Source organism: Geotrypetes seraphini, chromosome 3 (assembly GCF_902459505.1).
Source record: "Geotrypetes seraphini chromosome 3, aGeoSer1.1, whole genome shotgun sequence".
Taxonomy (NCBI): domain Eukaryota; kingdom Metazoa; phylum Chordata; class Amphibia; order Gymnophiona; family Dermophiidae; genus Geotrypetes; species Geotrypetes seraphini.
Genome location: NC_047086.1, coordinates 281,260,907 through 281,837,622, shown reverse-complemented (window position 1 = coordinate 281,837,622; position 576,716 = coordinate 281,260,907). Strand labels below are relative to the sequence as shown.

At 44.5% G+C, this 576,716-nt stretch overlaps 5 protein-coding genes and 1 long non-coding RNA gene across 14 annotated transcripts in view; 4 read left to right on the top strand and 2 right to left on the bottom strand.

Annotated features, from left to right (window-relative positions):
• The window catches only part of URB2 (URB2 ribosome biogenesis homolog), a 132,148-nt gene extending 25,728 nt beyond the window's left edge, over nt 1–106,420 (bottom strand). The window contains exons 1-7 of one of the 4 annotated variants that reach the window (XM_033938058.1): nt 106,323–106,420; nt 95,352–95,489; nt 80,225–80,401; nt 54,467–57,872; nt 38,801–38,961; nt 31,230–31,340; nt 18,614–18,856 (exon numbers count right to left, since the gene is read on the bottom strand). In XM_033938058.1, coding sequence (XP_033793949.1) covers nt 18,614–18,856; nt 31,230–31,340; nt 38,801–38,961; nt 54,467–57,872; nt 80,225–80,401; nt 95,352–95,477 — 4,224 coding nt within the window. In that variant the 5' untranslated portion in view covers nt 95,478–95,489; nt 106,323–106,420. The other 3 variants (XM_033938057.1, XM_033938060.1, XM_033938061.1) reach the window with 3 other exon arrangements.
• TAF5L (TATA-box binding protein associated factor 5 like) lies at nt 105,734–206,924 on the top strand. Of its 2 annotated transcripts, none has more exons than XM_033938062.1 (6): nt 105,734–105,886; nt 115,458–115,595; nt 124,119–124,263; nt 140,124–140,228; nt 182,394–183,118; nt 204,833–206,924. In XM_033938062.1, the coding sequence occupies exons 3-6, from the start codon at nt 124,122–124,124 to the stop codon at nt 205,628–205,630; spliced, it is 1,770 nt and encodes a 589-aa protein (XP_033793953.1). In that variant the 5' UTR covers nt 105,734–105,886; nt 115,458–115,595; nt 124,119–124,121; the 3' UTR covers nt 205,631–206,924. The 2 variants fall into 2 exon arrangements, with proteins under 2 accessions (XP_033793953.1, XP_033793954.1); XM_033938063.1 differs by lacking the exon at nt 105,734–105,886 and adding an exon at nt 113,653–113,671.
• An 18,288-nt stretch (nt 206,925–225,212) lies between these two features.
• On the top strand, nt 225,213–319,354 carry ABCB10 (ATP binding cassette subfamily B member 10). Of its 2 annotated transcripts, none has more exons than XM_033938879.1 (13): nt 225,213–225,746; nt 229,438–229,638; nt 249,658–249,860; nt 260,487–260,621; nt 269,240–269,386; nt 271,079–271,214; nt 273,289–273,384; nt 279,928–280,137; nt 283,839–283,918; nt 289,094–289,274; nt 290,106–290,149; nt 297,713–297,747; nt 317,718–319,354. In XM_033938879.1, exons 1-13 carry the CDS (start codon nt 225,392–225,394, stop codon nt 317,989–317,991), a joined length of 2,097 nt encoding a protein of 698 aa, XP_033794770.1. In that variant the 5' UTR covers nt 225,213–225,391; the 3' UTR covers nt 317,992–319,354. The 2 variants fall into 2 exon arrangements, with proteins under 2 accessions (XP_033794770.1, XP_033794771.1); XM_033938880.1 differs by lacking the exon at nt 225,213–225,746 and adding an exon at nt 227,367–227,632.
• Nucleotides 319,355–334,894: 15,540 nt separating this feature from the next.
• On the bottom strand, nt 334,895–338,961 carry LOC117357718. Of its 2 annotated transcripts, none has more exons than XM_033938697.1 (2): nt 338,794–338,961; nt 334,895–336,512 (listed from the first exon to the last, which is right to left on the bottom strand). In XM_033938697.1, the coding sequence occupies exon 2, from the start codon at nt 336,270–336,272 to the stop codon at nt 335,328–335,330; it is 945 nt and encodes a 314-aa protein (XP_033794588.1). In that variant the 5' UTR covers nt 336,273–336,512; nt 338,794–338,961; the 3' UTR covers nt 334,895–335,327. The 2 variants fall into 2 exon arrangements, with proteins under 2 accessions (XP_033794588.1, XP_033794589.1); XM_033938698.1 differs by lacking the exon at nt 338,794–338,961 and adding an exon at nt 338,241–338,297.
• NUP133 (nucleoporin 133) lies at nt 337,666–549,662 on the top strand. 3 transcript variants are annotated; one of them, XM_033938695.1, is made up of 26 exons: nt 337,666–337,820; nt 342,832–342,950; nt 345,887–345,990; nt 354,174–354,281; nt 364,582–364,713; nt 365,696–365,866; nt 384,378–384,530; nt 384,607–384,677; nt 398,331–398,478; nt 413,632–413,779; nt 432,150–432,307; nt 440,278–440,369; nt 455,495–455,658; nt 464,110–464,204; nt 464,301–464,525; nt 465,973–466,095; nt 478,842–478,941; nt 484,751–484,999; nt 490,987–491,120; nt 514,191–514,349; nt 520,703–520,838; nt 525,373–525,491; nt 534,739–534,819; nt 539,128–539,198; nt 542,499–542,587; nt 549,412–549,662. In XM_033938695.1, exons 1-26 carry the CDS (start codon nt 337,810–337,812, stop codon nt 549,546–549,548), a joined length of 3,297 nt encoding a protein of 1,098 aa, XP_033794586.1. In that variant the 5' UTR covers nt 337,666–337,809; the 3' UTR covers nt 549,549–549,662. The 3 variants fall into 3 exon arrangements, with proteins under 3 accessions (XP_033794586.1, XP_033794585.1, XP_033794587.1); XM_033938694.1 differs by lacking the exon at nt 337,666–337,820 and adding an exon at nt 338,710–338,998; XM_033938696.1 differs by lacking the exon at nt 337,666–337,820 and adding an exon at nt 339,188–339,363.
• A 13,983-nt stretch (nt 549,663–563,645) lies between these two features.
• Nucleotides 563,646–575,358, top strand: LOC117356360. Its single transcript, XR_004538625.1, has 4 exons — nt 563,646–563,876; nt 573,508–573,630; nt 573,936–574,013; nt 574,209–575,358. It is a non-coding gene; the product is annotated as an uncharacterized LOC117356360 (long non-coding RNA).
• The last annotated feature ends 1,358 nt before the right edge of the window (nt 575,359–576,716 follow it).

Below are 576,716 nucleotides of genomic sequence, written 5' to 3'. Positions count from 1 at the left end.
AATTCTATCCTCTTCTCCATCCAGCATGTGTCCTTTTCTCTTTATTCTTTCCTTCTATCCAATATGTGCCCTCTTTCTCCACTTCCATTCAGCATCTGCTCCTCTCTCCCTTCCCCACTGACATCCAATAATAATAGTAATAATTTATTTATAACCTTAACAGTTCAAAGCGGTTTACAACAAAGAGAATCTGCCAGACGCAGATGAAATACAAATGGAATTATATAACTTGCATGGTTGGGTTTCTTTAGCCAAAATTTTCATACTCTTCACTCTCTTCCTTTACTCCACTTCCACCATCTGCCCCCTCTCTCTCCTTCCACCTCAATTCCATCAAGTATTCTGCCCCCTCTCTCCCTCCACCCCAATTCCATCGAGTATCCTCCCCTCTCTCTCTATCCACCCCAATTCTATTGAGTATCCTGCCCCCTCTCTCTCGCCACACCAATTCCATCGAGTATCCTGCCCCCTCTCCCTCCACCCTAATTCCATTGAGTGCCTGTTGCTTTCCCACACTCTCCTGACTATTTTTCCCCTTTCTAAATCACAGTTTTCTTTTTCATAAGTTGCAGGCGGCTACCTGGCCCAAAGCTTCCCCTGTGACACAACTTCCTGATTCTGCTTGGGCGGATCGCCTCAGAAGGAAAGCTTTGGGCTGGGCAGCTGCCTGAACTTATGAAAACGGCTGCTGTGCTGGGGCCCTGCTGAAAAAGAAAACTGTGATTTGGAAAGGCAACCGGGAAGGTGAGGGGAAGGGGGAGATAGGCCAATAAGGGGAGCATATGCCCAGACCGTGGGACCCTGGAGCTCTGGGGCCCAAGGCAATTGTCCTGTTTGCCCTCCCTAACGCAGTCCCTGGCCTTCAGTCTCACCACAGTGGCTGGACTAGACCCAACAGGAATGAGGTCCCTTCTTGTGACTCAGGGCTCCTCAAACCTTCACCAACAATTGACAATTAAAACTAGAAAAAGAAAGCACAGAGGCAGAATTTTTTTTTCCAATGGGGTTTTTTATTAGGCAAAATAGTAAAAACAAAGTGTTTGTACTTTGAGGTTTGTGATCATAAGAACATAAGCAATGCCTCTGCTTGGTCAGACCGGAGGTCCATCGTGCCCTGCAGTCTGCTCACGCGGTGGCCCAACAGGTCCAGGACCTGTGCAGTAATCCTCTATCTCAGTGGTTCCCAACCCTGTCCTGGGGGACCACCAGGCCAGTCGGGTTTTCAGGATAGCCCTAATGAATATGCATGAGAGCGATCTGCATATAATGGAGGTGCCAGGCATGCAAACCTGCTCCATGCATATTCATTAGGGTGATCCTGAAAACCCGACTGGCCTGGTGGTCCCCCAGGACAGGGTTGGGAACCACTGCTCTATCTATACCCCTCTATCCCCTTTTCCACAGGAAATTGTCCAATCCTTTCTTGAACCCCAGTACCGTACTCTGCCCTATTATGCTCTCTGGAAGCGCATTCCAGGTGTCCACCACACGTTGGGTAAAGAAGAACTTCCTAGATTCATTTTGAATCTGTCCCCTTTCAACTTTTCTGAATGCCCTTTTGTTCTTTTATTATTCGAAAGTTTGAAGAATCTGTCCCTCTCTATTTTCTCTATGCCCTTCATGATCTTGTAAGTCTCTATCATATTCCCTCTAAGTCTCCTCTTCTGCAGGGTAAAGAGACCCGGTTTCTCCAATCTCTCAGCGTATGAAAGGTTTTCCATCCCCTTTATCAGACGCGTCACTCTCCTCTGAACCCTCTTGAGTAACGCCATGTCCTTCTTAAGATACGGCGACCAATATTGGACACAGTACTCCAGATGCGGACGCACCATCGCCCAATACAATGGCAGGATAACTTCATTCGTTCTGGTTGTAATACCCTTCTTGATTATGCCTAGCATTCTGTTTGCCTTCTTAGCGGCCGCTGCGCACTGTGCCGTTGGCTTCATTGTCATGTCCACCATTACCCCCAAGTCCCTTTCTTGGGTACTCTCATTTAATAACATCCCTCCCATCGTATAGTTGTACCTCGGGTTTCTGTTTCCCACATGTAATACTTTACATTTCTCAATGTTGAACTTCATCTGCCATCTCGTCGCCCATTCCCCTAGTTTGTTCAAGTCCCTTTGCAATTCTTCGCAGTCCTCTTTAGTCAGAGCTCCATTAAATAGTTTGGTGTCGTCTGCAAATTTTATTATCTCACACTTCATCCCTGTTTCTAGATCATTTATGAATATATTAAATAGCAGTGGCCCGAGCACCGAGCCCACTCGTGACCCTCCTCCAGTCCGAGTAGTGGCCCTTCACTCCTACCCTATGTTTCCTACCTGCCAACCAGTTTCTGATCCATCTATGTACGTCTCCTTCTACCCCATGGTTCTTCAGTTTCCGGAGTAGGCGTTCATGGGGCACCTTGTCAAAGGCTTTTTGGAAATCTAGATATATGATGTCTATGGGGTCTCCTTTGTCCATCCGTTTGTTAATTCCTTCGAAGAAGTGCAATAAGTTCGTTAGGCACGATCTCCTCTTGCGGAAACCATGTTGGCTGGTTATCAGAAGTTCGTTTCTTTCAAAATGTTCATCAATGTTTTCTTTTATCAGTGCTTCCGCCATTTTCCCCGGAACCGAGGTCACCTCTTGATCCCTTTTTAAAGATGGGCGTAACGTTGGCTATCTTCCAGTCCTCCAGTATCACGCCTGTTTTTAGGGATAGATTGCAAATTTGCTGCAGTAGTTCCGCTATCTCCTCCTTTAATTCCTTCAGAACCCTTGGATGGATTCCAACCGTACCCAGGGATTTGTCAGTTTTTAGTTTTTCTATCTGCCTGCGTACATCTTCAAGGCTCACTTCCATGGATGTTAATTTTTCTGCTTGATTTCCATTGAAGAATTGCTCAGGTTCTGGTATGTTGGATGTGTCTTCGTTTGTAAATACAGACGAAAAGAACATGTTAAGTCTTTCTGCCACTTCTTTCTCCTCCTTCACCACTCCCTTCCTGTCTCCGTCGTACAGCAGTCCCACCTCCTCCCTAGCCGGTTGCTTCCCTTTAACATATCTAAAAAACGGTTTGAAATTTCGTGCTTCCCGGCTAGCCTCTCTTCATACTCTCTTTTGGCTTTTCGAACCACTTGGTGACATTCTTTTTGATACTTCCTGTGCTCTTTCCAGTTCCCCTCAGTTTTGTCCTTTTTCCATTTCCTGAATTAAATTTTCTTATTGCCTATCGCTTCCTTCACTATTTTAGTTATCCACGCCGGGTCTTTTGTTCAACTCTTTTTGCACCCCTTTCTGAATCTGGGGATATACAGATTTTGCGCCTCGCTCACTGTGTTCTTGAGAAAAGACCAGGCATGTTCTACTGTTCCTTAGTTTCTTCCTTACCATTTCTCTCAGTGCTTCATAGTTTCCTTTCCTGAAGTTGAAAGTTGTCGCTATGGTTCTCTTTCCTTTCGGTATTCCTACCTCAACCTTGAACTTGATCATGTTATGATCGCTGTTTCCCAACTACCTCTACTTCTTTTGCTGGTCCCCTTAACCCATTTAGGATTAGATCCAGAGTGGCATTTCCTCTCGTTGGTTCTCTATCAAGCTGCTCCATGAAACAATCTTGTATAGCCTCCAGGAATTCTGTCTCCCTAGCGCATTTTGAGCTTCCAAGACTCCAGTCTATCCCGGGGTAATTGAAGTCTCCCATAATAACCGTGTTACCGCTTTTGCATTCTTGCTTCATCTTGACTTCCATTTCTTCATCGATATCTCCGGTTTGCCCGGGTGGACGATAGTATAGGCCCTTTCCTTCCCAGTATTTTAACCCATAGCGATTCCAGCTTGTTGGTCATCTCTGCTGTGTCCATTTTTGTCGATTGTATGCTTTCTTTTATGTATAGGGCTATTCCACCTCCTTTCTGTCCTGACCTGTCCTGGCGATGGAGCTTGTACCCCGGCAGTGCTGTATCCCATTTGTTTTCTTCATTCCACCACGTTTCAGAGACTCCAATGATGTCTATGTCCTCTGTATTGGCCATGGCTTCTAATTCCCCCATTTTTTTTCTTAGGCTCCTTGCATTAGTATATATGCAATTTAGATCCTGGTATTTTCTTGTCTTTCTTTCCTTTCCCAGTGCTTCGGTCTTTAGTTTCTTCTATTTTGTTTCAATCCTTCTAACCTCCTCTTCTGGGTTAGTCGATTCCTGTAATTTGTCTATTGTTTCTTCCCAGCCTTTTTTCCCTTCGGTATCTTCACAGGATACCTTCTTCCGAATCGTTGACGCTTGGTCGACTGTCGGCTTTCCCCTTCTTCTTAGTTTAAAGTCTGTTCTATTCCTCTCCTGACGTTGTTTGCTAGAAGTCTTGTTCCCGCCGCGCTCAGATGCAGTCCATCTCTCCTGTAGAGCTTGCTCTTGCCCCAGAACATTGTCCAGTTCCTCACGAAGTGGAACCCTTCTTCCTCACACCATCTCCTCATCCACGCATTTATTAATTGTAGTTCCTCCTGCCTTTTCACATCTGCCCTCGGTACTGGTAGGATCTCTGAGAATGCTATCTTCTGGGTCCTCATCTTCAGCTTCTTTCCCAGAATCTTGAACTGTTCTATCAGCATGCTTCTTCTGTAGTCTCTCCTGCCGACATCATTCGTCCCGATGTGGATCATTACTGTGGTCTCTTCCGTCTCCGCTCCTTCCAGGATCTTTCCAATTTTGTCCACGATATCCTTGGTTCTCGCTCCTGGGAGGCAGGTCACCAGTCGATCCTCTCTCCCTCCTGCTATGTGGCTGTCCACATGCTTCAGGATCGAGTCTCCCACTAGGATCGCTGACTTTCCCTTCTTTAGGTTTTGCTTCAGTCTCAGGTCAATGTCCTTGGTGTGCTTCGCTGGGTGTAGTGACTTGGACCTTCTTGAGGCCCTTTGCAAAGGCGCTCTCGCTAAGGCGAGCGCCTTTGCTGCTCGCCGAAATGCCACATGCCGTTGGCTTCTCCCCTTTTAAGGGGGAGCTTCGAGTCTGCTTTGGGTGATGTCAGGGAGTGGGCGGAGCTACCTCTTGCCTCAGCTCCTCACCCTCTGCCTTCTCTCTGCTCCCTCGTGCCTTCTTCGGTGGATTTTCTCCTCTCTCCCTCCTCTGCCCGACTTCACCTGCCTGCCCCAAACTCAGGCAAGTTGGATCTTCAGAAGCTGTGCAGCGTTGGCTCCTCTCCTTTTAAGGGGGAGCTTCGAGTCTGCTTCGGGTGATGTCAGGGAGTGGGCAGAGCTACCTCTCGCCTCAGCCCCCCACCCTCTTATCATAAAAGTATCAGAGCCCCTCGTTAATCATTTACAAAGAGCTGGCTTTTATAATGTTCTTATGAGTCACATCTGCTTAATTAACATAATCATGTTTCTAGTCTTGCTAATTGTGTGGCTTTCCTCTCCAGCCATGTGTTAACTCTAATGTTCTTATGAGTCACATCTGCTTAATTAACATAATCGTGTTTCTAGTCTTGCTAATTGTGTGGCTTTCCTCTCAAGCCATGTGTTAACTCTAGCTTAGAGAATGACACAGGGACTGTTTACCCCGGGTCACTGCAGTAAATCCGCAGGAATGGAGACATTTGCAACTGGTTTACTGCAGGAATGGGGACAAGACCTTTCACTGTCCCGCGGGAATGGGGACAAGACCTTTTACCACCCCATGGGAGCGGTGAAAAGTCTTACTCCTGTGGTAAAAAAAAATTGTGCCAGTGTCAGACTCGGCATCTTCTCCCCAGCTCCTCTTGCACCTATTTTACCTTCAGGAGCCAGCCAAGCCACGATGAAGACAGAAGGAACCTAAAACCAAAGCCCAAGACCAATGTGATTTGAAGAATAAAATTACCAGACAACAAAAAGAAAAATAATAAATTTATTTTATATTTTGTGATTAGAATATTTCAGATTTGAAATATGTATCCTGCTAGAGCTGGTATTAGACATAACTAGGGACCGCAAAGTCCAGGCTGTGCTTCTTTAGCTTCTAGCTGGCTTAGGGCTCTCTCTCTGACCAGGGGGCAGTTGCCCTAGTTGTACTTTCCTAACATTATTCTTGCCATGTGTGACTAAAGTATTCTGTTAGCTTGATTTTTCTATGTAGCATTCTGTAGTAATTTGGTTTATTCAGTTTTCACAATAGTGAAGGGGATATTTGTGAAAGGGAGGGGAGATGGGTTTTGTTTAACCTTGCTCTGTTTTATTTGTTTATAAAATGACAATTGTCAGAGGAGAAGCTTCCGCCCACACACATGCTACTGCAGGGCGGCACAGGCAGGCTTCGCTGGCATCAGTTTCTTTTCTAAAGCGCCGCAAAGGTAAGGGGGAGGGAGATAGATTTGGACGGAGGTAGGGAAGGGGCCGCGCACGTGATCGGTGACCGTGCGCCTTCCCTCCGTTAAGTTTCTTTATGTCGCAAAGGTAAGGCGGAGGAAGGGAAATTCTTGGACCGCTGAAGGGCGGTGAGGTGGCGAGAGTGAAGGGTAGATGCTGCGGGACGGGACAGTGAAGGGGACGGCGGTGAAGGGGACGGTGGTCCAGTGACGGGGACAGATTTTTTTCCCCGTGTCATTCTCTACTCTAGCTCTTATCCTCATTTTTAAACTATCCTTTATTCTTCTCTACAGCAAGCTAAGCAAATGCAAGCATCTTATTTCTTTATATATTGTAGAAATTCAGCTTTCCTATTCTTTTGTCTGTTCAAAGAACTTTTCCATTTTAGCTGCAACTAAACTAGGTGCATTCGTTGTTTTTCTTTCTTTCCATCACCTATCTTTCACCTACAAAAAGGTCATCAGACAAGACTATTTTTCTGTTTCTGCTATGTACTTTTCCTGCTGACTACATTTGCTACTCTAACATAGTAACATAGTAGATGACGGCAGATAAAGACCCGAATGGTCCATCCAGTCTGCCCAACCTGATTCAATTTAATTTTTTTTTTTTTTTTTCTTCTTAGCTATTTCTGGGCAAGAATCCAAAGCTTTAACCTGTACTGTGCTTGGGTTCCAACTGCCGAAATCTCTGTTAAGACTTACTCTAGCCCATCTACACCCTCCCAGCCATTGAAGCCCTCCCCAGCCCATCCTCCACCAAACGGCCATATATAGACACAGACCGTGCAAGTCTGCCCAGTACTGGCCTTAGTTCAATATTTAATCTTATTTTCTGATTCTAGATCTTTTGTGTTCATCCCACGCTTCTTTGAACTCAGTCACAGTTTTACTCTCCACTACCTCTCTCGGGAGCGCATTTCAGGCATCCACCACCCTCTCCGTAAAGTAGAATTTCCTAACATTGTCTTTGAATCTACCACCCCTCAACCTCAAATTATATCCTCTGGTTTTACCATTTTCCTTTCTCTGAAAAATATTTTGTTCTACGTTAATACCCTTCAAGTATTTGAACGTCTGAATCATATCTCCCCTGTCTCTCCTTTCCTCTAGGGTATACATATTCAGGGCTTCCAGTCTCTCCTCATACGTCTTCTGGCGCAAGCCTCCTATCATTTTCGTCGCCCTCCTCTGGACCGCCTCAAGTCTTCTTACATCCTTCGCCAGATATGGTCTCCAAAATTGAACACAATACTCCAAGTGGTGCCTTACCAATGACCTGTACAGGGGCATCAACACCTTCTACTGACTACGCCTCTCTTTATACAGCCCAGCATCCTTCTTGCAGCAGCCACTGCCTTGTCACACTGTTTTTTCACCTTTAGATCTTTGGACACTATCACCCCAAGGTCCCTCTCCCCGTCCGTGCATATCAGCTTCTCTCCTCCCAGCATATACGGTTCCTTCCTATTATTAATCCCCAAATGCATTACTCTGCATTTCTTTGCATTGAATTTTAGTTGCCAGGCATTAGACCATTCCTCTAACTTTTGCAGATCCTTTTTCATATTTTTCACTCCCTCTTCGGTGTCTACTCTGTTACAAATCTTGGTATCATCTGCAAAAAGGCACACTTTTCCTTCTATCCCTTCAGCAATTTCACTCACAAACGTATTGAACAGGATTGGCCCCAGCACGGATCCCTGAGGGGATCTTGTTTTTCACCAGTCCACATTATCTCAACTACCACCCTAGAATTTTCCCATCATCACAAATTCACCCTAATTCAAATATCAAATCCTGCTTCACAGGTGTGTGTTACACTCAAAACATGTTGCGCCATTGCTTCTCCCGCTTTTGTTATCTCTATACCCTTAATTTACAGACATCTGTATGCATATCTCACTAGAAACCTGGCATCTCAAGTAGAGAATGACACGGTGGTGGTTACCTGCGGCTAGCCACGTTTAGCCGCGGGTAACCCGCCGAAATGGGGAAGAAAAAATAGCGGCCTCTGCGGGGACGGGGACAAGGCCATTCACCGCCCTGTGGAGCGGTGAATGGACTTGTCTCCGCAGTGAGGCAACCAAAGATTGCGCGGTCCCCACCCGGCCATCTCCCTCCCTCCACCTCACCTTTGATGAAGAGCACTGTTCCCTCAACCGCCGGTTCAATTTCTGCCGGTCCGCGCGAAAAAAAAAAAAAAGCCTCTCCTTTTCCCCTGCTCTCAGTTGCTAAAGCCAACTAAAGACATGGGAAGGAGGCACTAGGGGCAATAAAGACAGGAAGGGGTACTAAGGACATGGGAAGGAGGCACTAAAGACAGGAAGGGGCACTAAGGACATTGGAAGGAGGCACTGGGGCACTAAAGACATGGGAAGGAGGCACTGGGGCACTAAAGACATGGGAAGGAGGCACTGGGGCACTAAAGACATGGGAAGGAGGCACTGGGGCACTAAAGACAGGAAGGGGCACTAAGGATATAGGAAGGATGCACCGGGGGCACTAAAGACATGGGAAGGAGGCACCGGGGGCACTAAGAACATAGGAAGGAAAGAGGCAGGGAATAGAAAGGGACAATTCTTGGGCCTGAGTGCAGAAAGAAAGAAAGGATACACAGACAGAAGGAAACGCAACCAGAGACTCATGAAATCAATCACCAGACAGCAAAGGTAGGAAAAATGATTTTATTTTCAATTTAGTGATCAAAATGTGTCAGTTTTGAGAATTTATATCTGCTGTCTATATTTGGCACTATATTTGTCTATTTTTCTATAGTTACTGAGGTGACTGAGCTTGCGGAGATGGGGCGGAAACAGGGTTTTAAAATTTTAGTCCTAGTAGTTTGCCGGTCCACAAAATAATTATTTTATTTCTGACGGTCCATGGGTGTAAAAAGGTTGAAAAACACTGATGTAGAGTATGCCGGCTTTCTTTTTCGCCCAGGCGCACGCGTGGCTGCTCGAGTTGTTCAATCTTCTCCTCTCTTGCAACTTCCTGTTACCAGTTGCGTCAGAGGAGAACATTGAACAAATGAGCAGCCGCACGTGCGGCTGGGCGAAAAAGAAAGCTGGCATACTCTACATTTAAGGTGAGGTGGAGGGAGGGAGATGGCGGAACGCTGCAATCGGTCGGGTGTCTGCTGTTTTTGTATCACTGCCTGCCTGCACTCACGTTCCAGATCCTCCTGCATTTTTAGTGTGCACAATTGACCTGATTCGAGCTATAGGTGAACATGGGGGGGACACGTCATTGCAAGGGAGAACAAGTCAATTGATTTATTTTATGTTCTGTTTTTACTACAGGGCAGAGGCACTGAAACAGATTCTCAGTGCAGTAGTAGTAGTAGTGGCAGGACTCTCTTCTGTCTTCATGGTGTTTCGCAGTACTGAGGCTTATATGGATGTTGCGGGGACGGTGACGGGGCGGTGAATGGGATGGCAGTGGTGGTGAAAGGGGTGGTGGTGACATGAAGGGAACAGCAGTGATGGGGCGGTGCAGCGGATGGTGGGCCGGGGACGGTGCAGTAATGGGGACAGATTTTTTCCCCGTGTCATTCTCTAATCTCAAGGCCTCCGTTTTCATGAACTCTAGCTATGTTATTCTCCGTCATCATACTCACAATGACCAGAAATCCTTGACACTACCCAGGTCCAACAGCACCTCTCCCTATCCCTTCTCCTCACCTCTCCCCATCACTCAGGTTCAGGAGCAACTCTTCTTCTCACTCCTCCACTCCCAGCCCTGCAGCATTTCGCCCTCTCTCTTCTCCCACCCCATCCAGCAGCACCTCTCCCTCTCACCTCTGCCTACCACCCAGGTCCAGCAGCACCCTTCCACTGTAACTAGCAACAGCAGGACATCTCCCTTACTCCACCCGACTAGCAAAAGCACATCTCCTTTCCCCCACCTAACTAGCAGCAGCAGCACATCTTCCTTCCCCCACCTGACTATTAGCAGTACCACCGCATCTCCTTTCCCCACCTGACTAGCAACAGCACCACCACATCTCCCTTCCCCACCCAACTTTTTTGACTGCTTTCACACATTGAACTGAAAATGTCAATATATTGGTCACAAATACTCCAAGATAATTTTCTTGATGGTAACTAATGCGACACTCATAGGATTATTTTTTCCCTATGTGAATCACTTTGCACTTATTCACATTAATTTAATCTGTCATTTAGATGCCCTGTTCATCAATCTCACAAGGTTTTCCTGCAACCTTCTTCCAGACTTTTAAATCATAAGCAGCATGTAATAACTTGTTATCTAAATATCTGATCACTTTACTTATTCCCTTCCCTAGATTATATACAAGTATTTTATTAAGAACTGATCACAGCATAGATCCCTGGAGAACACTACTGATTACAGTAAAACCTTGGATTGCAAGTAATTTGGTTTGCAAGCGTTTTGCAAGACAAGCAAAACATTTTATTAAATGTTAACTTGATATACAAGCAATGTCTTGCAATACAAGTACAAACAGTATACACACATCACAACTGAGCTGATGGTTCTTCTCTCTCTGACACTGCAGGAGTGTACTGACTGTTCTAAACGAGCGAGGTCTTGCAATACGAGTACATATGGTATTTTTTATTAAAATTTTTGGGTTGTGGAACGAATGGTCTGAGTTTCCATTATTTATTATGGGGAATTTCGCTTTGATATATGAGTGCTTTGGATTACAAGCATGCTTCTGCAACAATCTATGCTTGCAAACCAAGGTTTTACTGTATATTTCTCTCTTGTTTCTGGAAAATGAACAAAATTGTTTGCTTGACAACAAAGTCACTTTGCAAAAATCACAAAAAAATGCCTCAATTTAGCACAAGATTGAAACTTGTAAACAAATAAACACTACCATCAAAACTTTAGCAAGAAAAATTTATGCTTGAAGGTTTCATGTTTGTACTAATTTAGGGCTCCTTTTCCGAAGGTGCGCTAGGGCCTTAACGCATGGAATAGCGAGCGCTAAATTGTAGCATGTGCTAGCTGCTACCACCTCCTTTTGAGCAGGCGGTAGATTTCCGACTAACGCGCGCTAATCCGGTGCGTGCACTAAAACCGCTAGCGCACCTTCGTAAAAGGAGCCCTTAACATTTTTGTGTGTATAACTCCTCCATCAATAAAATCATATTTTTCTTTGCAAAAGTATGACTTACTAGGGAACCTGCATTTCACCATACATTGATCAAATTTTTTAAAGCCAGTATTCTTACTCTTTTTTCTCTTTTTATTCTTTGTATTACTCTTAGATAATTTTAACATTTTTGAAAATGCTTTCTTAAAATTGTAGTAATATATACAATTAAAAGAAATAAAACAAAAGGAATAAAGGTAATACCTTTTTTTATTGGACTAACTTACCCCCCCTTTTACTAAACTACGATAGCGGTTATTAGCACAGGGAGCTGTGCTGAATGTTCTGCGCTGCTCCCAATCCTCATAGGAACTCTAAGAGCGTCGGGAGCAACACGGAGCATTCTGCATGGCTCCCTGCGCTAATAACTGCTATCATGGTTTAGTAAAAAGTGGGGTTACTGCATTGTTAATTATCTTTTGAAGGTGACCCTACAAGAGGGGGGTGGTGGCTGGGTGAGGTGTAAGACAGAGACATGGGGCAGGTAACAAGGAGACAAAGGTCCACTTTTATCAAGCTGAATTATGGTATTTTTATCGAAGGCTGCTATGTTAAAAGCTCTGATGCTCATAGAATTCCTATGAGCGTTGGAGCTTTTACCATAGCGACCCGTGATAAAAAAAAAAACCTATGCCTGGAATAAATTACCTGAGTTTGTCTGCCAAGCCCCTTCCCTTCCCTTGTTTAAAAGCAGATTGAAAATCCACCTTTTTGATATAACCTTCAATCCTTAACCCTACTCCTCTGCCCACCAACCCAGCCAGCTGATTAACCATTCCCCTTAACTGTATCCATAAAGCAATGTTACTTACCGTAACAGTTGTTATCCAGGGACATCAGGCAGCTATTCTCACTAGTGGGTGATGTCATCCGACAGAGCCCCGATACGGACATCTTGCAAGCATGTCTTGCTTGAAGAAACTCAGAAGTTTCGAGATGCCCGCACCGCGCATGCGCCAGTGCCTTCCCGCCCGATGGTCCAGGCGTGTCTCCTCAGTTCAGGTAGCTAGCAGAGAAGCCAACCCAGGGGAAGTGGGTGGGACGTGAGAATAGCTGCCTGCTGTCCCTGGATAACAACTGTTACGGTAAGTAACATTGCTTTATCCCAGGACAAGCAGGCAGGTATTCTCACTAGTGGGTGACCTCCAACCTAACCTCAATGGGATGGTGGAAGAGTTGGCAACTTAGGAGAACAAATTTTGTAATACAGTTTGGCCAAACTGCCCATCCCGTCTGGAGAAAGTATCCAGACAATAATGAGAGGTGAACATATGAACCGAGGACCAAGTGGCAGCCCTACAAATCTCCTCAATCGGTGTCGATCTGAGGAAGGCTACAGAGGCTGCCATTGCTCTGACCCTATGTGCTGTGACCTTACAGGGAAGGGGTAATCCAGCCTGGGCATAGCAGAAAGAGATACAAGCCGCCATCCAGTTGGAGATGGTGCGCTTCGATACAGGTCGTTCCAACTTGTTTGGATCAAAGGAGACGAAAAGTTGAGGAGCAGTTCTGTGTGGTTTGGTGCGATCCAAGTAGAAAGCCAAAGCACGTTTACAGTCCAGAGTGTGAAGAGCTGATTCTCCAGGATGAGAATGAGGCTTTGGAAAGAACACTGGAAGCACAATGGATTGGTTGAGGTGAAATTCAGAGACCACTTTAGGCAGGAATTTCAGGTGAGTGCGGAGGACCACCTTGTCATGATGGAATACTGTGAAAGGTGGGTCCGCCACCAAGGCTTGAAGCTCACTGACCCTGCGAGCAGATATGAGGGCCACCAGAAAAACCACTTTCCAAGTGAGAAACTTTAGTGGAGCCTTGCTCAGAGGCTCAAAAGGAGGTTTCATAAGCTGAGAAAGGACAACATTTAGATCCCAAACCACTGGAGGCGGTTTGAGAGGAGGATTGACATGAAAAAGTCCTTTCATAAATCTGGAAACCACAGGATGAGAAGAGAGAGGTTTCCCTTGTAGAGGCTGATGGAAAGCCGTAATAGCACTCAGGTGGACTCGTATAGATGTCGACTTGAGACCAGACTGAGACAGATGTAAAAGATAGTCCAAAACAGAGGATAGAGAGGCTCGCTGAGGCTCCTTAGAATTGGAAATACACCATGAAGAAAATCTAGTCCATTTTTGGGAGTAGCATTGACGAGTAGCAGGCTTCCTGGAAGCCTCCAAGACATCCCTCACCGCCTGGGAAAACTGGTGCGGAGTTACGTTGAGAGGAACCAAGCTGTCAGGTGGAGAGTCTGCAGGTTGGGATGAAGCAGAGACCCCTGATGCTGAGTAAGCAGTGAAGGAAACACTGGAAGTAGGTACGGTTCCCTGCTGCTGAGCTGAAGTAGAAGGGAGAACCAAGGTTGCCTGGGCCACCGAGGAGCTATCAGAATCATGGTGGCATGTTCGGACTTCAGTTTGACTAGAGTCTTTTGAATGAGAGGGAATGGCGGAAACGCATACAGAAAGCGATTCCCCCAATCCAGCAGAAAAGCATCTGCCTCGAGGCGATGAGGAGCGTAGATCCTGGAGCAAAACTGAGGCAGCTTGAAATTGTGGGGAGCCGCAAAGAGGTCTATCTGAGGCGTTCCCCACTGAGCAAAGATCTGATGAAGGGGCTTGGAGTGGAGTGTCCATTCGTGAGGCTGGAGAAGACGACTCAGTTTGTCCGCCAAGACATTGTCCCTCCCCTGAATATAGACAGCTTTGAGGAAGGTGTTGTGGCGAACCGCCCAATCCCAGACTCTGAGAGCTTCCTGGCAGAGGGAGGCCGAGCCCGTGCCCCCTTGCTTGTTGACATAATACATGGTGACCTGATTGTCGGTGCGAATGAGGACCACCATGTCGTGAAGCAGATGTTGAAAAGCTTGAAGAGCATTGAAGATGGCTCTGAGCTCCAGAAGATTGATTTGATGGAGTCGGTCCGCACAGGTCCAGAATCCCTGAGTGCGAAGCCCATCCAGATGCGCTCCCCAGGCATAGGTCGAGGAATCGGTTGTGAGAACCTTCTGGTGGGGAGGAGAATGAAACAGCAAACCTCTGGATAGATTCGAAGAGGTCATCCACCAGAGCAGAGACTGCCGAAGAGCAGGAGTGACTGTGATGTGTCGAGTCAACGGATCCGACACCCGAGTCCACTGAGATGCCAGGGTCCACTGAGGAATTCTGAGGTGGAGTCTGGCAAACGGCGTCACATGAACTGTAGAGGCCATGTGGCCCAGGAGGACCATCATGTGTCTCGCTGAGATGGTCTGGCGAGAAGACACAGACTGGCAGAGATGAAGAAGAGCATCCATGCGCTGAGAAGGAAGGAATGCTCTGAGACGTACGGTATCCAGGACAGCCCCGATGAAGGGAAGAGACTGGGTCGGCTGTAGATGAGACTTGGGAAAGTTGATCTCGAATCCCAAACTCTGCAGGAACAGAATCGTTGACAGGGTCGCTGAGAGGACCCCCGAGGCCGAGGGAGCCTTGATCAGCCAGTCGTCGAGGTAGGGGAATACCTGAAGACCTTGGTTCCGAAGGGCCGCGGCCACCACCACCAGACATTTGGTGAAGATTCTGGGGGACGAAGACAGGCCGAATGGAAGCACTCGATACTGCAAATGGAGATGTCCCACCCGAAATCTGAGGAACTTGCGAGAGGCCGGATGAATGGGAATATGAGTGTAGGCCTCCTTGAGATCCAGAGAGCATAACCAGTCGTTCTGCTCGAGGAGGGGGTAGAGAGAAGCAAGTGTCAGCATGCGAAACCTCTCTTTGACTAGGAATTTGTTGAGGACCCTGAGGTCCAAAATGGGTCGCAGGTCGCCCGTCTTCTTCGGAACAAGGAAGTACCGGGAGTAAAACCCCTGGTTCAGTTGGTTCGTCAGAACCGGCTCCATGGCACGAAGCCGGAGCAAAGCCTGAGCTTCCTGAAGAAGAAGGGCGGTCTGAGTCAAGTTGGAAGGATACTCTCTTGGAGGGTAGTCCGGAGGGACCCGATGGAAATGAAGAGAGTATCCTTCCTTGATGATAGTAAGGACCCAGAGGTCGGTTATGATGGCCTCCCAGCGATGATAAAAATGATGGAGGCGCCCTCCGATGGGAAAAACAGGGGGAGGCAGAACGAGGTTGGTTATGCCCTCGACGAGACAGTCAAAAAGGCTGAGTGGTCTTAGGGACAGCAGGCGACTGAGACTTAGGCTGACCCTTCTGGGGAGGCTGACGCTTCGCCGGTTTGCCTCGGCTGATAACGCCTCTGATAAATCAACGGCGGACGAGAAGGTCAAGACTGCTGAGGCTTAGGCTTCGGCCGAAGGATAGATTGGAAGGACTTTTCGTGGTCAGACAACTTCTTCGTGACAGTCTCGATGGATTCGTCAAAAAGATCCGCCCCAGCACACGGGACGTTCGCCAGGCGGTCCTGAAGATTCGGGTCCATATCAATGGTCCGCAACCAGGCCAACCGGCGCATCGCCACCGAGCAGGCCGCCGCTCGGGCTGAGAGCTCGAACGCATCATAGGCAGATTGCATCAACTGAAGCCGAAGTTGGGACAGCGAAGCAACCACCTCCTCAAACTCAAACCTAGCCTGGGACTCGATGTATGGTGTGAACTTCCGAAGCACAGGTAGAAAAAATTCCAAGTAGGCTGCAAAGTGGAAATTGTAATTCAGGACTCGAGACGCCATCATCGAATTCTGATAGATGCGTCGACCAAACTTATCCATGGTTCTGCCCTCGCGGCCCGGAGGCACTGAAGCATAGACCTGGCCAGGATGAGACCGCTTGAGCGAGGATTCGACCAAGAGGGACTGGTGAGAAAGCTGAGGACCCTTGAAGCCTTTATGATGCACCGTGCGGTACCGCGCATCCAATTTGCCAGGGACCGCAGGGATAGAGTAAGGAGACTCGAAGCATCGCATGAAGGTCTGGTCGAGGAGCTTGTGCAGGGGAAGCCGCAAGGACTCTGCCGGAGGACGAGGCAAGTGCATGGTATCGAGGTACTCCTTGGAATATCGAGACCCAGCATCGAGAGTAATGTCCATGTCATCTGCCATCTGCCTGAGGAACGATGAAAAGGACAGTTGGTCCACCGTCGCCGGTCTGCGAGACGGACTAGAAGAAGAAGAGGCTTCAGGCTCCAGAGAGGCCTGCAAGCAACAGGACGAGTAGAAAACCTCGGGGTCCTCGAACTCCGGGCCCGGAGGAGACCCAGTCGAAGCAGCATACCCCAACCGAGGCAATTTCTTCTGAGGCGAGACGGTCGAGTGCCGAGAGGAATGCTTCGAAGAATGTCTGGATCTATGCCTGGAAGGGGATCGAGCCCGTCTGTGAGAAACTGGGTCAGACACCTCCAAGGAGAAGATCGGACTCGATGCCGTCGATCGCAGAGGCGGAAGAGTCGGTGCCTCCCCTGACGCCGCCCAGGCTTGATAGGGGGTTCGGAAGAACTCGTCCTGCTTCCTGCTATGCCCAGGACTGGGTGGCCCCGAAGGTGGACGCCACACTGAGTCATGGGGCGGAGTAATCGGTTCCAAGGGAGGCAGGTCACTAAACGAGGCTTTCCTCGAGGGGATGGGCTCCAAGGGAGGCATATCACTAAGGGAGGCATATCACTAAGGGAGGCCCTCCTCGAGGGAATCGGTTCCAAAGGAGGCACAGCACTAACGGAGGACCTCCTCGAGGACCCGGACACCGCTCGCCGCTCCTCCTCGCCGAGCAACGAGGTCGTGCGGCGAGGAGGAGGAGGAGGGGGCGGTCCGCCCCTCGAAGCCGAAGCTGGGAGGTCACCCTGGATGGTGGCAATCAGTCGAGGCCCCATGGTCTGCATGAGCTCCACGAACTGAGCCTCCAGAAGGGACCGCAACGAAGCCGATATGGAGGGATCCGCACCAAAAGGGGGCCCTTCCGCACGGTCTCTGCGCTCCTTCGGTGCTGCGTGCTTCTGCTTGCCAGTCTTCGGCACCTTGAGCACCACCGGTGGAACTGTAGGGGTCGATACCTGCTCCGAGGAGACGGAGGAAGGCACCGGCGCCGAAGCCGGGGCCGAAACCGGTGTGAACGATGCCAGTTTCAGGAGGCCCGAAGCAGCCGGGGAGGCAGAGGGCTTCGCTGAAGGAGTCGAAGCACCCGTCGATGTCGAAGCTGCAGGATCCGATGAAGCTTCCATCTTGAACATGGACTCCCACAGTAGACAGCGGCGCTTAAACGCTCTCGCCGTCAGAGTGGAGCAAGGCCGGCACGATTTCGGGAAGTGATCCGGTCCCAGACAGTGTAAGCAGCGTCGATGAGGGTCCGTGAGCGAAATCGCGCGCTGGCACTTGCTACACTTTTTGAAACCGGTAATCGGCCGGGACATAGGCCGGAAAAACTCCGCCGCAAGGTCGAAGGCGCGGGGCCCCAGCCACGCGGCCGACCTGGTATTGGAAGGAAAATTTTTTTTTTTTTTTGAAAAAAGAAATCAAAGAAAGAAATAAATGCACAGGAGAGCCAAAAGAACTCAACCCGCGGCAAAATAGAAGGCAAAAAAAGAGATTCAATGGGCGCAAATTGAAGATAGACTTCTCAGCTCCGCGGAAGAAAAAGAACTGAGGAGACACGCCCGGACCATCGGGAGGGAAGGCACTGGCGCATGCGCGGTGCGGGCATCTCAAAACTTCTGAGTTTCTTCAAGCAAGACATGCTTGCAAGATGTCCGTATCGGGGCTCTGTCGGATGACATCACCCACTAGTGAGAATACCTGCCTGCTTGTCCTGGGATAACATCCTGTTCGTCTGTCTTGTCTGTTTAGATTTTAAGCTCTTTCGAGCAGGGACTGTTTTCTTTTTCTTTGTGACTCTGTACAGTACTATGTATGTCTGGTAGCACTATAGAAATAATTACCGTAATAGTAGTAGTTTGATAAAAGGGGGCCATAATCATTTAAGACTGTAGTTTAATGCACTGCAATTAAAGTTATGGCAAAGAAAACGTCCTTGCTCCTCTTGCTAAAATACATTCACCCTCCCCATTCAGTCTGAGAACTACAATACAAAAAGGCTTACTAAATTCAAGATAGGCACTATCTAATGATCTCCTTTGAGCCTCCACTTTTGTTGCCTTAAAGAACCCAATTATACCTTCCTTACAGCTGTGCCACATTCCTACCTGTAGATGAAATTGGAGTATAGAGAACAGTACTTCATGGATTCCCAAGAAGATGTTGTAATAATCCTTCATCTTTAAATGATCCAATGGGACTATTAAAAGAATGCTGAATGCGAGTGTCACATGATGCGGATTCCTGATAATCCCTTCTCCTTGTCTAAGCAGAGCTGCGACCACCTCCAAAATAGGCACAATGATGATAGGAATCAACAAAGTGTCTTGAGAAGCTTCTTGGGTTAACATCTATGACAAAGGTAAAACAGATTTAAAATTATGGCAGCTAGAATAAAATTCTATGAGAAAATTATAGTAGGCTTTTATTAATTTAGTTAACAGCAGAATTCAGGAAGACAAACATTCTCAAAATTCAACCTTCATTTACATACACTAGGTCAGCGATGGTGAACCTATGGCACTCGTGCCAGCTGTGGCACGCGAAGGCCTTGCAGCTGGCACGCGGGAGGGTCCGCAATTAAGATATGCAGCGCGGCGGGAGGCGAGTGTGCCGGTGTCTGCTTTGCAGCTCACCTGGCAACAGGGCCGGACTGGCCATTGGGAGGACCGGGCATTGTCCCGGTGGGCCGCGGCCCATCCTCCTGTGCTGGCTGCAGTCCTGTGAGTGGATGTTTAGCCTGCCTGTCTTCCCCTTAGTATCCTATGAGCCAGGCAGTGTGTGAGGGGGAAGTGGGGGGAGGAAGAGAAGCTTCACACTGAGTCTGTCACAGGAACACAGTGAGGCTGTAGTGTGACTCCACATGTGACATCTGTAATCAGGAACAGTTCCTAGTGCTCCCATGCTAGAGAGGTGAGGATATGGGGGGATGTTAAGGTGTCTAATAATGTGCTCCTCTGTAAAAACCTCTGTATCTTCCATGGGGGACATGCTAAATTCGAGGAAATAAAAAAGCTGCTTATGATGATTGCATAGAGAAGTTCAGTAAGCTGAGAGGAGGGCTGGGCTTTCTGTGAACAACCAACACACTAATCCACTGCGCTGTACCATATGGAAAACTCAATATAGCAAAAAACAGTGAAGTGTATATGTGACCCTTCACAGTGCTTTTGTAAACATCATAATAAAATAACAAAGGCTCCAATAATGAAAAATAAAAGTCCTTTTCCCATACACTCAGGTCACCTCTTAATTAGTTGTTATTGTGATGAATCCAATGTTGTATAGTCATTAATGCGATTAATCCAGTTTGCAGGTCATTTTATTTGGGGAATCGCAGTCACTTCTTATTAGTGGCTGGCCGTGCCTCTCAAGTGTGCTTCTGCATTTTAGCCCTGCCCCTGGACTTCAATGGGCGGGGCCTGCGTGAGGTCATGTGATTGGGCTGCTCAACCTAAAATGCCCGGGCCTATTTTTTGTCCCAGTCCGGCCCTGCCTGGCAATGTGTTCCTCGCGGCTGCCTGAACCGCCGTGGGGCTGTGAGACAGTATATTTTTTGACCAAAATGGATGTCTACAATTAGTAAAATTCCCCAATCACATATTTTTTTATGGGGACGGATTTGTATACAGCACTTCATTAGATTTTTTTTATTATACAAATGTTATCTTTTTGTAGACTTGAAATCTTGAACAAAGAAAATGAGTACAGCAAAAAAAGCAAAAACAGATAGTGGAAGACCATTCCAAGAGGCCTGGACAGAGACATATGGAGTGATTGAACGCAGTGGGAAAGCATTGTGTATTATGTGTAATGAAAGTGTTGTGTCTCGCACATCAAGTGTCAAACGTCACTTTGAGACAAACCATAACAGTGTTGCTGAACTTGGTTTAGCTCAAAGAAAAGAATTCCTTGTAGGAAAATTAAAGAAATATCACTCCCAGTCTCTTAGTTTTAGCAACTATCTTTCAAAAACTAATCTTACAGTTGCCAGCTTTCAAATTTCACTGTGCATGGCAAAACATGGTAAGCCCCTCTCTGATAGAGATTTTATCAACAAGGCAATTTTGGCTGGGAGTAATTCACTCTTCCATGATTTCCAAAACAAGGATAAAATTGTGCAGCGCATCTCTGAGATGCCGCTAAGCAGAAATACTGCAAAAGATAGGGTTCTGCGAATGGCTGCTGATGTTAGTCAACAGCTTACTTGCGACTTACAAAAAGCACCCTTCTACTCCATGTGCTTGGATGAAAGTACAGATATTACTAACCATGCAAGACTAGCGCTCATTTTGCGTTATGCTACTGGTGACATCATGAGAGAAGAGCTGGTAAAACTGCTGTCTTTGCCTGGAAGACCACAAGGGATAGATATCCACAATGCTGTGATGGAGGCTTTTTCAACACTAGACATAAGTCCAGAAAAAGTGGTTTCAGTTACTAGCGATGGAGTACCTAGCATGGTGGGGACAACATCAGGATTCATTCATTTCTTTGCTAAGGAAGCAAAACATCCACTGATTCAATTTCACTGCATAATACATCAAGAGGCTCTCTGCGCCAAAGAAAGCAGCAAAAAACTTGACGATGTCCTCAAAGATGTAACAAAAATGGTGAACTTCATCATGGCGCGTGCTCTTAATTTTCGACAATTTCAAGCCCTTCTTGATGAGGTTCAGGCACAATATAACACTTTGCTGATGTACAATAATGTCCGGTGGCTGAGCAGAGGATGAGTGTTAGAGAGATTTGTGGCCTGCTTGGAAGAAGTTAGGCTATTTATGAACGAAAAGGGGGAAGACTATCCTCAACTCACCAACATGGCCTGGCTTACCAACCTCATGTTCTTTACAGATTTTACTAACCACTTTAATGTACTAAACAAAAAATTACAAGGCATGGGAAAAACAGCAGAAAGCATGTTTAGTGACATCAAAGCTTTTGAGAGAAAATTGCATGTTTTTGAAAAAGACCTTGAGAGTGGACAGCTAAAATATTTTCCCAACCTAAAAATACATTTGGATAATTCTACAACATTTGTGGACAGTCATAAAAAACACCAGGAAATCCACAAAGCATATTCCACCATTGTAGCCGAAGCAAAGGAGAATTTTAGTAAAAGATTTTCTCAGTTCCGTAAGATGGAGACAACCCTTTCATTTATAACTTCCCCAGAAAAGTCCACATTTGAAGATCTTGATCTTTCCTGCTTACAGTGGTTGGATATTCAAAATTTGGAAATGGAGCTACTGGAATTTCAAGAAAGCTCTATCTGGAAAAGTAAATTCAATGACCTGCGTGCGGCTCTTGAACGTATTGAGTGTGAAAGGGTGACAAATGAAATCACTGCTAGCAGTTCTGAAAATGAAATCCTAAAAGCGTGGAATTCTCTGCCAGACAATTTTAAGTCCATGAAAGCACTTGGGCTTGCTCTTCTTACTTTGTTTGGGTCATCCTATGCTTGTGAGCAGCTGTTTTCGGCTTTGAATCATATAAAATCTGATGCTAGAAACAGATTAACGGATGACATGAGTGCTGCATGTGTTGCTCTGAAATTAATGCACTATGAGCCAAGGATTGACAAGTTATCAGCATGCATGCAACAACAAAAATCACATTAATTTTTTTCAGAGCATGCCCAATGCATATGTTTACATGAAGCAGTGTTTTCAGTTTGCAGTTAAGACACTTTCTAAGTTATTTAAATATTATTTAAAGATGTTATTTAAAAAAGGGACTTTTCCAATCTGGAATTTCCAATAAAAATGGTTGGTTTAATTGAAAGCTCTTTTGTTTTCTTTACATCATATTATTAGAAATGTAATGATTTAACTATTTTCTAATTTGATTGTAAATTTTACAAAAAAACATGTATAGACTCTTTGGGAATACAAACCGAGTCTTGACACAGTTAACAGTTTTAAGAAGTTTATCTTTTTTTTTACTCAGGATACATTTGACATGTTATGTGAATAATACATTTAAAATATATTGTGTAACTGAATCAAATTCTTCCTAAATTCATTAAATTGAATGAAATCATTAAAACATTATAAATTGCCAATAAATTGAAATGAAAACCAAAGGATTGTGAATCAAATTGATTCTCTGACAATACAAAGATTCCAACCTTTAAAAATGATGTTACATAGTTCAGGCAACTTTATAAAGAGTTTTTAGATACTAAAATCTTGTTATTAAGGTTTAATTGACGTACTGGCACTTTGAGGAAATTCTTTGGTTTTGTGCGGCAGTTTGGACACTCGGGCTCAAAAAGGTTAGCCATCACTGCACTAGGTCATATAAGACTATTCGAATACTTGGGAATAAATGTACTATTTGAAAGAAGAGTGGGTAAACAGAGAGAAATATAAATGAATAAAAAGAGATTAGGTTTTTATTTTGCTAATATTTTCTCTAGCAGATAGGTGTGTCATTCTGGAGAGTAGGGTATTCTCTCCATGCTCGCAAGCCGTGCATAAGAAATCCATTCCAGATTTTCAACTTCTCCTCCTTCTCCAGAGGACTCTGCTACCCCCTTCAGTTTTTACCAAAGCAGGCTCTGAAAGAATAACAAATATGCTAAACATTTGAACAAACGAAACATCGAAATAACCATAGCAATCAGAAACATTTATGGAGCTCAAACATTTTCCCAATGCTTTACAGCAAGAGATTATTCCTCATACCCTTAAGGTCTGACAGGGTAGGGTTCCAGAATGACACACCTATCTACTAGAAAAGATATTGGCAAGGTAAGAACCTGGGCTCGAATGCATTAAAAATTATTGTTAAGATCTTGTGGATCGCTGTGGGACAATTAATTGTCTAATTTTTAAAATGGCAATCAACTGACTTTGCATGAAATTAGTTTTGAGGAGGTTGGCCATAATCCCACCCCATCAGTCACTGGAAAAGCGACTTCCACTCATGTGCAGCAGGAGAAGCTCAAATTGCTGAATGGCAGGGGAAGCCCCGAAGCAGCCTCCTGCCATTCAGCTGTTTGAGCTCCCCCCTTCCAACACCTCCCACCACCCCACAAAGTCCTCAAGAGAAGGCCCTGGTGGGAGTCAAGTCAGAACCTCCCAGCTCAAGTACACCCTCTACAAACCCTCCCTCGTACTTTGCTTTAAAAATCCAGCAAGAGGGATGCCCACTCCTATGGGAGAGGCCTTAGCTATCTGAACCAATCACAGGCCCTTCCCAGTGCACTGGAAAGGGGAAAGCCCACCATTTAGAAGAGGCGGGCCTGCTGGCAAGAGGGAGTATGCATCCCCATTGCCAGATTTCTACAACAGTATGAGTGGGGGGTTGGGGTGTGTGCTTGAGCTGGGGGGGAGAGGGTTCTCACCTGACTCCCCCCCAAGGCTTTCTCTTAGAGACTTGTTGGTGGGAGGGGTTAGAAGGGGAGGTCCTTGGTATTAGGGGGAGCATGGGTGTGTGTGTGAGGTTCCAGGTTATGGGCAGTCAGGGGTATGGGGGTGTTCCGGGTGGCCAAGGCAGGAGGGAGCGGGATCCCTCCTGCTGATTTTTAAAAAGTTGTTGGGGGGGAGGCATTATCAGGAAGTGAGGATTGGGATGTGTGTGGGGAGGGGCCAGATGGCCACAATCTTCAAAGGGGTTGGGAACGTTGGGGGTGTTTCTGGTGACTGTGATCTTTGCGGGGGGGAGGGGGGTCTGGAGTGTGGGGGTTTTCAAGGCAGGAGGGAGTGGGCATTGCTCCTGCCTCACTTTTTGGGGGGACAATATGGCAGATGACTTTAGTGCATCCAGGCCCTAATTTCTTTTTTCTAGTGCAATAGGTGTGTCATTCTGGCAAGTAGGGATGTACAAAAGCAGCCCCAAAAATCTAGGGTGGGACTTTTGCACCTGCTTGTAATACTGAGGATCCAAAGATGATGTCCTCCCGAGCTGCCAAGTCCACTCTGTAGAACTTGGAGAACGTATGCAGAATGGACCAGGTCACTGCCATACAAATATCCCTGAGTGAAATCGCCCAAGCTTCTGCTCACAAAGAAGCCAAGTTTCCTGTGGAATGTGCCTTCAAGGAGACTGGCGATTGCTTGTGTCAGCATAGCTATTGCTAGCACTCAGCATTTTCAGTTGGCATAACTAATGTCAGCGAAGACCTATGGGAAATTATATCAATCTGACTGGCATGTGAATGCAGATAGACCCCGAGTGAAAGCAGATGGTTTCATATAACCCTAAAAGATGGTTTCAAATAGCCCTGATTAAATCAGAATTATCTAAAAGGTGTTAATGTGTTAATGTCTGATTAAGAGGGTGCTTAGGACAATGGGTCCAGGTGCACAGATAACTAAAGTTAATCAGAAACTATTGTCAGAGACAGACTGGAAATTACATATGACTGCAACCTATTTTTCTCCTGTCTACGAAGGAGGGGGGAAGTTTAACTTCTATTGAAGCGCAATAGTTTTCTATATTCAGAATAAGTTTCCAAACTATAAAAGCCCCCTCGCAGCATCACCCCCCTCTCTTGGCTTTAGGCACTCTGGTCCTCTCTTGTTTCTCTTGAGCTCTCTCTGGCTATCTCTCTGTCTATCCTTCTCTTTATCTATGGAACCCGAAACTTAGACCATCACCCCATCCCCCTTTCTCTCTCTCTGGCTCTCCTTAGAACTTCAGACTCTCTGTCTCTTTGCCTCTGAACTCTGTAAGGCAGGGAAACTGCTTTGCTCTCTACTTAATTGTAATGCTTATAAATATTGCTTTTCTGTAAGCCTATTTCTATAATATATTCTTTATGCAATCACCTCTGGCTGTACTTTTTATTTGAGTCTACTTCCTGGTGAATCTTCAGTGAGGGAACTGAACCTGGGACCTGGCGTTTGTAAGGGCGCTCTCAAGTGACCCCACCAACCATATATTGTGAGGACCTGACTAACAAACCTTACAGCTTGCTAAAGGCAATATATGCTGATGAGATGGCCACCTGTATGCATTTTGAAATGGCTGCTTTAGACACCGGTCTACCAAGTCTAGCCTGACTGGTGAGCACAAATAAATGGTTTGACAGTCAGAACTCACTGGTGACCTCTTGAAAATGTAGGAGGACTCTCTTTGCATCCAGCTTCCACAGAATCCAGTCCTTTTTCTTTGACCCTGTAATCTGGAACACTGATAATCTTACCTCTTGACTGACATGAAACACCAAAATGACCTTCAGTAAAGAGGACGGGACCATGCACAAAGACACTACTGTCTCCTAGATCATAGTAACATAGATGATGGCAGATAAAGACCCAAATGGTCCATCTAGTCTGCTCAAAGATCTTGAGGAAGAGCTCCCTGCACGACAGGGCATCCAGTTTCAAGACATTGATGTAATGGTCAAAAGGAAAATGGTCTTAATAGCTATCAGATCAAAAGTTTGCTGACCTCATCGAAGAACAATGGATGGGAACACTGCTGCAGATAACGTTTATTCTCCTGGTTCTATAGTCTGCCTACTGAGGTAATCGTTCTGGACATTGTCCACTCCCGCTACATGCATTGTGGAGATCACCTGTAGGTGTAGCTCTGCCCACCGGAACATTAAGTGAGCTTCCAGGCTCAGCTGCGCACTTTGGTACCTCCTTGGCAACTGTCATATGCCACTGCTCTAGCATTGTCCGAGAAGACTCGGACCACCTGTCCTTCCAGACTCTTCTCCAGCTTCTGTTAACGCCAATCAAATGGCATGAAGTTCTAGTTGGTTAATGGACCACTTTCTCTGAGATGCTCTGAGATGCTGACTACCGCCTCTGGACTGTGTGTCTGTTCCAATGGCGTCCCCAGCCAAACAAACGACCTGGTTTCCGTTCTGAGAATCACCCACAAAGTTATTCTGAGGGGCATGCCCCATAATAATGACTGTGGATGGAACCACCAACTCATAATGTGACAGGATTCCAAAGTCCACAGGAGAGTAATTTGAAGAGATTCCATTTGTGGGGGACCACCAAGACAGTAGTGTGTTCTGGCGAGGACACATTTGAGCCTTCATCCAAGGGATCACATCTATAGTGGCTGCCATGAAGCCTAGTACTTGGAGGTAGTGCCACATTGACGGTGCTGATTTGCCATCATGTCTGTTATGTGAGTACAAAGCTTCTGTCTGCATGCCATATTGAATAGTATTCCCAGGTATTGAGACAGAACCAGCTGGCTCTTTTGAAAATTCACTATCCAGTCCAGGCTCTGCAAGACTTGGACCACTTAAGCCACTTCTTGATCCCCTTCCGATAATGATGCTCTGATCAGCCAATCATCCAGACATGGATGCACTTGCAATACGCTCTGTGAAGATGCGCTGCTACCACCACTATCACCTTGGTGAACGTACAGGGTGCTGTTGCCAACCCAAAGGGGAGTGCCGAGAACTGATGTCTTTCTAGCACATGGAATATCAGGAATCTCCTGTGTTCAGGAAATATGCAGGCAGGGTTCTGTGTAGTCTAGGGAAGCTAGAAATTCCCCCTGAACTATCACTGTGAAAGCATAGAGCTTTCAGGGCCTTGCTGACATGTGCAAGATGCAGAATGGGTTTCCAATCTTCTAAGCCTTTCTTGGGTACTATGAACTATCTGTACAAGCCTGATTCTTCAGAGGCACTGGCTCTATGGCATGAATTCCTTCAAGTCTCTACTGTTGCTAAGACCGAATGACTTTTGGGGAGTTCCCAAACCAGTCTGTTAAAGTGATGGGCAAACTCTAGCTTGTACCCTCCCTGAATGACCTCCAGCACCCAGAAGGCAGAAGAGATCTGTGCCTAGGCATATGCTGAGAGCCTTCCTCTTATCCTCAGGGGAAGACTTTGGCCCTGACATCATTGCACATTCTTGGAGGTTGATGTGGAATAAGAACTGGAGGCTTGACTTTGTCTAGGTTGTATAAATCTCTGTCTTGATCTCTGAAATGAGGCTCTTCTTGAGTACTGTCTAAGGTGCCTGTCTAGAAAGTGTTAACAGCACTTGGACATCTTCAGCATGATGTAGAAACATAATCCAGCAGCTCTCATAACTATGCATAATGATGCCAAATACATACTGAATAGATACAGGGGCAGGATTGATCCTTGTGGAACTCCACAAGCCAGCTGCCATGCATAAAAAAACTTTTTCCCAGTCTAGCATGCTATGATCTACCCACCAAGTAAGATCTAAACCTACTGAGGATTCCTCCTACAATTGCCCTCTCTAGTCTGGTGCACAAAAGCTCACGACTGTGTCAAAGATGACAGACATATCCATTAGGAGCAGAACACCTATCTTGTCCATATCTAGTATACTATGTATACTCTTGAACTTAGCTGGTGGTAAGAATTTTGTACTATGGAATCTACAGAATCTAGACTGATCATCATCCAACACCTTATTGTCTTTCACAAAGTTTACTACTGGCATATGACTTTTTCTACACTGTACCCAGGGAAGGTATATTTGAAATAGACCAATAGGTCTCCACCATGGTTGAATCTAGCTTAGATACTTTCAATATTGGATTAAAGACCAATTTCTTCCACACAAGAAGAAATAGATCTTTGTGTAAAGAGGTGTTAACCATCTCACCAATCCATATGTTCAAAACATCAACCCCATTCTCACCACAGTACCTAGGCAAGGATCTAATACACAAATTTAACCTGATCTCTCCCATTAACTTTCAAACTCACCTATGACCTCTGGGAAGCTGAAATAATAGCTAATTATCAACCAAATCCTACCACACTTCCCTCCTCCTTCCCAATTTCCTCTTCCACCTTTCCCCTTAGCATTTGCACCTTGAATTCAAAAACCTGCACAAACGCCTTACAATATTGGATCCCCAACAAAGGCCGCACCTGGTCCTAAGTGAGAGATCTCACTTAAAAACAGTTAAAACAATTAAAAACAGTTCCCTTGGTTTTAATCACTACTGCCTCAATTTTACTTTGTACATTATCACTTTTTTGCCTCTCATACCACACAATGGTTTTCCATATAACAGGCTTTCCACTTATTCTGCTGCTCAGAAGTTCTCTGTCTCCTTCAACTTCTCTCCAAATTTGATTTTATTCATGCCATCACTCATTAAGCTAGATGTTAATCAACATAAAAAGCTGATAAATAATGCTTCCTATCAGAAGTCTGCTACAAACTTGCAAAATTCTGCATTGTATTAAGTGTTCTTATTCCAGTATTGTTAGATGTGCCTTATCTGGTTCTACAAAGGCATGGAACACTGCAGCAAGAAACCGTTCCAAGTTATTTCCAAGGGAATCTTTTTGCTTGAAGAAGGGCAAAGACCATGCTAAGGCATCCATGCTTGGAAAACATCACCACTTCTGTCTTAATAGCATCAGCACAATAAGTTAATAGCAGGTAGCACTCTTCTCCAATTACAGGTAGTCGTCGACTTACGACCTATCCAAGTTACGACTGTTCGACCTTATGACGCGACTTCCGCTCTCTGAAGTCTAGCAACGCAGCGTGATAACACACGCAGGGGTGTTGCCCCACATGAGTTCTTTTGGCAATTTCATGCTGTAAAAATGTCAACGAAGAGGAAATTGTCTCTGTCCACTCCTCAGCCTTCCAAAAAGGAAAGAAAGGCCATAGATCTGGACACCAAAATGATGATAATAAAACAGTATGAAGGAGGAAAGAAAGTGAATGCGATTGCATGTGATATAAAGTTATCACACTCTACTGTGTCGACTATTATAAAGGACAAAAATAGAATTTGTGAAGCTGTGAAAGGTTCTGCACCTTTGTGGTCAACAGTGATTACGAAGCAATGTACTGGGCCCATCCATGAAATGGAGAACTTGTTAAACATTTGGATGGAAGATCAGATTCAAAAGCAGATGCCCTTAAGCCTCTTTACAGTACAGTCAAAGGCTAGAAGTCTGTTTAGGACTTTAAAGGAACACGCTGGAGAAGACTACAGTCAAGAATTTATGGCAAGTACTGGCTGGTTTAAGAGGTTTAAAAATAGATTCCAGTTGCTTAATGTTCGGGTGACTGGAGAAGCAGCGAATACGGATGAGGAAGGAGCTAAAAGTTTGTTGTTAGTTTAGAAGAAATAATCAAGGTGGAGGGTTACCTGGCAGAGCAAATTTTTAAGTGGATGAAACAGGGTTATATTGGAAGTGGATGCCAGGACACACATGCACAAAGAAGCCAAAAGCATGCCAGGATTTAAAGCACACAAGGATAGACTCACTTTACTGCTTGGAGGGAATATCAATGGGTTCAAGTTGAAGCCCTTATTAATTTACCATTCTAAAAATCCACATGCATTTAAGAATGTGAACAAGCACACTTTGCCAGTTTATTATAGATCAAGCCGTAATGCCTGGATGAACCAGGCTTTATTTGAGGATTGGTACAGTAATTGTTTTATTCCTCAAGTGCGTGAGTAATGTTTGGAGAAAGGAATTCCCTTCAAAATTTTACTGTTGCTTGATAATGCGCCTGGACATCCACATCACTTAGCTGATCTCTATCCCAATGTGAAAGTTTTATTTTTGCCCCCGAACACTACACCACTTATTCAACCAATGGACCAAGGGGCGATTGCTACTTTGAAGGCAAACTATCTCAGAACCACTTTCACCCAAGCCATAGCTGCTATAGATGCTGACCCTGAACTTTCACTACGTGACTATTGGAAACAGTATAACATTCTTAAGTGTATAAAAAAATCTTGCTACTGCTTGGGACTCAATGACGGAAAAGTGTATGAATGGTGTATGGAAGAAGTGTGTTAAGCGCTATGTGAATACCTTTGCTGGATTTAACAGTGAACAAGAACTTAATGAGATTTGTGAAGAAATAGTGAAACTGTCAAAGGACCTTTCATTGGAATGTGAAATGGAAGATGTTGAGGAGTTGCTAGACCAGGAATCAGGGGAACTTACGAATGAAAAGCTGAGAGTTAGAAGAAGAAAGAGTGGCGGAAGAAAAAATAAGAGAATTAGAGAAAGACCAAGAGGATGAGGCGCCACAACAAATGTTCACCACAAAAGGATTGTCAGAAGGTTTATATCTACTGAATAAACTCCTTGCCCATTTTGAAGACATGGACCCAAACATTGAACGATTTGCGAGGATTGAACGGATGGCACGCGACACATTTCATCCTTATTGCAAAATTTATGAAGAGAAAAAAACAGCAAACAATTCAGACGAAGCTCACTATGTTTATGAAAAGAGCAAATCCACCCATCACTGGGTCCGCAGCCTCGCCTGATGAAGGAGATATCGACAATCTGCAGCCAAGCACCAGTGGTGCCATGACTTAAATGTACTTTACTGTACTGTATTTCTTTTTTTTGTCTGTTTTTCCACATTTGTATTGTTGTTTGACTTAGAAAGAAAATGTTGTTAACATATTGCTTTAAGATGATTAAAATATTACCCAGTCTAATATTCTTGCCTTAATTTAACATAGGCCAACTTACGTTCTGATCCACTTACGACCTAGCAGTCGGAACCAATTGCGTCGTAAGTCGATGACTAACTGTATATTCATTTGGGAGTGGCCTGCAATGACTTGAGTTGAGAACAGATTTGTCTACGTTATTTGGCATCACAGCACTGGGAGCAGAGTTCATCTGCTGCTGCAGCTGTTAATGCTACCCCTGTATAGGGAAGAGAAGCATCTGAACACTTCTGTCATAGTTTAATTATGAGGACACTTACAGTGTTACAGCTATAGCATGGCCAGGATACTTACAACTAAGGCTGTGATTATCTGTGGAGCTGTAAACCAGAATGCTTTCTCACTGTCCCCACTTACAGGGCAGCTCAACAGTGGTTTCATTAATGTGATGGCTGACAGCACTTCCTACAAAGTAAAAGATAATTGTCAGATAATTATGATGTACAAACTAGATAACTTTACAAAAAATGCTGTAGAATTCAATAATAAAGGTGGTAAAAATAAAATTAACAAATGCTTGTATAAGTGTTAAATTTAATTCCTACCTCCAAACCAGACAACAAACAAACAAACCAGGCAGGAAAGATTCCTAATCAGTTAAACCAGGCTGATCTGGATGGGAGAGGATACTAATTATCATTTAACTTAACCCTCCATTGCCCCAAATACAAAACTTAGATTGTGAGCCCACTAGGGAGAGAAAAAAAAGTACCTGCATATAGTATTCGTAAACTGCTTTGATTGCTCCCACAGAAAGGTGGTATATTAAATCAAGTTTCAAGTTTATTAAAATTTTGATGTAAATGCAATATCAAATATTTTCAATGCATATAACAATAATAATTTTAGGGGACAAGATAAAACAATTTATACCAATAAACATACAATTGATATACATACTAGATAGTGATACATAAGGAAAGAGGGGGTGAACTACAATTATTTAAGGAATAGAAAAATATTTAAGGGGAAACAACATCAGGAGGGTAATTAAAAAATATTTTAAATAATATCTGGTCAAATTTAATTGTTTGATCCTAATATTGTTGATAGAAAAAGTTATCCAATCTATGACTCATATGCATCTTTGAATAGGTGGCTTTTTAGTGTGCTTTTAAATTTTTCTAAAGAGGTTTCAGCACGTAGATAAAACTGGTAGCTTGTTCCAAAGCTAGGGTGCTAGGATAAAAAAAAATTGTAGTCTTCTAGTGCCTATTATTTTCAAAGACGGAATGGTGAGCAGATGCTGATCTGTTGATCTTAGAGATCTAGCTGGAGAATATGGTATTAAATAACGATGTAAGAATATTGGTATATTGGTTTGTTGAATTTTGAAGGTTAGCAATGCAATTTTATATATTATTCTGTGTGAGATAGGTAGCCAGTGTGCTTTTTGCACAAGAGGAGTAACATGATCATATTTTATGGAGTTAGTAATTTTTATTGCTGTGTTTTGTATAATTTGTAACCTTATTTCTTTCTGAGTTATGCCTTGACACTTTTTACCTTTTAACCAGGCAATGCTGCTGAACCTCTCTTCTGACCATCACAGTACTGTCTAGGCAGTGCCATGGTGATACCAGAAGGTAAGCAGGCACCAACAATATTCAGCAATCCTAACTTCACGCAGTTTAGTTATGTGGATATAACTTCCAGGTATTCAATGCTAATAGCAAACATGGCCCACCATTGAATATCTGGATCCAATTAGGCCTGTGGCGATGTCTGGTTTATATTTAAATATCTGGACAGCTTTCAAAATGTTCAATCACATCACAGGATTTCACCAAGATTTCAGCTGAACAGGTTTGACATCTTTCTCGGGGAAATAAAAAAGTGTAGGTGGAATCATGAAAATTTAAGTGTAAGTTGGAAGTTAAACGGTATCTATGCAGTAAAAATCTGAATGAATAATCCAAAATTATTAGAGTGTACACAGATGGACATACAGACAGGGAAAAATTTAGTCTTCCTAATATTCTTTCCTCGTGTCCTATCGGACTAGTTCAGATATATGTTTTTTGTCCTCCTACCAGCTGAGAGAAACAGAATATTATTTATTTATTTATTTGAGCAGAATTATTATACTGCAATTCAAAATAACATCATGGAGGTATATACTAGAAATAAAAACACAATAACAGCAACTGATGACAAGAACTGAAATAGCACAACAATAAAAATCCAGATAACTACCGTATTTTCACGCATATAACGCGCGTGTTATACACGATTTTACAAACCGTGTATAACCATGCGCGTTATATGCTTGAGCACATTATCCCCTTTTTTTTACATAGTTCCCCCGACGTCCGATTCACCCCCCCCCCCCCCGCAGGAACGCTCGCACCCGCACCCCGAAGGACCGCTCGCGCTGGAACACGCACCCGCACCCTCACCCCGAAGGACCGCTTGCACCCCCACAGCCTCCCCACCCCCCCATCATGTAGAAGTTTCCTACTGTCGTCCTGCTGCTTCCTCTTCCGGCGGTCCTGCCCCTTCTCTTAGCCCTGCGTCTACACTGCTTCCTCTTCCAGCGGTCCCACCCTTTCTCTGATGTCAGAGAAAGGGCGGGACCGCCGGAAGAGGAAGCAGCGTAGACGCAGGGCTAAGAGAAGGGGCAGGACCGCCGGCAGAGGAAGCAGGACGACGGTAGGAAACTTCTACATGATGGAGGGGGGAGTGGGGAGGCTGTGGGGGTGCGAGCGGTCCTTCGGGGTGGGGGTGCGTGTTCCAGCGCGAGCGGTCCTTCGGGGTGCGGGTGCGAGCGGTCCTGCGGGGGGGGGGGGGGAATCAGACGTCGGGGGGGGGGGCGGCATCAGGCTTTCAGGGTGGGGACAGGACTTCAAGGGGGAGAGGAGAGTCGGGGCGGGCTAAAGGAGAGTGGGCTGGCCAGAGGAGAGTCGGGGCGGGCTAAAGGAGAGTCGGGCTGGCCAGAGGAAAGTCGGGGTGGGCTAAAGGAGAGTCGGGCTGACCAGAGGAGAGTCGGGGCGGGCGAAAGGAGAGTCGGGGCGGCATGCACGGTATACAAAAATTTATTTACATAAATTACAGTTCCCCGCGCGCTATACCCGTGTGCGCGTTTTACACGGGTGCGCGGTATATGAGTGAAAATATGGTAATAGTTTATTGATTACAAAGGGTTGCATAAGACATAAGGGAAATCAATTAAAACAGAAAGTAGATACTTCAAAGAAGAATTAAGTAGATAGGTCAAGGATCAAAATCTAAGAACCTATCCTTATCTTAAGCAGGGAATTTATGCTCTCCAGTCCACCAGAATCCAGGGTGAAATCTGCATTTTGAGTACCCAAGAAACTAGAACAAATCATTTGGGTATATCCCGAATTTATCTAATAGAATTTAAGGAAAAAAAAATTAGCAAGTTAAGATTAATTTTTCCTTCCTCTGTCTCAGCAGGCCAGTATAAACTGTGGGATGTATCCAGGCTAAACCTTGAACAGGGTGGTGGGATCTTGAGAGGCCCACTCTTTAAGATGCCCAATCCAAAAGAAACAACTTCTCTTGCATGGATATTTAGGAAATATTTGGTAAATGAATATGAGGAGGATTAAGTGGCTGCCCTGCAACTTTAGGATGAAGGACTCAGTTAAACTCTACCCAAGAAGCAGCCTGTGCTCTGGTTAAGTGAATGGGAAGGCCCCTGGGAATGGTCTGCCCTTTGAAGATATAAGCCAAAAACCTATGACTTCCTTGATCTAATGAACTATAGAAGCCTTAGATACTGCCTCATTTTTCCTCTAGTTGCCCAAAACAAAAATTGTATGATCTTTTAAATGGATTGTTGCTCTTAAAATATCATAGAAGATTTTGTAGATAGATAAGAAGTTCCTTTTAATTCCCCAAAGAACCTTCATTTCTAAAGGAAGCAATGCCATTTGATTCACTGAACAGAGGAACCACCATAGGAAGAAAGCAGGGAACTGAGGAAATAGATACTCTTGCTTTAAACAAAACAAAAAATGATTCTCTGCATAAGAGCCGATAACTCAGATTCACCTTCTTGAACAGATTGCCAGCAAATATACCATTTGTTTGTATAGGATCCATGAGTAATACTCTCCTGGCCAATTGAATAAAGCTGTTACAAGTATCCTAAGCACTTTCTCTTCTGCGGTTGAAGTGCAAACTTCAAGAAATGGAGGCCCTCATGATTCAGCTTACGGACGAAACATGAATTCATGTTGAGAAAATTCTATCTCCAGGCAAAATTAAATTTAGAGATAATTTGTTCTTCAGGCACTATTAAGCTTTGGATTTTCAAAAACAAGATAAGTAAATTTATTTTTGAATTTGAATCATATGACTTTAAAATATATTAAAAAAATATATTTTGATGACCTAATGAAAATGGTAATCCTTTAAGGGCACACCTCAGAAGGTCACTTGTCAAAAATTAATAGTTTTCACATATACTTGCTTTTGTTATACAGTAATTATTATAGCATATGCAAGTAAAGCACAGTTACTTACCGTAACAGGTGTTATCCAGGGACAGCAGGCAGGTATTCTCACAGGTGGGTGACGTCATCTACGGAGCCCCAGCGCGGACAGCTTTTCAAGCAAACTTGATTGAAGTTTCAAGCTTGCTATGCTGCACCACGCATGTGCATGCCTTCTCCCTCCACTAGAGGGCGCATCCCCACCTCGTGGTCCTCAGTTCCATAGCCAGCAAAGAAGCCATCCCCGGGGAGGAGGGCGGGTTGTGAGAATATCTGCCTGCTGTCCCTGGATAACACCTGTTACGGTAAATAACTGTGCTTTATCCCAGGACAAGCAGGCAGCATATTCTCACATGTGAGTGACCTCCAAGCCAACCAAAAAAGGGCAGGTGGGAGGATGGCAATTTAGGAAAACAGATTACGCAAAACCGACTGGCCAAACCGGCTGTCGCTTCTGGAAAACGTATCCAGACAGTAGTGGGAGGTGAAAGTATGAACCGAAGACCAAGTGGCAGCCTTGCAGATGTCCTCCACCGGAGTAGACCGGAGGAAAGCGATAGAAGCTGCCATCGCTTGGACTTTATGTCCCGTGACCCGACCATGCAGCGCGAGACCAGCCTGAGCGTAGCAAAAAGAAATACAAGCAGCCAACCAGTTGGACAAGGTGCGCTTGGAAACAGGATTTCCCAACCGATTAGGATCGAAGGACAAGCTTGAAACTTCAATCAAGTTTGCTTGAAAAGCTGTCCGCGCTGGGGCTCCGTAGATGACGTCACCCACATGTGAGAATATGCTGCCTGCTTGTCCTGGGATAAAAAAACTTTTGCCATATGTAAGTCAGTGATATCAAATGACATGTTGATAGACTACCTTGATCTAAATCCTAATAAAAGGCACAAGGCTGGCAGATTCTTTGAGACAGACCTGAGGATTCATTTGCATTTAAACTAACCTGATTTGTTTTCTGAAAGATTTTGTTTATTGCATTGATCCTTGTTAGTGTGTGTGAAGTTATTTCTTTCTCTTGGCACTCCAGCACAGAAACTAAGATCCTGGGTTGCTTGTGATACTGGAATTGCAACACTGACAGGATCAGGTCACAGATCTGTACATCTTTTCAGGCAGAATTGCTCGAGCTTTTGCCCATGAGGAAGCTACGCCCCTCGTCAAACGCGCTCTTAACGAGATGGGTGATTAAATCATCTCCCCTATATATGCTGAGGAAATAGCCTTAGACGCTGGTCTACCACGTCTGGCATGACTGATTGACACAATGGGATGATCTGAAAGACGGAGAGCATTTGTCACCTGCAAATACCAGAGGATGGCTCTGCGAACCTCTATGACCTTCAAGACCTTGTCTTTCTGTTTACCATTTCTGTCACGTAAGATGCTGGAGGCGTTTTATTGATGATGTGTTTTTCGTGTGGACTGGTGGAGAGGAGGAGCTTGATGAGTTTCTTACTGAAATCAATCAGAAGGACCCTAATATCAAATTTACGTATAAGAAGGACAAGGTCCGTATATCGTTTTTGGACATTAGCCTTTATATTCATGATAAAGCTATCTCCACCAGTCTACACAGAAAACCATCTGATCGCAATGCTCTCCTCCAGTATCAAAGCTTTCACCCTCGTTCACTTAAAAATAGCATTCCAGTGGGTCAATTTTTCCGCATACGCCGAATTTGTTCAGATGAAATTGATTTTAATAATCAGGCTATGGATTTGTATCACAAATTTGTTGAACATGGTTATCCTAAAAAAATTGTCAAAAGAGCTTGGAAGCGAGCCAAGAACTGTCATCGCTCTTGGCTTATGCGACCAACAGAGAAGGATAATGACTCTCATACGGTGTGTGTTTTACCATTTACCAGCAACAGTAATGCTATTAAGAAAATAATTTTAAAATATTGGCCCATAGTTCAATACCATTCTTCACTTAGGGATAAACCTAAATTTGCCTTTACTAGGGCTCGTAACTTGGGTGAAAAGCTTAGATACAGGAGGCGAACTTATCACAGACAAAGATTATTAGCTCATAAATCTTGCGGTCATTGTAGCACTTGCAGATTTATATGGGGTCAACCCTTCATATCTATTCCAAATTCACAGGGTAAGAAATTTGATCTTACTACGGGCACCAACTGCGATTCCCAGGGAGTTGTGTACTGCGTGATCTGCCCCTGCGGTTTGTTGTACATTGGTCAAACTAGTAGAAAATTTAAAACTCGTATTGTTGAACATCTCAGCAATATCCGCAGGGGCAGAGAGTCCGCCCCCCTGGTGGATCACTGGTTGAGGGAGGATCACTCGTTACAAGATCTCAGATATACAGTGCTTATACACATTGATCAATATGAAGGAAACATCTGTAAACTTTTATTGCAGAAAGAACAACGTTTCATTTATAATTGGAATACCTTATCCCCTAACGGTTTGAATTCTGAAATCGAATGGTTAAATATGTAAGTATATGTGTGGTGCCCTCGGATACAATGTCACTTCCGCTGCTTTAATTGCAGCATTTTAACCAGACAGGTGTACTAGTGTGTGCGTACGTATTTAAATCCGGGAGTTTAAGCAACTTCAGCCAGTTCTTCTTCCGGTGTCGTTCCCCGATGTAGTTTGCCTGAGAAGGTATGTTTAACAACTTCATATAGATAGTAGAGAAGTTTTGATATTTGATATAAGATTGGCGAGATTCAGTTGCAAGATTGAGTGTGTATCTGATTTATCGTTGTAATGTTTTTAATGTTAGTTTGCTTTTACCTAGACCCCTCCTGACGAAGAATACGAAACCTGGGTCGGGGGGCCAGGCATTGAAATAAAAAGCACATGGCACTTTAACCAGCACTTTAATAGCACTTCAGCACATTACAAAAAATTCTTTGCACAATTTGCACTAGTTGCACAATCCATTAACGCTGCTATTGACTAATACTTGTTCCGCCATGGGTGTTATAAATGGCTGGAATTTCTAGATATTGTGATATACCATCTAATCACATGACTTGTTTCAGCGTTACTGGAAACTGAATCAATATTTTGCTGAGAATGATAAGCGTTTGTTTTTAACATGTTAGCTTAATAGCTATAAATAAAATAAAGAGCTGTGATTCAATAAAGAATATTATTACTCTCATCACAGAATTCTAGTGACTTTCTCCCTATTAGTAAATTTATGACTAAAAATTATGCCAGGTGTACACCTGGCAGGGCCTCCACGTGTGCGGATCGCTGGACTATATGGACCGAAGGTCTGATCCGTAGATGGCGCTTCTTATGTTCTTATGTATTATAGAAAAGCATTAGCATCATACAAGAACCCTTCTGTACAAAAAATATTAAATTAAAAAGCAAAGGAGAAAACCTTGCAACAGATAAGTAAAGTAGTGCTTACTTTAGGATTTTGTTTCCAAATGTTGCTAACTTCAAGTCCCTGCAGTACCAGCTTCATCAGGATATAAAACTCCTCAAGACTGCATTTCTCCACCAATTGGGCAACCAACTCTTTCAGTTCCACTTCAAAATTCTCAATGACTGAAATGGTAATCCAGGGACCTGCACAAACATGAAAAACAATGAATGAAATTATATCTATCTATATATTAGATAGGTATAGATATATATTGTATATGCAAATGAATGTTATAATTTTATTTTTATTACATGTAACTAAAAAAAACATTCACTGGCCAGAAAACAATATGGTTGTTTACATGCTCAAGTCACTTATAAAATTACCTCCTTAGAAGGACAAATACCAAATGATTAAACCAGGTAACTAAGCAATTACCCAAATAAAATCATCAGCTGAAAGTTGCCTTTTCTCTCTAAGAATAAATCTACCTGCACTAGAAAGATGTGGTGGGAATTTCATCATGAAACTATCATGCATACTGTAGTACCAACTTCGTACCCATTCCAAATCAGGTACAAAGTCTTCATGCACAATAAAAGCTCCATTACCCATTATCTGGAATGCTTCATTAGATAGCATCTTGTCTAGAACTTTATTTCCCTGACAACATAATGTAGAAGCCTGAGAAGATAAGACTAAAGTGAGGAGAAACCATTTTCAATTTGACTGTTGCTAAGTTCAGCCTTGAGTCTGTGATAGGAACAGACTGCTTTTCTGCTTGTCTATTCAGCAATAAAGTTTCCTTTTGATTTACACTTCTCCCTCCGTATTCGTGGTTTCAGCATTTGCAGTTTAAATTATTCACGATTAGCTTGCTGGCTCCTCTCCCCAAAATTACATTAGCTTGCATAGAGAAATCGCCGATTCCAAGCGTTTACAGAAAAAAAAAAAAAAAAAAAAATCGCTGATTCCCAGCACTTTCTTCACCGTGTTTTGCCTCTCCTTCAGGAACAGACCAGGTCTCCCACCATGTTATTCGCGGTTTCACTATATTCACGATGGTTTTTAATAGAAAACAGCGAATAACATATGAAAAAGTTATTCACGTTTTTTCTGTATTTGCGGTTCTGTTAATCCCCTATCACAATGAATACGGAGGGAGAAGTGTACACTGCATTCCAACAGTCTGCTTGCTAGCCACAATATCATATTTGCTTATGTTAATCGGGTTTTCTATCCCACCTTTACCTATTCAGTTCAAGGTTGGTTTACATTACAAGAGGTTGGGTCAGTTACCCAGGAAGTTACAAGGGACATTTTGACACGACATTCAGTAGCATCATATTTCAGTCATATTACCGGTACTTAATAGGCAGATTCCTTAGAAAAAGCAATTATGCTAGGAAATGTTAAAGGTAAAAGGTGTGGAAGACCAGAAATAAGATAGATACAATAACAACAACAATTAATGCCCCATTAAAAAAACTCTGCACAGAAAAAGAAGACAGGATGTCCTGAAGAAGTCAATTTACATGATAGTCAGAATCTAGCTTTGACCTAATGGCAATTAATCAATCAATCACTACTTGTGATGCTATTCAGCCCTAAATTTTCAGCAGGGAGTTTTCTTTTAAAAATTCATTAGTGGGCCCACAGGTACCACGGGCCTTCAAACAATCAATTATAAAAGTTGCCTGAAACTAATTTTAATACTAAATTTTTAAATTAAGAATTGATATAGGATAAAAAAAAAAAAATATCACTGCTTGATATATGAACCAAGAAACCACCACTCATCTTTGATCTTTCGGTGTATCTAATTTGTTATTTTCCCTGTGCTGCGGTCATTCACATCTACAGATGGAACACAGAGAAAATGTAATTTAAGCACAGTACAGTGAAGTTCTGACAAACAAACATTGGCTACCTTCCTAAATTCCCTGTAAGGATTTTCATTACAGGCCAGTATTAAGTAAAACACAGAAAGTACAACTGTTGATCGAGATATCTTCAGGCAAATATGCTGTTAACTTTCCTTTGTAAACGTGACAATGTATTGGACATAAGGTAATGGACACAAAGCATGAATTAGAACAATACAAAAGAAGTGAAAAGCACTGCCAAACATATATTCCTATATGTTCACCGCTTTAGAAACATGATGGCAGATAAAAGCCAAATGGCCCATCTAGTCTGCCTATCTGCAGTAACCATTATTTCTTTATCTCTTCGAGAAATCCCACGTGCCTATCCCAGGCCCTTTTGAATTCAGACACAGTCTGTCTCCACCACCACTTCTGGAAGACTGTTCCATGCATCTACCACCCTTTCTGTAAAAAAGTATTTCCTTAGATTACTCCGGAGCCTATCACCTCTTAACTTCATTCCATGCCCTCTCATTGGAGAATTTCCTTTCAAATGAAAGGCTCGACTCATGCGCATTTACATCACATAGGTATTTAAACGTCTCTATCATATCTCCCCTCTCCCGCTTTCCCCCAAAGTATACAGATTGAGATCTTTAAGTTTGTCCCCCAAATGCCTTATGATGAAGATCACATACCATTTTAGTAGCCTTCCTCTGGACCGACGCCATCCTTTTTATATCTTTTTGAAGGTGCGGCCTCCAGAATTGTACACAATATTTTAAATGAGGTCTCACTAGAGTCTTATACAAGGCATCAATACCTCCTTTTTCCTACTGGCCATAGCTCTCTATGCACCCTAGCATCCTTCTAACTTTTGCCGTCACCTTTTCAACCTGTTTGGCCACCTTAAGATCATCACATACAATCACTCCCAAGTCCATCTCTTCTGTTGTGCACATAAGTTCTTCACCCCCTAAACTATACCGTTCCCTCTGGTTTTTGCAGCCCAAATGCATGACCTTGATTTCTTAGCATTAAATTTTAGCTGCCAAATTTCAGATCACTCTTCAAGCTTCGCCAGGTCTTTCTTCATGTTATTCACACCATCCAGCTTGGGATATTTATTTAAAAAAAGGTTTTAAGTCATGGAATTCATTCATGTATGTATATTTCATAAGATTCATAATTTGGTTACTTTAAAAAAAATTGTGATAAAAATATCCAAAGTGAATTTTTCACTTGGCTCATATTTAGATTGACAACAGCCAAGTGAACTGGCTCTGAGCTCCTAAAAGGGATTCTAAATATTAATAAAGGAAATTTGCAAGGGACTGTGATTGACTGACTGATGCGGAGAGGAGAGTATGACGAGAATATTTGAGCCGGTACTGAAAAGAAATTAAATCTTCATTGCCAGCAAGTGAATATATAAATTTGCTGTGTATTTTCATTAAACAGCCCATACTATCTACATATCAAGTGGCTGAGGGGTTCTTTTATTAAGGCGAGCTAAATGATTTAGCGCACACTAAAGATAAATGCTAAGGTACCCATTGAATATAACGGATGCCTTTAGCGTGTGCTAAAAAGGTTAGCACGCCTTAATAAAAGGACCCCTGAGTTTGTTAATTTCATTGCAGTGCACCCTTGTAGTTATGTGCTTTGAGAGCTGTGCGCTAAAGCTATAGAATACCACTTAGCACTTAACTCGCACTTACATGTGTAACTGCAAACATTGCATTAATTCTAAAATTTTATAATTACTCCTAGGGGAAATTCTGTGCTACTGCATAATGTAGAAATTGGCTCAGAATTCCCTACCTCCACCTTTCTTGTTCAGAGTTCTGTGCAGTTGGCTGTTGCAATGCAGTGCAGAACCGATGCTCCATTTCCAGGTGCCTACCTCTCTCCCTGCACATACACCACTCCAGAATGGCAAGAGGAGGCATTGCACAGCTGCACTGCTTCCACCTTCTCTGTTGCCTTGCTCCCCAGCAGTTATTTTAAGCCACATGGCTTTAGGGAGGCCCATGCAACTCAAAGGAATAGTCAGACACAAGATGGCAGAGGATGAAGAAATAGCCTAAAGTGTAGCTCCTCCTCTTGCTGTGCTGGTGTGTGCGTGCAATGATACAGAAAGGCATGAGGAGAGGGGACTGGAATAAAGGTGGATGTAGTGTGGGGTGTGTGTGGAAAGAGGATCGAAGGCTGCAGAAAGATGTATGGGATTGTGTATGCCTTGGGGGCTGAAAATTGATGACAGAGTGCTGCTAGAGGGTACAGAACAGGTGAACAGAAAGAGAGTGGAAGAAGGGAAAAATATTGAAGATATTCACCCTGGAGAAGGGGTAGAAAAAGCCATGGACGGACTTACCAGGGGAAAAGATTTGATATACAGTACTCCCCCAATATTCGCTGGGATTCCATTCCAGGAACCCCCGCAAATTTTGAAAAACCACGAATACGGTTTTTCGTGGGGGAGACTGGAGAGGCAGGAGAGGGCAGCCGGAGCGCCGGCGAGTGAAGGAAATTACTTGCTGTATGCTCCGACCGCCTCTTCCTGTACTAAATTTGGGCCTTACCAATCAGGAGCTGCATGTCAAAGCAGCTCCTGATTGGTGAGGCCCGACTTTAGTACAGGAAGAGGCGGTCAGAGCATACAGTGAGTGATTTCCTTCACTCACCGGTGCTTCGGCTGCCCTCTCCTGCCTCTCCAGCTGTCCTCTCCTGGTTGGCAGTTCGCGGTCGGAAAATACCGCAAATGACCAGGACTGTGAATCGCCGACCACAAATTTACGGGGAAGCACTGTACTGCTTTTTCTGGGCGATTACAATAAAAGCGGTTTACATATCTTAGATAGGTACTCATTTTGTACCTAGGACAGTGTTAAGTATTGACTATCCCATCTGGAATGAGTCTCCAGATAGTAATGGGATATAAAAGTATGCATTGAGGACCAGGTGGCTACTTTACAAATATCTTCAATAGGAGTGGAACGGAGAACAGCTACTGAAGCTGCCATTGCTCTAACTTTATGTGCTGTGACACGACCTTCCAATGGTAAACCAGTCCGAGCATAGCTCAGAGTGCTGAGGCTGTAGCTCTAACCTCACTGCACCACACTCTTGAAACTTAAGGAGGGAAACTTCTGTGGTGATGGGGTATTTCATGCTTGTGAGGAGGGGGGAGAGAAACTAATCCTCTTAAGTGGGATTGAGAGGGTGATCCTAAAATGTGTGTAGTGCTCTATAGATCGCTCACAGCTCTAGGAGATTGATGTGAACAGTCCAAATGCCTTGGGTATGAAGGCCGTCAAAGTGAGCTCCCCATTCAGACATGGATGCATCTATCATTAACAGCTTTCGATGCGGGGGCACATGAAATAGTAGGCCCCTTGAGAGGTTTGTTGGGATAAGCCACCACTGCAGAGAATGTTAAAGAAGAGAGGCAAATCTGAGTTGAAGGGAGAGCGGATTTGTGGCCTGAGACCACTGAGAGGCAAGAGTACGTTGGGGATCCCTGAGATGAAGATGGGCAAATTGGGTTAATGAACTGTTGATGTCATGTACATAAGATCATAAGTAATGCCTCTGCTGGGTCAGACCAGAGGTCCATCATGCCCAGCAGTCCGCTCACGCGGAGGCCCATCAGGTTCAGGACCTGTATAGTAATCCTCTATCTATACCCTTCTATCCCCTTTTCCTTCAGGAAATCATCCAATCCCTTCTTGAACTCCAAAACCGTAGTCTGTCCTATCACACCCTCTGGAAGCGCATTCCAGGTGTCCACCACCCTCTAGGTGAAAAAGAACTTCCTAGCATTGGTTTTGAATCTGTCCCCTTTTAATTTTTCTCGTTCTTGTAGTCTTCGAAAGTTTGATGAATCTGTCCCTCTCTACTTTCTCTATGCCCTTCATGATCTTGTAGATGCGTCATCTGACGTACTGTGATGGATTATTGCGCAGACACTTGGTTGCAAAGGTGAATTAGATTGTCGAGCCTCTGCTGAGGGAAGTAGGCATGAGTTTAGAGTTGTATCCAGTAATGCTCGTATGAATTCCAGTATTTGAGATAAGATTTATGGTAGTTGATCGCAAATCCCAAAAAATCCAGTAGATGGTTGAGGTCATTGCTACCTGAGCTGCTTGAGGTGAGGATGCTTTTATCAACCAGTCATCAAGATAAGGGAATACATAAAAGCCATAAGAGTGGAGTGCTGCAGCTACCACAACTAAACATTTTGTGAATATTCTGGGTGCTGTTAGACCAAAGGGTGGCGAGTGTACTGGAGATGATGAGGTCCTATCTGAAAGTTGAGGTATTGTCTGTGGGCCAGAAGAATAGAGGTATGTGTTTAATGCTTCCTGGAGATCCAGAGAGCCAATCATTCTTCTCTAAGATGGAGACAGAGAGTGACTAGGGAGAGCATGCAAAACTTCTCTTTGACTAAATACTTGTTGAAGGCTTGGAGGTCGAGGATTGGGTGCAGTCCTCCGGTCTTCTTTGGTACAAGGAAATATTTTGAATAGAATCCCTGGCCCCTCTGCTGAGGAGGAACTGGTTGGATGGATTTCAACTCTGGATAGAGTTTACGCCCACCAGGACAGATAGGGAAATATGATAAAGTACCTGAATGCAAACCACTTAGGATATAAGTGGTATATAAATGATTAAATAAATAAACTGCAGGAGGGCAGAGAGTTCTTGTTGAAGAAGGAAGGTCTGCTGTGAGTTGAAAGAATACTTTCTTGGAGGTTTGTGTGGAGGCACTTCACGAATACAAAGAGCATAGCTCTCTTTTATGACTCTTAAAACCTAGTTGACGGTTGTGATAAGAGTCCAGCAATGGTGGTAATGAGTAAGACAACCTCTGATGGGATGAGAAGGAGGGTGAGATGGTAGAATGGTGGCTAGTCTCTGGATGAGGGAGTCAAAAGGACTGAGTAGATTTTTGTGAGGTTGAGATTGTGGCTGCTGTCTGGGACACTTTTGTGGAGGCCTAGAAGAAGTTGGTTGAGTATAATGTAGCTTGTAAGATGATGACCGATACCTAGGTTTGTAGTATCGCTTAGTAGTCAGAGGCGTTGAAGATAATGGGCTCCTTTTACTAAGCTGCGGTAGTGTTTTTAGTGCACGCAGAATGTTAGCGCGCGCTAACCTCTCGCTATGTGGCTAGAACTAACGCCAGCTCAATGGTGGCGTTAGCATATAGCGCACGCTAAAACCGCTAGCGCAGCTTATTAAAAGGAGCCCAATGTCTCTAATCTAATCTTGCATTTGTGAGTCGCACAAACATCAACAACCTCAAGGCGACTGAAACAGAGGTCAGGAGGGAAAAGGAGAGCTATAATTTTTATGACTTTCTACTTTAAAAATTAATCCAACATTTGGCTATTTTTGAACAATACATTCCTAGAGATTTACTTGAGCAATTCCAAGATATTAAACATAATTTGCTCTAAACTAGAAAATTCATGGCCAGATCAATGTTTGATGCATTTGATATCACCTCTAGGGCTTCAGCATTATTTATTGCCATGCATCGCCAAGCCTGGTTGACCTACACCCTAATGTACAAGATTGTCTTGCTAATATCTCTTGTCTTGAGGGATGAACTGTTTGGTGAAAAACTTGAAGAGACCACACAAAAAATGGCCAAACATGAGCATCTGAGGAAGACCTTCGATGCTCATTACTGGGAATTTCTATTAACGCTTTAATTGGCAGATGGTGAAAAGGATGCTTTACGTAACTTGATGTTGAACGAGAGCAACCATGCCAAATAACAGGCATTTGGAGACGCATATCTCCCATAAGAGCTATAGAAGACACATGTTGCTTCTGAGCAACAATGCCAAATAAAGGGCTAATATGGAAGGTTTCATCCTTCAAAACTGTTGTAGGAGTTTGATGGTTTCATTTACCATATTGTTTATGCAATGTTGTTCTAATAAACAGATAAAAAGGAGAAATATATTTTTAAACAGATTTACAATACTTTTACACTTAAAACACAAGTATTATACTTGTTTATGCAAATTGCGCCTACCCTTGCACGCTATGGGCTAGATTCAATATATGGCACCCAAATGTTAGGCACCAGGATGATCCCCACAAAACTAGTATTCTGTAAAAGGTGCTCTACGCAGAGAAATTAGTTATCTGAAAATTGCTCGCAGCATTGAAAGGTCTTGTTCTGAAGGCGCATTTAGGTCAGAGAGGAAAAGTACCATATTTTTCGCTCCATAAGACGCACTTTTCTCCCCCCAAAAAAGTAGGTGGAAATAAGGGTGCATCTTATGGAGCGAATACCACAACCCCTCCCCCCCCCCCGGGTACCTTTTTGTACTCCCAGTGCTTCTCCCGCTGGACAGCTGTAGCAGCGAGAGGCGAGCAAGGCAGACACAAGCTTCACGCGCGCCTGCCTGGTCCCGCACCACTGTGTGAATGGTTGCCATCAGTTCTCGCAAGAACTGTCAACCATTCACAAAGCGGCGCGGGACCAGCAGGTGCACGTAAAGCTCGTGCCTGCCTTGTTCTCTACTCTGCCTCTCACTGCCGGAGCCGTCCAGCGGGGGAAGTGCTGGGAGTACAAAAAGGTCACTGCTACAGCCGTCTAGCAAGGGAAGCGCCGGGAGAACAAAAAGGTATGGGGGGTCCTGCCGGGATTTAAAAAAGTAAAAAAGGTACGGGAGGCCGCCCCTGCCTGCTAGCCACTAGGCCAGCCTGCCTTGTGCCCTGCCCTATCTGCCTGTCAGCAACTAGGCCTGCCTTGTGCCCTGTCTCTGCCTGCTCTGTCCCTACTTGCCTGCCAACCACTAGGCCTGGCTGCCCTGTGCCATCTGCTCTGTTCCTACCTGCCTGCCAGCTACTAGCCCTGCCTGCCCTGTTCCTACCTGCATGCCAGCCACTAGGCCAGCCTGCCTTGTGCCCTGTCCCTGCCTGCCCTGTCCCTACCTGCCTGCCAGCCACTAGCCCTGTCCCTGCCTGCCAGCTACTAGCCCTGCCTGCCTTCCACTAGGTGTGCCTGCCCTGTGCACTGTCCCTGCCTGCCCTGTCCCTACCTGCCTGCTAGCCACTAGGACTGCCTGCCCTTTGCCTTGTCCCTGCCTGTCCTGTGCCCTGTCCCAGTCTATCACTAGACCACCAGATGGGGGACAGGGTACAGAGCCTGGCAGGGAGGTGGGACAGGGTTCAGTGCTTGGCAAGGAGTGCGGGGTTGGGTATAAAGCCTGGCAGGGAGAATTTGGTTCAGAATGTGGTTTTTTTTTTCTTGTTTTCCTCATCTAAATTTAGGGTGCATCTTATAGAGCGAAAAATACGGTATGCACCTGCATAGCATTTTCAAATATTTTTCAGCAAAATTCAGCCCACAAAATGACCAGGTGCAAATGGGGGCTTCTGGTGCAAGCAGGCAGATGGTTCAAACAAGGCTCCACATACGCCCAATTATAAACCCAGTGAGGTGACTGATTTTGGTATTTCCCCCCCCCCAACTTAACTCAATGGCTGTAGGAAGGCAAGCTACTGCAGAGAAAATCAGGCAAAACAAGAACTTTATGCTGAAAATGCCCAACCCAAAATGGTAGCAGTGGATCAGGGATATGAGTTGCTATGGAGGAATGTGGAGAGGAGATGTATCTTAGAACCCTGCTACAGAAGATTAGAGAATCAAAGGAGATAATAGCCGAGGCTTGAAGTGCTTTGAGAAGGTCTCTGGAATCTGTTCTTGTCTCGTGGAGATGGAAGAAAGAGTTGGGGTATTAGAAAACATGCAAAAGTTAGGTGGCAAAGAAAAGAAATAAGAGCTCTGTGGGGCATTTAAAGATTTTTAAGCAAGGTTGTCTGTAAAAAGCAGTGTGATAGCTACAGGACCATTTTGCTCAGACTGTGATGTAAATATTTTTGCAAACTCTTGGAAGAGGTTGGAGAATGTTCCCCCTGATTTGGTTCAACCGAACCAAACAGGTTTCATTAGGGAGAGGCACATTGTGAATTACATCCACAAGGTTATCAATATTATTCATGGACTATATTAGAGGAAGAGTTTGGTGTGGTGTATCATCCCAGACAGTGAAAAAGATTTTGACAAAATGTAGTGGCAATATTTGTTTATCCTGATGGAGGACCTGCAAATGGCTGAAAACTCTGAAGTAGATGAGTCTCTGTATGCAATGCCCAAGGCACAGTCAGTGGTCAATGGTTACTAATCTTCAGAATTACGGCTCTTTTGGGATACTCAATAGGAATGTGCTCTATCATCATTGCTGTTAACACTGGCAACAGAGTCATTAGTCTCAGGGGATAAGAGGAACAATCACATATCAAACTAGTTTGATTGGCTGGACATCATTATGGTGGGTTGTTTTTTTTTTTTGGAAGAATCTGAGGATGGCCCTCACTGCTAGAAGAATAAGATTTTCACAGATATTGAGATTTCAGGTTAATTTGGATAAAACAGAGGTTTTAGTAGTAGGAAAAAATGAAGTGGGGTGGAAGGGATGACTGTTTAGGATGGCTCACAGAGGGGTTAGGTACTTGGAAATAAACTTTTCCAATGACTTATAACAGCTATTTTTATTGAATTATATCCCACTTTGAGAGTGGATCAAGTGTGTTTGAAGAGTAGGAAGAAGCCACCTTGTTGGGAAGGACTACTATACTAAAAATGGTGCTGGTCCCTTAGCAGATCTTCTTATATATACACAACTCCCTAAAACAGTTCCACAGAAATTTCTCCTGACAACAAGGAAGCAGATTGGGGGGGGGGGGAGTAAAAAGTCTAGTATAAGATGGAAGTAATAATAATAATAATAATAACTTTATTCTTATATACCGCCAACAATCTTGCGACTTCTAGGCGGTTTACAATGAAGTGAAACTGTACAGACAGCGAATTACAGAGTATAACAGTGAACATCTGATATTAACAACATTAATAATAACAACAGTTTATATACTGCCGGACCGGGAAGTTCCGTGCTATTTACAATGAGTTAGAAAAGTTTCATAAATTGATTGGAACATTCATAGTTTAGAGATTAGAGGTTAACAGTTTGCAAGATCAGATATGGGTGGAATTACGAAGGGGGCTATTGTCCTTATTCGTTACCTATGTAATTCAAGAACAGGTATGTTTTTAGGTGTTTCCTAAATTCGCTATAGTTGTTTGAGTGTGTGATTAGTTTTCCTAGGTCTTTGCCCCATAAGGCTGCTTGGTACGATAGAAGTTGTTGATGATGTCTCTTATATCTGCATCCTCTAGCCGGTGGGGAAACGAATTTCAGGTGTGTGCTTTTCTCATGTCTGTTAGTTGGGAATGAGAAGAGGTCTATTATATATTTAGGGGCTAGACCTGATAATATCTTAAAGCAGAGACATCCTAGCTTGAACTGCGTGCGAGCCTCCATTGGCAGCCAGTGCAGGAGTCGGTAGGAAGGGGTTATGTGATCGGACTTCTTCAACCCGAAGATCAACCTGACTGCTGCATTTTGTATAAGTTGTAGTCTCTGCATTTGCTTCCGAGAGATTGCCAGATGGGTAATGTTGCAATAATCAAGGTGGCTTAGTATTAGGGATTGTACCAGAATTCTGAATGCTGAGGTGTCGAAGTATGCTCTAATGGACCTAAGTTTCCAGAGAGTAAAAAATCCTTTTCTGACTAGGGAGTCTACATGGTCTTTCATAGTTAGACCTTGGTCCAGTATTACCCCCAGAACCTTCATTGTTGGTTGAATAGGGTAATTGAGTTTGTTAATGCGTAGTGATTTTGTCGTGATATGTGGGTGTGGCGAGGCTATAAAGAATTTAGTTTTATCTGAATTGAGCTTGAGTTTGAATTCTGTGGTCCATTGTTCCATCAGGTTTAGCGCTTCTGTTGCTGTGGGGGTGATTTCGGAGGGAGACGTAGTAAACGGGATAATGATTGTAAAGTCATCCGCGTAACTGAATACTTTTATACCTCGCTGGGCCAGTGGATGGGTCAATCATTAGAGAACTAGAAGTTACAATGCTCCATACATTTTGTTATAAAGCAGTAGTTGTGAGGGCAATTAGGTATCATTGTCTGCAACTTGAAGTTGCACAGTGGATTGGGGATGGAAAGGGATTACATCAGACCTATGTCAGTGTTTAAGCTAATAGAGGAAGGGGGAAGATAGGGGAAAGGGAGAATGGCGAAGGGGACCTTTGATAAAAGGTATGGTAGGGAATTAGGAAGGCATGTGGTCTGTCAGACACACTTCTCAGAGACTAGGCTGGACAATTCTCTTCTTACGTCTGGTCCTGATTTTGGTAAATTTTTGGGAGGAGTGGAGAGGTAAGAGATATTGCAATTTTGAGATTTCCTTTCTGAGAGGGTTTTTATGCCTATGCAGCAGATACAGGATATAAAAGGGGCTCAGGCTCCCTTTCTTTCACTACTACCAGTTTAAATTTTGTGTGTTGCAAAACAAGAATTTGAGTAATCTGGGCTGAGAGATAAAGGAGGTGGAAGGGTACTTGTAAAAAAAGGGGTACAGGTACAAAGACCTAGTTTTTAGGTTTATGTTACATCAATAGCCTCATATATTATGACTATGGAACAGGTGGCTAGACATACCCCCAGGGGAACAACATTGATGGCAGGTCTACAATTAAGTACTGGGACCTGCACACAGGGAAGGCATTTCCCAAGGTGTAATCAGATCTGCTATGTCTACAATACACATGTACATTATCATATTCAGGATGCCCGTGCCTAAATTTTTCCATTTTTTCAAGGCTGTTTTTAGCTCCTAACTCTTACCAATGTCTGTTTTATCATTTCTTCTGTGAGAAATTCCCTAATCCCTATTTGTCTGTTTTATGTCTGGCAGTGCTATAGAAACAATAAGTACAGCAGTAGCAGAAGCAGGTGTTCTATAATCACCGACTATATCACTAGCCAAGGAATTCCCAGGCTGGAAGGGAAAGGAAGAGAGGTCACAGATGCCAAGGAGACTTTGCAAGGGTGTGGTTAGTGAAGAAAGAAATCCCAAGGAAAATCAGCCTTTCTGGATCTGCAGACAGTATGTAATGTCTCCCAGCAGGTCCAGGGGGATGGAGTTCCTAATGAGACCTGAAAGGCTGGAAGAACCTACTCTTATGGAAGTGGAAGGGCATGAGATACCAGCAGCAGATTAAATGTCAGAAGCAGTGCAATGCAGTCAATTGGGTAAAACCACAAAGTATGGAATACGAGTGAGCAAAGGGATTTTCAAATACTGCTACAATTTACAACTTTCTGGTTAGCAGCATGAGGTGGAGGACAGTGCATGTTTGTACGAAAACTATCCCAAAGGGAGGAGAGCTTTCAGGGGTCCCAGAACTCAGAAAGCTGTGAGAGCCTAAAGCAAGTTACTGGATTTTTCCAGACCTTATTTGCATATGACTTGTGGACAGTTAAAATCCCTGAATTAAAAGCTGCTAAGGAAGGAATCCAGGGGTTGGAGCTTATCTTGTGGTCACAGTGTTTACTAATGATTGACTGTTGAATTTGTTCACTCTAAGTGGAAAAGTGGCCCAGAATCAGGAACCTGGGAACATTGGGCCTCTTGGGCCATCCAGGATTGTGGACCTGCTCTGAAAAAGAGAAGGATCCTTTTTTGGTGGAGTGCTGGAACCTTCTGTTGGATTACTGCATGGACCTGAATTGCCAGTAGAGGACCCCCTATCTGCTACAACATGATTACAATTCATGTACACATATACACTTTCTTTGGAGCAGGTGTAAATTTGTGCGCTATTAGAGATAGTTCTGAGAATCTATTTTATAAAAAGCACCTTTTTTTCTTTAATAAAAATAGTTACATTTTGGACATTTTACATAGCTAGCTTTCTCTGCTATGAATATTATGAAAAATATGAAGCACTACTAAATAGAACCTCCCTGATGACGAGCAAATTGAAACTCAGCTGGAGGTGGGAGATCACTGGCAGCAGTGGAAAACAAATTTAGAAGCAGTAAGGCTTCAGAAGAAAAAAAAGTTTTAAATGGATGTGGTTTACAAGCACTGAACACTGAGCACTTTATTTTTTAACTGGGACTTGGCTGCACCTAAGAAGGAAAGTAATCCGGACAAAAGAAATTTCTGAGTAGTAAGACTACAATGGACTGTGAAAACTGAACCGTTGTAACTCAAGGACTAAAAAAACTTTTTCTGTTCGTCTTACAGAAACATGACTTTCTTCAACAGACTGAGAAGAAATTAGATGAATTGATGGCAGGTCTGAGATAGCAGCCATTTATAAGTATACACAGCACTTTAATTTGTTCAATCGATTGTAATCTAATTATCTTATAATGTATCACTGTACCTCAAATACAATGACTTTGTATTGTACCACTTTACTGTACCACTTCGCTGTTTGTCCAGCACCTTTTATTGTAAACCGCCTTGAACTATCATGGCTTTGGCGGTAAATAAAAAAATAAATTATTATTATTATTTAATTAGCACTTTATGAATGTAATGTTATGTGTATTATGTATATTGTGAAATTTTAAATAAATAGTATTTAATAAATAATTGATTTAAATTTAATAAGATATATTTATTTACTATTATGAAATAACACTTCTTTTGTATGCTCAATAACATGAAACATCAAAGGGCATAAAGAGAAAATAAGCCAATGGGAACAGACTGGTTAGCTGAATTAAGCTTCTAAGACTAGGTCACAAGGTCAACTGATATAAAACTGCCACGAAGCTTTGATATATTCTAACATATAAGATCAGAGTGGTAACTAGTTCCTTATCATGGGCAGGCTTCCAGGCTGACTTCACTGTAAACTTCCAGTTCAAGAATGACCTTTTAGATAGCTTGAGGTGAAATGTGGAGGAGAGGGAAAAAGCAAAGTGTAAAGGAGTATACAGAACCCTGCCTCTCCCTCTTCGGGAGACTTCCCCACAGACTCAGCGCCCCCTTAAGAATTCATGTGAGGGAGAGTATAGAACCCTGTCTCTCCCTTTCCTGGACACCTCCCTTCAGATTCTTCCTTAAGTGTGTGTGGGGGTGGGGGAAGAAGAGGAGGAGACCAGGAAGTAAATCTCAGAAAACATAAAAGGAAGAGCTAGAGGGAAAAAGAGAGAGTCCAGAAGAAGGTAGGAAAAGGGGTTTCTGGCTGGAGGTTATAGACTGTTTTTACATATTACTTGACTGAGGTAAACCACTAATTTCTTTAAGTGTGAACTTTATTCTGGAGCCTGGCTAGGGCCAGACCTGGATGTTAGAGATAATTGTGCAAACTCTATGTTTGGGGTGTGGCAACTGCTAGACACAAGTATATTTTGGTTGTTAACACAGAACTTTACTTTTGGCTTCCTGAATGTATTATTGTTACCTAAACCTGGCAGTATCAAGCTCAATAATGTAAATAAACCTTTTGTTCACTTGTGAAGGCTGTCCTGGCTAGGTTTAGAGGGTAATCTCTACTATAACCTTGCTCAGCCATTTCACACAAAGGTAACAGCCACAAAACAGCAAAGATAGTTATGGGTAGACAGCTGTGAGATGGGACAAATTCTTATCTCAACATCTACTATGTTACTTCAGCCTAGTCCTGACTACATCATTCTGCTGGCCTGGATTTTTTGAACTGTCTTTTCAAACCCCAACTCATCTATTATCACTTTTGGCTTCACTCATCTTGAGAGAAATCTAACACTTACCACAGGTAGTCTGTGGTTGATGTTAAAAGCAGGAACTAATGCATCAGTGATTGACTCCACTGGGCTGCTATCTGCAGACATTAAAAATGATATACAGTATTTTCAGATTGTAGAATTTTTGAAAATAATTCAGAATATACATACCAGCTAGTAATTTTTTCAAGGTACTGAATACTGTAATAACAAAGTTCTCCTCTCTCAGATTCTTATCTGGTACTGAGCAGAACACAGCCAAAAATCTTAAGGCAGACTTCAGAAACTGAAAATTTTCTTGGGCACAGCAAAGTTCCTTCATGATTTGAGAACAAAAACTCCTATACAGTTGAATGTGCTGGAGCTCCTGTAGTCCATCCAATGCATCAGATTTCTTCAGGCTGCTGTCTTTAGTGGTGATGCTCAGGATTCTCTGACTTAGCTCCGATTCCAGTAGGACGGTTACACAGGCAACAGAGAACGAAGGTACCATTTGCTTAAGGGTTTTGCTCCTTAGGGAGTACTGGATGGTACTTCCCATGCTAAGAACTGTGGGCTTCAGCACAGCAGTCAGTGTTTCCATATTTGGTGTTTTCTTGTCCTGCTGCTCTTGTAAATGAGACATAGTAACACGACATAACACACTCTGTGCCATCAGAAGCAGCTCTTCCACCTGAGGATTCCAGTTTTTCCAGTGTCTGCTGGAGGTGGCTTCCAAGCAGGGATTGCATTTCGTCAGAAAGGAAGTAAATTGCACCAGATTTAGTCGAACACTATTTCTCCTTTCAATAATCACGTGAAGGAAACTTTCTAAGAAAGTCTCAATAGTCTGGAGAAACTCCAACCAGCTCAGTATACCTCTACAGCTAGCCCATTCTTGGCTTGCTTCAAACAGAGTGTTCATGACAATCTCTAGAATGTCACTAGCATGCAACACCTTGAAAACAGAGTTAAAATACCTCCCATTTTGCAAGCATATAAGGAGATGATAACACTTCCTTAAGAACAGAAGGGTCTTCAATGTACTGCAAGAGCCATCAGGCCTTGTGATGGTTGTCAAGGACAACAGCAAAAGAAAGCATCGGGTACTGTCTGAAGGCATAAAACTGTCAGGTGTCAACTTAGAAAGGATGTCTAGGAGGCTCAAAAGACTGTCAATCTGGTGTTCTAGCAAACAGCCAAGAGGACCCGCTCTTGCCTGTAACAATATGCTTTGAGCAACATTTGCCAAGACTGTCCAGCAAATGGAGAGTTCATCCTTTGACTGTTTGCTGTCACTTGAAATCTGTACTGTATTATCCCTTTTGAAAGAAGGGAAAGGTTCATGCCAAGGTATGTTATCTGCTGAAAGTTGACAGAATACTTGTTTTGAAACATTCGGCAAAGAAGTACACAGCATGCTATTGAACTGTTGAATGATGCTACTTATAAAAGCACATTGCAGTGCTTGGATTTCTGGCAGGACAGCACTGTGAAGTAAACTCTCAGACACCTTCTCCAGAGTGATCAACATGCTTGGATCTGCAGAATATTCCTTATTTTGTACAGTTGGTAAAGTCTTCAATATAAAATCTGCCATAGAGTTAAGGTCATTTGCAGACATATAAGGCATTAGAATAGGGACATTTGATACAATAAGATGCCAATGTGCAACTGGATAGGAAAGAAAGTTTAATGTACTGGCGTTGCCATTCCAAGGTTCAGGATCTTCCACGTTCATTTTCTCTGTTCCAGAATGGAGGATAAAAGCTGTAGCGTGCTGCAGCGTTTTAAAGTTAGTTTCATACTGAAAATCAACTTCCATTAAGATCTTTTTCATTTTCTGAAGCATAAGCAGCTCCAAATAATATTTACTTGCTGAATGAAATTGGTTTGATAGCCTCACTATCTTATCCCAGAAATTAACTTCAGGGAGAAGGAATGAAAAATCCCAGTTCTCAGCAGAAGAGGCTGTAAACACAGATGTAGCTGATGTGTGAACAGGAGAAACATATTTACTGCAATTTAGAATAAGCAAAGTATTCATTTCTGCCCATGTATAAGTGAGGAGGAGAGCAGAGTTGCTGACTTTTTCTAACCAAAGAGGAGGGTTGTCTACCAAATAATGATCCCTAAGTAAATGCAGCAGGGGCTTTACTAGTTTTGTCCACATACTGACCATCAGACACTGAGTGCGGTGGACTACAGGCACTGGAGTTGTATTGTTCAGGCTCTTCATATTAAACAGAATGGTATGCAGCACTGAACTCATGGATAACAACTTTAGTGCCATATCAGAGTCACCTCTGATATCTGGAAGGATTAGGGTCTGACACTTCTCCAGCACTAGGGTCCAGATATCCAGAATCTGATTTGGGGGCAGCTCAAGGAGGCATTCACAGAGTTTAGTGGTTAGACTGGCTGTCAGAACTGGTTGCCTTAGTTCCTCTGCAGCCGGACGACATATCACAGATAAAACCTCCTCAAACAACTTGGGGAACTGACGGAGTCTGGCATAAGTCTGGAACAGCGTGCTTAGCAAGATCTCTTGTGCCTTCTGTACTCGCAGGTCAGTGATATCTGCATCAATCCAAGCTGATGCCACCAAATCATCTAAGTCTGGTTCCACAATTAAGTGATTCAGTACAATCAAGGCCTTCAAACACCGAAACCAAGCTGGAATGGAGGATTGAGGGTTGTTAATAAGTGTTTCTGCCAGTCTGCGGTAAAACTGAAACTGTGTCTCTTCATGTCGTATGCGGTCCACAGCAACATTGTAGATGTCATGGTCAATCACAGAAGTTAAAAGCTGTTCCATGGCAAGAAGAGTCAAGCTCCATTCTGTTGGAGTAGAGGGCATCTCTTTGTCTTCACCCAAGAAAGAGAGATGTTCAGAATCAAACAGTCTAGTCAACAAGCAGAAACAAACCAGCAGGTTCCCCTCTTTGCAGTAGGAATCCAAAAATAGTTTATACAATATAGGTAATGAATTTGCTACTGTAGCACAGTGCAAAGCTGGTTCACAGAAAGTGTGATCACCAAGTTTGGTCAACAGTGTACTGACAGGTGACAGAAGTGTTCTCACATGTCCTTTTTTTTTCTCCTGTGTGTCTTTGAGTAGCAGCAGTTCCTCTTTGTAAGATGGAAAGAGCTCAACCTGGAAAATTCCTGCCTGTAGCATAGCCTCCATCTTATTTCGGATTTCCTTACTCAGGTGATGATGTACTACATCATCCTCTTTGACCCAACTTCTGGTCATTAGCAAGTACCTCAGCAGCAAACTAGGCTGCAGCAGATATTTGGCTACATGGCCAAATGTCCGATTTGGATTGCTCTGCTGCCTCTGGTTCTGGAGGTACTGATTCAAGGTCAGATGAAGAACATCAAACACCTGTGGGATGACTGGTTCTTCCCGCATCAGCTGGTGGCAGGCCAACTGGAACAGTTTACTCAGAAGTTCAACTAGTAGTTCCTGTTTTGCAGTGTAGATAACGGAAAGGGCTGGTGTACAAAGGATGCCTCGGCAACAGCTCAGTACTGTGGAGATTCCTCTTTGTGGTCTCAAAGTGCAAGCCTGTGATATCTTCTCATTAATGACCTGAAATAAAATAGTTCAGAGTACATTATAAATTTTCTCTGTACAAAGCTTAATAAAAGTATAATCCACAGCAACAGATTTTTCTTTTAAACTTTCAAGAAGTCTTTTCATTGAACATCACAACAAAGCATACAAATGCAATGAACACAGTAGCCGATAAGCAAACGGTTGTACAAGAAGCTTGATGTTGGGATATAAAGAGTACTAGTACCCATGTTAGAAACTGTAGGCACAATATCGAGAAAGTTGAAATGTAATATCAAGAAACAAAACTCACAACCTCGCCTTTAACCCAGAAGAAACAGATTTTTTAAAAACTATTTCCCAGCTCAGAATTTTTCACTTTTAGTTACAGAACATATAGCTTTCCCTGCATTATCTTCAGGGTGCCAGGATTCCTTTTCATTTCTGCCCAGCACATCTATATCTCCCCACACAGCAGATATAAATTCTCGAAACTAACACATTTCAATCACTATATTGAAAATAAAATCATTTTCTCTACCTTTGTTGTCTGGTGACTATTTTTCTGTGCTTTTAATCGTTTCCAGGGCCTTCTTATCCATTTACTGTTTTTCTCTCCTTCTTCACTTTCTGCCCTGCATCCTTCTTTGGCATTAACTTAACATTCAATTTTTCTATTTTTTTGCTTTCTTCTCAAAATCTACTTTTCCACGTCTTCCCTTCCCTTCCTATTTCTCTCTTCTTCTCTCCCCATTTCCATGGTCTGACATCTTTCTCCTCCCCCCCAGTAGTCTGACATCTCTCTCCCCTCCTCCCCCCAGTAGTCCGACATCTCTTTCCTTCCATCCCTCCTCCCAGTGGTCTGCCATCCTCTCCTTCCTTTCCCCTCTTCCCAGTCTGGCATCTCTCTCTTCTCCTTCCCATAATCTGGCATCTTTCTCTTCTACTACTACTATTATTATTTCTATAGCACTACCAGACTCTCCTCCTTTCCTTCCATTCCCTGGTCTGGTGTCTCTCCCATCCTTTAGTCATCTCTCCTCCCTCCGGTGTAACATTTTTATCTCCCTTCCCCCTTTCTGCCCCCTGCAGTCCATCTCCCTTCCTCCTTTCTGGCTCTCCCCTCCCAGTCCAACACTTCTCCCTCCTTTCCATCAACATTTCACTCCCTTCTCCTCTGGTCCTCCTTCCCTCCCCTAACCAATCTCTCTCTCTCCCTCCATGAGTCCAACTTTACACTCTCTGCCCTCTCCCCTTCCCTCGAGTGTGACATTTCTCTTTCCCTCCTTTCTGTCCTCCCCATCTATCTTGCCCTCTCCATGAGCCCAACACTTTCTGTCTCCTGCATGCTCTCTCTCTCCTTGCCTCTTCTCTCAAGCGACATCCCTCCTTCCCACCCCACAACTCAACAAGTTCTCTTCCAATGCACCATCTCCCCCTCCCCTCCAGTATGCAGCACCTTTCCTTTCCCTCCCTTTCTGACAGGTCCAGCAGCACCTCTTCTCCCTTCCCTTTCCCTCCCCCCGATCCAGCAGTACCCCTTCTCCCTTCCCACCTTCTCCTCTCCAGCAGTAAGTCTCCTCCCTGCCCTTCTTCCCCTGGCCAGCAGTAACTCTCCTCCCTTCCCTTTCCCTCCCCCTGTCCAGTAGTAACTCTCCTCCCTTCCCTTTCCCTCTCCCTGTCCAGTAGTAACTCTCCTCCCTTCCCTTTCCCTCTCCCTGTCCAGTAGTAACTCTCCTCCCTTCCCTTTCCCTCTCCCTGTCCAGTAGTAACTCTCCTCCCTTCTCCCTGTCAAGCAGTACCCCTTCTCCCTTCCCTGCTCCCCCTGTCCAGCAGTACCCTTCTCCATGGCCTCGTCCCCATGTCCAGCAGTACCCCTTCTCCCTTCCCTCCTCCCCTTTCCAGCAATACCTCTCCTCTCTCTAGTCTGGACTCCTGCCTTCCTCGTCTTCTCTCCGTACCCCCAGACCAGCAGCGGCAGCCCAGTGTGCTTTTAACTTTGCCACACAGCTGCTGCTAACATTAGCTTAAATGCGATTTCATCAGGCAGCCTCGGACCTTTGCTAGGCCAGCCCGCCTCGCATCATAAAAATGGGCCGGCCTAGTAAAAGCCTCGAGGCTGCCTGATGAAAATGTGCCTAAACTTAAAAGCACACTGAGCTGCCGCTGCTGGTCTGGGGGTGTGGAGAGAAGATGAGGAAGGCAGGAGTACAGGCATATGCGACGGTAGCAGGAAGTTGCAAGTCAGCTGATGCCAGCGCCAGAGTCTCTCTTCCTGCCCAGTGTACCGCGGAACACTTGAAATCTCAGGAGAAACACTACTGTGCCGCGGCACACAGTTTGCAATACACTGGTCTATTTAGTTTCCCAAATAGGATGTGTTTAACTCAAGCTTTAGATCAACGCCTTGTCTTTTTTTACGCCGGTACTAGGGGTTTTATATATAAAAGAGAGTTGAATAGTTCAATGTGTACCCAGGCGGTACTCAGGATGAATTGCACAAAACTCTGCTCATGACACAGCCATACTTCCAGCCGACTGGGCTTTAAACAACATCAGTGGTTGCTTGCCGCGGGCAATATAAGTCGCAGAAATAGCCATTCGAATCCATTGAGCAATCGAGGACATGGACACTGGATGACCAAGGCGAGGCATAGTTGACAGGAGAAAAAGGTGATCAGACAACCTGAAATCATTAGTCCTCTCCAAAGAGTGGAGCAAGACTTTCTGGATATCCAACTTGCGTAAGATCTAATCTTTGCACTCTGAACCTGTGGAATGAAATGCAGGCAAACGAGCCTCCTAGTTGACATGGAAGGTTGATACCACCTTCAGCAGAAAGGAAGGTACAGTACGGAGGACAACACCTGCATCCGTAATATGGAGAAAGGGTTCCCTGCACAATAGAGCCTGAAGCTCTGATATGCGCTGAGCTGAGACAATGGTGACCAGAAAGACAGTCTTAACCATTAGATCCAGAAGAAAAGCATCATTCAGTGGTTTGAATGGGGCCTCTCCAAGGTCCTGTGGAATGATGTTAATATTCCAAGAAGGGAAAGGTAGATGCAAGGGAGGTTGTGAACAAAGTGCCCTTCTTGTAAACCTGGACACATCTGGATGAGCAGTAAGTGAACTAGTGCCTCTGCGCGCTCTAAAACATGAAAGGCCTGCAACCTGAACTTTTAAGGGAGGCCACTGCTAAACCTTTTTCTAGGCCAACCTGAAGAAAAACCAGGACCACCGAAATGGGAGCCCTCTCAGGCTCCGCTTGATCCTTAGCACACCACTGTTGGAAAGCCTTCCAGGCTTTGGCATAAGAAGCCATAGTAGAGGGTTTCTTTAAGTGCAAGAGTTGAGATAATTACATCCAAAAAAACCACGTTTCATAAAGGCTGAGCGCTCAAGAGCCATGCCTTTAAGACCAAAGCACTGTGGGTTGTCCATGGGCACCGGCTCCTAACTGAGAAGGTATCGATGAAAAGGGAGCCGGAGTTTCTCATCTCGCTGAAAATGGAAGAGATACGCATACCATGGGCGACGAGGCCAGTCTGGAGCTACTAGAATCATCAGGCAGGGATGCATTGCTATTCGGCAGAGGACCCAACCAACCATAGGCCATGGAAGGAACACATACAGGAGCTCATGAGCCGGCCAGGACTGAACCAAGGCATCCAGCTAGGCTTCTGAACTGTGTTCGTCGACTGAAAAAGTGCCTGGCCTTCGAGTTCTCTGCTGAAGCATCAAGTCCATATGGGGCTGACCCCCGTGCCGTACAATCAGATGGAATGCGTTTTGTGAGAGGAATCATTCTCCCGGGTCCAGGACCTGTTACTGATGAAGTCAGCCTGAACACTGACAACTCCAGCCACATGGGCTGCCGAGAGAGACAGAAGATGCACTTCCGCCCAGTGAAGAGCATGTAAGCCTCCTGGCCCAAGGGAGTGCTTCTTTTGCCCCCTTGATGATTTACATAGCCACCGCTGAGGCACTGTTGGAGAATACTTGCCCCATTTTTCCTTCCAGAAAAGACTGGAGAGCGAGTAGCACTATCCGAATCACCCGAAGCTCCAGACAATTGATCAACCAACGTTTCAGACAAGTCCACTGCTCCTGAATGGAGCAGTCCCCACAGTGAGCTCCCCAACCCAACAGGCTGGCATCCGTCATAAGAGTCATTTACTCGGAAATCTAAAGAAGCCATCTCTGGCAGAGAACCTCGCCCTTGAAACCACCAGCTCAAGCTGCTGTGAGCTGGCACTCCAGGGGAGCGGTATCTTATGGGGATGATGCTGTGGAGTCCACCGAGAGAGGAGGGGCTCCTGTAAAGGGCGCATGTGTACTCTGGCAGAGGAGACCACCTCCAAGGCTGCCATTGACCCCAGAATCTGCATATAAAGCCAAGCTGTGGGAGCTGGATGGTACAGGAGATCTCTGATCTGTTGTTGAAATTTCTGTCTATGTGCCTTGAGGAGAAACACACGACTGTCTATTGTCGAAGAGAAGGCCCAGATATTCCAGTGGCTCTTCCCGAAGTTGCCAATACCTGCAGCAGTGACATCCCCGTCTCTACCACACTTTCGTACTCCTGATGAGACAGATCCCAGATTAACCAGTTGTCCAAGAAATGATAGACCTGGACCCCCTGCCAGCAAAGAAACTGCCATCACCTTGGTGAAAGTGTGGGGCGCTATTGTGAGGCCAATGGGCAAAGTTGAGAACTAGAAATGCTGTTGCAGAAAATGGAAAACGCAGAAAACTGCGATGCTCCGGGTCATTCAGAATATGGAGGTAAGCCTCTGAGAGATCTAAGGATGCCAAAAACTCTCCTGGAGAGACAACAGCTATCACTGTGTGCTCTGTTTCCATGTGGAAACAAGGAATCCGCAAGAAGCAGTTGACCGACTTTATATCCAAAATGAGTCTCCAATCCTCTGAGCCTTTCTGTGGCATGAAGAATAAGGAGTATCTGCTTAAGCTTGATTCGTGTTCTGGAATGGGATAAGAACATAAGAAATGCCTTCAGCGGATCAGACCGAGGTCCATCAAGTCCGGCGATCCGCTCACGCGGCGGCCCATTTAGGTTCTCTATTTTGAAGACCTGAAATTACCGTATCCCTTAATATGATTTGCAAGAAGGTGTATGTCCAACTTGCGCTTGAAACCCAGAAGAGTAGTCTCCGCCACAACATCCTCCGGAAGAGAATTCCAAGCGCCCACCACTCGTTGTGTGAAACAAAACTTCCTGACATTTATCCTGAACCTGCTGCTACACAGTTTCAGGCTGTGACCTCTTATCCGTGTCACATCTGAAAATGTTAGTAATCCTGCCTCTTGGTCTATTTTATCAAATCCTTTTAATATTTTAAAAGTCTCTATCAAATCGCCTCTCAGTCTTCTCCTCTCGAGTGAAAATAGTCCCAGTTTCCTGAGGCGTTCTTCATAGCTCAAATTTTTCATACCTTTGACTAGTTTCGTGGCTCGCCTTTGCACCTTCTCCAACAGAGTTATGTCCTTCTTGAGGTAAGGAGACCAGTGCTGGACACAGTATTCCAAGTGTGGTCTGACCATTGCTCTATAAAGTGGCATTATGACTTCTTCCGATCTACTCGTGATCCCGTTCTTAATCATGCCCAACATCCTGTTTGCTTTCTTCGTAGCCGCCACACATTGTGCAGATGGCTTTAGGGTTCTATCAATCAGTACCCCCAAATCCCTTTCATGTTCGCATTTTGCTAAAGTTACCCCAAACAATCTATACTCGTGTTCTTTGTTCTTCTTTCCTAGATGCATCACCTTGCATTTATGTAAGTTAAAATTCATCTGCCACTTTGTCGCCCACGTTTCCAGCTGTCTTAGATCCTTCTGGAGCTCATCGCAGTCCCTTTGAGAGCCAACCGCCCGACATAGTTTTGTATCATCGGCGAACTTTATTATATTGCATGTTGTTTCCTCCTCAAGATCGTTTATAAAAATACTGAACAAAATAGGCCTAAGAACCGACTAGCCCTTATTAGGTTGTGATCCTCCAAGTGTTGCACAATGCTGTCTTTAATAAGTGTTTCAATTATCTTCCCAGGAACCGATGTGAGGCTCACATGTCGGTAGTTTCCTGGATCGCCTCTTGATCCTTTTTTGAAAATCGGGATGACATTTGCTGTCCTCCAGTCTTCTAGTATTTGCCCAGTTCTAATTGACATATTAGCTACGGTTTGTAATAGTTCACCAATTTCCACCTTAAGTTCCTTTAATACTCTCGGGTGAATTCCGTCTGGTCCAGGGAATTTGTCATTTTTTAGTTTTTCAATCTGAACGTATATCATGTCCAACGTCACATTTACTGTTGCGAGGTTCTCCTCTATGCCTCCGGTTAATATCTTCCCTGTGTCTGGAACTGATGAAATATCCTCATTTGTGAAGACCGAGGCAAAGAATGAATTTAACCTATCGGCAACCTATTTGTCCTCTTTAATTGACCCCTTCATTCCTTGGTCATCTAGAGGGCCCACTGCCTCTCTTGCTGGTTTCTTTCCTTTTATGTATCTAAAAAAGGGCTTGAAGTTTTTGGCTTCTTGTGCTATCTTTTCTTCATAGACTTTTTTGGTGTCTCTTACCACTCTGTGACACTTTTTCTGGTCGATTTTGTGACAGTTCCAGGCCTCCGTTGTTTTTTCCCTTTTCCATTTTTTAAACGAGTTCCTCTTTGTTCTTTTTTCTTTGGATATCCTTGGAATGTGTAGATTCTGTGCTTCTATGATGGTGTTTTTCAGTAGAGACCATGCTTGATCGACTGTTTGGTATTCCGCTTTGCCCTTCTTGAGCCGTTTTCTAACCATGGTTCTCATGCTGTCGTAATTCCCCTTTTTGAAGTTAAAGGCCGTGGATTTAGTCTTGATTGGTTTCCCCTTTCCGATGCCAATGGTAAAATTGATCATATTGTGATCACTTGTCCCTAGCGGGGCCATAACCTCCATATCTGCTGTCCTTCCAGTAATGCTATTTATGACCAAGTCCAGGATTGCATTTCCTCTTGTTGGTTCTCCTACCAATTGTTCAAGGAAGCAATCTCCTATCATATCCAGGAATTTTTTCTCCCTTCCGCAGTCTGACGTTCCCAATTTCCAGTTTACCCCTGGATAGTTGAAGTCTCCCATAATTGACACATTTCCTGATTTACAATTACGATTAATTTCCTCCATCATTTCATTGTCTGTTTCCTCAGTCTGACCCGGGGGTCGATAATAGAGGCCGATATGTAGGTCTGCTTCTTTTTGTCCCGGAATCATTATCCATAAGAACATAAGACTTGCCTCTGTCGGGTCAGACTGGAGGTCCATCGTGCCCGGCAGTCCGCTCACGCGGGGGCCTCAGGTCCAGGACCTGATAGTGCTCCTACCCTAAAACTCACATACGCTTTTCGCTTTTGTCCTGTAGAGTAACCTTCTATCTATACCCTGCAATCCCCTTCGCTTCCAGGAAGTCATCCAGAGTGACTCTAGTTTACCATTTGCTTCTGTGTCACCTTTTCTAACAGACTCTATTTCTTCTTGGACATACAGGGCAATACCTCCCCCTTTTTGCCCAATCCTATCTCTTCTGTATAGTTTATATCCCTTGCAATGCTGTGTCCCATTCATTTTTCTCATTCCACCATGTTTCTGTTATTCCTATGATATCCAGACGATTTCTACTTGCTAATTCTTCCAGCTCGCCCATTTTGTTTCCTAAGCTTCTGGCATTTGTGTACATACATTTAAGCTCTGTTCGTGCCAATTTACTGGATTTAGTGGTCCTCACATCCTTTTTTGTAACCATTTGATCTTTTTCATTGTCTCTCGTGGTGTCATCATGTTCTTGCCCCAAATCTGTAAGGTTGCTTGAATTTGCCTCCTCATGGTATCCTGGTGTCCGGGCCCTCGACCGGTTGTCGACTGTCGGCTCTCCCCTGATTTTTAGTTTAAAGCCTTGTCAATGGTCTCCTTAATGTTCTCCGCCAGGACCCTCGCTCCCTCTTTGGCGAGGTGTAGTCCGTCCTTTCTATAACACCTGCTTTTCCCCCAGAATGTCGTCCAGTTTCGCACGAATTCGAAACCTTCATCCTCACACCAACGCCTCATCCAGGCGTTCACAGCTCTCAGTTCGTCCTGTCTCTTTGCGTCCGCTCTTGGTACCGGAAGAATTTCCGAGAAAGCCACCTTCACCTCCCTGACCTTCAGCTGCCTTCCAAGTGAGTGGAGCTGGTCCTTCAATTCTTCCCTGTCGTACTTCCTCCCGCAAACATCGTTGGTACCCACGTGGATGAGCACTGCAGTATCCTTTCCTCCTGCTCCATCTATGATCCTGGTGATCCTGCTAGCCACATCTTTCACTCTTGCTCCAGGCAGGCAGGTGACCAGCCTATCTTCTCTTCCTCCTGCAATGTGGCTATCCACATTTCTTAATATGGAATCTTCGACTATTATCCCAATCTGCTTTAGTTGGAGGTTCCTCGGGGGTCTTAAGTCTGTGTCGTTGGCGTAAGCGCAGTTTTCTATCATCTGTGTCCCATCCTCAGTTGGTCTATCGTCTCTGCTGGTTGGATTGGTGCCTCCTTCTGCATCCATTGTTCCATCCTCTTGGGTTGTCTGGTAGCTGATCTCCAGCCCTGGGGTCTCCACAATCTGTTGGTGAGCATCTTCTATGTACCTCTCCAATTCTTCAAACACTTCACTAGTGCTGTACTTCACTATCAACCTCTCCTGCATGCGATTTTCCACTTTATTGCTGAGAAGTTCTTCTAGTTCCTTCACCGTTCCCTCCAGCAACCAGACTTGCTGTTTCAGGCTTTCCAGCTCCCTGCACTGACTGCAAAAGTATGCCATAGTCCCTGAGGGGAGGTACTCATACATACCGCAGCCGGTGCAGAAGACTGGAAAGCTCATCTTCTGGCTTCCGTGGGTGCTCATAACCTGTTCCTCCTCTGATCTGCCTGTGCTTTGTGTGACCTTCTGTAACAGTAGTTTGTGCGAGTCCTCCTGCCAAATTGTAGTCCACCTATTGTCCCCAACCAAACCGTCTGTACTTTCTGACAGATTACTACTACTACTTAAGATGTAGGATTAATTCGTTGGCCTTGCTTCCTGGCTCTTTCTTAAGGCGTCTTCGCAAAGGCGCTCTTGCTAAGGCGAGCACCTTTGCCGCTCGGCTGCGCGCCGTTGGCCCTCCCCCTTTTAAGGGGGAGCCGAGTCACGCTGTTAGTGACGCGCTGTGGGGTGGGCGGAGCTACCTCACACCTCCCCCACGCTGTCTGATGTTAGATTTAGCCTTCTCCTCCCGCAAGTCTAACAAGTCCAAAGAACAATCAACAACTGCGTTTTACTCACTGGCGAAATTTCTCCGGTGTGGGGACTATCACCGCGGCTCTCCCTTTTAAGGGGGAGCCGAGTCGCGCTGTTAGTGACGCGCTGTGGGGTGGGCGGAGCTACCTCACGCCTCCCCCACGCTGTCTGATGTTAGATTTAGCCTTCTCCTCCCGCAAGTCTAACAAGTCCAAAGATCCCTCGCTCCAATGTTTAAGAGACTTTGCAAAGTATAGCAGACCCTGGATTCCATTTCCGGCAGACCTGCAGGAGTCCAGAAACAGATCCGGAGGCAGCCAAAGAGGTCTAACTTGTGCCCCTCCCGAATGATGTCCAGCATCCCATTAATCCGAGGAAAGTTGAGTTCACACCTGATAAAACTGAGAAGTCAGCCTCCGAAATAAGGAAGCCCCACCTGACCCCTAGCGTCATTGGGGCATTGTAGGCATAGCCACTGCACGGGATCCTGAGACTTGCGGATGCCTGGAATTGGAACTGTTGTAACAGGGGAGGTAGCCCTGGGAAAGTCTCAGGGAGGAAGATCCTGTGGATCCCTGCCAACTGAGGGAAGAACGAAAAGCACTACAATTTCCTCCCGATGTCCGGTGAAAATTGCTCACAGGAAGAGACTTAGGGTGGCGCTCGGCAACACTGGAGATGAGGTCATCTAGACCTTTACCAAAAAGAAGCTGACTCTTGAAAGGAAGTCTGCTTAAGGAGGCCTTTGAGGCAGCAACCCCAGCCCAAAGACAGCTCCAAAGAGTCTGGTGCACAGACACTGCATAAGCAGAGACTTTACTAAGAACTTGAATAAGATCATAAAGGGCGTCCACCACATAATCCACACCATCCATCACCAGCGGAGTGCAGGCATGCACCTCCACAGGGGCTGCACTGTGCAGTCTGGTATGACAGGCATGCCGTAAAGCAGAGTATCGTAAACTGTGTGCCTTCTGAGATTCCAAGTGTGCTATGGCACACTGAGGAGGAAGAGAGGCACCGGCCAGCGCTGACTTACCTCTCGCTGCAAGCGGCACCTCCTGTAGGGCCAGTGGTTCACGTGCCGGCACTGCATCTCTCTGCGTGCACCCCCCCCCCTTTACAGGCAGCATCTTCCTGCTGTCATTGTGTTTCTCTCTGCGCCCCCCCTATAGGCAGCATCTTCCTGCTGCCGTTGCGTTTCTCTCTGCACACACACCCCCTCGACTAGCAGTGGCAGCTCAGTGTGCTATTAACTTGGTCACACAGCTGCCGCTAGGATTAATTGAGATGCGGTTTCATCCGGGAGCCTCAGGGCCTTTGCTAGGCCAGCCCGTTTTGATGATACAACTTCCTCTTTTGTCAATGCGGGCTGGCCTAGCAAAGGCCTCGAGGCTCCCAGATGAAACCGCGTCTCAATTAATCTTAGCGGCAGCTGTTTGACCAGGTTAAAAGCACACAGTGAGCTGCCACTAGAGACAGGAGAAATACTGCTGGACAAGAGAGGAGGGAAAGGGAAGAGAGAAGTGGTACTACTGGACAGGGGGAAGAGGATGGGAGGGAGAAGGGGTATTGCTGGACGGGGGAAGGAGGAGGATGGAAGGGAGAAGAGGTACTGCTAGACATGGGGAGAGGAAGAGGTGCTGCTGGACAGGGAAAGGGAGGGAAAGAAAAGATGCTACACACTGGAGGGGAGGGTGAGATGGTGGATGGGGAGAGAGCATATTAGCTGTGAGTGGGGTTAGGGGGAGGGAAGGAAGGATGTCACTCGAGGGAAGAGGCAAGGAGAGAGAGCAAGTATGCAGGAGGCAGAAACGGTTGGACTCATGGAGAGGGTGAGATGGATGGGGAGGACAGAAAGGAGAAATGTCACACTTGGAGGGGGGAGGGAAGGAGTAGAGGGAAGAGAGTGAAAAGTTGAACTCCATGGGGGGAGAGAGGGATGTTGGTTAGGGGAGGGAAGGAGGACCGGAGGAGAAGAAGCATGCAGGAGGAAGCGAGAAAGAAATGTTGTACTGGTGGAAAGGAGGGAGATATGTTGGAATGGGAGCGGGGCCAGAAAGGAGGAAGATAAGGGAGATGGATTGCAGGGGGCAGAAAGGAGGGAGAGAAAAATGTTACACGGGGGGCGGGGGCGGGGAGGGGATATGACTAAAGGAAGGGAGAGATACCGGACCAGGGAATAAAAGGGAAGGGAGTTTGGTAGCGCAATAGAAATAATAGTAGTAATAGTAGAGAGAGATGCCAGACTGAGAAGGGGGAAAGGAGGGAAGGAGAGAGATGCCAGACTACTGGGGGGAAAGGAGGGAATGAGAGAGATGCCGGACTACTGGGGGGAAAGGAAGGAAGGAGAGAGATGCTGGACTACTGGGGGGAAAGGAGGGAAGGTGAGAGATGTCAGACCATGGAAACGGTGAGGGAAGGAGAGAGGAAAGGGAGGTAAGACATGGAAAAGTAGATTTTAAGAAGAAAGCAGAAAAATTGAATGTTAAGTTAATGCTAAAGATGGATGCAAGGCAGAAAGTGAAGGAGATAAAAATAGTCAATGGATAAGAAGGCACTAGAAACATAGTTAAAAGCACAGAAAAATAAAGTCACCAGACAACAATGGTAGGGAAAATGATTTTATTTTCAATATAGTGATAGAAATATGTCAGTTTTGAGAATTTATACCTGCTGTGTATATTATGTGTATATGAAAAATGAATGGAAAAAAAATTGTAAAGGGGACGGGATCTGGGGAAGAGCTTGGAAGGGTGTAGGTTGGAGCTTGGAAGGTCTGTGGTTGGGGTACTCAGTTGATATTTGCTAGACTTCCCTGCTGGCACGCCCTACTGGCATTTCAGGGCCTGTCTGGAGGGCCTCTGCGTATGTGTGGATGTCACGCATGCGCATGATGTTATCACGGTGACGTCTGGGTGCCACGAGCCATGGCCACTACCTTTAGTGTGCCCCGGCTCGAGAAAGTTTGAGAGACACTGCCGTATAGGAAGCGGCTGACGCTGCTTTGATACCTAAAGACGCCACTACAAAAGCTTTTTTAAATAAATTTCAACATAATATCCACCCTGCGATCCTGAGAGTCCTTAAGCATCAACCATCCCTTCACTAGGGAGGGCTGTGCGTGTGCCCCTTCAGGTTGGGTAACCTGCGCCATGGCAGAATCTACCTTAGGTTGTTCAAAAACCTGCTGAAAAACAGGAGCCAGGGAATAAATCTTAAACAGAGCACGAGAAGGTCATAAAGAGCTTTCTGGGGTATCAAACTGTTCTGTAACCAGATCAAGGAGCTGTGGATGGGATGGAAAAAGGCACATGAGAATGGTCCCTGATCGACGCCTGAGAAGTAGAAGGTGAAGAATTCAAATTGAGTTCTTTCTGAACATCAGCAATCAAAGGATGGACAGAACCATGCTTAAAAGGGCTGCAGATAGAAGGAGCAATATCCAAATCCAGACTCTCAGGGCGGCCGAGGTGACTAGTCCTGGCAAGGGTATTAGCCCTATCCAATATAGAAGCAGTGTCAGGAGACAGACGAGGCATAATATCTGAAAGACAACCACAGCAATTTAGGTCTGCCACAGTCAGATGAGAGGGCTCCCGAACAGAATGCTCTGGTACTAGCACAACAGGCTGAGGAAGACCTGACACGCCCACTGGCTGCGTCAAACAAGCGGGTTCTGAAGAATACTCTTTCCAGACAAGCTGAATAAAATCTGGCAAAAAGTCATACCCAGCAACCATGGCAGGGCTCTGCTGAGGACACACGTGCCGCAACAAAAAAGTCCTCAGACTCAGAATGCAGGTGTTTTGCGCCAGACTCCAGAACGGCCTCTACGTAAGAATTTTTTCTGAAGTCACAGACCCAGGCCAGCTCCCCAGCCCTAAAGTACCTAAAAGAGGCAATGAGCGAAGCTCCTGCCCCCTCCCCTAGTGCTCTAAGGCATGCAGTACACGGTTGCCAATCCAGTGCAATCAATGCATTTATTCAATAGATTAAGGACTGGGGAGTCCATCCCAATCAATTTTTAAGCAAATCTAGGGGTATTGAGGCATAAATAAAACTTTGAAAAAAATATTGTTTAAAATCCAAGATGACCACCGGTAGCAAATTTGTGCCAAAAATGACAAAAATAAATAAAAATGAAAATAAAAAATAGCGAGTTGGGGTCTGGGGAGGTGGGGGATCTGACCCCTACCCTCAGAAACTGTGAAAAACAACTTTAAAATCGATTTACAAACCATCCCCGAAGTTCCCACAGGGAATAATGGGGTGAGCTGTCAAATGTGCGCAGACAATTATGTCCCGTCAAATGCGTGCCTCATCAAATTTACGTACCACTAGCTTGGTAACCTGTCAAATGTGCGCATGACCTTTCGTGGGCAGTCTTGTATGCTTGGCACACATACTTTCTGTAGAGCAGTTAATGGAGCTCCGTTGTATGCGTACAAGCTGTGTTGATAGAAGGGGGTTAGGAAAGGACAGGTTTGCTAAATGGGGAGTTAGAGGGCATCCCATCATAAATTTATATAGTTTCCTCTACTGTGCAAAGTATGGGCATTCCAGAAGCTTATAGAAAACAGATACCTTTAAGATTGATTCCACTGTGTCTTGTATAGAAAATTGTATTTTATTGCTTTTTTTTTATTATTGTGAATATCAGAGTGAGTTTTTGACAATGTCATTCTGTTTGCATCATGGTCAAGTGTTTTGACAACAGCACAAATGACAAATGTGGTACCCATGTCTGGCAAATTAACATAATCTAAAGCTTCAACAACTTCAGGATGTGAAAGGTTGTTCATCGTTGGCCGTTTTGACAGAGAACTGGAACAAGGGGTTCTGCTGACTTCAAGATCAGCATCTGAATTTGAATAATTGTCATAGTCAACTTCAGCAATATTCTTGGAATCAGATAATCTACTAGTCAGCAGGAGAAAGGAGAAATTAGGTTCTTACCTGCTAATTTACTTTCTTTTAGCTTCTCCAGACCAGTAGAGGTTAACTTTACGAATGGGTATATATCTAATCATGACCAGCAGGTGGAGACTGAAAACAAAACTTTGGGACAGTATATCCTAGCCCCTCCTCTCTATTTCCCTCAGTCTGCCGAATAGCCAAGCAGAACCAAGAACTGGAAAACAACAGAGAGAAAAAAACAATACTCCAAAAGGAGTAACAAATAACATACCCAAAATGCTGTTGGAAAATGCAGAGGAGAAATTCCCGAAGGAAGAATGTCCCCACAGCTCGCCAGCTAAGCCAGCCGAGCCACAGCCGCTGTTCTTCAATTCTCCCCGGCCCTAGAAAAATACTAGAACCCGCAGCAAAAACCAAAAACTGCCCGCGCAACAGCCCCAACAACAACAACAACAGACAGGGTGGGGACCTCTACTGGTCTGGAGAAGCTAAAAGAAAGTAAATTAGCAGGTAAGAACCTAATTTCTCCTTCTTTAGCACTCTCCAGACCAGTAGAGGTTAACTTTACGAATGTGACGTACCAAAGCAGTCCCTCTCACGGGCGGGATCCCCGAAGGGCCGATACCAGTACACGCTCACCGAACACCGCGTCCCGACGCGCCTGCACATCAACCCGATAATGACGAACAAAGGAATGCAAGGAGGACCAAACCACAGCCTTACAAATATCCACTGGAGGCACGAGCGACGACTCAGCCCAAGAAGCCGCCTGACCCCGAGTGGAATGAGCCTTGAGAAACTCCGGAACAGGCTGCTGTTTCAGAAGATAAGCGGAAGCAATCGTCTCCTTGATCCAGCGCGCAATAGTAGCCTTAGAAGCGCCCGCTCCCCGACGAGGACCCGCCAGGAGGACAAAGAGATGATCGGACTTCCGGAATTCCTGGGTCCGCTGCACATAAGAGCGAAGGACCCGACCGACATCCAACTTGCGCAGCTGCCGTTGCTCAGAAGAGCCCTCCCGACCACCCAAGACCGGGAGAACCACCGATTGATTGACATGAAAAGGAGAAACAACCTTCGGCAGAAAGGAAGGAACAGGCCGCAAGACGACCCGCTCCCTAGAAAACTCCAAGAAGGGAGCCCTACAAGAGAAAGCCTGCAGCTCAGAAACACGCCTAGCAGAAGTAATGGCCACCAAAAAGACCGCCTTCAAAGAAAGGTCCTTCAAAGAACAGTCGTCCAAGGGCTCGAAAGGCGGACGCACCAAAACAGAGAGAACCAGATTAAGATCCCAAGAGGGAACCGAGGGCCGTAGGGGAGGCCTAAGCAACTTGGCCGCCCGCAAAAACCGAATCACATCAGGAAGAGCCGATAAACGCTGACCTGACACCAACCCTCGAAAGGCCGACAGGGCCGCAATATGAACCCGGAGAGAAGACCAAGCCAGGCCTCTATCCAGGCCATCCTGCAAGAACTCCAGAATGTTAGGCAGAGAAGCGCGAAAAGAGGTCACTCCCCGCGCCCGACACCATTCCTCAAAGAGACGCCAAACCCGCACATAAGCCCGAGAGGTAGAAAGCCTCCGGGACCCCAACAGTGTAGAGATCACCTTGTCTGAATATCCCTTCTTGCTAAGGCGACCCCTTTCAAGAGCCACGCCGTAAGACAGAAGGGAGACGGGTCGAACATGGGAATGGGACCCTGCATCAGAAGGTCGTCCGAGAGAGGCAGAGGAAGAGGATCCGCTACCAGGTGCCTCACCAGATCCGCATACCACGGACGGCGAGGCCAATCCGGCGCCACCAGCACCACCAAACCAGGATGGTGAACAATGCGAAGAAGCACTCTGCCCACCAGCGGCCAAGGAGGGAACACATACAACAGCCCCTCCGTTGGCCACGGCTGGACCAGAGCATCCAGACCCTCGGCCAGCCCTTCCCTGCGACGACTGAAGAAGCGGGGCACTTTGGCGTTGCCACTCGTGGCCATCAGGTCCATCAGGGGCTGCCCCCAATCTTGCACTATCAACCGAAACGCTCCGGCGCCGAGAAACCACTCTCCTGGATCCAGGAAGTGACGACTGAGGAAGTCTGCCTGAACATTTTCTACCCCGGCTATATGAGAAGCCGAGAGGTCCAGAAGATGGGACTCCGCCCAAACCATGAGCCGAGCCGCCTCCTGCGCCACAGGAGTGCTCTTGGTGCCCCCCTGACGATTGACATAAGCCACCGCCGTGGCATTGTCCGACAGGACTCTGACCGACTTGCCCAGCAAAAGGGAGTGGAAAGCTAACAGCGCCAGCCTGACCGCTCTGGTCTCCAACTCGTTGATCGACCAGGAGGCCTCCTCCGCGGACCAGGTGCCCCGAGCTGAGTGGCCCATAAACTGAGCCCCCCAACCGAGGAGACTCGCATCCGTAAGGAGCACCGTCCACTGCGGGAGATCCAGACCCACCCCCTGAACCAGGTGAGGGGTCCGGAGCCACCAGCGCAGAATGCAGCGCGCCAAGCCTCGCAGGGGAACCGGAACATCCAAATCTTGCCTCCGGGGAGACCACCTCCGGAGCAGAGCATACTGAAGAGGACGCATGTGGGCCCGCGCCCACCTCACCACGTCCAGGGACGCCGCCATTGACCCCAGGACTTGGAGGAAATCTCGCGCCCGAGGACCCCGGGACGCCAAAAGCAGGCGAATCTGAGATTGCAATTTGCTCACCCGGGCCTCTGGAAGGAAGACCTTCCCCAAGGAGATGTCGAACATAACCCCAAGGCACTCCAGACGCTGAGCCGGGACCAACCGACTCTTGGAAAGGTTGACCACCCAGCCCAGCGACCGGAGAAACTCCACCACCCGAGCCGTAACCCGGGAGCTCTCCTGCAACGACTTTGCCCGAATCAACCAGTCGTCCAGGTAGGGGAGAACCAGGATGCCCACCGACCGCAAGGCTGCCGCGACGACCACCATTACCGTGGTGAACGTCCGAGGAGCCGTGGCCAGACCAAAGGGAAGCGCACAGAACTGAAAGTGCCGCCCCAAGATCGCAAAGCGAAGGAAGTGCTGATGAGAGGCCCGAATTGGAACCGGCAAGTAGGCCTCCGTCAGATCGAGAGACATCCAGGATGGGCCGAAAGGTCCCCTCCTTTATGGCCACCACAAAGTAAATGGAGTACCTGCCGGTGCCCCACTCCGTAGGGGACACCGGCACCACTGCCTCGAGATCTAGCAAACGCTGAAGGGTCTGACGAAAAGCCTGCGTCTTCCATGGAGTCTGACATGGAGAAGCGAGGAAAAAGTCCGGCAGAGAGCGGGTAAACTCCAGAGCGTAACCGTCCCGCACCACCTCAAGGACCCACTGATCGGACGCGATCTCGGCCCATTTGGGGAAAAATTTGCGCAGCCGGGCCCCCACCGGAACCAAAGGGGGCGCCGGCAAGGAGTCATTGCGCAGGACGGGAAGCGGGGGAACCGGCGGAGGGATTCCCTGCCCCCCGACGGGCCCCCCGAAAGGGCTGCATGCGCTGGAAGAACCGACCCCGGGAAAAACCCTGAGCCGGGAAAGAAGCAGCCCCACGCCCCGGGCGATACTTGCGAAATTCCCGCAAACGCCCCCGGGCAGCCCCACACCTAGACGCAGGGCGGGCACGGTCCTCAGGCAGACGGGGCACCTTCGAGTCCGTCAGAGTCTGAATCAACTCATCTAATTCCTCTCCAAACAAAAAGACCCCCTAAAGGGAACTTTAGTAAACTTAGCTTTGGACGCAGAATCCGCCGCCCAAGCGCGCAGCCACAAAATACGCCGCGCGGCCATGCCATAGACTTAGCCGAAATCCGCACCAAGTCATAAAGAGCATCTGAGAGGAACGAGGCAGCCATCGCAATCTTCGCTACCTCCTGATCCACTAGAGACCAGTCATCAGACTCCCGATCCAGGACACGCTCAGCCCACCGAAACACGGCGCGAGCGACTAGCTCCCCACAAACAGCCGCCTGGACCCCAAAGGCAGAGACATCAAAATCATACTTAAGAAGAGTCTCTAACGCACGCGCCTCCGAGACCTTAAGAGCAGAACCGTCCATAACAGGCACGGTATGCCGCTTAGGAAGTGCCGAGACCACCGCGTTCCCCATTGGCGAAATTAAGGTAGCCCTACCTCCCTCCGGGACGGGATACCCAAGAGCCAAGGCGCACACCAAACGAAACTGCGCCCATAGGCCACTGCGCCAACACAAAATCCCGCAAATCCTGACGCACAGGAAAAGAGCGGGAACCAGGACAGACCCCCTGAAGCAGAGGGGCCCCCATACGCGGGGTCTCCGGCGGCGCCACTGCAAAAATGCAGCACCAAGGAGACCTGCTACACAGGTCTAAAAGCTCATCCCTCTGAATAAAAAAGCGCACCACGGACGCATCTGCTCTGGAAGACGGGAAACCCGCCGCCCCGCTGCCAACAGGCGTCCCCTCTAGAGGATCCTGGAAGCCCGCCAAAGCAGCCAGGTCCTCAACCAGGCCAACACGCTCCTCCGCCCACTAATTCGCAATCCAAGCCCCCCCGCGGGCGCTTGGATGAGGGAGGAGGAAGAGGGGACGCCAAACGAAAAGAGGGAGGCAAAGCCATAGGGGGCGCGGAGGGAAACCCCCCCCGAAACCCCCCAGGCGCACGTGGGACCCCCAAAAGTCCGCACAAAGAAAGAAAATAAATTGGGGGCAAAAAACCCCTGGGGGTCCCCAGGGACTCCCTGCCCCAGCAGGGGTCCAAGCTGAAACCTGCCCCTGTGTTCGCCATACAGGGGGAAGGTCACCTGAGGTTGCAGACAAAATGGAGGGGCCAGACAAAGAAAATGGCGAAGTTCCCGCCAAAAATGCTCCCTCCATGGCCTGTAGCGGCTGAGAAGACTGAACAGTCCCAGCCGCTAAGACAGGCAAGTCGGCATCAGCTGTCAAAAAATCAGCTGAGAGGGAATCCTTCGGGGAATCCCTCCGTGGGCGGTTGTGGAAGACCGGGCTTCCCCACTGCTCCAAGCCGACTCGCGAGGCACCATCGGCGGGGAGCTCTGGGCGCCTGCAGCCGCTGCCGACGGAGCTCCACCACCTCACCGACCCAAACCGCCGAGATCAGGCCGGCCGCGAGTGCCTCGCGGCTGGACTAAAATTGTGGCCTACTCCCCCGGAGAAGGGCACAATTGCTCCAGACGCGACCTAGCTATAAAAAAGTGCTGGTTACATGAAAAAATACAGTAAAATACAGTTTTCTTAAAGGGAAACAACCCTGCAGCCCAGCACTACCTCAGGATTTTTTTTTTTTTTTTTACAGAACAGACTCCACAGGCTCTCGAAGCAATATGCCTTGCTTGACTTAGGGGGCAAGGCTTACTGCTGAGGCTCCTCTAAAAAAATGTGGGGAGGTGGAGGAAGTGGGGGGAGGGACCCCGCTCGTGACCCGCCGGGTTTGACACCCCCGAGGTCGGACGGACCCCCAAACAGGGCCCGACCAAGCTCCGTCCGGCCAAAAACAGGGACAATAAACCCCTAAACAAATTCCAACAGCCCTACCAAGAGAGATGGGTACAGATCACTCAACACCTGCTGGAGACTGAAAGAAGACTGAGGGAAATAGAGAGGAGGGGCTAGGATATACTGTCCCAAAGTTTTGTTTTCAGTCTCCACCTGCTGGTCATGATTAGATATATACCCATTCGTAAAGTTAACCTCTACTGGTCTGGAGAGTGCTAAAGAAATAGCAATTGGCTGTGCAGAACTACTGACAATGACATTTTCTGCCTCTACTTTGGCTGCAAACTTACTAAATCTTTCTTCTCACGCTCTCTTTCTGTCTTCCTTCTTTGCAAGTACAGTGTCAATGCCAACCATGCTACTTGACGAAATATCATGCCTCTGCATGATTAGAAATTGTCTTCTTCGATTTTCATTGCGACTAATGCATTAGGAGGGCTGGGAGGGAGGGGGGGTGGGGTTTTTATCAGAGGGTATTGCTGTTCTTCAGATTGATTGACTGTACTGTTTTTGTACTGTACTGCTGTGTTGGTGTGTGGTTCTTTGTTATAAATAAACAATTACAAAAAAAAAAAAAAAAAAGAAGATGGACAAGACATTCTTTGAAGGCTTCTTGATTTACCAGATCACATCCACTGAGTCTGTGCTGATTTCTTTTTAGCTTTTCATATTCATCATAAAACTTCATCAATATGTAAATCCCTGAGTCTATTTGCTGATGTGATATTCTTGCATGCTGGAAAATTTCCAAGACCTTGAACATGGTCAGATGAGCTGCATCTTTCAGAGCAGAATTTTGGCAATGTGTAAGTACATCAATCAAAGAATATCCCCATTGGTTGGAAGATGTGAACTGGACAGTGCTCTTCCCTAGCAGCCATACTTCAGCACTGCTTCGAGTGTCTTTGACATTTTTACTTTTTATCCTAAAAAGTGATATCACCTTGGTTTTCAACTGCCTATTTATCACTAAACTAACTTTTTGCTGTACTAGTACTAAGCTATTATTCAAATAACAATAAAAATGTTGTTCACATTAACAACTGCTTCAAAGAATAGCTGTTTAGTATCCAACTAGCATTAAGTATGTAACAGTTTCTACTCTTATGAATAGCCAGCCACATTATGAGAATATTGTAGGACTTTGAGTAACCTCTAAATTTGTCTCAAACTACTTCAAATTTTAACCATATCTTATCTACATAAGATAGAACATACTCAGACTTATGGAGGCATGTTTTGATAAGGCTGAATTTTTACCATAATTTTAATAGTTTTCCAGTGAGCCAAAACACAAATTCAGATTCCTCATCAGCAGAGCTAGCAAAGAGGACTCAGCACTCCATCAGCTTGTAGATTCCCCTCCTTTCTCAGGCAAAATGCCTTAGCAACTCATGTTTTTGCCCTTGGTCAAAGACTGGAGGAGAAACTTCTCTCTCTAAGACTAAGCCTCAATGTTGCATCTCATACTCAAAGTATAGTAGTACCTTGGATTACGAGCATAATCCGTTCCAGGAGCATGCTCGTAATCCAAAATGCTTGTTTATCAAAGCGAGTTTCCCCATAGGAAATAATGGAAACTCGCTTTGATAGGTTCCCACCCCCCCCCTCCCCCCCCTGAGGCCAGCAATGCTGCTCCCCCCGAAGGCCCCCCCCGCAAACGGTACCCTCCCCCCGCGATCCGCACCACCCCGCCGCCATTGGGCACCCCCCCGCCGCGACCTGAGGTCCCCCCAACCCACCCGAACCCTCTTCTTACTTTGCTGTAGCCTCCTCAGCGGCACCAGCACCAGCATGTCCTGTGCGTGGTGCCGGTGCCTGAAGATCTGCTTCCTTTGCTGGGCCTTGAGAGTTCACGTTCGACGTGAGAGTTCACGTTCGACGTGAACTCTCAGGCCTTGAGCATGTGCACATGCTCAAGGCCCAGCACAGGAAGCAGATCTTCAGGCACCGGCACCACGCACAGGACATGCTGGTGCCAGTGCCGCTGCGGAGGCTACAGCAAAGTAAGAAGAGGGTTTGGGTGGGTTGGGGGGACCTCAGGTCGTGGCGTGGGGTGCCCGATTGCGGTGGGGGGGGGCCCGATGGCGGCGGGGGGGGGGGTGCCGGATCGCGGGGGGGGGGGAGAGTACCAGTTCGCGGGGGGGAAGCGCTTGCAAATAGAAGCGCGCTCGGTTTCAGAGGCGCCGATTTTGCGAATGTTTTGCTCGTCTTGCAAAACACTCGCAAACCGGTGCACTCGTAAACTGAGGTACCACTGTATATAACTTCTGTAATATGCACACACCAAAGCAGTATTAAGCAGTAAGAAGACTCAAAACTCAAGAGTCCTATAGCATAGTAGTATGGTCAAACCTCAGGAACAACCTCTGCACATTAATTTTTCTGTTCTGCTCAGATCCATCAATTTGTCTATAATATGGCCTGTCTATCCCTAATGTTGTGCATATATCAAAACTGGAATTCAAAATTCCTCTATACTGGAAGTATGCAAAGATATTTACATTAGCACTGATGACTTTGAGCTCAGTTCATATATGCTTTTTGTCCCCTGTTCTGTCTCTGTTGGGAAACAAAGTTTTGTAAAACCAAGATGTTATCTACATGCGCACTCTATACACCAAGAAAGCTTTACTGTGTACCTGTGCAATTGCAAAGCGAAGGCTGACTGTCTTCCCATCTTTCGTGAAACTCTCCAACTTTCTACTGCAAAGGATGTTATCTAAGTACACCCATAGCTTCTCAGCAATATCTTCATCTAGTTCCAGCTTCTTAGTATGATATCCAACAAGGGCATGACTCACCCAATCTAATAATACCTGCATGGGTAGGAAACACAAAACAATATCATTTTGTGAAGTACCTTATTTTACTAAAGGAAGAGAAAGGATTGCTCAAAATGTATTACTTATCTATTTTTTAGATTGACACTGTGCTTTGTATGGAAAACTTGAGTAAAAATATCAAATACTACAATCTCTTATATTGGAAACAAGTTTCACACTAGAGAATGACACGGGGACAAATTTTTCCCCATCCCCGCGAGTTCTTTTCCTGGCCCTGCCCATTCCTGCAAGCTCCATCCTCATCTGCACAAGCCTCAAACACTTTAAAATTATAAGTGTTCGAGGCTTGTGCAGTTAAAGCAGAGCTTACAAGAATGGGGCAGGGACAGTGACAAAAACTCACAGGGACGAGATGGGGAAAAATTTGTCCCCCGTGTCATTCTCTATTTCACACACCTCTTACCCTTTTACTACCTTTGTAATCCTTCTGTCTTCCAATATACTTCCCTTATCTTCCTCCTTTCCCCTTCATGGTGCATTCACCAAGCAGCTATTCCCCTTTGTAACATTTCTTGAAGCCCAGATAGTGAAGGGCTTCCAACCTATGCAGAAACGGATTCTGATAAAGCCAAACTACTAAATGAATACTTTTGCTCAGTCTTTACTTGTGAGGCGCCGGGGACCGGTCCACAACTGCAGGCAAGGCAAACCTCGGAAGACCCGTTTCAAAACTTCAAGTTTACACCCAGCAGCGTCCATGGTGAACTATCAAAACTCAAGGTGAACAAAGCCATGGGACCGGACAATCTACACCCCAGGATTCTAGGGAGTTGTGTGATGTCCTGGCGGAACCGCTATCCGTGCTGTTCAATCTTTCCCTAAGTACCGGAAAAGTCCCCATGGACTGGAAAACAGCTAACGTCATTCCATTGCACAAAAAAGGTTGCAGAACGGAGGCTGCGAATTACAGACCGGTCAGTCTCACCTCAATAGTGAGCAAACTCATGGAAAGACTTATTAAACAAGAATTAGATACGATCCTGACCGAGGAGAATCTACAGGATCCCCAGCAGCATGGATTCACAAAGGGAAGGTCCTGTCAATCCAATCTGATCAGCTTCTTTGACTGGGTTACAAGGAAACTGGATATGGGGAAGTCTCTAGACGTCGTGTACTTGGACTTCAGCAAAGCTTTTGATAGCGTCCCGCACCGCAGATTGTTGAGCAAGATGACTTCGATGGGATTGGGAGTGATATTGACGACATGGGTCAATGACTGGTTAAGCGGTAGAATCCAGAGGGTGGTGGTTAATGATACCCCCTCCAATACATCGGAGGTGACCAGTGGAGTGCCACAGGGATCGGTCTTGGGACCGATCCTTTTCAAAATATACATAAGAGACCTGACTCAAGGGCTTCAAGGTAAAATAACACTATTCGCCGACGACGCCAAACTATGCAACATAGTAGATAACAGCACCTTACCCGACAGTATGGAGCAGGACCTGCTCTTATTGGAACATTGGTCCTCGACTTGGCAGCTGGGCTTTAATGCCAAAAAATGTAAGGTCATGCACCTTGGCAGCAAAAACCCATGCAGAACTTACACTCTGAATGGTGAGACCTTAGCTAGGACTAGGGAAGAACGTGATTTGGGAGTAATCATTAGTGCAGATATGAAAACTGCCAAGCAGGTGGAGAAAGCTGCATCCAAGGCTAGACAAATGGTGGGATGCATCCGTAGAGGTTTCGTCAGCCGGAGGCCCGAAGTCATAATGCCCCTGTACAGATCCATGGTGAGACCTCATCTTGAATATTGTGTTCAATTCTGGAGACCACATTATCAAAAAGATGTGCGGAGAATCGAGTCGGTTCAGCGAATTACCACCAGGATGGTCTCGGGACTCAAGAACCTCCCATATGAGGAAAAACTGAATAAACTGCAACTATACTCGCTCGAGGAACGTAGAGAGAGGGGGGACATGATTGAGACTTTTAAATATATCACGGGCCGCATCGAGGTGGAAGATGATATCTTCTTTCTTAAAGGACCTTCAACCACAAGAGGTCATCCGCTGAAAATCAAAGGTGGGCAATTTCATGGCGACACCAGGAAGTATTTCTTCACTGAAAGGGTAGTCGATCATTGGAATGAACTTCCATTGCAGGTGATTAATGCCAGCAGCGTGCTCGATTTCAAAAAGAAATGGGATATGTATGTGGGATCTCTAGCCGGGTGAAGTCTGGGGGTGGGTCATTAGCGTGGGCAGACTTGATGGGCTACAGCCCTTTTCTGCCGTCATATTCTATGTTTCTATGTTTCTAACCTTCCTTAAAATTTTCCTAATCATCATTTCTCATTGCAGTCAGTTTACTTAGGAAATATATGCTCCAAAATCTTACAAATCATGATCTTGCTCGGGGTCATCAGTGACCTCCAATTCCGTGCCAACCCTAGAGGAAATGAGGAATAGGGGAAATATGATACACATGTTTAAATGCTTACAAAGTATTAATGTATTAAAATAAATCTCTTTGAAAGATGTGATCCTTTATCGCTCTCAGGCTGCATCAGGGTTACAATAGAGCAATATCAGTTAAAACTTTTTTGACAAACAATATATAAAAAGAGATTAGGTTCTTACCTTGATAATATCTTTTCCAGTAGATAGGGATGGTGTGCTGAACCAAGAGTCTTGCATCTGCTCCCATGAGTCCATTGCAGAAGTTACTAATCACTATTTTCAGTACCTCCTCTCCCTCCCTGCTGCTCCCAGTCAATTAGTTTCAAAGCCCGCAACAGCTGAACAGGAGAAGGAGAATGGGGAAACTCCCCCCAACAAGACTTTGATCTGTTCATAAATACGGCACGGAAAGGAAAGAAACAACAATCTTTATTAGCAAAAGGCCATAAGAAACTGTGGAACTCTGGGGAAACCCCAAGTAACTATATACAGGCAATATACAATGTCTTCCAATACACTATAACTGGCAGAAAAGCCAGAGATGCAGACTTCAAGTAGCAGAAGGTCCAGAAAGGCACATCAACAATGATGGGCAGGGGGTTCAGCATGCCATCCATATCTCCCGGAAAAGATATTATCAAGGTAAGAACCTAATCTCTTTTTCCAGTGCAATAGGGATGGTTTGCTGAACCAAGGGACCTACCTAAGCATTCCCAGACCCCCAAGTGGGAGAGATAAGCCTGCCTTCAAAACTGAGGCTCCAAAGGAGGAGTTCTCTTGAGATGCTAGGTTTACCCTATAAAATTTGGTGACAGTGTGAAGGGACGACCAAGTTGCCGCCCGGCAAATCTCAACTAGAGGAATAGTCAGCCCAGGAAGAGGCAATCCCTCTCGTCGAATGTGCTTGAAGCGCGAATGGAGGCTGCCTACCACCGGCAATGTAGCAGGACGAAATAGCTGACCTGATCCATCTTGAAATGGTAGCCTTGGAAGCTGGTCTCCCCTTCTTAGTCAGATTTGTCAACATGAAGAGGTGGTCTGAGACACAAAAGTCATTCACAACCTCCAGGTAATACAAGTAGCCGTTTGGACATCCAATACCTTAATGACTTTGTCCTTCTTGCAATCTGAGGGCTGGAAAGCTGGAAGATGAAATTCCTGGTTGATGTGAAATGCTGAGACCACTTCTGGCAAGAAAGAAGGAACCGTCCTCAAGGAAACCCCAGCCTCTGTGATATGCAGGTAAGGGTCCCTGCATGACAAGGCTTACAGTTCAGAGACACACCTCACAGAAATGATGGCAACCAAAAACACTGCCTTGATAGTCAAGTCTATTAGGGCTCAAATGGAGCCCTTGAGAGCCCTTCCAACATGATGTTCAGATTTCAGAATGGACAGGGCTGGGATGGCGAACCAGGGGCCGCAGCCTTAGAGCACTCTTCAAGAACCTGAAACATCCGGGTGTGCAGAAAGAGAACATCTGGCACTCTGGGACCTGAAACAGGAAATTCCAGTCAATTAAACTTTCAGTGAGCAAACCGCCAGCCCCATATCCAGACCTTCTTGAAGAAAGAACAGGACAGCAGATACAGAAGCCATTGCATGATCCAGCTACTCCTTGTGGCACCGTTAGAAGGTATCCCATGCCTTGGTGTATGCTGCGAATGTGGCAGGCTTCTTGGCTTTCAAAATAGCACACATAACCAGGTCAGAGTAACCTTTCCAGCTCGGAGCTGAGTGCTATTAAAGACCCATGCCATGAGACCAAAGCGCTCCGGATCTTGCAGGACAATTGGACCTTGAGAGAGGAGTCCTAGAAATGGCTGAATTCTCAGAGGGTGGCTGATCTGAAGATGCACTGGGTATGCATCCAAGGTGGATTCCTGGTCACGTTCTCAGAACTCTCCCTACTATGGGCCAGGGAAAGAATGCATAGGAATTTATTTATCAGCCAAGGTTGAACCTGCATATTGATCCCGGCAATTCCATGCTTGTATCTGCGGCTGAAGAAATACACCATTTTCTTAATGCTCGCTATCGCCATGAGATCGAATGTAAGGCAGTTCCAACAGTCGATGTTGCTCTGAAATACCTGAGGTGAGAGGAACCACTTCATAAGCCACTGCTGTTGCATTGTTGGAAAATATTCTGATCGCTTTGTTCAATAACCTGAAACTGAAATCAGCACCAACAAGATGGCCCAGAGCTCCAGCCTGTTGATAGATCAATGACACTGGATGATCCTCGCTGTACGCTCCCCAACCCAGTAGGCTGGCATCTGTTCTCAGCATGGTCCAAGAGCTGATCCTTAGGACAGCGACCTCTACCAGGACATGCTAAAGTGGGCCTCCGTCATCCAGAGTAGGCGAACATGCAGAGGGGGTCCCTCTGTGGAGACCAGCAAGAGAGAAGAGAGTGCTATAGGGGGTTCCTATGTGCTCTTGCCCAAGGAACCGCTTCTATCACTGCCGCCATCAAGACCAGGACCTGAATATAATCCCAGGCTGACGGAAACTACTGCACCAGGAGAGCTGAAATTTGGCTCCAAGTTTCAGTCTGTGTGCCTCTGGAAGAAACTCTTGGCCTTTCTCGGTGTCAAATCGGACACCCAGATACGCAAGGGATTAAATGGGCTGCAGCTGGCTCCTACAGGTTGACAATCTATCATAGACCTTGAAGTGTCATTAAGAGGCTCTAAACCGCTCTCTCCACTTCCTCCCGCAAGGGCGCTCTGATGAGACTAGACAACCCAGTTTGTGGAGGTGAGCCGCCACTACAACCATCACCTTGGTCAAGGTCCGGGGGCTGTAGTCAGGCCAAATGGAAGTGCTTTACATTGAAAATGCTGTTTCAGGACATTAACTGAAGGAAGTGCTTGTGGTACCTGAGGACTAGTGGCTCGTGGCCAGTGGGGGGGGGGGGGGGGCGATGTCTATGGGATGGTAATGGAATGGACGTCAGGACATGATAGTGCAGTATTTTGTGGAGTTTTTCTACAAAATGCCTGCTTTTCGTATGATTCTGGGTAACTCTAGTTAGATACAAGCATATGTGTTAGTTAAGGCCACGCCCAATAGAAGCATACGAAAAGTTGGTGAATAAAAATCTGAATATGGCCAAGGCCAGAAAAACACACTACAGATTAGCATTAAGGAAAAGCATAATAATATTCTTTTTATATACTTTGCTATTAAGCTAGATCAAAGAACTCCATCTCTGTTTTTCTATGTCTTCTGCTTGGCTTTACTCCATTTTGTGTTCAGCCTATGTCCCTAGTCTTTGTTCAGGTTTTTCCCGCTTTTAGTCTCGTGGTTCTAATTGATATCAGATGTGCCTTAGGCTGGTTAGGAAGAGCATATTAGATTACATATCCCAAACTGAACTATAACATGCATTAAATATGAATGACATATAATGTGTGAAACTATGGATGATGGGGCCCCAAGTGTGGATGTATGTATGAAAAATATATATGAAAGAAGATGTACTAAAAATGAAATGTTTTATAAAAAGAACACTAAGGAAAAATCCTGAACACAGCATCTGGAAATGGTTAAGTTAGAATCAGAGACCTGTAGCAGTCTCTAGCATAGAAAGGGGGTCACATGAAGCCCACTCTTAGAAAAGCTTCTGTGTGAGTATCAGTGTAATTTGAAACTGTCAGTTGTTAAAAGCAGGAGGAGGGAGTAACCCTCCTCCAGGATGAGGCTGAGAACATTTCAGCAGCTTGCCTGATATATAGACAAACTGTCTGAAATAAGTTTTAAGAAGGACAAAAAGAATATTGAATATGTTATAAAATGTTAATGTATATTCAAGGATGAATGTAAACAAACAAATATGATTTCTGGAACTTTTATTTCATGTTAAAGAAAAGATTTTGTCCAACTTTAAGGACAACATCTGTTAATAGATTGGCTGACAGCCAATGATGTCATGTAGGACAAAAGGTATATATTGCAGTGTTCTCCCCAGAAATTTTTTCCAGCCGGGTGGCATGAAAAAGTAACCGGGTGGGGCGGGATAGGGAAATTTGGTGGTGGGGAAAATTAACTCCCTCTTTTACTAAGTGCGCTAGCATTTTTAGCGTGTGCAAACCCCTGTGCTATGTGGGAAAACTAACGCCAGCTCAATGCTGGCGTTAGCATCTAGCGCATGTGGCAATTCTCCGCACACTAAGCGCATGCTAAAACCACTATTGTAACTTAGTAAAAGGAGCCCTAAATGTGTACTATTTTTATTAGTTAATTATTATTATTATTTTCCAATGCTCAATATGACTTCCTTTTTTAAGGTTTGACACTTGTGCCAGAATATTTTTACTAAATTTAAGAAGTATTTGCCCTCTTTCAAATGGTATAGAGGTTAAAAAAAGGGAAAGGCGTTAATGAAGTCATTAGGTTCAATCTAGCTATTTATTTCTGCATGAATTTAAACAACTAAAAAAAAAAAGATAAATATAGCTGATCCAGTCATACAAGAAATGGCTCTACAGCAAGGGTGCCCACACTTTTTGGGCTTGTGAGCTACTTTTAAAAATGACCAAGTCAAAATGATCTACCAACAATAAAATTTTAAAAAAACAACCCACAGAGCACACTGTACGCAGAGAAAATGTTAATTATCATTTATATTCCACAGGTTTTCAAAGAGGTCAAGGCAGATGATTTTATGCAATGTCACCTCAGGAACAACTATACAGAAATAGACAAATATACCCCCCTCCCTTTTTACTAAATCGCAATAGCGGTTTTTAGCGCAGGGAGATGCGCTGAATACCCTGCGCTGCTCTCGATGCTCATAGGCTCCCTGTGCTTAAAAACGCTATTGCGATTTAGTAAAAGGGGGCCATAGTGCAAAATATAGACAGCAGATATAAATTCTCAGACACATTTTGATCACTAAACTGAAAATAAAATCATTTCTCCCACAATTGGACATGCTTAGTTACATCAGCTCTATGACTGCTTTAACTGTAAGGTGCCTGAATCTAAGGCTATATGCTACCATTCTGTAATGGAACCTGGGAGCCCATTTACTGCTATAGAATAGGCGTTCCCTGTACAGTCTCAGGGTGCCTACGAGGAAGAACCCACTTGGAGAATTGCCCCTTATTTTTTAAGGATTATAAAAACAGAAGCAATAATGTGAAAAACAAAACCCAGCCTTAAAACAGGCTGAATTAATATGTGAACCATTATTTAAAGGATACTCAGAAAAAATATTGTTTTCCCTTAGCTTAAATGAAATAAACATATTCCTATCCATCATTTGACTATAGTTAAGTGCAAAAGAACATTAGCTCGAAAAACCTCATAGAGCTGCAGTGAAATAGAAAAGTGATTTCGTTTTACTGTAATTTCTGCATTAAGTGGATTTGCACACCCCAAGCTCCTTAAATCCTGATGCACTTCTAGCTTTTCCTGTATCAGATTTTGCAAGATTAATAAATGGAGCATCCTTCTGCCTGCCAGTTAAAGGATGAAAAACAAATGCCTATAAAGTTCAAATCACAGCTTGACTAAACTTGAACTTTCTTGATTTCATTCTTCCTGGCTGACCACTTTATCTTCCACAATAGGCACCAAGGTTGCTTGGATCGGAGCTTTAAAAGAGCAAGCAGAATCGGTGTTTGTTTTTCTCAAATGGTATACCACTACACTTGCTGCTTTTACTTGCTTTGGGCCTTCCTCGTTGCCGGATCCTGCCTACTTTCTGTTTCTGCGAAGGCAGGACCCGGCAGCGAAGAAGGCCCGAAGCAAGTAAATGCAGCAAGTTGTAAGCTTCCCTCCGGGGCTCTATTGTGTGCGTGCTGGCTTCCCTCCGAAACTGGAAATAGTGTCCTGGGGGGGGGGGGAAGAGAAGGGAAGCCGGCACGCACACGAAAGAGTCCCGGAGGGAAGTTACAACTTGCTGCTTTTACTTGCTTCGGGCCTTCCTCACTGCCGGGTCCTGCCTTCGCGGAAACAGAAAGTAGGCAGGTCCCGGCAATGAGGAAGGGCTGAAGCAAGTAAAAGCATGCTGGCAAAAAAAAAAAAAAAAAAAGGCAGGTGTCAAAACAAAATTTTCGGCGACGAGTCAGCCCAGGAAGGAGCATCGGCGGCAGCAGCAGGATTCGATGGGTGGTCATCTAAATTAGCCGGGCGCAGCACCCGGCTATAAGGCCCTGGGGAGAACACTGTATTGGAAAGCAACGCATTATCAAGTTGAGACCTTGTCAGAAAGCCAGCGTTTGGCACTGTACAGGTTTCCCAGATAACGCAACCCAATCTTTTGAGGTCCATGATGAAAATAATAAAAACAATACTTAATTTTTTATATAAAGTTTGCATTATGTGTGATTTCCATATATTTATTATTTTTTCACACCTTGAGTGAAAGCTAGTAGCTTAATTGGTAACTGCAGCTTAATGAGTGCGCTGGCGTCCAATTACCCATGCTCAGTTCCAGAAATATTGGGATGTGAAGATACGTCTCCGTCAAGTCTAGTGTCGCCAATCCTCTGAGTCTTTCTTGGGCACAACGAAGTATATGAAGTATCTTCCGGAGCCCAAATATTTATCTGGAGCTTGCTCAACAGCCTGAAATGTCCAGCAACCTTTAGAGGGTTGCCTGGACCTGGTCTGCCTGCCAGCAGAGAGGGGACTCCAACTTGTAGCCATCCCTGATGACTTCCAGAACTCATTGGTCGCTCATGATAGCCTCCTATGCGTCCAGAAGTCTGACTCCTATCTTGCATGGGGAGGCAGGATGCTTGGCGTCGTTGTGACTTTTTGGGCTATCCCCACCTTAATATGAGGTGGAGTCCTGGGATTTTCTATTCCTGGAGAATCTCTGCTGTGGACTGTGAAAGGATCTCTGGGATGAGGACTCAGAGAAGAAAAGGTGCAAACGGCATGAGCCTCAAAAGGACTCATGGGCCAACAGTGACTTCGGATGGCGGTCCTGGATGCTAGCCATGAAGTCATCCAATCCCTGGCCAAAGAGCATGTTGTCCCTGAAAGGAAGTCTGCTGAGCGTGGCTTTAGACATGGAATCCCCAGCCCAAAGTCTGATCCACAAGATTCTGCGAGCAGACACAGAATAAGCTGAGACCTTGCCCACTGCTCTCAGCAGATCATACAAGGAGGTATCAGCCACATAGTCCACTCCCACCAGCAATGGCAGGGAAAGAGGATCAGAAGGCACAAACAATCTAGAGTCTAGATTGCTTGGGTCAAACAATCTAGAGTCGCATGCTTAAGCCACAAAGGAGGCTGCCATAGCAGCCCTAATTGCCAGAGACAAGGCCCAAACTGCCTCCTCAGCAACATGTCAGTCCTATTGATCCTTAAGCACTATGCCTCTCTCACTGGGAAGGGATGTGCACTTGGTCACCTGAGCCACTAGAGAGTCCACTTTAGGCATAGCAAACATTTGCTGAAACTTCTAATCCATAGGATATAGCTTGGACATTGCTTTTGCCACTTTAAGGGAGCCCTCCAGGTTATCCCAGTGCTCAGAAATCAATACTTTCATATCTTGGTGCTATGGAAAGGTTGAGAGTGGACCTCGCTCAACAGGGAACAATGGGAAGTAGGTTGAGGGGGATCAATTTTGAGTTCCTTCAGAAACTCAGTGAGCAGATCTGTCAGAGCAGCAGACTTGAACAGCCTGTGAACTGAGGGGACCTCGCCCTTTTCCGCAACAATACTCAGATCCATGTCGCTCAGTGGATCCATGTCACCTGTGCCACGTCGCCCAGAGTCGCATAGTCTCTGACCAAGGCATCTCCCAGGGAGAGAGGATAAGCATCCAGATCATCAACTCAGGAACCCTGTCTGACCAGATGTCGGTGTCTGGGGGAAGATATGGGCCTCCATGGAGAAGCAAATGTTGGAATATGGGGAGGCTGTGTAGGTGGTCGCTCTCCAGCTGACCCAGAAGGCATAGAGGACCAAGAACCCCCTTCAAGAGGAAGGTTAGAGCGCTTTCTTTTTGCTTTGGGGCCATCACAATCTTTATTAGGCACTGGCGCTGTATCTCAGGACCCCAAGAGGTTAAAATCGTCCCCTATTCATCCCAACAGTCATTTGGCAGCATTAATAAGGTGGTCAAAAGCTGAAGGTTCCTGCCTCCCCAGCATGCGTAGCGGAACACGCAGCACAAGGGCGCTCTTTGGACTTAACATTAAATTCTACAAAATGGCACAGATGGACTTGGTACTAAATTCTACAAAACTTTACAGGACTTACTAGTGCAACCCTTCATTCACATGTGTAATGATATCAGATCCACCCAGGATACAGGTTCGTCTCTCGATCATGTGTACATATAACGGTTTTATCCAAGCAGAGCTAGTAGGGTCTTACAGGCCTATCTCACTTAAATCAAGACATAAAAATATTAGTTTCTATCATGGCAGTCAGACTGACTGATTGGATATCTTCCCCAGTTGACTCATTCTGATCAGGTGACATTTATCCCAGGTCGTTTCGCATCAGTTAACATATTGAAAGTTAGTCGTACCTTACATGATAAGTTAACCAAACCTGGAGATGGTCCCAAAGAATCTTACTGAATGCTTTTTTGACAACCAGGCTAACAATAATGGCATCTCCTGGCCTACCTCCTCTACTATGCAAGCAAGTAATGCTCTGAGAATATTAGAGAGCCATAGTGGCCAGGTACAAACCCTGTCTGATCCATTGTATAAAAGAGAGCAGTTTTTCCAATCGGGCAATAATTTAACATCCTGGTTCAATAAAGAGAGAAGATGATAAGCAACCCTAAAGCTCTTGATCTCTTCTCGGCTTAGGTTAACATCATTATTGTGGCAAGAGCAAATCTGCCAATCACCCTCCCCGGTACACACAAAGCTTATCAAAGATCCCTAAAAGGATCAAACATCTGGACTTGAAAAAGTTTGTGAGCTTAAAGTTGTTAAGCACATGCTAAATTTCTAGCCCTGAAATAGGAACATTAAGACTTGCAGTTTGGTCTGCCATCAAGGTTGGAAGTGCCAGATCTTGAAAAAAATAAATCTCTATTAGTAGCATCATAGTGCCCTTTATCATATAAATTCTGATAAAATTGCACAAATGTAGTCTGGATGTCCATGGCCTTAGTTGCTAGAGAGCCCAATGAGGTTCTAATCCAGGTAACTACCTGCTTAGTTGTTTTGTGTTTAATTATATGTTGCTAATAGTTGACCAATCTTGTTGCCCCACTTATGGAGATTTATACATCAAATTTGCAACCTATCCTTGAAAACAGGCATGATCCCGGAGGTATGGGAGACAGCCAATGTCACGCCCATCTTTAAAAAAGGATCAAGAGGTGACCCGGGAAACTACAGACCAGTGAGTTTGACCTCGGTTCCGGGAAAACTGGCGGAAGCACTGATTAAAGAACACATCGATGAACATTTGGAAAGAAACAAACTTTTGATAACAACCCAACATGGTTTCTGCAGGGGGAGATCGTGCCTAACGAACTTATTGCACTTCTTCGAAGGAATTAACAAACGGATGGACAGAGGAGACCCCATAGACATCATATACCTTGATTTCCAAAAAGCCTTTGACAAGGTGCCTCATGAACGTCTACTCCGGAAACTGAAGAACCATGGAGTGGACGGAGACGTACATAGATGGATCAGAAACTGGTTGGCGGGTAGGAAACAGAGGGTAGGGGTGAAGGGCCACTACTCGGACTGGATGAGGGTCACGAGTGGTGTTCCACAGGGCTCAGGCCGCTGCTATTTAATATATTCATAAATGATCTAGAAACAGGCACGAAGTGTGAGATAATAAAATGTGCGGACGATACAAAACTATTTAGTGGAGCTGGGACTAAAGAGGAATGCGAAGAATTGCAAAGGGACTTGAACAAATTGGGGGAATGGGCGGCGAGATGGCAGATGAAGTTCAACGTTGAGAAATGTAAAGTATTGCATGTTGGAAACAGAAACCCGAGGTACAACTATACGATGGGAGGGATATTATTGAATGAGGGTAACCAAGAAAGGGACTTGGGGGTAATGGTGGACATGACAATGAAGCCGACGGCACAGTGCGCAACAGCCGCTAAGAAAGCAAATAGAATGCTAGGCATAATCAAGAAGGGTATTACAACAAGGACAAAAGAAGTTATCCTGCCATTGTATCGGGCGATGGTGCGCCCGCATCTGGAATACTGCGTCCAATATTGGTCTCCGTATCTTAGGAAGGATATGGCGTTACTCGAGAGGGTTCAGAGGAGAGCGACACGCTTGATAAAAGGGATGGAAAACCTCTCATACGCTGAGAGATTGGAGAAACTGGGTCTCTTTTCCCTGGAGAAGAGGAGACTTAGAGGGGATATGATAGAGACTTATAAGATCATGAAGGGCATAGAGAGAGTAGAGAAGGACAGATTCTTCAAACTTTCGAAAAATAAAAGAACAAGAGGACACTTGGAAAAGTTGAAAGGGGACAGATTTAAAACGAATGCTAGGAAGTTCTTCTTTACCCAACGAGTGGTGGACACCTGGAATGCGCTTCCAGAGGGCGTAATAGGGCAGAGTACAGTACAGGGGTTTAAGAAAGGATTGGACAATTTCCTGCTGGAAAAGGGGATAGAGGGGTATAAATAGAGGATTACTGCACAGGTCCTGGACCTGTTGGGCCGCCGCGTGAGCGGACTGCTGGGCATGATGGACCTCAGGTCTGACCCAGCAGAGGCATTGCTTATGTTCTTATGTCGCTCATCGCTCTTTGATTTAAGTCTCATTAATTTGTTTCCTTATTGAAGTACAATGTTGCCTGATACTAGCCTGTGCATAGGGGATCTCCTCAAAGAATGCAATTGATAGGAGAGGGAAATGAGTTCCACATCTTGTTTCTTATGAGTCCAAATGTATTCTATTATCTTTCCCCTCTTAATGGCCTTCCTTGCCTCCTGGGATCAACATGTGTGGGAGCATTACCAGTGAGTTACTGAGTCCATGCCTCTGAATCCAAATAAAGAATTGGATTCATTCTATATCTTCCCGGGGCTTTGCTCTGCACTAACCCCAGGTCTGCCCAGGCCAAAATGTGATCCGATACTACTCCATTATCAATTCCTGCATCTCTAGTGCCAGAAAGCAAAATGGAGGCCACAAGAATATAGTCCAACTTGGCATATACTTTATGGACCTGAGAAAAGAAGGTGCTCATCAGGGTCATATATTTATTTATTTTATTCAATTTATATCCTGTTCTCTCCCCAAGGAGCCCAGAATAAGTTACATCAGTTGTCTCAAACTCACGGCCTGCCAGGTACTATTCTGCACTAGTGCTGCCTGCTCTTTGCAGCGTCCTCTGGCTTCCCCCCTGGCCTCCAGCTCTTACCTTCAGATAATTATCACAGCCTGCAGAGAGGATTGCTGGTGCTGTAGTGATCCTAGAAGGCTGCCGTTGTCCTTAGCATCATGTTCCCTCTGCCACGATCCTGCCCCTGACGTCAGATGAGGGGCGGGACCGCGACAGAGGGAACATGCTATGGAGGTTGATGGCAGCCTGCAAGGAACGTTACAGCACCAGTGATTCTCTTTGTAGGCTGCGGTAATTAGCTAAAATTAAGTCCAGGAGGCCAGGGGGAAGCTGGAGGACACTGCAAAGAAAGGGGGGGAACATGCAAGCCTTCGGGGAGGGGGAGATTTATAAACTATAAAGTTTTATCTCATGCAAAATTTTCATTTCATTAATAAGACATTAACTTTTTTTTTTTGGCCCTCCAAGTACCTACAAATCCAAAATGTGGCCCTGCAAAGGGTTTGAGTTTGAGACCACTGGGTTACATGGTATCTAACAGCCCCAGCTCAGTAAGAAGAAAGTTAACACCCTTTCCTTCAGCACCCTTATGTCTGGGTTTTGGAGAGTTATAATCAATAGATGACTCAGTTGTAATGTTAAAATCTCCTCCTAGTATTAGCTGATATCCCTGTAAAGAAGTCAATGTTGCCAATATAGCAGAAAATAATTTATGGGAATAAATATTGGGTGTATGAATAGAACAGAGAGCAATTTTCTTTCCCAAAATATTTGTGTGTGTGTGTGTGTCAAAGTACTGAGCACTTGTGTATAAATTCTTCACATTTTGTGAGATTAGAAAAATAAAAAACAAGTGTGATAAACTATGTAGCTATTAGACGTCATTATAAACACATTCTGAGGCTGCTGCAATTGACTCTCTCATAGAAAAACACTAGGCCATTTTTATGGGAACTTTATTTCTCTGTAACCCCTGATCCAACATAGACCCATGTTTGAATGTTCAGTATATCCCCCAAAGCTTTCCCCACATAAAATTCTCCCATTAACTTCATTTCTCAAAGAGCTATTTTCACTCAGACAGATTTTTAATCCCCTATGTATCTATGCCTAACTTCTTCCCAACATTCCATTGGACAAAACAAATTAAGAGTTTAGAAAAAAGGTTTATATAAGCAAAACAAAACAAATTAAGAGTTTAGGAAAAAAAGTCTATATAAGCAAAACAAAACAACTAGCTACCTGTTCTTTGTTTGGAAGAATACAATGGTGTGAGATCCATGCAAAGTGGGCCAATTTCAGTCTGTCCTCCCAGGGTGTCTTTGTGCTCTTCAATTTGAGGTAAATACCAGAGTAAATTGCAGCCATGGTGACATCTACCTATAATAACACCACATAAAACAAAGGTAATCAATCTCTGTACACACAGCAAGGCAAGTAACTTCTATGTTCATCAGAAGGACAATTTCAGAACTATTCATATACTAGGTAAAGGGTAATACCGTCACAGGAAAAGTTACAAAAATCAACTTCTGCAAAGTTAAGATCCCTAATTTGGAAAAATCAAAGAAAAGTAGTATGTCAGTGACAACATAAGTGAAGGCTTCTATAGAAAGAAACTAGAAGAGAAAAAGATGTCGATAGTAGCACCACAGGAAAGGCAACTACTGTGAAAGAGGGGTCCAGGAAAGAAGCATCACAAGAAAGGCTGATGCAGAAGGAAAAAGAAGATATCTAGAAAGGGGCACTAGGAAGAATGAGTTGGAACAACCAGACAAACCAATGAAAGCTAAAAATATAATACAAGAGGGTATGATTAAGGTGAATAAGGCCAGAAAGTCAATTGAAAGGCAGGAGAACGGCCCAGAGACAAGAGGAGCTGGCATTCAGTTTTGATACATTAATTTGCTGGGTTCTAGGAGAAAGAACAACTATCCTACAGCAAAAATAAAGATGAGATAAAGGAGGTCATGTATCGCCAGCATAGAAATATGTACAATAAAGACAGTAGTACTATGCAGCACAAATTATTATTATTATCCAGTCAATGAGGATAAAAGGCCATGAGTAAAGGAGGCAAATAACTCTTCCTCCATGGAAAATCCATCACTGACAGATAAGTATTATAATAGGTTTAAATTCATACTCCAATAACAAATTTAAAGTAAATACAGAAACACAAAAGTTGTTAAGACAAGAATATAGAAAGTCTACCAAAATAAATTATGTAGATTGAACCAGTGGTGTCTCTAGACAGAAATACTTGGGGTGGCTCTAAGGGGAGGCAAGAGAAAATTATATTTCTACACATCAAAGCCCTCTTCTGCCTCCCCCCCCCCCCAATTTTTTTTTTTTCAAGTTTCAAACTTTTATTAAACCAAGTATAATGCATACAATAAAAATCATATTCAACACACCATGATAGCATAAATGAATACACAAATCAACATTTCACAATTGGCTCTGCCAATGACATACTGTCACTCTTCAGTACATGGCCAAGTGGACTCCCTTCCACACTAAGGGCTCCTTTTACTAAGGTGAGCTAGCGTTTTTAGCGCATGCAAACCCTGCGCTAAACGGAAAATACTAACGCAAGCTCTATGGCGGTGTTAGCGTCTAGCGTGCGCTAAAACCACTAGCGCACCTTAGTAAAAGGAGTCCTTAAAGGGATCAAACAGAACCAAAACACAATAGAGTCTCCAAGTTATACCATTCTCAAACCCACCCCCTAATCCGTCCCTTCCTCCCCTCAACCCATTCAGTTCCTCTGGAAGAAAGTGTGTGGAAATAGAGTAGGACTGAGCTGAGAAAAACATCAAGATATCATGGGGTGAAACACTTCACACCAAGCAATATAAGGAGTCCAAACCTTGGGAAAATATGCACGCCTATTTCTGCGCAAGGCAGTTAACTTAGACATCAGATAAATGTGATTAACTTTATGGAAGACAGCATCCAGAAGTGGAAGTTCACTCTTCTTCCAAGTGGCCGCCATTAACAGGCGGCCAGCCGTCACCACTAGAGTGATCCATTTACACTGGTTTTTCAGCAATACTTGTGGGGTCACATTTAGCAAACAACATTCAATTGATTTACCGACTGGGATATCCAATACCTCTGAGTCAAAGCCCATTGCTTGATCCCAAAATAGTTGGGCCTTGAGATAAAGCCACCAACTATGGTGGAAAGAATCTCCCAACTTTTAATTTAGCAGTATAAGATAGTAAGGCTTTCTATGCATAAAGAAACCCTCCTCTCAATCAGTTTTAGCTATCCAGTAAATCTGCCATTGTAATTGTTTCTTCTTGTAATTGTTTAGGGATTAAGCCTTGACAAAACACAGGGTGAAACATGTTGGCAAACATATCCCTATTTTAGAGATCACAAAAGCTAAGTACTCTTTAAAAAGCATATAAGTAAACTATTTATAAAATTATTGATTAGGGAAGCTTATATCTAATAAGTAGAAGATCAAGTGATGATATGGTACGTGACTCTTTAGGCAATAAGAATCTTTTTGAGCCTAAAGTGGTGCCGCTGAGGATCTAGGTTGCATTAATTTGTGATGAGGTATGTAAATGTTGTACTATAGATAGTACATTCATATTTGTTACACTTTAGATCTTTGCCTCTTTTTTTAATAATATCTTTATTAAGGCAAGCAATAAAGCCACAACACAACCAAGAACTACAAGGAGGCTGCAGTTCAAAACAGAGCATTAGTACAGGAACATAAGAAAAGGCAAACACAATCCATCAACAAAGCAGCTGCCATGAGAGGGAACTTGGCATGTCATGGCCCACCACCCTGCCAATTTTACAGTAGGCAAAATACAGGCTATCATAAAACAACCCCCCTACAAGGTCCCTGATTTGAGTAAAAAAATAAAATAGAAAGAGGAAAGCTCAACATTCATTCACCAAGTACACCACATGCACCCTGCTCCCCCTATTGAGCCCTAGGAGTCCTGGCAAAAGGTGAGGAACCCTCCTGCAAGAGTCCAGAAAGGAGGAAAGACCCCGGGCCTCAACTCCCCCACCCCAAAATCCTCACAGGGAAAAGCACTGCTGCCACAACCAAATATACCGCTTCCTCTCGGGTGTCTGTCGCCTCCCTCTTTCCACCAAGATCTCACATCTGGCGGTTTGCTTCAAGAGGGAAAGCCAATGGTCAACAGACGGGCCCTCCTCCTCCAACCAAGACTTCAAAATAACCTTAACCACCAATAAAAAGGCAAGAGCAATAAATTTGCGGTCAGGCAAGGGAACATGATTATCAAGCAATAAGAAGCATTGATCCCCCAGCAAAAAGTGTTAAATAATCCCAGGAGACAGAGCTGTTCACCCGAGTCTCAATGATGGGAAGCACTGCAGTCCATAGGGTCAGCTTGGGACATTCTAAGAAGGTATGTACAAAGGTACCCACTGCGATTTTACAACAGAGACACTGCGAGGCCTCCCACAAGTCCATGGAGCAGCCCCGAGCCCTAGTTAAGAAGGCCCGATGCAGAAGTTTAAAATGAATTTCTCATGGAGATGATGCGGTATATAAACTTAAGGTTTAGATTAGATTAGATTAGATCTCCGTCGCTTTGAAAAAACCCATACCCATCTGAAAAATTTCTTGAAGGTGCCCAGCGTCCAAAGTGCCTCTCAGCTCTTTCTCCCACTGGCGAGCCACTTGAGCAATGCCAGCCACGTCCTCCAATTTCTTAACTATCCTATACCAGCGAGAGAGGAAGTTCAAAGGTGTGGGTAAGAGGAAAAAATACCTGTCCAATTTGGTGCCCTCCATGCTAGCCCCCCCCCCCGGATCCCCTCAACTGAACGTAATAATGGCGAGCCTGCCGGTAAGCCCCAAAAGTGTGTCACCGGCAGTTCCAATTGAGTTCTCAACTAGTCAAAGGAAGGGAACTCTCCTCCCCCCACCTCCAGCAAATGATGCAAGGACTTACAGCCCCTACTGGCCCAAACAGTAAAAGGAGACTTCCCCACTCAGGGATGAAGGCCGGATTGCCCACCAGCCCCAAGAGGGGTGATGCTCGGCTGGTCTGTCCCTGTTTGCACCGCCATCAGTCCCAGGCTGCCCAGAAAGGCTGTAGAAAATCAGTTTACTCCGACACTCCGGAGAAGATCCCCCCTCGTATGTAAGAGATTAAGAAAGGTATATGGATGACACCACTCCTTTACCAGGGACAAGGGAAAGAACCGCTGCTTGTCTAAAAGGCATTCATGCACCCCACAAAGCAGCGCGGCCACATTATAAGAGCGAAGACCGAAGGGTTGTGCTGGGGTGGGGGGGGGGGGTTATTGGGGGGATGTGATCTGTGGGGGATGAGTTTTGTTATCTAAAATGCTGAGTTTGTTTGTACTTGGTTTGTTTCCTGTTTGATGTTTTTGTTGAGCTCAATAAAACATATTTGAACATAAGAGCGAAGATCCGGTACATTTAGTCCCCCCTTATCCGTGTCGAGACCAAGCTTGGTATATGCAATCCGGGCCGACTGACACGCTACAAAAAAACGGCGCACCAGGGCTTTACAATTCTGTTCATCCCTCCGTTTAATCCATATGGGCAGAACCTGAATCAGACACAAGAGTTTAGGCATTATCATCATTTTCAAGAGTGCTACCCAGCCCAAAAGCGATAGGGGAAGGTCCATCCATGAGGTGCAAAGTGATTTCAACTGAGTCAGAACCCTGGTGATATTCATCTTGTATAATTCAGAATCAGAAGTATGAATATGAATGCCCAAATACTTAAGAGAGGGGGCCAATGGTTTAACTGAAAGATCCCTATGCCAGGACTCGAAGCCCACCCCCTTCAAAGGTAGAACCTCAGATTTACAGCAATTCACCTGGAGGCCTGAAAAAGTACAAAACAGCCGCACCCAGCGTAAAAATAGCAGGAGTTGCCGATCAGCATGACAGACGTACAATAGCATATCATCAGCAAATAGGCTAAGCCGCAGCTCTTGAAAGCTGATCTGTATACCTTCCACTCTGGATCCTGCCTAAGACGCGCTGCCAAAGGTTCAAACGCTAAGACGAATAGAAGTGGAGACAGCGGACATCCCTGCCGCATGCCCCTATAGAGGGGAAAAGGGACAGTCAACTTTCCATTCACGATAAGTTGCGCTCTCGGGTCAAAGTACAATGCCTTCATCCAATCAACAAATCTGCCCGCTATCCCAAATCTCTCTAGGACCCAAAACAAATGGGGCCATAAGACGCTATCGCGCACCTTTTTGATATCTAAACTAGCCAAGACCATCCGGTTCTCACTCCCCCTAGCCTCCCAAATCACAAGAAGGGACTTACAGAGGTTCAGAGAGGCATACCTCCCGGGTTCAAAACCCACCTGATCATCCCCTATCAACTCCGGCAAATAACTATTCAGACGTTTGGCCAAGATGGCCGCCAACAATTTAACATCTTGATTTAAGAGAGAGATTTGTCGATAAGACCCTGGAAGGTCCACATCTTTGCTGGATTTGGGGGGAAGAATGACATGCGCCAAGTTGATTCGTACTGGGTTACCCTCAGCCGAAGCGTCAGCAAACATAACTGCAAAGGTAAAAGGACCAAGTCCTGCAAAATCTTATAGAATTCTGGCCCCATACCATCCGGACCCGGGGATTTAGCTAGCTTCAACCACCGTATAGCAGCCCTAATCTCTTCCACATCAATAGGTTTGTTCAAGATCTCCACTTGCTCAGTGGGTAACACCGGGAGGTGCAGACTGTGAAAAAAGGCCTCATGATTGTTCTCATCCACCGTACCAGCACTATAAAGAGAAGTGTAGAAACACACAAATTAGTCTGCAATAGTCTCAAAGTCAGTGTATCTGATCCCCACCACGTCCCTTATGCCTCAGATAAGTTGTTGCTTAGAAGCCGGCTGAACCAAATTAGCTAATAATTTCCCCGTTTTCCCACCCCACCTATACAATCGTTAGCGCTGAAAATAAAGATCTTGTTCTGCCTAGGCGGTTAAGATCAGGTCAATCTCCTTATGAAGCTGATAAATTTTGACCTTAGCACTCTCGTCCAATTTAGTGACATGAATCCTCCGGATCTGCTGCAGCTCCAGAGAGAGAGTCGCAGGAGGGCACCATCTAGATCTCGTCGCTTTTTGGCCATATAGGAAATAATATGCCCCCTTAGAACCACCTTTGCAGCCTCCCAATACATCATGGGAATCACATCCGCAGGCGGATTGTCTTGTACATAGTCTTGGAATTTGGCCCTAAGGAAAGTATGGAAGTCCTTATCTTTATACAAGAAGTCCGGCAATTTCCACACTCTGTCCTGATCCCTATTCAACAAATTCAAGGTGAAAGAGATAGGGACATGGTCGGACTCCTCGATGTGGGCTGCAGCCACGCTGGACAGGAGGTGCTGTGAAGGAAGGAGATAATCCAACCGTGAGTACATTTTGTGAGAATGAGAGTAAAAGGTGTAGTCTCGTTCATCCGGGTGGACAACCTGCCATGCATCCACTACCCCCAGCAGTTCACAAGGAAATTAACCCCTTTAGTGTCATAGCTGGCATCCCCCTGTCGAGGTGGCTTACGATCCAAGAGCGGGTTAGCCTGAAAGTTAAAATTGCCCCCCTATTAAAAGCTGATGCATCGGATAGTTGACCAATAGAGCCATCAAGTGGGTGTAAAAACTATGTTGGTATACGTTGGGAGCATAGACATTACAAAAAACCAGTGGCATGGCCCACAATTCCCCCATGACAAGCACATACCATCCCTGTTTGTCAGCAATAACCCTATGGACTTGCAGTGGCAGTTTTATGTGGGCAAGAATGGCCACCCCCTTCTGTCTTCCATTGAAAGAAGAGGATCACAACTCCCCAACCGACCCTCTTCAATTTAGCATGTTCAGACATAGTAAGGTGCGTTTCCTGTAGATAGACAATATCAGCTTGAAGTTTCCTGAGCAGTGACAGAATCTTTGTTTGTTTCACAGGTGAGTGGATACCATCTGCATTAAGTGAGACATCCTTGAGATTAACCATTGTCAAAATGGCCACAGGGTGAACAATACCAAGAGAGTAACATTACATGAAGGGGTGAGGTCCCCCAGCAAGACCCCCTCCCTGCAAGTGAACAAGCCACTCGTCCCCCACCAGGCACTCCACTCAAGACAACAAGCAACCCCCTAAACCCTCCCCATTCTACAGTGTCCCCCCACTCACATAGCCACAGACATCCATCACCACATTCACACCAAAGCAAGAAGAAAAGACAACCTAAAAAACAAGAGTTCCCCCCCATTCTGCCCCCCTCCCCCAACATAAACATCCTTTGCAGTCACACAGAGGAGAACTCCGGGAACCCTCTCCTCTGAATTTGGAAACAGAAAGTACAAATAACATTGGCCAGCCTGAAGAGAAAAGCTAGATCGAAAGACTCTCCCCAAGGCAAAGGTCGCCAACATAGAGTGAAGTGGATATACCCCAATCAGGCGCACACAAGTCCCATACAGAGGCTGTCCTAAAATGGGGTAAAAGAAGAAGATGAAAACAGAAGGTAGCTGGATAGGAAGAAATGAAGGTGCCAGGCACAAAGTCATCCCCAATGCCCAAAGCTCCCGGCCCACCAGCAGCATTAGAGAGTCCGATAGCTGTTCACAAGCTAGGAAAGCACAGTCTAGCGAAGTTGGCTGTTCTGCAAAGCTCCTCAGGGCGCTGGCAGCAAATCAGGATCTCCCGCAGCCACTGGAGGCAATGCCTGCACAAAAGCTTCTAACTCCTTCGGTTTGTCAAAGGAGAGTTGCTTCCCATGATAGTACAGGCGCACCTGAGCAGGATACTGAAGGATAGCGCGGAGGCCCTGCTGAAACAGTGCCGAACAAAATGGAGCTGTCTCTCTCCGCTTAGCCACCACTGCTGAAGAAAAGTCCTGGAAAAGGAGCACCAAGCAATTTTCATAGGTGAGCTGCTTACCCTCCCAGTACCAGCGTAGAACCTGCTCCTTTTCCACAAAGTTGAGGAACCGCAAAATCACCGGGTAAGGTCGATGTTCTCCCTCCCGTCACTGCACAATTCGGTTTGCTCGCTCGAGACTCAGCTTTGGCAGGTCCTCACCCAGCTGGAGAAAAATGGGCAACCAGGTTTCCAGCCAGGCGCGCAGATCACCCTCTTTAATTGTCTCTGGTATGCCCACTGCTCTTAAGTTATTCCTTCGGGCTCGGTTTTCGTGTTCTACCTTTTCCTGCAGTTGCTGTGCTGTTCGTTCGAGTGCCTGCATGTGAGTAGAGAGTGAGTCTGTGGTGGCCTCCTGCTGCACCATGCAGACCTCAATTTGGAGCACACGATTATTAAAGGTGCTCAGACCATCCCTCACTTCCTGAAAGCTAGCCTGCAGCCCTGACATTTCATCCATGATGGCCATGAAGTATTTTTTTAGTTCACCCATCGCGTCCTTGTGGAGAAGCAATGTAGGGGGCAAAACAGATGGTCCCGCGGAAGACTCGGTCTCTGACACCATTTTGGCTGTGGCCAAGGTAGAAGGAGCGCGATGATTCCGTGTACCCTTATGCGGCATACCCCGCAGTATGGACTCTCTGGAGGTAGTAAGCTGTCCCTCCGACCTTTAGCAACAGTTATATAATCTAAAGATGCAAGGCAGTGAGAGTAGGTCGTAAGGAGAATCCGATTTAGGAGAGCTGTCCCCGGAGCTGCTCCTCAGGGCGTCTTACTCAGAATGTGCTCATCACATGAACCCCTACTTCATTTAAATAAGAGTAGTGCTGTTACCGAATTGAATTATAATTGATAGCATCATTCAACAAATTCTGTGTAGGGTTAGAGTATGGATTATCTATAGGATCTCACTACAAATCCTGACGCTATAGTTCTGCATTACTAACTCCATATTCCCCAACAATGAAGCAATCCCTCTTACAAATCATCACATAAAAAATATTCAGATTGTGAATATTGCCTCAGGAACAGCATACTGCCAGGAAATTCTATAAATAGTAATGAAACTTGGGCTCCGAAAAAATATGCCATTAAGTGTTTTTTTTCTATAAATTGAGGGTATGCACCTTGCAATTGCACATGCTAATTCTAATTTATGTCAATTAACTGCAATAATTGATTGCTAGTGCCCAATTATTGATAGTTAAGGGCTTGTTGATCAATTAAGTTGTGCATGCAACTTTGGGTGCCATAATAGAATCAAAAATCAGAAAATTCACATCTACGCAGACGACGTTCAACTGATCATCCCACTGAAGAAACAGGATGCGATGACTAAACAGAGGATCAAAACAGGCCTAGAGAAAATCTTCAGATGGTCCAAACAAATGGACTAGCAGCCAAGGAAAAAACTGAACTACCCAAGTTCCCTTCCCTTCCTTTGTTTAAAAGCAGACTGAAAACCCACCTTTTTGATATAGCTTTCAATCCATAACCTTACTCCTCACTGTTCACCATTCTAGCTATCAAATTAACCACCCCCTAACTGTATCTCCCACCCTGGCATCCTGTTGATCTGTCTTGTCTGTTTAGATAGTAAGTTCTTTCGAGCAGGGAGGGACTTTCTCCTTCGTGACTCTGTAGAGCACTGTGTATGTCTGGTAGCTCTCTAGAAATAATTAATAGTAGTAGCAGAGAGGCAGCTTTCAGGACCAGCCAAAGACATTATGCATTCATCACTGAAGCTGCTGGTAACCCACTGGAAGATTGGAGGACTGCAGTAGGAGTGGATGGATGAGGGGGGGGGGGGGAGACAACAGAAACCAGAATGAGAGAGTTACTGGACACTGTGGGGAGGGAGGATGTTGCACAAGAACTAGGTTGTATAGCTGGGATGGCAAGCCTTTTATTTCAGGTGGCACTTTCCACTCCATGCAACCCTGTAGCAACACCTATGAACTGAGCCCAAGCAAGTCTATGTGAAATTGGGGAACAATCTTAGTACAATTAAAGCACCATCAACTAAAGCTGAAACCGAGATGTTTTGAAGAATCTAATATGAAGATCCAGTATAGCACAAATGAGAAGCAGAATAGTTACCCAGCATAGAAGGGACAGTCTGATATAACAGTTAAAGAACTGGAAACTAGAATATGATGAACTAGGGCTGTAATAGCATGTCCAATTTTTCCCTCAAACATTTAACATCTTTCACCAGAATTAAACAAACTGCAAAAATCAATTTTTCAGACAGCCAGAATTAACACCAAAATTGCAAACAGGAAGAACTCCTTTTTTTTTTTTGGGGGGGGGGGGGAGAAGATCCAGCTACCATCCCATAACTTATTTACTGTATCTACAATTTACAAAGAATATGTTTTCTTTAGATATCTAGAAGCATTCAGTTTAGTTTCATGGATTCAAAATTGAATAAACTTGTTTATTTAGATCCAGAAACGTTATAACCCGGAGACAAAGATTGCCCCTTCCAGCATTTTTCTTTCTCGCCTCTCCCTCCACCCCTCCAACTGCCCAGCCCAGCCACTATCCGTCTCTCTTTCCTCTCCGTCCCTCTTCACTTCACACCCAGGTCTAGCATCTTTCTCTAACCCGCTCCCTTCTCACTCACCCCTCCGGTCTAGTTTAAAATGTATTCTTACTTGGAGAGCGAGCGAGCAGGAGTTGCAGCGATCACTCAAAACACTCGTGGCCGGCCCCGGAATTTCCCTTTTGACGCTACTTCCTGTTTCCGGCGGAGCGGAGGCGTCACAGGAAAGCTGCGGGACCGGTCGCAGGCAGCATGTGTGAAGTGTTGCCGCTGCCGGCGATCTCTCAAAGTAAGTACAGGATAAACCGAGAAAGAAAGGGAGGTGGCAGATCGCGGGAGAGGAAGGGGAGTGATGTCGGACCTCGGGGAATGGATGGAAAGGGATGCACGACCTGGGGCGAGGAGTAGTGGAGATTGGAGAGGGAGAGATGCAAGCAGGGGAAGGGAGTAGCGAGTGGCAGCTAAGAAATGCTGCACTATGGGGTCGCAGGGAGTGAAGAGAGGTACTGGATCATGGGGGGGGGGGGGGGATAGTTTAGGGAGATATGTTGGATCACGGAGTAAGGTGAGTGCTAGTTCTTGAACATGTGTGCAGAGGCATGTTAGGTATGTGAGGGCATTCCTGTCATAGTATGCGCAAATTTAATCTATTTGTTGATTTTACTCTGAGCCAGAAAAACCTGCCAAATCTATCTGCAGATCAGTCCCCAGTATTACCTCATTACCTAGGCAGACAGCAGCACTATTCCCTTGCTACCGGCTTCAACCACGTTAGCTCAAAGCACTTCTTCCCACAACCGCTTCTGTAGCCAGTCCCCTCCAAATGATTTTTTTTGCCGTTTCATTTCAACAACCCCATATATATACCCCTTTTTGATTAGTTGTTTCAGACACTGAGGACGGGACCTTTTACTAAACCCCACTATCCTTGGAACAATATATAATGCCTTATTCTTAAGTAAGAAATACTTTAAATTTAGTTCGCTTTACACTTTTGAATTTTCCAGCGCACCAGTGAGAAAAAATTCCAGAAAGATTTGTTAAACAAGATAGGAACCTACACTTATGGAGGAGGGTTTGTTTTTTTTTTGACAAGGAGGTAGCTCAAAGTTTAGCCTGAATGCTTATAAAAATGTAGCAGCAGGCTTGAGTCGGAGGCTTTTTCTCCCCCTTTATGAGGTTCCTATCTTGTTTAACAAGTCTTTCTTGAATTTTTCTCACTGGTACGCTGGGAAATCAAGGAAGATTTAAATGAAAATTTAAAAGTGTAAAGCGAACTAAATTTGAAGTATTTCTTACTTAGGAATAAGGCATTATATATTGATCCAAGGATAGTGGGATTTAGATTAGTTTGTTCCTTGGTTTTGTGGATGTGGAGTGTTTCGACAGGACCTTTTATCCCAGGTCTCAATTCATGTAAGAATAAAAAAGTATCCAGAGTTAGACCAATGGTTCATCTAGCCCAGTATCTTGTTTTCAAGTGACCAATCACATCCTGGGGTTTTTATTGGCCACCACTGCACACTGGGCAGATTTCAGCAAGTGATTGGAGGCTGGAGATGTCAAGCTAAGTTATGGTGCTGCCAGGTGCTGAAAGGGAGTCACATGCAAGATGCTCTGGTGAGCACCAAGTGGAAAGGGGAGCAGGGGATCCCTGTGTACCGCTTCTGGAATAGTAGGATTTAGTCCTTGGAGGCCCAAATAGGACTAGGAGGATTTAGTCCCTCAGGCCCAGATAGTGTGCATGCAGTCCAGACCCTGCGATGTGCAGTGAATGTATGTTACATGGAGGCAGTCTTAATGGGAAACAGCAGCCACATGGACCTAGTGGGTTGCACAGAAGTGCACAAAACAGGTGGACCGCTGCTACAACGTGGGCAGCACAGCTTTGTGCCAGCAAGGCTCTTTCCAGGGCCAGCCTGTATGCAAGCATAAACTCAGTTGAGTTTTGGGGAACCAATTGATTGCTGCCTGGAGAGAGAAGGAAGTGGTACTCTCAACATGTTTTTTCTTCTTCGCTACTGAGTCACTTTCTTCCAGTTCATTAGCAGTTGATGCTCCCATCAGGTTGGCTGTGGAGTCATTATAGTACAAGGCTGCTTTCTTTATTCTTTTTCCTTTAATCTTTGCTTCTCTTTGGGAAACATATATATATATATATATATATATATACATACTTGTGTGTATAATCAAACAGTCCTTCATCATTTATTATTCACCTATCTGGTGCCAGCAGTGTGCGTGTAACTCCTCCATCCAGTGTTGTTACTCCTCAGATGCTGAGCTGAATTTCAACTATTTCACATGCATGCAGTGCTTGAAATATTCAGGACACAAACCTTTTCTTTTTAAAGGTAAAAGGTACAGAAGCAACTAGCCTAAAATCTTTTTTCTGCTGGGTTTTAGTATTGGCCAAAAGGCTACAGCCACCGTTTCGGATTCAGCCAAAACTGACTGTGTGTTTTTGGTGGAAGCTGAAAATTTGTGCTTTATCCTGTTTGCAAACCCTCCCCACCCAACCCCAGTGATCAGGAGTTGCATTTTCCCCCTACCTGCTTGTAGATACTCCCCTTGAGTCTATCTTACAATCCCTGGTGATTTAGGGGTGTAGTCAGGGCAGGAGTGATCCCCAGTCACTCTTGCCCATGCCGGCTGCTATAGTGGCAGCCATTTTGATAGTAGAGCTGACATGGGCAAGAGTGACTTTGGATCATTCCCATCCTGAATACACCGCTAGATCACAAGAGATTGCAAGGTAGCTGGGGGAGGGGGGGAGAGACCTATTCTTTTTGTGTGTGTGGGTAATGCAATTGCAAGTAATGCAGTTATGATCTTGCATAGTAGTTTATCTGGTAAAAAGAGTGCTCTAAATAAATGCCTTTGAAACAAGTTTAACAGGAATTTAAGTCTATAAATTTGGGATGATAAGCTCCTTAGGAATCAGCCTCTCTGTGGACTGCTGTTGAGCAGTCAGCAATTGTAAAAGCACTGTGGCTTTTAGTTTCAGTTTTTATTAGCAGAAGATATTTTGCTTGGAGGTAAAATATGGGGCTCCTTTTACGAAGCTACGCTAGGGTTTTTAGCGCACACACAAAATTACCACGCGCTATAGCACGCGGTAGCCGAAAATCTACCGCCTGCTGAAAAGGAGGCGGTAGTGGCTAGCGCACTCGGGAATTTAACGCACACTATTGCGAGCGTTAAGGCCCTAGCACACCTTCGTAAAAGGAGCCCATAGTCTTTCATTATTAAAATTATAATATACTGTATATTCTGGCTTGGATACTATTAGGGTGATTCTAAAGAATTTCCAGACTCAGTTGAGTATAATGAAGCAAACTTGTGGTGTGCAGAAGTTTCTATGAGAAAGGAACCTGCAGTGATTTGTTTTCAAGCACAAGTACCAGTCATTTTATAGTGTTATTAGGGAAATATTACAATGAAATGAAGTTTATATATTAGAAAATAGTTTGAGAAATGTATTGTTCTTGATTGCAATTTTTCAGAGCATATAGTCTTCGCATTCAGTAACATCAGTGGTCTTTTTTATTCTGGATTGTTCATCAGGCTGGAATATTGTCCACAGTAGAGACCAGTGTCTGGACTCCTTTTCCCTATTTTAGAAAGACACTGTATCATGCTTGTCTTTTAAAAGCAGGCACCAGTGTGTGATTTCACTTTCAGGCCTGCTTTAACTCATGCACATTTGTCTCTCACTACCAGTTTCCTTCTGTTTGCAAATAAAATAAAACCCAGCAGATTTTGAAGAAAGAATCTTGGGAAATCCTCTCTTCAAATACACTAACACTGGCTCTGAATTGGTGTTATTTTTTCACTGGTAAGGCAGATGATCTCTTTAACATCTGTTTAACTACATTTGCATGGTATTTGTGCTAATCTTTGGCATGGACATTGTCTCTCACTCTAGAGCCCTGAGAATTTTGTGCTCACTAATGTGGGCGCTAGTCTTTCCAAAACCATAAAAATTCTGGGTATCACACTAGAAACGCACTTGACTATGGCTGACCACACAAACTTAACAGTGAGGAAATGTTTTTATACACTATGGAAGCTAAGGACTATTAAAAATACTTTGACATAACATCCTTCAGGTTACTGGTACAGTCGCTGATCCTATCCACCCTGGACTATTGCAACATTGTCTACCTGGGTATCCCACAAAAAACAATAAAGAAACTGAGATTAGTGCAAAACACTGCAGTTCGCCTAATCTTTGGACTGAGAAAAAACGTCCACATTAGCCCATACTACAAAAAACTGCACTGGCTACCAATACAGTTCAAATTTGCATGCATCTGCTTCAAACAAATCTGGGGCCTAGCACCTTCCTACCTGCTTCACTCTTACACAACCCCACACGAACAACCAGAAACAAAAGCATCTTTGCCTATCCTAAAATCGCTGGCTACAAATACAAATCCTTCCTTGACAGAACCTTCATGTTCCAAGCTAACAAACAACAATCCTGGCTGGGAAACTACATAAATAAAACCAAACAGACCTACAACGCATTCCAAAAATCAATCAAAACACTCTGTTTGATAAATTCATCACCTAAACAGACTGACCTTTGCTCACCACAAACAAACCCCCTACAAACCCGAAGCAATCTCTCTGGCAACCCCTCTCACTTCCCTCCCTTTACAACCCCTCTTACTTTTCCTCCCCTTACTACCCTTTTCTCCTGTAACATTCCCCCTCATGCATTTGTAATTCGCTGAATGTCCAGCCTTCTTTCGATGTGAACCGCCTAGAAGTTGTCTGACTATGGCGGTATAGAAAAATAAAGTTATTATTATTATTATATTAATTACCTCCTGCGCCCGCATTTGATTTTGAACATTGGCCCATTAGAAAGCAAAACAATACACAAATCTTTCCAGAGTTAGACCCCAGATACACCACTAGAAAATCTCACATAAGAGTCTTCAGTCTCACTCATTGTGATGGTGAATCTTACTTTTTGGGATGGACCACCCTTGACACCTGTGTTTTTATCTTACACATTAGAAGTGGATATGCCTTATAATTACAGGATCCTGCGTGGTCTCACATAGTCCCTTTGTAGATTTCTTGTTGCCAGATTGGGATGGGGGAAGGGGGAGTATTGGGTGCCCTAGATAAACCTTCAGCCTTATCCCACTCCCAATTAATTTTCAAGTCCCTAGCCCATCAATTCTCCCTTCTAAGATTTTGATAATTAAACTATGCATACTGTAATCATGATCATCCTACAAGAACTCATAAGTGGACATCGTATTTTTCAATATTATATTTTATTTTGCAGGTAAAAGTACAAACTGATGATCCTTTGAGTTTGTCTGGCTGGAAGGACTTGTTTTGTTTTGACTGTAACTGCCCCCCTCCCTTAGAAACTGCTGCCCTCGGGAACTGCTCAGTTATGCCTAATGGTTGGCCCCAGCCCTGCTGAAGTGTGGGCTGTCCCGGGTATCAGGAGGGCAAAATCTTTTACGAATAAAATTTCATAAGAACATAAGAATAGCCTTACTGGGTCAGACCAGTGGTCCATCTAGCCCAATATCCCATCTTCACGGAGGCCAATCCAAGTCACAAGTACCTGGCAAAAATCCAAATAGTAGCAGCATTCCATGCAACCGTCCCATGTCAACATAACTCAATTACCTGCATACTTGTACATTAACCAGATTTAAACCTATTTTATAAAATTGCCTGACAAAAGCAGCCAAAATCACTGTTATAATGCAGCTGTGCACTTTTACATCTGGCTTGAGGCACATAGGTGAGTGTGAGGCAGATGATGTTGGCATTTGCTGCGTGGCAGTTTATGCCCAAGTAGGTTTTTTCATATTAATTGTTCAACATTAAATTTTACTGTGATGTTTGTATTATAGGCCCAGTGCATCTTGTATATTACATGGTAAACTATGTTGTACACAACTAAAGCACATACAAATACAAAAGTTGGAGAATTAGGTGGGTGGAGGGGAGGAGTTGTAATTCTGATTAACCACCTCACATGCAGAAAAGGCTGGTCCTTGCTCTGTCTTTTGAAACTATCCCACCTTTTATCAAGCTGCACTAGAGGTTTTTAGCATGGGTCGACATGGTAAATGCCCTGACGCTTATAGAATTATAATCCACATTCGAGACAGCAAATTGAAACTTCAAAGTACTAACCTCGTACGTTGTTTTTTATGACGCTAAGAGCTGAATATACGAGTGGAGTACTTTGAAGTTTCAATTTGCTGTCCCGAATGTGGATTACAATTGGATTTGTTTTTTGATGGACGTCCTTTTTTGAGCAGCTAAGTACTTGTGTATGTGTATTGTGAAGGTGATGTGTTGTGTGTATTACCATATTTCTAGACACTTAGGTGTATAGCACTTAATTTAAGTAAGTCTCTACACCTGGCGGTTTCTTGGTTTTTTCTCCTGGTGGAGTTTTTTTCCCGTAGTGACCGCCGGCTGTAAGAGGAGCATCAGTGATTGAAGCAGGGCAGCTCAATGCTGCATGATTCAGCTTAATAGCTGTATGATACTTGAGGTGTGGTGTGTACTGAAGCTTGTTTGTGCTAAAGTGATTATCTATGCATGTTTTATGCTTAAAGTCTATACACCACAGTGCCTAGTTAATTTGTCAAAATTGGGCTTACGCTTACTTTAATTGCTGTCATATTTATTAGAGGAGAGCTCAATTTACACTTGTATTGAATATGAACTTGCATTGTTGGTCCCTTGGAATATATGGCATTTATTACGTACCCCATGTAAAACTCTCTCCTTTCACAACTGTTGTCTTAGGCCTGTTATGTGAAATATGGAGGAACCGTGTTGCTGTTTGGAGCCAAGATCCTGGGGTATCAGATAAACTCCGTCTTTTGGGAAATATGGATTTTTTTTTTTTTTTTAAACCGGGGAGCGAAAATTGAACTTTTCTTTGGTGGGCGGAGAGTTGAATAACCTTGTTGACACATCTGTTAGACAGGGACCATATTCTGATATCCTTCTCTTTTTATTAAATGTTATCTTTATTATACTTTTATCACATACATTCAGAAAAATACATGAACAGTAATATTAAATAAAATCAAATATATTAAAGATGAAAAGGAAATGTTAAACATTATACTTTAGCCCACAGAGTCAAGATTACACAAAAATAAAGAAAAAAAAATAAAGAGTTGCACAACAGTTTAGAACAGCTGATTGAGGTCCTATGATTAAGCATTAGAACCTACTGGACTTTCTTAGCAATAAAAAATTCCAGAAGTTGTTTTGGCTCCAGAAACATATAAATCAGACTCAAAAATTACAAAACATGAAGAAAATTTCAGAATAAATGTCCCAGGTAGAGCCCAAACCCTTGGACTCAAGGTCAAAAAGCTTCTTCTAACTTGGGCCACTCGTAACAAGTCAGGAAAATTCTTATAATTGAGCCAAAATCTTCCCATTTGGTTCATATATTATTTCAACAGCAAGTTACGGTCAGGCTCCTACACAAAAGTGACCACAAGAGTTGACTTCCCTGATGTCATTTCCAAGGATGACTTGAGAAACTCAGTTAAATTCATAGCATGCAAAATCTAGGTCTGAGTCTGTCTCAGGTTTTGTAGAAAAATCTGCATTGCATTTAGAGAATTGAGAAGACAATCCCTAATAGAACCTGTCCAGGTTCTAAAATGCTTCCCATATTAACTTCATTGTTACCTCTGCCGATAATCCAACACCGGGTTTCTTTCAGAAGACACTGTAGGTAACTTCCTTGTTCTGGGGGCTCCCCAAGTAGCTGCTTCAACCAATCCATCCACTTGGCGATAAAATGGCAGCAGGAGTCCCTCCAGCAGAGACAGCAATTAGAGGAAGATGCCTCCCCCTGCACCAATCTTCCTGATGCCATTGCACTTCTGGACCACGGGAGTGGCAGACAAATCTCAGGGCTGAACAACACCCTTTCCAAGCTTCACGATGTCCATGGAACTGCTGAGTTCCAGCTGATGTGCCCGGCTGTCCAAGGCCACAATCTTCCAACGTTGACTGCCTCAGTTGGGGGAGTGGAAGACCAAACTGGAGGGTATGTTTGAGTCTTTACCCTTCTGTTCTCCATTCTAGTTAGTACCATTGGAAAGAGCAACCATCCTCCTCCTCCACCATATCTTGACTCTCACAGGTTTGGATCACTCTTTGTCTGGTTTGTCCTCTGAGGCCTGTCTGATATTGATGGCCCTACAGCATAGCCCTCCAAGTCATTGAAACACACGAGCCCCTCCACTATTACAAGGTGGTATCTCTTTGGAGGGCCTATATCCTTCTCAACTCTTCAGGGTCATATTAATCTGGACTGAGAAGACAGATTTGCATACTGTTAAATCAAACACTATATTGCATCTTTGGACCCCAATAGTATAAGAAATGATTTGGAACTTAAGATTTTTTTCAGTCCTTTTTTGTTAGAGAACTTAACTATTTCAGAAGTTAATGCAATATTATGGACCTTGAGTGGCCTTAGAGACTACTTGATGTTGAAGGGGAGATGGGAATTGTATTTGGGAATGTCTTTGGATACCTGAGATGTGGAATGTAGTATTAAAGTGCTCCCTAGCTTGATTTTGAGAGCAGATTATAGATAATATTAATATAAATTGCATAAAATATGTTTTGTATATCAATCAAATCAGACAACAAGGCAAACAAACCCCATGGCAAATATGCAACAGAAAAAGAGTGGGGAAGGAACTACACATCAACCAGGGATAAAGCAGAGTTTATTAAATGCAATCAACTGTTAAAATACCAAACATGACAGGATAGTCATGAAACTTCTGTGTGATACGCTAGAATTCTTTTTGACAAACCCAGACAGTAATTGATGTGCAAAATTTTTTTGTAGATCCTCAGTAGGCTTGTTATTCTCCTTTATGCATTTCATATAGAGATCGCATAAGCCATTCTCTTCATTGGATCATTTTTTTACTGTTTATGTGCAATATTCATTATTAAAGTGAATCCTTAAAATAGTATAATATCTTTTTAGTTAAAAATATTAATCAGGGAGCGCCTCCACCGGCATGACCATGTTTCATTGATTTTTCTTCAGGGTCGAGGCTCCCATTGTATTGTTTATCTCGTTGCTTTTGTACTGCGCTTCACATAAGTTCATTCAATGGAGCGCAGTTCAAAATCAACGAAATAAGCGATACCATCTGTACCCCTGAGGCAGGCTTTTTATTACAAAACCGAAACACGGACCATGTCGGGTCTACAAGATAGATTGGTTGAAATATGTCATGTTTGGTATTTTAACAGTTGATTGTATTTAATAAACTCTGCTTTATCCCTAGTATATGTGTATGGTTCCTTCCCCACTCTTATTCTGCTGTATTATTGATCACAATTGTATAAAGATGGGATATTACCTACTGTTTTTTGTGCTAAGTGTAATTAAGGTCATAAGAATTTCATTCATGTCTTTTGAAATGCCCGTTCAGGCATTCTGGACAAAAATAGGAGTCTTCTTAACAAATATTACAGAGCAACCCCTTAGATTACACCCCAAAACTCATTTGTTAGACTTGGTATCTGCTTTTTATATACACGACAAGGGAAATAAATTTTGTTGTGTGCTAGGTGCTCCTTATGAGATAAATCTTGGTTCTATATATTATAACATTACTTTAAAATGTAAAAAAAAAAGAAAAGAAACAGTTATGTTTCACCATCACTAATGTGTATCCACTTTGTGATAACTTTGTTCATATATTTTATAGAAGCTGTTTTTTCTGTGCTGAGATGAACTTACAGCTAAGCTATCTTGACTTATTTTGGAAGCTTTCACTATACAATTATTGGTTTTCTTTCAGCGTTTATATGGCACTCAGGGATAAGGTGCCAGATAGTACACACAGGTACAAGAAACTTCTATGCTGCAGCCCTTCTAATCTAATTGGGTATCTGATGCAACAAGGGATAAAGTGCTTTTCTCCCAGCAATTGGCAGAGGTATGTATTCAACTGAACACATTATTTTTAATTAGTAGGGCACTCTGGCCTTTAAAAAGGATTGTTTAAAAGTGACATAGAGTTGGGTTACTCTCTCGGTTGTTGATTACCATCATGTAGGACAGTGATAGCATGGACGTCATTAAGATACTGATGTGGTGCTCCCATCTTCTCACTCTTCTGCTGTTTTTTGCTTTCTGCACAGTTGACTTGTGGTTTCCTCTGTGCCCTTTACACATTGACTTGTCATTGCTTAACAAGTTTTGATACCTTTTCTCTGAATCTAAGAGTCAGTGGGAAGGTGGGAATGAATTAAATTCCTGTCCCTCTACTACTCTCTCTAATACCAAGCCTGGACAGGACTTCAATCCAAAGTAGAGAATGACACGGTGACTGTTACCCGCTGCTAGCCATGGGTAACCTGCCAAAACAGGGATGAAAAAAAAACCTGTTCACCACAGGTACGGAGACAAGGCCATTCACCACCCCATGGAGTGGTGAACGGCCTTGTCCCCGCAGTTAATTGAGGGAATGCGCGCAAAATACTTAAATCGTGCAGTTTGAGCATCTCCCTTGGCCTTACCTTCGCTGGCGATTTTTCTCTTAACAAGCAGCCGGAGCATTTTCTGAAGTCATGTGCGGCTGGCTGGCTGCCTGAAACTTCTCCTCTGACGCAACCGGAAACAGGAAGTTGCGTCAGAGCAGAGCAGAGGAGAAGTTTCAGGCAGCCAGACGCACGCGACTTCAGAAAATGCTCCGGCTGCTTGTTAAGAGAAAAATTGCCAGTGAAGGTAAGGACAAGGGAGGGAGGGAGATGCACGGACCATGGCAAGCGAGAGGAAGGGAGTTTCCCATAGAACTTGGGGGGGAAAAAAGGACACCAATTAAAACTGGTGTAGCAGTGGTAGGGCGGAGTGCCTCACTTGCCGATTTCTGGGCTCAGAGCTGGGTTCTCAGACTCTGACTCAACTGGGATAGTGCACTTGGGTCCATGGGAAGGGGGGGGGGGAGGGACCAGGCAGGAGTAGTAGGAGGGTGAGGAAGAGAGATGAACTGCCAGACATAACTCAGCACTGAAATCTATCATGTAATACACAGCCTGCCAGGCTTTGGAGATGAAGACAGCAGTGTTCCCTCACAGTAGGAAGGAGAGAGTGAAAGGGGATAAAGTAAGAGGGAGACAAATATTGAATCCACAGCAGGAAAGAGAAAGGGGAGGACAGGCAGGTGAGCCAGATGCTGGAAGCGAGGGGAGAAAGAGGGAAAGAAGCTTGATGGGGTTGGAGAGGAGAGAGACACATTGGTGTGGAAGAGGAAGAGAGGAGAAATCTGGACACAGGAAGGTAACAAACAGAGGGGAAATTATGTGCATGGGGGCACAGGGACAGAGACAAAAAGGGGAGATACATGGGGAAGGTGTATGGGCACAAGAGGGGGCAATGCCTGACACAGGAGGGAGTATACAGATACGGGGGGAGATATTAGAAATGGGGAAAATAGGAACACAGAAGGGAGATAGTTTGTGCGGATGGGATCAGATGGCTTGCGGGGATGGGATGGGGATCGAGCTCGCGGGGACGAGACAGGGTCAGGGACTGAGCTCACGGGGACAGGGACCAAGCTTGCGGTGATGGGGACAAATTTTTTCCCCTTGTCATTCTCTAATCCAAAGGGGGTGGGGAAAGAAAGCTGTGGAAGGGATAGCCTAACTGGTGGGGCCAGGGTTTACAGTGAGAGAATTCTGCATAAAATATTTCTCAAACATGTTTAATTATATATCTGTACACACAGTGATTTTATTGTGTTGAATCTTGCAGAATTTTCAAATTTTTTTTGTGCAGAATTCCTTCAGGAGTAGTAGATGAACCTTTTAACAAAAAAGTACTCCCTTTATGACCTCTCAATCAAAGTACCTAAAGGGAGTTTAAAACTAAAGAAGAAAGCAAAATATTAGAAATTAAGATGATCATATACCTTCAAACAAGTATAAAATAACCTGTAAAAATACAGTTGGTACAATGGAACATATGCTTTTTAAATGTCTTTATGTGGTTTCTTATTGGAGTACAGTTTGGTCAACAATTTCAACCTTGCTTTCTGTATCTGAGCCATTAACTTACCAGATAATTATATTGGGAGGTATAGGGTGAAAATCTATATTAGATTCTTATAAAACACAATTATTAAAGAACTTATTAATGATAAACAGTTAAAACAATTTGATCTAATTGGAAGGATTTTTCTAAATTGGAACATAATATGTGGTGGAACATGTTATACTTGTATAGTAAGTATGAAAAAATGTATGCAATGACGTGGTAATATGAAAAAATTCAGGAAAGTATGGAATTGCTTACTTAATTTCAAAGAATAAATGTTATTAAATTTAGCTTGGATTATATGTTGCGACACTCTATGACTTAATCAGAAAGGGTTTCTTCACTCTCTGGAAACTCAGATCCATTAAAGCTTATTTCGATACGTCGGCATTCAGAACCCTGGTCCAATCCCTCGTACTAAGTCAACTTGACTACTGTAACATCGCCTACTTAGCCATTTCCCAAAAAATATGTGGCATGTACAACTAATGCAAAATGCAGCGGTCAGATTAATCTTCGGACTAAAGAAATTCGATCATGTATCACCCTACTACCGGCAGTTACATTGGCTACCGATGGAAGCACGCATAAAGTTTAAATTCACCTGCTTCTGCTTTAAAGCGCTAAATGGACTTGCCCCTAAATACATAATTGACCTTTACTCCTTCTCCTTCTCTTTATTTTATTTATTTTTTTTTTTAAATTTTGTATGTTATTATGTATTGTTCTGTCATGTATTGTTTCCCAGAAATTGTAATTTTAATTTGTTCATCGCTTTGAAATATGATTAAGCGATTAATCAAAACAATTATTAAACTTGAAACTTGAAGCTCTCGTTCCTACTTCAATTCCCCCCCCCCAGTTAGAGGTTGTAAACTGAAAAAACACCATGAACACCTTCTTTCACATCAAGCAGCATTGTGGGGTAAAGACCTAGATCAACTGCTTTCGCCCACTACTTATGAGGAATTCAGAAAACGTCTAAAAACTCAACTGTTCCTAAAGTATCTAGACAACTGACCCACTCATCTTCTTTCTCCTCCATAGTGATTCCTTTGTCCTATTAATCTCTTTCTCCTCAACAACGCATTTCCGGTCCTATTAACTCTCCTCTTCCCCCCTCTTAAATTCAATCAATTTGTACCTCGCTTAATCTATTGTAAACCACATAGAACTTAATGGTATTGCGGTATATAAACTGTTATTATTATTATTATTAATTCTTTTACTAATATTGTTATTATTTTCTTTTGTTTGTGATATTTTTTTCTTTAAATATTTCAATAAAATATTTTTGGAAAAAAAAATAACCCATAGACCCCTAGCACGAATTTGTTAATTTCTTCAGTCATTTCAGTGAAATTGTGATGAATGAGAATTAGGGAACCCCTCTGGTACATAAGTGGTTCCAATGGTCCTTTCCTCCCATCAAGGCCATTCATTTAAAAGTGTAACATGAACAGCAGTAGTACAAGATCCCATCTTGAAACATTAAGTGAGCAATGAACAGAAAAAGTTTGGGAACCACTGAGTCATACCATTCAGTGACTGTGTTTTTCATGTGTGGGCCCACTATTCTGTCCCTACTGAGTTATGAAAATGAGGTCCCACAGTGAGTGTGTGTACATGGTCTCTCATCTCCCACAGACTGCCCCTTGCAATCTAAGTTTATACCTGAAGTAATGGAGGGTTAAATGGCTTCTTCTCCAAGATCACAAGAAACTGCTTTGGGATTTGAACTAGGCTTCCCTGGTTCTCAGGGATATTCCCCTTGCATGTCTACCTCACTCCTCTCTATGCACAATTTTCCTCTTCCTTTCCCCATGTGCGCCATTTCTTTCCCTCTCACTCACACACTCAAGCCCAACAATTGTTCCTTTTTATTCCCTTCCTCCTTCCTATGTCCCAAGTAGTGCCCCCTTCCTACCTCCCTTTCTTGTGTGTCCCGAGTTTGTGCCCCCTCCCCCTCACTGCCTTCCAGCCTTTATCCCACCCCCTTCCTCCCTCTCCCAAAGCTAACCCGGCCGAAGCCTGCCTGCCCCCAAGCCGACCCGCCACCGATTCCTCCTCCCCTCCAGTCCCACCCCAGCTCCATTTAATTATCCCCTGCCACCGCAAATCTGGGAAGGGAAGGGCTAGGGGCGTGCAGCGATTGCACACCACCGGCCCACAAGCCTTCCCCCCGATGTCAATTCTGATGTTGGAGAGAAGGTCCAGGCCAGCCAAGAAGTAGGGGGCTACTCTATAGCAGATTTTGGTATAATCCACAAAGAAGCAAATCTTATCCAACAATTGTCCCTTTCTATTCCCTCCCTCCTTCCTATATCCCAAGTTAGTGCCCCCTTCCTCCTTCCCTTTCTTCTGTGTCCTGAGTTTGTGCCCCCTTCCCTCCCACTGCCTTCCAGCCTTTGTCCCACCCCCTTTCTCCCTCCCCTGAAGCTGACCTGGCCAAAGCCTGCCTGCTCCCAAGCCGACTCGCCACCAATTCCTCCTCTCCCCCAGTCCTCCGCCAACTCCATTTAATTATCCCCCGCTGCTACCACCGCAGCCACACACCAGCTCCATTTAATTATCCCCTGCCACCGCAACTCCAGGAAGGGAAGGGCCAGGTGCGTGCAGCGATTGCACACCGTCGGCCCATAAGCCTTCCCTCGACATCAATTCTAACGTTGGAGAGAAGGTCCGGGCCAGCCAAGCAGCAGGGGTCTACACTATAGCAGATTTTGGTATAATCCAAAAAGAAGTAAATCTTATCAGACAGCCCTTCAGCAATATCGCTTATAAAAATGTTAAAAAGAACAGGCCCAAGAACAGAACCTTGAGGCACACCACTGGTAACATCCCTTTCCTCAGAGCGATCTCCATTAACCACTACACTCTGTTATCTTCCACTCAACTAGTTCTTGACCCAGCTTGTCACTTTGGGGTCATCTCAAGAGCACTCAGGTGTGGAACACTGTCAAAGGCTTTGCTAAAATCTAAATAAACCACATCTAGTGCACTCCCTCGATTCAATTCTCTGGTCACCCAGTCAAAGAAATTGATCAGATTTGTCTGACAAGACCTACATCTAGTGAATCCATGTTGCCTCTGGTCCTGTAATCCACCGATTTCCAGAAACTTCACCATTCTCTGTTTTAAAAGCGTTTCAATTAATTTGCTTAACACAGAAGTCAGACTTACTGGCCTGTAATTCCCTAATTCTTCTTTACTTCCACTTTTGTGTAGACAGACAACATCTGCCCTTCTCTAGTCTTCCGGTACCACTCCCAACTCTAGAGAAGCATTGTCTATCTGTAAAAATCAATCAGTGCTTACCATTCCTCTATCCTTATTCACGTTTGTCTTCTACAGCCCACTTCTGGCGCTTCAGCCATGAACTGCAAGGCCGTGTTGTTTTGTAGCGTCACAAGATTCGGAGCAACGGTTTGATCGTTTGGTTATAGACCATATTTATCCATTTGATACCCTAAGACTCCTGATGCAGGCCGGGTGGCCGAAACATGATCCATGTCGAGTCATTGAGTTACTTTGGATGCATGAGTTATTTTGGATGAATAAAGACATTTGGATTTATCAGATGAGTTGAAAGACACTTTTTTGTGCACCATTCTGATTGGACATTTCCACTTTGCTCTTGCCCGCCATGAACACAGAACAGAAATATTTGTTAAAGCAATTCAGTGTTTTCTTTATGAGCTTCTACATATTCTTCCCCTTCACTTTTTAGTCTCACCATGCCACTTTTGCACTTCTTCCTATCACTGATATGTCTAAAAAAAAAAAAAAGTCTTGTCTCCCCCATTTTACCGTGTCAGCTATTTTTTCTTCCATTTGTATCTTTGCTTTCCTGACTACTTGACCAGCCTCTCTTAACTTTTCCAGATATTTTTGCCTTTCTCTCTCTTTATGCGATCTTTTGTAGTTTATGAAAACTAACCTCTTATTCCTTACTTTCTCAGCTTCTACTTTTGAGTACCAAAGCAGCCTTCTTTTCCTCTTACTTTTACTTACTTTCCTCTCAAAAATGTTTGTCGCCCTTACAATAGCTCCTTTTAGTTTTGTTCACTGTATTTCTACTCCTTCCAGATAACAATTCCTGTGAAGGAGGCCTGTACATCACACCAATGTAAATATATTTACCATTCCCTCTTTCCAAATTGATCCAGTGCCTCTTCTTTGCTCTGCAGATCTTGCAATTGTGTGGCTTTAATATGATCTTAAACATATAACGCAACTCTCCCTCCTTTTCTTCCTACTCTGTCTTTCCTGAACAGATTATAGCCCGGTAGAACTGCATCCTAGTCATGGTTCTCTGTGAACCATGTCTCTGTGATGCCACTATAGCCAACTCGTCTTCTTCCATCACAGCTCTAGATTCAGAATCTTGTTTCCCATACTTCGAGCATTAGTATATACTGCTTTCCAGACATTGCCCCCTTTTCCCATCTGTGTAGAGGTATTCAGTTATTTACTTACCTGAAGGCTTATACTCATCCTGGGGCTTTGATCGCCCTGCCCCATCACTTCTAGTTTAAAGCCCTCTTCAGTAGATTAGCCAGCCTGCTGTCGAAGACATTTCTTCCCTTCTTTGATTCATGTATACCATCCCTGTTCAGCAGCCCTTGGAAAATCATCCCATAGTCTAGGAAGCCAAATTGCTCTCGATGACACCTTCCACATAGTCACACATTCATTTCCAGGATGTGTGCTTCTCTGACCTGGCCCTTACCTTCGACAGGGAGGATGGATGAGAATACCACCTGCGCACCCGATTGCTTCACCTTATCTCTCACTTTTGATACGTTCACACGGGTACCTGGCAGTATCATTACAACATTGTCGCTCAAAGCAAAATGTAAATGTCTTTCACAGTTCAAAAAAGGCATAGATGAGGGTAATTGCATAGAGTAGCATTTATAACCCCAGCCACTTTATTAAGCAGCATGAGTCATGCTGTTCTTTATCTGCCCTCATTTGCTGTGTCACGGAATATAGTGGCCTTGTTGGGCTATCTGGAAAGATTTGCCTTGTTGTGGTTGATACCAAAATCTGCAATAGACACCCCTGATGGTGTAGATAACATGAAGAAGGACCTGGTGAAGCTTAAGGAATCAATTGAAAATTGGAAGCTAAGATATAATGCTAAGAAATGCAAGGTCATTCATTTGGGCTGCAAAAACCCAGGGGAACAGTACAATTTAGTGGGTGAGGAACTTTTGTGCAGGAAAGAGGAACAGGACTTGAGTATCATGGGGGGATCAATGCTAGGGGTCAGTAACCTTGAAAGAGACCTGGGAGTGATGGTAGACACAACACTGAAGGCGTCGGCACAATGCGCCACAGCCTCGAGGAAAGCAAATCAAATGTTAGGTATCATTAAGAAGGGTATCTCGACCAGAACGAAGGAAGTCATCCTGCCACTGTACCGGGCTATGGTGCGCCCGCACCTGGAATACTGTGTACAGTACTGGTCACCGTACCTCAAAAAGGACATGGCAGTGCTTGAGGGAGTCCAGAGAAGAGCAACTAAACTGATTAAGGGTATGGAGAACCTTACATACACTGACAGACTGAAGAAGCTGGGGTTGTTCTCCCTGGAAAAGCGGAGACTCAGAGGAGATATGATAGAGACCTTCAAGATCCTGAGGGGCATCGAAAAGGTTGACAAGGATAGATTTTTCAATTTGAAAGAAACCACAAGAACAAGGGGTCACTCGATGAAATTGAAGGGGGACAGGTTTAAAACAAACGCAAGGAAATTCTTCTTCACACAGAGGGTGGTCGACACATGGAACACCCTTCCGGAGGCCGTAATAAGAAATAGCACAGTACAGGGTTTCAAGGATGACCTGGATAGGTTCCTGGAGGACAAAGGGATTGAGGGGTACAGATAAGAGCAGTGGAAAGTTTAGAGATAAGTGTTGAGGTAGGCATAAAATTAGTCAAGGACCGCAGATCAGGCAATATGCCTGATGGGCCACCGCGTGAGCGGACCGCCGGGCTAGATGGACCTCTGGTCTGCCCCGGCGGAGGCGACTACTTATGTACTTATGTACTTATGTGATGACCTTAAGGTGTCCAAACAGGTTGAAATTGTGACAGCGAAAGCTAGAAGAATGCTGGGGTGCATGGAATAGTCTCCCTGTAAAGGTGGTGGAGATAAATACTGTGTTTGATTTCAAGAAAGCATGGGACAGGCACTTGGGATCTCTTAGGGAGAGGAGGAGATATTGGATGGGCAAACCAGGTGGGCTATTTGACCTTTATCTACCATCTTGTGTCTGTTTCTAACACTCTGATAATGTATGCAACATTTGCCACCAAACTATTTGGGACCTACTTCATATGCTATAATTAGGTTTAACAGTAATATGAAATTTCAATGTGTATTTTATGGTGACATTTGTGTACCTCTGTATAGGTCATGAAGCGGGTACGTTCCGAGCAGATTCAGATGGCAGTGAACTGCTACCTCAAACGTCGACAGTTTATGGACACAGATGGCCCCTTGAAGCAAGGGCTACGGTTGTGCCAGACTACGGAAGAGATGGCAGCCAATCTGACAGGTATTTTGCTTCATGCTGTGTTTATATAGTAGTCTAACAGTTTCAGTTTTGGGTCCTCTGAGCAGGACTTTAATCTTGAAAAATTCTTCCCTTAGGATAGTATGAATTGTCATGTTCAGAATGCCATATATCTAGGTTTTATTTCATATTCTGACTGTTTTGTTCTCTGGTTGTTTTATTTATCCTTGAATTTTTTGTTTGGGTTGTAAAGATGAGCTTATTGATGAGGATTTTACTTAGCACACTTTGTGATACTAACTTTTCTCATTTGATGAATCACTTTGGCAACAAAGTTAAACATATATAAGCAAAAGAAATCCAAAATGATGGATTTTTTCCCCTGTATTTCAACTGAGTTTTTCTAAGAGTTCTTTTTTTTTGTAAATCTTTATTGATTTTCAAACTAAAACAGTGCAATACAAACAAAAGAACAATAATTACTACATACATTGCACTATTTACTGTACAGGTAACATATATATCATTCAAAATTCTCCCATTTTTCCTACTTTTATTAGTAACATAACATAGGACATAATATGTAATGATAAAATTAAAATTACCCAAGTGTAACCATCAAGATTTATTTCCTTCCCTCCAACCCCCCACCCTGGATGTGTAAAGGTAAATGAGAAGAAGAAAAGATAAATAAACATTATTATTATAATTTCACAAATTTAGTCAATGGGCTCCACACTTTATTAAATGCACTACTAAATCCCCTACATTCCGCATTCATTCTTTCATATCTGTACGTAGTACACACATTCACCCACCAAAAAGTGTAACTTAGGGCTCCTTTTATCAAGATGCGGTAGGCGGTTAACGCGCGGAATACCGCGCGTTCAACCGCCTGCTGCGCTAGTCGCTAACGCCTCCATTGAGGAGGCGTTAGTTTTTTGGCTTGCCACAGGGGTTAGCGCGTGATGAAATGTCCGACGCGCTAACCGCCGTAGCACACCTTGATAAAAGGAGCCCTTAGTCTGTCATGGTTTTTATCCCAGGACAAGCAGGCAGCATATTCCCACACATGGGTGACGTCACCGACGGAGCCCCGCTGCGGACAGCCTCGAAAGCAAACTTGCTTGAAGATCTCGATCTTTCGAGCACTGCACCGCGCATGCGCGCGTGCCTTCCCGCCCGAACTAGGGGGCGCATCTCCTGAGAGGATCCTCAGTTCGTTTAATTCCGCGGAGACAAGAAGACACGTTTTTCTACATCTCTGCAGCAACTTTGCCTTCTCTTCACCGCGGCTGTTTCTTTCTTTTAGTAAAATTTGGTCACTGTGCTCTCCTATTTCTTTCTCGTTTTCTTTAAAAAAAAAAAAAAAAATTAATAATTTCAATTGTTTCTTTTATTCTTGTCCGGCCGGTGAGCCTTGGGCCTAGGCCCAATTGCTCCTTCCGTTCGACATGGACTTTATTTTTTCTATGTCCCGGCCTCTCACCGGGTTCAAACGTTGTCGTCAGTGTAATCGTGTGATTTCGGTCACCGATCCCCACTGCCGCTGTCTACAGTGCCTGGGTCCCACTCATTCCCCAGAAGATTGTCACCGTTGTTTCACTCTCACTCCACGGGCCTTTCGACGCCGGTGCGCTCAATTTTTTCAACTTTTCGGAGACATGGAGCAATCTTCGGATGCTAATTCGACCTCGGCGGCTGCCCCGGCCTCGAAGGCTTCGACTCCGACAACATCGATGACTACGGTCTCGAAGGCTTCGACCCAGGCTCTGGCTGGAGCTTCGGTCTCGAAGGCCTCGACCTTGCCTGCTTCGGTTCCCTCGAAGACGGTGTCATCTGTGAAGTCTTCCATAGGGGGTAAGTCTCCGGGTTCTCTTTCAGGTACCGTACCCAAGAAGCCACCAGAGTCCTCGGCACGTCCATCTTCCAAGCGTACCTCCAAGATAAGGGAATACTCACCTTCGAGGTTGCCCTTTTCGGAGCGTACTGCTGCACCTACGAGGTCAGAACCTTCTGTCTCGGTGCTGATGCTGGAGGACATGTTGAAATCTATACTGATCACTCAGATCTCATCCTTAGTGGCTCAATTGGTCCCGTCCTCGACCTTGCCTCGGACTGATCAGCCTGTCATCCAACCAGAGCTTCCAGTATCTCGAGGCCGATCCAGGACACCGAAGAAAATTTCTTCGTCTGATTCTTCTCCAGACTCACCTCCTCCGAAGCACCGGTCGAAGCATTCGAGACCTATTGCTTCCAAGCTTCAGAAGGAGTCTTCCGCATTGGATAGCGAAACTTCTCTGCCTCATTCTTCGAAGCCGAAGCACAGATCTCGACACCATCGTGCATCGACTCGAAGTCCTTCTCGACCGAAGACTCCACCGTCGAAGCCACTTCGTTGAGACATTTCACCACAGACCTCGACTTATTCGGTACCATGTACACCTGGTACTTCTCCATCCAGGAGCCTTAAGAGAAAACATTCTCTTACTCCACCTCACAGTTCAGCTTCTTCTATGACTCTACGTCTAGACTCAGAACCACTTTCACCGTATTCCAGAGAGGCTTCTCCCTCATACTCAGCTCTTCCTAAATCTCGCAGTGTATCTCCTGAGGAAGCGTCTGATTCCAAATCCATTTCTTTTGCCAAATTTATTTTTGATATGGGACAAGCTCTTAAACTAGATCTTCATTCAGATTCTAAATATACTCCTGAATATTTAGCAGATATGGAGCTTCCTCATCCACCTAAAGAGTCCCTCAGATTACCTATGACTCCTGTTCTGAAACAAACCTTTGTTCGTAATATGGAGACTCCTTATTCCATCACTGCCATTCCATCTAAATTAGAATCCCGTTATCGAACAGTTCCATGCAAAGGTTATGAAAAGTCTCAACTATCTCATCAATCCCTGGTAGTAGAATCCTCTTTAAAGAAAGCACATCCTTCAAAAATCTATGCTTCAGTTCCTCCAGGTAGAGAAGGTCGTACCATGGATAAGTTTGGTCGCCGTTTATACCAGAACTCTATGATGGCAAATAGAGTTCTTAATTACAGCTACATTTTTACATCATACTTCAACCATTTTCTGAAGATTTTACCATCTTTTTACCCGGATATCTCCACCACTCGTCTTTCAGAATTTAAACTCATTCTTAAGACTCTTTCTCAATTACGACTCTTCATGTTACAAGCCTCATATGATGCATTTGAACTCTCATCTCGAGTATCTGCCTTTGCTGTAGCCATGCATCATCTAGCATGGTTACGTATTGTTGACATGGATCCCAATCTTCAAGATCGATTGGGAAATCTACCTTGTCAGGGCAATGAATTATTTGATGATTCTATTGAAGCAGCTACCAAGCGTCTTTCAGAACATGAATGCTCTTTTGCTTCCCTCATTCGTCCAAAACCTGCACCAACTAGAGGTTTCAAACAGACTCCACGTCGTTATCCTCAGAAAACGACTCCTGCTTTTTCCAGACCTCCTCCTCGTCGCCCTCCTCAACAACAGCGACAACAAAAGTCTCAGACTCCTGCTGTCACCAAACCTGCTCAGTCTTTTTGACAATCTCAACATGAGCATTCCAATTTCTCTGTTTCCAAATTCTCCCCTCCCCATAGGGGGTCGCCTTTCCACATTTTATCACCAGTGGGAGCTCATCACATCAGATCTCTGGGTGCTTACCATCCTACGAGAGAGATACTCTCTTCGTTTACTTCAGGTGCCTCCAGATCGCCATCCAAGAGAGTGTCCTTCCAATCAGTCGCATCTTCCCCTTCTTCTTCAAGAAGCTCGAGCTCTGCTTCTCCTACGAGCTGTGGAAGAAGTTCCTCTTTCCCAACGAAACTTGGGATTCTACTCCCGTTATTTTCTAGTTCCCAAAAAGACGGGGGATTTGCGACCGATCCTGGATCTCAGAGCTCTCAACAAATATCTAGTCAAAGAGAAATTTCGAATGCTCACTCTACCAACTTTATATTCCTTAATGGATCAAGGGGATTGGATGTGTTCCCTCGATCTCAAAGAGGCGTATACTCATATCCCTATTCATCCAGCATTTCGCAAGTACCTCAGATTCCAAGTAGGAAGCCTTCATCTGCAGTACCGAGTTCTCCCCTTCGGGTTGGCTTCTTCTCCCAGGGTTTTCACAAAATGTCTCGTGGTGGCTGCAGCTCTTCGCAACCAGGGTCTCCAAGTATTTCCATACCTAGACGACTGGCTCATCAAAGCTCCCTCTTTTTCAGGGGTTATTGCAGCGACCCAACAGACTATTCTTTTTCTACAAAGTTTGGGATTTCACATCAACTTTCCCAAATCTCAGTTGACTCCTTCTCAGTCTCTCCAGTTCATAGGAGCAACTCGGGACACTATCAATCTGAGAGCATACCTTCCACAACCACGTCAGGCCGCCCTTCTTCAGATTTCTCAACAAGTCTTCCAACTTTCAACTGTTCCAGCACGAAAGATGATGGTTCTGCTCGGTCACATGGCTTCTACAGTTCATGTGATTCCTTTTGCCAGACTTCACCTTCGTATTCCTCAATGGACACTGGCATCACAATGGCAGCAATCCGTGGATCCACCAACTCGACTGATTTCCATAACTCCTTCATTGCGGAAGTCTCTCCGTTGGTGGATGCTCTCTTTGAATCTTTCAAGAGGCTTGCTGTTCCACCCTCTTCCTCATCAGAAAGTCCTCACAACCGACTCGTCAACGTACGCATGGGGAGCTCATGTGGACGGTCTTCGCACTCAGGGTCTCTGGACTCAAGCAGACCGTCGGTGTCATATCAATCTGTTGGAACTCAGAGCGATATTCTATGCTCTCAAAGCTTTTCAACATCTCCTTCACGACATGGTGATTCTTGTACGTACCGACAACCAGGTAGCCATGTATTATGTCAACAAACAGGGAGGGACGGGATCTCACTCCCTCTGTCAAGAAGCTCTGAAATTGTGGCATTGGGCAATTCTTCACAACATCTATCTCAGAGATGTTTATATTCAGGGTCAACACAATTATTTGGCGGACAAATTGAGTCGTCTTCTACAGCCTCACGAATGGACACTCAATTCTCCTACTCTTCGCCAAATCTTTGCCCGTTGGGGAACTCCGCAGATAGATCTGTTTGCGTCACCTCTCAACTTCAAACTGCCTCATTTTTGCTCCCGCATCTATGCCCCTCAACGTCTCGAAGCGGATGCGTTTCTACTGGACTGGAGGAATCAGTTCCTTTATGCTTTTCCTCCGTTTCCTCTGATTCTCAAGACTCTGGTCAAACTGAAGTCAGAACATGCCACCATGATCCTCATAGCTCCTCGGTGGCCCAGGCAACCTTGGTTCTCCCTTCTACTTCAACTCAGCACCAGGGAGCCTCTTCTTCTACCAGTGTTTCCCTCTCTCCTCACGCAGAGTCACGGATCCTTGCTTCATCCCAATCTGCAGTCTCTACATTTAACAGCTTGGTACCTTTCTGCATAACAGACTTTTCTCAGTTTTCTCCGTCTGTTCAAGATATCTTACTTGCTTCCAGGAAGCCATCAACTAGACAATGTTATGGCCAGAAGTGGACTAGATTCTCTGCTTGGTATTCTACACGTCACTTACCACCCAGATCTTCCTCCTTGACATCCATTCTGGATTACTTACTTCATTTGTCACAATCTGGACTTCAAACTACATCCATTCGAGTCCATCTTAGTGCTATTGCTGCTTTTCATCAGCCTCTGCACATCCTATGGTTGCTCGCTTTATGAAAGGACTTCTCAATCTCCATCCACCGCTTAAACCACCTCCAGTGGTTTGGGATCTCAATGTTGTTTTAGCTCAACTTATGAAACCTCCTTTTGAACCGCTTGACAAAGCCCACCTCAAGTATCTCACTTGGAAAGCTGTGTTTTTGATTGCCCTCACTTCTGCTCGAAGAGTCAGTGAGCTACAAGCTTTGGTTGCAGATCCACCTTTCACAGTTTTTCACCATGACAAGGTGGTCCTCCGTACTCATCCTAAATTCTTACCTAAAGTTGTTTCAGAATTTCACATCAATCAGTCTATTGTTCTACCTGTGTTTTTTCCAAAGCCTCATTCGCATCCTGGAGAAGCCGCTCTTCATACCTTGGACTGTAAACGTGCTTTAGCTTTCTACCTCCAACGCACTCAACTTCACAGAACATCTCCTCAACTTTTCATCTCATTTGATCCAAACAAGTTGGGACGTCCTATATCAAAACGCACAATCTCCAACTGGATGGCTGCTTGTATTTCTTTCTGTTACACTCAGGCTGGTCTTCCTCTGCAAGGTCGAGTGACGGGCCACAAAGTTAGAGCTATGGCGGCATCTGTAGCTTTCCTCCGATCAACTCCTATTGAGGAAATCTGCAAGGCTGCCACTTGGTCTTCGGTTCATACTTTCACCTCTCATTATTGTCTGGATACCTTATCCAGGAGGGATGGCCACTTTGGCCAATCTGTTTTGCAAAATCTTTTTTCGTAAATTGCCAACTTCCCTCCTCCCTTTTTATTTAGCTTGGAGGTCACCCATGTGAGGGAATATGCTGCCTGCTTGTCCTGGGATAAAGCACAGTTACTTACTGTAACAGTTGTTATCCAGGGACAGCAGGCAGATATTCCCATAACCCTCCCACCTCCCCTGGTTGGCTTCTTGGCTAGGTATCTGAACTGAGGATCCTCTCAGGAGATGCGCCCCCTAGTTCGGGCGGGAAGGCACGCGCGCATGCGCGGTGCAGTGCTCGAAAGATCGAGATCTTCAAGCAAGTTTGCTTTCAAGGCTGTCCGCTGCGGGGCTCCGTCGGTGACGTCACCCATGTGTGGGAATATCTGCCTGCTGTCCCTGGATAACAACTGTTACGGTAAGTAACTGTGCTTTCCAGTTGCTTGTGATCAGTTGGATAGCTATACCTGTCATAATCATAAAAAGACGGCTCTTATATTTGTCTAAAGTGGGCTTAACATGTAGTATCGTTCCACATGTGGCTGATGTTCCAAGAAAAGTGAGTTATATTTGCAAAGTTTTTAAGAGTTTTTGGAAATCCTTAAAGTCTAAGGTCTTAATTCTGCACAACTTTGTTAAAATAAATTATATTTTTAAAAAATTGTCAGCAAAGCCTAATTGTGTAAAATAACATAATGTGGATTTAAAACTTAAGTAGTATCATATTTACTTGTGATATACTTAATAGTGCTAATTGAATAGTTATCATTTATCTCTTAGCAAGCTTAATGAAAGTCCAGATTACCAAGAAATTGTGAACTCTCTCAACATGTCCTATTTTTATTTTCTTGTTTTATTACCTTTATTATGTAAGTAAATCAGACGCTAATGCATATATTATGTATAAGTGGCTAAACACAGCTAAACATTTCCTTCCACACTACCCTGTGCATTGCGTACAAAACCTATAATCTGTGGAGTAGTAACATATGGTAAATGATGACAGATAAAGAACTGAATGGCCCATCCAGTCTGCCCATTAGTTATATACATTATAAATTCATGATTATATTAACTTGTCTTTTTTCTTTGATATTTCTGAGCTATAGACCGTAAAGTCCACCTGGTACTGTCCTAGGTTCCAACTGTTGGAGTTGCCGTCCAAGATCACTCCAGCCTATCCAACCATCCCGTTATTTGCAGGATACCTACTGTAAAGTCTGGCCAGTAACGTTCCAAGTTACTGGAGTTCCCATTGATGCTCTCCCCAGCCCATCCTTCACCGAATCACCATATATGGGGGACAGACCGTGTAAGTCTGCCCAGTACCGGCCTTAGTTCTTTAATTTATAACATTCATTTTCTAATTAAAGATCCTCTGTGTTTATCCCATGTCTTATTGTACCAACTCAATACTATATATGACCCTTTTCAAAAACAAGCTGTGACAGGTTGTATGTCTCGTCACGGACATTCAGAATCATTAGCGCAATAAAGAAAGACATTATGCCAAAACCAGCTGGTTTTAAGAAGAAAGCCTGATCTGCAACTGTTTTGTATAGAACTTAGCAAGAATGAGAATATCTGCTTTGAAGAGAGAAAAGACTACCACTTGGGTTGAAGAGGGGTTCTCTGTGCTGCTGAAAAAGGTGCAAATAGCCTCACCCCGAAAGTACAGAGGACCTTCTAGACCAGAGGCCAAAGCGTGGCCTAGGCAGCTATTTTTATCACTGAGAGAACGTGGGCAGGAGTTATTCCTTGGGCAGGAGTGAGTGGAATTCATTCTTGCTCCAATATGTCACTAGATAAGTACGGTAGGCATGCATGTCCTTTCGCTGGGTCTCACAAGATTTGCCGTGGGAACTCGCAGGAGCCATTTTTGATAGCAGCTTGCACAGTGCAGGAGTGTAGGAAGATTGCTCCTGTCTGGTTCACCGTTGGACCACCAGGGCTTTCAAGTTAGGCTTCCTAGAGATCTGGGAGGCAGGAGGGAGTGGGATGTTTTAGAGTCAGCCAGGTCAGGAGGTGGAAGCTTACTGCTAGACCACCAGAGCTTATGGCAGGCCCAGAGAAAAGCTTGCAAGATATCAGGGCAGAGAGGGAGTGGAGGCTGGGTAGAGCCAAGCAGGGCAGGGAGGGAGGGGGGCTGAGTGCAGAACCAGGCAGGGCACTTGAATATAAACGCTTGGTTTATATTATATTCAAGTTAACCTTTTTAACTGAGGAGAAAAATAGTCACCTCAGTTTATATTCAAGTATATACAGTATGCCCCTATTTGGGATCATCATCATGTCCAAATTGATAAGAAATCTATTATTTGGGTATATATCAAAATCAAATAGGAGATATACTGGATAATAACTCAGTTGGTTTCTTTAATATACTATACCTGAAATTTTCCATACCTAAAATGTAATTTTTAAATACAATTTACCAGTAGGTCTGCAATTATACCTGCTAAGATTATTGCTAATTGTAATACCTCTTATCCTGAGATTTGGCACTTCTCTCGGAAGATTTTGTTAATGAACATTCTGCTTCCAAGTATTATAAAGTACTAGCTGATCAACCGGCGTTGCCTGGATATCCCAATCATCAGCAAAAATGGCCCTCTCTATGTCTCAGCAAGCCCGAAAACTATGGATTAGACACTTATTTTTCATATCCTGTAGTCGGGCCTCACACTTTTATACTATCTCTGAAGCTCTAGATGTAGCTTTGATTACGTTTCCTTGGAGGCATTGTTACAGCAATGACAACACAGCACAGTGTGACATCATTCCCCAAGTTTCACACAATTGGTCAAAGCAATATCTGTCTTTTTTGATGATTCTTTACATGTCACCCCCCTTCCTACCCCCATAGTATTTGTTCCCAGATAGTAAGTGATATGTATACCAAGTTTGGTTGAAATCTGTCCATGCGTTTCAGAGTTATGCTGGAACATACATACAAAAACAAAGATCTTCCCACCCCAAGCACTGAGAAGGAAAAATGGGGGCAACAGACAGAAAACAATACAAATATTAATAAATTATTTAATGTGAAGGGCAGGTCTGCAGTCAACACAGCAGCCTGGGGATACCAGCTCCTAGGCAAGCTGCCACAAAGAGAACCCAAAAGGGTATCAACTGTGCAACATCTCTGGACCTTGCCCGGACAGTGTTCAATAATAGTGCACTTCGGTTATTGGAAAAATAATGGAAGTGCTGCTGAAAGAAAGGATAGTGAACTTCCTAGAATTACAGGATTGGGTTACAGGATCCAAGGCAACATGGCTTTATTAAAGGTAAATCTTGTCAAATGAACCTGATTGAATTTTTTGATTGGGTGACCAGAGAGCTGGAAAGAGGTCATATGCTAGATGTAATTTACTTAGATTTCAGTAAAGCTTTTGATACAGTTCCTCATAGGATTCTCTTGAACAAGCTTGAAGGGCTGAAATTAGGAACCAAAGTGGAGAAATGGATTAGAAACTGGTTGACGCACAGATACCAGAGCGTGATGGTTAATGGAAGTCGCTCGGAGGAAGAAAAGGTGAGTAGTGGAGTCCCTCAGGGTTCGGTGTTGGGGCCTGTCCTGTTCAATATGTTTGTGAGTGACATTGCTGAAGGGTTAGAAGGAAAGGTTTGCCTTTTTGCAGATGATACCAAGATCTGTAACACAGTAGATACTGAGGAGGGAGTGGAAAACATGAAAAAGGATCTGCAAAAAGTTAAAGAAATGGTCTAATATCTTGCAACTAAAATTCAATGCAAAGAAGTGCAGAGCAATGCATTTGGGAATTAGAAATGGGAAGGAGCCGAATGTGCTGGGAGGTGAGAGGCTGTTATGCACAGATGGGTAGAGGGACCTTGAGGTGATAGTGTCTGAAGATCTAAAGGCAAAGAAACACTGTGACAAGGTGGTGGTTGTTGCCAGAAGGATGCTGGGCTGTATAGAAAGAGGCGTAACCAGTAGAAGAGAGAAGGTATTGATGCCCCTGTACAGGTTGTTGGTGAGGCCTGATTTGGAGTATTGTGTTCAGTTTTGGAGACCGTATCTGGCGAAGGACATAAGAAGACTTGAAGCAGTCCAGAGGAGGGCGACAAAAATGGTAGAAGGTTTGCGCCAAAAGATGTATGAAGAGAGACTGGAAGCCCTGAATATGTATACCCTAGAGGAAAGGAGAGAAAGGGGAGATATGATTTAGATGTTCAAATACTTGAAAGGTATTAACGTAGAACAAAATCTTTTCCAGAGAAAAGAAAATGGTAAAATCAGAGGGCATAATTTGAGGTTGAGGGGTGGTAGACTCAAGAGCAATGTAAGGAAATTCTTCTTTACGGAGAGGGTGGTGGATGCATGGAATGTGATCCCAAGGCAGGTGGTGGAGAGGAAAATGGTGACAGAGTTCAAAAAAGCATGGGATGAAGACAGAGGATCTTGAATCAGAAAAAATTAAGGTCAGTACTGGGCAGACTTGCATGGTCTATGTTCGTATATGGCTATTTAGTTGAGAAAGGGCTGGGGAGGGCTTCGATGGCTTCGATGGTTTAGATCAGTGGTCTCAAACTCATGGCCCGGGACCTACATGCGGCCCACCAGGTACTATTTTGAGGCCCTTGGTATGTTACCATTGTTCTGGAACATTGCCTGCCTCACTGTTGTAACCTCACGCAAGTGCTTTCCTGCGTCTGTATGCAATTGTGAGGTAGAGTGGAGTGGACAATCGTGTACAGGAAAACCACTTGCGTGAGGTTACAGCAAAACGTAAGGTAACCATTGGAGGCAGTGCAGCTTGTGCGTGTGTACGTAATCTCATGAACTCTCGTGAAATTCGGCACACTCCTGGCGGTGACTTCTTGATGTAAGATGGCAGTTGTGTCCGGTGCTGGAGGAGGTGAGAGCTGAAGGCAGACGCGACCACCGGACACTTAAGGCACAAGTTTTCCAGGCACAAGTCAGATATTGATTCTCCCCTCTACAAAAAAGCCTAGAGGGCTACACCAAAATCTTGTCTCTTGCAGTTGATACTTTAGAATCTAAATCACAATTTTGCATGAGGTAAAACTCTTTATAGTTTATAAATCTTTCCTTAATTGCTTCTGTTAATTTCAGCTATACATAGCTGAAAGCAGTGCAACATGCAGAAAGTGAAAAACTATCTAAACTGTGTATAGCTGAAATTATCTGAAGCAATTAAGGAAAGGTTTATTAACTATAACAAGTTTTACCTCCTGCAAAGATGTTATTTCTTTAATAAGACATTAACTATTTTTTCTGCAGCCCTCCAAGTATTTACAAATTCATAATGTGGCCCTGCAAAGGGTTTGAGTTTGAGACCGCTGGTTTAGATGAGCTTTGATGGAGACTTCAGAAGAGGGAACCTAAGCATAGAACTGGGCAGAGCTTTAGGTTCTGGCCCAGTAATAGCTAAGAAGAAGGAAAATTTTAATTAAGTCAGTAATTTAAAGAGTGGGTAGGGTTGGGCAGACTGGATGGACCATTTGGGGCTTTCTCTGCCGTCATCTACTATGTTACTGTGCAATTACAGCAGCGCTCTTGAGGCAGGAACCGCGGATAGCTGAAAAGCAACACATTTATGAGTATTATTATCTAGTGCTGCTATTTTGTTTCCTATTTTAGAGGTTTTATTGGTGTTTTAGATTCATTTCTTTCCAGCTTTCAACTGTTGGTGATTCATTTTTCTATGACCGGTCTAGCACTGTAATTATTTTTTTAATAGCTAGTTTAGTTTTGTAATTATTTTATGTGTTGTATTTTTATTTAGTTATGTACCCTAATTTTTCCATGGCTGGTTTGGCCTTGCATTTTTTCAATAGCTGGTTTCATGTTTGCTCCCTATAATATGGATTCTTACCATTGTCAGTATTGCAATCATCTGTATTAATGTGCATTTTTTACCCATAGGTTTTTCTTGCAGTCTCTTATATCCTTTATAGACAAGTAGCTTCTATATTGATGATTATACATATGATTTGTTTTAATATATACTATCTGTCTCATTATGATAATTTTCTGTTTTGTTATTTTTTGCTAGTTTTATTTACCCCCTGATACAGCCAATAATGTGGGCGAAACACGGCCTGTGTCGGGTTTTATTTTATTTAGTTTTTTATTTATTCAATTTTCTATACCATTCTCCTAAGGGAGCTCAGAACGGTTTACATGCATTTATTCAGGTACTCAAGCAGTTTTCCCTCTCTGTCCTGGCAGGCTCACAATCTATCTAACGTACCTGGGGCAATGGGGGGATTAAGTGACTTGCCCAGGGTCACAAGGAGCAGAGTGGGTTTGAACCCACAACCTCAGGGTGCTGAGGCTGTAGCTTTAACCACTGCGCCACACTCGCTTTAACCACTGCGTCACACTCAGTTTTATCTGATGTCTGTACAATAAAATTGAACTTGGTTTCTACACATCTTTTTGGCTGTGCTGCTTTTCGTTGACTACCATAATGTATTTGAGGCATTATTCAGGGCCAAATCAAATACAGTGGAACCTCAGTTTGCGAGTAACCCGGTTTGCAAGTGTTTTGCAAGACAAGCAAAACACTCAGCAAACTTTTCACTCGCAAACCAAGCACTGCCCCGATAAATGAGCACTTACAATCCAGGAAGCGCCGCTTTGGGGGATTCCTTTTCCGTCTTCCGGCCAGCCTTCCACATTGGGTGCCTTCCGCAGGTTGGAGGACCTCTGTCTGGGCCTGCGTGGCCGGGTGCCATCCCCCCTGCGCGTTGCGTGTGACGCGCACAGCGTCAATCATTGGCGTTGTGCGTGTCGTGCGCGGCATGCAGGTGGGGCAGTGCTCGGCTGGGTGGGCTCGGGTGGGGGCTCTCCAGCATGCAAGGGGCATCCAACGTGGAGGGCTGGCCGGCAGATGGAGGAGGCATCCCTCTGAAGCGGCACTGTGGGTTCTTCGGCGGCTGGCATATTAAAGGAATCCCCCCCGAAGCGGCACTGTGGGGTTGTTCTTCATGACGGACGGAAGAGGCGGACGGAGGAGACGGCGCTGCTGCACCCGGGCCCCGGGTTCTGGAACCAATCTTTGCTGTTGCCACTATTGTCTATGGGGAACTTTGCTTTGATAAATGAGCATTTTGGATTACGAGCATGCTCCTGGAATGGATTATGCTCGTAATCCAAGGTACCACTGTACAAATATTTCGGTATGTCTCTAATGTACATACATACTTGCATGCTTCACCCAAACTCCACTCCTGTGCACATCAACCAGCAAAGTATGCACCATCATTTCAAAGGATATACTTTTTGCATCAGTTGGTGTTTTATAAGAGATAATTTATGTGCATATGTGGTATATCTACCCTTAAATAACTAAAATACCCCAAAATGGGCACCCACTTTGCCCTTCTAGTGTCTATCCTTTGAAGAGTTAATGACATGTAGGCAGGTTACATAAAAATAAAAACAAAACATACATGGGGGAATTAGGGTGGGAGGTTACTTTGTTATTTCTGCTTTATATTGTTGATGCTTTTGCTCGTCAGGTTGTACTCTTTGAAAACTTTTTCAATAAAAATTTATTGATATAAAAAAAATCAAAACATGCAAAAACCAAAAATACAGCTTTATGCAGTAATACATTTCTTAATAAATAGTAATAATATTAAATTTTCTTCTACATTAATCTGACATCAGAACTACCAACATTAATCAGATCCTGAAATAAGCATAAAGAATCTCTTGCTGAAAATAGGTCATAAGAAATTTTGAGATCAACATTGTCTACAATATTGCAACAGGCAGAAGATTGGATGGATCTTGGCCCTTCTCTTCTGACAGTTTGATTTTGTGCTTCTACGCTGGTTTTCCTGTGATTTTTCCAGTTAAGAATATATGCAGATAAAATTGAAACTTCACATTTATTTGTACTGTATTCAAGATAATGCACAGTACCTGGGTTATAAGGAAGCAAGGTTTAATGTTCACCCAGTGGTCCCAAGAGTTTGGTGCCCAAGGAGAGATTTGATTGTGTTCCAAGAAAGAGGTTCACCTAATATAGAAATTGGAAGTACTGTATATACTCGAATATAAACTGAGGTAATCTTTTTCCCCCTGAAAAAAGGTTGATTTGAATATAAACTGGGGTGTTACTATTCAAGTGTAGTGTCTTGCCTTGCTCTGCCCTGCCAGGCTTTGCATCCTGTTCCCTCTTCCTTGCTGCTTTGCCAGGCTCTGCATCCTGCTCTCTCATTCACTTCCTCCCCTGCCAGTCTCTGCAGCCAGCACCATTCCTTCCCTGCCAGGTTCTGTACCCTGTCCCCCCTTCTCCTGAAGACTTGCAGGCCCCCCACCGGGCCTGCCATGAGACCTGGTGGCCCAGCAGTGGATGGGACATGAGAGATCTCTTCCACCTCCTGTCCCAGTCAATTCTAAGAATTTTTACCTCCCTCCCGCATCCCCCATACCTTTAGTATCCCTGGTAGTCCAGCAATGAATCACAGCAGGAGTGAACTTCCCTCCTGCCCGTGCACAGCTGCTAGCTGATTGGCTGCCGTGAATTCTCGTGGGACCATGAGAACTTGCGGCAGCCAATCAGCTAGCAGCTCTGCACAGGCAGGAGCGAAGGATGTCACTCCTGCTGCAATTCACCGCTGGAATACTAAAGGTACACAGGGGAGGCGGGAAGAAGGTAAAAATTCTTAGAATCGGCTGGGACATGAGGTGGGAGGGATCTCTCCTGTCCCAGCCACTGCTGGATCACCAGGTCTCACAGCAGGCCCAGTAGAGGCCTATAGCAGGTTCAGGAGGGGGGGGGGGGCAGGTCAGCGCTGAACCAAATATAAATCGAGACCCCCATTTTTGGACTATTTTTTGGCACAAAAATCTAGGTTATTTTCAAGTATATACAGTATATCATTAATCTAGTGTGAAAAGAAGTCTTAAGCATGGTGGTTCTGAGAGGTTAGGTTGTACTGTAATATACTGATGGATAATTGTATTTAGTTTGATGGCTTTGGTTTTTTTTGGGGGGAGGGGTTTAATCATTTTTATTAGAAAGGGTTTTATTAGAGCATGATCTTTGCAGAGAGGGTCTTAACTGGAGGTATTGACAAATCTAGTTTTAGATTTTATGGACTGTTATATTTTAGATTTTTGTACATGAGTTTTTAATAAATTTGACTAACCAAAATAATATTGTGGAAGCTATAAAAACCAAGCTGATGTGTGCTAATTTTCTTCCTACAATTTAGGATTGTTGTGAAATTTAACATCTTTGAATTGAGTTTTAGTTTGCATCTAGAAGTAAGCCTTTAAACTGAAAGGTATCAAACAAACCAAGGAAAGAGAAAATAGCAGCTTCAATTAAGTCAAATGTTGGCTGAACAAGCATACAATCTGGTGGTTCTTTTCTTTGCTATTTAAAATGGCCCAACTTACATATTGCTCTTTCCCTTTCTGCTGCTCCTTCAGTGCAGGCTGAATCTGGATATGCCAACACAGTGTCTTCTGCTCCTTGCCAGGCAGAACCGCAACAGTATGAGGCCCAATTTGGAAGGTTCCGAAATTTTCTTTCAGGTGAGTGATTTGGTGGAACTAAAATTCTTAGGAATTTTATATAATTTCACTTAGTTTATGTGGTATTTCAAATGGATCCTTGGTTTTGTCTGCAGTTTTTCCTGTTTTGCTGCAGTTTCAAATGTTTCCAGCATCTGCTAAAGTTATGCTTTTCTCCACTTCGGGAAGAGTTCATGCTATCTTTGAGGGTATTGTAAGTAATGGTGTTGATAGGAGTCACGTTGCTAGAATGAGTTTTCATTCACAGTTCAGAGGAAATGTTTAGCCAGTCAGAAAGTAGCTAAGGCACCCATTGTGCTTTAATCATTTAAAATTCCTTTGCAATATTTTATGTAACATTTTGATGTGTAATCTGGTTAAAAGAGGGCAGATTATTTGTTGGCATTACCTTCTCCAGTATAAGCTTAAAGGCATGCTGCCTGATATTCAATATATCAAATAAAGTAAATTGGATCTAGTATTTGACTAAATAAAATATAATAAAGTTTATATTGGGTGCTCAGTGTGATATCTCATTCAAAACCAGCAGGTTTATAGAATTAAGATGTATTGTAGCTGCATCATTGCACTCACCTGCCTACCAGCCCTTCAAAAACTTATTAAATCTGTACTGATCAAGTTGACTTATATAGTATTGAAAAAAGTACTTAGCTTGATCCAGATGAAAATAATCAGCAGATTGAGTCCATTATCATAGGATACATCTTCTCAAGATGAAAATAAAGGTATGTATTATCTTCAGTTGTAAGCAGGAGCTGACATTCGTACAATGAGCTATTACATTTTCATATGGCTGGTCTTCGAACTATAAGAAAGTGAGTCCCCAAAACAAAACAAGATAGAGCAAAAAAACTGCTCGAACTCATTTAACAAAAATCACCAAGTGATCAAAGTTCCTCATCGTGAAAGGATAAAATGTCCAACATTTCCTCAACACCGATCGTGTTTCACCAAAAATTGCGTCATCAGGAGGAAAGAAAGATAACTAAAAATAAACAAATAAAAATATGTAATAATGCAGTTCTCAAAAAGATTAACCTATTCAAAAGTATCTTATAAATTCAAAATAATAAAGTACCTTCGGGTCTCCTAATGGAAGGAACACGTCGCCAAAGAATCTCAAAGTGAAGAGCTGAATCAACGTTTTACGTGTGGACGTATATACAAACATAGCATGGTCACATGACATCTAACGTCATGAACACATACCATTATTATTTATAATAGGAAACAGCTAAATCTCAATTATCTGATAGTCCATTCTATTTCCTTATTAAGACCATAAGGAATTACTGTTTTCCAAGTGTAAATTAAACGCTGTTCATGATATAAAAGAGTATGAGAGATATCACCCTGTCTGTTAAATTTAAATTGCCTGATTACACAGAACTTAAGATCATTTAAAGAATGGCCAGCGGAATGCCAATGGTCAGTTAAAGGAGCTTCTGATTTATTAGTACAAATATTTTATTTTATTTTATTTATTCAATTTTCTATACCGTTCTCCCAGGGGAGCTCAGAACGGTTTACATCAATTTATTCAGGTACTTGAGCATTTTTCCCTGTCTGTCCCGGCGGGCTCATAATCTATCTAAATACTGCTCAGGTGTTCTGCTATTCTTAATTTTATAGCCCTTTTAGTTTGACCAATGTATATTTTGTTACATGGACAAAATATCGCATAGATTACTTGGGAAGTATTACAATCTGAATAACCTCGTAAATGATATTGTTTATTCATGTTAGGTATCTCAATCTGATCTGTGGTCAAGGAATAACAACAATATTTGCATCTACCACAACAAGTATGCCCCCTTGGATTCTTAACATCTTGATCAATAAGATTATTATTAGTGTAATTATTGAAATATTCACCTAAATTTTTATTCCTTTTATGTGCAAACATGGGAGCCTCAGAGAAAACTGAATGATAACTTAATATGTTCCAATGTTTATATATAATCTTTTGAATATGAGAAGTTTTGTTAGAGAAAGGTAAAACACAGGTCATTCTTGAATTAATTTGATCTGATTTATTGTTAGGCAACAATAGCCAATCACGATTGGCATTTTTGGCTCTCTTGTGAGCGATTTTAATGCAATGTTCTGGGTATCCTCTATCATGGAAGCGTTGTCCCATAATTTTTGCTTGAGATTGAAATTCAGCAGAAGAAGAACATAAACGTTTTAACCTAAGGAATTGACTATTAGGGATACTATTTTTAAGTTTTTAGGATGGAAACTTCTGAATTTCTATCAGTACTCTTTCTGTAAATAGTTGAATGGAAATGACCCGATGTTAAAGAGATCTGAATATCTAGAAAATTAATATTCGCTCTATCCATATTAGCACTGAACTGGATGTTATAATCACTTTCATTAAGTTGATTTAGAAATTGATTCAATTCCTCTACAGAGCCTTTCCAAATAAAAATAATATCGTCAATGAATCTTTTCCAAAATAAAATCTTGGAAAAGAATATCGATCTGTATACATATTTGTCTTCAAATTGGGCCATGAAAAGACATGCCACGGCAGGAGCTACTGTCGCTCCCATGGCAACACCCTTCCGTTGTAAATAATAAAGATCTTCATACAGAAAATAATTGTTGTTAATCACTAATCGAGCCATAAACATCAAAATATTTAATTTGTTGCCTATTTGTGATGACTTCATTAGATAACTTTCAATAACTTTTATAGCAGCTTGTTGGGGTATACTGGTATATAAAGAAGTTATATCTAATGTAACCAACATCAGATCATCTTCATTATTGGATGAAATATTTAGATCTTGGATCTAAACTAGAAGATCCATAGAATCTCTGATGTAGGAGCGAATGGTTATTACAAAAGGTTGTAAATAAAAATCAATGTATTGAGATAAAGGTTCTAATACAGATCCACAACAAGAAACTATTGGCCTGCCTGGTGGGTTATTACGAGATTTGTGTATTTTAGGAAGAAATTTAATCATCGGAACCGAAGGATATCTACAATACAAATATTTAAATTCTTTAGAGGATATAATACCATCAGTATTAGCTTGACAAAGTTCAATATATATAATCTGCTGGAGCTCACAAGTAGGATCATTTTCTAATAATTGATATACTGTGGTATCGGAGAGTTGACGTGTGGCTTCAGCATGGTAAGCCGCCGTATCCATGACCACAATACCTCCCCCTTTGTCCGCTCGTATAATCTTAATGGAATTATCTTGTGTCAAACTAATACAGATGATTGGTCTAATATAGTTAAATTACACAAAACCCTTATTAGGGAACAAATGCATTCTGCAACATTATTAGAATATTGTCACACTCAAAGGATCCCAAGAGGGATGTGATTATATAAAGAGCCTAGATTCCTTAATAATCCACAATATGTGGAAAAATGGAACGCCTTATTGACACAATGTGGCTTGGATTTAATGTTGTTAACGATTGACAATCTTGATGTCATTATTAAGGATCTGGAATTGGAATTACTTGAGAAATTAGAAAACATCAAAAAAGTGGAAAATCCTGAAGATTTTGAAATCCATTATCAGGAACATTTTAAATCTATGGAATTATATCAAACAGACATTTGTAAACAGAAAATAGCTAAATTCAAAAGAGATGAATTAGATTACACGAAAGGTTACATATACCCATGGATGGATAAAAACAGAAAATCAAAGCGTAACCGTCCTAATAAAAAACATGTCACATTTATCAATTCTTCTAGTGAATCATCTAATGAAGGCAAGACATCAACTGTTTCAAGATCAGAATCTGTTAATAATTCCACACCACTTATTCCTGATTCTTTTTTACGTCTAACAACGACAACAGAAAGACAGATAGATTCCGGCATTCAGAGCAAACCCAAACCACGCAAGCCGACCAAGAATCGTTAGCATTAGTATTTAATATTTCTTCTAGAATACTTACATCTGCAGAAACATCTCTGTTACAATTAGGTTTATCCTTTGTTCCGTTTTCCTATTATGATTCATATGACACTCATGCCTGGTTACACAGATTCTTTAGATCATTGAAATTAAGATTATTCTTTGGCCATGCTATAACTCAATCTCAAGAGGAACCTTCCTTCACTGATTCTCATCATGTTCCATCGTCTTGGGTCCCTCCTGGCCCCATAGATAATATGATAGGAGCCTTTGAAAAATTAGTATTGAGAGATGTGAAAACAATGGAATCTGTCAATTACAAACAATATCAGAATTTAACATGGATACAAAGAATAGCCCTGAATAGTTTGACACAAGATAATTCCATTAAGATTATACGAGCGGACAAAGGGGGAGGTATTGTGGTCATGGATACGGCGGCTTACCATGCTGAAGCCACACGTCAACTCTCTGATACCACAGTATATCAATTATTAGAAAATGATCCTACTTGTGAGCTCCAGCAGATTATATATACTGAACTTTGTCAAGCTAATACTGATGGTATTATATCCTCTAAAGAATTTAAATATTTGTATTGTAGATATCCTTCGGTTCCGATGATTAAATTTCTTCCTAAAATACACAAATCTCGTAAAACCCACCAGGCAGGCCAATAGTTTCTTGTTGTGGATCTGTGTTAGAACCTTTATCTCAATACATTGATTTTTATTTACAACCTTTTGTAATAACCATTCGCTCCTACATCAGAGATTCTATGGATCTTCTAGTTCAGATCCAAGATCTAAATATTTCATCCAATAATGAAGATGATCTGATGTTGGTTACATTAGATATAACTTCTTTATATACCAGTATACCCCAACAAACTGCTATAAAAGTTATTGAAAGTTATCTAATGAAGTCATCACAAATAGGCAACAAATTAAATCTTTTGATGTTTATGGCTCGATTAGTGATTAACAACAATTATTTTCTGTATGAAAATCTTTATTATTTACAACGGAAGGGTGTTGCCATGGGAGCGACAGTAGCTCCTGCCGTGGCATGTCTTTTCCACAGGGTTCCCCCCTGTCCCCCACCTTATTTAATGTCTACCTTACCTCCCTAGGAAACCTCCTGCAAAGCCTCAAACTCAAATTCTTTATCTACGCGGATGACATCACAATAGTCATCCCACTAACCAATTTCACACCAGAGTTTCTTACCTCACTCTCAAATATACTCACTCAGATTGAACGCTGGATGTTATCCTACAAACTAAAACTAAACCCCGACAAAACAAAATTCTTACTAGCCACCCCCAACGACAAAATCAAAGACACCACAATTCAAGTGAAAGGATCTACTTTCCCCCTCGAACAAACCTTAAAAATACTGGGAGTCACACTAGATAAACATTTATCCCTGGAGAAACACACAGACATCACAGTTAGGAAATGCATCGCGGTGCTATGGAAACTCCGCACCATTAAAAAATACTTTGACGAGACCTCATTCCGCCTGCTAGTACAATCCTCCATCCTTAGCATACTAGATTACTGCAATATTATTTACTTGAGCTCCACGAAGAAAACCATTAGAAGACTCAAAATGATCCAGAACACTACGGTCCGCCTCATATTCGGCCTGAAAAAATGGGAACATGTCACCCCTTTCTACCACAAACTTCACTGGCTACCCTTTGAATCCAGAGTCCTATTCAAATTTGCCTGCTTCTGCTATAAAACAGTATTTGGCCTATCCCCAAGCTACTTAAACCCTCACTTCTATCTGAATCACATAAACAAGTACTCCCGCAGAATTCAACTCTTCGCCTTCCCCTCCCTAAAACTATGTCACTACAAAAGATTCCTTGATAAAACTTTTGCCTTCCAGGCTGCCAAACTGAACCCATGGCTAGCCCAAATTGCCCTTGAGACCCCCACCTACCTTGGGTTTAGAAAATCTCTCAAAACTCACCTATTCCATGGACAAGACACCTAACACCCCTCTCCAATGAACAACAATCTCCTCCTCCCCCCTTCCACCTCCTTTCCCAACCTACCCACCCCCTCCCCCCCTAACCTACCCCCCTCTCTTCTCCTAACTTCATTCTACCTCCTTGCTCCAAATATTGTTCAATTGTTTTCGAACCACGTATTATTTATTGCTTGCCTCTAATATTGTTCAATTGTTTTTAAACCACTTGTAATTTTTTGTTAATCTAATGTAAACCGCCTAGAACTCCTTGGGTATGGCGGTATACAAAAATAAAGTTATTATTATTATTATTATTATTTTCAAGGCCCAATTTGAAGACAAATATGTATACACATCGATATTCTTTTCCAAGATTTTATTTTGGAAAACAGTAATTCCTTATGGTCTTAATAAGGAAATAGAATGGACTATCAGATAATTGAGATTTAGCTGTTTCCTATTATAAATAATAATGGTATGTGTTCATGACGTTAGATGTCATGTGACCATGCTACGTTTGTATATACGTCCACACGTAAAACGTTGATTCAGCTCTTCACTTTGAGATTCTTTGGCGACGTGTTCCTTCCATTAGGAGACCCGAAGGTACTTTATTATTTTGAATTTATAAATACTTTTGAATAGGTTAATCTTTTTGAGAACTGCATTATTACATATTTTTATTTGTTTATTTTTAGTTATCTTTCTTTCCTCCTGATGACGCAATTTTTGGTGAAACACGATCGGTGTTGAGGAAATGTTGGACATTTTATCCTTTCATGATGAGGAACTTTGATCACTTGGTGATTTTTGTTAAATGAGTTCGAGCAGTTTTTTTGTTCTATCTTGTTTTGTTTTGGGGACTCACTTTCTTATAGTTCGAAGACCAGCCATATGAAAATGTAATAGCTCATTGTACGAATGTCAGCTCCTGCTTACAATTGAAGATAATACATACCTTTATTTTCATCTTGAGAAGATGTATCCTATGATAATGGACTCAATCTGCTGATTATTTTCATCTGGATCAAGCTAAGTACTTTTTTCAATACTATATAAGTCAACTTGATCAGTTCAGATTTAATAAGTTTTTGAAGGGCTGGTAGGCAGGTGAGTACAATGATGCAGCTACAATACATCTTAATTCTATAAACCTGCTGGTTTTGAATGAGATATCACACTGAGCACTCAATATAAACTTTATTATATTTTATTTAGTCAAATACTAGATCCAATTTACTTCATTTGATATATTATTTAATCGGTGAATTATTTATTATCATTTATTTCTCCAATTTATTTATATTTTGAGTTTCAAATAGCCTGATATTCAATGCCAGGACATGCACGGCACTGTTCTTGGCATATGTGTAGGTCTGGCATCTTTTTGAGATTTGGTGTCAGGATGCATTCTTGCTTGCGCAATGGAGTTTAACTGGGTAGGAGCTTCTCCTGTCCAGCTGAACCCTTTTGAATATCAGGTCCATAGTGTTTTCTAGTAAACCAATACATTGAAGGGCGTAGTTATCAATGCAGGCTAACATTTAGAGGTGTTACATTGCCGCTTTGCTATTTTACCAAGGTCTGATTAAAGGCAATGAGACCTACTTGCTAATAACTGGGGTTAGTGGTAAAATAACACATCTTAATGGTAGCCTATATTTATAACTACACTCCTCAGAATCTATCAACCAAATTGACAGCAAGAAATAAACTAAACTAAACCTTAGGTTTGTATACCGCATCTTCTCCACAATCGTAGAGCTCGACACGGTTTACAGGGATTAAGATAGAAAGGACCTCCATAGGAGGGTTATAGGATTAAGTGTAAGGAAGATAAAGGGGGTGATAGGGTACCAGAGAGGGGGGGGAGGATGTTACATTTTTGAGAAAAGCCAAGTTTTCAGATGTTTTCAGAAGAGTTGTAGAGAGCTCGAGTTTCGCAGAGGGGATGTAAGGTTGTTCCAGAGCTCAGTGATTCTAAAGGGGAGGGATGTTTCTAGTTTTCCAACATGGAATATACCTTTTATAGAAGGGAAGGATAGTTTTAATTTTTGGGAGGATCTGGTGGAATTAGTATTAGAGGAATTCAAAGATAGTGGAATGACGGGAGGAAGAATGCCGTGAAGGATCTTGAAAGTTAGGCAGGCACACTTGAAGTGGAAGCCAGTGAAGCTTGGACAGAAGTGGTGAGACATGATCAAATTTACTTTTTGCGAAAATAAGCTTAGCCGCGGCATTCTGTATCCACTGGAGTCTATGGAGGCTTTTCTTAGTTAGGCTCAAGTAGATAGAGTTGCAATAGTCTAATCTGGGAGGATGATGGATTGTACAAGGATGGTAAAGTGTTTTTGATGGAAACAGCCAGGATCTCACTTTCCTCAGCATATGAAGGCTAAAGAAGCATTTTTTTACTAAGGAGTGGAGGTGGTCATTGAAGAATAGTGAGGAGTCCATGATGATGCCCAGAACTTTGCTTGAGAACTCAAGCTGAAGTGCGGGGCCAGAGGACAATGGAATGGAGATGGGTAAATGGTCTAATATTGGACCGAGCCAAAGTAGTTTTGTTTTGGACTTGTTTAGTTTCATATGTACAATGAGGGCCCAGGATTGGAGGTTCGTTATACATGAGGATATGTTCTCGGGGAGATTAGTGAGGTTCGAGTCGATCTCGAGGAGGATAAGGATGTCATCAGCATAAGAGTAAAGTGTTTCATGGGGGGATAGATGGAGGAGTTTCAGAGAGGACATGTAGATATTGAAAAGAATAGGGGATAGAGGTGAACCTTTCGGGACTCCACATGTCGGTTTCCAGGGAGGGAGGATGAGGTGCTGTTCATGTTAACGGTGTAAGAACGGGAACGTAAGAATTTTGAGAACCAGTCTAGAACTGTGGAGTTGATACCTATCTCGGCGAGTTGGAAAACTAGAATATCATGATGGACAACGTCAAAAGCAGCAGAAAGGTCGACTTGAAGAAGAACAGCGAACTTATTACGAAAATGAAGTTGTTGAACCTTAGAGATTAGTGAGGCCAATAGGGATTCGGTGCTGAAATTGGGTCTGAATCCATATTGGTAAGGGAGGAGAATAGAGAATCTTTCCAAGTAGGATGAAAGTTGGGAAGATATGATAGACTCTAGCATCTTGGTTAGGAGAAGGATATTTGCTATTGGACGATAGCTGGATGGTGTGGAGGGGTCTAGGTCAGATTTTTTCAGTAGTGGGGTCAAAGCAATGTGTCCCATTTCAGAAGAGAATAGGCCCAATAGAAGGGCAGAGTTTATAAGTTTGGTGAGAGATGCGATGGCCTGTGTGGGAATTTTCTCAAATAGGTAGGAGGAGAATGGGTCCAAGGTACAGTTGCAAGTTTTTAGTTTGAGGCAGAATTTAGAGACCTGTGATTCGGATACGAGCTCAAAGGCAGTCCAGGATCTGTCAGTTGGGATGGGGTTGGAGATAGGTGGGATAGGGATGGAATCGGTGGGCACCAGAGAGTTGAAGGAGACAGTAGGCGTAGAGCATCTTAGAGAAGTTTCCTTATCATAGAAGAATTTAGCTAGAACATCGGCTGACGGAGAAGAGGGGAGCAGGGTGGAGTCTTTTTTAGAGGTTAAGGAGCGCCAGATGTTAAACAATGCACTATTCTGGTTGTTGGATCTGGAGATCTTGTCTCCGTAGTAGTTCTTCCTAGCTTTTTTTAATATTGTGTTGTAGAGCTTAATATTGACCCTCCAGGTCTGTCTATCTGTAGGGGATTTAGATTTTTCCCATTTGCGTTCCAAAGCTCGACATTTTTGCTTCAGTTCTCTGTGAAATGGAAGGTACCAGGGGGCCTTACGGGGGTAGGAGATGGATTTGGTGGATAATGGAGCAAGAGAGTGGTAGGTGGATTCAGAGAGGGTGATCCAGTTGTGCCAATAGGTTTCAGAATCTGCGAGCTTGGGAACGGAGGAGAGATGTTTAAGGAAATTGGTCCAGAACAGGTCGCTCCGTAATATTTTTGCGGAAGATAATAGAATTGGGGGAACAGGATGGGGCCCCAAGATGCGACATGAAAATGGGGAGACAGAAAGCCCCTAAGAAATAGAAGAAACCATTGATCACATATTTAGCAAATACTTCCATTGTGCAATCAAATCATGCCTTGCCAGAGGTTGTGGTAAGACGGATAGCGTAGCTGGTTTTAAAAAAGGTTTGGACAATTTCCTGGAGGAAAAGTCCATAGTCTGTTATTGAGAAAGATATGGGACAAACCACTGCTTGCCCTGAATCGGTAGCATGGAATGTTGCTACTCCTTGGGTTTTGACCAAGTACTAGGGACCTGGATTGGCCACTGGGCTTGATGGACCATTGGTCTGGCCCAGTAAAACTATTCTTATGTCGCCTTGCAGAAACACTGCTAGGTGTGAGGGAGCAACGGGAGTTTGACAGAAAAGGATTCTCGCTGCTCCAAGACCTGGAGTCTTCTCTTCTTTGATGGTATGAGCCAACTCAAAATGAGAAAAAAGATAGGTTGGAGCCAAGCCAGTTAACATTTTGAAACAAATGCAAGCAAATTTAAAAATAATTCTTGCCTCCAGTGGCAACCAATGCAAAAGTTTATAGTAGGAACTTACATGATCTGTTGGGTTTTTTTTTTTCAGTCCAAAAATAAGACGGATGGCTGAGTTCTAAATAATGCTCAATCTTTTGATAGTTCTCTTATAGGATCCCAGATATATTATGCTACAATAGTCGAATACTCAATATCAAAGATTGAACCAATAATCTAAATGATACTGGATCAAAGTATCTTTTGATAGTTCAAAGCTTCCACAATAAAAGAAACACTTTTTAACCAGTGAGTCAATATGTTCATCAAAAGTTAAATGACTGTCCAATGAAACTCCCAGTATTTTAATAGAAGTATTTATAGGATAATCTTGTCCATTAAGTTGTAATACAGTTTCTTTAATTTTATCATTTGGACTGGCTAGGAATACCTTTGTCTTTTCAGAATTAAGTTTTAATCTGAACGCAGTTGTTCATAGTTCAATCTGGGTAAGCACAAATGAGATATGTTTCTTTATCTCAGTAGAAAGAGATGTAATGGGAATAATAATAGTAATATCATCAGCATAAAATTTCAAGTATAAGGTGGATAATAGATTTCCTAAGGGAGTAAGATAGATATTTAATAGTGAGGGTGACAATGGCGAGCCCTGAGGCACCCCACAAGGGTTACTCCAGGAAGGAGAATAGTTACCCTTACTATACACTTGATACAATCTTTTCTTTAGGAAACCAAGTCAGAACATTACCAGAAAGTCCAATTGAATCCAGGCATCTAAGTAAGATGTCATGATCCGCTAGGTCAAATACGCTGCTCTGATGAAGTTGCAGAATTAATGCACTTTTACCCAGGCTGAATAAGCGGTAGAGATAATCCTTCATGGAAGCAAGGACTTTGCACTTGTCCATAGGGAATTTCATTTACCATTTAAGATGCCTAATCCACCAATATTGCAAGGTCCTCCTCTCAATAACTACATTGAATAATTTTGTGTCATTTGGAAACACAATCACTTCACTTGTTTTCCAGATCAGTACTGAATAAATTAAATACTGTACCCAATACAGGACCCCGATTCCTCGATATCTGCAGATTAGATTGAGGGCAACCTAATATAGCATGTTCCACTGTTTTGTGTCAGAATAATCTCCCTAAAGAGGTTAAGAACATAAGGGTTGCCCTACTGGGACAGACTGATGGTCCATCAAGCCTAGTATCCTTTTTCCAAAGTGGCCAATTTAGGTCACAAGTACCTGGCAAGATCCCAAAAGAGTAAATTAGATTTTATACTGCTTATCCTAGAAATAAACAGTGGATTTTCCTGTACATCTTTATAATGATTTATGAACTTTTATTTAAGGAAATTATCCAAATCTTTTTTTTAAACCCTGCTAAGCTAACTGCTTTCATTACATTCTCTAGCAATGAATTCCAGAGTTTAATTACATATTGAGTGAAGAAATATTATCTCCAGTTTGTTTTAAATCTACTACTTAGTAGCTTCACTGCATGTCTACTAGTCCTAGTATTTTTGGAAATAGTAAACAATTGATTAATGTCTATCCATTCCACTCAGCTCAGTATTTTATAGACCTCTATCATATCTCCCTTAAGCCATCTCTTTTCCAAGGTGAAGAGCCCTAGCTGCTTTAGCCTTTCCTCATAGGGATGTCGTCCCATCCCCTAAAGCCCGTGTCTGTTCCTTTTCTGAGGTTCATGAAATTAGTTAAAGTTGGCTATTATGGAAAGCATTTGGGAAGACCTGAATTTTGTTGAAGTTTTCCATTGGCAGTTGTTATGGGATGCTATTTGGAAGAATAATTTGGGTGGGAGGTTTGGAGAAAGGTGGGATATTGTTAAATAGTGGGAGAGTTTTCTGATATGTGTATGCATTTTGTATTATTTGCTTTAAGATTGCACATAGTTTTTCTAAAATGATTCATTTAATGTAAGTCACACTAGTGTCTTAATTGATTATGAGCAGGATGAGAAAAGATTATGAATAAAACTATTCCTCTCTCTCCAGTGGGAAAAAGATCATTTAGGAGAAATTTAGCTTACACTAAGGGCCTCTTCTATTAAACTGCGGTAACAGTTTCTAGCACAGGGAGCCACGCTAAATGACCCGCACTGCTCCCGACGCTCATAGAGCTCCTATGAGCGTTGAGAGCAGCGTGGGCCATTCAGCACGGCTCTCTGCGCTAAAAACTGCTAGTGCAGTTTAATAGAAGAGGCCCTAAGTATTAAGATGCTCATTTCATATCTCTGGGCTTTTTAGCATTTGGCACACTAAAGCTTTGATACATTCTCCCCTGAGTCCTACTCTCGACCTCTTTTACAAAGCCGCGCTAGCAGCTGCACTGAGCTAATGGCCCCGAAGCCCATAGAGATTTAAAGGGATTTGGAGCTGTTGCCGCGTGGCTTTTTAAAAGAGGCTGTCTGTCTCTTATCATTTAACCAATTACCAACCTGCAGTTGGAAACTGCCTTCTATCTCATGAGAAATATCTTAAGAAGTATTTTGTTAAATGGCTTCTACACAATATCGCCTTTCCAAAATTCTAAAAATTGCTGAAAAGAAGACCTTCCTTTCCTAAATAAATCCGTATTGGCAATATGCGAGTTGGATAATTTTGTTCCTTAAATAAATGAAGTAATAATTTTAAAAACTATGTCACATAACCAAAATATGCAAGGATAGCAGAATACAGTTGCGTGTAGCTGCCGTAAAGGTCATCTCTGATGCAACCACAAGTTGCATCAGAGACAACCTTTCCTGCAGCCACATGCAACTTCAATGCTCTGGCTGCTCATAGGAAGGAAATTTAGAAATCACCTGCCACGAAGGTATGGGACAGGAAGGGAGGAAAGGTGGGGTGGAGAGGAAAGACGCTGAAGGGAACTGGGGAAGGTGGGATGGGGAGGAACAGACGCTGAAGGGAACTGGGGAAGGTGGGGTAGAGAGGAACAGACGCTGAAGGAAAAGGGAAGAGAGAGTGGGGATAAGACGCTGAAGGGAACTGAGGAAGGGATAGAGAGGAGGGAAGGTGAGGTGGAGAGGAACAGACGCTGAAGGGAAATGGGGAAGGGAGAGAGGGAGGGAGGGAAGGTAGAGTGGAGAGGAACAGACCCTGAAGGGAAATGGGGAAGAGAGAGATTCCAGACTATGGGGGGAGCGGAGGGAAGAAGATGGGTGTCAGACCAGTTGGGGAGGGGGGGTGGTGCAGGGAGATGCATAGTAACAGAGCATATGGAAGAGACAGCGAAGGCAGACTGTGGATGGAAGGAAATGAATGAGGAGAAGATGAGGAAAGCAGAAACCAAATAAATTTCTATTTATTTTCTTTTTTTTTTTTTTTTTTGCTTTAAGATAAAGTAGTATATTAGTTGTAGGATAAAGTAGTATATTAGTTGTAGGATAAAGTAGTATATTAGTTGTGTTGATAAACATTTATAAACAAAGCCTTGCCAGCTGAAGATCTCTTTCTCTAGTTCATCAGCCAGAACTTTGATTTATAAAATGACAATTGTGTAGAATATTGTTTCTTTTTATACTTTAATAAAATAAGTTCAGTATAAAACTATTCGAGGCTTGTGTGGATGGGATCAGATGGTTTGCGGGGACGGGACAGGAAGGGGGACTGAGCTTGCGGGGACGGGGACTGAGCTCACGGGGACTGGATGGGGACTGAGCTCGCGGGGATGGGATGGAGACGGGAACTAAGTTTTTCCCCGGGTCATTCTCTATTTCCAATTAGTCACGAATCTGCAAAAGGGCGTTCTCTGCAGGCAGACTGCTGCAAGCTGACAGGCACCAGAAGTAACAGTGATTACTTCCATTGTTCTCTATGAGGAAGATTGGGGGGGAGGGGAGGATCTGAAAAACCCAGTTTTGAGGCTTTCTGGGGATAGGGTTAGGTTCCCCCACCTCCAAAACCACTTTTTTGATATTTTATATTTTTCAGTTAAGCTCCAGGATAGAGAATGATATGGGGGAAAAAATTTGTCCCCGTCACCGCCCCGATCCCACGACCACCGTCCAAGTAACTGCCCCATTCCCACGACCACTGTCCCTGCCCTTGTCCACACGACTACTATCCCCACAGCATCCATACAAGCCTCAGTACTGCAATATTAAGCTTATTCCTTCCTTATAAATCAGTTCTGGCTGCTGAACTAGAGAAAGAAATGTTCAGCTGGCAGGACTTTGTTTATACATTTAAGTAAATAGAAATGTTTTTTTCTACCTTTGTTGTCTGGTTTCTGCTTTCCTCATCTTCTCATTCAATTCCTTCCATCTACTGTCTGTCTTCTTTCTGCATTTTCTATTTTCTCTGTTACTGTGCCTCTCCCTTCACCCCCCCCTCAATTGGTCTAGAACCCATCTTCTTCCCTCCGCTCCCCCCATAGTATGGCATCTCTGTTTTCTTCCCTTCCAGTGTCTTCTCCTCACTCTGTCATCCCCATTTCCCTTCAGCGTCTTCTTCCCACTCTGTCTTCCCCATTTCCCTTCAGCGTCTTCTCCCCACTCTGTCTTCCCCATTTCCCTTCAGCGTCTTCTCCCCACTCTCTGTTCCCCATTTCCATTCAGCATCTGCTTTTTTCCACCCCCTTCAGCTTCTGTTCCTTTCTTTTCCACCACCACCCTTCCCTCTTGCCACCTCACTGCCCTTCAGCACCCCTCGCGCAGCCTGAGAATCTCCCTCCCCCTTACCTTCGTGGCATGTTTTAAGTTACTTTCCAGAGTAACTTGCTCAAGCCTCCAGAGCCTGCCTGCAGTCATGTACGTCTGTGGGCGGAAGCTTCTCCTCTGATTCAGGCTCGGCCGGCTTGAGCAAATTACTTTGGAAACTAACATGCCATGAAGGTAAGGGGGAGGGAGGAAGATAGATTCGGCTGGTAGGTAGGAAGGAGGAGGGCCGCGTGGGATCAGTGACCGCGTGCGTTCCCTCCCTTAACTGAGGGGACAAGGCCATTCACCACTTCATGGGTGATGTATGGCCTTGTCCCTGTGCCCGCAGTGAGCACTCCTCCCCCCCCCCACACACACACACACCGTGTCATTCTCTACTCCAGGAGGCTGTTTGAGGTGCAAATTTTCTGATGGCAGTCATCTTGGATTTTAGAGATTTTTTTTTTTTTTTTTTTAGTCTTACTTTCTGCCTCAAATCTTATGGATCATCTGTAATGGATGCTCCAGATCAGATTAGCCCTAATTTCTGTGTTTATTGTGCAGATTTACTTGTTGAGGAGCAGCTGTATTCCATGTGCCGCAGGGGCACAAGAGGAAGGAGCGGGAACTTCGAGCTTGGTCTCTAATCAGTCCTCCAGGGCCTTGGAACCCCAAAAGCTCATATAGCCTAGTCTGTGGGGAAGAGATCCCACTGAGGCCACAAGCAAAGAGAAGATAAAACAAGCATGTGGTTGCGGAGGTGGTCCTTAAAAAACAGTTTGAAGCGCTGGCTTTAGGTATCAAAGCTGCAGCAGCTGCCTCTTTGTGGCACGGGCCTATCATACGAGATTAAGGACTAGTCTCTCAGAGCTGGGGGATGCCTGTCCCCAAATGATTAAGGAGGGAGTGGATTATGTGGCTGATGCTTCTTATGACATCATTAGAATCCTGATTAAGGTTTCCGTTTACTCCATTTCTGCCTGCCGAATGCTGTGGATCAGACAGTGGGTGGGCGACTCAGCCTCCAAGACCACTCTCAGCAGATTACCCTTCAAGGGGCAGATGCTTTTTGGCAAAGGTTTAGATGACCTCATGGCCAGTGTGGCAGATCGCCATCCCAAATCCAAGTCAGCAAGAGCCATCATTCTGCCAGGGGTGGCAGAGGTAATTTTCGTACCTGTAGGAGATCCTGCCAATTTTCCTCTTGTTACTCTTCTCAGAGGCTCTTCCAGGGGTCCAGATAAAGATTTGGCATACAGGTGCCAGCAACCCGCAGGTTCCCACGGTGGCTCAGCCTCCAAGAAGCTACAATGATGCCAGGGTGACGGCAGCCCCTTCTCATATCGGTGGATGGCTATCTGCTTTCTGGAGGGAATGGGAACAGACTTCGTTCAACCACTGAGTTCTGGACATTATTTGGGAGGGGCACAAGATCGAGTTTTCTCGGCCTCATCTAAATCTTTTCCTCAACTCCCCAGCTAGGCGACAAGAAGAGGAGGCCAAAGACCAAGCAAAAGTGCAACAACTTTTGGACATTCATGCCATAGAACCAGTTCCCAAAGAAGAACTGGGCACAGGCAGCGACTCCTTATACGTCATAGTGCTCAAGGCAGGCACAGTAGATTGGAGGCCCATTCTGAACTTGAAGTCAATAAATGAGGCCCTAAAGTTCCCCAGCTTTCGCATGGAAATGGTCTGCTTCATTAGAGTGACAGTGGATCCAGGAGAATTCCTAGCCTCTCTGGATTTAATGGAGCTTTACCCATCTTTCCAGATCACACAAAATAGCTAAGATTCCATGTTCTTCAGCAACACTTCGAGTTTGTGGTACTCCCTTATGGTTTGGCCAAAGATCCACGCACTTTTACCAAGGTGATAGTGGTTGTAGCAATCCACCTACGCAGAATGGGCGTCTAGGTGCATACTTACCTAGATGATTGGCTGATCCAGAGCTCCCTTACAAAAGCCACGTTCAGCCAACTCAATGTTTGGAATATCTGGGAGTCTGACACGATGCATGGCTGTGTTTTTCTTCCTGAGCCATGGAAACAGAAACTCAGGAAGTAGATCTTAGAGATCCTGGCTTTACCGAGCCCCACAGCCTGGCATTACTTTCAGGTGCTGGGCTTGTTGATGGCCTCCCTGGAAGTCATTCTCTGAGCGTGAGCTCATATGCAGCCGTTCCATTACTATCTTTCCCAGGTGGTCACCACAGTTCCACTCCCTGCTGATGCAGCTCCATTGGACTTCGAAGGCAAAGCATAGCTTACGTTGCTGGCTCCAGAGGGATGCCTTATTGAGGGGCATGCCTCTCAGAATCTACTGAGTGGATGAGGAACTCACTGCTGTGTTTGCCTGCTCCAGGGAAAATGGACCCCATTGGAATGCAACTGGTCCATAAATCATCTGGAATTGAGAGCCATTCATTTGGCACTTAAAGAGTTGCAATCTTTCCTCCATGTGTTTTCGGGTAATGCCATAGCAGTAGCTTATGTAAATAGGCAGGGAGGTACAAGAAGTGCTCCACTTTGCCTAGAGGCACAGATGTTGTTCCAGTGGGCAGAAGCTCAATTGCAAGCCTTCTTGGCTGCCCATGTTGCAGGAGTAGAGAATGTCCTGGCTGATTTTCTCAGTTGGCAGACTCTGGATCCAGGAGAGTGCTGTCTGTCCCAGAAGGCATTTGCACTCATTATGTAGCGCTGGGAAAGACTGGACATGGGCACAGCCAAGAGTGAGAAGACAGCTTCCAAGGCTTCAGTTGCCAGATGGATTCACATGGCAATCTCATCTTTCTACATTACCTGTGGTAAACAGCCCCCTATTTCAATCGCAGCATATTTGACTAGAAGGGTGACTGCTTCCTGGACAGAGTCCTGGGCTGTTTCATCTGATGAAATTTGTAGAGCAGTCACTTGGACTACTCTACACCTTTATGAGGTTCTGCAGAGTGAATGTGGTGGCTCAAGAGGATGCCACTTTTGGGTCCTCGGTACTGCAGGCAGGCTCACCTGTCCCTCTCTAGACATCTGGCACTGCTTTGGTTCATCAGCTACTGTACAGAATCCTATGTCTACGCTATAGAATGAAAGATTAGGTTATTACCTTATTAATCTTTTTTCTGATAGGGCAGGGTGTACAGAATTCTATCTGGACTTTTGATTTGCCTGATTTTTGCCTCTTCTCTTGTATCTAAGATTTTGCAAAGACAAAACTGCAGAGACATGAGGCTCATATTCCCTTTCTCCTTGAGGGGGGGGGGTTATGGCTCCTACTAATTGCACTTAGCAGAACATAATATGATGTGTTCCCGTTTGAAGTTTCCACTGCCCCTCCTTCTCTTTTCTTCTTCAATGGAGTTTGATTGCTTTGGTACCAACTGAAGAGGGAGTTGTTCTCTACTACAGAAAGGGAAGAGTTCAGAGTTTTTGCGTGACACCCTTCTGCAGATTTGCAACTAATGGGAAGCAACAGCTACTGTACAGAATCCTATATCTTCTGTCAGATAAAAGATTAGCAAGGTAAGAGCCTAATCTTTCATTGGATAGACGCGATGTTTGTTATGTTTCTCTGTTTCCATTCCTAAGCTGTTCAGCATGATGCTTTCTTGTCAAATCTGCATGGTTGCAAAATCAATAGGTCTAAATCATAAGCCCTCATCATTATACTAAAGTTATTTTAAACCCTTTTTGGATATTAAACTAATTTAGTCATAGGAGTCAACTTTTTAAAATGATTTAAATCAATCCGATATTACTCATATATTCTGAAATGTTAGCAGTCTGGTGGAATTTTAAAGCTCAATGGTATTTGTATGATTTTACTTAGGAGTGAATGTTTCTTAGTATGTTTGCTGTTTATATGTGCTAGGTCTATACTATCTAATAATGGAGTTCTTTTTATATTTGTTTTATTTTATTTTACTTTTATTATAGTCTGTAAATCGCTTGGACCAGTAAAATGAACGAGCGTATAACAAGATTAATAAACCATAATAGCCATAGCCTGTTTACCCAAACAAGAGTCACACATACACTAACAAGCAGTCTGGGGAGGTAGGAGAATAAGATTGTATTTACATAGAATTAGGGGTCTGTTTTCCGCACAGATCTCCCCTCACAGAAACCAGCTGCTTTCCCAAAATACACTGCCCCTCTCAGTTTAGTTTAGTCAGTCCAGAGTTCTGGGTGACAGTCCTTCGCATCCAGCTAGGAGCACAGTTCATGCAACCCCGCCTGAGAGAGTTTTAAGATGCAGCCTTTTTACTTCAGTTCAACGAGTTCCTACCTCAGTTGGGAATAAGTTAGTTATCCCAGGACAAGCAGGCAGCATATTCTCACATATGGGTGACGTCAACCACGGAGCTCGGATGCGGACAGCTTCACAAGCAAACTTGCTTGAAGAACTTTTAGAAAGTTTGCGACTGCCGCACCACACATGTGCGAATGCCTTCCCGCCCGAGGTAGGGTGCGCGTCTCCTCAGTTCTAAGTTTTCCACGGAGCTGAGAAGCACTCGTTTCAAGGCTCTGCGCGAGAGTTAGTTTTACTCGTGTCTTCTCTCACTGTGGCTCGTGTATTTTCTTTACAGTTTTGTTTGGTTTTTTTGATCGTGTCAAGGCGGGGCCCATTCTGCAGCCTCAGCCTGTGGGTTTTGATTTAGCCGTGGCCGTATTTCATTCCATGTCCCGGCAGGTCAAAGGGTTCAAGAAGTGTAGTCGGCGTCAACGCGCGATCTCCATCACTGACCTGATCATCGTCCAGAGTCGTGCGCCCACTGTGCTCCACTTCAAAATCGAGCCCTTAAACGTCATCAAATTCAAATTGAGAAAATCTTCAGGGGAATGGATCTGTCTTCAACTAAAACCTCGACCCCTTTTCTGACCTCGACCTCGACTCCTTCAAAGTCTACGAGACCAAAACCTTCAACCTTGACCTCGCTCAAATCTTCCTCAATGGGGAAGTTTTCGGCGAAATCAACTAAATCTTCTCCCGAGGCACCGTTATCCTCAGTGTCTCCATCAGGTAAGATAGCTAAGCCAATCCCTCTGGACATGCCACCCTTAGAACCAGTGGGTCTGAGACTACCCAGGAAAAATGTCTCAAAATCGAGGCAACACTCTTCCTCGAGGTTGTCTTCCTCGGAGTCCATAGCCACACCAATTGTACCAGATCCAGTGGTCTCGGTGTTAGAAACTATTCTGCATCAGGAGTTTGGTAACATGCTTGCCAAATTGACTCCTGCCTTGCCCTGCTTCCTGCAGTCGAGCCAGAGCACTCAGCAGTATTACAAGGAGTCGAGTCCTTGAGAGTGCCTCAAGCTTAATCTATACACTCTATGCAAGGAGTTGAGTCCTTGAGAGTGCCTCGAAATACCTCTACACACTCTAAACAAGGAGTTGAGTCCTTCAGAGGCCTTGAGATACCTCTACACAAGGAGCTGAGTCCTTTTCAGTGTCTCGACGTTGTTCTCCGGCTTCCAGTCCTACCTCTACACATAAGGCATTGTCTTTTTCGAGGCACAGGACGAGGACTCCTCAACATTCATCTTCGAGGCTGGATTTGACTCGATCACAGGACGGTGATTCGAGGCATAGTTCTTCCCCACATCATTTGTCAAGGCATTCATCGAGGCCCAGGTCTTCTTCTTGAGACAGGCCTCGTTTATCGAAGCATCGAGACTCTTTGAGACCACCAACTCCTTTGTCGAGGAGATCTGTTGTGGAGCCTCACCATTCTCGTCAGTCGAGTTTTTCTCCTGCGAGGTTTTCTTCTCCAGCTGGTTCTTCAAAACGACAACGTTATGCTTCTTCGACTCATTCCAGAAGTGGGCGTTTGTCTTCATCTTTGCCTATGGTTTCAGATCTCAGGTATCAATACTCCAGAGAAGCTTCACCTTTTGTTCTCTGCTGTGAAAGGTACCTCGAGGGGTTCTCATACACTTTCTCCTCAACGAGGTCATACCTCTCAGATCCGGTGTCCTTTACAAAATTTCTATGACAAATGAGTAAAGATCTTAGCATCACTTTGGAATCTAACTCAAAATACTCTAAGGCGTATTTAGAAGAACTGGGGATGTCTCATCCTCCTAGGGATTCTCTCAAATTACTCATGAATGGCATTCTTTCTCAAACTTTCAAAATAAATCTTGATACACCATACTCCATTCCTGCTGTGCCAGCAAAGCTGGAATCTTGATATAAGATGGTCCATTGTAAGGGATTTGAGAAGTCTCAGTTATCCCATCAATCTCTTCTCGTGGGGTCTTCTTTAAAAAGAACCAATCCTGTCAAAGTTTATGCCACCATTCCTCCTGGCCAAGAGGGCAGGACCATGGACAAATTTGGTCGTCAGCTGTATCAAAATTCGATGATGACAAACCGAATTTTGAACTATAACTTTGTCTTTAATTATCTGAAGCATTTGGTCAACGCCATGCCTGATTTTTTTCAAGTATTTTCCTCAACGTCAACTTCCAGTTTCAACACATGTATCACACTCTGGGCCAACTTCATATGCATATGGTTCAAGCTGCATATGACGTGTTTGAAATGTCCTCTAGAGTCACTGCGTTCTCGGTGGCGATGCGCCATCTTGCCTGGCTCCACACCGTAGATATGGACCCGAATCTACAAGATCGATTGGCCAACATTACATTACATTACATTACATTAGAGATTTCTATTCCGCCATTGCCTTGCGTTTCAAGGCGGATTACAAAAGAAGATATCTGGTAATGAATTGTCAACACTCTCACCAACCCATTCTGGTTAGCTTGGAGGTCACCTATATGTGAAAATATGCTGCCTGCTTGTCCTAGGATAAAGCACAGTTACTTATCATAACAGGTGTTATCCAGGGACAGCAGGCAGATATTCTCATAACACACCCATCTCCCTTGGTTGGCTTCTTAGCTATCTATCTGAACTGAGGAGATGCTGAGGAGATGCACGTCCTACCTTGAGCGGGAAGGCACTCGAGCATGCATGGTGCGGCAGTCTCGAACTTTCTAAAAGTTCTTCAAGCAAATCTGCTTGTGAAGCTGTCCGCATCCAGGCTCCATGGTTGACATCACCCATATGTAAGAATATCTGCCTGCTGTCCCTGGATAACACCTGTTACGGTAAGTAACTGTGCTTTCTCTCCTGATCCTCCACGTCCTTCCTTCACTCTGGGACCCCTGGTTCTGATCCTTTTAAACTCTCCTCCTCTACTTCCTGTTTTGGCACTTTCCTCCCCTCCCCCTCTCCTGAAGCTGTTTCCCTTTCTGAGCTGTCCTTGCCTTTCTTCCAGCTGGCCAGGAGGGGAAGTGCTGGAGGTTCCTCCAGGGAACCTTCTGTCTGAGTTGCTGAACTAATCCGAGGAAGGGGCAAGGTTTCATAGCCTCTGTCACAGGGTCCGAAACTCAAAATAAATTGTCCCTCAGTAATCAAAGTAAAGGAGTTTGCTAAATATTGTGGGAGCTCAAGCACTCATAGAGCTGGCACTTATGTATCTAATATCTATCATTTCATGGAGTTAATGCTACATCCAAATCATACATTCTGCATGGCAGGTACAATATCTTTATCACAGTGTCTGAAAATTTATGCTATTCTTTAAATACCAAACGAGGAATAGATAACATCCTGTGTAAAGTCTAAACCAAAGGTGTCATTTGTTGAAATGTCATAAAATAATTAAATTGAAATGAGCTAGTTGGATGGAATGTTCACTTTTGTTGTGGTTGACCCGGTTCCTCTGTTCCATTCCTCTAATTGTATTCTCAGCCTTCCATTCAATACAAATGCAAATGCCAGGAAGTTCTTCTTTACCCAACGTGTGGTGGACACTTGGAATGCGCTTCCAGAGGACGTTATAGGGCAGAATACAGTACTGGGATTTAAGAGAGGAGTGGACATTTTCCTGCTGGAAAAGGGAATAGAAGGGTATAAATAGAGGATTACTGCTCAGGTCCTGGACCTGTTGGGCCGCCGCGTGAGCGGACTGCTGGGCAAGATGGACCTCCTTCCTCCGCCCGACGCCGTGCAAGCAGGAGGACTCTGCTCTCTCATAGAGCCCCTGCCGTTCCAGCCACCGGGGATCACCGACGCAACCCGACTTTTGAGTCGGATTTTTCTTCAGTCCCTGAGGGCCACCGAAAGCCTCCCCCCCCCCCCAGCGACTTCCTAGGCAGAGGAAGGAGGAAGTTTCTGCCATCTTGTCCCTCCTTCCTCCGCCCGACGCCGTGCAAGCAGGAGGACTCTGCTCTCTCATAGAGCCCCTGCCGTTCCAGCCACCGGGGATCACCGACGCAACCCGACTTTTGAGTCGGATTTTTCTTCAGCCCCTGAGGGCCACCGAAAGCCTCCCCCCCCCCCCCAGCGACTTCCTAGGCAGAGGAAGGAGGAAGTTTCTGCCATCTTGTCCCTCCTTCCTCCGCCCGACGCCGTGCAAGCAGGAGGACTCTGCTCTCTCATAGAGCCCCTGCCGTTCCAGCCACCGGGGATCACCGACGCAACCCGACTTTTGAGTCGGATTTTTCTTCAGCCCTTGAGGGCCACCGAAAGCCTCCCCCCCCCCCCCAGCGACTTCCTAGGCAGAGGAAGGAGGAAGTTTCTGCCATCTTGTCCCTCCTTCCTCCACCCGACGCCGTGCAAGCAGGAGGACTCTGCTCTCTCATAGAGCCCCTGCCGTTCCAGCCACCGGGGATCACCGACGCAACCCGACTTTTGAGTCGGATTTTTCTTCAGTCCCTGAGGGCCACCGAAAGCCTCCCCCCCCCCCCCAGCGACTTCCTAGGCAGAGGAAGGAGGAAGTTTCTGCCATCTTGTCCCTCCTTCCTCCGCCCGACGCCGTGCAAGCAGGAGGACTCTGCTCTCTCATAGAGCCCCTGCCGCTCCAGCCACCGGGGATCACCGACGCAACCCGACTTTTGAGTCGGATTTTTCTTCAGCCCTTGAGGGCCACCGAAAGCCTCCCCCCCCCCCCCAGTGACTTCCTAGGCAGAGGAAGGAGGAAGTTTCTGCCATCTTGTCCCTCCTTCCTCCGCCCGACGCCGTGCAAGCAGGAGGTCTCTGCTCTCTATCAGAGCCCCTGCCACTCCAGCAACCGCGGATCGCCGAACGCCGAGCCCCTGCCGCTCCAGCCACCTCTCCAGTGAACTCTGAACACAACCCATACAACCACTCTCACAACCAACTCAAATAACTACCAAACCGCAATCTTCACAAATATAAAAAAATAATAAAAAAAAAAAAAAAAATGGCACTGCGTACACACAACCTCATTCTTGCCCTCATACTAATTGCCACATTTATAGCAAAATGGAAAACCACAGGCTACCAAATACAAACCATCCCTATACTAACAACAACACACAGACCTGTTCAACATACCAGAAAACTGCATACCACTAGAACGCTAACTCCATGCCCACTATCCAGCCAAGCCAGCATCCCCACCATCTGGGGAAAAAGACCCCCACCAAAACCTAACTCAAACACACAAAAATATCAAACCTCACAAAGAACTATCATCAATACAACCACTACACCAACCACAAAATACACTACAATTGCTTGCGCATATATGAACATCAGATCCGTCAGCCCAAAGGCAGAACTAATCAAAGATTGGCTGACCAAAGACAATCTAGGCTGTCTCTTCCTAACCGAAACTTGGCTCACCTCTGAGTCAGATCCAAGCATCACAGAATTCTGCCCCAAAGGATATAAACTTGAAGTAGTATGTCGAGAAAACAGAAGAGGAGGAGGTCTAGCAATCATAACAAAAAACAATCTCAACATCGACGTACTGACCAAGCACTCCACCCCTTATCTTGATCTGTTAGCCTGCCAAATATCTGACAAATCACTCAATGGAAACCTGAACTGTCTTATTTGCTACATTACACCAGGTAAATGGAACACTTCAAAACAAGAACTCGAAGAATTCATCTTCCAGAACTCACTCTCCTCCACACATAACCTGATCCTCGGAGACTTAAATCTCCACTTAGAAGATCAATCATCCAAACAAACAACAGATATACTCTCATACCTCAACACTTTATCCTATCAAATTCTCAACCCAGAACCCACACACGAAAAAGGTCATCAACTTGATATAGCAGCTTACTCATCTCCAAATCAAAACACACAAAACATCTACATCTCAAACGGGTCCTGGCACCCTACTCTATGGTCAGACCATTTCAAATATTCATTCACCATCAATTGGGCTCAAAATAACAACAAACCCATCCCAAAGAAAACACTCATCAAATTCAGACCGAAAATCGAACCTCACACATTCTGGAACACAGTTGACCCCGAAATCGACCCCAACAACCCCAAAGAATTCATAAACAGCTGGCGGACCCTCAGTGAATCTACACTAAACGAACTTGCCCCAATAAAAAACAAAAACAAAATAGACAGACCATCTAATAAATGGTTCGACGACGAACTTCTACAACTAAAAAGAAAATGCAGACAATTAGAAAGGTCATGGAAAAAACAAAAACACAACCACATCAAAGATGAATGGAAAATCCTAATCAAACAATACAATACCAAACTGAAGGAAAAAAGAAAAAACTACTACTCCAAACTCATCAGCACCGAAAAACCAGACACAAGAATACTTTTTGACATCTTAAGAAATCTCACCGATACCAAACCATTTCTCGCCACCCAAGGAAACCAAACTCCCACAGCCACCCAATTAGCGGATCACTTCAAACACAAAATCATCACAACCAGATCCACATTCAACAATTCAAGAACCAACATAGAAGAAATACGAATCAATCCCAAAACAGATGAAGCAATACCAGCAGACAGGATATGGACAAACTTCCCAAAGATACAATGGTCAGACTTGAACAGGCTTTACAAAAAATACAGCAAATCCTCATGTGACTTGAACAACTGTCCCTCATACTTACTAGCAACAGCTTCCACCAAATTTAAAGCTAGCCTCACACTATGGCTTCAAACAACACTAAGTGAAGGTCATTTCCCACCGGAATTAGGAGAAATCATAATTACACCTATCCTAAAAGATCCCAAAGGTCCTATAGATAATCCTGCAAACTATAGACCAATCGCTTCAATCCCTCTATACATTAAAATAACAGAAGGCCTTGTCGCACAACACCTCTCCAACTACCTTGAAGACCATCACATACTACATCCATCACAATCTGGATTCAGATCCAACCATAGCACAGAAACTCTACTGGTATCACTATTAGACATTGCACGACAACACCTCAGCAAAGGAAACAAGCTGCTTCTCATTCAACTCGATCTTTCTGCGGCATTCGACCTAGTTGACCATCACACACTACTCCAGATATTGGACGCAATAGGAATCTCAGGTAATGTTCACAAATGGTTCCAAAGCTTCCTCAAAACACGAACATACAAAGTCAAATCAAAAGAGCACATATCCGAACCATGGTCAAACCCATGTGGAGTACCACAAGGATCACCATTATCACCCATATTATTTAACCTCTTCATAGCATCCCTAGGCATAACCCTAGACGCCCTAAACACAGTATCATTCAGCTACGCAGATGATATAACTATCCTCCTACCCTTTAATATTCAAGACCCCTTATCCACAAACCACCTGAAAATGATAATGGAAACGGTAGAAAAATGGATGTCAAGTCATAAACTAAAACTGAACTCGGAAAAAACTAAATTCCTACTACTGGAAAGGGAAAAAAAACCTTCTCTCACAGAACTAGAAGTAAATACAATCAAGTACCCAATGCAAAGCACACTCAAGATCCTGGGAATTCAACTAGACAGAAACTGCACAATGCAGTCTCAAATCCACAAAATCATCCAAAGAGCATTCTTCACAATACGTAACCTAAGAAAAATAAGAAAATTCTTCAACAAAGAGCAATACAAGATATTAGTACAATCCCTAGTACTGAGTATTGTAGATTACTGTAACAGCCTATACCTATCATGCCCAAATTACATGATAAAACAATTACAGACAGTTCAGAACACAGCCCTCAGAATCATCTACTCACTAGGCAAATATGACCACATCACCAAAGCATACCTAGATTCACACTGGCTACCAATAAAAGCAAGATCCCAGTTCAAATTCTACTGTCTACTATACAAAGTAATACATGGAACAGCACCCAGCTACCTAAACAACAGACTACACCGTAACCTCTCACACAGATTAAGGAGAACTCAGAGCCTATTCACTCACCCCCCTCTCAAAGGAACACGACGAAAGAAACTATATGACAGCCTTTTAGCGACACAGGCAGCAAAGATCGATACTACCATCACCAATCTACTGACCAAATCAATAGACATTAAAGCATTCCGAAAAGAAATCAAAACTCATCTCTTCAAAAAACATTTCCCATCATCATAACCTCACAAAAGTATTAGAAAATGCTCTCATGACTACCCTAACACCACCACCAGCAACACCCGAATCCGGACAGTATTATCTCTATTCGTCTAAACAGCAGAATCCGGACAATATTATCTCTATTCGTCTAAACAACCTATCACTATCTAATATCTACTACCAATTTATCCTGGAAAAGTCCAGAACAACAATTGTAACTTAACGCATTCTTGATTATATGTACTGCAATGCTACTGGAAATGTCCAGTCTTCTAACTTGTAATCCGCTTAGAACCGCAAGGCACAAGCGGAATAGAAATCACTAATGTAATGTAATGTAATGTAATGACCCAGCAGAGGCATTGCTTATGTTCTGTTCTTATGTTCTCCTATTATTTAATTCATCTGTAGCCCATATATCAAAATTTTTATGCTAGTATCATTAAAGCATAGTACGTAATCCATAAAACATATAGCACAGAAACACAGTAAGACAGATCAATACAGTAGCATTTACCACCCTTCAAATCTACTTAACATTTCTATGATATTTGAGATGTTTGTTTTAACTAACTATCAAAACTGCATTAGCTTAGCTTCTTACCTCATCTTCACAGATAAGATATTCCATAACATTGGACTGACAACAACAGCTGCCTGGGAGCATGCCCAAGACTTGCATAACATCAACATAGAAGGCACCTTGAATAAACCCTACTCATATTAACAAAAGGGGTGTAAAAGTTAGTTCCATTTTACTAGCAGAAAATCATTAATCGCTATAGAGAAACCAGCCCTGCAATGCTTTAAACAGCCAGATTAACACCTTAAACTTCATGCAACAGACAACCAGAGAAAAATAAGACCCAGAAAGAGATGCTGAAACCTTTTACAACCTATAGGGCCTGTTTTACAAAGCCGCATGGCAATAGCCCCGAAGCTCTTTAAATCTCTATGGGCTTCGGGTCCATTACCGTGCGGCTTTGTAAAACAAGCCCATAGTTAAACTAACTACTACATATTTTTATATAAGATACTTGCAAACACAGTAAATAAGATTCCAGTAGTCCAGGCCTGGTAAATCTTACCTAAACTACCACACGTCATATGAAAGCAATGATTTTAAACGATATAGTGCTCATAGCTTATAGAAAAGGCGATAGAGGGATCGAGACTGAGTGGACGTTTGTTGATAAAAAATCCAAGGACGCAAAGCAGGGGCCCAGGGAACTAATGAAACCAAAGAGCAGGAAATGGACATCCAAAAATGGGGAAGCAGGCTGAGGACGAGATAGACACACCACAGGAGGGAGATGAGGACGAAATAGACACACCACAGGAGGAGGATGAACAAAGCGAAGCCCGGGGACTGGCAGCTCATGAGGGGGTAGGCAGGAACACCAATCCACGAGGAAAACCAACAAGGAAGGTAAACAACCGGGACTTAAATTGCCTATACACTAATGCTAGGAGCCTAAGAGCCAAAATGGGAGAGCTAGAAGTCATAGCCAGAAAGAAGGACATAGACATAATTGGAATCACTGAAACATGGTGGTCCGAGGACAACAAATGGGATGTGGTCATACCAGGGTACTAACTTTACAGGAGAGACAGGACATACAAGAAGGGTGGAGGAATAGCGCTATACATAAAGGACTCCATTCCTTCAACCAGGATGGAAACAGCAATAGGGGCGGACAACTTGGAATCACTATGGGTTAAGCTACCAGGAGGAAATGGAGCAGACATCAAATTGGGACTGTACTATCGCCCACCAGGACAACCAGAAGCAAACGACTGGGACCTGGAGGCTGAATTAAGGCAGGTATGCAAAAGCGGAAGTGTGGTGGTGATGGGGGATTTCAAGTACCCTGGCATAGACTGGAGTATTGGACACTCAAACTGCACAAGGGAAACAAAATTCCTGGAGGCTATAAGGGACTGCTTCATGGAACAGCTGGTCATGGAACCAACAAGAGGAAATGCCTCTCTTGACCTAATCCTCAATGGGCTAGGGGGACCCGCAAAGGAGGTGGTAGTATTAGCGTCACTAGGAAACAGCGATCACAACATGATCCAGTGCAAGCTAGAAATAGGAACACCAAAAGTGAAGAGAACCACAACGACAGCACTCAATTACAGAAAAGGGAACTACGAGGCCATGAGGAAAATGTTGGGAAAGAAACTCGGCAGCAGCTCAGGGAAGATGGAGACCGTAGAAAAAGCCTGGTCCCTGCTCAAGGGCACGGTGCACGAAGCACAGAACCTGTACGACCCCAGGTTTAGGAAAGGGTGCAAAAAGAACCGAACAAAAAACCCGGTGTGGATAACAAATGCAGTGAAAAAGGCGATAAGTGACAAGAAAGCATCGTTCAGAAAATGGAAAAAGGACCAAACCAAGGATAACCAGAATGAGCATAAAAGGCACCAAAAGGAATGTCACCGAGTGGTAAGGAAAGCAAAAAGAGAATATGAGGAGAGACTGGCAGAGAAAGCAGGAAACTTCAAACCATTCTTCAAGTATGTGAAGGGGAGACAACCGGCCAGGGAGGAAGTGGGACCCTTGGATGATGGAGACAGGAAGGGAGTGGTAAAGGAGGAAAGAGAGATAGCTGACAGGTTAAACAAGTTCTTCTCATCAGTCTTCACGAGAGAGGACACATCCAATATTCCAGAACCCGAGGAGATCTTAAATGAATGGGAAGCTGGTCAAACTAGAGGTAAGCCGGGAGGATGTCCTCCGTCAGATAGACAGACTAAAGAGCGACAAATCACCAGGTCCGGACGGCATCCACCCAAGAGTACTAAAAGAGCTGAGAAACGAAATAGCAGAAACATTTCGCCAAATATGTAACCTTTCCTTAGAAACAGGGGAGATCCCAGAGGACTGGAAAATAGCAAATGTCACCTTCAAGAAGGGATCAAGGGGTGACCCGGGAAACTACAGGCCAGTGAGTTTGACCTCGGTTCCGGGAAAGATGATGGAAGCACTGATTAAGGACACCATCTGCGATCACATAGAAAAAAATGGGCAGCTGAAGGCAAGCCAGCACGGCTTCTGCAAGGGAAGGTCATGCCTCACGAACTTGCTGTCCTTCTTTGAGGAAATAAACAGCCAGATGGATAAAGGGGAACCCATAGACATCATTTACCTTGACTTCCAAAAAGCCTTCGACAAGGTACCCCACGAACGGCTGCTTAAGAAGCTGTGGAACCACGGGGTGCAAGGGGATATCCACCGATGGATCAAACACTGGCTGGCAGGCAGGAAACAAAGGGTTGGAGTAAAGGGCCATTACTCAGAATGGCAATGGGTCACGAGTGGAGTCCCACAGGGGTCAGTGCTGGGTCCGCTCCTGTTCAATATATTTATTAATGACTTGGAGACAGGGACGAACTGTGAGGTTATTAAATTTGCAGACGACACCAAACTCTACAGCAGGGTTAGAACCACGGAAGACTGTGAAGACCTGCAAAGGGACTTAACGAAGTTGGAGGACTGGGCAAGAAAATGGCAAATGAGTTTTAACACTGAGAAATGCAAAGTCATGCATGTAGGGAAAAAGAACCCGATGTTCAACTATAAAATGGGGGGATCATTGCTAGGAGTGAGCAACCTTGAAAGAGACCTGGGGGTGATGGTGGACACAACATTGAAAGCATCAGCACAGTGTGCGACAGCCTCAAAGAAAGCGAACAGAATGTTGGGCATCATCAAAAAGGGTATCACGACCAGGACGAAGGAAGTCATTTTGCCGCAATGTGGGCAATGGTACGCCCACATCTGGAGTACTGTGTCCAGTACTAGTCGCCGTACCTCAAAAAGGACATGGCGGTACTTGAGGGAGTCCAGAGAAGAGCGACAAAACTGACAAAAGGTATGGAAAACTTCTCATACGCTGACAGATTGGAAATGCTGGGGCTATTCTCCCTGGAAAAGCGGAGACTTAGAGGAGACATGATAGAAACCTTCAAAATCATGAAGGGCATAGAGAAGGTAGACAGGGACAAATTCTTCAGGCTGTGGGGAGCCACAAGTACAAGGGGGCATTCGGAGAAATTGAAAAAGGACAGGTTTAGAACAAATGCTAGGAAGTTCTTTTTCACTCAGAGGGTGGTGGACACATGGAACGCGCTCCCGGAGGCTGTGATAGGCCAGAGCTCGCTACAGGGGTTCAAGGAGGGTCTAGATAGGTTCCTAAAAGAAAAGGGGATTGAGGGGTACAGATAGAAGTAGAGGTAGGTTATAGGAATAGTCAGAAACCACTTCACAGGTCATGAACCTGATGGGCCGCCGCGGGAGCGGACCGCTGGGCACGATGGACCTCTGGTCTGACCCAGTGGAGGCAACTTCTTATGTTCTTAAAAAATCTGAGGGCCTTCCTTATCTGAGATTTTGCAGTCAAATAAGAATTCAATATAACACCAAAATATTTTACTTCCAATTGAGTTAGGAAAAATGACCCCACATTTGAAGAGGAGTTGAGACATGAAAGGCAATTTTGTAACTGTGCTTTGTACATATAAGTGCACAGAAAAGCACTACTTATGTATGTATGTGAAATATGTGCTGTTCTCTAAAATAACATGTAAGTGCTATAGCACATAATTGCAAGGGGACATACATGTAGGCAGAGCATAGGACTGGCATGGAGTTTCTCCAACATACCTGTACAACTTATAGAATATTACAGTATGAGTTATACGCTTTGCATGATGTACTTAGGCATGCCCATTTACGCCTCTGTTTGACCTGGCATAACTGCTTGTGCCTAAATTTAGACATGCCAATTCAGGTTTACACTTTGTGATAATATGAGTGAGGGTAGTTCCAGAGCCAGAACAAACCAGAGTCACACAATGGGTGCAGGTAAATTATATGTGTTGGGTAGGGGTTCTGTTGCATTCACAGGTGGGGGAAAAGTCAAATACAAAACCTAATATGTAGACATTCCGGTGTCCTTGAATGGCCTACCCCTGCAAAGTTACAGTGTACGTTACTGTCTCCCAGCTTGGCAGGACACTTTATTTGTCCCAGAGTTATCAGTATAGTCTTTAGCAATTATTTAAAGCCAGCCTGTGACCCCATCAAGTCAAAATTACCAATCTGCAAGGCTTCAGGTTGAACTTGGCCTATCTAATAGTGGAGGCACTTGACATGGGGCATTGCTACTTCCTTCTGGGTCTCACTAACCTAGCCTTTTATATTTCCTGGACCATGCCCTCCTGGCTCCAACCCTCCTATGTCACTTTCCTTTTGGGCGGGACTAAGAGTTTTAAAGTGGTTCTGGTGAAAGGTCACTTGGACACACAAAGTCAGAGGCGTGAAGAAAGTACAAGAGGTTTATTACAGCATGCCGGACTCTAGTGCAGTTAACAGCCTGCCTACTAGAATCAGGAAATGCATGGACTTTTATGCCCTTTTCACTAAACATATGCAAACTTAGTATATGCAAAAACTACAATTTTCATTTGTTACTTCTATAACTTTCTACAATTATTATTGGTCCTAAGCCAGCACTTATGATAGGTTCAGGGATACAACTTATAGTCCTATAGGAAACTAGCTCATTTCTCTGCTTATCTAAATCTTACAGGTCTAAATGTTACATGTACAGAAGGGTAGGGTACATCATGGCTCAAACTCTTAGCTTACAATGTGGTAAGGTAGGGACATACATTTTAGGCAGATGAGGTCAGTAGATTGTACACTGTTTTCAGCTATGTAGGCCAGAGCAATATTTTAAACAAGTTAACCATTTCATGACCCTACACTGGCACTGTGAGGGAGTATCCTTAAGGGAAAGTAGCTTCATCATGTAAGAAGGAGATAAGTAACCTAGCTTGGGATACCTACAAGTGTAGGGCCCTGTACCAGTATCTTGATGGACCATGTTTAGACTGATCCCAAGGAGAAAGCTTTGTAAAATCTGCTTCCCAGAGAATTTAAGGCCACTGGTTTCTAATGCTGAAGGAGCATGCCATGATGCTATTATAGGCTGATGGCATTATTTATTCTTAGTCAGTGTGAAGCAGTACAGTGAACATGGGGCAAGAACTGGATGAGAGTACCTACTGGACTATTTCTAGCTTATGACCTATATGTTTTGACACCCCTGGTCTAAATTGGATGAGACAAAAAAACAGTGTGGCGGGAGATTGCCAGAATAATCAACTGTGTCTACAAAGCTTCCAGTTTAAACAAGCAAATTGTCTTATTGGGAAGACAGCACAGGGAGAATTGTGGCCTGTTTCACTGAATGTTTAGTTAATTCTGAGCTTAAGTAGGCACGACCTACATAACCTCAAATATTCTCCTCTTAGATTTAAAATAGCATCATGTACAGTAAAGCTTGGCAAAACACTCTAAAGTAGCTCACTCATACTAGCTTTCTACTCCTAGACAGGCTAAGTGATTTTATGTCCATGTGTTGTCAGATTAAAATTCTCAGGGAAGAAAATTCTTACCATTCTGAAACTATACACACCAAATAATCATATTATATCTCTTCTTTACTGATTCCTTTGAAACTAATATAGCAATTAATAATAAACAAGATAGAGTCGTATATGGCACAAGCATATCCCAAAGAACATATTAAAGGTAAGTCTATAAGCTGGCACCTAGTTTATAGAATAATAGCACTTAAATGCATAATTGATGCCAACAACTGATAGTTAAATGCATAAGTACTAGGTGCTATTCTATAAACAATGCACCTAAATCACTTATAGGGCAACTATCAGGAGTGTATCACCAAGCAACACATGCAACTAATTAAATGCTACCAGTTGACACATTCCATGGCACACCTACTTTTGCAGCTATTGACCTGTCGTAAGTGTGCCTTACTTTTGGTGAGCCAATACAGCATTTCACTAATAGTCTAGAATGGCTTAGGCACATTCTTAAGCTGTTATAGAACTGGTGCTAAGTGCACCTCTTTTGTGGCACTTGAAATAAGTTTATAGTTGCCATTATTGATTTCAGAAAGCGGAGAAGCAAAGATCAGGTTCTACTGCCAAAAATGACATTAAAGTAGACTTTGAGTCCATTTACGCAGAGAATGACATGGTGACAAAATTCATCACTGTTCCCATCCCCGCGGATAACCGCGGGAAACCATCTTCATGTCATTATTTAAAGGGAAGAATCAGAGTATGAATGGCCACAACCACTGACCCACAAGCTTTGCTTTGAAGAATGCTGGTGTAGAAGGACTGAGGTTGAAATAAACACTAGAAAATGACATGGGATTATTTCCCGCGGTTATCCGCGGGGACGGAACGGTGATGAATTTGTATATTTTGAATGAAAGATAGGAGAGGGGAGATATGATAGAGACGTTTAAATAAATTACTGCAGCAAAAAAAAATAAAAAATTGTTGCAAAAATGTTATAAGCCAAGTGGTGGAACTATCCTTTGAAAAACCATTTAAGTAAAGTGGAGAAAAAAGCCTCAACTAATTTTATGTGCAGATGGCAACTCAATGAGTTTTTTAGCCGTTCTTACTCTGTATCATAGGCAAAAAAAACTCCACTATTTCTCTAAATGAAATCTTTCAAAATAGGAAAATATTTCACCACTGTGCACAGGGAACAGGAAAAAGAACCTTCAGGAAGGTAACACTTATCTTCACAGCTGTTGATATAAGCCAGGATCGCGATCCAAAGACGCAACAATCTTACTGCAGTCGCATTTCCGGCACTGAAGTGAAGACAAGGCACTTGTTTTACCAACGAATGGCTGCTATTCCATCCACAATCTGTCTCCACAATGGTGCCTGACTTGTAGCTCCCAATATCATGACATCACTTCCTCCAGAAACTCAACAAAAAGAACTTTATTGAAAAAACAAAAAGAACTTTATTGAAAAAAACAAAAATGTAAAGACTCATAACTTAATAGAAAGTATACCATTCTATTTTTTTATTTAAACCATTGGGCCAGATGGTATTAAAAAAGTAAATTGATCTTTGCTCACTCTGGTATAATTTGGTTTTTACATCTCCCCTACGTGCTGTTAAAACCAAATTATACCAGAGTGAGCAAAGATCAATACCGTATTTTTCGCTCCATTAGACGCACTTTTTTTCCACCCAAAAGTGGGTGGAAATCTCGGTGCGTCTTTTGAAGCAAAGGTACACATTTTGTTACCCCGCCGCACCACCTTTTTAACCCCGCCCACTGCCGCCATCACCGCATCACCTTTTTAAAAAAAACACCCCCCTCCCCCCGCCCATAGTCATTGTCCTCTGTCGTCGTCCTTCTCCCTTTTGGAGCAGAGATAGCAGCGCGGATCCCTGCCTTTGACTAGAGAGATGAAGTCTACGCACAGGGCTGAAGGGCTGAGTCCAAGGAGGAGGAGTCTGGCGCACAAAGGGCGGGAGACGGCCGTCGCCCCAAGGGCCCTCGGTTTTACTTATGTGCGAGGGCCACCTCTCTGATCCACTTCTGCTCTCACGCACAGCCCAGGAAAACAAGTGGCGGAGCAGGAAGTGCCGCCGCCGCTGCTGCTCAACATCCACTGCTGCACGCCCTTCTGCTGACGCACTTTTGCCCTCACCTCAAGGACCAGGAGGCTCGAGATGCGTGCACGGAGAAACGTTTTTATCTCACGTTCAGAAAGGCCACGCGCGTTCGCCTGGAGCCCATCTAGGCCTCGCCATTTGCACCGGCTCTAGTACACGAAAAACGGCTGCCCCTCTGTGCAGAATCACCCTCAAAATGACAACCATTTGCTTCACTACCTCCCGGAGAACCCCTTTCCTTACATCAGCTGCTCTTAGCTTTACCTTTCTCATCCACTGCCAATTCCAGGCTTCCTTCCTTTCATCCAGCTGCCCATTATGCCTGGAAGAAATGACCCGTCAAGGCTGGGAAATGAGGAGCCCGGAAGAAAGAAGGCAGGGAGGGAGAGAAGCTGGCTGAAGCAGCTGGGCAGAATTAAAAAAGGTACTGGGAGGGCTTGCCTGTGGCTGGCTGGCTGGTTGGCCTGGAGCTGGTTGGCTGGTTTGGGGCTGGGGGCAGGCTGGCTTGGGGCTGCCTACCATTAGACTTGCCCACCAGTAGATGTGCCCTGTACCCTGTCCCGGCCTACTACTAGACCGCCAGAGGGGGGACAGGGTACAGGGCACACTATTTGGTTCAGAATTTTTTCTTCTTGGTTTTTCCTCTTCTAGAGATGGGTGTGTCTTATGGTCAGGTGCATCTTATGGAGCAAAAAATGCGGGTACTTTTTTACAGAAAGGGTGGTAGATGCGTGGAACAGTCTCCCGGAAGAGGTAGTGGAGACAGAGACTGTCTGAATTCAAGAGGGCCTGGGATAGGCTATGGGATCTTGCCAAGAAAGAGATAATGGTTACTGCGGATGGGCAGACAAGATGGGCCATTTGACATTTATCTGCCATCATGTTTCTATGTTTCTGTTAACCAGGGATCGAGAGCAGACTGTTTGGTATGCTTAGGGGGTTCAGCAGCATGACGGCTACTTTTTTGCGCCTTTTCCCATCCTAGTGCGCATCCGGTGGTCCGCTGAAGTGGAGGCATAGTCATACAATGAGGTCTAACCAAAAGCCCGAAGATCAGCTTTGTGAGAGCATTCCCAGCACTGTGGGAGTGAATTCTTCTACAGTTGCTAAGAAAGAGCTGTGAGCGCGTGGAGTCCAATGTATCAGGTCACAGTGAGTACAAGGAGCTGAAAGCTTGTGAGAGATGTTGGGGAAAGTTTAAAAAGTGGGGTTTTCTGAGTTTGGGAAGTGTGACAAATATCGTGTTTTTGGTGTGAATTTGTTGCCAGCGGACATCTTGGATTTTTAGCAATCTTTTTTTCTTCTTCTCCATGCTTCTTCAAAACTTTGATTTTTGCCTGGAAAACTGCTGGGATGGAGTCCTTGGAGTCTCCTCTTATGAATTTATGCCAGGATTGTGCAGATTTAGTGCTTTTAGAGTGTCCTTGCGCCACATGGTGCAGCTGGGTGGGGAAGCGGCTGTAGTGACTGCCTTAGCTTTCCCCCCACAGAAGCAGGTGATCAGATCCAGATCCTGGTGGTGATCCTACTGTCCTGCGCTTAATTAAGTTTGCGGCTCTGCCTTATCTTCCTGCTGAATCTTTGCAAGACTTGAATTTAGTGACTCAGCCGGCTCTGTCCACTTCTTCTCCATAGCTTTGTAGTAGACACTCACATTCTGCAACGTTTCCCTGGCATCTGGATATGAGTTTTAAGGTCTCTGAGCAGTTTGACTCTCTGGAAGATACTTTGAAGAGTGCTAGAGCTATGTCATGCTTGTATCCACTGGTGCAGGAATGTCAGCAGCTTTTGGGGGAGCCCAAGGTGGATTCTTTGGTGGCACAAGTGACTAAGCGCATCTCTCTTCTCAGTGATGGGGGAGTTGAGTTGAAAGATAATGCAGGACCGCCATGTGGATGTGGTCCTCAGGAATCTTTTTGAACCAGCCAATTTGGGCATCAAAGCTGCTTGGGGACGTCTTTTGTTGCATGCACTGGTGTCAGCTGTGCATGCTAGAGACTGATGCAGTGGAGTCTCCTCCTCAACTGCTGATTATAAAGTGGATGCGTTTTGAAAGTGCTGGCAAAAGTGTCAGAGTACTCTGTTTTCACCTGCTGAATGCTCTGGGTCAGGCTATGGGCTGGTGATTCCACTTTCAAGGCGACTTCAGCGTGGCTGTATTTTAAAGGGCAATTATTGTTTGGCAAAGGCCTGGATGTCCTCATGGATTCAGTATTGGACCATCACCCAAAAACCCTGCCTGATAGTAGACCTCCAGGGGTAGGGATAGTAGACCTCCAGGGCATTCTAATTTTCAGGGCTCCAGACAGTATGCACATTCCATGTCACAGGGATTTTCCCAGAGCTTCCAAAGTCGGTATGTGGGCTACAGGCATTCCCAAACTTACACCGCCTGTCCTGCACACCCTGCCAGAAAGACACCATGATGCCAGGTCGCCAAATGCCCTTCTGTGGATAGGGGGCCGGCCGGCTTTCAGAGTTTCTACCTGCCTGGATGCACATTACAGCATACCAGTGGGTCTTGGACATTATTCGATCAGGATACAAGCTGGAATTTGCCCAGCCTTTGTCAGATTGGTTCGTGGATTTTCTGACCGGACGACCGGACAAGGCGCTCAGAATCCAGGATACTGTTCAGCACTTTCTGGATATTCAAGCTAGAGAGCTGATGTCACGCAACCTCTCGGGCTCAGGCAGATACTCTGTATACTTTATTGTGCCAAAGAAAGGCTCAGAAGATTGGAGTCATATTCTGGATCTTCAGCACGTGAATGTGGCTCTCAGGATTCCCCGCTTCCAAATGGAGACCATGTGGTTGGTCATTACAACAGTGGCTCCGGGGGAATTTCTGACCTTCCTGGATCTTATGGAAGCATACTTACACATTCCCATATTTCTGGCCCATCGCAAGTTTCTGCAGTTTCACGTTCTGGAGCAGTATTACCAGTTCAGCCCTGCCCTCTGGACTGGCGACAGTGCCTCGGACCTTCACCAAGGTGATGGTTGTGGTGGCAGCTTACTTGAGGAAGATGGGTCTGCAAGTTTACCCTTATCTGGATGACTGGTTGATCAGAGCTCCTTTGTTGGCTGAGGGACATCGCACAGTGGAGCAGATGCTTCAGGTACTGGAGTACTTGGGCTGGATTGTCATCCTTAGAGTCATCTGCAGCCCACACAGTCATTGGCATACTTGGGAGTCCTCTTCAATAAGGCTGTGAGCTGTGTCTACCTGCCCGAGACTCACAGACAGAAACTGTGTGCCCAGATTTCTGCACTTTTGGAGAAGCCAGCTTCTTCGGCATGGGATTATCTTCAAGTCCTAGGCTCCATGGTTGCCACACTGGATGTGGTTTCTTGGGCAGGGGAGCATACATTACTCTCTCACTGGGCACCACAATGAGATGCCTTGCAGATTTGTCTGCCATGGCATCTAGAGGCTCAGGCAAGCATGGACTGGTGGATTCATCCACAATCCCACTTTTCATTGTCTCCTGTATCATGGTGATGGCAGATGCCAGCCTTCAGGACTGGAGTTCTCATTGCAATCATTGTCCTGTTCAGGGGTTGGACACCCTTACAGAGAAAGTGGCCCATCTGCCCGGTGGAGCTCAGGCTATTTGTTTGGCTCAGATGAGGTTGCAGAAGACTCCAGAGGACCAAGCGGGCAAGTTCTTCTCCGACTATGTGACGGCAGTAGCCTATGTAAATTGCCAGGGAGGGACCAAGAGTGCTCCTCTGGCTCAGGAAGCCCACCTTCTTTTTCTTGGGCGGAACATCTTCTGGCACTGACAGCAGCTCATGTGGTGAGAGTGGACAACGTGCAAGCTGACCTCAGTGGACGGTATCTGGGGGGCGGGCGAGTGGCTCTGGTTCCCACAGGCATTTCAGATGATTGTGGAGCACTGGGGAAGTCCCGGCGTCGATCTCATAGCCATTTCACGATACAGGAAGGTGCTTTACTTCTTCTGTCGAAGTTCAGAGCGAGGAAGCGGTTAGCTAGACACACTGGTGCAGTTCTGGCAGCAGGAGTTTTCTGCTGTTTTTACTCCTGGGCCATTGGTCGACCGTATCCTTCAGAGGATTTTGGTTCTTCTTGGCCGCGTTATGCTGGTGGCTTCAGCTAGTTCACGCAGGTGTGTGGGTTGCAGCCTTTAGGATAAGCGCTTCTTCGGACCCTTTCATGCATGGTCCTGTTACCTTGTCAGTATTGGGGCTTTTGCTCTTCCGGTATGGCTCTTGAGCATGCGACCTTTGGGCATTTGAGATGTTCTGCCCTTGTTGTTGAGGCTCTTGTAAAGTCTAAGAAGTCATCCAGAGGGATGGTGTACGCTACGGTGCGGAAGGCCTTCCAATATTGGTGCATCCAAGACCAGGTGGATCTGTATTCATCTCCGATCTTGCTGATGCTCACCTTTTTTTCTATGGGAAAGATGGTGGCTTCTCTGTGGGTCCCAATAGCCAGGCTCTCTTACTTAGATCCCGGGACAGTTGGTCCTCTTTGCAGGTTCATTCTGCTATTGCTCAATTCTTGCAGGGGGTTCATCATGCCAGATGGCTGGTTGTCCATCCTATCCCCTGCCTCGGACCTTAGCGTAGTGCTGTCTAGCTTTATCTAGACTCCCGTTGGCCTTCTTTCAGATGCTTCTCTGTTGGATTTTATGCTCTAAGCTGTTTCGGCTTTTCATGTTGCTTGGGCAGTGCTTGCCTTTCTGCCGATAGGTTCGTCGACTCAGAACCGCCTATTGTAGCCTCTGGACGTATGCAGAAATTAGTTAGCAGTATTTTTGTCCACTGCCACAAAGGGGCCCCATTTGTGGGCATTTTAAAATGTGTTTGTATTACAATGGGGTTCAATAACTTTCAATAAACATAAACATGCTTGTTGCCTAGGATCTATCAAAGAGTTGATCCTGCCTGGTTAAAATGGTGTGCTATTTATTCTGAAATGAGCTAAAATAAATGAATAAAAGCCCACAGAATTTGTTTAGTAAGGTGTTTATGCTAACATTGGTGAGGCCAGTCTACAATGATTTCATTCAATTTTGTTTGAAAAATCTGATAATTCTGGGATTGCAGTCATGTTTAAAGGTCCCAGGTGCTTGGTTGATTTAGAAATATAAAATGTGTACATTAGAACAAGGGAAACATATAGGTAACACACTTAATGGGGAACAAACTGCCTGACTCAGTACGTCGAGCTTCTTCTCTGGCAGTGTTCAAATTCAGACTCAAAGCTTACTTTGAAGCTGCTTTCAATTAGAGAATGACATGGGAGCAATTTTTTCCACGTCCCCGCAGGAACTCAATTTCCCTGTCCCATCCCCACAAATTTTGTCACTGTCCCTGTCCCATTCCTGTAAGTTCTACATTAACCGCAGAAGCCTTGAACACATGATTTTAAAGTGTTTGAGGCTTGTGAAAATGAGAACAGAGCTTGCAGGAATGGGGCAGGGACAGGAAAAGAATTTGACGGGATGGGAAAATGAATTCCCGCAGGGACGGGGGAAAAATTGTCCCCGTGTCATTCTCTACTTTCAATTCCAAACTCCAACCCACCTTCTAAGCACCAATATCTGTCTTATCGTTCCCGCTGTAATTCCCCCACCTGCGCACTGTGTATTGATGCACCTTCTTGTCCAGTTTGTCTGTCTTGACTAGATTGTAAGCTCTTTTGAGCAGGGACTGTCTCTTCTGTGTTTTCATGTACAGCACTCTGTATATCTAGTAGAACTTTAGAAATGATTAGTAGTAGTAGTTTCCGTATAGAACATCATTTTGCATTCTTTCATTGGTTTGCAGCACCAGAAACCAGTGTTCTGGCTGTACTGTATTTAAAAATGGAAAATGTCAAAAAGATCATTCAGAACCGTGGAGTACAGCTGCTTTCCTTTTGTAAATGCTTTGTGTATTTCATTTTTAGTTCTTCTCCTTAGGCTCTTGTAAATCTCTCATGTCTGTGTACAGTGGTCTGCGCCATATACTGAGTAATTCAGATCTATTTCATGGGCCTAGCATCCCCTGCAGTACTGGGCCTGCTTGTTGTAATCTTTGTCCCTCTGTTTCCTTATTAATTTCTGCATTTGTCTGTATAATCATTGTGACAGATTCCGTATTTATAAGCTGCATTCACTTTTTCTGTTAATGACAGATTCGGATTCCCAGTACAGCCGTGAAGTAATGCCCTTGCTATATCCTCTTTTTGTCTACCTCCATCTCGACATGGTCCAGAATGGGCTCAAGAGCGCAGTAGACAGTTTTTATAGTCGCTTTCATGGCATGTTCCTGCAGAATGCCAGCCAGAAGGACATCATCGACCAGCTACAGACCACCTTGACTCTCCAGGACATTCTTTCCAATTTTAAGCTACGTGCATTCCTGGATAATAAGTATGTCATTCGCCTCCAAGAAGACAGCTACAATTATCTTCTTCGCTACCTCCAAAGTGACAACAACACAGTTCTGTGCAAAGTTCTTACCTTACATATTCACCTGGATGTGCAACCTGTCAAAAGAACAGACTACCAGTTATATGCCAGCGGCAGCACAGCACGGAATGGAGGCAACAGCCTGGAGCCCTCAGATGTGCCCACATCCATACTACAAAATGAGGCGGCACTGAGCATGTTGCAGGACAGCATCAAGCGTGTGAAGGATGGGCCACCATCACTGACCACCATATGCTTCTATGCTTTTTACAACACAGAGCAGCTGCTGAATACAGCAGAGATCTCTTCAGACAGCAAGCTGCTGGCTGCTGGCTTTGACAACTCTTGTGTGAAGATCTGGAGCCTGAGATCTAGAAAACTACAGGTGGAGCCACCTCGGGTGGATGTTTCTCGTATCCGTTTGGCTTGTGATGTTCTGGACAAGGAGGTAAGGATTGCTTACTGTGTAATCCATTGTGTACAAGGGTGATTAAAATTCGTAGCAATTTGCATGAGTTGCTTCTTTGCTCATTTTCCCTTTGTAAGAGTATACAGTGATATGACAAAGTTTCCTCCCTCTTGATTTCTCCTGTTATTACATATACTGTATGTCACACTGAATGGTTTCTAAACAAAATGTATATTAAACAAAAGGAACCCAATTAAACACAACACAGTTTTTAAATTATAACTCCATTTAATTAAGGAACAAAGTTATCCAACACCAATATCACTCATGTGAACAACTGCCCCTATCATTTGCTATGATACTACATTATTTTACACCCATGTGCTATCAACTTCACTAATAAGAATCAAACTGCCTGTTCAAGGAGAAATTTCTGACCCAATCCAGCATCAGAGGATGTTGCTATCCACTGGGGATAAAGGCTGCCTCTGCGCATACCCTCTTTTTTCCACTTATAACTAACGGCCTCTTTTACAAAGTCGCGCTAGCGGCTGCCATGCAGCAACAGCCCTAAAGCCCTTTAAATCTCTTATGGGCTTTGGGGCCGTTAGCACAGCATAGCCACTAGCGCGACTTTGAAAAAAAGAGGCTGTAAGTCTCTTAAGAAAGCCAAGATAAGAATATGAAACAGGGATACCAATCTGAAATCTCTGTTAACCCTTGTAGTGTAAATCAAGGAATCCTGCTTCATCTAGACATCTGCTCCTCAGCTCTAACAGCAGGGATGTTGATGGGGTATAAGCTTCTTCAACAGGCTGTTTGTCAGGCTTTACTTTCAGGATTCCTTCGATCTGCACCTCTAAAGAGTTTAAGTGGAGGAGACAGAACATGATGACATATGACCATATAGCCTATCCCAGTGGTCTCAAACTCAAACCCTTTGCAAGGCCACATTTTGGATTTGTAGGTACTTGGAGGGCTTCAGAAAAAAAATAGTTAATGTCATTAAAGAAATGACAATTTTGCATGAGGTAAAACTCATTATCATTTCTAAATCTTTCCTTTTGGCTAAGTCTTAATAATAATATTGTAATTTATAGCTAAAGAGACATATGATCAAGAAACTGTTTTGTTTTACTTTTGTGATTATGATAAACATACCGAGGGCCTCAAAATAGTACATGTGCCCCCCCCCCAGGCCGCAAATTTGAGACCACTGGCCTATCCTATCTAGTCTACCCGTCCACATCAAACTTCCCAGCTTTATAGTCCCTTCGCATTCCTCAGAAATCAAATGCACTTGTCCTGTGCATTCTTGGATTCTGATACTGTCCCAATCTCTTCTGCTTCCATGGGATGCTGTTCCATGCCTTCACTGCCCTTCTGTAAAAAGATTTCCTTTAATTACTCAGGTCTACCTCCTTTCAACATTGTTATAATTATTTCCCTCTTCGTTGAGCTACTTGTCAAATTCTTTTTCCTGACCTTATCAGCATTTTACATCTAACTTACCAGTGCTTGCGCTTTTCCCCATTGCTTCATTTGGATCCGCTTCCATCTTTTTTTTTTTTTTATATTTCTTTATTCATTTTCACAAATTACATTAAGTGTTAATATTTTCATTCACAGTAACATTAGATACATCACTTATAAACTATCATTGGTATGTTACATATATTCTTATCCCTATCCCTCCCTATCCCTCTCCCATCCCCCCCACCCATATACTCCATTATTGTATGATATATGTAATAATAAAATCCCCCCTCCCTACCTCACATACTAATAAACAATAAACACAAGGGAAATAATTTTACTTAATCCTGACAGTATTTTGTTAATGGTTTCCATACATCCTGAAATTTCTTAAAATATCCCTTTTGTAACGCAATAAATCTTTCCATTTTATAGATATGGCATAAAGAATTCCACCAAAAGTTATAATTTAATCTCTTCCAGTCTTTCCAATTATATGTGATTTGTTGAATGGCAACCCCTGTCATTATTAGTAATAATTTATTGTTATTCGCAGAAATCTGACTTTTTGCTCTCATATCCATACCAAATATCACAGTATCATAGGACAATGCCACCGGGTTCTCCAATAAGTTATTAATTTGGTCCCAAATTGATTTCCAAAAATTCATAATATATGGGCAATGAAACAATAAATGATCTAAAGTTCCTACTTCTAAATGACAATGCCAGCATCTATTAGACAAAGAACTATCTATTTTTTGCAACCTAACAGGGGTCCATAACGCTCTATGCAACAGAAAAAACCAAGTTTGTCTCATAGATGCTGACACCGTACATTTCATCCTCCAAGACCAAATTTGCTTCCATCTTTTTATAATGCATAGTATTTGTAAACCATGACAAAGCCTAATGTAAATTTTTTACCTTTTACTGCTGCTCATTTTAGTTGATCTATTTTTCCTCAGTTCTAGCATAGTTCACCTGTTAAAAGCTACTGTATTTTTCGCTCCATGAGACGCACTTTTTCCATCCCCAAAAAGGGGGTGGAAATGTAAGTGTGTCTTATGAAGCGAAGATACAAATTTGCTAAGCCTGCTGCCACCGCCGCATCTTTTAACCCCCCCCCCCCCGCCACTGCTGCATATTTTTAACACCTCCCAACGCCGCTGCATATTTTTACCACCCCTGCCGCCGCATCTTTAAAACCCACTCGCCCGCTGTTGTAACAATTTCCAGGTCGTTTATAAATATGTTGAAGAGCACGGATCCAAGCACCGAACCCTGTGGCACTCCACTCATGACGCTTTTCCAGTTCGAGTATTGTGTATTTACCCCCACTCTCTGTTTCCTATCCACAAGCCAGTGTTTAATCCACGTGAGTATTTCACCCTCAATTCCATGGCTCGCAATTTTTCAAAGTAGTCATTCATGCGGAACCTTGTCAAACGCCTTCTGAAAATCCAGATATATGATGTCGACTGGGTCACCCTTGTCTAACTGCCTGTTTACTCCCTCAAAGAAGTGCAGCAAGTTCGTCAAGCAAGATATTCCTTTGCTGAAGCCGTGCTGGCTGGTCCTCATCAGATTGTTTCCATCAAGGTGATCAATGATGCGGTCTTTTATCAGCGCCTCTACCATCTTTCCCAGTACCGAGGTCAGACTCAACGGTTTGTAGTTTCCTGGATCTCCCCTCAAACCTTTCTTGAAGATCGGCGTAACATTTGCCACTTTCCAGTCTTCCGGACTCTTTCCCAATTTGATCGACAGATTGGCTATTAGTTGAAGCAGTTCAGCTATAGCCCCTTTCAGTTCCTTGATTACCCCTGGATGGATGCCATCTGGTTCCGGGGATTTATCATTTTTAAGCTTATCAATCTGTCTCCGTTTCCTGTTTCCTGTCTCCGTTTCCTGCATATAACCTGTTGGCTTACGGTATGTTGTGCATATCCTCTTCGGTAAATACAGATGCAAAAAATGTGTTCAGTTTGTTGACGATGGCTTTGTCCTCCTTTAGCACTCCCTTTATTCCATGGTCATTCAACGGCCCCACCGCTTCCTTCGCGGGTTGTTTCCCCTTAATATATCGAAAGAACAGTGTAAAGTTTTTTTGCCTCCTTTGCTATTTTTTCCTCGTGGTCTCTTTTGGCCCCTCTTACCGCCTTATGGCACCTTCTTTGATGATGTTTGTGCTTTTTCCAGTTTTCGTCCATTTTGACCTTTTCCATTCCTTAAACGAAGTCTTCTTGTCTCTGATCACGTCCTTCATCGCTACAATGAGCCACACTGGTTCCTTGTTCTTTTTCCTCTTGGATCCCTTGTTGATATGAGGTATATATAGATTTTGCACCTCGGTGACTGTGTCCTTAAAAAGGGACCATGCTTGCTCTAGCATTTTTACAGTGCTTATCTTCTTAATCTTTTTTCCCACCATGAGTCTCATCCCTTCATAATTCCCTTTTCAGAAGTTCAGTGCCATGGCCGTCGTTCTGGATCGATGTTTTGCCCCTGTGTCCAGGTTGAAGCGGATCATATTGTGATCACTGCTTCCCAGTGTCCCTTCTACTTCTACACCTTGCACTGGTCCTCATAGTCTATTTAGAATTAAGTCCAGAATTGCATTTCCTCTCGTATTTTCCTTAACAAGTTGTTCTAGGAAGCAATCACCTACAGCATCCAGTAACTTGGTCTCCCTACTGCAGCTGGAGATGCCTAAGTTCCAGTCTATCCCCAGATAATTGAAGTCACCCATGATAACTGCGTTGCCTCCCTTTCAGTTGCGTTTAATCTCGTCCGTCATTTCTCCATCAATTTCTTCGGACTGCCCTGGGGGTCGGTAGTAGATGCTGATCTTCGTTTCTGTTCCATTTGTTCCCGGTACTTTGGCCCATAGAGACTCTACCTTAATTTTCATTTCCGGCATGTTCTCTCTGGTAGACTCAATTCGCTCTTTGATATATAGGGCAATACCCCCACCTTTTTGTCCTACTCTGTCTCTGTGGTGTAGCTTGTGTCCCGATAGCACAGTGTCCCAGGCATTTTCCTCATTCCACCATGTTTCTGTGACGCTGATGATGTCAAGATTATCTTTTTGTGCCATAGCTTCCAATTCCCCCATCTTATTTCTTAGGCTTCTTGCGTTTGTGTACATACACTTGAGTTTGCGGCCTGTTACTTTCTTGCAATTCCTTCCCTCTTATGTCCCTTTCGATCCGTCAGGATTTCTGTCTTGCCTATGATCCGGTGAATCTTCCCTACTATCTTCCTGCACGGTATCCTCTGGATATACCAGTTCCAAACCATCGACTCTTGGTCGACTGTCGGCTTTCCCCTTCTTCCTAGTTTAAAAACTTTTCAATTTCTCTCTTGATGTTGCTTGCAAGTAGCCTTGTTCCGTCTCCGCTGAGTTGGAGTCCATCCTTCCTGAATAGCTTGCTCTTCTCCCAGAATGATGTCCAGTTGCACACGAAGTAGAATCCTTCTTCCTCACACCAGCGCCTAATCCATGCGTTGACTGCTTGCAGTTCCGTCTGCCTCTTCTCGTCGGCCCTGGGTAACGGTAGGATCTCTGAGAATGCTACCCTCTGCGTTCTGGTCTTCAGTTTCCCTCCTAGCATCCGGAACTGGTCCTTCAGTCCTTTCTGCTGTAGTTCCTGTTGCTCACGTTATTTGTCCCTCACGTGGATCACCACCGCCATATCTTCCTCTTACATACTGTCTATGATCCTGTCGATGTGGCTCACTATGTCTTCTACCTTGGCTCCCGGTAGGCAGGTCACCAGCCAATCCTGTCTTCCTCCCGCTTTGTGGCTGTCGACTTGTCTGATGATGGAGTCCCCCACGACAATTGTTGTCCTCTCTATCTTCTCTTGCCTCTCTAGCCACAGGTCTGTGTTCCTGGTGTATGACCATCTCTCCAGCCGTATGACCATCTCACCATGTCCTCTGTGCACTTCCATCTTCCCTTATCCTGGCGTTGGCTTGCACCGGACTCGTCTTCTTGTGGGTTCCCTTCGCTGTTTCCAGGTCTCGCTGCTGTGTCACCCATTTCTTCCTTGTCGTTGTCCTCCAGGTGGTCCTCACTCCCTGTAGGTGTATCTTGGCAGTCCCACTGTTGCTGGTGATTTTCCACGTCCTTCCTGTATGTCTCCTTGATGAACTTCTCTAACTCCCGGACTTCTTCTTGATGTTTGCTGCCTCTCTGTCCTCCTCCTCCACTGCTCGAAATGCTTCTAGTTCCAGTATTCTGCCTTCTAGGAGTCTGACTTGTTTCTTCAGGCTCTCCAGTTCATCGCATCGAGTGCATGCATAAGACCGCCTCCCAGAAGGGAGGTAGTCATACATATAGCAGACGGTGCAGAAAACTGGGTAGCTCAACTTCCTGCTTCTGTCTGCTGCTTCCATTGCTGTCCGCTTGCTGGTCTGCTGTCTGAAGTGGCTGCTCCCTGAAATGGCTTTTCCCTGTTTCCTTATGCAGCGTCAGGAGAAGCTCTGCCCACACACGTACGCGACTGCATGTACGCTCCGGTGGCTTTCAAGAAGTCTCAAACCTTAAAATGCACTGCGAAGGTAAGGGGGAGGGAGGGAGATAGATAGATAGATAGATTTGGGTAGGTAGGAAGGAGGGAGGGGGCCGCACGTGATCGGGGACCACGCACATTCCCTCCCTTAACTGAGGGGACAAGGCCATTCACTGCTTCAAGGGGCGGTGGATGGCCTTGTCCCCGTACCTGCGGTGAGCACCTTTCTCCCCTCCACCGTTTTAGCGGGTTACCCGCGGGTAACATCCACCATGTCATTCTCTAGCCCCTTGCTCTCTCTCTGCTCTCTGCTTCCTTCTGCTCTTTCTTCCCCCTCTTCTCTCCTCTCATGTTTGCCTGCTTTCCTCCTCTGTAGTCTCCTCCCCTTTTAAGGGGGAGCTCTGGTGGATGATGTTGGGGGTGGGTGGGCGGAGCTAACTCTCGCCGCTGCCCCTTTCTTTTTCTCTGCTCTCTGCTTCCTTCTGCTCTTTCTCCCCCCTCTTCTCTCCTCTCATGTTTGCCTGCTTTCCTCCCCTGTAGTCTCCTTCTCCTGCACAGTCCATCCAGTCTGCCCAGCAGTCTCATACTTATCATCTAGTAATCATTTTACTTTCTAAATTTCCCTATAAGATGTCCTCCTCTCCCCCTCGATAAGCAAGATCTGCACTTGGATGATATGAATGTGGCATAAAATGTCATATACAGGACACAATGTGGTATAAAATGTCATATACAGGTCACAAACCATAGAAGTCTGTTCAGCATCGGCCACATTGTCCCAGTGCCAGAGTTGCCATCAAAGCTAACTCCAACCCGTCATGTCTTGCCATATACAGGACAAAAACTGTAGAAGTCCTTCTGACATCCGCTTCACTTCCCCACTGCTGGGGCTGCGCATCATGAACAAAATTATAGTTTTTGATCTGATGATCTTTTGAGTTTTGTGTTGATACTATCCTCTTTCTGTTTAAGGATCCTTTGTGTCTACCCAACACATCTTTGAACTTGGTCACTGTTTTTGCCTCCACCACCTCAGCAGGGAGGGCACTCCAGGCATCCACCACCCTCTCATGAAAAAGTATTTCCTGGCATTACTCCTAAGCCTGTCACCCGACAACCTCATATTATGTCCTCTTGTTTTACTGCTTCTGTATCTCTGGAAAATATTTGTTTGTAGATTAATACCATTCAAGCATTTAAATTTCTATATCATATTTCCTCTATCCTTTCCTCTATCCTTTCTCTCCTCTTCTCATACGTCTCTCAATGCAATCCCAATATCATTTTTGTCACCTTCCTCTGGACCGCTTCTTCTCACATCCTTGTCAAGATACAGCCTTCAGAAATGAACACAGTATTTCAAGTGGGGCCTCACCAGCAACTTGTACAGGGGCACTAGTGTCAGCCTAGAGGCCTCTGGGAGATTATATCAATCTGACCCTGGCATGGGAAGGCAGATAGACCCTTAGTGCAGGGAAACTGTTTTAAGTAGCCCTGATTGATATATTTTAAGTTTCAAGTAGCCCTGCTTGAATCATGGCTAGCTAAAAGGTGTTAATGTCTAATTAAGAGGGTGCTTAGGACAATGGTGCACAGATCAAGCCAGAGACTTAATCCCATCACCATGCTTACAGGTATCTCACCCTCCTTAGCAATTAAATTAACCATTGTTTCAAACAGTTTACAAATTCTAAACAGAAAGATACTGGGGCATACAGGTTTCTATATTGAGCCAAGGTATAAAAGCCTGCTCTCTGCAACACACAGCTCTCTCTCTTTTCCTACGGAGCTATCTCTTGGCTCTTCTGCAAGCTTCTATGTCCCTCTCTGCCTCTGACCTCTGTAAGGCAGTGAGACTGCTTGCTCTCTGCTTAAGTGTAATGCTCTCTGCTTAATTGTAATGCTTATAAATATTACTTTTCTGTAAGACTATTTCTATAATATATTCTTTATATAATCACCCCTGGCTGTGCTTCTTATTTGATTCTATCCCTAATGAAACTTCTGTGAAGGAACTGAACCTGGGACCTGGCGTTTGTCAGTACGCCTTTCACTTAACCCCTACCACCTAATATTGTGGGGGCCACTTTCAAACTGACAACTAGCACCTACCTTTTTCTACTGGCGGTTCCTTTTTCTATGCAGCCCAGCATCCTTCTGGCTACAGCCACCGCTTTGTCATATTGTTTCGCAGTCTTGAGATCCTCAGACACTATCACACCAAGGTCCATCTCCCAGTCAGTGCAGATCAGCTTCTTACCCCCTAACATATACAGCATCATTATACTTCTTCGCATGAGGGGGGTTTTGCAGGTTCCTATTCCTGTCTCTGCACTTTCCATGCTGTTTGCTCAGTTCTCTCTGCTCTTTGTGTATACCTCTGTGGAGAAACAGTTTCTTAGTAAATGTTTTATTTGGGGGGAAAAATGTATCTTGAATTACTGAATGTCTGCAGAGCCACCCTTCTTTTGGTATTGGAGAAACAAACTGCATGAACTGATGGGATGCGAGACTCGGTTGGCTTATTCTTCTCGAAAAAGGAGCAGAGACTTTGTCAATGATTGGATTCCTTAACTTGAACATTTTGTCTCCAGGGAATCGTAGTCGCATTTTGAATCGACTTCAGCTGTATACTGATCCACCTGTCTAGGTTCTCTTATCTTTCTGTGTGTTGATTCCTGAGGGTGGGGTGGGGAAGCCCAGTCCTCCATGGTGGGTAGATCGTATTGTAAAAGCTTGTTTGTACATTTGCCTCTGTTTATGGTTGTTTCTTGTTAATAAAAAGATTTGAACATAAATATTAACTACCAAAACTTTAGACCATTCTTCTAGCTTTTGCAGATCTCTTCTCATGTTTTCTGTTCCCTCTGTCCACTCTGTTGCAAATCTTCATGTCATCTGCAAAGAGACACTTTTCCTTTTAATCCTTCAGAAATATCACTCACAAATTCTATTCACTACTACTCTCTGTTGTCTGTAAGTCAACCCATTTCTAATCCAGGTCACAACCTTAGGTCCTAACTTCAACCTGTTAAGTTTGTTGATGAGCCTCCTATGAGGAACTGTGTCAGACTTTGCTGAAATCCAGGTAGACTATATCTAGCACACATCCTCTATCTCAATCAGATTTGTTTGGCATGATTTTCCCTTGAAGAAAGCATGTTTTCTCAAATTTTGTAACCCATTTGATTCCAGGTAGTCCATTATTCTTTCTTTCAGCATATCTTCTGTTATCTTTCCAACCACCGATCTGAGACTTACCGGCCTGTAGTTTCCAAATTCTTCTCTGTTACCACTTTTGTGAAGAGGGACCATATTCACTCTTCTCCAATCCCACAGGACCTTTCCCGTCTCCAAAAATGTATTAATAAACCTGCAAGAGGTCTCACAAGTACTTACATAATGTTACATTAGTGATTTCTATTCCGCCAATACCTCGTGGTTCAAGGCGGATTACAAAAGAAGTTTATCTGGCCATTTCCAGAGGAATTGAAGAGAAGAGCGAGTTGCTTCAGAGAATTGGGATGAGTCTTCCAATGTTAGTTTGTCTTCAAGGATTTATTAAATAGCATGGTTTTTAATTCTTCTCTGAACGATTTGTAGTCTGGGGTCGTTATCAGTAAATTGGAGAGTTGGTAGTCCAGTTTTGTTGCTTGTGTAGCTAGAAGGCCATTGTAGAGTTTTTTTTCATTTGACGTCTCTGATTGGGGGATGCGTGAACGGTTTCTGGGTTCTCCTATGTCTGGTTGAGGTAGTTTGGATTAGGTGGTTGTTTAGGTAGGCTGGGCTGTCACTGTTTATGGTTTTAAATAGTAGGCAGTAGAATTTGAATTGTACTCTTGCTTGTATTGGAAGCTAATGTGAGTCAAGATATGCCACCATGATGTGGTCGTGTTTCCTCAGAGAATAGATAAGTCTTAGCACTGTGTTTTGAACTGTTTGTAGTTGTTTTATTATGGTTGTGGGGCAGGGGAGATAGAGTATGTTGCAGTAGTCTAGAAGACTACTACAAAACAATATAAAAATCATTCACGGTCATGAGAAACTTGAGGCAACTTTGAAAATTCTTCGACAGAACACAATTCCAGCTTTTGGTCTAGTATTTATAGATATAAAAAAATTTATTAATTAGCTGTGGGGCATTTGCATAAACAATGTTCTTTTTTTGTTATAGTTATTAGGAATACCTCCTTTGTTTAAGTTTTTATGGTATCACAGTCTTCAATGGGAAAGATGTCAATCTAATCCCCAATAGCAGAAGATGACAGGAAAGCTGGTTGTGAAAAACTCTGCCATAGTGAAGAGATGTGCTGTCTTTCCAGCAGACTCAACTTCCTATTGGCAAAGGACATAAGGGTTGCAATCATGGTGCAAAGAAGACTGCTGGAGTAGATTTAGTTTCTATTGGCATAACATAAGTATATATATAAGTGTGTATATATATATATATATATATGAGTTTCAGTATATGGGAAGATGCATATCTTCAATCTGGATAGAGAATGATGCGGTGAAAAAATTTGTCCACATCTTTGCCCCTTCTCCTTGGACTCTGTCCCCATTCACACCCCACCGACCCTGTCTCCATCCCCACCTCATCCCTGTGGACTCTGCCTGATACCATCCACACAAGTCTTGAAAAGCTATTTTATGCTGAAATAATTTTATTAAAGTATAAAAAGGAATAATATGCTGTACAACTATCATTTTATAAATCACAAATATAGAAAAAGGATCAACAAATCTATCTCCCCTCACAATATCCCCTCCACTATTAGGAAAACTGAATGCTATATAGAAAATTCATCCTAACAGAATTCCTCTGTCACGCACACAGTACACAAATGGCAAATGCATAATGACTGATCAAAAATGATAAACAACCCCAAATAGTACAACACCAAAGAAATAAAGAGATTCATTTCCTCCTACACTGTGCAAAATATAAAGATCATACATGCCAGGGAAGGTGTTAGGCGAAGGAGTGAAATTAGGGCAACTGCCCCTGGCTAGAGAAAACCCTAAGCCTGCTGGAAGCTGAAGATGGCATGGGCTAGTAGAGGGCTTTGGGGTCCCCTCCCAAATTTCTGCCTTAGGCCCTACCCATGTCTAACACCAGCACCGGCGGGATAAACATTTCAATTCTTATATATTCTAATCACAAAATTAAAAAATAAAATTATTTTTCTACCTTTTGTTGTCTGGTCATTATTCAAATCATGTTGGTCCCAGGCTCTGGTTTTTGTTTGTCTTATGTTAACTTGCTTGCCAAGGTCTCCTGCCCATTTGACATTTTCTTCTTTCTCCATGCTCACCATCCATCTTCCATCTCTGTCCTCCCCTTCCCTTTTCCTTCCCTTTCCCGGAGATCTGGCATCTTTCCTTTTTTAGTTTCCATCCAAGAAGTCCAACATTTCTCTAATGACCCCTCCCCTCCTGTGATCCTCCAGCAACCTCCCCTTGTGTTCCTGTCTTCCATGGGATCCGATAAGGCAGTACTCTTGCGCTCTTCGAGCCACAGGCAACATGATTGAAGCTTTCCCTCTGCTACTGCTTCATGCCTAAGCGGGGCCAGGAAGCAGTAGCAGAGGGGAAACTTCCAGCCGCGGAAGACAGCATGTTTACTTCACTCACGCTGCCAACAGCCTGAAGAATGAAAGAGCAGCTGCAGCGATGAATTCCACCATTTCCAGATCCACCATCTCTTCTTTTCTCAACTACCCTTTCATCCAGCATCTCTCCCTCCTTCCCCAACACCCCAGGGTTTATCATCTCTCCCTTTCTCTTCCCAACTGCCCTCCTATCCAGTATCTCTATCCCCCCTCCCTGCACACCGTCCTTTGAGTCCAACTTCTCTCCCTTTCTTTTCCCTCCCTCCATCCCAATTGACTACCACCTGTCTTCCTCTTCTCTTTTCAGATCCATTATTTCTTCCCCTCCACCTCTCCCCTTTAGTCCGGCAGTTGCCCCTTCCTTTGGACCCCCCTCCCTCCATGTACTTCTAATAGCTACTACACCAGGGAGCCCCCCCACCAAAGGCCAACATGTTTCCCCCTTCTCTCCACCATCATATGGCATCCCCCTGGTCTCACGATTTCACTTTAAAAACTAATTATGGCCTGTGGAGGATCGCTGGTGCACTTTCCTTCTGCCGCAATCCGCCCCAGACCAAAATAGGATGTTACATCAGAGGAGGGGCGGGACCGCAGCAGAGGGAAAGTACACCAGTGATCCTCCAAAGGCCACAATTAGTTTTTAAAGTGAGACCGGGAGGCGAATCGGGTAGCAGTAGCTCGCAGGTCCAGTGGGTACAGACGGCTTTCTTCCCTCCCTGCCACTGGCACAAACCATGCAGAGTGAGCCATCGAACACAGGCTTGCTCGATGATGCTCATGGCCTTCCCTCTGCCAGGCTCCTCCGGTTGACGCAACTTCCTTTCTTTGCAAAAAAGGGAAGTTGCATCATAAGGAGGAGCCCAGCAGAGGAAAGGCCGTGAGCACAATCCAGCAGCCCTGGATTTGCCACTGTGAGAACAGGCTACTGGGCTTGATGGACCATTGGTCTGACCCAGTAAGGCTATTCTTATGGTTTTATGAAGCTAGCTGGAGTCGCTGGACCCATAAACAAAGGGGGGTGGGGTGAGCTGGAGCACCAGACCCACGAGTGGGGCCACCGGGCCCGCGATGATGGGATATCGGGGAGCTGTAGTGGATGGGATTCCTCACAGGGACAAACCTTTTCACTGCTTGGCAGAGTGGCGAATAGGTTTGTCCATATGCCAGCAGTGAACAGATATTGATTTTCCCCGTTTCTGTGGGTCCCCGTGTTATTCTCTGGAGTTACCCAAGGAGCCTGAGGTTTCCCAACGCAAGGCATCTCAAGATTTTGTCAGTCTTTTATAGAAAGTCTATTTAATGGGACCGGGAAGCGCCCAGGGGATCCTTCTCCCAAACAGGCATCCCTACCTCATACCACGCCAGCTTGCAGTGTCATTGACCTTCAGAACAGGATTGGGATGATTGAAAACCCCTTCTATACCTTTGTTTTCACAGGGCTTTTCTGCAGTGGTGGATGATGTGGAATCCTTTTCGGAGTCCAGTATGTGTTGGCGGACCATAGTAATGATCCCTCTGTGTGTCACCTTTTCTGGTTGACTTTTTCAGTCTCCTTTGTCATTTCTGACACCCTGTCTATACTGAACCTCGATGTCCAGCAGAACTGCCACCTTGTAGTGCTCCGTCACGTGCGGCACTAATACACAGATGAACTTTCTTCCTGCTCGTCCAGATTTTACCTCTTTGGTCACTGAGCAGTGGAGACTCCTGTAGGCTCATTTAAGGTGGCCAAAAATGTGTCTTGGCTCTATTCTGTGGCTCCAGACTAGAGAGCTGCACGGGAATGGGGACGACAGGAATCCCGCGGGACCCGCGGAGATCCCGTGGGTCCCCCCTTTGGGTCGCGGGGATCCCGTGGGGACGCCCCCTAGGGTCACGGGGATCCTGTGGGGACACCCCCTAGGGTCATGGGGATCCCGTGGGGACGCCTCCGAGGGTCGCGCGGTTCCTGCGGAGTTGGATGCGTGGCTCGACTTCTCCCTACCTGCCCTGCCGCAGCACACAGCCGATCGGAACTGAAGTCTTCCACGATGGCAGCGCTGACGTTGGAGGGAGGGCTTAAGCAAAGCCCTCCCTCTCTCCGACGTCAGCGCTGACATCCGGAAGACTTCCGTTCCGATCGGCTGTGTGCTGCGATCGGCAGTGGCGTACCGCGGGGGGGCGCTGCGTCCCGGGTGCAGCCATGGGGGGGGGGGGTGCACAGCCAGCCAGATCCCCTTACCTTTGTGGCGCTTCCTCCGACCGACCGACAACAGGCCCGGTCTGACAAACCTCCCTGTCCTGTAGCCGCGAATCTAAATTACTTTCTTACAGCAGCTTCAATACTCCAGCTGCTGTAAGAAGGTAATTTAGATTTGCGGCTACAGGGCAGGGAGGTTTGTCGGACCGGGCCTGTTGTCGGTCGGTCGGAGGAAGCGCCACAAAGGTAAGGGGACCTGGCCGGCTGTGCACCCCCCCCCATGGCTGCACCCGGGACGCAGCGCCCCCCCGCCCCCCCTTGGTACGCCACTGCCGATCAGAACGGAAGTCTTCCAGATGTCAGCGCTGACGTCGGAGAGAGGGAGGGCTTTGCTTAAGCCCTCCCTCCAACGTCAGCGCTGACATCGTGGAAGACTTCAGTTCCGATCGGCTGTGTGCTGCGGCAGGGCAGGTAGGGAGAAGTCGAGCCTCGCATCCAACTCCGCAGGAACCGCGCGACCCTCTGTTGTCAGTTGGGCGGGGAAGCACTACAAAGGTAAGGGGCAGGGAGGGAGAAAGGTGGAGTGGAGAGGAAAAGACGCTTAAGGTAAAACTGAGGGGGAAGAAGGACGCTGAAAGCACTGGGGAAGACAAAGGGGTGGAGAAGGATGCTGAAAGGACATGGGGAAGACAGAGGGGGAGAATGACGCTGAAAGGACATGGGGAAGACGGGGTGGAGAAGAACGCTGAAAGGACATGGGGAAGACAGAGGGGGGAGAAGGACGCTGACAGGACATGGGGAAGATGGGGGGGAGAAGGACGCTGAAAGGACATGAGGAAGTTGGGGGGGAGAAGCACGCTGAAAGGACATGGGAAGACAGAGGGGGGAGAAGGACGCTGAAAGCACATGGGAAAGACAAAGGGGTGGAGAAGGACGCTGAAAGGACATGGGGAAGATGGAGGGGGAGAAGGACACTGAAAAGACATGGGGAAGACAGAGGGGGGAGAAGGACGCTGACAGGACATGGGGAAGATGGGGGGAGAAGGACGCTGAAAGGAAATGGGGAAGAGAGAGTGGGGAGAAGACGCTGGCAGGGAAGAAGACAGAGATGCCAGACTATGGGGGGAGCGGAGGGAAGAAGATGGATGCCAGATCGATGTAAACTCATGGAAACACTAATTAAGTATAAATTAGATACGATCCTGAACGAGGGAAATCTCCGGGATCCCAACCAACATGGATTCACCAAGGGTAGGTCATGCCAGTCAAATCTAATCAACTTCTTTGACTGGGTAACAAGAAGACTGGACTCAGGAGAGTCTTTGGACGTCGTGTACCTAGACTTCAGCAAAGCGTTCGACAGTGTCCCACACCGCAGGCTGCTGAACAAGATGAAATCGATGGGATTAGGAGAGACTCTAGCTGCATGGGTTAAAGATTGGCTTAATGGCAGACTTCAGAGGGTGGTAGTTAACGGTACCCTCTCTAAAATGTCGGAGGTGACTAGCGGAGTACCACAGGGTTCGGTCCTGGGCCCACTCCTCTTCAACATATTCATTGGGGATCTGACTCAAGGGCTTCAAGGCAAAGTAACCTTATTCGCTGATGACGCCAAACTATGCAATATAGTAAACGGATATAAACTACAGGATGCTATGGAACAAGACCTGCGTACTTTAGAAAATTGGTCCTTGACATGGCAGCTGGGCTTTAACTCCAAGAAATGTAAGGTCATGCATCTCGGTAACGGAAATCCTTGTAAAACTTACACCTTGAATGGAGAAACTTTAACCAGAACTACGGCAGAACGAGACTTGGGAGTAATCATCAGTGCTGACATGAAAGCAGCCACTCAAGTGGAGAAGGCTTCATCTAAAGCACGGCAGATGATAGGTTGTATCAAGAGAAGCTTCGTCAACAGGAAACCTGAAGTCATGATGCCATTGTATAGAGCCATGGTGAGACCTCATCTGGAGTACTGTGTGCAATTCTGGAGGCCACATTACCGTAAGGATGTGCTCAGAATTGAATCGGTTCAGCGGATGGCCACCAGGATGGTCTCGGGGCTAAAGGGTCTCCCGTACGAGGAAAGACTGAGCAAATTGCAGCTCTACACTCTTGAAGAGCATAGGGAGAGGGGAGACATGATTGAGACATTTAAGTACATCACAGGACGGGTCGAGGTGGAAGACGATATCTTTCTTCTCAGGGGACCCTCGACCACAAGAGGACATCCGCTCAAACTCAGGGGAGGGAAGTTTCGTGGAGACGTCAGGAAGTACTTCTTCACGGAGAGAGTGATCGAGCATTGGAACAAGCTTCCAGTGCAGGTGGTCGAGGCACGCAGCATCCCAGACTTCAAGAACAAATGGGATACCCACGTGGGATCCCTACGAGGTCATGCCAAGGATAGGGTCACTAGGACTTGAATGAGTGGGTCAGTAGAGTGACGGTATAATTACAATGAGCAGGTCAGTAGAGTGACAGTATAATTACAATTATACTTAAGAGGTCAGAAGACCTAAGAAGGTGGGTAAATAGTGTGGGCAGACTTGATGGGCTATATGGCCCTTATCTGCCGTCATTTTTCTATGTTTCTATGTTTCTATCAATTTGAAAGGGGGGAGCAAATGGAAGATGCAGAGAGAAGAGAGATAGTGGATGGAAGGAATTGAATGAGAACATGAGGAAAGCAGAAACCAGGCAACAAAGGTAGGAAAAAAATTCTATTTCTTTTTTTTTGCTTTAGGATAAAGTAGTATATTAGTTGTGTTGATAAAAATTTATAAACATTAGAGGCTCTGGTAGAAACCCGTTTACAAAGTATGTATTCTTCCCAATTAATATTTCCAAATTAATAAAGTCTTTTTGCTTATTTGTAAATGGGTTTCTACCAGAGCCTTTAATTCAGTAGCATAATTAAATGAAATAATTATTTCTGTAGTTTATAGGGACGGGTGGGGATGGAGGGGATTCCTCGCGGGGACGGGTGGGATTTCTGTCCCCGCGCAACTCTCTACTCAGACTTCCAGCAGCTCTTTGGACTCCGCAGCAGCCCAAGTGACCAAAAGCTCCTTCCTTCCTAGTGAAGGTAGAGTGATGCTGAAGGACGCACAGGATCACAGAATGGATGCGTCAGTTTAACAGATGGACAGTTTGAATATCAAAGCTGCAGCAGCTGCCTCCTTCATAGCGCACGCCTGCCAAACCAGAATGCGGACTACTCCCTCGGAGCTTAGGGACTCCTGTCTCCACATGTTTAAGGAGGACATGGATTATGTGGCCGATGCTCTTTATGACATCATTAGAGTCCTAGATAAGGTTTCAGCTTACTCCATTTTGGCCCGCCGGATGCTCTGGATCAGACAGTGGGCGGGTAATAGAGAATGACACGGGGAAAAAATCTGTCCCTGTCACCGCCCCGGCCCCGGCCCACCATCCTCTGCACCGCCCCGTCACCGCCATTCCATTCACCGCCCCGTCACCGTCACTGCCATCCCTTTCACCGCCCCGTCACCGCCACTGCCATCCCATTCACCGCCCCGTCACCGTCCCCGCAGCATCCATATAAGCCTTAGTACTCTAATATTTAGCGTATTCCATTCTTATAAATCAAAGTTCCTGCTGCTGAACTAGAGAAAGAGATGTTCAGCTGGCAGGGCTTTGTTTATAAATTTTTATTAACACAACTAATATACCACCATAATGTTTCCGACAGAGGACAAGTATGCAATAAATGCATTTTGCTGTTTCAATGCCAGTGCTCAGCAGAACAACAGACAGCAATATGGACATTCACCTTATGTAGTACTTTTTTAATATATAAAAATAGGCAAAATTAGTTGCTGTTTTATCATTATATTTTCTTGCCATTATAGTATTCTTCATTGATCATTTTTCTTTTTAAATTCAAAACAAATTCAACCTATCTTGTGTCCCAGCATGAATTCATGTTTCACTCAATTGGCTGTTTCAAGGGAATTAACCCTCCAACTTCCATTTGCAAAAATACCCAATGTTGTTCCTTCTATGAGCAATATTTAAATTATGAGGAACAACATTGGATATTTTTGCTGAATTGTGTGACACCATTTGGGCTGAACATGAAGATTGAAAATGCCTGGTTAGCCCTGGACAGATGATTTGAACAGCCAGGAGCCTGTCCTGGCCATTTAAATCATTTTGAATATCTAGTCCAATGATAACAGAATTAGGGTGATTATAGAAACATAGAACTTTGTTGATCACTAAAAACAGTGGAGACTAAGGGTCTATCAAGCCCAGCATCCTGTCTTTGACACTGGCCAGTCTTGGTCTTTGGAACTGCCCATAGTCAGAAGCAATAGGGATTAAGTGACTTGCCCAGGGTCACAAGGAGTGTAGTGTAGCTCTAACCACTGGATTTAGAAGTTGGCTTCTTTTGGGATCTTTAACTCATCATCGCTAGGACTCGAATCTGAGTCCGTGGCACCTTACATAGAATGGAATTAGTATGGCAAAGTAATGAAGAATGGTCCAGCAGCCCCCACCCTCCCTCCACCTCACCTTATATTCGTTCCGAGTTTGCCGGCTTCCTTTTTCCCTAGCCGCACGCGTTCAAAAAGCCGTGCATTTAGCCAGCTCCCTCCCTCCACCTCACCTTAAATTTCGAGTTTTCCGGCTTCCTTTTTTCCGAGCCGCACGTGTTCAAAAATCCGTGCTCGCGCAGCTGCGCGAGTCAATCAAACTTCTCCTCTCCTGCAACTTCCTGTTTCCGGTTGCGTCAGAGGAGAAGATTGATTGACTCGCGCAGCCGCGCGTGCACGGATTTTTGAACATGTGCGGCTCGGAAAAAAGGAAGCCGGAAAATTTGAAATTTAAGGTGAGGTGGAGGGAGGGAGCTGGCTAAATGCTGCGGGCGGTGGCTGCGGGGACCGCGCGATCCTTGATACCTCACTGCGGAGACAAGACCATTCACCGCCCCGCGGGCGGTGAATGGCCTTGTCCCCGTCGCCGCAGCGACTGCTAGTTTTCTTCCCCGTTTTCGGCGGGTGACCCGCGGCTAAAATGCGGTGGCCGTGGGTAAACCGCCACCGTGTCATTCTCTAGCGGGTAACTCAACCTTCGAGGCCATTCTCAGCAGATTAACCCTCAAGGGGCAGATTCTGTTTGACAATAGGCTACATGACCTCATGGCCAGTATGGCAGAGCGCTATTCCAAATCCCTCCTGGATAGTAGAAGCTGTTGACCTGCTGGAAACAATTTTTATGCCTCCAGGAGACCTCGCCAATTTTCCTCTAGCTACTCCTCTCAGAGGCCCATGCAGGGGTCCAGACAGAGATATGGCAGTTATCAGCACCAGCAATCCACAGTTTTCTGCGATGGCCCAGGTTCCAAGAAACAGCAGTGATGCCAGGAGGATGGTCGAGCTTCCTCATATAGGAGGGCAGCTATCAGCATTCAGGGGCAAATGGGAACAGATCTCACCCAACTGTTGGGTGCTGGACATTATCAGGGAGGGGCACAGGATCAAGTTTTATCGGACCCCTCCAGATCTGTTCTCAACTCCCCAGCCAAATGACTGGAGAAGCAGGTCTAAGCAACAGTGCAAGACTCTTAGACAGACATGCCATAGAACTAGAATTTGACTCAGGCAGATACTCGTCATACTTCATAGTGCCCAAGAAAGGCACAGACTAGAGGCCCATTCTGAATTTGAGGTCTGTAAATGAGACCCTGAAAGTCCTCTGTTTTCGCATGGAAATGGTCTACTCCATCATAGCAGCTGTGGCTCTGGGGGAATTCCTTGCCTCTCTGGATTTGACGGAAATGTATCTTCACATAATTTCCATCTTTCCGGCTCACAGGAGATATCTGAGATTTCATATGCTTTTCCACCACTTTCAGTTTATGGCACTCCCCTTCAGTTTGGCCACGGTTTCCTGCACCTTTACCAAGGTGATGGTGATTATAGCAGCCCACCTTCACCAGATGGGTGTCCAGGTGCATCCTTACATGGATGATAGGATGATCAGAACTTCCTTGCTGGCAGAATGCGAGTGGGTGGTCCAGCAGGCGGTGAGCCTCTTTACAGGACCTGGGCTGGATAGTCAGCTTTTGGAAAAGTCATCTTCAGCTGACCCTGTGTTTGGAGTATCTGGGGGTCCTCTTCAACACAGCGCAGGGCCATGTTTTTCTTTCCGAGCCACACAAACAAAAGTTGGCCCTTCCAAGCCCCATGGTCTGGCAGTATCTTCAGGTGCTGGATGACATCCTTGGAAGTGGTGCCCTGGACAAGAGTTCATATGCACCCTCTCCAGCACTCCCTTCTGTCCAGATGGTCTCACAATAAATAGGATTTGATTTTCCCACTCTGGATGGTCCTTGGTGATGTGTTTGACTTCAGATGTTCTCTGCAACATCACTCCAGATGTGGCTTTCCTAGATGGGCGGAGGTGAAGTACAGCCTGCGTTGGTAGCTCCAAGGGGAGAACTTGACGAGGGGCAAACTGCTTCAAATTGACATATGGGTGACACTCACGACCAACGCCAGCCTCAGCAGCTTGGGGAGCTTCTGTTGCAGTTGTCCTCTCCAGGGCAAGCGGTCCCCGTTGAAGAGCAAATGGTCCATCAGTAGAAGTGAGAACCATTTGGTTGGCCTTGCTACAGTTGCAGTCTTTCTTGACAGGGAAAGCAGTCAGGGTGTTTTCAGATACCACTACCACAGTGTCTTACGTAAACAGACTGGGGGGAACCAGAAATGCTGCCCTCCGCTTGGAAGCTCGGATGGTGTTTCAGTGGGCATAACTTCACTTGCAGGCCCTCTCAGCGGCTCAAGTGGCAGGAACAGAGAATGTCCAAGTCGAATTTCTTAGCTGGCAGACCCTAATCCCAGAGAGTGGTCTCTGTCTCAAAGGGCATTTTCCCTCATAGTTCAGACTTGGGGCAAACTGGGCATGGATCTCATGGCCACAGGAAAGAATGCAAAAGCAGCATGCTTGAATGAAATATGCTTAACAAAAATCAAAGAGATCTTAAGTATTCTAAAACAGAAGATTTAACAATTCAACCTAAAATTTCCCAAACAGCAAAACTTGTGGTTCATGTTTATTTAGCAGCAGAGGCAGCTTCAGCTTTAGGTTGTCCCTCAGATGTATTCAGTATTAGCATAAAGTGACTTTAACATGTAGAGAATTTCATAAAGACCTCTTTTGCCTTTTTACCTTAAAGATTCTTCTTGAAGGAGCCACAACATCTGTAGACTATAGGAATAACATAATAGAGTTTAGAGTATTCAGTTTTTGCAGCTCTTATTTGAGGAAATAATAGAAATGCTATGAAACAAGCCCTAATGATAAATTTGTCCCAACTATTGGTGTTTCTAGTCCTGTATGCCATTTCTATCTTTGTTACTGTATGGGAGAGAGTAGGAAGCTGGAATTTTAGGATTTTTATCTTTCAAAAATTTAAATTAATGTTCTTTGATTAAAACCATTTCTAAACCTGTTCTGAACTCCTCTGATGCAGTTTTGTGTTTGTTTGTTTTTATCAATCTCATAATAATTTTGAATGTTTTATGAAATTTGAGAATGATGCACCTTGTGAGATACTTGTTTTACTGTTCTTTAGTTGAATGCTGCCTTACTCATTTTTTTTCACTTTGCTATACCAGCCTTTCACCTCAGGTTTGATTGCTTTGTCCATTTAATTCTAACAACCCCAAAGCCCTTTAAATCTCTATGGCGGCTTTGTAAAACAGGCACTAAATAATGAATGTTGATGCTTATTTTATTTTCTAGTGGTGTTTTTAGGCACTTAAGTTTAGAAATTGCATATGAATGCATTCTACTTGTAAGTCACTCTTCATTTGGAAAAAAATTGTCTGCCCTACTTAAAAATGACTTTTACATGCTCTGTTGGGATTGTGGAGCTTTCATTATTTCATCAAATAAATGAGCCTTTCTTTCTGCCCCCATTGTCTAGGAAGAAGAGGATGACCACATGGGAACAGAGATGAAGATACTGCGAGGACACTGTGGACCTGTGTATTGCACTCGTTTCTTGTCAGACAGTTCGGGCCTGTTATCCTGCTCTGAGGACATGTCCATCAGATACTGGAATCTAAGCAGCTTCACCAACACTGTGCTGTACCATGGACATGCCTATCCAGTTTGGGATCTGGATATTAGTCCCTGCAGCTTGTTTTTTGCCAGCGCCTCCCATGACCGCACAGCAAGGCTCTGGTCATTTGATCGGACGTACCCCCTTCGGATATATGCTGGTCATCTGGCAGATGTAGACTGTGTTAAATTTCACCCTAACTCCAATTACCTTGCCACAGGTTCCACAGATAAGAGTGTGCGCTTGTGGAGCACCCAGCAAGGAACCTCAGTGCGTCTCTTTACTGGGCATCGTGGTCCTGTGATGTCGCTGGCCTTCTCTCCCAATGGCAAGTACTTGGCTTCAGCAGGTGAGGACCAACGGCTCAAACTATGGGACTTAGCTTCAGGTACCCTTTATAAGGAGCTGAGGGGTCATACAGACAACATCACAAGCCTTACTTTTAGCCCTGATAGCAGTTTGATTGCCTCAGCATCCATGGACAACTCAGTGAGGGTTTGGGATATTCGAAACACCTATTGCAACGCCCCTGCAGATGGGTCTTCCAGTGAACTGATTGGGATATATACTGGACATCTGAGTAATGTGCTGAGTGCACAGTTTATGGCTTGTAACCTCTTGCTAGTGACTGGAATTGCACAAGAAAATCAAGAACATTAATGATTGAGGAGGGTTGTATGGTATTTTCTGGGACAAAAATTAGCTTCTTCCCTGATTAACAGATATGATTTATCATTGGATAATAGATAGTAAAGTGCTTCAGATTTATTGAAGAAAGAAAGCTGGGAGAATCTTTTTCCTTTCTGAGGATACACACACATTCTTGGACACCTCTTTCTGTAGTTCATCTCCCTACAGACAGCATATTCTCCTGTTTTTCTTGAAGGAGGATGAACTCCCTGAGTCTTGTATTTAATATCCCGAATGCTGCCATTTTATAGCAGATGAGATCTGGTTATATTGTGAATTTGGGCTGCAATGTTGTCAGCCAATACAGTGGATAGATTCAAATTATGTATGAGACAAACCACTAGTAGAGGGTCATTTTCTGTTTCCACATCAGCCTTGTACTTGCACATGAAAACAATGAAGTGATTTGTTTACACAGGGATTATTTGTATCATGACTGCTTCCCCCTCACCATCCCTTTTGGACATGACAGTTTCCACTTTTTTTCTTTTTTTAAATGTGGGAGTGTTTGGCAGAAAATGGAGGCAGTGTCCAGCTGAACCAGTAACAGATCTTACTGGGACTAATGCACTGAGCAGTCAAACACAATTACCCGGGGTGGGGTTCATCACCCAGCCTCCATCTTCTGATTTTTTTTATCACCTCCCTTCCAGTAATTACAGCAGCACCAATTATGGCTTCTTCCAATGCTCGGAACAAAGTTCATTTTTAGCTATTGGGTGATATTGTGGTGTGATGGCAGGGAGCATATCGCTTCCTTTGACAGCTAGCTACTTATACAACACCCTCAGTAAGCAGGCCACCCAAGAAGCTGGGATTTGGCTCTCAAGACATTATTTAAAGTTGTGAGAGGAAATATTACATGTTGCATTATCTGCTTGAATGGTTTCTTTGTTTACCCTAAATGGGGGGGAGGGAACAGATTTTGGGGGGAAAATGCAATGAATGTGCCAGCCACATGGTACATCAGTGCAATTCAAATAAAGCTGCAGAATAAAAAATACATGTCATATCAAAGTTGTAGGAATAAGTGGAGTTTGGGGTTTTCCCCCCACCAAAAAATATGTTTCTAAATTATCTTGTATGCAATGAAGTTCTGTGTTCAGATTTTTTTCTGTTGTAATACAACTTTTCTATACACTTTCATGGAACGATTCCCATACATGCAGAAAGAATTTGATTTGCTTCAGAAATTAAATATTTCTGTTTTCTGAAAATGTTTATGTATATTTTTTTGTTTTCTATTAAAAAAAGTTAAATAGCATTCTTGCTGTATTGGTTTACGGAGACAGGTGAAAAGTATGGCTGTTGAAGTTAATATTCCTTTTCTATTTAGAAATCTCAATACAAAAAATAATAAAGCCATGTGTTTGTATAGAAAATGTAATGAACAAAAAAATAGTAGTCCTATTAAAGCAATACAAGAAATATGAGAAACTGGGCATCAGAATGGCAGATGACGTTTAATGTGAGCAAGTGCAAAGGGATGCATGTAGGAAAGAGGAGCCCGAACTACAGCTACATGATACAAGATTCCATATTAAGAGTCACCTCCCAGGAAAAGGATCTAGGTGTCATCATTGAGGATATGTTGAAATCCTCAGCTCAGTGTGCAGCTAAGAATGCAAATAGAATGTTAGGAATTATCAGGAACCCTTTGTATCGCTCTGTGGTACAGCTGCACCTTGAATAGTGTATGCAGTTCTGGTTGCCGCATCTCAAAAAAGATATAGCAGAAATAGAAAAGGTACAGAGATGAGCAACAAAAATGGTAAAAGGGATGGGACAACTTCCCTATGAAGAAAGGCTAAAGCAGATAGGGCATTTCAGCCTGGAGAAGAGACGACTCACGGGAGTTATGATAGAGGTCTATAAAATACTGAGTGGAGTGGAGTGGAGCAGGTAGATGTGAGTCACTTGTTTTTTTCTTTTCAAAAATACTAGGACTAGGGGGCATGTATTGAAGCTACTAAGTAGTAGATTTAGAACAAACCAGAGAAAATATTTTTTCACTCAACATGTAATTAAACTCTGGAATTCATTGCCGGAGAATGTGGTGAAAGCAGTTAGCTTAGAAGGATTTAAAAAAAAAAAAAAAAAAAAAAGGTTTGGATAACTTCCTAAAAGAGAAGTCCATAAGCCATTGTTAAAATGAATGTGGGAAAATTCACTGCTTATTCCTAGGATAAGTAACATAAAATACATTTTATCTTCGGCATCTTGCTAAGTACTTGTGACCTGGATTGGCCACTGTTTGAAACAGGATAATGGGCTTGATGGACCTGTGGTCTGTCCATTATGGCAGCCTTTATGTTCTTAAGAAATCAGTGTGTCCACTAAGGGCTTCTTTTACAAAGCTGCAGTAGCAGCTTTAACGCACGCAACTTTTAATCACGTGCTACCCCCGTGCTAGCCGGAAAACTAACGCCTGCTCAAGAGGAGGCAGTAGCGGCTAGCGCGGCCGGTAGTTTAGCGCACGCTATTACGTGCATTAAACCGCTACCATGCCTTCGTAAAAGGAGCCCTAAATTGTAGAAGGAGTTAACACAGATTATAAGAAAGATTAAACAGGAATTAAACCATCGAAGAAATAGAAACAGGTGGGAGCTAGCACAAATTGAAATGACTATTTAGGGAGAAGCCATTGAAATCAGACATAGAAAAGCAGAGAAGCCATTGAAATCATAAAGCAGTTAGCAGCTAGAAAAAAAGAAAGTTGTATAGGCTGAAGAATAGTTAGTATTATATTTCACAATACATTTACATGGAAATTTTAGGAAATAAAGAGCTTATAACTGCAATACTCCAGTGAGTAACAGCAAATATTCCTTGTGCCTTTTCTGTTTCCTTAGTAATATCAGTAATTTCCTGATTTTACAGTTCAAATAGACACCATCCTAATGTGTTGGTTTTTTTTTTTTTAAAGGCATAGGAACCAACCTTATCAGATTTTAAGGCTAGAGAAACCACAGAAATGGCTGAGGTAGCTAAATCTGCATCCAAAGTGTCTAAAATATCAGAGATATCTGATCCAGACAGTGGAATTTGTTCAGAAAGTTTAGCAGTTGGATTTTTATTAGCCACAGGAAGATAAAAACTATTTATAGGTGGAAGTGTTTCAGAAGGTATCTGCAAAATATCAGTCATTTTGGATTTGTAGGTATTTGGAGGGCCGCAGAAAAAATAGGAGTTGTTTAACTAAGGCATGCTAGCCGATTTAGCACACCTTAGTAAAAGGACCCCTAACTATTTTTTCTGCGGTCCTCCAAGTACCTACAAATCCAAAATGTGGCTATAAGAAGCAATTAAGGAAAGATTTATAAACTATATTATAGTTTATAAATCTTTCTTTAATTGCTTTTGATAATTTCAGCTATGTGGAGGGCCCCTTGAGTTTGAGACCGCTGCACTAGAATGCACCAAGATGGGGCCCTGAAAAGTCAGAACTCCTCTAAAAATTTCCATCTTCGAACTAGATCAGGTGGCATCACTGGAAAATCTGCAGCAATTAGTTCTCTGGTACCAGTGTGTCACCAAGTACCAGAACCAGTCCCATTCTCATACCACACGCCAGAAACCCTTAGGAGACTTTTAAGCAGAACTTCTTACTGTGCATTTTTTTTTTTTTTTTTACTGCTCCACACTTTGTACTCTGTCAAACCTCCAGCCCCAGCTCATTAGGCACTCCGCCCCTTCTCACCAGCACTACGTGACAGATCGGCACGCGACCAAACAGTTTGTGGGGGCTGGGCGCGTGCAGCAGTACGTGACCAACGCGCTTGTACTCCGGACCCAGCTTCGAGCCTGCCCTGTTTTTATTACCCCAGCCATCCACTGACGAGCACCCAAACGTACGCGACCGATGCTTCCGCCTGTCGCATAAGTGTCAGTCCAATACTGTGCCAGCACCTCACACTGTCACCACTCCCAGTATACAGAGGCAAAGTTGCCAGCAGGATATTAGCTAATTGGCAAGAGAAGATCGTTTGTAATGTTATCCAACAGGAATTGAGGACTGTGAGTCAATCAGACTTTCCAAGAAAGAAGCTGGTCCGGGGGTGGGGAGAGAAGAAGAGGAAAGCAGGAGTCCCGGCAGCGTATCGGCAGCAGAAGGCAGGAAGTTGCAAGTCAGCTGACTCTGGCGCTGGTGCCTCTCTTCCTGCCCAGTCTGCCATGACAAATCTGAGATCACATACAGACCGTGGGCCACAAGTTTGAGATAGAGAATGACACGGTGGTTGTTACCCGCGGCTAACCCGCCGAAATGGTGACAAAAAAAGGTCACCGCAAGTACAGGGACAAGGCCATTCACCGCCCTGTGGAGCGGTGAATGGTCTTGTCTCTGCAGTTAAAGGAGTTAGCATGCGTGGTGAATGAGCGTGCGGTCTGGCAGCCCCCTCTCTCCTGCCAGCCGTACATCTCCCTCCCGCCCTTACCCTTACCTTCTCTTTGTGGCGATTTCTATAAGGCTATGTGTTGTATTGCAGCCGGAGACGTGAAGTTGCATCACATGTGGCTGCTGGAAAAGTCTCATCTGACGCATCTTCCTGTTTCCAGTTGCTTCAGAGGAGACTTTTCCAGCAGCCAACACAATTCAACCTCATGGCTCTGGCTGCAATAAAAGGCATAGCCTTATAGAATTGCCACGAAGAGAAGGTAAGGGGAAGAGAGGGAGGGAGATGCATGGCTAGCCGGTGGGAGGGAGCTGCTGGACCGCGCAAAGGGTGCTGGGGGTGGGGGGATGGAGAGGAGAAGACGCTGAAGCAACCTGAAGGGAACTAGGGAAGAAAGAGAGGGAAGAAGATGCTGTGAAATGGGGAAGAGAGAGTGGGGAGAAAACACTGAGAAATGGGGAAGAGAGAGTAGGGAGAAGACGCTGGAAAATAGGGAAGAGAGAGTGGGGAGAAGACGCTGAAGGGCAATGGGGATGACAGAGGGGAGAAGACGCTTAATGGAATGGGGAAGACAGAATGGGGAGAAGACGCTGGAAGGGAAGAAGATAGAGATACCAGGCTATGGGGGAGCAGAGGGAAGAAGATGGGTACCAGACCAATTGGGGAGGGGGGTGTGTGAAGGGAGAGGCACAGTAACAGAGCAAATGGAAGGCGCAGAGAGAAAACAGACAGTGGATGGAAGGAATTGAATGAGAAGATGAGGGAAGCAGAAACCAGACAAAAAAGGTAGAAAAAAAATTTTCTATTTATTTACTTATTTTGCTTTAGGATAAAGTAGTATATTAATTGTGTTTATAAAAATGTATAAACAAAGCCCTGCCAGCTGAACATCTCTTTCTCTAGTTCAGCCAGAACTTTGATTTATAAGGAAGGAATAAGCAAAATATTGCAGTACTGAGGCTTGTATGGATCTTTAATAAAGATTCCACAACTAAGGACCCCTTACAAGGGATGGTGCAATACCTGGATTCCAGTTTAGAAGGTATGGCTGTAATAAGAACATAAGAAGTTGCCTCCGCTGAGGCAGACCAGAGGTCCATCTCGCCCAGCGGTCCGCTCCCGCGGCGGCCCATCAGGCCCATTGCCTGAGCAATGGTCCCAGACTATCCCTATAACCTACCGCTACTCTTATCTGTACCCTTCAATTCCTTTATCCTCTAGGAACCTATCCAAACCTTCTTTGAAGCCTTGTAACGTGCTCCGGCCTATCACAGCCTCCGGAAGCGCGTTCCATGTGTCCACCACCCTCTGGGTGAAAAAGAACTTTCTGGCATTTGTTTTAAACCTGTCTCCTTTTAATTTTTCCGAGTGCCCCCTTGTACTTGTGGTTCCCCGTAATCTGAAAAATCTGTCCCTGTCTACTTTTTCTATACCCTTCAGGATCTTGAAGGTTTCTATCATGTCTCCTCTAAGTCTCCGCTTTTCCAGGGAGAACAGCCCCAGCTTTTTCAGTCTGTCAGTATATGAGAGGTTTTCCATACCTCTTATCAGTTTAGTTGCTCTTCTCTGGACTCCCTCAAGTACCGCCATGTCCTTTTTGAGGTACGGCAACCAATATTGGACACAGTACTCCAGATGCGGTCGCACCATTGCACGATACAGTGGCAGGATGACCTCCTTTGTCCTGGTCGTGATACCCTTCTTAATGATACCCAACATTTTGTTTGCTTTTCTTGAGGCTGTGGCGCACTGTGCCGACGCCTTTAAAGACGTGTCCACCATCACTCCCAGGTCTCTTTCAAGGTTACTTACCCCTAGCAGTGATCCTCCCATTTTGTAGCTGAACATCGGGTTCTTTTTCCCTACATGCATGACCTTGCATTTCCCTACATTAAAGTTCATTTGCCATTTTTTGGCCCATTCTTCTAGCGTCGTTAGGTCCCTTTGCAGATCTTCGCAGTCTTCCATGGTTTCAACCCTGCGGTAGAGTTTGGTGTCATCCGCAAATTTAATAACTTCGCAATTTGTTCCCGCCTCCAGGTCATTAATAAATATATTGAACAGGAGCGGTCCCAGCACCGACCCCTGCGGAACTCCGCTCGTGACCCCATGCCAGTCTGAGTAATGGCCCTTCACTCCAACCCTCTGTTTCCTGTCTGCCAGCCAGTTTTTGATCCATCGGTGGACCTCCCCTTGCACCCCGTGTCTCCACAGCTTTTTAAGCAGTCTTTCGTGCGGTACCTTGTCAAAGGCTTTTTGAAAGTCAAGGTAAATGATGTCAATGGATTCCCCTTTATCCACCTGTCTGTTTACCCCCTCAAAGAAGTACAATAAGTTTGTGAGGCATGACCTACCCTTGCAGAAGCCGTGCTGGCTCGACTTTAGCTGTCCATTGTTTTCTATGTGTTCACAAATACTGTCCTTAATCAGTGCTTCCATCATTTTTCCCGGGACCGAGGTCAAGCTCACCGGTCTGTAGTTCCCTGGGTCCCCCCTTGAACCCTTCTTGAAGATGGGGGGTGTGACATTTGCAATTTTCCAATCCTCCGGGATCTCTCCAGTTTTTAAGGATAGGTTACATATTTGGCGAAGTGGCTCTGCTATTACGTTCCTTAGTTCCTTGAGTACCCTTGGGTGAATGCCGTCCGGACCTGGCGATTTGTCGCTCTTTAGTCTGTCTATCTGCCTGAGGACATCCTCTTGGCTTACCTCTAGTTGGACCAGCTTTTCATCCCGATCCCCATTTACGATGTCCTCCGGTTCCGGAATATTGGATGTATCCTCCCTCGTGAAGACTGAAGTGAAGAACTTATTTAACCTGTCTGCTATCTCTTTTTCCTCTTTTACCACTCCTTTTTTGTCTCCATCATCCAATGGCCCCACTTCTTCCCTTGCCGGTTGCTTCCCCTTCACATATCTGAAGAACGATTTGAAGTTTGTTGCTTCCCCCGCCAGTCTCTCCTCATATTCCCTTTTAGCTTTTTTAACCACACGGTGACACTCCCTTTGGTGTTCTTTGTGTTCCTTTTGGTTGTCCTTTGTTTGGTCCTTTTTCCATTTTTTGAACGATGCTTTCTTGTCACTTATCGCCTTTTTCACTGCAGTTGTTATCCACGCTGGGTTTTTTGTTCGGTTTTTTTTTGCACCCCTTCCTGAATCTGGGGATGTACAGGTTCTGTGCCTCTTGCACCGTGCCCTTGAGTAGGGACCAGGCTTTTTCTACAGACTCCATCTTCCTTTCGCTACCATTGAGTTTCTTTCCCACCAGTTTCCTCATGCCATCATAATTCCCTTTTTTGTAGTTGAGTGCTGTCGCTGTGGATCTTTTCACCTTTGATGGTCCAATTTCCAGCTTGCACTGGATCATGTTGTGATCGCTGTTTCCTAGGGGTTCTAGCACCGCCACCTCCTTTGCAGGTCCCCCTAGCCCATTGAGGATTAGGTCGAGAGTTGCATCCCCCCGTGTTGGTTCCGTGACCAGCTGTTCCATTAAACAGTCCCTCGTGGTTTCCAGGAATTTGGTCTCCCTTGTGCAGTTTGAGTGTCCAATACTCCAGTCTATCCCAGGGTAGTTGAAGTCTCCCATCACCATCACGCTTCCGCTTTTGCATATCTGCCTCAGCTCAGCCTCCAGGTCCTGGTCGAGTGCTTCCGTTTGTCCAGGTGGGCGATAGTACAGGCCCAATTTTATGTCTGCTCCAGCTCCTCCAGGTAGCTTAATCCATAGTGATTCCAAGTCGTCCGCCCTTACTGTTGTTTCTATCCTGGTTGAAGGTATGGAGTCCTTTATATAAAGCGCTATTCCTCCACCCTTCTTGTGTGTCCTGTCCCTCCTGTAGAGTTTGTACCCTGGTATGGCCACATCCCATTTGTTGTCGTCAGTCCACCACGTTTCTGTGACTCCTATTATGTCCAGGTCCTTTGTACTGGCTATGACTTCTAGTTCTCCCATTTTGGCTCTTAGGCTCCTAGCATTAGTGTATAGGCAATTTAAGTCCTGGTTGTTTGCCTTTTCCGCTGGTTTTCCTCGTGGTTTGGCGCCCCTGCCAACCTCCTCATGGGTTGCCAGCCCCGGAGCTTTGTTGTGTTCATCCCCATCCTGCGGTGTGTCTATGTTGTCCTCAGCCTGCTCCCCCATGTTTGGATGACCCTCTGGCTCCTGTTGCTCTCTCTTAATTCTGCTTGCTAGGTTCGTTTGTGCATTGGCTCCCTGCATTGCGTCCTTGTGTCCTTTTCCCAAAAGTTCCCTCTCAGTCCCGAGCACTCTTTTACAAATTTCTGGTTCAGTATCCTTGTTTGATACTTTGGTCCGATGTGTCGAGGTCAGGTCGACTGTCGGCTTTCCCCTTCTCCTCAGTTTAAAGCCAAGTCTATGCTGCTCTGGACGTTGCGTGCCAGCAACCTCGTCCCAGCCGTGCTCAGGTGCAGTCCGTCCCTCCTGTAGAGCTTGTTCTTCCCCCAAAAAGTTGTCCAGTTCCGTACAAAGTGGAAACCCTCCTCTTCGCACCATCTCCTCAGCCAACCGTTTACTGCTTGCAGCTCGGTCTGTCTCTTAGCATCTGCCCTCGGTACTGGCAGGATCTCCGAGAAGGCTATCCTCCTTGTCCTCAGCTTCAGTTTCCTCCCCAGGATCCTGAACTGCTCAGTTAGTGTAGTCCTGTTATAGCTCCTCCTGCTGATGTCGTTGGTTCCAACGTGGATTATCACCGCTGTCTCCTCTGTTTCAGCTCCGTCCAGGATTCTCTCTATTCTGTCAATGACGTCCTTCGTTCTCGCCCCCGGGAGACATGTCACTAGTCGGTCCTCTCTCCCTCCTGCTATGTGACTGTCCACTTCTCTCAGGATTGAGTCTCCCACTACAATTGCAGACTTCCCCTTCCTTGGTTGTCTCTCTGGTCTCAGGTCCGTGTCGCGATCCGTTAGAATTTCCTCTGGGTTCGGTTGGGTCACTATCTCCTCTGTCTGTCCAGCTCCTCCGCAAGGTCCTACTCTCATGGTGTCTGGTGGATTCTGTCCAATTGTTGGTTCCATTCCGATGTGCTGTTTGTCCTGAGCCGCCACCATCCTGCAGGCCTCCTCGATGAATTTCTCGAGCTCTCTTACTTGCTCCGTGACGTGACTCTCTCCGGTGGTATCCTCCGTTGTCCAGCATGGTTCCTCTAAGGTGCACAGTCCTTCCAGCTCCTGGACCCTGGCCTGCAGTCTCCCGACCTCCTTCCTCAGGCTATCCAGTTCCTGACATCGACCGCATATGTACGCCTGCCTCCCGGAGGGGAGGTAGTCATACATATGACACTCGATGCAGTACACTGGGTAGCTCCGCTGGGTTCCTGCAGCCTCCATTTCTTTTTCCCTGCTCCTTTGGTTCCTCGGTGTGTATGAGTGGTGTCCGGCGTGCAGCTAGCTGAAAGGGTAGAGAGAGAAGAGAGTAATGAGAGAGAAAAAAAGATTTTTGCTGCTGCTGCTGTCTGGGCTCCTTCTCAAGGCTCCTTCACAAAGGCGCTCTCGCTAAGGCGAGCGCCTTTGCCGCTCGCCTTCGCCGTGCGCCGAACGGCTGGGCGCTGTTGGCTCCCTTCTTCTTATAGGGGGAGCCCGGGCCCGATGTAACCTCTGACGCGGGTGGGGGTGGGCGGAGCTAACTCTCGCCGCGACCCCGGTCTAACAGCCTGCTCTGGCTGTTTCCTCCTGCCTTCCCCTCTGCCTCTCCGCTCCTGCAAAGAAGAAGAACAAAAACAAAAAACGCTGCCGAGGTTTGCCTCGTGCCCTGGCTCCCTTCTTCTTATAGGGGGAGCCCGGGCCCGATGAAACCCAGTCAACATGGATTCAGGAAAGGGAAATCATGTTTGACGAATTTACTCCAATTTTTTGAGACCGTGAACGAGCAAATTGATAGTGGGAAGCCGGTGGACATAATATACTTGGACTTCCAGAAAGCGTTCGACAAAGTTCCACACGAAAGACTTCTCAGGAAACTACAAAGCCATGGCATAGAGGGGGATATACAAAGATGGATAGGCAAATGGCTGGAAAACCGAAAGCAGAGAGTGGGCATAAATGGAAATTTCTCCGACTGGGAGAAAGTGACTAGTGGTGTACCCCATGGCTCGGTACTTGGGCCGATCCTTTTTAATATTTATATCAATGACCTGGAGGAAAGAACATCCAGTGAGATCATCAAGTTTGCAGACGATACAAAACTATGCCGGGCAATCAGATCGCAGGAGGATAGAGAGAAACTCCAGAGCGACTTGTGTCGGTTAGAAACATGGGCGGAGATTTGGCAGATGAAGTTCAATGTGGAGAAATGCAAGGTAATGCATTTAGGCAATAAGAATAAGGAATACGAGTATACAATGTCAGGTGCAACTCTGGGGAGGAGTGAACAAGAAAAGGACCTGGGTGTACTGATAGATAGGACCCTGAAGCCGTCGGCACAATGCGCGGCAGCGGCAAAGAAGGCAAATAGAATGTTGGGCATGATAAAGAAAGGAATCTCGAGTAGATCGGAGAAAGTTATAATGCCGCTTTATAGGGCAATGGTCAGACCACACTTGGAATACTGCGTCCAACATTGGTCTCCCTACCTAAAGAAGGATATAAAACTGCTGGAGAGGGTGCAGAGACGAGCAACAAAACTGGTGAAGGGTATGGAGAAACTGGAATACGAGGACAGACTTATAACACTAGGATTGTTCTCCCTTGAGAAAAGGAGACTGCGTGGGGATATGATCGAGACCTTCAAAATACTGAAAGGAATCGACAAAATAGAGCAGAGAAGATTATTTACATTGTCCAATTTGACACGGACTAGAGGACATGTAATGAAGCTAAGGGGGGACAGGTTCAGGACTAATGTCAGGAAGTTCTGCTTCACTCAGAGAGTGGTTGACACCTGGAATGCCCTCCCAGAGGAGATTATGGCGGAATCGACCGTCCTAGGCTTCAAGAGCAAACTAGATGCATATCTCCTTAAGAGAGGCATATAAGGATATGGTGGACTATAAATTACGCCAGGTGTACACCTGGCAGGGCCTCCGCGTGTGCGGATCGCTGGACTTGATGGACCGAAGGTCTGATCCGGAGAAGGCAGTTCTTATGTTCTAACCTCTGACGCGGGTGGGGGTGGGCGGAGCTAACTCTCGCCGCGACCCCGGTCTAACAGCTTGCTCTGGCTGTTTCCTCCTGCCTTCCCCTCTGCCTCTCCGCTCCTGCAAAGAAGAAGAACAAAAACAAAAAACGCTGCCGAGGTTTGCCTCGTGCCCTGGCTCCCTTCTTCTTATAGGGGGAGCCCGGGAATAAGGAGTTTCCATATTCCTAAGGAAAATTTGTTTTTCCTTGTCATGGGAAGCCTCACAGTCTCCTTGGGTGGATGAGGCAACTCCATGTCAGCCAAGTACTCAGGAGTGTACTTAAGAGTCAGAGTGGAGATCCAGCTGAAGAGCTTTCCCCATGTCAAAGACAAATCTCGCAAATGAGGCAGACTTGGAGGTAGACGGTTCCTCAGGAGAAGGAGAGCAAGACCTAGGAGCCGCAGAATAGGATGGAGAAGTCTCTCTAGAATATTGAGAAGGTGAGGGGAAGAGGCAGATAGCCGATCAGTTTGTCCAGTACTACGAAGCCCTTTATGGGCGGAGGCCGCTGGACAGGGATGCCCTGGGTGCATTTTTTCTGGATCTCCGGGTGCCGCAGCTGGATGTCAATCAGGCTGCTTCTTTGAGTCAGCCTGTCACTGTCGAAGAACTGCAGGCTTCTATTAAATCCCTCAAATTGACAAAAGCTCCTGGGCCTGATGGATTAAGTCCGGAATACTATCGGATTCTCCCAGATCTGATCTCGCAGCCCCTGTGTGAGATGTATAACACTGTGGCAGAGGAGGGGGGGTGTGTTCCTGGATAATATGGCCCACGTAGTCCTGATCCCCAAGCCCGGCAAGGACCCAGATTTGGTGAGTTCCTTCCGACCCATCTCCCTTCTGGATCAGGACATCAAACTCTTGGTGATGACACTGGCAAGACGATTGAACCACTTTCTCCCTACCCTTATTCATACTGATCAGGTTGGATTTGTACCGGGGCGCTATGCCTCTATGAATCTGATGAAGGTCCTGGGGGCTATCCATGCTCGGTCGGGCCGAGGCTTGGAGGCGGTAGCGGGTTTGGACATGGAAAAGGCCTTCGATAGTATATCTTGGGACTACTTTTATTGGATTTTAGGTCAGGGCGGCTTTCGGGGTTTCTTCTTGGCTTGGGTGTCTGCTCTGTACACTAACCCTAGAGCGCGCCTTTTGATTAATGGGGGACTTATGGTGGATTTGGGGTTGCAGAGGGGTACCCGACAGGGCTGTTCCCGCTCCTTTTTCTCCTGGCCATTGAGCTGCTAAGATACGGCAAGATAAGGGTATTGGGGGGATTCAGGTAGGTGGCCAGGAGTGCAAAATTAAGCTTTTTGCTGATGACATCCTGCTGTATTTAGACCAGGTCACCCCCCACTTGCACAGAGCTTTGGATGTGGTCAAGGCTTTTGGAGCCCTGTCTGGCTTGCAGGTTAATTGTAGTAAATCGGAACTTCTATTGTTGGGGGGGATGGCCCCCTGGCACCTTGGCATGCCTTGCTGCCTATTCCCCCTACGACCAAGCCTATGCGATACCTGGGGATTTTCCTTAGTACCGACATAGCTACTCTTTATAACGCCAATGTTAAGAGACCCCTGGCGAATATTGGAAAGTTGTGCCAGGCTTGGCAAGAGCTCCCGCTGGGCATCCTGGGGAGGATGGCTCTGGTCAAGATGGTTATGATCCCAAAGATCTTATACCCTCTGCAAACTATGCCACTCTGGCTTTGACGCCAAGATGAACTCTCATTTAAAACAGCTATTTCGTGCTTTATCTATAGATCTCGGGTTCCGCGGATTGGGATGCTTAAACTTACCCTGGATAAATGTTTGGGTGGCTTCAATGTTCCAGATCTCCAGATGTACAACGTAGCCGCGCTTCTTCGATGGATCGAGGGTCACACTGGATGCACCCGCTACTCCCCTGCAACTTGGATGGAGGTATGGTGTTCTCCCTTCCACTTTATGAATCTACTTCATTTCCAAACGGACCCTGTGAGGCTATATCTGCCTTGTTTTCGATTTCTTCGACCGTTCCGGATGGCTTGGCAGTGGTGGAGGTGTAGGCAGGGACTGCCAGTGGAGGTCTCTCCTTTCGTACATTTTGTGGGAAACTCTCAATTTTTGCCGGGCTGAGGCCGGACGGTGTTCCGAATTGGACGGCACGGGGATGTATGACTATGGACCAACTGCTTGAATTGGGTCCCGAGGGCTTCCCTTCTTTCCAGCAGATCAGGGAAAGGTGGGACCTCCCCTCCCGATATTTATTCTCCTACTTTCAACTCAGACACTATTGGGAAGTCGAGTGTCGGAGCCGAGGGGGCCTGGGACAAGGGGCGTCTGGACATCCTTTTTTCGGTGACTCCAGCGTCAGCTAACACCTTAGCCTATTGGTACCGTTTATTGAAATCTTCTATCCCCTTGTCTGTGCTAGCCCCATTGAGAGCTCAGTGGGAGAGGGACTTGGGACAGAGCCTTTCTGAGCCGCAATTTTTGGCCTGCTTCCAGACCCTGTACTCCTATTCTAAATCAGCCGACTACCAAGAGCTTCAGTTTAAGATATTCCACCGAGCCTACTTTACCAAACAGTGGGGGGCGCGTTTGGGGCTGTGGGACAGTGACCTTTGCATTAAGTGCAGGTGTCAAGGTGTCATTCACTCTTTCCTAGAATGTTCTGCCTTGTGTATTTGGGGGTAGGCACTCCCCTTTCTGGAGTGGGCTGTGCGGTGCCCTGTGGAGTGGGATTATGGGATCCTCTTGCTTGGCTTGCAGACCTACCTCCAGGATCAGGGTTTTACTGTCCCCCAGTGCCGTTTTTTTCTATAACGTTACCCTTCTTGTTAAGAAACTGATCTTGACCTATTGGATGTCGGAGGATTCACCTCCGGCGCTTCAGTGGAGGAGTAGACTTCTGGAGTTGGCCCGGTTTGAGATTCGATCTTATGCTAGATCTCCACAGCTGGCTATGAGGCAGTATGTTCGCTTGTGGGAGAGCTTGCAGGAGCTGGTAGCAGCATGAATGGCCGTGCGGGGTGGAGGGTGTCTTCGCCTGTTCGCACTTCCTCTTTCTTCTTTTTCCAACCCTCCTTTCTTTCTTTCTTCTCATTTGCTTAGCATTTGGTATTCTGATGGGTCTCACATCTGAGGATACCTTGGGGTTGGGTGGGGGGGGGGGGGAGGTTGGTTTGTTTGGGCATATGTATGTTCTGATGTTTGGACTGGCTGTTGTTGTGTGCGAGGTGGTGAATGGTGTGGTAGGTCCCCTTTGGGGACTCTTAAATATAAAATGGTGGAAGGTTATGACAATTGATGTCTTGCTTTACTGTATTCTTTGTCCTTTTGAGCTATCCCTGTTTTGTTTTTTGAGCTCTGCACTGTTTTGTTTTTTTCTATCCTGCTGAGCCCCTGGGGTGCTTTGGTAGCCGGGGTTGCTGTTCATCTTGTTTACGATGCCTACTCTTTGCATTTGGCTGTTTTTTCACTTTCGCTGTGTATTTTGTATTTACTCTGGTTGTGACCTTTTTCACTTTCAATAAATATATGTTTTAAAAAAAAATATGGAGAAGGAGGCTCAGAGTCTAGCACCATGGTCACTGAGGAAGCTCCACTACCTGTGATAGGAGGAGTCAGAGAGTGTTTGCGCTTGAGAAGCCTCGATGGTGAAGTCCCCGGGGTACGAGGAACAGAGTAGGTTGAGGCAGGAGGAGAAAGCTCCCTCAGAGGCGGTCTCGATGGAGGAGTCTTCGATCTGGATGGGCTTCGAGTAGAGAGTTGCGCGGGGACAGAAATCCCACCCGTCCCCGCCAAAGTCCCACCCATCCCCTTGAGGACTCCCACCCTTCCCCGCAAGGAATCCCTCCGTCCTCACCCATCCCCGCGAGGAATCCCCACCGTCCCCGCCCATCGAGGTGGGGGAGGATATCTTCTTCTTCAAGGAACCTACGTCAACACGAGGGCATCCATGGAAAATCAGGGGAGGGACATTGCATGGCGACACCAGGAAATACTTCTTCACCGAGAGGGTGGTGGATCGATGGAATGGTCTTCCGATGCAGGTGATTAAGGCCAGCAGTGTGCCTGATTTTAAAGCTAAATGGGATCGAAAGGTGGGATCTCTTCGCAAAGGGAGGTAGGGGAGGGTCATTGGTGTGGGCAGACTTGATGGGCCTTGGCCCTTATCTGCCGTCACTTCTATGTTTCTATCCCTATAAACTTCAGAAATAGTTATTTCTACTGAATTAAAGGCTCTGGTAGAAACCCATTTAAAAATAAGCAAAAAGACTTTATTAATTTGGAAATATTAATTGGGAAGAATACATACTTTGTAAACAGGTTTCTACCAGAGCCTCTAATGTTTATAATTTTTTATCAACACAACTAATATACTACTTTATCCTGAAGCAAAAAAAAAAAAAAAAGAATTTTTTTCCTACCTTTGTTGCCTGGTTTCTGCTTTCCTCATGTTCTCATTCAATTCCTTCCATCCACTGTCTCTCTTCTCTCTGCATCTTCCATTTACTCTGTTACTGTGCCTCTCCCTTTCTCCCCCCTTCCAAATTGGTCTGGCACCCATCTTCCCTCCGCTCCCCCCAGTCTGGCATCTCTGTCTTCTTCCCTGCCAGCGTCTTCTCCCCACTCTCTCTTCCCCATTTCCTTTCAGCGTCCTTCTCCCCCCCATCTTCCCCATGTCCTGTCAGCATACTTCTCCCTCCTGTCTTCCACATGTGCTTTCAGTGTCCTTCTCCCCCCTCTGTCTTCCCCATGTCCTTTCAGCGTCCTTCTCCCCCCTCTGTCTTCCCCATGTCCTTTCAGCGTCCTTCTCCCCCGTCTTCCCCATGTCCTTTCAGCGTCCTTCTCCCCGTCTTCCCCATGTCCTTTCAGCGTCCTTCTCCACCCCTTTGTCTTCCCCAGTGCTTTCAGCGTCCTTCTCCCTCCTCAGTTTTATCTTAAGCATCTTTTCCTCTCCACTCCACCTTTCCTCCCTTTCTCCCTCCCTGCCCCTTACCTTTGTGGCGCTTCCCCGCCCGACTGACAACAGAACAGGCCCGGTCGACAAACCTCCCTGCCCTGTAGCTGTGAATCTAAATTACCTTCTTACAGCAGCTGGAGTATTGAAGCTGCTGTAAGAAGGTAATTTAGATTCGTGGCTACAGGGCAGGGAGGTTTGTCGGCCGGATCTGTTGTCGGTTGGTCGGGGGAAGCGCCACAAAGGTTAGGGGACCTGACCGGCTGTGCACACTCCTCCCCCCATGGTTGCACATGGGGCGGACCTCCCCCCCCCCCCCTTTGCTACGCTACTGCCTTTTCCCTACCTGCCCTGCCGCACACAGCCGACCGGAAGTCTTCCCAATATCAGCGATGTCTGAGGAAGGAAGGACGACATCGGGGAAGACTTCCGATTGGCTATGTGTGCTGCAGCAGGGCAGGCAGGAAATGGAAGACGAGCCTTGCAGCAGGGCAGGTAGGAAAATCAGATGAGCCTCGCAGCATTGAACCCCGCGGGATCCCCGAGAGCACGAGGGGCGTCCCCACGGGATCCCCGCGACCTTAGTGGGTGTCCCCACGGGATCCCCGCGACCTTAGTGGGTGTCCCCACGGGATCCCCGCGACCTGAAGGGGGAACCCGCGGGATTCCTGTCGTCCCTGTTCCCGTGCAGCTCTCTAGCTTCGAGGCGAAGCAGCAGGAGTAGAAGCTTTGTGAGACCGAGACTTATGTTTAGTTTTTGAAAGAGCCTCGATGGCCCTCGATAAACAAGGCATAGAAGACTCAGTAATGGGAGGAGAGCACTTTTGCTTGAGAGAAGACTCCTGACTCCGCTTGGAAGCAAGATGCCTCGAATGCCTCGAGTGATGCCTCGATTGAGGTTCAGGAGATTCTGCCCCAGGAGGAGGCGAAGAGTCACTGGATGATAAGCGACGAGACTGTCGAGGCTTACCTCGAGGTGCTTCGATAGGAGGCTCAGGCTGGCACATAGGAAGCAGGATCGAGGTCAGGACAAGTTGAGCCATGACCGAGGAAATCTGAGTGGTTAAAATGGCTTTCAACATGTCCTTGAACATAAGCACTGAGACGAAAGGAACAGGTCTCGAAGGTGCAGCAGTGCGCTTCAAAGAGGGCGACCTCGAGGATGAGTATTCCCTATGTTTGGAGGCACGCTTAGCTGGAGGTCTCGTAGAGGCTGGCAGAACCGTAGGCACGGCCTGGGATGCCTGAGACTCTGGAGGCTTCTTAGGAAGGGTACCTGAAGGAGAAACAGGAGACTTACCCGCAGATGAAGACTTAGAAGGGACTGCAGTCAAGGCCGATGTTTTCAAGGCCTTGGTCGAGGCAACCACGGGGGGCGAGGTCTTGGAAGATGAGGCTATCTCCGAAGCTGAGGTCAAGACCCTCTCAGCAGACTGCTCCATAGTGCCAAAAAGTTGAATTTTAACATGGCGTCTGCGAAGGGCTTGAGGTTGAAGGGTAGCACAGCGCAAACAAGTATCGGGACACTGTTCGGGACCCAGGCAAACAATACACCAATGATGAGGGTCGGTGATTGAAATAACCCTGCCCCGCACTGGCTACACTTTTTGAATCCGGTAAGAAACCGGGACATAGAAAAAGGAGAGACCCGCGAAGGAATGAGGTTCAGTGGCCTGGCCTAGGTCCAAAGACTGGCGGCTGAAAAAAGGCAAAATAAAAACATTCAGTCGCGGGCACAGCGACTGAATGAAAATAACAAAGCCACGGTGCGAGAAGGCAACGAAGAGCTGCAGTGAACAAGACTTCTCAGCTCCGCGGAAAATGTTAAACTGAGGTACCTCACAGGAGACATGCGCCCTGACTCGGGCGGGAAGACACTTGCGCATGCACAGTGCAGCACTCGTAAGCTCTTAAAAGATCTTCAAGCAAGTCTGCTTGCGAGGCGTCCGCTGCGGAGCTCCATTGGTGAACACATGTTGAGAATATGCTGCCTGCTTGTGCTAGGATAAATGATGCCTCCATCCCTATGATGATGAATGTATCCTGGGTTTTTTTTAAACTTCCACCTCCTATGCAATCTGCAGCCCTAGACCTGCTGGTATATACACTTTTAACAAACATGCATGAGACGCACCTTTAACACATATATATTATGTTCAACACTACCGGCACCTTCATACCTGCTGGTAATTTTGGAGCATTAAAGACAGGCACTTCATTTTGTGCATTGCCCAGAGTGTTCATTTAATATACATTTCCATAGTATACTCAGAGGCTGCTACAAGGCATAGAAAAGACGGCGGAGAGCTATTTTGTGCATTTGAAGCTGGAATGCTTGTACCTAAACCAGTTAGAACTGGTTTAGCGTCAAATGTTACAGACATGGTAAGTTTTGAGCATTGAGGCCTTAGAATGTACTATGCATGGAAGGATGAAGATGTTTTCTGGATTCCTATGGGCTTCATTCACCACAGCTTTGTAAAAGGAGCCCTTGGTTTGTTTCCAACCAAAAACTCTTGCTCCTCCTCCAACCACTGTAGTTGCTGATGCTGTGTAATATTGATAAGATTATGGTCCCAGTCAACCTAGTAAGTGACAAGTAAAAAAAAAACCAACCCAAAACTGTTTTTAAGTATTAGCAATGCATTTCTGTATTATAGTACAAAAAATATGTATGGTAATTGATTTAGTTTAATTTTGTTTGGAAAGTCAGATTCGGTCAGTCAGCAATTGCTCAGACCCTCGGCTTAGAAGGAACATAGGTCCTACTTGCTACCCCATTCCTCAGCTGGAGGCAAACGTCTGCAACAGTTTGCCTAAAGTTGGATTTAAAATAACTAAGGCTTTTCAGTAGAAAGAGTCTGACCTATTGCTCTAACCATGAGACTATTTCTCCATTCACCCTTTCATTAGGTGGATTCGTGTAGTCCATTAAAACTATACTTTTGTGTGTAAACGATGACACCCTTTTCTCGCGCCCAGCACCGCTTAGAGTAGGACTGCTGAAACCGAGCCGGGTGAACGACTCCCAGTCCCTTCCTGGGCACAGAGATGGTGGAGAGGGCTGGGGTGTGTGTACGTTTCTTCTCCGGGTGGGGTGGGAGTGCGGTTACGGGCGGGGTTGGCTTGGTCCTGACCCCCGCCCGCCTCTCTCCGCTGCAGTCGAGAGATAATGACTCGGCAAAAAGCAGCGCAGCCGGACGACGGCGGAAGGAGGAGACGGTGGTAGCGGTGAGCCGCCAGGGCTCTTCTCGGCTGTAATGGCTCTCTCCCGCCACCCGCCGCGGCTCCTGCTTTCCCTGCGCGCTTCCTGCCGCCGCACGCGGCTCCCCTCAGCCCTCCCTGTACCCAACCTGCCTTCCCCCTGGCGCTGCTGGGCGCCGGGGCGAAGAGCCGCCTCTCTCGCTGCTGCCCGCCCGCTCCTCTCCTCCCTCAGCTGCTGGGGCTCAGTGCAGGAGCCGCAGCGGAGGACGTTTGGTGGTTCGGCTGCTTCCCAGGCCGCAGGTGGAGGAAGCGGCGGTTCAGAGCACGCGGCCGGGCGCAGGGACTCGCTGGCGCTGCAGGACGTCAGGAGGCTGCTGGCCCTGGCTCATCCCGAGCGCCACAGACTGGCAGGTAACCGGGGACACGAAGGGGGCGGGAGTCCTTGCCGGTCCCAGTTGGCGGGGGGGAGGGGTTGCTTTTGTTACTGCATCTGAGATGAAGACTTTAGGCAAACTAGGTGCTTGCCTGGGACCAATGAAGGACTCTGGCGTTAGTTTCCAGGCAGAATTTTGCACCGACACAATTGGCAGCTACATGCAGAAGCTTTTTTTTCTGTCTTCCCCCGCCTCCTGTGCATTGACCTGCTGCTGGCAGGAGCAGTTCTTTGGTGTTTCCTTTTCTGCCTCTCTTCATATGCAGTAGGGATATTGTACACAGAAAACAAATGTTCATAAGAATAAACTATCTATACTGGGTCAGACCTAGGGTCCATCTAGCCCAGTATCCTATTTCCACACTATAGTAGCAACATTATTTTTACCATTTTTCCTTCTCGGGAAAATATTTGTTTCTATATTAATACTTTTAAGTATTTAAATATTTATTTATCTCTTCCTCTTCTGTCTTCTAATGTATACATGTTCAGGCCCAGTCTCTTTTCATGTCTTTTGGCACAAGTTCCATACCATTTTTGTCGACTTCCTAGTCTAGACTGCTTCTTTTTACATTCTTAGTCAGATATAGCATCCAAAACTGAACACAATGCTCCCAAGTTTGTTTGTTTGTATATTTATCCCCCCCCCATCCTTATCCAGGGCGAGTTACACATTTACACACAAAATATAAAATAACATATAACATACAGGTCACATCAACGACAAACATCACTGTAACCATAAAACAGTCCAGACCATAGAATACATCAGTGACCAGCACCCTGCACTCAACAGTCTCCACTCCTCCTCAATTAACCAATCTCAGACCCAGTATTTCATCTGACAGAACAGGTGTCTTTTGAGTAATTTCTTAAAATTCTGTATATTCTGCTGCTGACGAATATACTCAGGAAGGTTGTTCCATTCTCTGGAACCAATACAATGGAAAACACTATTCCTGGATGACAATAGCCTCAGATCCCGCACAGATGGAATCGGCAGATCAAAATGGTCAGTAGACCAAAGCAATTGAGGCGAATTGCGTGGAACCTCACCAATAATTTGTACAAGGGCATCAACACCTATCTTCTGCTAGTTATGTCTCTCTCTATACAGCCTAGCATCCTTCTGGCTATAGCCACCACCTTGTCACATTGTTTCGTCACTTTCAAAATCCTCAGACATTATCATCCCAAGGTCCCTCTCCCTATCTGTGCATATTGGCCTCTCACCACCTAGTTCATACGGCTCTCTTGTATTTCTATTCCCCAAGTACATCACTCTGTACTTTGAACTGAATTTTAATTGCCAAACTACTGTTACTCAATTGCAATCCTCAAGGTCTACGGGCAGGCCAGACTCAGGATATTCACAATTGCATGGAAATCTCTTTTGTGCATATTCAGTGAAGCAGTACATGCAGATCTCTATGGGCGGTGGTGGCGCCCCTCCTCTTCCCCTTCCCTTCACATGTACCTCCTTAACGTTCCCGGTGTGAGCAGCAACCCCATTCTGCGTCTAGCGCATGCGGCATTGTACCGCGTGCGCTAAAACTGCTAGCGCAGCTTAGTAAAAGAAGCCCTTATTTTATATTTAAATATTTTTAATTCAAGTATAAAAAGGTACAATATTCAATTCAACTGTAAATCACAAATAGAGCCTTCCATTTCAATCTGGTTTTGATAAAAATTTCCCAAAGATTCAGTTGTCTGTGTTTTTACATCATCTGGGAAAATAATTGGATTGTACATCCTGTATGACAGAGCTCAGTTTAATGCTCTCTATCTCTACCTGCTGGTAGATGGTCATAATCCACAAGTCTCTAAATTCATCTACTATGACTAAAGGAAAGAAAATTATCAGGTAAGACATAATGTTTCCTTTGTATGGCAAGCAAGACCCCAGTTCTAATGTAATTATTGGATTTGTTGAGTGCATTAGATCTGATGGATTATGGAACTTTATTGGAGAGGTCTAGGCAATAAAATCCCATAATATATCAAATTAAATATTTTGTCTGTAAGCAGTATCAGCATTGTTTTAACTCCCAGAGAGAGTGATACCCAAGTTCAAATATATGGAATGCTTTATTATAAAAGGCAGGGTCAAATCTATGGAGGTGTCTTTCCCATAAAACAGTTGTGCAGAAAATATGGACAATATGTGTTTTTATGGGACCTAAAGTGCTATTATCCCATACATTCATGAGGAAGTGGCATACAGTGTTTAAATCGCTTTTATAGATTCATTATTTCTCTCAAGCATTTGGACATCAGGCATTTTCCTGTCACTCTTTTTGTCTGTCTTCATTGTGTATTGTCTGTTTTCTAGTACTGTAATATTTCACCTCCCTCCCGTTTACCTTTTTGGTTTGGTTTTCTTTCTTTGTTGCAAATGTGTCTGTCCTTTTATAACTTTTCCTTTCAAAGTTTCCTTTTGCTTTTAGTGTTGTGAACTGTCCTGTTCTGCTTGCTCAGATAGGATAGTATATCAAATTTTAATAAATATAAACAAAACTATGAAATTTATAAACATGGCATAATATTTGTAGATGTCTGACCCTATGTTTGCATTGTGCACAAGTGGTGTTAGTGGGTGGCAAACAGGGCAATTGCCCTTGGCTCCCTTGCCACAGGAAGCTCCCAGCTTACTTCAAGCTGAAGGAGTCATAGCCTGCAAGTGGGCTTTGGGCTCTTTCTCTAGTTTCTGCACTGAGTCCCAGCATGTGTGACACCAGTCCTTTCCCCACAGCCTTGCCATATTAATTGGAGTATAGTTAATATTTATTTAAATTATTTTTTATTAGAAAATGTAGACCTAAACAAATGATGAACATTATAATATTTGATTTTTAAATTATCTAAAGCATTACCCCAACCAAAAAGAGCCCTATCCTGAAGAGTTCCAAAGGATCAAACTAGCAAGAAATAATACTGGATGATTATGAGGTCTGTACTCTTATAACTTCCATTATCCTCCCCCATTATGGAACTTCTCAACACTCCCAATACCAGATGTCCTCATAACTATGACGCATGCCCTCGGTGACCATGATTGGAGGCATCTATCCCATATTAGTAAAAATGCTCTTTGCCTTTTAGGGGTATAGCAAGCATCTCTAGACTCCTAAAGCATCAATATATGTAACTTATTCCTCCAGTGCCAAAAGGCTGGTAGAGCTGCTTGCAGCCACTGAATTAGCATACATATTCTTCCTCAATAATAAACTTTGCTAAAAAATCAGTGTACCCAATAATCATCTTAAATAAGCATTAATTTCTCCTCAAATTTGTGAATCTTATTACATTGCTATTACATTACATTTAAACAAGACATCTATTCCATTATGTTTTAAAAAAATCTTAATCCATAGTTTCTGTATGATGGAAAAAATATAACAAAATCAAAATCCTAATCCATGTGCCAACTTGATAAATGTTCTTATTCATAAATTCTGAATTTGTCAGTTTACCTGTTAATATAGTACATGAAGAGAGAAAAAAAAGATTAGCTAGATCTGAAGCATTTGGACCACTGAATCGGAGAAGGAGGTGATTTGTCTTAGTACAGAATTGTAGGGAAAGATTGATTCATCTGGCTTGGCTTTAATAAACTTTGTATGTATACAACATGACAGCTAATAGTTGTTTCTGTTGCTTTTCCTTCAGCTGCTGTTGGCTTCCTGACAGTATCCAGTGTTATCACTATGTCTGCTCCCTTTTTCCTGGGAAAAGTTATTGATGTAATTTACACAGATCCGACTGGAGATGTGACTGCTAGCCTGACCACTCTCTGTGCTGTGTTGAGTGGTGTTTTCCTGTGTGGAGCTGCTGCTAATGCCGTTCGTGTCTACCTCATGCAGATCTCGGGTAAGAAAAAAGAAGCAGAGGATTGTGGCAAGCCCTCCACTCTTCAGTACAATCTGAATGATTAATTGGTAATAACCAGGAAAACTATAATGCTCCGTTAGAAGCAGAAGAAAGAGCTTGCAAGATTGCAGTTTAAGGACAGCAATTTCAAACTGCTTGTTTTGATGCAAAACTATGGGCTCCTTTTACTAAGCTGCGCTGGCGGTTTTAGCACGCGCTACACACCAATGCCTGGTGTTAGTATTTTCAGCTTAGCGCGGGGGTTAGCGCACGCTAATCTTCAGCATGCGCTAAAAACGCTAGCGCAGCTTAGTAAAAGGAGCCCTATGGTTACTTTGTATCAAATTTCAACCCATTGACTTTTTCTGCTCCTTTGGGTTTCTTTTAAAGTTCTTAAAGCAGAATTTTTGGGAGATTATTTCAGTATTATCAAATTTCAATGGGGCACTATAGGGGTAATTCTCTATAGCAGGGGTTCTTAACCTGGAGTCTGTGGTAGAGAATGACACGGGAACAAATTCTTCCCCATGGGAACTCATTTTCCTGTCCCTGCGAGTTCTTTTTCTATCCCTGCCCCATTCCTGCAAGCTCCATCCTCATCTGCACAAGCCTCAAACACTTTAAAATCATAAGGGTTTGAAGCTTGTGCAGTTAAAGCAGAACTTTCAGGAAAGGGGCAGAGACAGGGACAGCAACAAAACTCATGGAGACAGGACGGGGAAATTTAGTTCCTGTGGAGATGGGGGACAAATTTGTCCCCGTATAATTTTCTAGTCTGTACCCCTAGGGAGTCCCTGGATGGCTTTCAGGTGGTTCGTGAGGGTCAGATAAAAATTAACATTTATATTCACTATACAGCCTATATGTATATGTAGTAGTAGTAATTTTTTTCAGATATATTAGTGAAAGGAAGAAGAAGAAATATGGAATTGCGAGACTAAAAGATATGTATATGGAGAGTGATGAGGAAAAGCAAACATGTTAAGCAAATACTTCTGGTCTGTGTTCACGGAAAAAGATCCTGGAGAAAGTACTGAGATTGTCTGGCAAAGTTACACAAGAGAATGGAGTAGATACCGTGTCATTCACAAGAGAAAGTGTTTATGAACAACTTGAAAAATTGAAGGTGGACAAAGCCATGGGACCGGATGGGATCCATCCCAGGATATTGGGGGAGCTCAGAGAGGTTCTTGCAGGTCTTATTAAAGATTTGTTCAACAAATCTTTGGAGACGGGAGTGATTCCTGGGGTTTGGAGAACAGCAGATGTGGCCCCTATTCACAAAAGTGGTCGCAGAGATGAAGCGGGAAACTACAAGTGAGGTAAGCCTCACTTCGGTTATTGGAAAAATAATGGAAGCGTTGCTGAAAGAAAGGATAATGAAATTCCTAGAATAAAATGGGTTACAGCAGGGGTGCCCAATAGGTCGATCGCGATCGACCGGTAGCTCGCCAAGGCAAAGTGAGTCAATCACCCAGGACTCACTTTGCCTTGGTGATCTATCAGGCCGATCAGTCTTCCTCTCCCCGACGTCAATTCTGCCATCGGGTGGCTGGGCGGAACTTCCTCTCCGACGGTCTGCTTTTAAACAAGGGAAGGGAAGGGGTTTGGCAGACAAACTCGGGTAATTTATTCCAGGCATAGGAGGCAACTAGATGAAAGGAACGAAGTCTGGAATTGACAGTGGAGGAGAAGGGTATAGATAAGAGCGGTTTATCTGAGGAAAGAAGTTCTCTGGGAGGTGTGTAAGGAGAGAGATTGAGGAGAAGCAAAATGAATACACTTGTAGGTCAGCAATAGGAGCTTGAACTGTATGCAATGGCGGATAGGGAGCCAGTGAAGTGACTTAAGGAGAGGGGTGACATGAGCATAGCAAGGTTGGTAGAAGATGATTCATGCAGCAGAGTTTTGCACAGATTGCAAGGGGGGAGAGGCGGCACTGGGGGAGACCAGTTAGAAGTAGATTGCAGTAATCTAAGCGTGAGGTTATGAGAGCGTGGGTTACTGATGGGTGTTGATGGATATATGCCTTCCCCCTCCCCGATCCTTCCCATGTCTTCTCATTGTTTGAGGTTCTGAGGGTAACAGGTGCAGAGAAAAGGTGGGTGTATCAAATTGGGATATGTTGGGGAACCAGGGAGGTTGTATGGAGGGTATTTACTAGTGATGCCCGATTCGCCAATTTGAATAGATATGTTTTCTTAAAAAAATCGGGCTTGCCGATTCAGTGACTAATCTTCCTTCTCGCATACCTTCGGGCCTCCTAAAACAGGAATGGCAGCGCTCTGATAGTGAAAAGTTTCAAGTTTAATTAAAGTTTTATATATCAACCATCGACATGCACCTGGCCGGTTTACAAAGCTAAAAATAATGTTAAAATAAATTTTAGAAATTTTAGAAGGGGGGTAGGAGGGAAGAAAAAAAATGTGAACATTAAATAGATAAATTACAAATACGAACATGAGCTGAGGGTAAAGAGGGAAGGAAGTTAATTACATCATTAAAATAAATTAATTAGGGGAAGAGGGGGGCGGAATAAAACACCAGGAAAGGGGATCGCTTCTTAAAAGTGGTTCGTTTAATATACTGCTGTACTGTTAGAAAAGAAGATATTTAGACGCTATGGTATGCGTCTTGGAATAAGAACGTTTTTAGTTTAGTCTTAAATTTGTCAAGTGAATTTTTGTGGTGGAGTTGAGGTGGCATGGCGTTCCATAAAGTTGGAGCAACAATGGAAAAATTAGTATTTCTAGTGTAGTAGAATTCCTTGATAGAAGGTATGGTTAATAAATTTTGATTAGCCAATCTAAGGATCCGGGGAGAGCAATAGGGGATGATGAGTCTGTCAAGAAAGGGTGGGAGGCGCAAAAGTTTGATTTTAAAGACCAGCAGTAAAGTTTTGTAAGTGATACGATGTGTTATGGATAGCCAATGTGCTTCTCGCAGAAGTGGGGTAATGTGATCATATTTTCCTACTTTAAAGATGAATTTAATTGCAGTATTTTAAATGAGCTGCAAATGACATAATTCTCTTTGGGTGATTCCATTAAAGAGGGAGTTGCAATAATCTAAATGGGAAATGACCAGTGAGTGAATAAGGGTTGTGATAGCATCAGTTTTGAGAATTGAGGTTAAAGGACGGATGAGCCGCAGTTTGTGAAAACAACTTTTAACGACAGAGCTTATCTGGTCATGAAAGGTTAAATCTTTATCTAGAATGACTCCTGTCCTAAGTGCTGGCCGTCCACTGCCGCTGCTGCTCATGCTTTAGGAGGCCCAATGTCAGAGCTCACGGTGTAGGGGAGGGGGGCGGTGTCAGTCAGGAAGTGCTACATAGGCACCAGCGCTTTGGGTACCTTTGGCTACCTTTCCAGGGTAAAGAGCCCCAGCTTCTCTTGCATATACTGAAAGACTAGAGAAGCTGGGGCTCTTTACCCTGGAAAAGCGGAGACTTAGAGGGGACATGATAGAGACTTATAAAATCATGAAAGGCATGGAGAAGGTGGAGAGGGACAGATTCTTCAGGCTAGTAGGGACATCAAAAACAAGAGGGCATTCAGAAAAACTGAAAGGAGACAGATTCAAGACGAATGCTAGGAAGTTCTTCTTCACTCAGAGGGTGGTGGACACCTGGAATGTACTTCCAAGAGAGGTGATAGGACAGAGTACAATGTTGGGTTTCAAAAAGGGCTTGGATGACTTCTTGAAGGAGAAAGGGATTACAGAGTATAGATAGAGGGTTACTATACAGGGTACTTCAGGATTAGGGCACAAACAATGTAGGTGGTGGGAACTTAAAGGTCAAGGACCTGGGGGGCCACTGTGGGAGCGGACTGCTGGGCACGATGGACCCCTGGTCTGACCCAGCAGAGGCAATGCTTATGTTCTTATGTTCATGGCTTTAGGGGGCTCCTCGAAAGCTGGCATGTTTTCTCCTCTCCACCATTGTCCAGCTTCCCCTGGCCTCCCAGTCTCATCTTAAAAACTAATTACGGCCTGCAGAGGATCGCCAGTGATGTAGTGATTCTAGCAGGCTCTGTCGGCCTCCACCGCATGTTCCCTCTGCTGCGATCCCACTCCTCCTCTGATGTCACATCCTGTTTTGGTCAGGAATGGACAGCAGCTGAGGGAATGTACAGCAAAGGCTGACGACAGCCTGCTAGAATTGCTGCAGCATGGGCAATCCTTTGCAAGCCATAATTAGTTTTGAAAGTGAGACTGGAAGGATAGGGGGAAGCTGGACAATGGTGGAGAGAAGGGAGAAACATTCTGTTCTTTGGGAGGGGCGCCTGGTTTATGTTTATTTGTATTTATATACCGCTCTTCGATTATAACATCAGTGCGGTGTAGCTATTAGAAGTACATGGAGGGAGAGAGGGGAGTCCAAAGAGAGGGGCATATGCTGGACTGAGGGGGGAGGGGAAGAAATATTGGGTCTGAAAACAGAGGAGAGAGATTGTGGACAATGGGATGGAGGGAGGGAAAAGAAAGGGAGAGAAGTTGGACCCAAGGGATGTTGTGGAGGGAGGGGGGATAGACATACTGAATAGGAGGGTAGTTGGGAAGAGAAAGGGAGAGATGGTAAACCCTGGGGTGTTGCGGAAGGAGGGAGAGATGCTGGATGGAAAGGGTAGTTGAGAAAAAGAGAGCTGGTGGATCTGGGGATGGTGGAATCCATCGCTGCAACCGCTCTTTCATTCCACAGCTGGAAGCTTTTCCTCTGCTAGTGCTTCCTGGTCCCACTTAGGCATGAAGAAGTAGCAGAGAGTAAGCTTCACTCATGCTGCCGGTGACCTGAAAAGCGTAAGTGCCTTATCAGATCCCATGATGGGAGAGGAACGCAAGGTGGGGTGTTGCTGATGGATCACGGGGGTGGGGGGGGAGTGGTCATTAGAGAAATGATGGACTGCGGGGATAGAGAAAAAAAAGGAAAAATTCCAGACCTCCGGGGAAAGGAAGGGAAACGGAAAGGGAGGACAAAGAAGGAAGATGGATGGTGAGCACGGAGAAAGAAGAAAATGTCAAATGGGCAGGAGACCCTGGCAAGCGAGTTATCAGAAGACAAACAGAAACTAGAGCTTGGGACCAACATGATTTGACTAATGACCAGACAACAAATGGTAGAGAAAATAATTTTATTTTCTGTTTTGTAATTACAATAGGTCAGATTTGAAATGTGTATCCTTCCAGAGCTGGTGCTAGACAGTGAACATGAGCTAGGACCTCACAGAGAGAGGAAAAGTCTTTTTTGTTTGTTTATTTTGTTTACACCACAGTGCCAGTGTGGGTAGGAGAGGGCAAAGGGGGTGGAGTGAGTGAAGCAGCTACAAAATAGACCTGCCGAGCCATTTGAATAAAACACCCAATTGGACAGGAAAATCGAATCGAAAAATCGATTTAATAGGATGAATCAAATTGAAATTTTCTTCCCTGAATTGGGCAGCACTAGTACTTACTTTGAGCTCTGAGATGCCGAATGAGGACCGGGTTGTCATGCCACACCCGCCTATAGCAGCACCTGAGGGTTTCCAAATACCAGTGGATGCCAAATCTTCTGGTGGAGAATGGGGTCTGGTGATGGGCCTTCTTGGTTTCACATACATGATTATTACTTGTGACATGCTGTGCAGTGCTCCACACATGGCCTTAGTCAAAATTTATTTATTCAATTTTCTATACTGTTCTCCCAGGGGAGCTCAGAATGGTTTACATGAATTTATTCAGTTACTCAAGCATTTTTCCCTTTCTGTCTCAGCAGGCTCACAATCTATCTAATGTACCTGGGGCAATGCGGGATTAAGTGACTTGCCCAGGGTCACAAGGAGCAGCGTTGATTTGAGTCCACAACCTCAGAGAGCTGAGGCTGTAGCTTTAACCACTGTGCCATACTCCACATTCGACAGGCTGCATGCTGGGAGGGTTGGGGGTGCTTATGGGGGCTGACATCATTGAGGGCCCTCATATTAGGAGACCATAGATGTTATGTGAGCCCCTGATAGCTCCTGATAGCTCCTGAGATGCTAAGGAGCACAGGATGCCTTTGTCTAGGGCTTAGATAGTGGAGGCCACTGGTTGACGCTCACCTCTAGAGGGTGTTCCTGATTAAGTGCCAGGCCCTCAGGGAGACACTGTGGGGTGATCTCCAGTCATGGAATGAAAAAAGGTGCCTCTTATAGTGGCACAACTCCACAAGAGCTTTCATCTCCCATGGGAATAATTGGGTTCACGCCTTTCCCCATCACTTCCTCTTTCACTCATACACTCTGGGGATCGCTTTTTCTCTCTGTCACACCTTTTCTCACCCTCTGTCTCTCACTCTTTCAGTCTCTCTCACGCTCTCTCTAGCTGTCACCCTTATATTCTGTGTGTGTCTCTCTTATGCTCTCTAGCTGTCACTATCACAACCTCTGTGTGTCTCTCTCTCACGCTCTCTCTAGCTGTCACTCTCACAATCTCTGTGTGTGTGTGTCTCTCTCATGCTTTCTCTAGCTGTCACTCTCATAATCTCTGTGTGTGTCTCTCTCTCACGCTCTCTCTAGCTGTCTCTCTCACAATCTGTCTCTCTCTCTCTCTAGCTGTGTCTCTCACAATCTCTGTGTGTGTCTCTCTCTCTCACGCTCTCTAGCTGAAACTCACAATCTCTGTGTCTCTCTCACGCTCTCTCCAGCTGTCACTCTCACAATCTCTTTGTCTTTCTCTCTCTCACGCTCTCTCTAGCTGTCACTCTCACAATCTCTGTGTGTGTCTCTCTGTAAATCTCATTTTTGCTATCTAACCACCTGTCCTCCAACACTACTCCTCACTAAACCCACAAAGAATCATCATTCTACGTGCAGAGTTATATATAGACATGTAGGACATTGGGAAAGTTCTCTTGCTACTGTGGTAGCATTTTGATATCATCGGAGATGTTATAGACTTCAGACGTTTTGTGGGTCGTATAATCAGAACTTGTGGGACATCTACTTTAGACTCCTAAACTTACTTGCTCCACTTCATCACTGACGCTGAAACGTGGATTGAAGACAAAGTTTTATTTTATTTTTCTTTCCAGCTTATGATTTATCTTTAATCTTATCTATTGTTTTGCCTTTTGTCTTTGTTTTGTTCTATTTCTATCATTTAAATTTCTCCAGAATTCTACTGTTCAACGGCTCCCCCTTCTGCTTCTATTCCTTTCTCTCCTCTCTTCTACCTTCCAAAGTATTTAGATCAATGCTGTCTTGTTAAAATGTTTATTTTATTTTTATTTTTCCTCTAACTCTACTTTTCACTTCTCTATTACCCTCCAGGTACTTTAGTTAGATTGTGAGCCTTCGGGACAGTAAGGGAATTTTTCAAGTACCTTTCTTATTTCTAATCTTAATGTATATTTTCTGTAAACCGCTTAGAACCTAACGGATGTAGCGGTATATAAGAAATAAATTACATTACATTACATTACATATAATCAAAACTCTTGGATGTCCACTAGAATGGTTTAAGACAGAGACATTTCCAAGTTTTATTAAAAGTTTGATAAAAACGCTTATATAATTTCTAAGCGATTTACATTTAAAAAAATGGTACATAAAAGATAACATATAGTCAATACTGATACCATTACTAACTTACAATCTAGGAAAAAGGGAAAGAACTACAATTTTTAAAAGAAAAGGAACATTCAAGGAAAGTATACTAAGAAAGGGATTTCGCTACTTTATTTTTGAAACATCCTTCTATTCTGAATGTGTTTTCGATTATAGCCCTAATTTTTGGACGTCACGATGCGAACCTAGATGTCCTTTCAAAAATGGCCCTCCAGAGCTTCATAGTCTGTTTTTAACTCGGTGAAGTTTGCCTGCTACTGTAAAGCGCAGCGCAAAAGGGAAGGCCCACTGATATTTGACCTATTTCTTGATCAAAAGTTCCAAGACTGGTTTCATCTCTCTCTGTTTAGGTAGGGTAAAGGAAGACATATCCTGGTAACCATGTACAATAGAGTCGTAGAATCAGAAGGCACTTTGCACATGTGTCTTTTGCAGGATATTTTCTTTATCCACAAACTTTGTAAAATATACCACAGTATCATGAGGGTGCCTTTGGACTTCCCTAGAGCCTGATGAGCATGAAGGTCCAAGTCTAGCTCCAGCATCTCCCTTGTCCAAAAGCTGTTTACATATAGTTTAGAAACAGAAACATGATGGCTGATAAAGGCCAAATGGCCCATCTAGTCTGCCCATCCGCAGTAACCATTATCTCTTTCTCTGTCTGAGAGATTCCATATGCCTATCCCAGGCCCTCTTGAATTCAGACACAGTCTATGTCTCCACTACCTCTTCCGGGAGTCTGTTCCACGCATCTACCACCCTTTCTGTAAAAAAGTATTTCCTTAGATTACTCTGGAGCCTATCACCTCTTATCTTCATCCTATGCCCTCTCATTACAGAGTTTCCTTTCAAATGAAAGAGAATCAACTCTTATGTTGTTATGCACATTTACATTACATTACGTAGGTATTTAAACGTCTCTCAATTAATAAATCGTAGTGACAGAAAAACAACAAATTATGAAAATGTCACTCACCAGCAGTGGACTCAATTTCTCAGATCCCTCATTCAATCAAAAAGGTGGAGATGATTTTTTAAGCTAGCGTTTTTGTCATTGGCAAAAAACTCACACCAAAAAGAATGTAGGGATCTAGAGTGATTCAAAACCCACTACTGTGCACAGTAAAAATAGTATATTTTTATAATTTTTTATTTTTTGTAGTTAGTTTATTAAAAAAGCTATTTATTCTAAAGGAATCTAAGCAAAAACAGAAACTTTTTATACCAAAGGCCTCCCTCTTATTCTGAGCAGCAAACACGTTAACTTGCAGCATCCTTCTTTCAAGCTTTTGTATCTTTGAGTGTGGTGTGACTCAGCAAAAATCTGTCTCCTGTGCTTTTACCAATACTGATGTCAACTTTCCAGTATGTAAAGTCATTTTTAGTAACTGATATTTCTTACAAAGACGAGGGGACACTCGATTAAGTTACAGGGAAATACTTTTAAAACCAATAGAACGAAAATTTTTTTTCACTCAGGGAATGGTTAAGCTCTGGAAAATATTGCCAGAGGTTATGATAAGAATGGTTATCCTAGCAGGCAGCCTATTCTCACATATGGGTGACATCATTGACGGAGCCCGGATGCGGAAGCCTCGCAAGCAGACTTGCTTGTGGAAACTAGAAGTTTTGAGTCGACCGCACCACACATGCGTGAGTGCTTTCCCGCCCAGCGTAGGGCGCGTCTCCTCAGTTCTCAGTTTTCCACGGAGCCGAGAAGTCCGTCTTTGACTGTCTGCGTTTAACTTTCCACTTCGTGCCTTCTCTACACCGCGGTTTGTGGTTTTTTCTTCACGAATCGCTGTCCATACGTTCTTTATTTTATTTCGAGTTTTAAAAAAAATAAATTTTCAGTTCTTCCGCTCGGCTGCCGGGACAGGCTGCTCGGCTGCAGCCCAGGGGCTTCGACCTTGCAGCGGCTGTTTTTTGCTTCTATGTCCCGGCCAGCAACAGGCTTCAAGAAGTATAGCCAGTGTCAACGTTCGATTTCTCTCACAGACCCTCACACCAGGTGCCTCAAGTGTCTTGGGCCACATCATCTGAAGTCGTGCGAACGCTGTGCTACTCTTCAACCTCGAGCCCCTAAATGTCGTCAACTTTTGGTGGAGAAGCTCTTCCAGATGAATTCGTCCACGTCTTCGACTTCGAAGTCCACCTCGGTCTCACCTTCGAGGCCCTCCTGCCTCCACCGCTTCGACTTCGAGCCTCATCAGACCTTCTTCGTTTGCAGCGGCTCTGTCTTCAATGACGTCTGCTATATCTTCCCCTCTTTCCTCAGGTCAGATAGCTCAGCAGACAGTTCCACCAGTAGTGCTTAAGGTGCCTAAGACTTCTAAGTTGAAGCACTTTTCCACTGCCTCGGTGGAACCTCCAGCCAAGGCAAGTGGTCCAGTTTCAGACGCGGATCCATCTTTGCCGGCTTCTTTCCAGACCATGTTAGAGCAGCAATTTCTTCAGTTCCTCACCAAAATGGGACCAAAGCTAGCTACTCTAATCCAGCCTGGGCATTCTGCAGACTCCCACGAGGTTGAGCCTCTTCCTATGCCTCAGTCTGAGTCTACACACTCTATGCAGCAGGGAGCAGAGTCTCTGTGAGTGTCTGGTCTGGCATCTAAGCACGTGAAGCAAGGAGCAGATTCTTTGCAAGTGCCTCGGCAGGAATAGAGTCTTTGGGAGTGCATCGAGGTTCCTCCATCAAGCCTCTGGAACTTCGATCCACAGCCTCAAGTCCTATCCATTCTTTGGTGGCATCGGCTGCTTCTGTCTCTGAGGCGAAGTCTCATCGATCTTTAAGATCTGCTTCCAAGCACCGTTCTCACCGACGATTGAGACCTTCATCGAGGCATCCTTCCAGGTATAGTTCTAATTCTAAGGAGCATCCTTCTTCAACTAATCCTCGATCTACACCTACTTTACTAGACGCCGACTCCTCATTCGAGGTCTTCACTTCCACACCTCGAGGACTCAGTGGCTTCCATAGCCTCGTCCAAGTCTCCCTATTCTTTTGAGGCCTTTTTTCCAGCCGAAGCTTCATCTTCGACCAATGTTCCCTCTAAGGATTGATGAGGTGTGTGCGAAAAAAAATATGCATGAGCGACAAATTACATACTCCACAAATTTATGAGCAGGCGCGGAGGACAAGTGCCCGTGAGATTGTGGGAGGGTTAAATACTCAAAACTTAGAAGAAAAACAATTTACTTAAAGTTTTTTTTAATTACGTAATATCATCAGTTCTTCAATCTTCACAAATATTCTCTTCGATTCTATTCAGTTTTCCAAAAACCCGTTTCCGCCCCGTCTCTGCGAGCTCGGTCCTCGCAAACCATCTGATCCCATCCGCACAAGCCTCAGTTATAATTTTATACTGAATGTATTTTATTAAAGTATAAAAAGAAACAATATTCTGTACAATTGTCATTTTATAAATACAAATAATACAGAGCAAGGATCAACAAAACCCTTGTCTCCCCTCCCCTTCACATATATCCCCTCTACTATCAAGAAAACTGAATAAGCCAAATTATTACAGAATGCTACACAGAAGTATCATGCTAACAGAATACGGCAGTCACACATAGCAGGAATAGGATTAGGGGAGTGTAACTAGGGCAACTGCCCCCTGGTCAGAGAGAGCCCTAAGCCACTGCCTGGACTTTGCAGTCCCCAAGTTATGTCTATCACCAGCTCTAGCAGGATATATATTTCAAATCTGATATATTCAAATCACAAAATAGAAATAAAATTATTTGTTTCTACCTTTTGTTGTCTCTGGTTTCTGCTTTCATCTTCTTTTCACTCTCTTCCTTCCAGCGTCTGCCTTCTCTGTCTCTTCAATCCAGCATCTGCCCCTTCCATCTACTGTCTGACCTCTCCCCCTTCCATATGGTATTTGTCTTCTTTCTATGCCCCTCTCCCCTTTCCATCCAGCCTATGCCCCTCTCTTGTTTTTACATGATTCATTCCAGATTCACTGCTCTCTTCATTTTTATATCTCCTACACCAGATCTAACATCTTTGTCCTTCTCAATTTCTCTGCTGATCCCCCTTCCCATCTCATTCCTGTCTCTCCCCTTCCCCTCCTCTAATCTCCCTGCCAGCTGTTTCCTTCCTTTTTTCTTCTCCCTTCCCTCTTCCCTCTGTCCAGCAGTAACTCTCTTCCCTTCCCTTTCCCTCCTCCCCTCCCAGCAGCTTCTCTCCTTATCCCTCTCCAGGTCCAGTGGCAGCTGTCCCTTTTTCCCCTTGCCCAGCAGCTTCCCAGACTCCTTTCCCTCCTCCCCTCCCAGCAGCATCTCTCCTTATCCCTCTCCAGGCCCAGTAGCAGCTGTCCCTTTTTTTCTCACCATGCCCAGCAGCTTCCCAGCCTCTAACAGTGGCTTTCTCCCCTCCCAGCAACTCTCCTTACTTGCCAGCCCAGCGATTCAGGAAGGCAGCCTTGGGTCCTTTGTTGGGTTGCACCGCCTCTGAGGAAAGCGGAAGTTGCATCATCAGAGACGGCCGCGACTCAGCAAAAGCCCCAAGGCTTCCTTCCTGAATCGCTGCGCTTGTAAGTAAGGAGAGCCACTGGGAGGGGAGAGAGCACACTGTTGGACTGCGCGAAGTACAGCTCGTCGATCTTGCCGGTCCTGTGTGGACCGGCAGGAAATTGTTGATGTTGATCTCGCCGGTTCTGCGCGAGCAAGGCAGACCGCTGCCGCAGCTTCCTCTCACCTCCGCCGCGCTCGAATGAGCGACACGAGAAAAAGTTTGAGCGATGCCACTGAAAATAGTGAGCGATCGCTCATGTGCTCAGCTTAGAGGGAACATTGTCTTCGACCCAGGCTGCCTCGACAACCTCAAGTCCTTCTCGAGGCAAGGCATTACAAGATCAGCTATCTTTCTCTTCTTTTCTTCGTCAGATGGCTGTGGACTTGGACCTTCAACTGGATGCTGGTTCCAAATACTCTAAGGAGTATCTCGAAGTCATGCATCTTCCTCAACCTCCGGCAGAGTCACTTAAGCTTCCTATTCACAAACTTCTGTCTCAAACTTTTACCAGATGCCTGGAAACTCCTTATGCAATTCCAGCTGTTCCAGGCAAATTGGACTCCAGATACAAAACTCTCCATTGTAAGGGATTTGAGAATTCACAGTTATCTCATCAATCCCTACTTGTAGAGTCCTCCTTGAAGAGGACCCATCCTTCCAAGGTTTATGCCACAGTTCTTCCTGGAAGAGAAGGGAAAACTATGGACAAATTTGGACGTTGCATCTATCAAAATGCCATGATGTCCTCTAAAGTCCTCAATTATAATTTCCATTTTGTCACCTATTTTGAGTTCCTTATTGCTCTTTTACCTAAATTTCTTACCTATTTAGACACTCAAAAACACGTTGAATTTCAGGAAGTCATCGCTTCTCTATCACAACTCAGACTACATCTACTTCAGTCATCTTATGATGCCTTTGAGTTGTCTACCTGGGTGGCTGCTTGCTCTGTAGCAATGCGTCACCTTGCCTGGCTTCGTACCATTGACATGGACCCTAATCTTCAGGACAGCTTGGCCAATATTCCTTGTGCAGGCAATGACCTCTTCGATGAATCTATCGAGGCAGCCACCAAGAAGTTGTCTGAACATGAAAAATCTTTCGCTTCTATTGTCAGACCTAATCCAAAGCTAACTCCTGCCAAGTCTACACGTCCTCCTCCCATTTACCAGAGGCGTTTTGCTCCAAGGGTGGCTCCTTAAACTTGTCCTCCTCCTAAGAAACAGCAGCCTCAGAAGCAACAAAAATCTCAACCTTCTCCTGCACCTAAGGCTTCACAGCCTTTTTGACTGTTTACAACAGAGCATAACCTCCACCGTTCTGTCTCTGACTTCTCTTTCCCCTATAGAAGTTCGTCTCCATCATTTTTACCACTGATGGATGACAATTACATCTGACCTCTGGGTATTATCCATCATCAGGGAAGGGTACTCTCTTCATTTCACTCAGGTTCCACCAGAGCTTCCTCCAAGATAGTAACCTTCCAGTCCATCCCAGACCACCCTTCTTCTTCAGGAAGCTCAAGCTCTGCTTCGTCTCCATGCGATCGAAGCAGTTCCTTTGTAACAGCAGAACAGGGGTTTTTACTCCCGTTTCTTCCTTGTTCTGAAGAAGACGGGCGATCTGCGGCCCATTCTGGATCTCAGGGCTCTCAACAAATTTTTGGTCAAAGAAAAATTTCAAATGTTGTCCCTGGCATCCCTTTATCCCCTTCTTGAGCAGAATGACTGGTTATGCATTCTGGATCTCAAGGAGGCCTACACACATATTCCCATTCATTTGGCCTCCCATCAATATCTCAGATTTAGGGTGGGGAATCTGCATTATCAATACAGAGTGCTGCCCTTTGGCCTGGCTTCATCTCCCAGAGTGTTCACCAAGTGCCTGGTAGTGGTAGCAGCAGCTCTACAGAACCATGGTCTTCATATTTAACTATCCTCCTCCCCTTTAATATTCAAGACCCCTTATCCACAAACCACCTGAAAATGATAATGGAAACGGTAGAAAAATGGATGTCAAGTCATAAACTAAAACTGAACTCGGAAAAAACTAAATTCCTACTACTGGAAAGGGGAAAAAAACCATCTCTCACAGAACTAGAAGTAAATACAATCAAGTACCCAATGCAAAGCACACTCAAGATCCTGGGAATCCTACTAGACAGAAACTGCACAATGCAGTCTCAAATCCACAAAATCATCCAAAGAGCATTCTTCACAATACGTAACCTAAGAAAAATAAGAAAATTCTTCAACAAAGATCAATATAAGATATTAGTACAATCCCTAGTACTGAGTATTGTAGATTACTGTAACAGCCTATACCTATCATGCCCAAACTACATGATAAAACAATTACAGACAGTTCAGAACACAGCCCTCAGAATCATCTACTCACTAGGCAAATATGACCACATCACCAAAGCATACCTAGACTCACACTGGCTACCAATAAAAGCAAGATCCCAGTTCAAATTCTACTGTCTACTATACAAAGTAATACATGGAACAGCCCCCAGCTACCTAAACAACAGACTACACCGTAACCTCTCACACAGATTAAGGAGAACTCAGAGCCTATTCACTCACCCCCCTCTCAAAGGAACACGACGAAAGAAACTATATGACAGCCTTTTAGCGACACAGGCAGCAAAGATCGATACTACCATCACCAATCTACTGACCAAATCAATAGACATTAAAGTATTCCGAAAAGAAATCAAAACTCATCTCTTCAAAAAACACTTCCCATCATCATAACCTCACAAAAGTATTAGAAAATGCTCTCATGACTACCCTAACACCACCACCAGCAACACCTCGAATCCGGACAGTATTATATCTTTTCGTCTAAACAACAGAATCCGGACAATATTATCTCTATTCGTCTAAACAACCTATCACTATCTACTATCTGCTTCCAATTTATCCTGGAAAAGTCCAGAATAACAATTGTAACTTAACGCATTCTTGATTACATGTACTGCAATGCTACTGGAAATGTCCAGTCTTCTAACTTGTAATCCGCTTAGAACCGCAAGGCACAAGCGGAATAGAAATCACTAATGTAATGTAATGTAATGTAATATTTCCCTACCTAGACGACTGGCTCATCAAAGATTCAACATCTCACGGGGTTATTGTAGTGACCCAACGGACTACATGGTTCCTACAATGTTTGGGATTCAAAATCAACTTTCTCAAATCCCAACTTCAGCCCTCACAGAATCTACAATTCATCGGAGCTGTTCTGGACACTGTCCAACTCAGAGCATTCCTTCCGCAACAACGTCTGGAAGCTCTCCTTCAACTCTGTCATACAGTGTCTTCCCATTCTTCCATCTCAGCGAGACACATGATGGTACTCCTAGGTCACATGGCCTCCACAGTACATGTGACTCCTTTTGCCAGACTTCACCTCAGAATTCCTCAGTGGACCCTGGCATCTCAATGGATGCAGGTTTGCGACCCACTGTCTCAACACATAACAGTCACTCCTTCATTGAAGCAGTCTCTCCATTGGTGGATGCTCTCTTTCAATCTCTCCAGAGGCTTGCTTTTTCAAATGCCCCCCATCAGAAGGTCCTCATGACAGATTCTTCGACCTACGCTTGGGGTGCTCATCTCGATAGACTCCATACACAAGGCCACCACACCAGTACGGATCGTCAATGTCACATCAATCTGTTGGAACTCAGAGCGATCTTCAAGGCTCTCAACGCTTTTCAACATCTTCTTCACGACCAGGTAGTCCTCATTTGGACGGACAACCAAGTCGCCATGTATTATGTCAACAAACAGGGAGGGACAGGATCTGCCTCCCTTTGTCAAGAAGCTCTGAAGGTTTGGGACTGGGCAATCTGCCACAACACCTTCCTCAAAGCTGTCTACATCCAAGGGGCAAAGAATTGCTTGGCGGACAACTTGAGTCGTGTTCTGCAACCTCACGAATGGACACTCCATTCCTCGCCTCTGCATCACATTTTTTCACAGTGGGGAACACCTCAGATAGACCTCTTTGCAGCTCCCCACAACTACAAACTGCTTCAGTTCTGCTCCAGGATATACTCTCCTCGAGGCAGATGCTTTTCTTCTGTAATGGACAAATCTCTTCCTCTATGCATTCCCTCCATTCCCTCTCATTCTCAAGACTCTGCTCAAGTTGAAGAACGATCATGCTACCATGATCCTGATTGCTCCTCGGTGGCCGAGACAACCTTGGTACTCCCTTCTACTTCAACTCAGCAACAGGGAGCCATACCTTCTACCAGTTTTTCCATCTCTGCTTACGCAGAGTCAGGGATCTCTGCTTCATCCCAACCTGCAGTATTTACACCTGACAACTTGGTACCTCTCAGAATGACTCCTCTTCAGTTTTCTCAACTTGTCAGAGAAGTTTTAGAGGCTTCTAGGAAACCTACCACTAGATAATGCTATCACCAAAAATGGACTAGATTTTCTACGTGGTGTTTTTCTCATAATAAGAAGCCTCAACATTCCTCCTTATCTTCTTTTTTGGATTACCTTTTGCACTTATCTACTTCTGGCCTCAAGTCTACATCGATCCGAGTCCATCTCAGTGCAATTATGGCTTTCCATCAGCCTATTGAAGGGAAACCCCGCTTTCTGCTCATCCGGTGGTTTTCAGATTCATGAAAGAACTTTTCAGTGTCAAACCTCCTCTCAAACCGCCTCCTATGGTTTGGGACCTCAATGTTGTCCTTGCTCAATTGATGCAGCCTCCATTTGAACCAATTGACAAGGCTCATCTGAAATATCTCACTTGGAAAGTGGTGTTTCTCATCGCCCTCACTTCTGCTCGAAGAGTCAGTGAGCTGCAAGCTTTAGTTGCTGATCCACCTTTCACTGTGTTCCATCATAACAAGGTGGTCCTCCGTACTCATCCTAAATTCCTCCCTAAAGTGGTTTCAGAATTTCATCTCAACCGATCTATTGTTCTTCAGTGTTCTTCCCAAAACCTCATTCTCATCCTGGAGAATCAGCTCTTCATACTCTGGACTGTAAACGTGCTTTGGCCTTTTATTTGGAAAGCACCAAACCACACAGAACTGTTCCTCAACTTTTTGCCTCCTTCGATCCAAACAAGTTGGGACATCCTATTTCTAAGCATACATCTCCAACTGGATGGCTGCTTGTATTTCATTCTGCTATGCCCAGGCTGGATTACCCCTACACAATAGAGTCACAGCTCATAAAGTCAGAGCAATGGCAGCTTCAGTAGCTTTCCTCGGATCTACACCTATTGAGGAAATTTGCAAGGCTGCTACTTGGTCCTTGGTTCATACATTCACTTCTCACTATTGTCTGGATGTTTTCTCCAGACGGGATGGCAAGTTTGGCCAGACAGTATTACAGAATTTATTCTCCTAAATTGCCAACACTCCCACCATCCCATTCTGGTTAGCTTGGAGGTCACCCATATGTGAGAATAGGCTGCCTGCTTGTCCTGGGATAAAGCACAGTTACTTACCGTAACAGGTGTTGTCCAGGGACAGCAGGCAGCTATTCTCACAACCCACCCACCTCCCCTGGTTGGCTTCTCTGCTAGCTATCTGAACTGAGGAAACGCGCCCTACGCTGGGCGGGAAGGCACTTGCACACATGCAGTGCGGTTGACTTGAAACTTCTAGTTTTTACAGCAAGTCTGCTTGCGAGGCTTCCACATCCGGGCTCCGTCGATGATGTCACCCATATGTGAGAATAGCTGCCTGCTGTCCCTGGATAACACCTGTTACGGTAAGTAACTGTGCTATAGCGTAGTTGGTTTTAAGAAAGGTTTGGACAATTTCCTGGAGGAGAAGTTCATAGTCTTATTGAGAAAGACATGGGGGAAGCCACTGTTTACCTTGGATCGGTAGCATGGAATGTTACTACTCCTTGGGTTTTGGCCAGGTACTAGGGACCTGGATTGGCCACTGTGAGAATGGGCTACTGGGCTTTATGGACCATTGGTCTGACCCAGAAAGGCTATTCTCATGTTCTTATAATCTTTGAAATCTTGGTTAGTTTTGTTACTTTATATTGGCTAAAACATATATTTTGTCATTGTATTGTGAAAGTCAAGATGTGTTTTCTGTTCATGATAGTTTTTAGTAACCTTTTTTTTATCTAGTATGGTGAAAAAAACACGCTATGATTCACTACAGCAGGGATGGGCAATCTTGAGGGCTACAACAGTCAGCTTTTCAAGGTTTTTAGGATTTCCTCAAAGAACATGCATGAGATTTATTTGCATGCACTGCTTCCATTGTATGCAAATAGATGTAATGTGCTATTCATTGGGGAAATCTTGAAAATTAAGCTAGTTTGTAGCCCTTGAGTACCGAGATTGCCCACCCCTGCACTACAGCATGAGAAATGAGATTACAAATGATGTGCTTCAGGATGTTTAATATTAACCTAAAGTAATCCTCGGTAGGATGAATTGTCTCCAACATGATCCCTACAAAGCATATATAATACATCATTCAGGTTTTAAAAAAGGTACAATAATGATACCCCCCTACCAAAAAAAGCCCACAAAGAATATCTTCATTTTAAACACTAAAGAGGTATTTTGTGGCCTTATTGGTCTTGAAGAAAAGTGGATTCTTAATATGCAATGATAAATGTAAAAATTGGTAAGAGTATCCCTGTACTTTGTAGATTTCTTTTTCTTGGATGAGCTTTTTTCTCTCACTAGGATGTACAGGATCTTAAATCTTTAAGCAATAATATGCTGGTTTAGAACAGTATAAACACTGATTAGCAGTCTGAAAACATTTTAAAAATATTTTTCTTTCCTATTATAAGTAGACTCTCGGTTAACCAGCACTCAGTTAACTGGCATTTTGAAACAACCAGCAAAAAAATTGTCGGCAAAAAAATTGTCTCCTGTGCTACATCCAAAGTCGTGCTCCTGACCCAACCCCCCCCTCCTCCTCCCTCCCTCTAGCCCCAGAGGCATCAACAGCAGAAGAAAGGCCCTGCCGGGGCTGGCCAGAAGTTGCCTGTTTACCAGTGCTTCCTCTGCTCACTGGCGGCTGCTACTGCTTCATATGAGTGAGGGAGAACCGGATTTGCTGCCTCAGGGACGGAGGGAGGAAGGAAGGGTGTTGTCAGGACCGGCTCTGCTGTTTTGGGTAAGGGAGGGTGTGAAGGGAGAAAGGGGAAGAGAAAGTGGGGGAGGAGGGGGGAAGAGAAAGTGACTCAGAAAGAAGGGAAGAACAGACACTGGACCTACAAATGGGGGTGGGAAGGGAGACCAAACTAATCTAATCTAATCCTTAGGTTTGTATACCGCATCATCTCCACGTTCGTAGAGCTCGGCGCGGTTTACAGTAGGAGAAACAGGAAGGGTCTACAACAGAGGGTTAGAGGTAGAATTGTGAAGAAAATTTAGAGGACTTGGGATGCCAAGATAAAGAGTTTCCTTGATTCCTAATTTGGAGGGAGACTTTTTGAGAAAAGCCAGGTTTTCAGAAGCTTACGGAAAACTTGGAGAGAGCTCAAGTTCCGAAGAAGGGAGGTAAGGTTGTTCCAGAGCTCAGTGATTTTGAAGTGGAGGGAGATCCCTAGCTTTCCTTTGTGGGAGATGCCTTTTAGCGAGGGGAAGGATAGTTTTAATTTGTGGGAGGACCTGGTGGTATTAGGGTTTGAGGAATTCCAAGAGAGAGGGATAAAGGGAGGGAGGATACCGTGTAGGATTTTGAAAGCTAAACAGGCGCAGTTATCTGGCATCCACCAATCTCCATAGGTGCTGGATAGCTGAGAGTCTACTATGTTTAAAGTCTTTCTTTATATTTGTATTTAGACCCAGGAAAACTTGTTTTCACAGATCAAATATATCTGACTATCAGCACCTTGTGACTTCTAACTAGTGCCTTTTGTGTTTTGCTTCTCTCAGGACAAAGAATTGTACAGAGATTGAGAACATCTCTGTTCTCCTCTGTTCTGAAGCAGGAAATAGGATTTTTTGACAAGACTCCGACTGGAGAACTGATTAACCGTTTGTCCTCAGATACCGCACTGCTGGGCCGATCTGTGACTGAGAACCTCTCAGATGGGTTACGAGCTGTGGCACAAGCATCAGTGGGCATTGGAATGATGGTATACTTTTTTTTCTTGAACTTTGAGGTATTTAATGGGAGGATTTCCTATAGTTGAATTTTTGGAAGGAGTTATGGAGCTAATTTTAGACTATGTAAGAACAGCAGTGGCTTTCCCCAGTGAGAGTTAGGGGACCCTTTGAGGAAACTTTGTTGCTAAGCCATGGACTGTACAGTAACCCTTCCGAATCCATGGTTTCAATACTCATGGATTCGGTTATTCACAATTTTTTTTTTAAAACAAAACTCTGCATCAGACCTTCCACATACTTTACCTGGTGGTCTAGCGGCGACGCGGGGCAGAATCGATCATCCTATGCTCCTGCCTTGTGCAGAACGGTCATCAAAATGGCTGCCATGAATTCCCGTTGTAATCTCGAGAATACAACGGGAACTCATGGCAGCCATTTTGATGACGGCTATGCACAGGGCAGGAGCATAGTATGATCGATCCTGCCCCACGTCGCTGCTAGACCACCAGGTAAGGTCTGGAAAAGTTCCAGGATGCAGGAGGGAGGCAGGAGTGGGTCAGAGCCAGCCCTAAAAATTATCCACGATTTTTCAATATTTGCGGGCTGGCTCTGCCCCTAATCCTCGTGAATATTGAGGGTCTGCTGTAATTTATTAATACTGTGTCTATTTGTATTTGACTTATATTACAATTTAAATGTACTCTTTGTAGTTTGTAAACAACATTGGGTGAGTCACCAGCCACTGGTGAACATAAAACTTAGTTTGAAAATTAATTATTGCCCCCTAACTATACAGTAAAACTTTGGATTGCAAGTAACTTGGTATGCAAGTGTTTTGCAAGACAAACAAAACATTTTATTAATTTTTAACTTGATATACAAGCAAGGTCTTGCAATACAAGTACATACAGTATACACACGTCACATCATCACAACTAAGCCGATGGTTCTTCTCTTTCTCTCTCTCTCTCTCTCTCTCTGACACTGCAGGAGTGTAGTGACTGTTCTAAACAAGCAAGGTCTTGCAATAAGAGTACATACAGTAGTTTATATTAAAGTTTTTGAGTTGTGGAGTTTCCATTATTTCTTTTGGGGAAATTCGCTTTGATATACGAGTGTTTTGGATTACAAGCATGAATTATGCTCGCAAACCAAGGTTTTACTGTACTATTATTATTATGAGGTGCAAATCAGGTCACAATGAGGAGCTTTTTGATAAAGTAACATTTTTCCCACAGATGTCAAAGCTTTGATTATATTGCACCAGCCTGTGTATATGTAAAGAACAATGTGCACTGTTCAAACATGCATGCTTTTACCTGTTGAGTACAGATGTTATTCCAGGTATGGGAACCACAAGGGGAGCTCAAAGATATGTATATTGTTTTAGGCAACTAAAATCATGCATGTATTATCAGATGGGAAAACTGGATGCAGGAAAAAGTGTGCAATTTTTCCCCAGAGCATTAAGCAAAGCTGAGGTCTGCAAGGAAAAACATCCTTAATGGTTTCCAATACAGGAAATAAGATGTAATTAAAGTCTTGTTAAAATCCACAGGGAATTTTCAATAAACTAGAGATATAAAACAGAGAGAGAAGTGAACAAAAAGTTATTGGGTTGCATTCATTGAGTTTCTCTTAGGTCATATAAGTAGCTGGATCTGCATTTGTCTTTGGAAGACCTGAATTTGGGCCAGGATTCTTAAAAACCCACATTAAAAAGCTTTCTGGGGTCACAGACCAGTCTGGTCCAATAACCCTGCCTTATCTTGTCCTCCTCAATGGACGGAAATACAAATTAACCCTTTTCTTAACCCTTCTCTTTCTCCACTCAACCTCACAACATCAGAATCTTTAAATATAGGGCTAATCAACTCTAGATCTGTGTGAAACAAACATCATATTCTCAAAGATCTGATCATCCACGACTCCTTAGATCAGGGGTGTCAAAGTCCCTCCTCAAGGGCCGCAACCCAGTCGGGTTTTCAGGATTTCCCCAATGAATATGCATGAGATCTATTTGCATACAATGAAAGCATATTCATTGGGGAAATCCTGAAAACCCGACTGGATTGCGGCCCTCAAGGAGGGACTTTGATACCCCTGCCTTAGATCTTCTTTGTATTGTGGAAACCTGGCTAAACGAAGGCAATGAGGCTTATCTAGCTTTTTCTAGTCCCCGTCCCCCCCAGGCTACTCATTCCTTTAATCACCGTGCGGGAAGGAAGAGTGGTGGCCTTGCTATCATCTTCAAATCTTCTCTCTTCATTAGCATCGAACTCTCACTGGCTAAATTTACTATTGAATCCATGCAATTTAAAATTAATACTAACCCAGTCATTGATCTATTACTCCTTTATATTCCCCTGCCAGTTAATCAAGATCAATAGCCCAAGTTCAATCAGTTGTATTCGATTTCTCGATACTTTCCCAATTTCAATCATCCTTGGAGATTGTAATATCCATTTTGAAGATCTTGGCAACACTAACACCTCAGATTTCTTAAATCACATACACGATTTCAATTTATTTCCTCTAATTTAAGACCCAACCCATTCAAGGGGCCATAATTTTGACATGATCTTTGTCCCAGAATCCCATCACTCTAATTTTTCAAAACCACGTATATGCCAGGTTCCCTGGTCTGATCATTTTTTCATCTATACTTCTTGCCACCTAAAGCCAGTTATTAATTCAATCCCTCCTAAAACTATCATTTCCAGAGATTTTAGTAATCTCAATGATTCAATCTTATCCTCATTATTCCTTCTGGACATCATTGTCTTAGATATCGCTCCCCTTAATGACCAAATTCAAATTTGGGATGAGGCTTGTCGCTCCCTTCTTGACAAAATTAAACCAATCACCATCCGCACTATTTCTTCTAAAAAAAAACTGAAGAACCCTTAGTTCAACTCTGAATTGGCCCCCCTAAAGCATCAGTTACGTTCACTTGAACGTAAATGGCGCTCCAATCCTACATTACCCAAGCTCAGCTAATATAAGGAGCTCTCGCAATTTTACAAAAAGACATTAAACTCAACAAAGAAATTCTATACAAGATGCATTACCAAAGCAAAGAACTCAGCTGCTCTCTACTCTGTCCTCAAAAACTCACTCAATTTAAACAGATACAGATCACTCCTCATAGGGATTTCCCCACAGCTTGAAAACTTTGAAGATTTTTTTCAAGAAAAAATTAACATTATTAGAAAGGATATTTAACGTAATATCACTCCAATAATCCAAACTGATGAGGAAAAAAATACATTATGTTCCACTTGTGCACACTTCACTCTTCCATCGCTGAAAGGTGTCCAACAGTTACTGCGATCAATTAATTTAAAAGGAACAAAATCAAAGTATATTCCCCCATTTATTCTAAAACGGTATTTGTCTACCTTTGGTCCATATATCCATAAACTCATCAATGAAAGCTTTAGGGGTCCTTTTATCAAGCTGCGGTAGGTGTTTAACGCGTGGAATACCGCACATTAAACTGCCTGCTGCGCTAGCCGCTAACGCCTGCATTGAGCAGGCGTTAGTTTTTTAGCCGGCCAAGAGGGTTAGCGCGTGATGAAATGCCCGATGCGCTAACCCCGCTAGCGCGGCTTGATAAAAGGACCCCCTAATATATCAACAATGCCAAAAATTTGGAAACATTCAGTTATCTATCCGATAACTAAAATCCAAAAAGGGAGTAATCAAGAATGCTCAAACTATAGGCTGATAGCAAACCTGCCATTTTTAGCTAAATTGACAGAAAAGATAATTTTTAAACTAAACTAAACTAAACCTTAGGTTTATATACCGCACCATCTCCGCAATCGTAGAGCTCGGCACGGTTTACAGAAGTTGTGATGGAAAGGAACTCCAATGGAAGGTTAAAGGATTAAAGTGTAAAGAAGGTTAGATGGGTGTAAGATGCTGGAGAAGGAGGAAGTGTTACATTTTTGAGAATAGCCAAGTTTTCAGATGTTTACAGAAAAGTTGGAGGGAGCTTGAGATTCGGAGTGGGGAGGTGAGGTTGTTCCAGAGCTCAGTGATTCTAAAGGGGAGGGATGTCCCAAGTTTTCCTGCATGGGGTATACCTTTTATAGAAGGGAAGGATAGTTTTAATATTTGGGAGAATCTGGTGGAATTAGGAGTTGAGGAATTCCAAGATAATGGGATAACGGGAGGAAGGATGCCATGAAGGATCTTGAAAGTTAGGCAGGCACATTTGAAGTGAACCCTGGAGATTACCGGGAGCCAGTGAAGCTTGGACAGGAGTGGTGAGACAAGGTCGAATTTACTTTTTGCGAAAATAAGCTTAGCCGCAGCATTCTGAATCTGCTGAAGGCTATGGAGGCTTTTCTTAGTTAGGCTTAGGTAGATAGAGTTGCAGTTGTCCAATCTGGAGAGGATGATGGATTGTACAAGGATGGCAAAGTGTTTTTGATGAAAGCAGGATCTCACTTTCCTCAGCATATGAAGGCTAAAAAAACACTTTTTTATCAGGGAATTGAGATGGTCACTAAAGGATAGTGAAGAGTCTATGGTGATACCCAGAACTTTGCTTGAGAACTCAAGCTGTAATGTGGAGCCGGAGGACAGTGGAATGGAGGAGGGTAATTGGTCTAATTTTGGGCCGAGCCAAAGTAGTTTTGTTTCGGACTCGTTCAGTTTCATTTGTACTGTGAGGGCCCAGGATTGGAGGTTTCTTATACATGAGGATATGTTCTCGGAGAGGTTGGAGAGGTTCGAGTCGGTCTCGAGGAGGACAAGGATGTCGTCAGCATAAGTGTAAAGTGTTTCTAGGGGGGATAGATGGAGGAGTTTCAAGGAAGACATATAGATGTTGAAAAGAATTGGAGATAGAGGTGAACCCTGCGGGACACCACATGTCGGTTTCCAGGGGGAGGATGAGGTGCTGTTCATGTTACCGGTGTAAGAGCGGGAACGTAAAAATTTGGAGAACCAATCTAGAACTGTGGAGTTAATGCCTATCTCAGAGAATTGGAAAACTAGAATATCATGATGGACAACGTCAAAAGCTGCAGAAAGGTCGAATTGTAGAAGAACAGCGAACTTGTTACAAGAATGCAGTAGCTGGACTTTAGAGATTAGTGAGGCTAGTAGGGATTCGGTGCAGAAGTTGGGTCTGAAGCCGTATTGGTAAGGTAGGAGAATGGAGAATCTTTCTAAGTAGGATGAGAGTTGGGTAGATATGATAGACTCTAGCATCTTGATTAGGAGAGGGATATTTGCTATTGGACGATAGCTGGATGGTATGGAGGGGTCTAGATCAGCTTTTATCAGAAGTGGGGTCAGAGCAATGTGTCCCATTTCAGAAGAAAATAGGCCGGATAGTAGGGCAGAGTTTATAAGTTTGGTAAGAGATGCGATGGCCTGTGCAGGAATATTCTCAAATAGGTAGGAGGGGGAAGAGTCCAAGGCACAGTTGCAAGATTTTAGTTTGAGGCAGAGTTTAGAGACCTGCGATTCAGATACGAGCTCGAAGGTGGTCCAGGACCTGTCGGCTGGGATAGGGTTGAAGATAAGCAGGGTAGGGTTGGAATCGGTGGGCACCAGAGAGTCATAGGAGACTGCAGGTGGGAAGGAGCATCTTAAGGTAGTGACTTTATCATTGAAGAATTTTGCAAGAACCTCGGCTGAAGGAGAAGAGGGGAGTAGGGTCAGATTTTGCTGACAAAACAAAAATCCTACATCCTAACCAAATAGGGTTCCGCCAATACCATTCTACTGAACTCTCCCTTTTAGGTCTAACAACCTCTACACTGTACTTCCTTGACCAACATAAGTCAGTTATCCTTGTTTCATTAGACCTTTCCACAGCCTTTGACACAATCGACCATCAACTTCTACTCAAATGATTAGCTTCGGTTGATATTTCAAATCAAATTCTTGAATGGTTCTGTTCCTATTTTACTGACCGTTCGTCCACTGTGATCTTTAATAACTCCTCTTCTAAGACTTATGTAAATAACTTTGGCATTCCTCAATGTTCCATACTTTATCCTCTACTTTTTAATATCTATCTGGCTCCTCTATTGACGCTGTGTCAATCAATTGGTTTCACACCTTATGCGTATGCTGATGATATTCAGATCATTCATCCTATCCTTCCAACAACAATGAAATCGACACCAAAAATCTGAAGTTAGATAACATTAATAACTGGTTAAGAGAAAACATAATCTCTCTCAGTATTTCTAAAATAAACTGCCTTCTCTTTCTGTGGAAAGATAGTATTCATCTTGCATCTTCTAACTGCATCGATTCACACCAATTGAATTAGTCGATTCGGTTAAAATTCTGGGAGTGATTATTGACTCAGCAGTAAAATGGTTCAACTGTCTCTACGGAGAAGCTAAGTACTGTACTTTATCTTTTTGATTTTGCTTGTGTTTGAGCCAGCCCAGCTGAGCCACTTGACCCCCGAATGGGGGATAGAGACAGTTGAACCATTTCACTGCTTTTAGTGATTTTTTCATTTATTATCACTTTACTTTCTACACTTAGCACTTTTGTGCACTAGTTAAATTTAGATGGGAAATCCAGGGATGTTTCACAAGTACCGTATTTTCACGCATATAACGCGCGCGTTATACGCGTTTTTACCTACCGCGCATACCCCTCGCGCGTTATATGCGTGAGCGCGGTATACAAAAGTTTTTAAACATAGTTCCCACCCCGCCCGATTCACCCCCCCCAGCAGGACCGCTCGCACCCCCACCCCGAACGACCGCTCGCACGCGCTCCCACCCGCACCCGCATCCACGATCGGAGCAAGAGGGAGCCCAAGCCCTCTTTCCCGGCCGACTCCCCGACGTCCGATACATCCCCCCCCTGGCAGGACCACTCGCACCCCCACCCCGAAGGACCGCCGACTTCCCGACAATATCGGGCCAGAAGGGAGCCCAAACCCTCCTGGCCACGGCGACCCCCTAACCCCACCCCGCACTACATTACGGGCAGGAGAGATCCCAGGCCCTCCTGCCCTCGACGCAAACACCCCTCCCCCCAACGACCGCCCCCCCCAAGACCCTCCGACCGCCCCCCCAGCCGACCCGCGACCCCCCTGGCGACCCCCACGACCCCCCACCCCCCTTCCCCGTACCTTTGGTAGTTGGCCGGACAGACGGGAGCCAAACCCGCCTGTCCGGCAGGCAGCCAACGAAGGAATGAGGCCGGATTGGCCCATCCGTCCTAAAGCTCCGCCTACTGGTGGGGCCTAAGGCGCGTGGGCCAATCAGAATAGGCCCTGGAGCCTTAGGTCCCACCTGGGGGCGCGGCCTGAGGCACATGGGCCCAACCCGACCATGTGGGACCAATAGGCTCCAGGGCCTATTCTGATTGGCCCACGCGCCTTAGGCCCCACCAGTAGGCGGAGCTTTAGGACGGATGGGCCAATCCGGCCTCATTCCTTCGTTGGCTGCCTGCCGGACAGGCGGGTTTGGCTCCCGTCTGTCCGGCCAACTACCAAAGGTACGGGGAAGGGGGGTGGGGGGGTCGTGGGGGTCGGCCAGGGGGGTCGCGGGTCGGCTGGGGGGGCGGTCGGAGGTTCTTGGGGGGGGCGGTCGTTGGGGGGGAGGGGGGTTTGCGTCGAGGGCAGGAGGGCCTGGGATCCCTCCTGCCCGTAATGTAGTGCGGGGTGGGGTTAGGGGGTCGCCGTGGCCAGGAGGGTTTGGGCTCCCTTCTGGCCCAACTACACAAAGGTACGGGGAAGGCGGGTGGGGGTGTCGTGGGGGTCGGCCAGGGGACGGGCGGAGGTTCTTGGGGGGGGGGGGCGGTCGTTGGGGGGAGGGGGTTTGCGTCGAGGGCAGGAGGGCCTGGGATCCCTCCTGCCCGTAATGTAGTGCGGGGTGGGGTTAGGGGGTCGCCGTGGCCAGGAGGGTTTGGGTTCCCTCCTGGCCCGATATTGTTGGGGAGTCGGCGGTCCTTCGGGGTGGGGGTGCGAGTGGTCCTGCCGGGGGGGGGATGTATCGGACGTCGTGGGGGAGGCATCAGGCTTTCAGGATGGGGACAGACCTTCAAGGGGGGACAGGACTTCAAGGGGGGACAGTGCACGGAAAGTCAGGGGGGGTGAACTTCAGAAGCAAAAGGGGTCAAATAGGAGAAGGGAATTAGGGGCTGGAAAAAAGTGGTAGGTGGGAGAAGGAGGCTGGAGCTGGGGTCGGTATTGTAAAAAGGGAACATGTTAGAGAAAGGAGCTGGGAGCTGACAATGGGGATGTGTAAGAGAAGAGGGCTGGGAGCAGAAAAGGGGATATGTGTGAGAAGGAGGCTGCAAAAGGGACATGCGAGAAAAGGGAGTTTGGGCTGGAGGCTGAAAGGGAAAAGATGGGAGAAGGGGGCTGGGGGGGCTAAAAAGGGGTTTGGAGCTGGGGCTGAAAAAAGGGGACATGTGAGGGAAGGAGCTTAATTTAAAGGGGGGTTCTTGGGAAATTAGACCTGGTGTAGGAGGCTGTTAAAAGATGACAGTTCAGAGAAGAGGGCTGGAGCTTGAGACTACAAAAGGTGAGTTGTGAGAGAAGGGGTCTGGGTCTGGATTTGGGGGCTGAAAAGGAAGACAGGTGTGATAAGGAGTCTGGGGCTAGAACTGAGGGCTGGAAGAGCAGGTATGAGAAGGGGGGTTACGGTTGGGGGCTATAAAAAGGGAATGTGTGAGAGAAGGGAGCTGGGGATGAAAAAAGGGGGAGGTGGGAGAAGGGGGCTATAAAAGGGGACATGTGAGAGAAAAGGACTGGGACTGAAGCTGGGAGCTAAAAAGGGGCATATGAGAGAAAGGGGCTGAAGATAGAAGCTGGAAGAATAAGTGAAGGTTGATGGGGAAAGGGGGAATGGAGAAGGGAATTCTATGGAGGTGAAGGATAGAGAAAGGGAACAGATTTTTATGTTGATGAAAAAAGGTGAAAATAGGGAAGGGAAAAGGGGAAATGGGAGCCTGAATATGGGGGTAAGACATAAGAAGAATAGCCATACTGGATCAGACTAATCTATTCTAGCACCCGTTAATGTAATGGGCTTAAACACTAGTATATTATAATATTGTAAATTTTTATTTTAAGCTGAAGTCTGTCAGTTTATTTTTTTTTACCGACTCCAACTCCACCCAAAATTGCTTCTGACTTCGACTTCTTGACTCCAACTCTTGACTCTACAGTAGAGAATGACATGGGGACAAATTATCCCCGTCCCCACGGGAACTCATTTTCCCGTCCTGTCCCCAAGAGTTCTTTTCCTGTCCTTGCCCCATTCCTGCAAGCTCCATCCTCATCTGCACAAGCCTCAAACACTTTAAAATCATAGGTATTCGATTCTTGTCCTGTTAAGGCAGAGCTTGAAGGAATGGGGCAGGGACAGGGACAAAACTCGCGGGGATGGGGAAATTTAGTTCCTGCAGGAACGGGGACAAATTTACAGTGCTGCTATTTTAGGTTTGAAAAAACTGAAACTATGACTGTTCATCTATGTCTTTGGTGCTAGAGTTAGCTGTTAGGAGTTGTGAAACTTTATTGATTTTTGGAATTTTTATACAGTTTTGGAGATAGGGCTCAATTGAGGTGGGTGTATTTTATTATTGCAGTTCTGATTTATCATTCTGTACCTTACTTTAAATGAATGATTTTGAAAAGGGTTAGTAATCAAGATGAATGAATAAAGACTCCAAGATGTTATAGCTTCAGCAGGTGCCAACAATAAAACTTGGAGCTACACAAAGCCGAAAGGATCACGATGAGGAGATCCAAAACCTACTTAGAATAAGCTGCCATTTTTATGGCTGCTGTGTTCCTTAGCAAGGCTTGGGAGTTGCAAACATCATTTCTGATCCTTAGACACTGGAAGTTTTGGAAAATCTGTGCAGGAAACTAAATCTAGTTCACATTATGAGCAAAATTGTTACTTCCACCTAGTCTACCTAACGGTTGGGTCAACCTTGTCAAAAATAAATAGTAGGACAAGAGCCCATTTTTTTCTAATAATTAAAACTGTATCATATAAAGTACAGTACAGTAAAACCTTGGATTGCAAGTAACTTGGTTTGCAAGTGTTTTGCAAGACAAGCAAAACATTTTATTCAATTTTAACTTGATTTACAAGCAATGTCTTGCAATACAAGTACATACAGTATACACACATCACATCATCACAACTGAGCCGATGGTTCTTCTCTCGCTGATGCTGCAGGAGTGTAGTGACTGTTCTAAATGAACGAGGTCTTACAATACAAGTACATATAGTATTTTGTATTAAAGTTTTTGGGTTGTGGAACAAATCGTCTGAGTTTCCTTTATTTCCTATGGGGAAATTTGCTTTGATATACGAATGCTTCTGGAACGAATTATGCTCGCAAATCAAGGTTTGACTGTATTTGAATGCAATCTGGGAAATTGCACTTCCAAATCTTGTCCCTTGTGGTAGTACAAGACACTTAAGTTTACATTTCTTACTGCTTTCAGATTTTGCTTTGTGTGCCCCCTCAAAAACCTTTTGATGAATTTTAGATTCACTTTTAGCAGTCACCAAATTTAATGGGTTTATTGAAATCCTCCTAGTGTGGGACAAGAAGTGGTGATAAAATATTTATCCTTTTAGTTTTCAAAGTTGTAACTATATGTGTGTGTTTTGTTTTGTTTTTTTTAATGGTAGTTTATTGTGTCACCAAAACTGGCTGCATTTGTCTTGAGTGTTGTGCCGCCCCTTGCCATCATTGCTGTACTGTATGGAAGGTACCTGCGCAGACTTACCAGATTGACTCAGGATTCGCTTGCAGAAGCCACACAGGTAAATTGTCCTGAAGGAGTTTGTAGAAAGTCCATGAAGTTGATAAAGATAGGTTAACAACAGTTTATACCGTATCCTGAATTTAATCTTCAACTAATACAACCTTACATAGAAATTGGATACACGATTAAATTTCCCAGCACCAAACAGAGCTCGAATTATCGAGTTTTGAGTAACTTGTAAGGCATGAATCGCATTCATAGGAACGCCTAACAACACCAAGGGCTCCTTTTACTAAGGTGCACTAGCGTTTTTAGCTCACGCTAAACGAAAAATACTAACGCAAGCTCTATGGAGGCGTTAGCATTTAGTGCGCGCGGTATTGTAGTGTGCGCTAAAACCACTAGCGCAGCTTAGTAAAAGGAGCCCCAAGTTACAATAATCCAAACTGGACAATACGCCTAATTGAAGAACATACTTGAAATTAGCCCCAGACAAGTAAGATTTGAGATGGTTCAACAGTCTCAACTTAAAATGTTGTTCTTAGCTGCTCATATCTCTGTTTGTGTCTTTCTGTCTGTCTTTTTCTTTCTCCTTCTCTCAGGGCCTTGCTGTTGTAGATTGTTTGATAGCTGTTCTTTGTAAATGTAGTAGTTGCCTCAGCATAGACTTCTTGAAGAATGTGGATACTAGGCTGCAGCTTAGTTGAGAACTGGGGTCAAATTGTGATGGACCATTGAGTAGAAGACAACTGGTTAACACACCATACTTTGGTTAAGGAGGAGCTCTCCTGTCAATAGCAGTATGTTTTTGTAATGGGGAGACTGGGAGAGAGTTCTAACTGCCTATGCTACTCTGTTCAGCAAATTGTATAGGTCCCCTTCTGAACAACAGTGTGTGTGTGTAGTTTGTAGTTTGAGAGGCTAAAGGATTTTTGTGACATGATCTCTGAGCACTAAAGAGGGTAAATAGTGGAGTGCCATAGGGATCTGTACTGGGACCTGTGCTATTTAACATATTTATAAACAATCTGGAAATTGGAATGATGAGTGAGGTGATTAAATTTGCAGACTGAGTATCCAAATGGCAGATGAAATTTAATGTGGACAAATGGAAAGTGATGCACATTAGGAAGAATAACCCAAATCATAGTTACCAGAAGCTAGGGTCCACCTTTAGGGTCTGCGCCCAAGAAAAAGATCTAGGTGTCTCAAACAGAAATATTTCAAAATGATGAACAGGGCTGGGAAGTTATTAGCACATACCCTGTGGAAGCGTCTGCTCCGCAATAATATCACTACCATTGTAGATGCGCAGAGGGCGTATTACACTACATTGACACACATTCAACAAGCTTTTGTCCAGTATTATCAAACCCTTTATTCGCCGGAACATGATGTTCCTCCAGGGGTAATTGAGTCCTTAGATCAAGTACAGCTCGAGAGCCTCATGCCATCAGAGGCTAATCAACTCTCTGCACCTATCGGTGATGATGAAATTCTTTGGGCGATTAAGGATATGCAGCTGGGTAAGTCACCCAGTTTGGATGGCTATTCCACAAAATTTTTTAAAGATTTTAAGCAATACTTGGTCAAACCTTTACAATGCTATACTGCTCTCCATCCCAGTGCCCAGGCAGTATCAGATTGTTTGGGAAAATGCCACTGGCAAGACATATGAGACTAAGGTGTGAGAGAGGCAATTGGGATTTCTCTTACGAGTCTCGGTCGCCAGCAATATGGTTGAGAACGGCTATAAGATGCTGTACCAGTGGTATTATACTCCAGTGTGCTTAAAAGCTATTTTTGGAACGGGCTTCGAAAAATGTTGGAGAGCCTGTGGGTCTGAGGATTCCTTTCTCCACATATGGTGGTCTTGCACCAAAGTTATAGTGTTTTAGGAACAGGTTATGGATTTTGTCTCTGAGGTATTGGGCTTCTCTGTAGACAAATCGATTGAATGCTGCTTGCTGAATGTTGTCCCTCTAGAATTACTGACCTGCCATCACAAATGGATTATTCAAGTAGTGACGGCTAGCCACCTTGTAAAAGCGAGAACTTCCCCTTTTGGATGGTGTCCTTGAGAGAGTAAACCATATAGCTTTGATGTCTAAATTAACTGCCCTTCGTAGAAATATGGTCCCTCATTTCAAAAAAATTTGGGCTCCCATTCTTGCTTGGAGTGAAAAATTTCAACCTGTGATACTTTAGGATTTTCATCTATTGCTGGCGCTTTCACTACCCACATTGTGGGGTGGGGGTGGAGGTTTGGGTAGTGGTAGGGGGATGCTTTAGGAATTATTTTGTCAGGTTTGTAGACTCTTTCTAGGAGGCAGTGTTTAGCCATGTACTGAAGAGTAACGGTACATCGTAAATGGAACCTATGGTGTTATGTTGGTTGTACTTTTATAACTTTTTGCTATTTTAAGGTGCAACATTGTCTTTTTTGTATTTTGCTTTATATGGTTCAATAAAATTTATGAACTTTAAAAAAAAAAAATCCAAACTGTAACAAAGGCTTGATTGCTTTGTTGCTCAAGTTAGGATAACTACTGCATAACACAATACAACTAAAATTATTTGCTGTTAGTTTTCAAGGACCAGTCACATCAAAGAATGATGCTTGTCTGGCTGTTATATCCTTATGCACACAACATACTCATAATATTGGCAGACTCTTGCATTCATAACATACATGTCATCTATTTTAGTATATACAGTATAATCTCATTATAACGGACTAGTCATTATAACGGACTCGCTTATAATGGAACCTCGTCTATAGCGGACAAGGTCCGCTGGTCCCGGCCGTGTGCCTTTATAAACATGCAGAAAATCATTGCATATAGCGGACTCGCATATAACTGATAAACAATTTGGTCCCCAGAGCTGCTTTTAGCTGTAATTTTGTTCGGCTATAACAGACATGCAGGTTCTGCCTACAAGGCGCGTGGCGTGCTGGTAATATAGTATCAAAATGCAGCCCAGAAGAAAATGACAAGAGTATTTTTCTTTCCAGTACAGTATGACATAATGCTTTAGAACATCTTTTATGGCTCCTTTTACTAAGCTGCATTAGGGCTTTAACGCATGGTATAGCGCACGCTACAATGCTGCACATGCGAGACGCTAACACCAGCATTCAGCTGGCATTAGCTCTAGCCGCGTAGTGCAGGGTTAGCGCGTGCTAATCTGCTGGGTGCGCTAGGGAGCCCTTAGTGTTCTGATTTTGCAATAATTTTATGCCATACCAATATTTTGTTGAGTTTTGTTATTGATGTTGCTGATGTGCTTGTGCAGTGACTGTTGTTTATTGATTGTACGTTGTTTCAAGTTGACCTAAATAAAGTTTTTAAAAAATGAAACTCTGGATATAACGGACTCTGGATGTAACAGCCTATTTTTCCAGGTCCCTTGAAGTCCGTTATAACAAAATTATACTGTACTTATGAAGGGAATTTTTTAAAAATAAACTAGAATTTTGGAATCTCTCATGACACACCCGGAATCTCTTCAAGTCACACCACTGTGCCGTGGCACATAGTTTGAGAGACACTGTCATAGGCAAATATGCTGAAACCTTTCATCCAATGTGCAGTGGCAGCCCAAAAAAGCAAACAAGATTCTAGGAATTATTAGAAAAGGGATGGCAAATAAAACTAAGAATGTTATAATGCCTCTGTATTGCTCCTTGGTGCGACCTCGCCTTGAGTATTGCATTAAATTCTGGTCGCATTATCTCAAAAAAGATATAGCAGAATTAGAAAAGGTTCAAAGAAGAGCAACCATGATGATAAAGGGGATGAAACTCCTCTCATATGAGGAAAGACTAAAGAGGTTAGGGCCCTTCAGCTTAGAAAAGAGATGGCTGAGGAGAGATATGACTGAAGTCTATAAAATTCTTAGTGGTGCAGAACAGGTACAAGTGAATCCATTTTACTAGGGGACACTTGATGAAGTTACAGGGAAATACTTTTAAAACCAATAGGAGGAAATATTTTTTCACTGGAAAATAGTTAAGCTCTGGAACAAATTGCCAGAGGATATGGTAGCAGCTATTAACATAGATGGGTTTAAAAAAAGGTTTGGACAAGTTCCTGGAGGAAAAGTCCATAGTCTGCTATTGAGACTCAACAAAACAAAAAGGCAAAAGTGGAGAAGATGAATGGAATGACCAAGTTTATTATGACAAGAGTCAGTCAATGAAACAGTCATAAAAACTAAAAACAGTCCAATAAAATCAATCCAGCTGACTAAAATAATAATAACACAGTTTATATCAATCCAATAAGCAGCATCAATAGAAAATATGTTCTAGCAATTGTGATGGGTATGTGTTAATATGATAAATAGTTGTGATGACCAATCACAGAAGGTCAAGCAGCTGGGAGGTAGTACCACATAGATCTGTGTAAGAGCCATAGACCAAACCAATAAACAGAAACATGAGATCCTACATGGTCCATGTTGTGGCTAATGTGGTAGCCTTCATTAGGGGTCCAAAACTATCTGGGGGATGCATTAAAGTCAGCGATCACTGCTAAACCTGTTTTCACAGCTTTAGCAACGATAGCTGATAACTGACCTGATACACAAAATGATCCATCGCGTGTTTTTCCCCTCGATTGCCCATTTTTCAATCCTGCCATGCAAATTAGTAAAACCCCATGCAAAACAGTCAAGCGATTGATGCACTAACATGGCTTGGCTATTTAGCATCGGGTTTTACCAATCGTAAAAATCGATTACTCTAAACCTGTCGATAACAAGTCTGCCCGGGTTTTTTTTCTTCAATGGCACAGATATTTTGTGTGTATATTACACATGTAAAATATCTATCCCATAAACAAAAAAATGATTTTAAAAAGTCCCCCATCGCTGACAAACAAAAACCTGCTCCCCCCAAAATAGTAGGAAGGATGCCCATACCTTCCTGACACGAGAGACCTCCCCCACCCCCAAAAAAAGGCAGGAAGGATGCCCACTCCCTCCTGCCACTGGAGGCCCCCCTCCACCTCGAGGCCCCCTCCCCCGTATCTTTTAAAAGTTGGGAACAGGAGGTGTGCTCAGTTCTTCCTGCCTCTGCTGAAAATGCTGTGCCTTAGGCCCCTCCCCGGTGCATCCTATAATGCATGGGGAGGGGCCTATGGCCCTGTTTGGCTCAGGTGCCTCAGGCCCCTCCCTTGGGAAGGGCCTGAGGCATCTGAGCCAATCAGGGACTTCTTTAGGCTCCTTCCTCTGTCCCCTGTAGCCAGAATAAAGGAAAGAGCCTAAGGAAGGCCCTGATTGGCTCAGATGCCTCAGACCCTTCCCAATGGAGGGGCCTGAGGCACAATCAGGGCCTTAGGCCCCTCCCCATGCATCACATGATGCACTGGGGAGGGACCTAAGGTCCAGCATTTTCGGTAGCGACAGGAGGAATTGAGCACACCTCCTGTTCCCAATTTATAAAAGGTATAGGGAGAGGGTCTCGAGGGGGAGGGGGGCCTCCAGTGGCAGGAGGGAGTTGGCATCCCTCTTACCCTTTTTTGGGGGGGTTTCCTTCATGGCAGGAAGGAGTGGGTATCCCTCTTGCCATTTTAGGGGGGATTGGGGGCGGTGGCTCGGGAGAGCATAGCAGGGGGTGCTTTATTTTTATTTTTTTTTTTATTGAGACAGATTGTGTGTGTTTAACTCATGCACAACATCTGTTCCATTAAAAGAAAAAACAACAGAAGTCCTAACAGCAGTGACAGGAGGCTGCTTCCCTAATCACTGCTGTTAGGGCTCTGCGCATGTGTCAATCGTTCACTGAACGATTGAATCAGTCACGTTTGTGTGCAAATCATTTGCATACAAACTTAATAATGCATCAGTTGCTGTTGGAGAATTGGCCGGAGAATCAGCCAATAGAGATCATATCTCTATCTTTAGTGCATCTAGCCCTAAGAGCATAGACCAGACAGTGATAGATACTAAAAAAATACTTAAGCCAATGCTTGAAAAACCTGTGCATTTTTTAAAGAATGACTCGCCTTTTTGAAGTTGACAATAGTGACCGCAATAGCAGCCCATCAGATTTTACTGCAAACATTAAAGAATATTTCCCTTAGTCTCCCAAGCATTTGGACACTTCCAACACAGACTCCTCAACAGATAGTTTATACTGTACAAGCAAATCCTGCTCTGGCCTAGACCCTCCCACCTTGCCCTTCAACCCAGCCATCCCTTGGCTCTCATTACATTTATACTACTATGCATTACACTCATCAAATCTTCAGCTGTTCCTGACTAAAGAAAATCTCCACTAATTAAATCTCCTGCTTCCAAGCCTCTCACTGGCCCTCTTGACTATCACAGTTTCATTCTTACCCTATACTTAGAAACCAACCAAGAGATCAAAGGAACCTTAAAAAATAAAAACCAATCTCTCTCTATATATAGATATATCTATATCTATCTATCTAATCTATCTACATACATATACTAGTACAAATATTTAACCTTCACAAAGCTGTAGTAATCCTAGCCATTATGTCCTTCAATATCCCAGTCATTGTAGGCCAGGGTAAGCATGGGGACCTGAGAAATTGCCCTTACAAAAACATAGACCCTTCAGCTTAAAACAAATACCCATCTTCCCTGAAACACCTACAGCAAACAGCTTGTCTATTACCCCTAATAAATGCTAGATCAGTTAACAACAAAGATATAATAAACAATCTACTCACTGATGAAAAGTGATTGTTGAACCTGGCTGAAAGACAATGATGGAGTCACACTCTGTATGATATGCCCCATCTGGCTATTGAGCCCTAGCATGCTTTAGAACCGTCAAAAAAGGAGGAGAAGTACAGCAAAAGTCCCGTGAGAACTCGGGGCAGCCATTCAGCGAGCAGCTCAGCGCAGGGCAGGAATGAGGAAATTTCACTCGTGCCCGGTACACCGCTGGGCTGCGAGAATTAGTTGTGGCCATTAAGGGAGAGGCTCAGCATGGAGCAGGAGTATGGAAATCTCACTCCTGCTGAGTATACTGCTGGACCCCAGGGATTCAAAAAGGTATGTGAGGGGAGGTGGGAGAGAGGTAAAAAAAAGTGGCAAAGTCAGCTGGGACAGGAGGGATCCCTCCTGTTCCGCCCACCATGTCATACGGTAGGCCCGATAGAAGCCTGTAGGACATCGGGAGAGAGGGGGGACATGGTACAGGGCAGAGAGGGAGGCTGAGTGCAGAGCCTGGCAGAGCACGAAGTGGGGGGGGCAGGATGGAGAGCCTGTGAGGGAGTGAGGAGGGCTGAATGCAGAACTTGGCAGGGGAGGAAGTGAGGAAGGAGCAGGGCACAGATCCTGGCAGGGCACATGAATATTAAACCCCCCTCCCCCCATCTTCTATTCAATTCAACCTTTTTTCCTCCTTTTTGGGGGCAGGACAAAAGGTACCTCGTATTATACTCAGATTGACTTATATTCGAGTATATACAGTAAGTATTGTCATGCTTTTGACTACAATCATGCTCCCCTATGTATTGACTATAATCATGCTCCCTGCCTATGTATTGTCCTACATGTCATGACCAAAAATGTACTATCATGCTCACATTACTATACCCTGTTCTACTATATTATGTATATCCTGTTATGTTTTATTATGCATATAAACTTGTAACCCGTTCTGAGCTCTTCTGGGAGGATGGTGTATAAATCCAAATAAACAAATATGTTCAGCAGTCCAAACTAAACATATAGGCAATTGTATAACCTAGGTGCCTGCATTTATATATATATATATATATATATATATGTCTATCTGTTGAATGCATAAATGTTTATGCCTCCATGTTGATATTTCATATTTGCTAGCATGCTACCTAAAAGCTATTTTACAAATACTTGCTTTTCAAAGGAGTATAAACAGGGATGGAATGTGGGTGGGCCATAGGCAGAGCTCCCACTTACATGTATCACTGCTACATTTTCAGCAGCTCTATGGCTGGCATAAGTACAAGTGCTTAGATACTAGTTGTCTATATTCCTTTATAAAATATAGGCTACTCCCTAAATGGAGACACTTAGTTATCAAATTCCCTCTATAGTGACAGCACAGTGACAATATTTGATATATATTTAGCACATTTGTTATGTATTGCACTGAATATGGAATAAATGCAGCTAACATTTAACTTAATCAGCTGGAATGCAACCAGAATATCAGTTATTAGGATATATTGATGCACCTTCTTGTCCAGTTTGTTTATCTTGACTAGATAGTTCCTGCTCAAAAGAGCTGCCAACTGTGTTTTGATGTACAGCACTATGTTTAGTAGTGCTACAGAAACGTTTATTAGTAGTAGTAAATATAGAATTTTGCTATTCTGTGTAAGCAGAAAATGTATTTTCTCTTGCTGTTTATCCTTTCTCTTTTCCACCTGATTTTTATTATTTTTTTTCCTGACACTGGCTTTTCCAAAGCTATGGTAGAGGTTTCTACCGTGGGCCAGTGAGATAAATGCTTTGACGCTCATAGAATTCCTATGAGCATTTAACTCGCTGGCCCGTGGTAGAAATCTCTAAAGCGGCTTTGTAAAAGACAAGGCAGATAAGAAAAAGTATTTGTAGATTTAAACAGTTATGTAATTGGTTTACAATGAGAATTACAGATGCAGCACTGTGATACTGGGATTTTTGTTTTCCATTTTTAAATAGTTAGCTGAAGAGCGCATCGGAAACCTAAGAACAGTCCGGGCATTTGGGAAGGAAATGATAGAAATGGAAAAATACAAAAGCAAAATAGATTATGTGCTGCAGTTTGCAAATAAAGAGGCATTAGCCCGAGCTGGCTTCTTTGGAGCGGTGAGTATAAAAGATACTTATGTTTAATAAAGGTGAAAATCTGTTGGAGTCAGGAGAGGAAGATAGCATTTTGTAAGCATATTGTTCAAGCACCCAAGCCACTACTTGAACATTTCTAGAGAACTCCTTCATCAAGTGCATCACTCTTTGTGCGTGCAAATAAAATAGCAAGAAGCTGTCTGCTCAATGGGTAGGTGTGCAGAAAGAACAGCTTTTCATCGTTCACACTGATCCACTAGCTTTGAGCAGTTTCCTGTTCAAAGATGCCTTTGAGCACTGATGTTAGCCCACTTTCCCCAATCAAGTAAATGGCAGCCATGAAGAAGCTCTTCCCTCTTCCTCTTGTTCTTCCCTCTTTATGTTCTCTTTACTTGATTTTATTGTAGTTCAGCCCTCTCCTTCTCGTTTACCTGTATGTCCTTCTTTGTCCATGTAATTTGTTTGTTTTTTTAAATTTAAATTTGTATGCCCCATTTTATATTGCATATCACCGAGAATCCATGATAGGCGATTAATCAAATTTTTATTAAACTTGAAACTTATATACACAAGCTTTTTCCTTTTTTTTCTCTCTCTTGACACAAAACAAAAAGAAAGAGAACAACTCCTGCCAGTCTGGCTCTAAATACCTGTTATAAATAAATTCCTTTGCTAAACTTCAGCCAGAACTTGTCTCCTTAGGCTGTTCCACACAAAAAAATAAAACTTTCTGTATTGAGGGCCCCAGCCTCTCTGCAGCAGAAGCTAAAAACCAGCAAAAAACACCATATGTGGGAGACTAGCCTGATTTGGCTGGTTAGCCTGGCATGTCCAGGGAGGTCACCAAGACATAATTGCTTATAAATAACATTTTTATTTGTTATCATTTGCCTTACACAAAATAGAATGAATTTGGCTTATCTCAGCCAAACTACTACAGGCATCACTCTGTTTTCCCAAGGCCTGCCTCCGGCTATCTCTAAGGAAAACTTGGGAGTTCCTCTTTCTGCCTCAGGGACCTCTCTATAATAAACTCAGCCTGGATAGAAATACCTCTCTCCTGTGAATCCTGCTTCTGTGCCTCAACATTGAGCTCCATTGTCCTGTGCATGCTGGGACTTGTAGTTCCACATTTGATCAGTACCTTCTGCTGCCCGATGGTATATTATTTGCATGGGGGAGGGAAATCTGTTACAGGATATTGTCTTAAAATGTGGTAACATGAGTTTGGTATGGGGTGGGGGTGGGTGAGAGGTTGGAAGGTGGTTCCAGGGAGCAGCAGCAGACGATGTGTGTTTGGGGGAAGAAAATGCAAATGCAGAGAGGCAAATCTAAGATCCCTAAGCAGTTTTTGTGAGAAACAAAAGTGATAATTAGCTGAGCTTTTAATGTGTGCAGTAAAGTTTATTAAATTCTCAGCATGGTAACCAGCAAACCAGACCTGCTCCAGCATTAATAAATACTACAGCAATCTGGCAGAGCGATGTGTACTCTGAGGTGAGTCTTGGCAACTGATCATCTGATCATGAGGCTTAGAGTGGGAAAAAAGTAACTATTAAATCAATCCAGTTAAAAAAAACAATTCTGCAGTCTTTAATCTCTGCAAAATTAAGGAGCCCAATATGTAAAATCTGGTTAAATGGTAGTTATTGTAATATTCTTGGGAGTGTAAGGTGAGAGCTCAGGTCTAATGTGATTTTATGTTTTTGACAGACAGGACTGACTGGGAACCTGATCGTACTCTCGGTATTGTATAAAGGAGGACTGCTCATGGGCAGTGCTCATATGACTGTGGGAGAACTCTCTTCCTTTCTCATGTATGCCTTCTGGGTCGGTGTGAGCATTGGAGGTATGCAGCAAGCAGATAAACACACACAGTATTAAATGTGTATGTTTATTTTCCTCTGAAAACCATTATAAACTACTACCGGTACTACTATTAAAAGTTTATGTAGCACTTTATAGATACATACTGGTGGATTTTTTTGTGGACTTATTTTGGATTCTTCACATCCTCTTTACATAAAATAATAATAATAATTTTATTCTTCTATACCGCCATAGTCAGATGACTTCTAGGCGGTTCACACCAAAGAGAGCTGGACAGTCAGCGAATTACAATGTACATATTATAAGATTATAAGCTTGTTTATTAGGTAACCCAGTGGCATTATCATATGATACTGTGCTATTTGGTATGGCAATGAGAGCAAAAAGTCAGATTTCTACAAATAATAACAAATTATTACTTATAATGACGGGGGTTGCCATTCAACAAATTACGTATAATTGGAAAAATTGGAGTAGATTAAATTATAATTTCTGGTGGAATTCCTTATGTCATGTTTATAAAATGGAAAGATTTATTGCAATACAGCGTGGTTTTTTCAGGAAATTTCAGGATGTGTGGGAGCTATTAAAAAGTATTGTACTGATTAGATGACATTTTATTTTATTTTTTTTTCCCCTTAAATTTACAAGTTTGATTGTGAGGGGGGGAGGGGAGGGTAAATTTATTGTTACATATTGTATAAGGTATTGATTATATGATAAGAAAGGGTGGGAGATAAGAGCACATTATTTGTACCATTAATGATTATTAAGTGTTATATTTATTGTTTTTTTGTTTGGATATATTGTTACATTTATTGTAAATTTGAAAATGAATAAAGAATTTATATAAAAAAAAAAAAAAAAGATTATAAGCTTATAAGAATACGACATGTTATACATGAGTAGATATAATACATGTTATACAAGATATACAAGTTATACAGGAATAGATATAGTACAATTGTTAATTTTTAGTGTAGCTTCTGTTTAGGAGATAAATCTATCGAAACTGAAGCTACACTAAAAATTCCAACAATTGTACTATATCTATTCCTGTATAACTTGCCTTTTGAGATATTTCACATAGCTGTTCTGTTAAGAAATTGTCCCCCTTTATTGTACCTTGCTCTGTTTACTGAATGCCATTGTTTTTAAAACTAGGTATATTTAGTTCTTAATCTTTTTTCCCCTGGTCTGCAAATTTGGGTCCCAAAGAGCTGATTATAAAAAATACAACAGATGAAGAGTAAGGCCACATGTTTAGGCTAGCAAACTACTGAAGAAAGTGTTTTGAGAAAATTGCTTTTCTCTGCTATAAATTTTGTCAAGGGTCTTCAACAAATTAAGGACTAAAGTACAATTAAGGACTAAAGTACAATTGTTGCTGAATTATGGTAACTGTTAATGCCCACAAGACTGTGGATGAAATAAGATATACAGAGTTTGTAGATAGTGGAATGCAGAATCCATTATCCAGAATTTTGCTACTGTAGTTGAGGTCGAGATTAGGCTGGTTAGTAATTAAACACAAGATCTGATCAGTGTTAAATACAAAATGTGGCACCTTCAAGTTTGTTTCTATGGCTATTTTTTCATAATTCTCTGTTGATAAGCTAATCCTGCTACGGTGTCAGGTCAAAACCGTGGAAAACAAAGGTGTGCGCCGATAACTGAGCGCAGCGCGGAGGCGCGCGCCGAAGAAAATAACTGTTTTTAGGGGTTCCGACGGGGGTGTGTGTGGGGGAACCCCCCCACTTTATTTTATACAGATCGCACCACGTTGTGGGGGGTTGTAACCCCCCACATTTTACTGAAAACTTCACTTTTTCCCTAAAAACAGGGAAAAAGTTAAGTTTACAGTATAATGAGGGGGGTTACAACCCCCAAAAACATCTATGAACCATGAGAAAGCATGCTTAAAAATTGTATGCATGAGTACTTGCTGCTTTTTTGTGTTTTCCATTAGAGGGATAAAGTTAAAAAATAAGACAGCTGAAATCTAAAAAGGTGGAAAATGATCTGTGCTTGTGTGTTCATATCTCTGCTCTTTCAGTAATAGAGAATTTGGCATTTCTCTGCTTGTGTTTCAGGCTTGAGCTCTTTTTATTCTGAATTAATGAAAGGTTTTGGTGCAGGCGGACGTCTCTGGGAGCTTCTAGACAGGAAGCCAATGCTACCCTTTAATGGTAAGTGTTTAGGAGTACAGGCAGTCCCTGGGTTATGAACGTCCACTTAAGTTGGACTCGTACTTACGTGTGTGGTCACTCTCTCCTGTTCCTCTCACCACACAGGTCCGTAATCTCCATTCCCCTTCTTCCCGTGGTCTTCCCAAAGTGGTGGCAGCTGGTGGCAGGAGCAGCATTGTATATAGGACGCCCAAGGTCTGCCCCATTCTGCCGTGTCTGCTTCCTTTGATGTCACTTCCTTTAGGCAAATGCAGCAGAATAAGGCTAACCTTGGGCATCCTGTTTACAGCACTGCTCTTGGTATTCAAAGAAACCAGAGAAGTGGAGTAAATGAACCAGCAAATCCCAGGTTTATTAACATGAAAGTAATAAATGATAAATAATAAAAACAATGCACACAGTAAAAAAAATAAAAACATTGCACATTGTAAAAAAAAAAATATAGTTCAGTAAGAGCAACTAATAGCTCACAATAAATAATGGCATTGATTCTGAAACATGAAGCTTAGAGTTCCAAATGTCATGCTGATATAATCAGTAGCTAGTCAAATGGTGCTAATGTAACTGATGGTGGTTGAGTTTAAATACAAATACAGCAAACAGTGTGGCAGTGTGATGTGCTTCAATAGATGACCCTACACGGTCCGTGTTTTGGCTTAGCATCGGTATTCACCAGCCGTCTTTGTCCAGTGGAGTTTAATTAAACTCATTTTAGCTTCACGTACTAGTCCACCTGGTTGATGATTTATGAGATGAAGTGTTTGGTTTCGGTTGACAGTGTAGAGATGTTGACAGTGTAGAGATGGGGACAATGATCGTGATGTCATCCGCGTAGATGTATGATTGGAGGTTCAGTTTGTATAAATGGGGTGGGGGATAAAGGGGAGCCTTGGGGAACACCACAGGGGTTGGTCCAGATCTGGGAGTAGGTTTGCTCACTGGTGACTTGGTAGGATTGGTTTCTTAGGAAGCCTCTAAACCAGAGTACATGGTCTGAGATACCTATGGCGTCTATCCGGTTGAGTAGGATGTCATGGTCCACCAAGTTGAAGGCGCTGTTGAGGTCAAATTGGAGTATTAGTGCATGTTTCCCTGAGCTGAGTAGTTGTGCAATGTGATCAATGATGGAGGCTAAGGCTGTTTCGGTGCTGTGGTGTGAGCGGGACCCCGATTGGTATTTGTGAAGTATTGAGAATTTATCTAGGTAGTTCGTAAGGGCAGTGTTGATTAGGCCTTCCATCACTTTGGTGAAGAGGGGGATGTTGGCTACTGGTCTGTAGTTGGATGTTGTTGATATGGGGTCTTTGCGATTCTTTAAATGGCGAGATGAGGATGTGGCTAAGATAGGTTGGGAATTCGCTATTTGCCATTAAATGAGAGATCCAGTCAAAGAGCATGGCCTTGAGGGGGTATGGGCTGCTCTCATGATGGTGGGTGGGCAGTTGTCTAGGCGGCAGAATGTTTTGGCATATTTATTATAGAGCTTGAGAAATAGGAACCAGTTGGGGGGTTTAAAGTGGCTCAAGTTCATGTCTATCAGGATTGGGTCATGGTGAATGGGTGTAGTTGTAGGGAGGAAGTTGGACGGTGGAGTCTGGAAGGAAGTTTTGAGATTGAGGATTTTTGACTTGAAGTGAAGAACAAAGTTCTCACCTGTTGGTAGTTGTGTGGAGGAGGATCTTTTGTGGTGATCGATTTTCAAGAAGTGAATTGATTAATCTGAGAAGTTCTTGGTAGTGGGGGATCCTATTTTGTTAGAGTAGAAAGTACATTTTTCCTTGGTGATTCTTTTGTACTCATAGATTTTGGATCTCCATATTGCTTTATCCTCTTCCCTCTTTGTTTTGTTCCAGATTCTTTCTAGTTGGCGTGCTTTTCTTTTAAGTGAAGCTAGTTTCGTGTCATACCACCCGTCAATAAGGTGTTGTCTTTTTTTTGCTTTTCTTTAGAGGAGCGATTTTGTCAAGGATCTGGTTGCTGAAGGTGATCCAGTTGGTGTTAAAATCTGTTTCAGTGTTTGGGTTAGATAGTAGATCAAGTTTCAAGTTTATTAAAATTTTTGATTAATCGCTTAATCGTACTTCAAAGCGATGAATATGCTTGAGATCTATTTGCATGCACTGCTTTCAATGCATATTCATTGGGGAAATCCTGAAATCCCGACTGGATTCCGGCCCTCGAGGACCTGAGTTGCCCACCCCTGGTCTAGATGGTGGCCCTTCTGGTGGGTGGTGGCCGTGGGGGGAACGGAGAATCCTAGGGATGTTAAGAAGGAGAATAATTCTTTGACAGTTGGATTAAGATCTACAATGTGATTACAGGTAGGAATGGACAGATGGTGAGTTGTAATGAAGCTGGGACAGATACTCTTACCTTAACCTGGGAAAGATGAAGATGTCAACTTAGGTTGAAATAAAGGTGTATTGACATTTCATCATTTGACACGGAAATTTTATCATGTGACACTTCTTATGTGTCTAAATGTGAGCCTTACTAGTTTCACAAGGCTCATATTTAGGTGTAGAAGAACAGAATTTTTGCCATCTGTATCTGCCATTTCATCAAGTGACAGTTAATCAGCACCTCATTTCAGCATAGAGCTAGATAAACACCTGACAATTCATCACGTGACACTGTACCACCGCAGACATTTCATCAAATGGCACTTTATCACATGTTCAAGCTAAATGTAACTGAATTGGTGGCAAATGCAATCAAATACCCAATACAGTCCGCGCTCAAAATTCTGGGAGTAACGATAGACAGGTGCTGCACAATACAGATTCATATCAACAAAACTATCCAAAAAGCTTTCTACACCATGCGCAACCTGCGGAAAATAAGAAAATTCTTTGACAAAGTACATTACAGGATCATAGTCCAATCACTTGTGCTAGGACTTGTAGACTACTGCAACAGCCTTTATCTACCATGCCCCACTTACATGATCAAACAATTACGGACAGTACAGAACACAGCTCTCAGACTCATCTATTCGCTAGGAAAATATGATCACATCACTAATGCCTATCTCGACTCTCACTGGCTACCGATACGAGCAAGAATCCAATTCAAACTATACTGTCTATTATTCAAAGTACTAAATGGAACAGCATCTTTCTACCTAAACAGCCGCCTACACCGAAACCTTTCACCCAGAGTAAGGAGAACCCAGATCCCATTCACTTACCCCCCACTCAAAGACACAAGACGCAAAAAACTATATGACAACCTACTTGCTACACAGGCCGCGAAAATTGACCCCACCATCTCCAAGTTGCTGATCACAACTACTGACTATAAAGCATTTCGAAAAGATATCAAAACCATACTATTCAAAAAACACATCCCAACAATATAATCTACCATCATCTTCTATCCCCTTCGCAACTTCCTGCAATTCCTCTCCACAGGCAACATCTAATCTAGTCGCAATTGACGATAAGTCAATTCATATCTGGAAACATTGTATCCACTAAATATCTCAAAACGTCAGATATAACAACTTAAAAACAGAATCTAGCTTTTCTGTAATATAAAGTTATGCTATGTAAAATAATGTAATGTAAGTTATGCAAGTATTGTAAAGATAATGTAAATAATGCAAAGTAATTCCACGTAAAGTTTTGTAAAGTTATGTACGAAAAGTTATGTAAAGTTAGGTATGCAAAGTTTGTAAAGTAATGTAAAGAATTGTATTGTCATCGCTGGAAATGACCAGCCATCTTCTAATGTAATCCGCTTAGAACCGCAAGGCACAAGCGGAATAGAAATCACTAATGTAATGTAATGTAATGTAATATTCTAATTATATGCATGGAAAACTTGCAGTCAATGGTGGTGGGAACTTGCTGGTCATCGTAGCTTCTTTACGTACATGTCCAAAGGAAAACCAGAATGGTCAGCATATATCGGTGTCTATTCTTTGTGCCTTAATATATACTGTGATTGCTTCCTGGTGATGAACTGTCACGGTTTTGACCGTTTATCACCTTTGTCTGCAAGTTTTCTCCACATATTAATTATGCATTACATTATACGAGGTCTGTTCAAAAAGTTCCAGGACTGATTTTATAAAAATGTATGAAACAATCTTACATCTTTTTACATTGAGTGCCTTTTAAAATACTCCCCTTCCCTACATATACACTTTTGCCAACGTTGTTTCCACTTCTGGAAAAGGTCCTTAAATGCATCTTCCAGAATCACCAAAAGTTGCTGCATTAAATTTTGCTTTGTCTTCAATAATGTCAAATCACGTTCTTTTCAGCGTGGATTTAAGTTTAGGAAACAAAAAGTTGTTATCAGGGGCCAAGTCAAGAGTAAGGTGGCTGGGGAAGAACTGTCATACTGTTTTTGTGCACAATTTGTGAATTTTGATGCATTCAAAACGCCTTCCACAATTCATTACATGTTCCCCATAAGCCACTTTCAACATTTCATAAGTTTCTGTAGCTGTTTACCCAATTTAAAACAGAACTTCATGCTGTAGCGCTGCTTATTGAGCTCGCACATGATTAAAAATAGCCGATCACGAAAACACACTTTCACAAAACCTGCTGTAGCTTGGAGACGAAAATAGATATCAGCAAACTGAAAAAAGAGGTTACTCATGAGGTTTCAAGCTATTCAACAGCACCTAGCGCATCTCAAAAGAACTTTCCATTGGCATGCAATTCAAACTGTCCTGGAACTTTTTGAACAGACCTCATGTGTTGGGGAAGAGAGAGAAGATTTGATGTGCCGCCTTTCTGTGGTTAACGTCAAAGTGGTTTACAGGTAGTTATTTTGTACCTGTGGCAACAAAGGGTTAAGTGACTTGCCCAGAGACACAAGAAGCTGCAGTGGGAATCTAACTTGGTTCCCCTGGTTCTTAGCCCATTTCACTAACAACTAGGTTACTCCTTCAATGTGGTGTTTTAGATATAGATATCTTTGCTCAGTTTGGCACACACGTTTTCCACACACATAATTTGGGTACATTTAGCTTTCTGTCTGTGATGATGTGTCAGGTGAGAAAACAGTGGTGTTCTACACCTTCTGTTTTATAGTAAATTGTCACCAAATTGAAATAAATGCAATTTTTGAGGTTAAAAGAACCCCTTTGCAAAGCCACAGTAGCACTGCTGCCTCAGTAAATGCATTGAAGCCCATAGGAATTCAATGGGCTTTGGTGCCTTTACCACAACAGTACTACTGTGGTTTTGTAAAAAAAGCATTACTACTGTGGCACTGTGAAAAAGTTAGCTATATTAATATTTGTCTAATTATGTAATGAAAATATCATCACACGTTTGTGTAGCTTGCAAAGAATTTCCTTTGCATTTCTTTTTGTGTCCATCTCATCAAAGTCATGAAACCCAGATAGATTATTGACCTTAAATCTTAACTATACTAAGAATTTTTTCAGATTTTTTTTTTTTTTTTTGTTATAAAGGTAAAGGGGATGGAACTTGATATACTGCTTTTTCTCTGTGATTTATACAATCAAAGCGGTTTACATGGACAAAGAAGTGTTAAATTACTTGTCGAGTCACAAGGAGCTGCAGTGGGGATTAAACTTGCAACTTAATGGTGCTGAGGCAGCTGCTCTAACCACTAGGCCACTGTATGGATATTATAGCTCCATAAAAAGTAGTTTCTAGCATTCTCTTTGATGTTTGTTCTCTTTCCTTCCTCCCCCTCCCCCTCCAGAGGCACATCACTACATAAATGATATATGCCACAAATCATACTGATCATCAAGGCCAGCTTAACCACTGGACCAGATGAACACTGGTGTAAAATGTGTCAAAATCCCCAGCCTAGGATATCACGGCCAGTGTCTTACCTGGTCCACTGGTTAAGTTTGTTCCCCTCCCTATAGGTAAGGGAGAACACATGGGAAAGAGAGATGTTGGACCAACAGAGATATGTTAAAGATGCCAGATCCATTGGGAGAGAGGGAGGAAAGGGAAGGGAGAGAGAGAGAGAGAGATGTTGGACCCATTCCGCCTCCTGGATCTCCCCAGATCTTACCTGGTGGTCTAGCGGTGATGCGGGACAGGAGCGATCTTCCTACCCCGTGCAGAGCCGTTATCAAAAATAGATGCTGTGAGTTCCCGTTGTCTCACGAGACTACAATGGGAACTCACAGCAGCCATTTTTGTTGATGGCTCTGCACGGGGCAGGAGCATAGGAAGATCGCTATTGCCCTGCATCACCGCTAGACCACCAAGTAAGGTCTGGGGAGGTCCAGGACACAGGAGGGAGGCAGAGGTGGGTCAGAGTTGGCCCTAAAAGTTATTTGCGATTTTCCATATTTATGGGCCGGCTCTGCCCCTAACCCTTGCGAATTTGGAGGGAGAAGTGTAGCGCCAATACTGGTGAAAGAGGATGCTGAAGCAAGTTGTCTTAAGGCACCACAATCCCTTGAGCTGTCCCTTCTGAGCATCCTTTGAATGCAGATTGCCATCCAAGAATAATATTGAAAACTGCTTTAGATTTTGTTTTAACTGTGTTTATATGGTTTATAGTTTTTCTACATTTTTTTTTCTTTTTCAGAGGGTAAGGTGTTAGCTCCAGAAACTTTTCAAGGTGCCCTTGAATTCCAGAATATTCACTTTTCATATCCAAGCCGCCCAGAGGCACTTATTTTACAAGGTTTTGATCTCTCCATTCCTGCTGGTTCTGTTATGGCAATAGTTGGGCCTAGTGGCTCTGGAAAGTCGACATTGGTTTCACTGCTGTTGCGGCTGTACGATCCTCTCTCTGGTAGGTCTACATCTTGGTGCTGAAGAGTGAAATTTTGTATCTGTTTAAAGCTGTTGGCATTTCTAGAAATGCTACTAAGGTCTACTATAGCCCAAAAATATCAAAGAAGAAACAAGTTAATTTAATGATGTATTTTTAATGAGAATAACTAATGGGCAGACTGGATGGGCCATTCAGGTCTTTCACTGCTCTCATTTACTATGCTACTATGTTAATAAGAAATGTCTTAGCATATATGAACAGAAGATTTCATTCTTGGTCAAACTAGTGATCCACTGAACCCAGTATCTGAGAATGAGCAGTCTGGGTCACTTGAAGATACCTGGCAGATTCTAATAAAAAAAATCTTTTCTTGTTACTTCCTCCCAGAAGTAGATATCCATATCTATCTGACTAATAAGCATTGATGGATCTGTCCATTAAGAGCTTGTCCAAACTCTTTTTTTATACTTAACAGTATCGCTACTCTTGACTACTTTCTCTGGCAGCAAATTTCATAGTAATATTGTCGTTGAATAAATGGATGCTGGACATTATTCAGGAGGGGCACAAGAAAAATTTATTTTGCCTGCCTCTGGATTTGTTTATGGACTCACCAGCAGGTCGGCCAGAATAGGAGTCTAAGGTCCACACTACTTTGCAGCATCTCTTTGACATCTCAGCACTGGTACCTGTTCCAGAACATGGATCAGGCTTTGACAGATACTCTTTATAATTCATCATTCCAAAGTACGAATGGAGGACTGGAGGCCCATTCTGGATCTCATGTCCATCACTTGCTTCCTGCAAATTCCTTATTTCCAAATGGAAGCCATGAGCATGGTCAATGCTGCTGTCTCTTGTGGAGTTCTAGCGTCCTTGGATCTCGTAGAGGCTTTCCTCCATATTCCAATATTTCTGGAGCATCGCAAATTTCTGCATCTCCCTGTTCTGCAACAGCATTTCCAGTTTGCAGTTCTGTCCTTTAGCCTCATGAGAGCGTCCCACGCTTTTACCAAAGTGATGATAGTTGTGATGGCTTTTCTCCACCGGCAGGCGGTCCTGGTTCCTCCTTATTTGGTCAATTGGTTAATCCGGGTTCTGTTTTGACATGAGTGCGAAAGTGCGGTGGAGACAGTAGTATCTCTGCTACAGGTTTTAGGTTTGATTGTCAACTTCTGGAAGAGCTAGTTGACACCATCCCAGTCTTTGGAGTCCCAGGGCATTCTTTTCGACACCCAACAGGGTCGTGTGTTTGTTCCCGAGGCACACAGACACAAATTGCAACTCCAGATCAGAGATCTACTGGACTGTCCAGCTCCCTCAGTCTGGCCTTGCAGAAGTTTGGACTGGAGGCTTCAGGGGGAGGATCTCCGCCAGGCAGGCTTGTTCGGATCTCAGAGTGGATGGACTAGTATGATGGTTGCCAGCCTGTCAGGTTGGGGTGCTCATTGTGGGGACTGCTGCATTCAGGGGCAGTGAACTCTTTGTCTGAAGTGTTTGTTGATCACTTATCTAGAGCTCCGAGCGATTCAGCTGCAATTACTCACTCTCCAGCCCATTCTGGAAGGAAAAGCGGTGCAAGTATTCTCTGACAACACCACGGCATAAGTATATGGTCAGGGGGGCACAAGAAGCACTCCCGTGGGCCAGCAAGCTCCCATGTTGTTTTGCTGGGCAGAATCCTTCTGTCCCTATCGGCAGCCCATGTTATTTACAGAACAGAACAATAGTTGTTATTTGAGGAGTTTCCACATACCCCCTTCTTTCTGTGTATTTTTGTTATTTAGTGCTATTCAGTTGCTTTGGTACAAATTGAGGGATTACAGCACAGCCCACTGAGAAAGGAGGCGGAGTTTCTCCTTACCCCCTGCTTTCTGTGTATTTTTGTTATATGCTATTTGATCACTTTAGTACAAACTGAAGGATTACAGCACAGCCCACTGAAGAAAGAGGCTGAGCTGAAGAAAATGATTGATGCCTTCTGCAGAAACACATGGTTTCAGGGTGACTACCTGTCTGTCCTTGATTTCTACACCCATTTACAGGAAAGAAGCTTATCGAGGTAAGAACCTAATCTTTCTATAAATCTAAGATGAACATAGAACAGGGGTGCCCACACTTTTTTGGCTTGCGAGCTACTTTTAAAATGACCAAGTCAAAATGATCTACCAAAAATAAAAATACTAAACATATACCCCCTCTTTTACTACGGTGCGCTAGCCAATTTAGCGTGCACTAAGTGCTAATGCGCCCATTATATTCTATGGATGCGTTAGCATTTAGTGTGCACTAAATTGGCTAGTGCGCCTTAGTAAAAGACCCCCATATTTATTTATATATATACCGAGTGCACCTCTTCTGTCCTCCAGACCTCGTTCCATTCCCCAACCAACATCTCTCTCTGTCCCTCCAGGAGTCCAACTTTTCTTCCTCTCTCCTCCATCCCTATTGGCAACATGTCTCCTGCTCTCTTCCCCCTCTGTTATGATCTTGCATCTCTCTGTTCTTCCTCAGGGTCTCTCTCCCCCTCTATCTCTTCTGTCTGCACCTCCCATAGTCCAACATCTGCCTCCCTCTCTTCTGCCTCCTCTTTGTTTCAGGCTTCTCTCTCTCTCTCTCTTCCTTCTGCTAACATTTTGAGTCTTCCCACCTTTTGTCCAGGTCTTTGTCTCTCTCACTCTCTTTGTCTTCCCCCTCCCCAGGCAACCCCCATTCCGCCGGGGCCCTCACGATGGGCACACTGGACACCTAGGCCCTCGAATTCTGTATGGTTGAAAAATACAGCAAACTGCTCCCTCATACCAACATGAACTTGAGTTGACTGTAAACACAGGCTTGATAAAGAACTTCTACATACCGTAGGCCCTTTCAGTACAGAACTTTAATTTCTTAATCCTAGACCAGATTTCAAATCAGAGAATTTTGTAACGCTTAAAACTCTTGCCCTAAACTGAATTAGACTTAGATATCTACATTATAGGTAGGAAAAAGCAGAAAAATTGCTACAGCATCCCAGCTAATGTACGGTATTAACGTCAAAAGGTTATAAAACTCCTGTCAGTCTCAAATCCTAGAGTCCTGTCAAGAGAGGCGGGGTTGTACCTTTTAGAACACCCGGTCTAAAACAAGAACACTTTGAACATGAAAGTGATTAAATCTTGTAAAATGTATGGCCCCTCCCTCGTGAAGTTTTAAAATAAAAAACATGCAGCCATTATAGTAGGATTTTTAAAAAATCTAGCTGTCAAAGCGTAAACCTCACTTCTAGATGAGTGTTCCTCTTACCTCAGACTTATGACTTATTTACATTATGTTTACAATAGCCGTAAATGATAACGGTGAATAATACAAAACTTTGCTAAAATAATTACGATTGGAACCAGCGTAACATAAAATTTATTACGATAGGAAAAGGTTAATGCTTTTGTTAGCTCTTGCTAATGTCAAGGGGGATGTAGGAAGACCTACACAGATTAAACAAAGTGCTTTTGCGAGGTCAATTTGCTCATGTTGAATATTATTTCCATATGAATATCCTTCTAAAAACATGACAAGAGAGTACCATGTTTTGTGAGTGAGCACTTGGGAATTTTAAAGTCAATGTATGTGTTTTCCTCTTGAACAGGATGTGTTCTGAGATGCTTTTTTCAGCTAGATGTTTTGTAATGAGATTATACAGCACTACATAACCTGATCACAGCTTTTTAAATGTGTTAAAGGCACCATTTGTGTTGACGGACATGACCTACGCCAGCTCAATCTATTCTGGTTAAGGATGAACATGGGAACAGTGAGCCAGGTAAGGCAGATGGCATAGTAAGCTATGCAGATCATTGTATTCAAATAATCAATATTGCTTTTATTAAAGGGTGAAGTAAGACCCATAGTTTGGTGACTTTTTTTTTTTTTAAATCAGTTGCTTTAAACACATTGCACAGTAAAACTCACTAGTTTATTTATTTTTAGTATTAATATACCTCATACCCTGTTTCCCTGAAAATAAGACCTATCCCGAAAATAAGCCCTAACATGATTTTTAAAGATGCTCCTAATATAAGCCCTACCACAAAAATAAGCCCTAGTTAAGATCAACCCCCGAAGCCTCCCCCAAATGTACCTCTGCTGGATGTACCTATGTTCCTGCCTCTCCTGCTCTACCTCACTGTCTGAGGGGTAGTCAGCCAAAACCAAACTTTTACTTTTAACCTGGTCAGCCCTTCTGACCAGGGACCGTGTTTTGCTTTTATCCCATACAGGGACAAAGCTGGCCACAGGTTTGTCACACTCCCCAGTTTCTTGAGATGTGAGGTGCAGGAGGGGGGCGACTAATACCTGTACTCCAGGCGGGGCGGCGCCATGCTGGTGCCACTCCCGCTTTCCTGGACTTGGGATTAGGAGTGGTGGCAGCCTACCGTCCTACATCACCTGGCCGGTTCCCCATTCTCACTGTGCATCATGAGTAATAGAGAAGAAGGAGGGGCCTACACGCTGCACATGACTGACGTGAAGCCTTCCCTCCGATGTCAGCGCTGATGTTGGGAAAAGACTTCCGGGTCAGCTACATGTGGTGTGCTGCAGGCAGGAAAAGAAGACGAGCCTCTTGGCTCAAGCTGCCTCCAACCCCACGGGATCCCTGAGACAATAAAGGGGTCCCCATGGGATCCCCATGACCCGAGGGGTCATCCCCACGGGATCCCCGCGACCTGAAGGGGGAACCCGCAGGATTCCCATGCAGCTCTCCTAACCCAATAACCTCCCCTCCCTCCCTCCTTCCAGCCCCAGAGGCAAGTAGCCACAAATCTTCCTCCCTCCAGCTCCCAAAGCATTGTGGGAAGACACCAATCTCCCTTCCTCCCTCCCTCCATTCCTGAAGCACCAGAACTGGTCCTGACAACCCCTTCCCTTCTTCCATTCCCAAAGAAGTAGAGCTGGTCCTGACAACCTCCTCCTTCCTTCCCTCTGTTCCTGAAGCAGCACAGCTGGTCCTGCAGGGGCTGGCCAGAAGCTGCCTATTTACCTATGCTTACTCTGCTTGCCAGCTGCCACTACATAATCAGTTGAGTGAGAGAGTTGGGGGAAGGGAGGGGGGTTGTCAAGAGTAGCTGTGCTGCCTTGGGAACAGAGGGAGGGATGGAGGAGGTTGTCAGGACTGGCTCTACTGTTTTGGGACCATGGGGGAGGCTTTGCTGCTTTTGGTAAGGGAAGGAAGGAGTGGGGGGAGAAGGGGGAAGAGAAAGTGGGAGAGAAGGGGGGAGAGAAAGTGACTAAGAAAGAAGAGAAGAAGATGCGGGACCTACAAGTGGGGGAGGGGGAATGATAATTGTCTCCTTTCCCACCTCACTCTATTTTTACATTAACTCTCAAATAACCAGAAACTACAGTTATCTGGCATCCACCAATTCCCATGGGTGCCAGATAACTGAGATTCTACTTTATTCTGTTTCCAAATGACCAATTTGAATCCTTTGGAAGAAATAGCCAACAGGTTCCAATAAGGAGGTCTATTTCCCATTATTCACGTCAAGCAGTAGAGGTGTGCATGCAAAATTATGTTCTATTTTGGGTCATTTTCAATCTTTTTTCTTGGTTTTCTTTTTTACATGCACTAGTTAATGTACATTAATTCATACATTAACACATATTAAATCAATTTAATGCACATTAAATTTAATGTACATTGGCATGCACATCCCTATCAAATAGTAAGAAATGGCAATCCACAAGCCTACCTGGCTAATAGCTGTTAACAGATCTGTTCTCAGTAACTTGCCCAAACATTTTTATTTTATATCCTCACGTGTATTACTTTAGGCTGTCATTATTATGCACATACTATACAGTGCAACTACATTTACAGCAATCCAACAGTAAAAAACATATACAATCAGAGGTAAAGGGAAGTGCAATCTGGAATAGAAAAATATCTATCTATCTACATATATATATATACTAGTCTTTAAGCCCGTTACATTAACGGGTGCTAGAATATGTGTGTGTGTGTGTGTATTTCTTTCTTTCTCTCTCTCTCTCTCTCTCTCTCTCCTTAGCCTGTTTCAGTATTTCTTTCTTTCTGTCTTTCTTTTTCCTCGGCTGTCCACCACGCAGTACCAGTTTCCTGCTCCCCCTGTCCAGCATTAGTTCTCCGTTCCTTCCCCCCCCCATCCATCAGCACCTCTTCCCCTGTCCAGCAGTACCTCTTTTCTGTTTCCCATGTCCAGCAGTAGACCTCCCTTCTTTTTTTTGCCCCCCCCCTCCATCAGCACCTCTTCCCCTGTCCAGCAGTACCTGTTTTCTGTTTCCCCTGTCCAGCAGTAGGCTTCCCTTCCTTTTTTTGCCCCCCCCTCCATCAGCACCTCTTCCCCTGTCCAGCAGTACCTCTTTTCTGTTTCCCCTGTCCAGCAGTAGGCCTCCCTTCCTTTTTTTTGCCCCCCCCACCCGTCCATCAGCACCTCTTCCCCCTGTCCAGCAGTATCTATTTTCTTTTTCCCCTGTCCAGCAGTAGACCTCCCATCTTTTTTTTTTGCCCCCCCCCCCCCGGGTCCATCAGCACTTCTTCCCATGCCGACATCTGCCTAAAACCGCCGCGGCCTGCAGGCACCGACAGCCTCTGCGGCCTGCTCCCACTCCCTCCTCGCCGTCGCTTGCCGTGCCGTCCTCCCCCCTCCCCCCCGGGAAGCTTTGTTTCGGCTTCGGCAGCCTTCTGTCTGCGGGCCACCCGCCCGTGTTTAAATTGAAAGCCGCCGACTTACCTTAAATTAAGAGGGAGCTGCTGAAAGGCTAACGGCTCCCTTTTTTTTTTTTCAAACCCGTTGTCGCGGCTCCGTGCAGTGAGAGTCGGGGGTGAGGAAGGCCGCCGCAACCTCGCGGCTACCCCCAGCTGTGTCACTTTTTTTTTTTAGTTGAAAGCCGCCGCTGCAGCTCCTCTCTCGATCCTAGTGTGGTTCGATAGATGAGCCATGGCGGCGGCTTGAGCATAAGCGCGAGAGAGCCGTGGGCGCGCATGCGCAGTCGTGTTTCCGCGACGGATCAGGGAACACGACTTTTGAGTGCGCATGCGCAGCCTAGCATTTTATTATATTAGATACAGTATATATATATATTTTCATTTTCTGCAAAAACAAAGAACAAGATGCAACCTTTTGGGGGGAGCAAGCAAACAAACGGTAGTACCTTGGTAATAACAAATAAATACCAATAGTTTCCCCACCAAAAGGAGACATTTGGCATCATGTTATGCTGTAGTTTATAGCTCTGGTAGAAGTGAGTGGCAGTACAGACATAAAACAGATTTTCAAGAGATGCTAATTGAAGTGAAGACAGTGTTTGTGTATCTGCATGCTGCACGTGACTGATGCGAAGCCTTCTCTCCAACGTCACCTCTGACGTCGGGGGAAGACTTCTGGGTCGACTACGTGTGGCGTGCTGTAGGCAAGAAAAGAAGATGAGCCTCTTGGCTCGAGCTGCCTCCAACCCCTGCTATTACCTGGACTCAAACGTGGGAGGCAAATGCAGGACACAGAAGGGCGGTGGGGGAGTGTGTTTTTGGACACAGAATGCATGAACTTGGGAGAGAGGATGGAGGAAGGGAGGGAAAAAGATGCTGAGGTGAGGGAGGGAATAGAAAAGGAGAATTGGGCGTGGGTGTGTCAGTGAGAGGGAAAGAGAGATGGTCGTATACACGGGGAATGGAAAAAAGAGGAGAATTTTTGGTCATAGGGAAGGAGTGAGGTACAGATGATAGAGAAAACAAAGATGAGAGGGAAAAATGTTGTGGAAAGGGAACAGTAGGACAGATTGAAAGGGATGCAAGAGGGAGGAATGTTGGACATAGTGGTGAAGGGAATGGAGGGAGAGATGTGGCACGGTGCTGGAGAGGGGTGATAGAAGGAAAAATGGGCATGGAGCTGGTGGGCAGGGGCAAAAGATGCTGCACATGGTCTGGGGGATGAGAGAGGGATAAATGCTGGACCATGGTAGGAGGAACCAATGGACAGCAATAGAAGAATTTACAGAAGATGGGAAAGCAGAAAAAAGAAACTGGGACCAACTTGATGGAAAAATAAGTCTCCAGACAACAAAGGTAAAAAACGGAATTTATTGACTAAAATATGTTAGCTTTGGGAAATGCATATAGCAGATGTCTTTGTATTGTGTTCAGAAGAAAAGGAAATGCATTTCTGGTTTTATTTCTACAGTGTTGAAGTACTTGCTGACCCTTGCTGTGGCTGGTGGGGATTGCCAAGCACCACTAGCAGAGGAACTCCTCTAGAGACAACCAGAACTTCCCTCCACCAAGCACAGCAGTCGCTGGCAGCATCCATGAGCCACTGAGGTGCCAGCATCTATGACTCAGGGATGCTACTGCTGCCTTCCAAGCTTGGCAAAAGGGACCCCTGGCCAACTGCAGAGGAAGTCCTCAGCTGACAGCTTGGGAGTCCTCATCAACTGAGTATTTATATTTTATATTTACATTAGAGGCTCTGGTAGAAACCCGTTTACAAAGTATGTATTCTTCCCAATTAATATTTTCAAATTAATAAAGTATCTTTACTTATTTGTAAATGGGTCTCTATCAGAGCCTTTAATTCAGTAGCATAATTAAATGAAATAACTACTTCTGAAGTTTATAGGGATGGGCAGGAATGTATTTGATTCTACCAGGAATGGGTGGGGACGGGTTTGATTTCTGTCCCTGCACAACTCTATAGTCAGGAGCACCACTTTGGATGTTGTCTTAGGAGTGCGGAGGACAATTTTTTTTTTGCCACCATTTATTTTGACGGTTGGTTGAGAGTGCTGGTTAATTGAATGCTGGTTAGCTAAGATTCTAATGTATTAGGCTCAATGAACCATTGGTCTGACCCCAGCGTATTATTTATTGTGATATTCTTAATCTGGAATGAGATGAGTTATGGCCATTAATGAAAGACTTTATAGAGTCTATCCTTTTTAAATCTGGTTTTCAATTCACCAGGAGCCAGTTCTGTTTTCCTGTTCTGTTGCTGAGAATATTGCATATGGTGCTGAGGACCCTAATAAAGTCACTGCTGCAGAGATCCACAGGGTTGCAGAAATAGCCAATGCTGCTAATTTCATTGAAAACTTTCCCAAAGGATATCACACTGTGGTTGGAGAAAAGGGTATTCTACTTTCAGGTAGGTTTTTGTACTGTTAACAGAAAATAAAATCTCTTCCTGCATTTTGCTACACATGTATGGAACTTTAAAATCAGAAGGAAAAGTGGTATTACTATAGCGCTTTATATGTCTTTAGAGGCAAACATTTTTCTTCTTGGATATGTGGTGAAAATTCTGAAAGATGTCTTGTTTTCAATTGTATTATAAAAAGGTATTGAATGGTAAGAATACAATTTAATGGCAAGAATACAATTTAAATTCTACTGCCTACTATTTAAGACTTTATACAGAGACAGTCCAAACTACCTGAATAACCGCCTCATCCACAACACCGCAACCAGACATAGGAAAAAACTCACACCCCATTCTCATACCCCCCCCAATTAAGGAGGTCAAACAGAAAAAACTATATGATGGCCTCCTGGCCACTCAAGCAGCCAAACTAGACAACTAAATTGCCAATCTACTGATATAGCGGTATGTAAGAAATAAAATTATTATTATTATTTTAGAAAAGAAATAAAGACCATACTCTTCAAGAAAACTCTGAAAAAAGAAATAATACCGAAAGTCTCAAACCCCACCTCTCACTAAAGCCAACTACCCCAAACAAATAACCTTAACCCATTTCTTACTCTTTTTGAAAATGACCAATTTTTTTTTTTTTTTTTGTAAATTCTTGTTGTAATACATCTTGGATAATTCTTTTGTAATCCGCCTTGAACTGCAAGGTAATGGCGGAATAGAAATCCCTAATGTAATGTAATGTAAATAAAACATATTTTCAGTTTGTTTTGTCTTCAACTATTAAGCTTACTGGTACTCAGTTTCATAATTTTGTTTTAATAGGTGGTCAGAAGCAACGTATTGCTATTGCTCGGGCTTTGCTTAAGGTAAGTATATGTGCAACTCATTCTGAGTAGTGTTTACCTCCACGAGTATGAACAAAGAGTACGGTAGAGTGAGAGGAAGCAGAGGACCTACTTGATAATATGGAATTTAAATGATGAAAAAAAGATGTGGTTAAATGATGATAGAAAGGACCAAAAGGAATCAGAAATACAGTAGACTCTCGGCTATCCGGCATCCATAGGAATTGGTGGATGCCAGATAACTGTTTTTCTGTTTGCTTGAGAGTTACTGTTAAAATAAAAATACTCTAGCAGCAGGCAGCCCTCACTCAGCCACTGAAGTAGCAGAACAGGTCCTGAAACACCCCCTCCCTCCCCCCCCCGGAACCAAGGCAGCAACGACAGCCAATCCTGACATCCTTCTCCTCTCCCTTGGCCCCAAAGCAGCAATGTCAGCCGATTCTGACAACCCCCGTCCCTCCCTCAACCCTGAAGCAGCAGTGTCAGACGATCCTAACAACCACCCTCCCTCCCTTACAGAGGTTGCCGGTGAACAGAAGAAATGCCATAAACAGGCTGCTTCTGGCCAGCCCCAGCAGAGCCTTTCCTCTGTCATATCACTTCTGATGTGGCAGAAGAAAGGCCCTGCTGGAGTTGGCTAGAAACAGCCTGTTTACGGCACTTCTTTTGTTCACCGGCTGTCGCTACTGCCTCAGTAAGGGAAGGGGGTTGTTAGGATGGCTGCCACTGCTGCTTCGGGGGCTGACGGAGAGAGGAAGATTTGTGGCTGCCTGCTGCTTCGAGGGCTGGAGGGATGAAGGGGGATTGTTTGGAGGTTATCTGAGGAGTGTGAAAGACATTTTTTTGGGGGGGAGGGCGGCAATTTTTTTGCCAGTCGGTTGAGAGTGCCAGTTAATTGGATGCCGATTAGCTGAGATTCTACTGTAGTAATTTTTTTTTTTTACATTTGTGCATCTCTGGGCCCAGGCTGGGATTTACTCTTTGGTGGGCCCTAGGCAAAGAAGCATTTTGAACCCCCACAAAATAAATATATTCTACAACTTCCACACGTACATCCTCTCTCAGTAAGCTAGGGAGTTTCACTTGTGAAAATATGCTGCCTACTTGTCCTAGGATAAATCACAGTTACTTACCATAACAGGTGTTATCCTGGGACAGCAGACAGATATTCTCACATCCCTCCCACCTCCCCTGGTTGGCTTCTTAGCTTGCTTACAGAACTGAGGAACCATGAGCTGACATTGGGCGGAAAGGCACTCGTGTGTGCACAGTGCGAGCAGTCTCAAAGCTTCGCAAAGGTTAAAGTGACAGTGCACTTTCACTGTCTGTACCGGGCTCTGTGGATGACGTCACCCACATGTGAGAAAATTTGCCTGTTGTCCACGGATAACACCTGTATGGTAAGTAACTATGGTATCACATTCAAGTTGAAGATACTCAATCCAGCCCTGCTTGTACCTTGGGTAAATTGGCTTGTCTGAGATTTGCTTTTATCCCAGGACAAGCAGGCAGCATATTCTTAACGTATGGGTGATGTCACCGACGGAGCCCCGGTACGGACCTTTTTAACTAGAAAGTTCTAGTTGGCCGCACCGCGCATGCGCGAGTGCCTTCCCGCCCGACGGAGGAGTGCGTGGTCTCCAGTTTCTTCGTTTCCGCGGAGCGAAGAAGACGCATGTGGTTTCAACGGCCGTTGAACACTTCTTTTTTGCCTTCCCGCTCGCGTTATTTTTCTACTTTTTCCCTTCGGGTTTCTGTTTTCTTTCTAATTGGTAAAAAAAAAAAAAAAAAAAACTTTGTTTTTTCCTTTATTTTTCAACCGGCCCAGGCGGGGCCTGTTGCCATCATACAAGCCTCCGGCTTTGATTTCGCGGAGGCCGTATTTCCCTTCATGCCCCCCCAGCCGGGTTTTAAGAAGTGCCAGCGGTGTGCACGCCCGATTTCCCTTTCGGACCCACACAACTGGTGCCTACAGTGCTTGGGTCCGGAACATCGGGCTGACACCTGCACCCGCTGCGCGACTCTCCAAAAACGCACACTTAAAAATAGACAAATCCAGCAGAATCTCCTCTTCGGCACCGGTTCTGCTATGGATCCGACCCCGACGTCGACGGCACCGCCGAAATCGGCACCGTCAACATCGACACCACCTGATCCTTCTGCGGGGTCGATAGCGCCAGGTAAGCCGGCTAAGAAGCCTTCCACTTCCCTCGAGCGCCCTCCAGCCACGGCGGTGACACCGATCCTTCCGACGTCCCGCAAGTCCCGTAAGCGCTCCGCTCCGATAACGGTGAGTGCCTCTTCATCGGCCTCCTCATCGCCGGAGCGTAGAGCAGCACCTATGGTACCGAAGAAAAGTAAAACGGTACCGGTGCCCCCATTGGAGGACCGTATCTCGGCCATCCTCCAGACCAAATTGCAGGAGCAGCTACAGCACCAGCTCCAGGAACTGCTTCCGACCCTGCTGGCACCACTCCTTCCGGTACCGGTCCGGCCCGAGCCTCGCACCACTCCGCCTGTGGCCACCCCCTCGGTACCGATGAACACTTCCATGCCGGTCTTATCTGCCCAGCCTACACGTCAGACTTGCGCGGCGGAGGACCCCTCCCGGCCCCAGGATCGGCATCGATCGTCTCGGGACCGGGATCGGCACCACTCCTCCCGGGACAGAGATCGGCACCGGTCTTCATCTCCCGGCACCGTATCCATGAGATCTGGCAAGTCCCTTTCTAAAACCCGCCATACTGAGCCGGCCATCAGGGACCCAGACTTATGGGAGCAGTCCCCACTCGGTACCGAGGAGGATGCCTCTTCCACTGATGAAGAACCCTCCATGGCTGAATCCACCTCCAAACCCGAACAGTCCTCTTTTACGAAATTCCTTCGGGAGATGTCTGCGGCTCTCTCCATCCCACTTGAGTCCGACTCAAAGAAGTCCCAGGCCTTTTTAGAAGCCTTGGACTTCGATCAACCCCCCAAGGAGTTTCTCAAACTACCTGTCCATGATATTCTACGGGAAACATTTTATAAAAATTTGGAGAATCCCCTTACTGTTCCAGGTGCCCCTAAGAAACTGGACAGTTTATACCGGGTCATCCCTATCCCGGGATTTGATAAACCCCAATTGCCACATGAGAGCCTCCTGGTAGAATCCACTCTCAAAAAATCTCATGGTTCCAGTGTCTATGCCTCCACCCCTCCTGGCAGAGAAGGTAAAACAATGGACAAATTTGGAAAGCGCCTGTACCAGAATGCCATGCTGGCTAGCAGAGCCAACAATTACTCATTTCATTTTTCTTTTTACATGAAATATCTGGTACAACAACTTTCTGCTCTGCAAAAGTATATCCCTGAACGCAAGGTTCCATTATTTCAGCAACAAATTTCCACCCTCCTTCAGCTTAGGAAATTCATGGTACGCTCAATCTATGACTCTTTCGAGCTCTCCTCCCGAGCCTTTGCTCTGGCAGTGGCCATGCGACGCCTTGCCTGGCTGAGGGTATCTGACCTTGATGTGAACCACCAAGACCGCCTTGCCAACGCGCCCTGTCTTGGTGAAGAACTTTTTGGGGAGTCTCTGGATACCACGACACAAAAACTTTCGGCTCATGAGACGAGATGGGACACCCTCATTAAGCCTAAAAAGAAGACTCCGCCAACACGACCATACAGACCTCAGTCCTCTTACCAACGTCGTTTTTCTGCTAGGCCACTTAATCCTCCTCAACAGCAATCTCGTCGGCCTCGCCAACAACAACAACAACACTCTCAGGCTCGCTCGCAATCTCACCAGACGGCCAAGCCTCTCCCTCAAACTAAGCCTCCTCAGCCCTTTTGACTCCTTTCTCCAGGGCATAGCCAGTCTCCAACCCTCGCTGCCTCTGCCTCAACCTATCGGGGGCCGCCTCACCATCTTTCTACGACGCTGGGAGGCCATCACATCAGACCTGATCATCCGTCACGGATACTCACTAAGGTTCCAGACTCTTCCTGCAGACCATCCTCCCGTAGAGTCTGCTTCTCACTCCTCCCAAACTCCACTCCTCCTCAGGGAGGTCCAATCCCTCCTCCTTCTCAATGCCATCGAAGAAGTTCCACCAGACCAAAGGGGTCAGGGATTTTACTCCCGCTACTTCTTGGTACCCAAGAAAACAGGGGATCTTCGTCCTATCCTCGACCTCAGGAACCTCAACAAGTGTTTGGTCAAGGAAAAGTTCAGGATGCTCTCCCTTGCCACACTTTATCCTCTTCTGTCTCAACACGACTGGCTATGTTCCCTGGACCTCAAGGAGGCCTACACTCACATCCCAATCCATCAGGCTTCACGTCGCTACCTCCGATTCCAGATACTGAATCACCACTATCAGTACAAAGTGCTGCCCTTTGGTCTCGCATCATCACCCAGGGTGTTCACCAAGTGCCTGATTGTGGTAGCGGCCTGTCTCAGGTCCCACAACCTACAAGTGTTCCCCTACTTGGACGATTGGTTGGTGAAAGCAACAACCTCTCCACTTGTGCTGCAATCAACCCACCACACCATCTCTTTCCTCCATCTCTTGGGGTTCGAGATCAATTATCCCAAGTCGCATCTGCTTCCCACGCAGCGCCTTCAGTTCATCGGAGCACTTCTCGATACCAACTTCATGAGAGCGTTCCTTCCTGCCGACCGGCACTGGACACTGCTTCACCTCTGCCGACAGGTGCTCCTCCAACCATCCATCCCTGCTCGCCAGATGATGATTCTTCTGGGTCACATGGCCTCGACAGTCCATGTGGTTCCTCTGGCGCGACTCCATCTGAGGATACCGCAATGGACCCTCGCCAACCAATGGTCACAGACCAGGGATCCTCTTTCTCATCCCATCTCTGTGACATCGTCTCTTCAGCGATCTCTTCAATGGTGGTTGAACTCCTCAAATCTTTCCAGGGGCCTCCTTTTTCATCCACCCCCTCATTCCATGATCATCACCACAGATGCCTCCCCCTATGCATGGGGAGCTCACATAGGGGATCTACGCACCCAGGGACTCTGGACCCCTCAGGAGCGTCAACATCACATCAATTTCCTGGAACTCAGAGCCATGTTTTATGCTCTCAAGGCCTTCCAGCACCTTCTCTATCCTCAGGTTCTTCTCCTGTGCACGGACAACCAGGTCGCCATGTACTACATCAACAAGCAAGGCGGCACCGGATCTCGTCTCCTTTGTCAGGAGGCCCTCCGAATTTGGACCTGGGCCACAGCCCACAATCTTTATCTCAAAGCGGTCTATATCCAGGGCGAACAGAACTCCCTGGCCGACCAGCTCAGCCGCATCCTTCAACCTCACGAGTGGACCCTGGATCCTCCCACTCTCCACTCCATCTTTGCTCGCTGGGGCACTCCGCAGGTGGACCTCTTTGCAGCTCCGCACAACCATCAACTGCCCCAGTTCTGTTCCAGACTCTTTTCTCCACATCGTCTGGCCCCGGATGCATTCCTACTCGACTGGACGGATCGGTTCCTCTATGCCTTCCCTCCACTTCCTCTGATGTTGCGGACCCTGTTCAAACTCCGCAAGGACAGGGCCACCATGATTCTCATCGCCCCTCGGTGGCCCAGACAACACTGGTTCTCCCTCCTGCTTCAACTCAGCTCCAGGGAGCCCATTCCTCTTCCTGTATTTCCTTCTCTGTTTACGCAGCAACATCAGTCTCTGCTACATCCCAATCTGTCTTCCCTCCACCTGACAGCTTGGTTTCTCTCGGGCTGACCTCTCCAGAAAACCTGTCTCAGCCTGTCCGTCGCATTTTGGATGCCTCCAGGAAACCCTCCACACTCCAATGTTACCATCAGAAATGGACCCGGTTCTCCTCTTGGTGCCTCCTGCATCATCACAATCCCACCTCATTGGCGGTGGAAACCGTACTGGACTATTTGCTCTCTCTGTCTAACGCTGGTCTCAAGTCTACCTCGATCAGAGTTCACCTCAGTGCCATCACTGCTTTTCACGAGCCTATCCTCGGAAAACCCCTCACGGCTCATCCTCTGGTTTCCCGGTTCATGAGAGGCCTCTTCAATATCAAACCACCTCTTCAGCCTCCCCCGGTCGTCTGGGACCTCAATGTGGTTTTGTCAGCCCTCATGAAACCTCCTTTTGAGCCTCTTGCTACTACCTCGCTCAAACTTCTCACATGGAAGGTGCTTTTCCTCATTGCCATCACCTCTGCCAGGAGGGTTAGTGAGCTACATGCACTGGTCGCCGATCCACCGTTCACTGTTTTTCACCATGACAAGGTGGTTCTGCGTACCCATCCTAAATTCCTTCCTAAGGTGGTTTCAGCCTTTCACCTCAACCAGTTCATCGTGCTACCTGTCTTCTTCCCAAAACCCCATTCTCACCCTGGGGAACAGGCTCTTCACACGCTGGATTGTAAGCGTGCCCTGGCGTACTACCTTGACCGAACCAGGGCTCACCGCTCCTCTCCTCAACTCTTTCTGACCTTCGATCTTAACCGTCTGGGTCACCCTGTATCTAAACGAACGCTGTCCAATTGGCTTGCTGCCTGTATTGCGTTCTGTTATGCTCGGGCCGGCCTGTCACTGGAAGGAGCTGTCACGGCCCATAAAGTCAGGGCTATGGCTGCTTCTGTGGCTTTCCTCCGTTCCACGCCTATTGAGGAAATCTGCAAGGCGGCCACTTGGTCTTCAGTTCACACATTCACTACTCACTACTGTCTGGATGCCTTCTCCAGACGGGATGGACACTTTGGTCAATCTGTGTTACGAAATTTATTTTCCTAATGGCCAACCATCCCTCCTCCCTCTCTGTTAGCTTAGAGGTCACCCATACGTTAAGAATATGCTGCCTGCTTGTCCTGGGATAAAGCACAGTTACTTACCGTAACAGGTGTTATCCAGGGACAGCAGGCAGATATTCTTACGACCCACCCACCTCCCCGGGTTGGCTTCTTAGCTGGCTTATCCTAACTGGAGACCACGCACTCCTCCGTCGGGCGGGAAGGCACTCGCGCATGCGCGGTGCGGCCAACTAGAACTTTCTAGTTAAAAAGGTCCGTACCGGGGCTCCGTCGGTGACGTCACCCATACGTTAAGAATATCTGCCTGCTGTCCCTGGATAACACCTGTTACGGTAAGTAACTGTGCTTTCTCTGCTTGGTTAAAAGTACACGTTTGTTTCAATAGAATGCCTGCTTTTAGTTGAGTAAAAAGAGATATATCTGAGAATGTGTTTAGGTTGGGGGAGTAAAACAGTATGTACATATCATTTTCAAAAATACATGTTGTATTTAGCCCTCCTTCTCAATCACCTCAGGAATAGAAGTAGACAAGTATTTTTAGTAAGTCATTTCTCTTTGACTGTAATTACATGTTTTAGAAGGGTCTGCATATTTTGCAACTACAGAGGCTATTTGAAAATAGCCCCTACAATGTATTTCAGGAATAAAATTAAAAATGAGAAGGCAAGTGGTAAATGAAAATCTTTTCATTTCTTAAATACAACCTGTCTCACATTAAAAGATTGTGTGCACTCTGAGAATTCTGATTGTTTATATAGAAACCTGTTTTGTTTTGTTTTTTTCTAGAATCCCAAGATTCTTCTGCTAGATGAAGCCACAAGGTGAGAATTTGTGGTGACTTTTGTAAACTTGTAGGATCTAATGTACAAAAAATATAGGCAATTTGGAATCAGTTTAGCCAAATACTTGTTTTGGCTTCTTGGGGGACAAACAGTAAAAATCCTGAATAGTAATTGTCAGCAAATATTTGGAAGATATTTCATCCCTCCACCCCTCAAAATTTTTTCTGTTTTTCTCTCTCTCATATATATTCTGTTTTTTCGCACTATAAGACACATCCTAGATTTAGAGGAGGAAAACAAGAAAAAAAGCATTCTGAACCAAATTGTGTACTAATATATACCAGGCTCTGCACCCAGCCAGGCTCTGCACCCAAACCCACACTCCCTGCCAGGCTCTGCACCTTGTCCCCCCTCCCTACCAGGCTCTGCACCATGTACCCCTTCCCTGCCAGGCTCTGCACCCAGTCCTCTTCCCTCCCTGCCCTACCAGGCTATGCAGCCAGCTCCTCTTCCTGCCAGGTTCTACACCTTGTCCCCCCACCCTGCCCTGTCCCCTGTACTCCCTCTGGTGGTCTAGTGGTAGGCCAGGACAGGACAGGGTACAGGGCAGGTTTAGTGGTACAGGGCAGGTCTAAGTGGTAGGCAGTCCCAGATCTCCCCCCCCCCCCTGGGCAGTCCCAGCCCCCCCATACCTTTAAATTCTGATGGTCCAGCAGTGTATCGGCAGGAGCGAGCTTTCCGCGCTCCTGTCCCTCCCTCGCTGGACAGCTGCCTCCTCATTATCTCAGGGTCAGTGGCGCATAAGGCAGGAGCAAACTTTTCGTGCTGCAGCCTGGACCCGCACCACTCCCTGAATGGCTGCTGTCAGCTCTGATACAAAATTTAAGCGCAAAGTCCAATCTTCAAGCATAGGGCCAATTATCTGTTTCCAATGCACAGCTATCTCACACTTTAGATTACACTGTTATTTCAGTCTCAAGCCATACAATTACCAAAAAACAGTCTTGTGCAGCAATGAATAGAAAGTCCCAGTCCGCTAGATAAGTAGAATACTACCTTCTGCAGGAACTGGGTCAATCTTAGCACATGTCCATTAAATGTGAGAAAAGGTGCCCTTTCATATTGCACCTCCAACATAAATCAGTACCCATGATTGGAAACATAGTTTTTAATCAAACTAGTGTCAGTTATCTTTGTGAAATAATTTTATAAGCATTTTCTTTAATCTACATTCATGTACAAAAGCCTTATGTACTTCTCTAAATACAGTTTTCTTCTACCCCCACTGTTAACTCTTCACCCAAATTCATCTTCCACTGAGTCATAAACGTATATCGTTTAAACTTGTTACTCTTAACAATGTATAAATAAGTGACAGTAGCTAGCCACAAATTTTTCAAATGCTCAAAATTGTTTGGATCTTCTGTCACGAACCCTGAGATGTCATGTAGTATAGGGAAATGAGTCATGAAATTGTAGCAGGTATTGCTCCCAAAACTCCTCAAATGATACCATCTCACCCACCTCCAAAAGTTGTTGGAAGTGGCACAAACTGTTTTGTTCCCAACTAGCAAAGGAACCATGACCTTGTGTCCCCCCAAAAAGTGGACTCAAATTGAATAAGTGCTAAAGAAGATACTCTTTTGCCCTGTGTTCAAGACTGTCCCACACTGCACACCATATATGAAAAAGGTGCCTTGTAAAAGGAATGGAGATTAAGATCAAAATTAAGCACTTAGGTGTAGTAGAAATCCACCACAAGTGAATGAGTTCTACATGGTTCACTCATGTGTACAATCTTCCATGAGGTGCAGATTTTCTCATGTACTCTTTTTACACAAGCTCTAGTGACGAGGGAGTGGGTATCCCTCCTACCTTTTTTTTCAGGAGGAAGGAGGAGGGTAGGAGATGTTGGGGGGGAGGTCAGTAGCACCGGGGGGGGGGGGGGGGTGTCCAGGACCAGGTGGGGACATGGCGCAGGGATATTTGCCAGGCAGGAGGGAATAGGCATCCCTCTAGCCATTTTCACTGCCGTGGGGGGAGGACCATCAGTGTGTGGGTCTTTTTTCTTTTTTTAATGGGGCAGATTGTGCGTGTGTAACACACGCACAACATCTGTGCCATTAATAAAAAAAGAAGCCCTAACAGCAGTGACAGGAGGCTGCTTCCCCTATTACTGCTGTTAGGGCTCTGCACTTGTGTCAATTGATCACTGAGTAATTGATCTGTTGGTTTTGCAAGCAAATGATTTGCATGCAAACTTGGTAGTGCATTGATCGCTGGTCCACAATCGGCCAAAGAAATGTCCAACAGTGATCCAGTCGGTATTACCGATTATCTTTAGTGCAACCAGGCTAAAGTTCTTCTTTTTGGTTTTACATTGGCTGCCTGTGTATTTTCAAAGTGCCTTATTATATTTGTGTACCTTTTCAAGCAAGGCCATTTAATATTTTCCAGGGTTTTTTCCAGATGGCACCTATTTTTTTCCTGCTTTAAAGAAATGTCCTACCCCCATCCCATTACATTTCCCACTCAAAATCTTCCACCATTTTATTTTTTTCAATTGGTGCACCAGCCAGTCTCCGATTCAGAAGCAGTCACTTTCCAGGTAGAGCTTTCTAAGTCATATTGCTGCATACATTCTACCGGCTTTGTTTTTTCCCTCCCCCCCCCCCCCACTGTAGCATATGGTTCTGTGTGCTCTAAATAACTACATAATCAGGCTCCATATCCCTCAGCTCTTATTCTATCTCTAGAGGAGATCAAGAAAAAAACTACCCGACACAAAAGTGTAGTTTAACTATTCAAGGCTTTGAGAGTTCTTAGATCCTAATAAATGGTAGTAAACAAGCCAAGAGTCTCACTGAATTACAATTGACTGGCTGTTTTATTGGGATTATGACATCATCAATTAATTCATTATTAAACATACGTAGTTGGTACATCTTCCAATTAGATTACAATTGCTTCATTAAAATCCAATGATAACTTGCATACTCCAGCAAAGTTCTATTGTTTCTATTCAAGTCACATGGTTTCTGGTTAATCATACTTCATTAGTAATTTTCCTTAGCAACAACAATGGCTCAGACATCACATGCTTTTGGTTTCACCTCTGTCAGCAAAAGAGGGGGTAACGACATGTTCACTTAGGATATAATGACCTAGGACTCATCCATTTCCTATCTTACAGCTTCTTTTTTTTCACATCAAAGAACAAAGAACTTTGACAAAGGAAATTCAATATACATAGTGAAGAATTATAACTAAAGAAAAAGGAAGATGAGAAAAGGGAGTAATAATCCTATTCTCACCTAATAGTTCTATAATCATAGTCCACAAATTGAAGGAAAGAGAAACCATACACCATACCACACAATCAAGGGAAGTTGAAATAAGAAACATACAGTAGGAAATTACAGAGTTCTGTTGGATTAATTAATTAAGTCTGGTTAGCGGATGTCACAGTTGGTCTGGGGTTCTTAAGGCAGCCTTGCTTTCCAATAAGTATTGCAATTGATCTGGGTCATAAAAAATATGTCTATTTGCCTGATAAGTAATGCAACATTTACAAGGAAAATTAAGTTGAAAGGTAGCTCCTAAACTTAAGACTGAATGATGATAAGTCAAAACTTTTTTCTGCCTGGACTGTTTCCACTTTGAAACATCAGGAAAAATAGCTATGTTGTGACTGTAAAAATCAACATTCTCAGTCCTATAGAAAAAACGCAGAACTGTTTTTTTGTCTTGCATAAAGACAAAATTCATTAACAAAGTAGCCCTTGCTGAAATTTTGATTTGTGAAGATTCTAACACTCCGGTGAGATCCAGGTCTCCAGATTGAAATATTGCTTTATCTTTTTCTTCTTTAAGTAAATTTAAATAGTACAATTTCTGTAGTGGAGGTATATTAGTCTCAGGATATTTTAGGACTGATGTTAGAAAAAGATGAAACAGTTCTTTAGGAGATTGCAATCTGGAAACTGGAAAGTTAAGCAATCTCAAATTTAGGTTTCTATTAGCATTTTTCAAATTTTCAACTTTCCTTATTAATAAGTTTTTGTCATTCAATTGAAGATTAGAAGAAACTTTTATTTCTGAGACCAATTTTTCTACTTGGTCTATTCTACCCGCCTAGTGTTGAATCTTTTCTTCACAAGTTTTAAGTTTTAATGCTGTATTTTGTGTTGAGGCAATAAAATAGGTGCATACCTGGTGAAGGCTTTCCATATCTTTCCATAACACCTCCATGTCTATCACCGCCGGTTTAATCAAAGGGCTAAGAGGTGGAATAGGAGGTACTGAGCCTGTTTGAATGTATACTGTAGATTCCTGAACTCCAATTTCCTCCCTTGTCACTCCCTGAAAGCCGCCTCCTCCTGTTGCCACTTGCTGATAACTCGTCTGAGATCAAATTACCTCTGGGGTCAGGGGTGAAACCAGCAGCCCCCACAGAGAGGAGAACTCTGGCGCTTCCTGTTGCACTGTTGGTGTCCCCAACATCGTCCCGGGACAGGGAGGGGCACCAGGCCCGATCGGGCTTAGCGAAACATCACTGTCTAAGTCCAAAGTCAACCCACCTCGGTCCACAGATCCACCCATTCCAACAGGAACAGCCAATATTAATCTGTATTCATGACATCTTATTAATTTTTATCTATTTTAGCCTTGTTTTTAGGCAAATTTATGGTAGTATCTTTTAGCTATGGATTTTAAGATTTCTTTGTATGTTTACTTGACCATGTTTTAAGATTATGGGTGTAAACGGTATATAAATTTTTAAAATAAATAAATAAAATAAAAGCTGTAATAGCTGTCTGGCGTGATACCGAAGGCAGGAAGATCACGCCTCTGTTTTCCCCTGCGTTTAGGCATTTCACAAGTACAACTACCAGCAGTAGCAGGTATGTCTAATGTTAGCTGAAAAGGAAAAAAATGCTGACAGTGCAGGAGCCTCTTCCAGGGCAGGAGCCTCTTCCAGCGTGTCCTACTCTGACACCATCTTAGTTTCTGACATCTTCATCTTTTTACTTATATATATATATTAGTGTCTTTTCAGGTTCCCAGGCAAGGTGTGTCATCAAAAGGTTAGAGGGGGTCTGGGGGAGTTGTTGGGGGGGGGTCCAGGTGGGGTTATGGGGGACCAGGGGGTGGGTTGGGCAGTCTGGCAGAAGGGACTGGGCATCCCTCCTGCCGATGAAGAGCGCGCCAGTTCGGAGGGTTCTGGCAGGAGAGATTGGGCATCTTTCCTGCCCATGATTGTTAGGGGGATGGTTCGATTCCACGTTTCTCTTACCAGTGTTAGAGAAATGTGCTTTTAGGGGAAGGACTGGCTCCTCCTTTGCCTATCCTAAAAGGTCTTGTTTTGGGCATTTGGGACTTGGGCAATTTGTTGGTCGGGAATATGTTGTAAGCATACACTTAGTAGTGGTATGCTGTATGTACAGGTAGGCCATGTTTTTCATTATGTTTCTCCATGTATTGTTGTACTGCAGACCCTGTTGGATTCCTCTTGTTGTTTGTTCCTCCACGTATTCAATGCATGAACCATCTTTATTATCCTCCAAAGTCTTTATTCAAAGCCTTTACAAATTGTTTCATCAAGCCTAGCTTTATATGTAGTAGTGGCAGTATGATTCTATCTTGTGCTGCCAAAGGTTCATTAATTACATTTGTCCTCCAATCACTATATATTCCCTCAGAGGCCAATCTTTTTTTTGCCCATTGTTCATGTTTGGCTCTATTATCCCAAAGGCATAAAAAGCAAGGATACTTTATGTAGCCACTTTGTTGACATCTTTAAGTCTACACAGGGGGTCACGTGATGACGTTGAGCTGAGCGGCGGCTCCTCGCTCGTGCTCCGACCCTCTCGCGCCTTAATCTTCGCTTTTTAAAGCCATCCTACTTTGTCTTTATTATTTTCGTGGTGCAGGACGGAGCGGAACGCTGTGGGGAGCTAGCGGCTGCGTCGGCGGCTCTCTACGGCAGATTTCGGGCACGTTATGCCCGTTAAGACCCCGCGGTCGATTCGAGCTCAGCGTGTGCACGGAGCTCCCAAGATGGCATCCGGAACTGCGACCCCGCCAAGAGTGCTGCTCCAGGACGACGCGGTCAAGGAGTTGACTCGGACCATCTCTGCGGCGATAGACGAACGGCTTACAAAGCTCCAAGCAACAGTGGAGGACGTGCGGGACTGCCTGGAACGACATGGACAGCGTCTTCAGACCGCGGAGTCCCGCATAGCCGCCCAGGAGGATCGCTCTGGGGCGTTGGAGACACAGGTTCGGGCCCTGCAGGCTCAATGTACGACCCTCCACGAGCGGCTGGAAGACAAGGAGAACTGCGGCCGCCGCAACAATATTCGACTGGTGGGCCTGGCGGAAACCATCCGAGACGCTGAGCTGCGTGAGCTGATGGAGAGGTGGCTGCCCAGAGCGGTGGGCTTTACCCCAGAAGGATCGCGCACCTTGGTGGAGAGGGTGCATCGCCTGGGCCCGCGCCGAGAGGGCGCGGGTAGGCCCCGACCTGTTATTGCCAGGTATTTGAACTTTGCTGACAAGGCTCAGATCATGGCTCTTTATAGAAAAAAGGGCGCGCTGGAGCATGAAGGCGTTAAGATCCTACTCTTCAATGATTACTCTGCTGAGGTGGCTGCTCGCCGGCGCGCCCTGGCACCTTATTGCACCGAGCTCCGCAACAGAGGCCTTCGCTTCGTGGTGCAATATCCTGCACGGGTCCGGGTCTTTGAGGCCGGGGGACCGAAGACCTGCGAGGACGTGGAGGCACTACAGGCTTATATAAGATCTTTGGCGCCTACCCCTCCGGAGCCCTGAGAGGATCTGCTTCGCTTCCCTATGACTTTCTTCAGATTCTGTCTTTCTAGTGACTGGACCCGGGGCTGGATAGCCTTGCACCTTTGCCCTATGTTTCATTTTTGGGGGGGCCCTGGGACTCTGGGGCCAGTCCTGCTTTCCTCCTATGTCGGGTTCCTGGTTGCCCTGCTGGCTATTTTTGGGGTGTAATACACTGCTGTTCCTGCTGATATTCTCACCTTGACACCTGCTCTGGACTTTCCCATCCGGATCCCTGGGCTAGGCTGCTACACACAGGGATCCTGGACTCTGGACTTTGGGTGTCGGGTACTTCGAACCTTGCCCCTTGCTCTGTTTGATTTGTCTTTTGCTACTTCTGGCTATGTTTGGGTTGGGATGGATTCTGAGGCTTTCTGGGTCTTTTTGCGTGAGGGGGTTGGAGGGGGCTTTCAGTAATATGTTTTTACTGTGGGGGGGGGGAGGGGTTGGCTGGGGTGTTGGTTGGGTCTGGGTGGGGGGAGCGGGAAGGTGAACGGATGGGGTTTTGTATGTCTGGTGGGTGGTGGACTGCTCGTGTGGGGTGTGCTTGAGTGTGCATGTTTGTGTGGTGTGGAAATGGGGTGGGGGAGGGGGATTTTGGTTGTGGGGGGTGTCTCTCTAGTTCAGTGGAGGGTGTGGGGCTCTATTGATTGTCCTTGGGGGTTTGGCTGGGAGACCCTCAGGGATTGTGCGCTGTTTCGCTGGGACGGTGCATTGGTGCTGGGTACCTCCCATGGATATGGCTGACTTGGTGTGTCTCACGCTGAACGTGGCAGGCATCAACTCTCCTGTGAAGCGTACCAAGGTCCTGTCGTTCTTGAAGAAAGAAAAGGTCTCTGTGGCTTTTCTACAGGAGACTCACCTCACGGCCTGCGAACATCAGAAGTTGCAGCGTGATTGGGTGGGGGAAGTGGTGGCGTCATCTTATTTGTCCAGGCAGCGGGGGGTGGCTATTCTCATCCATAAGGCGGTGGTAGCGGTTACCCACAGGGTTATCAGGGACCCTCAGGGCCGCTTTGTCATCTGGGCGGGGACCCTGAATGATAGATCTGTGGTGCTCTGCAATGTTTACGCTCCTAATGTCTACACTCCCTCTTTCTTCTCTACTCTAGTGGCCCACTTGATAGCATTACCGAATTATGAGCTCCTGGTGGGCGGGGATTTCAACATCACTAGCGACCCCTCCATTGATTGTAAGCCTCCGAGACCAGTGGCGGCGGATAACGAGCGTAGGGGGGTGAACTTCCTGATGGGAGAGCTAGACCTCCAGGATGTGTGGAGGGTTTACCACCCCGGGGAGGTGGACTTCACCTTTTTCTCAGGGGTTCATCATTGCCACTCCCGCCTGGACTACTTTCTCCTCCCCTCTCGCTCCATTGGGCGGACGGTGCACACCCAAATATTGGATGTTCCTTTCAGTGATCATGCCGCGGTGACACTGACTCTCAAGTGGGGTAGCGGCTCTCTGGTTGATCGCATTTGGCGCTTTAACCCCTCCTTGTATCTAGATGAGGAATTTCACACCTACCTCATCGAGGAATGGTCTAAGTATAAGCAGACGAATGAAGGGACCGAGGTCTCGGATACCGTATTCTGGGAAGCAGCGAAGGCTTATCTTCGTGGCTGCATAATCGCCTACTCAATTCGCAAGCGAAAGCTCCGGGATGCTGAACTCACGTCCTTGGCAAAACAACTGAGGGAATGCCGGTTATACCATCTGCGGCACAGTTCTGAGGAAGCTCGACAGTCGTATCTCCGGCTGCGTAAACAAATTGACGCTATTCTTTCTGCGCGGGCCTTAACTCATCTTGATGTGTACAAGTTTCAACTTTATCGGTGGGGCAACCGGGCAGGAAAGCTCCTGGCCAACCTGGTGCGCCCACATCGCCGTGCAGCGTGCATTTCCCATATTCGGGACTCCTCAGATGTGTCGCATAGGACGGAGACGGATATCCAGTCCCAATTTGTACGTTTTTACAGCGACTTATATAGCGCGGGCGTGTATGATACTGAGGCTCAGGATCTTTTCTTTCGAGACTTGAATCTCCCATTAGCCTCGGAGGCGCACTGTGACTTACTCAATGCCCCTATTACTTGTCGAGAGATCTCCATGGCTATAGGACGTTTGAAACTAGCTAAGGCTGCAGGACCGGACGGCATGGGGCCCGAGTTTTATAAGATCTTACAACATCATTTGGGCCCTGCCTTATGCGCCATGTTTGGTGATATGCAGGCCTCGGATAGACTTCTCCCGGAGCAGAACCATGCTCACGTCGTGGTGCTTCCTAAACCGGGCAAGGATCCCACCTTGGTGGGTTCCTATAGACCCATATCTCTGCTTAACCAGGATATGAAACTTCTTACGGCTATCTTGGCTAAGCGCCTGGCTCAGGTTGTCCCTTTGCTAGTACACCCTAACCAGGTGGGTTTTGTGCCTGGGCGCTTTTCCTCGGCTAACATTCTCAAGGCATTGATGGCTCTAAGGGAGGGCAGGGGACGCCCTGGGGACGATTTGCTGGCTAGTTTAGACGCCGAAAAAGCCTTCGATAAGGTTGTTTGGCCTTATCTTTTCTGGGTCTTGCGTCGCTTTGGTATTACTGGTTCTTTCCTTGACTGGGTGGTACGTTTATATACGGCTCCTACCGCTCAGCTTCTTATTAACCGTCAGCGCACAGCTCCTTTTCCTTTGCGGAGAGGGACGCCGTTGTTGTTTATACTTTCGCTTGAACCGCTGGCGGCTAAGATTCGAGACGCCCCAGGAGTAGAGGGCATTCGGGTGGGGGCGGAGCTATGCAAAATTACCATGTTTGCGGATGATATGCTGCTCTTTCTCTCTCCCTTGCATAATTTCCTTTATTGACTCTTTTGGGACTTTCTCCGGACTGTGTATCAATTTCAGCAAGTCTGAGGCGCTCCCTGTCACTATGCCTTGCGCATCGCGAACGCTACCCTCTTTCCCTTTCAGATGGGCGGTGGGAGAGCTTAAATATCTAGGGATCTTTCTTAGCGCTGACTGGGCCGGGGTTTATCGAAGCAATATTGTGAATCGTCTTGCCCAACTTCGGGATGCTTGTCATCGATGGGGGGACCTCCCCCTGTCACTTTTTGGCCGTATTGCCTTAGTAAAAATGGTTCTGCTGCCCAAGATTCTTTACCCTTTACAGATGATTCCCCTGTGGTTGCGGTCGACCGAGGAGAGGGCATACAGGTCCTTTATTGGCTCCTTTATCTGGCGGAACCGGAGGGCCTGCGTTGGTTTTTGGAGACTTACGCAGAGCAGAGACCGGGGTGGTTTAGCGCTCCCAGATCTCCGGCTATATAATGTGGCGGCCCTGCTGCGCTGGGTGCATGAACTCTACACGCTCGGCTCCCGCTTCGCTCCTCCGAGATTGTTCGATTCTTGGGTTGCCCCGCACTGTGCGCTGGCTTGTCTTGATGTCCCTGGGTGGCAGCGCCCCCGGACGGGTTGTAATTCTCTTTGGCTGGATCCGCTGTGGCGAGCGCTGCTTTGGTGGCGGCGCCGGATAGGGGGGGGACTGCGGGACCACTGGGCTTTTCAATTCATTAGGGGCAACCCTGCGTTCCCACCGGGTGTTGGTGGAGCACGAGGCCTGCTTTGGCACCTGTTTCTGCTTGGGGCATGTTGACTCGTCACCATCCGCGGATGGGACTTTCCCTTCCCTTGCTGATCTCCGCCGTCACTGGTTTCTCCCTGATATGCCTTTCTTCGCTTATTTACAGCTGCGTCATTTTTATGAGACCTCGCGGAAATGCGCCCCGAATGGCTATCGTTTCTTGAAGGTCGATCACATCTTTCTTTCTCTCCCTGCTTCTATGAATTCTCTCTCTACTCGGTATAGGATGGCCCGGGCGGAACGACCGGACCCTCGGCTCCTTGGTTTGGCTTCCCAATGGGCTGAGGAGCTGGGGGAGCCGGTCGGGGTTGAGATGTTGGTTGCCTGCTTCTCATGCATCTCCAGGGGGGCGAGGAATGTTTCTCTACAGGAGATACAATTCAAAATACTACACCGAACATATTTTACCAGGGTCCGGGGCAGGAGGGCGGGCCTTTGGGAATCTGATCTATGTGTTAAATGTCAGCGTATGCGTGGCACCCTTGTACATATGTTATTGGAATGTCCGCAGCTGGAACCCTATTGGAATGGGGTGCTGGATTTCTTGGCTAGGGTTGTACAACTGCCTGTCCAGTGGTCCTATTTACTTATTCTACTGGGGTGTGAGGGGGAGGTGCTAGACCAGGGCCTTAGTTCAGAGCACTGGCGTTTTCTGTACACCGCCCTGCTGGTGGCCAAGCGCGGAGTGCTCCGTCTCTGGATGGATGCCACTGCGCCTGAGGTGCTGTGGTGGAAGCGCTCCTTGTTCGAGGTGGCTCGCTGGGAGCTTCGCATTAGCCCGGAGCCGATGTCGGCGTCCCGGCGCCTGTACCGATCTCTATGGGATGCTACTGTACTGGAGGTTGGCTCTCTGTGACTGGAGATGCGTCTTACCCATATTCACTTTCACTGGACTGGGGGGGGTTATTTGTTTCTTTGTTTGCTTGGATGGTTGCTGGTGTGTGAGTGTGCGGGTTGGTGTGACTGAGGTGTGACTGGAGTATGGATGCCGTGGCGCGTGTGAGTTGGCTGGATACTGAGGGTTTTCTTTTTCTGTATTTTTCTTGGGGGTTCTGTTTATTACAAAACGTTGAATTGTACTGATCAGCTTACATGCACTCTGTGCTTCTTTCATATGCGGACTGAGCCGGGGTAGCTTTTGATTCGATTTGATCTGCCCTTTTCCGGGCATCGTGGGGTTGATCTTCCCCTCTTTTTAGGGGGGGTGCTCCCCTGTTAGCTTTGATGCTTTGCTTATTTCCAGCTCTGTCTGTTATGTATTGTTTTCCTTGGCTGTTCAGTGCTTTTTCTGTTTAATAAAAATTATTTCAAACAAAAAAAAAAAAAGTCTACACAAATCACCCATTGATGTTCTTGGTAATTTATCTTTTCCAAGACTAAAGAGATGGCCTTATACTCTTCTTTCATCCTGGTGTAATGACCGATTGGAATAGAACCATATTTGTTACCGTTATTTAAAAGAACACATTTCAAACTTAGTTTTGAACTTTCAATGAAAAGACACCACTCACTTGGGTTATATTCTGAAAGACCCATTTTCTTTAGAAGGTTTCCAATGTTATTGCAGAATACTAAGTTGTAGTCTTCGGTAAAGAATGGCAGCAAGTCCTTTTCTCTCCTTCGATAAAATGTAATTTTCATTCTAGGCTGAAGTACATTATTTTCCTTTAGTCTGGAGACAAGCAATTCAGAAGACTCCTTGTAAAGATGCCTGATCAGATCATTCAATTCATTAAGGTCAAAACATTCACTTTGTGAAGTTGTTTGGGAATTACTGTCACTGCCCCACTTTCTTTACCTTGTGCGTTATAAGACATGCAAGACTCATACTCTAAGAGCTGTAGTAGCTCATGGAAAGGTGCAACGGGTACAAGATCCGAGTGTGAAATAGATCTCCTGGTTGAAGGTAGATCAGGGTAAGACCATTTGTCATGATTAATTTGATTAACAATAGAAACATGAAACATGATGGCAGATAAAGGCCAAATGGCCCATCTAGTCTGCCCATCCATAGTAACCATTATCTCTTTCTCTCTCCAAGAGATCCCACGTGCCTATCCCAGGCCCTCTTGAATTCAGACACAGTCTCTGTCTCCACCACCTCTTCCGGGAGACTGTTCCATGCATCTACCATCCTTTCTATAAAAAGTATTTCCTTAGATTACTCCGGAGCCTATCACCTCTTAACTTCATCCTATGCCCTTTCATTGCAGAGTTTCCTTTTAAATGAGAGACTCCACTCATGTGCATTTACATTACGTAGATATTTAAACGTCTCTACCATAACTCCCCTCTCCGGCCTTTCCTCCAAAGTATAGAGATTGAGATATTTAAGTCTGTCTCCATATGCCTTATGATGAAAACCACATACCATTTTAGTAGCCTTCTTCTGGACCAACTCCATCCTTTCTATATCTTTTTGAAGGTGCGGCCTCTAGAATTGTACACAATATTCTAAATGAGTTCTCACCAAAGTCTTAAACAGGGGCATCAATACCTCCTTTTTCCTACTGGCCATACCTCTCCGTATGCAACCTAGCATCCTCCTAGCTTTCGCCGTAACCTTTTCAACCTGTTGGGCCAACAAAAGATCATATTTAATTTCTGTCAATGACACAATACCCTTCCTGTGTGATATTAATAGGAAGTAAGCTCTTTCATTTTTGTTAATTCTTTTTTATTAATTCTTTTTTTACTGGGGGTTACATGAGACTTGTGATAGCTCATGAAATGGTTGGATTGACAAGACTTGTTCTAAGTCAAACAACTGTGGGCACTTGAGGTCACTGTTCCCCAGTAAAAAAGAATTAATAAAAAAGAATTAACAAAAAGGATAGAGCTTAATAAAATGGAAAGAGCTTACTTCCTATTAGTGTCAACTTAAGATCATCACATACAGTTACACCCAAGTCCCGTTCTTCTGTTGTGCACATAAGTTCTTCACCCCTAAACTGTACCCTGTGGTAGAGAATGACACGGTGGCGGTTACCCGCGGCTATCCGCGTTTAGCCGCGGGTAACCCGCCAAAACGGGGAATGAAAAATAACAGTCGCTGCGGAGACGGGGACAAGGCCATTCACCGCCCGTGGAGCGGTGAATGGTCTTGTCTCCGCAGTGAGGCATTAAGGATTGCGCGGTCCCCGCAGCCACCGCCCGCCTGTAGCGTTTAGCCAGCTCCCTCCCTCCACCTTACCTTAAATTCTGAGTTTGCCGGCTTCCTTTTTCCTGAGCCGCACGCGTTCAAAAAGCCGTGCACGCGCGGCTGCACGAGTCCATCAAGCTTCTCCTCTGACGCAACCGGAAACAGGAAGTTGCAGGAGAGGAGAAGCTTGATGGACTCGCGCAGCCGCGCGTGAGCGTCTTTTTAAACACTTGCGGCTCAGGGAAAAAGGAAGCCGGCAAACTCAGAATGTAAGGTGAGGTGGAGGGAGGGAGCTGGCTAAATGCTGCGATCGGGTAGGTGGGGGCTGCTAGACTCTTTGATCGCGTTTGTTCCCGGCTCATACTAGGAAGGAGGGAGTGAAAGGAAAAAAAATTCTGGGCCAAGGGGATGAAGAGGGAAAGAAAGAAACCCACAGCAGGAAAGAAAGGGGAAGACAGGCAGGTAAGACAGATGCTGGAAGCAGGGGGGGGGGAGAAAGAGGGAAAGAAGCTAGATGGGGTTGAAAAGAAGACACGCTGGTATGGAAGAGGAAGATAGGGGAAATCTGGACAGAGGAAGGTAACAGAAAGAGGGGAAATTATGTGCATGGGGCATAGGGACAGAGACATAAAGGGGACATTCCATGGGGATGGTATATGGACACAGGGGGGGGGGCAATGGCAGATACATAGGAGAGATATTAGAAATGGGGAAAATAGGAACACAGAAACGAGATGGTTTGTGGGAATGGGACAGGGACAAAGCTCGCAGGCTCCAGGGGCTTGCACAAATTACATTGTAACGTGCCACGAAAATAAGAGAGAGGGAGGTAGATAGATAGGCCACGCGAGAGGAGCTGAAGGGTGGTAGAAAGGAACAGATGGTAAAGGAGGGAGGGAAGGGTGGTGGTAGAAAGGAATAGAACAGACATTGAAAGAGGGTAGAGAGGAACAGACCCTGAAGGGAAATGTGGAAGACAGAGTGGGAAGAAGACAGATGCCAGACTATGGGGGAGCGGAGGGAAGAAGATGGGTGCTAGACCAATTGGGGGAGGGTGAAGGGACGGCACAGTAACCGCAAATGGAAGACGCAGAGAGAAGACACACAGTGGATTGAAGGAATTGAATGAGTAGATGTGGAAAGCAGAAACCAGACAACAAAGGTAGAAAAAAAATTCTATTTATTTATTTATTTATTTTTTGCTTTAGGATAAAGTAGTATATTAGTTGTGTTGATAAAAATTTATAAACAAAGCCCTGCCAGCTGAACATCTCTTTCTCTAGTTCAGCAGCAGGAACTTTGATTTATAAGAAAGGAATAAGCTAAATATTACAGTACTAAGGCTTATATGGATGCTGCGGGGACGGTGACGGGGCGATGAAAGGAATGGCGGTGACGGGGCGATGCAGAGGATGGTGGGCCGGGGACAGGGCGGTGACGGGGACAGATTTTTTCCCCATGTCATTCTCTAGTATGTGGCACCCGGGGCCCATCATTTTTTGACACCCCCCATGTAAAAAAATATTTTTTGTAATAACCATGAAACGGAATAAATGGTCATAATAGAAACAGGCAATGAAAATTTTCTTTTATTGAACCTCATATATGTAACCATTATTCCAAACATAATATAAATTATGTCTGAATTGTCATGACATCAGAAGTACATATGGAGTAGTTGCAGGTGATACTTGGGACAGTTCTGATTGTGTTAGTTCGGTTTTATGTGTTTTTTGAATAGAAGGGTTTTTATTTCTTTTTTGAAGGTTTTGTAGTCTGTGGTCGAGGTCAATAGGTTGTAGAGTTGGGGGTCGAGTGTTAGGAGGTTGTCGAACAGTTTTTTTTTTCTTTTGACGATTTTGGTTGGAGGGTGTGTGAATGGTGCGCGAGTTCTCCTATATCTGGTTGAGGTGGATTTAATTATTTAGCTGAAGAAATTAGTAACCCACACACATTAATTCTCTTCCATTTTTGTTCCCATTCTAAAAAACACTAATAAGTTCCCAGAAAAAAAATACATTAAAATAAGAAGTGAAAACAAAGGCCCCTACAGATGAGAACATAACATAAGAATAGCCTAAGTAGCCCATTCTCATGGTAACCAATCCAGGTCACTAGTACCTGGTCAAAACCCAAAGAGTAGCAACATTCCATGCTACCGATCCAGGGCAAGCAGACACTTCCTCCATGTCTTAATAACAGACTATGGACTTTTCCTCCAGGAATTTGTCCAAACCTTTCTTAAAATCAGCAACGCTATCTGCTTTTACCATAACTTCTGGCCATTTCATTTTTAAGCTTAGATCTTTCCTTCCAAACAGAGACCTTGCTAGATGTCAAATACAGAAAGAACAAGGTAACTTCACAAGGACTTAGCTGTGCAGGAAATGTGAATCTCCTCATACACCCACCATATAGTGCAAAAATGTGCAAAGGTCTGTTTTTTTTCTTTCGATCACTACTTAGCCTAATGCCACACAAGCAGTGCTGTTACAAACATATTCTGAAAGTCAATGCTAAGGTTAACAAAGTTTCCTTCCTTGGACCACAAGGAGATACTGACAAACCACTGGAAGAGATCCCAAAACAACTACCCAGTCACAACACCCAAAGACCCACTCAGTGTGTGAACCAGTTGAGTGGAGTGGAGTGGAGTAACTGGGGGGTGGAAATGGGCCCGGAGTTTGCTCAGCAGAATTTTCCAGACCACCTGTTGCTCTCACATTGACACGCTGCCACCACCACCATCATTAGGAACACCTCACCGGGTAGGCCAGCAATAATATAAACTTTATAAAACACATTATTATATTTTTCTTATAAAGCACATATTTTAACTGAACTCTCTGACATCCTCAGCCTTGCCAATCACAAAAATAGAAGGAAGAAAAGTTCCCGTTTCCTGCTGTCTCATGTCCCCGGCCTATACAATATTTTTCTTCTGCAGACCCTTCAAAAGTCTGACCAAATCCTCGTTTCACTTGCATTATAAAGTACTGAGGATGCCATCTCTCCCCAATCCCAGGTCCTAAAGTCTAAGATCAGTAGCGCAAACTAGTGCTGCCCAATTCAGGGAAAAAAAAAATTTTGATTCGATTCAGCCTATTAAATTGGTTTTTCGATTCGATTTTCCTGCCCAATTGGGTGTTTATTTGTTTTTTCAAACATCCTGGTGGGTTTATTTTATAGCTTTTTCACCCCCCTTTGGCTTCTCCTAACCACACTGGTGCTGTGGTGTAAATAAAATAAAGAAACAAAAAGGACTTTTCCTCTCTCTGTTAAATCCTAGCTCACGTTTGCGGTCTAACACCAGCTCTGGCAGGATACACATTTCAAATCTGACATATTGTAAACACAAAACAGAAAATAAAATTAGTTTTTTTACCTTTTGTTGTCTGGTTATTTTTAAAATCTTGTTCGTCCAAGGCTCTAGTTGTCTTCTGATAACTTGCTTGCCAGGGTCTCCTTCTTCCCTCTTTCTGCATGCTAACCATCCATCTGCCATCTCTGTCCTCCCCGTTTCCCTTCCCTCCCCAGGAGGTCTGGCATCTTTCCTTTTTTCATCTCCCTCCACAGATCCATCTTTTCTTAACTACCCTTTCATCCAGCATCTCTCCCTCCTTCCCCACCACCCCAGGGTCCACCATTTCTCCCTTTCTTTTCCCAGCTATCCTCCTATCCAGTATCTCTATCCCCCCCTCCACACCATCCCTTGTGTCCAACTTCTCTCACTTTCTGTTCCTTCCCTCCCTAAAAACCATGATCCATCATCTCTCTCCCTCTTCTCTATTTTCAGACCCATTATTTCTTCCCACCCAAAGTCTGGCATATGCGTGTCTCTTTGAACCCCCCCATTCCCTCCGTGTACTTCTACACCAGGGCCTCCCCTCCCTGAAGGCCATTCACCCCCTTAAAGGTCTGCATCCCACCCCTGAAGGCCTGTCCCCCCCCCGAAGGCCTGCACCACCCCCTTGAAGGACTCTCTCCCCCCCTTGAAGGACTCTCTCCTCCTTGAAGGCCTGCCTGCCTGATCCCCTTGAAGGCCTGCCTGCCTGTCCCCTCCTTGAAGGCCTGCCTGCCTGTCCCCCTGGCCTGCTTGCATGTCCACTCCCCCTTGAAGGCCTGCCTGCCTGTCCCCCTGGCCTGCCTGCCTGCCTGTCCCCCCCCTTGAAGGCCTGCCTGCCTGTCCCCCCCCCCCCCCTTGAAGGCCTGCCTGTCTGTCCCCCTTGAAGGCCTGTCCCCCCCCTTGAAGGCCTGTCCCTCTCTTGAAGGCCTGCCTGTCCCCCTGGCCTGCCTGTCCCCCCCCCTTGAAGGCCTGCCTGTCTGATCCCCTTGAAGGCCTATCCCTCTCCTTTGAAGGCCTGCCTGTCTGTCTCCCTTGAAGGCCTGTCCCTCCCTTGAAAGCCTGCCTGCCTGTCCCCCCCTTGAAGGCCTATCCCCCCCCCTTGAAGGCCTGTCCCCCCCTTTGAAGGCCTGCACCCCCCTGAAGGCCTGTCCCCCCCTTGAAGGCCTGCCTGTTCCCCCCTTGAAGGCCTGTCCCTCCCTTGAAAGCCTGCCTGCCTGTCCCCCCCCTTGAAGGCCTATCCCCCCTTTGAAGGCCTGTCCCCCCCTTGAAGGCCTGCCTGCATGCCTGTCCCCCTGGCCTTCCTGCCTGCTTGTCACCCCCCCTTTGAAGGCCTGCCTGCCCGCCCCACCTCAAAGGACTGCTCGCCCCCCTGGCCTCCCCGCACCACCTACAGTAGAGAAGCAGCCCGCAGCAGGATTGCAATGCCAGTGATCCCTGCGCTGCTTCCTCCGCCACGATCCCGCCCGTCCTCTGATGTCAGAGGAGGGGCGGGACCGCGGCAGAGGAAGCAGCGCCGAAGCAGCGCAGGGATCGCTGGAATCGTGATCCCGCTGCAGGCTGCTTCTCCACCGCAAACAGTGCGGGGAGAAAATCCGGACGTCGGGGTGGGGGGGGGGGAACTGGACGCCAAGGCCAGGAGCACCCCCTCAGGGCTTGCAACCGAGGCGGACCGCCCCCCCCCCCCCGTCTCCCCCTTGGTACGCCTTGGTATTCCCTTGGGTTTATGCAGCCCAAATGCATAACCTTACATTTCTTAGCAAAAATACAAAAATAAGTCATCAAAGTGGTTTTTCGGTTCCCTCCAAACCACTGAAACTCCAAATTTCAGGCAGCTTCTCTTTCCATTTGTCTACTGGCGCAAATGCTCCATATAAGTACTGCATACAGTATGAGGAGCCCATGGCTTATCTTGATCTCCAAGCTTGACACCAAAATAATTTACATATGCTCTTTTTATAAACTTTGAAATAGGTTTCTTACTTGCTTTCAGTGTGTACTCCCCACAAATATATCAAAATACAGCGGGACGATTCAAGCAGCTGTCTTAAAGTAGCCATAACATCTATGGTGTTTGATCTGCAAAAATGAAATGAATGGAAATATACACACACCTCCTATATGATCATAACAATTATATTGTTAAATTACTTACCTTTTATAATCCAATGTTTTGGATGTAAAACTACAGTTGGAAATATGTAAACACTCTCACTATATCTGCTAACTTGTACACAAAACCACAAACCAGGTAACAGAAGACAAAGTTGAAAAACCCGTTAGAATTTAAATCTATGTGCAACTGTTTTAAACAGATCAGTTTGAGAAACCTTTGAAATACAAATTTATGTAGTTTAAGGAAACCATGTTTACCATCTAAATTTTTTGCACATAATTATGTAATATAACAGAACAAAGGCGATTTTGTCATTTGATCTTTACATTTTTATGCCAGTGTTCATTATAGGAAAGGAAGTAGATGAATAGTTGTGAAACAAAGGTCACTATACACACACACAAAAATGTGGGTAATTTAAATACATAAATTTCTCATTCAAAAAAGAAAGCTTGTTATGACATCCCGATTCTGTAGAAGAGATCTTTTAAATAGCGGTTAAAAAATTAATAAATTCAACCATACCTAAGAAACTAGAGCTGATGCAGTCTATCCAGTACAATTTTTTGAATCAGTGCCCCAAATAACCCCAGGAACAGGTAAAAAAAAAAACCAAGGCATCAAGAAAATGTTTTTGTTGTTGTTGTTGGCATGTGATTTTTTTTTTTTTTTTTACAATATTGAAATAAATCTACTTATTTCTGTTCACCAACACTGACTCATTTTGGTTCTCAGAATCAAACAAACATGTGCTGACAAAATAGGGCTAGTAGTCCACCTTTGGAATGTGTGTAGTGCATTTTATTATGAATCACATTCAAAAGTCTGGATCAGTAAGACTGCTGCAGTAGAGCAATGTGTATGTATTATAAGGCATGAACAAACAGTAGCATACTGTTTCCTTTTTTTCTTGTGAATTAGTGCCTTGGATGCTGAAAATGAATACTTGGTACAGGAGGCTCTAGAGCGACTCATGGAAGGAAGGACTGTTCTTATCATTGCTCACCGCCTCTCCACCATTCAGAATGCAGATGCTGTCGCTGTCCTTAATCAGGGCAGTGTCGTTGAATGTGGGAAACGTGAAGAACTTCTAGCCAATTCAGAGGGACTATTTCGAAAACTGATGAAGAAGCAGACTTTTCTCTCGACTAACCAACCCTTTGCTATGAACATTAAATCTTCAGACAGACTATAAAAGTTAACGTAATGAAATTTAAATTGTAAAGAAGAGAACAAGCTTATGCTTCGTTGGTGCTCTCTTTATATATAATCTACACGCACAAGGGGGAGTGAGAGCTGTTATATGTTATGTGAATGAATGATTTTGAAAATTCAAATATGTGAAAAAAATTTTATTCAGAATTTTTAATAAGTATTATACTTTTATCAATTGCCAAAATATGAGAAGTCTTTTTAAATGTATTATTTCACACTGCAAACATTTTAAATACTATTGTACAGTCATGTGCCTTATTTACTGCTGTGGAAATGGTGTCAAATAATCTACTTTTATGAAAGAAATTAGCTTTTATTATGAATCTCTTTATTTTGGAGATCTGGGTATACTGATATTCTGTGACCATTTCCCCTTAAGAGTAACATTCTATCTAGACTTGGTTTGATTTTCAGTACACTTTTTTATGGCAAACACTGTAAAGTGTTCCTGTGACCAAAGTCTACACCAAATGTAATTGAGCTAGATCCATCTGTTCAAAATTATAAAATGACCCACACACAGTTGTTTCATATAGAGACTGTGTATGCACTGTAAAGACAATTCTCATTTGTTTTCATTGCTGTAAGATCTGCTGGGTCTTCTTACTATTGGATTATGCACCAATTTTCAAAATAAGAGTATGTATGTATGTTCACTTTGACAGGTCCCAGTGGAAAAAATACCTGGAGAAACATTGAAGTTAAGTCTGGAAAAGACAGGTGCCATATGCATACTGAAAATGAGGAGATAGATTACTAAATAGCAGGGATCACACTAAGTGGAATTATATAAAGAAGAAAAATATGTGTGCATTGTGAATCACCAGCTGGGTCAGGACCTCAGGGGTCTTGGAGGTTAGGAATTAACCAGTTGCTATACCCAGTTAAAACTCAAAGAAAAGCAGAAGCAAAAGTTAAAATAAGTGTTTGAGAGATGTACCATCTGTCCAGCAAAAATTCCTTTAGCCAAACATGACAAGAGTCTTGGGGGAGAAGTAGCTGGAACCAGAACTTGAGCAAGAGACTTAGCAGGCAGCCTGGGAAGAAAGCTGCCTCTATTGGGAGCTTGCTGTTTGTGTAGGCAAGGTTCTCACATTTACAATTAAGGGTTTAAATTCACCCAGGAAGCACTTTTTGCTCTATGCCAGTACCGTGGAGGGACACAATCAAAAATGTGCCTAAGTCTGAGGTTGGATGTTTTGTGCAAGACGTCTAGAAACCCAACAGGAAAAATGTCAATTTTCAAAGCTGCCAAACTTATCTTTTATTTTTGAAAATGAGCTAGGTATAAGTTTTGGTCCTTAGGATGTCTACCTTTATGGTCCATTACAAAAAAAAAAAAAGGTCCATGTGAAAAACGTACAAAAGCAAGTTTTATAGACGTACCCACCAACTACCTTGTCTGATCGCAGCAGAAGGAACAGAGTGAATCCCCATCAGCTGAGCCGGTTTCAGGGATTTGTGGCGGCTCAGCTAATGGGGATTCCCCCTGCCAAGATTAGCTGAGCCACAGAGCCCTACACTCCTCCCCCTGCCATCCCAACCTTGCCCTGATATCCCTCACATCTCACCTGACATCCCAACATCGCCCTGACATCCCTGCTTCCCCTACATCCCCTTAACATTCCTAGGCCCCCCTCCCACATCCCCGGAACTTCACCTCCCATACCTTTGGAAGAGCAAATGGCAGGAGGGAAGCTCCCTCCTGCCTACAGGACCACATGCTGCAAATGATGAGACTCCCCCCTCCCAGTGCATCTTGGGATACAATGAGGGGGCCTAGAGAGTTGGTTGGTTCATTAAATCACCAAAAAACAACAGTGCTTGGGTCATCCTTGCTCGTCCTCAAAATATCAACTCCTCTGCCCTCGTATAAACCCTACTGCTCCATTCTCTCCCACTCACCCACTCTGTTCACATCATTTAACACAAAGCAAAACCTGCCCCTCCTTCCTTTTTGTGCTAGGGCAGCTGTGTGTGTTGTGTTATTCTAGCTGGGTATGTTTAATTATTATGTATGTTACCTTGTAACCTGTTCTGAGCTCTCTAGGGAGGACAGGATATAAAATAAAATAAATGTGTTTCTCTGCCACTTTTGTATGTGTCCCTGTATAATTGCTTGTCTGTGTGCCTGTATCTTGCAATGCCCATATCCTGTTTGTGTGTTTGTGTCTCTCATTGTTCTGTGGGTGGTAAAAATGAAGGGTTGTGCACTGGCTCTCAGGAGAGCGAGAGAGGTACCCAAGGAGGAGTACCCCTGTGAAGATGATAATATAGGTCCAGAATACAGGTCATTGATGTAACATGGTAAATGGTCACTACTTGTTAGGACTTATATTTTCAGCATTTAGTGTTCAAGGTATATACTCATATCACTATTTTCAATAGTACACCTTAAAATCCAGTCAATCTTCTAGCTATACCATTGGACCTTGGCGCAACTGTATGTATTCAAACTTTACACACAGTGTTCCACACCATGATCATCATTGGTCTTATTAAATTTAAATCTTCATCTCACTTTGAAATTCTTATTTCATTTAGAATATTTAGTCAAAAAACTTTGTAATACTCATCTATTGTGTAGGTATGGCTAGGGAATTCTTGTTCCAACACAGACCTATGTTTCGCCAGAGCTTTTTCAAGGAAAGTCTCCTAGAGAAACACGGTTATAGTTTTCTAAACTTAATTAAATCTTATTCATAAGACTAACATGAATCTAACAAAAGTATAGTTAGAGATTATAATGATTTAACAAATTACCTTAGTATGCCTTCGATAATCTTCTTTCTGTTAGTCCCTGGAAGATTCCATATGGTAAGTGTTAAATCCCAACCCGCAGTCCGGGTACTGCACAAATCCACAACTTTTATGAGCATATGTTCCACCCTCTTAGCCTGAGAGCTGGTAAACAAATCCAGTTAAGTCCCAAAGCCAAGCAACATACCTGAATAAATCCATGACAAGGGGGTACAGGGGAGAAGCCCCATCAACAGAAGTAATTCATGAACTGGTTTGTTCTGCAAAATATTAGCAGGTAATAACAGGCACAAAGGCAACTCAGAAAAACATTAAGGAACAATGCAGTGTGCAGCGAGCAGCCCAAGAAAAGCCTTTGGTAATGTGCATACTCACAGAAACTCCCCACAGGAACTGGCAACTGGCTGGAAAATGTTCAAGCCTCTAATGAGAGTAACCAAGGCAGAAAGGAGCAGGCTACTCCAAACAACTGAGTGAATACAGAGAGGGCAAGTTGTATGGAATCCTAATCTTCCATTCTGTTATGTCCCTTCTGGATTCCATATGCTAGGTGACGTACCAAAGCCATGTAAGCTAGGGAGGGACAGAAGAGCCTGCCATCAAACCAGAGGTCCTGAAAAACAGCATCAGAATGTGTTGCCACAACCACACCATAAAACCGGGTTAAAGTATGAAGAGAGGACCAAGTAGCCGTGAGATTCTGCCCACAATGCAGCCACACCTCTTGTCAAGATTGCTTTAAGCTAAATTGGCGGCTATATACCACAGGCGATGTAATTTGCAGAAATGGCCATTCTAATCCATTACGCGATCAAGGCACAGCAGTTAGAACAAAGAGGAGATCACAGACAGCCTGAACTCATTAGTCCTCTCCAAATAATGGAGCAAGACCCTCCAGACATCCAATTTGTGTAAGATCTGATCTTTGCACTCTGAACCTGTTGGATGAAAAGCAGGCAACCTAACCTCTTGGTTGACATGAAAGACCAGACCACTGTCAGCAAGAAGAAAGTTGCAGTACAGAAGAAAATGGAGAAAGAGCATAAAACTCCAAAATACATTGTGCTGAGACAATGATGACCAGAAAAACCGTCTTAATCGTTATGTCCAGAAGAAATTCATCCTATAGTGGTTCAAAAGGGGCCCCACCAAGGCCCTACAAAACAATGGTAAGGTTCCATGAAGGGAAAGGAAGATGCAGGGAGCACACAGACAAAGCACCCCACCATGCCCCTGGACACATCTGGAAGAGCAGTAAGCGAACTAGTGCCTCTGCGCAATCGAAAACACGACAGGCCTGCAACTGGAACTTTCAGGGAGGCCATTGCCAGAATTTTGCCTAAACCCTCCTGAAGGACTACCAAACTGGGAGTCTTCTCAGGCTCCACCTAGTTCCTAGCACCCCACTATAGTAAAGCCTTTCAGGCTTTGGCAGAAGCAGCCAAAGGAGAGATGTACTTTGAGCGCAAAAAAGTTGAGAAACTACTCCTGAATAACCATGCATTATCAAGGCTGAGCGCTCAAGAGCCTGCCGTAAGACCAAATGCTGTGAGTTCTCCATAGCCACTGGTCCTTGACTGAGAAGATATCGATGAAAAGGGAGCCAGTGCTTCTCATCTCACTGAAGATGTATGAGAACCGCATACCATGAGCAGCGAGGTCAATCCAGAGCCACTAGAGACACCAGGCTAGGATGCGTCGCTGTTCGGCCACGGAAGGAACCATACAGGCACTTGTGGGCCAGTCAGGGCCAAACCAAGGCATCTGGCCCTAGCTTCCTCGTTGGTCAATGAACGAAAAGGTGCCCGGCCTGTGAGATCTCTGTCAAAGCCAACAAGACTCTCTGGGATAAACCCTAGCTCTCGTAAGCTCAGACAGAATGTCTTCTGCAAGAGAGACCATGCTCCTGAGACCAGGAACTGTCGACCGAGGAAGAATGCCTGAACATTATTGACTCCTGCCCCATGGGCTGCTGAGAAAGATAAAAGATGCGCTTCTACCCAGTGGAACACCACTGATCTTTCTGGCCCAAGAGAGAGAATACTAGAGCTCCCTCATGATGTACTTATGCTACTGCCGTGGCATCGAAGAAACTTGCACCGTTGGTCTTTCTGCTGAAGTTCCAGATGATTGGTGAACCAATGTTGCGGACCAGGAGTTCACTGCCCCTGAATAGATCGAGCCCCACAGTGAGCCCGCAAACCCAACCGGCTGGCATTCCTCATAACAATCATCCACTCAGAAAACCAAATAAGCCATCCTTGGCCGAGAGCCACCCCCTGAAGCCGCAAGCTAAAATTGTTGCTAGTTGGCGCCAACCAGGGGAGCAGCATATGAAGGGGGGAAACTCAGTGGAGATCACCAAGACAGGAGGGACTCCCATCAAGGGCGCATGGGCGCTCTGGCCCAGGGGATCGCCTCCAAGGAGGCTACTCAGAACCTGCAGACAAAACCAGGCCAAGAGATCAAGACAATTCAAGAGAATTCTGATCTACTGACAAAGGTTCTGTCCACTATCCCTGAGAAGAAACATGGCCCTGTCTGTAGACAAAGAGAAGCCCTAGAAACTCTATGAACTGGGAGGATGTTAAGCGTCTCTTCCTGAACTCGCCAACGCCTGCACCAGAGGCACTACTGTCCCCACCGCACCTTCGTACCTAACGAGATGGATCCCAGATCACCCGCTGTCCCAGGAAGGGTGGACTTGGACCCCCTGCAGGTGGAAAGCTGTCTGAACTACAAGCACTTTGATGAAAGTGTGGGAGCTATCGCGAGGCCCAAGAGGCAGAGTTGCTAACTGGAAATGCTGTTGCAGAACATGGAAATGCAGAAACCTGTGATGCTCTGAGCACGAGGCAGACCACGGCAGCGTTCTGACTTCTTGTTCTTATCTTCTTACAGGACAGGATCGGGAGACAGCAGGGAGGAAGCCAGGACAGAGAGGACTGAGAGGAGAGACGCAGGGAGGAAGCCAGGACAGAGAGGACTGAGAGGAGAGACGCAGGGGAAGCCAGGAAGGGAGGAAGGCTGATCGGGGTAGCGGCGAGAGATAGCTCCGCCCACCCCCTCCGCGTCAGAGGTCGCTTCGGTGCCCAGGCTCCCCCCTTAAAAGGCAGGAAGCCTGAGCACGAGGCAGACCGCGGCAGCGTTCTGACTTCTTGTTCTTATCTTCTTACAGGACAGGATCGGGAGACAGCAGGGAGGAAGCCAGGACAGAGAGGACTGAGAGGAGAGACGCAGGGAGGAAGCCAGGACAGAGAGGACTGAGAGGAGAGACGCAGGGGAAGCCAGGAAGGGAGGAAGGCTGATCGGGGTAGCGGCGAGAGATAGCTCCGCCCACCCCCTCCGCGTCAGAGGTCGCTTCGGTGCCCAGGCTCCCCCCTTAAAAGGCAGGAAGCCTGAGCACGAGGCAGACCGCGGCAGCGTTCTGACTTCTTGTTCTTATCTTCTTACAGGACAGGATCGGGAGACAGCAGGGAGGAAGCCAGGACAGAGAGGACTGAGAGGAGAGACGCAGGGAGGAAGCCAGGACAGAGAGGACTGAGAGGAGAGACGCAGGGGAAGCCAGGAAGGGAGGAAGGCTGATCGGGGTAGCGGCGAGAGATAGCTCCGCCCACCCCCTCCGCGTCAGAGGTTGCTTCGGTGCCCAGGCTCCCCCCTTAAAAGGCAGGAAGCCTGAGCACGAGGCAGACCGCGGCAGCGTTCTGACTTCTTGTTCTTATCTTCTTACAGGACAGGATCGGGAGACAGCAGGGAGGAAGCCAGGACAGAGAGGACTGAGAGGAGAGACGCAGGGAGGAAGCCAGGACAGAGAGGACTGAGAGGAGAGACGCAGGGGAAGCCAGGAAGGGAGGAAGGCTGATCGGGGTAGCGGCGAGAGATAGCTCCGCCCACCCCCTCCGCGTCAGAGGTCGCTTCGGTGCCCAGGCTCCCCCCTTAAAAGGCAGGAAGCCTGAGCACGAGGCAGACCGCGGCAGCGTTCTGACTTCTTGTTCTTATCTTCTTACAGGACAGGATCGGGAGACAGCAGGGAGGAAGCCAGGACAGAGAGGACTGAGAGGAGAGACGCAGGGAGGAAGCCAGGACAGAGAGGACTGAGAGGAGAGACGCAGGGGAAGCCAGGAAGGGAGGAAGGCTGATCGGGGTAGCGGCGAGAGATAGCTCCGCCCACCCCCTCCACGTCAGAGGTCGCTTCGGTGCCCAGGCTCCCCCCTTAAAAGGCAGGAAGCCTGAGCACGAGGCAGACCGCGGCAGCGTTCTGACTTCTTGTTCTTATCTTCTTACAGGACAGGATCGGGAGACAGCAGGGAGGAAGCCAGGACAGAGAGGACTGAGAGGAGGGGAAACAGCAGGGAGGAAGCCAGGACAGAGAGGACTGAGAGGAGAGACGCAGGGGAAGCCAGGAAGGGAGGAAGGCTGATCGGGGTAGCGGCGAGAGATAGCTCCGCCCACCCCCTCCGCGTCAGAGGTCGCTTCGGTGCCTAGGCTCCCCCCTTAAAAGGCAGGAAGCCTGAGCACGAGGCAGACCGCGGCAGCGTTCTGACTTCTTGTTCTTATCTTCTTACAGGACAGGATCGGGAGACAACAGGGAGGAAGCCAGGACAGAGAGGACTGAGAGGAGAGACGCAGGGAGGAAGCCAGGACAGAGAGGACTGAGAGGAGAGACGCAGGGGAAGCCAGGAAGGGAGGAAGGCTGATCGGGGTAGCGGCGAAAGATAGCTCCGCCCACCCCCTCCGCGTCAGAGGTCGCTTCGGTGCCCAGGCTCCCCCCTTAAAAGGGGGCGTGCCAACGGCGCGCGGCCGTTCGGCGCGCGGCGAAGGCGAGCGGCAAAGGCGCTCGCCTTAGCGAGGGCGCCTTTGCGAAGGAGCCGAGAGAAGGAACCAGGAGTCCAGGCTGCTCAGCAGCAAATCCAATCTTCAATCTTCTTAAAAATCTTCAATCTTCTTAAAATAAAATAAAAAAAAAAAAAAAAATTTTCTTCTATATTCACTATTTCTCTCTCTCTACTTCTCTACCTAGACACGAGTCGGGAAGGAAACATGGATGCAGCAGAAGGCCAGCGAAGCTTTCCAGTATACTGCATTGACTGTCACATGTATGACTACCTACCTTCCGGGAGGCAGGCCTACATATGCGGTCGATGTCAGGAACTGGCTAGCCTTAGGAAGGAGGTCGGGAGACTGCAGATCAAAGTACAGGAACTAGAGGGACTCCGCTCCATAGAGGACCCAAGGGAATTTGAACCAACTGAGGACACCACCATAGAAATCCACATCAACGAACAGGTCAGAGAGCTTGAAAGATTCATCGAGGAGGCCTGCAGGATGGTAGAGACACAGGATCACCCGCTCCCCAGAAGGGAACAATCGGATGGAGGGCAGGACCCGCCAGGAGCCACCAGGACCCACCAGGACCCACCAGGAGCCGAGGGCGAGGAACCTTGCAGAGGAACCAACCAGGAGAATGAAGGATCGGAGGACCCAATCATCGACACAGACCTGAGACCCAGGAGGAAGCTGAGGGGAGGAAAATCTGCTATCGTGGTGGGAGACTCAATCCTGAGAGAGGTGGACAGTCACATAGCAGGAGGCAGATCGGACCGCCTAGTGACATGTCTCCCAGGGGCGAGGACAAAGGACATCTCCGACAGAATCGAGAGAATCATGGAGGGAGCTGAGACAGAGGACACAGCAGTGATAATCCACGTCGGAACAAATGACGTCAGCAGAAGGAATTTCAACATGACTACACTGACCGAGCATTTTAAGATCCTGGGGAGGAAACTGAAGCTGAGGACGGGGAAGATAGCCTTCTCGGAGATCCTACCAGTACCAAGGGCAGATGCGAGGAGGCAGACCGAGCTGCAGGCAACAAATGGATGGCTAAGGCGATGGTGTGACGAGGAGGGTTTCCTCTTTGTACGGAACTGGTCAACCTTCCTGGGGAAAAACAAACTCTACAGGAAAGATGGACTGCATTTGAGCAAGGCTGGGACGAGGATGCTGGCACGTAACATCCAGACCTGCATAGACATGACTTTAAACTGATAACAAGGGGAAAGCCGACAGTCGATCGGACCTCGACACATCGGACCACAGTATCGAGCAAGGATACTGAGACAGGAACTGGAAATAGTGGGCTAGAGACAAAATGGACGCTTTATGGACATAAACCCAAAGATGCAGCACAGGGACCCGAGGGGAAATTAAAGCTAAAGAGTAAGACAAAGAGGAAGCAGCCGGAACCAGAGAGCTATCAAAGAACAAAGAAGCAGGCAGAGGACAGGATAGACAGACCACAAGAGGCAGCACAGGAGACAAACAGGAGCAACAAATCAGGAGTAGATCCAAAAGAAAAGGTAACAAACTGGGACTTAAAATGCCTATATACAAATGCTAGGAGTCTAAGGACTAAAATGGGGGAGCTAGAAGTTATAGCCGGAAATAAGGACCTAGACATAATTGGAATCACAGAGACATGGTGGTCGGAGGATAACAAATGGGATGTGGCCCTACCAGGGTACAAACTCTACAGGAGGGACAGGGCACACAAGAAGGGGGGAGGAATAGCACTGTATATAAAGGACTCTATTCCTTCATCCAGAACAGAAACAACAATAAGGGCAGACAGTCTGGAGTCGTTATGGGTTAAGCTGACAGGAGGGGAAGGAGCTGACATCAAATTGGGACTGTACTATCGACCACCAGGACAGCCAGACGCAATCGACCTGGACCTGGAGGCCGAACTGAGACAGATGAGCAAAAGTGGAAGAGTGGTGGTTATGGGGGATTTCAACTATCCAGGAATAGACTGGGACATTGGGCACTCAAATTGCACGAAAGAAACTACATTCCTAGAGGTGATAAGGGACTGTTTCATGGAGCAGCTGGTCACGGAACCAACGCGAGGGGAGGCCATCCTAGACCTAATCCTCAACGGGCTAGAGGGACCCGCAAAGGAAGTGGTGGTACTAGCACCGTTAGGAAACAGCGATCACAACATGATCCAGTACAAATTAAACATGGGAACATCAAAGGTGAAAAGAACCACAACGACTGCACTCAACTTCAGAAAAGGAAACTACAAGGTCATGAGGAAAATGGTACGAAAAAAGCTCAATAACAACTCAGGGAAGGTGAAGACCGTAAAGGAAGCCTGGACACTGCTTAAAGGCACAGTGCTCGGGGCACAAGACCTGTGTGTCCCAAGGTTTAGGAAAGGGTGCAAAAAAAAACCGATCTAGAAACCCAGCATGGATAACAACTGCAGTTAAAAAGGCGATAAGCGACAAGAAATCATCCTTCAAAAAATGCAAAAAGGAACCAACAAAGGAAAACCAGGTAGAGCACAAAAGACACCAGAAACAATGTCATCAAGAGGTCAGGAAAGCAAAGAGAGAATATGAGGAAAAATTGGCAGGAGAAGCAAGAAACTTCAAACCCTTCTTCAGGTATGTGAAAGGGAAACAGCCAGCCAGAGAAGAAGTGGGACCACTGGACGACGGAGACAGGAAAGGAGCGATAATAGAGGAAAAAGAGATAGCTGACAGGTTAAACGAATTCTTCTCGTCAGTCTTCACCAGAGAGGACACATCCAATATTCCGGAACCCGAGGTAATTATAAACGGAGAACACGATGAAAGGCTGGTACAACTAGAGGTAAGCAAAGAGGATGTCCTCAGACAGATAGACAGACTGAAGAGCGACAAATCACCAGGCCCGGACGGCATCCACCCAAGGGTACTAAAAGAACTGAGAAACGAAATAGCAGAGACATTTCGGCAAATATGCAACCTCTCCCTAAAGACAGGGGAGATCCCAGAGGACTGGAAAATAGCAAATGTCACGCCCATCTTTAAGAAGGGATCAAGGGGTAACCCGGGAAACTATAGGCCTGTAAGCTTGACCTCAGTTCCAGGGAAGATGATGGAAGCAATGGTAAAGGACAAAATCTGCGAACACATAGAAAACAATGGACAACTGAAGACGAGTCAGCATGGCTTCTGCAAGGGAAGGTCATGCCTCACGAACTTGCTGCACTTCTTTGAGGGAATAAACAACCAGATGGATAAGGGGGAATCCATAGACATCATTTACCTTGACTTCCAAAAAGCCTTCGACAAGGTACCTCACGAGCGGCTACTTAAAAAGCTGTGGAACCATGGGGTGCAAGGGGATATCTACCGATGGATCAAACACTGGTTGGCAGGCAGGAAACAGAGGGTTGGAGTGAAAGGCCAATACTCAGACTGGCAATGGGTCACGAGCGGAGTTCCACAGGGGTCGGTGCTGGGACCTCTACTGTTCAATATATTTATCAACGATCTGGAGGCGGGGACAAAATGTGAGGTTATCAAATTTGCCGATGATACCAAACTCTGCAGCAGGGTTAGAAACACGGAAGACTGTGAAGACCTGCAAAGAGACCTAACGAGACTGGAAGACTGGGCAAAAAAGTGGCAAATGAGTTTTAACGTAGAGAAATGCAAGGTCATGCATGTAGGGAAAAAGAACCCGATGTTCAGCTACAAAATGGGGGGAACACTGCTAGGGGTGAGTACCCTTGAAAGGGACCTGGGGGTGATGGTCGACACATCACTGAAACCATCGGCGCAATGTGCGACAGCCTCAAAGAAAGCAAACAGAATGCTGGGCATCATCAAAAAGGGTATCACAACCAGGACGAAGGAAGTCATCATGCCGCTGTATCGCGCAATGGTGCGCCCGCACCTGGAGTACTGTGTTCAATACTGGTCGCCATATCTCAAGAAGGACATGGCGATACTCGAGGGAGTGCAGAGGAGGGCGACTAAACTGATAAAAGGTATGGAAAATTTTACATACGCCGACAGGTTAAAAATGCTGGGGCTGTTCTCCCTAGAGAAGAGGAGACTTAGAGGGGACATGATAGAAACCTTCAAAATCCTTAAGGGCATAGAGAAAGTGAATAAGGATAGATTCTTCAAACTGTGGGGAGCCACAAGAACTAGGGGTCACTCGGAGAAATTGAAAGGGGACAGGTTTAGAACAAATGCTAGGAAGTTCTTTTTTACTCAGAGGGTGGTGGACACATGGAATGCGCTTCCGGAGGATGTGATAGGCCAGAACTCTGTACAGGGGTTCAAGGAGGGTTTAGATAGGTTCCTGGAGGATAGGGGGATTGAAGGGTACAGATATAACTTGAGGTAGGTTATAGAAGAGGACAGAAACCACTTCACAGGTCGCAGACCTGATGGGCCGCCGCGGGAGCGGACCGCTGGGCGAGATGGACCTCGGTCTGACCCAGTGGAGGCAACTTCTTATGTTCTTATGTTCTCTGGGTAGATGGAAATATGGAGGAAACCTCTGATATCCAAGGACACTAGAAACTCCCCTGGAGACAGCTAGCACCATGTACTCCATTGTCCATTCGGAAAAAGAGAATTCGTAAGAAGTGAGTAACCAATTGTAGATCCAGAATATGTCTCCAATCCTCCAAGCTTTTCTGGCACGGGGATGTATCAAGAGTATCCGCCCAAGCTCCCATTCGTGGTCAAAACTAGAAAAACAGGGCAGCCAGAATTTATCAATAGACTTTTGATCCCATATTCTTCACCACGCACCCTTCATACCTCTGATCAAAATCTATTAGCTATTCCATCACTGAGACATATAAATACTAGGAGAAACACTATCCAAGTTTCCAAGTTTATTAAGTATTTGATTAATTGCTTATTCTAAATTCTAAGCGATGTAAAAAAATATTAAATTACAGTAATCGAAGGGAAACAAACTATATAAATGTGACTGACACGACAAAACGAGATACAGAAGGAATGGGATGGGAAGGAAATACAAATTTAAAAATAGTAAAGAAGACATGTAAGGAAAAAACAATAGAGAAAAGGAGAGCAGTGCGCATCAGAGAGTTTAAAAGCCAGGGTACAATTGAAGCCTGATCTAATCCAAATTTCTTTTCCGTGGTTGCTCCCACCCTTTGGAATTCAGCCCCGAACTCATTAAGAGAGACAGCAACCCTGGAGAAATTTAAATCTTCTCTTAAAACATTCCTTTTTAAAGATGCTTTCCAAGTTTAACTGTCCTTCTAAGGATTTTTTAAACCTTGTTAGTCCATTTCTGCTGGACTTACACGTTGTTACCCTACCCCATTTTTTTTTCTAGTTCTCTTCTCTTTCCTATAAAATTATATTGTAGTTCTCCCATTTTCCTTTTGTACCTGTTTGTCGAGTCCTGTAATTATCTGTTTTATGTCCTGTCTGTTCCCCTTTTGTTTGGCTAACTATTTGCATTAGCCTTGTAAAACCACCTAGAAATATATGATAAGGTGGTATATCAAATTCTCAATAAACTTGGAAACTTGGTCTGGAACAAGTTCCAGCATCCCAAAGACTAAGAGACATTGTAAAATATTGCAGACCCTGGACTCTGTTGCAGTCCACTTGCCACGGTCCAGAAACCGAGCCGGAGGTGGGGAAAGGAGGACTAGCAAGTGTTCGATGAAAGTCGAGTCCACTCCTGACAAAACTGTAGAAGACAGCCTGCGAGGGAGGAAGCCATGCTCAATCCCTGGCAACATTGGTACTTCTTTTTTCGGGGGGAGGCAGAACCACTGCAAAAGAATCTGAGGACGTCTGGAATTCAAACTATGGCCACGTGGGCATAGCCCTGGGAATATTTATAGGAGGAAAAACCTGAGTATCCCTGATGATCCCTGCAGGAGAAATGAAGAGGACAATGATCCCCTCCCGATGTCCAGCGAAACTAGATCACAGGGAGCAACGTAGGGCGGCATTCACAATACCTGAGTAGAGGTCAGCCAGACCTATACCAACAAGAATCTGGCCCTTAAAAAGGCGGCTGCTCGAGGCAGCAACCTCATCCAAAGATGGATCCAAGGAGTTCGGCACTCAGACACAGCTTCAGCATAGAATGCACTAAGAACTCAAATGAGATCATAAAGGGCGCCTAACACTGCAGCAACACCAACCAGCACCAGCAGAGGACAGGCATGCACCTCCAGAGGACGCATTGCACAGGCTTGAATGACACGCGCCATAAAGGAAGTGTCCACTGCCACTCGGCTACCCGAGGACGCTTGAAAAAAATAGTTTGTAACTTAACATCCACCCTGCAATCCTGAGAGTCCTGCAAACTCACTCCCCCCATCACTAGGGAGGGTTGTGTGCTAGAAAACCTGTGCCATGGTGGAATCTACCTTAGGCTATTCATACCTGCCAAAAATCAGGATTCAGGTGATAGAAGTGTAGACATAGCTTTGGCAGATTGGAAAGAGCTTTCTAGGGATCACATTGTTCTGAAATCAGACCGAGCTGTGGACTGAATGGAAGAAGGCACAGGAGAACAGTCCAGGCCCAAAGCCAGAGAATTGGAAGGTGGAAAATCTAAATGGAGCTCTTTCAGAACATCAGCCATAAAGAGGCAGACAGCAGCCCGCTGCATATGTGAAGAAAGAGCAGCACCTCCAAATCCAGATGCTCAGGGAAGCAAAGGAGACCAGTCTCAGCAAAGGCATCAGCAGGATCCAAATTAAATACAGTGGCAGGAGACAGAAGAATCAAAAACTGCATGGCAACTACTGCAATCAAGGTTAGGCAAGGCCAGACAAGAGCTCCCAAACAGGAAGCTTTGCCACAGACGCCATAGACCGATAAAGCCCTGCCATCTGCGTCAAACAAGCAGGGTCTGAAGATACACTGTTCAGAGAAGCCAAAAAAAAATCTGGAAAAAGACCCATTCCTCAACCATGGCAGGACACTGTTGAGGTACATGCGTCACATCAAAAGAGTCCACAGACTCGGAACACAGGCTTCATACCAGACTTCAGAACGGCCTCTGGGCAAAATTTTCTTTGGAAGGCACGGACCCAGGCTGGCTCCCCAGCTCAAAAGGACACACAGGAGGCAAAGTCCAAAGCTCCCATTCCCTCCCCGGTGCGCTATGGCTGATCAAGCGCAATCAATGTCCACATTCAATAGATTAGGGGCTGGGGAGTCCATCCCAATTGATTTTGAGTCAAATTGAGGGGTTTTTGAGGCAGAAATAAAAATTAGAAAAAAAGATTGATTTTAAAATCTAAGATGGCTGCTGTCACGAATTCACACCAAAAAATAAACAAAAATAAAAAATAGCAATTTGGGGTTGGGGAGGTGGGGGACCTGAACCCTACCCTCAAAAACTGTGAAAAACAACTGAAACAATTTTACAAAAAGTTCCCATAGAAAATAATGGAGTTTCTCACAGTCTCTGCAGTGCCTTGCTTGTCAGCGATTTTAACAGTAGCTGAATGGAGAGAGAGGTTTTTCTGCCTCAGAAACTTATCCAAATTACCAGAATTGAAGATCTTTAGATTGCCCGCCGGCCGGATACCGACTATGACCTCCGCCACCTTGGATCCTCTTCCACACATTTGGGGGCGGGAAAGGCAGCCTGAACCTTGAAACCCGGGCGAGTTTCGTTCCAGATGCATACAGCCTGTGCTTGAAACCTATGACAAGGTTACTGGCCAGCAGACTCCCAGGGGCAAGGACCCTGAATCTATAACTGGCGGCACACAGCAGGCTGGCTCCATAGATCTATCAGAGCTTCTCTGTGAGGCTGCAGTCCGGCACCCTCCCCCAATTGGTCTAGCACCCATCTTCTTCCCTCTGCTCCCCCATAGTCTGGCATCTGTCTTCTTCCCACTCTGTCTTCCACATTTCCCTTCAGGGTCTGTTCCTCTCTACCCTCTTTCAATGTCTGTTCTATTCCTTTCTACCACCACCCTTCCCTCCCTCCTTTACCATCTGTTCCTTTCTACCACCCTTCAGCTCCTCTCGCGTGGCCTATCTATCTACCTCCCTCTCTCTTATTTTCGTGGCACGTTACAATGTAATTTGTGCACGCAGGCTAGGCAGTCACTGGAGCTGTAATGAAACACAAAGTTCTGCACAAAAACCATGAAAAACTTGCAACCCCCTCCCGCCCCCCCCCCCCCCAAAAAAAAAAAGAAGACAACTGAGTAGATCAAAGTTCCTCCTGCAGACTCACTTGCAGAAGAAATAACTGACTGGGGCAGCAGAGGGGAGGGAGGAGGAAGAAGTGCTGAAAACAGTGATCAGTATCTCCTGTCATGGACTCATGGGAGAGGATGGAAGACCCTTGGTTCAGCATACCATCCCTATTGTACTGGAAACAGTAGTTTTGTTCATCTACAATCAGTGGTTCTCAATCCAGCCAACTGTAGTTTAACAGGGCGGCTACTTTGCCCCGCATATAATATATATTACAAAAAAACCTATCACATGTGGTGGTCACACAAAATAAATCTCTTAATCATGTAGATCAGTGGTTCTCAAGCCTGTCCTAGGGACCCCCAGCCAGTTGGGTTTTCAAGATACCCCTAATGAATATGGATGAGATAGATTTGCATACCTGTCACTTCCATTATATGCAAATCTCTCATGCCTATTCATTAGGGATATCTTGAAAACCCAACTGGCTGGGGGTCCCCAGGACAGGCTTGAGAACCACTGATCTACATGATTAAGATATTTATTTTGTGTGACCACCACATGTGATAGGTTTTTTTGTAATATATATTATATGTGGGGCGAAGTAGCCGCCCTGTTAAACTACTACTTACAGATCTCAAATCACAAATAGTTACACAAAATTTAGAAGCACCTATAGTCCAACACTGGTTGAAGAAGGGTCATTCAGTATAGGACTTGAAATGGGGTATTATTGATAAAATCTCAGGAGGGAGGGTAGAGATTATAATCTTATGTTGCCTTGAGAACAAAATTGGATTTTCTGTATAAATTCTGTTCAGCCTGATGGTTTTAATTCAGAGATAGAATGGGTCATGCTAATCTGAAATTCATGAGTTCTGTGCTGTGATAGGTGGATTTAGGTCAGGTGATCAGACCTTTAAATCCACTTATGACTTTAGACTAGAATATACAGTCTAAATGATGGTTTAGAGTAATGTGTAAAATTTAGCTTCATGTTTAGTCTGATTTAAGACTAGCAATAGAGCCATTTTATCAATTTTTTAAATTTATATTTTAAACTTTCGACATACTTATCAGTCAAATAAAGAAAAAGTACAATGTGAACGAAAATACTTCAAGCAAGCATTAATTTATTGCACAAAAATTAAACAATAAAATAATAATCACAAAATGCAGTTAGTCCTCAATAAGTGGAGGAGGAGCTGCAATTAAGCTGAGAAATTAACAGGAAACTCTTAATAAAGAAAATCAGATGGAGCTAACAGGTGTCCTCACTGAGCTATATATTTAAATGCATGAGGTCCACGCAGTAGTTACAGACTGCCCTTGGGTGGAAATAAATCTAGACAGCTGTTGTGGTTCATAGAAAACATATCAACTATCCTTATAGACCTTAACACATTTACAGGGGTACCTCAAGACAAATGTAGCACCTAATTGCAATGCCTGGGGTTTCACTATAAGAAATTGTTTCCTTCTCTTCTGTGTGGAGCGCGATACATCAAGGTATATTCTTACAACATTTGACATAAATGAAACATCTTTATATTTGTAAAAAAAGTTTTAACATCCATTTCCTATCTGAATCAATAGCAAATTGTACCAGCAACGCAGCCGTAACCTGTGCTTCAGTTTCCGACCTCTCTAGGAAATTAGTTAAATCCAAACTATCAGAAGATAAATTCTGCTGGTTAGGATTTTGGGATTGAATTCTCCTAGGAAGGTAATAAATTTTTGAGAGAGGTGAATATGAAGTTTCTGGTACCTTCAAAACTTCAGTTAGATATTTTTTAAACATATCTTGTGCTGATACAGGAAAAACTTTTGGGAAGTTTATAATCCTCAAATTACATTTCTTAGTAGCATTCTCCAGCATTTCTATCTTAAAGTGGAGATTCCCACTATCCTTAACCCAAGTTAAAGCTTTAGTTTTAACAACTTTTAATCTGGAGTCATATTCTTCCATCTTAGTTTCAAGAGAAGATAGTTTATTTTTTATATCCAAGTTTTCTGACAGTACTGTTGTATTTCGTGATGAAAGTTGTTGAATTTGAAATCCCAAAGAGAGTTGTAAACTTGATATTGCTTCCCACAAAGTCTCCATGTTGAATACCTTTGGCCTTTGCATAGGTAAAACTACTTTTTCCAAGCCCTCTGTAAAAGTACCTGTGGATTCAGCAGTGTTCTCCTTAGTCACCAATGAAACTGCGGCATCTTGGTGCATTATACTCTCCGATTGCAGTAATGTTGGCAAAAAAGCCTTCTTTGCCCTCCATCCAGAGCTGCTATCCGCTCTCTGCTGGGTCGGTGGTGGAGTGTCCCGGACTGGTTCCACCTTCTTCTGCCCTTGCCTTGGGGTGAATCGGAGGACTACGCTCCTCCGGAGACAAGGTAGTGTCCTTGAATGAGAGACCAGACACCTCAGCCTGCGTGTCTCTCCAAGCCGAGTCCGGTTGCAGCGTTCGAGCTCCTCGCTCCATGTAGGCATCCATTGGCCCAGTCGCGACAACAAGTTCCTCTGGGAACACCTGGGTTTTAGACTTTCTTTTGACCATAAATATGGTCAAGGAAATAGTTCCCTGACTGGAACTCTGACGGTGTCTCTATAGCAGCGTTCAAGCCGCCATCTTTGGTAAGCGCCTCCTCATTTTATCAATTTATATGATCTCTTCTTATAGGGAACGTTTCCTTGAAAAAGCCTGATGGCGAAACATGTCTGAAAGAGTTCCTGCTAACATAAAATATAAGCTGTCTCTAGAAAAGTTTCTATAATATTTAAAAAGTGGTAAGAAATATCTATAATATTACAACAGATCATTTTAAAGACTGATGAAGATGGTATAGTACATCTGTGCCCAGAGATACAGTTGTTCCTGGATTGGCCTGCTGAGGTCCTAAAGATAGAATAATACACTTTTTTTTCATTTGGTATATATTAGACAGCCTTCTGTTTGAACTTTGGGATATATGCATCAGAATTATTTTTGTATCAGTGGCATAGCCATACAGCTGATTTGGGGGGGGGGGGGGGGAGGGCTGAAACCCAAAATGAGTGGATGGGCACTAGATTTTTTTTTCCCCTACCTGAAAGCAAAATATAAATACTTGAACTGGTGGAGATCCCCAAGCCCTGCCAACTGAAGACCTCTTCATCCGGTCCAGCAACCAGTGATTAACAAGCTTTGCAGCTGCTGGCAATATCCTCAAGCTGCCTGCTTTCATACATGCATGAAAACTGTGGGTTGGAAGGGGGAGGTGGGAAGGCAGCAGCAGCAGCAGGTCTGTCATACTGCGCCAGCTGCAGAACTTGGAAAATTCTGGATGCTGGGCTCAAGGAGGGGGAGGAGCTGGAGAGGCTTGGGGATCCCCACTAGCTACAGTAAAGGAGATGTTCATTTTGAAGGCCTAAGCTCTAAGTGGGAGGCTCTACTCCTTCTCATGATTATGCCACTGATTAGGTTCTGTACAAAATGAAGTACTTGACGACTTTAACTTTTTGTGGTTTCCAGTTCAGTTTTGGTATTCATATTTCTAATTTGTGATCCATTGTTCTGGATTTGGTGAAAGTCTGTGTTTTGTGTGTGCACTGTGAAGAAGTAATTTAAAGGTGGTGGGGAAATTGGAAGACAGGCAGGTGGAAGAGGGCCCTCTCCTTAATTTATGCCCTGGGCCCCAGCCCGCTAGCCCATTCAGTTTGGCAGGGCTTACATCCCTGGCTCTCCTGACTCCATCCACCTCCTCCCTGGTTGTTGCAATTGAATATTTCAGTAGCTGGCAACAGCAAGGGGAGCCTGCTGCCATTGGCCTGCCCTGGAAGCCTTCTCTCTGCAGAGACTTCCTGTTCCTGCAAAGGTGGGACCTGCAAAGCAGCAGCTTCTGGGGCAGGCCAACACCAGCAGGCTCAACTCACTGCTGATTCAGTTGTAGCACTGGAGGAAGTAGGTGGTCCTCCTGATCCTCTCATTTCCCTCCTTATACCTGAGAAAGGAAGAATTGTTGGATATGAGGTGGAGAGGAAGGAAGAGATGCAACAAAGGTAGAAAGTGGTAAGAGGGAGAAATCCTGCATATTGTGGTGGGGAGGGAGTCATGCTGAACATAGGGTAGAGGGGAAGGAGAGATGGTGCATGGGGAGAGCGAAAGAAATATTGCACATGGTAATAGAGGAGAGGAATAGAGAATTTGACCCAGGGCACAAGACAGGGAGAGAAACAGATGATGGACAGTGAGAAAGAACAGTTGGCTAAGGCAGTGGAAGATGAATGGCAAGCATGGAGAAAGAAGTATACATTAAGTGGGCAGGAGACATTGGCAAGTGCATTAACAGAAGACAAACAGAAACCAGAGCCTGGAACCAACATATATATTTCTCCGCTGTATGTAACACTACTGTATGAACTCCGCTATATATATATGCAACTTACAACAAATGTAACTTCTCTGCAATAGTAACCGACCTGAAAAATTACTTCACCGCAAATGTAGCGTCGCCGAAAATGTAAATGTAGCTATGCAAAAAATAAAAATAAAAATGTGTAACTTCGCTGTAATGTACAGTCTCTTCATCTGCTAACCGCATAGAACTTCCATGGTAATGCGGTATACAAAAATAAAGTTATTATTATAATTATTATATTAAAAATATACTAACGGTTGTAAAGAACAGTTTGTAAACGGAATAAGGTATAATGTAAGAAAAAATATATATATATTAAAGCGAACTAAAATTCAAAATTCCCTATTTCAAAGGCACAACGCATCCATGGGATTGATTAGAGCGATATAACACCAAGTTGCTAAGTCCTATAATCTACTCCAAGCCAGCGAAACTTCGACTTTCAAACCCTAGCACGACTACTTAACATAGGTCCTAGCAATAAAGATACAGAACATCTAATTCTGAGACGTCTCATGGTTATGGCGTCAAAGAATGCGATTGGCTCGGTTTGGGAGAAGGCGGAGACTACATTGGCGCGGCAGTGGTTGGTTTGAGTACTTGAGTGCACGGACCTAGTTGTTGAGCGGTCGCTCGGCTGACTAGGGCATCAGAATTTCTTCGCTTCATGTTTCCTTCTCCTCGCACCCCGGTGGGGGCGGCCCGCAGGCCTCTAGGTTCCTCCGTGCCGCGCTCAGCTGGCAGTAGGAAGAATCTGGGAGCGGGCGCAGGGCTACTTCTCTCCCCGACGGTTCGAAGGGTCTCGGTTCCTGGTTCGAGGTAAATGGTCGGAGAAAATAAAGCATGGTCGTATGATGTCAGCACTGTGCAACCCTCTGATTGGTTGCCATAGTTGTTGTTTTTTTTTGCAAGAATATGACGTACCTGCGCGATTCGCTGATTGGTCGCCATAGTTGTTTGCAAGGATATGACGTGGCTGCTTCCCCTCAGAAAGGTTCAGGTGTGGCTTTTTGGACAGTAAAGGGGCGTGAAGTTTGAACTCCTTAGAAGTCAAGCATGAAACAGAGAGACGCTGCGTGCAAATCAATCTCGTGAAGAATCTTATGGGTATTCTGAAAGCCTGATTGGACAGGTTTAGGAATCACTACTGATTGAGGGGAATGGGAAACAAGAGTACAAACTAGGTGGGTGACCTTGGCGAGTAGGGGAGTGTTGAGCCATTCTGACAGAGCCGTGATCTTTGCTAATTTTTAAGCTAGGGCCATTTTGGGTCCAAAAGAGGTGAAGGAGAAATATATTTCTACTTTGGACATTCATTTCTACCAGAACACCTGGCTTGATCACATAAGCAAAACACAGATAAACTCTATGTAAATACAGAACCACAAACTCAAGCCCCCTTTTATCAAGCTATGTTAGGGTTTTTTAACGCTGGCTGCCACGATAAAAGTTCTTGACACTCATAAGAATTCTTTGTGTGTCGGAGCTTTTACCACAGAGGCCGATGATAAAATAACCTAATGAGGCTTGATAAAAGGGGGCCTAAACAGTGGCATAGCGAGGTTGAGTGCCGCCCCTGCTCCTTCCTGCCCCCTGCCACCCCCCTTCTCTTCCCATGTACCTTTTTAATTTTCCAAGTGCAAGCAACCTCACAAACTTGCTGACCGTGTTCTGTTGGCTGTCCCTCTAACATCGCTTCCTAGGCGTGGGGCCTGGCAGTGACATAGAAACATAGAAAGTGACGGCAGAAAAGGGCCAAGGCCCATCAAGTCTGCCCACTCTATTGACCTACCCCCCTAGCCACCCTTTGAGAGATCGCACAATTAGCCGTGCTGCAATAGTTCAGTGATGGAAGCTGTAACAATTTGAGAGTTTCCTTACTGCTCTTTCCAAGTTTAACACAAAATCCAATCACACACCTCTGGCGTCTTCCTCATCTGCCATGACGAAAAGTACAAAGTTCTTCCTCTCGCTGTGACCCAACAATGAAGACTATGCCAGAAGTGACACTGACACAGGCAGCAAGTTTGTAATACTGCTCACACAGGGAAAATTAAAAAGGTATGAGGGGTGGGTGGGCAGAGATGAGGACGGGTGCCAACGCCCTTACCAAGACTGTACCTGGGATGGACCTGCCCACCCCCTTACTAAGCCACTGGGCCTAAAAGTCCTAATATACACAAAACCCTAAGATGCCAGACTCTGCATGTAGAATAATACCAGAGAAATAGAAACATGCATTTCTTCCTGAACAGTGCAAATTATAGACAGCAGATGTAAATTCTCAAAACTGACATATTTCAGTCACTAAACTGAAAATAAAATCACTTTTCTTACCTTTGTTGTCTGGTGATTTTATTTTTCTAATCATCTTTTCCTAGTCTCTGGTAGCATTTCCTTCTTTCTGTGCTCTTAGCTGTGTTTCCAGAGCTGCTTTATCCATTTGCTGTGTTTCTCTCATTCTTCACTTTCTGCCCTACATCCATCTTTGGTAGGGTTACCATATTTTGGGCCGCAAAATCCTCGGCAAGCTAGTTAACAGAAGACAAACAGATCAAATCATGTTGGTCCCAACATGATTTGAATAATAAAACGACCAGACAGAAAATAAAATTATTTTTTCTATCTTTTGTTTTTTGTTATTACAATATGTCAAATCTGAAATGTGTATCCAGCAAGCATGAGCTAGGACCTAACAAAACTCCCTTTTAAAAAACTGTGGAAGTGTATGTTCGCCAAAGACAGCAGGCATATATTCTTACTACCAGCTCACCTTCCCTAGTTGGCTTCTTAGCTTTATTGCTGAACTGCAGGTCCCATGTGGCCAATGTTGGGTAGGAAGGCACTGGCACATATGTGGTACAGGCATTGCCTTATAAAATTTAAAGTGATAGTACACTTGGTAGTGTCCATACTGGATTCTGTAATTGTTGTCACCCACATGTGAGAATATATGCCTGTTGTCTTTGGAGAACACCTGCTACAGGTAAGTAACTGCTGTATTGTAATATTTATTTTCTGTTGTTCTGTTACTTTTTTTTGGTTACTGTATATTGCATGGTTTCTCAAGCCTGTTTTTGCATACCTCCCTAGATGGTTTTAAAGGATATCCAGAATGAATATATTTGAGAGAGATTTGCATGCACTGTCTCATCTGCATGCATATCTATCCTATGTGTATTCACTGTGAATGTCCTTAAAACTATACTGGGTAGGGAGTACTTCAGTAATGACTTCAGAAACATTGCTATATTGCTGTGTGAGCCTTTTAGATAAGTAAGTAATTAATTCATTGACATAAATTTGAAATACCTGTAGGTTAATATAGTACAGTGGTCTCAAACTTGCAGCCCGCCAGGTACTATTTTGAGGCCCTCGGTATGTTTATCATAATCACAAAAGTAAAATAAAACAGTTTCTTGATCATATGTCTCTTTAGCTATAAATGACAATATTATTATTAAGACTTAGCCAAAAGGAAAGATTTATAAACTATATAGAGTTTTACCTCATGCAATATTGTCATCAATAATAATAAAAGGCTAAGCGCGCATGCACTTTTCAAAGAGCGTGATTCCTGGTGGCGTGAGGCGTGCTGAATTCGATTTTCGAACACGGAGACACTCCCCCCTCGCCGTCACTCTCCGCCAGAGTCTGCCGCTGATTCGGAGGGGGAGGGAGGGCACAGGCGCACCTGCCAGGATCTTCTCACCTGCCCGCCACGGCTCCTCTCTCGAACTGCACCAGGCGGGGATTGAGAGAGGAGCTGCAGCGTCGGCTTTCAAGTGAAACATGGGCAGGCAGGCGGCCCACAGACAGGAGGCTGCCGAAGCCGGAAACTAAGCTTCTTGGGGGGGGGGGGGGTTGGCACGGCAAGCAACGGCGAGGAGGGAGTGGGAGCAGGCTGCAGAGGCTGTCGGTGCCTGCAGGCCGCGGCGGCTTTAGGCAGATGTCGGTGGAGGTAAGGGTTGCTATTGGACATGGGAAGAGGTGCTGATGGACCGGGGGGGCAAAAAAAAGGAAGGGAGGCCTACTGCTGGACAGGGGGAGCAGGAAAGAGGTGCTGCTGGACAGGGGAAGAGGTGCTGATGGACCGGGGGGGCAAAAAAGGAAGGGAGGCCTACTGCTGGACAGGGGGAACAGAAAAGAGGTACTGCTGGACAGGGGAAGAGGTGCTGATGGACGGGGGGGGGGGGGCAAAAAAAGGAAGGGAGGCCTACTGCTGGAGAGGGGGAGCAGGAAAGAGGTGCTGCTGGACAGGGGAGGAGTTAAAACAAAGGGAGAAGGGCTGCTGCTGGATAAGGGGACCAGTGAAGGGGTGGTGGTGAACACAGGGGAAGAAAAAGGAAGGGAGAATGGACAGGGGGAGCAGGCAAAAGGTGGTGGTGGATAGCTGATGAAAAAGAAAGACAGAAAGAAAGAAATACAGAAACAGGCTAAGGAAAGAGAGAGAGAGAAAGAAAGAAATACACACACACACATATTCTAGCACCCATTAATGTAACGGGCTTAAAGATTAGTTTCTTTAATAAGACATTATTTTTTCTGAGGCCCTCCGAGTACCTACAAATCCAAAATGTGGCCCTGCAAAGGAGTTGAGTTTGAGACCACTGATATAGTATGATAGAATTCACCTGTTTTCCCTACTACAGAGCAATATCCACAAGAATTGTTGCACACTCGACTGTGAGCGAGACTGTCAGCTACGATGTGCGAGCATTTGGTTCCTCTCTGCCGGTGCAGGTTATGGAAGCTTTAGCAAAAACTGAAGGTAATGCACCACCCTTTTTTTTCTCTGTATAGAATTAAGTTCCCAGAGCAAAAGGATCAGCTTCCTGGGTATTGGGTTTGTGATAGATGCAAGACTTTACTTTCAGTTTTATTGATGACAGCTGATTTCCATAGAGCAGCAACAGTCATGACTTCCAGTTTATAATACGGCCAGTCTTCAACAGCATATCAGGCAGTAATGAATCTCTAGTTATCAAACATTTTAACATTATGGTGCTCCTCCTCCCCTTCCCTACATTCTGTCAGGGTAAAGATAGAAATCTACTTTATAACTCCAACAAACAATTAATCCAGGGACCTGGGTTCTTATGGTCCCTGAACATTAATGTCCATCTCCTTTCCCCCTTCCCCAGATAAACGGCAATAACAATTCCTGCTAACAGAATTGTGGTATTTATCTATGTGCTAGGAGACAATTGTTAATTAAGAGTTTATCAGACATTCCTTATATATCTATAACTGTTTGTTTTTATTAGTTTGTTTGTTTTTTACTGTTAAGTATGATTGAGTTCTCCTTTTATCTCTGTCCTATTTTTATGGCGTTCTTTTTCCCCTCCTTTCATTGAATTTTTATTATTATATAAAACTGCTAAAAACTGTTGTAAGATTTGGCGGGATATCAAATTTTAATAAACCTAAACTTTATGATGCATTATACTCTCCCCCACCTTGGGTAGCCCTCTAAACATTCGTGGCATAGCGCTGCTGTACCCATTATTGTTCTCCCCAAGATCCTCTGCATGTAGTTTTTTTATGGTTGACCAAAACTGAGTATACCAGCATTTCCCCCCAAAATGGGAGAGAGTATTAGATACTCTCTGATAGTTAAGGCACAAGGGAGACTCAATACCTCCTATTTTATGCAGCTGCACTTGTAACATAGTAACATAGTAGATGAGGGCAGATAAAGACCCGAATGGTCCATCCAGTCTGCCCAACCTGATTCAATTTAAATTTTTTCTTCTTAGCTATTTCTGGGCAAGAATCCAAAGCTTTACCTGGTACTGTGCTTGGGTTCCAACTGCCGAAATCTCCATCAAAACCTACTCCAGCCCATCTACACCCTCCCAGCCATTGAAGCCTCTCCAGCCCATCCTCCCCCAAACGGCCATATACAGACCGTGCAAGTCTGGCCTTAGTTCAATATTTAATATTATTTTCTGATTGTGTAGAATATGTTCTATAAAGCACATGAATGTAGCACTCGTGCAGTATCGCTCCCCCAGTTAGTTTGGTATCCCTTTAACAGTTTTCAAGACATCCCGGTGGCCCAATAATATTTTAAGCTCTCTTTCCCAACCTAATTTTATCTGTTGTATGTCCTTACTTCTCTCAAAGTGACATATGCAAAGCCGATACCGAGTTATTACTTTCCACCACCCCTGTAAAAAATGCCTGAAGACTCCGGCCCAGTTGTTGCCCCAGCTTTTCATTTGTTAGGGACTCAGTATAATTCTTACCTTGACAATATGCGAAGGTGCCCAGCATTTTTTTCAGTACAGTTGGGGACTTCAGTTTACCTGTATCATCCATAAGATGTTCTAAAATTAGGCCTTTCTTTTCCCAATTTGAAAAAGTGGGGTTATCCATTCCAGGCTCAAAGGTTGATTTCCTTTTAAAGATAATTGGTTCATGATTTTTGGGTCTCCTCCCAATTTTTGTATCAAAAGCCCCATGCATCTCAGAGAGGTTTCAACAAAACACTACTCCCTAAGCCAAGGGGCAGAGCTCCACCCGGTAAGTACAGCAGGGCTTGCAAGTAATACAGGGCATAATAAGCTGCCTCCAAAAAGGTTGGTGTGTATTGTTTTCCCCTAATATCCAATCTTTTAAATGTTGCAACAAAGGCTGATATTGGGAATACCCAAGCCTCCCTAGTTCCAATTGTCAACAAAGTAAGTGTATCTTAGGTTTCCGTCTATTCCAACAAAACCTAGAAATCATTCTATCCAAGTACTTGAGGTCTTTCTTTTAATAACTTCAGTGGTATTGTTTTCAAAACATATAGCTATTGTGGGAATATCACTATTCAAATCAAAGCTATTCTACCGAAAAGCAACAATGGTAGGTCTCTCCAGCTGTCCAATTGTTCTTTTGTGTGTTGCAAAACTTTGGGTACATTAGTAGAATATAACATTCTAGTTGAATTTTAGAGTTGTATACTAAGATAGCAAAAAGATTGCGCCACATACCTCAGAGGAAAAGCAGGACCCCACAAATGTTTTAGATCCACTATTGATGGTAAGGCCTCCGATTTAGATAGGTTTAAATTAAAACAAACAAAGTCACTATACTCCGCTGTGCTCGCTAGTAGAGCATCTAAGGATTTTTGGGGCTTTGTGATATGAGCTAAAATGTCATCTGCAAAAGTGGCCAATTTGGAACAATGGTCCCCAATCTGTATCCCCTTGACATCAGGGTTTGCATATATATCCCAGATTAGCAGGTCTAGAGATAAATAACAGAGATAACAGGTCACCCTTGTCTAGTTCCCCTATGAATCTCAAATAGAAAGGGCCTATGATCATTTGCTAGAAGAATTGCCCATGGGGAAGCATACAGCGCCTTAATAGCTGATACAAAATGTCCAGTAAACCCATATTTAGTCAGTGTAGCATATAAATAATCCAACCTAACTTTATCAAATGTCTTCATGGCGTTGAAAACTTATGAGCAAGGATGACATTCCCTTTCTGGTTCTAAATTCCAGTGATAAGATTTTCTGCAGATTTTTTGCTATTGAAAGGCTGCAAACAAACCCCACCTGAGAATCATGTAGTAGATTGGACAGAATTCTTGCTAATTGATTCCTCCTCCAAAGCTACCCTCAGCAGACTTCCTTTCAAGGAACAAATGAACTATCACAATGATTTATCACAAAATAATAAACTTATAAAATATTCACTGCCTCTGCAGCTGATGACTCATTGACTGTTCAAGTGGATGAAAGCAGATGGGCCTGGCTGGTTTGCAAGGACAAGCTGATTATCTGGAAGATTGCTCAGTCATCATTTGCTAAGGTTGGTCAATGACATTTATTAGTAGAAGTTATTATAGTATAAATCTGTTGGTAGTCAAAATGAGTTTGTTGAGGTCTCCTCTTTCTTCTTTTTAAAATCGTTATTGAGCTTTCAGAAGCTTTGAATGTCAATCCGTTTCCTCAACTCTACCCTTAATGTAAGGCTGCAGTAAAAAAAATGGCGATTTAGCACGTGGGAAGGACCATGTGCACCAAGACCAATTCTTACTGTAGCTTAGTAAATTGTTTATTATGGTTGCATCCTTATCTTTTTTTATTATCTCCTTTCCTAAATCGGTTCTTTGGCCCTTTATACCTTGTTCACACACATTTCATGTATTCATACAATACCTGCACAGGCTTTTGATCAGGACCCCTTGGTAGACACTGGTTCAGTCCTGCTCTTATGTCTTCTGAGTAAAAAAAAAAAGAAATAGAAAGCTAGCATGGTAAAAATCTTGAGTTAGTTGTTTAACACTGGAGTAGGCAGGAGTTGGGTATGACATAGGTGGGCAGAGGAATGACAGAGGAGGTGGTACATGCAGTTGTGCTGCTAGAGATCTAATACTGCTTGTGGTCTGGCTGTATCTTTATGAAGAAGTGGCTGTTATCCCTCCCTACCAACAGATAGAGGTAGAGAAAATGGATCTTTTCCAGTGTACTCAACAGTATAACTTGCTGGTCCTCAGAGGAAAACTTGAATATTTTTTCTACTTCTAGCAGTTGGTATGTTTAAACTGATGCTGCCTGTTGTGCTGGCCATGGCAGTATAGTGAGGTTGAGCCTAGCAGTTGCTTCTCAACCAGGTCTGGTTGTGACCGAACCTGGTTGAGTGTGGAGCATAGCTCCACTGCCCCCGTTTGCACTTCTTAGGGTCAACTTGGTGAGGGTTTGGCTCGGCTCTATGGAGCTCTCTAGACGAGTGCAGGTTCCCATTCCCCTCCCCTCCTGGCCTTACACCTTTTTTGAATGTTCCCCACCCCATTCTCCCATGCAGTTAGTTCCCAGGCAGTTGACTGTGCCTGGATTCGTTTTATTCCCTTGTACAGCGTTTAAGCTTAATTGAATTAAAGGCACACTTCGGTGAGTGGTGGTAGTGGTGAAGGGATGGAGGACAGTAGAGATGCTGAGCTCTGTTTGTTTCTGTTGTTGTGGACTAATTCCAACTTTGATCAGACTTTCCGGTCTCATACTCCTGTGACGCCAACTGCGGAGTGTGGAATGTCTTTGGAGGAAGACACCTACTGATTCTCAAAAAAAAAAAATATTTCAGTCACTCTAGGCATTACTCGGATTCCCTGTGGAAGGCAAAGGGGAACTATATACATAGAATCTTGCAGCGAGATATGAATAACTCTCGGTTATATCGTCTCTTCTATTCTTTTTCTGATTCTTCGGCTACCAATAGCTCTCTATTATAATAATAATAACTTTATTTTTTATATACCGCAATACCACAAACAGTTCAGAGCGGTTTACAGAGAAGAGACTGTGTACAGATAGTGATATTACAAAAAACTTTCAAAATTACATTAACATAGTAAAATTCATCACATTTTTCCTGAAAGTGTTTTAGAAGTACATCATGGTAGAAATGGAGTGAGAAAAATTTGTCAAAGAGATAAGTTTTGATTGACTTCCTAAAAGTTTAGTAAGAAAGAGTGTTTGAGATAAAGTTGGTTAAACATTTATTCCATTTGCCTGCTTGGAATGATAATGTTCTATCGAGGAATCTCTTGTAGATACAGCCCTTCAAGGATGGGAAAGTGAACAAGTAGGCACTACGTGTACAAGGTGTGCCTGGAAAATCGAAATGATGAGATAGATAGATTGGGGATGGACCTGTTATGGTTTTGAAGCAAAGGCAAGCAAACTTAAAAATAACCCTTCCATGGGCAGCCAGTGTAGTTTTTTGTAATATGGGTTTACATGATCCGATTTCTTGAGACCGTAGATGAGATGGAGTACAGCGTTCTGAATGATTCTCAGTCATTTGATGGTTTTCTTAAAAGATCCCAAGTATATAATATTGCAATAGTATAAGATACTTAAGATCAAAGATAGAACCAGCAGTCAAAGAGAAGAAGTCAATATAGCTAAACTAAACTAAACCTTAGGTTTGTATACCGCACCATCTCCGCGTGCGCAGAGCTCGGCACGGTTTACAGAGGTTGAGAGGAAAGGAACTACAAGGAAAGGAAATAGGAGAGGGACTGAGGAGATAGAGGGGGACAGGATACTAGAGCACGGGAGGTGATTAGATTTTTGAAAAGAGCCAAGTTTTCAAGTGTTTGCGGAAGGATTGGAAGGAGCTAGAATTTCTGAGCGGGGATGAAAGGTTGTTCCAGAGTTCTGTGGTTCTAAAGGGGAGGGATGTTCCAAGTTTTCCTGCGCGGGATATACCTTTTATAGAAGGGAAAGATAGTTTTCAATTTTTTCAATATAGCGTTTAATGGTACAACGTTTCCATAAAGTGAAAAAACATTTTTTAACTTGAGAGTTAGTGTGATCTTCGATCTATCTCATCCCTCACACGGGTTTGATTTTTGTCCACACACAACTATCTATTCCACATCTTGCCAGACATTCCATGCAATATCATACATAGCATATATTTTCATTCACAGGTATGTATTGTATTGTACTTCCATGCCATGCACTGTCATAGTACTACCATTCTTCTGTATGTACATATTGTCTGCCTTACCATGTACTGTCATTCCATGTACTGTCCATGTACATTCCATGTACTGTCCATGTACATTCCATGTACTGTCCATGTACATTCCATGTACTGCCATACCATGTACTATCAGCGACCTGAACAAACTGTGCGAGTGGGCAAAAAGATGGCAGATGAGCTTCAATGTGGAGAAATGTAAGGTCTTGCACATCGGGAAAGGGAACCCCATGTACAGCTATACGATGGGAGGAAGGGAGATGGGGAAAGGCACCCTAGAAAAAGACCTGGGGGTATTGGTGGATACAACAATGAAGCCATGCTCCCTTATGTATCGTCCTATCATGTCATGACCTAAAATATACTGTCATGCTCTATATTACTATACTCTGTTCTACTTTATTATGTAAACCCTGTAATGCCTTATTATGTATGTAAACTTGTAACCCGTTCTGAGCTCTTCTGGAAGGACAGGATATAAATCCAAATAAATAAAATACTCATCCCATAAGGGAAGAATTTTGTACTCAGTTATGGGGAAGGAGGGGGGTAAAGGGGAAAGCAGGCCAAATTGAAAGGGAGGAAGAGGCTATAAAATAAACCCACCAGGATGTTTGGAAAAAACACCCAATTGGGCAGGAAAATCAAATCGAAAAACCAATTCAATAGGCTGAATCGAATTGAAATTTTTTTCCTGAATTGGGCAGCACTAGAGGAAAGAGGTGCCAGAACATGAGGGGAGGAAGAACAGAGGGGGAGATGGAAGGGAGACAGAAATGCCAGAGCATGTAGTGGGTTGGGATGGGAAGGAAGGAGAGGAGAAGATAAAGATGCCAGAGCATGGGGCAAGGGGGTGAAGACAGAGAGAGGAAAGATTAAAATGGAGAGGGTCTGAAGCTGGAGTGAATCATGTAAAAAGGAGGGGGCACAGTCTGGATGTTAGGGAGAGAGGGCAGACAATTTATGGAAGGAGCATAAAAAGAGGATAAACAGTGGATGGAAGGAAAGAGTGAAGAGAAGATGAGGAAAGCAGAAACCAGAGAAGACAAAGATAAAGAAAAGACTTTCTTTTTGCTTTAGGATAAAGTAGTAATATAGCTGTGTTGATAAACGTTTATAAATAGAAAATGGAAATAAGGTGATCTTTTTATTGGACTAATTTTAATACATTTTTGACTTAACGTTTGGAGACCAGAGCTCTCTTCCTCAGGTCAGGACAGGATACCATAACTGCAGTACACTGTACTTACTAATCTGAGGAAGGAGTTTTCGGCCTCTGAAAGATAATTGAAAAATGAATTAGTCCAATTCCGTTTTGCTTTATTTCTATTTTTAATTTGTAAAGTGTGGAATGATTTTCTTATAGCATTGACTGTGCAGGATCGATCTGTAATAATTTGGCTTTAGATTTACAGTGAGTGTATTGTGCTCACTGCAGTGTTTAAGATGCTGTACTTTCTAGGTATACACTTGTGTGATTATGGATTATTACTAAAAATAACTTTTCATATAGAGGAGGTGTTAAAAATAATTGGCCCTGGGTGTCAAATACACTGGGTAGGCCACTGGGAGAGGAGCAAGAGAGAGAAAGATGCTACATGGGGTTGAGAGGGGCTAGAGAGAGAAAGAGATGCTACATGGGAGTGAAAGAGGCTAGAGACAGAGAGAGATGTTACATGGGGTGAGAGGGGCTAGAGAGAGAGAGAGAGAGATGCTACATGGGGGTGAGAGGGGCTAGAGAGAGATGCTACATGGGGGTAAGAGGAGCTAGAGAGAGAGATGCTACATGGGGGTAAGAGAGGCTAGAGCAGGGGTGTCAAATTCAATCACATAAGGGGCCGAAATCTGAAAAAAATGCTAAGCCACGGGCTGAATTTTTAATTAAGTTAATTAAGGTACGCTAACTGATTTAGCATGCGCTAAATGCGCACCTTAATAAAAGGACCCCTAAGCGACTAAGGCTTAGTCTTAGTAGAAGTATAGGGTTACAACATCTCCAACCCCACACCAGCTCTTTGGTGTAAACAAAATAAATATTGTAATCACAAAACAGAAAATAAAATTATTTTTTCTACCTTTTGTTGGTCCCAGGCTCTGGTTGTCTTCTGATAAACTCGCTTGCCAGGGTCTCCTGCCCATTTGTTGTTTTCTTCTTTCTCTGTGCTAACTATCCATCTTCCATCTCTATCCTCCCCTTCTGTTTCTCTTCCCTCCCCGGAGGTCTGGCATCTTTCCTTTTTTCCGTGTCCATATCTGCAGCTGCAGCAATGGACCCCACCATCCCCAGATCCACCATCTGTCCTTTTCTCCACTACCCTTTCATCCACCATCTCTCCCTCCTTCCCCACCACCCCAAGGTTCACCATCTCTCTGTTTCTCTTCCTAACTAACCTCCTATCCAGTATCTCTATCCCCCATCCACACCATCCCTTGTATCCATCTTTTTTATCTTTCTGTTTCTTCCCTCCCTCTCCTCTGTTTTATTTCTTCCTCACCCCACCCTTCATATAGTCCAGCATATGCACATCTGGACCCCTTCTTCTCTCCCTCCGGGTACTTCTACACCAAGGCCCACCCCTGTCTCAAAGGCCTGTATGTTTTCCCCCCTTCTTCTTCCCAGTCTCACCTTCAGATTTGGCCCGCCGTTCCTACCCTCCCTCCATCCTGTCTTCCTGGTCTCCTCTGGCCCACCGGCATGAACTGCTGCCGCCGCTGCTGTTCTTCACTTGCGTCTGCCTTCACCTGGTCTCCTCTTCAAATCAGCCTGCTGAGGATCACCGGCCAGCTGTAGCGAACCTCGCAGACCGCTGTACACATTGGTAGCACGTTCCCTCTGATGCGATCCCATACGTCAGAGGAGGGGTGGGATTGCATCAGAGGGAACGTGCTACTGAGGTGGACAACGGCCTGCAAGGTTCGCTACAGCTGGCCATTGTCATCAGGCTACTTTGAAGAGGAGACCAGGTGAAGGCAGATGCGAATGAAGAGCAGCTGCGGTGGGCCAGATTTACTATAAATTTTTAACAGACCTCAAGCCAGATTTTGACATGTGTGGGCTAGAGAGAGAGAAAGAGATGTTACATGGGGGTGAGAGGGGAGAGGAGGGGAGAGAGAGAAAGGCCTACCGCGGGGGTGAGAGGAGCAAGGTTGGGGCAGGACATGAGAAGCAGGGCATTGTTGTGGAGGTGGGGGCGCAAAACCAAAAGTTTTTCTGGGGTGCCACAACCTCTTGGGCTGGCCCTGAATGTGTGGGCAACCTGTATTTCAGCTAAAAGTACCTACCATATTTTTCGCTTAATAGGACGACCTGATCATAAGATGTACCCACCTGTAGAGGAGTAAAAACCAAGAAAATAAATTCTGAACCAAATGGTGTGCCCTGTACCTTGTCCCTCCTCTGGTGGTCTAGTGGTAGGCTGGGACAGGGTACAGGGCACATCTAGTGGTGGGCATGTCTAATGGTAGGCATGTGTAGTGGCTACCAGCCAGCTCTCAGCCTGTCCGTCAGCCCCCAGCCAGCCTGCCCCAAGCCAGCCAACCTCCATCCAACTCAAACCAGCCAGCTAGCCCCAAGGCAGGCAGCCAGCCAGCCTGCCAGCCCCAAGGCAGCCAGCCAGCCTGCCAGCCCCAAGGCAGCCAGCCAGCCTGCCAGCCCCAAGGCAGCCAGCCAGCCTGCCAGCCCCAAGGCAGCCAGCCAGCCAGCCAGCCCCAAGGCAGCCAGCCAGCCAGCCAGCCCCAAGGCAGCCAGCCAGCCAGCCAGCCCCAAGGCAGACAGCCAGCCAGCCCCAAGGCAGCCAGCCAGCCAGCCAGCCCCAAGGCAGCCAGCCAGCCAGCCAGCCCCAAGGCAGCCAGCCAGCCAGCCAGCCCCAAGGCAGCCAGCCAGCCCCAAGGCAGCCAGCCAGCCCCAAGGCAGCCAGCCAGCCAGCCAACCCCAAGCCAGCCAGCCAGCCAGCCAACCCCAAGCCAGCCAGCCAGCCAGCCAGCCAACCCCAAGGCAGCCAGCCAGCCAGCCAACCCCAAGGCAGCCAGCCAGCCAGCCAACCCCAAGGCAGCCAGCCAGCCAGCCAACCCCAAGGCAGCCAGCCAGCCAGCCAGCCAACCCCAAGGCAGCCAGCCAGCCAGCCAACCCCAAGGCAGCCAGCCAGCCAGCCAACCCCAAGCCAGCCAGCCCCAAGGCAGCCAGCCAGCCAGCCCCAAGACAGCCAGCCAGCCAGCCCCAAGGCAGCCAGCCGGCCTGCCAGCCCCAAGGCAGCCAGCCGGCCTGCCAGCCCCAAGGCAGCCAACTGGCCTGCCAGCCCCAAGGCAGCCAACTGGCCAGCTATCCCCAAGGCAGCCAACTGGCCAGCCAGCCCCAAGGCATCCAAGCAGCCCCAAGGCAGCCAGCCAGCTAGCCAGCCAGCCGGCCCCAAGGCAGCCAGTCGGCCCCAAGGCAGCCAGTCAGCCAGCCGGCCCCAAGGCAGCCAGCTGGCACCAAGGCAGGCAGGCAGCCAGCCGGCCCCAAGGCAGGCCGGCAGGCAGCCGGCCCCAAGGCAGCCAGCCGGCCCCAAGGCAGCCAGTCAGCCAGCCGGCCCCAAGGCAGCCAGCCAGCCGGCCCCAAGGCAGGCAGGCGGCCAGCCGGCCCCAAGGCAGGCAGCCGGCCAGCCGGCCCCAAGGCAGCCAGCCAGCCAGCCAACCCCCAAGCCAGCCAGCCAATCCCCAAGGCAGCCAGCTAGCCAGCCAACCCCCAAGGCAGCCAGCCAGCCAACCCCCAAGGCAGCCAGCCAGCCAACCCCCAAGGCAGCCAGCCAGCCAGCTAACCCCCAAGGCAGGCAGCCAGCCCCAAGGCAGCCAGCCAGCCAGCCCCAAGGTAGCCAGCCAGCCAGCCAGCCAGCCCCAAGGCAGCCAGCCAGCCTGCCCGCTCCAAGACTGCCCTCAAGGCAGCCCACCGTGGCAGCCCCCGTAACTTTTTTTGTTGTTGTTGCATCCCGGCTCCCAGGGTGCTTTCCGCTCACCTGCCTCGGTTCCCCTCCTCTCTTCCGGTAGCAGCAGCAGCAGCACAGCGGTGCATGAGGCAGGCACGTACTTTTGCGTGCCTGCCTGGTCCTGTGCTGCCATCTGATTGGCTGCCGAGAACTGGCAGCCATTTGGAGTGCAATGTAGGACTAGGCAGGCACGCGAAAAGCACGTGCCTGCCTCGTGCACCACTGTGCCGCTGTCGCTATCAAAAGAGAGCAGAGGAACCGAGGCAGGAGCTCGGAATGCACGCTGGGAGCTGGGATGTTAAAAAAAAAAAAGGTACATGGTTTGTTGTTTGTTTTTTTAATATTCACTCATTAAGATGCACCCTTATTTCCACCCCCTTTTTGGGAGTGGAAAAAGTGCATTTTATGGAGCGAAAAATACTGTATGTTGCATTGAATACAACTTTGTTCTGATTTTATTATGATTGCAATTTTGTTTTAATTTCTGATGAAATGTGCAAGTTCTTCACAGAACATAGTCTCTTCTATTTTATTGTCTTATAGTTAATGGTGTGCAAAGAGCTGCAGCTGCCACCAAGTGACTTCCAGTGGTATGCTGATTTGGTAGCTATTTCCTCCTGTGCTGGTGCAGGTGAACCCCCTTCTCTACAGGTATGAAGTAATTTTAGAAATTAGTGATACATAAAGAAAATATATTATTATTATTCGGAGGGGATTTGCTCCGATTTCTGAAGAACTGTCATGTCAGAATTTCTCTAAATGTGTGTGTGTGTGTGATTTTTTGCATTTGCTTATTTTCCAGAGTCAGTCTGTAACTAGAGTTTGTCAGTGGTGATTTATCTAAGATGAGTATTCTTACAGGTTTATTTGATAGGTTCAGTGTGTCCAATTCTTGATTGTCACCTTGATGCTGACTATTTATTTAAAAATGTATATCCCACCTATCCCTAGGTGGGTTGCAAAATAAACATACATACATTTAACTCTCAACCTTGAAGACTTTGGTAGGTGTACATGTAGTCTAGTTAGATGTTGTGCAGTGATTAAGACACTGGGCAACATGGATATCTTTTTCAAAGTGATGGACTAGATTAGAAATTGGCAGAGTGGTAGACATCAGAAAGTAGAGATAAAATTCACTCTGTGAGTAAGAGAAAGGTGAGTAGTAGAGTGGCTAAGAAATTGATCCTTTTATCTGGTTCTGTAGGACTGTATCTTTCTAAGCAGTATTGAAGAAGGGTTAGAAAGAAAAGTTTGTCTTTACAGACGACACACAGATCCTCAAAATAATAGACAGCCTGGAGGGGAGTAGATTGAATGGGAAGAGATCTAAAAGGCCTGGAGGCTGCTTGAATACTTGACAGTTAAGCTGTAATGTCAAAACATGCAGTTGTGCCTTTGAAGTTCATAAATCTAGAAGAGTTAGATATACTGATGGGGAGAAGCTAAAAAGAGATTACACCCCCTCTTATTCGCGGTGGTTAGGGGCAGAGCCGGCCCACTAATATTAAAAAACCGCGAATAATATTCGGGACGGTTCTGCCCCTAACCTCCGCTTCCTCCGGCTATTTTAAGCCCTGAAAGCCACCTCTTAAGCCTTACCTGGTGGTCTAGCAGGTTTTCAGGCAGGAGCAATCTTCCCACGCTCCTGCCCCGTGCAGATCGCTCACAGGAAATGGCTGCCTTGAGCTCCCGTAGTCTCTCGAGCTATTTCCTGTGAGCGATCTGCACGGGGGATAGACTTAGTAGATAAGGACAGATTGTTCACCCTCTCCAAGGTAGGGAGAACGAGAGGACACTCTCTAAAGTTGAAAGGGGATAGATTCCATACAAATGTAAGGAGTTCTTCTTCACCCAGAGAGTGGTAGAAAACTGGAACGCTTTTCTGGAGTCTGTCATAGGGGAAAATACCCTCCAGGTATTCAAGACAAAGTTAGACAAGTTCCTGCTGAACAAGGACATACGCTGATAGGGCTAGTCTCAGGGCGCTGGTCTTTCACCAGAGGGCTACCGTGTGAGTGGATTGCTGGGCATGATGGACATCTTTTCTGCCCCAGCAGCAGCAATTCTTATGTTCTTAGAATAGCCTGAAAAATGAAAATGAATTTTTTTGGTTTAAAACCACGAATAAGCGAATCCGTAGATACGGAATTTGCGAATACAGAGGAGGAAGTGTATGTACTTACCCTGGTGGAGAGAGGCTAAAAAGAGATTATGTACTTACCCTGGTAAGCTCTTTTCCAGTAGATAGGCGAGGCATTCTAGACAAGTGGATAGTGTCCACATGGCCACGTGCCATCTTAAGACGGAATCTAGTTTGGATTTTTCTCAGTGCCTCTTCTTCTGTATTTCACTGAACTCATTAGCTCCACCTACAGTTAGTACCCAAGCACGAAGGGCCACCAAACCAACGTGAAGTAGAAACACCAATAACAATCAAGGTCATAAATAATTGTTCTGCTCAAAGGAGTAACATGAGAATATCAGCTGCAAACAGCTGGCAGAAACCTCAAGGGAGTTCAGAAACTACTCCTGCCGAAAAGAGGAACACATGTACCGTATACTCCCCAACCCCTAAGGACTGACTGGCATCCAAGTTACAACCTGGAGATGCATGAAACAAACTGAGAAGTAGTCAGGCACAGAAAAAACAGGGCGGGAGTCTAGAATGTCTCACCTATCTACTGGAAAAGAGCTTACCAGAGAAAGTACTCTTTTTTTTTTTCCCTAGTATAATAGGTAAGACATTTTAGACAAGTGGGACGTACAAAAGTAGTCCCCAAAAAGCTGGGGCGAGCTGACTGAGGATCCAAAGGCAGAGTCTTTTCTTGCCTCCACATCCACTTTGTAAAACTAGGCAAACATGGGTAGAGAGGACCACATTGCTACTGTGCATATCTCCTAAGGGGAGATTGCTATTGCTTTGGCCCATGAAGAAGCCACACATCTACAAGAATGCACCTTGATGGAAACAGAAGACTGTTGCCCAGAAAGATGACGAAAGGCCTCGTGGATCCATCTGGAAATCGTGGTCTGAGAAGCGGGAGTGCTCTGCTTGACAGAATGAGTCATCGCAAACAAATGGTCAGAAAGATGAAACTCATTTGTGACCTCCAGATAGCAAAGAAGCACTCCATGCATATCTAGGTTCCTCAAAACACAATCCTGTGTCTTTGAACCAGTAGGCTGAAAAACAGGCATACGGACTCCCTGATTAACATGGAAACCCGAAACCATCTTTGGCAGAAAGGATGGAACCATGCGCAAGAAAATCCCCATCTCCGAGATTCGGAGGAACAGTTCACTGTAAGAAAGAGCTGACGGAATAGCAACAAGAAAGACCGTCTTAAACATCTAGCCCAAAAGGGAAGGGGGGCTCAAAGCAAGTCTTGGAAAGACAAGACTGCACCAGGTTGAGGTCCAGTGAAGGGAATGGCAGAGTATTTTGTGGTCTAATGTGAAGAGCCCCTTTCAGAAATATTTTGACTCAAAGTTGCCAAAATTGTGCAGGGATACTGTACATGGTGGTGGTATTGTGAGCTTCTATACCATTACTATTCCATGGCGGATCTTAAACTTTACCAGAGTTTGTTTGGGTCATGTAAGATTCAGCATATAAATTTTCATCAAAATCCATGATGGTGAGGTGGGATATTTTACTAAAATTAGACCACTTGACACAGAATGACCCATATATCTATCTTCTTGGGTTTTAGAGTCTAAATTTGTGCTAAAATAGAGACCATCTTAAGAGGTTCTAAAACTAATTTCTCTGCAGTGTTGATACATTCAGGGACAGTAGAAGATACCAACCAGTATCTTACAGCTTGATGACATCACAGTATGCATTAATTTCACAAGAGCATAAACATTCATTCTTTGCTTTAAGTTGAGAGAACCTTTGAGTCATAATTCCTAGTGTTCAAAAATTGGTCCTAAGGGGGAAAAAGTTGATTCTTCTATCTTTAACCCCTCCAAAATAGATGTCAGATTGCTCCCTTTTTTTGCCTTGCACCTTCTGTTCCAAAGGTAACTTTATATAAACAACTCCCTTCTACTCAAAAACACACTCCAAAGAAGACAGAGGATAAAGTGGAAGCAAATAATCAACTCCCTGACACTGGAAAGGCTTCACAAACATCTAAGCCAGCCAATGTGAGTGGTTATAAAGGAAAAAGAACATAAGCAATGCCTCTGCTGGGTCAGACCTGAGGTCCATCGTGCCCAGCAGTCCGCTCACGCGGCGGCCCAACAGGTCCAGGACCTGTGCAGTAATCCTCTATCTATACCCCTCTATCCCCTTTTCCATCAGGAAATTGTCCAATCCTTTCTTGAACCCCAGTACTGTACTCTGCCCTATTACGCCCTCTGGAAGCACATTCCAGGTGTCCACCACACGTTGGGTAAAGAACTTCCTAGCATTTGTTTTGAATCTGTCCCCTTTCAACTTTTCCGAATGCCCTCTTGTTCTTTTATTATTCGAAAGTTTGAAGAATCTGTCCCTCTCTACTCTCTCTATGCCCTTCATGATCTTGTAAGTCTCTATCATATCCCCTCTAAGTCTCCTCTTCTCAGTTTTTCCAATCTCTCAGCATATGAAAGGTTTTCCAAACCTTTTATCAGACGTGTTGCTCTCCTTTGAACTCTCTCGAGTATCGCCATATCCTTCTTAAGGTACGGCGACCAATATTGGACGCAGTACTCCAGATGCAGATGCACCATCGCCCGATACAACGGCAGGATAACTTCTTTCGTTCTGGTTGTAATACCCTTCTTGATTATGCCTAGCATTCTATTTGCCTTCTTAGCGGCCGCTGTGCACTGTGCCGCCGTCTTCATTGTCATGTCCACCATTACCCCCCAAGTCCCTTTCTTGGGTACTCTCATTCAATAACATCCCTCCCATCGTATAGTTGTATCTCGGGTTTCTGTTTCCCACATGTAATACTTTACATTTCTCAACATTGAACTTCATTTGCCATCTCGTCGCCCATTCCCCTAGTTTGTTCAAGTCCCTTTGCAATTCTTCGCAGTCTTCTTTAGTTCGAGCTCCACTGAATAGTTTGGTGTCGTCCACAAATTTTACTATCTCACACTTCGTCCCTGCTTCTAGATCATTTATGAATATATTAAATAGCAGCGGCCCGAGCACCGAGCCCTGTGGGACCCCAATCGTGACCCTCCTCCAGTCCGAGCAGTGGCCCTTCACTCCTACCCTCTGTTTCCTACCCGCCAACCAATTTCTGATCCATCTATGTACGTCTCCTTCCACCCCATGGCTCTTCAATTTCTGTAGTAGGCGCTCATGGAGTATCTAAGCCAGCCAATGTGAGGGGTTATAAAGGAAAAAGCCTCAGAGCCCCTCCCACCAAACACCTTACTGAGTGAAACAAAAGTGGGAAAATTCTTCAGGGGTGAATCTCGTCATAGGCATAAAAAACCTTGCACATTGGGGGATGTTATAAGCCTTAAGCAATGCAGGGAGAACACAAGTAAACTACTTCAAGCGCTTTCAGCTGCTATACACATCATTCAAAATAATCATGAAGAGAAAATATATACTGATACTTATCCTACACGATGGTAGGTGACACTTGCTCTACATACCGTCGTGTGGGATAAATATAAGTACTGTATAATTTTTTCTCTTCATGATTATTTTGAATGAAGTGTATAGCAGCTGAAAGCGCTTGAAGTAGTTTACTTGTGTTCTCCCTGCATTGCTTAAGGCTTATAACATCCCCCAATGTGTAAGGTTTTTTTATGCCTATGACGAGATTCACCCCTGAAGAATTTTCCCACTTTTGTTTCACTCAGTAAGGTGTTTGTGGGAGGGGCTCTGAGGCTTTTTCCTTTATAACCCCTCACATTGGCTGGCTTAGATGTTTGTGAAGCCTTTGCATTGTCAGGGAGTTGATTATTTGCTTCCACTTTATCCTCTTCTTCTTTGGAGTGTGTTTTTGAGTAGAAGGGAGTTGTTTGTATATTATTTTATCCTTCCACACTTGTGTTTGGTGATCTAGCCAAAGGTAACTTTAACCATATATGTCTAAAATGTCCTGACTGGATACTTTGAAATTATGGAATGAATGAAAAACACTGCAGATGTTAAAATTTCTTGTTTTTATTTAAATATTAGATCAGTCAGGAATAAAGCACAGTTAATTAGAGATTGGCTTGAGGAGATTGAACCTGGACTGATGTTTCTGGTTGAAACCTGGCTTTTGTAAAATGAAGATCCAATAATAGTGAACCTCCTTCCTCGAGGTTATAAGATCATTCCTTGTAGTAGAGAGAACAAACGGGGTAGTGGTATAGCAGTGATTTTACGGAATGAGTTTGAATTTTCTATTTTAGACTCTAAACAATCCTCCTCTTTGGAGATTATATCATGTGTCATTAGTAGGAGAAATCTAAATAATACATTAAATTGTATATTTTTTATGTACCTCCTAATTATTGGGCCAAATCTAAATCAGATTTTTATGAAGTTGTGACACTTAATTCTGTCCAAAATACTTACAGTCTATTATTAGGTGATATTAACCTTCATTTAGAGAATGATCAAGATCCAGCTTCTACTGAGTTTAACAAATTTTTATCTTCACTATCATACTTTATTCTTACATCAATAAAAAAACATCAGAAGGGTCATCATTTAGATCTTATAACTTTTTCCTCAAAAGATCTAATTTATCCCGAATTATCTATTGATTCTGTTATTTGGACCCAATTGATATGGTCAGATCATTGGCCATCTCAATTTAGTTTAAATTGGCTTATCTCACATTGTGTAGGGAATCACAGATCTAAGGAAACAATTGAGAGAAGAAAGCTTGTAGAATCTTCAGAGTTCTGGGCCCAATACACTTCGCATTCATTAGAAACTCTAAATACAAATGTTATTGAACATTGGGATAATTCTTGTAAGACTATGCTTGATCAAATAGCTCCACTTAGAAGAGTTAGGAAAAACCAATATAAAAGAACACAATGTAAGAACATAAGAATTGCCACTGCTGAGTCAGACCAGTGGTCCATCATGCCCAGCAGTCCGCTCACGTGGCGGCCCTCTGGTCTAAGACCAGCACCCTAACTGAGACTAGCCCTACCAGCGCACGTTCTTGTTCAGCAGAAACTTGTCTAACTTTGTCTTGAATCCTTGGAGGGTGTTTTCCCCTATAACAGCCTCTGGAAGAGTGTTCCAGCTTTCTACCACTCTGGGTGAAGAAGAACTTCCTTACGTTTGTACGGAATCTATCCCCTTTCAACTTTAGAGAGTGCCCTCTTGTTCTCCCTACCTTGGAGAGGGTGAACAACCTGTCCTTATCTACTAAGTCTATCCCCTTCAGTACCTTGAATGTTTCGATCATGTCCCCTCTCAATCTCCTCTGTTCGAGGGAGAAGAGGCCCAGTTTTTCTAATCTTTTGCTGTACGGCAGCTCCTCCAGCCCCTTAACCATCTTAGTTGCTCTTCTCTGGACCCTTTCGAGTAGTACCGTGTCCTTCTTCATGTACGGCGACCAGTGCTGGACGCAGTATTCCAGGTAAGGGCGTATCATGGCCCGGTACAGCGGCATGATAACCTTCTCTGATCTGTTCGTGATCCCCTTCTTTATCATTCCTAGCATTCTGTTTGCCATTTTTGCTGCCGCCGCACATTGTGTGAACAGCTTCATCGACTTGTCGATCAGAACTCTCAAGTCCCTTTCCTGGGAGGTCTCTCCAAGTACCGCCCCAGACATCCTGTATTCGTGCATGAGATTTTTGTTACCGACATGCATCACTTTACACTTATCCACATTGAACCTCATCTGCCATGTCGATGCCCATTCCTCGAGCTTGATTATGTCACGTTGCAGATCTTCGCAATCCCCCTGCGTCTTTACTACTCTGAATAACTTCGTATCATCCGCAAATTTAATCACCTCGCTCGTCGTACCTATGTCCAGATCATTTATAAAGATGTTAAAGAGCACGGGTCCAAGCACCGAGCCCTGCGGCACCCCACTGGTGACGCTCTTCCAGTCCTAGTATTGTCCATTTACCCCCACTCTCTGTTTCCTATGCTCCAGCCAGTTTTTAATCCACGTGAGTATTTCACCCTCAATTCCATGGCTTGCAATTTTCCGAAGTAGTCGTTCATGCGGAACCTTGTCGAACGCCTTCTGAAAATCCAGATATACAATGTCGGCTGGATCGCCCTTGTCTATCTGTCTGTTTACTCCCTCAAAGAAATGCAGTAAGTTCGTCAAACATGATCTGCCTTATTAGTACAGAAGAAAGCGGTGAGACGTTTAGAACGGAAGTGGTTTAAAACTGGACTTAGTAAGGATGAAGAAGAATGGAAAGAGCAAGTTAAAAATCTATAAAAATCAAATAAAAGATAAAAGACGTAATTATTATTCTTCTAAAATAGGTACGAATATACTGGATACCAAGGGATGATTAATTTACGAAGCCATTTAGCACGAGCTGCTGCGGTAAGGCCCTGAAGCCCATAGAGATTTAAAGGGCTTCGGGGCTGTTGTCGCACGGCAGCCGCTAGCACAGCTTTGTAAAAGAGGGGGTTAGTCTAGTCAATACTCTTTTTAATGTTACTCATTTAAAACAAGCTCCGTATTAATAATTGTTCTAGTTCTACTGAATTGGCTCATTTTTTTCAATAAAATTCAAAACCTTAGAACCATCTTGAAAGGTAAAGATCTTAATGATTTAGAATTGTTTTCTTCTGTTAAAAATCTCACTTGAGTTGACCTATTTTGGCATGAGTTCGCTGATCTGAGATGGACAGAATTTGAGAGACTTTATAACAAATATGCAAAATCGCATTGTTTATTAGATAACTGCCCAGCAAGTATATTTAAATTGGCTCCTGCATATTTTAAGGCGGAAATATTCACCTGGATTCATACACAATTGAAACACGGTAAATTTCCATCATGCTTGGGTCACATTATGATTACTCCCAATTATTAAAGATCATAAAAGTCCCATTTCACTTGTAAGTATAGACCTATTGCAGGAATTCCTTTTCTAACCAAACTTACTGAGGGTCTGGTGAACCTAGGTTTTTTTTGGCATCTCCATCTGATACGATCAAGGAGGACTCTCTAAATTTGAATGGTAACAGGTTGGGGGTTGCTGCTCGTGCCAGGAACGTTACAGAGCCTAATACAGCTTGTGAAAGAAACTGGAATACATACCTTATTTCCCCATATATACTCCTAGTTATTTCAAACTCAGAAACGTGCTGGCTGTAGTGTGGATTCAGTAAAAAGAAGAAGTGGCCTGAGAACAACTGAACTACTCCTGATGCAGGCCGGGAGGCAGAAACATTTACATGTCGGGTCAATGAGTTACTTTGGATGAATAAAGATATTGGATCAATCAGATGAGTTGAAAGACACTTTTTTGTGCACCATTCTGATTGGCATTTCCACTTTGATTTGTTCCTTTGTATTTTGTGGATTTGTTTCCCCTTTTTTTTGTGAACATTTATTCCATCTCACCGACTATAAAAATTTTGGGAGTCAATCTTGATCGTAAATTATCTTTTGATTTTCATATTACTACTCTGATTAAAAAATCTTATTTCCTTTTATGGAAATTAAGAACGGTAAAGCCTTATATTTTGATTTCACTGCGTTTAGACTGGTGGTACAATCTCTTATTTTGAGTTTGCTGGATTATTGTAATATCCTCTATCTTTCGATCTTTAAGCAAAATATAAAAAGGATGCAGATCATCCAAAATACTACGGTAAGGTTGATTTTTGGATTGAAACGAGCAGACTATGTTTCGCAGTATTATTATAAATTGAATTGGTTGACAGTTGAGGCTAGATTGATTTTTCAAATTAGGCTGTTTATGTTTTAAGGCTTTGAATGGATTGCGCCTAGCTATCTCTTTTTGATTCTTTCAAATTCATCAATAGGAAACATTGTACGCCTCTTTGATTTTCTATCAGTAAAGGGATGTGTCTACAAATGTTTTCTTGGTAAAATGTTGGCAAAATGTTGGCATTTCAGGCAGCTTTATGGGAAAAATAAATTGGTATTCATATATCATTTCTCACATCTTATTCAGCCTTTAGAAGAATGTTGAAAACATATCTTGTTGGTAAACATCATGATTAATTTACTGTATTTATTACATTTCAGCTTTTAGATAATTGTTGGAAATATAATCTTGTGATCTACTACATTATTAGTAATTCTTGACTTGTAAACTGCACAGAATTGTGAGGTCATTGTGGTATATAAGAATCTATGTAATGTAATGTAATTTAAATTATTTTGTTATGTATAGTATTTAGATTGACCCAGAGGAAAGTCTCTTCTGGCAGAAAAGAGGTGTACGTTGAAAAAGCGTATTTTCCTACCCTTATAGAAATTGTAATTACAGTGGACGCTCTGTTAACTGGAACTCAAGGAACCAGAACTCTCAATCAACCCACAAAAAATAAAATAAAAGAAATACTGTAATATTGGGTGCTGGTTAACTGAGAGTCTACTGTAATGTGAATATTCATGACACATCAGACGATTTGTTTTTTGCTAGCTTTATCATTTTCTATGTAAATATAATTATTTTTTTTGACGAAAGTATGTTATCTGATCTAATCTATGCATTTTGTACCTACTTAATCCCATAAATAGGGTATGAAGCATTTCTAAAAATAGATAACCAATAAAAACAAAGGGAAGATTAGTGTCACAGTACTAATAATTTTCCTGAATCAAATATTAATGAAAAAGGTATGTCTTTAAATATTAATGAAAAGAAAAATAAGATGATTGGTGTTCAATGAATCAGCTATAGTCTATTTCAAATATGTACTGCTTGAAAAGAAAAGGAGCTTTCTAAAGCATGTTTAAAATGTATATGTACCCTTAGCCAAAGGAAAATTTATGTTATGTCATTCTTTGTTTTTGATTTTGATTTTAAGTCTGTGTCTGTGATGGCTGCCACCAGTGAAGGATTTGTACGTTATTGGCCCAGCCTTGTGCATGAAGGCACTTATATGGAGACTTATGTAGATTTTGGAGGCAACTTGTGCACTTTTCTGAAGGCTGTCAAGGTACTCTCAGCAATTGTTCATCCTTAGATAAGTGATTTCTTTAGCAAGTAAGAATCCTCAGGTAACAACTAAAGAAATGTTCTATTAAAACAGAAATATAGTAAAATGTTGTAGCAGATGTCTGAATTAGACATTAGTGTCCTAAGAACAATAAGTGAGAATGATGGGGAAGGGAATGGGACTTGTATTACTGCCTTTTTATGGTTACACATTCAAAGCGGTGGGCAATGGAGGATTAAGGGGTCATTTTACTAAGGCATGCTAAATTGATTAGTGCGTGCTAAATTGGTTAGCACACCTTAGTAAAAGGACCCCTAAGTGACTTGTCCAGGGTAACAAGGAACAGTGCTGGGATTCAATCCCACAACCTCAGGGTGATGCGATTTAAGGTTAGTATTGTTTCATTTTAAGATTTAGGGGTCCTTTTAATAAGCTGCAGTAAAAAGTGACTGATGCAAAGTCTGTGTGGAAAAATTGCAAAATTTGCATTTTCTTAATCTGCATCCTTAGTAGGTATTGGAATCTTTTCAATAATTTATTTTCAATATTTTTTTTGGCATTTTCTTCCAAAGTAACTAGCAGGATGCTGAAAGAGATTGGTGGCACTTTTATAAACTAACCAATCTGAGATGTTCTTTTGAGGATGAGTCCACATCATCAGAGGCATCTGACTTATCTATAATGCCTCAATAGATTGGTTAATATATAAGATACCATTTTTGGTACTTAGAATAAAATAGCAACCTTTCTGGAAATTAGCTGAATAATGTTTGAATGGAATTAGCACAAGCAGTGACCTTGGTTTCCACAATTTACAATTTTTTCTTCAGCAAGTGAGCATCTCTCCATATCTGTATATGTTTATACATCTTTAAATCCATTATGTTCTTTCTTCTAGTTTCATGTTTGTATATAGATGTCTGTAGCTCTCTGTCTTTTTATATGTAGACATAGAGACACTTTTTAAAAATTGTCTTTTAAGGGAGGGAGCTTTGTGTTGTCATCGTTGCGGAACCAGCTTGTTCGATTGATCCCCGATGGCTCTGGTAAGGTGTATCAACGTGTCCTACAACAGGGCCAAGGTGTGCTGTCTGGCATCGGACGAAGAGTCTCTTCACTTTTTGGAATTTTGGCCACCAACAATGAGGATACTGTAAGTTTATGCTAAGATTTTTAAAAGTGAAATATAAGTGGATTCCTTTGTATATGCTGCTTTTTCTCCCCATTTATTCAGTGACAATTACTAGCTAAAATCTTTTTATTTACTTCATGACTTTGAATCCACAGACATCTTTTGTGGAGAAAACTAGGCCATGTATAGAACATCTGCTATATTGCTATTACAATTGGACCCTGGTTGTTACTGTTACATGGAAAGCAGTGAGAGGAGCAGCTTTTTCAATTAGGAGGTTGTCTTGTGTCTGCATTTCCTCCAGTCTTAAGATTTTCTTGTTTAATGTATATTCCAGTGCAATAGGGAAGGTATGCTGAAGCATAGGGTACTCGATCCATTCTCGAAAGAATACTACAGAAAGATGTCAAGCACAGCTTTTTGAACACCTCCTCTTCCTCCCCTATCTCTGCTGCCCCCTTCAGTTTCTCTTTGTGCAGGCGAGCATGAAAGTATCTTCTGATCTGCTCAGTTTATTTCTTTTTTATTTTGCAATAGTTTTGCGATTTTTTTATTTTTTTTTTCACTCTAGTTGCAATTTTTTTTGTGAAGTCGGAGTTCCCATTTGTTAAGGGTGTACTCTGCCTGTGTAGAAAGGACCAGATTTTAAATATGCAGCTGGCAGGTGTATCTTTTGGGGACCTGTTTTCAGCCAGCCTGCTGAAGGTTCGTGGAGCTTAGGGTCTGTTTTCCTGGTTTTTGCTCACTCCTTTGACTTAGGGATGGAATGCAGGCTATTCAGGCGCTAATATTGTTCCTTCAGGACACTCATGGTGCCGGCTGTGTTTGTCTCCCACCTTTTTTCATGAGGAATTGGGTGGTTGAGGGTTGTTCCAGAGATGTCCAACTGGCAGCCTGAAGATCCCAGCGAAGTGGCTGAGTGACTGGAAGGGATTCTCCTAGAACAACTACACCTGAGAGGAGCTGAAGCAGGCAGCAGCAGCAGCATCACAATTCCCCAACACATGGTCTGAGAGTAAGACTGTGACAGCCTGTAGAAAAAATCAGCAGGGTCTTCAAAAGCTGTTTTTGATTGTTTCTACAGCTAGGGCCTTGGTCCCCCCTCCCCTATTTTTTGATGTTTTTGGTCAGTCCTGAGGTAATATTAAGCTACTTTTTTAGCACTAAAAGTTACCTGTGGCGGCCATCTTGGATTTTCCAATTTTCCCAGTACACAGAAAGTTCCTGCGATATGATGTCTTGGAGAATCAGTGCCACATCTTAGCACTACCTTTCGGGCTGGCAATGGTGCCCTGGACGTTCACCAAGGTGATGGTGGTGGTTCCAGCTCATCTCCATGGGTCAGGTCAGGCTGACTGGTGCATCCTTATTTGGATGACGGGCTCATCAGAGACCCCTCCTGAGAAGGAGAAAGTGCAGTGGCGGCAGTTGTAAACACTGTACAGAGTCTAGTCTGGATTATAAATTTTCAGAAAAGCCATTTAATTCAGACTCATTCTTTGAAATATCTGAGAGTTTATTCAACACAATAGAAGGCCGAGTTTTTCTTCCAGATACACACAGAAGCTTCAAGGGCAAATCATGAACATGTTGTTACAGCCAGCACCGATGGTGTGGCACTATCTCCAGGTGCTGGAGTTGATGACAACTGCCATAGAAGCAGTGTCCTGGGCAAGGGTACTTATGCGTCCCCTCCAGGATGTGCTGTTGTCTCATTGGTCTCCTCAGAGGGACTCTCTATAAGCTTCTCTGCCTTGGACAGAGGCAGTCCGAAAGCAGCATGCACTGGTGACTCCAATAGTGAAAAGAATTCCACTTCAGATCGATTCCTGGTTTACATTGATGACAGATGCTGCCAGCCTGTTTGGCTGGGGGGCTTACTGCAGCAGTCACCCAGTGCAAGGGATATGGACAACATCCCAACAGAAGTGGTTGATCAACAGGCTGGAGTTGAGAGCCTTGCACTCTGAAAACTGCAGTCGGTGCTGGAAGCAAAACAGTAAGAATATTCTCAGACATACCACAACAGTAGCCTACGTCAACTGTCAGGGAAGCGCCAAAAGCACAGCATTCCAGCAAGAGGTGAAAGTTCTTCTCAGTTGGGCAGAAAAACACCTGCTAGCCATCACGGCAGTACAAGTAGCTGGAGTGGAGAATGTGCAAGCAGACTACCTCAGCAGATAGACATTGGATCCAGGAGAGTGGTCATTGTCCCTAAGAGCATTCCAGGACATTCGATCTAATGGCGACAGCATGCAGTAAGAAAACTACCTGGACGCCCATGACCATGGTCTGGACTACTATATGTTTCCTCCATGGCCCCTGATAGGTTGAGCCCTGGATTGGCCCATCCATCCCTGGTATGCGGATCTAGTCCGCGTACAATAGGACAAATGTCTCTGACTCTAGGAGTATCCGGACTTGCTCTCACAAGGGCTGATTTCTCTAGAAGATCCAGGTTGCTTCCGTCTTATGGCATTGGTTTTTGAGCATGCAGCACTAGCCAAGAAGGTATATTCAGAAGTAGCCATTACCACACTACTGAAATCCAAGAAGCCATCCACTCTTTTGGCATATGCCAAGGCTTCGGAAACTTTTTGGCACTGGTGCAATAAGGAGAATCTGGAGCCCGCCAAAGCCCTAGTATCATCTATATTGGCCTTTAAATAGGAAGGCCTGCACAAGGGATTAGCAGTGGCATCACTTAATGTGCAGATGGCAGGCCATGCTTGCTTTAGAGGCTGAGAGAAAAGAGTTTTGCTAGTGGCTCACCCAGACGTTATTAGATTTTTCAAAGGCGCCCTGAGGCTTAGGCCACGAATCCAAGAGCCTCTCCTTTCCTGGAATCTCAACATCATGTTAGAGGGTCTCAGGAAGGCCCCGTATGAACCCTTGGAGGAAGCTTCTCTCATAGATCTTACGATCAAAATGGTATTTCTGGTTGCAATTACCTCAGCTAGAAGAGTTTTTCAGAATTGCAAGCTTTGTCATGCAGAGAGCCATTCCTAAGGATCATGGAAGTGAGAGTAACCCTGCATACAGTATCTTGCTTTTTGCCTAAGGTGGTTTCAGCATTTCACATCAACCGGGAAGAAAGGTTCTAAGAGGAAAGACAGGGCTTTAAAGCTTCTGGATGTCTGCAGAGTGATAAATGAGTTTCATCTGTCGGACCATCTCTTTGTGCTAACTAGAGAATGACACAGTGGGGGGAGGGGAGGGGAGGGAAGGGCTCACTGCTGGTACAGAGACAAGGCTATCTACCGCCCCATGAAGTGGTGAATGGCCTTGTCCCCCGCAGTTAAGGGAGGGAACGCGCGCAGTCACCTCCGTCCTTCCTACGTACCCAAATCTATCTATCTCCCTCCCTCCTCCTTACCTTCACGGCGCGTTTTAAGTTTGAGTAACTTGTTGAAAGCTGCTGGAGGATACGTGCAGTCGCATGCGTCTGTGGGCGGAAGCTTCTCCTTTGACGCAACTTCCGGTTGCATCAGAAGAGAAGCTTCCGCTCACAGACGCATGCGACTGCACATAAGCTCCGGCAACTTTCAACAAGTTACTCTAAACTTAAAACGTGCCGCGAAGGTAAGGGGGAGGGAGGGAGATGCTCGGACCGCAAGAGGGGTGCCGAAGGGCAATGAGATGGCGAGAGGGAAGGGTGGTGGTGGAATGGAAAGGAACAGACACTGAAAGGAAATGGGGAACAGAGAGCGGGGAGAAGACGCTGAAGGGAAATGGGGAACAGAGAGTGAGGAGAAGACGCTGAAGGGAAATGAGGAATGGGGAGTGAGGAGAAGACACTGGAAGGGAAGAAGACAGATGCCAGACTATGGGGGGAGTGGAGGGAAGAAGATGGGTGCCAGCCTAATGGGGGGGGGGGGGTGAAGGGAGAGGCACAGTAACAGAGCAAATGGAAGACGCAGAGAGAAGCCAGACAGTGGCTGGAAGGAATTGAATGAGAAGATGAGGAAAGCAGAAAGCAGACAACAAAGGTAGGAAAAAAATTTCTATTTATTTTCTTTTTTTGCTTTAGGATAAAGTAGTATATTAGTTGTGTTGATAAAAATTTATAAACAAAACCCTGCCAGCTGAACATCTCTTTCTCTAGTTCAGCAGCTAAATATTACAGTACTGAGGCTTGTATGGATGCTGTGGGGACAGTAGTCACAGGGATGGAGATAGGGCGGGGACAGTGGTCGCGGGGACAGGGTGTTGACAGGGACAGTGGTCGCGGGGACAGGGTGGTGACGGAGACAAATTTTTTTCCCGTGTCATTCTCTAGTGCTATAGATACTGAATATGAAAACGCCCACTCTATGTTTAAATTCAGACAGTCAAAACTTAATGATGTTAACAGTGCTCAGAACCACACAAAGTGGAAACACGAAGATGATTACAATGGGGTGAAACCCCCAAAAGCAATGTCTTCAAGGTTCAATCATTGCACTTCGCATTGTTATCTTGGTGAATACTCTAATAACTCAAAATATTAAATAGGTGCAAAAACTGCTATGTATTCATCTTAGAGAGCTGATTCTTCCAGGTTCAGAACATGGAAGAATCAGCTCTCTAAGATGAGTACATAGCAGTTTTTGCACCTATTTAATATTTTGAGTATTTAGAGTATTCACCAAGATAACAATGCGAAGTGCAATGATTGAACTTTGAAGACATTGCTTTCAGGGGTTTCACCCCATTGTGATCAGAATCATCAGCACTGGTAACCAACTAGACCAGTAGCATCCATTCCATTTATTGTAAAAATCATGGAAGGATTGGTACATACCCAACTGATGGAATATCTTGATCAGTTCTCTTTCTTGCATGAAACTCAACCTGGTTTTAGACCTTTGTTCAGTACTGAGACAGTAATTGCTGCTATCTTAGATAATCTGCATCTCTTGTTCAGTAAGGGCCTTAATGCCCTGATCATGCAATTTGATATGAGCTCTGCCTTTGACCTAGTTGACCATGGGAAAATGCTACAATGCCTAGATGCAATTGGTATTAGGGAAGAGGTGTTGGACTGGTTTCAAGGCTTCCTTATGTCCCATACCTATCAAGTACGTTTCAATTACGATCTCTCCGATACCTGGAGCAATCCATCTGGCGTACTGCAAGGGTTACCACTATCCCCATTGCTTTTCAATGTCTACATGTCCTCACTAGGTGCGCAATTGACCCAGCTGGGGATAAAATTATTTAGTTACGCAGATGACTTTACGATCATCATTCCATTTACTAACTTTTTCTTGGAAGTTACTCCCAAGGCATCAGAAGCACTAAATTTAATGGAGCAATGGATGACTGAATTCAAACTGAAACTTAATTCAGAAAAACAAAATTTTTTGTAGCTTCGCCACACCCGTTTGACACCAAAACACCGCTATGCATCAATAAACTTAGTTATTCTATTCAGTCTACTATGAAGGTATTGGGTGTAACACTAGACCAGTGCTTAACCATGAAGGACCAGGTAGACTCCTTAATCAGAAAGGGTTTTTTCACTCTCTGGAAACTTCGATACATTCGAGCATATTTTGATATGTCAGCATTTAGAATCCTGGTACAATCCCTCGTACTGAGTCAACTTGATTACTGTAACTAGAGAATGACATGGTGACAAAATTAATCACCGTTTCCGTCCCCGCGGATAACTGCAGTAAACAATCTTCATGTCATTCTTTAAGGAGAGAGGGAAGAATCGGAGTATGAATGGCCACAACCACCGACCCTTAAGCTTTGCTTTGAAGAATGCTGATGTAGAAGGACTGAGGCTGAAATAGACACTAAAAAATGAAATGGGATTATTTCCCGCGGTTATCCGCGGTAATGGGAACGGTGATGAATTTTGTCACTGTGTCATTCTCTAACTGTAACATCGTCTATTTAGCAATTTCCCAAAAGAATATGCGACGATTACAATTAGTGCAAAATGCAGCTGTCAAACTGATTTTCGGGCTGAAGAAGTTTGATCATGTGTCACTTACTACCGACAGCTGCATTGGCTACCGATGGAGGCACGCGTAAAATTTAAGTTTGCCTGTTTCTGCTTTAAAGTACTATACGGTCTAGCTCCTAAATACATAACTGATCTTTTCTCCTTCTCAGCCAACAGACATAAGAGAAGCTCACATTTGAACTTCATTTCCCCTCCAGTTAGAGGATGTAAATTCAAAAGACACCATCAACACCTTTTCTCACATCAGGCAGCATTATGGGGTAAAGATCTAGAACAATTGCTTACGCCTACTACTTATGGGGAATTCAGGAAATGCCTAAAAACATATCTGTTCCTGAAGTATCTAGGCAGCTGACCCTTACAACTCTTTCTCCTCAATAACTGATCCCTTGAGCTGTTAATCACTAGCTTCCACCCTGTTAAGTTCAATCAATTTGTACCATCTTTTAATCTTTGTAAACCACATAGAACTTCGCGGTCCTGCGGTATATAAACTGTTATTATTATTATTTCACGTATCACCCACATGGTTATTCTTTATCCCAGATTCACATTTTGGATTCTCTAGTGCTAACCAAAGAGTCAAGGTGAGGCAGACCAGCTTCCAAGGCTGTCATTTCCAGGTGGATTTGGGCAGCGATCTCTACATACATTGTATGTGGCAAACAATCGCCAGTTTTGTTGAAAGCACATGGTCTTCCCTTCATACGTTCACTAAATTCTATAGGATGCACGTGGCAGCACAGAATGATTTCCTATTTGGATCTTTTGGTACTGAGAGCAGGCTTATCTATCCCTCCAGGGACTTTTGGGACTGCTTAGGTTCGTCCCTGTGGTTCAGTATACCATCCCTATTGCACTGGAAAAGGAGATTAGGTTCTTAACCTTGATAATATATTTTCCAGTAGATAGGAATGATATGCTGACCCCCACCTCCCCAATTATGCTGATGCACCTGTTTCTGCCTTAGCAATGGAGATGACCATGAAGGTTAAGTCTTCTCTGCCAGATGGACTATGGGTTTCCAATTCAGTTTGTAAATAGAATCTCAAGAGATGATTGAGCTCCACATTATTCAAGCTGTTGTTTTTATTTGATGTGTTTTACTGGTTCGTTCATTTGTATGTTGCAGTTCATTGCTGTCTAATAACATTATATGAACAGACTAGTCTTTAAGCCCGTTACATTAACGGGTGCTAGAGTAGATGTTTGTCTGTCTGGGTATTTTTTTCTTTGTCTCTCTCTCCTTGCACGCTGTCTGTCTGTCATTTTTTCTGTCTGTGAATCTCCCTGTGTCCTTAGTGCCCTCAGTGCCTCCTTCCTAAGTCCTTAGTGCCCCTTCCTATGTCCATGGTGCCCCTTTCTATGTCCTTAGTGCCCCCAGTGCCTCCTTTCTCCCCTCACCCCCCTCCGATGCCAGCCTGCCCGCCTGCCTCCCATCCCCCTTCCATTGAAACCCCCCCCGATGCCAGCCTGCCTGCCAATGAAACCCCCCCTCCAATGCCAGCCTGCCTGCCATTGAAACCCTCCCTCCGATGCCAGCCTGCCTGCCTCCCATTCCCCTTCCATTGAACCCCCCGATGCCAGCCTGCCTGCCTCCCATCCCACTGAGCAGCATGTTTCCATGGAAACCACCCCACCCCCCCAATGCCAGCCTGCCTGCCTGCCTTCCATTGAAACCCCCCCACCCCCTCTGTTGCCTGCATCCCCCCTCCGTTGCTTGCATCCTGCCTTCCATTGAAACCCCCTGATGCCAGTCTGCCTGCCTGCCTGCCCGTAGCATGTTTCCATGAAACACCCCACCCCCCTCCGATGCCAGCCTCCCTGCCTGCCTCCCATCCCCCTTCCATTGAAACCCCCCCATGCCAGCCTGCCTGCCTGCCTCCCATCCCCCTGAGCAGCATGTTTCCATGGAAACTCCCCCGATGCCATCCTGCCTGCCTGCCTTCCATTGAACCCCCCCACCCCCTCCGATGCCAGCCTGCCTGCCTCCCATCCCCCTTCCACTGAAACCCCCCCCACCCCCGATGCCAGTATGCCTGCCTGCCTCCCATCCCCCTGAGCAGCATGTTTTTAAACCCCCCCCCGCGCTGACCCTAGGCACACCACTAACACGCCACGACTCCCACCTCCCCCCCCGATATTAGGCACACCACTAACATGCCGCGACATCATCAGGGACGCGGCAGAGGAAATAAGGCCAGTAGAAGACCCGAAGCAGCGTGTTTAGTGTGCCTGGGACACTGCTGGAGCTGTCAGGTTTGTCAGCTGTCTAGCGGTAAGAGGGTCGGCTGTGAGAGTCAACGGGGGTTTCTGTTGTGCCGGGTAGGGTCGGCGGGGGTGGGGGAGTCATGGCGTGTTGGTGGTGTGCCTAAGGTCGGCGGGGGGAGGGGGGAGTCGCAGCTGTTACCTGGCTGATCCTTACACGCGCACATGCGCACTCCTGCGGCCACAGACCTACAGATCATGGAAGCACGCAGTTAAGAGTGCGCATGCGCGGCTACGGTTTTATTATATAGGATTAGAACCTTGATTTCAGGATGTTCCCCATGTCCCTCCTTTTCCTGTCTTTTACTCTAGTGTATGCTTTGGGGTGAACTAAAAGGAGTAGCAGAGACCAGGGAGGGGATGGAGGTGTTCAAAAAGCTGCGACTGACATCTTTCTGCAGTATGCTCACGAGAATGGATCGAGTATCCTATGGTTTAGCATACCATTCCTATTTACTGGAAGAAATATTATCAAGGTAAGAACCTAATCTCTTTTTGTGACTTGATCCTCTTCCTTTACTTTAAAAAAGAAGGAGGGGTGTCAAAATGGTTTACAAATAAGAAATAATGCAAGAAAATGAATGCCAATAAAATAACAGGAAAGATCACACATCCAATTTTTTCAGAATGAGGGATCTAGCAGGAGAGGTGGCTCCTACTAAGTAGTTTTCACATAATCTGGAGTCTCTGAAAGCCATAATAATAAATAAAAATTGGGTTTTAAGCAAAGTTTTCAACTTGGGTAGGGGTTTAACACAAAGGGTAGGCAGGAGTTCATACACCAAGTCTAGTGGACTCCAGTCCGGACAAGTGTGCGAAAGTGAGTGAATAAGTAGTTAATGATCCAGCAAAGAGGAAAAGGGATCTGGAGTAACAAAAACATAGAAAAATGACCATATAAGCCTGTCCTTGCCATCTACTTTCCCTATCATACCCTTGGAGATCCTATGTATGAGCTTGTCCCAAGCTTTCTTGAATTCAGATACTGTTTTTGTCTTCACTTCCACCAGGAGGATGTTTCATGAATTCACCACTCATTCCATAAAAAAATATTTCCTCAGCACTCAAACCTTTGCTAAATAATTGGTGGAGATGGTCAAATAAAGAAGCTAATTCGGTCTCCTTACTATAACAAGAACGAAAATCAGATTGAGGGTTATGCAGAGTAGTAAATTTTTCAAGATAATTTGTTAATTCAATGTTCACCAAACCTTCCATGAGTTTAACAAGAAAAGTAATCGCTGCTATAGGAAAAATGAATAGGCTGTATGTATATACCTCATGTTGCTCTACAATTGAGAAGTGTGGGCAGTGTGGTAGTTGAGCATTCCCATTTAGTCTGGCAATGGTGTCTGGTACCTTTAACAAAGTGATGGTCATAGTTGCAGCGCACCTGCCAATACCAAATGGTAATCATAATTACTCTAGTTCCTGAGTCACACAATATGAGTCCAGATAACCGAACATCAGATAACCAAAGTCCAAATAATCGAGTTTCTACTGTATATATATATTGAGATTGTTAAGGGAGGAAAGATAAATGGGAATGCCGGTATGTAATGATTTATAAGTCAAAAGCAAGATCTTAAAAGAAATTTGAAATTTTACTGGAAGCCAGTGATAACGGATGAACAATTGGATAATAACGATCATTAACCTGCTTGTCCTTGAAGAAATATTCTACAATTTGGGTGAAGTCATCCTATGAAGCAAATGTGAAAACACTTACCAGCTTGTTACCACAGCTTCTTAGAATATTTTACTGGGTATGTGCACCTTTTCCTCTGTTGCATGGGACCTAGCTGAGATCTTTTTGGCAAAGTGGTATGTAAGTCATATTGCTGCTATACAGGGCTGTAGTTGCCAGTAGAAGTCCTTAGACTTTTTGGCACTTTTAAAGTTTTTGTTGTTTTCCATGGCCTACTAGGCCCTTTTAGGCCTCAGGCAACTGGTTGGGAATTTTTCCCATAATCGAGTCATTTGATTTTGCTGTGGCTATTTTTCTAGACATATCCCAAAAAAAAATTCCCAGTGGCTTTAAAATTTATGCCAGGTGTATCAGGAACATATCTAACACAGATACTCATAATTCTAGTGCAAAAGGCATACGAGTCTTGAACCACTGGGTTATTCTTATTTACTCACGAGTTTGTAGAAGGCATCATCACCTTTTTCTCTCTGTTCCTCAGGGGAGACATGATAGAAACCTTCAAGATCATGAAGGGCATAGAAAAAGTGGATGGGGACAGATTTTTCAAACTAAGGGGAACCACAGGTACAAGGGGGCACTCGGAGAAATTGAAAGGGGAAAGGTTTAGAACAAACGCCAGGAAGTTCTTTTTCACCCAGAGGGTGGTGGATACATGGAACACGCTGCCGGAGGATGTGATAGGCAAAAGTATGCTACAGGGCTTCAAAGAAGGTCTGGACAGGTACCTAGAGGACAAAGGGATTGAGGGGTACAGATAGGAGTAGAGGTAAGGTTATAGGGACAGGATTAGAGGGAAATTACAAAATTAGTCAGTGACCACTGTTCAGGCAGTGGGCCTGATGGGCCGCCGTGGGAACGGACCACTGGGCAGGATGGACCTCTGGTCTGCCCCAGCGGAGGCAACTTCTTATGTTCTTATGTTCCTCCTTCTGCATCTCTGGGCTCAATTTTTCTTCTACAGCAAGTTGGAAGATATCTTGCAGATCTGCTCTGACTTAGATTATTATTATTATTTTTTTTGTTTTGGGTCTGGAGGAGTTGCCGTACAGTAAGAGATTGGAGAAACTGGGCCTCTTCTCCCTTGAAAAGAGGAGACTGAGAAAGAACAAGATCAAAACATTCAAGATAATGAAGGGAATAGACTTAGTAGAGAAAGAGAGATTGTTCACCCTCTCCAAGGTAGAGAGAACGAGAGGGCACTCGCTAAAGTTAAAAGGGGATAGATTCCATACAAACGTAAGGAAGTTCTTCACCCAGAGAGTGTTAGAAATCTGGAAGGCTGTTTGTTATAGGGGAAAATACTCTCCAGGGATTCAAGACGAAGTTAGACAAGTTCATGCTGAACCAAAACATACACAGGTAAGGCTAGACTTAATTAGGGCACTGGTCTTTGACCTAAGGGCCATTGCAGGAGCAGACTGCTGGGCACGATGGACCACTGATCTGACCCAGCAGCGGCAGTTCTTATGTCTTCATGCAAACTGTGAGACTGGTCTCCATAGGCAGATTCTCTGCAGAAACCTTTGACCTGGGCATATCAAAGTTTGTGTTGGTGACTCCATCTGGAGTCACTGAGAAAAAGCCTTGCTGCTCCATATATCCTCTTGGGTGATTCTCTTTCCCCAATGCACAGACTATGTAGCTCCTGGTACAGATACTTAATTGTGTGTTAGTTTAGCATGAAGTTCATTTTTGGAGGATTATGCTCCTTTTCGGTTTGCTGAAGATTTTCCACATGTATTACCAGAGCTGAGGTGGCACTCAGTGGTACCAACCCCCCTCCCTTGATAAATCTCTTTAATAACTAGAAGGAATTAATAATTTTTATGTGCTGAACTGCCTTGTCTGTTAGGCAGATGAGTGTTTTCTTTGCTTTATTTTAACTATATATAAATTTGATTTTATGCCGCTGTTTTTCAGTCCTAACTTTGGAGTCAGGTAAGGCTGCTTTCAACAACCAGCAATATTTGGAAATCATTAGTGTAGTCTTCCAAGTTTATTATTTCTATAGGTCTGTCTTCAAGATACCATGCCTTCCCCTCAATGATTCTCTTTGGTTGCCACATTTTCTCAGTGATGAGTTCTGTTAAAACAGTATTTAGTGGGTTGATGTGAAAACTTCTGCCCCTGACTGCCCTTCATGTTCTCGCTCTCCTCTTTGGTCCTCTCTGCTTCACTAAGCTGAAATTACCTTGGTCATTGATCTCTCTTTCTACTTTGCTGTTTTGGGCAACATTTGAAGGAATTTCTCATTGTTTTCTTTTTCAGAGCCCCATCTGAAGTATTAATTATTTCTCCCCTCCCTTTCTGTATGGGACCTTCTGCCCAAGCTAAGGGCTTTGTTAATTGAAAAATGCTGTTTGCATACTGAAGCAGTTCAGCTGTTCCACATATGGGGAAAATGGGTTCCCTAGCATGCAGAGACACTGGTACTTGGTTTTGGGGGTTTTTGTTTTGTTTTTTTGTTCAATAATTCTTATTGAATTTTAAAGTATACAGAACATGGTGAACAGAAAATTCATCAGCCAATTGCCCAATTGGGTATCCAGTAAAAATATGCAAGTACAATGGCTAATGAGTAGTAACAAAAATACAGGAAAAAAGAACAAAAGTCATGAGTGAATATTACACAACAATAAGATGTTCAGAATGTAGCATTATAAGATATTCGTACAAAACAACAGTTGGAAAAAATAGTTACCTCATATATATTGTAATAAACAATCTCATAAAAGCAGCTTGTATGTGTACATACCAACACGTAGATGAAAGTAAGATTAGGTAGATGTTATTCCCCCAAGCAAAGGAGCCCACATTTTCTCAAACCTTTTGAGTGACTTCTTCCTCTCGGTCTGTTATGCGTTCATACCACATATATAAGCTTACATTATTCAGCATAAGTAACACATGAAAAATCTTTCCAGTTAGACATGATCACTCATATGGCTATCAACATCAGTAACTGTATCAGATTTAACAATTCATTTGGTAAGCAGATCTGAGGGTCAATTATACTGATAATGAGTAATTGATAAGAAAGCGGTACAGAAATATAATAATAATAATAACTTTATTCTTCTATACCGCCACAATCTTGCGACTTCTAGGCGGTTTACAATCAAGAGAGCTGGACATTCAGCGAGTTACAATGTGCAGATAGTCAGAGGAAATACATCTGCTATTGACATTATATAAGACCAAACTTGGATCCAATAATCTCGCAAAAGAGTACAGTCATATAACATATGTCTCAAAGAACCAGTGGAGAGTTTACAGGACCAACATAAACCATCATCCTTTAATCCATTTAGTTTGGAGAGTTTAAGGGGTGTCCAGTATGCTCTGTGTACTAGAAAATAGAACGATTGATATAGGGCTGCCGAACTTGTAATTTTGAAAGTTATAGACCATATTTGTTGCCACTCTTCTTCAGAGATAGTCATATCAAATTCCTCTTGCCACTTGTGTAATACCGGTTGAAGACAGGATGGTTTAAGCAACCGTATAGATGAGTACCAATTAGAAGCTTCTTTTTTATTGTAGGCAAATTTTCTGCACATAACTAGAAAAACAGGATTATCTATGAAAATAACATGAAAATTATGATAGTCGTGAAAGGCGTGTTTCAATTGCAGCCATTGGAACAACCCAGATGGGGGTAGCTTTTTTTTATTTTTTTATTTATAATTTTGAATACTTTACAATATCCAACAATTCAAAAGAAAAAGGAAATCACATAAAACAATACATAATCAAATCATACATACAAAGCTCCTTTCAAGCCCACATTAATGGGGAGTATATCTTGCTATTTCTAATAAAATAAAATTCAAGAAATATAAAGGATAATGATTCTTGGTTCATATTTAATGAACCCTGAGTCATTCCTTAAACTGGGATACTGTTATATTAATTCTCCTCATATTTCTCAGTAAGGTGAAACAAATCTCATTTCTATTTCTTTTCTCTTGCAATTAAGAATTGTTGTAGTTGTATTGGATCCCAAAAAGTATATTCGATATCTTGTAGTTTAATCATACATTTACAAGGAAATTTCAGGTAAAAGGATGCATCCAGTGCCAACACTCTATCCTTCAATTTCAAAAATTCTTTCCTCCTCAACTGTGTGGTTCTGGATACATCCGGAAAAATCCTAACCAAATCCCCACAAAATTTCGTTAACCTGTTTTTAAAATAAAGTCTCATTATCAACATTTTATCCATCTCGCTCATGCATGTTATTACCAGGGTGGACCGAGTCTGAATCACATCCTGTGTATCTTCTAGAAATTCAGTCAAATTTACCTCTGGTGTGGTCAGATGGTCCACCTCCTGGGCAGTTTCAAGTTTTTTTTGGAGGAATATAATAATAATTATTTATTGGAAAATTCTCAGCATTGGTCATTCCCAGTACTTCTTTAAAGAACTTCCTTAACAAAATCTCAGGTGACATAAGAACATAAGAACTGCCATCTCCGGATCAGACCTTCGGTCCATCAAGTCTGGTGATCCGCACACGCGGAGGCCCTGCCAGGTGTACACCTGGCGTAATTTATAGTCCACCATATCTTTATATGCCTCTCTTAAGGAGATATGCATCTAGTTTGCTCTTGAAGCCTAGGATGGTCGATTCCGCAATAATCTCCTCTGGGAGGGCATTCCAGGTGTCAACCACTCTCTGAGTGAAGCAGAACTTCCTGACATTAGTCCTGAACCTGTCCCCCCTTAGCTTCATTACATGTCCTCTAGTCCGTGTCAAATTGGACAATGTAAATAATCTTCTCTGCTCTATTTTGTCGATTCCTTTCAGTATTTTGAAGGTCTCGATCATATCCCCAAGCAGTCTCCTTTTCTCAAGGGAGAACAATCCTAGTGTTATAAGTCTATCCTCGTATTCCAGTTTCTCCATACCCTTCACCAGTTTTGTTGCTCGTCTCTGCACCCTCTCCAGCAGTTTTATATCCTTCTTTAGGTAGGGAGACCAATGTTGGACGCAGTATTCCAAGTGTGGTCTGACCATTGCCCTATAAAGCGGCATTATAACTTTCTCCGATCTACTCGAGATTCCTTTCTTTATCATGCCCAACATTCTATTTGCCGCTGCCGCGCATTGTGCCGACGGCTTCAGGGTCCTATCTATCAGTACACCCAGGTCCTTTTCTTGTTCACTCTTCCCCAGAGTTGCACCTGACATTGTATACTCGTATTCCTTATTTTTATTGCCTAAATGCATTACCTTGCATTTCTCCACATTGAACTTCATCTGCCATTTCTCCGCCCATGTTTCTAACCGACACAAGTCGCTCTGGACAATAAATGAGTTACTGGAAAATTGACCAAGCGTAGATTTTTCACTCTATTCATGTTCTCCATAGATTCAATTTTAGAGTGTATTACTGTAGAATCTTTAACAGCTGATACAGAGACAGCTTGTAAATTATTACATTGATTTTCCACCACATTTAGTCGTTTATCCAAACAACCTAGGTTAGCATCCACATTTTCAAATTTAGAAGAAACTGACTGAGAATAATCTCCCATTTGCTTCATCGTTGTCCTGAGAAACCCTTCAACTCTGGATATACCTAACCATAAGTCTTTTAAGGTAATATCCTGTGTTTCCTCTGTTCATGTACTTTCATCCACTCCACCAGAAAATATCAAAGATTTAGGTATTTCAGCATATACTAATTTATTTAAGTGGGTGGATGAAATCACTTGAGCATCAGATATAGTGGGGGTTATAGTCCCACTATCACTGGGTACCGGATGAAGGTGAGGAGTACGATTGAGAGGACTTATTGAGGCTCCTGACAAGGAGGAATCTACATCTGGTGGTACCACTGGTGGATTGTCAGAAAGTAATAATAAATGTCTGTCCATTGGACCCGATACCACTGGTGTAGAACTTTTAGATTTTATCTTTCTTTTTCCCATATTCTAAAGTCATATAAAAAGTTATAGGAAGACTTTATATATTACCAACCGGCTTCCAGCTCCCGGGCTCCTCGTGGCTCCAAGGGGCTCCCAAGGGGTCTTTGCTTTAAGGCGTTGGAGACGGATCCGATGACGTCAGGGGGTCCGTCTCTGTAAGTGCCTGCCAGCTAAGAAAAATCAACAGCAAACCGCTGCTGCAGGAGGCCAGGAACCGGCTTGAAATCCCCTCGGGTAATATCCTCCACTCAGATGAACAAGGCTCCTTAAAGGTGGAACATAGTTGTTCATAGGGAGTCCACCTGGTATCATTAAATAAGAGTCCAATATTCCAAATACCCAATGATTTCCAAAGTTTCCAGTTTAGTGCGATTTTGTATTTTAATGTCAGGATTACACCATAAAGAGGCATGAAGGGTACTATTCCATTTCACTTTTAGTAGGTTTTCCATTTCTCGTACAGTTGTTTGAGCTGCATCAAGTACGACTAATTATTCCAGAAGTTGAAACAAAAGGTAAATATTTAAGCTTCGTCCAACTATATAATTCACTTTTGAAAAGTACCCAGTTGATTATCTCACAGGAGGTCATATAGTACAAAATCCATTTTGAGATTTGGCGAAATAGGAAAGCATACTGGTAATCTATATAATTTTTTTTTTTTAAAATAATCTGTAAATCTCTGGCAGTTTCTATTCTGACTAACCAGAGGAGTCCATCTGCTTTCTATATGGATTTTAAACCCCACAAAACAACTCAGGAATTTGACTGCATGCAATCACTGAGTATTTCTCGGAAATAACTAGCTATGAGTATATCGTTGTCAGCTCAAAAATAAAAAGAAAAATTCAGCTGTAGTTCAGGTTTTCAAATCATCAGCTGTTTCCCATATGAAGAGATTCATTTGTGTATCATGTCGTGGAGCTCAAATATAATTCCATTAATTGCCAGGCTACAGACGTTAGCTTTTAGTAAACCTAAGAAGGTCACAAAATACCCTTTAAAAAAAAGGGGGGGGAGCCAAGATGGTGGCTTGACTTTGACGGCATATTAGCACTCCAGCTTGAGTTTCTACTCTAGAAGTTGCTGTGGGAGTTTTTTTGGCATAGTTTCCCTTTTGCTTCAATGCCGCATACTAAATGAAAAGGGACGATTAAGGCTGTTCCATCGTTGGCTGAAGCATCATCCCTGTTACAGCTGACAATTTTACAGGCACCAACTTCCAGACTGAAGTGCATGGTGAGAGAGGGAGGAGCGTTCAACTACCTAGGATATGTCTCCTTATCCCAACCCCTGCTGGCTAACACCCCTATGTGCCCTATAGAATTGAGGGGATTGGCAAGAAATTAGGCTAGAACTTGGCATTGGTGGAGCTTTTCCCTCGAGGGAGCTGGTTAAAATTGGGAACATCAAAGAAGCTGGTAGTGCAGCTTCTGAAGAGATGGTGGCACTGGAAACACTTTTGATTATGATATAAAAACTGTATAGGATAGTAAAATAAACTGCATAGGATATGACTGCTCTTGTAAGTAAAGTGGATTTAATTTTTCAGAATGTGGATAAAGTATGTCAAAGATTGCTTGGATAAGATTTCTCAAGTACAAATTGAGACAACTAATTTAAGAGTGTTTCAGCAGTAATTAAAGATCAAAAGTTTATTTCAAGGAAGATTGAACAATTGGAGAACTTTAATAGATGGTTAAACTTGAGAGTCCGGAACCTTCTCTCCGACGTCAGAATTGATGGGGGGGAAGGATTGTGGGCTGGCCGCGAGTGAGTTGCTGCACGTGCTCTGGCCCGTCCCTGCGCGGAGTTGCTGATGGATGCTGCTGATGGAGCATGTTGGCTTCAGGGGCGGGGGGTGGTACAGCGGGCAGGTAGGGAGGGATCCCCAGCGGCTTCAGCGGGGGATAGGCAGGGATCCCCAGCGGGAGGCAGGGAGGGATCCCCAGCGGTGGCCAAGCCGCTTACCTCTAACAGGTGGCCCGCATGCCGCATGTTGAGACAAGATAGATGACTTATCTTCCCACCACCATGGCAGGAATGAGACACAGAAAAAAAAATGCTTGGAGGGGGAATAATTTTCTAACTGCAGAGCAAAGTTACTTACCTTTAGCAAGTGTTCTCCATGGACAGCAGGATAAATATTCTTACATATCTACCCATTTCCACAGTACTTGAATTCTATAAGTTACATACTAGATTGGCTAGGTCCTACAGTATAGTGGCAGACGGGAAGATGCATACTTGTGTGGTGCAATGCTCAAAAGTTGTAGTAAACAAGCTGGTGAGTGTTCTTGTGTGGATTCTGTCTGTTGATGTCACCGTATGTAAGAATAATTATCCTTCTGTTCTCAGAGTATCTAATATAGGACATAAGAGAAAAATATAATCTGCATAAGACAGTACAAAAGTGCATAAAATATTTACATCCATAAAGTTTAAGAACCAATTTGCATGGAAATGTGTCATGCATATCATTTAATAGAAATCCTGAAGACCAAACTGTTTAGAGGGCTGTGAGGACTGGATGAGTACCACTGATCTAATGGTAATGTTATGATGGTCACAACACTTACAAATTGTTTCTGGAAATAATAAAAGAAAGACCAGCACACTAATATCGTGACATATTTCAATGATGTTCTTTTTTGGCACAGCTATGCAGCATGCTTTGGAACAAAGTAGACTGCTTGTACACATTGACTAATTCTAGTCTGAATAAATGGGAGCTGAGTGAAACATCAGAGCATCACATTCTCAGTTGGGATATGAACAGGACCTTGAAAGAGCACATCTCGGATGCAATCTGGGTAAAAACATTTTACGTGACAACTTTAAAAACAAGCATTTATTTATGTCTACCTTACTAATTAATTATCATTTTAGGGCTCTGAAAGTAACTATGAAGAAATTAAAGAAGGAGTTAACATTCAGTATCTGGATTTGCAGCAAAATGAGTAAGAGGTTTTTTCTCTTAAGTGGTTTTATTTAAAAAAAAAATTAATTATGTGAAATGCATTTTGGCCCTGATTCTGCAAAGTGCTCCTGATTGTAGGCAGCTGTATGCGTCCTACAGCTGTCTAATCAGCCAGTTGGGAGGCACTTAAAAAAAAAAAAAAATGTTCCCCAGGTAGACCGCCTATATTGAAGGCGCCTCCAGGGAGCCTAGAGAGGCCTGCAAGCCCGCCTAAGGTTAGGCGGCAGCCTTAAGTGAACCTAAGCGGCCCTATGGGTCTCCCTAGCAGAGCGGGAGACGCTTACAATGTAGGCTAGCAAAATGCTGGCCTGCATGGTAAGTAGACGCGGTCGCTATATCTAATCGTGGCAAGGATCTCCCTGCCACGATTAGTATAGTGGATGTGGCTATAGCCGCCAGTCTCCCCTCCCCAACCCCCCCTCCCCCTCAACGATCGCAGCAGGAGGGTGCCCAACCCCTCCTACCGACAAAACCTGCGATCGCCGGCAGGAAGGTGCTCAACCCTTCCTGCTGACAGAACCCACCCCCTCCCAAAGATCACTGGCAGGAGGGTGCCAGAATTCGGGTCTTTGGGTCTGATACTCTAAGGGTTTTTTCTGTTACGTCCCTTCCAGATTCCATACCCTAGGTGTTCAATCCCTTCCCACAATCTGGGATCAAGGAGCTTGAATACACCATGTCAGGTGCAACTCTGAGTAAGAGTGAGCGAGAAAAGGACCTGGGGGTACTGATAGATAGGACCCTGAAACCATCAGCACAATGTACAGCGGCGGCAAAGAAGGCAAATAGAATGTTAGGCATGATAAAGAAGGGAATCACGAGTAGATCGGAGGGTGTTATAATGCCGCTTTATAGAGCATTAGTCAGACCACACTTGGAATACTGTGTCCAACACTGGTCTCCTTATCTAAAGAAGGATATAAAACTGCTTGAGAGGGTGCAGAGACGAGCAACAAAGCTGGTCAAAGGTATGGAGAACTTGAGCTATGAAGAACGACTTGGAAAACTGGGACTGTGCTTCAGTGCTGTGAGATCCCAAGCTGTGTCCTCTGCCAGAGGAAAGGATGCTTTCCCATGGAGCCGGACTGCTGCTTCACTGAAAAACTTTGGTGGATCTGTGGAGCCAGCCTGCTTGTGCTACCCTTCTTAGACTCGGGGTCCGTTCCCCCAAGAGTTTGCTTGCCCTCTGACCCTATCAGGGGTTTAAGCGCAGGCTGGATGTGTCCTGAGTAAAAGTCTCTCTGGGTTTCAGGGCACAGACTATGTTTCCCACCCCTGGTCACATGGAGAGGTTCTTTGGGGGGCAGAGGTTACAGTCAGTTTGTGCTACTGGCAGTCCTAAGATATTCAAGTTTGTTCATTTGAAGCAGTTTCTGAGGCAGAAAATCCTTTTCCTCCATTCATTTGCAGTGTAACAGAGCTGGCAGGCAGGCAGGCACTTTACAGACTGTAATTCCACCTCCATTATTTTCTATGGGAGCTTCGGGGGTGGTCTGTGGGACTCTGTAAAACTCATTTTTCAGAGTTTCTGAGGGTAAGGTTCAGGTCTCTCACCCCCAAACCCCAAATTGCTATTTTTTATTTTGGGATTTTCTTTATTTTTGCCGTTTTTGGCATGAATTTGATGGTGCAGCCATCTTGGATTTTAATCGATCTTTTTTTTTAAAGCTCGACTACTGTCTCAAAACCCCTCAATTTTGTTGTAAATCAATTGGATTGGACTCTTCAGCCCCTAATCTTGTTGCGCTGAATTGGCACCGGAACAGTGTTTGTGTGCCACATGCTACAGCACACTGGGGGAGGGGCGGGAGCTTTGGGCTTCACCTCCTCTGGGTCTTCCAGCACTGAGGAACAGACCTGTGTCCGTGTTTTGGGCTAGAAGTTTCACCCACTGGCCGTTTTGGACACTGGCGCCAAACGCCTGCATTCCGAGTCTGGGGACTCTTGTGACGTGGTGTGGGCGCCTCAGCTGAACTCCATAGTGACCATGGGGTGTGAATTTTCCCCGGATTTCCTTCCATCCCTTTGGAGAGTGTATTCTTCAGATCCGGCTCATTTGATGCAGCAGGTGGGCGTGTCAACTTTTTCCAAGCTGGTCACTCTAGTGCCAGAGGTCCCTGTGCAGGAGCCCTCTTATCCGGCTATGACAACATTAGTTGTCGCAGACATTATACCTATCCTGTATCCTGACATTATCTCTTTTGTATACTGCTGATACTCTTGCTGGGACTAGTCAACACAATACCTCGGAGTGTCTGAATTTGGGTAAGGATCCCACTGTCTAGAGACTTTTTATGTCTGTCTCTGTCCACCATTTCATGCTGATGCCCTGAAAGAGCTTAACTTGGATTCCGAGCCATCTACGTCTCAGTGTTCGGTCATGGACCATTCTAATGTGCTGTCCTCTTTTTTTCCATCCCACTCACACAGTCTGGTGACGGAGCAGTGGGATACCACAGAAAGCTCTTTCCAGCTCTCTGAAGCTCTGGCTATACTTTATCCACTGCTCCTGCTGTTCAGCAGTTTTGAGCAGCCCTATGTAGATTCCGTCATGGCACATGTTACCCTCGTACAGCCCTCCCTAGTGATGGGAGTTGTAATGATTGTCGCCCAGGATTGCAGCATGCACATTATCTTGAACAAGCCTTTTGAGGTGGCTTCTTCAAGTATTATGGCTGCGGAAGCAGCCTCCTTTGCAGCGTGTGCTTGCGCTGTGTCCCCTCTGTGGAGGTGGATACTTGTCCCCACATGGTGTTGGGCAGTGTGGATTATGTGGCGGACATCCTTTATGATCTCTTCAGTGTTCCCAAAAAGGACTCGGCTTAAACGGTGTCAGCACACCGGACTCTTTGGATCCATCATTGGGGCTGGGGATTCTGCCTCTTTAAGCAAACTTCCTTTCAAGGGTCAGCTTCTTTTTGGAAAAGGTCTAGATGACCTAATTGCCAGTGTTGCTGACCTGACTTCAGGAAGAGACCATAGTATTTTTCGTACCTCTCGCAGGTTCGTTCGCGATCTTCGGGCTCTTCCACCTAAAGATATTCTTAGGGATACCATCCCTGTTACCATATTTCCAATTCAAGACATCCTCAGGCATCCGGATCCCGTGCCACTGCTGCCCCTTAAAAGCCCCAATGACGCCAGAGGTCATGTGGGGCTTCCTCATATCAGAGACTGGCTCTCTTGTTTTACCAGGAGTGAACTCGCATATCCTCAGATCAAGGGGTGTAGTACATCATTTGGGAGGGGCACAAGATAGTCTTCTTTTGCCTGCCTCTGGATTTGTTTCTGGACTCTTGACAGGTCGGCCGGAGAATGAGTCTAAGGTCCGCGCTACCCTGCACCGTCTCTTTGACATCCGAGTGATAGAGCCCGCTCTTGAAAATGAATTGGGTTTAGGCAGATACTCCTTATACTTCATTATGCCAAAGAAAGGCTCAGAAGACTGGAGACCCTTCAAGTCGGTCTATCATTTCTTGCGGATTCTTATTTCCGAATAGACACCGTGCACACAGTCATAGCTGCTGTCTCCCACCCCGGGATTTCATGAAAGCATACCTCTTTGGTATTCCAATCTACCCAGAGCATTGCAAGTTTCTGCATTTCCATGTTCTGCGACAGCATTTTCAGTTCACAGCTCTACCCTTTGGGCTTGCGATAGCACCCTGCACTTTCACCAAGGTGATGGTAGTTGTAGCGACTTTCTCCATAGGCAGGGTGTCCAGGTCCATCCTTACTTGGATGGCTGGTTGATCTGGGCTCTGTCTCAGCAGGAGTATGATCGAGCGGTGGAGATAATAGTGCCTCTGCTACAACACTTAGGTTGGATTGTCAACTTCAAGAAGGGCCAGTTTCTGCCATTGCAGACCTTGGAGTATTTAGTCCTTCTCTTTGACGTCCTGCAGGGCTGTGTGTGTTTCTTCCAGAGCTACACAGAGAGAAAATTTAGAAGCAATCAAAGATCTCCTGGCTCTTCAGATTCCCTCAGCCTGGCACTATTTGCAGGTGCTGGGATCCATGGCAGCCCTCCTGGAACAGAGTGCATATGCACCCTCTACAGGAGTCTCTCCTCTTTTGGTGATCTCCACAGAGTCATCCCCTGTTGGGCTGGGTCTCTCTGCAGGAACTGCTTCATTCAGGGGCAGTGGACTATCGCAACAGAAGTGTTGGTTGATTATTCGTCTGGAGCTTCAGGCTACTCGGCTGGTGTTTTCTCACTCTCCTGTCCACTCTGGCAAGTAAAGAGGTACGAGTGTTTTCCACAATGCCACCTCGGTGGCATATGTGACTCGTCACGGGGCACCAGAAACGCTCTATTAGGCCAGGAAACTCTCATATTGTTTTGCTGGGCAGAGTTACATCTTCTGTTTCTCTCTGCAACACACGTGGTTGGAGTCTGAACCATACAGCCAGACTTCCTCAAACAAGTTCTGGACCTGGGAGAATGGTCCCTCTTGCAAAGAGCATTCCATCTTATTGTGCAGTGCGGCCCGCCACAAATGGACAATAGCTTCAGCCAGGACCTCGAAGGTTAGGTATTTCTTCATTTGAAGCACAGAAGTTTAGGTCTGGATGCCTTGGTTCTGCCCTGGCTGGCTCATGACCTCCTTTTCGTGTTCCATCCGTGGCCTCTGGTTGGTCGATTCTTCCACTTGATAGCATCACATCCCAGCCTAGTGATCCTAGTGACTCCAGATTGGCTTCATCTTCTGTGATATGCAGATCTTGTATGACTTAAGCAAGACCAGAAGTGAAAGCTCCCTCTTCTTCGCAACCTTCTCAGTCAGGGTCCAGTGCCCATGGAGCCCCTTCGGCACATTGGCCTTTTGGCATGGCTCTTGAGCGCTCAGCCTTGACAGAGCATGGTTTTTCTGAGGTGGCCGTTTCGACCTTTTTGAAGTCTAAGAAAACCTCTACTTTGGCTTCTTATGTCACACAGCCTGGAAGGCTTTCCATCAGTGATGTGCCAAGGACCCAGTAGAGCCTGAGCGGGCTCCCATTCTGGTGGTTCTGCCTTTTCTTCTTGCGGGCTTGGATATAGGTTTAACTGTGACCTCTTTTAAGGTTCAGGTAGCAGGCTTTTCATGTTTCTGAACACATAAAGGTTCCAGTTCATTTACTGCTCATCCCAATGTGACCAAGTTTCTGACAGGGGCACTTTGTTTGCGACCTCCCATGCATCTTTCTTTCCCTATGTGAAATCTTAACCTCATTCTACAGGGCCTTGTGAAAGCCCAATTCGATCCACTGAAGGATGCTTCTCTTCTGGATCTGATGATCAAGTCTGTTTTTCTGGTCACCGTTGTCTTGACACAGTGTGTTTTGGAGCTTCAGGCTCTTTCGTGCAGTGAACCCTTTCTATGGATCATGGAAGTGGGGCTGGTTCTCCATACACTACCTATCGAAGGTGGTTTCCAATTTCCATGTTGCCCAGGATGTTTGTTTTCCTGCATTAGAAAACAATTATTTTCAATTTGACACCGAGTATTTTTTTGCAGATAAAAGGCACAGCCATGGGGGCCACCATGGCACTCTCATTGGCATGTTTATATGTGAGTGACTTTGAGGAGAGATATGTTTACACTTCTAATTTTCAGTCAAACATTTGCACCTGGAAGCATTTCATTGATGACATTTTTCTGGTTTGGACCAACACAGAAGATTGTTTTCAGTTGTTCCTGCAGTGGTTGAATGCTTGTGATCCTAATCTACAGTTGGACTCGTTGAGAGAGAACTAGGAGATTAGGTAAGCTGGAAGAATCCCAAAGAGAACTTTGTAACAAATTCAAGCAAACTTGAAGAGGACTCTGGATTCTGCGGGTAACCAGTGGCTTTGGGATTGAACTGTAGGGAGCTCTAACTCTCTTTCTAAAGTTAGGACGAGCACACAAGGGCCGTTCAAAAAGTATCAGACCTTAATTTTTCTTGCGTAAACAAATAAAGTTAGGGAGGCTTGGTTTGGTGCACGTATGTAGGTGACCCTAATGCGCATGCTTGAGTTTTTTCCCGCCTACAGAAGCTGTCAGTCGCCGGCAGACCACCGATAAGTGAGGAAGTGTAAGTGATCGCTGCCGGATTTTCGTTTTTGACAAAATGACAGAAAAAGTTGAACAACACTACTACATTAAATTTGTGTAAAGCTTGGTGATTCCAAAGTGGAAACAATCCGCAAGATTCAACAGGCCTTTGGGGATGAAGCAATGGGCACCACACAGATAAAGGAGTGGTACAACCGCTTCAGAGATGGCCGCACATCAGTGGAAAGTGAAGCATGTTCTGGTAGGCCCTCAACATCCAGAAATGAGAGAGTCATTTATTTATTTATTTATTTATTCCATTTGTGTGTCGCACATACCTGTACAAGCTCTAGGCGACATTACAGAGTAAGGTGTTAGAAGAGAGTATGGAGAACAGGAAGGAATGGAGAGGAGAGTAGAGGTCTGCACGGGGATCGCGGGAATCCCGCGGGTCCCGCGGGAATCCCCCTAACCCATGGGACTCCCACGGGGATCCCCCTCTGGCCCATGGGACTCCCACGGGGACCCCCCTCTAGCTAATGGGACTCCCACAGGGATGGAAGGCTTTGGAAGCAGGGTTCGTCCATATAATATAATGGATACGTCAGCCTTAGTAAAAGAGGGGGTTTATAAGTTAATTACCTGAACAGGAAACAAAAAAAGGGTTCCACCAAAGAGATTCCACAAGGAAAACAGCAGCGCAGACACAAAAGAAACTGTGGAATTGATGATCCTGTCAGAAGTAATTACTGCTTTTTATGGGGACGGGCGGGGATAGAGGTAATTCCTTGCGGGGAAGGGTGGGGACAGAGAGGATCTTGACGGGGACAGGTGGGGATGGAGAGGATCCTGGTGGGGCCGGGTGAGGACAGAGAGGATCCTGGCGGGGATGGATGGGATTTCTGTCCCCGTGCAACTCTCTAGAGACCATCTATGTAAATGATATTTAAATGAATTAAAGTAATATGTAAAAAGGAATAGAAGGGAGTAACCGTTAAACAATAGAATTCATGGAAATTCAATTAATAAAATAAAAACAATAGGGGTAAAAACATTGGAATAAAATTTTAAATAATTCATAAACTGGAAAAAAACCAAAATCAAATAAGTCTGACAGAAGTCCAATTTCCTGAAGCAGCTCTGTTGCCTCAGTATATTTTAAATAATCCCAACGGCAAAAGTCCAGACAGGACAGATCAGCTCGGGCTTTCCAGCTCCTGCAGCCCCGACTCATTGCTTCCATTCAGAAGATGCACAGAGATAGAACAATCCAGCGCCGGGCCGCACTTCTCTTGGTGGGCAGCTCCCGAATAATGCAGCACTCTGCCTCCATCGGCGGACAACCGGGAGAAGGAGTCCACGGCACTGCCCCACTCCACGGATCCGGAGACACCACCAGCTCCTCCCCAATGAGAGAGCAGACACCACCCCATCCTAGGCAACAACCAGCAGCAATTAACCATGCCTCCATTGTTCCTTCCTCCAGCAGTGATCTCCAGTCACCACACGCAGGTAGGAAGGGCCTCTGCTGAAAATTAACTGTTCCAGGCCTTTAGGTTAGTAGACCGTTATGCTGTGATTCTATACTGTCAAACTCCTCCTATCCAAGATGTTTTCTGACTCGCCCGAGTGAAAATTAAAAGAAAAAAGTACAGAACCCTGTAAAACTATGAATAAGGTAGATGAAAGGAACAAAAAGTAGAAACTAACAAAATAAAACTAAATTGAACTAAAAACTTAAAAATATAAGACAGAGACACTGAAGCTCAGGTCTTATTCAGGCAACATTCTAGAACACTCATTGACAAAATGAGGACTCTAGTGATGCAGGATCGTCGAATCATGATCAGAGAACTTGCAGACGAGGCGAGCATCAGTGTTGGATTTGTTCATTCAATTTTGACTGAGGATTTGGGCTTTTGAAGAATTTCAGCGAAGTTTGTGCCAAAGCTGCTAACAATCAAGCAGAAGCAACTCCGTTTGGAGATCACACAAGACCTGCTGGAGACTGTGAACAGTGATCCCAACTTCCTCAGCACAGTGATCACTGTCGATGAGTCTTGGGTTTATGGGTACGACCCAGAAACCAAGTTGATGTCATTACAATGGAACATTCAACATCCCCGAAGCCAAAAAGCAAGGCAGGTTCTGCGTCACCTTCATAATGCTGTGAGATGCACACGGACGGACCTGTGGGCAGCGGGCAATTGGCAGCTCCATCACAATAATGCACCTGCCCATTCTTCACATTTGATGCTTCCTGGCCAAACACAATACACCTGTGATTCTTCAGGCTCCCTATACTTCCGACATGCGACTTCTAGCTTTTCCCCAAGCTGAAAATGCCCCTGAAAGGGACCAGATTTCAGTCAAGAGAAGAAGACATCATGCAGAATGCGACAGACCAGTTGCGAGCAATCTCAAAAGAGGGGTTGGAAGAAGTGTATGGCAGCCCAAGGGGACTACTTTGAAGGAGATTAGTATAAGATTGTTGTATCTGAATACGAGCATTTTTATGAATAAAGGTCTGATACTTTTTGAACAGCCCTCGTATACTCAGAAAAGTGTTTTGGATTTCTGCAACTCCCGGATTATGAGAAGGGATTGAACACCTAGAGCAGGGGTGCCCACACTTTATGGGCTTGCGAGCTACTTTTATAATGACTAAGTCAAAATGATCTACCAACAATAAAATTTAAAAAAAAACACAAAGCACAGTGAAAGGCAGAGAAAATGTTAATTATTCATATTCCGGGTTTTTTCAAAGAGGTCACGGCAGATGACTCTATGCAATGTCACCTCAGTAACAAAATACAAAAATAGACAAATACACCCCCTCCCTTTTTACTAAACCACAATAGTAGGTTTTAGCACAGGGAGTTACGCTGAATGCCTCGCGCTGCTCTCAATGCTCATAGGCTCCCTGCGCTAAAAAACGCTATTGCAGTTTAGTAAAAGGGAGCCATAGTGCAAAATATAGACAGCAGATATAAATTCTCAAAACCGACACATTTTGATCACTAAATTGAAAATAAAATCATTTTTCCTACCTTTGCTGTTTGGTGATTTCAAGAGTCTCTGGTTGCACTTTCTTCTTCTGACTGTGCACCCAATCTTTCTTCCTTTCTTTCAGCCTCCTGTATGTTTCCTCTCCTCCAGACCTCATTCTCTCCCCCAACTTTTTCTTTCTGTCTCCCTGTCTGCCCCCTTTCTTTCTTTCTCCGTGCCCTCCCCCAAGCCACTTGGTTTGCTGCCACCGCCATCGGGGAACAGCCCCCAAGCCACCGCCGTCCCAAGCTTTCCCTGCAGAAGCGTCGCGCTGACCAGCATTCCACTCCCTGACGTCAATTCTGACGTAGGAGAGGAAGTTCCGGGCCAACAAGGCATTTCTCCTCATTCCATCCAGCCTGAGCCCCATCTCTCCTTGATCCAGCATTTCCCTTCTGTGTCTGTCAGAATTACCATTCCACCTATTTTCCAGCATCACCCTTCTTTGTGTCCATCTCACCTATATCCCTATCTCACCACTTTTTCAGAATCTTCATTTGTCTCTGTCCTTGCCTTTACCCCATGTTCACCATTTGCCCTTTCAATGTCTTTATCTCTCCCCCCCCCCCACTTTTTCAGCATTACTTCTATGTCTCTATTTCACCTCCTCTTCATGTCCCCTCTGTATCTCTATCCTTATTCAGTAGGTCCTGCTTACCCTTTCTCTTCTTTGTGTCACTATCTCCATTTTCAGCTTTCCCCCCTTTTCCTTTGTTAATGCACCCTGTAGCCAGAATCTTTCCACCCTCCCTCCACTCCGGCCCAGCCCAGTATGAAATATTTCCTTTTGTTTCCCTCCCCTCTCTCTCTTCTGCTCCCTCACCCACGAGTTCTGCATCTGGCCCTCTCCCTTCTACCTGCACCTGGCAAAACCCCCCTGCTCCGCGGCTCTCTTAAGCAACTCGTCAGCAGCGGTGATCAAGACAAGCTGCCGACATCGAGGCCTTCCCTCTACGAGTCCCGCCTTTGTGGAAAAAGGAAGTTGAAACGAGCGGGACTCGCAGAGGGTAGGCCCCGACGTCAGAAGCTTGTGTCGATCGCTGCTACTGAGTTGCCGAAGAGAGCCGCGGAGCAGGGGGTGTGGCCGGAAGCAGGTAGAAGGGAGAGGGCTGCTGGAAGAGGTAGAAGTTCCGGAGTATGACACCAACCCACGCGCTCACCCCCCCCCCCCCCCCCCCCGAAATGACAAAAACAGCCTAATGCCCGGCGTCGGCGTCTTTGACGTCGGGGAGAGGAAGGCTGATAGGTCCGGTAGAGCGGGACGGCAACACGAGTCTATCGCAGAGCTCGGGATGGGCTCTGCGATCGACTCACGTTGCCTTCCTGAGCTACCGGTCGATCGCGATCGACGTGTTGGGCACCCCTGACGTAGAGTATAGAATCCTACAGGGACTAACAGAAAGAAGATTATCCAATAACATGTGAGAGATAGTGTTCCAAGTGAGTGATGTCTGACAGAACCCAAGCTGGAGTAATGTAAAAAGTTAAAAGCTTTCCAGAATAATCTACTGAGCATGTGTAGGTGTTTATGCATCAGGGCTTGCTTCAGTTTAGGTTTTCTGTGGAACCCACCTGACATGTATTTTTCTATGGTGTCATGGATATATAAACTGTCCTTATTAGTGTTGGACTGCCACAGTTTTTGCTGTCCTATTCTATAGAATATTCTTAGCTTTCTCTGAGGATTCACCAATGGAATCCCTGTGCAGACACTGCCCAGCATTGGAAATCTTCTAGAAGCTTTTGGCAAGCCAGACTGCACATGGACATGTGCAGGACTTGTAATTATTTCTTAACTGTGGAGCAGAGAAGACTTTTTTCCCCTCTGCACTGTATTTTGTTCTCTGATAAGTCTTTTTTTTTTTTAACTTGGTCTTCCTGTCATTAGATAAAAGAGAGAGAGAGAGGGTCACATTAGAGCAGTGGTTCTTAACCTGGGTTCGACCGAACCCCAGGGGTTCGGTGAGTCAGTCTCGCAGGTTTGGCGGAGGTCAAAACACACCTCCGACTCATATAGCGCTTCGGTCACGTTCAATCATCTATCAGTTATTCAGTGATTTTGATCAAGACTGATTGTGTACTCGGTTTCTTGATCTATCAATCTGTAACTAACGCCTTATATGCATCAATCAATTCCTGATCAAAATTTGTGATTTAACTGATAGATGATTGAACGTGACCGAAGCGCTTATGATTCGTGATGATACGCCCCGCTTGTCCATAATTGGCTGCAGGTGATCACGCAACATCGCTTGGCCTAGCTGTGCTGCAGGGGATTTGATGCACACAGTAGTCGAATTGTAACTTTTGTGATGGTACGTCGTGTGATACCTATCTTAATATTTTAATCCCTCTGAGAGGCAACAGCAGAAGTCACACTGATTTGCAGTAAATTTCATTATTATGTTGTTATTATTCGAAATATAGGAGAACTTTTTTGTTTTCAAAATTGATATTATTTTTTCCCTCACTGTATACCTATGTTTTGAATTTGTAAAAATCATATTTTATTTTTCCAATAAAGAAGGGTTTGTGAACATGCATATGAAACTGGTGGGGTTCAGTACCTCCAACAAGGTTAAGAACCACTGCATTAGAGTCTCCAGATTTAGAAAGAAGGGAAGTAACTATGGTTATAGTTGTAGCTGAATTAATAGTAGCTGTTATGTTATGCCCCCATTCACTAAATCTGATGTCATCTCATAAGATTCAAATACAGTGTAACCAGAAATCAAAAACTAATCCAATAGCAATGGGTTATTCTAGATACAAATTGGCTGTGGTGGTAATAGCTCTGACACTCTTACTGTTGTGGCTAGCACTAAAAACCGGGGTAAGTTCTTTAGTATATTCTTTAAAATAACATGAAGAGGACTTTTATAAAGCAAAGAGCTTCAGATAATTCATCACAATTACAGTTTATGTGATTTTTCTGATCGATGTAGTGTCTGTAGTGCTTAATAGTACCAAAAGTGCCATAAATTTAAATCTTAAATTTCATATTGATATAAATTCAAAAGTATCTTTTCAGTTCACCACACCAATGTTGCTGACATGATCACGTTTGAGCACTCAGGTTCTGCATCAGGGATGATCTTATCATATAAGAAATGCTGCAAAGTCGCCAATACATCTGTCCAGGTGATTCTGAAAAAAAAAACAAACCCCAAATGGCATCAGAACCTAAATTAGTGGAACCCTTTCCATCAAATTTAAATCAGTTAATCAACAATTTTTTTTTCCAGAATTGCCTGAACGTATGCATTGGGAATCACTTGGGCAGAATTTACCTTACTACCGGTACTAGAGGTCCTTTTTCTAAACTCACTTCTGTTTGCCTAACTGCTGTCAAGAACCAAAGAAAAGGCAATCTCCATAACTAGTTTTGTAACAGCAAAAAATGTCCCTGCTCAGTCTAAACATGATGGTCAACACTGAAATGCTGAATGAGCATGTCTCCTTAGTAAATAACTCCTTTGTTCCCACTTAATATCTTTGGTCCAAGGAAGTGTATTGACCCCAGTAAAGAATCCAATTTTCTCCATGACTGAAAAGTACCGTATTTTCACGCATATAACGCGTGCGTTATACGCGTTTTTACCTACCGCGCATACCCCTCGCGCGTTATACGCGTGAGCGCGGTATACAAAATTTTTTTTACATAGTTCCCATCCCGCCCGACGCCCGATTCACCCCCCCAGCAGGACCGCTCGCACCCCCACCCCGAACGACCGCTCGCACGCGCTCCCACCCGCATCCACGATCGGAGCAAGAGGGAGCCCAAGCCCTCTTGCCCGGCCGACTCCCCAACTCCCCGACAATATCGGGCCAGGAGGGAGCCCAAACCCTTCTGGCCACGGCGACCCCCTACCCCCACCCCGCACTACATTACGGGCAGGAGGGATCCCAGGCCCTCCTTCCCTCGACGCAAACCCCCCTCCCTCCAACGACCGCCCCCCCCAAGAACCTCCGACCGCCCCCCCAGCCGACCCGCGACCCCCCTGGCCGACCCCCACGACACCCCCACCCCCCTTCCCCGTACCTTTGGTAGTTGGCCGGACAGACGGGAGCCAAACCCGCCTGTCCGGCAGGTAGCCAACGACGGAATGAGGCCGGATTGGCCCATCCGTCCCAAAGCTCCGCCTACTGGTGGGGCCTAAGGCGCGTGGGCCAATCAGAATAGGCCCTGGAGCCTTAGGTCTCACCTGGGGGCGCGGCCTGAGGCACATGGGCCCAACCCGACCATGTGCCTCAGGTGAACGGAGAGTCGGGACAGCGCACGGAAAGTCAGGGAGGGTGAACGGAGAGTTGGGACAGCACACGGAGAGTCGGGGAGGGCGAAAGGAGAGTCGGGGTGGCCAGAGGAGAGTCGGGGCGGGCGAAAGGACAATCGGGCTGCATGCGCGGTATACAAAAGTTTTTGTACATAAAATCGTGGTTTCTGCGCGCTATACCCGTGTGCGCGTTTTACACGGGTGCGCGTTATCTGCGTGAAAATACGGTAGCCTTCGTAGCTCTGATTGTCCCTCACTATTGACACTAACATATGTTGTTTTGTTTATGTTAAGTGATGGGCTGGTAATCTTGGCCACAGCCTGGCACCCTAGAGACAGCCCATGTCTATGTTACTACACTTTGATAACCGTACAGGATGAAGGTTACAACATATCCAGCGAAGTTATTGTAGAGGTCACCCAATTTAATCCTTCTTTTCAGGTATGGAATGAACATTTGGTGAAGTTGGTACAAATAATTATTTACACATTCCTTTGTGGGTTGAATAGTCTGCAATGATTTTGCAAAAGAAAGTTTTATTTTGTGTGCTTACTTGTTTTGTTTTACTGAAACGGTTTATTAGTTGCCTTTTTTTTTTTTTACATGGTTTTCACTGTCAAACTGTTTAGGACATATTTGTTTATAGGTCTGAATTTTAATAATGTGATGCATGGAGTCACAGAATTTTGAACTAGTGCTTGTGACTATTTTTACTTCAGGCTAAGATCAGTCTCAAATACCCAAATCTGAGTTAAGTTTGTGGACTGAACTTTCTTGTGGTACAGCCTTCTGTTATATAATATCTTAATTTGGGCTTGCATAATCATGATAAGTGTTTAATCACAAGATTAATTGCATAACCCCCCTCCCCCATTTGCATTTCTTCCTGTTCAATGCAAAATATAAAGACAACAGATGTAAATTCTCAAAGCTGATAACATTTCAATCACTTACCTTTTGTTATCTGGTGATTTTATATTTGTAATCATCTTGTTTCCAGTCAGTGGTTCTGCTTCCCTGTGTTTGTGCTCTGAATTCTTATTTCTAGGGCCTCCTATTCCTTTTCTTTCCTCCTCCTTTTCACTTCCTGCCCTATATCCATCGTTGGCACTGATCTTTCAAAGTTAACTTTCTTCCATATTTTTTGCCTCTTTAAGTTTTTCATCTCTTCCCATCCATCCAGGCATAGCACTTCTTCCCCTCCCATCCATGTGCAGCATTTTTTTCTTTTTCTCTTATCTTCCCCTCCATTCATGTACTTTACCTCTCTTCCCTTCCTCTCCCCTCCATTCATATTGTGAGCCTGCCGGTGCCGGGTTTTGCAAATGGCCACCGAACAGTGCTCAGCAATTACCGAACTCGACGTGCCTTCAAAAGAAGTTGAAGGTCCTGCTGGTCTTAAGAGTAAAATAAAACAAAAAGTCAGGAACAATAAAGTTTTTCAATAAAACTGAGTCCAACTTTATTTCCTACGTGGCAAACTGCCACAGTTCAGGCTTTTAGCTCAAACATAAACACAAAATTTGGGCTTACAAAAAATACAGCCCACACCTTGCTTGCAGGTAAATCCAAAATGGTTTAATTGTAGCCTTGCCCTGTCAGTCCCACAGTCAAAAAGCGTAAAATACGGCTACCGGAACACCCAGCCTTCACACTGGTCATTCACTATGGTTTTTAAACACTGTTGGAATGTGCTGCCTAGGCCTGGTCTTTAACAGGCCTTCCCCAGCCAACTTAACAAACAGCTGGTGGGGGAGGGGAGTAGCTGAATCCACTATATTTTTTTTAACTTGCCAAAAATTGGCCCCACAATCCCACCCTGAGGATCTTCAGTGGATTCTCCCCACTACCCCTTTCACACAGTCATTCACAAAGTCCTCTCAAAATAGAAAAAGGCAAAAGTAAAAATGCACCAAACACTTTCTTCACTGTCCCCAAAATAAGGCACAGCTGCAGCAGTGAGCCCAGCACTGCTCACGCTGTCTGCACTTGCCTTGTGCTTCCAGACAGCCCCAAAAGAAAACTAGATTCCAAAAGCAAACAAACAGCAAGGAAATCCAACTTAGCTTTGATCCATGTGTATTTCCTCTGGTTCCAGGGAAGTATTCATAGGTTCTATGGCGTCCTGGCTGGCTGGCTGGTTTGCCTCAGGGACAGTGGTTACATCTGCCATTTCAATGTCCTGATTCTGTGGGGATTCAGGAGCCCAGTCCCTTGAGCCTCTTTCCTGGGCTGACCCAGGGTAGACTGCCTTGTTCTTCCTAAGCACAGCCTCTAAAGCCCTGAGCTGGACACGCCCTAACCTGTGAGGGGGAGGAACAACCTGCTGCTTCTGCTGAGTTTTCTGTTTAGCCTTAATTGGCCCCAGCAGTGGTTCATTAGCTGAGCTCTGAGCCTGACTCTTAGGCTGTCCTTTTGTGTAAGGCACCTCCCGCTGCTCCAGGCTGTTCTCCCACTCATCTTCCCCTCCCCGGGGTTCTGTAAGCTGATGTTTCAATGGGAACTCAGACCCTATTTGTCTGTCAGAGTTCAACCTGTTACAGTGATCAGCCCTTTTCAGGATAAGGCCTGGGTTTTGAGGAGCTTTACCTGGCACAAGCTTAGCCTTTAGACTGGGGTTGTGACAATATGCAGGTATCTCCTTTCCTTTCTTCCATCCACTGTTTCTAGCATCTCTCCCCTTTCTCCCTCCCTCAAGAGGTGCAGTGTCTCTCCCACTCTTTCTCCTCTCCCCCCCCACCCATCCCCGTCCACTGTCTGTCTCTGTCTCTCTCTGTTCCCCTTATCACCATGTTCCAGCATCCCTCCCTACCTGATCCTTCAAAGTTGCATATCTTCACTGGCAGCGACAGCAATTAAACTAGTCTGCCTCCAGACAGCTTAAGATCTTCTCTCTGCCTCTTCTGCCCACACAGCAACAGGAGGTTGTGATATAGAGAGAGCCCTATAGAGAGAGCCCCTGAAGCCAGCCATTGGCAGCCTGGCTTAATTGCTGCCATTGCTGGTGAAGATCCTTAAGTTTGGAGAACTGATCAGGGAGAGGAAGGTAGAGAGTGATGCGTGATCTTCTACTTCCTTCTGTGGGTCTGGAAAGTGTTAATGTTCATGAGTTAGAATTTTAATAGGTTATTCACATTAACCTATTAAATGTGCAGTCCTAGTCTTAGTGATATCTCTGATATCCACTTAAAGTTAATCTTTTGTACACTCGGTTCTTGACTGCTCCTACAGTGGCAAACTTTCACTTACCAAAAGGGTTTCTCCTTGCTTTTTGCCAAGTACCCTATACCACAAACTCACTCCTTATGATTGATAGAGACACACTGATGCCATAAACCCAGAGATCATGTATCCTGTAGCTAGAAAGCCTATAGATGAAGATTTTACTGTTTTGCTTATCCTCGGAGAAAACAAATTTACTTATCTGTAGCAGTTGTTCTCCGAGGGCAGGAGGACTTTCAACCTCACAAACCCTTCTCTGTCCCCAAGGAGTTGTATTCCTTTACTTGGACTCAGGAAATCCCACATGAGAGTCGCAAGCAGGAACAAGTGTGTATGCATGGCGATACTATTCAGACAAGTCTGGGGCACTATTTCTCACACTAGTCTTTGTTGGTGATGTCATTCATAAAGTCCTGCTGTTCTTGAAAACCACCTGCTACAGATGAATAACTTTTTTCTCTGTGAAAAGTATATTTGATATGTTCATATGCACTTTTTACCTTTTTGATATGAATAATAATAATAATAACTTTATTCTTTTATACCACCATAACCAAAAGTTCTAGGTGGGTTTACACTAAAAAGAGCTGGACAATACAGTAAAATATACAAATATTTTATACAGATATACAAATAATACAGTATATTTTATACAAATAATACAGTAAAAAAATACAAATATTTGTAAAATAGAATTTCAATAATAAAACTCACTAAGTAATAAACTTATCGAACAAAGTGGTCTTAATTAATTTCTGAAAACTCCAATAGGATAACATAGCTTGCTGAATACATTTACCTAACCAAGATTGTTACCTACCAGCTTGAAATGCTAGGGTCCTATCTAAGAAGGTCTTATATCTACACCCATTAATTTTTGGATAAGCAAATAAGTAGAAGTTTCTAGTTTCTCTTCATGGCGTACCACACCGCAGGTTGCTGAGCAAGATGAGTTCTATAGGATTGGGCGACACATTGACGGAATGGGTTGGGAACTGGCTTGGAGGTAGGCTTCAGAGGGTAGTGGTGAACGGCACCCCCTCCGAAATGACAGAGGTAATCAGTGGAGTGCCGCAGGGCTCGGTCTTGGGCCCGATCCTATTCAACATCTTTATAAGAGACTTGGCAGAAGGGCTGCGAGGTAAAATAACATTATTCGCCGATGACGCCAAACTAAGCAATGTAGTGGCCAAAAGCACAACAGACATAAATTCAATGTCCGACAACATGATGCACGACCTACTCCTACTGGAGCGCTGGTCTAGGTCCTGGCAACTCAACTTCAATGCCAAAAAATGCAAAGTCATGCACCTGGGCAGCCATAATCCATGCAAGACTTACACCCTTAATGGCGAGATCCTAACAAGAACTGAAGCAGAACGAGACTTAGGTGTGATCGTCAGTGAGAACATGAAGACTGCCAATCAAGTGGAGCAAGCTTCATCCAAGGCAAGGCAAATCATAGGTTGCATACGCAGGAGTTTCGTCAGCCGTAAGCCTGAAGTCATTATGCCGTTGTATAGATCCATGGTGAGGCCCCACCTGGAATACTGTGTGCAATTCTGGAGGCCGCATTATCGTAAGGATGTGCTGAGACTGGAGTCGGTCCAGAGAATGGCCACCCGGATGGTCTCGGGACTCCAGGATCTCCCGTACGAGGAACGGCTGGATAAGTTGCAGCTGTACTCACTCGAGGAACGCAGAGAGAGGGGTGACATGATCGAGACATTCAAGTATCTCACGGGCCGCATCGAGGTGGAAGAAGATATTTTCTTTTTCAAGGGTCCCGCGGCAACAAGGGGGCATTCGTGGAAAATCAGGGACGGGAAACTGCACGGGGACACCAGGAAATTCTTTTTCACTGAAAGGGTGGTTGATCGCTGGAATAGTCTTCCACTTCAGGTTATTGAGGCCAGCAGCATGCCTGATTTTAAGACCAACTGGGATAGACACGTGGGATCTATTCACAGAGAAAGGTAGGGGAGGGTCATTGGGGTGGGCAGACTAGATGGGCCGTGGCCCTTATCTGCCGTCTATTTCTATGTTTCTATGCAACGCTTAATTGTCAGATAATAAATTTGTCAGGATAACCTCATTAGTCTGAAGTAACAAAAATATTCAGAGGCAGGTGGCATCTTAGAGACTAACCAATTTATTGAGGCATGAGAATTCAAGGACCAGAGTCCACTTCAGATGCTTGTCTGGCAGAGTGGACTCGAGGCTTTGAAAACTTCATAACTCTTAACTAGATAGTCTCATCATTGTGGCTTGTGGTAACTTAAGTTAGAGAAAAATAATAGCAACTTAAGCCAGACTGCCTGCTCACTTTCCTGTTGGCGGGGGAAAGTTTTCACTCCAGTTGTATAAATGAATTGGTTAACTAAATTAAGCAAACAACTAAAATGCTGGTTGTGTGGTGGCATATAGAAAAGCTTTTCCAGAAAATTCTGGGACGAGGTGCTTTTGGCTGCTTATGCTGCTCACAGGAAAATAATTACATATAAGCAAATATCTTCTACATGTATCAGGTAATAGTTTGGTTGAATTCCTAATACTTTACATAATCTGTTTAGTTAACTTCTTCCTCTGTCCCCCATTATACTGATATGGTTATTGTCTCAGAGTGGAATGGCATTTGAATATTAACAAAACTGCTAGGGTAAGCTTTTTGCTCTGTAGCAATTCAATTTTGAAAACTTGTTTTATAATGGATTTATCAATATGGAATGCTTCACTAGTCTCCTAGAACCTAGACTTGCACATGCTCCCTTAATCTATAGCAGGTTGCTTAAATTTAAGCACCTGCTGTGCACTTAGATTTATAGAATAATAACATTTACACATAACTATAAACTTATGTCACTATGCTCACATTACCCCTCTCCTCAAGTCACTTCATTGGCTCCCTATTCATTAACGCATTCAGTTCAAATTGAATCTTTCTGCTTTTGTTTTGATTTGTTCTGACCTGTTTCAATATTTTATGTATGTAATTTTATTGTAAACCATTTTGGAATAAAATGGTATAGAATTTGTTAAAATAAATTCCTGTTATTGACTTATAAGTGCATTCACTCTGCGGCTCCTCGGTATCTCTCCTCTCTTATCTCTCCCTGTTCTCTTTCTGGAGAATTCTGTTCATTAGGCAAGTCTCCCTTAACTGTACCCATTGCCTCTACTTCCAGCTCCAGACTATGCTCCTTCTCTCTTGCTGCGCCATACTTCTGGAACAGACTGCCTGAGTCAGTACATCAAGCTCCATCCCTAGCAGTATTCAAATCCAGGTTAAAAGCCCACTTTTTCGAGGTTGCTTTTAACTCCTAACCCCCACTTGCTTGTAAAGTGCCCATGCCTGTTTTTCATGAATTTAGCACGTCATTTGGGAGGGAGAATGCTGTTATTAGTTTCAGTGAATTGGATGTTTATGTATCATTGTATTGGTGCTTTCACTAAATCTAATACTGCTTTTATCCCAGGACAAGCAGGCAGGTATTCTCACTAATGGGTAACGTGATCCAACGGAGCCCCGATGCGGATGCTTCACAAGCAGTCTTGCTTGAAGAAAAACTCGAAGTTTCGAGTCGTCCACACCGTGCATGCGCGAGTGCCTTCCCGCCCAGACCAGGACGCGTTTCCTCAGTTCTTACTTTTCCGCGGAGCCGAGAAGTCCGTCTTCGACTCTCTGCGCGAAGTTTTCTTCACTTGTGTCTTCTAAGTCCGCGGTTTTGTTTTTATTTGATCTTAATCGCTTATTTTCGTCGTGTTTTATTGTTTAAAAAAAAAAAAATAAAAAATTCTTCGTTACGTTCGACCGGGCAGGCCACGTGGCCGCACCCCGCGGCTTCGATCTTGCGGCGGAGCTTTTTCGGCCTATGTCCTAGCCTATCACCGGTTTTAAAAATTGTGCCAAGTGCCAGTGTGCGATTTCGCTAACGGACCCTCATCGACGCTGTATTAGGTGTCTGGGGCCTGAACATCTCCCGAAATCGTGCCGGCCTTGCTCCACACTCACCGCACGTGCCTTCAAGTGCCGTTGCGTTTTGTGGGAATCGCTGTTCATGGAGTCCTCGACGGAGCCGTCGACCTTGAAGGGACCTTCGCCTTCGACATCATCCGCAACTCCACAGCCTACCACCTCTGCGGCACCGAGTCTCATCAAGCCCGCCTCGATCGTCCCGGCTCAGACTCCGGCGCCCGCTGCGATGCCTTCCTCAACCTCCTCAGGTCAGGTAGCTCAGCAGCCCATTCCCCCAGTAGTGTTGAAAGTACCCAAGACCTTGAAGTCCAAGCACTCACACACTGCCCCGAGGGAGCGCGAGGCCTGCGCAGGTGGTCCCATTCTGATGCGGATCCATCCTTGCCGGCCTCGTTCCAGCCCATGCTACAGAAGCAATTCATCGAGCTCTTTACCACGATGGGGCCTCAGCTTCTTTCCCAAATCCAGCCTGGGCACGTGGAGGCCTCTCGCGAGGTTGAGCCCCCTCCAGTGCCTCAGCGGGGAACACACTCTCAACATGGAGCAGAGTCTTTGCGAGTGTCTGGTCTGGCAATAATGCATGCATCGCAAGGAGCAGAGTCTTTGCCCATGCCTCCATTGGAACCGATATACTCGATGCAAGGAGCAGAGTCTTTGCGAGTGTCTCCGTTGGAGCCGATTCCATCGATGCAAGGAGCAGAGTCTTTGCGAATGCCTCCATTGGAACCGATCACCCCGACAGGGTTCGAGCCTTTACGGCAACTACCCCTGCTTCGATCAACCGCTTCCAGCCCCATCCACTACCTGGGGGCCTCAACACTGTCCTTCTCCTCGTTCCTTCGACAGATGGCTGATGACATGGACATCCCCCTGGATACGGGGTCCAAATTCTTGAAAGAATACCTGAAGACTATGCGCCTCTCTCAACACCGGCGGAGTCCCTAAAGCTTCCCTTACACAAGCTACTGGACCAGACCTTTGCACGGTGCCTCAAGACACCTTATTCGATCCCCGCGGTGCCGAGTAAGTTGGACACCAGATACCGCACTGTTCATCGTAAGGGGTTCAGTGGCTCTCAGCTCTCCCACCAATCCCTGCTAGTGGAGTCCTCACTGAAGCAGTCCCACCCCTCCCAGGTCTACGCCTCCGTCCCACCTGGTAGAGAGGGAAAGACCATGGACCGGTCTGGCAGGAGAGTTTACCAGAACTCCATGATGGCCTCGAGAGTCCTGAATTACAACTTCCACTTCACAACATATTTGGAGTTCCTTTTGTCCGTACTCCAGAAGTTTATGCCCTAAGTGGATCCTAGGGCACAATTCGAGTACCAGGAGGCGCTGGCTTCGTTATCCCAGCTCCAGGTGCAGATTCTGCAGTCCTCCTACGATGCCTTCAAGCTCGCGGCTCGGGCCGCAGCATGTTCGGTGGCTATGCGCCGGCTGGCGTGGCTGAGGACAATTGACATGGACCCCAACCTCCAGGACAGGCTTGCCAATGTTCCATGCGCTGGCTCCGACCTCTTTGATAAGTCCATCGAGGCGGTAACCAAGAAGCTCTCGGACCATGAGAAATCATTCCAGTCCATCCTGCGTCTGAAGCCCAGGCCTGCTCCTCCTCGTCAATCACGCCCGCCGCTGATCTACCAGCAACGCTACCCCCCGAAACAGGCTCCCCCCATCCGACAGCCTGTGAAGAGGCAGCATCCTCAGAAACCTTCTGCTGTTCCTAAGGTTCCTCAGCCCTTTTGACTGTCTCAAAGAGAGCATAACCTCTGTCGTTCTACCTTTTTCAGCAACTCCACCTATCGGAGGTCGCCTCCACCATTTTTTCCATCGATGGATGACTATCACCACCGACCTCTGGGTCCTCTCCATTGTCAAGGAGGGATACTCCCTTCAATTCCACCAGGTTCCTCCGGAACATCCTCTAAGAGAGTATCCTTCCAACTTGACGCAGACCACCCTTCTTCTTCAGGAAGCCCAGGCCTTGCTGCAGCTCGGAGCTCTCGAACCGGTCCCTCGGGACCAACAGAACAAGGGGTTCTACTCCGGGTACTTCCTTGTCCCGAAGAAGACCGGCGATCTGCGACCCATTTTGGACCTCAGGGTGCTCAACAAGTTTCTGGTCTGAGAAAAGTTGTGCATGTTGACCTTGGCATCCCTATATCCCCTCATCGAGCAGAACGACTGGTTATGCTCTCTGGACCTGAAGGAGGCCTACACTCACATTCCCATTCATCCGGCCTCACGCCGATTCCTCTGGGTGGAACATCTTCATCTTCAATACCGAGTGCTTCCCTTCGGCCTGGCCTCATCCCCCAGAGTCTTCACCAAGTGCCTGGTAGTGGTAGCCGCAGCACTCAGGAACCACGGCCTCCTGGTGTTTCCTTACCTGGACGACTGGCTCATCAAGGATTCCATGTCCCAGGGAGTCGCCCTCGCGACCCAGAAGACAATCTGGTTATTACAACATCTGGGATTCGAGATAAACTTGCCAAAATCCCACTTACAGCCCTCCCAGACTCTCCCCTTCATCGGGGCGATCCTGGATACGACCCAACTCCGAGTGTTCCTCCCTCCCCCATGCATGGAGAATCTTCTTCACCTCTGCCATTCAGTGTCCTCTCGACCTTCCATCTCGGCGAGACAGATGATGGTCCTGCTAGGCCACATGGCCTTTACAGTACATGTGACTCCGTTTGCCAGACTTCACCTAAGGACGCCTCAGTGGACATTGGTGTCTCAGTGGTCACAGACGTCCGACCCTCTGACTCAACACATCCAGGTCACTCCTGCTCTGCAACAGTCTCTTCGCTGGTGGATGCTATCCTCCAATCTCTACAGAGGCTTGTTCCAAAACCCCCGCCATCAGAAAGTCCTCACGACCGACTCGTCGACTTATGCTTGGGGGGCTCATCTGGACGGCCTCCGCACCCAGTGTCACTGGACCAGCACGGACCGCCAGTGCCACATCAATCTCCTAGAACTCAGGGCGATCTTCAACGCTCTCCAGACCTTTCAACATCTCCTTCGCGACCAGGTTGTCCTCATTCGCACAGACAACCAGGTCGCCATGTACTATGTGAACAAGCAGGGAGGCACGGGATCGGCCTCCTTCTGCCAGGAAGCTCTGAAAGTGTGGGATTGGGCGACTCGCAACAACACCTTCCTCATAGAAGTCTACATTCAAGGGGCGGACAATGCCTTAGCAGACAGCTTGAGCCGTCTTCTACAACCTCATGAGTGGACCCTCAACTCCACGCCCCTTCATCACATCTTCTCCCTGTGGGGAACGCCTCAGATAGACCTCTTCGCAGCCCCCCACAACTTCAAACTGCCTCACTTCTGCTCCAGGATCTACACCCCTCAGCGCCTCGAGGCAGATGCATTCCTCCTGGACTGGACGAATCGCTTTCTATATGCGTTTCCGTCATTTCCTCTCATTCAAAAGTCTCTGGTCAAGCTGAAGTCAGACCATGATCCTGATTGCTCCACGGTGGCCCAGACAATCTTGGTATTCCCTTCTACTTCAACTCAGCAGCAGGGAGCCATACCCTCTACCAGTTTTTCCATCTCTGCTTACACAGCATCAGGGATCTCTACTTCGCCCCAACCTGCAGTCTCTACACCTGACAGCTTGGTTCCTCTCAACGTAACCCTCTACAGTTCTCCCATCCTGTGAGGGACGTCTTGGAAGCTTCAAGGAAGCCTACTACCAGACAATGCTACCACCAAAAATGGAATAGATTCTCTGTGTGGTGTGTTTCTCAGCGCCAGGAGCCTCAACATTCCTCCTTGCCTTCAGTTTTGTACTATCTTTTGCACCTGTCTCAGTCTGGCCTCAAATCTTCCTCCATACGAGTCCACCTCAGTGCAATTGCTGCTTTCCATCAACCTCTTCAAGGGAAACCTCTCTCTGCTCATCCTGTGGTTTCCAGATTCATGAAAGGACTTTTCCATGTCAATCCTCCCCTCAAACCGCCTCCAGTGGTTTGGGACCTCAATGTTGTTCTCTCACAGCTTATGAAACCTCCATTTGAACCTCTTCACAAGGCTCACCTGAAGTACCTCACTTGGAAGGTGCTGTTTCTCATTGGTCTCACTTCCGCTCAACGAGTCAGTGAGCTCCAAGCCCTGGTCGCGGACCCACCTTTTACAGTCTTCCATCATGACAAGGTGGTTCTCCGCACCCATCCGAAATTTCTCCCGAAAGTTGTCTCGGAATTTCATCTTAACCAATCCATCGTCCTGCCAGTGTTCTTTCCGAAGCCACACTCTCACTCCGGAGAATCTGCTCTTCATACTCTGGACTGTAAGCGTGCTTTGGCTTTCTACCTAGAACGCACCAAACCTCACAGAACTGCTCCCCAACTTTTCATCTCTTTCGATCCGAACAAGTTGGGACGCCCCGTTTCCAAGTGCACCATCTCCAACTGGATGGCGGCTTGCATCTCATTCTGCTATGCCCAGGCTGGATTGCCCCTTGACAAAAAAATCACAGCCCATAAGGTCAGAGCTATGGCAGATTCTGTAGCTTTCCTCAGATTGAGGAGATTTGTAAAGCTGCCACTTGGTCCTCGGTTCATACTTTCACTTCTCACTATTGCCTGGATACTTTCTCCAGACGGGATGGACAGTTTGGCCAAACAGTATTACAAAATTTATTCTCCTAAGTTGCCAACTCTCCCACCATCCCACTATGGTTAGCAAGAATACCTGCCTGCTTGTCTTGGGATAAAGCAATGTTACTTACCGTAACAGTTGTTATCCAGGGACAGCAGGCAGCTATTCTCACGTCCCACCCACTTCCCCTGGGTTGGCTTCTCTGCTAGCTATCTGAACTGAGGAGACGCGCCCTGGTCTGGGCGGGAAGACACTCGCGCATGCGCGGTGCGGGCGACTCGAAACTTCGAGTTTTTCTTCAAGCAAGACTGCTTGTGAAGCGTCCGCATCGGGGCTCCGTTGGATCACGTCACCCATTAGTGAGAATAGCTGCCTGCTGTCCCTGGATAACAACTGTTACGGTAAGTAACATTGCTTTATGTCCACTCTTGTGTAAAATGTTGTATTTTAATAATTTGCATATTGTAATTCGGTGATTGTCCAGCTCTCTTCAGTGTGAACCGCCTAGAAGTCGTCTGATTATGGCGGTATAGAAGAATAAAGTTAATATTATTACTTATTGTATGTGTCATGTTTTTTTGTGATTTTATTATGTATGTTATCATGTTATCTGCATAGAATTGTTGGATATGCGGAATATACATTTTTAAATAAATAGAAATAAGTAGTAATAGTAGTAACTTATGCATGTAAATGGCAGTGGTGCAACCAACTGCTCTTCTAGAATTACATGCTAAAATGACTTAGGCCCTACTGGTGCCTAACTTAAGTTGAAAACGCTGTTTAAAACAAACAAAAAAAGCTTTTAAAAGAAAAATGTAGGCACCTACTGGCGCCTAAACAAAACGGCACCAAAATCACGCGCCTAAGAAGGCACTTTATGATGCCTTACCCCACTGTAGGCATTTCATTAGGTGTCTTAAAGTGCCTCTGTAGGTGCGAATCACATAAAAGGTAGGCACCGGTCATGTAGGCCTTGAAAGCCTTGGCCTACATTTACGACACCTATCTTTCCCAAAGGCGCGATTCTATAAATGGCACTATCACGTGATTGACATGCGATTTGGCGGTGGTACCATTTATAGAATCTGGGCCTTAGTGTGGTAATTGTAAGGGGGTAGGTATTCACAGGGGATGACAAAGGCTGAGTAGAGGCATGACAGACGATATACTCTTATAGATATCGTATTTAGGCGCTAATATTTATGCTAGCCATAGAAAACTTGCCAATTGTAATGTTTTCCTTTTTCTCTTGCTATACAATATTTTGACTTTTTATCAGCTATAATTTTATCCACGAAGTATATTTTTTAAATCTACTTTAAACTATGGGTGATTGCAAAAGGGCATAATGAAACTTGAAAGATAAGTTTAAATTGGATGCAGAATTAAAATACAGTCAACTCCACCTAAGTGCACATCAGTTAAGTGCACACTTCGGTTATCCATAGCCTACCACCACGGTCCCTTTTTTTTTTTTTTTTTTTTACTTTAAAGACAATGGACGTAAACTCCGGATATTTCCAATTCTGATAAGAACACAATCCGCTTATGCGCACTGATGTTATAGGTCCCACCTCTATTCATTCACGTTACATTCATTCTGGTTAAAAGCAATCACGTTATGACGTTAATGAGCCACGTATTTTGGAACAGCAGTCTAGGCCTGGCCAGGTGTTTGACCTTTCGAAACTGTACCATTGCATTGCATTGCGTGGACAAAAATCATTGTCTTTGGCCAAGATACCAAAAGAACGATTGACATTGCTGCTCAGTTGCAAAATGGACGGTAGTGAAAAGCTTGAGCCACTGGTGATTGGGAAGAATCAAAATCCTTAGTGCTTCAAAAACATTAAACGCCTGCCTGTTGAATATGAAAGCAACAAAAACACATGAATGACGGCGATACTGTGGATTGTATAGTTGCAGAAGCTTGACAATCTGATGAGAAGGTATAGAAAGCACATTGTAATGCTGTGTGATAACTGTGCTGCACACGACTGACGTAAGACTAACCAACATCAAACTTATGTTTCTGCCGCCAAACATGACCTCTTTGATCCAACCAATGGACCAAGGGATAATCAAAACTTCAAACGTCATTACAGATCACTTGTCCTAAGATATGTGATGGCAGTGATTGATGCAAGAACGGAATCCAGCCCCCCGAGCTGCTGAGCTCATGAGAAAAATGACAGTGCTCGTCACATGGTACGGGAGGTATGGAGTCGAGTTTCAATATTGATTTCAAATTTCTATCGAAGGGCGAGCTTCATTCACGCATCTGATGAGAGAACTGAAGTTGATAGTTCATCTATTGAACTTCCAATTGGACTCTCGTCACAAGAGTTTGAGCTGTATGTCGCAGTTGACAACGATGTGCCCACATCATCTGACAGCACTAAGTCTGTTATTTATACAGTCATAAAGAACACTGATAAGGATGGAGATACTGCTGCGGTCATCACGACTAAAGAAACACCTGCAGAGATTGTTTCCTTCTCGGATGCACATTAGACTGCAAGCAAACTTTGGTCTTCTATCTGGAGTGGACCAAACCACATAGACAACCCACCCAGCTTTTTGTTTCTGACTCAAATAGGATGGAACAGCCATTAGTAAATGCACTCCAGTTGGCTAGCAGATTGCATCTCCTTTACTTATGCTCAGGCTAGGCTTATTCTAGAGCAGTGGTCTCAAACTCGCAGCTGGGGGGGGCCACATGTGGCCCACCAGGTACTATTTTGAGGCCCTCGGTATGTTTATCATAATCACAAAAGTAAAATAAAAGTTTCTTGATCATATGTCTCTTTAGCTATAAATTACAATATTATTATTAAGATTTAGCCAAAAGGAAAGATTTATAAACTATAAAGAGTTTTACCTCATGCAAAATTGTCATTTCTTTAATAAGATATTAACTATTTTTTTCTGAGGCTCTCCCAAGTACCTACAAATCCAAAATGTGGCCTTGCAAAGGGTTTGAGTTTGAGACCACTGTTCTAGAGGGTCATATCATGGCTCACAGTGTCAGAGCTATGGCTGCTTTGGTAGTCCACTTGAGGTAGCCTTCTTTCAGATTTTCAAGGCTGCAGTGTGGTCTTCAGTCCACACATTCACTTCTTACTACCACCTTAAGTAGGATTCCCAGTGTAACGGTCTGTTTGGTCAGACAGTTCTACCAAATTTGTTTGGAGTCTAAAATCCAGTTCTACCCTCCTAGACTCATTTTTTTATCTGTTCCAGGCTGCACCCACACAACAGGAATGCATATAAGTTCTAAGTTAATTGGTTTGTCTACCTATTGCAAGACCCTATTGTCCATTATTGTTTTTGGTGAGCCTGATAGCTAGGGATTCCCATCTGTGGTAAGCTGACATCATGCTTGTCCTCAGAGAACATGAAGTTACCTGTAGCAGGTGTTCTTCAAGGACAGTGGGACACATATTGCCACATACTCTCCCTTTTTTCCCCTAGGAGCTGTATAGCTTAAGGTTTTTCATCATGCTGCTGGCCCTACACACACGTCGGGTGGGAAGGCACCCATGCAGTGTGGTACAGCACTGCTATAGACTTCACAATTTTCTAGAACACTGAGTAGCATCTGTGCTGGGCTCCATTAGATGGCGTCACTCATATGTGACAATATGTATCCTGCTGTCCTCGGAGAACACTTGTTATGGATGACTAACTTTGCTTTGTTGGAGCTTGAATAATAATTGACAGATTTCTCAAAAGTATTGTTAATTTGTGATCTTATTGTATTTTTTACAGTCAGAAGAATTACTGTCATGCCAGCTAGTGGTGCCAGATTTCTGTAGTCAGGCTGCTTATCTGCGCACTGAAGATACTGTCTTTGCGTGTTCAACAGGAACTGGAAGAGGTTCTCTACCTCAAGAGAAAATTACATTTGGTGTACAAGGTAATATTTGTGGAAAATCTAAATTGTATGAACTTCAATGAACCTTGTTTACTTATGCCTCTGTTCAGTCTATTGTGTATTATTTATGATATTGTCATTGTACTTTGGGGGGTTTTGGTCCAGTACTTTGCAAGGTCTTCATATGTTCACTTTGAAATCATTAGACTGGTAATCTGATGGAGGCTATTAATTATGTGTAGCCATGGGTGAACATTATGCACCAGGTAAGGAGTGAAAGGTGCATATGTTTACCATGACTGCTAATGTGGTGTAAAAGTTTGTAGTTCTGTAGGTATCAACTAATTGGGTGCAGACCCTAGGTTTTAGGGCTGGCTATGGTAAAGGGTAATAATGTATAAAGAGGCCTACATCAGTGACTGCTGTTTCCAGTCCCAGACATTGGGACTACAAGGATTTCTGACAGTTGGGCTTTGTAAAAAGTCTGCACCTTTGCAAGGAGAAGTTGTCATAGGAACAGTTGGGGTATGGCAGACATGCTGGCTCCTCTGAATCTGCCAGGCTCCCTTCCCAATGAGGGAAGGTTGGGAGTTTCTAGGAGCTCAACTTACAGCTAATCCAAGGCAGCTCTTGAACTCCCTGGAGGGAGGTCTAGAGAAATGACTTCACACCAGAGGAGACTTAAGAATTGTCCTTTGGTGGGAGATTTGTTTTGGGGAGATCTCCTGTTCCTGAATGACTGGGGTCCATCCATGAGGATCTTTCTGATTGCTAAAAATATCTGAAGTGTCAGCTAAGAGGGACAGACTGTACATAGCTGGATTTTGTCAGAGACTGAAACTTGTTCAAGCAAGCACCCTTTCTATCCTGAAAGAATAAAAGTTCAGTTGGAGTTTAAAACCTTTGGTGTGGTCTGCCTTTTCTTGGAGGAGAGAGACTAGAGATTTGTGCGAGAACTGAAATCAAACCCGTCCCTGCTGGAATTGAATCTGTCCCTGCTTGAGCCCCTGAGCCCCACTGAAATCAAATCCATTCCCGCAAGTAATCTCTTCTGTCCCCGCCCATCTCCATAAACTTCAGAAGTAGTTATTTCATTTAATTATGCTGCTAAATTAAAGGCGCTGGTGGAGACGCATTTCAAATATTAATTGGGAAGAATACATACTTTGTAAATGAATCTCTGCCAGAGTCTCTAATGTAAATATAAAATATAAATACTCCAGCTGATGAGGCCCTCAAGCTATGTCATCTTAGGACATGGCTGGGGATCCCTTTTGCCAAGCTTGGCAGGCAGCAACATCGTCCCTGAGATACAGATGCTGGCAGCTCAGTGGTTCAGGGATCCTGCCAGCAATGCTACACTTGGTGGAGGGAAGTTTTGGCCACCTTTGGAGGAGGTCCTTAGCTGGCAGTGCTTGTGGTTTCTCACCAGCCACAGCAAAGGTCAGCAAGTACTTCAACACTGGAGAAATAAAACCAGAAATGCATTTCCTTTTCTGTTGACCACAATACAAAGACATCTGCTCTATATATTTCCCCAAGATAACATATTTCGGTCAATAAATTCCTTTTTTTTTAACCTTTGTGTGTGGAGATTTATTTTTCCATCAAGTTGGTCCCAATTTCTCTCTCTTTCTGCTTTCCTGTCTTCTGCAAATTCTTCTTCAAGTGTCCATTGGTTCTTCCTACCATGGTCCAACATTTCTCTCTTCCCTCCCATTGTAAAGCATCTTCACTCCCTTCTATCCTCGATCATTTCCCCCCCCCCACTCCTGCACAGCATTTCTTCCTCTCTCCTCCACCCCTATATGCAACATCTCCCTCTCATTCCCTCCCTTGCTGCAAAGGGAGTGGGAAAGAAAGAGAGAGAGAGGAATCCAGGGTGCATCTCTCTCACTCCCTCTACATCCATGTCCAACATTTCTCCCTTTCTCATCTCCTGGCTCTTGGGCAGCATCTTTTGCCTATCCCCACCAGCCCCATGCCCAGCATTTCTCCATCAACACACCTGTTCAGCGCCATGCTGAATTTCTCCCTTCATTCCTTTTACCATGTCCAACATTTCTCCCTCTTGCATCCTTTTCTATGTGTCCCACCCTTCTCTTTCCACCACAACATCCAATATTTCTCCCTGCCTCCTCTCTACCACCATGTCCAACAATTCTCCCTGCTGTCATATTTGTGTTGCCCTTCCCCCAGGCCTACTGAGGTACCTGGTGGTCCAGCAGGGGCTTCATGGCAGGAGTGTGGCCCTTTTGCTCCTGCCTCCTTGTGGCTACCTTCTAAAATGGCTGCTGTGACCTTTTACGGGTGCTCATGGCATTTCTTGTAGTACTGCAAAAGGTTGCGGGTGCCATTTTAGAAGTGCGCACTGCTCAGAGAGGGGGGATGGCTGGACGACGAGGGCGGTGGGTATGCTGCGGACAGCACATGGGCTGCTGGACTGCAGCTCCCCTGAGATCGCTCCTTCCTTCCATGCTGGATAGAAGGGGAAAGATGCTGCAGACCCGGGAGAGAGTTATACTGAGGGAGTTGAGGGATGGGAAGCAACAGTGCAATATACTAATCCGGGTGGGGGGGGGTGAGGGACAGGGAGACATAAGAGATGGTGGGCATGGAAGAAGAAGGGATAGAGACACAGAGGGGCAATGCTGATCACAGTGGGAGAGGGAGGGACAGGGAGAAAGAGGATGAAATGCAGGACAAGACACACACAGAAGGAAAATGCTGAATATGAGAGGGCAGATTTAGAAGCAGGAGGAAGGAAAGGAACAGGATATAGAAGGGAGATGTTTGTTACACAGGACAGATAATGCTGCAGGAGGAAGATGGAGGACATGGAAAGAGAAGAAATGTGAGATGGACAGAAGTTACTAAAAAGAGAAGAAAAAATAGCACTTTGGCAGCTGATTTCATGTAGTGTGTTGTGCTTATTTATGGTTATTTGCCCTAAATCAGTTGTTACATAGTAATCACATGGCTCATAATATCTGACTGAATGTGTATCCCCCCTATATTGCGCTCCAGAAGCTGTCTAGAGTTAAGGCTGGCGAGAAGAGTTAAGGCTGCAAACTGTGAGGGTGGGGGTAGGGTTACATGTCCTAGTATCTGGACGGCTTTTCAAACCCCGGCACTTTCTCCGGGTTTTGAAAAACTTCCAGCTAGAAGCGATGTCGATACAGCGCTGGACCTGCTACTAGGCCTGCCTGCCGGCCTACCACTAGACCACCAGAGGGAGGGGGAACATGGTACAGAGCCTGGCAGGGAAGGGGGGACAGGATGCAGAGTCTGGCAAGGAGTATGGGGTTGGGTGTAGAACCTGGCAGGGAGAATTTGGTTCAGAATGTTTTTTTTCTTGTTTTCCTCCTCTAAATCTAGGGTGTGTCTTATGGAGCGAAAAATACGGTACTTTAAGGGATTTCTTCACTGATGCTAACTGGGAATAGCTTTCAGTATCTCATTACCACCAAAGCTGGTGCCCTTGCAATCCCTGCAAGAATATCAGCAGCTGTTGTCCTTGTGGGTGCGTGACCTTGGCAGACGCCCTCGCTTGGCCACTCTGACTCCTCTTGTTATAGCAATTCCCCAGAGTATGGAATTGCAGGAGTGCCAATTTAGAGTTATTCATAGGAGATATGTCTCCCATAAGCAGGTTTTTCATTTTGGGTGTACCCCAACACCCAGATGTCTCAAGTGTAACAGGACAGACAATTCCCTAGCACATAGTCTATGGTTCTGTCTGAAGATCAGTGCCTTTTGTATCTCTAGTCCCCAGTGGGCTATGCCCTCCCATGTCATTTTGAGGGGATTATTTTCTTGCTAAGGGTTATCTAGGGGGACAATCTGCTCGGGATAATTTGCTCCTTAGTAAAGGTTATATCCTGGAGAAGAAATGTATTCTAAATCATTGGTTAGAAGATTTCCCACCCACTCTTTGGTATTGGAGAAATAAATTTCACCTCTTAATGGTCTGGGAATCTGTCGGCTCATTTCTCTAGAGGCTGGAGTAAGGTTTTTCTGTCTATTTGGTCTTCTTATCTCATCTGGATACTTTATCCCCACTGTAAAGAGTCAAATTATAAATAGATTACAGAAACCAACGGTACCTTTGTTGCCTACTGTTAGTCATTGAGAGAGTTGGCTAGGGATTGGGAGGGGGAGGAAGGAGTAGACTTGCTGTATGGTAGTTTCTTGTTGGCGCATACAATAGTTACGCACAAACAACAAATACACCAATTTCTTCAAACACATATATCACATTGCTCACTGAAGATTAGAATTCATGTGATCAGCATATCTAGTCAATTTTTGACATAATTTGTTTCACTTTTTCTGGGAAAGTATTGCTGGGCAGGCTTGCATGGCCTGTGCCCCATATATGAACATTTAGTTGAAGATGGGCTGGGGAGGGTTTCGATGGCTGGGATGGTTAAGATGGTCTGGAGTGAGCTTTGATGGAGACTCCAGTAGATGGAACCTAAGCACACCACTGGACAGGGCTCTGGGTTTCTGGCCCAGTAATATCTAAGAAAAAGGATCATTTAAACTAAATTAATTTATGGAGCTTGTATGGTTGGGTAGACTGGATGGACCACTTGGGTCTTTATCTGCCTTCATTTACTATGTTACTTTGTTGATGAAGAAAGCAATTGCTTGCCTTAACTACAGTATACCAATTCTCCTTAAACAACAGGATACATCTGCCACACATTTATTCTCATTTTCCTTACTGACCTGAAAGAACCCCCATTTAACTAAGCAACTTGTGTTTAGTAATTACACACCCTTAAATAAGCATTTAAACACAATCTAGTCGTTAATCTTGCTATTTGTTTTCTGTTTCTGGTTTTAAAAGAACCTTGTTACTAAGTAGATTAGTTGGGTTTTAGCATATAATCTCATCGCAGAATCCTTCTTTTACAGTATTCCAGTGCAGTAGGTGAAACATTCTAAAGAGATGGGTTATTTCCCCATTGCTGCGTGCAACTGCAGAAGGAATCCACTCTGGATTTTTCACTCTCCCTCTGCTGTATGTTAATGGGTTCTCTAGCTCCACCTACAGTTTTTCTGCACGCATGCCTGCAGGGGTTTTTGTTCTGCTCTCCCCATTTTATTATTTTTTTGTGTGTGTGTAATTTCGTCTTCTTTTTGGAACTTTTGGTACTTGGAGCGATTTCAAACTCTTCTTGCTTGAGAATTCACAGACTTCGGTCTGTAGCTGACAGACCGATTTCCACTGGGTAGCTACTAGCCAGCCTACATAGTTTTCTCTGGAGCTCAGGGCCGTCCCCGACATGGTATCACCTACTCTGAAGCAGGGGTGGAGGTATAGTCAGGCATAGGAGTCTGACTGGCAGCCTGAAAATCAGCTTTGCAGAAGCATTCCCAGCATTGTGGCAGTGAATTTTTTCATCCAGCTACTATGTGAGAGCTGAGGCAGGCTGCAGCACAGATCTTCTGTCAGGTCGCAGTGAGTGCACAGGCTGACAGCCTGTTGGAGACATCAGGGGAGGTTGGAAAAGTGGAGTTTTGAGGGTTTTTTTAATGTTCCCCTGTGTTCCCCCTCCTGAATAAAATCTTAAAATTGCTGTTTTCAGAGTTTGGGAAGTGTGAAAAATATTGCGATTTTGGTGTGAAATTTTTGACGGTTGCCCTCTTGGATTTTTAGCAATCTTTTTTTCCTAAAGCTACCTGCTTCACCAAAACAGCAAATTTTGCCTATCGCTGTCTATCGCCTTCAACCACCACATCGTAGCAGAGAGCCTTCGGGTTCTGGGGTGGAGAGCCGCACGCCGCGACCAGGAGCTGGGGCAATGAGGCAGTGGAGAGCTGAGGCCAGGACACCATGGGAACCATCACTGTCAATCTCCGCCCGGCATCCACCCGACCTTCGGCCCACCTGGCCCGCGCGCCCTGGTAGGGAAGAATCGTCTACGTGCCGCGGTAGAGAGCCGCACTCCGCAGCATAGAGCCGAGGCAAGGGCGTGGCAGAGAGCCAAGATCAGGGCCGAGGCCACCGTGGGAGACCTACAGCAGTGCCGCTCTCCCCACCAGCACCGCCGCTGCTCACAACAGCAGTGCTCCCCGCCCGGATGCAGTGGTGGAGCAGAGAGACACGATCCGAGGTTAGGATCTGAGCAACCGAACAGGGAGCGCTGCGGAGGTTGCTGCTGCCTTCGTCGGCCTTCAGTGGCATTGAGCTTCATTGCAGAACCATCGTGGGGAGGAGAGGGAGAGCGGGAGCCCAACTCCATGGGCAGACAGTCCGCGAGAAACCTGGAGGATCGGCACTGATACCAGAGGGCAGGGGATTGAAGCAGGAGCCTGAACCTGCAAGCAAACAAATTGATTCCCCATCCCCCGAACCTACAGGGAAACCTATAAATCAACACCGATACCAGCAGGGAAACTTAAAAATCAGCAGCAATACCAGCACCGATACCAGCGAATTGATCCGCCCTTCCCCCAGACCAGCGGGGAAACTTAAAACCAACACCGATACCAGCGGGAAAACTTAAAAATCAGCACCAATACCAGCGGGCAGGAGCCCGACCCTGCAGGCAAGTGAATTGATCCGCCCATCCCCCAAACCAGCGGGGAAACTCAATAACTTATAAATCATCACCGATACCAGCGGAGGCAGGAGCCCGACCCTGCAGGCAAGAGAATTGATCCGCCCATCCCTGAACCAGCGGGGAAACTCAAGAACTAGCACCAATACCAGAGGGGAAACTTATAAATCAGCATAGATACCAGTGGGCAGCAGGAGAGAGAGGCAGGAGCCCGAGCCTGCAGGAAACTTAAAATCACCTATCTGATTCACCATTAATTAATTATCCTAGAAACGGGAAGTATCAGAAACTCCAAATAGCCATTAGGACAAAAAGGAGTCAGTTTAACCTACAAGCATGCATCTCCTATTGCTCCTACTAATCTATTTAATATGCAATAACATTAAGGATGTTAAGTCACTGTCCACAACTACATTTAACCCATTACCCTGCTTTACATACTAGGTTTATAATCAACCAACAAGAAGATAGAGAAAATCAGATCAAGATAATCTCAAACAATGGAAGACCATCAACGTACCCCAAAAAACAAAAGGATAAGGGAAGTAAAACCTATCAGAACAACTACACCCACCAAACCTATCACATCTACTTCCGTTACCTGTGCATATCTCAACACCAGATCTGTTAGGAACAAAGCATTCTTAATTAAAGATTGGATCATCAACAAGCAAATAGCCTGTCTCTTTCTAACGGAAACGTGGCTTCTGTCTGAAGCTGACCCAATAATAAATGATCTCATACCAGATAATTTTAAAATACACACGCTAAATCGTGAAGGAAGAATAGGGGGAGGATTAGCAATTGTCGCCAAAGAAGGATTTGTAGTTGAACTTTTGGATTCCAAAATGACCGATCAATTAGAAATATTAGCTTGCAAAATTAGCAACAAGGATCTAGAAGATTCCCTTTTTTGTATACTATTCTATGTTTCGCCGAAAAGCTGGCCAAAAGCTAGAGAGGACTTCTGCGAATTCGTCCTACACAACTCAATCACTTCATCACATAACCTAATTGCAGGAGACATAAACTTACATCTAGATGAAATAGACAATCCAGAAGCGAAAGACTTTAAAAACTTTCTTTCGCTACTCAATTACAATTTCCCTTCACCCACTCAAACGCATGAAAAAGGCCATAACCTAGATATGGTAGCGATGTCCATAAAGGAAAACACAAACCCTCCCATCTCTCTCTCAAACGGTACCTGATGTCATGATATCTGGTCCGACCATTTCACATATTATTTCAATCTAATTTGGACCCAGCTAAAAACTAAGACACGCCCACGGACAAAAAGAGATCACCTCACAAGGGGCCATATCAATCCAGAGGAATATTGGTCACAATATGATCTACAAGCGAAGATAGAAGAAGAAGAAGGAGTTGACTTCCATGCTCACTGGATGAAAACTAGCACGTCCATCTTAGATAAAATTGCCCCAATACGAAAGAGCAAAAGCTGCTCAAACAAATACAACAAATGGTTTGACGTCGAACTCCTAACAATGAAACAATCAGTAAGACGATTAGAGAGAATCTGGAAAAAAACGGGAAAAATGTCAGACCGAAACATCTGGAGATCCAACATAAAACTCTACAATCAACAGATAAAAGAAAAACGTAAAACATTTTACTCATCCAAAATCAACTCATCTTATACTGGCTCAAAAGGAGCCAATACAAAAGAGCTGTTCAACATAGTTACAAATTTATTTGACACCTCACGCCACACTCAACCCATGCATAATGCCAAACTACCCTCAGCAAACGAACTAGCACAACATTTCGACTCAAAAATCAAAAACCTAAAAAATAATTACTCGACAATTCCTGCATACGAACATCAATCAATTGATATACCAAGAAAGGAAATACCATCGGATATGATCTGGAGTTCCTTCCACAACTCAGATTGGAATAACTACATTAAATTATATAACAAATACTCTAATTCATACTGTGTCTTGGACTCATGTCCCCCAGAGATTATGAAAGCAGCTCCATTAGGCTTTAAATTATCCCTATTGAATTATCTAACCAATAACCTATACAATGGAATATTCCTCACCAACGACGGTCATATTATAATAACCCCAATCCCCCAAAATTGTAAAGAACCAGCAACATCAATAACCAACTATAGACTTGTAGCATCTATTCCATTTATGGTAAAAATCTTGGAAGGATTGGTACGCACCCAACTAATGGAATACCTTGACCAATTCTCCCTCCTGCACGAAACTCAATCTGGTTTTAGGCCTCTATTTAGCACTGAAATAGTAATTGCAGCCATTCTGGACAATTTGCGCTACTTGTTCAGTAAGGGCCTCAACGCCCTAATCATGCAATTTGACATGAGTTCCGCCTTTGACTTGGTGGACCATGGAAAACTGTTACAATGCCTAGAATGCAATCGGAATCAGAGGAGAAGTACTGAACTGGTTTCGAGGTTTCCTTATATCACGCACATACCAAGTCCGTTTCAATCACGATCTCTCAGATACATGGAGCAATCCATCTGGCATGCCACAAGGATCACCGCTATCCCCTTTGCTCTTCAATGTTTACATGTCCTCATTGGGTGCACAACTATCCCAGCTGGGGATAAAACTATTTAGCTATGCTGACGACTTCACAATAATTATCTCATTCACCAACTCTGTCTCAGAAGTCACTCCCAAAGCAACAGAAGTATTAAATCGGATGGAGCAATGGATGACCGAATTCAGACTAAAACTAAACTCAGAAAACAAAAATTTTCATAGCAGCGCCATACCCACTCGACACTAAAGCACCAATGTGCATCAACAACCTTAGTTATCCAATTCAACCCACTATGAAGATATTGGGTGTAACACTGGACCAGAACCTGACCATGAAAGACTAGGTAGACTCCTTGATCATAAAAATCTTTCACACCCTCTGGAAACTTCAGTCCATCAGAGCTTACTTCGATGCCTCATCATTTCGAATTCTAGTACAATCCCTTATTCTGAGTCAACTCGATTATTGTAACATTGCCTACTTGGCACTCCCCCAGAAGTACATGCGGCGATTGCAACTAGTTCAAAATACAGCGGTTAGACTACTTTGTGGACTGAAGAAGTTTGATCATGTGACACCTTCCTATCGACTTTTACACTGGCTACCGATGGAAGCACGTGTGAAATTCAAGTTTGGTTGTTTTTGCTTCAAGGTACTCTATGGCTTAGCCCCTAAATACATAACAGACCTTTTCTCTTTCTCAACCAACAGACACAAGCGAAGCTTACACCTGAACTTTGTTTCTCCACCGGTTAGAGGTTGTAAATTTAAAAGTCATCATCAACATCTTCTCGCACATCAAGCAGCATTATGGGGTAAAGACCTTGTGCCTACTACCTATGGAGAATTCAGGAAACGACTGAAAACATATCTATTCCTGAAATACTTAGGAAACCAACCTATTCAATCTTAGTCCTTAACAACCGAGCGCAAGAACCAACTGTCGCTAAATCTGTACTTTGTTTATTCATTCAATCTGTAACTTTGTTTATTCACTCAATCTGTAACATTTCTAATCATTGTAAGCCGCATAGAACTTTACGGTCCTGCGGTCTATAACTGTTATTATGATTATTATTCTTGCCAGGATTGTGCAAATTTAGCACTTTTAGAGCATCCTTGCGCCACATTCTGTGTGATACAACCAGGGGGGGAGAGGCAGCAGCGTCTGGCTTAGCCTCTCCACTGCTGAAGCAGGTGACCAAACGCTCAGCCAGCCTGGCGAGGCAGCCTACATTGCTTTCAGGGCTCGGCACGGCTGGTAATTCCTTTAGCCAGGCTGTTGACCCTCTGAAGCCAAAGAAAGGCAAATTTAAGTCATCTAAGGGTGACTCTTCGCCCCAGCTGCCGGACACGTTTTCTAAATTTATGAAATTTTTGTAGTCTGAGTTTCAGAACCAGTGTTCTCCCCTTGAGCAGTCCCAATCTGCCTCCACGGTGTCTCTTAATGGCGTTGTGCCTTGGGGCACGTCCTCGCCTCAGCCTGCTGCTGCTTTTGTGCTACCTGATCCTGATCTGAGGGACCCTGATGCAGATGTTTCCCTTATTGATCCCTTGTTTGCAGGCATAGTGCTTCAGATCAGGGGCTGTTTGTGGGATCTGCAGATACCCTGAGGTCTTGGATCCTGGGGATGATCCTACTGTCCTGCACTTATTTAAATTTGCAACCCTGCTGGGCCTTATGCAGGAATTGAACTTAGTCACTCAGCTGGCTCCGCCCACTTCTTCCTCCTGACTTTATGGCGTGTGCTCGCAGTCTACTACCTATCCCTGGCACGCTGATATGAGTGTTCTGGTCTTGGAGCAGTTTGACTCTCTGGAGGGTGCTCTGAAAATTTCTAGAGCTATGTCACGCTTGTATGCTCTGGCACAGGAGTGTCAGCAGCTTTTGGGTCAGCCCAGGGTGGATTCTTTGGTGCAGGTGACTAAGCACACCTCTCTCCCCAGTGAGGGTGGTATAGTGTTAAAGGATATGCAGGACTGCCATGTGGATGTAATCTTCATGGAACTCTGATGCAGCTGCCTTGGGCATCAAAGCTGCTGTGGCGACATCTTTTGTTGCATGTGCTTGTCTCTCTCGACTGCACACACTAGAGAGTGAGGTGGTGGATTCCCTTCTTCAACTTCTTTTGGCTGCTCAGATTGGCTGACGCATTGTATGACCTTATGCTAGTTTTGGCAAAGGTGTCGGTGTATTCCTTCTTTGCCTGCAGAATGCTTTGGATCAGACAGTGGGCTGGTGATTCCACTTCCAAGGCTACTTTGGCTAGACTGCCTTTTAAGGGGCAGTTTTTGTTTGGCAAAGGTCTGTGTGGCCTTTTGGATTCTGTGATGGACTGTTGCCCTAGGACTCTGCCTGATAGCAGACCCAGACCCTTCAGGAATTCTGGTCATTCTAATTTTCATGGCTCATTGCGATCCCAACCATATGCCAATGCCACATCACAGAGATTTTTTGTAGGGCTTCCAACGACGGTATACTGGCTACAGATGTTTCCAGCCTTCCACCTCCTGTTCTGCATCCTCTGCATTCTGGCAATGACGCCGAGCCTAGGGATGCACCTCTTCAGATACGGGGGCTGGCTCTCAGCATTTCTTCCCACCACCACCTGGATGCACATTATGTCCGACCAGTGGGCCTTGGACATTATACAGTTGGGCTACAAGCTGGAATTTGCCCAGCCTCTGACAGATTGGTTTGTGGACTCTCCTACAGGTCGCCTAGGCAAAGCGCTCAAGGTTCAAGCCACCATTCAGGCTTGCTGGATATTCAAGCTATAGAGCTGGTGCCGCCTGAACACTCGGGCTTAGGCAGATACTCTATATACTTTATAGTGCCAAAGAAAGGCTCTGAAGATTGAAGGTGTATTCTGGATCTTGAGCACGTGAATGCAGCTCTCAAGGTTTCACGCTTTTGTATGAAGACTGTGCGTTCAGTAATTGCAGCAGTGTCCCCAGGAGAGTTTCTTGCCTCTCTGGATCTCATAGAGATGTACTTGCACATTCCCATTTTTCCTGCCCACTACAAACTTTTGCAGTTTCATGTTCTGGAACAGCATTACCAATTCTTGGCTCTGGCGACAGCGCACCAGACCTTCACCAAGGTGATGGTAGTAGAGGCTGCTTACTTGCGAAAAATGGGTCTCCCAAGTTCACCCTTACTTGGACAGCTGGCTGATCAAAGCTCCCTCATTAGCCAAGAGACGGCACATGGTGGAGCGGGTGCTCCAGGTGCTGGAGGACCTGGGCTGGATTGTCAAGCTCAGGAAGAGCCATCTGACACCCACACAGTCGCGGGAATACCAGGGAGTTCTATTCAACATGGCTGTGGACCGCATCTATCTACCAGAAGCTGGCAGGCTGAAACTTGTGCCCAAATTTCTTCCTTACTAGTCCGGCCAACTCCTTCGGCATGGGATTATCTTCAAGTTCTTGGATCCATGGTTGCCACTCTGAATGTGATTCTTTGGGTGAGGGTGCATGGGTCCTCTTCAGCATGCTTTGCTCTTTCACTGGGCTCCACAGAGGGGTGCCTTGCTGGCCTGTCTACTTTGGACTCTGGAAGCCCGAGTAAGCATGGACTGGTGGCTTCTCCCGCAATCGCTCCGCAGGGGTGTATCACTACACATTACCTCCTGGATTATGGTAATGACAGATGTCAGCCTTCTGGGTTGGGAAGCCCACTGCAATTGCTGTCCTGTTCGGGGGTGTTGGAAACCCTCGCAGTGAAAATGGTCAATCAACCGGTTGGAGCTCAGAGCCATTCGGCCGGCTCCAATGAGATTGTAGAAGACTCTGGAAGGCCATGCGGTAAGGGTCTTCTACAATAATGCGACAGCAGTAGCCTATTTCAATCACCAGGGAAGGACCGAGAGCACTCCTCTGGTTCGGGAAGCCCACCTTCTTTTTCTTTGAGTGGAACGTCATCTCCTAGCACTGATGGCAGTGAATGTAGCGGGAGTCGACAATGCTCAAGCATCCATCCGGACCTACTCTTGCAGGATCCAGGTCACTTTGCTCTTACAGCATGACTCTTGAGCGCGTAGCCTTGGAGCACATAGGATATTCTACATTAGTTGTTGATACTCTTCTAAAAGTCTAAAGTCTAAGAGGTCATCCACGGTTTTGGCTTATGCTAAGGCAAGGAAGGCCTTCCAACATTGGTGCGCTCAGGACCAGGTGGACCCTTATTCAGCTCTTGTCTAGCTGATTCTCACCTTTCTTTAGGCTGGTTTAGATAAAGGCCTCACTGTGGCTTCTCTTCAGGTCCAGGTGGCTGGGCTCTCTTGTTTTAGATCCCGTGAGTATTGGTCCTCATTGATGTCACATCCTGATATTGGTTGATTTCTGAAGGGGGCTCTTCGTGTCAGACCACCAGTTAAGCAACCTTTCCCTTCCTGGAACCTTAACCTGGTGCTGTTGAGCCTTGCCAAGGCTCTTTTTGAACCCCTTCGAGATGCTTCCCCTTAGACTTGATTCTCAAGACTATTTTACTGGTTGCCATTACTTCGGTGCGTAGTGTGTCTGAACTGCAGGCTTTGTTTTGCAGAGACCCTTTCCTCTGTATTTTGGAGGCTGGAGTTTCCCTGCGGATGGTTCCTTCCTTCCTGCCAAAGGTGGTTTTGGCTTTCCATGTTATTAAGAAAGTGTATTTGCCTGCCTTTTCAGTCTCCAGGTTCCAGGACACAGGAAGAAACTGGATGTGTGCAGACTTCTGCTTTATTTGGAGGCTGGCATTGAGTTAAGCGGGGCGCTTCCGTTTCCAATTCCATGATTTCCAAATGGATCTGTAGGGCCATTTCATCAGCCTACACTCTTTCTTGGAAACAGTCCCTTGTTTCCGTCAAGGTGCATTCTACCAGGAGTGTGGCTTCTTGGGCCGAAGCTAGATCTTCCCTGAGGAGATTTGCAGGGTGGCAACGTGATCTTCTCGTCACACGTTTGCCACGTTCTACAGAGTATATGTGGCGGCAAGACAGGACTCTGCCTTTGAGTCCTTGGTTTTAAGGGTTGGCACAGTAAGCCCACTATAGCTTTTTGGGGACTGCTTTTGTATGTCCCATCTGTCTAGAATGTCTCACCTATTACACTGGAAAAGAGATTATGTACTTACCCTGGTAAGCTCTTTTCCACTAGACATTCTAGGTGAGACATTCTAGACCCCTGCCCAGTCCTTACTGTGCCTGCCTACTGTTTCAGTCTGTTTATTACATTACATTAGTGATTTCTATTCCGCTTGTACCTTGCGGTTCTAAGCGGATAACAAATTAGTAGTCTGGACATTTCCAGGAACGTTACAGTACTAAGAGTCATGTATTTAGCAAGTTACAATTGATAGTATGGACATTTCCAGGAGAAGTACAAAGCAGGAGTAAGTATACAAATTAGAAGTCTGGACTTTTCTTGGAGGGTTATCAATACAATACTAAGAGTCATGTGTATAGCAGTTACATTGAAAGTTTGGACATTTCCTGAAGAATTACAAAGCAGAGAGTAGGTATATAGTAGGTTACTGTGATGAATAATAATAATAATAATAATAATACATTCAGGATACAGTAGTGAGTTATACTATGATGAAGGAATTGCTGTGGTGGTGGAGGTGGTATTCATGAGAGTATATTCTAGTGCTTTAGTGAGGTTAGGATGATGGGAAGTGTTTTTTGAAAAGATGAGTTTTGATTTCTTTTCGGAATACTTTAATGTCTGTTGATTTGATCAGTAGATTGGAGATGGTGCCTGTGTCGCCAAAAGGCTGTCGTATAGTTTCTTGCGTCTGGTACCATTGAGAGGGGGTAGATGAATAGGCTCTGAATTCTCCTTATTCTGGGTGAGAGGTTACGGTATAGTCGGTTGTTTAGGTAGTTGGGTGTAATACCATGAGTTACTTTATATAGTAGACAGTAGAATTTGAATTGGGTTCTTGCTTTTATCGGTAGCCAGTGTGAGTCTAGGTATGCATTGGTGATGTGGTCGTATTTGCCGAGGGAGTAGATGAGTCTGAGGGCTGTATTCTGAACGGTCTGTAGTTGTTTTATCATGTAGTTTGGGCATGGTAGGTAGAGGCTGTTGCAGTAATCAACAATACTTAGTACAAGGGATTGTACTAAGATCTTGTATTGGTCTTTGTTGAAGAATTTTCTTATTTTTCTTAGGTTTCGCATGGTGAAGAATGCTTTTTGGATGACTTTGTGGATTTGAGTCTGCATTGTACAGTTTCTGTCTAGTTGTATTCCCAGGATCTTGAGTGTGCTCTGCATTGAGTACTTGATTGTGTTTAATTCTAGTTCTGTTAAAGATGTTTTTTTTTTCCTTCTCTAGTAGTAGGAATTTGGTTTTATCTGAGTTCAGTTTCAACGTATGGTTTGACATCCATTTTTCTACCGTTTCCATTGTTAATTTCAGGCGTTCTGTGGATAGTGGGTCTTGAATGTCAAAGGGGAGGAGGATAGTTTTATCATCCGCGTAGCTGAATGATACTGTGTTTAGGGCGTCTAGGGTTGTGCCAAGGGATGCTATGAAGAGGTTGAATAGTATAGGCGATAGTGGAGATCCTTGTGGTACTCCACATGGGTTTGACCAAGAGTCGGATAGATGATCTTTTGACTTGACTCTGTATGTTCGTGTTTTAAGGAATCCTTGGAACCAGTTGTGTACGTTACCTGAGATTCCTATTGCGTCTAGTATCTGGAGTAGTGTGGGATGGTCTACTAGGTCGAATGCAGCAGAAAGATTGAGTTGTATGAGAAGCAGCTTGTTTCCTTTGCTGAGGTATTGTCGGACTATGTCTAATAGTGAGACCAGTAGAGTTTCTGTGCTATGGTTGGTTCTGAATCCAGATTGTGATGGATGCAGTATGTGGTGGTCTTCAAGGTAGTTGGAGAGATGTTGTGCGACAAGACCTTCTGTCAGTTTGATGTATAGTGGGATAGAGGCGATTGGTCTATAGTTTGTAGGATTGTCTATAGGACCTTTAGGATCTTTCAGTATGGGAGTAATTATGATTTCGCCTAGTTCCGGTGGGAAATGTCTTTCTCTTAGTGTAGTTTGTAGCCATAGTGTGAGGCTAGCTTTAAATTTAGTGGAAGCTGTAGCTAGTAAGTATGGGGGGCAGTTGTTCAAGTCACATGAGGATTTGCTGTATTTTTTGTAAAGCCTGTCCAGATCTGACCATTGTATCGTTGGGAAGTTTGACCAGATCCTATCTGCTGGTATTGCTTCATCTTTTGTGGGATTGATTAGTATCTCTTCTATGTTGTTTCGTGATTTGTTGAATGTGGTTCTGATTGTGATGATTTTGTGTTTGAAATAGTCCGCTAATTGGGTAGCTGTTGGAGAATGGTTTCCTTGGGTGGTGAGGAATGGTTTGGTATCAGTGAGATTTCTTACTATATTAAAAAGTCTTCTTGTGTCTGGTTTTTCGATGCCGATGAGTTTGGAGTAGTAGTTTTTTCTTTTTTCCTTCAGTTTGGTTTTGTATTGCTTGATTTGGATTTTCCATTCAGCTTTGGTGTGGTTTTGTTTCTGCTTTTTCCATGTTCTTTCTAATTGTCTGCATTTTCTTTTTAGGTGTAAGAGTTCGTCGTCAAACCATTTGTTAGATGGTCTGTCTATTTTACTTTTGTTTTTTATTGGAGCTAGTTCGTTTAGAGTAGATTCACTGAGGGTACGCCAACTGTTTATGAAGTCTTTAGGGTTGTTGGGGTTTATTTCGAGGTCAACTGTGTTCCAGAATGTGGTAGGTTCGATTTTCTGTCTGGTCTTGATGTGTGTTTTCTTTGGGATGGGTTTGTTGTTGTTTTGCGCCCAGTTGATAGTGAATATATATTTGTAATGGTCTGACCAGAGGGTAGGATGCCAGGAACCGTTTGAGATGTGGATATTTTGTGTGTTTTGCTTTGGAGATGTGTATGCTGCTATATCAAGTTGATGTCCTTTTTCATGTGTGGGTTCTGGGTTGAGAATTTGGTAGGATAGAGAGTTGAGGTATGAGAGTATATCTGCTACTTGTTTGGAGGATTGATCTTCTAAGTGGAGATTTATGTATCCAAGGATCAAGTTATGTGTGAAGGAGAGAGAGTTCTGGAAGATGAATTCTTCGAGTTCTTGTTTTGAGGTATTCCATTTACCTGGTGTAATGTAGCAAAGAAGGCAGTTTAGATTTCCTGTGAGTAAGTTGTCGGAAAGTTGGCAAGCTAGCAGATCTAGATGAGGGGTGGAGTACTTGGTTAGGACTTCAATGTTGAGGTTGTTTTTTACTATGATTGCTAGACCTCCTCCTCTTCTGTTTTCTCGACATACTAGCTCTAGTTTGTATCCGTTTGGGCAGAATTCAGTAATGATTGGATCTGAATCAGAGGTGAGCCACATTTCGGCTAGGAAGAGGCAATCTAGATTGTCTTTGATTAGCCAGTCCTTGATTAATTCGGCCTTTGGGCTGATGGATCTTATGTTCATATATGCGCAAGCTATTGAAGTGAATTTTTTGTGGGAATGGGAGGTAATGGTTGTGCTGATGATGGTTCTTGGTGATGTTTGGTGTTTTTGTGTGCTTGTGTTAGGCTTTGGTGGTGGTCTTTTTCCCCAGAAAGTGGGAATGTTAGCTTGGCTGGACAATGGGCATGGAGTTAGAGTTCTAGGAGTATGGAGTTTCCTAGTATGTTGAACAGGTCTGTGTGTTGTTGTTAGGATAGGGATGGTGTGTGATTGGTAACGCTGCCTCTCCTCAGGAACGGGTCCGGGTCTCTTCGACTCCTGCTGATGGCTGGAGGGGGGCCCGGCAATGGCTGTGCGCCGTTAGCGCTGTTGATTTTATGCTTCTCCAAGCTGATTCTTGGATGCCTGTCAACCCTTGGGGGCTGGAAAGAATTTGTATATATGTTTCAATTTATTGGGGAGTAGTTTCTGAGCTCCTTTGAAGCCTGTCCTGGTGGTTAACTTTGCTGTTGAGTTGATTCTTGAGAAGAACAGTTTTTAAGCCTGTTGCTACAGGTGCCTCTGCTTTACATGTATTGGGTGGTTCTCAGTGCTTGGGTACTAACTGTAGGTGGAGCTAGAAAATCCAATGAAGTACAGCAGAAACAGAGTGAAAAATCCGGAGTGGATTCTTTCTACAACTGCACGCACCTATGGGAAAATACCCCATCTGTCTAGAATGTCTCGCCTGTCTACTGGAAAAGAGCGTACCAGGGTAAGTACATAATCTCTTTTTATTGTAAGATGCTATTATGGAGCGTTTACTATATTATAGATTATGAGATTACAGTTTCTTCTTGTTTACATCTCATCTTTAGGAGATGATATCTTAGGAGGAGGCTCTTGTGGAGGATTGCCTGTATTTTTCACAAGGAACAGTGGACTAGTAACTATTGTAGCCCGAGAGAGTTATTCTGTGCTGCCAGAAGATATGGAAGAATCCTTGACATCATCACTAGCAGGAACTGGCAATGAGGTAATATGTACTTTAAAATTTAGGGTCTGGATTTTGGTTTTGGTATATTTTTTTAGGGGGAGAGGTTAATTTAAAAAATATATTTATCCAAAACTTATTCATAGCAATGTTTTTCACCAAGATAAGACGCAAATTTGCGATTACAGACTGAGATTTAAAACTCTGCTTTAGACTTGGTAGTTTTTTGTTTATTGAATGGATTGTGAATATTCGGTATGCAAATATCGGTGGGGAAGTTTTACTGAGATAAGTGATGTTTCCAGGTCTATAGAGGCTGTTTTTTGCTTAATACATTCAAGCCAGTGGCGTACCTAGCATATGTGACACCCGGAGCCCATCATTTTTTGATACCCCCCTCCCATCTGTATGAAAAACATGATTTTTAGTAACAATCCACACGTGACACAAGAGTGTACATAGGAAAGGCAGCATCTAACATACTGCAGTGAGAAGCAAGTTTTACAATACACCCATTGTAAAACTAAACAAGCCAGACTAGTACAGATCAATCCTACACAGTCAATCCTAACAAAAAATACCATGTCTTTTTGAACACACAGAACCCAGAAAACTCCTTCTTCTAGTATGTAATCACAAACTAACCCGTCCTCCTTTTACAAAACTGTAGTGTGGTTTTTAGCCATGGTGGTAACAGCTCAGATGCCAACACTCACCTAAAACAAACAAAAAAATAATATAATTTTTTTCTACCTTGTCTTCTCTGGTTTCTGCTTTCCTCATCTTCTTGTCACTCTCTTCCTTTCATCCACTGTTTACCCTCTCTCTGCCCCTTCTATATGGCATCTTCTCTCCTTCTATTCCCTTTCCAGAAACTTTATGCCTCCCCCTTCCATCTCTCCCTTCACCTCTATTGGTCTGGCATCCATCTTCTTCCCTTCCCTCCAATGGTCTGGCATCTTTCTCCTCTCCTTCCCTCTCCCACACCCCCATGGTCTGGCATTTCACTCTCTCCTCTCCCTTCCTCCTACTTCCATCAACATCTGCTCCCTTTCTCTCCCTCCATGCAGTATCCTTCCCCCTTATGTCTCTTTTTTCCTTTTCCCTGCAATTCCATCAGTATCTGCCCCCTTTCTCTCCCTCCACCACACTTCCATACCACCCTGACCCCCCTTTCTCACCCTTCACGCTTCCATACCACCCTGACCCCCTTTCTCACCCTTCACGCTTCCATACCATCCTGACCCCCTTTCTCATCCTTCACCATGCTGCCATACCACCCTGACCCCATTTCTCACCCTTTACCACGCTTCCATACCACCCTGATCCCTTTCTCTCCATTCACCACCCTTCCATACCACCCTGACCCCCTTTTTCTCCTTCCACCACCCTGCTATGCTCCTTTCTCTCTCCATCAAAATCAGCAAGGTTCCGCGATGACTACTTCTGCTGCCTCTGCTCCGGAAGAGGTAAGTGATGTCGGAGGGGGGCTTGCGGCAAGGTCCCGCGATGACTGTGGCTGCCGATCCCTCCCCTGCCGATGTCAACTACGTCTTCCAGAGCAGAGGCAGCAGAAGTAGTCATCGTGGGACCTTCCTGCACTTCAGCGCGGCTGCTGACTCTGCTCTGGAATAAGTACGGCAGTCACGCTGAGGTGCTGTTTTGAGCATCACAGGAGGTTCCAGATCTGGCCGGCAGTGCACCCCCTTGAAGCGTGCACCCGGGGCGGACCGCCCCCCACCTGCCCCCTCCTTGGTATGCCACTGCATTCAGCCATAATGGAACTTACTGCCTCTTTTACAAAGCTGCGCAGCAACAGCCCCGAAGCCCTTTAAATCTCTATGAACTTCGGGACCGTTAGCACAGGGCAGCCGCTAGCGCGGCTTTGTAAAGAGGCCCTTAATCTTTAAGATTTTCGTAAGCCTTAGCGAATTATGTAACATGAAGGCTACCTTGAAAGTTTTGACTATTTGGATAGTTATTTGAGATTTTATCTCTGCTTGATACTTGGAGCGTGTTCATATTGTATGCCAATGGGATAAATCATATATTTTTTTCAGCCAAAAATTTTTCTATATATTTGAAAAATTTTTTTTTCTCTTTAAATGGGATAGAGATGAGAGGTCACGTGGCGCGATGAGCAAATAAAGACGTGTGCTTGCTCATTCCGGGGCTATCCTCCACTTAAGGACACATTTGTGGTTTCTTAGACACCTCCTCCTCCCCAACGGGCGAGAATCGACTGGGGAAGCACCCAGATTGCATGGAAAAATTTATCACTCGCTCTTCGGTTTGCATGTCGGTGAGATTGGCAAAAAAGATTGGGACCATGCATGGCCTGCTGATAACAAAATGGCGGAGGCTGCACGCGCGGTGGTGTTTCAGTTTACTGAGGCAGCTCTAGGTGATTTAAAGACTGTAATTGCCCAGGTGCTTGACTCACACCTTGAGCTTCTTTCCTCCCAAATAATTCACCTGGAGCAAATATTGTCTGAAGAATTAACTCACACCACGGACTTGGAGCAACGAGTATCTACAATCGAGGACACTGCTGCCACTCATGCTGCCGACTTGACTGCTCTTCAGGAGTTGGTTCAAGCACAATCAACGAAACTTGAAGATCTGAAAAACAGATCCTGCTACTCCAACTTACGATTTTTAGATCTCCCTGAGACGATTCCGGAGCGGTGGATGTAAGGTGATGCATGTCGGTAACATGAATACATGATGTCCGGTGCAGTACTTGGAGAGACCCCCCCAGGAAAGAGACTTGGGAGTACTGGTCGACAAGTTGATGATGCCGTCTATGCAATGTGCGGCGGCAGTGAAAAGGGCAAACAGAATGCTAGGAATGATTAAGAAGGGGATCACAAACAGATCGGAGAAGATTATCACTCCGCTGTACTGGGCCATGGTATGCCCTCACCTGGAATACTACGTCCAGCACTGGTCGCTGTGCATGAACAAGGACACAGTACTCGAAAAGGTCCAGAGAAGAACGACTAAAATGGTTAAGGAGCTGGAGGAGTTGCCGTACAGTGAGAGATTCGAGAAACTGGGCCTCTTCTCCCTTAAAAAGAAGAGACTGAGAGGGAACATGATCGAAACATTCAAAATAATGAAGGGAATAGACTTAGTAGATAAAGACAGGTTGTTCACCCTCTCCAAGGTAGAGAGAATGAGAGGGCACTCTCTAAAGTTAAAAGGGAATAGATTCCGTACAAATGTAAGGAAGTTCTTCTTCACCCAGAGAGTGGTAGAAAACTGGAACGCTCTTCCGGAGGCTGTTATAGGGGAAAACACTCTCCAGGGATTCAAGACAAAGTTAGACAAGTTCCTTTTGAACCAGAACGTACGCAGGTAAGGCTAGACTCAGGGACTTTGACCTAAGGGCCGCCGCATGTGCGGACTGCTGGGCACGATGGACCACTGGTCTGACCCAGCAGCGGCAATACTTATGATTGTAAAATTGCTTAACCACCGCCACAAAATGGAGTTGCTTCAACAATATCGCCTGAAAAAGGATACATTAAAATATGAGGGTACTCCTATCAGAATTAGCCAAGATTATTCTGCAGCACTCACGGAAAAGCCTTATTATCCTTTGTGTGAAAAATTAGTGGCCCTCAAGCAACTCTTTAAATTCATTTATCCAGCCATATTGAAGATCCATCACCATGGAGCGTGGCACATGTTTCTATCGCTGGAGGCAGCCGGGGACTTTATTAACACTTTGGGAGCATCTCCATCTACCTCAACTCGATGATTGGGATTCTATTGCTCTTGTGGAATTGTACACGGGTTGCCGTTACCTAGTTGTCCTTTGCTGAATATAATTGCTTGTTCTTTGTGCTTTGTATACTTGGGGGGGGGGGCTGTTTTGACATATTGTCCTGGGAAGGGGAGATGCCCCGTTCCAGTAGAATCTATTCGGGCCTCGATGCTATCCTCCTTGGTGAGGATGCATGGGAAGTATGGTGCAGAATGGGGGGAGGGAGTCAATATTCTGTGGGAACAACAGTATGGGGATTTGGTATGGGCACAGTGGGATTTCTGGGACTGGAATTTTTAGGTTGGTTTAAGGTAATGGTATTAGGTATTTTTGTTCTTGTTCTTCAACCATTATATCTCCTGGGTGAGGCTGGACGCCTAGGGGGCTTCTGTTTCATATATAAGCTGGGATTGAACCTATTAGCCAACCCTGGGTGATCGGCCTCTAAGACTTATTTCTTGGAATGTATCTGGTATTTCATCCCCTATTAAGAGAATGAAAATACTTACTCAGTTGAAACATCACAAGGTGGACATTACCTGTCTTCAGGAAACTCAGCTTACTGATAGCGAACATCAAAAATTATGGCGGAGTTGGGTGGGAGATATACATTATGCTTCTTCCTCCGGTAGGAGGGCTTGGGTTGCTTTGTTGATCCGTAGGGGGCTGCCCCATAGTGCCCAGGGTAGATACTTACTGCTACATCTATTGGTAAGGGGTAAACCATTTCGCCTTCTTATTGTGTATGGCCCTAACACTTATTCACACATGTATTTTCAACACTTGGTGAATTTATGCATTAAAGATTCTAAATTGCCATTGATAGTAGCTGGTGATTTCAATCAGGTTTCTGACCTAGAACTAGATAGATCTCACCCTGGTGTGGAGGGGCAATAAAACGTACTAAGGGAATCCCATATCTCTGCCACTCGTTGGGGTTGTTGGACCCATGAAGACTGTTGCATCCAACAGAGTGAGATTACAGCCATCAGTCCCGGGTACATCAAACTTTTTCCCAGATAGACTATATCCTGATCTCTGAGTCTTTGTTTGTGCAGGTGGAGGAGGCTCATATTAGGCCTTTGGAGGTATCTGATCACAATCTAATTTGGTTAGACATTACTTTGGATGGACAGGCGGGTCTATGTGCAGGATGGAGGTTCCCAGCGTATTTACATGAGGACAAACAATTTGTCAAATATTTGCAGTCCAAATGGGAGGAATTTAAGTCTCAACATCTATGGGACCCCGCTCAGTTCTGGGAGGAGGCGAAAGTTGTCCTTCGGGGACACATCATTGCCCATGTCTCCACATGTAAGAAGCGTATAGCACAAGGAATATTACACTTAGAACAGCAATGTAAGTGTAAGTCACCGTTTCAGCTTTCATAGACAAGAAGAGTTTTTGCCATTCCTTTGTCTGCCTAGCGACATCAGGGTAGATAAGAACATAAGAATAGCCTTACTGGGTCAGACCAATGGTCCATCAAGCCCAGTAGCCCATTCTCACAGTGGCCACTCCAGGTCACTAGTACCTGACTAAAACCCAATGTGTAGTAATATTCCATGCTACTGATACAGGGCAAGCAGTGGCTTCCCTTGTATCTTTCTCAGTAACAAACTATGGAACTTGTCCAAATATTTCGTAAAACCAGCTACGCTATTTGTTCTTACCACATCCTCTAGCAACACGTTCCAGAGCTTAATTATTCTCTGAGTGAAAAAAAAAAATTCCTCCTATTGGTTTTAAAAGTATTTCCCTGTAACTTCATCGAGTGTCCCCCTAGCCTTTGTAATTTTTGACAGAGTGAAAAATCGATCTACTTGTACCCGTTCTACTCCACTCAGGATTTTGTAGATTTCAACCATATCTCCTCTCAGCCGTATCTTTTCCAAGATGAAGAGCCCTAACCGTTTTAGTCTTTCCTCATACAAGTGGAGTTCCATCCCTTTTACCATCTTGGTCGCCCTTCTTTTAACTTTTTCTACGCCACAATATCTTTCTTGAGATAAGGAGACCAGAATTGAACGCAGTACTCTAGATGAGGTCGCACCATGGAGCGATTCAGTGGCATTATTACATTCTTAGTCTTGTTAACCATCCCTTTTTTAATAATTCTCAGCATTCTGTGAGTTTTGGAAGTAAATTCTTAAAAGTACATTTGCGTCGTGCTCAAAAACAAATGAGATTAATAGGGTAGCTCGCTTCTTGCCATCTGAGACCAAAGTTTCAATTAATTCTGTAAGATTCAAAGGGGCCTGTAGATTCACAACATCTATTCCTTGCTCAGGGTAGCTCCCATTTCTCTCTTAGGGGTATATAATATATGCGATTAATTGGAGTTATAAGCTCTGGTGAATATTTCAAAATTCCAACTAAATATTTTTTAAACATATCTATAGGGAGTACCCAAATGATCTCAGAAAATTACTTAGACGCAAATTGAATCTTCGATTGTAATTTTCTAGTTGCTCTATTTTCCTATTTAATGCAATTTTATATTTAACCATCTCTGAGGACGGAGTCTGTAAATCTTCCAACTTACTCTTGACCTGAGTAATTTATGAATTAAATTGTTCCTTAGTACCTGGAGTTTTTCTTCCAAGATATTGACAGTACTCACAAGCGTTGCAATTTCCTGCGAAGACTTGTTGACTGTAGTGTTGATCTTCATGAGATCCTCCCAAATGCTCTCTAGAGTCACCGCTGCAGGTCTTTCAAAGTGAAGAAGAATCTCCACAGTTTCCCCCACCTCCGGTGCAACTCTCGCGGCTTCTGCTCCTGCTGCCGAGGTCTCCCTTGCAAAATCAGCAACATGAGATTCCTCCAGCTCAGCCGCAATAGACTCTGGACGCAGCGGTGGAACAAACATTGGGGAGGGACCTCTCAGTCCGAAGCCCCAGCCTCTCTTCGAGCCAGGGAACCACCGGACACTCCCCCGGTGCTGAACCGGCTCCAACATACTCAAGCATGAAGCACTGCAAAGGAGTAGATATTCGAGCCACAGGTGGATCAGCACGAACATTTTCTTTGCGCTTAGTGTGTGGCATAATTACCACTCAAGAAAAAAAATGGCTTGAGGAAACGGCAGATCAGCTCTAACACCAGGTAGTGTTCAGAGACACTGAAATTATGCTGCCGCCATCTTGGATCTCTTCAGCGGAAACACTGTTCTAAACCCTCACTTCTCACATTGATTCTCCTTGTGACCTTGGACAAGTCACTTAACCCGCCATTGTCTCAGTTACAAACTTAGATTGTGAGTCTGCTTGTGTATGCTAATGACTATGGTACTTTGCCTTCACTTCAAATGTGAAAAAACGGCTGGTAAATAAATCTGAAATACAAATGAAATATTGTCATGGTATGCCACATTGGTGATATTAGCTGAGTATAGTCAGTCTATTGCAATACATACTAAATATGTTTGAGACCTGGTAGCATCTGTCGGTTCCATTTCATCAATAGAGGCTGCTCTGCTGTGGAACATGTGTTCTTTGAAATACTATAACTAGCATGCTTTTTGCACAATACCCATATCTCTGGAAAGCACAGCTGCTGGCTGTAGGGACACGGTAAGAGAGGGTGAGCTTCAGGGAAGAAGGCTTCTGCAGATAGAGTGAGGAAGACGAGGCAGAGTATTGAGGTAGGACAGTGGCCTGGTCAACCCAGGAGGAATAAAGTTTGCTAAGTTCAGGCTGGACAAGGTGAGAGAAAATTACTGGGGCTGGGCCGTCTCTTCTGTGAAATTTTCTGTGGGTTACCTGTCAGTTTCCTGTCTGAACTCAGGATGTAAATGGCCTGTCCTGTACATTTAGCATAATAATCTCTTCATTTTCTGTACCTGAAAAATGATAGTTTTGAGACAGAAAATGTGTCTTTGTCAACCCCATTTTTATGTGAGCTTGGTTAAACATTTTAAAACAAATAGTGATGAGAGAATGGATTCATATCCTCTGTATCTGGTTTCATTATCAGTCTGTTATGTTGAAGGAGTGCTCAAAATGCAGAGAAACAAACCTCTACTTCATATAGAGGAGCATGAGCTGAAGTGCTTTTACATATAAATGTGCTTTTACTTCAGTAACTTTCTGATTGTAATTCTGATTTATTACATCTCTGAATTAGAGGATAACCATCAGTGTTACTAACAAGACAATTCACACACAGTAAATTTTTTTAATGTTCATATCAGATTTTTGTTCTTTTCATATAATATAATGCCTTTTATAAATTTCAGGGTTCTTTATTAGAAGCTGCTACAAGAATGGAGACAATAGCCCAAGAGGACAAGACCAAGATGTTAAAAGCTGCCTTTTTACAGTATTGCAGGTAAAAACATCTATCATAACAGCAAATAGTCTTGGCCTCCAAGGTTGGACTTTTCATTGACCAAACGTTTGAGTTTTTTCCCCCTAAATTGTGTTTTCAAAGTATTCAAAGATCAGTACCTATTGGATCAGTTAAAAATGTATCCTTTTTTCACCATCTCTCCCTTGCTTTTAAAACAAAAGGCCTACAAGATTCATTGAGAACTAGTTAGGATAGTATTTTACTTACTTGATTTTTAAATTAATAAAATTAATTCATATCATTCCCATTGTTCTCCATTGGCAATTTGGAAAGGGTGATTTACAAGCCTAACATGCATTCTGTGTTGTGGAATTAGAAAAAAAAATTACAATACATGTTGAAAACAAAATCACAGACCCACATGGTTTCTTTCTTTGTCTTTTTTTCTTTTTTCATTCAGAGAAAGAGAGAGAGTTGTAGTTACACTTTTGAGTCTTCGTTAATTTGCTTTACTGAAAGCCATTATGTTTGCAAAAGTGTTAGAAACATCACACAAGATAATAGAAGAGGCCCACCCATATCTAAATTGAAAAGTGTAGGGTATAGCAAATATGGAAAAAAAAATCACTTGAGAGCTAGGAGGGCAACCAGGTAGATTCTGGGTTGTGTGATCTCATTTCTTTAATAAAGCTAAATCCTTTGGGGATTTGTTGTGGGGTACTCTGTTGGTTGATAAGACTTCTCATAAGTCTTATCTCAAGGAACTAAAAAACGAAATAGCGGAGCCACTTCGACAGATATACAACCTATCCTTAAAAACCGGAGAGATCCCAGAGGATTGGAAAATAGCAAATGTTACGCCCATCTTCAAGAAGGGCTCAAGGGGCGACCCAGGAAACTATAGGCCGGTGAGCCTGATCTCGGTCCCGGGAAAGATGATGGAGGCACTGATTAAAGACAGCATGTGTGAACACACCGAAAAAAATGGGCAGCTAAAACCGAGTCAACATGGCTTCTGCAAGGGCAGGTCATGCCTCACAAACTTATTGTACTTCTTTGAGGGGGTGAACAGCCAGGTGGATAAAGGGGAATCTATAGACATCATTTACCTTGACTTCCAAAAAGCCTTCGACAAGGTACCACACGAGAGACTGCTTAAGAAGATATGGAACCACGGGGTGCAAGGGGAGGTCCACCGATGGATTAAAAACTGGCTGGCAAACAGGAAGCAGAGGGTTGGCGTAAAGGGCCATTACTCAGACTGGAAAGGGGTCACGAGCGGAGTTCCGCAGGGGTCGGTGCTAGGACCGCTCCTGTTCAATATCTACATAAACGACCTAGAGGTGGGAACCAAGTGTGAGGTCATTAAATTTGCAGATGACACCAAACTATACAGCAGGGCTCAAACCAGGGAAGACTGCGAAGATCTCCAAAAGGATCTAACGCAGCTGGAAAAGTGGGCCGAAAAATGGCAAATGAGCTTCAACATAGGGAAATGCAAGGTCATGCACGTGGGGAAAAAGAACCCGATGTTCACATGCAAAATGGGGGGAACACCACTAGGGGTCAGCAACCTGGAGAGAGACCTGGGAGTGATGGTAGACGCAACACTGAAGGCATCGGCGCAGTGCGCCACAGCCTCAAAGAAAGCAAACAGAATGTTGGGTATCATTAAGAAGGGTATTACGACTAGGACGAAGGAAGTCATCATGCCGCTGTATCGTGCAATGGTACGGCCGCATCTGGAGTACTGTGTCCAGTACTGGTCGCCGTACCTCAAGAAGGACATGGCAGTACTTGAGGGAGTACAGAGAAGAGCAACTAAACTGATAAAGGGAATGGAAAATCTCCCATATAACGACAGATTGAAGCAGTTGGGACTTTTCTCCCTGGAAAAGCGGAGACTTAGAGGAGACATGATAGAAACCTTCAAGATCCTGAAGGTCATAGAAAAAGTAGACAGGGACAGATTTTTCAAATTGTGGGGCACCACAAGTACAAGGGGGCACTCGGAGAAATTGAAAGGGGACAGGTTTAGAACAAACGCTAGGAAGTTCTTTTTCACTCAGAGGGTGGTGGATACATGGAACGCGCTTCCAGAGGCTGTTGTAGACAAGAAAACATTAAATGGTTTCAAAGAAGGTTTGGATAGATTCCTAGAAGAAAAAGGGATTGAAGGGTATAGATAGGTATAGACCACTACTCAGGCAATGGGCCTGATGGGCCGCGGCGGGAGCGGATCGCTGGGCAGGATGGACCTATGGTCTGCCTCAGCGGAGGCAACTTCTTATGTTCTTATGTTCTTAAGTCTTTTTTCTAGTGCAGAAGGCTTACGAGTTTCCAAGTTTATTTAAGATTTGATGGATTGCTTAATTAAACTTCAAAGCAATGTACATAACTAAAAACCATACAACTTTCAGGGGGACAAAACATGCCACATATATCCACAAACAAGACTTACGCATAGTGAGGGAAGAGGGAAAGAAATACAATATTTTAAAGAAAATAAGACAGAAAGAAAATGGACAAAAGGGAGGGTGACATTATAAGAAACAAGGTCACAGGGCAGACTCTAAGGAGTGATTCAATACAAGAGTGCTAGCAGTTGAAGGTATCTTTAAAAAGAAAGCATTTCAACTTACTCTTAAATCGGTCTAACATGTGTTTTTCCCTTAAGTGCAGTGGTCTCAAACTTGCGGCCCGCCAGGTACCATTTTGAGGCCCTTGTTCATGTCTCTTTAGCTATAAATTACAATATTATTATCAAGACTTGGAAAGATTTATAAACTATAAAGAGTTTTATCTCATGCAAAATTGTCATTTCTTTAATAAGACATTAACTATTTTTTCTGAGGCCCTCCAAGCCCCTACAAATCCAAAATGTGGCCCTGCAAAAGGTTTGAGTTTGAGACCACTGCTTAAGTGAATAGGGAGAGAATTCCACAGTTGTGGAGCCGTTACAGAAAAGATGTATTGTCAGCGCGTATTGATCACCTTGAAAGAGGGTACTGTAAGTAAATGCTGATCGTTAGACCTAAGAATTCTTGTAGGGGCATAAGGAAGTATGAGTCTATTGATGAAGGCCGGCGCTTTATGAAGAAGGCATTTAAGGGTTAATAGACATATTTTATAAGATATTTGATGAGAGGTCACGTGATGTGCTGAGCCGAGCAAGACGTGCCTTGCTCGTGCTCCGGGGCCCCGAATCTCTCAAACCCTGACATTTCTGGTTTTTGTCGGCCCGCGCATCTTCGGAACTTTTGGACCGTGCATGGACCGGTTTGTGCAACCGACTAGCCCGGTCATGAGCAGCAAATCGAGTCGTGCCACTAAAGACAGGGAGACCCGTTCGGCGCGGCCGGATCCGAAAATGGCGGCGGGGGACCTGGGTTCCGCGCTCCCCTTGTCTGAGGCGCATATAGCGGCGCTTTCGGCTTCGGTGGTGCGGGCGCTGGACTCCCGCTTTGATCATCTCTCGAGCCAGTTAACGTCACTTGAGGCTCTGCTGGGGGAGACCACCAGGCGCACGGGAGAGCTGGAGAGCCGTGTCTCGGGAGTTGAGGACACGTGTTCGGCCTCCGCCGCCGATCTGGTTTCCATGAAGGCACAGCTCCAGCGCCAGGCCGACAAGCTGGAGGACCTCGAGAATCGCTCAAGGCGGGACAACTTGCGCCTGGTGGGTCTCCCGGAGACGGTCCCCGACGCCCGACTTCTCTCCACTTTGGAATCCTGGCTCCAAGCGGCGCTGCCGCTCCCAACTGGCGTGGGACCGTTGCGGTTGGACCGCGCACACCGCCTGGGTCGGCGCTCGGATGATCGGGAGCGGGCTCGGGTTATTATCTTCAAAATACATAACTCGGCTGTTAAAGCGGAGTTGATGAGACAGTACAGGCTAAAGCGGAATACCTTATCGTTTGAGGACTCCCCTGTGCGGCTGTTCCAGGACTACTCCCCTGCGCTCCAGGAACGCCGGAGGCGCTTCTCACCGGTGTGTTCGGCTCTCTACGACCGGAAAGTTCGATTTCAGCTTCTTTATCCGGCGCAGCTCAAGATTTGGACTCCCTCGGGCTGGCGTATGTTCCCCACTGCTGAAGCCGCGCATAACTATCTTGACGCGCTACCCGGGGAAGCGGGGCCCTCTTCGGCCCCCTGAGTTTCTGGTCCTGGCTGCTGAGCTACCCTAGCACTCATCTGTGGAGCGCTTCTCTTCTAGATCAACAGTCCCGGCCTCGAGAATGGGATGGCCTCCTGCTTCCCTTCGTGCCCTCTGGCATGCTGGCCCGTGTTGGATGGATTCTATTCCCATGTTTGTTTTAGTTGCGACATTTACTTTGCCCCTCTGTTTTCTATGTTGTCGCTTTCTGCTATACCTGGCCCCGCACTTTGGCAGCACCGGTTCTCCTTGCTTGGTTGGCTGTTATGTTCTAAGGTTTGCTTGGGGATCTAGCGGGCCGGCTGCCTGGGTGTGGGGCCTGAAGGGGCCGTTGCCATACCTCGCTCCTGACACCTTCGTAGGAGGGTGACCTCTCTTGGGCTTGCCTGGGGGAATGATCGGCTTTGGAAGGTTTTCCTGAGCCTCCTACTCACCCTTTCCCCTTTTGGTGGGCCTCTGGGTACTGGCTTCCTGTTGGTTTTAGTTTGGACGCAGATCCTGTCTGGTTGGGCTGCTCGTGGAGTCTGGTGTGGCTTTGGTCCTGCTGTGAATGTGTTTGATTGGTGTGTCTGTTGGGGGGTAGAGCCTGCTTGTTTTTCTTGGATTAAATGGACTTTGCATGGTTTGGGGGCCGCTTCTCAGTTTTTGTTTGTTGGGTCTCTGGCGTGCTGCTGGGATGCGAGGGAGTGCTGTACTATTGGCAGTTCCAGGGCTTCTTTGTTCCTGTGGCTTTCTGCCCTGTCGCATTTGTGGCACCTGTGTCTGCTGCCTATTGCTGAGGTTTGTTTGATTGAATGGATGCGTGTGGTAGAGCTTGGGGTGCTTGTGTTGGGTGTGGGTTTGGGGATTTGGGGCCCCATAACCATCTCTGTGTGACTCCTTTCTGTTCCACTTCTGTGGAACGGTTTCTTTCTTGGGGTTGGAGGGGTTGGGATGGGTTGGGTGATGGAAAGGGTATTGGGATGGGGTGGGGTGGGTTGGGTTGGATTGGGGGGGTGGGGGGTCCTCCTTCTATGGGGTTTGCTTTTGTTACTGTCTGGAATGTTATTGTGGGTTTCCTCTTGGATTATTGCTATTGTGTGTTCCTGCTCTGGGGGGTGGCTGGGCCCTTGGGGTGGTTTTTCAGTCTCTTCTTTCTTCTCTTCTGTGCCTTTTTCTAATTTAGGACCTGAGTACCCCGTTTAGACTCACCTCTTGGAATGTTGGGGGGATCACGTCGCCTGTCAAGAGATCCAAAATACTTGTTGCTCTCCAACGCTACCGATCTGATATTGCTTGTCTACAGGAAACTAGATTAACTGATGCAGAACATCTTAAGTTGCGTCGTTCTTGGGTGGGGGAGGTGTTTTTTGCTTCTTCTTCGGGTCGTCATGGGGGCATTGCAGTGCTGGTCCGTAAGTCTTCTCCAATAGGTGTCCAGGTTCTGGATAGGTCGCCTGACGGTCGCTTCTTGCTTCTTCGCCTTACTCTGGGTGGTCGCTCTTATCTTCTCCTTGTGGTATATGGCCCTAATTCTGGAGAATCAGCCTTCCTACAGCGATTGCTTCATCTTCGTTCTCGCTTTCCTGATGACCCGCTGCTTCTTTTGGGAGATTTTAACTTGGTGATGCATCCCGATCAGGATAAGTCTAGCTCTTCTGCTTCTTCTTTGGGTTCTAAGAGTCATCTCCTTTCCGATTTCTGTGACTCACTTTCGGTTGTAGACTCGTGGCGTCTTCTCCACCCTGAAGTTCGTGACTATACCCATCTCTCTCGTGCCCATGGTACTTGGTCCCGTCTCGATTATATTTTCTTATCTAACTCTTTGTTTCCTTCTGTTCACTCGGCGGAGATTGGACCTGTGTCGATTTCGGATCATGCCCCGATTTGGGTTGATGTTGTCCTGGATCCTACCTACCTCCGCGCGCCGTCTTGGAGGTTTCCCTTTTATCTTGCTAAGGATGAGGAATTTCGTGCCTTTTTGCAGACCCAGTGGGACGATTATTCTACAAATAATGCTTCCCACATGGCTGATCCTATTTTGTTTTGGGAGGCTGGGAAGACGGTGATTAGAGGGCATATCATTTCCTTTCTCTGTGCTCGTCATAGGCGTATTAATCAGGGGATTGTTACCCTGGAACGGGCTTTGCGTTTGGCAAAGCGGTCTTTTTCTCTTCACCCTTCTCCGGGGACTCGGGACTGCTACTTGTCTACTCAGGTGGCCCTGAACTCCCTTCTCCATTCTCGTTCCCAAAAATGCAAAGCCTTTTATCATCATCGTTTCCTTCGCTACGGTAACAAACCCGGCCGTCTTATGGCTCGTTTGGTTAATGCTACGACTGGCAGGAAGCCGATTTTATCTCTGCGTACCCAGGGCGGAGGTGTGGTGTCTCGGACTTCTGAGATCTCTGGGGTCTTATTTGATTTCTTTAGTCGGTTATATGAAGCTCCGGAAGACGCTTCTTTGGATATGATTTCGGACTATCTTCACTCTTCTGGGTTGCCTCGTTTGTCAGCGGATGCGATTGCCTCTCTTAATAGTCCGTTTAGGGCGGTTGAATTGGAGTCTGCTATTAAATCGCTCCGCTCTGACCGGGCTCCGGGTCCGGATGGGTTCTCGGGTGATTTCTATCGGCTTCTTTCTCCGACACTTTATGGACCTTTATTGGCATATTTTGATGCTGCTTCGGCCCGTGGTTCTTTTCCACGTTTTGCAAACGAGGCCCTTATTACCTTACTCTTGAAGCCTGGTAAGACTGCTGATTTGCCGGAATCTTATCGTCCCATTTCATTGATCAATGTGGACCTTAAACTTTTTGCTCGTATGTTGGCTGATCGTCTTGCTCCTCATTTACCTCAGCTTATCCATGAGGATCAAGTAGGCTTTGTTCGGGGCCGACAGTCTGTACATAATGTTCGCAAGGTACTTCTTGCTCTTGCCCAGTGTCAATCTTTCCGGATTCCGACCTTATTTGTCAGCTTGGATGCTTCTAAGGCGTTTGATAGTATTCACTGGTCCTTCTTATTTCGTACCTTGGAGTATGTGGGGCTCGGGGGATTCTTTCTAGACGCTGTGCGTTCCTTATATTCCAATCCCTTGGCATCATTGCTTGTTAATGGGACTTGTACTGACTCCTTCCCTATTCTCCGTGGCACCCGACAGGGCTGCCCTCTCTCCCCTCTTTTGTTTCTTCTTTCTTTGGAACCGTTGTTATGCACTCTTCGGGGGTTTGCGGAGGTGCGAGGTCTCTCGGTCGGTGACTTCGAACTTAAGACCCTGGCGTACGCAGACGATATGTTTCTAATTCTTACCCGACCTGAAGATTCTCTTCCGGCGGCTCTGGATCTCATCTCTGAATTTGGGTTTTATTCAGGGCTGTCTCTTAACTTAGATAAATCCTTGGCTTTACCTTTTCCACTAGATTTACGTACTTCATGGCGGGGTGTATTCCCTCTTCGGTGGGCAGATTCTTCTTTGCGGTACTTGGGGGTTACTATTCCACTCGACTTGTCTAGTTTATACCGGTTGAATGTAGCCCCGTTGTTTCAGACGTTACAGAATAGGTTGCACCTTTGGGAGTCTCTTCCTTTCTCACTTTTGGGTCGAGTACACCTGTACAACATGCTACTGGTCCCCTGTTGGCTTTATGTTTTCCAGGTCCTTCCCCTTTATTTGACGTTTCGGGACGAGCGCCGCTTGGTACGACTGGTCCAGAAATTTCTTTGGGCAGGGAAGAGGCCTCGCTTGCTTTATAAGCGGGCGGCAACTCCCTGGTATAGGGGTGGCTTGGGATTACTGAATCTCCGCTATTTGACAGTTGGTTGTGGAATGAGGCATATTAATGATCTTTTACGGGGTACTTCGGCATTCACTAACTCAGCTCTGGAACTTTCCTGCTTTTCTTCTACTCATTTCAGTGCATATCTTCATTCTGTTTCTTCTTCAGAACCTGAATCTCTTTCTATGAAAGTTTTACATCGACCCTTAAGGAAGGTTTGGCGTTGGGTCTGTAAATTTCACTCTCTTTCTCCTTCTGTCTCTCCCTTCCTTCCTATTCGTTTCAATGGTTCTTTCTTACCTGGGATTGATGGGCCGAGTTTTGCTCGGTGGGAAACAAGGGGCATTCATTATCTATTTCACTTGGTTAACGATGAAGGCGCCATTAAATCTTTTGCTCAGTTGCGAGCTGAATTTGATCTCCCTGCTACTGACTATTTTGCTTACATGCAAATCCATCATTATATCTCTTCCTTACCTTCTAGCTCCTTGAAGGCCGCTTGTCATGAGACTTTGTCCACGGCCTTTACCCTTGGTTCTCAACAATCGGTCCCTCTCAAGTTTCATCACCGCCACTTGAGGGATGAATGCCTTTTGTTTGACCATTCTAAGCTGCGAGATGCTTGGTCCGGTGATCTTGCTGTTGATTTGCCTTCTGATGTCCTTCTTCAGGCTGTCCGGCGCCTGCCTGCTTTTCGTAAATACACTACCTTTTGGGAGCAGCATTTTAAATTGATTTTTCGTTTATATGTTTCTCCTAGAAGGGCTTATTTGGCTCACTTCCGTCCCCATGCAGCCTGTCTTCGTTGTCAGGCTCCGGAAGCCAGCTTAGGCCACATGTTCTGGACTTGTCCTCAGATACAACTTTTTTGGACTGCTGTATTTGCTTTTGTGGAGTCTATTTGGCATGTTACTGTTCGCAGTTCCCCTTTGCTTTTATTTGGGACTGTTCCTCACTACTTTCCACGTTTCAAGGGAGTTGCAGCTTTCCTCAAGTGGTCTATCCTGATTGCCTTGAAATGCATCCTGCTGAAATGGCTTGAAGCTGAGGCACCGGACTATTCCCTTTGGAGGAGCCGCATGATCGCTCTTTTGATGTGGGAGCGACGGGATGTGACTGACCTGGCTTCTCGACATGGTCGTCTTTTCCAGACCACTTGGGAACCTTTCTGGAATACTTTGACCCCTCTGGCTCGTAGCCGGATACTTAATTGATGCTTTGTCTGTACTTCCCTTTTGTGCCTTTTTTGTATAGTTTGTTATTCAATTCTTTGTTAATTTGTGCTCGAAGGAGGACCCAGGGGTGGGTATGGTAGGGAGGGGGGTTTGGGGGGGGGTGGTTCTTTTGGGGACTGTTTCAAAAAACAAAATTTTGAGCTGTTTTTGTACTTTGTGCTACTATGTTGTGTTCTTGCTTGCTCAATAAAATATATTTGACCATAAGATATTTGATGAGAAACTGGAAGCCAGTGTGCTTTTTTGAGAAGCGGCGAGACGTGATCAAATTTTTTTGCTTTCATGATAAGTTTTATTGAGACGTTTTGAAGAATTTTAAGACATCTTATTTCTTTTTGGACAATTCCCATGAATAGGGCGTTGCAGTAACTAACTTTTGAGATCACCAAGGAATGGATTAATATGTTCAAAGATGTAGTAGGCTCTAAGAATTTCGAAACGGAGCGTATTTGACATAGTCTGAAATAGGTAGATTTAACAACATTGCTAATATGCTCATGAAATGATAACTTTTGATTGAAAATTACTCCTAAGATCTTAATCGAGTTGACTGTCTTGAACCTGTGGGTTATTCACCTCTAATCGCGAGTTGTGTAAAAGGTATATACATTTTTTTCAGCTTCACCTCCTGTATCTCTTATCTCTGGGCTGTGCTGCAGCTCCTCAGTTTTACTTTCTACATGTGAGTTGAAGGTGTCTGTCTCATCTTTGCTAAGCTGCTGTAAAAAGTGGCCTTAGCATGCCCTTTGTAGGTTTTCCCGCATGCTTAGGCCATTTTTACTTCAGTCGGAAAATGGCCTATTTTCTATTTTTTCTATTAATGAACTTGTGCTAATGCCCAACCTACTGGAACAACCGACTAACCCAATCCACCTCAACCAGGCACAGGAGAACCCACTCACTATTTACACACCCACCTACAAAAAAAATGTCAAAAGAGGAAAACTTTATGACAACCTAATGGCCACCAAAGCAGCTAAACTAGACAGACAAATCACCAATCTGCTATCTAACATAGAAACATAGAAGATGACGGCAGAAAAGGGCTACAGCCCATCAAGTCTGCCCACTCTGCTTACCCACCCCCTGTCTATGCCCTAATGACCCAATTTCCTTATCTTGACCCTCGTAGGGATCCCACATGGGTATCCCATTTATTCTTAAAGTCTGGCACGCTGTCTGCCTCGATCACCTGCACTGGAAGCTTGTTCCAATGATCAACCACTCTCTCTGTGAAGAAATACTTTCTGGTGTCGCCATGAAATTTTCCGCCCCTGAGTTTGAGCGGGTGCCCTCTATGACCACAAACTACAAAACCTTCAAAAAAGAAACTAAAACCCTACTCTTCAAAAAACACATAAAACGTGTTTAACACGACCAGTTCCTTCCCTAACTCGAACTACCTCACACTCAACCCATATCTAACCTAAAATGTTCTTAATTACCCAACATGTTACTCCTTAAGTTCTCAACAATACTTATGTAATTCTTAAGTTCTCGACAATTCTTATGTAAGGCTTACGACAATTCTCATGTAATGTAACAACTCTTGTAATCTTCTAACAACTCTTGTGTAATCCGCCTTGAACTGCAAGGTAATGGCGGAATAAAAATCACTAATGTAATGTTATCATTTAGCACACAGTCATTAAAGAATTACCAGGTGAGCAGTTATTGACATCTGTTGTGTAGGCAGCAAGGCCAAGATTCTGTAAATGGCACCTACCACTAGGCGCATAGATTGGTGCACCTAAATTAATTTCTTTTTAAATGATGAATTAGCGCTAATAATTGAAAGCACCTTTAAAAAAACAATTAAAAAATTAAAAAATTAAGTTGCCACTAGGTGCAACATAGGCATCTATACTGAGGTGCCTATCCAAAGATTAGGTGTGATTAGGAGCAGAGTTTGGGTGTAGATTGGGTTAGGCGCTTATATTTTAGGCCAAGAAAACCCTGGCCTAATATACTGGCACCTAACTTGATTTAGGTGCTGATAGCTGCGAGTGTACAAACGGCACCTAACTTTGAATAACATGCGGTAGGTGCCGTTTTCCTAGACTCCTACCCATTTGGGCGCCATTTATAGAATCAGGCTCTTAGACTCATGTGGCAATGTCTTACTAACCAATTAGCTTGAAGTAATGCAGATGAGCTAACTGATTCTTGTCAGAATGCCTGCACTTCGCCCCCCTTCCAACAAAAATTAGACACTATTTTTTTGGGTGTACGCTTAGTTTGGGCTGATTTAGAACTTACCACAGGACACGGGCAAAGGCCGCAATAAACATCAAGCATTTTTTTCTTCATAACAAAGAAACCAAATCACACAAATCTGGGTTCAATACCTCATTACTGTCAACTACATTTCTTTTAGGATTTTTATTTTCTTATTTAGTCTACTCTCCTATGATTAACATGACTCATAGCGTTCTTGAAAATAATATCCCAGTTTTCTGGGGACATCGCCCCACAAAACTCAAAGAAAATACTCTACATCAATCTGCTTTAATCAATGTTCCTATTTCCACTAACCCGGGTAATAACATAGTAATCAACAGTACTCATCGTATTAGAATTGGACTTATCAACGCTAGATCTATCAAGAATAAATACCATATTATTAAAGATGATATTTTACTCAATAATCTTCATGCTTTATTTATTACTGAAACTTGGCTTAATGAAGGCGATGAAGCCTATTTATCATACTGTTGCCCCCCTAATTACAACTATTTATTTAACCATCGCTACAATAAAAAAGGTGGAGGATTAGCAATAATTTTTAAGCATAATTCCTTTACAATACAAGAATCCTCACCAAAGGCCTCTATTATTGAATATCTACATCTTAAGTGTACTACTAATAACCAATTAAATTTTTTATTACTCTACGTTCCCCCTCCTATCAGTCAAAACAAATTTTCGCTTCTTCAAGAAATACTATTTGATTTTAGCTCTAGAACAAATATTCCAATCATTTTAGGAGATTTTAATATACATTTTGACGACCAATCCAGTTCACATACCATCGATATATTAAATACTTTAAAACCTCTTGATATTTTGCCAAAAATAGCTGAACCTACGCACATAGCAAATCATACTTTAGATATGATCTTCGTCCCGTCATCCCCTCTTCTTACCTTTACTGATCTAATAGTACTTCCAGTTCCCTGGTCAGATCATTCCTTTATATCTTTTTCTCTCGACCTGGCTAACTATAAACCTCTATCTTTACAAAAAACTAAAACTATTTCTATTCGGGATTACTCTAAATTAGATGACACTGATTTATCTTCACTTTTAGACCCAAAAATTTTAACATCTTTTACAGATTCAATAGAAAATAAATTACTTGCTTGGGACACATCCCTTCTGTCCCTCTTAGATAATAAATCTCCAATAATAACCAAAACTGTTCCTATTCGTAAAATCAACAACCCCTGGTACTCGGCCGAACTTCACCTAATAAAACAACAATTACGGGCTCTAGAACGAAAATGGCGAAAAAATAAAACAAATACTAACCATCAAATTTATAAGGATAATATCAAATTCTACAAAGAAAAGATTAACCAAGCAAAATCAAAATACTACTCGAAAAAAATAGAAAAGGCAAAAAATCCTTTTACACTATACAAAATCTTAAAAACAATAGAGTCAAAAAATAATATAAACAATACTTCACAAAAATCAATCCTCAAAGCCCAAGATCTAGCAGATGCATTTAACCAAAAGATCATTAAAATTCGTCATTCTTTCGTCAGCAACATAGCTAATAACTTCTCCAATTCCGATCAGTTCAAAATTTTACCAACAGCATGCTGTTCTAACTTTAAGATACCGACAATTCAGGATATAGAGTCACTCTTTAAACAGACTAATCTAAAAGGTTCACACTTAGATAATATCCCTCCTTTTTATTTAAAAAAATTTTTCTCGCACTTTGGGCCATTTATTCTATCTCTCATTCAGACCAGTTTAAACCAAGCCATAGTTCCATCTCAATGGAAAAATGCAATTATTACTCCAATCCTTAAAAATCAAAAAATCAGTATCAACGAACTTTCTAATTACCGCCCAATAGCTAACTTGCCATTTCTAGCCAAACTAACAGAAAAACTAGTCTTTAATCAACTGTCTGACTTTATAGAAAAGACAAATGTTCTACATCCAAACCAGACAGGATTCCGTAAATTTCATAGCACTGAATATTCCTTGATAGGTCTTACATCTAATATTCAATACTTTCTAGACCATCAAAAATCAGTTATTCTATTCTCTTTAGATATTTCAGCAGCTTTTGATACAATAGATCATAGTTTACTTTTAAAAAGACTAGAAGAAATTGGCGTAGAAGAAAATGTACTTTCTTGGTTTAATTCTTATCTTACTAACCGAACTTCGTCTGTAAGATTTAATAACGAACAATCCTCTACCTATTCCTCTTCGTTTGGAATCCCCCAAGGTTCCATATTATCACCTTTACTCTTCAATATCTTTCTTTCCCCTCTGCTAAGTATCTGCCAATCTATAGGTTTTATTCCATATTCATATGCAGACGACATACAACTGATTCATCCTTTGGATCCAGGAAACACTTCAGAAATCATATCCATTAACCACAAACTTGAAATAGTACAAACCTGGCTTACTACTAATAAATTAGCACTAAATATTGATAAAACAAAAATAATGTTATTTGCCTGGAAAAACAATGTGACTCTTTCTAATCCATTCATTCTTAATAACACCTCTCTTAATTTAGTTTCATCAGTCAAGATTCTAGGAGTAACAATTGACGATAAAATGACATATCACCAGCATATCTCATCCATAGTAAAAAATTGTTTTTTCAAATTAAGGCTTATTCGTTCCATAGCAAAATTTCTCAAACAATCCTCTATTAAGATTCTTATACATTCTTTAGTTATATCAAAACTTGATTACTGTAATGCTCTTCTTCTCAATATTGCTCAAAAAGAAAAAAGAAGATTACAATTAATTCAAAATACGGCTATCAAACTGATATATAATGCAAAAAAATATGATCACGTCACACCTTTATTCATGGATGCCCATTGGCTTCCAATTAGTCATAGAATCTCTTATAAAATAATTTTACTAATCTTCAAAACATTAATATCAGGCGAACCTTCTTTTATATTTAGATATTTAACTCCATATCATACCCAACGTTCACTCCGCTCTTCTGCACAAAATCTTCTTTCGATACCTTCTTTGAAAGTGATCGGAACACGAAGAGCTGATATGTTTACAGTTATGGGGCCCCAATGGTGGAATGCCCTACCTCAATACATCAGAATAGAAAAAGATATTATTAAATTTAAAAAACTTTTGAAGTCATTTTTTTTCAATGACGTTTTTAACTTCTGATACCCTCTTTTCCTTTGAATAATTATTTTTAATATTTGCAAAATACTATCCACTGCCAGTGAAAACATTTATGTACCCTTCCCCTGTGTTTCTTTTCTTTTTCTATCTATTAACTATACACAAGATTGTAACTTTTCCCCTCTTTTTCCATTCTAAATCATGTATGTTAATTTGTTTTAATTTTGTTTAATGTTACATGTTTTTATCTTATTGATTGTTTTGGGATTATGTACATCGCCTAGTAAACTTTAATAGGCGATTAATCAAACATCCAAATAAACTTGAAACTTGAAACTTGACACCTGAGCTTGTCCTGCAGTAAGCCATTTTAAGCTGCAGGAAGCATGCACTAGTGCTTACCAGAGCTTAGTAAAAGTGCTCCTGACTTTCTTCTCATCCTCTAATTATGGCAAGTATTAGGTTTAGTTTGGTTTTTTTAATGTTTGGGCTAGTGTATGCATATTACATACTTTTTCACTACTACCTTCTTTTTCTAGGAGATCATTTATCCCAGAATAGAGATAAAATGATATTGTGTGCTTTGTGTTCCATATTGTACTGTATTGCATTGTAACATATTATTTTGCTGTGCTATTTTTTTTCCTCATGGTACAACAGGAGAGATGTCCTTGGTGCACAGTGTGTGGTAAATGAGCTGTTTACACCAGATGCAGATTTAAACCCGGACTTGGAAATAGACAGAGCGGTGACTCAGATCAGTGATGACTTGGTGGATGACTACCCAGCATCTGATCCCCGTTGGGCTGAATCTGTACCAGAAGGTAAAGTTCACAGGAAAATCATGGGACTCGTATGTAAGCCTGGTTCTTCAAAAATATTGTACCATGGCAACTAGGCATTGTAGGACAGTAAAGGATATCTTTGCTATATGTTAGTCAAACAGGTTGGAAATGGCCAAGAATAAAACCACAGGGGCTGATTATTGATTCTGCAGTCTCTGATAGCTGTATTGATTCTTCGCCCATTATGTATAACTTGTTGACTGTAGATGAGCTGTTAACTCCTGTTTTTATGAGTGGCAGCTGCGTATTGTCTGTTGCACCAGGTGTAGGCAATTCCGGGTCTCGAGAGCCGGAGCCAGGTCAGGTTTTCAGGATATCTACAATGAATATGTATGAGATGGATTTGCATGCACTGCCTCCTTGAGATGCAAATCTATCTCATGCATATTTATTGTGGATATCCTGAAAACCTGACCTGGCTCCGGCTTTCGAGGACCGGAATTGCCTACCCCTTCCTAGAACAAGCAGGCAGCATATTCTCACATGTGGATGATGTCAATCATAGAGCCTGGTACAGACAGTACAAAAGTGTACTCAGTGGCGTAGTAAAGGGGGGTGCTCCGCCCTGGTGAGGGCGCAGGCATCCATCCTCCTCTCCACCACCACCCCCTCCTTCCCCACCCCCGTACTGCCGCTTCCCTTCCCTTGTACCTCTTTAACATTCCTGGCGTGAACATCAACCCCAACCTGCTGTCGTGCCAGTGTCGGCTCTTCCTCTGACGTTACTTCCTGGACCTGCACCTCAAAGTGACATCAGAGGAAGAGCCGAAGCTAGCACGACAGCAAGTAACGGGAGGGAAACGGCACACGTGGCAGGAGGGGGCGGAGAAGGAGAGTGTGGAGGCAGGGGAGGGACGCTTCTGCCCCAGACACCTATCACCCTAGCTACATCACTGAGTGTACTGTCACTTTAAAAGGCTGAAAAGTTTCGAGACCGCTCGTACCACGCATGCGCTGGTGCCTTCCTGCCCGATGTCAGCTCATGAGACTATTAGTTCTCAGTTTTGCATAGATCTGTTTTTTTTTCCAGCACATCAAACTTTGTTAGTTCTAGTGCCTTACGTTTGTATATTTCTTTTAGTTTTTTTCATTATTTCTTTATCTTTTTCCTTCATTTCATTAACTTTTTTTTCAGATTTTTACCAAGTTTTTGCTTTTTTGGGCCTTTTGGCTCATCTCAGCCTGTTTTCAAGCCAGGAGTGTGAGCTTTTTTTTTGGTTCCATATCTGCTCAACCTCCACGGACAATTTGAGTCCTTTGATTTCGCGTCAGCAGTCTTCCCCTCGATGTCAAAGCCTTCCAGTAGCTTCAAGTGGTGCACTCGGTGCAACAGGACCATTTCGCCTATTGACTCACATAACTGGTGTTTCCAGTGCCTAGGTCCTGAATACCATCCTGACTCTTGCCTGTGCTGCTCTAGACTGCAAAAGAGGTCACTTTTTCAGGTAGATGCACGATGCGCAGAGGCCATCTTCAGCATTGGTACCGTTGTAAGCACTGACACTTAGATCAACATCTACATCATTGCTGTTGCCTCCATCGGGGGAATCAGCTAAAAAGGCTAAGAAGCATAAACGTTTTTCTCCATTCAAGCATACATCAGCGTTGTCTCAGGCATCAACACCATCAACGCATCCCAAGCGTAAACACATGACTACACGATCACCTTATAAGTTAACCAATGAATACTTAGTTATAACTTTTACTTGACATTCTATATGAAATTATCTCATTAACAATTCATACCATAAGATCAACTGCGTGCATTTCAGCATGTCTCCAAAGATCTTCTTGAAACAAGAAAGTATACGGCACGCTCTATCTTTGATGTAATCTCATGTACATCAGCACTATCCATTGCCATGATGAGAGACAAGTGTGGCTCTGAGTGTCTGACCTGGATGCCAACGTCCAAGAGCGTCTGGCCAACATTCCATGCCTGAGAGATGAGTTATTTGGAGACAGAATTGAGGAGGCCACCCAAAAGAATCAAAAGGCATGAGGACTCAAACTACTGTATCATCTTCAAAGTCATCCAAGACCTAACCTCCTAAGCATTTTTATAATCCTAAGCACTCTTATTACTATTCTAAGTGCAGATATATTCCATTGTCTACATCGTCCAGAGTTCCTCCTCCAAAACGCCACAGACAACAAAAGGCCCAAAAATCACAAAAGCAAACTCGGTAGAAATCTCAACAGTCTTATTGACTTCATCCTGGAGACCTAGCTAGTGTAATACAGCCTATTCCCCAGTCTCTTCCTATAGGAAGCCGTCTCACTCACTTCCACAAAGGTTCGACCATTATAGCAACAGATCACTTATAGCAACAGAGACAAATGATGGCAGATGAATGCCTGAATAGTCCAGTGTGTAAAAAACCTATGATGATACCTCTAAGGAAAGTGGTAAGAAAAGGAATATAAATTCCTCAGTGCACTAAACTGTGAGAATAAAAATTGGTACAAAAAGAGCAACTAAACTTTTACTGCAAACACTTGTAATTTAGCAGGATTGACTATTGTAACTCCCTCTTGGCGAGTGGTGCACAATATGAAATAAAGTGCCTGCAACAAGATACAAAATACAGCAATCAAGCTACTTTATGGAACAAAACATAATTATCATGAACCACCTTTACTTTATGAGCATCAGTAGCTAACTGTATCATTGAAAATTAAAATTTAAGATTCTTATTTTGGCCTATAAAACATTTTACACAGGGATCCCGTCTTATTTTCACCCTTGCCGTCTTACTTATCAACCTGCACAAGGTTTATGGTCTATGCAAGCAAATTATATGATTGTCCTATCTCAAAATATTCTGTGTAACAGAAATATAAGGTCTTTACTGGAAACCAAATTGAGGCACTGTTGGCAAGGGTAGATGTTTGTTTCTTCTCTTCTTAATACTGTACTGTTTTTCTTTCTGACTAATGACTAATGGAAGATAAATTGTTCTACTCATACATCTCCCTCGTTAAGTTTTGTTGTTGTTGTTTGTTGTATTTTTAAATTACAATTTTGTTTATGTATCCTCTGTTCAAACCTTCCTTTAAACAGCTTTGATTTTTTTTTTGAAAGGCGATATATCAAACAATTTGAACTACAATAATAGAGTTGCTACTTAACTGGTTAGTGGCGATATTCAGTTCGTTATTCAGCTAAGTAAGTTCATATAGTTAGTATTTCAAAAAGGCTGCTGTATTAACTGAGCACCAATCTGAATATTGGCTGATTTCCAGTTAACTTCAAGGTGACTGCACATACATATTCAGTGCTGGAAATCAAATATGGCCTGACATTGAAGACCCAGTCATAGTTCATCCTGAGGCTGTGAGTGACTTGCAAACTGTTTACTACCTTGGGTTGAATATTGAACCCTAAAGCTTTAAACAAAGACAAGACTCTCCTCAATCTGTACAGGAGTCAAAGTTAAGATCAAACTAAAAAGCACTCTATGACCTACAGAGCACATACTGTAAGCCTGTTGACAAAATACACACTGAACACAATACAATACAAGAAAAATCTTTAAGAAAAGAATAAGTACCCACTATTTATATTGCACCCTTGCCAGTCCCCCTCCTCCTTCCTGGGCTTACCTTGGCAAATCCTGATGGTACAGTGGCAAATGGACAGGAACAATGCCTACTTGTTCCTGCCCACATCAGAGACCATTTCAAAATGGCTGCCACAACTTCTAGCTTCTGCCCATTTACCACTGGGCCACCAAAGATTCATCAAGGGTCAAGGGGGTTGGCAGCTGAAGTCTCCACCCAGAGAGTCCAATGCCAGTTACCCTCCCCACATAAAGTTAGGGCAGCCTTTTTTCTGTCCCAACTTTGTGGGTTCATAACTGATTAGTGGGCCTAATATTGTTGCTGACCGGCTAGGTGGCCACTCTGCCCTTGGCTCACCCCAAACCTTGCTGGTTAGGGGTATGCCATTAAAAAGCAATATTCAGCGGCACTATCCAGTTATTCAGTGCTGCTGAATATTGTTGCTTAGCTCCAGATAAGTGATTTGACCAGTCAGGAGTCTCTCCAAGCCATTTAAATTGCTTTGAATATCTTGGTGTAACTGCAACTTAACACAATTCAGATATTATTGAATATTTAATAAAAGCAGTAAAACTTTAACATGTTGCAGTTTTTAATGATAACCAAATAAGCCTCCATCCTTCTCTACTTGCCTCATAGCCCAGCACATCTCCTTTTCATACCTCCCTTCCTCCAGTGCAACAACAGCAGATTTATAAACAGTGTCAAGCACCATGAAGCCTCCTTGTTCCTGTGCTGCTAAAAGCTCTGTCCTGCCCATAGTGCAACAGGAAGTGATGTCAGAGAGTGAGGGAATACCAAAATAGAAAAAGGGAAGATAATCTACAAAGTATATAAAGTAATCAGATCATCAAAACTGATGCCATTCAAAAAGGCCACTGTGGCATCTAATATAAGAAATCTAAATCGAAATGTTATTATAAATGTTCAAGATATAATTAAGTCATGATCCTAATTGGTTGTTTAAAGAAAACTGTGGTGGACATATCATAAAATATACAGACTTCAATCTTTGGAACCTCTTATGATGTATACCATTCCAAGTTCCTGTCTTGTATACTGTCTTGTAATCATTTATGTCCACCACCCCCTACCACTAAGAAGCTTATACTTAATTTATTTCGATCATCTTTAATAAATAAAATTACTTAAATTAACTAATCTTAAGTACTTTTAAAATATTAAATAATAAGACATACCTACGTGTGTGTGTGAAAATATAAAAATGCATAAAGTGCATGTGAATGAAAACTAATTGATTGACTTAATAGATTATATTATTTTGTATAAATAAGACCAAAGATTAATTAGTTGATTAATTCATTAGATTAATGAATTCTAACTATGTTATTTTGTATAAATATGATTGAAAATATATTCTTAAATCTATGTAAAAAGATATGTGTGAATAAATTATGTGCAAAATAGCAAATTCATATAACAAAGGCAAAACACTTGAGCAAACTTTAACTCGCAAAACGAGCATTGACTCGATTAGCGAGTGAGTCTTCCCCAAGAACCGGCTTCTCTTCCCTCACGGCCCACTTCCAAACCCTTACCTCCAGCAGACACCAGCTGGCAGCAGAGAGCAATAGCACCCGGAAGTACTCCTGCAGGGTCGGATCACAAATGTTTAAGGACCTGGGTGGAACTGGGGTGGGCCAGGGGAGTAAAGGGCATCTCCATGCTATCGGCCTCAGTTGGCAACAGGGCCGCGGGGCTGCTCTCCAAGTCCTTCAGCTGCAGCATGCCGGCTGTGATTCCGAGCTCTCTTTCCACCACACTGCGACTGTTTACAACCATCTCTTCCGGCCTCTCTCCCATTGGCCCATGTCACGGACGTGGCTTGGTGCGTCGGGCTGGCTTTTCCGCACAACGTGTTAGCTGGACGTTAGAGAGAAGCACGGGAGCTTCCCCCGCTGCCAGATTGGAGTGTTTCTCCTGACGTCGCCCCGGTAATTTTGCGCGCCAGGTTGGAATGTTGGCAGCGCAGTGATGGTAGCCTGATGATGAGAGTGCTTAAATGTGGAGAGGAGAAACCATCCGCCCATTGCACGAGCGCAGGCAGCTGCCGGGGGTAAGTGTGCGGCTGACATTCTTTCCAGAGTTGTGGGACAGCTTGGCACCAGAGCCAGGGAGGTGGGTTGGCAGCGAGGGGCTGGTTTGTGCTTAGAGATAGGAAAGAAAGAGATGGGCTGGAGGTAGAGGAAGGCTTTCTTGATCAATAATGCACAGGGGGAGGAGGGAAAGCTGTTCGGGGGCCAGTGGCTGATGCTGTGTTCTCCGGTAAGGTTGGATTAGATGCAGAAATCCAAGGTATTGGGGTGGGGAGTACTGCAGTAGATACTGAAAGTTTGTAGGGGAGGGTGAGATTTTATTTGCAACATAGGCCTGTTTTGGGGATGTGGAATGAATTGTCTGAGTTTCCATTACTTGCTATGGGGAAAGTTGCTTTGATATACGGGCACTTTGGATTACGAGCATGCTGCTGGAACGGATTATGCTCGTAAACCAAGTTACCACTGTATTGCTGACTCAAAAGATGGGAGGGGGGCATTCCTGGGACACTGAATACAATGCCTACCTCAAATAAACATTGTATCGAGAGAGTCAGCAGAACTAATCATAAGGACTATTGTTTAAAAAGATGGTCACGTGAGGGGCGAGTATGTGAAAGGAGGGAACAGTGTCCAAATATGAGTAACTGTGAATATGGCCAGGGTCTGAAGAATAAGGGGTGGAGAGATAGGAAGTAGGTGTGAAAGATTTGAGAGTTTCTGAACTATACTGCTCTACCCAATGAGCAGACAGGCAGGAGGGGCCAACTAAAGATTGTACAGACTATATATTCAATGAATGTGTGTCCATCTTGCCAATTTCTGTGCAGAGGGCACCCATTTTGGTCCCAAAATATAAATAAATTATATTGCTTACTTTACTCAAAGTCTCTCAGAGTCTTACTCATCTTGTGGGCAGTGCCTTTTCTCACATATATCATACCATTTTACGATATGTTATGTGAGACTGCACAAGAAACTACAAAAGGCTGCAGATTTCCTACTACTGAACTGAAGCCTTAATAGAGAACTATGTCCTCTGTATTTTAACCTGTTTCAAAAGTACACACAGCAAATAACATTACATGCTGTAGCATTTAAAATATGAATTATTTATGTTTAAATTCTTTTAGCATCTTCAAAGTACGTAGTTAGTGAAGCAAGAACATCACAGTACACCTCACGTTTTTTGGATCTGATTGGTCTATATTGACTATGACAATAGACATAACAATCATGTTCAGTATAAGGTTATTTGTTATACTCTCCCAAATATGACTGTTGCCAGAAATTCAGCTACAGAGCGTAACAGTAACATTTATAACGGGTTAAGTTTCAATGGTCCAACTGATTTTATATACTTCTGAAACATTATTTAATACTTGGATCATACTTTTTAAAATATTAGTTGGGGTTTTGGGGGGATTTTTTCACCATAAGGTCTTTGTGGACTACAACTTATGATCTTGTAGTTTGCCAAAAGCTCAATTACCACGACCAAATTAGTTCTCTGGTAAGAACTTGTTTCTACAGGTTAAGATTAATTAGATCACTGTCCGCGTTTCTTGATAAATCATCACTAAACATCTTAATACATTCCCTAGTCATCTCTAAAATTGACTATTGCAACGCCCTATACAAAGAAATACATAGACTACAAATTCTCCAAAACACCGCAATAAAAATTATCATCATGAAAAGAAAAAAATTTGATCATGTAACTCTATTGTTAAAGGAAAATCACTGGTTACTGGTAAACCATAGAATTACTTACAAAATAGCTTTACTCACACATAAAATATTAGTAAATAAAGCCCCGGCATTTTTAGAAAGATTTCTAATACCATACATCCCTGTAAAATCTCTAAGATCAGAAAAAAAATCTCTGTTAGTTATTTCCTCATTAAAAATCATTTATTCAAGGAGGGATATGATCTTTTCTGTTTCTTCCTTTTAACATAAGAGAAGAAACATTACTTAATAAATTCAAAGGCCTACTAAAAAGTTGGCTGTTTAAGGACGCCTTTAACTGACCCATTTAAAATCATATGACCTCATTCTGGAATTTATCTGGACAAAGAACACTGTTAAGCAGAAATTAAGTGGGTAACGTTTCCTAACCTTTTGTCTCCTTACCCATCCTTTTTCATTTATTTTGGAATTGTATTTAATCCAGTTTTGTTTTTTTTTAACCCCCTCCTTCTCAATTGCATTTTTATGTCATAATTGTTTTTAATGTCCTGTTTGTTGGATTTTTTATTTTTCCTATTTTTAATCTTTGTAAATCGCATTGGATTTGGATATTGCAATTATATCAAATATCTACAACATTATGCAAGAATGAAAAGTTAAGAGTATCCCAGTAAGATATATTGATTTGTGGTATCTGAGGTCTTTTTCCTCTATCCTTTAGAAACCACAGCATTAAATCACTCTGACTTGTTGACATTTATGTGGACTATATATCTATCTATCTATCTATCTATCTATATAGTCCATATAAATGTCAAACTTCCAGCACTCTTCCTTTTGTTTGCAAGGTGGACCTGGTCCTGGTACTTTTGCAGGGACCACGTACATCAGTGTTAGATTTTTAAAAACGTCACTAACGCCCATGGTCTGTCTTGATTTGTGTTTGGGTGTCTGGGGTCTTTTTTTCTCCATCCTTTAGAAACCAAGGCATTAAATTTCATCATAATTATCCTGACTCATAGTCACAGTTAGTTTCTTAATATTATATACAGGCCATGTTGTGTTCCATCATAAAGCTAGTAAAGAAGTTGCATTGACATAAGAATTTCATTTACAGAGTCTGCAGGTTTCAGCAATACGTCCCTAATTCTGTTACATCAGCTGGAAGATAAAATGAAAGCACATTCCTTTTTTATGGACTTTCTTCATCAGGTGAGAGATTTGAGATTTTTTTTTACTCGGGTAGAATTTACTGAAAGCCTTATGTTTCCAGATTTGTGTTACATGTTTTTGTGTGTGTTTGAACAGGTGGGCTTATTCCAGTGTCTTAGCACCTACCAAGTCAGAGGAATGCCAATGGCAACGCGGCTGTTACTTTGTGAACATGCAGAAAAACTCTCTGCTGCCATTGTTCTCAAGAATCACCACTCCAAGCTCCCAGTGCTGGTGAATTCTGCTATACTGAATGCATTACACAAGAGAATGTGCCCAGTTCCTCAGAATCTAACACCTGCTGATGTCTTCTTTAGAGAGGTATGGCAATCCAGCTTGTCCAGGTCCTTGCCCTCCCCCCTTGCACTGGGGATATATCATGGTGAATTTATATAGTAACATAGTAGTAGATGATGGCAAATAAAGACTTGCACGGTCCATCCAGTCTGCCCAAAATATACATACATATTTATTTATTTATTGAGATTTATTAATTGCCTTTATGAAGAGATTCACCCAAGGCATACTTAAATCTTGAGCTGTTCTTGCAGTTTTCAGGGCATAGACCATAGAAGTCTGCCTGGCATTAGCTTAATTGATTAACATAAGTCTCGATTCATTTTGTAAAAAGTGGTATACTTGCAACTGGGCAAAAACTGACAGGTAGTGATAAATCCAGACCTGTTGCCTTAGGCATTAGTGTCGGAATAATTTGTCCCATATCAGGGGGTAAAGAGCCCAACTTGAACAAGTTGTTTACAATTAAGATAATTCAATTAACAGTTACAAGTGGGACTGATGGAAACAGGTAATTAGGACAGATATCGAATATACATTGGGCTAGATTCACTAAGTAAACTGATTGTGTACCGATCGGTTCACGAGCCCTTTGCGACCAAATTTCCCTCCAATCCCATTCACTAAAGCCTGTAGTGATCCTCCCATGCAAATTAGCAAAATCCCAAGCAAAATAGCCAAGCGATTGATTCACTAACAATTGCTTGGCTATTTTGAATCGGGTTTTACTATTAGCAAACTCGACTGCTACAAACCTGTCGGTTACTGAGTTACTGTCAGGTCTGCAGGTTTTTTGACAGGTCTGCTTGTCTTTTTTTATTCATTTTTTTCCATGGCACAGATATTTTGCGTATGTTACACACGCAAAATGTCTGCCCCATAAAAAAATAAAATTAATGCAGGTGCCAAGATGAAACACCCTGAGCTAATTTTATAAGAGCATTTTGGAAACCAGATTTCGTTACTAGCGTTAGCATTTATGTGCCAACATTTAGACTTGCCCATCTACATCATGTTAGTAGCAGGCATAAATGTGCATGCCTTAATGTGGCACCTTCACATATAACTTGTAAGTCTCATGTATAAATGTGAGACCCACTCATACAGTATAATTTCCCCTGTGTATGTTGCCTTGTATTTATGTGGTAAGAATACTGCTTAACATGGAACATACATAAGCACTAATATTCTGAAATTTACACATGCAATTAGCATCTGACTTTAGGTGTATGTACATATTTTTTTATTGTGTATGTGTAATCTATGCATGTACTCATATAATATTTGGGGCAATATAAATTTGAGTGTGTAAATTCCAGCATTGATTTTGAGTCTGTAAAGTCACATAGATGTTTATGTTGTTTTATAGAATAGGCAACCTATTATGAAATTACTCCCACAATATACATAGTATAACATAACTATCTCGGTAATGAATAATAATAATAATAAGTTTTGTGCTTTGTTTAAGGTATCCCAAATAGATGCAATATTTGAATGCTTGATAGACCAAGAAGAGTCTGATCTTGAAAGTACATCAATAGAGTCTGTGGAGTGGGCCCAAATTGTTGTCAACGTGAACAACATTCTAAAGGTATTTGGACACTCTCTCTTTTTTTTTTTTTTTATACAATTGCCAAATTTCTTGAGCCCAAATCGCATAATATTCTGGTTCATTCATTAGTTATAGCTAAATTGGACTACTGTAATTCTTTACTACTTAACATTTCCCAAAAAGAAAAAAGACATCTTCAAATTATCCAAAATACTGCTATTAAATTGATTTATAACGCCAGGAAATATGACCATGTTACGCCACTATTTATCGATTCTCACTGGCTCCCTATCAGTCATCGTATTCTCTTTAAGGTCATGCTGCTAATATTTAAAACCCTAACTTATAATGAACCTCAATTTATAGCAAGAATGCTAATACCTCAAAACACTCTACGCCCACTTAGATCATCTTCCCAAAATCTTCTAGCTATGCCTTCTCTGAAAATAATAGGCACGAGAAGATCTGACATATTTTCTGTAATTGGCCCTCAATGGTGGAACTCATTACCACAATTTATTAAAAATGAAAAAGACCTCTCCTCCTTTAAAAAAATCTCTAAAAACTCATCTTTTTAAAGATGCTTTCAACACTTAGTCTTAGACTTGCTTAATATTTACAAATTTATAACTACCCCGTTTCCCTGTTTTTTCCCATCTTTGTTTTTCCACAAAAAAGAGTTGTAACTTTTACCCTCCTTCCCCCCCAATTCTAGTTTGTCTTGTTTTTAAAATTAATGTCATTGGGCTTGTCTTTTTATAATTTTACTTTCTTTTATATTTTGTACATCGCTTTGCAAACCGATTTAGCGATTCATCAAATATTAATAAACTTGAATCCACATTCTAAACTCACTTATAAAAGTGTTTATGCTAAAGGCCTGTTAAACAAAGGAGACTTCAAAAATGCTCTTGTGTAACAAAGTGCCACAAAGTACTGGCCCATGAAAGTACAGTTACAGTGACCAACTCTTTCTTTATTTGGCACTGTGATCCTAGTCAACCCACACAAATGATTACACTGAGCAAAAATAATAAAAATAGGAAGAACAATTTTCAAAGCCATTAGCTAAAAGTATGGATAGGTTCCCACAGTGTGCATATTCTTAAACAGGTTAAGAGATATTTCTGGGAATGGGTTTAAGATGGAGGTAAACAACACACAATCATAGGATTTCAAAAGTGTGCATGCTGTTATGTCCTCCCAGTACAGCTGATCACTGGAGTTTGCAAGCAGTTTATTAACATTTTGTTTAAACACCCAATGTTCTGAAAATTTGACCTGGTAATGCTCAGAAGGGAATGCCCACCTCTTACAAGGAGTGCTCATTTTAATACTAATGAGCTCCTTGTAATGCATTTGAATAGGGATCTCGGTGGCTGCTAATCTACTAATTGTTAGATTAGTAGATGCCCCCAAGAACCCTTTTGAGCATTGGAGGCTGAGCTTCCTTGCAAGTAAGACTGGCTACAACTAGTCTTACTTGCATGGTAAACTTTTGAGAGTCTTCTGGCACAGGTAACAAAATGAGAATGTAAAGTTGTAAGGGTTCAGTCACATTCTAAAACTGTTGGTCTTTAAACCAGTATCCATTATCATATTGTTTGTATTGGGGGTCTTAGACAGTAATTTGACAGACACATTCTGGACTGATAGATCACATTAAGCTCTAGTCTTTTGGACTTTTTTATCCTGAGATACAACTAGGCAAGGAATGTAATCAAGCTGACATTCAGTCCCCAAGGGAATGTGTTAGATCTTTGCTGCTTGAAAGTTGTAGAAAAGCTATAGAGAAGTATGGTGAACAAGTGAAATTTTCAGGAGCTGTGAATGAAATTGAAGCCTTTGGCCCTGCATTACTATTTTTTGTTGCAAAGACATAGGATTCTGTACCGTTGCTTCTCATTAGTCGTGAATCTGCAGAAGGGTGTTACTCAAAACTCTGAATTCCTCTTCTTCTGCAGTGGACAACTGCTTCCTCTTCAGTTTTTCCTTCTGAAAGCAAACGCAGATGGTGTGTTCTGATCTGCTCTGCCTTCTTTTTCTTATTTTTGTGTATATTTGCCATCAGTTTTCTATGTTCCTTCGTGACTTCAGTGCTCAGAGGTTGCCTTCTCAGGCTTACTCTGCCAGGGAAAGGTCACAGTCCCATGTGGGTGGACTGCTACTAGCAGGCCAATCTTGCACTAGGTATCTCTTATCCAGAACATTTTCACCTACCCTCCTCTCAATGGTACTCAACGTAAGAAACTTTATGACAACCTACTAGGGACACAGGCAGCTAATATTGACTCCGACATCTCAAAACTACTGATCGAAATTACAGACATAAAAGAGTTCCGAAAAGAAATAAAAACACTACTGTTCAAAAAATATCTACCATCAATCTAAACCGCCATCTAATGAGTTCCCAATCAATTCCTTTGGGAATAAAATCTCTTTATCCAACCCAAACTAAACACTTCTACTGTGCATATCATCAACATTAATTAACCAACATCATGCAATCATCAAAACAATAAATACACCTTCGCTTATAGGCATATGATGCTACTCTCCACCCGAAGAAACTTGATTCAGCTCATGTAACATCTTTTGTAATCTAGAATATATTGTAATTCTTTATTCTCCACCAGTTGTAACTTGATTCAGTTGCTATGTAACATCTTCTGTGATATTGAATGTATTGTAATTCTTCACTATTACCTGTAATTAACTCTTCTCCTGTAATGTAATTCTACTGGAAATGCCCAGATATCTTCTTTATTGTAATCCGTTGCTATGTTACATCTTCTGTGATATTGAATGCATTGTAACTCTTCACTGTTACTTGTAATCTACTCTTCTCCTGTAATGTAATTCTACTGGAAATGCCCAGATATCTTCTTTATTGTAATCCGCCTAGAACCGCAAGGCACAGGTGGAATAGAAATCCCTAATGTAATGTAATGTATCTGTGGAGCCAGCATGTTTGTGTCCCTTCAGGAGCTCAGAGTCCATTCCCCTGAGAGCTTGCTCGCCTGCTGATTTATCAGTGGCTTGAGCGCCAGATATGGGGCCCCTGTACAACCCTCTGGGTATCATGGAGCCGGCTGTGAACTTTCTTCCCCCAACCAGCAGTCAGAAGATCTCCACCAGTAAACTTATTCATGACACTTTATGATGCAGAAATCCTTTCACTGCAGGCAGGCTACTACAAGCTGACAGGCACCAGAAGTCACAGTGAGTATTCCATTATTCTCTATGGGGAGAATCGGTGGGAGGGGGTCCTGGAAAAGACAGATTCAAGGGTTTCTGGGGTTAGAGTAAGATTTTGATAAATACGCAGGCAAGGTTAGACTCTAGTAGGACACTGGTCTTTGACCTAAGGGCCACTGCGTGAGCGGACTGCTGGGCAAGATGGACCACTAGTCTGATCCAGCAGCGGCAATTAAGAACATAAAAACATAAGAACTGCCATCTCCGGATCAGACCTTCGGTCCATTAAGTCCAGCGATCCACACACGTGGAGGCCTAGCCAGGTGTACACCTGGCGTAATTTTAGTCACCCATATCCCTCTATGCCTCCCGTAAGGAGATGTGCATCTAGTTTGCTTTTAAATCCTAGAAAGGTGGATTCCGCAATAACCTCCTCTGGGAGAGCATTCCAGGTGTCCACCATAAGAACATAAGAAGTTGCCTCCACCGGGTCAGACCGAGGTCCATCTCGCCCAGCGGTCAGCTCCCGCGGCGGCCCATCAGGTCTGCGACCTGTGAAGTGGTTTCTGACCACTTTTATAACCTACCTCAAGTTCTATCTGTACCCCTCTATCCCTTTATCCTCCAGGAACCTATCCAAACCCTTCTTGAACCCCTGTACAGAGTTCTGGCCTATCACTTCCTCCGGAAGCGCGTTCCATATGTCCACCACCCTCTGCGTAAAAAAGAATTTTCTAGCATTTGTTCTAAACCTGTCCCCTTTCAATTTCTCTGAGTGACCCCTAGTGCTTGTGGCTCCCCTCAGTTTGAAGAATCTGTCCTTATTTACTCTCTCTATGCCCTTAAGGATTTTGAAGGTTTCTATCATGTCCCCTTTAAGTCTCCTCTTCTCCAGGGAGAACAGCCCCAGCATTTTTAACCTGTCAGCGTATGGAAAATTTTCCATACCTTTTATCAGCTTAGTCGCCCTCCTCTGCACTCCCTCGAGTACCGCCATGTCCTTCTTGAGGTACGGCGACCAGTATTGAACACAGTACTCCAGGTGCGGGCGCACCATTGCGCGATACAGCGGCATGATGACTTCCTTCGTCCGGGTTGTGATACCCTTTTTGATGATGCCCAGCATTCTGTTTGCTTTCTTTGAGGCTGTCGCACATTGCGCCGATGGTTTCAGTGATGAGTCGACCATCACCCCCAAGTCCCTTTCCAGGTTACTCACCCCTAGCAGTGTTCCCCCCATTTTGTAGTTGAACATCGGGTTCTTTTTCCCTACATGCATGACCTTGCATTTCTCTACGTTAAAACTCATTTGCCACTTTTTTGCCCAGTCTTCCAATCTCGTTAGGTCCCTTTGTAGATCTTCACAGTCTTCCGTGTTTCTAACCCTGCTGCAGAGTTTGGTGTCATCAGCAAATTTGATAACCTCACATTTTGTCCCCGTTTCCAGATCGTTAATAAATATATTGAATAGTAGAGGTCCCAGCACCGACCCCTGCGGAACTCCGCTCGTGACCCATTGCCAATCTGAGTATTGGCCCTTGACTCCAACCCTCTGTTTCCTGCCCGCTAGCCAGTGTTTGATCTATCGGTAGATATCCCCTTGCACCCCGTGGTTCCACAGTTTTTTAAGTAGCCGTTCGTGTGGTACCTTGTCGAAGGCTTTTTGGAAGTCAAGGTAAATGATGTCTATGGATTCACCCTTATCCATCTGACTGTTTATTCCCTCAAAGAAGTACAGCAAGTTCGTGAGGCATGACCTTCCCTTGCAGAAGCCATGCTGGCTCGCCTTCAGTTGTCCATTGTTTTCTATGTGTTCGCAGATTGTGTCCTTTACCATTGCTTCCATCATCTTTCCAGGAACCGAGGTCAAGCTCACAGGCCTGTAGTTTCCCGGGTCACCCCTTGATCCCTTCTTAAAGATGGGCGTGACATTTGCTATTTTCCAGTCCTCTGGGATCTCCCCAGTTTTTAGGGAGAGGTTACATATTTGGCGAAGTGTCTCTGCTATTTCGTTTCTCAGTTCTTTTAGTACCCTTGGGCGGATGCCATCCGGGCCTGGTGATTTGTCGCTCTTTAGTCTGTCTATCTGTCTGAGGACATCCTCTTTGCTTACCTCTAGTTGTACCAGCCTTTCGTCGTGTTCTCCGTTTATAATCACCTCGGGTTCTGGGATATTGGATGTGTCCTCTCTGGTGAAGACTGACGAGAAGAATTTGTTTAACCTTTCAGCTATCTCTTTTTCCTCCTTTATTGCTCCTTTCCTGTCTCCGTCGTCCAGTGGTCCCACTTCCTCTCTGGCTGGTTGTTTCCCTTTCACATACCTGAAGAAGGGTTTGAAGTTTCTTGCTTCTCCTGCCAGTCTTTCCTCATATTCTCTCTTTGCCTTCCTGACCTCTCTATGACATTCTTTCTGGTGTCTTTTGTGCTCTTCCTGGTTTTCCTTTGTTGGATCCTTTTTCCATTTCTTGAAGGATGATTTCTTGTCGCTTATCGCCTTTTTAACTGCAGATGTTATCCATGCTGGGTTTCTAGTTCGATTTTTTTTTTTGCACCCTTTCCTAAACCTTGGGACGCACAGGTCTTGTGCCTCGAGCAGTGTCCAGGCTTCCTTTACGGTCTTCACCTTCCCTGAGTTGCTGCTGAGCTTTTTTCCTACCATTTTCCTCATGTCCTTGTAGTTTCCCTTTCTGAAGTTGAGTGCTGTCGTTTTGGTTCTTTTCACCTTTGATGTTCCCATGTTTAATTTGTACTGGATCATGTTGTGATCACTGTTCCCTAATGGTGCTATTACCACCACTTCCTTTGCAGGTCCTTCTAGCCCGTTGAGGATTAGGTCTAGAGTGGCATCCCCTCGCGTTGGTTCCGTGACCAGCTGCTCCATGAAACAGTCCCTTATCGCCTCTAGGAATTTAGTTTCTCTCGTGCAATTTGAGTGCCCAATGTCCCAGTCTATTCCCGGATAGTTGAAATCCCCCATAACCACCACCCTTCCACTTTTGCACTCCTGCCTCAGTTCGGCCTCCAGTTCCAGGTCGTTTGCTTCTGACTGTCCTGGTGGGCGATAGTACAATCCCAATTTGATGTCAGCTCCTTCCCCTCCTGTCAGCTTAACCCATAGTGACTCCAGACTGTCTGCCCTTATTGTTGTTTCTGTTCTGGATGAAGGAATGGAGTCCTTTATCAAGTTTCAAGTTCAAGTTTCAAGTTTAATTATTCTTAATGAATCGCCTATTTTAAATCACTAAGCGATGTACAAAGCCTTAATACATACAGATTGATACCTTAACACATACAAATTAAATATTATTGACAATATAAAGTAAATTTTTTAAATACTAAACATACTTAATTACATACGTATATTAAAATATTAGTTAGGGTATAGAGACATACTTGAATTGTGAGGATAAATAGGAAAGAAATTACAATAATTGGATAGGAAAGGAAGAGTAATAACAAAGGAAAAAACAAATAGGAAGGGGAAGTAAATTTATAGATAAATAAAAAAGCATAATAAACTATTAAGAATCATATGCATCTTTAAAGAAAAATGTTTTTAGTGTTTTTTTAAAAATGGATAAATCTTTTAATTCCCTAATGTGTTGCGGTAAGAGATTCCAAGACTGAGGGGCAATAACAGAGAACATGTCGTTACGCCTAGTTCCAATCACCTTCAACGAGGGGACCGACAGGAGGTTGGAAGAAGATGAGCGAAGTGAACGAGTCGTGTTATAAGGGATTAACCATCTATTAATGAATTGTGGCTCATTGAAAGTGATGGTTTTAAAAACTAAAAGTAATAGTTTAAACGTAATACGGTGAGTTACCGGTAACCAATGAGATCTGATAAGAAGGGGAGTAACATGATCGTATACAGTGCTATTCCTCCCCCCTTTTTGTGTGCTCTGTCCTTCCTGTAGAGTTTATACCCTGGAAGGGCCACATCCCATTTGTTGTCCTCTGTCCACCATGTCTCTGTGATTCCTATTATGTCTATGTCCTTATTTCCGGCTATAACTTCTAACTCCCCCATTTTAGTCCTTAGGCTCCTAGCATTTGTATATAGGCAATTTAAGTCCCAGTTTGTTACCTTTTCTTTTGGATCTACTCTTGATTTGTTGCTCCTGCTGGTCTCCTCACGTGTTGCCTCCTGTGGTGTGTCTATCCCGTCCTCTGCCCGCTTTTTTGTTTTTTGATAGCCCTCTGGGTCCTGCTGTTTCCTCCTTGTCTTGCTCTTTATTTCTAGTTGCCTCTCGGGTCCCTGTGCTGCATCTTTGGGTTTATGTCCATAAAGTGTCCATTTTGTCTCTAGTCCACTATCGCCATTTTCTGTTTCAGTATCCTTGCTTGATACTGTGGTCCGATGTGTCGAGGTCAGATCGACTATCGGCTTTCCCCTTGTTATCAGTTTAAATTCATGTCTATGCAGGTCTGGATGTTACGTGCCAGCATCCTCGTCCCAGCCGTGCTCAAATGCAGTCCGTCTCTCCTGTAGAGCTTGTTTTTCCCCAGGAAGGTTGACCAGTTCCGTACAAAGAGGAAACCCTCCTCGTCACACCATCGCCTCAGCCATCCATTTGTTGCTTGCAGCTCGGTCTGCCTCTTCGCATCTGCTCTTGGAACTGGCAGGATCTCTGAAAAGGCTATCTTCCCTGTTCTCAGCTTCAGCTTCCTCCCCAGGATCTTAAACTGCTCGGTCAGTGTAGTCATGTTGAAATTCCTTCTGCTGACGTCATTTGTTCCGACGTGGATTATCACTGCTGTGTCCTCTGTCTCAGCTCCCTCCATGATACTCTCGATTCTGTCGGAGATGTCCTTTGTCCTCGCCCCTGGGAGACATGTCACTAGGCGATCCGCTCTGCCTCCTGCTATGTGACTGTCCACCTCTCTCAGGATTGAATCTCCCACCACGATAGCAGATTTTCTTCTCCTCAGCTTCCTCCTGGGTCTCAGGTCTGTGTCGATGATTGGATCCTCCAATCCTTCCTTCTCCTGGTTGGTTCCTCCGCAAGGTTCCTCTCCCTCGGCTCCTGGTGGCTCCTGGCGGGTCCTGTCCTCCATCCGTTTGTTCCCTTCTGAAGAGCGGGTGATCCTGTATTTCTACCATCTTGCAGGCCTCCTCGATGAATCTTTCGAGCTCTCTGACTTGTTCGTGGATGTGGTTATCTCTGCTGGTGTCCTCGGTTGGTTCAAATTCCCTTGGTTCCTCTATGGAGTGGAGTCCCTCTAGCTCCTGTACTTTGACCTGTAGTCTCCCGATCTCCTTCTTTAGGCTAGCCAGTTCCTGACATCGACTGCATATGTAGGCCTGCTTCCCGGAAGGGAGTTAGTCATACATGTGACAGTCAATGCAGTATACTGGAAAGCTTTGCTTGCTTTCTGCTGCCTCCATAATTCCTTCCATGTGTTCTAAAGTTGGTGAGCTGGAGTGTGCCCAACGTGTAGCTAGATGGAGAAGTAGAGAGAGAAGAAAAAAAGTGAGTATAGAAGAAAGGATAGATAATTTTTTTTTTTTAATATTTTTTGAATTTAATTTGGAAGATTGAAGGTTGAAAATTGAAGTTGCTGCTGAGTAGCCTGGCTCCTTCTCTCGGCTTCTTCGCAAAGGCGCCGCGCGCCGTTGACTCGCCCCCTTTTAAGGGGGAGCCTGGGCACTGAGGCGACCTCTGACGCGGAGGGGGTGGGCGGAGCTTACTCTCGCCGCTACCCCGATCAGTCCTTCTCCCCTCTGTGCTCTGCCTGCTGCCCTAGTGTCTCTCTTTTCGATCCTGGCTTCTTCCCTTCTGCCTCCCGACTCTGATTCCCAACCTGAGAAGAAAAGAAAAAGAGCTGATTCTGAACGCCGCCGCGGTCTCACTCGTTACGTGAAGCAGAACTTCCTGATATTATGTTCTTATTTTTCAGTTAAGCTTCCATGGGCCATTTTTGGTGCAAATTTTCTTGTGGCAGCCATCTTGTATTTTTAGTGATTTTTTTTTTTTTTAGTACTTTTTTCTGCCTCAAAACTCCTCATTTTGCCTAGGGATCATCTGTAATAAGATTCCCCGGGCCAATCTGCCTCTAATCTATATATTTTCTGTGCAGAGTTGCCAGATGAAGAGCAGTTGGGTCCTGTGGTGTATGTTTGGAAGGGACGGGAACTTTGGAGCAGTGCATGCAAATAGATCTCATGCATATTTATTGGGGAAATCCTGAAAACCCGACTGGAACACGGCTCTCGAGGACCGGAGTTCCCTACCCCTGCTTTAACATAACTGGGGACTGCAAAGTCCAGGCAGTGGCTTAGGGCTCTCTCTGACCAGGGGGGCAGTTGCCCTAGTTGCACTCCCCTAACCCTATTCCTGCTATGTGTGACTGCGGTATTCTGTTAGCATGATATATCCACAAAATAATTTTTTTTTCCGCCAGTCCATAGGTGTAAAAAGGTTGAAGAACACTGATCTAATAGATGGGGGGAGGGTGTGATTTGCCACATTCTGGGTATGTAGTGAGAATATAAGCATCTTCGGGATGTCTCAGACATGAGTGAGCGGCCAGGTGGCAGGACCAGCCGTTTTTCCGTTTGAGATCTCAGTGATCAGTTGGGGACATAAATTTGTAGTTTTGATGCTATGTAGTTTGGTGCCATTTTGTGGAAAGTCTTAAAGACTAACACCAAGGCTTTAAAGGTGCATCGTTTTTTGATAAGAAGCCAGTGCATGGATTTTAGTGCAGGGTAGTGCTGCCCGACTTGCGATTCGAATCGATTCACTGATTCACTTTGAGTGAATCGATTCGTTTAAATAAATCGGCCTCCAAATTCAGTGACCAACCCTCCTGCCTTCAGGTCTCCTAAAGCAGAAGCAGCAGCGGTGCCTCTTGCTGGCCATCCACTGCTGCTCCTGCTTTAGAAGACCTAAAGGCAGGAGGGGAGGGTTGGTCACCGAATCAGGAGGCCGAGTGGGGAAGGCCTGGTGCTGATAGTGGATCTTGGGTTTTACCCTCGCCTCTGATCTGAGTTGAAGACAACACACAGGTGGAGCGCTGCATTGCAAGCACGGATTCACCTTAGTATAACAGGACAGAAGGGAGCCAGGAACTAGCTCTGGAGAATCAGAACCTGGGATCCCCCTAAACTGGGCAGCACAGAAACTCCTTTCCCTGGCCCTGCTGGAGCGCTACTCCTTCCATCTCGCAGCCTGGCTCCCTTCCTCTGCTACTGCACTTGCTCGGTCACTTCTTCATTTTGCACCCGAAGCTACCCACAGCAACCTCAGTATTCTATTATTAAAAAGACTCGGCAAACCCGCCCCCTCCGCCGCGGCCGGCCAATAGGGAGGGAGAGGGAGGCGGGGCGAAGCAACAGGAAGAATCCTCCAGAGGGTGACTCGTTGGTCTGTTGCTTACGATTGAACGTAGAGTGATTGGTGGAGGGAGAACTCATCTGGCTCGGGATAGGCGGAGAAGTGGCAGTGGGGATTAAGGATGATCTTTGGGGGGTCTGGGTTTCTTTTTGGTTTTCTGGTCTAGCGGTGTTTTGCCATGTTTTGGTTTGTTTTGGTTTTTTTTTCAGTAATCTATTGTTTTTGAACCTGTTTCTAGCTGTTTCAATAGGAAATAATTTCTTAGTCTGCCCTTTATTCTTTTGTTTTTAAAGTATTTAAAGTGGCTTAAGCCAGACCTTTATTTTTGTGGGGCCTTGAGCCCACAGTAGGTGGACACAAAATTGGGCTCTGGCTTATTCCCTGATCTCTATACCCTCCTACCCTCCCTCCCCCCCCAGTGATCTCAACAGCTGAAGAGGTTCTCCTCCTGGGGCCAACAGCCAGAGGCTCACCAAAGCTAGCAGTTGGCATCACTTTCCGTGGGCTGTTGCCGTAACTCTCTCCCCCTACCACACACACCTTATATGGTCAGTTTTTGTGCATGCAAGAAAGTCGAGCATGCTTGGGAGGGGATGGTGCATGATGGTCATTGAAAAATACATACTAGTACCACCAACCACGAGTATTGAGGACGCTCCAAAGTAGCACTTCTGCTGTCAGGGCAGGGCTTTAGCACCAGTGCCACAAATTGGGGAGGGGGGGGGAAGCAACAGCACTGTTTTGCATACTACATAAGAATCTAGGCAATACACACATCAGGTTCACTACTACCTCTCACTACAGCATTGTAAACATTTTAGTGAGCAGTACAGCATACCCGCAGGGTAATTAAATTTGGCCCATGAGAAAATACCGTGTTCCCTCCCTCCATCTCATTGTCCACCATCTCTCTCCTGGCTTCCCAGTCTTACCTTCAAAGCAGCCTGCAGAGGATTGCTGGTCGGCTGCAGCGATCCTAGCAGGCTGCTGTAGCCTCCGCAGCACATTCCTTCTGCTGCGGTCCCATATGTCAGAGAAGTTGAATACAAGGGATGGTGTGGCGGGGGGGGATAGAGATACTGGATAGGAGAGTAATTGGGAAGAGAAAGGGAGAGAGGGAGAGATGGTGAACTCTGGGGTGGTGGGGAAGGAGGGAGAGATTCTGGATGAAAGGGTAGTTGAGAAAAGGAGAGAGTGGATCTGGGGATGGTGGGGTCCATTGCTGCAGCTGTAGGGATGGAGACAAAAAAAGGAAAGATGCCAGACCTCCGGGGAAGGGGAGGACAGAGATGGAAGATGGATGGTTAGCACGGAGAAAGAAGGAAACGACAAATGTGCAGCAGACCCTGGCAAGTGGGTTATCAGAAGACAACCAGAGCCTGGAACCAACATAATTTGAATAATGACCACGCAACAAAAGGTAGAAAAAATAATTTCATTTTCTGTTTTGTGATTACAATATGTCAAATTTGAAATGTGTATCCTGCCAGAGCTGGTGTTAGACCATGAACGTGAGCTAGGATTTAACAGAGAGAGGAAAAGTATTTTTTGTTTATTTTGTTTACACCACAGCGCCAGTGTGGTTAGGAGAGGGCAAAGGGGATGAAACGGCTATAAAAGGGTGAAGAGGCTATAAAATAAACCCACCAGGATGTTTGAAAAAAAACGCTCAATTGGGCAGGAAAATTGAATCGAAAAATCGATTCAATAAGCTAAATCTAATCTAATCAAAATTTTTTTTCCTGAATTGGGCAGCACTAGTTCAGGGGTGACATGGTTGCTGAAGCCCAAGTTTTTTAGGAGTCGGATAGCGGCGTTTTGCACACCTTGGAGACGGGAGAGTGTTTTTGTGGGTAAGCCCACTTGTAGAGCGTTGCAGTAATCTAAGCGGGATAGTACAAACGCGTAGAGTAACTGGGCGAAATCACTTTCTGAGAAATAAGCACGGATGCACTTTAGTTGGCGGAGGTAATAGAAGGATGATGACACTAATTTTGATACATGGTCTGAGAGCGACAGGTTTGAGTCAAGAATCACTCCTAAGCTGCGGACGTTGTCTTTGGTTGTATTAGCATTTAATGTGTTATATTATGGCACCTAACTGTTGGCAAACTTTATAGAATTGTTCCTTTTGTATCTGTAGGAAAACTGCTTAGTACATCAGGGCTTCTGAATGTATATACTTATGGTTATAAAAGAGAGACATGTGTGAACTATATATTGAAACTTTCTGTTCTTTTCCAGGATACACTGCAAACTGCTATCCAGTACCGCCAAAGTAAAAGTGCTTTATACAAAGCAGATCAGCATTCCAGAAAGGACCCTGAATATGTTCCATGGACAGGTGAGAAGGGTGTAAAACAAATTAATGGGCAACCATCTGGCACACACATTGTCTAATCCAGTGAATCACAAGCTGTGTGCCCCATGAGATTTCAGGTGTGCCACAAACTGCCGGGGAGGAGAAGAGGTGCCAGCTCCAGCTGACTGCCTCTTGTGGCGAGAGGCACATTCTGTAGGCAGTCGCCAGCGCCTTTCCTCCCTGGCGTCTCTCCTCCTTTCTGCACCTTTTCTTTTTCAGGATCCCCCACAGGCGGCTCAGGATCTGGAGGGTCTCCGTGCATGCGTGGACATTGATGCGATAACATCACACATGCGTGATGTCATTGTGGCGACATCCGTGCACTTCCGGGTGCCCTCAAGCTGTAGTTGCCAGTTTAGTGTGCCATGGCTCGAAAAATTTGAAAGATACTGCTCTAATCCCTTCTCATTAGCCCTCCAGCTTTTTCTTAGTGGGCCAATTCCAAAATGGCAATAAAGACTGTCACAGAGTATGCAACTTCCACTAGACTAAAGCTGAGACTTGATGATCACTGTTGACCATATCAGAGTCACAGAATCTTTTTAATTAGCAGCCAGTTAAGATACTACTTTTATTTTAAAAGCAAATTTAATTTGCTAATTTGAAAAATTATAGCTTTTCCTCAAGAACAGGTAATCCTTAGGCTCTGTCCCCCTTCCTGCCTCCAAGTGCCATTCATCTTTATATGCTGCCCCCCCACCCCTGTTCCAGTTAATATTTTTCTCTACATGTCTGCTATCATTCCCTTTGTGTCCTTATCTTTCCTGTAAAGCATCATCACTTTGTATCCTTGTCCCCCTCCCTTTGTTCACCGTCTTCCCTCTTGTGTCTCTATTCCTCCCCTTATGTTCAGTATCACCCCTCTTGTACCCTGTCCCTTCTCTTTCTCATGCACCCCACGCCACTCAAGCTCAACATCTCTCTCCCCCCGCCTCCACAGTATTGCATTTCTCTCTCTTGCTCTCTCTTTCATACAGCATCTCTTCCTTCCACTTTCTCCCTACCCCACAGTCCATTATCTTTGTCCCTCTCTTCCCTTACTCATGCTCTGGTATCTGTTTTACTGTCCTACCCTCCCCCCCCTTCCCCACCACAGTGATTCGATACTTTTCTCCTCCTTCCCTTTGGTAGTTCTCCAGTATCAACAAAGGAAGCAAACTACCTCTGGCTGTCCCCGGAGGCATTCCCTCTCCTGTGTCTTGCTTCCTCTGATACCATTTCCTGTGTCTGTTTAGGTGGAACAAAGGAGAGGAAATTCTTCCGGAGCAAGCCAGAGGTAGTTTACTTTCTTTGTTGATGCTGCCGACAGCCTGCAGAAATGCTAGAAGGAGCGCTGGTGCTAAGTGTGGGGGGAGAGGGACAAACAGGGCTGCTGCCCTGGATGCCACATCTCTAGGGGTCCCCCCTGGACCAGGACGTTTTTCCCTTCTCCCTATACTGACCAAAACCCCTATCACCTTTTAAAAAGCATTTTTGGATTTGGAAGGAGGTCACTGGCAAAGCAGCTATTCTCTGGTGCTGCCCATGGCTTTCTCAGCACTGTCCTTCAGCCATAGTCTTCCCAAAAAGAAGCAGGAAGTTTCATCAGAGAGAGATGGCCACAGCAGAGAAATAGTGCCAAGGAGACTGTGGGTAGCACCAGAGAAAGACTGCCATGCCGGCAACTCCCTTCCAAACCCAAAAATGCATTTTAAAATGTGAGGGGGGCTTTGGACTGAGGTGGGGAGATGGGAAAGATATCTCAGTCCACAAGGGACCTCTGGAACATCTGACTTTAAAAGGAAGGGAGATATGCCAGATGGGAGGGTATTTGGTGGACCTGGGTGGGGGGAGGGGGTTTGGGGGTGGAGAGGGAAGGAGAGGGAAGGAGAGATGCTGGATGTAAGGGCAGTTGGTGGACTTGTGGGTGGGGGAGGGAGGGAGGAAGGGCAAGATGCTGGATGGGAGAGCATTTGGGAAGGCAAAGGGAAAGATGATGCTGGGAGTGGTAGGGAGAGAGGAGGGGCAAAATGCTGGATGGGAGGCAATTGGGAAGAGAAAGGGAGAGATGGAAAACCTGGGGGTTTTAGGGAGGGAGGGAGAGATACTGGATGGGAGGGCATTTAGGAAGAGAAACAAAGAGATAATGGATCCAGAGGTGGTAGAGAGGAAGCGAGAGATGCTAGATGGAAAGAGACCTGGGATCTTGGGATGAAATGGAGGGAGGGAGGAAAGAAGGAACAATGTTGGATCTGGGAGTAGAAGAAAGGGAGAGATGCTGAACAGTAGGATGGCAGAAGGCAAGAGAAAGAGATATTGCATTGAGTGGAGGAAGGGGAAGAAGAATAGAAAAGAGAGGAAGCGATGTTAGACCATGGGGGATGTTCTGTATTTGGTGAAAGTCTGTCCATGTTCTGTGTGTGTAGAAATTATTTAAGTTTTCTTATGTGTGGTAGTAATGGCAAGTGGGGAAAATGGGGGAGAGAGCAGGGAGGAGAGGAATTGGAGGGGGGGTCCTCTGCCATAGGCTCCTAGCATGTCTAACACCTGCCCTGGCTGGGGAACTGTCACGGAAGAGGAGGAAAGAACAAGAGAGATACCAAATCGTACAGAGCCAGAGGGAAGAGAGATTCTACTCTGCCGTGTGAATTCACGGGCGGACAAGGCTGAAGCAACCTGTTTAGAGTGCTGCCGGCCCGACACTCCTTAGGGAGGTATGTAGGGCTCGCTCGCGATCGGCTGGGTTCGGATGGGAGGGAGGAAAGGATGGGGGTTCAGCTGTGCGGTAGGGGCGGGGGAGAGTTCTCGGGGGGAGTGCTCGCTCAAGGGTTCTGCTGCACAAGGGATGGGAGGGAAGGAAGGATAGAAGCTGGGCAAGGGACCTGCTGCACAAGGGATGGGAAGGATATGAAACTGGGCAAGGGTCCTACTGCACGAGGGATAGGAGGAAGGGGAGGAAAGATGCTGCACATGTGGGGGAGAGAAAGGAAAGAGGAAGAATTGGGGTGAAGGAGAGGAATGGAGAGATAATCATGTGCATACCTAGTTCATTTTTTGGGCCTAAAATTAATATGACACTGTCTTATTTTGGAGGAAACATGGTATGCTCTAAGAGATGCACCGAGTCTGTATCTGCAGCCAGGTGCATGATATTTAGGTGCTAAAAATCTCTCTGAGCCGATTATCTCCTTTACCAATCAAGCGGGGTGGAAAAGACCCTGATCCCAGTCCACTGACCTGTCAGAGAAGACTCCGTTAGTCAGGTTCCAGCTTACATGCATGGGTGAGCACCTTGACTAAGCTCCCTGTCTGCATTTATGAAGGTTCTCTTCCTCCCCTTCCCTCTGGAACCATTGAGGAGCACTTGGTGGTGCAGAAGGTCTGCTCTGCCTCCTGCAGTGGCTTGGCCTTCATCCAGCGCTGACTGCTGTGGGTTCTCTACCTTTTCGAATGCTCTGATCAATAGTCTGCTCCTGTGATTGCAGCCTCCACCGTTGACACCACCCATTGTGCTTCTGACCTTTAATGATGATACCACAAGTGTTCCACCACCTTCCCAGTGCCTAAACATCATTCACCCATCCCACTCTTAATTATTAACATTGAATATTATTATCTTTAATTAGATTTGTCATATGTCTGTGTAGTTCTGATTCACATTTTTAATGTCTGACAGATTTTGTTGTACCCCTGAAGTAGGCAGAGGTTGAAAAGTGGCTGTCTCATGTGTGTTCTTTCAGTAATTGTCCCTCTTGGTTCAGTTCTTACCTGTGCATAAAATAAACCAGTACAAACTAGCCAGATGGGGGTCTAAAGGATAATTTGTAATACCTTTATTCAACAATTTTTCTTTTGCACATATAGGCCCTGATTCTCCAAAAGTGCGTCCCGATTTTAGGTAGCTGTAGACGTCCTACAACTGTCTAATCAGCCAATCGGGATGCACGTTTTTTAAAAAAAAATGCTCCCCAGGCAGGCCTGAAGGCGCCTCCGGGAGCCTAGGGAGACCCGCAAGATGCCTAAGCTCGCCTACAGGCCTTAGGCGAACTTAGGCGGCCCTACGCGTCTCCTTAGTAGAGGAAGAGACGCTTAAAATGTAGGCCAGCAAAATGCTGGTCTACATTGTAAGTAGACGCGGCCGCTATACTGATCGCGGCAAGGGATCTCCCTGCTGCAATAAAGTATAGCGGCCGCAGCCGCCTGTCCCATCACCGACAGGGGGATGACTAACTCCTCCTGTCGGAACCCCGAACCCCGGAACCCCCTCCCCCCCCAAACTCGTAATCGCCGACAGGAGGATGCCCAACTCCTCCTGTCGGAACCCCGGAACCCCTTCCCCCCCAAACTCGTAATCGCCGACAGGAGGATGCCCAACTCCTCCTGTTGGAACCCCGGAACCCCCCTCTCCCCCAAACTCGTAATCGCCGACAGGAGGATGCCCAACTCCTCCTGCCGGAAAGCCCAACGACCCCCCGCCCCAACTAATCTCCCTCCCCCAACTAACCTTTCAATGTTGGTCAGCTGGACGGGTCTTGCTGCCGTCCAGCCGACGGGTCTGCCTCGTGGAAATGAGACGGCACGCCCCTTCCCGGCCCATCCCCGCTAAATCTAAGGCCTGATTGGCCCAGGCTGTAGAAGCCTGGACCAATCAGGCCTTAGGCATAGCGGGTCCGCCCATCCCCACTAATCCTAAAGGTGCCTAGCCTGGGCATCCTCCTGTCGGCGATTACGAGTTTGGGGGGAGGGGGCTCGGGGTTCCGACAGGAGGAGTTAGGCATTCTCCTGTCGGTGATGGGACAGGCGGCCGCAACAACCGCGACCGCTATACATATTGCAGCAGGGAGATCCCTTGCTGCCATAAGTATAGCGGCCGCGTCTAATTTAACCCGATTCTCTAAAGACGCCGGTTACAGAATCGGCGTTTAGTATAGGACGCCTCTCCCGGGCGGCCTGCCTGGGGAGCATTTTTTTAAAAAAAACGTGCATCCCGATTGGCTGATTAGACAGCTGTAGGACGTCTACAGCTGCCTAAAATCGGGACGCACTTTTGGAGAATCAGGGCCATAGTGCTTTAAATTATAAATAGTTTGATTTATTAACCCACTTATCTTAAACATATAAACAATAACCAAATTTGAGGATAGAACTCATCCCCAGAATCTATAATGAGGTTGAAGTATCATAAATATGCATAATTCTCAGTAAAGAGACCTCTTATAATTTAGATGTTATTTCAAGTCCTCATTCTGAATGCATGTGATGTAATCATTTACTTCAAAACCTCCTTTCTACCCACCAAATTAATTATTTACTTATCAATTTATTGAAATATTTATAGCAAAATAGTTAAAAATCTGACTAACTGGGGAGTGCAATTTTTTAAAAATTTAGACTTCATCAATTATATCATTCTAGATGTATACTTTTATACAAGAGCAACAACACTTATCTTAGTGGCTTTCCAGCCAGAGCCAACGTTGGGGGACCATGAACTGCCCGATGCACTCAGTGAATTTAAAGCGTTTCAGCTAATAAATAGCCTTCTTCCGTATGCAGTTTGAGCATAAAATAAACCAGGACATATGCACGTAGTAAAAAGGTATAAATGAGCACAGGCAATTTTCAGAGGGAAAATATTTGCAGCCTATTTAGCAGGTCTAATCTGAATGGATAGCACCAGCCCAGTGACTGCACCTTACGTATATTCAGAGTTGTTGAATATATGTGTTAAATGTAAATGCTGTGTTTAATATGGTCACCTCACTGACACAAGAAGCTTGGTTACTTAGGACTGAATGTTTGTCTTTCAAAGCATCAAGTGGTCCAACCGGCATAAGAACAGCAATTGTACGTCAACATGGTATAATTCTAAAGATCTATCCTCAGGCGGACAGTGGCCTCCGTGGCATCCTGATTGAACAGCTAGTTGCGCTATTGGATTCCATTCTCGATGGTTATGTAACGCAACTAAAATCATTAAATGAACTAAGTGACCAGGAAAGATACAATAACTTGGAAATGGAGTACTTCCAAAAACGGTCAGAACTCCTGTCTCCTCTGCGTGAGTATTAATTTCTTATTTGGGTATGATTAGTTCATGTATTAGTAATTACAACTGTTTTCTTCCTAGAAGGGGAGAATATATTTATTTATTTCGATTTCTATCCCGTTCTCCCAGAAGCTCAGAACGGGTTACAAATAGACATTCACAATCGTTTGAAAAGAGACTAGTCATGACAACAAATAGATTACAGTAGACAATAACAGAGCTTATTCTAGAGACCAGACTGGTCATAGCGAAGAGTACTAGGAGAAGTATATTGAGGAGGCAGTTTTTTTTTATTTTTAAATTTTTATTTATAAAATTTTCATTCTTACAATAAATAAATAGCATAATATTTAGTTTATAATAATTATAGTTGTATGTACAATATCATATCATATATATTGAATCCCTTTCCCCTGTTATTTGTTTTTTCATTTTTCCTCATATTAATTTCTATATTTCCCTCCCTAACCCTATATTATTATTATCAATGTGTTAAGATATCTGATCTTTAGAATATTTTGTCAATGGATCAGTTTTTAATGCCCCGATTGGTGGAAGAGGAAGGTCTTTACTGCTCTGCGGAAGGTTATTAGTGAGTCTAGCAACCTGATCTATGTGGGTAGTCGGTTCCATAGCTGAGGTAGGATCATACTCTCGTTTCTTTATAAAAAATACTGTCACAAAGGTCCTGAGCAGTGCAAATAGAAATTATCTGAATGCATTTATCCTATAATTTAGGGGCGAATAGCAATGGCATGCTGCAAAAAAGATATTTGGGAAAAGTTAGAAAAGTTAGCTTGGGAGATATTTGACGCTAAACTATTATTATTATTATTATTATTTAAAAATGTATAGCCTTTTGTTCCTGAAAGTGGTTAAGAAATATAGGTATACAATATTTTAAAACAATTCAAAACATATAATAAAACAAATCCAGAAATACATAAATTAATGCAACAGAGTGAATCAATAGCATATCTCAGTTGCTAGTCCATGCTAGTTTTTATCAGAGCGATGGTCAGACCACACTTGGAATACTGCGTCCAGCATTGGTCTCCATACCTAAAGAAGGATATCATACTACTAGAGAGGGTGCAGAGACGAGCAACAAAGCTGGTGAAAGGTATGGAGAACCTGGATTACGAGGAAAGACTTAAGAGACTGGGGTTGTTCTCCCTTGAGAAAAGGAGACTACGAGGGGATATGATCGAGACATTCAAAATACTGAAAGGAATCGACAAAACAGAGCAGGAAAAAACGTTATTTACAATGTCCAATGTGGCATGGACAAGAGGACATGGGCTGAAGCTAAGGGGGGGACAAGTTCAAGACAAATATCAGGAAGTTCTGCTTCACGCAACGAGTGGTGGACACCTGGAATGCTCTCCCAGAAGAGGTAATTGCGGAATCCACCATTCTAGGATTTAAGGGTAAGTTAGATGTACATCTCCTTATGAGTGGCATGAAGTGACATGGGTAGGGGTAGGCTAGATGCACTTCTCTTTACGAGAAGTGTGGAGCGATATGGGGACCAAAACTATGCCAGGGTACACCTGGCGGGGCCTTCGCGTGTGCGGATCGCCGGACTTGATGGACCTAGAGTCTGTTCCGGAGATGGCGCTTCTTATGTTCTTATGTAATAAATAAATAGTGATATCAGCACTGTTATCCACAATTATTCTTCAGTACTATTATACTAAAAACACAAGTTTTTAATTGATTTCTAAAGTCCCGTGTTTTCCAGATAGATCTCATGAAGTTGGTGTGGCAACCAAGAATACTCTTGCTCTGGTTTCACACAGTTTAACATACTTCAAATTAGGAATATCTGTCAAACATTGATTTACGGTAATGATCATCAAAACGATTGATATAACCTTAACATAGATGCCAGAGTGGTAGGAACTTCATTACTAAGGGCTAGATTCACAAAGCAAACCGATCGTGTACCAATCGGTTTGCGACCCTCTTTACGAGCAAATTTCACTTCGGCCTGATTCACTTACCTCTCCTGTTATCCGCTTCAAATCCTTGCATGCAAATGAGGTGAAACACATGCAAAGTAGGCAGGGACACGACTCACAACACAATCAAACCGATCTGACTGGGCTGGCCAATCAACTGAAGAAGTGACCGCTGGGGACCAGTCGAAAACGTCTTTCTGACTGGAAGCCCTGCTCTCTGTCCTGCCTGCTCGCCCCGCATGCCGCCCTGCTCGATCTTCCCCCTGAATGCCACCCTGCTCTGCCCCGAACTTTCCCCCGAATGTTGCCCTGCTCGATCTCCACCCCCCCAAATGCCGCCCTGCTCGATCTTCCCCCTGAATGACGCCTTGCTCTGCCCCGATCTTCCCTGAATCTCTCCTGCCTTTCTCCAGCCTGGGAGCCTGTGGTTTTAACCCGCAGGTTAAAACCAAGGGCTCACAGGGCTAAAAACAATAAAAAAGTTAAAGTAAAAAAAAAAAACGGCCCCAACTCAGACGGGCATGTGCAGACCATCACAACAGCAATCCGTGCAGGCAGATAGGGACGTTCTCCGATTGCCCCCATCTGCATATAAGCCAACAAATAGCCCATTGCAGAACTCAAAATGGAAAACAACTAATACTTGAAGATTACAATAACACTCAAATATGTTTTTAGTCGTCGCATTAGCAGCAATTTATAATACACCTTTTTAACAGTTTCTGCAATATGGTCTTTTATATTTAACTGTGAATTTATAATAATGCCAAGGTTCCTGACTAGTTCTGATGTCTTAATAGCATCTATTCAATACTACTGAAGTAAGAAATTGAAGATCTGACATGGTTTTCAGAAACATCACTTCATTTTTTTTTCCATGTTAAAAAACATAATCTGTGAGCAGTGGCCTAGTGGTAGAGCTACTGCCTCTGTACTCGGAGGTTGTGGGATCGAATCCCAGGGCTGATCCTTTTGACCCTGGCCAAGTTACTTAATCCTCCATTGCAAAAACAGCTTTGAGTGTGATTGTATAACAACAGAAATAGTGGTATGCAAGTTCCAATTCCTTTTCCCTTAAAAAAGAATTGCTTGGAGATATCAAGATTCATGATTTTCAGGATCTGATAAATTTGAATTTCACATTTCATTTTTATTTAATATTAGCTGATGCCCCGGCATTGCACGGGTATTTAATTATAGCAATAACACTGTAAATGGATTCAAATAAATATACTTTATAGTGGAGAATGAAATTATTTTTTTACAGCTTTATAAAAAGTACAATATTCAAATTATAATGTGAAATATTTGACAAAATGAATACAATACAACTAACACAAAACTTGATTATAAACAACATTTTTAGTTTCACCTCCAGGAGCAAGAACATATACATTCTTGGGTGAACCCACCCTTGAGCAAGCAACATAGAGTTGTCCATGGGAAAAACAGGGGGATCTTAAATCCACTCCACAGTATGTAATAGTCTGTCCTTGTGATTTGTTGATTGTGATAGAGAATGCAAGTCTCACTGGAATTTGCAATCTCTTAAACTGAAAAGGAAGATCTGTTGGAATAAGTGGTATTCGCGGGATAAATACGGTTTCACCTTGTCCCTTTCCGGTTAAGATAGTCGCTTCAATTACATTGGACAGTAACCTCTTTACACAAAGCCTTGTGCCATTGCAAAGTTTTGGTGGGTCAAGGTTGCTAAGTAAAATAACTGGAGATCCCACAGCTTTTTACATTTTTTCCATTGACATGAATGGGTGAAATATGATTTTCTGTTTGTAGCTCCGCCCACGTGAGCAGGTGGGCCGCGAGACCCCCAGAACATATCACCCCAGGTAGTGAGGGATCTGCATACCAAGTTTCGTTCAAATCGGTCCCACACCTTTTTACATTTTTTCCATTGACTTGAATGGGTGAAATCTGATTTTCTGTTTGTAGCTCCGCCCACGTGTGCAGGTGGGCCACGAGACCCCCAGAACATATCACCCCAGGTAGTGAGGGATCTGCATATCAAGTTTCGTTCAAATCGGTCCCACAGCTTTTTACATTTTTTCCATTGACTTGAATGGGTGAAATCTGATTTTCTGTTTGTAGCTCCGCCCAGGTGTGCAGGTTGGCCGCGAGACCCCCAGAACATATCACCCCAGGTAGTGAGGGATCTGCATACCAAGTTTCGTTCAAATCGGTCCCACAGCTTTTTACATTTTTTTCCATTGACTTGAATGGATGAAATCTGATTTTCTGTTTGTAGCTCCGCCCATGTGTGCAGGTGGGCCGCGAGACCCCCAGAACATATCACCCCAGGTAGTGAGGGATCCGCATACCAAGTTTCGTTCAAATCGGTCAAGCCGTTTTTGCGTGATCACGGCACATACACACACACATACATACACACATACCTCCGATTTTATATATATAGAAGATAGATAGAAGATACTGTTAATTGCACAGTAGCTAAACGGTTTATAAAACAAAATTAAATAAAAAATAAAGGCAAGGACTTACAGTGAAATTGAACAGTCTCTTTATTTCCTGGTACACTTCCATTTCCATTTCAATGGATAGGCACTAACACAGTGGTGCTAGGTAGGGCTCCTTTTACTAAGGTGCGCTAGCGTTTTTAGCGCGCGCTAACCCTACACTACGTGCCAAGAACTAACGCCAGCTCATTGCTGGCGTTAGTGTCTAGCACGTGCGGCAATGCTGCGTGTGCAAAAATTTAAGCACTGATTTCAGTGCTTAACTTTGACTAGGACAACTGACTGTCAGGTCCTGTATTTTCATATGGCTTTCCATTTCCCTTATACCTAGTATTTGCAGTTTATGCTACCTTCTTCCTAACTCCAGCCTACTAACTTAGCTTGGGCTAAGCTATGGCATGGGCCACTCCGTCATGGAGCCTAATCAGGCTTTAAGAGGAAATTTTCCAGGAATCCAAAAACTCCTTAGCAAGGCTGAGTTTCAAGAGATTTTTCTCACTGTTCGTCAGGCTAAGTGTTTGTTTTACGGTTTTATTTGACACCTTATCCACCTGGGACCCCTGATGAAGGCGTGTTTACCAAAACACGGACCGTGTCGGGTCCCTTGATACAAGGTGGTAACATTAACCGCATTCATGATCTTGGTTTAAATAAGTTTAACCTGCATCTTTGTACATTTTTCTGCTACTCCAAGATATCCCAGTGTCAATTACCACTTTTTTCTTCATGCAGCTTATAAGTCCACCTCACACAGCCACCTAGCTCATTGGCCTCAAAATTAGTACACTGTTCAAGTTTGGAGGAAGAAACAATCACTATCACAATTTGAATAGTACCTAGGATCTGTAAGGAGCCCTTAAAATGTGCCCTTTTGAAGAGCCTTCTTGTAGATGTATTTTTGCAAGCAAGGTAGATGGGATGCTGTGGAAAAAGATGTGCCTAATTTCAGTGAGCCAGGCTGGACAACACTGTCGGGAGTTGAACACATGGTTTCAGCAATCCTGAGGATTATACATTTATAAAATGTTCTCCAGAAAACACAATTGGTTTAAAAGAAATCTCTTCCATTTGCAATCTCTGTTGCTAGTAGGAGACAACTAGTAGAACATGTTATCATTTGCCTTATCAACTAAGACTAAGGGCTCCTTTTACTAAGGTGCGCTAGCGGTTTTACAATGCCCCTTGCGCTAGACGCTAACGCCTCCATAGAGCTTGCGTTAGTATTTTTCGTTTAGCGCATGGTTTGCGCGCACTAAAAACGCTAGCGCACCTTAATAAAAGGAGTCCTAAGTCATAAGAAAAGTATGAGATGATCAAAGGTACAGAAGTGATGAAAACCCCAAGTTTAGGAATAATGCATGTAACAATCCTAGGATAGTTAACTAGAGCCCTCTCCCTTTCTTCTTCACCGGCCAGATTTTATTTTGCACATATCTTCCATATGCTGTTCATATATAATAATTTGATGACATTTGTCAAGGAAAATAGAGAGCAAAATGTCTTTTGTAATTAAGTTTAACAATTTCTCTTTTGGTCTCTTTAGTTTCCCTTGGACAGTACCAGTGGGCTGCTGCTCTTGCTGAAAAATACTGTGATTTTGATATATTGGTACAGATGTGCGAACAGACAGATAACCAAGCTAAACTGCAGCGTTATATGACACAATTTTCAGACCAGGTAATATTTTGTTTTTAATCCTGGCAATCAGTGATAAATTAAATTGTATCTTAAATATGTCATTTTCCTGTGTTCTCAAAAGTTGTAATCAATCTAAGAATTGGCTGGATGCATATAAATTTTTTTCTCATTGCATGACAAATTATTTTAAAAAAACTTGTGTGAGCAACAAGTTCTAAAAACCAACAATTTTCCTGATTTGCAATTATTTTTGTGAGTGACTATGTAAATTCTGTGAGTGACACTCCAAGAATCTATGAGCGATTGCTCACATGCTCCTCTTAGAAGGAACATAAGCTGTAACATATATTAACTCTTTTTTCCTTCATATACAATCTGAAATATAGACCAGATCCGACAATCTGTGATCTTGAAGAGAGTATATAGCCCTATAAGTTACTTCACAGAACCAAGTTTTTAACTACCAGAACGTATCACCATATGAACTGTGCTTAGACGTCACCCAAGAATTAGTAGGAGTACCAGCTGATTTTTCAGAATGTTGGGTATCATTAAGAAGGGTATCACGACCAGGACAAAGGAAGTCATCCTGCCACTGTATCGTGCTATGGTGCGCCCGCACCTGGAGTACTGTGTTCAGTTCTGGTCGCCGTACCTCAAGAAGGACATGGAGGTACTTGAGAGGGTCCAGAGAAGAGCAACTAAGCTAATAAAGGGCATGGAGGACCTCTCATATACTGACAGGCTTTTCTCCCTGGAAAAGCGAAGACTTAGAGGAGACATGATAGAAACCTTCAAGATCATGAAGGGCATAGAAAAAATAGACAGGGAAAGATTTTTCAAATTAAGGGGATCAATAAATACAAGGGGGCACTCAGAAAAATTGAAAGGGGAGAAGTTTAGAACAAACGCCAGGAAGTTCCATGGAACCCGCTACCAGAGGATGTGATAAACCGGAGCACTCTACAGGGGTTCAAAGAAGCTTTGGATAGGTACTTGGAAGACAAAGGGTTTGAGGGGTACAGATAAGAGTAGAGGTAGATTATAGGGATGGGATTAGAAGTAAGTTACAAAATTAATCAGGGACCACTGTTCAGGCACTAGGACTGATGGGCCGCCGCGGGAGCGGACCGCTGAGCAAGATGGACCTCTGGTCTGACTCAGCGGGGGCAACTTCTTATGTTCTCAAATGCCCTCAGATTATCCAAATCGCCAAACAGTACTCCTTCCAGCAGATTTTGTCTACAAAATGAGGTAGAAAATAGAGAATGACACAGTGGATGTTACCCGCGAGTAGCCGCAGGTAACCCGCCAAAACGGTGGAGGGGGGAAAGATGCTCACCGCAGGTACGGGGACAAGACCATCCACCGCCCCGTGGAGCAGTGAATGGCCTTGTCCCCGCAGTTAAGGGAGGGAATGCGTGCGATCTCTGATCGCGCGCAGCCCCCTCCCTCCTTCCTACCTACCCACCCAAATCTATCCCCTCCCCCTTCGCAGCATGTTTGAAGGTTTCAGTCTTGTTGAAAGCCGCCGGAGTGTACGTGCAGTCACGCATGTGTGGGCGGAAGCTTCTCCTCTGACGCAACTTCCGGTTGCATCAGAGGAAAAGCTTCCGCCCACACACGCACACGACTGCACGAACACTCCGGTGGCTTTTAACAAGTCTGAAACCTTAAAATGCGCTGCGAAGGTAAGTGGGAGGGAGATACACGGACCGTGCGAGGAGTGCTGAAGGGCAGTGAGGTGCCGAGAGGGAAGGGTGGATGCTGTGGGGACGGGGCGGTGAAAGGGACGGTGGTCCGGTGATGGGGCAGTGACAGGGACAGATTTTATCTCAGGACAAGCAGGCATGATATTCTCACATGTGGGTGATGTCATCTACGGAGCCCCGATGCGGACAGCATTTCAAGCAAACTTGATTGAAGATTCAAGCTTGCTGGCTGCACCACGCATGTGTGCCTCCTGCTCCACTAGAGGGCGCATCCCCTCCTCGTGGTCTCCAGTTCGATTTTTTCCGCTGTGCTAAGAAGACACGTTTTTCTTAGCGCTGCCCTAGTTCCTTCTTTGCACCGCGATTTATTACTTTTTTTTTTCTTTTCTACCGCTAAAATTCGCTGTGCATAACAAATTTTTTCTTTCTTCCTGCTCATCGCGCTTTTCGCGCCTTTTTCTCGCGATCTGGGGGCTCCCGGATCGCCGCGACCGCGAGGCCTGATTGGCCGCAGCCGCCTGGATGTCCCGGCCCATTACAGGCTTTAAAAAGTGCACCAGGTGCGAGCGTCTTCTATCTCTCACAGATCCACATCGCTGGTGCATCCTTTGCCTGGGGGCCGACCATCCAACGGAAACTTGCCCCCGGTGTGCAACTTTTCAACAGCGGGCGCTCCGCCGCCGACGGGCCCGCATGGCAGAGCTATTTGCTACCGATCAACCCTCGGCCTCGAGATCGGCCCCAGCCTCGGCCCCGGCCTCGATCTCGGCCTCGACTACATCGGCCCCGCCTCGGGACTCGACTTCGAAGACCTCGAGCTCTCATAAGTCCTCGGCCCCGGGTAAGTCCCCTCTTCCTTCCTCAGGTTCCACATCGTCAAAGAAGCCAACCTCGGGGACAATGGCCGGACAGAGTGGAAACTCCTTACCCACGGCCCCGGCGAAAACCCCAAAGACCTCGGGACGTGCCTCCACCCCTCGGGAATGCTCCGAAGCGAGATCGCCCCCGGTGGAGAGCACAGCGGCCTTGGACATGCCATCGATGCTGTCCGTGCCAGTATTCCAGGAACTGCTCCGAGCAATGATCACAATGAAGCTATCCACTGCCATGGCTCACCTGCAACCGGCCTCGGCCTCGCACGCTCCGGACCAGCCTGAGCAACGCGCCGAGACCCCTCGAGGAAAACCGCGCCGTTCTCGTCGCCTCTCCTCTTCATCGGATTCCTCTCCGAGGCATTCGAGGCATCCGAGGCTTTTGAAACGAAAATCGAGACCCCTCTCTAAGAAGGCCCGGAGTTCCCCTCCGGCTCGAGGGCGCACCCCCTCGACTCGATCGGGGGAGCCGCTAAGGGTCACCGAGCTTTCTCTCACCAACCCACAGCTCCTACTGACTCCCCCTCGGTCCGGGGCTCCGGTCCGAGGCCCTAGGCTTTCGCCGAGGGAGTCCGGGGAGGGATCCCCGACCAGGCACCGGTCGGTACCCAGAACCCCGGCGGCGTCCCCGAGGGGCTCCTCGAGGCGACGCAGGTCCTCGACCCCGGAGTGCTTCCACAGCGCGTCTCCGGTATCGGACCGAGGGTCTGAGCGAGAACCCCGCTATTCGAGGGAGGCTTCTCCTTCCTTCTCAGCCAAACGGAGGTCTCGGTCACCGTCCCCGCAAGGGGCCACGGAACCCCATCGACCATCCTTCACGAGGTTCGTCCAGGACATGGGACGTGCCCTTGACTTGGACTTACAATCTGACTCAAGGTACTCCAAGGAATACCTGGCGGAGCTGGATATGCCTTCCCCGCCCCGAGAGTCCCTCCGGCTACCACTGAACCCGGTACTCGGGCAGACCCTTATCAGGAACCTCGAAACTCCTTACATGGTGACGGCGGTCCCATCTAAAATGGAGTCTAAGTACCGGACGGTACCTCACCCGGGGTTTGAGCAACCACAGCTGTCCCACCAATCCCTGCTGGTGGAGTCATCTCTGAAAAAAGCTCACCCCTCGAGGGTGTCCGCGGCGGTCCCTCCTGGATGCGAAGGCCGGACACTGGACAAATTTGGACGCCGGTTGTATCAGAACTCTATGATGACCGCCAGAGTCCTGAACTACACCTTCACTTTTTCTTCCTACCTGAAGCACCTCATTGGGCGGCTTGCCTCCTTTTCGGAGAGCTTACCCACCCCTCGCCAGACAGAGTTCAGCCTCCTCCTCGAGGATTTTTCCAACCTCAGGCTACACCTGTTCCACGCCGCTTATGACGGCTTCGAGCTATCTTCGAGAGTCGCAACCTTCGCGGTGGCCATGCGCCGACTGGCATGGCTACGACTCGTCGATATGGACCCCAACCTGCAAGATCGACTAGCCAACCTCCCTTGCGTTGGGAAGGAACTTTTCGACGACACCATTGAGGCTGCTACGAAACGGTTGTCTGAACACGAACGTTCCTTCGCATCTCTTGTCCGACAGAAGCCTAAACCACAGGCATCTCGCTCTTTCCGGGGATTACCTCGACGCTACCCCCAGAAGTCCACACCGGCCTTCTCCAGACCACCGCCGCGACGCCCCCAGGCTCACGCTAGGGCTCCACCAAAGTCACAGCCCACGGCGTCGGCGAAGCCATCTCCGTCCTTTTGACGAAATGAGCGGACGGGGGCGGGCCCCCTCCGCACCTCTACCGGGCCCCCCCCCATCGGGGGCCGCCTTCAAGCCTACTACCCTCGCTGGAAAGCCATCACGTCGGACTCATGGGTCCTTGGCGTGATCTCGTCAGGGTACTCGCTCAACTTTCAAGAGGTACCCCCCGACAGCCCACCGAGCACATGACCTCCCAATCGAGCGCAGTTGCCCCTCCTCCTCTCCGAGGCACAGGACCTCCTCCGCCTGTGGGCGGTGGAACCGATCCCCCAAAATCAAAGGGGCCAAGGGTTTTACTCCCGTTACTTCCTGGTACCGAAGAAGACGGGAGACCTGCGCCCGATCCTAGACTTAAGGCGCCTGAACAAGTTTCTGGTACGGGAAAAGTTCCGGATGCTTTCACTTCCGATTCTTTACCCCTTAATCGGCGAGGGCGATTGGCTCTGCTCCCTCGACCTGAAGGAGGCCTACACCCATGTTCCGGTGCACCCTGCTTGCCGCAAGTTCCTGCGTTTTCAGGTGGGAGACCTTCACCTGCAATATCGGGTCCTCCCCTTCGGCCTGTCCTCGTCCCCCCGAGTCTTCACGAAGTGCCTCGTAGTGGTCGCGGCTGCATTGCGCTCCCGAGGTCTGCAGGTATTCCCCTACCTGGACGATTGGTTGATCAAAGACCCGACCAGGGAGGGGGGCTATTTCAGCGACCCAACAGACTATTACTTCTCTTCAGTGTCTGGGGTTCGAGATAAACTTCCCAAAATCCCAACTATGCCCCTCTCAATCCTTACAATTCATCGGGGCCATGCTGGACACGGTCCGCCTTCGCTCCTTCCTCCCCCCTCAGCGTCAGGAGGCATTGGTAAACCTGAGCCGACAAGTCTCGAGATCGAACTCGGTCTCGGCATGACAAATGATGACGCTCCTCGGCCACATGGCCTCCACAGTCCACGTTACCCCGCTTGCTCGCCTTCATCTGTGGTTACCACAGTGGACTTTGGCATCACAATGGCGACAGGATCGGGACCTGATCAACCGCCACGTGACAGTGACTCCTTCCTTGCAAAGATCGCTCCGTTGGTGGGCCAACTCTTCGAATCTTTCCAAGGGTTTGCTCTTTCTCGCCCCTCCACACCACAAGGTCCTAACCACGGACTCGTCGGAGTACGCTTGGGGGGCTCATGTGGACGGTCTCCGCACTCAAGGTCTGTGGTCCGCAGAGGACCGTCGCTGCCACATCAACGTGTTGGAACTCCGGGCCATCTACCTCGCCGCAGTGGCCTTCCAACACCTGCTTCGCGACCGAGTGGTTCTCGTCCGTACGGACAACCAGGTGGCGATGTACTACGTAAACAAGCAAGGAGGGACGGGGTCTTGGTCCCTCTGCCAAGAAGCTCTACGGCTCTGGGAGTGGGCGATCTCCCAAAACATCTCCCTTCGAGCGATTTACATCCAAGGAGAACAAAACTGCCTGGCGGACAGGCTCAGCCGCCTCCTCCAGCCACACGAATGGTCCCTGCATGCCCAGGTACTGCAACAGGTGTTTGACACGTGGGGGACCCCACAGATAGATCTGTTCGCCTCCCCCAACAATCAAAAACTGCCTCTCTTCTGCTCGAGGATATACTCCCCGGACCGCCTCGAGGCAGATGCTGTCCTCCTAGACTGGGAGGGGAAGTTTCTTTATGCGTTCCCGCCATTTCCTCTGATTCTGAGAACGCTGGTCCATCTGAAGTCGGTAAGGGCCACTCTGATCCTCATCGCCCCTCGATGGCCTCGCCAGCCCTGGTTTTCCCTACTACTTCAACTCAGTGCCAGGGAACCTCTACTTCTGCCTGTCTTTCCCTCTCTGCTATCACAGAGTCGGGGCTCACTGTTACATCCCAATCTTCAGTCTCTTCATCTGACTGCTTGGTTTCTTTCCCCCTGAATCCCTTCCCTGTATCTCAGTCGGTCAGGGAAGTGTTGGAGGCCTCTCGGAAAGTCTCGACTAGACTCTGCTATTCTCAGAAGTGGACTAGATTCTCGTCCTGGTGTTCATCTCACCGCCAGGACCCGGTGTCGGTCCCAGTGTCCTTGGTTCTAGAGTACCTGCTTCATTTATCTCACTCGGGCCTAAAGACCAATTCCATTCGAGTGCACCTTAGTGCGATTGCTGCCTTTCACCAGCCCCTGGAAGAAAAGGCTCTCTCACTCCATCCCTTGGTCTCTCGTTTCATGAAAGGTCTTTTGAATGTTCATCCGCCACTCAAACCACCTCTGGTGGTTTGGGATCTCAATGTAGTTCTGGCTCAACTGATGAAACCTCCCTTTGAGCCCTTGGATAAATGTCACCTTAAATTTCTCACTTGGAAAGTGATCTTCCTACTTGCACTCACGTCTGCCCGAAGAGTTAGTGAGCTGCAGGCTTTGGTAGCGGACCCACCTTTCACTGTATTCCATCACGACAAGGTGGTCCTCCGCACCCACCCTAAGTTCTTACCTAAGGTGGTGTCTGATTTCCACCTCAACTAGTCCATTGTTCTACCTGTGTTCTTCCCCAAGCCCCACTCTCATCCCGGAGAAGTGGCGCTTCACACTCTCGACTGCAAGCGGGCGTTGGCCTTCTACCTCCAACGCACCCAATCTCATCGGACGGCCCCCCAATTGTTTTTGTCCTTCGACCCTAACAGGTTGGGGCGCCCAGTTTCCAAGCGCACCCTGTCCAACTGGTTGGCTGCTTGTATTTCTTTCTGCTACGCTCAGGCTGGTCTCGCGCTGCACGGTCGAGTGACGGGACATAAGGTCCGAGCGATGGCAGCTTCGATAGCTTTCCTCAGGTCCACGCCCATCGAGGATATCTGCAAGGCTGCCACGTGGTCTTCGGTTCATACTTTCACCTCACACTACTGCCTGGATACACTGTCCAGAAGCGATGGCCAGTTTGGCCAATCGGTCTTACGTAACCTATTTGCTTGAATAGCCAACCTTCCCTCCATCCCGTGTCAGTTAGCTTGGAGGTCACCCACATGTGAGAATATCATGCCTGCTTGTCCTGGGAAAAAGCACAGTTACTTACAGTAACAGGTGTTATCCAGGGACAGCAGGCATATATTCTCACAACCCGCCCACCTCCCTGGAGTTGGCTTCTTTGCTGGATATGTGAACTGGAGACCACGAGGAGGGGATGCGCCCTCTAGTGGAGCAGGAGGCACACATGCGTGGTGCAGCCAGCAAGCTTGAATCTTCAATCAAGTTTGCTTGAAATGCTGTCCGCATCGGGGCTCCGTAGATGACGTCACCCACATGTGAGAATATATGCCTGCTGTCCCTGGATAACACCTGTTACGGTAAGTAACTGTGCTTTTTCCCCCCATGTCATTCTCTAGTAGAAAATACTATGCAGCATATTGCAGAATGGAGCAGCAGCCTTTCCTGATTTCCTAGTTATAGCTCCTAGGTTCCTGTGTAGGGCAAACAAATTTGATCACATCTGTCCTATACTTAGCGGGTTACATTAGTTGCCTGTATGTCTCCAATTTCAGTTTAAGATTTTGATACTAGCACATCGTGACTTATATGGAGGCGTTCCCTCATGTTTGTCTGCTTCATTGTCTCCTCACATACCAGGTTGTTACTGTCAATCACTTCATGAACAAAGCCTAATTCTGCCTCCTCCTTCCTGAGCTTATCTTGAGTCCATTTGCCACTGTTTATTCTTAATTGCTTCTATTTTGTGGCATTCCCTCTTTGTTCCACTTTTCAATTAGCTATCTCAGAAGAAATTTAAATTCTTGCTTGAAACTTTTTTTTTCAGCTTGGCTTTTAACACCTAATCACTGCAAATTGGTTTGGGCAGGCAGCATGTGATTGTCTAGGTTGTATGTTTTCCCTGAATCTTTCCTATTTTTTATGGAGTTCCAGATTTCATGACTTTTTATTTGTTTTTATTTTTATAATTTTTTTTTGTGAACACTTTGACCTCTTTGCCAGAAAAGGCAGTGCAGCAGATTTTTCAAAAACATAAACAAAGAGGCCTGGTTAGGTGAAATTCCAGATTATCCTTTTCTGGATTGGTTATGCTCCCTGGATTTCAGAGGCTTTACACATTTTCATCCACCTTCTTCATAAGAAATATCTTTATTTTACAATAATGAATTCCATTGTTTCCTTTGTTTTGACATTTCTGCAGTACTGAGAATTTTTAAGAGTGCCTAGCAGTTGTAACTGCCCACCTTCGAAGGATGGGAATCTGTCCTTCCTTACCAGAATAATTAGTTACTAAAGGATTGATTCTCCCCAAAAGTCATAGTCTCTTCAAACAGTTTAATTTCTGGAGTTATGGTACGTTATATGTAATCTTATATCCCGCCAAATCTTCACAAAGCGGAGTTCAAGATGGGTTACATATCACTACACAGAAATTAACAGTGGGTTACAATAAACATATAATGCAAAATCAGGTCAAACTAACCCCTAACTAAGACTTCTGGGGGAAAAAAATGTGTTTTAAAATTTTTGCAAAACAGAGCGTACAGAATGGTGATGCAGATCTCGATAGGAAGTAAATTCCAAATTTTGCAGTTCAATAGTTAAATGATTTGCAGTAAGTCATTTTATACCTTTTAGAGATGGAAAAAGATAAAATCAAATGATTAGAATGACAATGTTCAACAGACTTGCCTAATAATTCAGTAAATCTGGAGAAACTATCGGGAGCATTTCCATACAAGTTCTTAAATGCCAAACTACATAACTTAAATGCAACCTAGTTTTCTCCCAGGAGCTCTATAAACAATGGTGTAACATGATCAAATCTTGATTTACAAAATATGTCTCGTTGCTGTGTTCTGTATCAGCTGAATTTTTTTTCATTAATTCACTGAAATTCCTGAAAGCAGTGCATTACAATAGTCAAGTAATAACAGAATAGTCGACTGGACCAGTATACTGTAATGTTGTTTGAAACTATAGGATCTCACCCTTCTTAACTGTTGCAGTATATAAAAAAAAAAGACGACTTCCAGACTAAATGGTTAGCATCAAGTCTCAAGTTTATTAAAATTTATTATACCGCCTATAAGAGATTTCTAGGTGGTTTACAGTATAAAAATATAAAAAAGGGAAAGACGAACAGTAGGACTTACAGGGCGAACATCAGACAAGTTTTGACAGTGTCAAATAGAATTGATAATGAGGTAGAGAGGAAGAATTACAATTCTGAATAGGAAAGGAAGACAATTAAGATTAGTACAATGGGGAAGGGAATTTTGTGTCTGTGTTGGAGACAGTTGCGTACCTAGGGTATGTGGCACCCGGGGCCCATCATTTTTTGACACCACCCCCGATGTAAAAAAATATTTTTTGTAATAACCATGAAACGGAATAAATGGTCAGAATAGAAACAGGCAGTGAAAATTTTCTTTTATTGAACCTCATATATGTAACCATTATTATCCCAGGACAAGCAGGCAGGTATTCTCACTAGTGGGTGATGTCATCCGACAGAGCCCCGATACGGACATCTTGCAAGCATGTCTTGCTTGAAGAAACTCAGAAGTTTCGAGATGCCCGCACCGCGCATGCGCCAGTGCCTTCCCGCCCGATGGTCCGGACGTGTCTCCTCAGTTCTTTTTCTTCCGCGGAGCTGAGAAGTCTATCTTCAATTTGCGCCCATTGAATCTCTTTTTTGCCTTCTATTTTGCCGCGGGTTGAGTTCTTTTGGCTCTCCTGTGCATTTATTTCTTTCTTTGATTTCTTTTTTCAAAAAAAAAAAAATTTTTCCTTCCGATACCGGGTCGGCTGCGTGGCTGGGGCCCCGCGCCTTCGACCTTGCGGCGGAGCTTTTCCGGCCTATGTCCCAGCTGATTACCGGTTTTAAAAAGTGTAGCAAGTGCCAGCGCGCGATTTCGCTCACGGACCCTCATCGACGCTGCTTACAGTGTCTGGGACCGGATCACTTCCCGAAATCGTGCCGGCCTTGCTCCACTCTGACGGCGAGAGCGTTTAAGCGCCGCTGTCTACTGTGGGAGTCCATGTTCAAGTTGGAAGCTTCATCGGATCCTGCAGCTTCGACATCGATGGGTGCTTCGACTCCTTCCGCGAAGCCCTCTGCCTCCCTGGCTACTTCAGGCCTCCTGAAGCCGGCATCGTTCACACCGGTTTCGGCCCCGGCTTCGGCGCCGGTGCCTTCCTCCATCTCTTCGGAGCAGGTATCAACCCCGACAGTTCCACCGGTGGTGCTCAAGGTGCCGAAGACTGGCAAGCAGAAGCACGCAGCACCGAAGGAGCGCGGAGACCGTGCGGAAGGGCCCCCTTTTGGTGCAGATCCCTCCATATCGGCTTCGTTGCGGTCCCTTCTGGAGGCTCAGTTCGTGGAGCTCATGTAGACCATGGGGCCTCGGCTGATTGCCACCATCCAGGGTGACCTCCCAGCTTCGGCTTCGAGGGGCGGACCGCCCCCTCCTCCTCCTCCTCGCCGCACGACCTCGTTGCTTGGCGAGGAGGAGCGGCGAGCGGTGTCCGGGTCCTCGAGGAGGTCCTCCGTTAGTGCTGTGCCTCCTTTGGAACCGATTCCCTCGAGGAGGGCCTCCCTTAGTGATATGCCTCCCTTGGAGCCCATCCCCTCGAGGAAAGCCTCGTTTAGTGACCTGCCTCCCTTGGAACCGATTACTCCGCCCCATGACTCAGTATTGCATCCACCTTCGGGGCCACCCAGTCCTGGGCATAGCAGGAAGCAGGACGAGTTCTTCCGAACCCCCTATCAAACCTGGGCGGCGTCGGGGGAGGCGCCGACTCTTCCGCCTCTGCGATCGACGGCATCGAGTCCGATCTGCTCCTTGGAGGCGTCTGACCCAGTTTCTCACAGACGGGCTCGATCCCCTTCCAGGCATCGGGAGGGGCATCGATCCAGACATTCTTCGAAGCATTCCTCTCGGCACTCGACCGTCTCGCCTCAGAAGAAATTGCCTCGGTTGGGGTATGCTGCTTCGACTGGGTCTCCTCCTCCGAGCCCGGAGTTCGAGGACCCCGAGGTTTTCTACTCGTCCTGTTGCTCGCAGGCCTCTCTGGAGCCTGAAGCCTCTTCTTCTTCTAGTCCGTCTCGCAGACCGGCGACGGCGGACCAACTGTCCTTTTCATCGTTCCTCAGGCAGATGGCAGATGACATGGACATTACTCTCGATGCTGGGTCTCGATATTCCAAGGAGTACCTCGATACCATGCACTTGCCTCGTCCTCCGGCAGAGTCCTTGCGGCTTCCCCTGCACAAGCTCCTCGACCAGACCTTCATGCGATGCTTCGAGTCTCCTTACTCTATCCCTGCAGTCCCTGGCAAATTGGATGCGCGGTACCGCACGGTGCATCATAAAGGCTTCGAGGGTCCTCAGCTTTCTCACCAGTCCCTCCTGGTCGAATCCTCGCTCAAGCGGTCTCATCCTGGCCAGGTCTATGCTTCAGTGCCTCCGGGCCGCGAGGGCAGAACCATGGATAAGTTTGGTCGACGCATCTATCAGAATTCGATGATGGCGTCTCGAGTCCTGAATTACAATTTCCACTTTGCAGCCTACTTGGAATTTTTTCTACCTGTGCTTCGGAAGTTCACACCATACATCGAGTCCCAGGCTAGGTTTGAGTTTGAGGAAGTGGTTGCTTCGCTGTCCCAACTTCGGCTTCAGTTGATGCAATCTGCCTATGATGCGTTCGAGCTCTCAGCCCGAGCGGCGGCCTGCTCGGTGGCGATGCGCCGGTTGGCCTGGTTGCGGACCACTGATATGGACCCGAATCTTCAGGACCGACTGGCGAACGTCCCGTGTGCTGGGGCGGATCTTTTTGACGAATCCATCGAGACTGTCACGAAGAAGTTGTCTGACCACAAAAAGTCCTTCCAATCTATCCTTCGGCCGAAGCCTAAGCCTCAGCAGTCTCGACCTTCTCGTCCGCCGTTGATTTATCAGAGGCGTTATCAGCCGAGGCAAACTCCACCTGCTAGGCAACCGGCGAAGCGTCAGCCTCCCCAGAAGGGTCAGCCTAAGTCTCAGTCGCCTGCTGTCCCTAAGACCACTCAGCCTTTTTGACTGTCTCGTTGAGGGCATAACCAACCTTGTTCTGCCTCCCCCTGTTTTTCCCATCGGAGGGCGCCTCCATCATTTTTATCATCGCTGGGAGGCCATAACAACCGACCTCTGGGTCCTTACTATCATCAAGGAAGGATACTCTCTTCATTTCCATTGGGTCCCTCCGGACCACCCTCCAAGAGAGTATCCTTCCAACTTGACTCAGACCGCCCTTCTTCTTCAGGAAGCTCAGGCTTTGCTCCGGCTTCGTGCCGTGGAGCCGGTTCCGACGGACCAACTGAACCAGGGGTTTTACTCCCGGTACTTCCTTGTTCCGAAGAAGACGGGCGACCTGCGACCCATTTTGGACCTCAGGGTCCTCAACAAATTCCTAGTCAAAGAGAGGTTTCGCATGCTGACACTTGCTTCTCTCTACCCCCTCCTCGAGCAGAACGACTGGTTATGCTCTCTGGATCTCAAGGAGGCCTACACTCATATTCCCATTCATCCGGCCTCTCGCAAGTTCCTCAGATTTCGGGTGGGACATCTCCATTTGCAGTATCGAGTGCTTCCATTCGGCCTGTCTTCGTCCCCCAGAATCTTCACCAAATGTCTGGTGGTGGTGGCCGCGGCCCTTCGGAACCAAGGTCTTCAGGTATTCCCCTACCTCGACGACTGGCTGATCAAGGCTCCCTCGGCCTCGGGGGTCCTCTCAGCGACCCTGTCAACGATTCTGTTCCTGCAGAGTTTGGGATTCGAGATCAACTTTCCCAAGTCTCATCTACAGCCGACCCAGTCTCTTCCCTTCATCGGGGCTGTCCTGGATACCGTACGTCTCAGAGCATTCCTTCCTTCTCAGCGCATGGATGCTCTTCTTCATCTCTGCCAGTCTGTGTCTTCTCGCCAGACCATCTCAGCGAGACACATGATGGTCCTCCTGGGCCACATGGCCTCTACAGTTCATGTGACGCCGTTTGCCAGACTCCACCTCAGAATTCCTCAGTGGACCCTGGCATCTCAGTGGACTCAGGTGTCAGATCCGTTGACTCGACACATCACAGTCACTCCTGCTCTTCGGCAGTCTCTGCTCTGGTGGATGACCTCTTCGAATCTATCCAGAGGTTTGCTGTTTCATTCTCCTCCCCACCAGAAGGTTCTCAGAACCGATTCCTCGACCTATGCCTGGGGAGCGCATCTGGATGGGCTTCGCACTCAGGGATTCTGGACCTGTTCGGACCGACTCCATCAAATCAATCTTCTGGAGCTCAGAGCCATCTTCAATGCTCTTCAAGCTTTTCAACATCTGCTTCACGACATGGTGGTCCTCATTCGCACCGACAATCAGGTCGCCATGTATTATATCAACAAGCAAGGGGGCACGGGCTCAGCCTCCCTCTGCCAGGAAGCTCTCAGAGTCTGGGATTGGGCGGTTCGCCACAACACCTTCCTCAAAACTGTCTACATTCAGGGGAGGGACAATGTCTTGGCAGACAAACTGAGTCGTCTTCTCCAGCCTCACGAATGGACACTCCACTCCAAGCCCCTTCATCAGATCTTTGCTCAGTGGGGAACGCCTCAGATAGACCTCTTTGCGGCTCCCCACAATTTCAAGCTGCCTCAGTTTTGCTCCAGGATCTACGCTCCTCATCGCCTCGAGGCAGATGCTTTTCTGCTGGATTGGGGGAATCGCTTTCTGTATGCGTTTCTGCCATTCTCTCTCATTCAAAAGACTCTAGTCAAACTGAAGTCCGAACATGCCACCATGATTCTGATAGCTCCTCGGTGGCCCAGGCAACCTTGGTTCTCCCTTCTACTTCAACTCAGCAGCAGGGAACCGTACCTACTTCCAGTGTTTCCTTCACTGCTTACTCAGCATCAGGGGTCTCTGCTTCATCCCAACCTGCAGTCTCTCCACCTGACAGCTTGGTTCCTCTCAACGTAACTCCGCACCAGTTTTCCCAGGCGGTGAGGGATGTCTTGGAGGCTTCCAGGAAGCCTGCTACTCGTCAATGCTACTCCCAAAAATGGACTAGATTTTCTTCATGGTGTATTTCCAATTCTAAGGAGCCTCAGCGAGCCTCCCTATCCTCTGTTTTGGACTATCTTTTACATCTGTCTCAGTCTGGTCTCAAGTCGACATCTATACGAGTCCACCTGAGTGCTATTGCGGCTTTCCATCAGCCTCTACAAGGGAAACCTCTCTCTTCTCATCCTGTGGTTTCCAGATTTATGAAAGGACTTTTTCATGTCAATCCTCCTCTCAAACCGCCTCCAGTGGTTTGGGATCTAAATGTTGTCCTTTCTCAGCTTATGAAACCTCCTTTTGAGCCTCTGAGCAAGGCTCCACTAAAGTTTCTCACTTGGAAAGTGGTTTTTCTGGTGGCCCTCACATCTGCTCGCAGGGTCAGTGAGCTTCAGGCCTTGGTGGCGGACCCACCTTTCACAGTATTCCATCATGACAAGGTGGTCCTCCGCACTCACCCGAAATTCCTGCCTAAAGTGGTCTCTGAATTTCACCTCAACCAATCCATTGTGCTTCCAGTGTTCTTTCCAAAGCCTCATTCTCATCCTGGAGAATCAGCTCTTCACACTCTGGACTGTAAACGTGCTTTGGCTTTCTACTTGGATTGCACCAAACCACACAGAACTGCTCCTCAACTTTTCGTCTCCTTTGATCCAAACAAGTTGGGACGACCTGTATCGAAGCGCACCATCTCCAACTGGATGGCGGCTTGTATCTCTTTCTGCTATGCCCAGGCTGGATTACCCCTTCCCTGTAAGGTCACAGCACATAGGGTCAGAGCAATGGCAGCCTCTGTAGCCTTCCTCAGATCAACACCGATTAAGGAGATTTGTAGGGCTGCCACTTGGTCCTCGGTTCATACGTTCACCTTTCATTATTGTCTGGATACTTTCTCCAGACGGGATGGGCAGTTTGGCCAAACTGTGTTACAAAATTTGTTCTCCTAAGTTGCCAACTCTCCCTTCATCCCATTGAGGTTAGCTTGGAGGTCACCCACAAGTGAGAATACCTGCCTGCTTGTCCTGGGATAAAGCAATGTTACTTACCGTAACAGTTGTTATCCAGGGACAGCAGGCAGCTATTCTCACGTCCCACTCACCTCCCCTGGGTTGGCTTCTCTGCTAGCTACCTGAACTGAGGAGACACGCCCGGACCATCGGGCGGGAAGGCACTGGCGCATGCGCGGTGTGGGCATCTCGAAACTTCTGAGTTTCTTCAAGCAAGACATGCTTGCAAGATGTCCGTATCGGGGCTCTGTCGGATGACATCACCCACTAGTGAGAATAGCTGCCTGCTGTCCCTGGATAACAACTGTTACGGTAAGTAACATTGCTTTCCAAACATAACATAAATTATGTCTGAATTGTCATGACATCAGAAGTACATATGGAGTAGTTGCAGGTGATGCTTGGGACAGTTCTGATTGTGTTAGTTTGGTTTTATGTGTTTTTTAATAGAAGGGTTTTTATTTCTTTTTTGATGGTTTTGTAGTCTGTGGTCGAGGTCAATAGGTTGTAGAGTTGGGGGTCAAGTGTTAGGAGGTTGTCGAACAGTTTTTTTTCTTTTGACGTTTTTGGTTGGAGGGTGTGTGAATGGTGCGTGAGTTCTCCTATGTCTGGTTGAGGTGAATTGAATTATTTAGCTGAAAAAATTAGTTATCCCCCCATTCCACACACATTAATTCTCTTCCATTTTTGTTCCCATTATAAAAAACACTGATAAGTTTCCAGAAAAAAAATACATTAAAATAAGAAGTGAAAACAAAGGCCCCTACAGATGAGAACATAACATAAGAATAGCCTAACTGGGTCAGACCAATGGTCCATCATGCCCAGTAGCCCATTCTCATGGTAACCAATCCAGGTCACTAGCATCTGGTCAAAACCTAAAGAGTAGCAACATTCCATGCTACCGATCCAGGGCAAGCAGACATTTCCCCCATGTCTTAATAACAGACTATGGACTTTTCCTCCAGGAATTTGTCCAGACCTTTCTTAAAACCAGCAACACTATCTGCTTTTACCATAACTTCTGGCCACTTCATTTTTAAGCTTAGATCTTTCCTTCCAAACAGAGACCTTGCTAGATGTCAAATACAGAAAGAACAAGGTAACTTCACAAGGACTTAGCTGTGCAGGAAATGTGAATCTCCTCATACACCCACCATATAGTGCAAAAATGTGCAAAGGTCTGTTTTTTTCTTTCGATCACTACAAAGCCTAATGCCACACAAGCAGCGCTGTTACAAACATATTCTGAAGGTCAATGCTAAGGTTAACAAAGTTTCCTTTCTTAGACCACAAGGAGATACTGACAAACCACTGGAAGAGATCCCAAAACAACTACCCAGTGTGTGAACCAGTTGAGTGGAGTGGACTAACTGGGGGGTGGAAATGGGCCCGGAGTTTGCTCAGCAGAATTTCCCAGACCACCTCTTCTTCTCAACACATTGACCCGCTGCCACCACCACCACCACCACCACCATTAGGAACACCTCACCGGGTAGGCCAGCAATGCTTATAAACTTTATAAAACACATTATTATATTTTCTTATAAAGCACATATTTTAACTGAACTCTCTGACATCCTCAGCCTTGCCATTCACAAAAATAGAAGGAAGAAAAGTTCCCGTTTCCTGCTGTCTCATGTCCCCGGCTTATACAATATTTTTCTTCTGCAGACCCTTCAAAAGTCTGACCAAATCCTTGTTTCACTTGCTTTATAAAGTACTCAGAATGCCATCTCTCCCCAATCCCAGGTCCTAAAGTCTAAGACAGTAGCGCAAACTAGTGCTGCCCGATTCAGGAAAAAAAAATTTTTTTGATTCGATTCAGCCTATTGAATTGGTTTTTCGATTTGATTTTCCTGCCCAATTGGGTGGTTTTTGGTTTTTTTTCAAACATCCTGGTGGGTTTATTTTATAGCTTTTTCACCCCCCCCTTTGGCTTCTCCTAACCACACTGGCGCTGTGGTGTAAATAAAATAAAGAAACAAAAAGGACTTTTTCTCTCTCTGTTAAATCCTAGCTCACGTTTACGGTCTAACACCAGCTCTGGCAGGAAACACGTTTCAAATCTGACATATTGTAATCACAAAACAGAAAATAGAATTAGTTTTTCTACCTTTTGTTGTCTGGTTATTTTTCTAATCTTGTTGGTCCAAGGCTCTGGTTGTCTTCTGATAACTTGCTTGCCAGGGTCTCCTTCTTCCTTCTTTCATGCTAACCATCCATCTGCCATCTCTGTCCTCCCTGTTTCTCTTCCCTCCCCAGGAGGTCTGGCATCTTTCTTTTTTTCGTCTCCCTCCACAGATCCATCTTTTCTTAACTACCCTTTCATCCAGCATCTCTCCCTCCTTCCCTACCACCCCAGGGTCCATCATCTCTCCCTTTCTTTTCCCAACTACCCTTCTATCCAGTATCTCTATCCCCCTCTCCACATCATCCTTTGTGTCCAACTTCTCTCCCTTTCTGTTCCTTCCCTCCCTAAAAACCATGGTCCATCATCTCTCTCCCTCTCTCTATTTTCAGACTCATTATTTCTTCCCACCCAAAGTCCGGCATATGCGCGTCTCTTTGAACCCCCCCCCTTCCCTCCATATACTTCTACACCAGGGCCTCCCCTCTCCTGAAGGTCTGACCCCCCTTAAAGGTCTGCATCCCACCCCTGAAGGCCTGTCCACCCCCTTGAAGGCCTGCACCCCCCGAAGGCCTGTCTCCCCCCCTTGAAGGCCTGCCTGCCCACCCCACCCTGAAGGCCTGATGCCCCGCCCCACCCCGAAGGACCGCTCGCCCCCCAACTCTAAAGGACCGCCTCCCCGCTTTGGCGCTGCTTCCTCCGCCGCGGTCCCGCCTCCCCTTGGTACGCCACTGGTTGGAGAGGAGAAGATATGGTGTAGTTTACGGATCGAACGCATCCTTAAATAAAAAGTCTTTGGAATAAAAAAGTCTTCAATTTGAATCTGTCCAATGAGCTATCTAAATTGACTCCTAAAACTTTAGAGGACGTCTCAGTATTGATGCTAACTCCATATGCCAGTATAATAGTAGGTGGAATCAAATGTATCTGAGACCATATTAGTTTACTTTTTTCAGTGTTTAGCCTAAGATAGTTAAAGCTCTAGACAACTTGATAGACAAACTTGCCAAATTCAAGTCTACAGAAATGAAAAGAAAAATATTCTCTGCAGGGATTAGAACAATTGAATTTAGTTTCTAAGCTTCCTCATAAAGTACCAGAAATAAACTCTCAGACTTTACGATTGCAGTTTATCAGGACTCTAATAAGAAAGGTAAACTTTTCTTCTAGATCAGACAACAGGTAAAAATCACAAGGAGCTCATGAACAAGGAAAATTCCCTCATAGTAGCATAGTAAATGACAGCTGATAAAGAAGACCTGAATGGTCCATCCAGTCTGCCCTGCATTACAATTTCATGATTAAATTAAAATGTCTTTTTTCTTTGTTATTTCTGGGCCATAGACCTTAGAAGTCTACTGTCTTTGGTGGGTTTCCTTCCAACTACTGGAGTTGCCATTGAAGCTCACTCCAACCTATCCAAACCATCTCCTTTGTGGGATTCGGACAGTGAAAGTTTGCCCATTCATATTCTAATTAGAAATCCTCTATGTTCATCCCACTCTTCTTTGAATTCCAACACAGTTTTCCTCTCTACCATCTCCCTTAGGAGGGCATTCTAGGCATCCACCACCCTCTCTGTGGAAAAAGAATTTCCTAACATTGTTCTTAAGTCTACCACCCCTCAACCTCAATTTATGTCCTCTAGTTTTACCAGTTTCCCTTCTCTGGAAAAGATTTGGTTCTATATTAATACCTTTCAAATATTTAAATGTCTGTATCATATCACCCCTGTCACTTCTCTCCTCCATAATATACATGTTGAAGTCTTCTGGTCTCTTCTCATACTTTATTTGACGCAACACCCCTACCATTTTTGTCGCTTTCCTCTGGACCACTTCAAGTCTTCATATATTCTTAGCTAGATATTGCCTCCAAAACTGAACATAATACGTCAAGTGGGGCTTCACCAATGACCTGTACAGGGGCATCAACACCTCCTTTCTTTTCTGGTTATGCCTCACATTATACAGCCTAGCATCTTCCTATCTACAGCCACGACCTTGTCACACTGCATCATCACCTTCAGAACGTCAGACACCACCCTAAAACTCCCTTGCTAAGTGAACAAAGGGCTAGATGCACTAAAGTTTCCAATCGTCTAAGAATCGCTGCTAAACTGATTTGACCGATCGTACCAGATGCACAAAATGACTTACCGCTTGTTTTTCTGTGTGATCGCTCATTCTCTGATCCGGCCATGCAAATAAGTTATTAATATTAAAATTCCATGCAAACTGTCTGACCGATCGATGCTCTAACATTGCTTCACCATTCACAAAAAAATAGCGATCACATTGACTGACATGAAAAGCCAGACAGATTTAAACCTGTTGGTAACTGACAGGTCTGCCTGTTTTTTGTTTCATTTTTTTAAATGGCACAGATGTGTCTGTGTTAAACACACATAATATGTGCCCCATTTAAAAAAAAAGCGAGCTGAGCCCCCACTATGAGCCGAGCACCCCCCCCTCGATGACAATTGCAGGTCTCCAATACCATCCGCACACCCCCAGATGATGATGGCTGCACCCACGACAGGGACACACCCAGAAATACAGGAGAGATACCCACTCCCTCCTACTTCAGCAACCTGGTTGTGCATCCAGACCACCTGTGCCTCTCCCCCCCCACCCCAACTTTTGGGTTTCACCAGTTTATGTTTAACTGTAACCCTAGAGGCATGATCTGGCAGCCTGGGAGTACCATATGGGATAATATATAACTGCTTGTCCTTGTTGAAAGCAAAGTTACTCACCTGTGGCAGGTGTTCTCTGAGTACAACAGGTATATATTCTCACAACCTGCCTACCTCCCCTAGTTGGCATACGCGGCCCTAAAAAATTTAAAGTGTCTGTAGCAGGTTCCATCATCTGTATGTGAGAATATATACCTGCTGTCCTCAGAGAAGACCTGCTACAGGTGAGTAACTTTGCTTTATCTCCATCAAAGGCTTTTGTGTGACGTTTCACGAGGTTCAGTGCTTGAACCTATGCTGTTTAATATTTTCAAAGCTCCAATTGCTCTCCTTAGCCATTCCTTGAGTGTTAATGTTTACTGTTATGGATATGAGATCCAGTTATTGTTCCATTAACTTCACACACGGCTCAACTAATTGTTGATATTTTTGTTAAACTAAATTTAATTGCTGACTGGATTACTAATAATGATTTGAAATTAAACATTTCTAAAACCATTACTGTGAGGGTTAATTCAACTATTTCCTATTTACCCAAAATACACAGGGTTCATATCCCTGTAAGTGATTCTGTTAAAATTTTAAGAGTCACTCTGGACAACCTTCTAACTTTACTAAGTCACATTTCTCTTTTTGACCAGTCTACATGTTACACTTTGCAACTCATCCACTCAGTGCACTCTCTTTTACTTTTTATCCCTTTGAATCATGGTTCACACTTTAGTAGTTTCTCAAATTGATTATTATAACTCTCTCCTCATTGTCAACTTAGCAAGCTACAGATTGTTCGAAACATTACAGTAAAATATTTATATGGGGCAAAAAAATTTGACAATGTTATTTCTCATCGCTGAACATTGGCTCCATATTTTCTTTATATTGCTTTTAAGATGGCCAGAAAAGAAACACAAATAGCTAGACTAACATAATATTTTTTCAGGGAAGAATATTTTATCACTGACATTGTTTAGAATTGCTGGCACATGGCATACAATGATATTTACAACAGGAGATTCATAAATATGCCAAACAGTCCTAGCACTATAAAGCATCAATTCATCTAGCAAGAAAACTGAACAAGCCAAATTATTTCAGATCACTATAGAAAATTCATGCCAACAGAATACCTGGTCCTGGTTACAGAAGCCAAACACAAATACCAAATACAAAATAACTGACCATAAACAAGAAATAAAAATATGTAAACAGAAATTAAATTGAAACCTCAAGAAGCCAGCCTTGCATGTAGCACAACACCAAAGAAATAGAAAGAAATGCATTTTCCTCTGTGCTGTATAGAATATAAAGATGTGTGTGTGGGGGGGGGGGGTATAATCAGGGATTTGCCCTTGATCTCTGGCCAAAGAAAGTCCTAAGCCAACCTGAAGAACATACAGCTTGGTAGTGGGCTTAAGGGTTTGGTCTGGACCATGTCTAACACCAAAAACTGATATATTCTAATAATTAAATAGAAAATAAAATTATTGTTCTACTTTTGTTTGGTCATTTTATTTTAATTAAATTGATCCAAGTTTATTACAATTTTGCTATCTCACATTATGGCAAAACCTCCTAAGTGCTTACAATCTGAAAATTTAAGGGAGAAGAACAGGAGGGGGGGTGGGGGAAATATTGGATGTACTGTGCATCTAATCAGGATTCCTTCCAAAAGAGGTTAGGAAGATTTTTGAAGCGGGTTATGAATTTGCATCCTTAAAGAGAAATATCTTTGGCTCAGATTTGAAATGATCCAAGGAGGTCTGTACTCTAAGCAGTTTCTTGTTTCTGCTTTCCTCAGCATCTCCCTTCTTGTGTCCCTATCTTCACCTGTCCAGTACCTTCTTTGTGTCCATCTCTCTGTGTCTAGCATTGCCCTTCTGTATCTCTATCCCCCCATATCCAGAATATTTGTCCTGTGTCCCTACCTCCCTTGTTAAGTATCATCCTTGTTTTCCTATTTTGTCTCTCTCCACCCTCCTCCCCATCCAGCATCTTTCCCTCCCTCTGTGGGTCCGTTATCTCCCCCCTCCATTCCCTGTATACCAATATCTCTATCTCCTTTCCCTCTTCCTCCTCTCCTTGTCCAGTATCTCTCCCCTCTCTTCCTTCCATTCTCTGCAGTTCAGAATGTCTCTCTTATTCTCCCTCCCTCCCCCATGATGTTATATCTCCTCCACCCCCACTCCCAGGATTCAGTATTTCTTTTGCCTAGATAAAGTACCCCTCCCTCCCTCCAGTCCCCCATCCATCAGTCCAGCACCTCTCCTTCCCCTCTCACAGGTGTAATTCCTCTTTATTCTGCTCCTTCTTTGAATTCATTATCTCTCCTTCCCCTTCATTCTCTCCCTCCACCCCATGCAGCGCATCTCCCTTCTGCCTCTGCTTGCAAGTGCAACCTTTCTCTGTCTTCCTCCCTCAGCCCTCCCTCCAGCACAATGCCTGGGCTGGCAGCAGAAGCCTTCCCTCAGCCCACTTCCTCCTCTGACATAACTTCTTTACAGGTGAGTAGGATGCAGCAGGTGGAAGGTTCCAGTACTGGCCCAAGCAGCGTATTATCACTACTGCAGCCACAAAGCTGAGGTTTGAAGATCCCAGAGGCGAGGGGGACTAAGGGAAGAAGAGAGAGACAAAGAAGTATGGACTCACAGGAATGAGGCAAAAGTGAGAGATGCTGCATCTATGAGGGAGTGAGCAGGTAGAAAATGTACTCCATTATTGCCTGTACCCAGGGCAGACCACCATCATTGCCTCGCCCTTGGTGTGCCACTCCTGAGATGTCATTAAATTGAGTCAGTATGACTATTATAATGCCATGCTAAGGAACCAAGTAATCTCTTTGAGAAAGATGTTGCACTGTGTAATTACTGTGTATTCTGTGATTAATAGAACTTCTCAGACTTTCTGTTCCGATGGTACCTGGAGAAAGGGAAACGAGGAAAGCTCTTATCCCAACCTGTCACACAGCATGGACAGTTGGCTAGTTTCCTACAGGCTCACGAACAGCTCAGCTGGCTACATGAAATCAACAGCCAAGATTTTGAAAAGGTAAGATACACTAATGCTCTTAAAGCCTTCAATTCTAGCCAACTGGGTTCTGCATTTTTTCTTAAGATGTCCAGCAACTAAGTGGTTAGAATTAGCGTAGTTCCTGTGAATGGGTATATGATATACTTACCTTTTCTATAATCTTAGAAAAGGTAGAATTATGGATGCTACAGGTTAGGTTGAAGCTTAATCCTGAAAAAACAAGGTTTTTTTTTTGGCAAGTCCTAATGAGAAAATTCAAGAAAAAAGTATCCAATTGAAGGGCCAAAATTTCGAGGTAGCGTCTAATTTGAAAATTCTGGGGGTACTTTGGATCGCACATTAACTTTTAGGAAACATACAGATTTATTAATTTAAAAAAGTTATGCGCTTTTATGGAAATTAAGAACCATTAAAAAGCTTTTTGACATCGAATCTTTTCAGTTACTGGTTCAATCTATTGTATTATCAACTTTAGACTATTGTAATATAATTTATTTGGGGTTACCTAAAAAGATTATATTAAGACTTCGGTTGGTGCAAAATGCTGCAGTTCGCCTGATTTTTAATCTTAAAAAGTATGATCATGTTAGCCCTTTTTATACCAAGTTGCATTGGTTGCCTTTTGGGGCCAGAGTGCTTTTTTAGTTCGGATGCAATTGTTATAAGATGCTTTTTGGATTATGTCCCCCTATCTGAAACTTTCTTATTCAACAAAAGGAACTAGAAATTCTGGAAAATTCATCTTTCCTACTCCAAAGGCCTGTCGTTTTAAGACCTTTTTAGACAGGACTTTGGAGTATCAAGCTGAGAAGATGAACTCCTGGCTAAGTCCGATGGTTGTTCAATCTAATTCTTACTTCACATATAGGAAATCATTAAAGACCTATTTATTTGACAAATAAAAATATTAATTTTGATATAGCCCTTAAGATCTACATCTTACCTATCTAGCTATTCATTATAATTCATGTAATTAGGTAATTCTGTAATTCTGTAATTCTGTAATTCTGTAATTCTCTAATTCTGTAATTCTGTAATTCATTGTAATCCTGTCCTTAAACTAACCTTTTGTAATCCGCCTTGAACCGCAAGGTAATGGCGGAATAGAAATCCCTAATGTAATGTAATGTAATGTAATATATTTAAATGAGGTCTTTTGTATCTGTTCTTATTGTCATAGTATGTTTTAATTTTTTAATAATTTTTAACATTGCACTTGAATGTTTTTAACAATTGTATTACTTTTATTATATAATTTTAGATTATATTTAGATAGTGTGTTCTATGAAACTGTACCATGTGCTGAAATGCTTCAGTATTCTCCTGTTGTGAACCGCCCAGAACTACTGGTTGGGCGGTATACAAGAAAATAAATTATTATTATTATTTAGCAGCTTCTATTTGCTCATTTTTATACTGTTTGTACATTGCTGTGCTGTGACCTGTCTTAGCTCAGTGGTATATGAAATCTTTAATAAGCATAATAAAGGTTGCTGAAAGTAACAGTGATGACACTAGAGATGTATAAAGGGGTTTTGATCACTGTACAATGTGTGTATGCAAAATGAGCAGCAATAATTGTAGTTTTTTATGGAACTAAAATGAAGAGAGTCTTATTACCCAAGTCTGCCTGTTAGTGCTTACAGTTTATATCCAGCCCTGGATATGCCATTTTGGTTAAAGAAGGGATTTGGCATAATAAAATCTTCTAATGTTTTATTTTGTTCAAGTGTTTGTTTCTAGCAAAACAACATAACTGAGATCGAGCTATAGATAACACTTCAGTTGCAGTCAATTAGAACATAGAGTTTAGCTGCCTCTTACAAATCCGCGCTAGTGGCTGCCCCGAAGCCTTTTATGGGCTTCGGGGCCGTTAGTGCAGGGCAGCCGCTAGCACGGCTTTGTAAAAGAGGCCCTAGATTTCATAAAGCTTAAAATAAACCTGTCTGTGAAGCAGTTTTTTCAGCTTTTTTATTCAATAGGTGCTGCTTTTGAATTTACCTGGGATCTTACACAACTTATGATACTTCACACCTTCTGAATCTCAGACTTGATCATGTGCTAAGTCAGTTTCAGGGAATAAATTTTATATTCTATTTTGCGCATAAGCTCTGGACAGGGCCAGCATTAGAGGAGGGCAAACAGGGCAGCAGCTCTGGGCCCCACAGTTCCAGGTGGCCCTTCGGTCCGTGCATCTCTTTCCCTTGTCGGGCCGTCTCCCTCCCTTCTCCTCACTTTCATAGTGCTTTTCCAAATGTCTGTTTTCTCTCTCAGAGGGACCATGATGTGGCAGCCATTCTTCCAAGTTGAACGCGACTGCCCTAAAACTTCTCCTCTGACCCAACTTCCTGTTTCTGCCTGGGCGATCACATCAGAGGAGAACTTTGCCACCTATCCCATGACTGTTTAATTTTCTCATGAGCCTCTTATGAGGAACTTTGTCAAAAGCTTTCTGAAAATCTAGATATACTACATCAACTGGCTCACCTTTATCCACATGTTTATTCACACCTTCAAAAAGTCAAGCAAATTGGTGAGGCAATATCTCCCTGGGCTGAACCCATGCTCACTGTCTCATTAAATCATGTTTGTCTACATGTTCCATAATTTTATTTTTTTGTCTGGCACTGAAGTCAGGCTTACCAGTCTGCAATCAGATCGCAGAGGTATAGCGAGGAACTCCAGAGTGACTTGTGTCAGACAAATGGCAGATGAAGTTTAATGTGGAAAAGTGCAAAGTAATGCATTTAGGCAGAAAGAACAGGGAACACGAGTATAAAATGTCAGATGCAACTCTGGGAAAGAGCGAACAAGAAAAGGACCTGGGTGTACTGATAGATAGGACCCTGAAACCGTCGGCACAATGCGCGGCAGCAGCAAAAAGAGCAAATAGAATGTTAGGCATGATAAAGAAGGGAATCATGAGTAGATCTGAGAGGGTTATAATGCCGCTTTATAGAGCAATGGTCAGACCACACTTGGAATACTGTGTCCAACATTGGTCTCCCAACCTATAGAAGGATATAAAACTGCTGGAGAGGGTGCAGAGACGAGCAACAAAGCTGGTTAAAGGTATGGAGAACTTGGAATACGAGGAACGACTTAGGAGACTGGGATTGTTCTCCCTTGGAAAGAGGAGACTACGAGGGGATATGATCGAGACTTTCAAAATACTGAAAGGAATCGACAAAATAGAGCAGGAAAATAAGTTATTTACAATGTCCAATGTGACACGGAAAAGAGGACATGGACTGAAGCTGGGGAGGGACAAGTTCAGGACAAATATCAGGAAGTTCTGCTTCACGCAGTGAGTGGTGGACACCTGGAATGCTCTCCCAGAGAAGGTTATTGCAGAATCCACTATCCTAGGATTCAAAAGCAAACTAGATGCACATCTTACGGAGGCATAGAGGGATATGGGTGACTAAAATTACGCCAGGTGTACACCTGGCTGGGCGTCAACGTGTGTGGATCGCTGGACTTGATGGACCGAAGGTCTGATCCGGAGATGGCGGTTCTTATGTTCCCGGATCTCCCCTGGAACCCTTTGCTGATAAGTGAAATACATCTGGTCTGGGCTTCCACAATGGTATTTTTAAATAACATCCACACCTGGTTTACAGTCCAAACCTTTGCAATTGATCCTTTTAGCTGCTTTTTAACCATTTTCCTCATTTTATCATAGTCGCCCTTTCAAAAATTAAATGCCTCCACAGTAGATTTCTTTTGTGACGTCACTCCCAGTATCAGTTCAAATTTGATCTGACTTTTATTATGTGCTGGGAGATAAGAGGCTGATATGCACAGATAGGAAGAGGGACTTTGGAGTGATAGTATCTAAGGATCTGATGGCAATGAAAAAGTGTAACAAGGCTATAGCCAGAAGGATGCTAGGCTATATAGAGAGGTGTAATTAGTAGAAGAAAAGAGGTGTTGATGCCCCTGTTTAAGTTGTTGGTGAGGCCCCATGTGGAATATTGTGTTCAGTTTTGAAGGCCGTATTGGCTAAGCCTATAAGAAGATTTGAAGCGGTCTACAGGAAGGTGACGAAAAGAGTAGGGGGCTTATGCCAAAAGATGTACAACAAAAGATTGGAAGACCTGAATATGTATATACTGGAGGAGAGGAGGGATGGGGTGATATGATATAGAAGTTTAAATACTTTAAAGGTATTAATATAGAACCAAATCTTTTCCAGAGAAGGGAAATGATAAAACTAGAGGACATAAATTGAGGTTGCAGGGTAATCCTTACAAATTGGGGCCATGAGTTCAATAGACATGCGGTAAGACCAAAGCCCTTTGGAATCTCCATAGGGACTAGGACTAAGGAGCATCTTCATGGATGGAGTCCTGAGCACTTCCACCGGACAAAATCTCTGTAGAGCAGCTACTTGTTCTACTCTCCTTGCATTTACAAGGTTCTACAGAATGGATGTGGCGATTCAGGAGAATGCCGCTTTTGGGTCCTCAGTTTTGCTGGCAGGCTCATCTGTCCCACCCTAGACATCTTACACTGCTTTGGTATGTCACCTAATGTACAGATTCCTGTGTATATGTAACAGAACGAAAGATTAGGTTCTTACCTGGATAATCTTCTTTCTGTTAATATGCACAGGAGTCTGTACGGCCAGCCCTGTGAGTTTTGCAATTCGCCTGCTTTCTGCTTTGGACAACTCTGTAGTCTGAAACTGGAGTTCTTCTCCTGTCAGTTGGATGAACATGTTTAAACAAACAGTGGAGTGTTACAGGGATCTATACTGGGATCGGTGCTATTTAACTTATTTGTAAATGATCTGGAAATTGGAATGACGAGTGAGGTAATTAAATTTGCAGATGACACATGGATTGTGAAAAATTGAAGGAAGACCTTAGGAAATTGGAAGACTGGGCATCCAAATGGCAGATGATATTTAATGTGGACAAATGCAAAATGATGCACATTGGGAAGAATAACCCAAATCATAGTTGCCAGATGCTTGGGTCCACCTTGGGGGTTAGCGCCCAGGAAAAGAATCTTGGTGTCATTGTAGACAATGTGATGAAACTTTCTGCCCAATGTGTGGCGGCGGCCAAAAAAGCAAGCAGGATGCTAGGAATTATTTTAAAAAGGGATGGTTAACAAGACTAAGAATGTTATAATGCCCCTGAATCGCTCCATGGTGCAACCTCACTTGGAGTATTGTGTTCAATTCTGGTCTCCTTATCTCAAGAAAAATATAGCAGCACTAGAAAAGGTTCAAACAAGAGCGACCAAGATGATAAAGGGGATGGAACTCCTCTCATATGAGGAAAGTCTAAAAAGGTTAGGGCTTTTCAGCTTGGAAAAGAGATGACTGAGGGGCGATATGATTGAAGTCTACAAAATCCTGAGTGGAGTAGAACAGGTACAAGTAGATCGATTTTTCACTCCGTCAAAAATTATAAAGACTAGGGGACACTCAATGAAGTTACAGGGAAATACTTTTAAAACCAATAGGAGGAAATGTTTTTTCACTCAGAGAATAGTTAAGCTCTGGAACGCATTACCAGAGATTGTGGTAAGAGCGGATAGCATAGATGGTTTTAAGAAAGGTTTGGACAATTTCCTGGAGGAAAAGTCCATATTCTGTTATTGAGAAAGACGTGGGAGAAGCCACTGCTTGCCCTAGATCAGTAGCATGGAATGTTGCTACTCCTTGGGGTTTTGGCCAGGTACTAGGAACCTGGATTGTCCACCATGAGAACAGGCTACTGGGCTTGATGGGACCACTGGTCTGACCCAGTAAGGTTATTCTTATGTTCTTACCTATGAAGTAATAATTTTGTTGAGCTTTAGGTCTCCTTATCTGTTAGTGCTAGTTGCACACAGCAGATCGGTTCATTGATACACCTACATTGCAAGTTTATGCTAATTATTGTTCCCTTTCATGAGTTACAGAGCAGAACAGAAATATACATGAGGAAGTTCCAAATGCCCCGCCTTCTCTTTTCATTTGTTATAGTAGAGATCAATTGCTTTTGTACAAACTGAAGAGGGCACTATACTCCACTGGTGAAGGATGAAGAGCTGAAAGATGTGATTGACACCCTTCTGCAAGCAGTTCAGAAGCATGGATTGATCACCTAACATACAGGCTCCTGTGTATATTAATAGAAAGAAGATTATTCAGGTAAGAACCTAATCTTTCATTATTGTATGCAATGTTGATTTTTGCTCAGTGTTTCAGTATTCGTAGGTATGAAAGTTGTTCAGCTGGGAATGGGGAAGAGAGAAGCAGACAGGTCACGAGAGAAGTTTCAGCTTGATTTGTTGATCTTGACCTGAAATGTGGACTTGTATGGAGAACTAATATAGTAGCAATTGACAGAGACAAGCCTTTGTAATTTTAGGCCCACAGGACACTGCAGGCTATGGCAAGCAAGGAGACACGATACTTTGCCAAAAAGAAAACACTTCTTGGCCTGAGTAAATTAGCAGCATTAGCATCTGATTTCCCAGAAGAATTATTGCAAGAACAAATAAATGGTAAGAAAATGGAATATAGTAGAGTATACTTAGAGTAAGAAAGTTTTTTTACTGGCTGTGATAGACACATTGGGGTTCTTAAAAGTATCAAAAATTATAAGAAAGTGAAACAAAGGCTGGGGGATCAAACCTAATTTTAAATCAAATTAGTAAATGGTAGCAAAGCTTTTCTTGTTCTTTATAGACTTTGCAGGATCCTGGTATACAGGTATCACATCAGTAAGATTCTGCATAAAAAAGGAAATATCCATTAAGATGGTCCATAAAACTGTGGTAAAAATTCAACCTTGCTTTGCCTTCAAACATGCCTCCACAAGTCTGAATATGTTCTACCTCATGTAGATATGACATGGTTAAAATCTGAAGTACTTTGAGACAAATTTGGAGGTCCTTCATGGTCCTACAATATCCTCATAATGCAGCTCACTATTCATAACATAAGAACATAAGAATTGCCTCTGTTGGGTCAGACCGGAGGTCCATCGTGCCCGGCAGTCTGCTCACGCGGCGGCCCCTCAGGTCCAGGACCTGATAGTGCTCCCACCCTAAAACTCACATACGCTTTTCGCTTCTGTCATGTAGAGTAGCCTTCTATCTATACCCTGCAATCCCCTTCGCTTCCAGGAAGTCATCCAGTCCCCTTTTTGAAACCCAGTATTGTACTCTGTCCTATTACCTCCTTTGGAAGCGTGTTCCAGGTGTCCACCACCCTTTGAGTGAAGAAAAACTTCCTTGCATTCGTTTTGAATCTGTCCCCTCTCAGTTTTTCTGAGTGACCTCTTGTTTTTGTTGTCCCCACTAGTCTGAAAAATCTGTCCCTCTCCACTCTCTCTATGCCTTTCATGATTTTATACGTCTGTATCATGTCTCCTCTCAGTCTCCGCTTTTCCAAGGTAAAGAGCCCCAGTTTGTCTAACCTTTCGGCATATGAAAGGTTCTCCATTCCTGTTATCATCCTAGTTGCTCTCCTCTGGACCTCTCAAGTATCGCCATATCTTTCTTAAGGTACGGTGACCAGTATTGGACACAGTATTCCAGATGTGGTCGCACCATTGCTCGATACAATGGCAGGATAACCTCCTTCGTTCTGGTAGTGATACCTTTTCTGATAATGCCCAGCATTCTGTTCGCTTTCTTTGAGGCCGCTGCACATTGCGCCGCTGGCTTCATTGTTGTATCTACCAATACCCCTAGGTCTTTTTCTAGGGTGCCTTTCCCCATCACCCTTCCTCCCATCGTATAGCTGTACAGGGGGTTCCCTTTCCCCATGTGCAAGACCTTACATTTCTCCACATTGAAGCTCATCTGCCATCTTTTTGCCCACTCACACAGTTTGTTCAGGTCGCTCTGCAGTTCTTTGCATTCCTCAACAGTTTTGACCCTGTTGGAGAGTTTTGTATCGTCCGTGAACTTGATAACTTCGCACTTCGTGCCCGTTTCCAGATCGTTAATGAATATATTGAAAAGCAGCGGTCCCAGCACTGACCCCTGTGATAATGTGGTTAGAAACTGTTACTTAGGGCTCCTTTTACGAAGGCGCGTTAGGGCCCTAATGCACAGAATAGCACGCGCTAAAATGCTGCGCACTAGCCGCTACCACCTCCTTTTGAGCAGGTGGTAGATTTTTGGCTAGCGCACGCTAAAACCGCTATCGCATCTTCATAAAAGGAGCCCTTAATGTTGGTTGGGTACTAAATAGCTATTCCAGTTCAATAGGTATGTCATTCTAGACAAGTGGGTTATCGTCCCATGGTCACGAGCCATTTGCAGAAGGAATCCACTCTAGATTTTTTCTGTGTCCCTCCTACTTTACTGGGAGCTCTACTGCCACCCACAGTTTTTCCCTTCTATACGCGAACTAGGAGGAGTGTTTAAGTTCTGTTCTTCCCTTTTCTTATTTTATATGGTGTTTTTTCAATGTTTTCTGTATATTCAGTGCTTGGAGCTTTTAGCCTTGGTATAGCGCTGCCTGTGTAGAGAAGAAGCAGACTACAAAGACTAGGGGACACTCAATGAAGTTACAGGGATATTGTTTTAAAACCAATAGGAGGAAATATTTTTTCACTCAGAGAATAGTTAAGCTCTGGAACGCATTGCCAGAGGTTGTGGTAAGAGCGGATAGCATTGCTGGTTTTAAGAAGGGGGTTGGACAATTTCCTGGAGGAAAATTCCATAGTCTGTTATTGAGAAAGACATGGGGCAAGACACTGCTTGCCCTGGATCGGTAGCATGGAATGTTGCTACTCTTTGGGTTTTGGCCAGGTACTAGTGACCTAGATTGGCCACCGTGAGAACGGGCTACTGGGCTTGATGGACCGTTATTCTGACCCAGTAAGGCTATTCTTATGTACTCTGGTTAAGACAATGGGTCAGTGATTTCACCTCTACAGCTGCTCTTGCCAAACTCCCTTTTAAGAGGTGCCTATTCCTTGGCAAAAGCCTTGATGATCTCATGTTTTGTGTGGTGGGCTGTTGCCCCAAGACCCTGCCTGATAGTAGTCCCAGAACCTCTAGAGCAGGGGTTTCAAAGTCCCTCCTCGAGGGCCGCAATCCAGTCAGATTTTCAGGATTTCCAAAATGAATATGCATGAGATCTATTAGCATACAATGAAAGCAGTGCATGCAAATAGATCTCATACATATTCATTGAAGAAATCCTGAAAACCTGACTGGATTGCGGTCCACATGGAGGGACTTTGACACCCCTGCTCTAGAGGCTCAGGGCGCACTTCTTTTCCTGGCTACAGACAATTTCGACTGTATTCCAGTTCCACGTTGCAGAGATTCTTCCAGGGCTACAGGCAGAGGTTCTCTTAATGCAAGCATGACCAATCCTCCACTTCCCGTGCTGCTCCATCTGCCAAGATGTCGCAATGATGCTAGGGCGAAGGAGGTCCCTCTACGTATAGGGGGTAGGTTCTCGGCGTTTCTGCTAGCCTGAATCTAGAGTTTGGCCGTTGGGTTTTGGCCTTTATTCAGTCTGGCTACTAGCTAGAATTTGTCTGATCTCTGCCAGATTAATTTTGTGGTCTGTCCCACAGGGTACCTGCCACTATGAGAAGGTTACTCGACATTCAGGCCATAAAGCTAGTGCTGCCCGAACTCTCAGGCTCAGACAGATTCTCCATAAGCATTATATCAAAGAAAAGCTCTAATGATTGGAGATCAATTCTAGTCCTTTCTCAAGTCAATGCAGCACTCAAAGTTCTGCGCTTGCGCTCTGAGATGGTTCAATCAGTCATAGTGGCGTTGATCCCAGTAGAGTTCCTTGCGTTTTTGGATCTAACAGAGGCCTACTTGCGTATTCCTATTTGCCTAGGCCAAAGGATATTTCTCAGATTTCAACAATTTAATATTTCTATAGCGCTACTAGGCGCATGCATGGCTGTCATGTTCTGGAGAACCATCAGTTCTCAGCTCTTCTTTTGGGGGCTAGTGACAGCTCCTCATACCTTCACCACTCTAATGGTTGTGGTAATGGCTCACCTGCACAAGATGGGTCTACAGGACCTCCCCGACTGGGTGACGGGCTGATCAGAGCCTTTCCATTGTCCGAGAGTAGATGCTCAGTGGATCAGGTGACCTGATTCCTGGTGGATCTGAACTGGATTGTAAATTTAAGAAAGAACAATTTGACACCGACTCAGTCCTTGGATTACCTGGGAGTCTTGTTCGACATGGCTGCTGGCCATGTCTCTCTGCCAGAGGCATGCAGACAGTCACTGTGCTTCCAAATTTCTTGTCTCTTGACCAAGTTTGCTCCATCGGCGTAAAACTGTCTTCAGGTCCTACAGATGGCCACCTCACGGAAGCCTCTGCCCTGGATGTTGGAGGCTCGTGCCAGCATGAATTGGTGGCTCCATCCTCAAGCCTTCTTCGAGGGCATACCTCTGCAGTTTGCTTCCTGGGTAGTTGTATCACCAGATGCCATTTTTGTGGATATCTTTTGTTTCATGAGTAAATCAAGGAAAATATTTGTTGTTTACCTGCAATTACATCACTTTCTTTTCCAGAGATAAATTAAAAAAAAAAGAAAAAAAAGATTTAACATCGATATGTGAACATTTCTTAAGAAAGAACTGAATATTTCATGGGGTGTCCTAATTTTTTCTCATGACTGTAGGTGATAGCTGTAAGTCATGGGAGGAAATCAGACTCAACACATTAATTGTGCAATATTGATATCATAGGCCCCTATACTTATGTTTACCTTTTTTAAGAAGTCAATTTTTTTTTCTTCCTGGTTTTCTTCTTATATTTTGCTGCTACATATTTTTGTTTAGTTAATTTTTTGTGTAGATATATGTGCTAACATGGGAATATTCTTTTATACACATACTTCTCTAGGACTCTTCTATTGATCTCTGTTTTCTGAGTCTTGTTTGTTTATTTTAACTGTAGTATCTTTTGGATTTGATTTTTTGGGGGGTTATTCCTAAATACTTAGTTTTAAGTATGGAGGCAAATTCTCACTATTATCTTTGGGTTTAATCTGAGAAGTATTCTTAATGAATTTATTTAATTTCACTCCAAGATATAGCACTGCAGGAACGTTTTCTGATGCATCAAGAATACCTACCCAAGCCAGTTCTGGAGGAGAAAGAGCTGAACCCCAGTGTAATGCCTGTGCTGACCGCTTCCCAGCTTATCCAAGTATGTATTTGATATTTTTTTTTAAGCAGTGTGTTCTTGCCTACTTGATGATTTGCTGAAAAGTATTTCTGAGATGACAAAATATTTGCATATGGTTAGAGAAAAATGTGAACATTATAATTGGTAATACAAATTCAGAAAAGCCGCTTTTACATATTGTATCAGTTTATACATTATTTAAAATATGTTTTTCTTGATTATAATTCCTTAAACTGATTAAATTTTCTCAGATCACATGTATGAATGTACTTGTTTGTATGTGTGTGGGTGTCTACAGGCAGTCCTCAGGTTAAGAACGAGTTAAGTTTTTAAAGCTGTTCTTAAGTTGGATTTGTATGTAACTCAGAACTTATAGATTTTAAGATTCTTGTCGTCCACTTCGGGATTTTTGTGTGGATTCCCTGGCCGGCAGGCCAAAGAAAGCCAGCGATGGTTTTGGCAATGGTATAGCACCTAATAGGAATGTAGGTTGTGGAGTCGATTCCAGACGCTGATTCAGGCTCGAGCAGATACTCTATATACTTCATCATGCCCAAGAAAGACTCAAACAACTGCAGATCAATTCTAGAATTGAAATCTATCAATGCATGCCCAAGAGTGCCTCAGTTCCAGATGGAGACCATGCATTTGGTCATTGCCACAAGTTTCAAGTTTATTTTTAACTTATTGAATCGCTTAATTTAATTTGCTAAGCAATTTACAAATAAAAATAATTAAAAAAATAAAAAATAAATTAAAAAAAGGTGTACGCATTAGCTTATTTATAATAGATTACATAAGTTTGACATACTGACATAAAAACTAACAGATACATAAGGGAAAAAAGGAAACATGAATGGTAAAAACAACAGGTAAGGGGAATAAGATTTTAAAAAAAAGAAGGTAATCATTAAATATGATTATAAGTTAAAAGCATCTTTAAAAAGAAAGTTCTTTAGAATGCCTAGCCTCACTGGATTTGACGGAGGCTTATTTGCATCTTCCCATCTTCCCAGGAATTTTCCTGGTTCCATGTACTGGTTTTCAGTTCTCGACACTATCTTTCAGGTTGGCCACAGCATCTTGTACCTTTACCAATGGTAATGGTGGTGGCAGCAGCACACCTGCGCATGATTGGTTAATTAGAGCCCCAAGGCAGCAGACCATGAAGCAGTGGCACAAGTAGTGTAGCCATTGCATATCCTGGGGTAGATCATCAAGCTCTGGAATAGTCATCTGGAGCCATCCCAATCTCTAGAGTACCTGGGAATCCACTTCAGGACTGCAGAGGGTCATGTTTTTCTTCCAGAGCCTCACAAACTGAAGCTATGGCGTCAGATGCTGGACATTCTGGCCATGCCAGCTTCCACAGCTTGACACTACCTGCAGGTGTTGGGAAACTACAGGCCGGTGAGCTTGACTTCGGTTCCGGGGAAAATGGCAGAAGCACTGATAAAAGAAAACATCGATCAACATTTTGAAAAACATGAACTTCTGATAACCAGCCAGCATGGTTTCTGCAAGGGAAGATCGTGCCTAACGAACTTATTGCACTTCTTCGAAGGGATCAACAAACGGATGGACAAAGGAGACCCCATAGACATCATATATCTAGATTTCCAAAAAGCCTTTGACAAGGTGCCCCATGAACGTCTACTCCGGAAACTGAAGAACCATGGGGTGGAAGGAGACGTACATAGATGGATCAGAAACTGGTTGGAGGGTAGAAAACAAAGGGTAGGAGTGAAGGGCCACTACTCCGACTGGAGGAGGGTCACGAGTGGTGTCCCGCAGGGCTCGGTGCTCGGGCCGCTGCTATTTAATATCTTCATAAATGATCTAGAAACAGGAACGAAGTGCGAGATAATAAAATTTGTGGACGACACCAAACTATTTAATGGAGCTCGGACTACAGAGGACTGCGAAAAGTTGCAAAGGGACTTGAACAAATTAGAAGAATGGGCGGTGAAATGGCAGATGAAGTTCAACATTGAAAAATGTAAAGTATTACATGTGGGGAGCAGAAACTCGAGGTACAACTATACAATGGGAGGGATGTTATTGAATAAGAGTACCCAGGAAAGGGACTTGGGGGTAATGGTGGACATGACAATGAAGCCGTCGGCACAGTGTGCAGCGGCCGCTAAGAGAGCGAATAGAATGCTTGGTATAATCAAAAAGGGTATTACAGCCAGAACGAAAGAAGTTATCCTGCCGTTGTATCGGGCGATGGTGCGCCCGCATTTGGAGTACTGCGTCCAATATTGGTCGCCGTATCTTAAGAAGGATATGGCGTTAGTTGAGAGGGTTCAAAGGAGAGCAACACGTCTGATAATAGGTATGGAAAACCTGTCATATTCTGAGAGATTGGAGAAGCTGGGTCTCTTTTCCCTGGAGAAGAGGAGACTTAGAGGGGATATGATAGAGACTTACAAGATCATGAAGGGCATAGAGAGAGTAGAGAGGGACAGATTCTTCGAACTTTCGAAAAATAAGAGAACAAGAGGGCATTCGGAAAAGTTGAAAGGGGACAGATTCAAAACAAATGCTAGGAAGTTCTTCTTTACCCAACGTGTGGTGGACACCTGGAATGTGCTTCCAGAGGACGTTATAAGGCAGAGTACGGTACTGGGGTTCAAGAAAGGATTAGACAAATTCCTACTGGAAATGGGGATAGAGGGGTATAGATAGAAGATTACTGCACAGGTCCTGGACCTGTTGGGCCGCCGCGTGAGCGGACTGCTGGGCACGATGGACCTCGGGTCTGACCCAGCAGAGGCATTTCTTATGTTCTTATGGGTCAGTGGAAGATACCATAGAAGTGGCTCCCTGGGCAAAAGCTCATATTTGCCCCCTGCAGAATACTCTGTTGTCCTGTTGGTCTCCAAAGGTGGACTCACTCTAGATGCCACTACCCTGGACGGCGGAAGCACATCTCAGCTTACAGTGGTGGCTGTGGGTGGAGACGCTATTCAAGGGAGTGCCTCTTTGCATCTAAGCTTGGGTGATAGTGATGACAAATGCCAATCTGTTTGGCTGGGGAAATGATTGCAAGGGTTGGCTGGTTCAGGGCCACTGGTTACTCTCGCAGAGAAAATGGTCCATCAACAGATTAGAACTCGGAGTCATTCGTCTGGTGCTGCAGACATTGGAAGTGATCCTGGAAGGCCAGGCGGTCAGGGTGGCATATGTCAATAGACAGGGAGGCACCAGGAGTGTTCCATTAAAGCTGAAAGCTTGGTGGGCAGAGGGCTACCTGCAGGTCATATCGGTGGCTCATGTAGCGGGAGTGAGCAATGTCCAGGCCAACTATCTCGGTTGCCAGACCCTAGATCTGGGAGAGTGGTCTCTGTCTCAGAGGGTGTTCAACAGTATTGTGAAACACGGGGGTGACTGATTTTTGATCTGATGGTATCAGCAGACAACAAGGTCTCTCGATACCTTAGCCAAAGATTCAAGCTGGGAAGCACCAGCATGAATGCCTTGGTGTACAGTCTTGGCCTACACAGGGACTGCTATATGTGGCTTCCCTTGGCCAGTGATTGGCCCCAGGTCATTTGACAAATAACAGAACACCATGGATTGGTAGTTCTTGTGGCACCAGACTGGGCTCGTTGCCCCTGGTAGGCGGATCTAGTTTAGCTGCAGTGGGACAGTGTCTCAGGCTAAAGTCGTATCCAGACTTTCTATCTCAAAGGCCAATTACATTAGAAAGTCCAAAACACTTTGGGCTTATGGCATGGCTTTTGAGTGTGCAGCCCTAGAGCACAAAGGTTATTCAGGGACTGTTATTTCTACCCTTCTAGAGCTAAAAAGCCAGCGATGGTCACAGCTTATTCTAAGGTGTGGAAGACATTTCAGCACTGGTATGTGGTACAGATGGTTGAATCTTTTGAGACTCCAATTTCATCAATACTTTCATTTCTGCAGGACGGACTCCAGAAGGGCCTTGAGATTGGTTCGCTCAAGATACTGGACTCCAGAACATGAAGTTTTAACATTGTCTTGTGAGCCCTTGTGGGTTCCTGTACAAACTCTGGTATGAGGCGTTGCTAACAGATCTCACTGTGAAGATGTTTTCTCTGGTAGCTATAACCTCAGAAAGAAAGGTGTCGGAGCTTCAGGCTCTCTCATGTAGAGAGCCATTCTTCATGATTATGGATGCTGATGTGTCTCTTCACACTGTGCCTTCCTTTCTACCAAATGTAATGTCGGCATTCCATGGTTAATTAGGAAGGCCGGTTGACAGCGTTTCAAGGCTACAGGTTGGAAAAAGAGGGATGAGAATTTGATGTTGCTGGATGATCAAGAGAGTTCTTCTCCGTTACCTTGAGGTGACAAATTCCTTACATCTCTGATCATCTTTGTATTGATCAGTTGTAGTTGCTGGGAAAGTCAGCCTCCAAGGCTATTTCCAGATGGGTATGCATGGCTATTGTTTCTGCATACATGGTGAAACAGAAGTTTTGAGAGCCATGTAACTATAAAGACTAGAATTGAAATCAAATGTAAATATTCGCCCAGTAGGGATAAAAAAAAAAAGTAGCCTAATGGGTAGAGCTGTGAGAATTGGGGAAACGAGATCTCGCTGCTGCTTCTTATGATCTTGGGCAAGTCACTTAACCCTCCATTGTCTCAGGTACAAACTGGGGACAGCAAAATACTTGCTGTATCTGAATATAACTCATTGGGGTCCTTTTACTAAATATAACACTAAATGTGAATCAAAAAATATTTAAAGTATGTCTTAAATTATTATAAAATAATTTATAGAGTGCTCAGTGTGATATCTTATTCAAAACCAACAGGTTAATAGAATGAAGATGTGATAACATTCCATCATTGCACTCACCTACCTACCAGCCCTATCTGATTTAGTAATTCAAGCTGAATAATGATGGTAAAAATTTTTTTATAGATGAATACTTAGCTGAATATAGTTGGTGAAAACATATATATTTCCACATATATTTCCTTAAGTTCTGCTTATTATGGCTGGAGGTTGTACAATGAAGTCTTTTCAAATATATAACTCGTTGGTTTAGTAGAAAATGTGAAAAAAGTGAGTCTCCAAATCCACCGTTAAAAATTAGTACAATTCAGCATATAGCTAAAACTCCTTGTAGTGAAAGCAATCCAACATTTCCTCAACACCGATCGTGTTTCACTATATCTTGCGTCATCAGGAGGAAACAACTGAAAATAAGAATATAACAGTTCTTGAAAAATTCTCAAAAAATTTTTTTATATAACTTCGAAACTAAAGAAATAAAATACCTTCGGACCACACAATGGAGAGAACACGCCGACATAGGATTCCAACTAGAAAGTTAAATCAACGTAAGACGTCTGACGTCTAAACGTACCAACGTATTTGAAGATCTTTTAAGGATCACGTGATAAATAAGATATAACATCGTAATTAACTGATATATAACTATCATCTGGTGGTGGTCCACTCTATTTCTTTGTTAAGACCATAAGGAATCACTGTGTTCCAGGTGTAAATTAGACGTTGTTCATGATAAAGAAGTATATGAGAAATGTCACCCTGTCTATTAAACTCAAATTGCCTGATTACACAGAATTTGAGGTCATTAAGAGAATGACCAACTGATTGCCAGTGATCAGTTAAAGGAGCCTCGGATTTGTTGGTTCGAATACTGCTCAAATGTTCTGCTATTCTTAGCTTAATTGCTCTTTTAGTTTGACCTATGTACATCTTGTTACAAGGACAAAAAATTCCATATATTACTTGAGAGGTGTTACAATCTGAATGTCCCCGTAAGTAATGAATGTTATTAGTGTTAGGTATTTTGATTTGATTAGTGATCAAGGAGTGGCAACAGTATTTGCATCTTCCACAACTGGTGTGTCCTGTTGATTCTACAACAACCTCATTAGATAGATTATTATTGAAATATTCACCTAAATTTTTGCTCCTTTTGTGGGCAAACATGGGAGTTTCAGAAAAAATGGGATGAAATTTTAATATGTTCCAATGTTTGTATATAATTTTTTGTATGGAAGAAGTTTTACTGGAAAATGGTAAAACACAAGTCATTCTTGAATTAATTTGATCAGATTTATTTTTAGGTAATAGCAGCCAATCACGATTGGCGTTCTTGGCTCTCTTGTAGGCAACTTTAATACATCGTTCAGGATAGCCCCTATCACGAAAACGTTGTTTCATAATCCCAGCTTGGTGATGATATTCAATTGGAGACGAGCATAGTCGTTTCAATCTGAGAAATTGACTGTTAGGAATGCTGTTTTTGAGTTGTCTCGGATGGAAGCTTTTATAATGGAGAATGGAATTCCTATCAGTATTCTTCCTATATATAGTTGATTGAAATTGACTAGCTGACAAAGATGTTCATGGCTCAATTAGTGGTTAATAACAACTATTTTGTATATGATGGCCAATACTACCTACAACGAAAAGGTGTTGCTATGGGAGCAACGGTTGCTCCCGCAGTGGCATGTTTGTTTATGGCCCAATTTGAAGACAAATATATATACAACTCTACGTTTTTCAATAAAATATTATTTTGGAAAAGGTTTATTGATGATATTATTTTCATTTGGAAAGGGACAATAGATGAATCAATTTATCACTCAACTAAATGAATGTGATCATAACATCAAGTTTAGTGCCAATATAGATAAATCTAACATTAACTTTTTGGATATTCAGATCTCTTTGTCAGCTAGTCAATTTCAATCAACTATATATAGGAAGAATACTGATAGGAATTCCATTCTCCATTATAAAAGCTTCCATCCGAGACAACTCAAAAACAGCATTCCTAACAGTCAATTTCTCAGATTGAAACGACTATGCTCTTCTCCAATTGAATATCATCACCAAGCTGGGATTATGAAACAACGTTTTCGTGATAGGGGCTATCCTGAACGATGTATTAAAGTTGCCTACAAGAGAGCCAAGAACGCCAATCGTGATTGGCTGCTATTACCTAAAAATAAATCTGATCAAGTTAATTCAAGAATGACTTGTGTTTTACCATTTTCCAGTAAAACTTCTTCCATACAAAAAATTATATACAAACATTGGAACATATTAAAATTTCATCCCATTTTTTCTGAAACTCCCATGTTTGCCCACAAAAGGAGCAAAAATTTAGGTGAATATTTCAATAATAATCTATCTAATGAGGTTGTTGTAGAATCAACAGGACACACCAGTTGTGGAAGATGCAAATACTGTTGCCACTCCTTGATCACTAATCAAATCAAAATACCTAACACTAATAACATTCATTACTTACGGGGACATTCAGATTGTAACACCTCTCAAGTAATATATGGAATTTTTTGTCCTTGTAACAAGATGTACATAGGTCAAACTAAAAGAGCAATTAAGCTAAGAATAGCAGAACATTTGAGCAGTATTCGAACCAACAAATCCGAGGCTCCTTTAACTGATCACTGGCAATCAGTTGGTCATTCTCTTAATGACCTCAAATTCTGTGTAATCAGGCAATTTGAGTTTAATAGACAGGGTGACATTTCTCATATACTTCTTTATCATGAACAACGTCTAATTTACACCTGGAACACAGTGATTCCTTATGGTCTTAACAAAGAAATAGAGTGGACCACCAGATGATAGTTATATATCAGTTAATTACGATGTTATATCTTATTTATCACGTGATCCTTAAAAGATCTTCAAATACGTTGGTACGTTTAGACGTCAGACGTCTTACGTTGATTTAACTTTCTAGTTGGAATCCTATGTCGGCGTGTTCTCTCCATTGTGTGGTCCGAAGGTATTTTATTTCTTTAGTTTCGAAGTTATATAAAAAAATTTTTTGAGAATTTTTCAAGAACTGTTATATTCTTATTTTCAGTTGTTTCCTCCTGATGACGCAAGATATAGTGAAACACGATCGGTGTTGAGGAAATGTTGGATTGCTTTCACTACAAGGAGTTTTAGCTATATGCTGAATTGTACTAATTTTTAACGGTGGATTTGGAGACTCACTTTTTTCACATTTTCTACTAAACCAACGAGTTATATATTTGAAAAGACTTAATTGTACAACCTCCAGCCATAATAAGCAGAACTTAAGGAAATATATGTGGAAATATATATGTTTTCACCAACTATATTCAGCTAAGTATTCATCTATAAAAAAATTTTTACCATCATTATTCAGCTTGAATTACTAAATCAGATAGGGCTGGTAGGTAGGTGAGTGCAATGATGGAATGTTATCACATCTTCATTCTATTAACCTGTTGGTTTTGAATAAGATATCACACTGAGCACTCTATAAATTATTTTATAATAATTTAAGACATACTTTAAATATTTTTTGATTCACATTTAGTGTTATATTATTTATAAGGTGAATTGATTTATAAAAGATTTTTTCTTCTATTCATTTAGTCCTTTTACTAAAGCCATGGCAAAAGTGGCCCCTTATGCAGGTCTTTCCTACATGCTAAGGCCACTTGTGCCATGTTCAGAAATTGGCTGATTTTCCTATTTCCGGAATTAATGGCCACACACAGCCATTAAAAATATTACTGCTTGAGCCTTTACTGCCACCCATGTTGTAAGCAGTAAGGGCCCATGCTCCAACCCTGCTCTGAACAACTTGCAGCAATGCCCCATACGCTGGGTAGGCCTGTCATACCCACTCTCCACCTCCAAACACACCCCCCTCCACAAAAATACAAAACATTTAGCAGGATGCCTCAGCACATCCCACAGTAGGCTTTTCTAGCTCACAGTAAGCACGCGTTATTGCTTACTGTAGTTCAGTAAAAGGGCCCCATTGTGAGCCACTACTAAAAAAAAGATACAAGCTAAATCTAGAATCTCCAAATGCTCCTAAATCAATTTGACATTTTTTATACAGTTGTTTCAGCAGGTAAATTAAACTTTGAAGTATTGCTATTTGGAAAATACAATATGAATTGCCTTTTGTGGAAAGCCCTCTTTCATTTTTATTTTTTTTTTAAATACTATTAACAGAATCGAGCTCCTTGTTTGGAGAAGATCCGGTATGCAAAGCTAAGTTTTTAAGTTTAGTTTTAGTTTAGTTTAGTAGTGACAACATGGTATATGGCTTTAAAACCTAGAGGCATTTTTTGTTATTAAAATAACCTGCTATGAACAGAAGGTATGTAAAAGGGTCACATCTGCAGCTGAATGCATGATGGGTTGCCTTAAACCATTTTTCACCATCAGTAACATGTTTGCAGTTCAGAAATAATTGTTTCTTTCATGTTGTAGCTGTACATATGTGAGGAGAACAGAGGGGCTAATGAGCTGGATTTCAAGAAAGCTCTGGACTTGCTGGACTATATTGATAAGGTAGGAGAGAATTTTTCTGCAGATAAAAATGCCAGTAGGATCATCTCGGGCTTTGCAGCAACTCTTTTTAGGACTGGAAGAGGGAGAGTTCTGTTCTCACATCCCAAGATTTTTGTGATTTTGAGCCCCTCAGATTCTGTTAGTTCTGAACCCCTCAGATTCTAGTATTTAAAGCGGTTTGCTGGTCTGAAAAACTTACATCCAAGGTACAAAAAACAAAAGAAAGGGAACTTTCTTGAACTGGTTATCCAGAATTGCTATTTCATAATACAGTGGTACCTCGGTTTACGAGTGCACCAGTTTGCGAGTGTTTGCAAGACGAGCAAAACATTCACAAAATCGGCGCCTCGGAAACTGAGCGTGTCTCAATTTGCGAGCGGCGCCCCCCACAATCCGGCACCCTCCCCCCCACGATCCGGCACCCCTCTGCCGCAATCTGAAATCCCCCAGACCCACCCGAACAGGCTTCTTACTTCCATCTGACTCGAAGATCTGCCTCCTCTTCTTTGCTGGGCCTTGAGCATCTGTGCATGCTCAAGGCCTGCGAGTTCACGCTCTCTCCGAGAAACGCACAGGACATGCCGGTGCCGGTGGCCAAATGGAAGTAAGAAGCCTGTTCGGATGGGTCTGGAGGATTTCAGATCGCGGTGGAGGGGTGCCGGATCACACGGGGGGGGGCCTTAGGAGCGAGCAATGCCGGTTCTCGGGGGGGGGGGGGGTAGAGCAGTTCCGCTGGCCTCGGGGGGTGGGGGTGGGTGGGAACGTATCAAGCGAGTTTCCCTTAGTTCCTATGGGGAAACTCACTTTGATATGAGTATTTTGGTTTACGAGCATGCTTCTGGAACGAATTATGCTCGTAAACCAAGGTACCACTGTACTTCCAAAATGTTTACTGTTAAAAGTAGTGTGCTTGTACTAATACTAAGAAGAAAAATTGGAATGAAAATGTATGTTACAGAGCAAGTAGAAACTCATGCATGCTTTATTCAAAATATGATCTGAACTGAGAAAACTGGGAGAGTGCTTTAAAGCTTATTTGTTTTGTTTTAAGGACAAAAGGTGTCATTATTTCATTAGTACAAGAATATTACTATTAAGTGTGCAGGAGCCTCCATAGTAATGGGAGCCATATTCATTTCTGTCTCAGCTTGAGCATCTCGTCATAGCACCCTAAGGCCTAACTTGCATTGTTGAGATCTCCTATCTGTTAAACGAATGACACAGCACTGTATATCGAGCCATAGGGTTGTGTGCATACACATGTATAAATGCCAATATTCTGACAATGCCATACTATATAAGATGCCACCTAAATACCCTGGCATGTAATTTGAAGATGGGTGTGGCATACGGGGCCAAATTCTGTATATGGCACCTAAAAAATTGGAAAAAGAGAATAGCGCTCAGCACGCTTTGATAAAAGTCTCCTGCTGTATATGGAATCATTCTTAACGACCATATGTGGCATAACACTTAGGTGCACCCATATAGGGCAAGGAAATCAAAACCTAAATACTGTGCCTAAGTTGTGTGTGGATCAGGCATATCTATAACAGTGTGCCTACCTTTTAGGAACACGCATGCTCCACCCTGGCCAAACTCCCTTTTGAGGTTTTTGCACTAAAAGTGATGTGCACCACTTTATAGAATGTGCTTAAAAAACTGTATGTTTAACTTCTAATTAGTGCCAATTATCAGTGCCAATTGGCTTGTTAAACATGTTGCACATGCAAATCAGCTATGTGCACCAATTTGTATGTGAAACTTAGAATGCTATGTATAGAATTTGGGCCTTAATGTGTAAATTATAAAACACTACAATTTTCTTGTATTTTTTTTAACAATCTAGACATAGCCGTTTGTACCACAGTGTTCCCCCCCGGATTCGCGGACTCAGTTATTCGCAGTATTTTCTGACTGCCTCTTCCAGTCAGAAAATACAGGGAATGAGTCAGCAAATCAGCCTTCTGCACAGCCGATTCCTCCCCCTCTCCCCCCTCGGAGCCAATCAGCCTCCTCCTCTTTCCCCCTCCTCCCCCCCCCAGAGTATACCGGGTATGATTTACTGCTCTCTCCTGCCTTTTTTACAGACTCAAAACGGTTCATAGTCAGTGGCGCGCAAGACACCAGCGCGCCGACAATCCAGCGTAAGAAAAAAGCGTGCCGCCGAAAAACTTATTTTTAAAGAGCTACGACAGGGGGTGTGGGAGGGAAACCCCCAATTTAATGCATAGTGTTAGCGCTACCGTTGGGGGAGGGGTGTGGGGGGTGCAACCCCCACATTGTAGAGAAAATAGAACTTTTTCCAATTTTTTTCAGAAAAAGTTCAGTTTTCTCTACAATGTGGGGATTGCACCCCCTCCCCAACAGCAGCGCAAACACTATGCATTAAAGTGGGGGGTTCCCCCCCACACCCCTTGTCGTAGCTCTGTAAAAATAAGTTTTTCAGCAGCACACTTCTTTCTTGCACTGAATTGTCAGCGCGCTGGTGTCTGGCGCGCGATTATCCCGTCACCCTCAAAACAGCATTTGCGGTTTTTCAAAATTCGCTGCTGTTCCTGGAACGGAACCCCCGTGAATTTCAGGGAAGTACTGTACTCTGTGACTGATGTAAGCTATTGCATCTAAAATAAACGTGGAGTATTCATGTGAGTGGGGCATGGCTTCTCCCCCAATTACACACTTATGCTACAGAATAGTGTCACTTATGTGCCAAAGTGTAGCATTTAGGTGTATGTATTAATGCCTGCCATAGACCTAGTGTAAGTGAGCACACCTAAATGTTGGCACATAAATGCCAACTTATGTTGATATTCTTTGAAAGAAAGTAGGGGGGAAATTCTAAAACAGGTGCCCTACCGACACCTAAGTTAATTGAAGAATGCTGTTAGAATTGGCAAAGTTGAAGTGCCTAGTGGCGCCTAAATAAATGGCACCAGAATTGCACCTATATAAGCGCTTTAGGTGGCCGAACACCAAAATTGGTGTGGCCAGTACCAGAAGTGGCATTAAGTGGCCTAAAGCACTCACTTATGCGCAATTCACACAAAGGTGCCAGAAATATAGGCCCAAAAAACCCTGGCCTACATTTCTGCCACCTATCTTTGCCTGTCATCAGCTGATCGCGGCAGGGGGATCCCCAATCAGCTGAGCCAGCAGGACTCCCTGAAACCGTGGCTTCAGGGAGTCCTGCTGGCTCATTTGATCGGGGATTCCCCTGCCATAATTAGCTGAACTGACAGAGATCCACAATTCCTCTCTCTCTCTCCCTCCTACCGAATGATTGCCCCCAGTATGCCTCCAAGGAGAGACCGCAAGTCCAACATTCCCACACACCCCCCTTGTACCTTTGATGGAACATCAACTAGAGGGATGCCAACTCCCTCCTGCCAGCAAGCCTGCATCGTCAAAATGGCGGGCTTTACCCTTCCTGGTGCACCCTGGTATGCACTGGGAGGGGCCTAAGACTCTGATTGAGCCAGGCACCTGTACATGGCCTGTTAGAGTCTTAGTCCTCTTCCAGTGCTTCCCAGGATACACTGGGAAGGAGCCTAAGGCACTGATGGGCCCGTGCCTAAAGCCCCTCCTATGGGAGGGGCCTTAAGTGCCTGGGCCAATCAGAGTCTTAGAATGCACCAGGAAGTGGCCTAAGGCCCTGATTGGCCCAGTTGCCTGCACCGGGAATGTGAAGGCCCGCCATTTTGACAAGCAAGAGGGAGTGGGCATCCCTCTTGTCGATGTTCCATCAAGGGTATAAGGGATGTGTGTGGGGTGTCGGGCTTGGGGGAGAGGGTCTCTTCTTGGATGGGTACTGAAGGGAATCAGTCAGTGGGTTGGTGGGAGGGAGAGAGAGAGGAATCAGGGATCTCCCTACTGGTTCAGCTAATTGCAACAGGAGAATCCCCGATCAACTGAGCTGTCGGGACTCTCCAATGCCATGGTTTTGGGGAGTCCTGGCGGCTCAGCTGATCGGGGATTTCTCTGCCGTGATCAGCTGATGGCAGGCTGAGGACTATTGTCTGGATCCCCCAGCTAAGATAGGTACCAGAAATGTAGGTCAGGTGTTTTCTGGGCCTACATTTCTGGTGCCTGTTTCTGCATGAATCATGCCTATGTAGGCTCTTATAAGTGCTGTTGCGTGACTAACACATGATCATCGACCACCGACATGGGCGCCAGTAAAGAATCTGGGGGTAGGTATCTATTTTTATTTATAGAATAGGCTGCACATAGATACCCCTTTATAAAATTACCCTCATATTTTCTTTAGAAGTCTTCATTTAATAAGTGCATTTTTCCCAACTGAAGGAAGAAGAAGAAGAAGGTTATATAAATAAATTGAAGCTTGAAATTCTGTGCAAGGCTCTTCAGAAAGACAGGTAAGTTCTATACATACCCAGGAGAAGTGAGTCATTTTTAAAACAGCATTTGGACCTTTTTTTTTTTCACCTATGGGAAGGGACAGGAATGGACTGGAGAAGGAAAAGTAAGAAGCTTAACGGAGACTTTGCCTTTGAAAATATACTCTCAAGTCTTCAAGTATAGTGTAACCATGGACATTTTTAAAGATCTTCCTTCTGGAGAATGAGTGTCTAAATGGTCAGGTTATAATATTGAATGTGGTTTCCTTTTAATGTCTGAATTGAGATACAACTAAAAAAAAATCACTCTCATTCTGTGTGCATAGATTAAATGGAATATTTATTTATACATTTATATCTCGCATATCCAAAATCTTGGCGGGTACATCACACTCATAAAATAAAACAATACAATTACTCCTATCTGAGCCAATCAGGGCCTTAGGCCTCTCCCTGGTGCATCCTAGTATGCACCGGGAAGAGAAAGGCCTGCTGGCCAGAGGGAGTAAGCATCCCTTTGGCTGGACTTTCTTACAAAAGGTACGGGGAGTGGGAATGTTGGGGTGGCCATCTGGAGGTTTGGGGGGTGCCAGGTGGAGGCCTTAATGTTTGGGGTGCCGGGTTGGTGGGGTGTTGCCGCTTCAGGGGGGTGGTGGCAGGAGTGAGTGGGCATCCCTCCTGCCAATCACGATGGGGGGGGATGGTGTCAAATGGGCATCCTTCATGCCAATTATGGGGTACTTGTCTGGGTGTTCCCTGCTGCAGCGGCTCAGCTGATTGCAGCAAGGGTATTTTCCTCTTGATCAACTGAGCCGGAAGGACTCCCCAAAGTCCGGCTCAGCTGATAAGGGATTTCCTTGCCGAAATCAGCTGATGGCAAGGGATCCCTCGATCAGGCAGATGCGATTCTGTAACCGGCACCAGTTACAGAATGGGTGGGGTAAGGCATATGTTCTTACAGACAATTGTGATTCTCAGCCGCGATTCTCAGCAGCTTCTTAGGCGGCCACTCAGACCGGTGCTCTATACAGAATCTGCCCTTTAGCACTGATTTTCAGTAGTACGACAAGATAGACAAAACCAGCAACAAAAGACGAGGGTTTACTGCCCTAGGATCATGGCCGGTGTTAGACATGATGGGGCCCAGAGGCCCGATTTTTCCCCTCCTTGCCCCCACCCCCAATTTTCCCACCCACCAAATGCCCCCCATCCAGTATCTCTTCCTTCCAACCCTCCGCCCCTCACTCCACCCCTGGGTCTACCACATGCCCTCCCATCCAGCATCCTTCCCTTCATTTAAAAAGTCAGCTGCTCCAAAGGGCCCAAATGGAAACAGGAAGTCAGGGGTAGGGGGGGAGACCGTGGCAGGGAAATAGCGCCAAGGAATCTTCAAACAGTACTAAAGAACTGCTGTGTTAATGACCCATTTGCATTTTAAAAGGTGATGGGGACTTTGAAACGGTACGGAGAAGGGAAAGACATCATGACCCATAGTGGCTCCCTGGAGCTGTGGGGAGCAGAACACTTGCCCTGATTGCCACCCCCCTCCCCCTCCCCCCCAATGACAGTCTTGCCCAGGATGGTCATGAGAGTAGAGAATGACACGGGGACAAACTGTGCAAGCCTCGAGCCTGATCCAACCCCACCCTTCCATGTTTTGTGTTTTTTATATATTATGTAGTGCCGTTTGCAGCTAGACAAGTAATATAGACAAAACCAAAAATAGCACAACACATCTCCATTTTCAATCTAAACCACTCTTTCCTGAGATACAATCCAAAAGATTGGGGGAGAGGGGTTCTCCATGTAGCTTTAAACAGTTCCCAAGCCCTCACCATTATCATGTCATATTTGTATGCACTAAGGGACATATTCTGTAATTGGGCGCTTAAAAAAATAGGCACCTATTTCATGTTACAGAATTGTGCCTAATTAAAACTTAGGTAGATCAGGTTTTTAAAAACCTACATTAAAGGCACCTAAATACTTTAGATAATCATGCCTAAGTCCTCCTCCGCCCCTACGCCTACTTTGGAGTTAGGCGCCTATCTTATATAGAATCATGCATAAGAAGATAGGCACCTCCTATCATTCAATTTTTATTTTTTTTCAAATATGAGCTTAGTAAAGCTCATAATTGAAACCAATATACCAATTAATTTAGGTGTCTATTTAGGTGCCTGTTTGGCACCTATCTTTAGACGCCTTTTATAGAATTTCTATCTAAAAGCTTCATTCCACCATGCATCTTTCCAATTAGACAAGAAAAATGTGGTTAATCCTGTAATTCATTACTAGCTTTTTCAGTACTGGAATTTCTTCATTAAGGCCTACACACCCTTTTATTAAGCTATGTTGCCGAGCAGCACGAGCTAAATGCTGAGCTGGGTGTCTTGGCATTTACGGCGGTGCAGCTTGATAAAAGGGAAGGTAAAGAAGGTAGGCCTCTGTTAATAGATTTCTTCAAAGTGGCATCTAAAGTCAGATGCCTTCTATCTTGTCTTTTATGTTTTCTTTAAAGCAATATAAGACTACTAGCAGTAAATGGCCCCTTTTAATTGTTATTTAGAGGATGAATAAATTTTGGTATGATTGGATAAGTCAACCTTTCTGGCAAATGATAGCCACCTATGCGAGTACATGAAAATTCTGATACTATTTAATTAGGTTACCATTCCAGTAAATTGGAACGTTTGCTTCCAAACTCTTTCAAACTCTTTGTGATGCTACACTGTCTATTGTAGACTTGCCATCAGGATGCAGGGACAGCAATTGGTTCTAGAAAACCACTTGCAGAAACAGGTATATATAGATAGAGATGTTAATAAAAGGCAGTTTAGTAGTTTTTGCTGGTGAGATTTGTGTGCTGCTGCTGGCATAAGCTGATGTAGGCTGGCATCATGTAGAGAGGCTGACTGTCATCAGGGAAGGTGGGATATGAGTTGAGACACAGGGAAGCTAACCAGCAAATTCAGATGTGCCAGCAGTAGTGAGAGGTCAGTGACAGTGACTTCTCCCACTGCATCTGCTACACCTCTGCAGGAGGAGGATTCTGGGAAAACATTACAGTTCTGGCAAAGGGAAAGATTCCATAAAGAGGGCTGGGCTGGAATACCTGAAGGAGCAGAGGATAAGAGGTTTTTCTATCATTCATTGACTGAATTTTCTACTCATATGTAGTGTGTGTGTGTGTGTGCACAACACACACACACTCAAGAATCTTTTTAATGTTCAAATTGGCACTGACCTTTAAGCCTTTTGCCTAAACTTATGTTTCTTACCACTAGGTAAATTATATGCATTATATTTCCTTTACAGATGGTCCTCTTCAGATAATGGAGATGATCCAATTGAAGCATCAGAAAATTCTATATTTGTAAAAGTAATACAAAAGTTATTGAAGGAAGGCAAGTACTTGTACATTTTTTGTCATTTGTGTGTGTGTGTGTTAGATTGAGTGAAAATAAGGTCTCAATTAACCACAATACAAATGAAATGCCAACTTTCTAAATAAAAAAGAAATAGGATTTCCCTTAGAGCAGTGTTTTTCAACCTTTTTACACCTATGGACCGGCAGAAATAAAAGAATTATTCTGTGGACCGGCATTGGTCTGTGGTCCGGCGGTTGAAGAACACTGGGCTAAGTCGTGGACCAGACCCCGCCCATCTCTACCCAATCTCCACCCCAGACCCCGCCCCTATAATAGTACTAATTGCACCTTGCACATCCTGTGCCTCATCTGGAAGCCTTCCCTCTGACGTTGCAACATCAGAGAGAAGGCTTCCGGTTCAGGCGCAAGATGCCCATAGGAGCCACTGCCCGTGACTTTGTGCACTGAATCAGTTAGGAAGAGGGAGCTGGCTCGAAGATAACGCCGCACGATTGCACCATGGACCGGCGGTTGAAGAACACTGTTTTGGTCCTGATGCACGTTTTGACCCTGTGGACCGGCAGGAAATTTCTGTGGACTGGCACTGGTCAATGGACCGGTGGTTGAAGAACACTGCCTTAGAGTATGTGAATTATAGCAACCCTAAACCACCATTGTCTGTATCACTTCTCTGTATGTGGGTCTTAATACCTTTACTTAAGGAGTTTTATATTTTGCTCACTTGGAATTAGTAGGGGAAGGGGGAATTTTTCTTGCCATTTTCTGCTATACATGATGGTGTTTGAAATTCAAGAGCGCATCCTTCATGCAGATTGGTTCCACAAATAAGCTAAGAAGGGAACAAGAGGAAGCCTCGTTGCTGGCATCTACCTGCATAAAAGGTGTCTTATATTGTCATGTTCCAGACAACACAATATTTTCCTCAAGGGTTTACTCTTGACCACCTTCTTCACTGCTGTCATCTCTCTTCTCCCTCCCTCCCTCATGTCTACTCATGCTCCTTTGTCTGCCGTTGTGGCAGATCAGCGGCATCTCCTCCTCTATCATCATAACAACATATCTACAGGCTGATGTTCAGAACTCTCCTACACTGTTCTGTACAGTATATAGATAGAGATAAATTGTGTTTATAGATAGAGATAAATCCCTCTACGGTGTTGCCCATCATCACTTATTCTGTCTGTAGTCTCTTCCTTTCAACACAGTGTAAATAATGTCTCTGCAGCACTAGCAGTGCATAGCAAACAGCTACAAGACCAGACTGCATGGTTGTGTCTTCCTCTGTGTTGCTTTTTCATAGTCGAGCAGTGTGCAGTAAGGCTGAAAAACAATTTACTGTATTGTTCTTGAAGACAGAAGCACCACCTACCTGTTTCCATAAATGTTTGCACTGTTTTACTGATACCACAGCCATGTTACTTTTATACCACTAGAGGGGAGGAGTGATGCCAATTGTACAGTGTGAGTGACTAGAGCTCTACAGAAGTTAAGGTATCTCCGGGAGACTAAGGCAGAACTGCTCAACAGTTCAGAGATTTAATTTTAAGTAGCAATTGTGAAATTAATAGTTACTGTCAGACTTAGAAGAAAACCAGTGCTTGCATTGTTTTAAAACTGATTCAACAAATTGTGATAATGAAGCCCTTCCCTACAGTTTTTCATTCAGCAGGTAAAGATAAGTAGGGATAGTTTAGAAAGATAGTCCTTACTGGACTAATACAAGGCTGCAAGGAAGGCCTGAGTGATGAAGAAAAAATCAAACTTGTAGATAGTTGTAGATAGTTCATTTTCAAATAATTACCTTGACAGAGGGGTTTTTTCTGTGCCTGCTGTAGTTTAAGTTATTAGGAGACAACGGTGGTCATTAGGTTAACAGGATTATCACCTTTTTTAAGGGAATGAGACAATTAAAATATATTTTATCTGTCTGTGGTAATGTGAGAATCAATAGGAAGAACTAAATTGTGGCCAACTGGATTGCTAATTTCTCAGAAGCTGCCAGTGAATGATGACCAACAGCGAGTTAATCTGCTGAAGAACTAAGAAATCAGTCAGTGAATTTATAAACATTTCTCTAAGGAAGAGTCAGTGAGAAGTGTTCATTCATTGTATTATGGCCATGCTAGCTGTTAATATGGCAATCTCGTATATTTGCCAACTGTTAATGCAGTGCCTTGGGAGCTAGCACAAGTAATCTCCAAATTAACCATCTTAACATGGAAGGGAGGTGTTAAATAGACATGGACTTGGCTTAGTTAATGTAGAGGTGGCTGCCATATGTTAATTGTTAGTGAACACTACTTCAAAGAACACTACTTAGTGAACACTACTTCAAAGAAATGTGGCCTACTGCATCACAATATCTGCCATTCAGTTAATGCACATTAAATAAAACGTTTCTCTATATTAACTGAATAGAAAACAGCTGAGAATACCCCAATAGTTAACATAGAGGTTTTGCAATTAATGGATGATATTTGCAAAACATTAGCACAGATTAGTAAATGGGACCCTGTATGTTTACTGGTTTTTAAAATCGCTTTGGTTATCCTGAGTGGAAAAGTAATGCATAAATGTAAGTAAATAAATAAAATCCATTTAAATCTTTTGTTCGGAAGGAATGTGAATCTCTTCCATTTACTCCCAGGACCTTTTGAATGGATGCACCACCCAACTGATTTTGACTGCTCAGTTAACAATAATAGGATACAGCACAATAACCCCCCCAACCAAAAAAAAACAAAAAACTACTTCATGCCAACCAGCTGGCACAAATTTATGGGGAGAATACTGTGCTTCCTTTGTACTTTATTAGTTAATGTGATACTTTAGGGGTTAAACTATTGCATATATTTAGAATATGACAGGGCAAGAGAGCCTACAGGGAGCTATGTTCAAGAGGCAGGCTGAGAGAACAGCTGGCCAGGGCCTGACACACACCACCTGGCAGTGGTTATGTGTGTGGAACAGAAATGCTCATTATTGACGCTGCTTGGTAGTGCCATGTTATGAGATACGGTGCATCTCTTCAGATTTCACCAGCCTCTCTTGTGTGAAGTGTAACCACCTGAGAATAAAAATAAGTAAAAGTATATATTATTATGCACAGAAGGGACAAAAGCAACTGAATGAGGGACTCTAATTATCCAAGAGTCATCCATTTCAGATCAGCTGAGCAAAACCAACTCATCCAATATAGGATTATCATCTGTCCCTTATGGTATATAATGAACAGTGTGTGAGGGAAATATACAGGAAGACAGGAGTTAATATTTGTATGCAAGCACATGGTGCAATCACTAAGGCTGCACAATCTTTAACTTAAAGGCAGATTGCAATATTTCAATATGTGTGTGTTTCTGATCTATACTAAACATTAACAAATATTTTTTTAAAAATGAAAGAACTTGGGGGTAAAAGTATAAAATATAAATGCATGTATAAAAACTGAAGCTGGGTTAATGTGGAACCTGGGCCTGTAAGAACTTTCCACTGGATCCTTAAGCTCTCTTTTGTTATTCTGTCCCATTTTTATTGTAATTCCTTTTCTGTTTCATTTTTAATTTCTAAACGCTTTGGTGGTTACTTGAATAACATACATAGGGGAGTGCGTGGTGCAGTGGTTAAAGCTACAGCCTCAGCACCCTGAGGTTGTGGGTTCAGACCCATGCTGCTCTTTGTGACCCTGGGCAAGTCACTTCATCCCCCCCCCATTGCCCCAGGTATACTAGATAGATTGTGAGCCCGCCAGGGCAGACAGGGAAAAATGCTTGAGTACCTGAATAAATTCATGTAAACAGTTTGAGCTCCCCTGGGAGAACGGTATAGGAAATTTAAAAACACGCATTTTAATAAACTGAAACATCCATTAATAATCGCTGCTTTTTAAATAGACAAATGAGAATGAAATTATTAATGTTGACTTCTTTTTAAAAAAAAAAAAATCTTTATTCATTTTCAAACTTACAATAAGTGTGTCAATAAGTTAAAACAGATTAACAATAAATATATCACTTAATAATCATCAATGGTACAAATGATATGCTTTTATCTTCCACCGTTCCCACCCTTTCCTATCATATAATCAAATACCTTGTACAATATGTAATAATAAAATTAACCCCCCTTCCCCCCTCATAATTGAACCTGTAAATTTAAGGGAAAAAATGTCATCTAATCAGTACAATATTTTGTAAATGGCTCCCACACATCCTGAAATTTCCTGAAAAAACCGCGCTGTATTGCAATAAATCTTTCCATTTTATAAACATGACATAAGGAATTACACCAGAAATTATAATTTAATCTATTCCAGTTTTTTCAATTATACGTAATTTGCTGAATGGCAACCCCAGTCATTATAAGTAATAATTTGTTATTATTTGTAGAAATCTGACTTTTTGCTCTCATTGCCATACCAAACAGCACTGTATCATATGACAATAACACTGGATTGTCTAATAAACAATTAATTTGGTCCCAAATTGATTTCCAAAAATGTTCAGAGTTCTAATAGACTTATTGATCTGATGAAAAGTGTAGTAGGTCTTTTAAAAGCCCAACAAAAAATGTAATGCATGAGATTTTCATATTATAAAAATTCTTTCTTCATATGTGACAGGGAAACGTAATATATATTTAGAAAATACCCATGACCCTGGGTCTTGAAAGCTCATATATTACAACATAAATTTTGTCCTTCCTGTAATAATAGAGTAATGGTAATTATCTAAGAGAATCCTAGGATTGAACAATATGGAGTTGATATTCAGCCAGTAGTGTTTTGCCCAGAAATTCAATGCCAGGCCATGTCCTCACTTCGGCATTGAATTTCTGTGTTTCTGGAGCTAGCTACAGTATAACCAGTTAAGTGTAATATTCAGCATTTACCCAGCTATGGGGTACCACATAAAGATAGAGTTGACTTTAATGCGGTCCTATTTATGTAGTTACTTTGGCCGGTTAAGTGCTGAACATTATTGGCACGGAACTGTCCGAATGCCCACTCTACCCCGGAACACTCATAAAATAGCTAATTTTGCTTTAAGTGCCACTGAAAATGACCTGTAAGCCCTGAACAAGCAATTTAACTGACCAGGAGCTATTTCTGTCCAATTAAATTGTATTGAATATTGACCCCTCTGTCTTTTCTGAATTTAGCTAATTGTCTATATAAGATTTTAATTTCACAAAAAATGTAAAAATAAATGCGGACCCTAATTTCTAACAGCTATTTCACATTTTAAAATCCTTACTTTTTTGTTGGTATCCTTCTTCATTGTCTTGAGCTTCCAGCTTAATTAGAAATTTCTCCTATCCTGTGTACTTAAAAAGAAAGTCCTGACGCTAAGGAATCATTGGCCTTAATTGTAGGTAATTTATCTTCAGTCAGAAGCTCCACCGTCCCATGTGTCAGCCATTGTGGAAACATTCCTCAGGGGGTGGTTCACAAGCATGCCTCAAAAGGTCCTGAGCAGATCGAGAGACACTGCTGCTGAACCCTTCCAACTCAAAGAACTAACAGCATACCCGTAAATGCAGCACTATTCAGTTCTCTCAAATGTAACGGAGTATGTTGCACATAAATATCTTCTCCATTCAATGCAGTCAATTTGCTAGGAGCACGATGCATTTTTTTTACCTGTTGAAATGGAGCAGTTCTGTTGACATATCTTACTATAAAACGTAATAACTTGAATTATTCCTACTAAAGCATGACTTTACATTGTGGCAGACCTTCTTTTAGTAATACAAAATTAATTAAAATATTACAAGCAGTATTAAGTCTTAAGGGGGCAGTTTTCAAGCTTGATGACGTCCTTCAATATTTTAGGAAGTTGTGCAGGTTCTCTCTCTCGTGTTTTGTGTACATAGAATTTGAAAAGAGAATTACATACAAAGATTTGAAAATAAAGTTATGCCCATTTTCTGATCTTGCCCAACGTATGTCTATGGAATCCCACATGTACATTTAGGTGGATTAAGAAATTGCAATTTTAGGACAGCCAGTTTTACCTAGTAAATCACTATTTACCCATGTAAGTGGCTTTGAAAATGCTCCTCTGAATGTGATCTGGTAGCCACAGGAACAGGTAATTCTGCAGACTGTTCCATGAAGACTGTACAAGTGGCCTTGTACAATCAATTTTCTTAATATGTAAAAAGCTATAAAAATTAATAACAGGGTTTCTTTACTTTCACTGAGCCATTTTGGTGACCCACTGTCATGTAAAGTGGGAGTGAGCAAAATTTGACACATCTCTCTACTCATTGGTGACAGGCAGATTGTGAAAGCATGGCTTGCAATCTCTCAGGGGAGTAGTAGGCATGTCTTTATAGCAGCATCTATTGTTTTTTATAATGTAGTGGAGTCCTGGGCAAGTCACTTAATCCCCCCATTGCCCCAGACACATTAGATAGATTGTGAGCCCACAGGGACAGACTGGGAAAAATGCTCGAGTATCTGAATAAATTCATGTAAACCGTTCCAAGTTCCCCTGGGAGAATGGTATAGGAAATTGAATAAATAAATAAAGAGATTTTAAGGCAATAGTAGGTGACTGTGACCGAAAACCTGCTTCTGTCAGCAAAGCAAAACATGAGTCTAGGCTAGGTCTTAACAGAGATGGAAACTCAGAGAAAGCAGGGACATTGATTTCCAGGGGGATAAAACTTTGTCAACTCTGCTTTACAGCATTCCTGGTGTGATTGGTAATTGTGAAAATGTTAAATAATGAGGAAACAAGTAGGGTTTGTTTGTTTTTATCTCTATAGTGTCTTGCAAGTAGTTAGAAAGTAAAGGTAAGCAAGCCAGTAATGAAATTTTGCTTGTATTTTAGGAGTTCAGATGAGAGAATATTTGCCAGACGTAAAGGATCTGTTAGAAGCTGATGAACTTGGAAACCTGAAACACAATTCTTACTTTGAATTTGTGCTAAAAGCAATCTATGAACATTATATTCAGGGGCAAGCTTAAACATTTTAAATACAAAACTGTAACAGTGAGTATTGCTTGACAAAAACTGAATCGCTGCATATTTCATTTTGATTTTTTTTTTGTTTATATTTTGAAATAAAATTTATTATCATTTTTGTGGCTTTGGTATTCATTTTATTTTAAAGATATTACAGCTTATTTCCTAATTGAATTGAAAATTGTGCTTAATTTAAAAAAAAAAAAATAAGGCATTCCATAAAGAAACCAATCCTAAAAAATAATCTTCAGTTTTAATCATCAGTTTTAAATTGATTATATTTTTAGAATACAAGTAGGTATGAATAATAGAAAATAGTTAAGCGGCACAATCTCTTACCTGTAGCGCCTTCTTTCCTGATAGATGCCATTCATTAGCTTCAACATTCTGTAACTAAGACTGATCCATTTATGTCATCAATAACATAATTTTTCAGAAACTAATATATTGCCTCCTTGATTCTTTAGAAGCTTTAACAACTTGTCTAAAACAAGACAACTGGAAAAAAAAGCATTAATCAGACTAAAGTCAAAGGGACTGTGCTTCTATTTTGCTGTAGATAGCTTAATGTGCACAGATGGGTGAGGAATTGACTGCATACCCTTTATGCTTTTGTCTGGCTATATGCCTGCTAAATAACTTGATCCAACAGCTGAGAAGGTCAGAAGTTAAATTAGTTGAAGAGAATCCAGTTTCTAGATTAAAAGTACCACATCAGCCCCCCTCCACCTCATCCCCGCCCCTTTCCAGGGAAGCGGCTCTACTCTGAAAGGCTGAACATGTTTGAAAGAATGGACTTTATCTAGTGCTGTTCTAACTTATTATGGGAAGGAAGCTAGCAACCTTGAAAAGCTCCCTCACCGAATTAATCTTCATACTGCCCTGCCTAAATGAGAGAGGGCTGCTATAAATGAGAACCCTGGTATGGCTGAAAATCATATTAAGAACTTGATCTTTACTTGCTAGATTAAATTGAATGCACACTTACAATTATAGTTAACTGTATTTATCTTTGATGGAACATTTTTAGATGTATGTATGAGTGTCAGTACATATTATAACCTTATGATTACTTTGATCTTTGTGGCTAATGTACTTTTAAGACAAGTACCATGAATATGAATTGCTGCCATTTCAGATCAAGAATGAATGGGCTTGTCTAACCTATGGCCCATGGGCCAGAAACTGGCCTACCATGTGCTTTGTTCTGGCTTTTGGAAGCTTGCCAATTCTTGTGGTGCTTAAGGCAGAATTCTTGCTCCCCCACCGTGTCTCAGCTCTCAGTAAGGTTCAGCCAGTGCTGGAAGTTCAGATTAGTCTTGTGGTTTCAAGTCTCATGAGACTTGAAATGGCAAAACAAACCTGAACTGGCACCATGCGGCTCAAGCTTCCAGAGAGCTGTGTCACAGTGGAGAAGCAGAAATCACCGTTTCTTCTGCTGTGGAAGCTAGGTGAAGATTGGGGGAAGGGTACATGAGAGATAGCAAGAGAAAACTGGGTGAAGGCCAGGGAACAGATAACAAACACACTGTCATATTTTGATGAAACATGGCAAAATATAATGGTGTGTGTTTTGGCCCTATGAACGTTACAAAATATGGTCCCCGATAGAAAAGGGTTGGACAAGCTTACATAGAAACATAGAATATGACGGCAGAAAAGGGCCACAGCCCATCAAGTCTGCCCACGCTAATGGCCCACCTTCAGAACTTTATCCCGCTAGAGATCCCACATGCATATCCCATTTCTTTTTAAAATCTAGCACACTGCCGGCCTTAATCACCTGTAGTGGAAGTTCATTCCAATGACCGACCACCCTTTCAGTGAAGAAATACTTCCTGGCGTCGCCATGAAATTGCCCGCCCTTGATTTTCAGCGGATGTCCTCTTGTGGTCGAAGGTCCTTTAAGAAAGAAGATATCATCTTCCACCTCGATGCGGCCCATGATATATTTAAACGTCTCAACCATGTCCCCCCTCTCTCTTCATTAAATGATTTTAAGTTCTGATATTTTAGGCCCCCTTTTATGAAGCCATGTTAGGCTTTTTATCACCAGCTGCAGTGGTATTAGCTGTGACGCTCATAGAATTCCTGTGAGCGTCTGAGCCAATACCACCACGGCCGGCAATAAAATAGCATGACACAGTTTTATAAAAGAGGGGGTTAGGATAGTTATTATAAGTCTGGAAATAATGAAACCTTTTTTTTTACACTGTAGTGGGCATTCTTTCTATGGAACTAATATAAACAAATGGAATGCTTGGAGGGGCATAATAAAAAGATATGTCTTAATTCGATTCAGACGTAGGCGTTAGACGCCCAAAGTCGGCAGGGGGAAAATGTCCATTTTTGAAAAACATATCTAGAAATGTATTTTTTTGAAAATCATCTTATCTGGACATCCAGGCCATTGATCGTCCAAACTGAAAGTACACCTGTCTTTCTACCACATTTTCGACCAAAAATTTGTCCAAGTCCCAAACACCCAGAACAAGACTATTTGGACATAGGAGGAGCCGGCATTGTGATGGACTGGCCACTCAGACATGGCAAAGCAGTGGAGCACCTTACAGGGCACTGCTGTGAACTTTACAAAAAGAATGAACATAAGAATTGCCGTTGCTGGATCAGGCCAATCATGCCACGCAGTCCGCTCGCGCAGCAGTCCTTAGGTCAAATACCAGTGTCCTATTTGAGTCTAGCCTTACCTGCATACATTCTGGTTCAGCAGGAACTTATCTAACCCTTTCTTGAATCCTTGGAGGGTGCTTTCCCCTATAACAGCCGCTGGAAGAGTGTTCCAGATTTCTACCACTCTGGGTGAAAAAGAACTTCCTAACGTTTGTGCGGAGTCTATCCCCTTTTAACTTTAGAGAATGCCTTCTCATTCTCTCCATCTTGGAGAGGGTGAACAGTTTCTCTTTCACTACTAAGGGCTAGATTCACTAAGCAAACCAATCATGTACCGATCGGTTTCCGAGCCCTTTGCGACCAAATTTCCCTCCTGCACTATTCACTAAGGCTTATAGCAATCCGATCCCAATCATCCCATGCAAATTAGTAAAACCCCATGCAAAATAGCCAAGCGATTGATTCACTAACAATTGCTTGGCCATTTTGAGTCAGATTTTACTAATGACAAACCCGACTGCTGCAGACCTGGCATCACGGGGGGCACTGACGCAGGGCAGGGGGGCATCGTGACTTTTTTTTTTTTTTCCTTTTTGTAGGCCAGGGAGCCTGTGGTTTTAACCCGCTTTAATCAGCAGGTTAAAACCACAGGCTCCCAGTGTGGGAAGGGTAGGAGAGATTCAGGGCGAGAGCGGGGGAGTCAGGGCAGGCAGATTCGGGGCAGTAGAGAGCAGGCTGCGGGGCAAATTTTTTGTGGGGTTAGAGGCTCTTCGGGAGGGGGTTTAATTTTTTTTAAATCGGGCAGATATTTTGTGTGTGTAAAACACGCAAAATATCTGCCCGATTTAAAAAAAAAAAAATTTTAAAAGCCAGCAGAAGCCCTGACAGGCTGCTTCACCTGTCGCTACTGTCAGGGTGTGCGCATGAGCGGGGATCACTCTGGCCATGGGTAGGGTCGTGTTAACGATCATTCACATTTGAATGCAGGTCTTTACTGAATTTGTTCGCCGGCATGCAAATGGAAACGGATTGTGCACGGTTTGGAGGTTTAGTGAATCCTGGCCTTAGTCAATTCCCTTCAATATCTTAAATGTTTCGATCATGTTTCGTCTTCTCAAGGGAGAAGATAAACATCTCACCAAACTCCCTTATAAGTTTTGGTGAGCTGTACTAGTCAGCGCCAATTTTTAGGCACCATATTTAGATTCCGGCCCAAGGAGGGCAATTTCAAAAGCCATTTGTGACCATCTCTGGGAAAAGGTAACTAAAGTAGCAGATCCAAAATGCTGCCAATTTTTCATGTCATGAGTCTAAGCAATTTGAAAAAGTTATGTGGTTGAACTTTTCTAGCTTTTTTTTTTTTTAGTGTTTTTAATTATTTGCTCAAACAGAATTCATTACAACCTCACTTTTTGTTTCTGGTAACTTTAGTCGCTTTTCTGCATGTGAAGTAATACTTTGTGTGTAAATATGCATTTATAAAATTGCAGGCTTATGAGCTGCTCAGGAATAGGGTTAGCAGGGATCATCTCCAGGTCCACAGGAATCCCATGGAGATTGACACAGGTCCTGAAGGGTTCTTGCAGAACTGTAGTGCCAGGTCAGCCAACGTATCCTTGCTTTGTGCAGCAGCTACCATCTCCTCGCTGATCAGGACTGGGAGATTGCACTCACCAATTGCCAGGCGTGTGCATGTGATGACTAGTGATTGCCAAATGCAACCTCCAGCCTTGACCCTTGACACAGTTACTTTTTTTGGGGGGGACAGACAGGGATAGGTGAAATTTCTGTCTCTGTGCAACTCTCTAATGTGTATGCCAGCAGGGCAGGATTAACCAATAGGCCAAGTAGGCATGTGCCTAGGGCCCGAAATGATCAGGGGGGCCCGATGAAGGAGGGCATCAACATTGTTTTTTTTCCAAACGGCGATGGGCCCCTCCAGCATCGATCGGCAATGTGCCCCCCCCCCCCCCCGATTGGCAACACGGGCCCCACCTCAATCGGCAACGTGCCCCCCCCATCGACGGAAAGTAAGACAAGCAAGCAATGCAGGTAAGAAAGGCAATGGGAACTGTAATTGTGCAAGCGGTGCTGCTTGCCCAAAGCTTCCCTCTGACGCAGCTTCCTGTTTCCGCCTGGGTGCATGGTGGGGTGGGGCAGGGCAGGGGGCTCAGTGTACTTGTGTGTCTAGGGGCCCTCGATTAATTAATCCTGCCCTGCATGCCAGTTCTGTACATAAAACATTTTTAGGGGTGCCATCTTTATTTATTTATTTAAAATTATTTATAACCCGCCTATCTACAAATCTAGGCGGGGAACAATAAAGACATACAAAATCAGCAAATAACAAACAATAAAATGCAATAGGAACAAAAACGCAACAAAAAAATACAATAAAAACAGAATTAAAAGAATCTCCGTATCTATACACTGTTACATAACGTATCTTCAAGTGGACAATTCAGTACCAGTACAACGGGCTGAAGCAAAAAAAACTACATATCCTCACACAAACACATGGCTTGCACCATCATTTCATGTGGGTGAATGCTAGGCACCCTATTTCCTCTTCCCTAATCCCCCATCAAAATCAAGCATACCTTGGCTGCAAATATCTTCCAAACCCCACCCCTGTGGTGTGCCTGGCCTACCGAGTGGGGGTAGGGAGTGAGCCCAGCATCCATGGCATGGCAACATCCCTGGTGCATATTGTTGGTACATGGGTAAATGTACCCAGACTGATGAGTGTTGTATCCAAGAAAAGGGCTGCATTTATGGGCATTTTTTTTTTTTTTTAATGTACATGTCCATAAAATAGAGACAATATAGATATTCAGAGTAGGGATGGACCAAAGGGTTTCCAAACAGGAGAGGCACTAGAGAACTTGTAAATCAAAAACTTTAATAAATACAAAAAGTCAGACATGTAGCTAAAAGTCCAGTGAGTTGCTAATGTCCACCAATGACAAAGATCTGACACAGATCCATGTTTCAATTTAAAAGCCTGCCTCAGGGTCATAATTTCTGATGAAAACAAAGTCAATAGTCCAAAAAGTCATTAGTAAACAGTAATACATCTCTTGCAGAGAGACCAGGAAAGTCTCCTAGCATAGAAGATGCAGTAAATAACAGAAAATTTGTGTGTGATTTAGCAGCTGCAAATATATGTGCATAAATTCCTTAGGGTACTCTTCAAAATGTAAGTACCGTATTTGCCGGCGTATAAGACGACTTTTCAGTACCTTAAAATCCTCCCCAAAGTCGGGGGTCGTCTTATACGCCGGGTACTGTTTAGAGAGCTGCACGGGGACGCCCCTAGGGTCGCGGGGATCCGGTGGGGACGCCCCCTAGGGTCGCGGGGATCCCATGGGAACGCCTCCGAGGGTCGCGGGGCTGGATGCTCAGTCTTCTGGATGTGCGCGGCTCTTCTTCTCCCTACCTTCTCTGCTTGCAGCACAGAGCCGAACGGAAGTCTTCCCGACGTCAGCGCTGACGTCGGAGGAGAGGGAGGGCTTAAACAAAGCCCTCCCTCCCTCCGACTTCAGCGCTGATGTCGGGAAGACTTCCGTTCGGCTCTGTGCTGCAGGCAGGGCAGATAAGGAGAAGGAGAGTAGCCTCGCGGTTCGAGTGGCTACCAAGAGAGAGGGGCGGCCGCCCCGCCCCGGTTGCAGCACAGCCGGCCAGGTTCCCTTACTTTTGTGGCACTTCCCCGACCGACCGATAACAGCCCGGGTCCGACAATCCTCCCTGCCCTGTAGCCGCGAATCTAAATTACCTTCTTACAGCAGCTGTAAGAAGGTAATTTAGATTCGCGGTTAAGGGCAGGGAGGTTTGTCGGACCGGGGCTGTTGTCGGTCGGTCGGGGAAGTGCCACAAAAGTAAGGGGACCTGGCCGGCTGTGCTGCACCCGGGGCGGTAGAGAAGGTGTGCGGAAGAAGGGGTAGTCTTATACGGCGAGTATATAACAAAACTCTATATTTTAACTAAAAGTTGGGGGGTCGTCTTATACGCCCAGTCGTCTTATACGCCGGCAAATACGGTATATATAAATTAGTATTTTGAAAATTTGCTAGTATCAAGTTTCAAGTTTTATTAAAATTTTGATGTATCGCAATATCATTAATTCAAAGCGATTTACAATTAAAATAGGGTCTTAATTATTAACTAAAACCAACACAGACAGACTTGACGTACCAATACATAAGGAAAGTAGGGAGAACTACAATAAGTATAGTAAAGGATACATACAAGGAAAATACAAACAGAGGGTAAGAACTTTAAAAGTATTGATAAAAGTATAATAGAAAATTAAGAACAGAAGATGGGATTTTTGGTGCACTTGACCTTTCTTTGTTCTTGTCTTAATTGTTCAGTTTTAAAAAAATTGCTGTATTATATATTATTGTAGAGTCTAATGTTCTCGGGAAAAAGTGTTGGTTGTGTCAGAAACAAGGCAGTGTATTTTAAATACAACATAGGAGGAAACGGTCATTCTCTGTGGACACAGGCCAATGCAGACATACTGGTTATTTCAGCTGCAGGCCGCCGATCCGGAACCAACCTCTCAAGCTCATGCATACTCTTTTTATCCAATCAAATATGATGGTGTCCTTCCTGCATTGAGTGTGAGTGTACCTCTTCAGTTTACTGCACATCATGGCGAAAGTAGCCCTCGCTCCTCTTCAGAAAATGTTCACTTCAAATAATTTCTACAAAACTGGAAGGAAAAAAATGCCAACCCAGAGGGCCTTTTACAGGTACCAGCAGGCTTTCTTGATTCTACCATGCAAAGCACTCCTGATTTGATGGGTTCTCAGACAGCTTCTAGGTCTCGGCACCCATGATACAAAGTGCTCCAGTTCACTTCCTCCACTGAATCCACCAGCGCAACAACAAGCTGCTTAAATTCACCTAAAATCGGCAACGGCAAAAAAGAGGAAACAAGAACACCAGACTCATTCCTCCGAGTGTAATTTACTTAAGATTTCTAGCGCAGACTCGCACAACTCTAGTGACAGAGCAAGCCCTTCAAAACATTCTCACCAACACAAGTCAACCTTTTCTTCTACTTCTACTCCTTCACCTCCAATAGTTCAACAGTAAATCCTTCACCAAAGCATTGAGAAAAAGAAATAACACAAAACCCAATACACTTCTCCCTCCGCATTCGCTGTGATAGGGGATTAACAGAACCGCAAATACAGAAAAACCACAAATAACTTTTTCATATGTTATTTGCTGTTTTCTATTAAAAACCATCGTGAATATGGTGAAACCACAAATAACATAGTGGGAGACCTGGCCTGTTCCTGAAAGAGAGGCAAAACACGGTGAAGAAAGTACTGGAAATTGGCGATTTTCTCTGTAAATGCTTGGAATCAGCAATTTCTCTATGCAAGCTGATGTAATTTGGGGGGAGGAGCCAGCAAGCTAAAAACCGTGAATACTGAAACCGCGAATACGGAGGGAGAAGTGTACCACTTCAATACAGCATTTTCTCAATTCTCAAAGTTCTTCGCCTTTTAATCTTAACACTCCTCAAGTAACACAAGAAGCAGCATTACTTCTCAAGCAGTTTTCACAAAAGATTTTACAACAGCCCTTCCTTCTGACCCAATACAGCCTGCCTCACATATGCCATAACCACAATCTCCAGTCTCTTACCTACTTCTGCTTCATACCTAACGTGACCTTTACTTTTTTCCTCAAAACAGGACATCTACTAATTTTCAGTCCTGCCCCCAATTCCGCCTCAGCCCCGTCCTCAATTTATTGCATTAATTTTTCATGTACACACAATATCTTATTAATTCATAATGGTAACCATAAAATTAAAAAAACACAAAGCACAACCGTACACAAATCATCTGGAAGCCAAAAACTCATAAGAACATAAGAATAGCCTTACTGGGTCAGACCAATGGTCCATCAAGCCCAGTAGCCTGTTCTCATGGTGGCCAATCCAGGTCCCTAGTACCTGGCCAAAACCCAAGGAGTAGCAACATTCCATTCAGAATCCTAAAGAATAGCAAGATTCTGGAATCCCAGAGAGTAACAAAAGATTCCGGAATCCCAAAGAGTAGCAACATTCCACGCTACCAATCCAGGGCAAGCAGTGGCTTCCCCCGTGTCTTTCTCAATAACAGACATAAGCACATAAGCATTGCCTCTGCTGAGTCAGACCATAGGTCCATCATGCCCAGCAGTCCGCTCCCGCGGTGGCCCCCCAGGTCAACGACCTGCAGTGATCCATTACTCTACTACTCTTTTACTCTACAGCCTTTTGTACTGTAAAGTAACCCTCTAATTGTACCCCTGGATCCCCTTTTACTTCAGGAACTCGTCCAATCCATTTTTGCACCCCAAAGTCGTACTCTGCTCTACCACCTCCTCAGGAAGCGCATTCCAGGTGTCCACCACCCTCTGTGTGAAGAAGAACTTCCTAGCATTTGTTCTGAACCTATCTCCCATCAATTTTTTTGAGCGCCGTCTAGTTTTTGATGCCTCCGCCAGTCTGAAGAATCTGTCCCTCTCCACCTTCACTACACCCTTCATGATCTTATATGTTTCTATCATATCCCCTCTAAGTCTCCGCTTTTCCAGGGAAAAGAGCCCCAGCTTCTCGAGCCTCTCAGCATATGAGAGGTTTTCCATGCCCTTTATCATTTTTGTTGCTCTTCTCTGAATCCTCTCAAGTATCGCCATATCCTTCTTAAGGTACGGCAACCAGTACTGAACGCAGTACTCCAGATGCAGTCGCACCATCGCCCTATACAGCAGGAGGATAACTTCCTTGGTTCTGGTAGTGATACCTTTTTTGATAATGCCCAACATTCTGTTCGCCTTTTTTGAGGCCGCTGCACATTGTGCCGCCGGTTTCATTGTTCTATCCACCAAAACCCCCAAGTCCTTTTCTAGGTTGCCTTCCCCCAGTACCATCCCTCCCATCGCATAGTTGTACTTTGGGTTCCCTTTACTTTACATTTCTCTACATTGAAGCTCATCTGCCATTTATTTGCCCATTCAAAGAATTTGTTCAGGTCCCTTTTGAAGTTCTTTACATTCCTATACAGATCTAACCTTACCAGAGAGTTTTGTGTCATCTGCGAATTTTATAACTTCGCACTTTGTCCCTGTTTCTAAGTCATTAATAAATATATTGAATAGCAGTGGTCCCAGCACTGACCCTTGACTCGTGACCCCTTTCCAGTCAGAATAGTGTCCCTTTACTCCTACCCTCTGTTTCCTGTTCGCCAGCCAATTTCTGATCCATCTGTGTATGTCCCCTTCCACTCCGTGATTCCACAGTTTCCTTAGTAGGCATTCGTGAGGTACCTTGTCGAAGGCTTTCTGGAAGTCCAAGTATACTATGCCTATGGGGTCACATTTGTCCAAATGTTCGCTTATCCCCTCGAAGAAGTGCAGCAGGTTCGTTTGGCAAGATCTTCCAGTACAGAAACCATGCTGGCTTGTTCTCATCAGGTTATTTTTTTCTATATGCTCATTGATACTGTCCTTGATTAATGATTCGGCCATTTTCCCCGGAACTGAGGTTAAGCTGACCGGTCTATAATTCCCCGGGTCGCCTCTGGATCCCTTCTTGAAGATAGGTGTAACATTCGCTATTCTCCAGTCTTACCCCTGTTTTCAAGGATAGGTTGTAAATCTGCTGCAGTAACTCCGCTATTTCATCTCTAAGTTCTTTTACTATTCTTGGGTGGATTCCGTCCGGGCCCGGAGATTTGTCAGTTTTTAACTTATCTATCTGTTTGAGTATGTCTTCGAGACTTACCTCCAAGCACGATAATTTTTCCTCTTGGACCCCCTTGAAGAATTTTTCCGGTTCCGGAACACTGGTTGTGTCCTCCTTCGTGAAGACCGACAAGAAAAACGTGTTTAATCTGTCCACTACTTCCTTTTCCTCCTTTACTACTCCTTTCCTCGTCCAGGGGTCCCACCTCCTCCCTCGCCGGCTGTTTCCCTTTCACATATCGAAAGAAGGGTTTAAAGTTCCATGCCTCCTTTGCAAGTCTCTCTTCATACTCTCTCTTTGCTGTTCTGACCACGCGGTGACATTGTTTTGGTGCTTCCTGTGCTCCTTCCAATTTTCCTCAGTTTTGTCCTTTTTCCATGTCCTGAAAGATTTTTTCTTATCTCCTACCACCTTCTTAACTTCTTTGGTTAACCATGCTGGGTCTTTGGCTTGATTCTTTCTGCACCCTTTTCTAAATCTGGGTATATATCGGTTTTATGCCTCTTTCACCATGTTCTTGAATAAGGTCCAGGCTTGGTCCACCGTCTGTGCCTTTCTGGAGCTGTTCTTGAGTTTTCTCTTTACCATTTGTCTCATGGCATCATAGTTCCCTTTCCTGAAGTTGAATGTTGTTACAATGGTTCTCCTCTCCTTTGGCATACTTAGTTCCACTTTGAATTGGATCGTGTTGTGGTCACTATTCCCTAAAGGTCCCACTACTTCCCACGACTTACACCTAGGCGTACAACAGCTATAACCAAAACATTTACAGGTTGCCTAGTCGGCACTTAGACCTTTTTGACTTAGACGAAGTCAAACCAGGTCTAAGTGCCAAAAAAGGGGCCGCTGAGCTGATGGCCGCTGGCGCCATCAGTTCAGCGGCCCGGCAACCTACCCACCGCAAGCATCGCAGCAGGAGAGATGCCTCATCTCCCCTACCACAATGCCATCACTCCTCTACCCGAACTGCCCTATCTCTCCTGCCGCGGGTCGCGGCAGCTCAGGTAAAGGAAGGATGGCATCGCGGTAGGGGAGATGAGGCATCTCTCCTGCCGTGATGCATCACCCCCCACACACATACAACATCGGGGCAAGAGGGAGCCCAAGCCCTTTTGCCCCGTTGAACCGTGACCCCCCCGACATCGGGGCAAGAGGGAGCCCAAGCCCTCTTGCCCCGCGGGCTATTCAGTACAGTTCCCTGCGCTAAAAAACACTATTGCAGTTTAGTAAAAGGGGAGGGGGTATATTTGTTTATTTTTGTATAGTTGTTACTGAGGTGATATTGCATATTTTAAAGTCATCTGCCTTGACCTCTGAAACCCCCCCAATACAAATGAAAATTAACATTTTCTCTGCGTACAGTGTGCTTTGTGGTTTTTTTAAATTTAATTTTATTGTTGGTAGATCATTTTGACTTGGTCATTTTAAAAGTAGCTCGCAAGCCAAAAAAGTGTGGGCACCCCCTGGCATAGACCATCCACCCTACTCACCAAATTTTATGCCATCTGACTATTTTCTGTTTCCTAACCTTAAAAAGAGTTGAAAGGGTGACAATTTTCAAGTGATTCGGAGGTGATTGCAGCAGCGGAGCAGTATTTCAGTGACCAGACATCGGAGTATTTTTTGGAAAGGTTACAGAAACTTCAGACACGATGTGTCAAGGGGTGAATATGTGGAATAACTTGTAAGTTTCACAGTTCCACGTCATTCCTTCCATTTGTGGTTGGGCTGAGAACTTTTCAGCACCCCCATAAAGCACACTTTTCTCCTTCTTATATGCAGAACACATGCACAAATACGAACCACAACTTAGAAAAAGAATAATGCAGACAAACATTGTACTAGAACCTGAAGAAAGAAAAAATGAAATTTCCAAGGGAGAAAAGAAGACATGGAAAACCAATGCAGCAAAATCCGTTGTTGCTTGCCACAGGCCAGAACCGTGACCTCACCCGGGAAAGACAAAATTCTGTAAAACTCTTTTTTCTGCATTCGATAATTGCCTGCATTCTCTTCTATTGTTGCTTGCTGTTTAATAACATGGTTTGCTCCCTTTCATTTTGATGGACTTTATATATTACTAGTGTTTAAGCCAGTTAGATTAACGAGTGCTAGAATAGATGTGTAGACTTAACAGATCACAAAATTTAATGAAAACTTACTATATGAGTGTCTGTCTTTTTTTCTCTCTCTCTCCTTGGCCGCTGTCTGTCTGTTTTTTCTTTCTCTCTCTCCTTGGCCGCTGGCTGTCTGTCTGTCTCTCTGGCCGTTTGTCTCTCTCTCTGGACCCCCTATCTGCCTGTCTTTCTTTCTTTCTGTCTGTCTCTCTCCCTGGCTCCCTGTCTGTCTGTCTTTCTTGCTTTCTGTATCTCTCCCTGCCCGCTGTCTTTCTGTGTGCAGCATCTGTCTTTCATTCTCGTGTGCTGTCTGCCTGTCTTTCTGTCTCTCTCCGTGGCCCCCTTCTGTCTCCCCCCCCCCGAGCAAACCAAGATTGCTGCCTGCCCTCCAGCACCCCCCTCCCCCAAAGCATAGCAAGTTTGCTCACTGGCCCCCTTTCCTTTCCCCCCTCCCCCACTTCTCTGTGCAGCAGCAGCAGCAGCATTTCCCTCACATCCTTCCCTGTACAACAGCACCCCTTGCCTGCTCCCTCTGTCATGCAGAAGCCCTTCTCCCTTCCTTTTACCTCCCCGTCCAGCAGCACCCATTCCATTCTCCCTGTCCTGCAGTAGCCCTTCTCCCTTCCTTTTACCTCCCCCATGTCCAGCAGCACCCCTTCCCTGCTCCCCCTGTTCAGCAGTAGCCCTCTCCCTTTTATCTCCCCCCTGTTTAGCAGCACCCCTTGCCTGCTCCCCCTGTCCAGCAGTAGCCCTTCTCCCTTCCTTTTACTTCTCCCTGTTTACCAGCACCCCTTGCCTGCTCCCCCTGCAGTAGCCCTTCCCTCACTCTTCCCTGGTTTTCGTTCTCCCTCTTTCCCCCCAAAAGGTTGCTGCTGCAGTATTCCCCCCGCGGTCTCACACAGACGTCAGCAGCATTCCCCCCCCTCCGCGGTCTCACACAGCCATCAGTAGGATTTCTCATCCCCCCTCCCCTCTCCTCCTAGGTCTCATACAGCCGTTGGCAGCGCAGCATTCACAACTCACTGCTGCTTGCTTCGGTCCTTCGTCGCTGCCGGTTCCCACTTATTTTCTTTTTGTGCGAAGGCAGGAGCAGGACCCGGCAGCGAGGAAGGCCCGAAGCAAGCAGGAGCAGCGAGTTGAAGCCTCCTTCTCTGCCCTCGGCTGGAAGCGTCATAGGCAATGGAAAAAATCGGCGCCGCGGGATCCTCTTACCCGCCGCAAATCAAACCGCCATAGGCTCCACCGCCGCACACGCGCCACATATGGAACATGGTCACAGAAGCACAAATCACGGCGGCAGGGATCACGCCATTTCCACTGCGCGGGTAAGGGTTTTATTATACAGTATTAGATTTTAGTAAGACCTACAAACATAATGAAACGAAATATAGCTTGGTGAACTTGAATCTTGAGCCTAAACCAACCCTCGATCGCTTCTCAAAGTGTCCCTCAAGTCTTCGCCTAGCAACGTCCGGAGGAAGGGGCACGTGGTGAAAACCCCACACACAAACTAGGGAAGGAAGTGACATTTGAGGAGGGAGGCGGACCGTGCGGGCAGTTTGAACAAGGTATTTGCGCAGGCGCGGTGTAAAGGCATATGAGTGCTGTCGTCGTTTGAAATATATTTCGACACGGTTTGGTGGTCACGGGTCGCTCCTGTTGCTTGTCATATTTGGTTGAGCTGTGACGTCGCTGCTAAGTCATGAGACGGCATTCGGGCCCTAGCACGAGTGGGAACCTGGAGCCTCGTGCCAGCAGGAGGAAGACCCGCATCCCTAGGAAAGTGACTGTAGCCAGGAGTACTCCGCCGGCTCCAGCGGGACACCCGAGTAAGGAAGAGAGGGTGCCACAGGGAAGGGATTGTGCAAAATTAGAGCCGACCCTCCCCCCCCCAAAAAAAAAAAAAAAAAGTGTCACACTGATTCACATAATAGTTGAAGAGCAGAGCTTCTTCAGAGCCTCATGCAGATATCACACTGATGCACATAAAACATAAGTACAGCACTAATGGCTGAGACCCATAGGCTTGCACTAATGTAATGAAGAATGAACAGATCAATACTGATATTAAGATTTATGAATAACCTGTGTTATTTGAATGGTAAAGGGTGGGACCAGGGGAGAAGAGTGTGAGAATCATGAAGGAACAGGAATCTATCTTCTTACATGACATTGATGACTATGGAGGTCTGTACCATGTTATCTCAGCATGGTTGTGACTTCACTGTTGCATGGAGATGGGAACCTGGTAATGAACTTCAGTACCCACAGGTGGAAAAGATGTACAGGCAGTCCCCAGGTTAAGAACAAGTTATGTTTTTAAAGCTGTTCTTAAGTCAGATTTGTATGTAACTCAAAACTTGTAGATTTTAAGATTCTTGCTGCTTACCTTCCAGCTGATAAAAAGGCCAACTGTCCCCTCTAGGGTACAGCATGCACAACCACACACTGTTCTTAATCAAATGAAGCTACAACTGCATTCTTAAGTACAAGTCGTAGTTAAGTCGGGTGTCTAATTTGGGGACTGCCTGTACTTTGAGGAAAGTGATCATGGGTATGATCAATCTGCTTTTCCTGCAAGCCTTTCATCATTCTGTGCGGTCTCACTTAATAAGGAGAAGATGGAGGAGGAAAGCGAGGAATGTGCTTTTGTGCCACACTAGAGTTTCACATGTTCCCTTTCAACTTTTCCGAATGCCCTCTCGTTCTTGTAGTTTTCGAAAGTTTGAAGAATCTATCCCTCTCTACTTTCTCTATGCCCTTCATGATCTTGTAAGTCTCTATCATATCCCCTCTAATTCTCCTCTTCTCCAGGGAGAAGAGCCCCAGTTTCTCCAGTCTCTCAGTGTATGAAAGATTTTCCATACCCTTTATCAAACTTGTCGCTCTCCTCTGAACCCTCTCGAGTATCGCCATATCCTTCTTAAGGTACGGCGACCAATATTGGATGCAGTACTCCAGATGCGGACGCACCATCGCCCGATACAACAGCAGGATAACTTCTTTCGTTCTGGTTGTAATACCCTTCTTGATTATACCTAGCATTATCCCAGGACAAGCAGGCATGATATTCTCACATGTGGGTGACGTCATCTACGGAGCCCCAGCGCGGACAGCTTTTCAAGCAAACTTGATTGAAGTTTCAAGTTTGCACACTGCACCACGCATGTGCTAGCCTTCTTGCCCACTAGAGGGCGCATCCCCACCTCGTGGTCCTCAGTTCAATTTCATCCGCGGAGCCAGAAGCCCTGTGGATAATTGTGCTCTGTAAAAAATTGCCTTCTGTCGCCGCGGCTGTATCTTTTTCGACGCGGTCGCTGCGTTTTATTGTTTTCTCTTTCGTTGTTGTTTCATTTTCTAAAAAAAAAAAAAAGGTTTATTTTTTCTCCGTCGCTCCGGGGGCTCCCGGTAGCCACGGCCGAGGGACCTCGTCTGTTCCCGGCCGCTTGTTGGGCCCATGTCCCGGCCTGTAACGGGATTCAAAAAGTGCAGTCGGTGTGACCGACTTTTATCCATCACTGACCCTCACCGGTGCTGTTTGCGGTGCTTGGGCCCTCAGCACCCGACAGAATCCTGTGCCCGGTGTGCCACCTTTCAGAAGAGGGCTCTTAAACGACGCAGGGCCTGCATGGCGGAACTTTTCGATGTTGATTCCCCGGCCGGGAAGGCCTCGAGTTCGGCCTCGGCTTCGGCCCCGGCCTCGGCCTCGGGCCCCTCGGCTTCGCCTCGACCCTCGGTCCCTTCGAAGCCTATTGCCTCGTCCAAGTCGGGTAAGTCTCCGCTTCCCTCCTCAGCTCCAGGGTCAACCAAGAAGCCATCCTCGGGCTCTTCGGCAGCGGGAGGGTCGGCCTCCGCCCAGCCCAAGGCGTCCAAATCGATTGCCCCGAGGGAATACTCGAGACCGAGGTCGCCCTCTGAGGAGCATCGACAGGTGTTACCGCCTGGGATGTCGATCCCGGCGTTCCAGGACTTGCTCCGGGCGTTGATCGCCTCGGAGCTGTCCGGGGCCATTGAGAACCTGCAGCAGGCTTTGGCCTCGACTGCTTCGGCCTCGGCTGCCCCGCAGTTGGCGACCTCAGTCTCGGGTACTGGGGCTTCGGCTCCCGAGGTGCCTACGGCCTCGACCTCGGCTTTGCCCTCGGACCCGGCTTCGGTGGGATAGCCTGAGCGTAGCGTGCGGCCCCACGATAAGATGCGCCGGGTGCGGAGGCTCTCGTCCACATCGTCCTCGAGGTCCTCGCGAGGCTCCTCGCCTTCGGGCAGGCCTCGGGCGAGGCGCCGTCCAAGGAAGGCCAAGCGGTCTCGGGCCTCGCCTCGGAGGCGAGGTCGCTCGTCGCCGCTCGGGGGCGAGACCTTACGAGTCTCGGAGCTCCGCCTGGATAACCCCAGCCTTTTTCGCTCCCAGGTCGGAGAGAGTTCCCGTGCCTCCTCGCCGGGGCGGAAGGGAAGGGCCTTGATACCCCATACCCCAGGGGTTCCTTCAGGCAGGCTCGGTCTCCGACTCCTTCGAGGTCCCGGGACTGTGCCTCATGGGGGTCGGGTAAGGAGCCGAGGTACTCCCTCGAGGCCTCCCCCTTCGGCTCGGCGGGGAGATCTCGGACACCTTCTCCTCCTGCCAGACCTTCGTCTTTTTCTAAGTTTGTGCAGGATATGGCGGGGGCTTTGGGTGTGGACTTGTTAGCGGGTTCCCATTACACCAAAGAATTTTTGGATGAGCAGGATCTTCCTTCTCCCCCACGGGAATCCCCTCGCCTCCCTCTGAACAAGGTCCTCCATCAGACCTTTCTAAGAAATTTGGAAGCCCCTCTTACAGTCACGGTGGTGCCCTCCAAGATGGAGTCGAAATACCGGACCATTCCGCCTAAGGGGTTCGAGAAGGGGCAACTCTCTCACCAATCGCTCCTGGTGGAGTCGGCACTTAAGAGGACGCAACCTTCCAGGGTGTCTGCAGCGGTCCCGCCTTGGAGGGAAGGCCGGACCCTCGACAAATTTGGTCGTCGCCTCTACGCTAACTCTCTTATGGCGACGAGGGTCCTAAATTACGCCTTTTCGTATTCTTCATACTTGCGTGCCATGGTGAAGGACCTCCCCAGTTTGCGGGAGGTGATACCGGATTCCCATAGGGACAGGTTTGCCACCTTTATGTCAAATCTTTCCCAACTGCGCCTGTACCTATTCCATGCGGTGTACGACGCCTTCGAACTCGCCTCGAGGGTATCGGCCTGTGCGGTGGCTATGCGCCGGCTGGCCTGGCTCCGTACCCTCGAGATGGACCCCAACCTGCAGGAGCGCTTGGCGAATTTGCCCTGCGTGGGTTCGGAGTTGTTTGACGACTCCTTGGAGGCGGCAACCAAGCGGCTTTCGGAGCAGGAACGCTCTCTTGCCTCCCTGGTACGTCCAAAACCTAAGGCCCCGCCGCAAAGACCCTTTCGGCAACCCCCGAGAAGATACCCTCAAAAATCTACGCTGGCTTTCTCGAGACCTCCACCCCGACGCCCACCCCAACAGGGTAGGGGAGGTCCCTCCAAGCCCGCTGCGCAGGGAGCGTCCAAGTCTGCGCCGTCCTTTTGACGGGATGTGCGGTTGGGGGCGGGCCCCCTCCGCAGTTTCGCCGGACCCCCTCCCCATCGGGGGTCGACTCAGGGCTTTTTACGGGGCTTGGACCGGGATCACGTCCGACGCATGGGTGCTCCGGACTGTCTCAGAGGGCTATTCGCTCAACTTCTCCGCGCAGCCTCCGGACATGCCACCCAGGGCTTGCCCGCCCAATCGGAGCCAGTTGGCCCTTCTCCTGGTCGAAGCCAGGGCCTTGTTGAGCCTACGGGCAGTCGAGCTTGTTCCTCTCGACCAGAGGGGTCGGGGGTTTTACTCCCGTTATTTTTTGGTCCCGAAAAAGACCGGGGATTTGCGCCCCATTTTGGACCTCCGGAAGCTCAACAAGTTCCTGGTCCGGGAGAAGTTCCGTATGTTATCGCTTCCGGTTTTATATCCCCTGTTGGAGGAAGGGGATTGGATGTGCTCCCTGGACTTGAAGGAAGCATATACCCATGTTCCGGTGCATCCCGCTTTCCGCAAGTTCTTACGGTTCCAAGTGGGGGATTTGCACCTTCAGTATCGGGTCCTTCCCATTGGTCTGGCGTCCTCCCCTCGGGTATTCACAAAGTGTATGGTGGTGGTTGCGGCGGCCCTGCGCTCTCGGGGACTGCAGGTCTTTCCCTACCTGGATGATTGGTTGATCAAGGCCCCGACCAGGGAGGGAGTTATCTTAGCGACCCAACAGACTATCATCTTACTTCAACGCCTAGGGTTCGAAGTGAACTTTCCCAAGTCTCAGTTGTGCCCGGCTCAGTCTCTCCAGTTTATAGGAGCCGTGCTGGACACGGTTCGCCTCCGCTCTTTCCTCCCCCCTCTTCGACGGGAGGCCTTGCTTCGGTTAGGTCGCCAAGTTTTGTAGCGATCCGTGGTGTCGGCTCAGCGTATGATGATCCTTCTGGGCCACATGGCATCGACGGTCCACGTCACTCCCTTTGCCCGCTTGCATCTGAGGCTTGCTCAGTGGACTCTGGCCTCTCAATGGCGGCAGGATCGCGACCCAGTCTCTTGTCCGATAACAGTGACTCCTTCTTTGAGACGCTCGCTCCGTTGGTGGACCAACTCTTCCAATCTTTCAGGGGGTTTGCTGTTTCTCGTTCCTCCGTGTCGCAAGGTCCTGACCACGGACTCTTCGGAGTACGCGTGGGGGGCACATCTCGACGGTCTTCGAACGCAGGGTCTTTGGTCGGCCGAGGACCGTCTTTGTCACATCAATGTGTTGGAGCTTCGTGCCATTTTTCTGGCTGCTCGAGCTTTCTGTCACCTACTGCACGATCAAGTAGTGCTCGTAAGGACGGACAACCAGGTGGCAATGTATTATGTCAACAAGCAAGGGGGGACGGGTTCTTGGCCTCTGTGCCAGGAAGCCCTGCGCCTTTGGGAATGGGCAGTCTCTCAGAACATATTCCTGCGTGCGGTTTACATTCAGGGAGAGAGGAACTGTCTGGCAGACAAACTCAGTCGTCTTCTCCAGCCGCACGAGTGGTCGCTGAACTCCCGGGTTCTACGCGAGGTCTTCGACCGCTGGGGGACTCCTCAGGTGGATCTGTTTGCCTCCCCGGAGACTCACAAACTACCCCTCTACTGTTCTCGGATGTACTCCCGGGACCGTCTCGAGGCCGATGCCTTTCTTCTCGACTGGGGGGGAAGGTTCCTTTATGCGTTCCCTCCTTTCCCTCTGATCTTGAGAACGCTGGTGCATCTCAAATCGACCAGAGCCACTATGATTCTCATTGCGCCTCGTTGGCCCAGACAGCACTGGTTCTCCCTGCTTCTTCAACTCAGTGTCAGGGAACCTCTGCTTCTGCCTGTCTTTCCCTCTCTGCTGTCTCAGAGTCGGGGTTCGCTGTTACAACCCATTCTTCAGTCTTTACATCTGACCGCTTGGTTCCTTTCCCCTTGACATCGGTTCCTGTTTCTCAGTCGGTGAGGGAGATTTTGGAAGCCTCGCGCAAGGCCTCGACTCGGCTTTGTTATTCCCAGAAGTGGACCAGATTTTCATCCTGGTGCTCCTTGAATCATCTGGACCCGACTTCAGTTCTCGTGTCTTCGGTACTGGAATATTTGTTGCATCTGTCGAAGTCTGGACTGAAGACGACTTCCATTCGGGTGCATCTCAGTGCCATTGCGGCATTCCATCGGCATCTCGAGGGTCGATCCCTCTCTCTTCATCCTCTGGTTTCTCGTTTCATGAGGGGTCTCGTGAATGTCCATCCTCCTTTGAAACCTCCTCCTGTAGTTTGGGATCTTAATGTGGTCTTAGCTCAACTGATGAAGCCTCCTTTTGAACCTATCGACAAATCTCATCTTAAGTTTCTCACTTGGAAAGAGGTCTTTTTGATTGCGCTCACATCCGCTCGTCGGATTAGCGAGCTACAGGCTTTGGTTGCGGATCCTCCTTTTACTGTGTTTCATCATGACAAGGTGGTTCTTCGCACCCATCCTAAATTTTTGCCTAAAGTTGTGTCTGATTTCCACCTCAATCAGTCCATTGTTCTTCCGGTATTCTTCCCGAAGCCCCACTCTCATCCTGGTGAGGCGGCGCTTCACACGCTTGACTGTAAGAGGGCGTTGGCCTTTTATCTCCAACGTACCAAGTCTCATCGGAAGGTTCCTCAATTGTTTTTGTCCTTTGATCCTAATCGGTTGGGACATCCTGTTTCCAAGCGCACCTTGTCCAACTGGTTGGCTGCTTGTATTTCTTTTTGCTACGCTCAGGCTGGTCTCCCGCTCTCGGGTCGAGTTACGGGGCATAAGGTCCGAGCGATGGCAGCTTCGGTTGCTTTCCTCCGATCCACGCCTATGGAGGACATTTGTAAAGCTGCCACTTGGTCTTCGGTTCATACGTTCACCTCCCACTTCTGTCTGGACACTTTGTCCAGAAGCGACGGCCGGTTTGGCCAGTCGGTGTTAAGTAATCTGTTTTCATAAATTGCCATCCTCCCACCTGCCCTTTTTTGGTTGGCTTGGAGGTCACCCACATGTGAGAATATCATGCCTGCTTGTCCTGGGATAAAGCACAGTTACTTTAACAGGTGTTATCCAGGGACAGCAGGCATATATTCTCACAACCCGCCCTCCTCCCCGGGGATGGCTTCTTTGCTTGATATGGAACTGAGGACCACGAGGTGGGGATGCGCCCTCTAGTGGGCAAGAAGGCTAGCACATGCGTGGTGCAGTGTGCAAACTTGAAACTTCAATCAAGTTTGCTTGAAAAGCTGTCCGCGCTGGGGCTCCGTAGATGACGTCACCCACATGTGAGAATATATGCCTGCTGTCCCTGGATAACACCTGTTACGGTAAGTAACTGTGCTTTCTCTTCACTCTCTTGGCTGCTGCGCACTGTGCCGTCGGCGTCATTGTTTTGTCCACAATTACCCCAAGTCCCTTTCTTGGGTACTCTCACTCAATAACATCCCTCCCATTGTATAGCTGTACCTCAGGTTTCTGCTTCCTACATGCAATACTTTACATTTCTCTACATTGAACTTCATCTGCCATATCGTCACCCACTCCTCTAGTTTGTTCAGGTCCCTTTGTAATTCTTTGCAGTCCTCTTTAGTCCGAGCACCACTAAATAGTTTGGTGTCGTCTGCAAATTTTATTATTTCGCACTTCGTCCCTGTTTCTATATCATTTAGAAATATATTGAATTGAATAGCGGCACCGGCCCCTGCGGAACACCACTCGTGACCCTCCTCCAGTCTGAGTAGTCCTACCCTCTGTTTCCTACCCACCAACCAATTCCTGATCCATCTATGTACGTCTCATTCCACCCCATGGTTCTTCAGTTTCCGAAGTAGGCATTCAAGCCTTGTCAAAGGCTTTTTGGACAACTAAATATACGATGTCTATGGGGTCCCCTTTGTCCATCCGTTTGTTAATTCCTTTGAAGAAGTGCAGTAAGTTTGTTAGGCACAATCTCCCCTTCCAGAAGCCATGTTGGCTTGTGTTTAGAGGTTTATTTCTTTCGAAATGCTCATCTATGCTGTCTTTTATCAGCGCTTCCGCCATTTTCCCCGGAACCGAAGTCAGACTCACCGGTATGTAGTTCCTCAGGTCACCTCTTGATCCCTTTTTAAAGATGGGTGTAACATTGGCTATCTTCCAATCCTCCGGGATCACTCCTGTTTTCAGGGATAGATTGCAAACTTGCTGTAGTAGTTCCGCTATTTCCTCCTTTAGTTCTTTCAGAACCCTTGGGTGGATTCTGTCCGGGCCCAGCGATTTGTCAGTTTTTAAATTTTCTAACTGCCTGCGTACGTGTTCAAGGCTTACTTCCATGGATGTTAATTTATCTGTTTGGTCTCCTTTGAAGATTTGCTCAGGTTCTGGTATGTTGGATGTGTCCTGTTTTGTAAATACAGATGAAAAGAACATGTTTAGTCTTTCCGCCACTTCTTTTCCTCCTTCACTACTCCCTTCCTGTCTCCGTCATCCAGCAGTCCCACCTCCTCCCTTTAACATATCTGAAGAACGGTTTGAAATTTCGTGCTTCCTTGGCTAGCCTTTCTTCATATTCTCTTTTGGCTTTTCTAACTACACGGTGACATTCTTTTTGATACTTCCTGTGCTCGTTCCAGTTCTCCTCAGTTTTGCCCTTTTTCCATTTCCTGAATGAATTCTTCTTATCACCAATCGCTTTCTTCACTTCTTTAGTTATCCGCGCCGGGTCTTTTGTTCGATTCTTTTTGCACCCTTTTCTGAATCTTGGGATATGCAGATTTTGCGCCTCGATCACCATGTCCTTGAATAAAGACCAGGCCTGCTCTACAGTCTGCCATTTCTTTGAGGTGTTCCTAAGTTTCTTCCTTACCATTACTCTCATTGCTTCGTAGTTTCCTTTCTTGAAGTTAAAAGTTGTCGCTATGGTTCTCTTTCCCTTCGGTATTCCTACTTCAACTTTGAACTTGATCATATTGTGATCGCCATTTCCCAATGGTCCCACTACTTCCACTTCCTTCACAAGTCCTCTTAGATCCAAAGTGCATTCCCTCTCGTCGGTTCTCTGACAAGTTTGATCCATGAAGCAATCCTGTATAACCTCCAGGAATCCGGTCTCTCTAGTGCATTTTGCGCTTCCAAGACTCCAGTCTATCCCAGGATAGTTGAAGTCTCCCATAATAATTGTGTTACTTTTGCATTCTCGCTTCATCTCGGCTTCCATTACTTCATCGATAGCTTCAGTTTGCCCAGGTGGATGATAATACAGGCCCATCTTTATCTCGGGCCCTTTCCTTCCTGGTATTTTAACCCATAGTGATTCCAAATTGTTGGTCGTCGCTGCTGTGTCCACTCTGGTCGAGTGTATGCTTTCTTTTATGTATAGGGCTATTCCTCCTTTCTGACCTGGCCTGTCCTGGCGATAGAGTTTGTACCCCGGCAGTGCTGAATGCCATTTGTTTTCTTCATTCCACCATGTTTCGGAGACCCCAATGATGTTTATGTTCTCAGTTTTGGCCACGACTTCTAATTCCCCCATTTTGTTCCTTAGGCTCCTTGCATTATATGCAATTTAGGCCCTGGTATTTTTTTGTCTTCATTTCCTTTCCCTGTGCTTCAAACTTTATTTTCTTCTCTTGTGCTGCAATCCTTTTATCCTCTTATTCTGGGTTAGTCAACTCCTATGTTTTGCCCGTTGTTTCTTCCCAGGATTTTTCCCCCTTAGTATCTTTGCACTCCATAGTTCACGTAAGAGCAGGGGCAAGGAAACACCTTTTTAATTGGAGGAGCCTAAGAAATCCCCAGCCCTGTCCCCAAGCTCTCTAATTTCTTGTGATGTGTCGGTCAAAATATTGATGGTGCTGTGGCACATCCCATCCCATTCAGTTACCTATATGTAAAAGAATCCTTTACTTGTATTTTCAGGTTCCCGGAGGCCCAGAGCAACAAGGCAGAGATATCGACCTGGTGCTCGAGCATTAATGGAGATTCTACATTACCAGAATACCACAGAACTTCTTATCCAAAAACTATTCTTCAGCAGGAGATGTACTTTCTGTTTTTTTTCCCGTTGTAGCTATTTCTTTGGCCATAAATGACAATGTATATGTTTATTAAAAGAACTTGATATACCGCGACTCTTCATTAAATCTAGGCAGTTTGCAATAATATTTAAAAAACAGTTAAAACAATAAACAAAAAGAACTTCATTTTCTGATATGAAAGATTAAATCCATTCTGTAAAGACATTATTAGTCTTCCACGTGAGAAGGCACACTAATTTCCATACCTGTGCATGTTGTCTTATGTGTAGTCTGTTTCTGCCTCACCCTGGCCCATGTCATCTCTTTCAGGTGCGGGAGATCTGTCTCCGCTTTACAAGGGGCTATGACTATCGATGGCAATCTATGGCCCTGCAATCCCTTCAGGAGGTAAGTGGGTTGCTGCAAGAATAGGATTGGTGGAAGGGGCTTTCAATCCATGTCAAGTGGGCCAAACGTGCCACTGAATTGATTGCCTGTTTTGGATCACAGACTTGTGCCATTGGTTATTTCTGCCTTTACACTATTGAGATAGAGCTGGGGTGCTTACTTCACTGTCATGCTTTCTTTCATCTCTTTCCTCAGGCTGCAGAAGCTTTCTTGACTCGTCTCTTTGAAGATGCCTATTTATGTACTATCCATGCAAAGCGAGTCACACTATTCGTGCAGGACATTCAGCTGGCCCGGCGCATCCGTGGCATCAATGAGGGTCTTGACTGATATTCACCTTCAGGAGGTGTACACTTTTCCTGAATATTCTATTTTACACATGGGGATATCTGCAGTTAACCCAGCTGGAGCAAGTGGATTGCCTTGTTAGTGAATCTGCTGGTTTATAAATGACTGTCAAAAGTTGTCAATTATGTTAAGTTAGTACATCCATGAATTCTGTATAGTGGCATTGGAATATACAGTTTAGGATGTTGTTCATAAAACATTTGTCATTGGAAATCATGCAATCCTGTGCCATCTATGCAGGGCAAAAATTGCAACTCTCTGAGCAGTAGTTGCGTGTTGTAGAAATTGTTTATACACTTGTGTTGGGGCTTTTATCAGTGACATGGAGCGCTTTAAAGATTCCCCAGGAGTTTTCATCACTGGCTCAACCTGCCCATCTTATTGAAAATTATATTGAGAATTTAACTATATTTCTTAAATGTTTGTCACCTTGTGCCTCCATGCAGTGTGTGGGGACACCTTCCCATATCATGGAAAACCACATTTCATAGTGCTTTATTAACTAGAGCCGAGAGATCCTGCCTGAATTTTGAACCAAACACATTCCCTATGCATATTCCTACTTAAAGAATGCAATGGTTGAAATCCCTTGTTGATTAAGGCCTAAGGTTCTCTCCTCTCCTCGCCCCCTATATTTTTATATCTATAAGTGCCCGTTATATGTAGAAATCACACAATCGTGATCACAGATGCCTAGGATCATGTGACATCTACTCTCCCCTTAAGATTCCCATGCAGGATTATGTGATCTGTGTGCCTCAAACTCTCCTCTGACCACCAAGATAAATGCTTTCACTCTGCCCTTACCTGTTCACAGAAGTTGTGCTTCATGAGCATATTTTTTCCCCTTCCCTTCCTATAGTCTGAGTTTGCCTCTGATATTTCATCCTCAGTCATTTTCAAACAAAATTTTTACTTGGCCTATTCTCTTTTAAATGTTATATATTTTTATAATTTTGTATTTTATTCAAGCATAGCATATAGCATTGTTTAACTACACTGGTTTTGTATAGAATTTTATAAATAAAGATGAAAGCTATTTGTTTCAAGTTGTCACTGTATGGTTTTCATTTTCAGCATAAAAACTGGCTTATTTTGTACCTGATCAGTGAAAACGCGTTCTGAGCTTTGTGATCTAGTGCTGCTCTGTAGTAACTGAGTGCAAAATACAGCAAGATGAAATATATTGTGGGTATATGACAAAATGGCAATTCTTATTTCTAGTGCAATAGGTGTGTCATTCTAGACATTAGGTTATTCTCCCTGTTCTTGTGAGCCATGCAGAAGGTATATGCGTCCGTATATACGTGAACAAGGCTTTTATTTTTGGCAGGGGCGATGCCCACTCCTTCCTGCCACCAGATGCTCCCAACTAAGCCTCCTTCCCCCCTGGTGGAACCTAAGTATGGCAGGAGGGATACTGATTGGCCCAGGCACCTTAGGCCCCACCTGTGGGCGGGGTTTCAGACGGCTGGGCCAATCCGGCCCCTTCTGGAGCCGGCTGGCCTGCCGGACGGGCGGGCTTGGTATCCCCCCGTCCGACCAACGTTAAAGGGAGGTGGGGGGGTCGTGGGGTCGGCCGGGGGAGTTGCAGGTTGGCGGGGGGCGGTCATTGGGGGGAGGCGGGTTGTGTCGAGGGCAGGAGGGCCTGGGATCCCTCCTGCCCATATTGTGGTGGGAGTAAGGGGTCTCTGGGGCCAGGAGAGCTTGGGCTCCCTCCTGGCCCAATCCAGTCGGGGGGGTTGCCGGGGCCAGGAGAGCTTGGGCTCTCTCCTGGCCCATTCGTTTCAGAGGGGGGTCGCCGGGGCAAGGAGGGCTTGGGCTCTCTTCTGGCCCCAGTGTTCTCCCCAGAAATTTTTTCCAGCCGGGTGGCATGAAAAAGTAGCCGGGTGGGGCGGGGCGGGGAAATCTGGTAGTGGAGAAAATTAAATGTATACTATTTTTATTAGTTAATTATTATTATTTTCCAATGCTCGATATGACTTCCTTTTTTAAGGTTTGACACTTGTGCCAGAATATTTTTACTAAATCTAAGAAGTATCCAATTCTAGAAGTGAATAATTAGATATTCACCCTCTTTCAAATGGTATAGAGGTTTAAAAAAGGGAAATGCGTTAATGAAGTCATTAGGTTCAATCTAACCATTTATTTCTGCATGAATTTAAACAACTAAAAAAAAAAAAAGATAAATATAGCTCATCCAGTCATACAAGAAATGGCTGTACAACACCTCTAATAATGTTTTGATCACTAGGTTCCTTCCTGAGGTCTCACTGAGGATATAAAATAGATGCTATCCCCACTTCCAGACCTCTTCCACATAATTTAGGGAGAGGTGTTACTGAGCCTTGAAGG

What these genes read in the sequence shown, in the direction of transcription:
- TAF5L (XM_033938062.1), top strand. Translation starts at nt 124,122, where the DNA reads ATGAAGCGGGTACGTTCCGAGCAGATTCAGATGGCAGTGAACTGCTAC. An exon ending in GATGGCAGCCAATCTGACAG is followed by an intron (nt 124,264 to 140,123) that starts GTATTTTGCTTC and finishes CTGCTCCTTCAG; the next exon opens with TGCAGGCTGAATCTGGATAT. An exon ending in GTGATGTTCTGGACAAGGAG is followed by an intron (nt 183,119 to 204,832) that starts GTAAGGATTGCT and finishes CCCATTGTCTAG; the next exon opens with GAAGAAGAGGATGACCACAT.
- ABCB10 (XM_033938879.1), top strand. Translation starts at nt 225,392, where the DNA reads ATGGCTCTCTCCCGCCACCCGCCGCGGCTCCTGCTTTCCCTGCGCGCT. An exon ending in GAGCTGGCTTCTTTGGAGCG is followed by an intron (nt 269,387 to 271,078) that starts GTGAGTATAAAA and finishes TGTTTTTGACAG; the next exon opens with ACAGGACTGACTGGGAACCT. An exon ending in AAAGGGTATTCTACTTTCAG is followed by an intron (nt 289,275 to 290,105) that starts GTAGGTTTTTGT and finishes TTGTTTTAATAG; the next exon opens with GTGGTCAGAAGCAACGTATT.
- LOC117357718 (XM_033938697.1), bottom strand. Translation starts at nt 336,272, where the DNA reads ATGCCTACATGGAGCGAGGAGCTCGAACGCTGCAACCGGACTCGGCTT.
- NUP133 (XM_033938694.1), top strand. Translation starts at nt 338,847, where the DNA reads ATGTTTCCTTCTCCTCGCACCCCGGTGGGGGCGGCCCGCAGGCCTCTA. An exon ending in TAGCAGGAACTGGCAATGAG is followed by an intron (nt 432,308 to 440,277) that starts GTAATATGTACT and finishes TATAAATTTCAG; the next exon opens with GGTTCTTTATTAGAAGCTGC. An exon ending in TGCTGGACTATATTGATAAG is followed by an intron (nt 534,820 to 539,127) that starts GTAGGAGAGAAT and finishes TCCCAACTGAAG; the next exon opens with GAAGAAGAAGAAGAAGGTTA.